We start from the raw sequence: 566587 nt of genomic DNA, 5'->3' as shown, positions 1-566587 counted from the left end.
GCGAAGGCAGACTTTAATCAACACAAACAGAAGGCGCTCTGACTCCTGCCATGCCAGGACAAAAAAAAAGGGATAAATGAAAAAGGGATTTGGGCTCTGGGTAATGGTGCTGTAAAATGTTTTCAGTCTACTCTATCCAATTTCCTCTGCTTGCCTTCTCGTACCAGGACATTTTATTTTTGGACTTGGACAAGATGTACTATTATTTAAAATGACCAATTTGACCGCTGGGTTAAATAAATCCTTGGATCACCATTGGAAAGACCAAAAGAATATACAGTGAGTGGGCAAACAGAACTGAAAACTGAGAAAGTAATATCCACCCCTCTAGTGGAAGAGTGTGATGATTTTCTGGACATAGCAATGTGAGACTGAATGGAAGGGAAAGCCTGCTGTGTTTGACAGAGAGAGAAAAACTTACCAGGAAAGCAAGTGAGACAGATCCTGGTCTAGTCCCTGAGTTATCTGTCACCAGCCAAGGGCCCCAGGTGTTTTTGGGATGGACCCCCTGCCGTGGTGCCTCTGCTACCACTCAGGGCTCCAAAGAATCGTGGCCACTGGCACCACCATCACTCTGCTCAATCCACTGCCAAGACACTGTGACTCTCCTACTCCCTCCGCACCCCTCACCCCCATGCAAATATGCTTTAGATAATCATTTCTCAAGGCAGTGCTACAGGTTGCCAGAGAAACTCTGCTATCAGCACCTGGAGTCAGAACAGCTCCCTGAGAGCCATCATCACCCCTGGGTGAAGGTGGGGACCCCACACTGGCACTTCGTGGCCCTTCCTTACTCTGATTATTGAATGAACTGCCCAGGCTCTGGAACTGCAGGATGCTGCAGCTGTGCCAGGGGCACTGTGAGGGCCAGAAACTGACCTTGCATGTTAGTGGTACCCAACGGCAGCAACAACAGGCAATAGGCTAGATAAATTCTGGGAATACTCTGCAGATATTAAGATGATGTGAGGCTGGACACCATGGCCCACATCTGTAATATCCGCACTTTGGGAGGCCGAGGTGGGTGGATCACCTGAGGTCAGGAGTTCAAGACCAGCCTGGCCAACATGGCGAAACCCGGTTTCTACTAAAAATACATAAATTAGCTGGGTGTGGTGGCATGTGCCTGTAATCCCAGCAGCGTGGGAGGCTGAAGCAGAATTGTTTGAATCTGGGAGGTGGACATTGCAGTGAGCCAAGATCATGCCACTGCACTCCAGCCTGGGTGACAAAGTGAGACTCTGTCTCAAAAAAAAAAAAAAAGAAAAACAAGAAAATAAATTAAGATGATGTGATAAAATAAGATGTATTGCCATAGAAAGATGTCTGCATTGTATTATTAAGTGAATAAAACCACTTATAAAAAACATGATGTAAATATGATCCACATACATGAAACAAGATTAGATCTGGAGAATAAAATTGAGGGTTTTTTTTATTTTCACCATGAGCTTTTCAATATTCCTTTGGGCTTTTCACTTTCAATTCATACCATCTATACAATTATTTAAAAAAAAATAAGTTAAAGTATTGGCTTTAGAATTCTTAAATAGACTTTGTTAAATCAGTAGCAAAGACTATAATATTGAAAACCATGGCTCATAATGATATGAATCAAGTCTTTGACAAAAGTATGATGGACAGAAAAATGGCTTCTCCAGAGATGTCCACATCCTGAACCTGGGAACCTGTGAATATGTTATGTTACATGGCAAGGGGGGATTAAGATTGCAGATGGAATTAATCTTGCTAATTGGCTGACTTCAAAACAAAAGAATCATCCTGGATGATCCAGTCTGGCCTAGAGTACTCGTAAGTATCCGTAAAAGTGGAAGGATGAACTTGGCTCAGTGGCTCACGCCTGTAATCCTAGCACTTTGAAAAGCCAAGGCAGGCAGATCGCCTGAGGTCAGAAGTTCAAGACCAGCCTGACAAACATGGTGAAACCCCATCTCTACTAAAAATACAAAAATTAGCCAGGCATGATGGCATGGACCTACAATCCCAGCTACTCGGGAGGCTGAGGCAGGAGAATCTCTTGAACCCAGGAAGCAGAGGTTGCAGTGAGCTGGGATCACACCATTGCACTACAGCCTAGGCAACAAGCGTGAAACTCCGTCTCAAAAAAAAAAAAAAAAAAAAAGTGGAAGGATCAGAGAACCAGATGCCTCAGCAGCCAATACAGTGAGCATGGTCCTGGACAAAGGAGAGACTGACAGGCAACATCTGTAGTGAATTCCAGCAGAGAGGCAACTGTGAGTTGTGGGCACCTTCCAAACACAACAACCCAGCAGGGAAAATCCTGAATTGAGTGAGTTGTTGCCCAGAGGAGACTGTGTTTTATATTAAGAGTGGAGGGAGGTAGAAGAGGAGGTCAGAAGCAGAGTGAGACTTGAAGATGCTCTTCTGCTGGCTTTGAAGACTCAGGAAGGGGCCACAAGCCAAGGGAATGCAGGTGGCCTCCAGAGGCTGAAAAAGCAAGGAAATGGATTCTCCCTTCCAGTCTCCAGAAAGAAGTGTAATCCTGCTGTCACCTTGATTTTAGCCCAGGAAGACCCATGTTGGGCTTCTGACCTCCAGAACTATAAGCTAATAACTTTGCCTTGTTTAAGCCACTAAACTTGTGTGGCTTATCCAGATAAATACATTTGGATTTGTTTTTATTTTGTTTGTTTCTTTGATGCCAAAAGCTTGGCTTTGACTACAAAGAGAAAAGCCTGGAGGACGCAAAGCACAAAATTCATGTCATAAACCACGAACCTGGGAAGAACATGAGATGTTATCTGAGCAGCTTTTTTCTTATCCAAAAGCAGATAAAAGTCTGCCCAGCTGAAGGGAGGGTGACGTTCAAAGGTCACAGGTTGGAGCCTGAGAGGGCCTCTGTCCACTCTGCTCCTTTCCAAGGTCGGCACCAAGAGACAGGGGCCGTCCACACTGGAGAAAAGAGCTCAGAGACCTGTATCCCACTCCCTGCCTGAGATTCTGGGAGAAAAGAGCCTCTTCGAGTGTGAGTCTACACAGGGTAGAAATATCCACCTGGGATACTTAGACAAAGATTCTGGGACACTCTCCTGAGTCTTCCGTTGGGGGTAGGAGTATAGCTGAAAGTTTCCTGTGCCTAGAAGTGGTACCCAGGATTGTCCTGATGTGCCAGCTGCCCCAGGGAGCTCTTGACAGTCAGACGCAGAGGAAGCAGGATGACCTTCATGGATCAGAGAACCAGATGTCTCTGCAGCCCATGTGGTGAGGATGGGACCTCCCTGGACAAAGGAGAGGCTGACAGGTGACATCCTCAGTGAATGCCAGCAGAGAAGCAACTGCGAGTTGTGTGCACCTTCCAAACACCACCATGCTACACAGCAGCCCAGCAGGGAAAATCCTGAATTGAGTGAATAGTTACCCAGAGGAGACTGTGTTTTAACTTAAGAGTGACTAAATTTACTTTGAATTGACAAAATTAACTTTCCATCACCCACAACAATGGAGATTTAAGAGTTAACATTCAATCACTTAGAAATAAATAAGGTTGCATGTTTATACATAATTTTTTTTTGTTAATAGCTTATTGACTATATGCCAATGTTTGAACAAAGATTATCTCAGGCTAGTGGGATTATTTACTTTTTCTGTATTTGCTAATTTATTTTCTGCCAAAAGAAACATGTTTGTTTCTTGGCAAAAAGGGAGGAAATAGGGCCAGGTATGGGGGCTCATGCCTGTAGTCCCAGCAATTTGGGAGGTGAAGGTGGGAGAATTGCTTGAACCCTGGGGTTCGAGACCAGTCTGGGCAATATAGCAAAACCCCATCTCTTAAAATATATACATATAAAATATATATATATAAAATATATATAACATGTAAATAAGCATATATTTATATACAAATATACATAATATATAAAATATATAATATAAATATATATAATATATAAAATATATAATGTGTATATATATTTAAAAAGAGTGGGGAGGGGATATATATTTGTATAAAAATATGGGAAGCCCTAGTCTTTGGGAGGCCAGAACTGTGCATACATGAAGAGACTGTACTCTCAGTGAGGAGATCTTTGTTTTGTTCACTGATTTATCCCAAGTGCCTAGAACGATGCCTGGCACATAGTAGATGCTCAAGAAATATTCATTGAATGACATCCTCAACTAATTCACATGCCTCTAAGACAACCTAGATGTCTAGTTTCCAGCGTTGATGACAAGCTTCTATCTTATTCTGTATGTTCCTAGGGACTTTGGTGGGAAGATCAGGCGACTACTTTGGGAATCACTAGCCAGACACCATGTCTTTTGAAGTTAACATTTCCAAGCTTGCAGCTGTGTTGAAATTAAGCTAGAGCTGTGGGCCCGTTGCTTTTGGCCTCTTGGCTAAGGAATCTCATGCACGTGTGTCTCCGATGAAAGGTCTTTGACACTGACTTCTGAGTTTCTACCCCCAGCCCCAGGAAGAGGCCCCAAAGCACCAGGCTTCTTTGCACAACTCCTTCCTCTCTAGACCATGTCCCTCAACCTGGAAGAATGGGTGGGGGTCAAACGGCACCATCCCAATTATAACCACAAATTAGAAAAGCTGGAAAGCTGGAATGAGCGTTGGGTGGTTGGGGAGAAACCACATTTGGGGTGGTCTTCTCTCTATTTCCTTCATTCTTTCTATGTGACCTCTTACCATACATAAACCCAAATCCTTGCCATCCTTCCCCTGCATAAAAGGAGCTGAGGGAGCAGCTTTGTGTTACACCAAGTGTCTACAAGAACGAATGAAAGGTCCTGCCTCTTACCAGTTAAACCACCTTGGGAAAGACATAACTTCAGCCACACATACACATTCCAGTTTCTGTTCCCCTCTTGGCCTTTGACTGTGCCTCCATTAGCAGCACCCCTTACTGGCCCCCTAGCACTGAGAGTTTGTTGGTGTTCCCCACACACTCCACAGTCCCTTGGACTGTTCTCCCTTCAAATGATCGGGTCCCCTTCCTCAGCTACTCCTTGTGGCCCCCAGCCCCTCAGGGCTATGGACACAGATGCTTCCAGTTGCTACTGGGTCCTCCCCAGCCCTGAGCTGATTGTGACTGGGCTGCCAAGATGCTGAGGAGCTCAGAGAGCTTGGCAGGCGAGGTCCACAGTGACGCGCAGGATCTACTGTGCCTGGAATGAGCCCTGAGTCTTCCCAGGTCTCATGTATTGACCTGGTCTGCCTAGCCTGCCTCCCACTGCTGTTGCCTGGCCTGTGCCTTCCCTGGTGGGCCTGAACCCACCCTATACCCTGCCCCTCGGCTGTATGTTCCCTCTTGTTTAGCGGCCTCTAACATAGAGACTGGCCTGTATAGTCAGCCCTTATTTCATTCTCCCAAAGCCACAAGCTACTGCCCCTACCAGATTCAGCACAAGTCACTTCTGTAAGGCAGACAGCCCAAATCCAGTCTAACTGCGCCACTCCCTGTTATATAATGGATTCATAGTGTTCCCGAGGGGTCAGACCTACAGCAGCCCTGGGACCAGTTCCCACAGCTGACTTCCTCCCATTTCCCATTGCCTGGACCTCTGAGTTCCCAGCTGATGCTGTCAAATCACATTTAACACTTAAGGAGCTGAGCTAGTGCCTGCCAGCATCATCCCAAGATCACAGACCTGTAAAACTTGGCTTTTTCATTCTCCATCGAGGCCTTGTGTAGCAAATGGCCTGCAACATCTTCCAGTCCCTGTCATCAGAAGAGCCAGCATTATCTCTCAAACCCTTGGCCACTTCCCACACATTCCCATGGAGAGCTGCCACACTGCATGGAATGACATGTGACAGCTTACATGACAGTGACCCCATGGGAGATGGAGCTGGCTCAGAAAATGCCAGTAAACTATTTTTCAGTCTAATGTGTAATCATTAACCCCAATGCCTTCAACTCCACAGATGGTAAGTTCACCTAAAAATCAATGTTCTTATTCAACCAGCTCAGTAGTTTTAAAATGTTCACTGCCTTCATCATTTATTTTTGCATTCAGAACATTATAGAGACAGGCCATTATACCAATTTATAGATTTTTAAATGGTTTATTATTTTTCAACATTCACATGAAGGACAAATTGAGCCTCATTCAACATTCAAAGAAGGGCAAAAGCACAGACTGGTTTTTCTAACCTGGGAGATCTGGAAATCCCAAATCTCAGAAAAAAGTACTGAAATTTCATCCAGTCATCTGTAATAGTGCTAGAAACCACAAAACCTGCTTAACTATTAACCGCCTAACGATGATGATCAATACTCGTACGCCTCACACATTACAAAGAACTACTCTATCGCCATGACATCGTTTAATCCTCAGAGTTTCCCCATTGCATGGATGTGGAAATATAGGCCCACAGAGGTTGGGAGACTTGCTTGGGGTCACAGATTTAAGAAATGGTGGAAGTAGGACTTATGCCCAATAGTCTTATGTTAGGACCAGAAAACTACCAATTACAGATTCTCAACCAAGAACTAAGTAGATGCATCAGTGAAAAGGACCTATCTCACCTGTGCCCAGAAGGAAAGGCAATAATCTTTGGTATCCACTCCAAGCCTTGAGTGATCATAGTCATGGAACCATGAAAGTCAGAGCTGGAAGAACTTAGGGATGAGTTGATCCATGCGATTTGCAAACTTTGAAGAGGACCAGATCTCTTTTTACAAATAACATCTCACATGAAACACCAATGGCTAAAACAGATAAATGTGAAGTTGTTCTGGTTGACAGCAAGGTGGCAAGTCTGCTGCCCTGCCCCCAGCCTCCTCTCCTCAGCAGCCCCCTGGAGCTCTGCTGAGCACATCAGGAAAACCCTTGTCCTAAACCAGCCCACTCATCATACACACTGGGACACTGAGGCCTAGAGGGAAGAATGATGTGCTCAAGGACAAAGAATCTCAGAAACACCGAGAGTCATACAGGCCATCAATGCCAATCGCTCTGCCACCAGCACCCATCTCAACCATCCACGGCGACGGCTGATGAATGAAGAACTCACTTCATCGTCCCGCTGTGACCAGTCTGCTGCATACTAAGACTAGAAACAGACCCTCTACTCAAAGTCTCCTTTGTCCACAGCGGCTCCCAAGCAGGCAGACATTTCAGCAAATTACAGATAGGTAGAGCTTGCTTTATCAATTTTTCATGCACTTTGTACTTTTTTTTTTTTTTCTTGAGACAGAGTCTTGCTCTGTCGCCCAGACTGGAGTGCAGTGGCGTGATCTCGGCTCACTGCAAGCTTCACCTCCCAGGTTCAACCAATTCTCTGCCTCAGCCCCCTAAGTAGCTGGGACTACAGGCACCCGCCACCACGCCCAGCTAACTTTTTGTATTTTTAGTAGAGGCGGGGTTTCACCGTGTTAGCCAGGATGGTCTCGATCTCCTGACCTCGTGATCCACCTGCCTCGGCCTCCCAAAGTGCTGGGATTACAGGTGTGAGCCACTGCACCGGGCCCACTTTGTACTTTTGAAAGCACATTCATAAATACCCAATCTCATCTTATATTTTTAATGTATCAGAAAATATTTTCTGTACACTCAAAGCATAAAGTCTCAGTTTATTCTTTTATTCTAGAAGCCTTTTATTGTTTTAATGAAAAAGTTTTATATGTGTGTGTACGTATTTTACATTGTACATATATACTCACATATATACATATTTATCATTAATTATTCATGGCCAATACACAAAATTCCACAAATACTATGTTGACTATAAATGTTTCCCCAAAAGCAACCTAGAAGCAAGTATAATTCACAGGAGAGAAACTCACCATAGTATCTGTCATCAGGAAGCTAGTTCAATGCACCAAGGACTTCCTTCGCACCTGCACTGAGCCAGGTACCCACTGAGCTGTGGGAGACCAGAATGGGTAAGCCATGTTCCTGCCCTCCAGCAACACCCTCGTCTATCCTCACAGGACTGACTCAAGCCCTTGCTCTTTTTCTCCAGCTTCTTCCCAATTCAAGACTGACCACTGGTAGACTAAACCCAGTGACTCCCAGACTTCAGGGCCTATGGCTCTCCTTTCTGGACTATATCTTATCTTTTCTCTCTAGGGATGAAGTGTGCTTATTCTGCTCTAGCAGTCCCCTTCAATTTAACATATCATCCACCAGCTCCCCTAAGTTCTATATGATAGTATGATACTCTAGACTGGGCCTGAATAGTGAGAGATAAAGAGATCATATGAATAATTGCAATGAACAGCAATGATAATGGTGATGGTGGGGATGATGGTGATAACAATGACAGTGGTGGCTATACTAGTAATGATGAGAATGAGAGTGGTGGTGGTGACAATGATAATGATGATTGTGATGATGATAATGATGGTGAAGATGATGTTGATAAGAATGGTAGTGGTAATCACGATGATGATGGTGGTGATGATGATGATGGTGTCATGATGATAGTGATCATAGTGATGGTAGTAGTAGTGATGATGGCAATGATGGTGGTGGTTATGACGATGGTGATCATGGTAGTGGTGAAAATAGTGATGATGGTGGTGGTGGTTATGATGATGAGGATGATAGTGATGATGGTGTGGTGGTGGTTGTTGGTGGTGTTTATGATGGTGATGGTGGTGGTGGTGGTGGTGGTGGTGGTGGTGGTGGTTATGATGGTGATGACGGTGATGGTAGTGATGGCAGCTACCATTTCCTGAGCATTTACTCTGTGCCAGGCATTGTGCTAATCACTTAACCTGTATTACCTCTCTGAATTAAGGCATATTGTGGTCAGCATCACATTGTAGAATGCCATCTAAGTTTGATTATCTCCTCCAAACTAGACAAGAGCAAGGAAGAAACTGACAAATATCAATTGATACTTATGGCCACTATCTGGCTGACTGACTGACTATGGAGACTCATCTGGATTGTCTGTTGTAGTAAAGGAAAAAAGTAAAGTGACTCCAATACCAGCCCATATAGGGACCCAAGAAGCAATAGGGGACCCAGAGAGTAACAAATGGCACCCAGGAATGACTTAGAACCAGAACTAACATGAAAGTCCTGGGTTAAGCCCTAGGGCATTATATCTTTGCTCCTCCTTGAGGTGGAGATAAGCAAGTAATAAGTACATCATTTGGAAGATGGTAAGTAAGTTCTGCTCTTCCTACCTTAAGTCAGTTTTGTCTTGTAGAAATTACGGAGTTGTACTAGCTAGGAAAACCTGGAGGAGGCAGAGGCTTGGCTGGAATGCTGAGTATTCCAGTTCATGCTGCCGCAGATTGCTAAGCCAGGGGGGACAAAGGACTATTGTCTGAATTCCACCTCTCCAAGGGAAACTGAATGTGTTTGGATGGATGTCAACCAGAAAGAGGCCAATGGTCCACCCAAGGCCGGGTCTACTCACTGAGGCAGTTTAAAGAACAGAGAGTTAGCACAAAAGGCCAGAGCTCTGTTCTCAAGGAAGGCCCCAGAGTCAGGTTGCAAAGATCGGATCTCAGCCCTATGTCCAAAAGTGGTGACTGCAGAACTAAGAACACAGTGTGGGGGTAGACTGGATAACTTAAAGTCCAGGCGTGAGCTCAAGGGAGAGAAGAACTCCAACAATGAGAACACAGACTAGACCTCATAGAGGGGATGACATTAGGCTTAGCCTCAGAGGTATTTCCAGTCCCCCCAGGATGCCTTCTCAACTCCTTCCAGGTCATCCCACCCTTTTCTCTTCCTTTACATTGACCACAGAGCCAAAAGAAATCAGTAGTGAGGCTGTCAAGTTCTGGAGGTTCCCCCAGATCAGCCCCACTGTAAGCTTGGAACTCACTTAGGTTACTGACTCTATGTTTCCACCATCTGCAGTGGACACAACACCACTGTTGGCTTAGAACTCACTCGGGTTGCTATCTCCATGCCTGCACCATCTGCTGTGGACACAGTGGACACAGCACCACTGTAGGCTTGGAGCTCACTTGTGTTGCTGTCTCCATGTCTGCACAATATGCAGTGGACACAGCCCCACTGCAGGCTAGGAGCTCCTACTCAGGTTGCTCTCTCTGTGCCTCCACCATTTCTGCTCCAACAGCTCCACTGTTTCTCTAGAGGCATTTTTTCACCTTTCCTCCTCCTTCCACTGTTCCTTCTTCCTCTGCCCCTGAAATTAGCCCGTTCCTGTCCTTGCCCTTTTCAAGAATCTCATTTGCAGCTGACACCCATCCTGCACGGCTAAGGAATCAAGGGAAAGGCTCACCTAGAGCCCTGTGACTGAGCTCTCCTCCTTGGAGCCTCCTGTTGTCATCTTGCTGTTTTGACCAGTGCTACTACTTTCCATAAGCCATCCTCCTCCCACCCTGGACCCTGAAAGGCCTGAGCCCAGATGCTTTGCCTCCAGCGTATTGGCCTTTCACTCACACAAGTGAAACTTCCCACTCACCTAATAGCTTGCGAAGTTGTTATAGCCCCCAATCACACTGTTAGATGGTCATAGAACATGCTGCCTGCATCTTTCCTCTTTCCCTGAGACCACACTGGTGACAACTGTCACAAAATCAAAGCTTAGAAGGCCAAAGTAGGCAGATTGTTTGAGTTCAGGAGTTCAAGATCAGCCTGGGCAACATAGTGAGATCCCCATCTCTGAAAAAAATATTAACTGGGCATGGTAGCACGCACCAGTAGTCCCAGCTACTCTGGAGACTGAGGTGGGAGGATTACTTGAGCCCAGGAGGTCGAAGCTGTAGTGAGCTGTGATTGTGCCACTGCAATCCAGCCTAGGTGACAGAGTGAGCCCCATCTCAAAAAATAATAAGAAGAAAGAAAGAAAAATCAAGGCTCAGATGCCATCTATGTTGTCCTCATTTCTGTGATGCATTAGATTTCAATTCTGTAACCAAAAAGAACAACCTTCATTTCTTCCCAAGATGCATGCAGTAGTCAGCAAAGAGCAACTGAATGGCTGCTGGGCTTCTGTCCTCAAAACCTCTCTATTGGAGACTGATGGAGGGGATGGAGGCAAGTACATTACAGTGAGGTGGTTTGGGGGATAAAGCTCAGCCCTGGGAGATGTGGGAGCACAGAAGAAGGCACAGACCCTGCTGAGTTAGGTCAGATAAACGCTGGATAGACTAATGAGTTTACTCTGAACTTTGGGTGAGTTGGCCAGCTGGAAAAGGGTGGTGGGCATGTTTGAGTTACAGGCATCAGTATGTACCATGGTACAGGGACAGGAAACAGGAGGATGAGTTCAAGGAACCACAGTCTAATATATCAAGAATATTTCTGAGTCCCTTGTGCTTTCTCTGCTAGCACCATTACTATATTCCCCATCACCCAACCCAGATAGCTACAATCTGTTCCTGACTCCTTTTTTTCTCCTTATGTCAACTTTCAGGTCAAGTCTTGACAGTTACATTTTCTTTATTTCTTTTATTATTATTATTTGAGACAGTCTTGTGCTTTCACTCAGGCTGGAGTGTGGGGGCTCGAGCTCGGCTCACTGCAACTTTTGCCTCCCAGGTTCAAGGGATTCTGGTGCCTCAGCCTCACTAGTAGCTGGGATTACAGGTGCACACCACCATGACCGGTTAATTTTTCTTGCATTTTTAGTAGAGATGTGGTTGCGCCATGTTGGCCAGGCTGGTCTTGAACTCCTGACCTCAAGCAATCTGCCCACCTCAACTTCCCAAAGTGCTGAGATTACAGGCATGAGCCACTGTTCCTGGCCCCTGACCGTTATATGTTCTAAATATCTCTCAGACTCACTGACTTCTCTGCCACTTCCTGGCTTAGGAATTCATACTATTCAGCCAGAATAACCCAAGAGTCTCCTAATTTCTCTTACCTTTATCCAGCCTTACTCTTCTCAAATTCATCCTCTCTCATAACCATAGAAATCTGACCTTTTGGCCAGGCACAGTGGCTCACACCTGTATCCCAACACTTTAAGAGAAGAGACTGGGGTAGGAAGATTGCTTGAGACCAGGAATTCAAGACCAGTCTGGGCAATATAGGGAGACCCTCTCTCAAGAAAGAAGAAGAAGGAAGAGGAAGAGGAGGAGGGGGAGAAATCTCACCTTTATATTTGCCACCGAACACTCCTCTGAGAGACTATATAAACTATCTGAAAAAACCCCAAACCTTCTGAACAAGGCATGCAAGCCTTTATATAACTAAGCCCTGCCTACTTGCTTCAAATGCCAGGCTCCAGCAAAGTCGTTTCACTGCTGTCTGTCACCTCCATGCTTTTGTGCATCTGTCCCCTCTCTTCCTTTACCTTTCTCACCCTTGTATTGCCAGCTCAGGGATCACCCTTCTAAAATTCTCCTTTGAATGCTCCCCACCACCGATATAATTCATGCCCCTTTCCCACGCTACTAAGATTCTCTGCATATTTCTAATGCTGGGCTTTCTCTGTAATTATTTGTTGATATGTCCATCTTCTCCACTGGGTTGTGAACACATTGAGGCCAAAAACTAGCTCTTATTCATCTTTGTGTTCCCTGATCTAACTCAGTGTCTGGCATCCAGCGAAGACTCAAAATTGCCTAAACTAATTAAATAATGGCATTGGTGACTGATACTTCTAGTTACTAAAATAATGAATGCAGGGAAAACAACTGGAATGATGAGGAAGATGATGAGCTCAGTTTGGACATATGGTTTGGAGCATCTGTGGGCTACAGAGAGTAGAGATGCCCGATGGGCATATGGATGCAGGAACTGGAGAGGTCAGGAGAGAGATCTGGGATGGGGATAGAAATATGAACATCATCAGCGTATAGAAAGTAGTTGAAGTCAAAGGTTCTGATTTAAAATAATATAGAAAGCACAGTAAGAAAAATGGCCTAAGTTCTGATTCAAGCAGCAGAGACAGAATAAAACAAAAATAACAACAATACCAAAAAAAAAAAAATGGACTGAGCATGAAGCCTTATAAAATTTCAACATTGAAGAAACAAGCAATGGAAAAGACATCTCACAGAGATGCAACACCAAGACAGAGAAGAGACTGAAGAAAGATAAAATTAAGAAAGTTTCAACACAGAAGCCAAGGGGAAGGGAGGATATATTTTGCATGTTGTTCAGTCTTTGCTGGCTTTGGAACAAAATAAATAAACCCTAAGAACCTTTGGCAAATTCATTCTGCCTTCCCTCTCTCTTGCAGGAAAGACTAGTATTCAGTATTCCCTTGAATTAAATAGCTGTAATTTCTAGGGTGCTAAGGAAAAATGTTTTGGGGCAGAGTAGATGCACATAACTGAGAATCTGTTCAGCATTTCCATTGATTTCCCAAACCTAGTGCTAATTTGTACAGCCCAGAGTCCATTTCCCATAATTTGAAATCCCTGTGTATTTGAATAGAAATATAATCCACATGTTCATGATTCATTTGCACTTTATGTAACCAAATGTTGGCCTGTAGCTGTTTGATGTCCAAGAGACCATCTGAAAAGTCTTTGCAGCCAGAAGTCATGAGTTGCCAAGAAAATTAAGAGGAGAAAAACCTCAGCCAGCCCTATCTATAATCCAAGGCAGTCGGCAGGAAATGAATAGGTACAGTGTGAAAGATAGAGCATTCAAGCTGCCAATTGTTAGATCAGATCCATGTCCTCTGTCTCAAGTTCCAGCCACTTGATGCTAAAGAAGCCACATCAACACACAGGCAATGCCTGGAGATGCATTGTCATTAATTTAACAGATTGGTTACTGTTGGATATTTAGGTCATTTCCAATTTTGATATTATAAATTAAGCTAAAACAAAAATCTTGGTTGATAAATTTTTGCCCACATCTCTTTATTTATTTACTTTTTGAAATAGGGTCTCACTCTGTTACTCAGGTGGGAGTGCAGTTGTGCTGTCTCCATTCACTGCAACCTCTGCCTCCTGGGCTTAAGCAATCCTCCTGCTTCAGCCTCATGAGTAGCTGGGACTACAGGTGTGTTCCACCACACCCAGCTAATTGCCGTCTCTTATTATGCACTGAGTCAGATGTGGCTCCTCGTGGTCGAGGGGACTATCATCATAGAACAGGAGTCACCAAATATTTCCTTAACGGGCCAAAGTGTAAGAATGTAAGGCTTGCAGACTATAGCATCTCAGTTGCAACTCCTCAACTCTGCCACTATAGCACAAAAAGCAGACACAGACAGTATGCAAATGATGAGCTTGGCTTTTGTAAATAAATCCAACTTTATTTACAAAAACAGGCAGAAGGGTCCAGGTGCAGTGGTTCATGCCTGTAATCCCAGCACTTTGGGGGGCCAAGGCTGACGGATTGCTGGAGGTCAGGAGTTCAAGACCAGCCTGGCCAAGATAGTGAAACCCTATCTCTATTAAAAATACACACACAAAAAAAATTAGCTAGGTGTGGTGATGCATGCCTGTAGTCCTAGCTACTCAGGAGACTGAGGCATGAGAATCGCTTGAACCTGGGAGGAAAGGTTGCAGTGAGCTGAAATCGTGCCATTGCACTCCAGCCTGGGTGACAGAGTGAGACCCTGTCTCAAATAAATAAATAAATAGGCAGAAGGCTGTAGGCTGTATTTGGCCAGTGGCCAACACTTTGTCAACTGCTGATCTGAAAAGTCAAGTTATCTGCCTTCTATGTACCAGTATTCAGTGGTGGAACAGAGACAAGACAATAGCCATAAGGACTCTCATTCAAAGAGGAGAAAAATGGGAGACTCCTGTAGTCGTAGAACCATAGAAATTCTGAAATCCTACTGGACAGCCACTGTGAGGACCTCTGATCTGGAGGATGGGAGATGTTCCCTAGTTAGTCCTTTAGGCTGCTCTCTGGAGGGCACTCCCTTTTTTATTGTCCTCCAAGGACATATTTCAGAAGTTTCTTCCTTTTCCCTTGCCTCCTTGACCTCATCTGAAGTAGGTTTCAGAAAGTGTGTTCTCCTGGGGGGCTGCATAGCTCTCCCAGCCTGTTTGCCTCTTGGAGTCTCAAGAGTGGTTATAGGTCCCAAATAATCACAGGCCTTTTAAGGACAGAATCATGAGAAGGGAGGTTGCTTTGTTTTGTTGGTGTACTGGTGTACAAGTCTCAAAGTTTAGCAGTCAGTTCCTTTTCCAAGAACCACACCCATTGTTCTTTGAAAGCTTGGTTTCCAGATCTGCTTTATTTCTTCATTCTAGGCACCCCAGTTTCTTTCACTTAATGTGGTAGTGGCTACCTTGAGGCAACTTGGGGCAATAGGTGTCAAGGCCATAGCCTTAATCTAATATTTTCTCTGATACATTTTAGCCAGAGGGAAATTTTAACAATAGTTATGGAACACACCCTTCATTTGACTTTTGCCTTAATTCCAATTGGACAGCACACCCTTAATTTGATATTTGCCTTTGGCCATTTAAAATCTTTCTAAATTCCATTACTTAGCATTTATCATCTAAAGGCAGTTAGCTTTTCAACTTTAATTTCTGACTTTCTCTATTTTCTTTTATTATTCCTAGAAACTAGTCAATTATTTTCTGTGCTTATCTCTTCCTTGTAAATTTTGTTAAGCACAGTAATAACCAGTACATGCTACCAACATTCTATTTTCAACGCCTTCCCCTAGAGCTACAAGTTCATTAGGAAGTGAATAAGCCTTCCAAGTTATTGCAGGCTAGTCTTATAAATATTTCACCACCGTATAGCAGGGGCTGCAGGGTTTTCAGTCTGATTCAGTTTCCTCACTGCTGTTACCTAACCAATCTGTCAATGCACATATTTTAGTTTTGCTGTTGCCTAGCCAATCTGTCAATGTAGCATTCCATTTCTACTACCAATTTCTAAATGAATTAGAACAAGTTAGGAAATATTATCATCACAAATTAATCCCAATATTCAGGGGTTTATACAAGTAATGTGCTTTCTCATAGAAAGTCTGATATGAGTCTGATGGCTCTTTATGGCATATAAAATGTATGCTAAGGAGGCACATGAAAAATTAACACTACAGGTACTTATATCCAGTATAAGTATATAGTGAGCATTTATTTAATCCAGTGAGCATTCGTTACTTTTTAATCAGAAGAATTCACAAATATTAAAGTCAATAGGCAATCCAGTTGCTTGGAGGGTATGGTTCCTAACAATTAACTGTCTTCTGAAGTCTAGTCCTCTGAATGGGTCTTTCAAGATTACACATTAGGCCAGGCACAATAGCTCACACCTGTAATCTCAGCACTTTGGGAGCCTGAGGTGTGAGGATTGCTTGAGCCCAGGAGTCAGAGACCAGCCTGGGCAATGTGGTGAAACCCGTGTCTACAAAAAAAATACAAAAATTAGCTGGATGTGGTGGTGCATACCTGTAATCCCAGTTACTCGGGACACTGAGGTGGGAGGATTGCTTGAGCCCAGGAGGAGGAGGTTGCAGTGAGCTTAGATCATGCCACTGCACTCCAGCCTGGGCAACAGAGCAAGACCCTGTCTCAAAAAGCTAAATAAGTAAAAAAGTTACACACTAGTATATAGGCCCCTCTCTCTACTGGAATGGCCCTTGCTCTGTGAAGTTTTCCCAATTACAAAGCATCCCTGAGTCTCTCCCTCTTCTGTTCTCTCACGTTCCTATCTGTATAATTACAGCATTTGGATATTGTATATTATTTTATAATATAGGAATATGCTTTTCTTTTTGCATTTCTGTTTCCATTCTTTTCCTAGGCAATAGAGGCATACACCCGCCTGGAGATGGGAGAAGAGGCAAGCAAGTACAGACTAGTAGAGTAGGAAGGCAACACGAGTCATTCAGCTTCTGGCATCTGTATAGGATTTTCTGGATCTCCAACCATGCAGTAGTTCTATAAGCTAGATTTATTGAAAGAAAGAAAACCAATTGGTTTTCTTACCCCCATTCCTCTTTGGCTTATTAAGAGGCAGGTCTGGTTGCTAAACTTCACAATTAATTCCATAATAGAAAGCAAATACCTTTGGCCTTGGAGGAGGGAGACAACAGCCTAAGATGCTACCCTAGGGGAGAGGGTATGACATAGAGGAAGTAGAGATTGGAGCTCATACCTCTGGTCTCAAAGAATAATGGACAGAAGGGGAGATTGGTAAGAGAAGGAAAAGGGGGCATAATGTTGATACAGGCTCTTTTGTTGACCCCTACATGGGACCTGTGACAGGGGTGTCTTGTTTACTCAGCCTGCCATGCTCAACCCTTCATGGGAGGGAGCGTGTAGGAAAGCAAGTGCAGGCTGCTTCAGCGCCAGCAGAATCAAACTCCATTTACTCGGGCCCACTGGACCCCACCCTTCATGTGAGAGAGTGCATAGGTGAGCGAGTGCAAGAACCAGCCAGCCACTTTTGTGCAGGCAGGAGAAAACTCCATGCAGGCCCCACAGCCTGGGGGGTGCCTGTGATCCCAAAATCCCAGATGGCATGTTACAGTGCTGTCTTTGCTCTGCTGTCTGCAGACAGCAGTATGCTCTCAGCTCAGTGGCCCCTCTGCCTCATCACATGTGGCAACTGCCCTCTGCCAGTGAGGGCAAAGGGCCAGTGTGACAGCCTTTTTGGGAACCTACACTTGGTGGGTCCCAAATTCTTGTCCAGTGCCCAAGAAGAATGAAGTCACACAGACAAACTGAAGGATGGTGAATGCAGAGAATTTTATTGAGCAATGAAAGCAGCTCTCAGTGGAGAGGGGAGCTGAAGAGGGGATGGGAAGGGCAGATTGCTTTCCTCCGAAGTCAAGTCACCTTTCTGCCTCTCTCCTCCAAAGTCAGGTTGCCTCTCCTCGACATCCAGCTGCTTCTCCCATCTACTGGCTGAGTCTGGGGTCTTTATAGGCACAGGATAGAGGGTGGGATGGGCTGTAGGTAGTTTTGGAAAAGGCAGCATTCAGTTGGTAAAAAGACATTATTCAGAAAGAACCAATTGGGAGAGAGTAGGCAAACAGGGATAGAAGTTATCATTTTGGGCCATGGGTTTCAGGCTTTTCAGCTGGAAGATCGGGCTTTGCCAGGGACCCTCCCCTGCCTGCCTAGAGATTCTCTACTTCCTGTTTCTATCTATATATTAATCTGATATTTTAGGGAAGTTTAGGAAAATGCTTTTGCCCAATTCAAGCTGCAGTCGCCTCTCATGTACAACCATAGGGAAATCATGACTTGCAGAACTTAAAGGGAAACCACATCAAAGTAAACTCATGATTTAGCAGGATCAGGGAGATGGGGCTTGAGTTGAGCGCAAATGAGCTGCTTTTCATTCCAGTGTGCTGTGCTCATGACTGAAAAGTTCCAATTCGTGGAAGAAGATAAGCAGAAGTTAGCTGAGGGTTCAGCAGGAGAGTTTACCGGATGATGTCCCTGCTATAGGGACAAAGTGGCCTGTACCTGAAGGCAGTAGGGCAGCCACAGCACCACCGAGAACTGAGGGGGGGTTTGGTCAACCAAGAAGGACCATAAAGTACTGACCAGGCCAGATCACTAATCACTCTAGCCACAGACAACTATGGCCAGTATCAGCAGAGGGAGCTGGTCAGCCTTCAGCAATCAGCAGCCCAGAGCAGTCCAGGTGCCTCATGGCAGAGCTCAGCAAGGACCCTCCAGGATAACCAATGGACTCAAGAACCCGCCTTTTCTCCTGATGCCATGCACAGTTTATAAGCCCTCCACATGCACTACATAACATCTTGGGGTAGGGAAGGATGGTGGGGACAAACCTAAGAGATCAAAAATTTTACCTAAAGGGACTGTTTGAATTATTGTATCAGAATAAGATTTTATGGTTTATTTAAGTCTAATTCGTCTCCTCCCCATCACACCTTTGCCAGGTGGTAGAGATTTGTTAAGAAAATCACATAGCTGTAGAGAATAGGAGTCCTTTGTTTTGCACATTTAAATTGTAGTATGAAGTCTGGCATGGAGCATGCCTGTAGTCCTAGGTGCCTGGGAAGCTGAGGCAGCAGGACTTCAAGGTTACAGTGAGCTACAATCACACTGCTGCACTCTAGGCTGGGTGACAGAGTAAGATCCTATCAAACAAAAAAAAAATCTGTAATCTCCAGCACTTTGGGAGGCCGAGTTAGGCAGATCACGAGGTCAGGAGTTCAAGACCAGCCTGGCCAACACAGTGAAACCCCGGCTCTACTAAAAAAAAAAAAAAAAAAAAAAAAATTAAAAAATATTAGCCGGGCATGGTGGTGGGTGCCTGTAGTCCCAGCTACTTGGGAGGCTGAGGCAGGAGAATCGCTTGAACCCAGGAGGCAGTGGTTGCAGTGAGCCAAGATCACACCACTGCACTCCAGCCTGGGTGACAAAGTGAGACTCCATCTCAAAAAAAAAAAAAAAATACAGTGCGAGTAAATGTTCCAACTACAACTAAAATGGTGTCGTGTTTGCATATAACCCATGCACATCCTCCTATATATTTTAAATCATATCTAGATTACTTATAATACCCAACACATCAAGAGATACTTCCTGGAGGAGGAATGCTATATATACAGCATGCTATATATATATATATATATATATATATGCTATATATACAGTTGTCATACTGTGTTGGTTTTTATTTGTATTGTTATTTTTTTCTTTTTTAGAGATGGGGTCGCTCTCTGTTGCCCAGGCAGTGGTGTGATCAAAGCTCACTGCAATACCTCCAACTCCTGGGCTCAAGCAATCCTCCTGTTTCAGCCTCCCAAAGAGTTGAGATTACAGACATGAGCCACCATGCCCCGCCTCGTATTATTTTTTATGGTCATATTATTATTTTTTATTGTGAGTTTTCTTTCCCCTACATTTTCTATTCATAGTTGGTTGAGCCTGTGGTTGGTATTTGAGCCTTCATTCTCTGAATCAACTCTTCAGTTTCTTTCAATGACTCATTTAAAATAAAACAGAGGCTGAGCTGCCATTCGCAAGTCCCACTGCCACAAACTCAGGTTGACAGGTCCCATTCTTCTTTTTTAAATGGTTTTTATTTTATTTTATAGAGAGGTTTGCACCCTGTCCTCCAGGCTGGAGTGCAGTGGCACAATCATACCTCACTGCAGCCTGAAACTCCTGGGCTCACACAATCCTCCCGCCTCAGCCTCCCAAGTCACTGGGATTACAGGCACGAGCCACTGCATTTGACAAGGCCCAATTATTACCCTCCTCTGTCCCCTGAGTACAATTTGTCTAACACTGGCGGGGAGAGTTGGGGAACTGTATCCAAACTTAGTCACCATCCTCAATAAAGGGTTCCTCTGAAATCTTTGTGCAAAAGACCTGCTCAATCAACACATCCCAGAGGTCCGTCTTGGGCCAGGCTGGCCCAAATTTTAAGAACTCATTCAGTCACTTAACAAACACACACTGAGCACGAGCTAAATATCAGGCACTCAGGTTGCTTGTTAGGAACCTCAAAGTGACCAACATGTGGTCCCTCTTCACTAGATCCCTGCAACGGACGGATAATAGGAAAAGAGAAAGTTACCCTAGAGTTCATGTATTGTGATGGGTGGGAGTGGGGTATAAAAGGCACTGTGGGGTATTGGGAGGAAAGTACCTCTCTCTACTTGGGAAGCATCAAGAGATACTTCCTGGAGGAGGGGGGAATTGGGCTGAGCTTTGATGGATGAGTCTTCTGGTTGGGCAAGAAATGGAAGGTCAGAGGAGCAGCAGCAGTCCTATGAGACATGCTTGCCTCTAAGGTTCCAGGTACCATAATAATGCAAAAAGAATTCCATGATCAAATGAGACTGGGTAACTCTGCACATTATAGCCCTCTCTTGGAAACATTTACAAAGGAAGTGACCAAAAACTTCGGCTCCTATTAGAGAGGTTTATAAGAGCCAGCAGTTAGAGATGAGAAAAGGGTTTTTTGGAGAAAACTGGTGGTGTTCTGTGTCCTTGCATCATCCCCAAAGACGGATGAGAATATGCCCCCTCCACCTGAAGTTAACAGAAGAGAGCTTCAAGGAGGTCACTCGGGGATATTGATTAGCACCCCCTGCCATTTGAAGGAAACCCAGCACTGGTGCTGACTCCCACCTGGAAAGGATAAAAACAGAGAGAAATTGGGAAATACTGAGTTGCTGCTTTGGTGGCAAGAAGAAAGAGTGGCTTCATGGGGCTGTATCTATGCACCCAGAATTTGTTGGAGCTCAAAGAGTCCATGGCTGTTTCCTGTGGGCCAGATGTGGGCTACAAGAGAGAGGGAAAGACAGAGAGAGAATGTGGGATCATCCTAGGCTCCGTCTAGGTGGTATCCTTGAAAGAGAAGACAGACCTCAACAAGAAGAACCCAAAAGTATGGGGAATGCCCAGAGGCTGAGAGCAAGCAATGAGTTGTATGACAGACCAATCTGCCTTCCACAGAAACCCTAGGAAAGACCCCGCAGAGTGGGAGATCCCCAAGGAAGTCTCAAAACACTCAAGATAGACAGTGACCTTGGCCATCTGCCAAGACCAGAGAACACAGAAGCTAGATCTCTCAGAACTGGTGTCAAGAAAGAACTTTCCTGATGATCTCATTTATTTTCCTGCCCTCAAACTTCAGCCCCAAAAGGGTCAGAAACTGCAGTTGGCGAGGTGGAGAAGTAAATCTACCAGGGACCTCCTGCCAGCAGTGAGCTGAGCTGGAGGAGGAGGAAAGATTCAACTTTACAATTAAGTCCAGAACTTCATTGTGACACGGAAAAACAACATTGTAATTGCCAAACTGAGCCTGTGTTTGCCAATGTAAAGTGGTCCAAGATCACTTTACCAGCTAAGGTACTAATGGAGCAGTGTTCATCCTGGGAACAGGAGGAAGTACCTCCCTGGGGCGGGACTAAAGGGCCCCTGCTTGGGCAGTAGGAATGAAGGCACTTTATCAATCCATTACTTGCTTGTTCCATGTCTGGGATACATAAAGAAAACAGAGAGGAGAAGCAGGTACATAGGGAAAGAAAGGGCAAGAGAGATAACAGAAAGAGGGAGACAGGAGAAGTGGCAGGAGAGAGACAGGCGGGGGAGGAGAGAGAAGAGATGAGCAAGTAACCATGAAGAGTAATAGAAAAAGAAAACACAGGAAAAGAGGAGGAGAGAAATAAGTAATGGGTCCATGCCCCCATCTACCCTTTATCTTTGACCTTTGCTTGCCACTTGTAACAGGAACTGTCCTGTCCTGCCCAAATTTCCTCTGTGGCTTCCTACGGCAAGCACTCGGGGCTCCCATGAGGGCTTTCTCTCAGCCTACTCCCTGCAGCAGGACAAAAAAGCCAAGGAGTTCCCGTCCCCAGAGCATTCCTCAATCAAAGACAGATGTGAGATGAGTAGTAAATCTCCCCACGTGCTCACCCCTCAGGTGGAGTTTTTGCTGAGGCACATCCTGCCTCTCAGGTTCTGTAGTGGGATGGAGTTCCAGCTGCCCCCAGTACTACCTGCTTGGTAAAATGCACCTTTTATTGACTTGCCTCTCTTTCCTGTCTCATATCACCTCACAAATGAGCTGTTTGCACTCACATCCTTGTCTGCTTCCCATCTCTAAGTAGAGGCCACTGCCTCCCCTCTGCCTCCCAGGGGGAACCTAACCTCCTCCTCTTTCCATCTCCAGCCACCTGTGGCAGGCCTCTGTTGAATGTCCCTAACCCCCAGCACTATCCCTACCCAGAGGGAAGGAAGCCAAGAGGCTTCTCTCACCATTCTTCCACCTTCCCAAAGGAAGAGACCAGATCTCAGCTCAGGGGATCCCACCAGCCCCAAGCAAGCCAAGCAGTGTCCTGGTGTGGCAGCTCACAGGCCCTGGCAGTGCAGTTCAAGGGTGGTGCTGCTTCCTGCCCGACTGTTTGGGAGCACATTCAGGAGACATGAGCAGATGTTTGGCAAATGTTCAACCTTGTCCATGTCAGCCAACAATAACACAGCGCAGAGACGATGCAGGGATGGAGGAAGGGAGGAGACTTGCTTAGCAGCTAGGGACAACCACAGGAGACACCATCTCCAGCTCCTTCTGGGTGGGAGGGAGGCAGGGTGTTCATGTATGACTTGCGTGCAGTGAGTTAGAGCATGGGATGCACAGTGCCAGTATTCTAGGGTGGAACCCTGGGGGGATCAGCCTGTTTTTCTCAGTTCCCCAGACAAAGCCCACAACCCCAGTGCCAGCCTGGCTGCCCAGGGAGGCCTGCAGAAGCTGCAAGAATTTGGGTTTATCAGAAAGGGAGGGCCTGGAGCAGGACTGGCTAAAATGTGGCCCACGATCCCCCCCCTGGACACATGATGGCATCTCGAATGCTCTTCCCACAGAGACTGGACATTTCTCTAATCTTTTCCAGCACAGGGCTCCAGAGAGCTACTACCCATTGACAGAGCTGGGAAGATGAGTCCCATGCACTGTCCATCTAGGCTGGAGGGATGTGGCGGGCAACTGAGTATCCAGGGATGCTGAGGCATCTGTGGGTGCTCAGGGAACTAAGCACCATCTTCTTCTTAAGACATTTTTTATTTTTAAATATTTAATTGACAAATAGTGTATACATTCAAAGTATACAACGTGATGACTTGATATACATACACACTGTGTAAGTTTCCCTGAGGGCAGGAAAACTTATCCCAAGTTGTATTCCCAGGGTTAAAATACTACCATTAGCATAGCTAACATTTATTGAGCATGTACTATATGCCAGACAACCTTCTAAGCACTCTTTTTCATGCATTAGCCAATATAATTCTCATATAACCTATAAGTCAGGTACCATCATTATCTGAGTTGTACAGAAGCAGAAGCTGAGTCATGGAGAGGTTAACTTACTCAATGTTACACAGTTGGTAAGTAGGAGAGCCAGACGGTCTGAATCTGGGGCCAGAACACTTCACCTGTAACTTAACCTCTCAGGCAGAAATCCTTCATGAATTTTGTTGGCTAGAATTGAATCAGTGAGATTGGAGATAGAGCAATACTGTAGTGTACATTGGGGAGTGACCCTAGGTGTGCTCAATCAAACCAAATAGCACATCTCTCATCACCCATGTGGCTCTGTACATGAGATCCCTAGAAGTTGTTCATCGTATAAAGTTTGTATCCTCTGACCATTTCCCTCAGCTCCCGGTCCCTGAGAACCACCATTCTGCACTCTGTTTCTGAGAGTTTGACTCTTTCAGATTCCATATGTGAGTGAGATCATACAGTGTTTATGTTTCTGTGTCTGGCTTATTTCACTTAATGTCCTCCAGATTCATCCATGCCGTCGCAAACAACTGTGGTCCCACCATAGACTCATGGCAGGGATGGGGGGATGCCCAGCTCCCAGGCTTCCTCCATAGTCCTCACCACTGCTACCTGCTCCCCCCAACTGGATGGTGCCTGAGCTGAGCGGTTCCCCTGGCACCTTGCCTCCTGTTCACTCCTCCCCTCCCACTCACTCAGACATGGTTCTTCCTGTCACCCTTGGATGGTACATTTGAAGCAGATCGCAACATAGAACTTGAAGGCACACCTAGGGTCACTCCCTAATGTACACTACAGTATTGCTCTATCTCCAATCTCACTGATTCAATTCTAGCCAACAAAAATTCATGAAGGATTTCTGCCTGAGAGGTTAAGTTACAGGTGAAGTGTTCTGGCCCCAGATTCAGACTGTCTGGCTCTCCTACTTACCAACTGTGTAACATTGGGTAAGTTAACCTCTCCATGTGTCAGTTTCTGCTCCAATAAAACTCAGATAATGATGGTACCTGGCTTACAGGTTATATGTGAGAATTACATTGGTTAATGCATGAAAAAGAGTGCTTAGAAGGGTGTCTGGCACATAGTACATTCTCAATAAATGTTAGCTATGCTAAAGACAGTATTTTAACCCAGGGGACCCAACTTGGGGTAAGTTTTCCTGCCCTCAAGGAGCTTATGGTCAAGCATGGTAGACAGAGGTAAACACACCATATAATTCGGAGTGACAAGTGCTGTAATAGAAGAAGTACTAACTCATGTGTAACACTGGACAAATCAGTCCACCTCTTCAAGCTTTCATTTACCTATAAAATGAGGGAGAAGGAAGAACTGCCATTTAGCAGTATGAGCCAAGCCCTGAGCTGAACATGGGGGATGTGGATATTAAAATCAGCTGTGTATACCCACAGCATCTGTATTTGAGGGGCTCATAGTTAAGTGGAGAAGAGACAAATATTTAAAAATTAGAATGCAGCAATGCAAGGCAGAGATACATACAAGGGACCCAAGTAGTCATGAGAATTATTCTTATTGACATAGTTCTAGACAGGATGCTCAATGCTTAACCACATTAACTCCACTTAATCTGCACAGGAAACCTAAGAGATGGGTAATATTTTAGCCCTGTTTTTAACCTGTGAATGAATGGAGGCCCAAAGAGGTGCAATGACCTTCCAAAGACATGCAGCTAGGAAGCGGACAGTGTCCGCACTGAGTTGTCTGATCCCAGAGCCAGCACTCAGAACCATGATCTCCTCCTGCTTCTCTCAAATACATTGTCTCATTCTATTTAATCTTCTAAACAACTCTAAGAGGGAGCTAGTAATCCTATAGAGAAAACTGAAGCTCGATGAGGGCAAAGTGACTTAGCTGAGGATGGTAAGTAGCAGCGAGGGCTTTGAAATCACTATTCGGCACATCACACAGGAACCCTGGACCTAGGGATTAGGATACAATTTCTTGGAGGGAACTCCAGGCTCCAGATGTAATGTTTATAAAAAGTCCCCAAGGGGCTATATGCTAACCTGAACTTCCTTTGTTTTGTCACAAACCCTCAGAATGCTGTTTTAGGCAGGTTTTACATGTGCCTAATACAGTTTTCTTTATAAAGTTTTTTTAATTAAAAAAAAAATGGAACTGATACTCTGACCACACTGTTTTTATGGTTTTTCCTCTCTTAAAATGTACATTTTGAAAACTGAAAACTCCCTCGTATTTTGCAATAAGCTCAATATTTGAGCAATTCCAAGTGTTGACTTGTTAGCATTATTAACATTGACATCTCGTGGCCACTTTGGAAAACTGCAAGATCAAGTTGGCAGGACAGAAACCAGGCCTCCTTCCAGGTTGCAAAACCTCTTCAAGGTTCATCAGTCCTGACTTCTCAGCAGCCACTGTCATCAGAGGGGGATCTGTTCAGAATTTGCCTCTGTCTAACCCGTGGGTTTAGGTGTGTCCCTTCCCCTATCTGGGCCTATCTTCCTCACCTGTAAAATGACCAGGGGAAGCCAAATCACTTGGTCCTTGTAGGTTCTGACACTCTATGGTTCTGCCATTGCCATCCAATCAGATGACAGGAACATGGCATCTCATTGCTGTCTTCATCTGAACATGTTTTGAAATGTTTATTGAATCCTCAAATTACTTCTTTTAGAGTTGCCAGTTTAAGCCTTTGCCTTATTTTTCTAACGGGGTGTTTACAGTTTTCTCTTGCATTTGTAGGAGTTCCTTATATATTAACCAATTGACTTCCCTACGACATCATCTCCCCATAGGAATTGAACCCAGTAATTTAGTCAGGCTCTCCTTATGCCAAGTCTTCAAGATAACTGAATTTATATTGAATTATTATCAAATATAGAAATGCTTCTAAATAGTTGCTGTTTTTTATTTTTCTTTTGAGACAGGATCTTGCTCTGTTGTCCAGGGTGGAGTTTGGTGTCATTACCATAGCTCGCTGTAACCTCTAACTCCTGGGCACAAGTGATCCTCCCGCCTCAGCCTCCCAAGTAGCTAGAACTACAGGCATGTGCCGCCACACCTGGCTCATTTTTTAGTTTTTATTTTTCGTAAAGACGGGTTCTCTCTGTTGCACAGACTGACTTCAAACTCCCAAGCACTAGGAGCACAGGCATGAGCTACACCGGGGCCTACACAGTAGCTCTTAAAAACAAAGTTAATTTCTTTTGAAACAGCTACAGACAAATAAGGAGATGTTGAGTGCATTTACTAATGGAAAAAACAATGTCTCTGTTATTTTTTGCCTTTGAAGGGATATTGGGGGAAAAAAAATATCTGCCAAAACTCATTAATCAGACTTCAGCTTTGTTCTCCTCAGGTTTAAGCCTTTGGGGGCTTTCACCAACTCTAATTTGAGACTCATAAATGACCTCCTTCAACTACCTTGTACCCCTCACTCCCAGACTACCCGTCCTTTCTTGTCCTCTCTCCCCTGCTCAAAAATATATGGTGTCTCCCAAATGCTCCATACATTAATATAGACTGCCACGCTCTGAGCCCTCTACTTCCTTCAAGGTCTCATCTCCTTTCTGACCCTCTCTGCAGTTGAAGCCTTGAAGGTAGCAACACATTTATTCCCCACTGGACCCCCAGTGTCTAGCTCAAGACCTGGTATAAAACAGCCAATGATATCTGCTGGATCTGGTTGAATGCAAAAAGGTCTACTGTATATGGGAAAGGAGTCGAGTCCTCCTCCAGGTATGGAACCAAGTGTGATAAAGATGAACTCACTTACTGACTGGGATGTACACATACTAAAGTCATAGGAAGGCGGAGGGGGAGCAACAGAGGCCCTTTCACACATGGGCACCTGCTTTTGCATAGCCAGCATATCCAGTCCCCTCAGAAGCCCTCAAAGGTGAAGTTCTTGGAGCTAGGACATGGCGAACCCTAGCCACTGGGCTCGTTGGTTTCTTCCTTGCTCCTGCTGGCAGGATGCTAAAGGCGCTCCTCAATCCTAAAGTTGTATTTGCCATCAGTTATCCAGGACTTACATGAGTGTGATAGAGACAAACAGCCTAGCAGGTGACAGCACTGTAGGTGGGCTGCAGCTATATCCACACAAAAACAACCTCCACTCAGGAGCCAGACATTCCCAGGTAACCGCTTCACCTTTCCTGTGCACCTGCTTTTCTTCCTGGGTTTGAATCTCAGGGAGGGGCATGTGCCCCAAATCTGAGTGCCCACCTTCTCCTTCTCTCCTGGCCTTATACCCACCAAGCTATAGAGTCCTGTCTCTCTCTTCCTGGCCTCTCTCTAACCCATACCCTTTTCCCAGTGCTTCCAGACACTGCCTTAGTTCATAGCCACATCAGCTCATCCTCCTGTGCCTCCATAATCTCTTTCTAAAGTAAAATCATGACACTTTCCTCCTCAAAGCCTTTCACAGGCTGACCATCCCCTTCAAGATCAAATTCAAGTTCGATAATGGATACATGAAGCCAAGAGTGATATTCAAAATAGTCAACCACCTCTATAGTTTTCCTGAGTATCTCTGGACATTAGCCAAATAAAACAAACCCCAGGCACCATGCTGGGGTAGGGTCTTGGAGGCCCCACCACTGGGCTGAACATTAACCCTTTAGTTGCTGGTTGTAGGGAAGTCCAAGGGTCCCCAGGGAGGTGCCAGAGTTACAGGGGGCACTTCAGGGGCTTGAGTCAGTAGCTATTTTCCAACCAGGATGGAGGCATTATCATATTTTAACAGCCAGTATAGCCATGCTGACTGTACCAGCACACAGCCCATTTCGAATGTCTCTTGCCAGTCCCCACTTCTCCCCAGGAGAGGTGTTGGCCCTTTGCAAATGCAGTCTCCTTTGCCTAGAATGCTCTTCCCATGCGTGTCCTTTCCAGCTCAAGTGTCATCTGAAGGCAGGCTTCCCTGACCTCTGAGTATAAGTAATGTGGTCCTTCCACTGGGATTGCAGCGTGCCCTGTAAGTAATCACACAGATGGTTTCCTCTTCCCTCTCTCTTGCATTTGCGGGGTCCTTACCTTGTTCCTCACTGTCAAATAATTCATAAACATTTGTTCAATTGAAAGAAAGTGGACCTTAGAGCTGGGAGGAGCCCATTGTCCATGACTCAGGACAAAGCTGTGCAGGCATCATTGCACCAATGGTGACTTAGTGGCATTTTCTGTATAATGAATGACTGCACACTGTACACAGCACACAGGATGCTCTCCACAATTTGTGATTGTGCACCCTTCCCAATAAGCAATCCTTTTGGGTATTTGCTACCCACATACACTTATATGTAATTCTATTAAGAAATTTTACTCATGTCCATTAAGCTAAAATGTCATGTACATTTAAAAACTAGCATTTTGTCTCAAGAAAAGAAAAAAAACCTAATATTTTGTCAAGTTGAAGTGTAAAAACAAAAAGATAAACTTTTTTTAAAGGTAAAAAATAAAAACTATTCTGGATCGTATAAAGCACACACACATTAATGCACTTTAAATGATAAAATAATAATATATGCAGAGTTGTAAACTCTTCGCATCTCAACGAGCATCTTTGTGCCCCACACTGGAGGTTGCTGCAGAGGCGCTGTGTGCCAAAGTCACCGTACGCAGGTCCATACAGTGGCTGCGTCCTAGACAGCCAGTCTCCACCTGCCAGTATTCTAAGTTTCCATCAAAGTCCAGCTCAATGCTAAAAGCAGATTATTAATACATCTGGAAGTCATGTTAGAGACCACATATTCTCATCTCCATAGGACGCAAAAAAAAAAAAAAGGAAAGAAAGAAAAGGAAGGAGAGAGAGAGAGAGATAAATACCCATTTTACAGCATCCTTTATAAATGGTGAACAAAAAACAGCTAGAAGTAGGTCTAGATCATTGGTCCTCAAATAGCAGACCCCTGCCAGGGACATTGAGCAATATTACAGGCACTTTTTGTTGCCATGAGTGGAGGGGGCCTACTTCATCTAGAGAACAGAGGCCAGGGATGCTGCCAAACATCTTATAAATGCACAGGACGGCAACCACAACAAAGAATTATCTGGACAAAAAAAATTAGATTAGAAAGCCCTTGTCCAGAAGAAGGGATAAAATCTGACTTGGTCCTGCCCCAGCTATGCTATACATATATTTATGTACGCACAAGTATACATATGTAACAAACCTGCACGTTATGCACATGTACCCTAGAACTTAAAGTATAATAATAATAATAAAAAAAAGAAACACTTAACTATTCAAGAAGTAGGGACTGGCAAGAGACATTCGAAATGGGCTGTGTGCTGGTACAATCAGCATGGCTATACTGGCTGTTAAAATACGATAGCTGTTTAGGAGCTGTGTCCCTGAACAAATCTCTAAGGCTGGCTCCTCTGTAAAAGTTATGGATCCATTCATCTGCTGATTCATTCATTCATTCATTCATTCACTTAACAGATATTTTCCAGGAAATGGAGAGAAATAGCAAAGAACAAGACCTGATCTAATCCCAGAGAGTAGTGAAAATTAAATAAGAAAATTGGTATAAAAACCCTTTATAATTTTGAGGTGCACAACAGACCCAAGGTAGAAATACTGATTTGTAAATAACACGAGGTGATGCATATAAGTGCGCACTTTCTAGCTATTTATTGTCTTTCATCTATTCTGAGAAGTACAGACTTTTCTTTTTCATATTTTAATATCTCTAAACTCAGTATGCATACATTAAAATGAAGTGCTTCACAATCACCGTCAGCCAGGCGGCAGTTACGCCCCCAGCAGTCACTGTAGTCAGTCACTGATTACCTGAGTGCAAACTTGGTCAGTGGCACTAATTCCTGGTGGCACTAAAACTGAGACAGAATAGGGAATTAGGGTAACCAAGGGTTAGGGCATGGGCTCAGCAACGTGGACTTCCACTCACCAAGGCTGACCTGGCTACAACCACTGCCGAGTGCCCAATTTACCAGCAGCAGAGACCAACACTGAGCCCTTGATATGGCACCATTCCTTGGTTCTTGGCAAGATTAGGCAGCATAGAGGCCACATCCTCACTCCCGTGATAACAAGACAGAAGTTTCTATTTCAGCCTCTAATTGGCTGCTGGCAGTCTCCACTTCAGCCTGATTGGTCATGGGCCAAGTCTCCACTTCAGCCTCTGATTGGTCACGGACCAAGTCTCCACTTCAGCCTCTGATTGGTCGTGGGCCAATTATTCGTAAGGTGTAACCCTCCCAAGGGCACCTACGGGTGCTACCAAAATTCTTCTAGCTTAACTTAAACCCTAAAAGACACATGCACATGTATGTTTATTACGGCACTATTCACAATAGCAAAGACTTGGAATCAACCCAAATGTCCATCAGTGACAGACTGGATTAAGAAAATGTGGCACATATACACCATGGAATACTATGCAGCCATAAAAAAGGATGAGTTTGTGTCCTTTGTAGGCACATGGATGCAGCTGGAAACCATCATTCTCAGCAAACTATCGCAAGAACAGAAAACCAAACACCACATGTTCTCACTTATAAGTGGGAACTGAACAATGAGATCACTTGGACTCGGGAAGGGGAACATCACACACAGGGGCCTATCACGGGGAAGGGGGAGTGGGGAGGGGGGAGGGATTGCATTGGGAGTTATACCTGATGTAAATGAAGAGTTGATGGGTGCTGACGAGTTGATGGGTGCAGCACACCAACATGGCACAAGTATACATATGTAACAAACCTGCACGTTATGCACATGTACCCTAGAACTTAAAGTATAATAAAAAAAAAAAAAGAAACACTTAACTATTCAATGACTACAGAAAGGTTATATGAACTTGATCTATATTATATTTGTAATGAAATAATTTTTCACCTTTAGAGAATCAGGTTGTTGTCACAACAAATATGTTGTATAATACACTGTATTAATAATAGCACACTAAATGAAAAAAAAAAAACATTGTAATTGCGGCTCTTGAGCCTCTTGCTCAGCCTGTTTGTGCTCTGTAGGGTGTACTTTCACTTAAATAAATCTGTGCTTGTATTGCTTACAGCGTTGCTTCATTCTTTTGTTGCTTTCTGCGTTTTCTGTTGCTCTGTTCGTACACTTTGTTCAATTCTTTGTTCAATGTGCCAAAAACCTGGAAAACTCACAGTCAAGACTTTCCATCTGGCCATCTGGTGGAAACCTCTCAGTGTTCAGTCAAGGAGCCATCAGAAGATCACTTAGGAAAGGATCAAGAGCCCTGATGTTGTTTGAAGCTTTCCATGGATATCTTATGGTAGGAGCAAGAATGCACTGAAATTGGTTTAGATACTTTCAGGTGGCTCACACTGTTAAAGAATGTCTTTCCCCAGCTGGAGCCCAAACCCACCTGGTCTCACCCCTTGGAGACACACAGGCAGACCTACCTCTCAGCTAAGCCAGAGGTTCTCAACCCAGACCGCACATTAAAATCAATTAGCAAGTTTTTACATCACATGTTCTCACTTATTTGTGGGATCTAAAAATCAAAACAACTGAACTCACGGACATAGAGAGCAGAAGGATGGTTACCACTGGCTGGAAAGGGCACTAGGGACCTGAGAGGGAGGTGGGGTTGGTTAATGGGCACCAAAAAAAAAAAAATAGTTACAAAGAATGATTAAGATCTACTATTTGTTAGCACAACAGGTGACTATAGTCAATAATAACTTAATTGTACATTTTAAAATAACTGAAAGAATGTAATTGGATTGTTTGTAACACACAGGATAAATGCTTGAGGGAACAGATTCCCCATTCTCCATAATGTGATTATTTCACATTGCATGCCTGTACCAAAACATCTCACGGCCAGGCGCGGTGGTTCACGCCTGTAATCCCGGCACTTTGGGAGGTGGGCGGATTACCTGAGGTCGGGAGTTGAAGACCAGCCTGACCAACATGGAGAAATCCCGTCTCTACTAAAAATACCAAATTAGTCTGACATGGTTGTGCATGCTTGTAATTCCAGCTACTCGGGAGGCTGAGGCAGAAGAATCGCTTGAACCCAGGAGGGGGATGTTGCAGTGAGCAGAGATCGTGCCATTGCACTCCACCCTGGGCAACAAGAGTGAAATTCCATCTCAAAAAAAAAACAAAAAACAAATGTCATGTACCATATAATATATACAACTACTACATACCCACAAAAATTAAAAATTTAGTGAGTTTTTAAAAATACTAATACTTGGGTTCCACTCCAAATCAAGTAAGAAGCTCTGGGGTGGGCCCAAGCATCTGTATTTTTTAATGTCCCACCCTAGAAATTCTGATTGAATGGTCCAGAGTGCAGCCTGGGCCGTGGGCTTTTTCAGTATTCTTCAGGAGATTCTAACATGCAGCCAGAGTGAGACTTGCTGAGGAAAGCCTTCTCTGACCGCCTGTAAGGAACCACTGCTTCCTTCTCCACCTCCTACCACAGTGGGTCTCTGCCGTGGCTGCACATGGGAACCATCTAAAGAACACTGACAAAGGCCAATGCCTAGGCTGTACCCCAGACCATTCAATCAGAATTTCTGGGCTCAGACCAGGAATCAGTAATTGTTACAGTTCCCAGAGTGAATGCAATGCGTAGCCAAGGCTGGAAGCACTGCCCTAAATCCCGCAGTACTTGATGGAAAATGCCTGCCTTCTTGAAGAGGGTCAACCTGCATTGACTGAAACTGCATCTATTTAAAACACATTTACATCCCACCTTCTACCTCTCAGTATACATATTCGTGAACCAGCCTAATAGTTTACCTGTATCCACAAGACTTGGAAACTCTATATCCCTTTATAATACCCTACACATCACAGGTACTCAATGAAGAATGAACAGATGAACAAATAAATGGAAGGACATACATTTACTTTGTCAGGAATTATCTAATCACATGGGTGTCACAACTAATGTGCCAGTTTCAAAGATAAGGCAGAGATTTTGCAGTTTAAAAATCATTACAAAATAATAGGTTACTGATCAGGTAGAGGTCCTGACCTCGAAAGCCAAAGGTAGAAACAAAAATAGGATGTTTTACAAAGATATAAATGTTTAATTCCAAGGTAAGGCCACAGCTCACAGCTGTCAGTTTTTTGTGTTTTAGTACATTTAAGAGGGAAAATGTGGTACTAAAAATTCAGTATAGTTCCAACAGCTTAATTACATAGACATAACTTTGAAAAGTAATGCATCGTCCTTGTAGACAATGAAGGATATAAGTAGAGGAAGCTGAGTTCTTCAGAATTTGTTTGTCAACAAAGGGCCATTGTTTGTCACTTTCAAATACTATTTATTCTCCAGAGCTGTTTTTTTCAGCCCTAGACTGTCACCACAAATTCAATAATCTTAATGTAATCTTTGTTTTAATATAGTGCTCAGAGAGTTCCACATCTGATTCAAAAATAGCTTGAGGCATGACCAAGTTTGTTAATTTCTTTCAAAGCTACATTGATGAGAGCGGGACCAGGGAAAACATGCACGTGCTTGGTGCATTACTGCGTGTCAAGGCCCATGGCCTGCTCCATGGCTCGAGTGTCCTCTGCGGGCGGTTTGGGCAGATCCAACATGGTGGAAGAGGCATCCCTGGGATTCCCAGTAACCAACATCCAGTGGTTCCTTGGTTTTTCAACTCTGTGTGAATCCAGGTATGTGTGAGCTACAACCTCAGCCTCCTTTCCAAAATAGGTGCTGTAGCAAGAGAGAATCAATTGTGGTTTGAAACTGAATGACAACTCTCAATAAGCTGTCATTAATAATTTAATCTCAAAAGTACCTTAAGAAGTGGATTGCTGGATAAAGCCCTAGGGAATCTCTAAAATGGGATATGTTTGCAGGGAGGTTGCACCCTATTTGGGCAAGGATTAGGCCAGTGGGACCCCATTAGAACTAAAATCCTCTTGTAGGGGAAGAACTTGTATAAAAGAAGGGGCTCTAATATAATTTTTCACACCATCGAAGTTCTATATGGCGGTATTTCATCAGCAAAGGACATTTTTTGTATGTGTAGCCATATACTGTCAGTTGAGCTTCTTTGCTTATATTCATGGCCCCCAGCCCCAATCACAGCATTTTGTTGTGCCCTGAAATACAATACCTTAAGAAAAGATGCCGGTGAGCTGCTAGTCCCCGATTTGTGTGACAGTGATTGATGAGAATTTTAGCATTTGCCTTAACAAATAAAGAAAATGTGTTATTAGCATTCTAAATTTTTTTTTTTTTTTGCTTTTGCTTTTAGGGAAGCAAAAAATTTGAAATTGCACTATACATTATTCAATTATATAAATTATATATATTCACAGGAAAAAATTACATATATTCACAGTCATGTGCCACTTCGTGACATTTCAGTTAGCAAAGGACCACCTATGCGACCACATGTACGACCATAAGACCTTATTTTTACTGTACCTTTTCTGTGTTTAGATGCACAAATACTTACCATTGTGTTACAGTTACCTACAGTATTCAGTATAGTAACATGGGGTACAGGTTTGTAGCTCAGGAACACGAAGCTATCCTATGTAGCTTTGATGTATAGTAGGCTATGCCATCTAGGTTTCTGTAAGTATATTTACGATGTGTAAATCAAAGAAAATTATTGAGGTGAGTCTCAATTATTTTAAGAGGTTTATTTGCCAAGGTCAAGGACACGCCCACCAAAAAGAACACAGAACAACAGGAAAAATTGGTGGTCCATGCTTTTTCCCGAAGAGGGTCTGGGGACCTCAATATTTAAAGTGAAAAGAGCGGGTACTGGGGGGAAGAGGAAGAAAGGAAAAAACAACAACAACGACAAAAAGAAGGGTAAATAAAAGAGGCAAGCAGTTGCGTTCTTTTGAGTTTTCGGTCAGTGTCCTCCAAATACACATTTTACATGTGAGAGGGGGGTAGAGGAATAGTTACTTATGCATTCCTCTTGGGCTCAGTGAATCTGCATTTTTACATAAGATGAAATAAACATGGGGCAGAGGGAGCATTCATACATGCCTTTGTCTCAGGTGAGCAGAAGGATGCCTTTTAATTCTGTCCTTTGTCCCATACTGTGAAGAGAAGCTATTGCTTTACATTGAAAATGGCTAACATTCCACATAACTGTTTTAAGGTAAAGATCTGGGGACCCACAAGGAATTTCCTAGTGGGCAAATTGTGAAGGATGTATGTAGCTTTAAGGTATATATATATATGTATATATATTGTGTGTGTGTGTGTGTGTGTGTGTGTATATATTTAGCTATCCTATTTAAGAGCAAAATGGGAGGCAGGTTTGTGTGACCCCATTCCCAGCCTGACTTTTGCTTTGACGTAGTGAGTTGAGGTCCCAAGATTGATTTTCCCTTCACAATGTCCACACAATGACAAAATCATTGTCAGGTGACCACGATTGCCTAATGATGCATTTTTGAGAACTTATTCCCATCGTTGAGTGACACATGACTGCACATATATTTATACAGACACAGAAAAATATAGATGCCAAACCATAATGGATGGATGAAATACATTATTGTGGATATCTGTATGATGAAATCATCACTCAAAGTTATACTGGAGAAGATCTTTGCCACACAAGATATGGTCAATGGTGTTATTCAATGGAAAAAAAGAAGTATCTTCATGATGTCCTACCTTGTAAAAAGAAATGATAAGCAATGGCTTTCTCTGGAAGTGGAACTACTGGTAATTTTCATATTATTTTTGTGCTTTCCTGACTTTTCATAAGTGAACATATGTTTATAATCAGGAAAAATATATACTATTTCAAAATCCTGACTCATGTAAGCTAAAAGCTGTGTAAGAAAGAAAAAGCAGCCCTGCCATCCAGGGGTTGGCCTGGCACTCACAAGTAGGCCTTAGTGTTCTCCTGGAAACAGAATCAACTTCACAGAATGTCCACATCAGACAAGGCCACTCTGTGATCATGAGGGATCAAAACAAAAACAAGAGCACTCTATAATCATATCTGAACACACATAAAACACAAACATTGGCTAAGCCACTAAATACCAAATACCGGCCTCTCCCAGCTAATATGAGCGACTGACTGCTGCTTCTTTACTAATGACAGCTTTGTCCTCACTCTAGTCTGGCCCTCCCTAGAGATAAGATTTATTGAGAAAAATAATCACAGAATTACCCTGACTTCCGTACAGCATCCAGTCCAGAGCAAAGCCTTACTTCTTGGGATTCTCTCTAACACGATCCAACCAAAGCCCAAATTCTATAAGCATCCTAACACCCTCTTACATGCTTCCCCAGGGTGTGTGTTCTCCCTCACTGCAATACGTAATCTACCTAACCTGTTAAAACATAGTTGTTGCTGGTGGTCTTTCTAGCCAGAGGTCCTTGACATGTGCAAAGTAGCTCAGACAGGTTTGGGTTTCCCATTTGCAGATGTGTAACCATGTCTCAGTGAGGCTTGGGGAGACTTTCCTCAAGTCATAAGGTGAATCAGTAATGGAGAAAAGAACTCCTGATGCCTGGAACACTGACTGCTCCCTTAACCTCTAAAAAAACTGGCAGCAATAACAATATAACAACAGTCATGACAACAAGAAACACTTGTGGGTGCCTTCTATGAGCCAGGCACTTTTCGAATTCACACTCTAAATGTACTAACCATTTAGTCTTCACAAAACCTCACAAGGTAGGTACTATTAACACCACAAATTTAGACAGGGAAACTGAAGCACTGACAGTTTAAATTGTGGAACTAGAAGGTAATTCTCAGAAGAGCAAAGCTTAGCAAAGGACAGCTAAAGAGAAAAATTTGTAAAGCCCGTTTCATTGTAGATAATATATATGTCCTCCATGCTTGGAGAAAGAACCTTGTGAAGTCAGAGTCCACCTGGCAGAGGTGAGGGACAGGCATGCTGCGTCAGGTGGACTCAGTGGCCTGCAACCGCGGCCACTTCCTGGTCAATAGCAAGCAAACCCTGGCCATGCTTGCTACTAATTCCATACTCAACGCAGTGGCTGCCAACACATCTTCATTCTGTTTGCTGGATGCCTCATGAGCAGGAAAGCCTCTGGCCCTTGAAATAGGGAGGCCTATTCTGTGCCCACAAGACCCCCTGACCTTCTCATCAGGACCATGCTTCAGGTTCCAGTCCCTTGGGTCCCAGCATCCGGAGAAAATGTCGCACAGTGACAATGAGAATGATGCTGTCCTGCAGGACCACTGCATTGACTGTGTGGCTACCCTGCTGTCTCCTTGGCTTCTCCAAACTCCTTTTTTTTTTTTTTTTTTTGAGACAAGTCTCACTGTTGATCAGAGTGGAGTCCAGTGGCACAATCAGGGCTCACAGCAGCATCAACCTCCCAGGTTCAGGTAATCCTCCCACCTCAGCCTCTCAAGTAGCTGGGACTACAGGCGCTCACCACTATACCTGGCTAATATTTATTTATTTATTCATTTATTCATTTATTTTAAGACAGAGTCTCACTCTGTCACCCAGGCTAGAGTGCAATGGTGCAATCGTGGCTCACTGCAACCTCCGCCTCCTGGGTTCAAGAGATTCTCATGCCTCAGCCACCTGAGTAGCTTTGATTACAGGTGTGTGCCACCACACCTGACTAATTTTTGTATTTTTTGTAGAGATAGGGGTTTCGCCATGTTGCCCAGGCTGGCCTCAAGAGATCCGCCTGCCTTAGCCTCCCAAAGTGCTGGGACTGCAGGCATGATCCACCACACCTGGCCTCAAACTCCTTAAAAATTAGGAATTACCAGAGGCCTTAGTGAAAACAGTGCAAAGGAAGCAGTGTCACAACCCTTATGGTCGCACATCAGTGGTTCTTAACCTGATATCAGGGGCAGGGCCTGAGCTTTTTAGCTCCTGAAGTGATTCTCATGTGCAGCCAGAGCTGAGAAACTCTAACGCAGGATGCTGCCATGGGGTAAATTGGTGCCTTCCAAACTTGTGTAATAAATGGAAAAGAGAGAGGAAGTCATAAGGCATTTGAGGTATTTGAGCTATAAGTCTGTGTTTTATAGACAGGACTAAATTGCATTCATTTCATAGCATAGGCACCCATGTCTTCCCGATGCTGCACTCACCGGGACGGGGAAGCCTTCATATTCCAGGCGTAACTGGGGGTCAGGGAAGGCAGCCTGCCAGCAGTTCATATGGGAGACCTCATCTGTTAGGTACACTTCCTGGAGCCAAGACCTCTTAGACGATTTCAGGAGGGTCCTGTGGTCACTTGATAAATACAACTGAAAATGACAGCAAGCAGATGCTCTACATCAGAGCTCTGTGAAAAGCTGGGGAATAAAGAAGCAATTGACTGGCTGGATGGCAAGCACATTCAAAGCAATTCTCAAAAACTGTGTTGTTACTGATTGTATGAGAAAGCACAATTTTCCTCTACCTTAGGTATGCCATCTGGCATGCTGAGACCAAGACACACACATACACACACTCACATCTCCAACTACTTTTCCTTCCTCTGAATACCAAACTCAATCTTCCTCTCTCCTTCCTACTCCCTGTCCCTTGTTCCCCTTCAGGATATAGGAACTGGATCAACGGGGTTTTTTGTTTTGTTTTGTTTTGTTTCTGCTTTGAGACAGGGTCTCATTCTGTTTCCCAGGTGGGAGCGCAGTGGCAATCACGGTTCACTGCAACCTCCAACTCCTGGGCTCAAGCAATCCTCCCACCTCAGCCTCCCGAGTAACTGGGACTGCAGGTGCACATCGCCATGCCAAGCTAATTTTTTTTATTTTTTGTAGAGATAGGATCCCACTGTTTCCCGAGCTGGTCTTGAACTCTTGGTCTCAAGCAATCCTCCTACCTTGGCCTCCCAAAATGCTCGGTTTATAGGTGTGAACAACCATGCCCAGCCATGGACTAATATTTTATTTAATATAAATGATGTTGCATTAAACTCATCACATGAAATGAATTATTCTTCAAATCAATATCCTCACAGCTGATATTCATTTGTGAGCCTCCAAGGTGACCCACACCCCTCTGGAATTGATGTCCATGCTGGAAATTTATGTTGGCTATCTGGCTGCCTGTAACCTTGCCAAGAAACTACCCCCATCCTGCTGAAAAGTCCAAAATGTTAGTTCTTTGCTAGTTCTTCACTGGTTAAGCCCCACCCTGAATGTGGCAGTAGTTTCTGCATATTTTGATGGGTTTCCAATAAGCACCTTTCCCATGCAAGGCTGTGCTGTGAGGCACTGTGGGCAAGGCAGAGTTGAGTTACTATCCTCATGAGGTTCTCCACCTAGCAGAAGAGGTGATTGAGCACAGAAATGGGAAGCACCTGCATGTACCTTTCTGGTTAGGGAGGTCCAGCAGATTTGCAATGAGCTGGGGGAGGCAGAGGTAGGAGTATAGTACTTTCCTGGGGGATCAAAAGAGGCTCTGAGGAGGAAGCTGGAAAGCCAGAGGGGGTGAGCACAGAGAGGGTGAGGATGTATTATAGAGGGCCTCAGATGCCACAGCAAACAGCCAGAATTTCATTCAAAGGGCAATGGGGACCCACTGCTGACTCCAGTGAGGATGGGCGGTGACCAGACCTGTGCTTGTAAAAGATCAACCTGAAAAATGAAAAATAATAATAATAAATTTTAAAAATTAAAATTTAAACTTAAAAAAAAAAGGTCAACCTGGCAGCACCCTGTCTAGTATGGTCTGAAGTCAGGATAGACTAAAAGGGCAAAACAGTGGGACCTGGGCTGCTGAGGGGCTGCACTGGGCATAAGAAACAGGCCAAAGTGCAGTATGAAGGGGGAACAGTGCCTAGGAATGGAGGAAGAGACCTGGTAATCAGCTGGACGTGGGTGGGGAAGGGAGATGAGCCTAAAGTAGATTCGCCATTGGCCCTGGATGATGGTGCTTTTCAGAGCAACAAGAAAACCAGAACTTAAAAAGGCAAATAAGGTCAGGCACAGTGGCTCATGCCTGTAATCCCAGCATTTTGGTAGGCTGAGGCAGAAGGATCACTTGAGGTCAGGAGTTCAAGACAGTCTGGCCAACATGGTGAAACCCTGTCTCTACTAAAAATAGAAAACTTAGCCAGGTGTGGTAGCAGGCACCTATAATCCCAGCTACGCAGGAAGCTGAGGCATGAGAATTGCTTGAACCCTGCAGGCAGATGCAGCAGTGAGCCGAGATTGTACCACTGCACTCCAGCCTAGGCGACAGAGTGAGACTCCAACTTAAAAAAAAAAAAAAAAAAAAAAAGGCAAATAATATCTGTCTCAAATCACAAACTCCTTTGACCTAAAGTAACACAATAATAAAATCAGGAACTAACCCAGAAGGGCCACTCTTTCACCAATGCTTCTATGAATGCCCAGAAGGGCTTGCTAATTCAAAGACAAGAAACCAAAATTTGAGGTATAAGAATTGGAGAAGAGAGAAAATTGTCATCATTTGAAGATTAAATGACTGTCTACCTAGAAAACATAAAAGAATCAACTGAAAAAACTATAGAATTAATAAGAGTAAATGACTGTCTGCCTAGAAAACATAAAAGAATCAACTGAAAAAACTATAGAATTAATAAGAGTAAGTTATTTCATCAAAGGTGAATATAAAAATCAATAGTCTTCTTATATTTTTATAAGATAAATTATCCTTTATTCTATCAAATATTCTATCCTTACTCTATCAAAAGGACCTCTCCACAATAGCATCTGAAAACACAAGTTACCAAGGAAAACCCCTTAACAAAATCATTGTCAAATCCATGTAAAGGAAAACACAAAATCTTACTTGGGTGATAGAAAATTTTGCTGAGAGAATAAATGGAGAGACATCCCAGAAGAATAAATATGGCAAAGTTACTAAATATGTGAATTTACTTCATTTTACAATGCCAATCAAAATATAATACCAAGTAATCTTTTTCCCACAGGGGCAGAGGGACTTGGAAAAAATAACCATTATATTTAACTGAGAAACTAATTCCTAACATAATTCAGACAAAGAGGTGTAATGAGAGGCAACTAGCCCTATGAGCTGTCAAAGTCACAGGGCTATGAGCCCTATCTTAAAGCTCTAATAATTAAGACACTATAGTCCTAGAATAAAAATAGACAAGTGGGCTGGGTGCAGTGGCTCACGCCTGTAATCCCAGCACTTTGGGAGGTGGAGGCAGGAGGATCACTGGAACTCAAGAGTTCAAGACCATGGCCAATAATATCTGTTATTGCAGAGATGGCGAAACTCCGTCTCTAAAATAAATAAATAAATAAATAAATCATGTATTTTAAAAACTTAGCCAGGTATAATGGTGTGCACCTGTGGTCCCAGCTACTCGGGAGGCTGAGGCAGGAGAATTGCTTGAGCCTGGGAGGTGGAAGCTGCAGTGAACCATGTTTGTGACACTGCGCTCCAGCCTAAGTGAGAGAGTGAGACCCTGTCTCAAAAAAAAAAGAAAAAGAAAAAGAAATAGATAACTAGAGTTTAATGGATCTAAATAGAAAGCTCAGAAGGAGAGGGTAGTATATACAGTAATTTAATATATGCTAAGGGAAATGTCATGCATCTGTAGAGAAAGGAATAATCATTCAAGAGATAATAGATATAACTGATCAGTCATCTGGGACAAAATGAGATATTCACATAAAACCCTTTATCAAAATAAATTCCAAGTTGATTAAATAATAAATGTAAGCAAAAGTCAAATTGCAAACATCTAGAAGCTAATTCAAGTTTTTCTTTTTATCAGATCTCTAAAGCAGTCTTTAAAACTTAAAAGCAATGGAAGGAATTACAGAGAAAAACATTAATACATTTTACTCAAAAATATAATATTAGAACAACTATAACTTAAAAGCCAAGCAGCAAATGGAAATCTTAGCAACACATATGACAAAATTTAGTAAACAATGGTATATAAACCCAAATCAACACAAAGGCAAAAAACGAATGATTTGCAGGAGAGAGGAGAGGGAGGGAGAAAGAAAAAAGAAGCAAGAGAGAAAGGAAGAGATAAGGGAAAGAGAACAAACTTAAAATACAGGAGAAATTACAAGTAGTACAACATTTACATATCATTTTTTCTTTTCATTTTGTTTGCTTGTCAAATTAGCAAAGTTTTAAATTATGATATTTAATATAATCAGTGAAGCAGTAGATTATCATTCTTATTGTTGCTGAGAGTGCAAATTTGTATAGCCCATTACAAAAAGAGCTCTTTATATGTATCAATACTTTTAAATGTGTTCATATTCTTTGACTCAGTAATTCTTTGCCCAAAAATCTATCCTAAACGTAGAATTCCTAACTTGGAAGTTTGAGAGGGGAAGCTTTAAGCGTTTATACACAAATGCACACTGGAATTTTACATATAAGAGAGAAATATTGGACCAAACCCAACTGCCCAAAAGTAGAAGAAAGGCTAGGTAAATAATGATACTGCCACACAATTATGTATTATGCTCTCATTAAATGCTTTTGTCATTTTAAAAAGCTTTAAAAATGCTATTTTAGAAAGAATAACCTATCTGTATATTTATCTAAGTTTTAAAAAATATATATAGGAAAGTAAAAATAAGCCAAAATGTTAATGGTGCTAATCTCTGGTTAAGAAATGGTAATTTACTCCCTTTTTTCAATAAGTCAATACTTATCAGGCTGCAACTTACCATCTGTGGGGTGTCAAAGTTTAATTGGTAGCATTGTTTCTTCTTCTTCTTCTTCTTCTTCTTCTTCTTCTTCTTCTTCTTCTTCTTCTTCTTCTTCTTCTTCTTCTTCTTCTTCTTCTTCTTCTTTCTTCTTCTTCTTCTTCTTCTTCTTCTTCTTCTTCTTCTTCTTCTTCTTCTCCTTCTTCTTCTTCTTCCTCCTCCTCCTCCTCTTCTTCCTCTTCCTCCCATTCCCCTTCCTCCTCTTCCTCTTCCTCTTTCTTCCTCTTCCTCTTTCTTCCTCTTCCTCCTCCTCTTCTTCCTCCTCTTCCTCCTCCTCTTCCTCCTCCTCTTCCTCCTCCTCTTCCTCCTCCTCTTCCTCCTCATCTTCCTCCTCCTCCTCCTCCTTCTTCTTCTTGTTTTGACACAGGGTCTCTTTTTGTCACCCAGGCTGGAGTACAGTGGTGCAAACTCTACAGTTTCTACCTTCTGGCTTAAGCAATCCCCCCACCTCAGCCTCATGAGTGTCTGGGACTACAGGAGCTCACCACCATACCTGGCCAATGTTTTTAAAATTTTTGTTGTGATGAGGTCTCACTATGTTGCCAAGGCTGGTCTACAATTCCTGGCCTCGAGTGATCCTCTTGCCTTGGTCTCCCAAAGTGCCGAGATTACAGGCATGAGCCACTGCACCCAGCAGGCAGCATTGTGTTTTCTTAGTGGTATCAAAAATAATAATATTAATAACGCTATATCATATAGTAAATGAATTTTTAATTCAATAAAAAATGTGATATAGTACTAGTTCTGCTACTTACTAACTGAGTGACTTGAGTCAGAAATCACTTAACCTCTTAGTGCCTCAGTTTTTCCACCAGTAAATTAAAGGTAAAATAGTCCCTACCTCAAAGGCATGTTTGGAGGATTAGGAGAGTTAAAATATGTGAAGCATTTACAACACTGCCTGGCATGTAGTAAGGTAGACTAATACCATCTTATAGATGAGAAACAGGCTCAAAAGGCATTAAATAACTTACCCCAATTCCCATCCCATAGGTACGCATCTGAAGTTCAAACCCAAATCTATCTGGTTCTATTATAGGCTCCCTGATTTATGCAAATTTAAGCAACTCAAATTGTCCTTACTCCCACACTAGGCAAAAGTCTGATCATCAAAAGTTTAAATAAAAAAGTTGGCAGATAATATGCCTTGCTAGCATTGGCAACATTTGACAGGTATCAGATGACTATTAATGAATTCAATCATTTAATTTACAGGTGGAAGTGATATAAACTTTTGCTTTTTGACAGCTGCATTGTGAAATGGTTTTCCCCCCTTACACGTTAGCTTTTAAGGGTGTAGTTTTTGTAATTTGGGAAGTTAAAAGGAAAGACTGGCTTGGCCAGAAACTGCCTGTGAAAAGCTGCAAGCTGAAACCATAGTGAAGTCAGGGATGGAGCCCATGTCTCTAGAGTTCTCTGTCCACTTCAGTAGATAGTTATGATCCCATTTTGGTGCAACAGAAAGGACTGATCCAAAGTAGATATGCAAAGTGATAACTCACCATTTTGTTGTCGAATCCTCCTGTTATCCCCAGGCAAAAGTCCTGTCCATATCTAAGGACTTGACCAGTGGCATCTCTGTGTACACTGTCCATGGACAATAAGTATAATGTAAATGTAAACTCTCTGTATTAGAATCATTCTATGACTCTATGTTTATGCATGCAATTTTGTTTATAATCAGTTTTTTTGATAATTTATATTCACATACTGTAACTGAATTAAATAATTAAATAAAAGGTGTTTTCTTTTGGTCTTCAAATCCAGCTAGCACCCTACTCCCTACCCTGCACCATAGCTAGAACACAAAGCATCCCCACTTTGTGAGCCTCGGGTTAGAGTAAACTAAGCACGTCTTGCTAATGTATACTGAGGAATTCTGGTCAAGTGCTTTGATATCTTCAGAGAGAACCAAGGTAACACACTTGTAGATATTTAATAGAGTTTCCTCTTAATCCTTCAGGAAACAGAGGTTGTGATCCATTTTTAGCTGTCTTAACATATGTATTCAAAAGAAATCTAAATTAGAACTTGAAGAACTGTCTATATATTCTTTTTTTCCCCCAGGCTGGTGTTTGGTGGTGCAATCTTGGCTCACTGCAACCTCCACCTCCCAGGTTCAAGTGATTCTCATACCTCACTGGCACGAGTAGCTGGAATTACAGGAGCCTGCCACCATGCCCAGCTCATTTTTGTATTTTTCGTAGAGATGGGGTTTCCACATGTTGGCCAGGCTGGTCTCGAACTCTTGACCTCAGGTGATCTGCCCACCTTGACTTCCCAAAGTGTTGGGATTATAGGCAGGAGCCACTGCACCTGGTCCGGGTCTATATATTCTTGCAATGCTTACATCGCTGTTATATGAATTAGTAATAGTTTTTCATCGTGATCATATATCTATTTCTTCCCTAAGGATTTAATTGTTCATTTTCAAAATCTCTTCAAGTACATTTTTAATGGACTTTAAAAGAACAAATCCCATCTAGTGCTGCCTTGTATTAAACTATACATTTTTATTGTAAAAAATAACATAGCCATATTAAGAACAATGAAAACACTCAAATGAGCTCAAAGAGTTTCAAAACATTATAGGGAAAAGCCACTTTGCTTCCAGGCAGAATATGAATTTAATTCCCTGGATCCAATACTCATGATTTAAGCATTTTGAATTGAACACAATTATCCTGCTGTCTAAGAGAAAAAGGGATTGTAAAGTTCCCTTGACAATAACTCTCAAGGTAAGCAAAGCAAGGTGAAAATCACGGAAAATGTTCACAAAACCTTTCCCTCCACTCAGCAGCTCCAATACCCAGGAATCTTTAAGCTGCAAGTGAAACATATTTATGATGAAAATGAACTGCAAATTAAAGTCTCTTTACCTCAAAATGATAAAAGTGTTTCTGCCAATTGGGGTCTTGGCTTGAACTGCGCTCAGGCCACAGGGTACCTCTAATTCATCTCTCAGATGGGACTGAATTTCATCTGGAGTCATACACAGGCTCAGGTCCCCACCCAGAAACACGTCAGCTTCTGTGTCAGGATCATCAGGATTCACAAGCATCACCTTGTCACCGTAATGAATATAACCATCTTCAGTCATGGAAAGTTGCATCTACAATTTTAATAGTAGTTTATTACATAAACCATGCAATTCCTCAACAGTCACAGCCAAGGCAATTTTCTTCCTTCTCAGACTAGTACCCATTTCATTCAGGATTTCACTTGAACCTTAGTTCCTTCTTCCTTTGCCTTTGCCTTTGCCAAGGCAAAGCTCCCAGTAATCCCAAATGAAGCCAAATGAAGCCGGTGAAAATCACATGTATTTCCTCATTATTCTAGAAATTCGACATTCATTGAAAAAGTTGTCGATTACCAACTAAAGGGCATTTTACTTATTTATATATTAACTCATTTATTTCTTTATTTGTAAAATGCAGGTAAACATGATTTAGGGCAGACTTCCTTTATGTTTCTAAGATCTTAGAAGAATTTAAACATTGCAAAATTTGTTTTTAAAAACTGTTATTTTCCAAATGGTAACTCGGTTATGAAATTTTTTTCTTTACATATACTCACACAGAATTTGAAAGCAATGTTTGAATTTAAAGTTACCGGTCTCAAAAGATTCTGTTTTAGTCTTCTACGTCTCTGTATGAGAAGTTTCCCCTTGTCTCTCTTCTCTAAGAAGTCTTTCATAAGCTCCTAGTTAAAGAGAAAATCAACAACAGTAGCCCTGAATAATACAGATGTTAGTATTAACAACTTTTAGGTCAGAAGCTCTTCCAAGTTGAAAACTCAAAATTTGAGTACAAAAAAAAGAAATGTGAGCATAATGGGAATGATGGAACATTTTTAGCATTACTTTAATATTTTTACTACATTATAGAACGTTTAGAAAAATGAGAAAGGCAAAACAAAGAAAAAGAAACATCACCAGTAATTACTCCAGCCAGATACCATCTTGAGTGACATTTGGAGGCCATGTCTCCCCTGCTGAGGTTTCCCTTGACTGTATGATGACTGACACTAGAAAGTCCACCCCTCCCCAACCTGACCCATACACTAATGGCTCAGAGCCTTGTTAAGACCACCTTGGGGGAATATAAGGCAGTGAGTACAATGTCAGTAAAAGGAACACTCAGGGTCATTTAAGACGGCAAGTGAGGCAGGGTTGGAGTGGGGAGGGATATTATTTCTACCTAGAGCCTGTGTTCTCACCTGGCCCACAGCCTGAGGCTGTCAGACTGTAAGGAATACGGGGGACTTAGTGGGACTCTAGGCTAAGCGGGAGACACAGGCCAGGGGCGTAAGAGTCAAGGTGCCCGACTTTGGGAGGCCAAGGGACCCGCAGAAAGAAAAGTCAGGGTGCTCGGAGTAGAGGTCAGTGAGACCTGGATTTGTTGGGCAGGTGAGATTCCTAGGGAGTTTAGAGATTGGGTGAGGGGGAGGGGCGGAGGGGCGGGGATTTTAGAGGTATTCACTGTATGCTGGGTGAGAGAGGAGGCTTGAGGCGCTCAAAGCAGGGGACTGAACTTAGAGGAGGGTCTGGGAGTTCCTGAGCTGCGGGTCCGCGCCCGGCCACACCCTGCGTACCTCCTCCAGGTAGACGTCCTCGTTCCAGTTGCCTATCCGGACTCCCGGACCATACAAGTTCTGCGCCATCGCGCCTTGCTGTTCAGCAAGTGGGCCTCCCTCCGCCACCAGGTGTTAGCGTGGCCCGTCGCCATGACGACCCGACCCGAGACGATCGGTCAAGGTCCGGGACCCTACTGGCCAATAAGTGACAGCGCGCAGCCTCGCACCGGGGCGGGAGAGGGGGCGTCTGGGTCAGCGGCTGTCTGTGGCCCTCCAGCCCGCCCCACCTTCCACCTTTTAGATTTCCTTAACTGCAGGGCAGGCGAGAGGGAAAACCCTGGCTGACAAAGTGCTTGGAGAGAGAAATTTAAAACTTTCTTTCTTTTTATTAGAATCTAACCGAAAAGTGCTATCGAGTACCCCTTGCTTGTCGAGGCAGCAAACAAGAGCTTTTAAATGGAAACACAGCTTGCTTGCAGCCTATTGTTTGTAAGCAACAGCAGCAGCAGCAGCAGCAGCAGCAGCAATTTCGCCCTAATAAAACAATACCTGTTCAGTGTAGATTTTGGAAACCAAAAACGCATAGAAAGAAGAAGGGAGAATTAAAAATTTCAGGGCCTTAAAAGTAAGGCCCTGTTAGTATATTTCTGTTAATAGGTTTCTGAGGTTGTCCATATTTTTGCGAACTTGACAGCATTCTCCCTCCCTCCCTCCCTGGGTCTCAAAGTGAAAGGACGAGTCTGTGATTTGCATGAACTCTTAAGAAAACCAGACTCTGCTGTAGCCAGCATTATTAAAACAAAATATTATTTTATGGGGAGGGGAGGGATACTAGTTACCGTAAGACTACCGGAGGCTTGATGCTGATTGAATGCATTCAGTAATTTGCCTGTATTTAGTGTCTAGTAAGACATGACTGAAATGGAAGACTTCGCTCCCTTCAGCAAACCCAGTCTAAAAAAAAAAAGATAATTCATGAAAACTAATTACTTCAGGAAGACTGTGAAAAGTGCAATTAAAGATGTGCTGATGGGCTGGCGTGGTGGTTCAAGCCTATAATCCAGCACTTTGGGAAGCCGAGGCAGGAGAATCACTGGAGCTCAGGAGTTCTAGACCAGCCGGGGCAACATAGTGAGACCCCATCTCCAATAAATATATATATACTGATGAAGGGCCATGGAGTTGAAGGATCCTTTCTGCCTTGAGGAACTGTGAGAATGGGAATTGGATGGCCTTTGAGTGGTGGGAGAGGGGTTGCTTTGGAGCTGAACTGGGAAGGATTTGAACTGGCAGGCTGAAGTGTAGAATAAAAATAGGTGCATTCCCCATACTGGTGAATCCACTAGCTTTGTCAATACATCACCACATTCGAGGATACTTCTGAAGGACACATAGGACAAAGCAGTTAGATCAGGTAGTATACCACTAACTGCATTTGATAAATTCAGAAATAGACTCAAAGAAGCTAGCAGTCTAAATTCAAACTGCTAAAAGTTGCTCGAAGAAAGGACTCAATCCAAACTTTCTGACTCCACAGTCATATTTGTTTGTTTTTCCTTTTAAGTATTTTCATATTCCCCATAAAATCAAGAATAAAACAAGGCAGCTCTAGTCTCTACATTTTTTAACAAGGTTCTAATGATTGGGTCATTCAGTATACAGCTTTGCTCCCACCTACTTCCTTAATGCTATTTTTGACAAGTATATTACATTTCTATACATAATAGACCCAACAATACAATTATACATAGTGTTTTATACAATTGCTTTAAATCACTTAGGAGAAGAAATATCTTTATTGGTGCTCTTTGGTATTTTTCTGTGAATACAAATTACTGCTTGGTGTTGTTTTCAACCTGAATAACTTCCTTTGATATTTCTTATAAATCAAGTCTGCTAGCAATACATTCTCTTGGTTTTTGCTTACCTTAATTTTTGTAAGATGCTTTTTCTAGGTATATGATTCTTGGTTGATAGTGTTTCTTTCTTTCTTTCAATATTTTAAATATGCCATCCTACTACCTCTGGAATCCATTATTTCTTTTTCTTCCAAGACAGAGTCTCACTCTATCAACCAGGCTGGAGTGCAGTGGCACGATCTCAGCTCACTGCAGCATCTGCCTCCCGGGTTCAAGTGATTCTCATGCCTCAGCCTCCCGAGTAGCTGGAACTATAGGCATGTGACACCATGCTCAGGTAATTTTTGTATTTTTAGTAGAGATGGAGTTTTACCAGGTTGGTCAGGCTGGTCTTGAACTCCTGACCTCAAGCGATCAGCCCTCCTCAGCCTTCCAAAGTGCTGGGATTACAGGCATGAGGCACCGTGCCCAACCATGGCCTCCATTATTTCTGATGAGAAATCAGCTATTAATCTTATTTTGCTTCCCTTACACATACTCTTGCTGCTTTCAATATTTTTTTTGTCTTTGTCTTTTAACATTTTAACTAGATATATTTGGATATTGATCTCTTTTCTTTTATCCTGCTTGAGCTGCCTGAATATGTAAATTAATGCTCTTTTCATCAAATTTGGGGAATTTTCAGGCCTTATTGTTTGGAATATTTTTTCTAATCTTTTGTCTCTCTGATGTCTTTATGAAACTCCCATCACGTGTATACTAATGCACTTACTGATACTCTACATTCCTCCGAGATGCTATTTGTTTTTCTTCATTTTTTTCTCTCTGTTCTTCAGATGGCATAATTTCTATTGATTTATCTTCAAGTTTGCAAATTTTTGTTTTGCCAGCTCAAACTTACTGCTGTATTCCCCTAGTGAATTTTTTATTTTGGTTATGGTACTTTTCAACTACAGAATTTACACTTGTTTATATTTTGTAATTTCTCTCTATTGATATTTTATGCTTCATAATGAAACACTATCATCATATCTTCCTTTAATTATTTAATCATGGTATTCCTCAGCTTTTTTTTAACATATTTATAATGGCTGCTTTGAAGTCTTTGTCTGCTAAGTCCAACATCTGGGCTCTGTCAAAGGCAGTTTATGTGGGTCACATTTTTCTGTTTCTTTGCAGGTCTCATGATTTTTTTTGTTGAAAACTAGACATTTTAGATACAGGCATACATCATTTGATTGCAATTCACTTTACTGCACTTTGCAGATACTGATTTTTTTTTTTTTTTTTTTTTACAAATTGAAGGGTTTTGGCAAGCCGTATCAAGCAAGTCTCTTGGAGCCATTTTTCCAACAGCATGTGCTCGCTTCATGTCTCTGTGTCACATTCTGGTAATGCTCAAGATCTTTCAAACATTTTATTATATCTATAATGGTGATCTGGGATCAGTGATCTTTGATGTTGCCATTGTAGTTGTTTGGGGTACCATGAACCATGGCCATATAAGATAGCAAATCTAATTAATAAATGTTATGTGTGCTGACTGCTCCACCTACCAGCCATGTCCCCATCTCTCTCCCTCTCCTCAGGCCTTCCCAGTCCCTGAGACACAACAATACATAAATTAGGACAATGAATAACCCTACAATGGCCACTAAGGGTTCAAGTGAAAGGAAGAGCCAAATGTCTGTCTCCTTTTTTTTTTTTTTTTTTTTTGAGATGGAGTCTCACTCTGTCGTCCAGGCTGGAGTGCAGTGGCATGATCTTGGCTCACTGCAACCTCTGCCTCCCAGGGTCAAGCGATTCTCCTGCCTCAGCCTCCCAAGTAGCTGGGACTACAGGCATAGGCCACCACACTCAGCTAATTTTTTGTATTTTTAGTAGAGACGGGGTTTCACCTTGTTAGCCAGGATGGTCTCGCTCTCCTGACCTCATGATCCACCTGCCTCAGTCTCCCAAAGTGCTAGGATTACAGGCGTGAACCATGTCTGTCTCTTAAATTAAAGGCTTGATATGATTAAACTGAGTAAGGAAAACATGTCGAAAGCCAAGATAGGCTGAAAGCTGGGCTTCTTGCATAAAGCAGTTAGCTAAGTTGTGAATGCAAAGGAGAAGTTCTTGAAGGAAATTAAAAGTGCTACTCTGGTGAACACACAAATGATAAGAAAGTAAAACAGCCTGTTGCTGATATTAAAAAGTTTTAGTGGTCTAGATAAAAGGTCAGACCAGCCACCACATTCCCTTGAGCCAAAGCCTAATCCAGAACAAGGCTCTAATGCTTTTCAAGTCTATAAAGACTGAGAGAAGTGAAGAAGCTACAGAAGAAAAGTTTGAAGCTAGCCAATGTTGGTTCAAGGAAAGAAGGTTTAAGGAAAAAGCCATCTTCATAACATAAAACTGCAAAGTGAAGCATCAAGTGCTGATGTAAAAGCTGAAGCAAGCTATCCAGAGGATCTGGCTAAGATCATTGATGAAGGTGGCTGCAGTAAAAAACAGATTTTCAATGCAGGCAAAAAAAGCCTTACATTAGAAGATGTCATCTAGGACTCTCATAGAGACAAAAGTTAATGCCTGCCTTCAAAGCTTCAGAGAACAGAATTGATTATCTTGTTAGTGGCTAATGCAGCCCATGCTCATTTACTGTTCTGAAAATCCTAGGTGATATGATTTGGATGTATCCCCACCCAAATCTCATCTCAAACTGTAGCTCCCATAATTCCCACATGTTGTGGGAGGGACCCAGTGGCAGATATTTGAATCATGGGGGTGGTTTTCCCCATACTGTTCTCGTGGTAGTGAATAAGTCTCACAAGAGCTGATGGTTTTTTTAAGAGGTTTCCCCTTTAATTTAGCTCTTTTCTCTCTTGTCTGCCACCATGTGAGATGTGCCTTTCACCTTCCACCATGATTGTGAGGACCCCCCCAGCTATGTGGAACTTTGAGTCCATTAACCTCTTTTTCTTTATAAATCACCCAGTCTCAGGTATGTCTTATCAGCAGCATGAAAACAGAATAATACACTAGGTCCCTTAAGAATTATGCTAAATCTGCTTTTCCTGTGCTCCATAACTGGAACAGGAAAGCCTGGATGACAGCACATCTGTTTGCAGCTTTGTTCACTGACTATTTTAAGCCCCCTGTTGAGACCTACTGCTTAGGAAAAAAAAGATTTATTTCAAATATTACTGTTTATTGACAATGCACCTAGTCACCCAAGAGCTCTGATGGAGAGGTACAAGGAGATTAATACTGTTCTCATGATTGCTAACATAATATCCATTCTTCAGCCCATGGATCAAGAAGTAATTTCAACTTTCAAGTCTTATTATTTAAGAAGTACTTATTTATTTATTTATTTTTGAGACAGAGTCCCACTCTGTTGTCCAGGCTGGAGTGCAGTGGTGTGATCTTGGCTCACTGCAACCTCTGCCTCCCAGGTTCAAGCCATTCTCCTGCCAAAGTGCTGGGATTATAGGCGTAAGCCATCACACCCAGCCAAGAAATACATTTTTAAGGCCATAGCTGCCAAAGATAGTGATTTCTCTGACAAATCTGGGTGAAGTAAATTGAAAACTTTCTGAAAAGGATTTGCCATTCTAGATGCCATTAAGAACATTTGTGATTCATGGGAGGAGGTCGAAATATCAACATTAATGAGAGTCTGGAAGAAATTGATTTCAATCCTTATGGATGACTTTGAGGGGCTCAATATTTTAATGGAGGAGATAATTGCAGATGTCACGTACATAACAAGAAAACTAGAATTAAAAATGGAGCCTGAAGATGTGACAGAGTTGCTGCAGTCTTGAGGAGGAGTTGCTGCTTATGGATGAACAAGTAAAGTAGTTTCTGGAGGTGGAATCTACTCCTGGGTGAAGATACTACGAACATTGCTGAAATGACAACAAAGGATTTAGACTATTACCTAAACTTATTTGACAAGGCAGCAGCAGGATTTGAGAGGATTGACTCCAATTTCGGAAGAAGTTCTACTGCGGGTGAAATGCTATCAAACATCATCACATGCTACAGAGAAATTTTTCATGTATGAAAATTGTCAGAATTAAAACAGAGTCACTAATGGTAAGAGAATTCTGATAAACAGAGCTGGGAAAGGCCATAAAGAGAAGGTTCTCACACTCCTATGCTTGATAACGAAAAGATTCTACAAAAACCACAGCCTTACACAAAGGTCATTACCACCTTATACAAAAAACACTTCTACAAGGTCATCTACCCAACAATTGTCTATACAACCTTAGCTTGTATCACCTTGTTATTGATCTTTGTAACCAAGGAAAATTATTTAAAAACAACTATGTAGTCCTATTCTTTTCCTTTAAAAACCTTTATCTTTCTTTACCTCCCTGAATACACACATAGTTTACTATGGCATGCATAGTCCCATTGCAATGCTCTATCCCCAAGTAAGTGTCTTTTCTTTTAGAGAACCTCTTTCTATTTGTTATTTAGGGTGACGTATATGGTGTCAAAAGTGGGATCTGAAAAAGATCACGCTTGGGAAGAATCAGTGATTCTTGGAACCAGTGTGTGGTACTCACTTCAGCCCTTTGAGTTCTCTGCTTCCATTGCTTACCTTTTCTGCCCTGGTGAGTTTTCCCTCAGGTTGAGTCTCTCTTCTTTTGGTAGAGGCTTTTTAAATATTATTTGGGATCTGGTTTAGATAAGGCCACCTTAATAAAAAAAAAACAAAACCATACATCATTATTGGGATGAAAAAAAGCCTTTTTGTCTTTTCTGATATGTCCTTTCTGGTATAAAGACAAATGTTTTTTTCCAGATTGAGTACTCTTGGTTTCCACAGAATTTACATTCTGTCTCTGAGGCATATCTTCTGGTGAATTTGCTTTTGGTCTAGCTTGCATACCCAGTTTAATATTTTGTGTGATCTGCACACCTAGGTTAAAATGTTTGTGAACATTCTTATCTGTGTGTTTTTTTGTTGTTGTTGTTTTGTTTTGTTTTGTTTTTTGCTTTTGTTCAACTTTTCCCCTTACTTGTTTCTGAAAATCTTCTGAGAGTAAAAATAAACACTCTGGATGGTGGGTGCAGGACAACTAATTAAAAGCCACAGGGCAATCACCATCATCTGAAACACTGGTCTAAATTCCTGATGTTCTCTGACACGATTTTTGGATTTTCCTCGCTCTTGAGAGATTAATAAGAAACAGAATAGGATTCACAAACATTAAGGCATGCCAGGTTTTCTGGGACTCCAGCCAGCTACATATTATGGCCTGTTCTTGTGTACATTTTCAAACTGATAGGCAAATTCCATCAAGGAAAATTCAGAGTTCAAACAGTCTTTATTCAAAAAACTTGCAACTATAGAGTTAAAATGGAGAGTCTTACATGTTCTCTCTCTATTTTTTTCTACCTACTTTGAATTTGTTGACTTTTCCACTGGTGTTAAGATAAAACCACTTATGGCACTCAAGCAAAGATTTTTAAAAGTCTTTAAGAACTTTCAAATCAATGGTTTTGCAAATTTCACTAAGTTCCATGGTAACCAACAACCCTGATATATTTTAGAAATATAAAATAGGTTTGCCTAACAATTGTGTGCAACGATAAAATACTTAACTGACAAATTAATAATCTAAAGTAAAAAAAAAAAAAGATAAATATTTCTAAAAATTAGGCTCTCAGATCAAACAGGTCAAAATCTTGAGTTCAGAGCAATAACATAAGGTATATCTGTCCAGCATAAAAATTTTACTTTTTGGCTACACTGAGGCCAAAAGGAAAAAGCTGAGAAAAAGAGAAAAATAAACTGCTTAAATTCTTCCCTGTCCACATTTGTTAATGAAGTAAACCAGATCAGCAAATAGATTTGTTACTCGTTCGAGGCTACCTGGAGATTTTATTTGTCTTATACAATTCAGCCAATCCTAGATAAAATGTAAATATTGAAATTTTAACCTTGAACTCACTTGAAGCTAAAAAAAATAAGATGAAAGAAGTTTTTCACAATCAAACTGACATGGAAACTGTTTTACCCAAAATTTCGATCTTCAGCCTTCATTCGATTACCTATCAGGGCAAATAAAGTTTAGTAATGTGAACAAATCTCAATTTTGTTAGAAATATAATTTGGATCTAACTTTCTTTTATACACCAGTGAGTGGCCAGGCACAGTGGCTCATACCTGTAATCCCAGCACTTTGGGAGGCCGACCTGGTTGGATCACCTGAGGTCAGGAGTTTGAGACCAGCTTGCCAATATGGTGAAACCCCAGCTCTACTAAAAATACAAAACTTAGCTGGGCGTGGTGGTGCGCGTCTGTAATCCCAGCTACTCCAGAGGCTGAGGCAGGAGAATCTCTTGAACCCGGGAGACAGAGGTTGCAGTGAGCTGAGATTGTGCACTGCACTCCAGCCTGGGCAACAGAGCGAGACTCCATTTCAAAAAAAAATTAATTAATTAATTTAAAAAACAAAACAAAAAAACAAACAACAAAACAGTGAGTGGTAATACTATCTCATGACTAAAATACTAAAATGAAAGTTATAAGATTTTTATTTGAGTGTGTATATGTTTAGATGTGTTATGGATATGTACATGTATAATGTTGTATTCTGTACTTACATAGTAAAATCTGATGTCGTTGGCCAGAAATCCTCTAAGAATAAATGAGTACTCATATAAAATATAATATGTATATAGCCATTAACCCAGATACCTTTTAGTTCACATGACTAAAGTAAATCTTTAGTAAATAAACTGGTTTTTAAGTTACTGATAAAATAAAAATAAAAATGTCTTCAAAATTGTCAGTATGCATTTTTGCTTAAGTTTACTGGTCAGTTTTATATTGTCTCTGCTAGATATTTTAAGGAATCTGGGTTTGACACAATGGTTACAAAACTATAAATCTAGCCTAAAACAGAATTATCTGTTTGTGTAATTTTTTGACAAATAAGACTTTAATATTGTCAGTTTAATGAAAACAGATGAATCTTCTGATACATTTTGCTGAATATTTACCAGCAAAATATCCACATATTTAACTTTAAGGTTTTTACTGAAATACCTAACACAGGCTATTAAAACGATTAATAGGGAAATAACTTGAAATGGTGATGGGTTTTGTCTACTTTTCAGTTCTCACAAGTAGTCTAGGTAAACTTTTTAAAAAATCAAGTAAATGTAAATCAAATAAATGCTTATAAATGAACCTTTTATGGTTTTCTTCTTTTTTACTTTTCTTTTAAATAAACTTTTTCTGTAATTGGAAATCTTAAAGTTATGTTATATTAAATTAAATAATAGATACTCTGGTATCTATGCCTGGGCCATTTCCAAATAAAAAAAAATTTTAACAGAAACACATTGCCGAACATAAATATAAGCTTGTTCTTGGCTTCTTAAGTTTTATAGAAAGACTAAAGTATATGAGTCTATTAATATACAATAAAAATTATGTTATGCACAATCAGAAATGATAAGGGGAATATTACCACTGACCCCACAGAAATACAAACAACCATCAGAGAATATTATAAATACCTCTATGCACATAAACTAGAAAATCTGGAAGAAATGGATAAATTCCTAGACATATACACCCTCCCAAGACTCAACCAGGAAGAAATTGAATCTCTGAATACACCAATAATGAGTTCTGAAATTGAGGCAGTAATTAGCCTTTGAACCAAAAAAAGCCCAGGAGCAGATGGATTCACAGCTAACTTCTACCAGAGGTACAAAGAAGAGCTGGTACTATACTGAAACTATTCCAAAAAATTAAAAAGGAGGGACTCATCTCTAACTCATTCTATGAGACCAGCATCATCCTGATACCAAAACCTGGCAGAAATAAAACAAAAAAAAGGAAACTTCATGCCAGTATCCTTGGTAAACATCAATGCAAAAATCCTCAACAAAATACTGACAAACTGAATCCAGCAGCACATCAAAAGTCTTATCTACCATGATAAAGTAGGCTTCATCCCCAGGATGTAAGGTTGGTTCAACATATGCAAATCAATAAGTGTGATTCATCACACAAACGGAACTAACGACAAAAACCACATGATTATCTCAATAGATGCAGAAAAAGCTTTCAATAAAATTCAATATCCCTGGTATTGAAGGAACATACCCCAAAATAGTAAGAGCCATATACGACAAACCCACAGCCATTATCATACTGAATGGGGAATACTGGAAGCATTCCCTTTTAAAACTGGCACAAGACAAGGATGTCCTCTCTCACCACTGCTGTTCAACATAGTATTGGAAGTTCTGGCCAGGGCAATCAGGCAAGAGAAAGAAATAAAAGGCATTCAAATAGGAATAAAGAAAGTCAAACTATCCCACTATCCCTGTTTGTAGATGACATGATCCTACATCTAGAAAACCCCATCGTCTCAGCCCAAAGCCCTCTTAAGCTTATAATCAACTTCAACAAAGTCTCAGGATACAGAATCATTGTGCAAAAATTGCTAGCAATCCTATATACCAACAACAGTCAATCTGAGAGCCGAATCAGGAAGACAATTCCATTCACAATTGCCACAAAAAGAATAAAATACTTAGGAATACAGCTAACAAGGGAAGTGAAGGATCTCTACAAGGAGAACTACAAACCACTGCTCAAAAAATCAGAGATGACACAACAAATGGAAAAACATTCTATGCTCATGGGTAGGAAGAATCAATGTCATCAAAATGGCCATACTGCCTCAAGTAGCTCGTAGATTCAATGTTATTCCCATTAAACTACCATTGACATTCTTCATAGAACTAGAAAAAAACTATTTTAAAATTCATATGAAACCAAAAAAGAGCCCAAATAACCAAGGCAATCCTAGGCAAAAAGAACAAAGTTGGAGGCATCACACTACCGAACTTCAAACTATACTACAAGGCTACAGTGACTAAAACAGCATGATACTGGTACAAAAACAGACACATGGACCAATGGAACAGAATAGAGAACCCAGAAATAAGACCACACACCTACAACTATCTGATCTTCAACAAACCTGACAAAAACAAGCAATGGGGGGTGCCCATTTAATAAATGATGCTGGGATAACTAACTGGCTAGCCATATGTGGAAGACTGAAACTGGACCCCTTCCTCACATCACATACAAAAATTAAGATGGATTAAAGACTTAAATGTAAAACCCAAAACTATAAAAATCCTAGAAGAAAAATGAGGTAATATCATTCAGGACATTGGCATGGGCAAAGATTTCATGACGAAGATGCCAAAAGCAATTGCAACAAAAGTAAAAAATTGACAAATGGGATCTAATTAAACTAAAAAGCTCTGCACAGCAAAAGAAACTATCAATAGAGTAAACAGACAACCTATGGAATGGGAAAAAAACTGCAAACTATGTATCCAAGAAAGGTCTAATATCCAGCATCTATAAGGAACTTAATCGAGAACTTACAAGAAAAAACAAACAGCCCCATTAAAAAGTGGGCAAAAGACATGAGCAGACACTTATCAAAAGAAGATATACATCAGGCCAACAATCATATAAAAAAAAAATCATCATCGTCCATGCTTGGTGGCTCATACCTGTAATCCCAGCACTTTGGGAGGGTGAGGCAGGCAGATCCCTTGAGATAAGGAGTTTGAGACCAGCCTGGTCAACGTAGTGAAACTCTGTCTCTATTAAAAATACAAAAAATAGCTGGGTATGGTGGTGTGTGCCTGTAATCCCAGCTACAAGGGAGGCTAAGGCAGGTGAATCGCTTGAACCTGGTAGGCAGAGGTTGCAGTGAGCTGAGATCACACCACTGCACTCCAGCCTGGGCAACAAGAGTAAAATTCCATCTTAAAAAAAAAAAAAAGAAAGAAAGAAAGAAGAGAAAAAAATCAACATCACTGACCATTAGAGAAATGCAAATCAACACCACAATGAGATACCATCTCATACCAGTCAGAATGGTTATTACTAAAAAGTCAAAAAATAGCAGATGCTGGTGAGGTAGTAGAGAAAAAAGAATGCTTTTATACTGTTGGTGGGAGTGTAAATTAGTTCAACCATTGTAGAAGGCAGTGTGGCCATTCCTCAAAGACCTAAAGACAGAAATACCATTTGACCCAGAAATCCCATTACTGGGTACACTCAAAGGAATACAAATCATTCTATTATAAAGACACATGCACACGTATGTTCATTACAGCACTATTCACAATAGCAAAGACATGGAATCAACCTAAGTGCCCATCAGTGATAGACTGGATAAAGAAAAGTTGGTAAATACACACAATGGAATACTATGCAGCCATAAAAAGAATGAGATCATGTCCTCTGCAGGGACATGGGTGGAGCTGGAGGCCATTATCCTTAGCAAACTAATGCAGGAACAGAAAACCAAATACCACATGTTCTCACTTATAAGTGGGAGCTAAATTATGAGAACACATGGACACATAGAGGGGAATAACACACACTGGGGCTTCTCAGAGGGTGGAAGGTGGGAGGAGGGAGAGGATCAGGAAGAACAACTAATGGATACTAGGCTTAATACCTGGGTGATGAAACAGTCTGTACAATAAACCCCCATAACACATGTTTACCTATGTAACAAACCTGCACATCCTGCACATGTACCCCTGAACTTAAAATAACAGTTAAAAAAATATATTATGGAGAAACATATTTCTAAAACTTATAAAATAGTTCTGATCTCTAAAATACTGATATGTAACAGACAAATCAAGATTTCTTGCTTCCCAGGCTCTTGCTAAAAATTTAAGGTTGCTAAGAGTTAAAAATTCACATTAATATATTTAACTTTGTATTTAAAATATACCAAAAAAGTCAGATGTGATTTTGATGAAAAAAATTATAAGAACAGTATGCAAATATGCTCTTTGTTCAGAAAGAAAGAATAATTTTGTCTAATTCAGAGGTTATTTGAAGATTGTTTTAAAATATGGATTTATGAAGGAAATAGAAATAAAATAAAATGGAACCAGCAAGTAGGAGAAAGAAATGTAAAGAAAAGTTATGAACATGGAAATGTGTTTTTGGTAAAAAACATGAAAAAGAAAAGAGAATAATTTTAAATAAGAAAGAATCTTGTATGGTAAATTTTGTCCTACAGTAAAGTAATTCATTATTTAAGATAGAGGAAGTATAGGAAAATGCAGAAAGCCCAAGTATGTCATCAGTGGTCTGAATAGGTTGCAGTAAGTTTCATCAAAAATAATTTATAAAAGGAATTGTTTGTATCATCAAATTGGCTATAATTAGAAGGAAATTATTTAAAAGTATTTCTAAAGATTGAATTTGGACCTTAAAAATGCATTAATCCAAAATGTTAAAATGTGGTTCTCTGTGTAAAAACAAGATTTTCTTAAAGTATTGATTTGCTCTTAGTAGAATTGCAAGAGGTTTTGATTTTTAATTCTGAAATCCATTTATTTAATAGCCATCTTCTAAACTACAGACAGTTTCTATTTCATCCAGATATCTAATTAGTTTATCTAGTTTCAGGTTGGAAAATGCTGTGTTTTTTATTGAGAATGGTAACTTCATTTCTTGAGGTAAAATTTTCCTTTTTGAAACTTCTCAGACTTGTATGATAGAAGTTCAACTTTTGCTGTACCTCACCACATATGATTTGTAGGACATACATCATTGCCTTCTGCTCTTTCTTCCCTTGAAAAGGTGTATCATTTTGCTTGGCTCTGGTGATAACTCTCTCCTTCAACCTTTTTGTCAACTGCTGTAACTTGTGTGTGTGTGTGTGTGTGTGTGTGTGTGTGGAGACAAGGTCTTACTATGTTGCCAGAGCTGGTCTTGAACTCCTGGCCTCAAGTGATCCTCTGACCTCAGTGTTCCAGAATTCCAAGATTACAGGTGGGAAACATTGGGCCTGGCTAACCACTGTAACATTTTTTTCAGTTTTAACTCTGTTGTTATGACCTGATGCTGACATTTTATTTTGGAGGTCTAGAAAAGCAATGTTTTCCTCCAATATAATTTGATTCCATACTCTTGGCTTTTCTTGATGTGTCTGAATTGTTCCATGAAACCAGGAAACTTGTCATGCTATTACTAAGAGCCAAGAATTCTCCTGGTCAAGGTACTAGTTTTCTTGTTTACATTCCTCTATAATTAGCATACAGTCATAATCTGGGATATACCCTTCATGTGTCTGATTAATTTGAGTTCCAGGTTATCTAAACGGGCTTCACCTAAGGAGGAGCAATCACACTACAGGAGATTTTTCTTTACCTTTTTGGTAATTGGTCTTAAAATATATATATATATTTTTTACATTATATGAAGATAATACCTCCATTGTCTTCATTAAGTTTTGATTATTTAAGAAAACTGGTTTTCCTAAAGAGGTTAAGATTTTAATATCCATGCAACTTTCTGTGCTGCTTTTGAGCCTTTTATCACTCTGAATAATGAAGAACTTATTTTATAGTGACTGGTGATTCTGTCTTTTAAAATTATTTTTATTTGTTAAAATTTTTTGTAAAGACAGGATTTTGCTATGCTGCCCAGGCTGGTGTTGAACTTCTGGCCTCCTGCATTGACCTCCCAAAATATTGGGATTACAAGCATGAACCACCATGGGGGCTGGGGCCTGTGATTCTCTTTTGATCAACTGTTTTGAACCTTTTAACATCTTTGGCAGTTTTCCCCAGAATCAATATTCTAAATTATCTCTTTTTGACCTAAAATTAACTGGGATTTTCTGGGTGGGCCTCCAGAGAGCCTCAAAAAATGTCTTTCTATCTTGCAGAGATACTAAATGATTAGACTTAGGTAAATTGTATGGGAGGCATTGCCAAATGGTAAGTGATGCTGGATCTTCTTTCAGTTACAATTAGGGGTATGCTATTAACAAAGTTTCAAAAATTATTTAATGTTATTAAAATCTGTTAATTTATCAAAAGCCATAATTTTATTGCTATGTTGAATGTTTTCTAAAGCTGTATTTGTGTGGCTATCTTATTAAAGCGAGTATTCTAAGGATTATATACAATTTATAAAAGATTATAAAAAATTTGTAGAAGTCCTGATGTGACACTGTCAGTCATGATTCTGGTTGTTATCGTAAAATACTGCAGTAGTATAAATAAATAAATTTCTTTGTCAACTGAGAGCTTTCATCAGATTTTAATCATGGCTATTCTAAGTTTTTGTCATCTGTAATTACTGTTGTGAATTCTTCTTTAAAAGTATTGCAATCAGCTTTAGTCTAAAATTGCTTTTCATGGAAAACGCTCTAACAAGGGCTCTTGAACACAGATATCTGATAACTTTAAGATCAACGGACTCAATCAAAATTTCCAGAGCCCTAATTAAAAAACCAGTGGGTTCATAAAACTGCTAATTAACATCAAGCAAAACAAAACAAAATCATGAAACTAAGCAATTGATAAAAATAATGTTCTTACGACTCTTACTTAAAACCTTATTGGTTCTTTACTTAAATGTTTTCCAGATTTCAGGAAATTTTATCTCATAAGCTCTCTATAGTTTATAACAATTTGGTAACGCATACAAAAATAGAAGCAATGGCTTCTTCTCCCTACCTGATTCTTCCAAAATTTAGAAACTATTCATGAGTATTTTTATTCACATAAGTTCAATAAAAATACATTCTCTCTTGGGGATTTGGGGCGGACCTCAGCTTAGGCTCCGCTCGCGGGTCCTGCAGCCTCTGGCCTCAGTAGTGCAGCCCGGTGCGGCCCTCGTGAGGCGCTGCTGTCTGTGCGCTGGTCCGGCCTGGAGGAAGCGCCCCTTTGGTCTCCCGGGGTTTAGCGCGACTGCCCGCAGCCGGGAATCCCTCACGGACGGGCGCCCTGCCAGATGGCGCTGCGGGCGGACGCCCCCGCAGGTGAGTGGCTTTCCCGCTGAGGGCGGGCCCGCGTGGCCCCCCAACCCCGCTTCCAGTCCAGTGAGCAGCCGGGTTTCGTGCCCTCAGGTGGCTGTGGTTAACAAGTCGCGAACTTGTGGGAATTCGTCCATCAGGGTTTACCTGGTGTGCTCGACGTTTTTCAAGTGAGAGGTAAGAGTGTTTAAAGAGGGTTCTTGAACATGTCTTGGACAACTGCAAATCAAATGACTGGAAAATTGAGAGCTTAACAGCTGAATTTGTGAACTTAGAGTTCCTCCGTTTAATAAATGTAGGCTTGATTTCAATTTCAAATCTCCCCAAGCTGCCTAAATTGAAAAAGTTTGTACTCAGTGAAAATAGAATCTTTGGAGGTCTGAATATGTTTGCAGAAAAACTTACAAATCTCACACATCTAAACTTTAGTGGAAATAAACTGAAACATATCAGCACCTTGGAACCTTTGAAAAAGTTACAATGTCTAAAAAGGAGAAGATGAGAAAGACGAGAAGAATGAGGATGGTGAAGAAGAGGAGTTGGATGAAGAGGAAGATGAAGAAGATGTAGAAGGAGATGATGACAAAGATGAAGTCAGTGAGGAGGAAGAATTTGGACTTGATGAAGATGAAGATGGATGAGGATGAAGAGGAGGAAGAAAGTGGAAAATGTGAAAAGAGGAAGAGAGAAACAGATGATGAAGAAGATGGTTAAGACCCCAGACCACCTGCAGAAACAGAACTGTTCAGTGTTGTTTGGACTACTCATGGATTTGGTAGCTGTTTAAAAAAAAAAAAAAAAAAAAAAAAAAAAAGTAGCTGTGATACAAACCCCAGGACATCCACCCACCCAAAGAGCCAAAGAATAGGTTCGGTGACATTCTGCCTTCCTCCATTTAGTCCCTCTTGGTAATCTACCACCGAGTTTAGGGACTTCACCCCAGCAAAATTGTAAGCGTTGTTAGCTTTTTGTGTAAGACTCTTGCTGTAGCATGGATAGCTGTGATTGGTGAGTCAACCATCTGTGGCTACCAATTACACCGAGATTGTGACAGCATTTTTACTTTTTGTACAACAAAAAAGCTTTGAAAATAAAATCTTAATATTGAATACTTATGTGTGTGTATATATATATGTATAATCTCTTTATAAGTAGGATACAATTGGAAACCTTGGTTATATTACCAAGATTTTGACTAAAATATCACATTTAAGAATGTGCAGAAAATACCTGGCTTCCAGAGTTCCCAGCCTCACAGTGAGTAATATTTGTCACTTCCTAGCAGGTCCAAGAACCTTAAAACTGTATGTAAAATCTAAAGTTTGCCTTCTTATGGGTTCCTAGCCCCAAAAGGTTTTTAAATATGAGATTCCTAAGTGATCAGTACAGAGAGAAAAAGTAATTTTTCCAAAACCAACACTATAATCCATCTGTATTGGACTGTAGCCTTGTGTATTATTTTCAAGTTCTAATTATCTACCTATAGACTAGACTAGACCCTGAATTCTCCTAATTTTCTCTAATATTTGGTTACAACTCTTCAACCAAAAACAAAAGTTGCCCCATTCCTAAAGCCCTACAAGCTGAAACTAGACAAATTTTAAGAAAGAAGTCTCATGCTCAGTGTATTAACCACACAAAAAACTCACCATGCCACCCAATGTCATGACCAGAGATGCTCATCAACTACAAACCAGGATAAAAAGTTGGTGTTTTCACACCATAAACAGCTTTTCCCAAGATGTTGAAATAAGACTCCCGGCCAGGCACGGTAGCTCACACCTGTTAATCCCAGCACTTTGAGAGGCTGAGGCGGGCGAATCACTTGAAGTCGGGAGTTTGAGACCAGCCTGGCCAACATGGTGAAACCCCATCTCTACCAAAAACACAAAAAAATTAGCTGGGCATGGCAGTGTGCGCCTGTAGTACCAGTTACTTGGGAGATTGAGGCAGGAGAATCGCTTGAACCCAGGAGGCAGAGGCTGCAGTGAGCCGAGAGTGTGGCACTGCACTCCAGCCTGGGCAATGGAGAAAGAATCCACCTCAAAAAAAATTTTTTTTAATAAAATAAAAATTTTAAAAAAGAAATAAGACTCCATAACATAATGAGACCTCCCTTAATGTTACCTTTTTCACTTGGCAAGTGAAATGGTGTAACTGAAATTTCACAGTTAATAGCTGCTAACCTAACAGAATCTACCCTAAGAAATCCTTTAGTAACCACTGGTTAAATAAGAAAATGTCTGTACTATTGCTAATACTACATGCTGTACCTAGACACATCTTCTCTGGAAAAGTTCAGACCCATGTTTACAATATAAGAAAACAGGCCACATGATTACAACAGGTCTCACTGAATTCCCTATAGTCATTTGATTTATTCAATGAGTTGTCTTTAAGCCTAGATTCTGCTTGAGGTGGGAGTATTGCTTGAGCCCAGGAGCTCGCAATCTGCCTGGGCAACACAGTGAAACTCTGTCAAAAAAAAAAAAAAAAAAAAAGTTTGAATTAGCTAGGCACAGTGGTACCTGCTGTAGTCCCAGCTACTTGGGAGGCTGACCGCAAGAGGATCACTTGAGCTTGAGAGATTGAGGTTGCAGTGAGAGGCAATGACTCCACTGCATTCCAGCTGCAGTGACAGAGTGAGCCCCATCTCAAAACAAATGAAAAACAAAAGCCTAGGTTCTAGCTGAAAACCATTATGCAAACTAGAATTTGGTCATATAATTATTAATTTTACTTTGTATTTTCCCTTTTTAAACTTTGGATCTGTTATTTATTAAATGTTTGCAGAAGTATGAAACAATGCTGGCTCAGCACTTTGACGTAATTGCAAAATTGAGCTTAATAATGGATTCTGGTAGACTTGACTTAAAGCCACTTCCTCCAACCTTCTTTGTTGCGCAAATGTAGCTAAAAGGGTTTTGACGCTGACTGCTAGTCACCAATTACCCCCCTCCACTGCTCCCAGTGTGACACAAGACCAGCCACTGGAACAGGTTCATCCCAGTGTTGAGAGACATCAAAACCTAACTACAGGTTGATTGATCAGTGATGCTTTTGGAAAAAGATCTTCATCAAAAATGGGAAATGTGAAAGTTATCAGAATCAAAATGGAGTCACTAATGCTAAAAAAAAAAAAAAAAAAAAAAAAAAAAACCCTGACAAGTAGAGCCAGAGAAGGCCATGAAGAAAGAATTCTCAAGCTTGTATGCCTAATAACAAAAAGACGGCACAAACCACAACCTTGCACAAAAGTCATCACAAACTTATACACAAAATCCTTCTGCAAAAACATCTTCCCAAGAACTGCCTGTCCCACCTTGATCTGGGCATCATCACCCTTGTTATTGATCTTTGTAACCAAGGATAATTGTTTCAAAACAATTATGCAATCTTCCTCATTTTTTTTTTTTTTAATTTTAAAAGCCCTTGTCAGCTGGGCGCGGTGGCTCACACCTGTAATCCCAGCACTTTGGGAGGCTGAGGCAGGCGGATCATGAGGTCAGGAGATCGAGACCATCCTGGCTAACACGGTAAAACCCCATCTCTACTAAAAATACAAAAAAATTAGCTGGACGTGGTGGCGGGTGCCTGTAGTCCCAGCTACTCGGGAGGCTGAGGCAGCAGACTGACATGAACCTAGGAGACGGAGCTTGCAGTGAGCCGAGATCGCACCACTGCACTCCAGCCTGGGCAACAGAGCGAGACTCTGTCTCAAAAAAAAAAACCAAAAACTCCTGTCTTCCTCTACCTCCCTGAATATGCACTTAGTTTACTATGACATGCATATTCCCATTGCAATGGTCTATCCCCAAACATACATCTTTTCTTTTAGAGAACCTCTCTCTGTTTAGATTGACATGTGAAAGAAGAGTCAATTGATGTGGCAAACTTCATTGTTGTATTATTTTAAGAAATGCCGTAGCCACCCTAATCAACCCCCACCCTCATCAGTCAGCAACCATCAACAGCAAGGCAAGATCCTCCACCATCATCAAGATTACAACTCACTGAAAGCCCAGAAGGCTCTAAGCACTTTTTAGCAGTAAACTATTTTTAAATTAAGATATGTACACTTTTTAGACATAAAGCCATTGAACACTTAATAGACCACAGTATAGTGTAAGCATAAATGTTTATATGCACTGGGAAAACAAAAATTTGTGTGACTCACTTTAATGCAATATATGCTTTAGTGCAGTAGTCTGGAAACAAACCCGCATTAGCTCTGAGGTATGCCTGTGTGTTGTAGCAACTCTGTCTATTGTTTCTCCATGCCCAGGGCTCATTGTTTTTGTTTTCTTGTTTGCTAGTATATTTGTTTGGCAACTGTGGTATTATAAGAAACATATTTGGGTTTTGTTCTTTGTTCATGGCACAGAGCTCCTAAAACCCTTGGAATTTCCTGAATGATGAGAATGTCTTTTGTTATTCATAATAAGCTCCTTTTGATCACACTGAATTTATACTAATAAGGTGACTTAGGGTGGAGCCCTTAGATAGTCTGGTGATGGGGCTGACCACCAGAAGGACCAAGTGATTCTAGAGTGGAGACATTTAGCTCCACTCACCCAGCTCCAAGAAGAAAGGTGAGGGGCTGGAGATTAAACTCTGAGAGAACTCTTGAACAACAAATGTTGATATACTTCTGGACTGGTGAACACATGGAGGTGATGGGAAGGTGGCACCCAGAAAAGTCATGGAAGCTCTGTACCCCTTTCCTTACTCCTTACCCTATGCATCTCTTCCATTTGGCTGTTCCTGAGTTGTATCCTTTATAACATCCTTCGTAATAAATCAGTAAACACAGAGTGCTTTCCCAGCTCTATGAGTCATTCTATCAGATTACTGAACTTGAGGAGGGGGTCATGGGAACTACCGATTTCACAGCCAGAAGTATGGGTGGCCCAGGACTTGCATTTGGCATCTGAAGTGAGGGCAGTCTTGTAAAACCAAACCCTGTTAGCCTGTGAAATCTGACACTAACTCCAGGTAGTTAATGTCAGAATGGAATTTAATTGTTGGACACCCAGTTGGTGTCTGGGGAATCAATAGTTGGTTGTTAGTGTTGGAAAACACTCCAGTGACCTTGGCTACACTAGTTTGTTGAAGTCTATTTCCTGGACACTGTGCAGTCTCTGGTGTTACTTATTAGAGGGCACAGCCTTGGGCATGAGCAGAGTCCCTTGACTCCCCAGATGAATCTTAACAAGATAAACAAAGTAACATAAAGAATCATCTCACAACTTACAACAAAGATGGATTTAAAAACCAAGTGATAATAAAATAATAAACAAATATGCAAGGGATTTTTTAAATTATCTTTTTATTACTTCTTACTCTTTTTATCATAAAATATTCATTTTATATGTGATTATATAAAGTTCTAAATTTACATTCCTCAAAAACTCTCAAAGTCAAAATTAAAACAGAAATGCACTCATATATTATGGGGTGCTGTGCGATTTACTCAGTATTACTTAGCAATAAATATCCCCTTAAAATCAGGCCACCACTCCCCTCACTTTATAAGTATTATTATTTTGACATAAACTAGCTATATACTAGAAAACTTAATTTGCTACTGTTTTCTTTGTTTATGACTTAGGTATTTATTTTAGGGTCTCAGGTACATTAAGTTAGATTAATTGTGACGCACTCTCAGCAGTGGTCCTCTAGTTATTTAGCCAGTTATTTTACATAATGTAATAAGCACCTGTAAACCTATAACCCCAAAGTAAAAGCTAAGATTTTGATAATAGTTTACATCTAAATATAAGAGTCTTTCATTCCCCATGCCTCCCTCCCCCCAGCCAAGGTAACCGTCTCCTAAATCCTATGTTCATTATCTGCTTGCTTTTCTTTTTATGTAGTTTTATTATACCTATATGTAAACTCAAAATTATACGTTTTAATTTTATTTTTAAGTTCATAAACATATAACACGCTCTATGTATTATTTTCATTATTTCATGAAGCTCTTGGGAAAATTTAATTGGAGCCTCTCATTACTTGCAAAATATCTGGCAGGAAAGAAAAGTGAAAGAAAAACTTGGAAATCATCATTTTTAGAAAAGAGAAGTGGGACAAAATTCAGATATTAGGAAACAGAAATACAGGCTATTATCTTACTTTCCATAGCTTGGAAAGTTTAAAAGTTCTTGTTGGATGACAAATGTAAGTCATCACAGTGTAGTAAAGAAAAAAAAAAAAAAAAAAAAAAAACTAGATTGAAGCTCCCTTAACTTGGCTTGTGCAAGTATTTTTGTCTCTGAGCCTCAGCATCTTAATCATGAAAAACAGATTAAAGATATTACCGGTAACTCTTGGAAAAGTACTTCCAAAATAATCTGCAATATGTTAATAGGTATGAAAGGGGAAAGGGTTCTATGGTCAAATAAATTTGAGAAATGCTGAGTTAAATAGGCTTCTTGATTGCAGGCCTTCTCAGATCTGTGAATTAATGGCCTGCACTATAAATCTACAAAAGGGCAATAACCCATACAACACTTCCTAGGCTAATTTCAACATCAAATCCTTTTCTTAAGAATCACCTTTTAAAACTGCTATTTAAGGAACGCTGACTCAGAGACTTTTTGAAACTTAAATGACATAATAATAGAAATGATGAGTAGGATTTGGACATGCAGATGCAAGAACAGAGGTAAGCACTTTCCAGGCAGAGGAAGGAGGATGAGGGATGAGACCAAGCACAGAAGCAAGAAAGCAAGGGCCAGGACGGAACACAGGGTGATGAGAGGCAGAGAGGAGATGATGGGAAAGCACCTTCAGCATTGAGGCAAGAGTTGGTGGTTTTCTTGTGCAAGTAATGGAGAGCCCCTGAAACTTTCAGAAGAGGAAATTGACAAGGGACAGAGAATAGAGCTTTTAGAAGGATGCTGGGGCTACAGGCCATTGCCTGGATTTGAAGCAGACAGGCCAGGGTAGGGGGGCAGGAAGCCTAGTTAAAGATAGCCCCAGGAGAGGTGATGCCGTGTGCTGATTTAAGCAGTGGCAGTAGGGATAAGGAAGTGGAACTAAGTAAGAAAAGAATCAAAAGTGATATTTTCAGGTCTTGGAAAAATGACACTGCAATGGGCAAATCCTTTCGATTGTTCCTTCGACCAAAATTCACTGTGTGTCAAGCACTGTGCTCAGCCTTCTGGATGCAGCTGGAAATAATAGTTACGATCCCTGCCTTTGTGGAGAGTCAGAAGGAGAAGATTGTTCTGAACAAGTAATTACATGTGTAAGGTGTGTTGCCAAAGGGTCAGTACAGGGAGGATTTCTCTGAAAGGAACTCAGCAATGTTTTCCCACTAAATAACAGTCCTTTGAAAAAGTAGACAGGATATTGAAAATAATCCATTGTGACAGAACTACATAATCATTTTTTAATACCTCATCTGATCAAAGGCATGTATTCCTATTCTCTACAAAGAATATAGAGTGATGTCTCTACATAGAAAGGGTCTTTTTTGTCTCCATCTACTTTTGCCTTCTGCTTCTATCAGATCCCTGGGGAAAAGAATATCACACCAACAATGCACCTTTGCTTCTCTGCAGCCCAGCATGGCCACCAGAGCCCAACATTCGTCCCCAGAAACAGAACCGTGAGGCTAAGGCCTTGCAGCCCCTTTTTAGTGCCCTTGACCATCTGGTGGTCAGTCTCCAGTCCCCTTCCACTGAAGCTGACCACTTGGGTAATATGCCTGCTTATACTATGAAATCCTGAAAGCAGAAGAGATTTCCTACTATTTACATTCTCCACTGGCTTCTGAGAAGGGTGGGCCCTGTTAAAAGGAAACCCTTTTCTAGTCAACACTCTGGTGGGTTTGGGAATGCTGGCATGGACCCAGAGTAGTGTTTAGTCACTCTTAGTCTCTGCCTAAGAGAGTGAAAAGAAACTAAGTTTCCCATCTGTGGTAATGCATTCTACAGAAGCACCCAGAGGCAAGGGTGACCAGGAGAACAGCAACCTCCTGGAAATGCACAGATATCCTGGGGAGGGTTTCAGACTTCCAATTGGCATAAAGGGGGTGGAGGGAGCGGGAAACTTCAAGTCATTTATTCTAGATCTCAAAAAGCATAGAGACCTTAAACTGATATTTACGTTATAGGAGGATGCTGTCCTTCAAAATCGCCAGAAATTTTTTTAAACTTTTCCCCCTTTTTAAGCAGGGGAGGCTTCTTTTAAACAAAAGCAAGACAGAATTCGATCACATAAAACAAATATGAGAGGTCATCAAAAAGTTCATGGAAGACACATCTTACGAAAAAACTATACATAGATTTAAAAAATCTTTGCACCAACACAAACTCACACTAACTTGTATTGCATGTATGAACAGGATCTAGTTTGAGGCATTAAGAAGGATAAGACATCAGTTTGCAAATATCCTGTATCAGAGCTACATGGATTCTGCTAAAATTGAACCAAGAGCAAACATCAAATTTATGGAGAAATTTGGGTGGAAAAATGGTGAAATCATTGATGCTTTATGAAAAGTTTATGGTAATAAAGCCCCAAAGAAATCAGCAGTTTAAAAATGGATAATGCATTTTACTAAGGGATGAGGCAATGTTGAAGATGGAGCCTACAGTGGTAGACCATCCACATCAATTTGGAAGGAAAAATATTATCTTCTTTGTGCCCTGGTTAAAGAGAATTGACATTAACAGTAGAAACAATAACCAACATCATAGACATCTCAATTGGTAACTTACACAATTTTTTTTTTTTGGAGATAAAGTCTCACCCTGTCACCTAGGTTGGGGTGCCATGGTGCAAATCATAGGTCATCACAGCCTCAAACTCCTGGACTCCAGTGATCCTCCTGCCTCAGCCTCCTGAATAGCTGGAACTACAGGCATACACCACTACACTCAGCTAATTTTTAAATTTTTTGTAGAGACAGGGTCTTACTATGTTGCCCAGGCTGGAATGCATACAATTCTGACTGAAAAAATCAAAGTTGAACAAACTTTCTACTTGATGGGTGCCAAAACCATTGTGCCCAGCTCAGCTGCAGACTAGAGCACAGCTTTCAGTGGACATTTTAAACAAGGGGGATTAAGATCCTGAAGCATTTCTTTGAAGAATTGCAACAGAAGATGAAATATGGCTTTGCCAGTATGATCCTGAAGACAACGCACAATCAAAGCAATGGCTACCAAGAGGTGGAAGTGGCCCAGTCAATGCAAAAGTGGACCAGTCAAGAGCAAAGGTCATGGCAAGAGATTTTTGGGATGCTCAAGGCATTTTGCTTGTTGACTTTCTGGAGGACCAAAGAATGATAACATCTGTTCATTATAAGAGTGTTTTGAGAAAGTTAGCCAGAGCATGAGCAGACAAACACCCAGGAGAGCTTCACTGGAGAGCCCTTCTCCACCATGACAATGCTCCTGCTCACTCTTCTTATCAGACATGGGAATTTTGTGAGAGTTTCAACGGGAAATCATTAGGCATCCACCTTACAATCCTGATTTGGCTCCTTCTGACTTCTTTTTGTTTCCGAATCTTGAAAAACTTTTAAAAGACACCCTTGTTTCTTCAGTTAATAATGTGAAAAAGACATTGACATGGTTAAATTCCCAGGAATCTCAATTCTTTACAGATGGACTAAATGGCTGGTATCATTGCTTACAAAATTGGCTTGAATTTGATGGAGGTTATGCTGAGAAATAAAGCTTATATTTTTTATTTTTACCTTTTAATTACATTTTCCCAAGAACTTCTGAAGTTGCCTCACAGTTTTGAAAAAGGTGGTCTTATGATAGACTGAAATGGTGAGTTGGGGACAAAACTTCCACCTTGCCCCACCAAAGGGCCCTAAGAATCTGTAGAGCATGGATTGAAAACCACCGATCTAGTTTGGCCCTTCTAATTTTACAGCTGAGAAAATAAAAGCCCACAGAGTGGGTTCAAACTCTTGAGGACCACAAGCCCCTCAGGAGGAAGAGCAGGGGCTAGAATCAATGTCACTTGACTTTTCATCCAGGGCCTTTTCTACTTCCCAGCCCTTATCTGGCCACAACTGTGGGAACACTCATCTGATTCCCATTGACCCATTCATCTCCTCATGCTGATTGGGGGAAAAAAAATGCTGGCCCTTATGGCTTCAGAAAAATATAAATAAAAGCATTTCACATATTGAATATAAGATTCAGAATGCAACAAGGATGAATCCGTTTGGGTCCATTTCTCCCATTTTTCTGCAATTTAAAAGTCAGTAATTATAAAAGTTTTGAAAGCAATGCAATTATTCACTTACAGTACAATAGGGCAAAGTTAAGAAAGAGACCATTTCCAGGAACTTAAATATACTGGATGAATGTGCACAGAAGGGTATCAAGCCAGACTCATTTCCCCAAACCGTCAGCTTCTCCAGTTCCCTTAAGCTGATGGGAAAAGATAGGGTGTGTCTCAGTTTCACAGCAGAGGAAACGGAAATGTAGAGATCGTATGGGAAATACTCGAGTTAACATGAAAGTTAGAACTAAAACCCACCACACACACACACACAAAAAAAAAGTGATAAGAGAGGAGGAAGGGAGAAAGAAGAAAACAATGAAAAATATAGCCTTCCTCATGTGTTGATAGTATTCACAGGTCTCAGACCATATTTATACACATCAGTTTTATTTGGGTACTTCCATTACAAGAGGTTAGAAAATAATTCCATATTATATGACTAGCTCTGTAATTTATATTTTATTTTACTTTATTTTATTTTTGAGATGGAGTTTCGCTCTTGTTGCCCAGGCTGGAGTGCAATGGCACGATCTTGGTTCACCACAACCTCTGCCTCCCAAGTTCAAGCAATTCTCCTGCCTCAGCCTCCTGAATAGCTGGGATTACAGGCACATGCCACCACCCCCGGCTAATTTTGTATTTTTAGGGCAGATGGGGTTTCACCATGTTGACCAGGCTGGTCTCAAACTCCTGACCTTAGGTGATCCGCCCACCTCGGCCTCCCAAAGTGCTGGGATTACAGGCGTGAGCCACTGCACCCAGCCTCCGTAATTTACATCACAGGCTTTGGAGTCAGATATTCTCAATCCAAATGGCAGAACTAAGCACTTACCTGCTGCGTAAACCTTTGGTGGAATCACAATCTATGACTTAGTTGCCTCATCTGTAAAATGGAGAAATAACATCACTCATGTCATATGATGAGTGTGGATATGTATGTAAGATAACGTGTGTGACACGTTGGCACAGTACCTAGGACACAGTGAGTACTCAGTAAATACTACTGCTTATTATTATGAAAAGACTGACAGTCGACCAAGAATGGGAACCAGTTTTCTGCTCAAATTCCTCCAGGCACCTCATTCAGCAGATGTTTGCCGCTTTTAGATAGTCACATTGGGCTCATTTTTTGTTTTGTTTTGTTTGAAACAGGGTCTTGCTTTATTTAGGCTGGAGTGTCATAGTGTGATCATAGCTCACTGTAGCCTTGCACTCCTTGGCTCAAGCAATCCTCCCACCTCAGCCTCCTGAGAAGCTAGTACTATAGATGCACACCATCACACCCGGCTAATTTTAAAATATTTTGTAGAAACGGGGTCTTGCTATGTAGTTCAAGCTGGTCTTGAACTCCTGGGCTCAAGCAATCCAACCACCTCAGCCTCCCAAAGTCCTGGGATTACAGGCTTGAGCCACCGCACAGCCACACTGGGCTGTTTCTCACGCTCAAAAGTAATGTCTCATCCAGAAGAAATGTTTAGGACAAGGGCTTTCCTGACCTTTGAAAGAGCGTGTTTAATTCCATAATTGGGCAATTGTGCCCTCGTGTGGCAACTCATGGGTACAGCTTCTGATTTGTGACTAGAAAAATGATGCAGATCATGATAGCAAGGTGTTCTCCAGGCTCAGTTCAGAAGACTCCAGTTTACAAGTGGGTCTCTGATTCCAAAAGGAGTTCTAAACTTTTGCTCCTGGAACTAACAATACATCTTCTCTCACTACAATAAACACTGAGGTTAAAAGTCAGCCAGGCACGGTGGCTCAGGCCTGTAATCCTAGTACTTTGGGAGGCCGAGGCAGGCGGACCACGAGGTCAGGAGATCGAGATCATCCTGGTTAACATGGTGAAACCCCGTCAGTCTGATGTCGAAAGCCTATTAAATCATTGTCTACTTGCAATAGGTTCAGGTTTCTCTCCTGCAAATAATCCTGTTTCACATTGTGTTCTAAAAATATCAAAATCCTTGAGACTCCCCCACACTATGTCTTTCTTGCCGTTGCTGTTAATCCTATTTGAATTTACTTTCTCCAGACCCTTCTTCTCCATGTGATTTCTACTCATCCATCAAGACTATCTTAGAAGTCATGTCCCTCAGCAACATCGCCAGCCTAGATTAAGCTGTCTGCTACTCCCTGGCTCTCATGACACTTTGCCTTTTCTCTGCAAATCCCTATTATGAGCAATTTTTCTAAGCAATGAGCAACTTGGACTAGTGTAAACCCCATAAAGACAGGGGTCTTTTTGTTTCATCAATATACCCTTAGCCCCAACGACAATGCCTGATAGACAAGGGGATATTTGAAAGCACCTGCCACATCAGTGAATTGTTCAGTTTCTTTTCCGCTCTCCTGGGACCATCCGTAGTACAGTACAAACACTCTTATTATCATAAATTTTATTCACTGGAAATACATAGCTACCCACCCACCAAAACCTGTGTTTGCACATCACATGGACTTAATAATCTTCTGCCTACTTCAGCCTTCAAATGCCTGTCCACCTGGATCTCATAGCAGCCCTGAAGTGTTAATACATTAGCATGAGCTGCTGCAATAGGCAGGTCTCAGTTTCCCCAGAAGTACGGCTTGATTGATAGGATTCCTTCTCCTTCTCATACTTAGACTATGGTCGGAATCTTGGAGGCAGGCAGGAAATCCTCCTATATTTGTCTCAGGTAAGTTGCTATCCCTCCACTTCTCCCAACCAACTTCTCCAGTGGCCACTGATTGCTTGGCTCAGAAGCTGAGGTGGGAGAATTGCTTGAGCCTGGGAGGTCGAGGCTGCAGTGAGCTGTGATTGGGCCACTGCACTCCAGCCTGAGTGACACAGTGAGACCTTGTCTCAGAAAAAGAAAGAGAAGGGAAGGGAAGGAAGGGAAGGGAAGAAAAGAGAAGAGAAGAGAAGAGAAGAGAAGAGAGAAGAGAAGAGAAAAGGAGTAAGAGAGGAAGGGAGGAAGGAGAGAAGGAAGGAAGGAGGGAAGGAGGGAAGAAAAGAAGGAGGGAAGGAAAGAAAGGAAGAAAGAAAGAAAGAAAGAAAGAAAGAAAGAAAGAAAGAAAGAAAGAAAGAAAGAAAGAAAGAAAGAAAGAAAGAAAGAAAGAGAGAAAGAAAAAGAGGAAAGAGAGAAAGAAAAAGAAAGAGCTGGAGGGAGAGAGAGAGGGAGGGCAGGGGGAGAAATGAAGGTGGAGGGGAGGGAGGGAGGAAAAAAGGAAGGAAGGGAGGAAGGAAGGGACAGAGGGAGGGAGGGAGAGGGAGAGGGAGGGAGGAAGGAAGGAAGGAAGGAAGGAAGGAAGGAAGGGACAGAGGGACGGGGGAGGGGAAGGAAGGGAGGGGGAGGGAGGGAGGAAAAAAGAAAGGAAGGAAGGAAAGGAGGGAGGAAGGAAGGAAGGAAGGAAGGAAGGAAGGAAGGAAGGAAGGAAGGAAGGAAGGGACAGTGGGACAGGGGAGGGGAAGGAAGGGAGGGGGAGGGAGGGAGGAAAAAAGGAAGGAAGGAAGGAAGGGAGGGAGGGAGGGAGGGAGGGAGGAGAAAAGGAAGACAAAAAATTGAGGTGACACAGCCACAAGACAGGGAGCATCAAGGGTCGCCAGAAGCTGCCAGAAGAGACATGGGACGGCTTCTCCCTCAGAGTCACCAGAAGGAACCAACCCTCCCAAAATCTTGATAACAGGTTTCTGGCCTCCAGAACCATAGGAGAATAAATTTCAGTTGTTTTAACCCACCGAGTTTGTGGCAATTTCTTACAGCAGTCCTAGAATACAAACATGCCATATAAACAGCAAACTAGAGAATATCATATACAGTAGGTGCCAGTTATGTAAAATTTTATACCCATGTATAGGAGCCTACAGGGATGCCTGGAAGAATGTTTTCCAGATTAGGATTGGAAATAACCTCTGAGGGGGATGATTTTTCCAAACTTCCAGATTGGAATAACTTAAGACTTAGATATAAGGTATTTGGAAAGAATTCTTTCATATATTTCCTCAGCATGTGAGATCCAAATGCAATCCTTCTAGAACATTCCAAATAAGATCAGAAGGATGCCTCATAACTCCCTTGGATACCACATCCCTTTGGCACAGCCTAAGTCCCACTCATGGCAGAGGATACCTTCCTTGCAGCTCCTTGTGGAATACTCACCATCTTTATAGTAGCTTCCAGAACTTCGACCCCTCCCCGTTCAGTTCAGATGACCCGAGTAAGGCCTAGGAAGCATTCCCCACTGTCCCATGCTCACTGTCACAGCTTTCTGGTCTCTACCTAGCTTCATTGCACTAGAGGGAAAATTGAAGGTGAAAATTGAAGCTGGCTAAAAGCTCCTGTCTGTGGATGCCTCCTGGTAGCATTTGACTGAGCCAGTCCCTGTCTTCCGTGCTGAATTCTACTGCTACTTTCTCTGCCTTGCAGAAAAAAAATTTGATTTTCATTACTTAATTAGAAGGCTGCCCATTCTTTTTCTTTAGTGGAAAAGCACTTGACAACTAGCTCCATTACTTATTAGTTCTGTCACCTTTGAGCAGTTTTTGTTCTCCTCTCTGCGCCTGTATTTTCCCATCTGGAAAATGGGAATAGTAATTATTTAGGGAAAAACTCTCTGAAATCATGTTTTTCCTCCGCTCTCACACCACCACAATAATCATTAACATAGAAGAGGAAGTCTGTGACCAAATGTGTGGGGGTTTTCCCCCATTCACCAAGCAGCGGACACCAGCTAGGTGCCCTCCCATTCATTCCAACACTATCTATCCAGAGATAGTGTCAGAACCCATGGACTGAGGACTCAATTCCCAAGACTACCCCCTCACGCCAGACACCAGTTGCAAGTTCAGGCCTCCAGAGCATCCGACCTTCTGGCTTCAAGTTGAGATTCCCATAACTCCCTCTTTACATTTGAGATTTGCCGGAGCAGCTCATAGAACTCAGGTAAACACAGGTAGTGGCTTATTATACTGAGTACTGCGAGGGATACCGGTGAAGAAATGCATAGGGCGAGCTATGGGGGACGGGGTGCGGTGCTTCCATGCCCTTCCTGGGCGCACCACCCTGCAGGAACCTCCACGTGGTCAGCTATTCTATTCATGAGCTCCCCAAATTCACAGTCCTCTTGGGTTTTTTGTTTTCCTCTTGAGTTTTTATGGAAGGTTTATGAGGTCAGCAATCCTTTCTCCAGGATATAGGGTGGGATCCTCCCTGGGGAGGGTCTTGAGTCTCCAATCAGAAAGGTATGGGAAGACTAGAGTCCTGCCTTGGGGCAAGTGAAAGGAGGGCAAGAGATTCTGTTTCCTGAGGTCAAACACATCCAGCATTATAACAAAAGCCTGTAACTTGTGTTACAGGAGTTATGAGCCAGGCATCATAGATGAAAACCAGTCTTCATCATAACACTACAGTAATACTACCTATTTTGTTCACTTACTGCAACAAGTAAATGAGTTAATGAGTTAATACATATAAATTTGATGTGAGCAGTGCCAGGCTCATACTAAGTGCTTAATAAAAGTTGCCCATCATCACCATCATCATCATGATGTGCTTCCTCGGTCTTCTCTTCCTCCACCAACTGTCTTCAATGAGGCTAAGATACTTGGTCTTTCAACCCAGGTACATTTTAAAGGCTTGTCTGGCAGATTCTCCATAACCCTCCTTTATTCTCAATCTTTTGGATGTTCTATGTCTATAAATTTCCTCATTGATTCAACCCCATAGATCAAACTCTTCCCTTCCAAATTAATACCCAATGTAATAATCCAACAACAACTATATTTCTTGCCCCATCATCTGTCCTGGCATATGAGTCCTGGGGCTCGAGGTATCTGCAAGCTAATCCTGTGTCTCTTTGGGTTTGCCTGCCATGGATACCAACTTGCCCCCTGCAGAAGAAATACAAATATCTATAAAATATCTGTGGCTCACTTTTTATTTATTTATTTGTTTTTGAGACAGGATCTCACTCTGTTGCCCAGGCTGGAGGGCAGCAATGCAATCACAGCTCACTGTAGCCTCCACCTCCTGGACTCAGGTAACCCTTACCTCAGCCTCTGAAGTAGCTGAAATGATGTGCACCACCATGTGAACTAATTTTTTTTTTTTTTTTTTTTTTTTTTTTTGAGACAGAAGTCTTGCTATGTTGCTCAGTCTGGTCTTGAACTCCTGGGCTCAAGCAATCTTCCTGCCTTGGCCTCCCAAAGTGCTGGGATTATAGGTATGAGCCACAGCACCAGGCCCTGTGACCCACTTCTATGACTGGATTTACATAACACTCTGCATACATCACCTCCCCTTGAATTTTCTGCAAAAGGTCTTGTGCTGGAACTGGCCTAGAAAACGTGAACATAGCCTGGTCCTGATACTTTCTTGGACCCAGCCCTCACCTAGCAGCTCAGGGACCTAGATCAGAGCCACTCTTTTCCTAATCCTCTCCTTGTGTAAGAATATTCTGAGCACAATTGCTATTTGTGCTGAACAAATTTGCACTACTTGGCACTATTCTCCTAACAGTTTGGCTGCCACATGATAGAGCCACTCTTTGGCTCAATTCCAGACAATGATGAAATTCAATAACAACTAAATGCCAATCTCAGTTCAATATTACAGATGGTACTTGCCGTCTCCAAGTGTACCCTCGGAGCTACACCTTTTGTCCTGGAAGAGGGTGGTGGTGTTGTCTGCAGTGAGGTAGTAAGGTCAGTTGGCGAGGTACATGATTAGGTTCCTGGAGAATGTCAGACAACCATCCTGATTCTGAGTTTGGAGGGATGTCATTGCTAATCAAACAGCATTGCAAAGCATCCCTGACAGAAGACAACAGCAAATAGAGACACTGACAGAGCACCTAGGGGCCAGCTCCACTGGAATTGTCCCTGACTGTGGGCTGGACCTCAGTCTGACATCACCAGATGCACTGGCTGGCTCTTTGAGTGTTGATGCATTGATATACTTCCATGCTGGTTGGCAAAGAGCTATTGCCCAGAGCCTCCTGCATGCTCCCTGCTATAATAACATTCCCAGCCCCTCCCTCTCAGATCACTCACTAATCACCCCACCACCACTATCTTGTTTTTTGAGACAGAGTCTCACTCTGTCACCCAGGCTGGAGTGCAGTGGTGCGATCTCAGCTCACTGTAACCTCCGCCTCCCGGGTTCAAGTGATTATCCTGCCTCAGCCTCCCAAGTAGCAGGGATTACAGGCGCCCACCACCACACCCAGCTAATTTTTGTACTTTTAGTAGAGACAGGGTTTTACCATGTTGGCCAGGCTGGTCTCGAACTCCTGACCTCAGGTGATCCAACCAAGTCAGCGTCCCAAAGTGCTGAGATGACAGGCCACACACCTAGCCACCACCACCACCTTTATTTAACAAAGGGTAAATATTTGGCACAAGAGGGGCTTCTAGGCCTCTGCCTCAACACTACCTCTGCCCATTCCTGATTAGTCAGGGCGGGTTGTTAAATATTTCCATTGCCAACCTTGCCAGGACCCATTCACAGAAGGAAGGCTGGATTGATCAGAAATGAGATGTGGAATGTGTGCCCCAGTAAAGCAGCATTATCAAAAAACAAAACCAAGCATACACATCTAGGGATTTTCTAGACTCCTTCATCAAGCCAGCCAAGTTGGTGGCCAAGTTATTGAACTAGTAACACAGACTTAACCAGCCAGCCCTCTACCTGGAGGAAAATGAGAGGAGCTACTAGTATTCAGGAGGACAAATCCAGTGAGGACCCAAGGATGACACAAAGATATCTTTTGGGGCCAGGCATGTTGGCTCACTCCTGTAATCCTAGCACTTTGGGAGGCCAAGGCAGGAGGATTGCCTGAACCCAGGAGTTCAAGAAAAGCCTGGCCCATATGGCAAGACCCCATCTCTAAAAAAAGAGAGAGAGAGAGAGAGAGAGAGAGAGAGAGAGAGGAAATACCTGGCCAACTTAAATCTCTTTTTGTTAAGAATGAGAATTCTTAAGAGATAAAAAGTAGATAATTTTTTTTTAATTTCAAGGATAAAGGAAGATGCCTATAATTATCTAGGCATGTAGAACATTGTAGGCAACAGAAGAAAAATGGAGCTAGCCTCAGAGTACTCCAGCAGCCTCATAAAATTCTGAGGGGGAAAGTTTGGAAAGCAAGACTTCAAAACCCAAGAAGTCATCTATTTTTCATTATTTAAAGCAACAGAAAGACACTTTAAGGTACCTGTAAGGTCTCAATATGCCTCTGCTGTACTTTTTCTTAAAAATATTATGCAATTGGCCGGGCGCAGTGGCTCATGCCTGTAATCCCAGCACTTTGGGAGGCCAAGGCGGGTGAATCACGAGGTCAGGAGATCAAGACCATCCTGGCTAACACGGTGAAACTCCGTCTCTACTAAAAATACAAAAAATCAGCTGGGCATGGTGGCAGGTGCCTATAGTCCCAGCTACTCCTCAGGAGGCTGAAGCAGGAGAATGGCGTGAACCTGGGAGGTGGAGCTTGCAGTCAGCCGAGATCGCAGCACTGCACTCCAGCCTGGGCGACAGAGCGAGACTCCATCTAAAAAAAAAAAAACTATGCAGTTGATCTATATGTCAAAATAAATAACTCTGTAATAGAAGACTGTATTACAATAGGACAGATGATCAGCACTGAAATAATTTAAACTTAGAACTAAGAAGAAATAAATATTATGAATACAGTGTCAAAATAATGCAGAGGTTAAATAATTCTTGGAGAAAAAAAAATACATCAGTATGGTAATGAGCATTAAACTTTGTCAAAAGTCCCAGACTATACCAAAAGCCTGGGATGCAGACAGGCAGAGAAAGTGGAAGAGGTTTTAAGTGGAAATTTTCTTCTCTTGTGATAACACTTATTGAGTGTTTGCAAACTGCTTTAAATGCCTTACATGTATTATCTTATGTACTTTAATATTCATGCATCTGTGAGGCAAAGATCATTCCCATTTTATATATGATGAAACAAATGAATGGAAGCTAATTACTTGTATAAATATAGGTTAAAAAAAACTTTGGAAACATACATGAGGAGGAAGACAGTAGGAGAGGAAGATTTACCTACCTTTAGGTCTAATAAATCAGATTTAAAATAAAATAAGGACTTAGAAAATTTAAATACTATAATTAATATGCTTGATTTAATATATATTTAGTCTCTCTAACCTGCAGTTTCCTCATGTATAAAAAAGGGATGGGACTTCCTTCCTGCTGTAATGTACTAAGGGTAGTAAAAGGATGCTTCATCTCAACAAACAACCCTGCATGTTGGGGCTATTTGTTGAGCTTTTGGAAATTCCAGAGCATAATTTCTAGGAGCTGAGCTGTTCATCCCTGAATTTTGGACTCAGTCCAAGGAAAGGACCAAAATTCCCCTTTGCTTTCGATTACAGAACTGAGCTGCGCTCCTGAGTTCCAGTGGCATGGAGCGTTCTGGGAGGGGCAGCTGGGATTCTGCCCAGGGTCGGGGACAGTACTGGAAGTCTGGCAGGAATTCTTCATTGACACACGCATGAGAGCAGGCGCCCTTGGTGCTGACTCTTAGCTGGCAACCCTCTTCTCCCTCCTCGAGCTAAGCACACCCACTTTGGGGTAAAGGATTGGGCAGGGCTTCTCTCTGGTGTCTGCTCCTAGAGATAAGTCCTTGATGACTCTCTGCAGCCTCCCATTCGGGAGATAAATTTCCGATTTGGGAGGAAATCACACACCCCGCCCCATGCCCCGACAGGAGTTGCTACATCTCCCATCCCTCTGCAACGGTGGGAAGTGACTACACCCGCCCTTCCCCAACCCTGGGGGATTCCAGAATTTGAAAGTTCAGAGCTGGAAAGATAAACATCACTGTGTATCCCTCACTCCCTCATTGTTTCTCTTCAGGAACAGAAAAGGAACAGAGAACCAGACTGTGCGGAAATTCATCCATCTGCAGGCGTTGTTAAGGGAACTGTTGCTGAAATTACGTTCGTGGGTTCCTCCCTTTCCTCCTTGTCAACACCCCCACCCACCTCTTAAGAAAAAAAAAGAAAGAAAGAAAGAAAAAAAAAAAACTTTGATTCTTTGTCCAAGGTAAGCTTCAACTAGCTTAGCCCTGCAAACTTCTTCTTTATTTCCAGCGATGAAACTTAATGTAGTAAAATTAGTATGAAATTTGGTGCTGGTTTTCCCACTTACAGCCTGTGTCACTTAGAATGAATTAACTGCCCTGTAACCAGGTTACCTGATCCATTACAGGAAATAATCCTATTTCCTCTGCCTACTTCACAGGGTTGTTGAACAAAAGAACATATTGAACCCAAGATCTTTTTCTTTAAGAAATGGGGTCTGGCTCTCTTGCCCAGGTTGGTCTCGAACTTCTAGGCTCAAGCAATCCTCTTCCCTCAGCCTCTGGGTAGCTGGGACTACAGGTTTGAACCCAAATTCTATTTATAAATGGCAAAGTACATATCATGTGAAATAATCTTATCCTCAGCTCCCACTGACTCCTTCACGTATCCTACCTGCCAACCAACTCAATTGCTAGTGTTTTTGCCAAGTGTGGAAGACGATTTATTTTTTTTCCTGTACAAGTCTGTTCAAACTGTTTTCTCAGTTAGAGATGTTCCTCCTCTATCTCTGCCTCCAAAATCCTTTCCATCGTTCCCAGTCCAGTTGAAATTCCCTTCCATCCAGGAAGGCTTCCACATTCTGATGTCTCTTTCCAGAATCAGTTGCTCTCCTTCTGAACCCCTCTGGCCTTTTCTTTGTTCCTTGATGTCAGCACTGACCCTATTCCGCTTACATTCACGTTCTTTGTGCGCCAGCTTATCCCTGCAATAGACAAACCATGAGTCACTCACAGACAGCGCCTTTCATCACTGCACTCCCAATGCCTGGCATTTAGCCTAGGCTGGGGACATAGCAGTGGTGATGGTAAGAAAGGGACAGGAAGAGGCCATCTATCTCATGCATATGTGCTTGTATGCATGGATTTATTTGGAGAAAATTTACATCTTACTATTTCCCAAAGGAGTCTAAGGAAACATTGAAAACAGAACACAACTCAAGGACCAACGAACTACAGTAAAAACAGAACAGTATGTTTCAAGGCACCTGGGATGTTGTTTACTACAGTTAAACCCTGGATTTATCACTGAGTTTCCTGGATAAAAGGGAAACACACTGGCTCATATACTTATCATTGTACAATAACTTTGGAATCAAACTGGAAAAAAAAATTTTCCTGGCACCGTGTTCAAGGAGAAATTTATCAAGTGGATCTTTATATAACAGACATGAGGTCACACAATGAGCAGCATCTCCAACGGCAGCGTTGAAAAAGGACACAAAGGTTTTCAGATGGGCAATTCTTACATTCCACTGCATTTCAGAGAGAAGGGGTTTCTGCAAGGAAATGAGACGTGGCCCATAGCCAGGGCTTTCTCTACATTTGTAAGAGATGCCTTGAGAACCTAAAAGAAAGAAAAGTTGGTGTAAGTCTGCTTAATATCCAATCTCAAAGACCACCTCTAGGCCAGGTGCGATGGCTCACTCCTATAATCCCAGCACTTTGGGAGGCCAAGGCAGGAGGATTTCTTGAGCCTAGGAATTCAAGGCCAGCCTGGGCAACATAGCAAGACCCCATCTCTAGAAAAGAAAAGGAAATTAGCCACACATGGTAGCACGTGCCTTCGGTCCCAGCTACTCAGGAGGCTGAGGTAGGAGGATTGCATGAGGCCAGGAGTTTGAGATCAACCTGAGCAACAAAGGGAAACCCCACCTCAAAAAAAAAAAAATTAAAAAATAAAAGCCATGTCTAGATTTCCCGTAAGGATCCTGGTGGCTAGCTTGCAACACTTTAAGGCAGGAAGACACAGGGAGCAAGCAGGCAGCTGGGACAAGTGTGGACTGAGGCAGGCAGAGCTCTGTGTCCACAATAGCCAGTGTCTGTCCCTCCACAAGGATGACATCAGTGGGCCCCCCGTTCATCAGGACGGATGTCCAGGCCTGGTTAGCCTCAAAGGAGAGGCTAACAGGTGTCTTGGCAGGCAATGAAAGAGTCCTAGGGAATGATCGTTCATAATGGTAACACCAGACCCCCAGGACAACTGAATTCTAAGACTACCAAGATGACAGAAAAGAACCTGCCTCAGGTGGGGCTGAATCAGAATGTGGGCACCTTGGGGTATCCATCTGTGAGTTTCAGAGGCAGAAAGGAGAGGTGGGAGCTGACCATCTCAACTGACCTCCTTACTGTATGATGGGAAAAACCGAGACTGACAGAGAGAAACTTACGCCCAAGGGTTCGCATCTGTGGCTACTACAGATATAATTCCTGTGATCATCAGTTTTTTTGTTTTTGTTTTTGTTTTTGTTTTTGTTTTTGTTTTTGTTTGGCGTCCCACTCTGTTATGGAGCCTCTGTCCAGGCTGGAAGGCTGGAGTTCAGTGGCGTGATCTCAGCTCACTGCAACCTCTGCCTCCTGGGTTCAAGCAATTCTCCTGCCTCAGCCTCCCGAGTAGCTGGGATTACAGGCTTGCACCACCCCGCCCAGCTAATTTTCATATTTTTAATAGAGATGGGGTTTTACCATGTTGGCCAGGCTGGTCTCAAACTCCTGACTTCAAGTGATCCACCTGCCTCCCAAAGTGCTGGAATTACAGGTGTGAGCCACGCACGCAGACTGATCGTCAGTTCTAAGACGGCTGCTTGTCTCTGCATAAAAAGGGGAGCACTTGCCTTCTGGACCCCTACACACCTGAGAAACAGCAGCGCCTCACCAAGAGTCGATGCTGAGATAGCCCCAGGGTTTTCAGCTTGAGAGTTTTATGTCTAGAAAGAACACACTCTCTCTCTTTTCAGTCTTCCGTTTTTGTGCCTGTTGCTATGAAGACCTCCTGAAATAGCTGGCTCAGTCTCTCTTAGTCCTGTGACTCCGGAAGCCTGGCCCCGTTTCTCTGAAGTTATTTCTGGTTGGGAAGTTGGTCTCGCAGTATATCTGACTCTTGTAAGACCTGAGGGTCAAGACCCCACAGTCACTTTAGGCTACCACAGACCTCACGAGGTTGGCAAAAACAGACTTCTGTTGTCCTTATCAGTCAGTGCCAGGGGAAGGGAGAGGTTAGAGAGAGAGTGCATCACAAGGTCAGAGGAGGGGGTGGCCAGGATGCCCAGAAGGAAGACTAATTCTGTATTCCCTTCCCCGCTTAGAAGCTGTGGCTTCATTCTGGGTAGCCCCATGTGGCCATTTCGTAGCCCTGCCAGGGCAGTTCTGTAAAGCACTGTCTCTGAATTTGGCTCAACACATCCAATCAATAAGATTGAAAACCCACTGCAAATGGAGCCCACCAGAAGTGAGGGCATCAGAACCACTGTACAGGGAGGGTCACTTAAAGATGCAGCTCAGTCCTGCCCCACCAGGAGTGCGAAATCTCAATCTATTGTTCTTATCATTATCATTATGATTATTCCTACTATTAACAACAGCAGTGATAAGAATGGTGTTATGAGTGTGAAGAGTTTGGCAGTCAAGTACAAAATTGAGGCATAGGCCGGGCACAGTGGCTCATGTCTTAGTCCCTGCACTTTGGGAGGCCGAGGCAGGAGGATCACTTGAGCCCAGGAGTTTGAGACCAGCTTTAGCAACATAGTGGTACCCTGTCTCTACAAAAATAAAAACAAAAATAGCCAGGTGTAGTAGAACGTGCCTGTCATCCCAGCTATTCAGGGTCTGAGGTAGGAGGATCGCTTGAGCCCTGGAGGTCGAGGCTGCAGAAGTAGGGTATGATTACCCCACTGCACTTCAGCCTGGGTGACAGAGCAAGAACCTGTCTCAAAAAAAAAAAAAAAAAAAAAAAAAAAATCTGTCTCGTGTGTGTATGTGTGTGTGTGTGTGAAAAAAATAAACCTGAGGCATGTATTTTCCCAAAAGAAATTAGGTGTGTTTTAATTTCTCCATATGCCAGGATTGGCATGAAGTTCAAAATCAACTATTCTTCCCTATGACCAAACATAGAGGAGTCTAGGCAACTGACAGGTGGTGTCCAAAAACAATGTTTCTTTGTGTGGGGGCATCTTTCTGTTGTTTTTTTCTTGTGTTTCCCCCAAAGCCACTATTGCATACTAGCCCTTCCCCAACTGTCTAACAGTGAGGTTCCGGATGAAGCCCTCTTGCTTATTCAAATACTCATCCAGTCGAGTGAGGCCTCTGAAGTGGTGAGATGCTTCCATCAATTGCTGCCTTTCCTCCCAACCTGGCCACCTGGCACCTTGCTCTAGGCCTCAAGTCCCCCAGTAACATCCACACATACATCCCCTGGGAGGTTCTGACCCTTGGAGGCATGTGATCTTGTGCTCTGGTCTCCTTCCCAGTCAATCTGAAGCTGCTTCCTTACCTGGGATCCAAGTCCACATTAACCTCCAACCCCTAGCCCTTGGCTAATCTATCCTGCAGGGCAGATCTATCCCCTCCTACAGCAGAAGAAGCTTGCCCTTCAGAGACTTTAACTTTCAAAAGCAAAGCCTTCCCTGGAGTCTTCTTAGTTGAATTCTCCAAGGAGCCGACTCTGAGAAAAGGAATGAGTGTAAGTAGGTGAATGGGAAGTGAACCCAGGACCCTGGTAGGGGCAGAGGGAAGTGAGACGGAGAAGAAGCCTACAAAGGGTACCTGATCAAGTAAATTTCCACTGTGGGCAACTGGGTCTTCATCTCTCTGGGGAACTCTAGGAGGTAACACAGAACACAAACCTCAACTGTATCCCACCTGAGGAGGGAGGGATTTGGGGTATTTATCCACCAGCTCCCATCAGTCCTTGGTTGAAGATTGCTGGGGAAGAGTACAAATTCCCCAACACTTCCAACCATGTGGGGACAGAGTGGGCTCAGGTGGCTAGGAAAGTCCCCAGTTCCCAAGAAAAAAAGAAAAAAGAAAAAAAGACACAGGTGCTGGAAGATGGACATCAGGTCAAAGTGCCAGGAAAAGGTAAGAGCTAAGGGGATGGGGTGTGCCAAGGGGAGCATCACTCCCCCTGGGGAAAGGAAGTTCAGTCTTCATGAACACAAGGCATGATCATCAGAGGACTTTGCAGGGGAGAGAAAAATAGTTTTTTATTCTGCTTAAAAGTCCAAGGCAGCAAATTTACTAAGTAAATAACTAATGTTTGCTGCTGTTGTTGTTGTTGTTGTTGTTGTTGTTGTTGTTGTTGTTTGTGATGGAGTCTCACTCTGTTGCCCAGGCTGGAGTGCAATGGTGCTATCTCGGCTCACTGCAACCTCTGTCACCCAGGTTCAAGCAATTCTCTTGCCTCAGCCTCCTGAGTAGCTGGGATTACAGGCACCCACCACCACACCTGGCTAATTTTTGTATTTTTAGTAAAGACGGGGTTTCACCATGTTGGTCAGGCTGGTCTTGAACTCCTGACCTCAGGTGATCTGCCCACTTCAGCCTCCCAAAGTGCTGGGATTGCAGGCGTAAATAACTAATGTTTAAAAATTCCTAATAATTCATCCTATTAAACATCTCTCATCTTAAGCATCTATTGTGTGTCTACCACTATATTAGGCACTTCTCATTTGATATTGCTTTTAATCTCCACAGCAGCCTTGCAGGATAGATCTATCCCCTCATATAGTAGAAGAAATGGCACAGAGAGCTTGGATAGCACAGGCTCAAGATAGGGTAGCTCCTAAAAAGCTACCTGCCACTCCACTGTCAACCAGAAGGCAAAGGCACATTTAGTCTTGCCATTGGCATGCAAACCTAGTGGATGATTGGAGAAATATAGGATAAAGAAACTACTACAGAACAACCTCAGAAATGGATACGTATGACAAGTTAAGATCCCTAGAGGCAGAAACAAAGACCAGCTAGATTAGAAAATCTTTTTTATGTATGTTTTCAGCTAAACCTAGGTTGAGCCAACCTGTGTGTACTTTCCAGGCACTCTCATATATTTGACCTCATTTTAGCTGCACGACGTGCTTTGAGGTAAATCTCTCTGTTTTATGATAAAGAAAATGAGGTGCAAACAATTAGGTAAATTGCTCGAGATCATGGTTAATCTGTATCAAAGCTGGGATCAAGCCTAACTCCAGCTCCATTCCTACTGGCACACAGGTATAAGCAAGCTACTGAAATGCATTACCAGGAAAGATCATGATTTCATTTTTTGAAGTTATTTTTTAAAAAGAATGGACCACTGTCCTTGGGGAAGTCATTTGGTATGCTGCCAGCAGAGCCGCAAAGGGTAAGTAGGAACTAACTAGGTCTTCCGCTCATGTTCCTGTCCAGGCTAAGAAGTTAATTCTCTTCAATTGTTTCTGCCTTTTTCTTTCCTTCTTCCTTCCCTCCTGTATCATTTGTTTTCTCCTTTTGCCTACTCTCATCTCCTTATCTAAAAGGGTCAGGATCTCTGCAAAGCTCCAACTTGGTTTCTGCTTTTTTTTCTCCAGACTCCCGGATGAATCATCTGGTGCTCATGTTGCTATAATTACCGGCACATTTGTACGGTGCAGGGTGGAGGGAGAAGAGTTAGCTCACCGTGGGGCTGGGAAAGGAATGGCCTTGATCTAAGCTGCAGCCTGGTTCTAATTTTAGCAACAACAGAGCATTAGACTTCCTGGAGGTATCAGATTGCCCATGTTCTTTGCTCCCTGAGCCAGGCTGACACTAGACATATGGAAGAGATTCAGATCACAAGAATCACCAAATCGAGTCTCACCTTTAGGTCATTGTGCCCAACCTCCATCTCAGAAAGTAGGGACAAGGTGTCTCACAATGTCATAGCTTAGCAATCTCTTTGTAAAACTCCTTGAGTGATAGACAAAGCAGAGGTAGAGAGGAAAACAGAATTCCCCATCATAAAAGGCCAGCAGAGCCAAGTGTAGCACCGAGGTCTTTGGGTGTCCAGTCTCTTGTGTTCCTTGTGACATCACCTAAAGGTTAGGGCTGTAGCAGGAGGATTTATTGTTTCCCTTTTGAAGTATGGGCCATTCAGAAATATTTCTAAATAATTTCCCCTACTAATTCTATATCGTTAATGAGGTAAAATGTACACATAGTGGAATGCATATAATTTAATGAATATTGAAAAATGTACCACCCCTATCAAGACAAAGAATACTTCCATCACCCCCAGAAAATCCCCCCATGCTTCCCTTTCTAGTCAATTTCCCAGTCCACCCCTTAGGCAACTGCAGTTCTAATTTTTATCAACATGGATTAGTTTTGCTGGTTCTTAACTTCAAATAAATGGAATTATGGTATCTGGGAGATGGGCAGGATCCTAACCCTTAGCTTCTTGCAGGTCCTATGCTTGATGGTTCCAGTTACATTTCTCCTATCCAAGCCACTTCTTGCTGGACTGAGTGGGAAGAACCCTTAACTCTGGGGCTCCAACTCCTAAGCTCGTGATGTGGAAAATTTCGATGATCTCTGTTGCATTTTCAAGTTAGAAGACATTCAATTTAGTTTTCTGCCATGAGCCAGACTTATACTCCTGAGAGTTCTTTATTCCATCCTTCCAGATCTCCTGGAGCAAAGTCTGTGAACATTTTAGTTACTTATAATGACTCTTCCTCCTTCAATTAACCTGAAAGTTTTTCTATTTCATTACAATGCAAGCCCATTTCTACATGTTTTCTCCCCAGTGAAGATGTTGAACAATTGGTGAATAGTACAGTAATGCAATAAGAAACTTACTTATATTTCACCCTATAATCTCACTGGGCATAGATTTTCTGTATCCATTCTGAAAAATTTGGCATTGAACATAGGTTTGTGTTACAATTGCTACATACAAACTTGAATTTGAATTATAACTCTACCAGCGACTGGTCCTATTTTCGAGTCCTGTTATTGTGTGTCCTTGGCAACGCAGTTGTCCCCAGTGGAAAGCATGTGTGCATTAGTGAGCCATACCTCCTTGAGGGTGTCTCTCACCTGGGGTCAGCTGTGCACATAGCTCCCCTAAGTAGCCTTTGCCTAATCTTGCCTTTACCTCTCTTGCCTATACCTCATGTCATAGAACTCTCATCGAAGTGCTCAAGAACTTCTTGAAGAACACATTGTTTCTTTTCTTTTTTTTTTGAAGTGGAGTCTTGCTGTCGCCCAGGCTGGAGTGCAGTGGTGCAATCTTGGCTCACTGCAAACTCCACCTCCTGAGTTCATGCCATTCTCCTGCCTCAGCCTCCCAAGTAGCTGGGACTACAGGCGCCCACCACCACGCCTGGCTAAATTTTTGTATTTTTAGTAGAGATGGGGTTTCACTGTGTTAGCCAGGATGGTCTCAATCTCCTGACCTTGTGATCCGCCTGCCTCGGCCTCCCAAAGTACTGGGATTACAGGCGTGAGCCACCGCGCCCGGCCAGAACATATTGTTTCTATATCCTTGCAGTAGCTGTCACCATAAAGCTTGACTCAATAAAGATTAATAAATAAATTAATCAATAAACTATCTGGCTCAGTCTGGGGAAGAGTGAGAGATGGGTTCCTCAAAAGCATTGATTCCTTCCCTTCCCATAACCAGGGTGCTCCCTTCTTGGTCCTGAGTCAGTACAGATTCAGTACAAATCCATGACCAAGATCTTTCCTATCCTTAATAAATCTTGGTCCCAGGGTAAGGGATGAAGAACCAGAGGGGAAAATGTCTACTAAATGTTTCCAGTGTCATTAAATGGCTGGCTATCCCAGACTTCCCCTCAATCCTCTCATCTCATCTGGGTGCCCACTTTTAGGGTAATTACAGCTATGCTCTCCCCAAGTTCCCTTCTTTCAACTTGCCTTTTTTCTACATCAGAGGCTTACTTTGGGTAAACAGTTTGTCAGACTGCACCTATTACAAAATAAAGGAATACTCATTCCCTAAAAACGGTCTTCCATTTCCTTCATTCTGTATTCGGGAACAACAATCCTATCCACAAAGCACACTATTTCATTAAACACAAGTTTCACTGAGCTCTTAGTCTCCCAGAATATATGCTTACAGCCTACTTCATTGCCTTCAGTAAAAGAGAGACGTTCTAGGGTATACAGGTTTTTGGGGGGCAGTGAGGCAGTTAGGCAGCAGTTAGGGAAAGAGTGATGATGGAAATTGGAGCAACTCCTGCAAGGACAGCCTGTAGACTGGCCCATCAGTCTGGAGACACCTGGACAATGCCTGGTAGGACACTACTGAGCTCAGAAAACAGCCCTTGCAGAGTGGCGTGTAAGGGGTTAAGGCCGTCCAGACTTGTTTATGGAGCAAACACTGTAGATCCCAGAGTGCAGGGAGAATAAAGTTGCTAGAAAGTACATGTAAGTCTCTTTTCCTTGTCTTGTCTTGGCTGCCTCCATCCTGGAAGTCTGGCCCTACATCACAAGAGCTCTTAAGTTATTCCATTAAGCACGTGATTTTTATCCACAACAAATTTTTAGCCTCTTAGATTTTCTCTGCACTCAAAAGCCAAAATGAATAACATCCTTTGCGTAAAAAGCAGCTGACCTGGAGCCCCAGACCATATGAGGCAGAAACTCACACTCCCCATGCTCTGCCCTAGCAGCTGTGCCCCCACGGCCTCTGAAAACTTCCCCAGGCGGTATCAGCCATCACATGGCACAGTGCTGCAGCAGACTACAAAACAGAACTAATAAGAAATATGCATGGGTTATAAATCACAGAATCAGAGCTAGAAGGGATGTTAACAAACCTTCCGGTCCAACTCTTACATTTTTAAAAAGAAGAACCTAAAGGAAAGTGATTTTCCTGGGTCATGTAGTAAACAAGCAGTGAGGTAGGCTCTGGGTTGATTTGACTCCAGCTATGAAGCCATCACTTTAAGCAACATGCTGTGATGACACCAGACATGTTTTTTGAACCTTTCTAGTTAACCTACAGAGATGAGTGAAACTTACACTCTGGAAACTTACAGAAACAAAAAGCAGTTCTAGGGTATACAGGTTTTGTGGGGGCAGTGAGGCAGTTAGGCAGAGGTTCGGGGAAGAGTGATGATGGAAGTCGGAGCAACTCCTGCAAGGGCAGCCTATAGACTCACCAGTCTGGAGAGACCTGGACAATGCCTGGTAGGACACTACTGAGCTCAGAAAACAGCCCTTGCAGACTGGCGTGTAAGGGGTTAAGGCCATCCAGACTTGTTTATGGAGCAAACACTGTAGATCCCAGAGTGCAGGGAGAATAAAGTTGCTGGAAAGTGCATGTGAGTGTGTCTGAATGTGTGAGCATGTGTGAAAGCATATGCCTGTATGTGAAAGTATGTGAGAATGCACCTGTATGTGTGCATGTGTGTGTGCATGGGTGCATGTGTATGTATGTGTTCCTGCATGCATTGGTGAGGGAGATCAGAAAGTGCAGGGGAAAGGAAAGAGTAAAGTATAGACAGTCCAGACAGCAGACACCCAAAGCATTTGGATTCTTTTTTCCCTTTACAAAAAAACATAAACTCAACATGACACTAAAGAAAAAAAAAGCAAAAAGAGGTAGGGCACAGTGGCTCAAGCCTGTAATACCAGCACTTTGGGAGGCTGAGGCAGCTGGATCACTTGAGGTTAAAAGTTTGAGACCACCCTGGCCAGCGTGGTGAAACCCTGACTCTACTACAAATACAAAAAATATTAGCTGGGCATGGTGGCGTGCCTGTAGTCTCAGCTACTTGAGAGGCTGAGGCAGGAGAATCACTGGAACCCTGGAGGTGGATGCTGCAGTGAGCTGAGATCATGCCACTGTATTCCAGCCTGGGCTACAGAGTGAGGCTTGATCTCAGAAAGAAAACAAAAGCAAAAAGAAAACAAAATCTTAGTCCTATCACTTTGACATAACAACTATCATATTCCCTTCTAGTCATTGTCCAAATGCAGACTCTTTTTTGCATGTTGTTGTCATCGTGTCGGAAACATTTTGTAATGTGCTACCCAACATATTATAAGCATTTTTTTCATGTTGATGAACTAACTGAAGGCTGAGACATCATCATTTTCTGAATGACTCCCTCATGGCTGGATATTCAAGCTGCCTCACAAATTTTACACGGTAAAGTTGTAGTGAGGTTTGGAGCTGTTTTTCTTATGAACTATTTGCTTAGCATAAATTATCAGGAGTGTAGGTTAAGGGTCATGCACTACTTTTGGCTTTTTTTTTTTTTACGAATCATTAGAAGAATCAAACCCAAAAGAGTCCAGCCAATTATACTCCCACCCGCAGTGTGGAAAAGTGCTCACTTCATTAGAACTCTCTTCCATGATTTAAAAAAAAAAAAAAAAAAAAAAAAAAAACTATTTTAATGAGATCCTAAAACTCTTAGGTGCATGGAACTAGTTTGGTACTTTGATGACGTCTTGTAGCACCAAAATACACAATAGATGGCCAATGGCCAATCCAGCCTTCTGATTCCTAAAGTTTAACAAATTAAGGAATCATCTTTAAGAGAAAGAATATAAAACCACCAACATATAATTACATAATTAGATATGAAAGGGACATTTTCAAATGAGAGAAAAAACTGAAACAAATCATAAATGTTTAGAAAGCCAGAAATGCCACAAATTTATAAATTGGAAAAAATCATAATTTTTACTAATTGCCCTCTATAACACTCTTTTCCTACATTTTTGGCTGCCTATTCATTGATCTCCTCACACACAATGACAGTTTTCAGTATCATTTTCCGTAGCAAGAATAGAAAGCTAATTTAATCTTTCATCTGGCCTGGTTGATCAAAATTTGTTCGTTACCATTTAATAAATTATAAAGGTTTCTTTTCATTCCACAACTTATCATTAGTTCTGTTGCATAGAGTTTTAGAGGTATACAATCTGGAAAACCTTCAGTCAAATTTATTTTGTATATGAGAGGAATTCATCTTTGTAAGAGGAGGGTGTTTTATCAAACTTTTAAATCAGAATTTCTTCTCCCAATTTGGACAGATCATTTGGAGTTGATGTTACAGCTGCATGAGAAGATGATCTAAACTGAGTCTGAATGTATTTCAAACCTTGTTTTTCCACCAGTACCCACATACTTCCTGCACTGGCTGCTGTGGGATGTGTACCTAGGGGCTACAACCCCCGCCCTGCGCCTTAGTGACAAGGTGGCACTGAGTCAGACAATGAATGGTAGGCGTGTTCCCAAAAACCATTCCTGTAAAGGAATAGGGAACAATAACTTAACTCTACATGGAAGTGGCTGTGAATGACATAAATATATCCCATCAAACTCAAACTATTAGGTTGGTGCAAAAGTAATCACGGTTTTTGCAATTACTTTAAATGGCAAAAACTGCAATTACTTTTGTGCCAACCTAACAGATTTATTTCTAAGTCAATTTTACATCCTAAATATACCTGCAGCTGCTCTGATGTCAACAGACACAAGGGGAAATTAACAGAGGGGAAGCCAGAGTGGATAGAAACGGTGGTCTTAATCAAATGTGATTCAAAATATTTATTGGTTCAAACTGTATAAAAATGTAAGAACATGTGAACACATCCCCAGGGCCCTGGAAGGGGTCTGTGTGGGGGGAGGCACCTGAGACCTAATCTTCATTCTCTTCATCTGTGCATCACCCTGAATTCATTCCTATATCAGTTTGATAGGGTGAGAATTGTTCATTACCTTAATTGTATTAGGGTGTTGTGTGGGATTTTTTATTGCATCTAGAATTATGCTGAGGAAAAAATAGACTCTTGCATTCTGAATAATTATCATCCCCCTCCAGAGATGACTAAGAGGAAGCAGAGCCCATTACCCCATCTTCCCCTCTAGTCTCTGTATTAAGGAGATAACCACTGGGGTGGGGTGGCGGGGGAGGAAATCTGGAGAGTCACTGGAATCATAAGTCATAGAACTATTTGGGAAGTTCTGGAGGTTTTCTAACCCCTATACCAAGCGATGGGTGGTCCAAGGGAACCCCTCATGGTGACTGGGTGGTTTGAAAGAAGGAGAACTAATGTCTCACTCTAAGTTGAGTAGTTGATTGTGCAGAGTAAGAGATGTCATGCTTCCATGCCTAAAGCAGCAGGGGGAGAGAGAATTGAAGAAACAATGGCAGATGAAAAGCAGGGTAACAGGTGGCCGTTTGAATTCCCACTATTTGGAGAATCAAAGTTACGTAGATTTGCCATAGAGTGGTAGGCACAGTACAAGTAGCCAGGACCAAGCCTTCTTGCCATTATGCCACTCAAAAGCAATGGCCAGCAGGTGAGGGAACTGCAGCAAGGGGAAGCTCTAGACACCATCAAGGTGGAGCTGATAGGAGATCAGGCTAGAATGCATCTCACATGCATCTCACACATAAGGGAACTGTGCAGATCAGAGGCTTCTTCTTCTTCTTCTTTTTTGAGACAGAGCGCAGTGGCGCCAATCTCAGCTCACTGCAGTCTCCACCTCCCTGGATCAAGTGATTCTCCTGCCTCAGCCTCCTGAGTAGCTGGGACTACAGGCGCCCACCATCAAACCCAGCTAATTTTTGTACTTTTAGTAGAGACAGGGTTTCACCACGTTGGCCAGGCTGGGCTTGAACTCCTGACCTCAGGTGATCCACCTGCCTCAGCCTCCCAAAGTGTTGGGATTACAGGTGTGAGCCACTGTGTCCGGCCAGAGGCTTCTTTCTAAAGGGCCTACTACAAGATACCCATGTGAGTCCCTCAGAGGGGCTGCCATTGAGCACCTGCTACCCAATGGCCATGGTGGAAAAGCAGTAACCGTCAACAGAAAGAGGACCTCAGTAGCACCAGCCCCCAACACAATGCAAAAGAGTGACCCGGGGGAAGGAGAGGAGGGAAAAGAGAAACCTAATCTCATCTGTCCCAGGTCCTGCAGGCCTAAGCCAGGTGGAGTGAGAATGAAGTAAGTATTAAATTCAATGTGATAATGAGTTTTAAACCAAGGCTTCATTCAGATCTGCCCCAGATGCCACAAGGAAGAGGAATTGGGGATTTGTCATAGAACAGTTGAAGGCAAAGAGTAGAGATGTTTTAAAAATATCTCCACAGCAAGTTCAGACTGTTCAACAAATTATTCATAAGTTTTAAGAATCAGGGAAAACAGATCAGGAGCTGCTGTACAGCTAGAATCATCCTTCAAACAGGTTTCTCTGTTTTCTTCCACATCCCACAAATGTGCTGAGATGAAGTTGAAACTGGTATCCTCGGTCTAATGAATTTCCCAGTTCGTGGAAAAATGTTTCTCTCCAAATCTCTGTTTTATTAATCAGAATGATAGTCATGAAAAATAATGCTTAAGAAAATGTGTGCTTTTAACTTGTACAATGTATAAGCCTTCTGGGCATAAGGGCAAGCTCATGTTTACAATTGTTTTTGTACTTTTGGATTTCTCTTCTACCATCTAGCCAGTGAGAGGCCATATGGTCCAGTGAAAGGGACGTGGAACCAGGCACTGGTATGCCTGGGTTACAGGCCCTGCCCTGTTGGGACTCAAGGGTAAACGTTCAGCTTTCTGGACCGCGTCTTCCTCAAAGAAAGTATATGACTTCTCCAGGGTGTTGAGATTAGCAAGAAGTAGATCTAGGTCTCAAACCCAGGTATTCCGACTCCAAAATGAGCAATTGTGCATCTCTCTGAATTGTGTGTCTCTCTTTTTCTGTTCGGTAGGATCTGAAGGAGAGTGACACCATCTTTTCATATCTGCATCCCCAGTACATATCAATGTCCCTGGCATTGAGCAGAAGCCCAGAAGAGGTTAAGTGAATGAATACAAAAGCCATGTCTTTTGCCATCAGTCAAAAACTGTGTGTATCAGCATTTTCTTAAGTGTCTCCCATGACACTCATGGATGAGTCCCACTGAATCTTCAAAATAAACATGAAATAAATGGAAGTAGAAAAAAGCAGAAAGTGAAGCATGCTGTCTGTCTCTCATGGTGTGGTTGACCAGGGATAGCAAGAGTATCATTGATAAAATGTACTCATCCACATGCCACGTTTGTAGCCACTTGTCATAGGGAAGGAAAAATTTGCTTTAAAAGTTGGCTGCCATTTGACCCACTTTTGTTTGTTTGGTTGGTTGGTTAGTTGGTTTATCTATTTATTTTTCATTGTATTTTTAAATTTATTTTTAGAGATGGAGGTCTCACCATGGTGCCCAGGTTGGTCTCGAACTCTTGGGCTCAAGTGGTCCTCCTGTCTCGGAATCCCAAAGTGCTGAGATTACAGACATGAGCCACCATGCCTAGCCTGTTTATTTTTTAAGGAGAAAATGATTCCTTTTCTGTTCATGAAAACATGTTGGTGGGGCTTCTTAAACTAAAAAGGTGAGCCTAAATAGAAAATGAGCTGCATAACATAGGAACAGGAATATGGGAATTGTTCCCTTACAGAATAAGATGTAAGGGGCCAGGTGTGGTGCCTGTAAAATCCTAGCACTTTGGTAGGCTGAGGTGGGCAGATTGCTTGAGCCCAGGCATTTGAGAACGGCCTCGGCAACATAGTGAGACCTCGTCAACCTTGTCTCTACTAAAAATAAACAATTAGCCAAGTGTGGTGGCGTGTGCCTGTGGTCCCAACTACTAGGGAAGCTGACACAGGAGGATCACTTGAGCTGGGAGGTCGAAGCTGCAGTGAGCCGAGATTGTGCCACTGCCCTCTAGCCTGGGCAACAGAGTGAGACCCTATTAAAATAAAACAATAATAAAAAAAAAAAGATGTAAGGACTGTGGGGTTTCCAAGTCTTGGAGAAGAGGAAAGATGGAGACATGTCTCCCAAGGAGAATGGAACCCAGCTGCAAGGCTGTGATGTGGAATCTGGAAAGTATCTGGTGAAGAAGTGGTCCAGAATGAAGGTGGGACAGCAATTGCCTCGTCTGAGTTGCTTTCTAATTCCCCTCTATGATTCCTAATTCCTTAGTAAATGTCCCTTATCTGCACAAGTGTTATTGGTGCTTTGAGGTTTTTGGGAAAAAGAACTGCACATACTGTTGATAAAGCAAATCAAAGACAGCAGCCATCACAATTCCCATTGCAGGAGGGTTGGTAAATGGAGAGATGAAAATACACCAAGAACAGGAATACAGAGTAAGAAGCAAACAAGAGAATACGAGTCCTCCCGCCCCCTGCACTAGTATCCTCTGAGACTTCTGAAGAGGCTGCTGGACTTCCCAGCATGTGAAGTAGATGAGTCCCAGCTATTTTATTTGACTATCCTAGCAGAGGTTGGTAGTACCCTTGCCCTACCCACTTCGGTGAATAACACCTGCTGACTTACAAATGCCAGGCCAAGCATCTTCTCACTGCAGCCTTTCTGAAGACCATTGCAGTGGATGGAAGAACAGGGGAATCAATGCACACCCTCTGCCTGCACCTCAGAGCAACCCTGAACCAATGACTGACGGGAGCCAGTGTATAAATACCCCAGCTCCCTTGCCCCTAATGAGGGGCCAACTCTGAGCTGTACTTTTACATTTACTTCAGACATTTCCCTCTGGGTGAAGCTCTAGTCACTCTTGGTTACAGCTGGCTTGATAAAGCACCTTTAATTGGTTACCTTCCCTTCCCTGTCTCACTACCCCCTACCTCTTCTGTTCCCTTGCCAAATAAAACATCTGCTCCAAATTCCCTGTTTCAAGATCTACTTCTGGTGGAACCCAAACTAAGACATATTACATGAAAGAGCAATCCTATGAAGCTGAAGAACTTGGGAACATTCCTTGGGAGGAAACCCTTCTCAGACTCCATTTAAGCCTCAAAAAGGATTCTGCATAACTTACGTGTGTGAATGTTTCCATACTAGTGGCCCTTTCCACGCCCAAATGCAAATCTCTTTCCACTTGCAAGTGACCTTAAGTGTTCTTTCTTGCTGGGTGAACCATCTGCTCTACTCCTAAAAAATCCATTAGAAGAAGCCAGATGGAGTCCATGACATTTTTATTTGTGACAGTTTGACTACTGGCCAAAGGGATGGAAAAACAAGAATCACACAGCATGGCCATTTTTTATTCCTTGGGCACTTGAGAGCTTCCTCCATGCTCATCTCTGTCAACACAGAAGTTTGTCCCCACAAGGAGACCAGAAATGGTGGTGGGTAGAAGAAGAATGGCTTGACTGCACCACGGATGAAAAGCTTCCTGCAGAGGGACCTTGTTGCCTTCTCATCTCAGCTTCTCTAATTTTTTTAACCATCTTTTTTCTCTTTATCTTTCCAGGGCTACCCAAGGTGACTCCTTTGTTTCTCTTCTCTCAGACTAAATCCAAACAACAGCCTCCCATCTCTTTAGTGCTCTCACTCCCTCCACATCAGCTCTTGCCTCAAGACCTCAGGCCTTTACAGCTTCCACCTGGCTGCACCTCCTTCCTTATGCTGCTACAGCCCCCTTCTCAGTCACACAACCCATTCTCTCATCAGCAACTTCTCATGCCCATATCGGCACCAATTAAAGCATTTGCCGTCTCTGCTCCTTCACCCTGGGATAATCTCAGAGAAAAATCAGACTACTGTTTGGATCGGCATCCCTACATTTTCTTCCTTACAACTTCTAGACCATATCTCTAAATAGCCAAATTAACCTCCCAATCCCAGTTGACTTTCACTCATCATTTCTTATCTACTACTCCAGTGAATGTGTCTGTGTGTGTGTATGTATGTATGTGAATGTGTGTGTGTGTGTGTGTGTGTGTAGAGTAGAGATGGGGTCTTGCTACATTGTCCAGACTGATCTTGAACTCCTGGTCTCAAGTGATCCTTCCACTTTGGCTTCCCAAAGTGCTGGGACTGCAGGTATGAGCCACTACGCCCAGGCTGAATGTACTTTTTGAGGAATCTGGTGGTTCCTTTTTCCTTGTAATGCATGTTCCTGAGATCTAGTTTAACCACTCACTAGGCATGAAGGGTGACCTGTTATTCACTCATAGTCACTGCAGAGACCAAGAGACTTTTAGGGAGCCAATGAACCATAAGCAGGGGCTGGTGTGGATCTGTATTCCACATTTTATGCCAATGGTCTCCCCTGAAATAAATCAGAATATGCCTGATGTGGTACTGATGACAAGTGATTGAGGCATGGTCTGGTCATATCTTACCTTATATCTCTGATGGGGATAATTGGCTATTCAGCCTGATTCTGTATAAAAGAGGTAAAAAGAAAACAGTCCCACTGAGAATTCATAACCACAAGCTTCCCCACAACATGCAGATCTGAGATCAGAATTATACTATCTGCATGTCCAGAAAAACCTTAAGCCAAACTATTTTTTTTTTATTTGAGATGGAGTCTCACTCTGTTGCCCAGGCTGGAGTGCACTGGCATGATCTCGACACACTGCACCCTCTGCCTCCTGGGTTCAAGTGATTCTCACACCTCAACCTCCCAAGTAGCTGGAATTACAGGTGCCCACCACTACGCCCAGCTAATTTTTTGTATTTTTAGTAGAGACAGAGTTTTGCCATGTTGGCCAGGCTGGTCTCGAACACCTGTCTTCAGGTGATCCACTCATCTTGCCCTCCCAAAGTGCTGGAATACAGGCATGAGCCACTGTGCCCGGCCCCTAAACCAAACATTTAAAGTGATTTTTTTTTTTTTTAATTTCAGCTTTTATTTTAGATACAGGGGCACATGTGTAGGATTGTTAAATGGGTATGTCAGACCCAGGTAGTGAGCATAGTACCCAATAGGTAGTTTTTCTTTTCTTTTTTCTTTTTAAACTATACTTTAAGTTCCAGGGTACATGTGCACAATGTGCAGGTTTGTTACGTATGTATGCATGTGCCATGTTGGTGCACTGCACCCATTAACTTGTCATTTACATTAGGTATATCTCCTAATGCTATCCCTATCCCATCCCCCTACCCCACGACAGGTCCCAGTGTGTGATGTTCCCCACCCTGTGTCCAAGTGTTCTCACTGTTCAATTCCCACCTGTGAGTGAGAACATGCGGTGTTTGGTTTTCTGTCCTTGCGATAGTTTGCTCAGAATGATGGTTTCCAGCTGCATCATGTCCCTAACAAAGGACATGAACTCATCCTTTTTTAAGGCTGCATAGTATTCCGTGGTATATATGTGCCACATTTTCTTAATCCAGTCTATCACTGATGGACATTTGGGCTGGTTCCCAGTCTTTGCTATTGTGAATAGTGCCACAATAAACATACGTGTGCATGTGTCTTTATAGCAGCATGATTTATAATCCTTCGGGTGTATACCCAGTAATGGGATGGCTGGGTCAAATAGTATTTCTAGTTCTAGATCCTTGAGGAATCACCACACTGTCTTCCACAATGGTTGAACTAGTTTACAGTCCCACCAACAGTGTAAGAGTGTTCCTATTTCTCCACATCCTCTCCAGCACCTGTTGTTTCCTAACTTTTTAATGATCGCCATTCTAACTGGTGTGAGATGGAATCTCATTGTGGTTTTGATTTGCATTTCTCTGATGGCCAGTGATGATGAGCATTTTTTCATGTGTCTGTTGGCTGCATAAATGTCTTCTTTTGAGAAGTGTCTGTTCATATCCTTCGCCTACTTTTTGATGGAGTTGTTTGATTTTTTCTTGTAAATTTGTTTAAGTTCTTTGTAGATTCTGGATATTAGCCCTTTGTCAGATGGGTAGATTGTAAAAATTTTCTCCCATTCTGTAGGTTGCCTGTTCACTCTGATGGTAGTTTCTTTTGCTGTGCAGAAGCTCTTTAGTTTAATTAGATCCCATGTGTCAATTTTGGCTTTTGTTGCCATTGCTTTTGGTGTTCTAGTCATGAAGTCCTATATTTAGAAAACCCCATCGTCTCAGCCCAAAATTTCCTTAAGCTGATAAGCAACTTCAGCAAAGTCTCAGGATACAAAATCAATGTGCAAAAATCACAAGCATTCCTATACACCAAGAACAGACAAACAGAGAGCCAAATCATGAGTGAACTTCCATTCACAATTGCTTCAAAGAGAATAAAATACCTAGGAATCCCACTTACAAGGGATGTGAAGGACCTCTTCAAGGAGAACTACAAACCACTGCTCAACAAAATAAAAGAGGACACAAACAAATGGAAGAACATTCCATGCTCATGGATAGAAATAATCAATATCATGAAAATGGCCATGCTACCCAAGGTAATTTATAGATTCAATGCCATCCCCATCAAGCTACCAATGACTTTCTTCATAGAATTGGAAAAAACTACTTTAAAGTTCATATGGAACCAAAAAAGAGACTGCATTGCCAAGACAATCCTAAGCTAAAAGAACAAAGCTGGAGGCATCATGCTACCTGACTTCAAACTGTACTACAAGGCTACAGTAACCAAAACAGCATGGTACTGGTACAAAAACAGAGATATAGACCAATGGAACAGAACAGAGCCCTCAGAAATAATAGCACATATCTACAACCATCTAATCTTTGACAAACCTGACAAAAACAAGAAATGGCAAAAGGATTCCCTATTTAATAAATGGTGCTGGGAAAACTGGCTAGCCATATGTGGAAAGCTGAAACTGGATCCTTTCCTTACACCTTATACAAAAATTAATTCAAGATGGACTAAAGACTTAAATGTTAGACCTAAAACCATAAAAACCCTAGAAGAAAACCTAGGCAATACCATTCAGGACACAGGCATACGTAAAGTGATTTTTTTTTTTTTAATGCTTAAACATTTAAAGTGACCCTTTAAAAATTAGTAGTGCTTTTTTTTTCTTCTTTTTTTGAGACAGAGTCTCACTCTGTCACCCAGAATGGAGTGCTGTGGAGCCACCTCAGCCTCCTGGGTTCAAGTATTTCTCCTGCCTCAGCCTCCCAAGAAGCTGGGACTATAGGTGTGTGCCATCACGCCCAACTAATTTCTGTATTTTTAGTAGAAACGGGGTTTCACCATGTTGGCCAGGCTGCACACCAGCTCCTGGCCTCAAGTGATATCTGCCCTCCTCGGCCTCCCAAAGTGCTGGGATTACAGGCATGAGCCACCACACCGGGCCAAAAGTTAGTAGTGCTCTTATACATCTGGTAAAAGGAAATTCATATGGTCTCTTGATGAATATGTGTTAGAACCAAGCTTCGAAACTGTTCTGTGGATAAGGCCCCAAGATTTTCCCAATCATAAACTGTAAAACATGCTAGAAATGTGCCATCATGAGTAAAAGACAGCAGAAATCCCAAAAGCAGAATAAGACCCACCAAGACTACAAATATTGAATTATCATTTACATAACATAAAGCAAATGTAAGTGGATGCCAAAATATGATAAATGAACAAGAGTTTATAAACAAGGAGTAAGTAGTTATGAAGAAAAGATAAAACTGAAGTAAAAAATAGGGCAAATTAAGGTTTTAAATTCATCTACAGTTTGAACAGGAGAATAGACACAGCTGAAGAAAAATAAATGGGTCAATTAGAAAACAGAAGGGAGAAATTATGCAGAAAAGTACATACAAATATACAGAAATAGAACATATGAAAATATGAAAGATAGGTTGGCAGCCATGGAAGAGAGAGTGAAAATGTCTAACATATATGTAATCGGGGTTCCAGAAAGAGCAGCTACTCTACAGAAAGAGAGAATGGGGATAGGAAATGTACAAAAATATAATATCTAAGAATTTTTCAGAACTGATAAAAGATAGTAATTCTCAGATTCAGGTAGATATCGGGATTACCCATCTGAAGATGGGCTTATATCGGCAGCACTAAGATTTCTATCTCATAATCTACCGGGCACCAAAATAGTAGGGACAGAGAAAAATGGGCCTCTCGATCTGCCCTTAGAATACAGATCTGAGACTTGACCCCCATATGCTTCTCATATGGAAGCAGTAATAATAATATCAATAACAACAATAACAGCAAACACATGATGGACACTGTTTCTTCAATTGCAAAATTAGGAAGGAGAAGGACATAACCTCTAAAACCAATCCTAGTTCAGACATTTTATAAAGCTTGAAAAAGATGGTAATCTCTATAAAATCCCTTGAATCAGAAGTTCTCTATCTACTTGACGGAATTCTCAACTAGTGTGGAAATACCCGAGTCTGATTGGACTCTTGGTCCTACTCTGAAGATGGGCTGCAAGCTGCCTGCCAGATCTGTGGGTTGAGGATACCTAGAGCTACAGTAAACTTATATAGTTCCCTTACACAAATTGGAAAAAGACAGTCTTCTGCATGGACGAATTTTTTAAAGTTATCCTTCAAGTTGACTCATGAGGGAAACAAAAGTTATCCCTTTGTGAGAAGAAACAGGTTTCCTTTCCTCTGGGTTGATGTGACCCTGTACCAGGGAAAACAACGTGACAAGTGAAACAAGGTCTAGATTTTGGCTCTAGCCACCCACTTCTGCTGGGTGTAAACTGCACAACCTTGGTGGATTCTCACCAAGCCCATTCCTTCTTTATGGGCATGTGGCTAAGCTGCATCTCCCAACTCACATCTAAATGAACCCATATGAGGAGTTCTCACCATTGCAAAGTGAACCGCCATGATGCATCACTTTCAGTCCAGAGCAGTTAGAAATAAAGGTGCCTCCTCTATACTCATGTTTCTCCCTCCGTAGTAACTTGGAGGCCAAGTGTTGAAGGTGGCTGAACTACTGAGTCAGTGCTTATATGGAAGCTGGCCCAGAAGAGCTGTCCCACCAGAAACATCTGCAGGGGGATTTTATAAGCAAGACATAAACTTTTCTCATATTAGAACACTGGCCTGTAGAAACTCATTGGCCTATAGAAACTCATATACCTTCTGTAGGTTGCTTTGCTGTTGCTCCAGAGCCAATGCCAGAAAAAAAGTTTTTAAAAACCTGCTGGAGATGCTGTGGCTCTGCTCTGAGACCTCCACTGAAAACTGAAAACATGCTCATGTGCAGGCTCTCTGGGGCCTGGTCATTTCCTCGGTCAAGGATGGCAGCCAGAACACAAAAAGGAGCTACTCATTCATTTTGAATGAACTTTGCCTGCCTCATAGCTTTTTTTCATCCTGATCTATTCAATCTTTCCAGGAATTTCAAGCTCCTAGAAACCAGAGTTCTCAGAAGCTAATTCATCGGCCAGAATGGCTTTATAAAAAGAGCAAGTGCTCTACTGTCAGAAAGGCCTGGAGCCAATTCCAACTCTGACACTTGTTAGCTACATGACCCTGGGATAGTTACTTCACTGCTCTGAACTTCAGTTTCCTCACCTATGAAATGGAAACAGTCACTGACTCAGACAGATATCCTTAAGGACAGAAAATCAAACTCAACTTGTTAAAACAACAGGGAGTAGATGGGATATATAGCTGCACTGGCCAAGGGTCTACTTCAGGTACAGTCTCACCTGGGACTCACACATGACTAGAATCCATGCTTACTTTGCTTTCACAAGATCACCTCCACTGTCCTCCTCTACCCCCTTACCTCCATACCTCACGCCATCCTGGACAGTTCCAGGCTCTGTTCTTATGGCTCACAAGTTAGCACCAAAAGCCAAACAGAAAAGAGAATTTGTGTGCCAGTATCTCCAAGTTCATTCTGACTGGACTAGTCCTAGATCACATGCTTATCCCAAACCATTGACTATAGCCAGGGAAATAAGTCCCTGTCCTGTCCATATAAGAGTGTTGGAATTCTGTTTGTTTTTTTCTGAGAATTTTCTCATAACAACTTATCTGCTCATTATCTATTTTATCTAATACACTACCCTAAAACTTAGCAGCTTAAAATAGCAACCATTTATTATCTCACAGTTTCTGAGGTCTAGGAATCTGGAAGTTGTTTAGCTGGAGGTTCAGGCTTAGGATGCTCATGAGATTGAAGTCAATATTTGAATTGATGGCAAAATCATCTCAGGACTCTCCTGGGGCTGACGGATCTGCTTCCAAGCTCATCTGCATGATTACTGGCAAGCCTCAGTTCCTTTCTGGTTATTGGCCAGAGACTTCAGTTGCTCACCACATGGGCCTCTACGCAGAGCTGCTCACAGCATGGCAACTAGCTTTTCACAGAGTGAGTAATCAGACAGACAGAGAGAGATTGACTAAGACAGCAGAGAATCAGAGAGACAGAGAGAGATTGACTAAGACAGCAGAGCTCATGACAGATGGAAGACACTATAACCTAAATTCAGAAGTGACATACCATTGCTTCTGCCATATGCTATTGGTTATCCCAACCAACCTTGGTACAGTGTGGGACTACACAAGATTGTTAAAAGCAGGTGGTGAGGATCATAGGGCACCCTCTGGGAGACTGGCTCCACACCCATCCAAATGGCTCTGGGAGGATTAGGCTTACCAAGGTGTCCAACTCATCCCAGTTTGCCCGGAACTGTCCCAGTTTTAAAACAGAAAGTCTGTATCCTGAGAACTCCTCTGAGTCTCAAGCAAACTGAGATGGGTGATCCGCAGATACTAGGAGGAATGATGAGAGATATTTCACAGGACATTAGACATTAACTCATTTGACCTCTTCACTGAGGGAGATCTACAGAGGAGAAGTGACTTGCCCAGGATCAAACAATGCGATGGGGCAGAGACCAAGCAAGATCCCAAGTCCCCTGCTTCCCAAACCAGTGCTTCCCTTGCTCCCCTCACCCCAATTCCACACTTTCATGATGAGCTCTAGCTCTTCCCTTGAGAATAAGGGTGTTCACAGTAGTTTAGTAAATTGTCACTTAGGAACCCACCATATCATTCTGTTTATTTTGCACTTCAATAAAGTGAGGCCATAGCCCAAACAGAAGTGTTCAGTGCCTAGGAAGGAAGAGACAAAAGGTGACCACCTATATAACAAGTAAGCAGGACAGAAACCAGGCATGGTGGTGCATGCCTGTAGTTCCAGCTACTTCAGGAGTAGCTGGGGCAGGAGGATCACTTGAGCCCAGGAGTTTGAATCCAGCCTGGACAACATAATGAGACTCCATCTCGAAAGAAAGAAATAAGAAAAGAAAGAAAAGAAAAGAAAGAAAAGAAAAAGAAAGGAAAGAAAGGAAGAAAAAGAAAGAAAGAAAAAAGGAAGGAAGGAAGGAAGGAAGGAAAGAAGGAAGGGGCAGAGAACAACCCAAAGCAGAAAGAAGATTTGGGCCAAGGTCTAAGGCTCTTACTCAAATTTCTAAAATATTTTAGGCAGATTATTTAACTTCTCTGAGCTCAGCTACCCCATCTATAAAATGGGTGTATGCCAAGAAATCCAGGCTTCTAGATTTCTCCAAGATAATAGAAAAAAATTCGTGTTTCTCAACTCACCCCTGCTACTTAGGCTATGCTTAGGGGGCTTTGTCTTTCTCAACCTCACCTCAGTAAGGTGTCCAAACAAAAAGTCACAAAACCACAATGAGACACCATCTCACACCAGTCAAAATGGCTATTACTAAAAAGTCAAAAAATAACAGATGCTGGCAAGGTTATGGAGAAAAGGGACACATACACTGTTGGTGAGAATTTAAATTAGTTCAGCCACTGTGGAAAGCAGTGTGGTGATTCCTCAAAGAGCTAAAGGCAGAACTACCATTCGACCCAGGTTTCTGTATCCTATTCCTAGGATTCCAGGAATAGATAACCCAGGTTATCTATTTGGTATCCCAAGAATAGGATATCACTCTTATCCCCAGGTATAAGAATATACCTATTCCGCTGGGTATTCCATGGTATATATGTACCACATTGTCTTTATTCAATCTGTCAATCATTGATGGGCATTTAGGTTGATGCCATGTCTTTGCTAGTGTGAATAGTGCTGTAATGAACATTGACGTGCATGTGTCTTTATGGTAGAATGATATCTATTCCTCTGTGTACATAACAATCACGTAGATGAGCTTCGAAGCAGATCTGTAAGCCCCAGTAGGGTCCTGAGATGATTTTAGCGTCAACTGACAGATTGAATGGTGTATACCATTACTGGGTATGTTCCCAGAGGAACAGAAATAATTCTATCATAAAGACACATACATGTGAATGTTCATTGCAGCACTATTCACACTAGCAAAGACATGGAATCAACCTAAATGCCCATCAATGATAGACTGGATAAAGAAAATGCCATACATATACTGCATGGAATACTACACAGCCATAAAAAAAAGAATAAGATCATGTCATTTGGGAAGATGGATAGAGCCAAAGGCTATTATCCTTAGCAAACTGATGCAGGAAAAGAAACCCAAATATCACATGTTCTCACTTACAAGTGGGAGCTAAATGATAAAAACTCATGAGCATAAAGAAAGGAATAACAGACACTGGGGTCTACTTAAGGATGGAGGGTGGGAGGAGAGAGAGGAGCAGAAAAGATAACTATTGGGTATTGGGCTTAATGTCTGGGTGATGAAATAATCTGTATGACAAACTTCCATCACACAAGTTTACCTATATAACAAACCTGCAGATGTACTCTCGAACCTAAAATTAAAGTAAAAAAAAGCCATCACTTCGTATGAAATGTACCAATATCCTAGCAGGCAAAAGTGAATGCAGATAGTTTTTGTCTTAAATGGAAATGGATATTGCCTAATCTACTTGGGATCTTGGCAGCTCAAGTGAACTAATGTGAGGGTATGAAAACAGTGGTAAACTTTACAAAAATATGAACTAACTTATGTGTCTGTGGAGGCTTTCGGTCACTTTCCCAGAGTCTGATGTCATAATTTTCCCATGTCCTGATGCTCTGTTCTCTCCCTTTCTTAACATGCTGGGGCACTGTGCAGTGTGAGCCAGCCAGAATAAACTGAACCTCAGGGCACACTTCTTTGCAAGGAAGCAGGCTTGTAGGGGTGTGTGATATGGGGAAGCCTGACTCTTGGCCCCAGACTGATGATTAGTTAGGCTAGCTATGTCTCCCAAACAAAAAGAAGCAAACTCTTTCAAATACTGCAGGGGACTAACTTAACATCTGATTGGAAACAGGGGTGCTCCTTCCTTCTGCATGAGAGAGGCTGGTAGATGTCCTCAAGAGGCAAGAAGCACAAGGTTTCCCTTCTTCAAAGGGAACCCTGGGTTCTGTTTCTCTTTACCCAGAATAATAGTTTCAACTGCAATTTGAAAAGGCAGAGACCAAAGGGAACTCCAGGGACTTCCTTGTCTTTGAACCTCACTAAATAGCTCTGATTTCTTTTCTGTTTGCTTACGTAGATAATAATATTGCCAATAAATACAGCCCAGTGTATCCTCTGCCAAAAACTGGATTGATGCCTTAATAAAGGAAAAAAATTATATTTAGAAAAAGTAAATTTTACATTCCATATATAATGAGAGTGCACTGAGTGTGGAAAACTGGGCTACAAGCCATGAGGGATGTAAAGACGAGTAGAACAAAGTTATTCAGCAGAAGTAGTTTATAGTGGAGAAAAACCGCTATGCCGTGGACAAGTGCAGCCAGGATGAACAAAAGGCTGAGTACGTAAATCTCCCGTTGCAGGGTTCTAGGAAGAAAGGCAGGCACCACTGTGTGAGAGAACTGCCTTGAAACTGACATCCAGAAAAGAGTCCTTGACAGGTTTGAAAAAAAAGAGGAAAGCCCCATACAGTGGCCTCTTTCTTCAAAATACATCATTGAATTCCCTTTGATCACTTTCAACAATGGCAATCAGGATCTAGATTTGAGCTTGCGTTTAATTCCCCTACCTCCCAAATGCTAATTGAAATGACTGAAAACTTGTAATCTGGAAAACGCCACATCAGCAGTAGCAAATTGGGAAGGGTGAGGTCTTTGCAGTGTCTAACCCCCCCTGGTCCTTCCCTGCCTTTCAGAATGCCATCTTCACGTGGTTTCCACCAACAATTCAATCTCAGGTTTTCCTCCCGCCTGGCTGGCCTCTCTTCCTGTATCCTCACCCTCTTCCTGACCTCTACATGCTGGGGAGCCACAAAACTCAGTCCTAGGACTTCCCCATCATCTATGCACACCCCCTAGTGGAACGTGTCCAGTCCTCCTAGATGCAGTCCAGCCACGTCTTTTCAGACGACTGCAATCCCTGCTCCCATTCTTATCCTCCTGCTTCTATTCTTCACATGGCTGCTAGGATGCTCCTTTTAAAACCTAAGTCAGATCATGTCACTTGTATTCTCACACTCAACCACGGCTCCTATTCATTGCAAGTAAAAGACAAAAGTCCTGACAGTGGTCTACAGGGCCCTACCTGATCTCACTCTGGCTGCTGATATTAGTGTGTTCTCATGCTGCTATGAAGAACTGCCCAAGACTTGGTAATTTATAAAGAAAAGAGGTTTACTTGACTCACAGTTCAGCATGGTTGGGGAGGCCTCAGGAAACTTACTATCATGACGGAAGGCAAAGGGGAAGCAAGGCACCTCCTTCACAAGGTGGCAGGAAGGAGAAGTGTCAAGCAAAGTGGGGAAGAGCTCCTTATAAAAACCATCAGCTCTTGTGAGAACTCACTATCGTGAGAACAGCATGGGGGAAACCTCCGCTATGATCCAATTACCGCCACCTGGTCTCTCCCTTGACACGTGGGGATTATGGGGATTACAATACAACAGGAGATTTGGGTGGGGACACAAAGCCTAACCATATCTCTGCCTTTATGAACAATCTCCTCCTACACCTCCCTCCCTTGCTCCACTCCAGCCACCTTGGCCTTTCTAATGTTCCTTGAACATTCCAGATTCTCTCCTGCCTTGGGACATTTGCACATTCTGGGCCTTCTGCCTAGAACACTCTTCTCAGATACTCATACTTTTCACTCCTTCATTTCCTTCCAGTCTCTGCGCAAATGTCACCTTGCCAGAAATGCCTATCAAGGTCACTATTTAAAATAATGTCCTTTCCCTCCCCCATTCTCTATCTCCGTAACCTGATTTTGTTTTCATTTAACATATCCGTATGTATCATTATGCTATATATTAATCTGTTAGCTTGCTGCCTGCCTTTCCCTTTAGAATATAAGTTCTGACTACTGTGACTCTAGCCCTTAGAACCATGCCTGGGCACAGAAGGTACTAGGTAAATACTTGTGAATGAATAGATGAATTCATTAATAAATTAATCCATATGCCAATTACTCAATACCTTTTTTTTTTAATATAGAGCACAGATAAGACCAAATAAGGGTGAGCATGTAAGGAAAAAACACTCCTAAATTGTGAGTGGACAGAATCTGCAGCAGATCTACAAAACACTCCAAGGCTTGGATCAGTAGGACTGGAGGAGAGGGCTATGCATGGTGCAGTTTCCCTTGGAAATCTCAGCCCTCCAAACAATTGCAGGAAGCACCTGATTCTCTAGGCAGTGAAGTAACAAGACAACCGCAGGGGATGCTGAGATGTGCTTCTCAGGTTGACTGAAGAACTGAGCCCTCCCTCCACTGCTGCTGGACATGCAGCCACTGGTCAGCTTTCTCTGGAAAGCACCTCAGCTAAAGAGAACCACTTTGCCCAAAGTCCACACCTGCTTCTAGGGCAGTTCACATCCAATGACTGTTAGATGTTCACCCCATCTCAAGGCAACTTCAAAGGGTCATTCCAGCTTCAGATGCTGCTGTGGGGTTGGCTGGGACCTCCTGAGGCTGCACCATGGCCCAGTTTTTCCCTCTACCCATCCTGCTTCCTTCCCATCTCTTCCACCAGTGTCGGCTGCAGGAATATTCTCCAATAAATTTCCTTCCTCCTAGTCTCCAGCTCAGAGACTACACTCAGGAAATGCAACCTACAACTACATTTCAGAGAGATTACAGTACTCTGTGTATGGTGGGCTGGAGGAGAACAGAATGAAAGTCTCTGAGACTAAAGATCAGGCAATGGCCAGGAGTGGTGGCTCACACCTGTAACCCCAGCACTTTGGGAGACCAAGGCAGGGGGATCACTTGAAGCCAGGAGTTCGAGACCAGCTTGACCAACATGGCGAAACTCTGTCTCTACTAAAAACACAAAAATTAGCTGGGCATGGTGGCATGTGCCTGTAATCCCAGCTACTCAGGAGACTGAAGCAGAATCATTTGAACCTAGGAGGCAGATGTTGCAGTGAGTCGAGATTGTGCCACTACACTCCAGCCTGGGCAACAGAGTAAGACTCTGTCATAAAATAAAAATAAAAACAAAAATAAAAATAAAAATAAAATGAAATAAAATATCAGGCAGTACCGGGTGTTACAATAGAGGAATGGTAAAATGATGGAATATATTCACTCGTTGGACTATTACACGGCAATTAAAAAAACTAAATCTAAGTATCCAAATGGAAAAATCTCAAAAGTATGATCTTCAGTTTATAAAAAGAGAAACTGCAGAATATATACAATGGTATGTTTTTTTATTTAAAAAAAATACGCAAAAAAAAATAATACTATCTATTGTTTTCAGGGATGTCAAATGTAATACAAGCATAAAAAGCACAGACCTGAAGGACATCCACAATTTCATGATGGGGTTTGTTCTAAGGAGAGAAAGGAAGAATTAGGACTAAAAAAAACACATGGCCAGGCGCGGTGGCTCACACCTGTAATCCCAGCACTTTGGGAGGCCAAGGTGGGTGGATCACCTAAGGTTAGGAGTTCGAGACCAGTCTGACCAATATGGTGAAACCCTGTCTCTACTAACAATACAAAAATTAGCTGGTCGTGGTGGCGTGCGCCTGTAGTCCCAGCTACCTGGGAGGCTGAGACAGAAGAATCGCTTGAACCTGGGAGGCGGAGTTTGCTGTGAACCGAGACTGAGCCACTGCACTCCCACCTGGGTGACAGAGCGAGACTCCATCTCAAAAGAAAAGAAAAAAAAAATGCTGTGGTGTTACATTTAACATAAAAAAACTGAAAAGAGTTAAAGTACCCAATAGAGAGATGCTTAAGCAGATCATTTTACACTACATGAAGGAATATTGTGTATATTTCCATAAAAGGTATATTTCCAAGAGACATAATAATGACATGCAAAATTGGCACATTACAAACATGGAAAGCAGGATCCTTAACTAGGTATACAATGTGCTTCTAATTTCATATGTGTGTCTATGTGTATATTTTATGCTTAGAAACCATATACACGAAGAAACAGGTTATAACATAAAATAATATCACCCCAGGTTTTAAAAATATCTATGCATATGAAAAACTGGAAGACTCATTTATTAAATATCAACATCATCTCTGGACTTGTGGAAATTAAAAGACAGTCATTTTTTCCCCCTTCTTTATCAACCCTACATTTTAGAAGGTGTATAACTGAGTCGAAGACGTAGGAACACCTCTTTAATAATTTCCTGAAACCCAAGGCTTCACTGTGAGTCACAGGAAAGAGCCTGAGACTTTAAATTATGAAACAGGTCCAGTGGTCAGGGAACCTAACTATGACAACCTAAGCCCATCCTGTTTAAATATCTAATGGGGCCACCGTTGCCATTTCTGAATGGGTTTAAGATGGCATAAGACAGGCCTCTGCTGAGCTGCCCTGTTCAGAGCTGAAAGTAAAGCAGCCTCTACACCCAGCATGGAGGTCGGTCTTCAGATGGAGGCTTCCTTCCTGTGTAGCTTTCCAGCCCACCACCAGGAGAAGAGTGGCTTCTCTCCTTCCTTGGCCTCCTGGAGCCTTGTCTGTCTCCTGCTTTCCTGTCACCATGTGCTGTACATCTCCCTTAACTTGAGCCTACCTGTAGGCCTTTGCATTTCAAAACTGCCTGATATCCTTCTGCTTACCCATTTACATTTTAGGTTTTTCAGTTGTGGTTATTTGTTTGTTTGAGGCAGGGTCTCACCCTGTTGCCCAGGTTGGAATGCAGTGGTATGATCATGGCTCACCGCAGCCTTCACCTCCCAAGCTCAAGCAATCCTTTCACCTCAGCCTCCTGAGTAGCTGGGACCACAGGCACACATCATATGCCCAGGTAATTTTTTTTATTTTTTTGTAGAGACGGGGGTCTCACTATGTTGCCCAGGCTGGTCTTGAACTCCTAAGCTCCCGTGAGCCTCCTGCCTTGTATTCCTAAAGTGTTGGCTTTACAGGCATTAGCCATTGTGCCCAGGCTTCTCACTTATTTTTGAACACTTGATCTTGGGCTCCAGAATGTTATCTTGCATTTCAAATTCTGCCCTATCTATCTAAGTGTGGGTCAGAAAAAGAAAATAAGAGCTCAGCATACCTACCATTACATGCCTCCATTTGCAAAGACTCAAAGTAATCCATTCTTTAACTTCATGAATGTTTCACAAGAGAACCAAGGCAACAAATCAGAGACAAATAGTACAGTGACCAACTTATTCCAGTGTGCCTGAGCTTTCCTGGTTTTAGCATGGAAAGGTTCACATCCCAGTAACCCCCCTTGTCCCAGGAAAACCAGGATGTTTGGTCACCCTGGAGAGGATCCAAATTCCTTTGGCAGTAGTATAGGGCATCCTCTCTGATGCTCAGAAGGGTTTGTTGATGAATTGGACAAAAACCTGGATATTGGGGGAATTTAGGAAAAAAAAGTTTTATCTGGCAGCTAGATATAGGTTTAATGTAAATATTTAAATACTGTTAAAGGCAAATAGAGCACTTCCCTCAAACAACAATCTTGACTTCACAGTCTCCAAGGATCAAAGAACTTTGAGAAATTCACTGTATTTATTTCAAGGATATTATTCACTTTCTCACACTGTATCCTCTAATGAGGAATAAATTGATCATGTGTCTTCTATCTTAGTATTAGGAATAGCTCTGTTTCACTTGTGTAGCACCCTTATTTTTTTTTATGGTCACTAAATTCTACAATTAATGCTGTCTTCCTTTTTACCTTTGTTGCTAAAAGCCAAAAGCCAAATTTGCATTCAAGCCTTTTAGTGAAACATATGAGATATGTGGAACACATTCTAGGCATTAACTTTGCTCATAGATTTATTTTCTTTTTCTTAGCCATATTTTCCCTTTTAATTTCTTATATTAGAAAACAACAAGATCCAGCCACTGCACTCCAGCCCGGGCGACAGAGCAAGACTCCGTCTCAAAAAAAAAAAAAAAAAAAAAAAAAAGAAAACAACATTGCAGCCGGGCACAGTGGCTCACACCTGTAATTCCAGCACTTTGGGAGGCTGAGGCAGGCGGATCGCTTGAGGTGAGGACTTCGAGAGCAGCCAGGCCAACTCCTGTCTCTACCAAAAATACTAAAATTGGCCGGGCATGGTGGTGTGTGCCTGTAGTCCCAGCTACTTGGGAGGCTGAGACAGGAGAACTGCTTGAACCTGCGAGGCGGAGGTTGCAGTAAGGCAAGATCGCACCACTGCACTCCAGCCTGGGTGACACAGCCAGACTCCATCAAAAGAAAGAAAAGAGAAAGGAAGGAAGGAAGGAAGGAAGGAAGGAAGGAAGGAAGGAAGGAAGGAAGGAAGGAAAGAAAAGAAAAGAAAAGAAAAGAAAAGAAAAGAAAAGAAAAGAAAAGAAAAGAAAAGAAAAGAGAGAGGAAGGAAGGAAGGAAGGAAGGAAGGAAGGAAGGAAGGAAGGAAGGAAGGAAGGAAGGAAGGAAAGAGAGAGAGGGAGGGAGGGAGGAGGGAAGGAGGGAGGGAGAAAGGGAGAGAGAGAGAGAAAGGAAGGAAGGAAGGAAGGAAGGAAGGAAGGAAGGAAGGAAGGAGGGAAGGAAGGAAACAACATTGCATAATATTCATTCATTCTACAAATGATCATTGAAGAGACACTATTTCAGGTTCTAGGGAGAGAACAGTGAACAAAACCAAGTCCTTGCTCTCATGGAACTGATATTCTAGTGAAGAAAGACAGACAAAATAAATAAATAAATACATTAGGTGGTATTAGGTGCCAAGAAGAAAGGTGAAGGGATGGAGAGTAAAGGCTTCTCCAGGGAGAGAGACCAATATATAGCACAGTGAGGGGCTGCTATTGTAGATGGGTAGTCTGGGACAGCCTCTTAGATAAGGGGTATGTGAGCAGACACAAAGAAACTGAACAAGTGAGCTGTGAGGCAGAGAATAGCACGTGCAAAGGCCCTGGGTCAGAAGACTGTTTACATGCTGCATAATAGCTAAGCATCTAGCGTGGCTGCAGAGAAAGTATGGAGGAGAATTGGTAGGACCTGAAGCCAGAGAGGAAGGGAAGCCATATCAGAGAGGATATTGTGGACCCTGGATAGGACTTTGAGTTTTACTCTGATGAGATGGGAGCCAGGCATGGCATGATCTGACATATACTGCAAAATCATCAGGCTGTTATATTGATAGAGGACAGTGGGGCAGGGTGAGGATAGTTGCAGGAAGATCAGAAACAAGGCAACTGAATAGTCCAGCTAGGAGATGCATGCAGGATAGTAGTAGTGGAGGCCATGAGCAGTGGTGGGGTTCTGGACACATTTTTGAAGGTAAGTCCAACAGGATATGCTAGGGGTTGAATGTAAAGTAAGAGTAAAGGAGGGGACGTGAGAATGACTCTGAGAAACTAGAAATGGCACTGAGGCAGGTAGCATGGCATAATGCAATGGCTCTCAACCCTGGTTGCCCATTGGAATCATCTGAGGAGCTGGGAAACCCTATGAGTGCTTCGCCCTACCTCCTAGAGAATCTATTTTACTGGTCGAGGGTAGGGCCATCCACATGTCCCTTCTTTCACTCATACCTTACATCCAACCCCTAGTAGAGATGCACATGCCTAGGAGGGAAAGGCAGTGGGATCAAGCCTGAGTGAACTTGAGGGATCCCTTGGCCAACACTGAGGACCAGGAATGGCTCGGCCCCATGAAGGGTTTACAATGGCTTTGAGATGAGGATTAGTTCCTCAGGGCCCTTCCTATTCCACACCACACCACAGCCACATTATACACCTTGAGGATTAGCATCTCCATAAGAAAACTGTGAATAGACTCATCTTTCTTCTGATACCTTAATCTCTCAATCATCTACTTTAATAACCATTTTTGTAAAATCAAATATGAAAAGTTAAGAATAGAGACCATGCTCACTAAAGCAATTAACAGTCACACTGAAATGCTAATTCAAAGAATCTGCACTCCAATCTCCCATGACAAAGCAATGCCTCAGATTCTTTAGGAATCAGAGTGCAGGGCCAAGGTGATGAATGTGGTTGCACAGTTATCCAGCCTCATACATCTGCATCCCTGAGGAGTTGTTCTGCCTTCCGTTAGTCAGCACACTCTCCAAGCCCAATATAAATGAGCTTAGTCAAGAGCAGAATTAATCAACTCAATAACCAATCATGGGAAAGGCAGCGATGGCGCCAGCTTCAGAAATTACTGGAACCCTGAGCTCTCTCTTCCTCTTGTGGTTCCTTATGCTGGTTTCGTTTGCTTCAGATTCACTTTCACTGTGGACCATGGCTTATGCCTTCACAACACTCTCACATTAAGAAAAGCAGGCTTCTCTCTCCCAGCCCCAATTTGAAAATATCCTAGATGAGGATTTGTATTTCCCTAGCTTGGGTTGTGTGCCCACCCTTTTGGCCAGGAGGTCAAGTTTTGTTACCATGTAACAAGGAGAAGGGCTGAGCAGAGAAAAGTAGTAGAGGTCTACAATTCCCCTCCACCACAGCTCATGTTTATTCAGTCACTGTTCTCTGAGAAAGTGGTCATCAAAGTGCACTTTCTGGCTACAATGGCCACAGAGGCAGAAGGTCTGGGTTAAGAAATATCTAAGACTGCTTCATCTGTGTTCCCCCCTCATAGACTCATGAGTCCTTTCTCAAGCAGGCATAAATCAATGCAATTGAATCATTTTTGTTTTGTTTTGTTTTTACAAAATACTTTGTCTAGAAGGCTGAATTTTAATCTAAGCAAACTGTTTCTGGCGGTTATAGGATAACTAAGGGTCATTGCTCTAGATCACTCTACAAGCCAACTTTCCTTCTCTGATTCTAGATCTATTCAGGGAGCATCTCCACTGTGAAAAACATTTATGATAATTTGCTGCCACTACATGGACTTCCACAAACTCAACCTTCCTTAACCCCAGAAACCATAAACTTCCAAAAATGATGACAAGGGGAAGAGATGAAAGATGTGGGAGCAATGTGGCATAAATCCCAACCCACTCCTCTGCTCTCCCCACTGTATGGATGGAGGTGCTGAGGAAGCTGGTGGGGTGAGGAGAGGCCTGAGAACTCTCACTGATAGCCTGCAATTTGGAGTGACATTGATCTAAGTAGGTGATTGTGTGGCCTGGGGAAAATGTACAATAAAAACCAATGTCGATAGGGCCCTGACTTACCACACCAGTAGTGGGGCACCCAGTGGAATGGGTAAGGAGCCTGAGGGGTGTAAGAACAGACTCCAGGCCTCAAAGCTGAGTTAGAAGAATGACATGAAGTCAAAGAGGGGTCCCCCACTGCAATCACCCAGGAAAAAGATACAACCCCTCCTGCTTGTGGAGGGAGCCCTGGAATGGCCCGATAAACAATCTTTCAGATCAGAGTCAAGTCCAGGTCTTCAGTCAAGGCTGAGAAAAACTCTCTGACATTTCCTCCTTCCCACACTGTATCCTTGGGTCCAGGAACGCAGAGGAGCCTATAAGCTATTCTCAGACTATAGCCATGCAGGGAGGGCCAAGCTGGGAGAGGGAAAATTATTTTTTAAAAGGTGAAAGAGATACTACTACTAATAAGTACCACATCAACATTTTCACAAGTGACTCTTCCAATCCTTCAAAGAGCGCTTCATCCTGATGTCACTTTCACTGTTCCACAGCCTCAAATACCGAAAACAAAAGAATAAAAAAGAAAACTGAGAAGAAGTCACAAATTTAAATGGGCTCACAATCTAGGAAGGTGACTAAGACAGGTGACACTGACCACCTAAAAGCACAGGACTGAACATTTGTGAGTGGCAATACTGGAGATTGGAAAGCATCATCAGTGCAAAGGAAACTACCACCTCTCCACCCCAGTCAGCCTTTTCAGTGAAGCAACATGGTTAATCAAGAGAAGCTGTAGATCCAGGTGTTTCTGTTTAATGCCCCTATTTTGAAATACCAATAGGACAAAAAGTTTGTCAGCCAACTGAATGTGGCCCATAGTCAATCAGTTTTTGGATCTCTCCCCATTGTTGAAGTATACTTATAAATATTGACCCAAAATCTTTATTAATTTTATTTTATTATTATTCCTTTTCAGAGATAAAGTCTTGCTCTGTCAGCCAGGCTGGGGTGCAGTGGCACAATCATAGCTCACTTCAGCCTAAAACTTCTGGGCTCAAGTGATCCTCCCACCTCAGGCTCCCAACTAGCCAGGACTACCTGTGTGCACCACTACATCCAGCTAATTGTTTTATTTTTTTAGAGAGACAGAGTTTTGCTATGTCACCTAGGCTGGTCTCAAACTCCTGGCCTTAAGTGATCCTCCTGCCTCAGCCTCTCAAAGTGCTGGGAGTATAGGCATGAATCACTGCATCCAGTCTCCAATTTTTTTTTAGTCAGCAAATGAATGTTGGCAATTCATTAAAAGAATAACTTGAAATGACCAAATGAGATGGGAGACTCATACGTCCAGATTTCAAAACTTACAAAACAATAGTAAGCAAGACTGTGTGGTACTGGGTCAAGGAGAGACACATAGATCAATAAACCAGAATCAGGAGTCTAGAAGTAAGCCCTCACATTTGAGGTCAATGATTTTCTACAAAACTGCCAAAACAATTCAATGGGAAAAGAATAACTTTTTCTACAAATGCTGCTGGGACAATTGAATATCTACATGCAAAACAATGAACTTGGATCCTTATCTTACACCATACTGAAAAATTAATTCAACATGGATCAAAGACCTAAATAAGGCCAGGTGCGGTGGCTTATGCCTGTAATCTCAGCACTTTGGAAGGCTGAGGCAGGTGGATCACCTGAGGTCAAGCGTTCAAGACCAGCCTGACCAACAGGGTGAAATCCTGTCTCTACTAAAAATACAAAATTAGCTGGGCATGATGGTGCATGCCTGTAATCCCAACTATGTGGGAGGCTGAGGCAGGAGAAGTGCTTGAACCCGGGAGGCAGAGTTTGCAGTGAGCCAAGATCACATCATTGCACTCCAGCCTGGAGAACAAGAGCAAAACCCTGCCTAAAAAAAGAAAAAAAAAAAAAACCAACTTAAATATGAGAGCTAAAACTGTAAAACTCTTAGGAGAAAACATAGGTGTAAATCTTTATGACCTTGTACTGCGTAACAGTTTCTTAAATATGGCATTAAAAACACAAGCAACTAAAAAAATAGATAAATTTGACTTTATCAAAATTTAAAAATTCTGTGCTGCAAAAAATACTATCAAGAAAGTAAAAAGCCAAGCCACAGAATGGGAGAAAATACTTGTAAATTGTGTATTTGATAAAGTACTTGTATTTAGAATATGTAAATAACCCTTAAACTCAATAATAAAATGACAAATAACCCAACTAAAAACTGGGCAAACGGCCAGATGTGGCAGCTCATGCCTGTAATCCTAACACTTTGGGAGCCCAAGGCAGGAGGATTGCTTGAGCCCAGGAATTTGAGGCCAGCCTGGGCAACATGGCAAATCCCAGTCTTACAAAAAATACAAACATTAGTTGGGTGTGGTGGCACATGCCTATAGTCCCAGTTACTCGGGAGGCTGAGATGGGAGGATTTCTTGAGCCGAGGAGGTGGAGGTTGCAGTGAGCAGAGATGGTGCCACTGCACTCCAGCCTAGGCAACAGAGCAAGACTCTATCTCAAAAAACCCAAAAACCAAAAAACAAAAAACAAAAAATTTAAAAATTAAAAAAAAACTGGGCAAAGGCTCTGAATAGATTTTTCTCCAAAGAAAATATACAAGTGGCCAATATACACATGAAAAGATGTTCAACATCATTAGTCATTAGGGAAATGCAAATCAAAACCACAATAAAATATCATTTCACTTCCACTATAATCAAAAAGATAGACAATAAAAACTATTAGCAAGAATGTGGAGAAATTTGAAGCCTCATATATTGCTGGTGGAAATGTAAAATGTTACAGCTATTTTGCAAAACATTTTGGTAGTTCCTCAAAAAGTTAAACACAAAGTTACCATAACCCAGCAATTTTACTCCTAGATATCTACCCAAGATAAATAAAAACCAATGTCCACACAAAGACATAAATGTTCATAGTAGCAGTACTCAAGATAGCCAAAAAGTGAGGACAACGAAAGTTTCCTTCAATTGGTAAATAAAGTGTTATATCTATACAACGAAATATTATTCAGCCATAAAAAGGAATGAAATACTGATACATGCTACCACATGGATGAACCTTGAAAATATACTAAGTAAAAGAAGCCAGATGAAAAGACCACATATTGAATGATTTCCATTATATGAAATGTCCAGAATAGGCAAATCCATAGAGACAGAAAGCAGATTAATGGTTGCTAGGGGCTGAGGATTGGGGAAGGGGTTGGGGGTGGCTGCTAATGGGTATAGGGTTTCATTGTGGAGTGGTGAAATGTTCTTGAATTAGATAGTGGTGATGGTTACACATTTTGTGAATATTAAAGTGTACTAAATTGTACACTTTGAGAGAGTGAATTTTATGGAATGTGAACTATATCTTAATAGAAATATCAATTTAAAAAATAAGAGAACTTGATAAGGCGACTAGTTACACAAGTGATATACAAAAATTATTTTTCTATTGAAATAATGAAGTATAATGGAAAAAATCTCCCGTGGTACAACAATAGGTACAAAGACAAAATACCTAGTAATAAACTAGGCAGGAATTTGTTTAGAACCTATAGAAAGAAATCTTTTAAAATACGAGTAAATGGAAACATATCTTCATCTTTGATCGGAAATGTTTATTTTTTTCTTTGAATCATTTCTATAGTCATGAGTTTCCACAGACAATATTAAAAACGTTGTTTTGAAACTTAAGAATCAAAATTTATCTAGAAAAAGTTATCTGGAAAATCCATCTGGAAAATATGATATCAAGAGATTTTGTCTGGAAACTGAACAAGAACTATAATTTATCTGTAAAAATAAAATTTATCATGCAGAATACTCAGGTATAAAAAAGAGTAATGGACTTGTAGAGAATGGAAAGAACTATTCCTAAAATATATTATCTAGGTATAATAATAATAATAATAAAACCTATTTTTACAAAAGAAGAAATAGACCAGTAGAACAGAATACAGGGCCCATAAACAGGCTTAAATACATACAGGAATTTAACTTACAATATAGCTAGTATTTAAAATAGGAAAATTAAAAATTAGTCAATAAATGATGTAGAGATAACTGAGTCTTTGGGAAAAAATAATCTGGATCCCTACTTTACTCTTCATATCAAAATAACTAATGGATCAAAACTTTGTTTTTCTTTTAGCACTTTAATTTTTTTAATTTTTCTATATTTAGGGAGTACAAGTACAGGTTTCTTACATGCATATATTGCACAGTGGTGAAGTCTGGGCCTTTAGTGTACTCATCACCCAAATAGTGAACATTGTACCTAATAGGTAATTTCTCAATCTTCACCCCACTCCCACCCTCCCACCTTTTGTAGTCTCATATGTCTATTATTCCACTCTGTGTGTCCATGTGTAGCCACTGTTTAGCTCCCACTTATAATTGAATATGTGGTATTTGACTTTCTGCTTCTGAGTTATTTCACTTAGGATAATGGCTTCCAGTTTCATCCATGTTGCTGCAAAAGACATGAGTTCATTCTTTTTATAGCTAAGTAGTATTCCATGGTGTAAGTGCATGTGTATATATATTATGTATGTGTATATATACATACATAATATATAATGCATTATATACAGTTATGTGTATGCATATATATACACATATATATATCACATTTTCTTTATTCCTCCATTGATAAATATTTAGGTTGATTCCACATCTTTGCTACTGTGAATAGTGCTGCAATAAACATACAAGTGCATGTATCTTTTTAATATATTATTTCTTTCCCTTTGGGTATATGCCCAATAGTGGGACTACTGGATCAAATGGTAGTTCTATTTTTAGTTCTCTGAGAAATCTCCATACTGTTTTCCACAAAAGTTGTACTAATTTACATTCCTACCAACAGTGTACAAGTATCCTTGCCAACATCTTTCTCTGTATCATCTTTCTCTGCATCTTTGCCAACATCTGTTGTTTTTAGACTTTTTAATAGCCATTCTGACTAGTATAAGATGGTATCTCATTGTGGTTTTAATTTGCATTTCTCTGGTGATTAGTGATGTTGAGCATTTTTTCATATGTTCATTTGCCACTTGTATGCCTTTTTTTGGAAAATGTTTATGTCCTTTGCCTACTTTTTAATTATGTTTTTTGTTTTTTTCTTTTGTTTTTTCGTATTGAATTGTTTGAGTTCTTGTAGAATCTGGATAGTAACCCTTTGTTGGATAGATGCATAGTTTACAAATATTTTCTTCCATTCTGTAGGTTACGTTTACTCTAATGATTTTTTATTTTGTTGTGCAGAAGATTTTTAGTTTAAGTTCCATTTGTCTATTTTAGTTTTTGTTGTGTTTGCTTTTGAGGACTTGGTCATAAATTCTTTGCCTAAGCCAGTGTCCAGGGGAGTGTTGCCTAGGTTTTGTTCTTGGATTTTTATAGTTTCAGGTCTTATGTTTAAGTCTTTAATCCAATTTAGTGAATTTTTTTATTGTAAAAGGTATGGGTCCAGTTTCATTCTTCTGCAGATGACTATTCAATTTTTCCAGCAACATTTATTGAAGAGGGTGTCATTTCCCCAGTGTATATTTTTGTTGACTTTGTTGAAGACTAGCTGATTGTAGATAAGTGGCCTTATTTCTGGGTTCTCTGTTCTGTTCCATTGATCTATGTGTCTATTTTCATACCAGTATAATGCTATTTTGGTTACTACAGTTTTGCAGTATAATAGAAAAGAAAAAACAAACCAAACCCAAAGTTAGCAGGAGAAAAGAAATAACAAAGATCCGAGTAGAACTAAATGAAATAGAGACAAAAAAAAAATACAAAGGATCAATGAAACAAAAATTGGTTCTTCAAAAAGATAAAATTGATAAACCATGGCCAGGCACAGTGGCTCACACCTGTAATCCCAGCACTTTGGGAGGCTGAGCTGGGCGGATCACAAGGTCAAGACTTTGAGACCAGCCTGGCCAGCATATGGTGAAACCCTGTCTCTACTAAAAATACAAAAAATTGGCTAGGCATGATGGTGCATGCCTGTAATCCCAGCTACTTGGAAGCTGAGGCAGGAGAATTACTTGAACCCAGGAGGCAGAGGTTGCAGTGAGCCGAGATCGCACCACTGCACTGCAGCCTGGGCAACAGAGTGAGACTCTGTCTCAAAAAAAAAAATTGATAACCATTAGCTAGACTAACCAAGAGAAGAGAGAAGATCCTAATAAATACAATCAGAAATGAAAAAGGAGATATTACTAATAATATCACAGAAATACAAAAGATTATGAACAACTATATGCTCACAAACTAGAAAACCTAGAGGAAATGGACAAATTCCTGGAAACATGCAACCCCTCAAGATTGAGGCAGGAAGAAATAGAACCCCTGAACAGACCAATATTGGTAGCAAAACTGAATCAGTAATAAAAAAATCTTCCTCCAATAAAAGCCTAGGACCAGATGAATTCACAGTCAAATTCTACCAAACATACCAAGAAGAATTAACACCAATCCTCCCAAAACTATTCCAAAAACCTGAGGTGAAAGGAAGTCTCCCTAACTCACTCTACAAGGCCAATATCACCCTGATACCAAACAGACCAGGACACAACAAAAAAAGAAAACTGTAGACCAACATTTTTATTAATACAGATGCAAAAATCCTCAACAAAATAGTAGCAAATTGAATATAATAACACATCAAAAAGATAATATACCATGATCAGGTGAGATATATCCCAGTAATGCAAGGATGGTTCAACGTATGCAAATCAATAAACATGATACATCACATTAACAGAATTAAGGACAAAAACCATATGATCATCTCAATAGATGCAGAAAAAAATCTGATAAAATTCAGTATCCTTTCATAATAAAAATTCTCAGCAAACTAGACATAAAAGAACATGCTTCAACATAATAAAGGCCATCTATGACAAACCCACAGCCAATATCATACTTAATGGGGAAAAGTTGAAAGCATTCTCTCTAAGAACTGGAACAAGACAACAATATCCACTTTTACCACTCTTACTCAACTTGTATTCTAGAAGTCCTCACCTGCTCAATCAGGCAAAAGAAAAAAATAAAAGGCATCCAAATTAGTAAAAAGGAAGTCAAATTATTCTTGTCGCTGATGACATGATCTTATATCTAGAAAACCCTAAAGACTCCACCAAAAAACTCTAAGATTTGATCAACAAATTTAGCAAAGTTTTAGGATACAAAATTATTGTGCAGAAATCAGTAGCATTTCTATACACCAAAAATAATCCAGCTGAGCACCAAATCAAAAAGGCAATCCTGCTAACAATAGCTATTTAAAAACATATAAAATATGTGAATACATTTAACCTAGGAGGTGAAAGATCTCTACACGAAGAACTACAAAACACTGGTGAACAAAATCATAAATGACAAACAAGTGGAAAAATCCCATGCTCATGGATTGGAGGACTCAATATTGTTAAAATGACCATACTGCCCAAAGCAATATATAGATTCAACACAATGCTTATCAAATTACCAAGGTTATTTTTCACAGAATTAGAAAAAAAACTAAAATTCATAGAAAACCAAAAGAGAACCTGAATAGCCAAAGCAATCCTGAACACAAAGAACAAAGCTGAAAGCATCACATTCCTTGACTTCAATTATACTCTATGGATCAAAATTCTAAACAAAAAACAAATGATAAGACTTTTTAAATAAATAATTTATTATAATCTTCTAGGATGAACACCTACTAAGCCCAGAGACATAAGGGAAAAAATTAATTTCATTACAGAAAAATGTTTAGCTTTTATACAGCAAAAAAAATTACAAATGAAATCAAAATATATATGACAAACTGATTAAAATATTTGAAGCACATATGAAAACAAGATAACTTTTTAATTTATGAAGAATGTATACAAATCAGTAAGAAAAAACTCATCAATCTGACTAAAAAGAGGGCAAAGTGTGTTAACAGACTCGTAACAGAAAAATAGATACAAACGACTAAATTAGCATTTGAAAGTATTTAACCACATTTATCATTTTAAAAAAATGAAATAGAAAATAAAATAAGATACCATTTTTCATCCTTCAGATTGGCAAAAATACAAACACTAGCAAGGGCATGAAATCACTGGCATTCTTATCACAGCCAGTGTATACATCGAGGCAGCATTTTGGAATGGCACTTGAGCAATAGCTGCCAACATCTCATTCATTTGTGAAATACATGCATCTTCCACAACTAGAAGTTCACCCTACAGTTACACTGACCAAAGACTACCAAGATCACACGTGAGCAAGAATGCTCTTGGTCAACTTCTGGTTCTTGTAACAGCTAGACAAAATAAATAAAAACAACCAAACAAGCCAATAGCAAGGGACAGATTAAATAACTCACCACCTCCCTCATCACCCTGATACGAGTGCCTCCAGCATGACCTCTGGCTGGAATTTTTTGGTAGCCTGTAAACCGTTCCTCGTATGTCCTCTCTTGTTCTCCCCACCTTGCCCAAGTCCATTCCTCATTTTGTAGTCAGAGGTGTCTTTTCAAAATGTAAATCTAATCATTTTACAAATGCACACATGCACACACATACACACACTGCATAATATACTTTCAAAGTCTTTCCACTGCTCCAAGAAAAAACCCACCCCAACTTCTTACCATGACCTACAAGGTACTGCCATGTCCAGCCTACCTGCCTCTCCAGCCTTATTTTGGGCTACACTCCACCCTCAATTTCACTCCCTCACACTCACAGTGCTACCTCCACTCCAGGACCTTTGCATATGCTATTCTATCTGCTTAGAGGTTCTTATTTTTTATTCTTTTGTGTGTTCATTTATGTATATATGTATGTGAGTACATCCAGAGTCATATTTTTTACTTTATTCTTTCCTGTAATTAAACTACAACTAAGAGATGCTATAAGCAACCTTGAAGTAACAATAAGTCCATTATTCCTACTGTTTGCTTGGCCTTTCCCCAAAGCAATCACATTCTGACATGATCTTGAATTGCTTATTGTACAGACAGCTAACCCTCCTCCTGCCCTTATTTACTGACCATCAATAATGCGGGTGTCTGCCTAACAAGGATACTCCTTTCTCTTTTCATTTCCACAGAAAAGAAACCCAGCTGCCAGATGCCTCCTTTGCAGGCCTTCTGGCCAACCCCACATATCTTAGGAGCTGGGGGGGCAGAGACAAACCCTGCATTGTAATCGCAGTTCCTCTGACTGTGCCTGTCCAGAGAATCTCCAACCAAACTCCAAACCATACATCTTATCAACTACTTTGTCTGAAAAACAATTTTTTTTAAGTTGTATTATGCTTTCTTCTTGATGATCCACCACCAGAAAAAGATATCGGAGTGGGTACCAGATGTAATAAAAATCCTGTTGAATAATTTGGGCAGCACTTTAAGATGACATATTTAAAGAAAATTGTAATCAGTGACCGAATTCGAGCGCCGTGTTGAAATGGAAAATAGTGTATCTGGAATACCATTCTCTAGGGACAGGATTTGCAGGGAAAGTCCGTGGGGTGGGTTTCTTGGTGCTATGAGAATTACATTAAACTCTCCTCTCCTCAAAGTCAATAATTTGACTTTAAAGCTGTCTTAGTCTGTTTAGGCTGTATAACAAAATATCATCAACTGGGTAGCATATAAAACAACAATAATTTATTTCTCACAGATCTGGGGGCTGGGAAGTCCAAGATCAAGGTACTGACAGATTCAGTGTCTGGTGAGGGTGTGTTCCTCATGGACTGTGCTTCTTGCTGTGTCTTCACATGGTGAAAGAGGCAGAAGAGGCAGACAAGCTCTCTTGGGCCTCTTTTACAAGGGCACTTATCTTATTCTTGAAGGCTCTATTGTCATGACCTAATCACCCCCTGGAGTCCCCACCTCCTAATACTATCATCTTAGGGGTTAAGTTTTCAATGTATAAGTGGGGAGGGCAGGGGGAGTGAGGGACATAAACATTCACAACCACAACACGGACCACAACAAAGCCAAGCTTTATTTTATTTTATTTTTTATTAAGAGATATTCTTTATTTTTTTATTTTTTTATTTTTTTTTATTATTATACTTTAAGTTCTAGGGTAAATGTGGATAACGTGAAGGTTTGTTACATATGTATACTTGTGCCATGTTGGTGTGCTACACCCATCAACTCATCAGCACCCATCAACTCATCATTTACATCAGGTGTAACTCCCAATGCAATCCCTCCCCCCTCCCCACTCCCCATAATAGGCCCCGGTGTGTGATGTTCCCCTTCCCGAGTCCAAGTGATCTCATTGTTCAGTTCCCATCTATGAGTGAGAAAATGCGGTGTTTGGTTTTCTGTTCTTGCGATAGTTTGCTGAGAATGATGGTTTCCAGCTGCATCCATGTCCCTACAAAGGACACAAACTCATCCTTTTTTATGGCTGCATAGTATTCCATGGTGTATAAGTGCCACATTTTCTTAATCCAGTCTGTCATTGATGGACATTTGGGTTGATTCCAAGTCTTTGCTATTGTGAATAGTGCCTCAATGAACATACATGTGCATGTGTCTTTATAGCAGCATGATTTATAATCCTTCAGGTATATTCCCAGTAATGGGATGGCTGGGTCATATGGTACTTCTAGTTCTAGATCCTTGAGGAATCACCATACTGTTTTCCATAATAGTTGAACTAGTTTACAATCCCACCAACAGTGTAAAAGTGTGCCTATTTCTCCACATGCTCTCCAGCACCTGTTGTTTCCTGACTTTTTAATGATTGCCATTCTAACTGGTGTGAGATGGTATCTCATTATGGTTTTTGATTTGCATTTCTCTGATGGCCAGTGATGATGAGCATTTTTTCATGTGTCTGTTGGCTGTAAGCATGTCTTCTTTTGAGAAATGTCTGTTCATATCCTTTGTCCACTTTTTGATGGGATTGTTTGTTTTTTTCTTGTAAATTTGTTTGAGTTCTTTGCAGGTTCTGGATACTAGTCCTTTGTCAGATGAGTAGATTGCAAAAATTTTCTCCCATTCTGTAGGTTGCCTGTTCACTCTGATGGTAGTTTCTTTTGCTGTGCAGAAGCTCTTTAGTTTAATGAGATCCTATTTGTCAATTTTGGCTTTTGTTGCCATTGCTTTTGGTGTTTTAGACATGAAGTCCTTGCCCATGCCTATGTCCTGAATGGTATTAACTAGGTTTTCTTCTAGGGTTTTTACGGTATTAGGTCTAACATTTAAGTCTCTAATCCATCTTGAATTAATTTTCGTATAAGGAGTAAGGAAAGGATCCAGTTTCAGCTTTCTACTTATGGCTAGCCAATTTTCCCAGCACCATTTATTAAATAGGGAATCCTTTCCCTATTTCTTGTTTTTCTCAGGTTTGTCAAAGATCAGACAGCGGTAGATGTGTGGTATTATTTCTGAGGACTCTGTTCTGTTCCATTGGTCTATATCTCTGTTTTGGTACCAGTACCATGCTGTTTTGGTTACTGTAGCCTTGTAGTATAGTTTGAAGTCAGGTAGCATGATGCCTCCAGCTTTGCTCTTTTGACTTAGGATTGTCTTGGCAATGCAGGCTCTTTTTTGGTTCCATATGAACTTTAAAGTAGTTTTTTCCAATTCTGTGAAGACACTCATTGGTAGTTTGATGGGGATGGCACTGAATCTATAAATTACCTTGGGCAGTATGGCCATTTTCATGATATTGATACCTCCTGTCCATGAGCATGGTATGTTCTTCCATTTGTTTGTGTCCTCTTTTATTTCACTGAGCAGTGGTTTGTAGTTCTCCTTGAAGAGGTCCTTTACATTCCTTGTAAGTTGGATTTCTAGGTATTTTATTCTCTTTGAAGCAATTGTGAATGGAAGTTCATTCCTGATTTGGCTCTCTGTTTGTCCGTTACTGGTGTATAAGAATGCTTGTGATTTCTGTACATTAATTTTGGATCCTGAGACTTTGCTGAAGTTGTTTATCAGCTTAAGGAGATTTTGGGCTGAGATTATGGGACTTTCTAAATATACAATCATGTCATCTGCAAACAGGGACAATTTGACTTCTTCTTTTCCTAACTGAATATCCTTAATTTCTTTCTCTTGCCTGATTGCCCTAGCCAGAACTTCCAACACTATGTTGACTAGGAATGGTGAGAGAGGGCATCCCTGTCTTGTGCCAGTTTTCAAACGGAATGCTTCCAGTTTTTGCCCATTCAATATGATATTGGCTGTGGGTTGTCATAAATAGCTCTTATTATTTTGAGATACGTTCCATCAACACCGAATTTATTGAGAGTTTTTAGCATGAAGCGCTGTTGAATTTCATCAAAGGCCTTTTCTGCATCTATTGAGATAATCATGTGGTTTTTGTCTTTGGTTCTGTTTATATGTTGGATTACGTTTATTGATTTGCATATGTTGAACCAGCCTTGCATCCCAGGGATGAAGCCCACTTGATCATGGTGGATAAGCTTTTTGATGTGCTGCTGGATTCGGTTTGCCAGTATTTTATTGAGGATCTTTGCATCGATGTTCATCCGGGATATTGGTCTAAAATTCTCTTTTTTCGTTGTGTCTCTGCCAGGCTTTCGTATCAGGATGATGTTGGCCTCATAAAATGAGTTAGGGAGGATTTCCTCTTTTTCTATTGATTGGAATAGTTTCAGAAGCAAGTCCTTAGAGACTTACAAAGAGACTTAGATTCCCATACAATAATAATGGGAGACTTCAACGCCCCACTGTCAACATTAGACAGATCAACGAGACAGAAAGTTAACAACGATATCCAGGAATTGAACTCATCTCTGCACCAAGCGGACCTAATAGACATCTACAGAACTCTCCACCCCAAATCAACAGAATATACATTCTTCTCAGCACCACATCACACTTATTCCAAAATTGACCACCTAATTGGAAGCAAAGCACTCCTCAGCAAATGTACAAGAACAGAAATTACAACAAACTGTCTCTCAGACCACAGTGCAATCAAACTAGAACTCAGGACTAAGAAACTCAATCAAAACCGCTCAACTACATGGAAACTGAACAACCTGCTCCTGAATGACTACTGGGGACATAACGAAATGAAGGCAGAAATAAAGATGTTCTTTGAAACCAATGAGAACAAAGATACAACATACCAGCATCTCTGGGACACATTTAAAGCAGTGTATAGAGGGAAATTTATGGCACTAAATGCCCACAAGAGAAAGCTGGAAAAATCTAAAATTGACACTCTAACATCACAATTAAAAGAACTAGAGAAGCAAGAGCAAACACATTCAAAAGCTAGCAGAAGGCAAGAAATAACTAAGATCAGAGCAGAACTGAAGGAGATAGAGACACAAAAAACCCTCCAAAAAATCAATGAATCCAGGAGTTGGTTTTTTGAAAAGATCAACAAAATTGATAGACTGCTAGCAAGACTAATAAAGAAGAAAAGAGAGAAGAATCAAATAGATGCAATAAAAAATGATAAAGGGGATATCACCACCGACCCCACAGAAATACAAACTACCATCAGAGAATACTATAAACACCTCTATGCAAATAAACTAGAAAACCCAGAAGAAATGGATAATTTTCTGGACACTTACACTCTCCCAAGCCTAAATCAGGAAGAAGTTGAATCCCTGAATAGACTAATAGCAGGCTCTGAAATTGAGGCAAAAATTAATAGCCTACCAACCAAAAAAGTCCAGGACCAGATGGATTCACAGCTGAATTCTACCAGAAGTACAAAGCCAAGCTTTAAATAAGTGATTTGTTCCTAAAAGGTTTCTCTTGTTCTCCACTAGGTGTGTTGGCATATTCCTTGATAGTACCCCTCAGGAAAGAGCTATGTGGATGGGCTACCCCATCATCTGCCCACAACCTGCAACAGTGACCCCTGTCATCTCAGAATAGAGAAGTGCATACTGCAGAAGAAGTGGAGCTGTAGGGGCATTTAGGGGGTTGGTGTCCTTTGTAAATTCTTCACGGAGAAATGCCCAGGAAAATAGACACCAGGCTATTAGTGAAGAGCTTCATTTGTACAGCTTATTCCCAATGACGGATTTTCACCGGATGGTTTATTAGGAGGTGCTTGTATGTAAGGAGTTGCTTGTATGTAAAATGCCTGTATATCACCAGCTGAAGAACCTGGCAACAGCAATAGCTGCTGACTTCAGACAGACAATAAGCCTCATGGTGAAGAGAGCTGATTTCAGCTTCCCACAGACAAAGCAGCTGTCTGAGATCAGCAAAAGGGCCCTAGTGTCCCACGGAATTTACTGACACAAAATACCAAGACCCCACGGAATTTACTGACACAAAATACCAAGACCCCACGACACGGGCAGCCCCTCTTCCCTAAAGAGTACTTTTGGGGAAGATGCCATCTCAGCTACTGGAGACACATTGGAAGCCAGGCTTTGACCATTATCCCTAAATATGCAAATATATTCTGAGTCTGAACAAAGGGCATGCCACTGGAAACAAAGAAGATGCTAACAGAAAGAACAGCCAAGGGTAGATTTTTCAAGGGTCTCACTAAGGAGTTTAGAGATTTATTCAGCAGGCTTTGAGAGCCAAGGTTTTTAAACAGGTAGCTTCTTCACAAAGATTAATCTGGTTGTGGAAGTGTAGGTGCATTAGACTGGGGAGAAATAAGAGCTTGAGATATTACTTAGAAAAGGCCTCTTTTGTTGGGAAAGGCCACAAAAGAGGTAGTGAACCAGAGAGTGGGAATAGGAAGAGGGACAGACATAAGACTCCTGGGAGAAAGTTCATTGTAAAATTGGCTTTGGGAATCATGGAAGAGAGATAAATCAAAAATGGTTTCAAGAGCTTCAGAATCTTTTGTGGCAGCCCGAACACAAAAACACAGAACCCACCATCCTCCACGGAGTCCCAGGTCTGACCCTGAGAGCATCATGCCTAGTCACTTTGCTGATTGTTTTTATCCTCTTCTTGTCCCCAGAAAACACTCCACCACCACCCCATCCCTGAGCCACAAAAAAGCTTGACACCCGGTGACGCTGGACCAAAGTGAGAGTAATTTAACCCAGTGGATCCTGGCTGGTTCAGCTGGGAGGTCCGTGGACTGAATGTATTATAGCTTATTTCTAAAGACTAACCACAGTTGGAGGGCTACGTCTTCTAAATGTAGTGGTCATTTGAAGGTGAAGGTTGATGTCCACTCCACAGCAACCAGATAATTGAGATTTCAGTTAGCCAGAAAATTTCTCCTTCCTTTTACACTTGCAGACCCTATTGGACCCTAAACCCATAAAAAGAATGTCACGGGAAACTTACAGAAGGCTACACATCTGGATGTCTGGCAAGGGGCAACTTCAGTGATGCACTCTGGGAGCTATTTTGTGGCTTCTACGTGGCAAATAAAAAAAAATAAAATAAGTAAAACCAACCACAGACACCCTTCAGGGCAGTCCTCTGGGTGACCTTGAACCAAACCAGTTGTCTCCCTCTTTTCTCAATTGTAGTTCTGAAGAACAACTTGAGAATGTGCTGGGGATGTAACATGTTTCTTTTCTTCTCTTTTCTCTTCTCCTCTCTTTTCTTTTTTCTTTTCTTTTCTGAGACATGGGCCTCACTCTGTCACCCAGCAGGCTGGAGTGCAGTGGTGCAATCAGAGCTCATTGTAACCTTGAACTCCTAGGCTCAACCAATCCTCCTGCCTCAACCACTCGAGTAGCTCAGACTACAGGTGCACACCACCACGCGTGCCTAATTTTTAATTTTTTTGTAAAGATGGAGTTTCGCTATGCTGCCCAGGTTGATCTTGAACTCCTGGCCTTAAGTGATCCTCCCGCCTTGGCCTCCCAAAGTGCTTATATTACAGTTGTAAGCCACTGCACCTGGCCACAATATCTTGAGATAAGGGGAAGCTGGCCAGAAAAACCCAGGCTCTCTGTTTCAGTTGCCCTTAGAAACAAAATGCCTTTCAGTTTTTTAACCCCAGTGACTCACATGTCCCCAGAGTATAAAACCCAAGATGATCTCTTTTCTGGGGTTCTTCAGCTAGAGTGCAAATAAGGCACATGCAGAGAAGACTGTATCTACCCTGGGCAGATTTCCTGAGTCTTGGGGGACCAGGATGTAATGAATCCTAGGCTTATGTTGTCCCTTCTGCCTGCATCTAGGAACAAATCCACTTCATGTAACTTGTTGCATTTGCATATGCTCTGTCTCATCAGATTCAGAGAAGTTGGTAACCAGTGCACAGTGAACCTGTTTCACATACCCCAAATTGAAAAAGTGTCATGAAAGCTGTATGAGGAGAAAGTTTTGCAAAACCTAGGATGTTCAGCAGTCTCCAGTGATCTAAAGAGGTTGCCTACATGGACAGCCCATGAGCTGCCAAAGGGTCCTTGCTCAGGGGAGGGAAGGGGTAAAGCCAGACTGCAGGAGAGGAGGAGAAAATAAACAATGAGCAAGGAAGACTGAGGAAGCCAACCCTGCTCCCAGAAACCTGGTAGTTAAAGAGGAGACCTGTGGATTCAGTCATAAAGAAGCACAATGGGGTGGCATATTGTATTAGTCCATTTTCACACTGCTATAAAGAACCGCCTGAGACTGGGTCATTTATAAAGGAAAGAAGTTTAATTGACTCATAGCTCAGCACAGCTAGGGAGGCCTCAGGAAACTTACAATCATGGCACAAGGTTAAGAGGAAGCAAGGTGCCTTCTTCACAAGGCAGCAGGAAGAAGTGCCAAGTGAAGCGGGGAGAGCCCATTATAAAACCATCAGATCTCATGAAAACTCACTCACTATCATGAGAACAGCATGGGAGAACTGCCCCCATGATTCAGTTACCTCCACCTGGTCTCTCCATTGACATGTGGGGCTTACGGGGATTATAATTCAAGATGAAATTTGGGTGGGGGCACAAAGCCTGACCATATAACATATGGCTTCCCAGTAAAGGTTGGGCCTGCGTACCTTTGAAAGTATAACTGCAGTACCAGTCCAATCTGGTCCAACTTTGTGTAATAAAATTGTGCATTGTTTATCAGTTGCTATGGACCCCAGGTTGCAAGTTATGTAACCTGAGCATACCCAGATGAACCAAGTGTGCAACACAGGTGGAACCTAAGTGCTCAGACCAAAGAATAAGGAACTGAGTTAAGAAGCAGACACGTGGCAGGATCCATGATTCCATCAGATGGAGCCCTGGCATCATTCCCACAGCATGACCCACTCAGATCACACCTAGTATCACCTCATTGCAAGATCCAATTAGATCGCATCTCATTACCCCTGCCTATAACATCTGTCCCAGTCCCCAGCTCGAGGAGACAAATTTAAGCACTGCCTCCTAATTCCTTGCCAGTCAACTTGCAATAAAGCCTTTCTTCTCTCAAAAGCCAGTGACATAGTATTGGCTTCTAGGTGTGTCAAACAGTGAGCCTGTGCTTTCCCAGTAACAAACCCATAAGGGAAAGAGGGAGAAGGAAGGCAAAGAGAGAGGGGAGATGGCGATGGGAACTGATAAATATGGGGTCTGAGTCAGAGGAGGGAGGGAAACTTTACAACTGAAGGAACACATTTTCCTCTAAAAAGGAAGAAGAAATTGAGGACTTGGAAGATGAGGCTTAGAGAGGATGGCTGGAAATCAAACAGGAGTGGGCTTGAGCCATGACTTGTTCACTTCCTGGATATGATTCTGGATAAATCATGGCAGGAGGTAAGCATCATCTTCAGTTATCATATTCAATGGTGCTATAGTAAGTATATAAACTATAATTCACTACTGCAAATGAAATAGAAGGTACAGCCATTTGTTGGATGGGCAGTGTGTCGATTTGAGAATCTAAGGTAGAAAGAGAAGGCTGGAAGTAATCACTGTGAGGCCTGCATATGGAATTAACAAGAACACAGCAGTGACTTGAATCAATTACACTGCTATCTTTGCATTCCGCTTTGATCGTCACATCATCTTATCTAAAAGTCACAATGGTACCTTCAGGTAAGTGCTACTATGCTCAATTAAAAGACAAGAAGGCAGAGAAATTACCTCACTTGCTCGAGGTGACATCATTAGTGAGGAGTAGAGTTAAGCATGGAAACCATATTTCCTGATTCCGCGCCCAACCCTGCCTCTGATATATCCCATAGAGGAGGCCCACTGCCAGGCATTGAGATTGCAGATGGCTCACTCATGAAAACTATTTGAACAAACAAATGATAGTGTCAGAATGAACTTGGCATGCTGGGATACAGGCCCAAACCAATTTGATGACAGGCAGGAAATATGAACTACTGTATTTAGAGTAAAATACAAAGCAGGAGACCTAACCAGGCATTTTATTCAATTCTGTGTGCTTCTTGCACTTAACACACTGCATGCACACTCAAGATATAGGTGCTGGACTGTGGCTTACAGATAAGGTGACAGGAACTTGTGGCTGGAGAAAGGGAAACCCCTGCTCTTGGTCTCAGAAGCTAAGCCATGCTATGTGCCTGACATCAAGATGAAGCTTCTACTCCAGCCCAGATCAGATCCTCCCTGCTCACCAACACTGAAATGTTCGTTCCCAGCTCCTAGAATTTGTTGAAGCACTTGCCCCAACCTAGAAAAGTCTTCTATGTCCTTTGATTTGTTGACTAGGATTAAGATCAGTCTCATTCCTTCATGAGGCCCAGGCTCCATGTTTTGGGGTTTGACATGCCAGGATGTGAATCCTAGCTCTGTGAATCCATGCTGTGTGATTCAGAGAAAATACTTACCTCTCTGACTCGGTTTCCTCACCTCTAAAATGGGGATAATAATAATGCATACCTTTTCAAGACTGCTTAAGTTTAAATAAGATAATACACATAAGGTGCACAGATCAGCCACAGAACATAATAAATCCTCAGTGCATACATATTCCCACTGTGTATTTATCACCTGCTGTCATGTTTACCAGTTGTTATACTCATGATTTCAACACCTAGCAATCTCCCCCTTAGATCTTTCTTCTGAGCTCTGGGACCACATATCCAATTCTGCTAGAAATCCCCTTTCCAGACACCTCACTAGTATGCCAAATTCGACATGTGCAAAACTGACTTCATCCTCCCCACTAAGCTGCTCCTCTCCAGCATTCTCTAGATCTGTGAACATCTCCCCTACCCCCAGCTGCCCAGTACAGAAAACTGCAGGTTGTCCTCAACACCTTTACTTTTGCCCATTAAATGGCTTGCCAAGTTTTGTCAATTGTATTTCCAAATATTTCTTTATTGCTTCCCTTCAACTCCCTTCCTACCACCATCTCCCTGATTTAGGACCTTGTTATCTTTCTCCTAAGTTACTGCCACAAATTGCTCTTCCACTGGATTTAAACCACGGAAATTCATCTTCTGTGCCTTGACCACTATGTGTTTGGAATTCCATATTTTGTTTGTAGTGAGGATAGTGTCTTTCCCCCTTGTCCCCATTTGCTCTTCCTTGTTTTTTTGTTTTTTTGTCGCCCAGGCTGGAGTGCAGTGGCAGGATCTCGGCTCACTGCAACCTCCGCCTCCTGGGTTCAAGAGATTCTCCTGTCTCAGTCTCCCAAGTAGCTGGGATTATAGGTGCTCACCACCACACCCAGCTAATTTTTGTACTTTTAGTAAAAACAGGGTTTCACATTTTGGACAGTTTGGTCTCGAACTCCTGACCTCAAGTAATCCACCTGCCCTGGCCTCCCAAAGTGCTGGGATTATAGGCATGAGCCAACGTACCCAGCCTCTTCCATGCTTTCTTCTCCTTCTTGTAGTTGGGAGGGAAGGGGCTATATGACCAGCTCCAATATGAAAATGTGAGTAGAAGGAATGTGAGTCATCTTCAGTTACAGGCACTGAAAAGCACAGTTGTTCTTCCCTGTTAATATGATCACCATGTTCCAGATGGTGCTGCTACAAGATAGCAGAGCCTTTTTTGCCTGGATCCCTGAATGACTATATGGAACAGGGCCCTCAACTGTTCTATTTTGTGCAAGAAGTGTAAGCAAAAAGTAAACCTTTGCTGTGGTAGTCACTGGCACTTAAGTCAAGGGTAATTTGTTACTATAGCAGAACCTAGCCTAACTTGACTAACATAATTACAATGATGCTTCTTGTAGAAAACCCTTAAGTAGCTCTCCCATTGCATACTAGGTAGGATACAAACTCTTTACCATGGCCTACAACATCTGCTCTTGTCTGGCCTCTGCCTACCTCTTTAACTCCTCTTTGCTATTTTCTATCTCATGCATTATGTTCCAACAGAATAAGAGTAAGTTTGCATCTTGCTTCCAGACCTGTGCTCCTGCTGTCCCTTCACCAGGGCTTCTCCTTCCACTACCTCCCTCTTGCAGCCAATTCTTATTAACTTTTTAAAGATTAAATTTAGAGAATCACCTCCACGAGCAAGTCTTCCTTGATTTCCTCCCCATCTCAGACTGGGTGAGGTGCGTGACATCAGGATTTCCATATTACCCTCTTCACATATGTATCAACGTGCTTGCCATGCTGAATAATAGTCACTTGCTGTATCAGTCCATTCTCACACTGCTATAAAGAACTGCCTGAGACTGGGTAATTTATATACAAAAGAGGTTCAATTGACTCACAGTTCTGCATGGCTGGGGAGGCCTCAGGAAACTTACAATCACGGTGGAAGATGAAGGGGAAGCTGGCACCTTCTTCACAAGGCGGCAGGAGAGAGAGAGTGAAGGAGGAAGTGCCACTTTTAAAACCATTAGATCTCATGAGAACTCTCTCACTATCACGAGAACAGCATGGAGGAAACCATTCCCCATGAGCCAATCACCTCCCACCAGGTCCCTCCCTCCACACAATTTGAGATTTGGGTGGGGACATAGCCAAACAATATCACCTGCATATATCTGTTTCCCTCCTCAGATGGAACTCCATGTTATTCAACTCTCCAGTCCTCTTGCCTAGCACAGTGAACCATAGCAAATATTCAATAAATGCTTGTAGACTGAGCAGTTAAGCAAATGGACAGTATCTGATGATGGCAGATTCATAAAAATGTGTGCTGGTTGGACTTTTTTGTAACCCTGACCAGGTTGGACCACATCGAGGTTGGATCATCTTCAGTTGCAACTATGTTAGCAGTCAGCCCATATGTTGGTCAAGTACCTAAAACAAAACAAGATGCAGAATACTATGTACAATATGACCCCACCTATGTTTAAAAATGTGTTTAGCTGCATATAAAATTATAGAAGGAAATAAAAGAACCCAGGGCAGTTTTTTAGCCTGTTCATATTTTCATTCACTCTAAGATGTACATCCTTTCCAATTTTAAGATCTCTGATCAGTGGCTTGTTGCCCAGGCTGGAGTGCAATGGCGCAATCTCAGTTCACTACAACCTCCACCTCCTGGGTTCAAGCAATTATCCTGCCTCAGACTCCTCAGTAGCTGGGATTACAGATGCTCACCACCACGCCGGGCTAATTTTTGTATTTTTAGTAGAGATGGGGTTTTACCATGTTGACCAGGCTGGTCTTGAACTCCTGACCTCATGATCCACCCACCTCAGCCTCCCAAAGTGGTGGGATTACTGGTGTGAGCCACCGCGTCTAGCCCCAAGGCAGTTTTTTAACTCTAGGAAACGAGAGTGGTGAGTGGGCAAAAGTCTTTTTATTGTTTGTTTTACACCATTCTGTATTTTTAATTTTGAGATTTTTACTGAGCATGTACTACTTTTATAATTTATAAAAATAGTTCAATCTTTTTTCTTAACGCTCTGTAATGGCATGGTCTTTCTCTTGGGATTTTCACACTGGCAAACTGGACTCCTGTGCATGTGGAGAGGGGCCCCATGCCAGGAAACGCATGGCAATGGGTGGCTTAGCTGCTCCAAACTTTAGAGATAAATGAGACACTCTCTTCACCTTAATGAGACTGTCCTCCTCATCCTCCTTGCCTCCTCTCTTCATGGGCTGGCAAGGACCAGGGTTAGGGTGTGGGCCTTAGGGCAAGCAATGAACTGAGGAGGCCACTTGGCCTTTATTTAGTTTTGGCTTAGGCCAGAGGTGCTGGGAGAGTTCTGTAGTTCAAGTGGGTTCCTGGGCAGCTCACCAGGGCCAGGGTGTCCACAGAGGGAGTTGAGTCCAAAGCCCTCATTGCAAATAAATAAAACATGCCTGGCCCTGTTCTCTTTGCACAAATCTCCCTAAAAGACATGTGGGCACAATAAGTGGCATAGCCAATAGCAGCATCAGCTAAGGACTGTGCAGTCCAAGTAACCATGCCAGAAGACTCCCATTGACCCTTCCAGATATCCCCTTTCCCCAATTCCCACCCCTGATGTCGTGCCCAGGAGGCTGGTTTGTGTGCAATGTGTCAATCGGCTCCCTGCTTCTCTGGCTTCCTGTTGGCTTTGGCCAATGGGAAGGCACAGCAAGAGGGAGAGAGGAAAGTGAGGTCAGGGCCTTTGTTTTCCGGGTTTCTCCCTGCGAGTTTTCCTGCAAGTGACTGTGTCCCTTGACCAAAAGTCATTGCTCTCCTCAAAGCATTTCCTTTATAAGACTGTCTCCTTCCAGATTTCCCCACTGCTCACTTCCCTTCTCCCTTTGAGCCATACAAGCCCCACATGATGGTACTAATTCCCTAATCTCCGCACCTTTGCAATTTCTCCCTTTATTAAATTCTCCTCAAATTATCCAAATTTGGCTATGCCATTTTTTCAGGACCCTGCTTGATAAAGCATTCGTCTATAAAAATACATGGAGGCCAATTATGGTAGTTCACGCTTGCAATCCCAGCACTTTGGGATGGGAGGATTGTTTGAGTCCCGGAGTTTGAGACCAGCCTGGGCAATATAGAGAGACTCCCATCTCCAAAAAAAAAAAAAGAAAGAAAATTTACCCAGGCCTAGTGGCGCATCTGTAGTCCCAGCTACTTGGGAGGCTGAGGCAACAAGATTGCTTGAGCACAACAGTTCGAGGCTGTAGTGCCTTTTGATAGATCCTGTGAAGAGCCACTGAACTCCAACGTGGGTAACAGAGAGACCCCACCTTCCTCATCCCCAAACAAAGGAAAGAAAAGAAAACAGAAAATGGTGAATCCCACTCCCTGAACTGAAAACGGGAAAATGTATGTAATGGGAAAAACTGCAATTACTTTTGCACCAACCGAATACATACTTAGATCCAAGCATTCAGACACGTTCTCCTTCCTAAGGCACTGGCAAGGCACTGAAACCAGTGTGGCGAGAGAAACAATTCTGGTCTAGTCCACATGGTTACCTGTATGTCCTACACTATTCCTGTCCCACAAGATCTGGGACCTCCCCTTCTTGCTTTAGAGAACTTACTACTCTTAGTCTTGGCTTTTAGTGCCTCTTTCAGTCAATTGATTTCTCTTTTTTTTTTTTTTTTTAGATGTAGTCTCCTCTGTCGTCCAGTCTGGAGTACAATGGTATGACTTCAGCTCACTGCAAATTCCGCCTCCTGAGTTCAAGCAATTCTCTCCCTCCTCAGCCTCCTGAGTAGCTGGGATTACAGGCACCTGCCATCATGCCCAAATAATTTTTGTATTTTTAGAGACGGAATTTCACCATGTTGGCCACACTGGTCTTGAACTCCTGACATCAGGTGATCTGCCTGCCTCGGCCTCCCAACGTGCTGGGATGGGATTACAGGCGTGAGCTGCCACACCCAGCCAATTGATTTCTACAGATTCTGCATCCTTGTTCTCAAAACTGAATGATTCCAGTACCAGTTTTACCACCAATAAATGCATGCTTGATGCTTCTGCTTGGTCTCTCCAGCTTAGCCCCCATGGATGAGGCGTGACCACTGCTGTAGAAACTGGAGGCGTACTTTGCTTTGACTGCTGCGGACAGGCTCACCTTCTACCATGGCGGTGAGCTGGCTGATCACTGTCTCCCTCATGAACTCTTTCTACTTCATATGATTAAATATCTTTGCCTGGAGCTGCTCAAAATAAGCCTGTTCCTTCCCTTCCTGCCTAACGTGGTGTGGGAAGAAAAAGGTTGGTCTAAATTCTCCCTAAAACCCAGGAGTTCCTGCCGAGTTTTCTTGTAGAAACACAAGGAATTCTGCTACCCATATAAGAAGCTTCTAAGACAATACTAAAAGATTGGAATTCAAAATGTTCATCTTTGGAGGAGGGAAGGCAATGTTCCTAAAAATGAAGAAACCTGAATTCTAACCTGGTTCTGACGCTGCTCTTCTGCAGCCTCTGAGAAGTCATTTGCCTTTGGAGGTTTCAGTGTTCCCTTTTGTAAAATAGGAGCAATTGAATAAGAGTGTCCCTTAACTTTCCCAGACTTAACATTAAAAGATCAAATGTGATCACTAAGAAGGACTAGATTACTTTCAGAATCCTGAGAGTGTATAGTGTCATCTGTCCCGGGTGCTCTAACCACTGTCCCAAGACAGTGGAATGGACCATATGGTCAGGAAAAACAATTTTATGGTCATTTTTCCATACAGACAAAAATCAGTTACAAAGGAGCTACTGAAAATCAGCCCCACAGACTTTTCATGGCCCCAACCTCTGTTAATTACTGGTAGCCAAATTGACTCGACTTTCAGAAAAAGCTGTGACTTTCTTTACCCAGGAGTTTTGTACTCTCAAAGCTGCCTATGAAATATACTCAGAACAGGGCACAAATTAGTCACAGTGACTGTGTTCTGGATAAATGTTAAGAAGCCATCCCAAGTGTGTCTGCTACACAGGATGCTGGATCTGGTATGTGAAAGGGAGAAGACAGACTCATCTTCCCAGCGCAGAAGGCTTTGCACCACTGCAGGCCTGGGAAGCCAGGGCTCTCCAGGACAAGGATAGGCAAATTTGCCTCCTTTCACAGGAAATGGGTGAAGCCTGGTTTGAAATTATTACTCAGACGTTTTGTACTGTGAAGGAAATGTCTTCTGATAGCACAAAGGTATTGGTTTCCTGTTGTGAACTGAGAGTTTCTGCCTTGCCCAAGAACAGACAGGAAGGGAAAGGGTGGTTGTCCCTTGGAAGTCCTTGTTGAATGAAAACGTCTGCTCAAGGTTTTCCAGGACACTTCAAACAGCCAGAGGAGAGGTTAGAGGTTGGGGAGAGGTCACATTGGTAAGGGAGGTAGTGCGTGTGGAATAAGAGTGTGGAGAGGTTGGCTGTGTGACACTTCAGCTCCACAAACATTAGTTGAGCAATACTACATGCTGTGGCATGTGCCCTGTGTCAGGTGTGTCAGCTGGCTTAGGCAGCCCTTGCCCTTCAAACAACAGTCCAGTGGTGGAAACTGGTACAAAAACAATTTTTGAGCAATATGATAAGGGCTGACATGAAGCTATGCCTAGAGTACTATGGCAACATAGCACTGTACGTTGGAACAATCTTTACACCCTTTTGGCTCAGCTTCCCCTTGTTTATAATGAGGGATAAGAAGTAGAACTTAAGATTTCCAAGACAGTGGTAATAACTATTGAGCATTAACTATGTTCTAAGTGCGTCCTATGCATTTTCTCCTCTTCTCCTCACAATAACCCTGTGGTGTTGGTCCTATAAGATTTAGAAAGGATGGTAACTTGCTGAAGGTCACAATTCATAGGATGCAACACTGGATCCTGGCAACCCTCTCTTCATCCCTCCTCTCCATTCCAGAGACTCCTTTCTCCAATATATTTGGAGACGATAGGGTTTGCTATGAGCCCCGAGTCTGATCCTGAGTCGCTCTCTTGGCAGGTGTGTCCCCTCCTGCTTCTGTCAGTGCTGCTGTTGACAGTTCCATAATATTCCATCTTCACTTGCTGAGCCAGCCCCAGCAAGTTCACAGTTATCTGTGTCCATGCAGGGTTGCTTCTGCCACATTGGCCTCCGGGAGGGTGACCTGGGAAAGCCCAATCTTCACTATCCTATGGGCCTCCACAACACCACCTCAAACAGCTGTATGTGTGAGGCTCATTTTACTGAAGAGCTTGGGTAGCTAAAGGGAATTACAACATAGAAGAATAAATTTACAGTGGTTTGCAAAATAGAAACAGTCTCACCATCCAAAAGAATATAATCTCTCCCAAGTAGTTAAAGACCATTAGTGAAGTGATGGTTCCTGGGCCCACCCCAGTTTTGCACCCCTCTCTCTGAGTTGACCCTCCTCTTTCCTCCTCTTTTCTCCTCCATGTGTCTAGTCAGCATTTGCTACTCAAGAGGGTTATGGCTGGGCATGGTGGCTCACACCTGTAATCCAGCACTTTGGGAGACTGAGGTGGGTGAATCACCTGAGGTCAGGAGTTCAAGACCAACCTGCCCAACATGGAGAAACTCCGTCTCTACTAAAAATACAAAAAATTAGCTGGGCGTGGTGGCAGGCACCTGTGGAGGCTGAGGCAGGAGAACCACTTGAATCCGGGAGGCAGAGGTTGTGGTGAGCTGAGATCACACCGCTGCACTCCAGCCTGGGCAACAAAACCTAAATTCTGTTTTAAAAAAAAAAAAAAAAAAAAAAAGGGTTATTGGTTGCCCTATAATCTAGTCTCCCCTGTTCCCACACCAGTAAGACAGTAACCTACAGAGAATGGCAGAGAATAGACCTGAGGCTTTAGGCCCTAACTGCTACTGTTATTCTACCTAATAGCACACAAATCGATGCCTCTTTGTGTTTGTATACCTGTGCACAGCTTCAGATTGTGAATGAAAAACAACCTTTCTCTAACAAAATAAAAATTAAAACCCTTCCTATTTTTCTTAATGTTTGGTATACTGCATGCATGTGTTCATTCAAATATTTATAATTTCAGCCAGATGCGGTGGCTCACACCTGTAATCCCACACTTTGGGAGGCCGAGGTGGGTGGATCACCTGAGTTCAGGAGTTCAATACCAGCCTGGCCAACATGATGAAACCCTGCCTCTACTAAAAATACAAAAAGTAGCCAGGCATGGTGGAGCACACCTGTAGTCCCAGCTACTCAGGAGGCTGAGGCACGAGAATCACTTGAACCCAGGACACGGAGGCTGTGGTGAGCCGAGATCCTGCCACTGCACTCCAGCCTGGGTGATAGAGCAAGACTCTATCTCAAAAAAAAAATAAAACATGAAATAAAATTTAAAAACAAAATAAAGCAAATATTTATGAATTTCAAAGAAGTACTTACCAAAGGCCAAATACTGTAACAGACACAAAGGAATTCAGAACAGAAATTAGTATTAATAGAATACTCCCATCTTCTAGCAGGTAGTTCTCAGTCCAACAGAGACACTGTATGTAGTAGAGACACTGTAGGTTGACTCACTCTACACATAATTCCAATTCTCCTCTCCCTTGCCCTTCTCTGTTATAGAGATTGTGGAGTGAAATACTTGTTTATCTACTCTCCCTTCTAGCTAAAAATGGCTATGAAATACAATTCAGGTCAAGGAAATATAAACAGAAGTCTGCTGAGGGGTGTTCTGGAACAGCTTTTGCTATAACACGAAAAGAGGGACAGCTACGCACACAGCTTTTTTGCTTCCTGTCTGGAATGTAGACATGATACAGCAGCCATCTAGTGATGAAGGGGTGACAAGCCAGAGACCATGGACGGAGGAGTAATATGTAAAGTCCCTGTGTTCCTGATGACATTGGTGAGTGTATTTCCTTCCTATGAACTGCTTATGTCTGCATATCTTATTATGAGAAAAATAACCTCCACTTGTTTAAGCCGCCATTTGTACTCAGGACTCTATTGCTTGAATACATTTCTAATGTATGCCTACACGAATAGAAACAGCTATTCAAGAAGTGCTATATTAACAGGCAAGAAAAATAAATTATGGGAGCATAAAAAATAAGATCATGTCCTCTACAGGAACATGGATGAAGCTAGAGGCCACTATCCTTAGCAAACTAATACAGAAACAGAAAACCAAACACCACATGTTCTCACTTAAAAGTGAGAGCTAAATGATGAGAACACATGGACACATAGAGGGGAACAGCACACACTGGGGCCTACTGGAGGGTGGAGGGTGGAAGCGGGGAGAGGATCAGGAAAACAACTAATGGGTGACAAAATAATCTGTACAACAAACCCCCATGACACTAGTTTACCTATATAACGAATCTGTACATGTACCCCTGAACTTAAAAATTAAAATTAAAAAAAAAAAAGAAATTATGGGAGCAAAGAAGAGAAATCTTCCCAGAAAAAGGCAGCATTTGAGCAAATTCTTGACAGAACAGAAGGAATTTTTCAGATGCACAAAGGCAAGAAGGTACTCTAGACAGGAGGAAAAGTATGTGTGAATGCATAAGCCCAGTAAAAGTACAGCAAGGCAGCTACCAGCAATTGGAGTGCAGATTATAAGTGAGAAAGATGTAGGGTCAGAGAGAGAAATACAAGCGCAAAATCCAAAATCAGTTTAGACTTTATCTTGTAGCAATAGAGGATTACTCGAAAGCCTTAAAGCTGGAAGATAAATAGGGGTTTATAGTTTGGAAAGATAACTCTGCCAGGAGGGTACATGACGGATGAGAGAGAATAGAGGAACGAATGGAGGATGCTGGGAGATTACTGGAATCTTACAGGTGAAAAACAGTGAGACCTGAACTAAGGCAATGGCTTCAGGGCTCAAAGGAAGGAAAAGATTTGTAAGATAAATGTTGGAATCTAATCTAAAATTGCATAGAACTATACATACACAAACATACACAAATGAATGCATGTTATTACAAACAAAAAACAGTTGGGTGCTGTGGCTCATGGTAATTACAATAAAGGGATTGTAATCCAATAAAAGGATTGGGATTACAATAAAGCCTGTAATCCTAACACTTTGGGAGGCTGAGGTGGGTGGATCACTTGAGGCCAGGAGTTCGAGACCAGTCTGGCCAACATGGCAAAACCCCATCTCTACTAATAATACAAAAAATTTGCCAGGCTTGGTGGTGCTGTAATCCCAACTACTCGGGAGGCTGAGGCAGGCGAATCGCTTGAGCCCGGGAGGTGGAGGTTGCAGTCAGCCAAGATCTCAGCACTGCTCTCCAGCCTGGGCAACAGAGCAAGGCTCTTTGTCAAAAAAAAAAAAAGAAAAAAAAAAAAAAAAAAAAAGGCCTGTAGGCTAATTAACAATATTGTACCAATGTCAATGCCCTGGTTTTTATACTGTATTATAGGCTAGGTACCAAGGCTCATGCTTGTAATCCCAACACTTTGGGAGGCCGAGGCAGGTGGCTCATTTGAGCCCAGGAGTTGGAGACAGCTTGGGCAATAGGGCGAGACGCCAACTCTATTTAAAAATAAATAAACAAATAAATAGATATTATTAAGTAAGATGTCACCATTGGGGGAAGCTAGGTGAAGTATACACAGTACTTTGTGTAGTATTTTAACAACCTCCTGTGAGTCTATTATTTCAAACTAAAAAGTTTAAAATGTTTTCAAAGTTAAAATAAATTTCCATAAGAATCTAGGTCTTTAAAAGAAAATAAATTATATATAGAGGAACACAGGTCAAGCTGGTCTCTACAAAGCTAAATGCCAAGAAAACAACAGCGTAGTCTTCACAAAAGAGTGGCACAATTTTGAGAATGAATCAAAATTAAGATCTCAACAATGGCAAAGGCATAGTTTGAAAGTGCTAAAAGTGGGCGATGAAATCATTTAAATATCATGCTGTCTTTTGAGATTGCTTTTTAATTTACTTCTAAAACATCTTGAAAATGTAAAAATTCCTTACTGACACATGCTATAAAAATACATACATATGTACATAATTGTTGGGTTATTTTTCCTTTGCTCTTCTAACTCCTCCCTTAGGCTGGTGGTCTTTGCACTGCTGTTTCAAGAATGAATGTTCTTTTTGGCCATAGGCCTCTAGGAGCAAGTCTGAGTTTACCCTAGCCTCAGCAGCCCATGCCCTGAGCCACCAGAGCAACAGCCTCCCTTGACCCCATCTCAGGTCTCTGTAGGATCCCACACCAATTTCAAGGCTGCCAGTGGGCACCTGAGTACCCCTCTTTTCTGCTTTGTCTGGTGGCTTTGCCTGCTTTAACCAGTAATCACACTGGCCCTCTGGAATCACCATGTATACTCCACGTTGGATCTAATGACCCTATATCCCCTTAGTCAGCTCTGACTCTCTGGTTTCTGACCTTCCATCACATCTAAATATCCAAATGGAATGAGTTGTCCCTTACCAAGCTGGGAGAGGTGATTTATCCCACCCTGTTGTTTCAGATCAGAAAGACTAATTTCAAGACAGCATTCCCCAAACTGTGCTTTACAAAAAAACTAATATACAATGAGATATTAATAGGTAGTCAGAAAAAAGTTCCACTATTAAACTAAGATAAAGTTAAAGAGGGTTATTTTTATTGCATATCATTTAAGTTTTTAACAGGCTAATATTTCTTGTAAATATTGTGCCCCAAACTAATTTGGGGAGCTTTATTAGTGGAAATCCTAGTTTCATTAATCAGAATTCTAGACATTCATAGAACTGTAGTTTGAGGAAATGCTGTTCCAGGGTGAGGTGTCCCCAAGGAATGACAGATCCCTTCCACTATATAGAGTTTTCCTTTCCTTGCCCTATTCCCAAGCCTTGCTAGCAAAGGAAAAATGGCTATGTTCCAGGATTAAGAGTTAAGTTCCTTCTGCACAAGAAAAGGAAAAGGAAGCCACCTAGCTCCTTAAAGGCCTGACAGTGAGACTGCAGACTCCAAGGGAAGAGAAGCCTAAAAGGACGCAGAAAAGAGTGCGGGCTTCCTTTTCCTTCATTCTAATACAAAACCTTCGTCTGTATCTGCTTGCCAAGGTTGTTGATATTTCAAAGCAAAGAACTAAGTAGGTGGGAAGTAGAGAAAACTGTGGAAAGGGACCAGGAAGGAATGTGGGGATAAATATAGGAATCTCATTGTGGATGTTCTTCTATTTCAGTATCTTCTCTCCCTCCCACCCTCCCTCTTTTGTTCTTTCTTTCTCTCTCTCTGACAATTACCCTAATACTATTTGGTTCCATTTCCAATACTGAAGCTGTCTTTTTAAGCTCAACAAAACTTTACACATTTATGATTTGCTCTGAAATACTTCAGCAAAATAATAAATAAAACATTCATAGTGATTGCGGTTGGGTCATGGGGATTTATACTACTTTTTGTATTTCTGAAAGCTTCCATGATGAAATTTTTTTAAAATACACACACAGCACCTCTTTTGCTTCACTATGGGAATAGGCTTACCTGGATCTCAGAGCTCTTATAAATTACAAAACAAACCAAAATTCATAAAACAAGCCAACAAACAGAAACAGAAGCCAAAGAAACAGAAACTCCAAATACGCCTGAGGACTTGGCAATGATTACAGAATTTTAAAGTTCAAAGTCCTGATTGGTCATTGATAAGCAACCCACAGCTCCTAGTATTGAATGCTGTTTGCACAGCTTGCAGATTCAGCTGGCAAAGTAATTTGACAGTGGAGGATGAGAAACTGTCTTCTTACACAGTGTTTCCAAAATCTTAGAGAAGCTTTAAGCTCTTCTTTCTTTCTTTCTTTGGAGACAGGTACCCAGGATGGAGTGCAGCAGGTACAATCATAGCTCACTGTAACCTCAAACTCCTGCACTCAAGCCATCCTTCTGCCTCACCCTCCTAAGTAGCTGGGACTATGGGTAGATGCCACCATGTCCAGCTACTTCGTAAATCTTTTTTAGAGATGGGGCCTCACTGTGTTGCCCAGGCTATTCTTAAACTCCCGGCCTCAGGTAATTTTCCTGCCTCGACCTCTGAAAGTGCTGGGATTACAGGTATGAGCCACCATGCCCTGCCAGTTTTAAGCTTTAATCATTGCAGAAGTGTAAACAAATGTTGCAAACTTACCAAAAAAATCATCTGAAGTTTTAGTTATTCAAATTTCTTTTAGACCTTTTTAGTTTTGTGAATTTAGAAAAATCCCATTTTTAATTGTTTGTTTCAGTCAATGCTTACCATCTGCAAGAGGAGTCTATCATTTTTAAAAATGTCAAATTAAAAAATATATTGCTTCAAATTCACAAATTCAGTAAGTGTAAATGGAATTTAAATAATTACATTTTTATATAACCTCTTTTGTAAGTTTGTTTCATTTATACTTCTGAAGTTATTAAAGCTGGGAAATGCACTAAGGGTTTTGGAACAATATGACATGCATCTTAAATATGACCAGATATTAATACAGAACTGGCTTTGGAAAACTGAGGGTGGATTTTAAAGAGCTTGGAATTTTACCAGGACATGCCTTGGGAAGCTGCAAACATGCCATGCTCTGGGATTCTCTCATACTTGTGTGTGTCTTTACTTGCCACCACTCCCACTCAAGAATTAGACTCTAGTGGTGTTTGGGGGCAGCGTGGGAGCATGAGGAACTGGCAGACAATTAATTGCACCTCTTGCCCATCTTTCTCTCCTTTGAGCACCTTTCTACACTTCATTTCTGCTTGACAATAATTTCCCATTGCTCCATGAGCTCTGTCATGCATCTGTCCTCTCCCTCCTGTGAGCAAATCAGCCTAAGGTTTTCCCCTAATGATGCTAAGGCTGCACAGAAGGAAAAAATCAACAGATGACAATCAACAAGAGGGAAATTGGCTATTTCAAGCTAACATATTGCACTAGTTCATTTTGCATTGCTACAAAGGAATGCCTGAGGCTGGATAATTTATAAAGAAAAGAGGTTTATTTTGGCTCAGAGTTCTATAGACTGTACAAGGAGCATAGAGCTAGCATCTGCTTCTGGTAAGGCCTCAGGGAGCCTACAATCATAAAAGAAGTCAAAGGAGGAGCAGGGGTGTCACACGGTGAGAATGGGAGCAATAGAGACAGGAGGGAGGACCTAGACCCTTTTTAACAATCAGATCTCACGTGAACTAATAGAGTGAGAACTTACTACCGGGAGGAGGGTACTAAGCCATTTATGAGAGATCCATCCCCATGACCTCCCACTAGGTCCACCTCCAACACTGGGGATCAATTTTAGCATGTGATTTGGAGGACACAAATATCCAAACAATAACACTAATTATCTTTCCTGTTTCTTCTTTCACGTCAGTGTCCTTCAAATTGGTGAAGACCACCATTTCCATCCTCCTATGCAGTGGTTCTGAAGCTCCACTGTGCATCCTGGTCAAGAGGGAGGCTTCAGCCACATGCCGACTTCCAGGCCATTCTGATTTTGTAAACATAGGACAGCATGTAGGGTGGTCTCTGTGGCCACAGGTGAAGGGGCTTTAACTTATCCCACCCTCCAGCCAGTCTTCTCCTCTCCCCCAACAGCTCTCCACCAGTTGTGGGGGCTCTTGCAGCTTCATGGTGGAGAGCACTGTTTTTGGAGTCAGGGAGAGCAGGATGTGGATCCTGATGGTATGATCCCTGTCCTCAACTGTAAGAATGTGGTGCCTCATTAGATGATGATGAGCGTTGACTAAGATAATCTGTGCAATTGTTGATTGCACATTGATTGGTACTAGGTAAGTCCTCAATAAAAATAAGCAATTCTAAGTATAAACAGACTCCCAATAACTATTTTATTTCCCAGTTGTTCCTAAGTCATCAACTTAATAGACTCATTTCTAGAAGAGAAATGGGAATAGATGCTTCTAGAATTATGCCAGACGTTAAAATTAATTCACTATTGGAGAGGCTCTGGCTTCCCCCTTTCTTCCTCCCTTTATTAAAAGAACTCAGATTTCTAATCTGACCTTCCCTTTCCCATTGCCCTTGATTTCTGGAAGATTACTAACACTGCTTCTGCTTTCACAGCTGCACTTCCTCTCAGGACCTTGGAATTTAATTCATCTGGGCCCAAAGACTTGAATCCAATAAAATAAGTTAGACCCTCTTCATACCCCTTCACATATTTGTATTCATTCATTCAGCAAATGTTCTTGAGCAACACCACTGTGCCAGTGCAATGTTAGATGCTGAAGAGACAAAGCTCATTGTCTAATGTCTTAAACGCCACTTCCCCCTTCATGCCTTTTGCTTCATCCTTTTTAGATTAAAAATTATTTCCCTTGCTATGGAAAATGGAAGCAAAGTAGGAGGTGAGCAGTTTTGCTTCCTCTTTGTCCCCTGGTATATTTACATCATTTCCTCCAAACAATGTGTCTTTCCTTTTCTTGTTCTTCTTGATCTATACAGAGCCATAAAACCCCCTTCTGACGAGATCAGCATTTTCCCCAAGCCTCTGCTCTTTTTTAGCTCTAGTTTAAGCCTCCGTTCTTCCTGAGCTCTGTTGGGAGGCAGCCCTGCTTCCTCCATCTTTTATATATGGTCTAAGTCTGTACCTGGGGGAGCTTCCATGAAGCTTCATAATTCCCTCTGTGCTTCCTCCTTCCCTCTCTCACTGTGCAGTATAAGTCAGGATAAGCTAGTTTTTGCTGCAGTAACAAACACTGCTCCTAGTTAAAGCAATGACAAACAATGGTGTAAGTCTTGATCACTCAACCAATGATGACCCACGAAAAAGGCTGACAGAGCAACGATGACTCAGCAAAACAGGTTGACAAAGGCTCAACATCCTATATTGCACCACTGAAACAGGTGGCCTTCTTCATCAATGCAGCAGGGCAAGAGTGCTCAAGTGTCTTATACCAGCAGGTAAATGCTTCAGCATAGGGGTGATACACATTACTTCCACTCACAAACTGCCAGCCAGAATTCATCACATGGCCCCACCTAACTACAAGGGGGTAGGCAAGTGAGTACCAGGAAGGAAAAGATCGTGTATGAGTGAGCACACAAAGTTCATTCCACAGGCTGAGTCACAATTACATGACTGGAATTTCATTTCGGACCCTCCCAGTCCTGAAGCAATATAGACCCTTTGAGATCCTCTGACCCTAGCATGACACCTACTTCTTGCTGACTCTCCTTTTCTAAAATCTGTGTTCCTTGTCCAATTACTCCCAGCTTTTCGCTCCTTCACTCCTTATCCTCACTGGGGAGGTTCCCTGGTGAGAAACTCTAGCCATTCCGATTTTATTCCTGAGAAACCTGGGGAAATTTTATTTAAGCAAAGCACCCCTGTTGGGGATAATTAGAAGATGAGAATGTGGGGGCTAGAAAAAGAAGCCAAGCAGATGGCAAAGACGTGAAGCCTCCTGCTGAAGGACTGGGGGGCATAAAGCCAACTGCAGTGAAGGAAAAGGTCACAGAGAGCCTTGCTGAGCTGCTCAAAGTTGGGGTCTCTGTGCCAGCTGCCTCTGCATCACCTGAGAGCTCATTAGAAATGCAAACCTTCAGCCCCACTGCAGGCCTGTGGAGTAGGAGTCTGCATTTTAACCAGATCCCCGGGGGGATTCACATGCACAGTACAGTTTGAGAAGTCCTGCAGTAGAGCACTTCAGAACACCCCTGTTGGGAGGGAAGACCTGGAAAAGATCTTTGGAACCCAGTGAGAACTGGCAGCAGAACCTGACAATCCTATATCTTAAAAATAGAGAGGTTTTAAACAGGATACAGAGACTGTGCAGATGCTGGTGTATTATGCATATCTTTAGTAGCAATACAAAATGAATTTACAACCATCTAGTTAAAATGGAGGAGGAAGAAGTTTCTAAAAAGCTCGTATCTAATAAGGAATGATAAATGGGAATTCCTTACATAATATTTATTGTTACTAATATGAAGTATGCTACATGTTATTATCTTAATTTAGTATATGATTTTTGTAAAGGTACAAATATTGGAATGCTTTCCCAAGGCCCACTTGCATCCTTAGTTTCTGACATACTTCTTTTCCCTAAGTATTAATTCCCACTGGAGGTGTCAGGATCAAACTATCCTTCTAGCTCCTACTGATTGGCAATGCAGAGATTGTAGCATTTGGTTCTGCCACTTCCAAATTCCCAAGATTCTTATTGCCCACTCCCCCAGTCTCCTTTCTCTAGACTGCACTGGCAATTCTTCTTTCTGCACTACTGCCCCTCTTCATTTTACGATATTGTAACCACCAAATTTATAGACTATTCTTTACCTTTTCACTGGGGGTTGGTTACCTTCTGATGGCATGTAGAGAGGATCTGAGCTGTGGGTAACTTGGAAACAAATCCCAAATGAGAGAGTGAAACGCAGATTGCTTTTATTTACAGGAAGGGCACTTCTGATATGTTGGACTTATTTCACTCTTTAGTGTGAAGAACTACTTTATATTGTCATAGATATAAATACAGACCTAGACCTAGATATAGATAACGATCATTTATTCATACATGGATATAGAATATCCGTTTCACATCATATGGACCATAAATGGTGGTCACATTTCTTACTATTTGGGCAAAGTCTGGTGGTCAGTGAGAATGAAGTTAACACACAAAAAGAAACAGGGAAGAAAAATAGAGAGCAAGTCCCTAAGTATTCAAGGTTCCACGATTTAATTTTTTCCTGAGGCCCTTCTATGCCTTTGTTTTTTGGCTCATTTCCTTCTAGGAGACCATGAACCAACCCACTTTTGTACGAGCTAATTTAAGCCAGGTTTCTGTTCCCTTGAACCAAGAGACTAAAGTCATTCTCCAAGGCCTCACCTCCTTCCTTAGGTACCATTACCGTAGGAGGACTCAAACCCTAACTATGCTATGCTATAATATTGTGACATTTTAAACACAGTGGAAATAGAGGCATGGTTACCTGCATCCATATTATATGATGCTAGCAATGGAATTCATCCATCCATAGATTAAGGAATGAAGAGCCCTGTCCCTCTCTCAGTCTTATATACCCAGGCCTGTACCACAACAGTGAGTGTTGAGATTAATGGGCGAAGCCGGAGAGTACGAACAGTTATGCGTGCCCACTGTCATTATCTCCAGAAAAATGTAATGCATGCCGCCCTGCTGAAGTCAGGCAAGAAGGCATCCCTGGGATCCCTAGAAGCCTTGTAATGTGAGAGGATGCATGAGGCTGGGTGAGTCCAGGAAGGACAGAGGATATTTGTAGAGAATCTCCAAATGCTGGCTTTGTGTATTACCTCACCTGGCAATCTATCGGCTTCCATACGCTGTGGCATCGAGAGTGCAATAATCATTTTACAGAGGAGGAAACCAAGCCTCAGTGAGGGCAAGTGATGTGCTCTAGATCACCAGCTACTAAATGCCAGAGCTAGGATTTGAACCCAGATCTATTAGATGCTAGAGCCTCTTCTCTTCCCCTATAGCTGTGTTTCTGAAATTATGCCATGCACACAAATCACCTGGGGGCCTTGGGAAAATGCAGTTCTGATTCAGTAAGTGTCTTTGTTTTGTGCTGAAATAGAAAATCACAGATTGGGTAATTTATAATAAACAGAAATTTATTGGCTCATGATTATGAAGGCTGAGAAGTCCTAGATCAAGGAGCTGGCATTTGGTGAGGGCCTCTTACTTTGTCATAACATGGCAGAAGGTATTACATGGGGAAAGAGAGGTGGAGGATGAGGGGCCAAACTCATTGTTTATAATGTATTCTTTACAACTTTTGCTATAACAGCATCAATCTATTCACGAGGACAGAACCCTAACGACCTAACTGTCTCCTAAAGGTCTACCTCTCCACATTGTTGCTTTAGGGATAAGTTTCCAACACGTGAACTTTAAGGGACACATTCAAACCATAACAGTATATCCAGACTCGGGTTGAAACTGAGAGTCTACATTTTTAACAAGCTGCCAAGTGACAGCAGCACTGCTGGTCTCTGGACCTACATTGGGTAACAAAACTTTAAAGGACCACATGGCCCTGAGCATAAGTTCCCTGAAAATTAGGAGAAATCTTGGGGAAGAATTTCAACTTTTGTGGACCATAGAATTGGTAGAGGTTTGAGCTAATTTTGCAAAGTTCTTGTGGGGTAGGGAGGCCTCCAGCTAACATCTGGGCTACATAAGTATTTAGTTGTACAGAAGACAGAATTTTTTTTTTAAGATGCAAAGGAGTCTGAAAACTCCTTTTTTGGTCTGCAGGCAAAAGCTTCCCTGGAGAAAGAAGACCTCTCCTGCTGGACCCTGTTCTTTCCAGGGCTTGTTTTGCACTGTCTAGCTCTTTGTTTTGCCACAGAGATCTATGGGGCACCCCCATTAGCCATTAGCTAGCTGTAGCAGAAACTGCCAGATCGTCTTGTGCCCCTCCCCCACTACATACTTTCCAGAATGTTAAAATTGCAGCAATTATGTGAACTGCCATGAAAGATGGAACTGTGAGAAATGGATTAGTACAATGGAGCACATGTCATAAACCCAGGGGAAAGTCCAACACTTCAAAAAAAACATAACTAAAAAATATATATACTTTCCACACATTCCATTAAGGGGAAGAGACAAAGAAACTTGGCCTAGGGATCCTCCTAGCTGAGAATCTAGGAAACCTAACATGACTGTTGGCAGTTCTTTGCTGGGATGGAGTGTGGTCCCCTCTCTCACAGCTCCAGTACACTGCTCAAGGACTAAAGTGACTTTGAGCTGTGCCTCAAAAGCAAGTAAGATGCTCCTTCAACTTTCTTTCATGATACAAAATTTGAACTCGTCTTTCACCTATCAAGAGCTGCAGCCCTAACCCCATCCACCAACTTGTTCCATACCTGCTACTTAAAATTCAATTATCAAATCCCACATGTAGGCCAGGCGTGGTGGTTCACACCTGTAATCCCAGCACTTTGGGAGGCTGAGGCAGACAGATCACCTGAGGCCAGAATTGAGACCAGCCTGGCCAATATGGCAAAACCCCCATCTCTACTAAAAATACAAAAAAATAGCCGGATGTGGCGGCACACACCTGTAATCCCAGCTTTTTGGGAGGCATGAGAATTACTTGAACCCAGGAGGCAGAGGTTGCAGTGAGCCAAGATGGGGCCACTGCACTCCAGCCTGGGCAACAGAGTGAGACTGTCTCAAAAACAAAACAAAACAAAACAAAATCCCATGTGTGTGTTTGATAATGTCTATGCAAACCGTACGTGTGCATGCCCTACAACCCAGCAAGCCTACTCCTTGGTACACAACCAAGAGACATACGTTCATGTAGGCTAGGAGCACACGTTCACAACCGTACTCACAGAAGCCCTGTTCCTAACACTGCTGACCTGGGAACAACTCAAATGTCTCCCAACAACAGACAAGATAAAAGAGTTGCATTACATTTACGTAGTGAAATATTGTGCAATGTTGGGAATGGACAAACTGCAAGTATATGCAACAACATGGATAAATTTCACAACATATTGAATGAAAAACAAGAGTAATCCTAAGGTATTTAGAAGTCAGGGTGGCGGTACCCTTGGCAGGAGGTGTGAGGAAAAGGAAGGGGACACAGGGGAGGGGTCTGCAGTGATGGTTGTGATGTTTCCTGATCTAGGTGCTGGTTTCACAAGTGTGTCCACTATGTGAAGATTCATCAACGTTTATACCCATGATTTGTGTACTTCTCATGTATATATGTTACGCTTGAATTAAGAGTTTACTTAGAAAAAGGAAAAGTTTACCATTCACCTTTAAATCAAAGCCCCTTTTCTGTTAGTGATTCTGCAGCAGCACCTCGGAGGTGTCCAACCCCTCCTTCCCCCTGCCTCCACCACAGTCTGGCTTCATAGGATCTTTCTTCTGTGTGGCTGGCGTTTGTCTCCTTCTACCCTGCTTAACTTCCCCAGTCAGGGCCTCAACCCCTGGGACCTGTTATGAATGAAACTGTCACCTCTCTGGCCTCCCTGCTTCCTGTCTGTCCCATCCAGCTCCTTTAAAGTGTTTGCTCTGGATGTCTGCTTTCATCATAATCTTCCTTTTAAACTTTCAGTCCACCATCATCAAGTCTGTCATAAAATGCAGCTTCTTTGAATAAAAATCAGGCCACACGTCCCTTCCAACTTTGTCCAGTCTGTGCGCTCCCTAATGAGCCAATTCTCCAGGCAGATGGTCCCCTCCTCCCTCATTGTCAGGACACTCTTGTGGCTTCTGCCTGCAACCCCGAGTAAGACAGAAAGCCCAAGCCCACTCCATCTTGCTCATTCTTCCCAGGACCAACTCAGATTTCTTTAGCCTTCCCGATAAGACATTAGCCTCATCCAATTCCTCTCTCCTCTGATCTTTGGCTGTCCATACTTACTTGCCCAAATCATTCAGGGTTGGCCTTATGGGCACGTGCCCCTTGAAAGGAGTTGGAGAAGAAAACAATGTTCTGAACTGTTTTCATTCATGCTTAGGCTGGGAACACATGCCAGTCACCATTGAATACAAAACCTCCTCTGGCTCCCAGATGTAGATCACTCAAACACCCAACCTGATCTTGAACTTCAAAATACAGAAAAAGTAAACTTGGCAGGGAGAAAACTGCCCACTGACTACCAAAGATGACACAGCATGAATATTTCTTCCAGCTACACAATGGAGAAGCTGAGTAATACACAGAATTCACTAAATGACGAGGACTAAGATCACAGGGGTTTTAAGGTCAGCTGAAACTCGATTGCCGTAGTTTTCCTTCCTCTTGGGTAAAAGCTTCTCTGAGCAAACCACGTTTTTTCAGATAATCAAGGCTGGAGTCCCTGCTGAGGCAGTTCGTTCCTGGCCTTCTGGCCTGGGCCACACGCTTCTCAGCCCTTCCCTGCTGGGCTGCGGGAGGGTTCAAGATGGAATGAGGTAATGCTGGCACGACAGCTGCCCAGGGAGCCAACGAAACTCTGCCCCGGCTGCAGCCTAAGCAGGACAGGAAGCAAATTAGCAGAAGCAAGCAGTAATTTGCCTGCCAACAACAGGAGTCAAAACTGCATTTCTGACCCTGCACCGTCGATCATCCTCACAACAACGGTCATCCACAAGCCATAAAAAGGACAATGAAACAGGATTTGAGATTGCAAATGCTAGAGTCAAGAGTCCTGGGTCCAAATTCTGGTTCTGCTACTCATCTGCTATATGACCTTGGGCAACTTGCCTAAAGTCTGTTAGACTCTGATTCTTAAATGTGCATATTTCATAAAGGTGTTGTATGAAATGAGAATGTATGTAAAGTGTGTAGTACATAACAAGAGCGCAATAAAAAAGACAATATGTTCTACGGGCTTTTGTGAACTCCTGCCATCTTGAGTTTATTAACCCTCCATGTGCAAAACCTCCCTCACATTTATTGCTTCCCTACAGTCTTGTTTTTTTGTTTTTTTTTTTTTGATATGGAGTTTTGTTCTTGTTGCCCAGGCTGGAGTGTAGTAGCGCAATCTTGGCTCACTGCAACCTCTGCCTCTGGGGTTCAAGTGATTCTCCTGCCTCAGTCTCCCAAGTACCTGAGATTACAGGTGCCTGCCACCACACCTGGATAATTTTTTGTATTTTTTAGTAGAGACAGGGTTTCACCATGTCGGCCAGGCTGGTCTCAAACTCCTGACCTCAAGTGATCCACCTGCCTCGGCCTCCCACAGTGCTGGGATTGATTACAGGTGTGAGACACTGCACCTGGTCCATTCTTGCAAACAAAAAAGGCCCTGTGAAAAAACTGGGAGGTAAAAGTAAAGATATCATCAAAAGCAAGACCAGTTTAGCAGAAGTGGCTTACGAGGCGAGGCGGACTCAACAATGGGGTTAATCTACTCCTAAAGGTCTCTCACTTCATATTGTCTCATTATCTAAAATTCTACCAATCTACTGCATTCCTACTATCCTCTTAAAATTAGAAGCCCATGTGTGAAGATGAAGACATTCACATGTTGGTAGTAAATTAGCAATCTGCTACTACAAGGGACTCAGGGTTTTTGATTGGAAGTTGAAGGATATAGTTAACTCAAGAGCACAGATCACTCAAGGGTTAGGCCAGATAGGGATTCCGCTGAAAGACTCTGAGTAGCAACATCCATAAGAGCATGGACTCTGGAATCATAAGGCCCAGTTCAAATCCCATTTCTATCATTTACCAGCTGTGATCTTAGAAAAGCTACTTGACCTCTTTGGACCTCAGTTTCCTTATTATGAAATGGAGATGATAATCCTAGGGTTATCATGAGGATTAAATGAGTTAATGTATACAGTCAGCCCTCTGTATCTGTGGGCTCCACATCTGTAGGTTCAACCAACTGTAGATAGAAAATATTTGAAAGAAAAAATGATGTCTGGGTGTGGTGGCTCATACCTGTAATCCCAGCACTACTGGAGGCCAAGGCAGGTGGATCGCTTGAGGTCAGGAGTTCCAGACCAGCCTGGGCAATATGGTGAAACCCCGTCTCCATTAAAAATACAAAAATTAGCTGGGCATGATGGCGTACGCCTGTAGTCCTAGCTACTCAGGAGGCTGAAGCAGGAGAATCCCTTGAACCCAGGAGGTAAAGGTTGCAGTGAGCCAAGATCCACCACTGCACTCCAGCCTGGGCAACAGAGCGAGACTCTGTCTCAAGAAAACAAAAAAAGAAAAACAAAAGAAAAGAAAAAATGATGTCTGATGTCTGAACTGACCAAGTAGAGACTTTTTTATATTGTCATTATTCCCTAAACAACATTGTATAACAATCATTTACATAACATTTATATTGTAGTAGGTAATATAAGTAATCTAAATATAATTTAAAGTATACAGGGCTTGGTGCAGTGGCTTACACCTATAATCCCAGCACTTCTGGAGTGCAAGGCAGGCAGATGGCTTGAGCCCACAAACTCAAGACCAGCCTGGGCAACATGGTGAAACCCATCTCTACAAAAAAATAGAAGTTAATCTGTGAAGATGAAGACATATGTATGATTCATTCACACGCTGGTGGTAAATTATCAATCTGCAAAATTAATCTGCAATATATAAAACTTAGCCCCATGTGGTAGCCCGCACCTGTAGTTCCAGCTACTCAGGAGGCTGAAGTGGGAGGATCACCTGAGTCCCTAAAGGTCAAGACTACATTAAGCCATGATCGTGCCACTACACTCCAGCTTGGGTGATGGAATAAGACCCCATCTCAAAATGATAACAATAAAGTATACAGGAGGATGTGCACAGATTATATGCAAATACAACACCATTTTACATCAGGGAGTTGAGCATCCGGGGACGTTAGTATTCAAGGGGGTCCTGGAATCAATTCCCCACAGATACCAAAGAACAATTCTAAGTGCTTGGAAACGCGCCTGAAACAAAGAAAGTATCATGTAGGTGTCAGTTATTATTAGGAAAGCCTGGGGAAAAGGATATGAAATTAACAAGGAAGATGATGCTGAAGACAAATTCTCCCATATCCCAACTCAGGGGCCTGGCTAGAGTCACTGTTCCTCTCTGCAAACTGGCCATTTCCATTTCCACTCTTTTGCTGTCAACACAGAGAAGAGCTTCTGTGCTTCAACCGAGCCACATTTTGCTGAATGAAGATGTGGGGGTTGCCTGAGGATTTTAAGCAGCAGTTCTAGTATGTTTTCCACAGGCAAAATGCACTTGCACTTGAGGCTCCAAACTACCAGCTTTTATCAACTGTTATGTGAGGTAAGGCCTTCTCTGGTTCATCCTAAAGCATCCCTATGAAAACAGAAAACTGTAAGTGGAAAAAGATGCAAGTTTGTGGCAGAGGGAAAAATGCACTCTTGGGAAAGATAGGGAGGGAGGGCTATTCCTTTATAAACATAGCATCTAAGATTAAAGTGCTTATTATTACAATTATCCTTCTAAAGAAATCCCATAAAATACCCTCATTAGACTTTGACCTCAGCCTTTAGACTAAAAATAACAATTTTTTTTTCAGTAGGGATAGTACCAGGTAAAATATAGTATAAAAATAAAGCAATAAAAAGAAAAAGAGTAAAAAAATAAAAGTAAAGGAAAATATTTTAAATCAATTTAAAAAGGAAAAAAGAGAAAGAAAGTAACTAAAATTTTTTTTAAAAAAGAGTTCACTTTTTTTGCTTTTCTTTGCAGTTTTGGCGATAAGCTGACTTTTCCTGTGGCAATACCCACAAAGCAGTTCATGTCTCTTCTTTGAACTTCAAGGTCGCCATTTTTAAGATGGGGTTAAAAACACTTACCAAATGAAATAATGTATGTAATGGGTTTGGAGGTACCTCAAGCATAGCTGTTGATTATTGTTAGCATTAATATTTACTTCCAATGCCAAAAAACTGCCCCTCATTTTAAACTCCTTCTGTTAAGAGCTCTTTCTCAGCTCCTCCTTGCCTATAAGCCCAGACCCTGCTCTTTCATTACTAATTTGGTTTGCACAAAGATGTCATCCTAGAGTCCCATAGCAGAAATGGACCCTGGGCCATCCCAATGCCTTCCAGCAAGTCCCTAAAGAGCCTGTCCCAGATTGCTAGACATAATTAGACACCTAAAAAAAAGGAAAGTACACAGTCATGCTGACTCATACCCTTCAACTATTCAGGGGGCACAGAATGGCCCCACTACAGATGACCTAGTCTAATGCCCTCATTTAAAGATGAGGAAACTGAGGCCTAGAGAGGGAAGCTTGTTCAAGGTCATGCAGGGAGGCAGAGGTGAGCCCCAGCTAAAGCTCTTAACCATTGACTGCCAGAGAGCACTGACTCATTGTTCTAGGAGTTTGTGTACCATAGACAGGATGGTTTTGGGAAAATCACTTGAAGAAATAACATTAGGTCTCTTTCTCCTTGGGATTAGGGCTAGTTGTGTTTCTATCTTATTCCCCAGCTAGACTCTGAGGTACTAGAGAAGGCAAGGACCAAGCTCAATCATTTCTCTATCAATGCCTTGCATAGTATTAATACTTACTAAATATGCATTACTAAGTACAGAAATGGTTGCTGTACAATAACAGATAACTCAAAATAAGTCTGTTCATGTATCCAAGTAAATGATCAGAAATATGGGGGGAATTTGTTCATAAAGATGTTCATGCAAATACTACTTATAATAGTAAGCTATTGTCAAAACAACAACCAAAATTTCTAACGGGGAGGAAATGATCAATTATACTGTAGTATACCCATGCAGTAGAATTAAAATAGTATTTTATAACACTTTAATTCGCTTGATTTTAACAAAATGGTAAAATACTAAGCAAAAAAAAAAAAAAAGCAGGTTACAGCCGGGCGCGGTGACTCACACCTGTAATCCCAGCACTTTGGGAGGCCCAGGCGGGCAGATTACTTGAGGTCAGGAGTTCGAGACCAGCCTGCCCAACATGGCAAAACCCCATCTCTATTAAAACTACAAAAATTAGCCAGGCATGGTGGTGGGCTAATTTCAGCTAATTTCAGTAATTCCAGCTACTCAGGAGGCTGAGGCAGGAGAATCACTTGAACTCAGGAGGCAGAGGTTGTAGTGAGCTGAGACTGTGCCACTACACTCCAGCCTGGGTGACAAGAGGGAAATTCCATCTCAAAAAAAAAAAAAAAAAAAAAAAAAAAAGGTTACAAAAAAATTTCTAAGCAATTAACCATGTTAAAGAATATGTATAGAAAAAAATTACTGGAAGGACATATGCCTGAAATTAAGCATGGTGATCTCCCAGTATAGCATGTTATAGAGATTTCCTTTTTTTTAAGGTTTTTTTTTAATTTTTAAAAATTGTCTACAATGGGTAGGCAATTTTATGACAGAAAAAGGTCACTGTAAAAGCATCAGTTGAGAAGCTATCTTTTAGAAGGGCATCTGCATCAGGCCTGCTATAGTCTGGATGTCTATCCCTGCAAATCTTATGTTCAATCTTGATTCCCAATGTTGAAGGTGGGGCCTAATGGGAGATGTTTGGGTTGGGGGGTGAATTCCCCCATGAATAGATTAATGCCCTCCCTGGAAGAGGGGAGTGAGTTCTCACTCCATTAGTTCCCCCAAGAGCTGGTTGTTAAAAAGAACCTGGCATCTTCCCCTGTTCTCTTACTTCCCCTCTCACCATGTGATCTCTGCACACACTGGCTCTCCTGCATCTTCTTCCATGAGTCGAAGCAGCCTGAGGCTCTCACCAGAAGCAGATGCTGGTGCCAGGCTTCTTGTACATCCTGCAGAGCCATAAGCCAAATAAACCTCTTTTCTTTATAAATTACCCAGCCTCAGGTATTCCTTTATAGCAACATAAAGTAGTCTAAGACAAGACCCATAGAAGATTACACTGTATCAGGGAAGTGTCACTGAGGCAGAGAAATTTACTGATCCCAAATACCATGTGCTTCTTTAAATTCCCAGTTACCTTGCAGCTAGGGCACATGACTGTTTCTGACCAATTAACTGTGACACAGAACACTTCTGAGTCCTTTTGAGTAGAATCATTGAAGAACCAGCAGGCTATCTTTTTCCTTGCTGCAGGCACAAAGATCATGAATTCCAGATGGCATCAACTCCACCAGCCTGGGTACTTGGGTGATTGTGTGGACCAAGTCTCTCTCCCTTTTCTCCCCCATACTACACTAGCATGAGAAACTTTTGTGCTGAAGTCACTATGGTCCAGTAGTTCTCAAACTTTGCTACCGACTATAATCACTTGGGGCCCTTTTAAGAATCCTGGTGTTCAAATATCTGGGGATAGGATCCAGGCATCAGTATTTTTTTTTAATTCCTCAAGTGAATCCACTGTGCAGCCAAGACTAATAATCAGTGACCTACTCCACTGGTTCTTAAAGTGTGGTCCCATCCAGCAGCCTCAGCGTCACTTGGAACTTGTCTGAAGTGCAAATTTTCAGGCCCTGTCCCATCCCAGATCTACTGATTCAGAAACTGGGGGTGGGGTCCTACAACTTGTGTTTAATAAGCTCTCCAGGTGATGTTGATGGACAGTCAAGTTTGGGAACCAGTGACCTGGAATATCTAGAGTATAGTCATATTTCCTTAAGCTGGTTAAATTGAAGATGAATTTACTAACAAAATTCAGTAGTGGTTTTGTTGTAACAAGGGATGTCCCCACTCTTAAGAAATGCTTATTTACTTGGATTCACCTTTGGAAATATTTTCACATATGCTTTTAAAAAAATGATTGTACTAACTCAAACGAATATTGGGCGGGGAAAAAAACCCTAGGACTCAAAATATTTCATGGGGCCAGGCACAGTGGTTCACACCTGTAATCCCAGCACTTTGGGAGGTGGAGGAAGGAGGATCGCTTGAAGCCAGGAGTTTAAGACCAGCCTGGTTCTGGGCAACAAAGCAAGACCCTGTCTCTACAAAAATAAAATAAAATAAAAATTGGTCAGGCATGGTGGTACATGCGTGTAGTCCCAGCTACTTGGGAGACTGAGGTGGCAGGATTGCTTAAGCCCAGGAGTTTGAGGTCACCATGAGCTGTCATTATACCTCTGCATTCAGCCTGGGGGACAGAACAAAATCATGTCTCTTAAAAAAAAACCCAAAAAATTCATTCATAGGTAGTCATGGTCAGTAGTTCTCAGACTTTAAGATTTCTGAACACAGTGATTTTTTTCTAAATGTTGGAAGCACCAAAATAAGGTTGATAAATAATTTTGCAATGCAAGAATAGTTTTTAAAATTAAAACTAACACCATTACGTTCATGAAATGAGCTTTTAACAACAAAGACTAAGAAATGATATAATCTCTGAATAGAGAAAAGTTCATGATAGTACTATTAGTAAATTTACATTTCACAGTCCTCTGTTTTCCATTTTGCTCAGATTGATGAAATCTTTGACACACATAGGCTCTGGTCCTCAGCCAGTATCTTGGAACCACTGAACTAGGTGACAATTAAGGCCAACTCCCTATTCCCCAGGACATTATGTAATACCCAAAGGCTTCCAAATTGTACCAGAAGTAGAAACCTCTAAGCACTAAGCACTGCTCTAACTTTCAGCACCAAATTGTTGCAACTCACAAATTCTACTTCTTCCCACATCTCAGTTCCATACAGGCCTCAAGGCTTAACGTCTACAAAAGAATTCACATACTTCCCCAATCTTTAGTACCAAAAATAATAACTAAGCCAGAGCATGTTGTTACCAATGTTCAAAAGTAAGGCCCACTTATACAGACAGAAGTCACACCCTGTGTAAACCACGACCCTCTTCCCAGAATGACCCCATCACAATGCTAAAGGGACAAAGAACTTCCCTCCCAGGGAACATGCCACCAAGTACAAGCTCAATAATTTTTTGTCAGTTTCAGTTATGAGTTGGATGGATTGTCTGGGAGCCAAGTATGACATCTTCCCTCTTGGGCAAGGCTTGAATTTGGTGCTCACAGACGAGAATAAAGGGCATAGAGAGGCCAGTTGAGTGATTCAAAGGGTGCCAAGTCCAGATTTCTGTCCCAGTATGTTTTGCCCCAATAAGCACTACCTCAGATTTAGTCCTCTGAGCCTTGCAGGATTTGAAGGTTTCAGTGATTGCTACTGAGGAACAAGTTATGTTCTATGAGCAGTAATTCCATTAATTCCTCTTTGAGCATGGAGAGTAGGTCTTACGTTTATATCACTGATGCCTGGCCCAGAGCAGGTTGCCAGGAACTGCAAGCTGAATGGCTCAAGTATATCCAGGCTGGCAGTGAACCAGCAAGATGGGAAGCAAGGCATTGAGCTGAGAATGGGATTCCCTTGGGGAAATTAAAGGCAGGACTATTCTGAGAAGGTTGGTGAGCCTGCCTTCAGCTGCTAAGAACTAATCTCAGGGATTAGGATGCAGGCATCCTAGGGTAAGAAATATTTGGGGATTGTTTGGGGAGAGGGCAGAGAGGTCCAAAGACAGAAAGCACAGATTATTCACCTCTCACAATTGCCCTTTCAATACTGAGCTGTGATTCCTCCTTGTGCTGGGAGAACAGGAGCCTAGATTGTATCTCCCAGCCCCATGGCAAGCTTTTGCAGGTGCTTAAAGCTGGATCGCTAAAGTCATTATTCCTTTCACTGAGTCCTCACAAAATTCCTTTCAAAGCTGGAAATCACAGTCTGAGAGAGGCTGGATCATTTGGTGACCATCATACCAGGACCCCATACCACAGCCACTCAGCTTGTGGCAAGTGCAAGGCTTCCAGCTGTGTCCCAGTGCCCCCACCCCCATCCAATGTGCTTATGATCCTCATCAATTTGCACCACCAGAAAGGGGACATGAGCAACTCATTTCAGTTTTTATGGAAATCATCAGAGGCCATTGACTGTGGTAACTCTATCTGCTTATTACTTCACTGAAATCAGAATTTCAGCGCTAGTGGTTGGAAACGCTGGGCCAGGAGCAAGTAGGATGTGGAAGGAAGAAGTTAAATAATTAAATAGATATAATATATTTGTTTTAAACAATCCCTTTAATTTAGCTAAGATAACCATAATCTTTTATTTCTAGATAATATCAATGATAAAATGTAAAAAAAAAAAAATTAAGAAAATGATTCAAATGGGCAGTTGCACATTGGAAATTTTAATTTGCCCCAAAGCCCAAATGCCAGTTTGCTGCTGACCTGAGGGTCCCCCTGCATTCCCTGGTGGCTTTGGCATAGGATCTCTTTTTCTTCCCTAAGGCTTTAGCTTCTTTCCTCCATTCACAGGAGCCCGATCCTGGAAAGCAAAGAAGTAGGCAGAGATTGCTAGTAGGCACAGCTCACCCCAGAGCCCAGCTTAAGTACGCTATTATAACTAAAACTTGATTATGGAAAGTCATGAGTAATTTCTGTATTATAACAATTATGGGACTCAAAGCCAGGACTCACTCCCTCAGTCGGTTCTCACGCTGATTTCAAGGGCTCCCCAGGGAATATGGTTCTAAGTTCATTTGTGGGAAAAGACGCCCTTCTAGAGGTGGCATTTTGTTTTCTGACCCCTGCTAGACCTAAAACCGCCCTAAGGAGAGGGGCAAGAATCATCACCGGGTTGGCATCCAGTCCACCAGCTCAGCGCTCAAACTTAGGCGAGGCCCTGGGGCACCTAGACCAGTTGAGGGAAGAGAATTTGGGCCATCCAGGGCCTTGGAAGCCACCCAGATCCCTGGAAAGTCCACAAAAGACCAGACATGCCAAGGCCGCCCTGTTCTGCAGCACAGATGGAGAGTCCTAGTCTTTGGAGTCATCTAGGCTCAAAGGGTCACCACGTGTTTAGGACAGGAAAAACATTTCATATAAAGAGACCAACAAAAGCAAATGCACAGACATAGGAATAAGAACAGCACGGGAAAAGGCCTGAGTTCTGCCCATCATGCTGGAACAGAGGCTTAGGCTGGGGGTGGTGGGAGATGAGTGCCACGGCCCAATAAGGGCCTGGTCCTGTTCCCTGTGGGACCAGTCCAGTGGCATGCTGTCGGAACTCAGTAAGTAGGCTATGTGAAGTTGCAGTTTAGGGCCTAGATTTACTACACAAGAGACATGGCTGATGGGAGGAGGTGACGAAAGCATGCCTAATTTGGGCAGGTAATCCAAACTGCAGCTAAGGACTCATTAAGCAGCATTGTTCAGGTGAAGGTCTACAAGAGGCCTAGGCTAGGATGCTGGCTGTGCAGCTGGGGAGAAGAAACAGATGCCAAAGTATAAGAAAGGATACTTTGAAAGAATTTGGTAACTGACTAAAGGGAATCTAGCCAAAGGAAAAGGTTAATGAACTATTTTACTCTTGGGGCCTTTCATCTCTAAAAGTTTGATATAACTTATAAACCCTACATTTGTTCATGCAGAAATGTTTATTGAGAGCCTCATATATCTTAGGCAACTGCGTTAATCACCGGAGATAAAAAGATGTTGCCACCACTTGATGATGATCCATACTGAGAACATGCATAGGTAAACAGAGAATTACAGTAACTTGATAAATACTAACATAGGGAAAGAGCAGGGTACTACAGGGACCTGCAGGAGAGGGTGTTACCCAGGCTGAGGACTGCGGAAGCGGGTTAAGGAGAAGCAGGATGTAGGGTGAGTGTTCCAAGGGACAGCTTGTGCAACAGCTCAGAGGCAAGAAGAGAGCATGACACTGGAAGGACCTCTAAAAAGTACAATTACGGGTAGACTATGAGAGACCAGACCTGCTAGAAATGCCTCAGTGAGGAGTTAGAAATGCCTCAGTGAGGAGTTTGCCTTTTATCCTAAAGTCCATGGGAGAACCACAGAAGTGTTGCAAGTAGGTGAAGAGCAAAGACAGTTGCATTTTAGAAATCCAAGTGGAAGCTACTTGACAAACCAGAGGTTGATCTTCTTCAAGTATCCCTTAGGATACCAGGATCATGAAGCAGGTGGAAAGCCATCTGTCCATGGAATCAACTCTGCTCGAGTCTGCATGGTTCCTGTGGGCATCCAGGGCCCTCTACAAATGGTCCAAGAGGAGCTTGGACCAAAGGCTTAAGTGAGGCTTAGGAAGAAACCCACAGGAATCGTCATAGGAAAGGTTAAAAAATTAACAGAGTTGAGGAGCATTTCATCTCAATGGGCAGAGGGACTCTATCCTGAAAATCATTCATTTACTGTAGCCAAGTGGCTAAGAATGCTGTCTCTGTCACAAGACCTTGATTCTTACCTTTATCTCCCTACTTACTAGTTTTTTTGACCCTGGGCAAGTGGTTTCAATTCAGCATCCTCACCTATAACATGAGAACAACTCTTCATACCTCAAAGGGGTTGCTTTAAGGCCTGAGAGACACAATGTAAAGTTTCTAGCATATATATTAGGAGCTCAAAAAAAAATGCCAGCTATTGTTTTTCTTTCATTAAACAAACAACTTAGCATCCTGGTCACCTTCTAGGGATGACAGATGAAAAAGACAAGCAGATTGCCTTGAAAAATTCCCAGTCTAACAGCCAGACAGGTGCACTCTTCCAGCCAGGTGCATCTTCAGGAGCCCAGTTCAGTTCTTGGTGATCCACAACAATGGCAGGCAGCCAGGCTCAGGACTCTTCTGCAAGTGAGCTGGGCCCACTGGCCCCACCCAGGGCTGCTGATCCAAGGTCAGGAGAGCCACTTCAGTGAAGTGGGGGAAAGCTGTTCTGCTTCCTACAGTACAGATCCCATTCAGGAATAGCGTCACACTCTGCATCTACACCACCTCAAAATTCAAGAGCAGCCAGGCATGGTGGCTCATGCCTGAAATCCCAGCACTTTGGGAGGCCAAGGAGGGCAGATCACAAGGTCAGGAGTTTGAGACCAGTCAGTTCGAGATCAGCCTCTGGCCAACATGGTGAAACCCCATCTCTACTAAAAATGCAAAAATTAGACGGGCGTGGTGGCACTCTCCTGTAATCCCAGCTACTATTCGGGAGGCTGAGGCAGGAGAATTGCTTGAACCCAGGAGGTGGAGGTTGCAGTGAGCTGAGATTGCACGACTGCACTCCAGTCTGGGCAACAGAGCAAGACTCCGTCTTGGGGGAAAAAAAAAAATCAAAGAGCAGAACAGAAAATGATCCCTGAGCCTTGGAATAAAGCCAACTTTTTAAGGCACCTGCAATCTCTAACTAAAAACTGCCCTCTGGTTGCACAGAAAACAGATTCGATGGAATTCCCACCTACATTATATGTGGTCGCCTGGCACTGAGAGTAGGAAGGCGGGGTTCTGATGTCAACATCCTTCTCCCTGGTCACCAGGATAATATATCCAGATGATCAAACCTAGGGACTAAGAGGCCCCAAACAGTTAAAGATCTAGATTAGAGGATCCTTAGGAACATAAATTATGGCACCTATCCTGGTCCCTTGTAATGTGTTTTATCTTGCTATCACTTCCACTGCATTCTAAGCTCTTCATATTCCCAACACTTACTGTTAAGTTCAGCATCTTCTCTGTACAGTCAGGCTTAAGAAAGGTCTACTGAACACTGTTGAAAAATCCATGGTAAAGAGCCCAGTATCTTGATATCCCCAGGAGACTCCAACTAATGTCCTGTACTTTGTATGGAGTTTGTGAGTCATTCTCCTCTCAGTCACACACACACACACACACACACACACACACACACACACACACGGCAAAACAATGCAAAAGGAACAATTTAGGTTAGGCAATTGGGACGTTCTTCCAAAAGCTCTAAGTGAACTCCCAATAGATAATGCAGAATTCACTTCTTAAGCTATTTGTAAGATGGCAGAAGCATCTAGCCTCTCAGCTCTGAAATTTGACAAGCCATAGAAGCTCAGACCATACAGGATTTCATGGACATGTTTACAACGAAAAAAAAAAAATTCAAATAGGCTTAGTTTTTTTCTAAAACTTTTTCCTTGTAGCATTTAAAGTGAATAATTCTCGTATAACCAGGAAAAAATCAACACCCATGATACTGTCAAACCTAAACCATTTATCACACCTAAAGAGAAGATGCTCTGGTGCATCATGGCAATGCCTACATACTACTTCCCAGTCACTCAAACAATGAGTACTCAATGCTACGCTTTCCTAGGCCTCTGCTTTCTCCAGTTACGTAAATATAACACAAAAGGATGATGCACTTGGAAAATGTCTTAAGCCTGACAAACGGCATATCAAATTGATTTTATTGGGGAAGACAAAGGACTGGGTTTCTAGGGTTGCTTCTAGTTCTGGGATTGTTTCTAACGGTAGTTATGTGACTTTGAGTAACTCCTTAAGTAAGGTAATATTTTAATACAGAGAACATGCCTAATACTGTCCCAGACACCTAGTAAATGTTTGCTAAATCAGAAACTTTTACCATTGGCCTTGCTAAATCTGACACTATTCTAGACCCAACTAATGAATGGCATAGTGTCATTACCAGCAACTTGCCCCTATGTGACAATGGGCTAATGCATTCATTTATTATTAATGTGAATCTAGAAGGTGTTTTGTGGCTGGCCAGGATGAAGCAAAACATCCCAGCGAAGTCAAGAATTGCCAGTGTTTCTAGAAACCTTCATAGGCAAGAAGCTTTGCTTGCCCTCCAGAAAAAGAGGGATGAGGGGAACTGGAACACTTGAGCCACCTGTAAGGATGCATCTTTAGTGGGCACTATGGTTCATGCTTATAATCCTAGCACTTTAGGAGGCCAAGGCAGGCGGATCACGTGAGGTCAGGAGTTCGAGACCAGCTTGCCCAACATGGTGAAACCCCGTCTCTACTGAAAATACAAAAATTAGTTCCAGCTACTTGGCAGGCTGAGGCATGAGAATTGCTTGAACCCAGGAGGCGGAAGCTGCAGTAAGCTGAGATCATGCCATTGCACTCCAGCCTGGGAGCCTGGGTGACAGAGCAAGACTGTCTCAAAAAAAAAGAAAAAGAAAAAGGATGAATCTTTAAAATTATTTCTTATCTATTTAGTTGAGTTTACCTATCTACTTTAGTTATGTGGATAATCAAGGTGGAAAAACTCCCATTTCAATCTGGTTTATTAGAGTCATTGTTGCTGAGCCAAACAGAATATAAAGCCATCTTCATGGGGCTCTCCTTCGTCACAGCCACACTTACATAATAATCACAGCAGAACCAGTTTAAAGAAACAGTATAATAAATATTGCTCCAGAATAGTATGATTCCATCATGAAGACAGCTAAAATATCAGGTGATCTATTTGTGTCAGTTTTACGGAGAGCTCTGCATTGCGTTTGAAACACAAAATGCCCACATACCTTAAAAATCAAATTCGAAGTGATAACTAAAGTAGAAGCATGCTTATGTTTTTAGAAGTATCTTTATCATGGAACCTGCATGAGGAGGAATGTTTAAGTAAAACCTAGCTAAGTAAACATTTAGAAAAATCATTAACCCAAAATACTATCTGAAGGGAGATGCTAGAATGACTTGCCAGTTAATTTTAGAACAGGAAGCTGATGGTCATCAAAATGAGAAAAGTTAAACTGAAAGGGCATCAATGAACACTAAGTGGACCTGGGTTTCCTATAATAATCTCCAATTTCTGGAGGTTTATCATCAATGTAGGTCTCTTAAAAAGTTGGTAAGAGAGCCAAGGTAACTAAATGATTTTTCACTTAAATAGTATCTGGAGTACCATCTAATATTTGGAAAAATTAGAACAAAATCAGAAGCTATTAAAGCTTAGGTGATGCACTATAATTTCAGCAGTTTTTCAGGTCAGTATGTTCATTAAACTTGAATGCACAGCATATATATTTCCCTTCCTGAAACACTGGATTTAAAAATGTTCCTCTCTATGTCTACTTCAGCAAAATCTGGATACATGTTATCTTTGACATTTAAACAGACTTGTCAATCAAACTATGAATTATAAAGTTTAAGATCAGTAAATGGATTCACTTTTAAATTATGCTAACAAATCTTAATTCGTATTCAAATCTTACCTGAAGTCTAAAATGTTTGACTGACATGCTTTTAAAATTATAAGATACCCAATGTTTCAGAGAATCTGGATAGGAGGTTGGAAACCACACAGAATCCTTCCCAGAGGGAGACTGAGAAAACAGAGCTCTGCTCATCATCTGGGCCATCCTTGAGGATGTTATAGCACACTTGCTGTGTCAAATTACTGGAAGGGTAAAGGCAAGGTTATTAAGGAAAACTGACTTTAACTCAGTTTTTTAGATCATACTTTTGCCGACTTTATGAAGAAGACAGAACTAGTCTTTTTTTTTAATTTTGTGGGGGGACAGGGTCTTGCTCTATCCCCCAGGCTAGAGTGTTGTGGTGAGATGATGGTTCACTGCAGCCTCGACTCCCCAGGCTCAAGTGATCCTCCCACCTCTGCCTCCCAAGTAGCTGGGACTACAGGCACATGCCATCATGCCTGGCTATCATTTTGTTTTTTTAGTAGAGACAGAGTCTTTCCATGTTGCCCAGGTGGGTCTTGATCTCCTGGGCTTAAGCAATCCACCCATCTCACCTTCTCAAAGTGCTGGGATTACAGGCCTGAGCAACCATGCCTGGCAGGTACCAGTCTTATAAAGCTCATCACAAGGACTTACATTTCATGTGAATTCATTTAATTTTTACAATAGGAAAAGCAAGGCACAAATGTTTAGATGACATCCACGGTAATACCTGCCCACCTCACAAGATTGCACTAAGGACCCAATTACATAAAACACATGAAAGCACTTTATAAACCAAAAAGATCTAAGTAAACATAATAAATGCCTAGGTTCCCACAGTAAACAATGAAACTATGATTCAGTCATGGCCACTGCTTTTATCTGCTTCTCAAATATTTATGGGACAGAAATCACTGGGAGGACCTGTCAAAAAGAGGGCTCTAATTGGGTAAGTCTGGGCCAGGGCGAGCCAATAGTCTGTGTATCTACCAAGTTCCTGGGTGATACCAATGCCAGCTTCTGGGGCCACCCTTTTGAGGAATTAGACTCTAAAAGATCATCCTAATTCCTGGCGCATGGTCAGCCTTAGAGAGTATATTTCCTGAGTACATTGCTGACTTTGGTTATACTTAAAGGGACCTTTGGAATAAGTCTGTATACTACATCTGATTCTGAATATAGTACTTTACAAACTCAGTATCAAAGTGTTCCTTCTTGGGCAACCAAAGACCTAAAGGGCTGAATTTTAATTAGACCGTCTGCTATTCCCTTTTCCAGGACAAGAGTCAACAACATGTAAAAACATAGAAAGCTGTTTTGCCAGTTCACTATTACATGATTTCAGTTCATCTCAAAAGGGTGGTGGGAGGTAGGGAAGAACCCTGTACTTGTAATCACATCCCCCTCTCCAAAAGAAAAACCTGGATTCTCAAAGATTTCAAATTAACAAGAGAAAAACTTGTCTTCTCTATCTGGAGAAATAACATCTTCTCCATCTGGAGAAATTAGTCTCAGAATATCCAGGAGAACAAAACCACCTGAGCAAACAAGTAATTTGCAGAAATGCTGATGCCTCCTGATAGAGAACTACTCTAGACTCAGACCTGACAGAGAATAAAAAAGAAACCCACAGCCCCTGTAGGGCAGTGGTTCTCCAAAGTGGGCATGCATCCAAATCAACTGGGAGGGCTTGATAAAACACAAATTGTCAAACCTCAAGAGTTTCTGATGGAATAGGTTGAAGGTAGGGCCCAGGATGAGACTGACACTGAGGGTCCACAGACCAAGCTGAGGTTGGTCTGAGTCTAGCACTGAGTCTAGAAAGCAGCCTTCCCCCACATCTCACTCACAGCTGCACACCAGCACCAGCAGTGTCTAGTAGCACACACAGTTGGTCCCCAGTAAATATTTGCCCAATGAATGACCATTATAACTTTCATTTCCAGGAACAATTTTACTACTTGCTTATGTATACTTGCTGCAAGTATCTTATATGCAGATTCATTAAAAAAAAAGAAAAAATAATTACACATATGCTCGGCACTATAGCCCTTAACCTTAAAGGGTCCACAGTTAAATTAAACTGACCCCAATCATAGACACTAGTATCACACTTTTTCCTTATAATACCCGGACAGTTAAATCTTAAGAGCCCTCTGCCACTGAAGTCGAAGCAGACAACTCACCTATCTAAAGAACCCTAAAGTAAAACCCTGTTTAGTCAAAATGGAGCAATTAATTGCACACATAGTCCTACCAAAAAAAAAAAAATTAAGTAAAGACAAGAATTTGCCAGGGAGGAACACAAATACCTGTGCCCACACTGGAAACTCAGAGATGGTCTCCTTAAAGCCTCTTCCAGTTGCTGCAAACCAAAAGGCAGCCCAGAGAACAGCCCCAGGTGAAAATGCAACTAAATCTTTAAGGATTTCTTCTCTAAATCCTTCCATGTTCACTAAGCAAAGCTCAGAAAGAATTTTGGCAGTCATTTCTCAAATCCTCTGCCTGATCTGCATGTTACCATAGTCACATTCATTCGAAAAAACAGGTGTTTCTGTTAAAATTAGCTGTTCCAAACTGCCAAATATTTTAGATCCCTATGCCAGCTTTAAAAAAAAAAAAAAAAAAGGCCGGGAGGGGTGGCTCACGCCTGTAATCCCAGCACTTTGGGAGGCCGAGGCGGGTGGATCACGAGGTCAGGAGATAGAGCCCATCCTGGGTAACATAATGAAACCCCGTCTCTACTAAAAATACACACACACACACACACAGAAAAAAATTAGCCGGGCGTGGTGGCGGTCGCCTGTAATCCCAGCTACTCCAGAGGCTGAGGCAAGAGAATGGTGTGAACCCGTGAGGCGGAGCTTGCAGTGAGCCAAGATCGCGCCACTGCACTCCAGCCTGGGCAACAGCGCGAGACTCCATCTCACAAAAAAAAAAAAAAAAAAAAAAAAAAGTGTGTGTAAAATAACCAACCAGATGTAACTGATGCTTCCAGAATTATAAAAATGAGGATGGGGTGGGGGTGCGGAAGAAGGCAAATATACACATAACACATAATTTTTGTATTTCCTATCATCACCCGGAATGGATAATAAAGGCTATGCTTAAAACAGGCAAAGAAAGACGGAGTTGTGCTTTTTTCTGGGTAAGTCTTATGTTTGAAAGACTGTTTTTGTTCCATTTACTGAGTTGACTATCATAAATAATGTCTTTTCTTTAAAGAACTTAGCCATCATGATTTCCTTTTCTTATGACCATTCAATGGGAGAAGATTCTCAACATTCCCTGGTCAAGATGATGTGCATTAAGCCTGTGTAAGAAAACTTGCCTTCAGGAGTCAGAAGAACCCAAGGATTAATGTCTTAAGTTAACCCTAGTGTAGTTTAAAAATTAAGAAGCAAACAAAAAAAACCAAAAAACAAACAAACAAAAACAAACAGGCCACTCTGATTTTATTCCTGGAACCAGTATCTCTGCTGACCTTATTAAACCCTGTTATGAAACAGGTCTGAGATGCTGCTTTTTTTAAACATCAGGGGCTATTTTAAAAACAAGTTTAGCAACCTGGGACATTAGAGAAAAGTTAAAATATCAAAGACCTGTGCCCAATTCCCTTGCCTGGCATTCCTCACTCTGGCTTCTAGAAATCTGCTGGAAAAACGTACAAGCAGAATTCATTTCAACACACCTGCTGGAAGAAAAGCCCTGAACTTTATTTTATAAATGGGAGGTGGGGGGTGCAGGGGCGGTGAAAACACTTAAGTTTAGAACTTTTATCAGCTTCAGAGGATAGAGATTATGCATGTTACATGACCAAATGTAGAACATACAGAAACACCAAGAGCAACTATCATTTAGGTAAGAGGTTTCAAAATTCATTTAGTGACTAGCTAACTTCATCCAAACAGATAGGGAAAGTTATTTTTTTATTTTTTATTTTTTTCCTGGCTTGAGTTGTCCTGAAAATTGCTTCTGCAAGGAAAGAGTCCAGGAAAAAAATTGGCAATTCTTTTTTTCTTAATCTAATATCAAATTTACAGATTCCTGGCCCTTATTTTACTTAACGTTTGTTCCTTTCAGTTTACTCTTTGTGATCGGCACAGGATAAATGAAAATCAACCATATAATCAAACTCTATCATTACTTGTGTACATTCAACAAATAAAAATTTCTATATGCATGCAGGATTGTCACTGGCACATGAATTAGAATCCCACCTCCCTTTCATCCTGAACCCCATCCCAACATTAAAGGGCAGACGAGAGGAATAAAGATGCTCAAGGTCATTTTCATCTTTTAAAACCTTCAAAAACCCGAAATTTACCAGGATTTAAGAGAGAAAAACTGCTCCCATAGTCATTTTTTCAAAAATGTAAGTACCCTACCACTTTAAGACTTTTTCAAATTTCAAATTCAGGGCAGTGAAACAGTCCTAGCCTTACCCAACACAGGTTGAAGACTTTTACACGTTGCATTTCATGTCCTTGTAATAAAAACAGCGATTCAAACAAATAAAAGTCAATATGACTTTGTTCTCTCTCTTAATGTATTACAGTAAAAAATGCTTTCTTTTCAGATCTGTGAGAACTGCAAAGTTTTAAGCACAACAAATCCCAAGAAAAATGTAAATGGAACAAATCTAAAGCATGTACGAGTTTTTACTCATGTGGCCCTCCCAGGCTTCAGGCACTGTAAATAGATTTGTTGTGCTTTTAGTGGGAAGATATTCAGAATTTAACTAGGTTCAACAAAACTACACACTCCACCACCACTCACACACAAAGACTCCTAAAAATGTCTACAAAAAAAAAAACTACCTTAATATGACTCCAAATTTCAATGAAAGATTCTTCCAACACACAATCAACCATGGCATTATCTTAGATCAAGGTCACAAAAATAAGCTCTTGGCCTACAATTATGTTGTGGCTCTAGAACGTTCTTAACAAGCTTTCCGTGATACTTCTTTCCTCTATTAAGCAGTCTAGGACCCTCTCTATATCTTTTCTGAAACCATGAGGATCTTGTCTGAATAGTACAAGTGTACATAAAAGATGCTAACTATTCTCACTTGATATACAGTACTTTTACAGTTCCATCCATAGAGACTCTGAGTTGAGAAGGCTGGCATACCACACAGGATTAGGAAGTGCTTTAATCTAAAAATGATAGGCAGAATACAAATCAGAATTCAAGCAGCCTGAGCCACTATTCATGATGGAAAGATAAGTGGAGACAAAGGGAGCTAAATCACTTTCCAGGAAAAATGAGACAAAACCGTCCCAAGCACTCTACATAACCCAACCCCATTTGTGTCACCTGCCTTTGAAAATAGAATGTTATGCATAGTCATCTCTTCAGTTCTAGGCTGCTCAAGCGAGTACTTCTTGAGCAGTACTTTTTCTTGAGGAAAAAGTAGAAACGCTTGGGAACTGGGGGCCTGCCTCACTACTATTGAAATAGCCTTCCCACAGAACCTTCCCATACATGATACACAGCATGCAAAATTACAATTATTGAAAAATCAACAATAATTGCAAAAAGCCATCTGAGAAACATAACATTTTAATAGATGAAATAAATACTCCAGTACATGCAAGGTAAAAACTTGACGTTGGGGGGAAAAATCACTCTATAGTGTAAATTAAAAAAACACACACTCACAGTAGCTTCCCCCATTTGCAAATCACATGGCAAATTCATACCCTTTCCACACTAAGTATATTCCTAATTCAACACGATTGCTTAAAAAAAAAAAAAAAGACATACAAAAAAGGTAGCTACATCCATGTCTAAGGAGTGAAAACTGAGGTAACCTTTCTTTTAATTAAAAACACAAAAAAATGAAATGAACCCATGACCTCCTTCCTGCCCAATAATCAAATTTAGTTGAGAAATTCCGGAAGACAGGCTGGGGTAGGGGGCGGGAGTGATAACGCAACCAGCAAATGACACATCTTCCATCTTCCAGTCCCTACTGCGTGGGGCCTGGTGGACAGACACCTGGGCCCTCCAAGTGCGTGTGCAGGTTGTGTGCATGGCCCTGCCTTAAGATTCCTCTCGAGCATTTAATGTTGGGGAGGGTAGGGGGTTTCACCTATGATTTCTTTGGTATAAATGGTGAGGGGCAGAGTAAGTATCTTCCTTTAGTCTGGGGGTGGAAGAAGGGGTATGGGGGTGGGGTGCTAATTCACAGAATTGGAATTCACTGGCGGTAAAGTCCTGGGCGAAGACCTCTCCCTTAAAGCCTGAGATAGCAGGGTGCAGCCTTCAGACACGGCGCAGGCCGAGTTCCTCAGCCTCTCCCTGTGGTCCGACATCTTGGCGCCCCCGTCGGGGTGCTGCGCCAGATCCCTGAGGCACTGGGTCAGGAGCACGCAGGCCGACACCACGCTCATGGCGCCGCCCAGGATGGCGGTCTGCACCGCCTTGCCCTCGGCGCTCACAGCTGCCGCGCGACCCAGGAACTGCGGCTCGGTGGCGAAGCCTACTAGGGCGCTGACTGCCTGCACCAGGGGCCCGCTGAAGAGCGCGCAGCGGCTCCGCGCCAGCTCACTGGGCGCCACCTTCACCTCGCGCACGCAGGCCAGGAGCGCCGACGCGCTGGTGCTCATGCACTTGACGCCCAGCTTGAACTGCTCCCGCGAAAAGCGGTCCCGTGACTTGTCACTGGCCAGGGCGCACGCGTCCGTCAGGAACTTGAGATTGCGCGACAGGCCCTGCGACACCTCCAGCAGCAGCTGCGGCGTCATGTCGGCCAGCGGCGTGGCGCGCAGCACGGCGCAACCCTGCTCCACCTCATGGCGGCAGCGCGTCACGCGGTAGCGGTCCACCAGGCCCGGCTGCGCCGGCTGGGCGCCCGGCGTGGCCACAGCCGCCAGATAGGCCGCGTGGGCCGAGCACTCGGTCAGCGACACCACCAAGTCGCCCAGCTCCACCAGGCTGTCCCCCGCCTCCCCGAAGCGGCCCATGTTGAGCTGGCTCTGCACGTCGTGGGTGAGGATGGAGAGCCCCTTGGTGCGCGCGATGATGGTGTCCCGGCACTGCTCGAAGGACTCGGCGCCGGCACCAGAGGAGGCAGGGCCCTCGAAGAGCACTGGCCGCGCCTCGCTCGACAGCAGCAGCAGGTCGGCTACCAGCTGCATCTTGCCCTTGCAGTGATCGCAGACGGATACCAGCCTCTTCCGCGGCTGCGAGCTGGTCCCGCCGATGGCGGTCGCAGGAGCCGGAGAAGCCGCCTCGCCAGTGGGCTTCCCGGCGCTGCCGCTAGCCATCGCGCCCAGGGGGCACTGGCATGCCGCTGGGGACCCCGCTACCACCGCCGCTGCCGCGGCCACTGCCGCCGCCCCGGCGGCCGTCGCGACTCAGCTGGCCAAGGCCGCGGTGCCTTCCTCGCACCATCATGCCATCCACCGCCGCGGGCAGAAGGCACTGGGCTGCGGCGGCGGGAGCCCGGGCGGCGCAGGGTGGGCCCGAGGGCCAGAGAACGCGGAAGGCTCTTCGGGGCAAGGGGAGGGGCTGCAGCTTTCGGCCTCCTAGAGGGCTTGCAGGAACCATGAACCGCAGCAGAGCAAACTCACTGTCCGCGCTCCTTGTCTCCGGGAGGCCAGGAAAGTCCCTTCTGCTGGTTCGCCGCCGCCGCCTTCCTGGGCATGGCCTGGCCCGGCCCTCGGAGAGGTGAGGGCGGGACGGGGAAGCTGGGAGTTGTCCTTCCTTCCTTTCTTTGAAATCAAAATCCTTTCCTCGGGGAGGAGCGCGGGAGGCAGCACAGGCAGACTCTGCTGTCAGCCGCCGCGCTCGAGGCCACCTCGGGCTTGGCGGCGCACGTGGGCTTCAGGCGCCGTGACCCCGCCAGGCGGCACTTCCCCGCGACGGCGGCCGGGGCTGGCTCTCCGAGACGCGCGGCCGCCCCGGGCGCATCTCCTGCCTCCCGCTCTCGGGAAGCGGCGCCGGCGGCAGCAGGGCAGAGGGTGTGGCCCGCGCTGTCGCTGCCGCGCCGAGTCAGAGCCGGGCGGGAGCCTGCACTGATTGCGCACAGCGGCCGCCCGGATCGCGCTCAAGCTCTCGCCCGCCCGCCACGCCCGGGCGTGCCGAGCGCCGCTGCGGCCCCTTCCCGCCTCGCCGGTTCACAGCGCGCGGCCCGGCGCCGCGGCGGCACGCCCTCCCAAACCGCGCGCCCGGCGGCCCGCCGCTGGCTGTCGACGCGAGTCCATCCCTGTCGCCTCCTCGTCTGGGGCCCGCAGCGGCTGAGCTCTCCCAAGACCCCGGGCCCCGCGCATCGGACGCCCCTGCACGAGTCTCCCTGTGACCGGGCCAACTCAGAAGGTCCCCGCGGCGCTGCGGCAACCGGCCCGGGCCCCGGCTCCTGCCATTTTTGTCAACCGCCAACTTCCGAGCGAGCGGGGAGAAACTGAAAGGAAGGGCGGGGGCCGAAAGGCAGAGGGAAAAACACCCGCTTCCTCTCCGCGCGCGGCTTCACCTCGGAGCGCGGCCGTGGCTGTGCCGCCGCCCGCAGGGTCTGCCGGAGGCTTTTCCTCTTCCCGTCCGCGCCTCGCCCCCGGGCTCGCCGCCGCCGCCTCGGCCGTAACCTCCCTGGAGCCTATAGAAATCTTTTGTGTGGCGTCACCGCCTTTCGTTTAAATCCCGCTTCCTCCTCTCGTCCTTCCTCCCGCCCCCTCCGCCGCTCCCGGATGCTTGCGCGATGCGCTGCTCCTCCCCCGGGAAGCTGGGTGGCTGCGGGGGACGCCGCCGCCCAACGCGGACGCCACCGGCGTGGGGCCGGTGGTCACGGACCCCCCCCCATGGTCGTGGGCCGAGAGACTGGGGAAGCGGACAGGGGAAGGCCTGCCCCGGGCCGGGGGCTCTGCGCACACCCATGGGAGACCGGGGCGCAGCCGCCCGCGGGCATTACGTAAGCTCTTAGCCGGACCAGGGGGCTTCCTCCCCGCCAAGAGAGGAATTCTAAAAGGTGACCTGGCCTCCGGGCTGAAGGCAGGAGGACACTCGATACTGGCCACTGGTGATTTGTTGGGGCCGGCGGGTCATCTCGGTCTGCGCGACTTCGCCAGTTTTTCCAACGCCCCCTGCCCTTTGTTGTGTTTGATCTGCTTCCGCGATGGGTTTCTGACCAGCAGTGCAGTGTAACGAAAAGAGGAAAAGAGCACTGGATGTGGAGTCCCAAGAGTAGGGCTAGATGCTTGCCCGTTCCTCCCTTGAAATATGCCTTATGCAGTGAGAGCGCGGGCTCTGAACCAGACTTCCGAGGATCAGCCTTTCTCAAGCCATTTATGAGTTCCATGACCTTGTTCAAGTTATCTCTCCAAGTATCGGCCTTCTCTTCTAGAAATTAGAGACTGTGCACAGGCTGCTTGAGTACTTGGCTCCTAAACAGTAGCTATTAGAATTATGAGCCTTGATCATCGCAGTTTGCCCCCTCATAACGTCTATTTATTCGTCTGTATAATGGAATAATAGTGGCTGCTGTTAAATGAATTAAATAAGACAGCGTTTGGAGGGAAACGTTATTACTCCAGTTTCACAGATAAGGAAACTGATGATTAGGTGCTTGAAATGACTTCCCAAGATCAGGAAGACAGCATATGGCAGGGACAGGAGCCCACGCCTACTCCCAGCCTCTTTTTACCGGACCTTGTTTTTCAGGAAGTGGTTAAAACACCTGGGCTACTCCCAGCAAAACGCCAGTATCGCAGTCCTGAAACAGGTACGCTAAGGTGCCCAGCCCAATACAGGCTGGGCGTGCTGAGCCAACGTAAATGTTTGTTCTCTGTCCCTTCCTAGAACTCCAAGTCACTTTTCTCCAGTCAGTTACAAATGTTACTTTTAACTAGAATGATGTTTCAATTTATCGGCCATATCCAAGCATTTCTGTGAATGAACTGTGAGACATACTATTAATAAATTAACCATGAACAGCAGGTTCAAACCTGGATGGATAGGCATCCTACTTATAACGTAAAGTATCCTTAAATATCTTTAGAATCCAGATGAACCCACTTATTTTGCAAAGCGAGGTCAATAAAACTGACTTGAAATAGGAAGCAATTCTGTAGGATTAATTCCTTTCTTCTACAAGAGAAAAAAAAACCAAAAACAGTTGGATAAGTCAAGGTTTTTCCATGATGACCCAGGAGTTGCACGTTAGTCCCTCTTAGCTCCAAAAATTTATGAGAGGGAAGTCAGATTCTTCTGTGCCTAGTTTCTTCATGAGGCTGCTCTAATATCAGGGGATTTTTTTTTTTTTTCCAAAGCCACTTAGTGCCCCTGGGGGTCCTATTTTCCCTTTCTTCTACATATGCAGTCTGTTTTGTTGTTGATGGAAACCCACCCCAACAATGAGTTGTGTTACACACAGACTGTCCACTCTATTCAGTGAGGTTTGGTTTCATTTTTAAAACTGATAGCATTGTGTTCTTGACCTTCCCTGCTTCATTTTTCAGATAGGGAAACTCCTTCTAAACTGATCCTCCCAGGCACTGCCTTCACCTTTCTTTAGGTTCACCTTTACTTTGTCCCATTGTTCATTCACTCCACAATCACTGGGCACCAGTCTTGTGCTAGGCACCGAAGTTAACATAATATGTAATATGAGGCCTCCTCTCTTAAAGATTAGAGTCCAGGGAGGGGAGTAGATTCACAAGAAACAGTCACAATTTCACTATTGGTTCAGTGAGAGCACAGAGTGAAAAACCTATAGCAAAGATAATTGGGCTTCACAGATACAGTATTTGCAGGTAGGCAGGGCCATGTGATTCTTTCTGACCAATGAAATGTAAGGGGAAGCTATGTAGGTTACTTCCAGGCTGAGACAATGAAAAGCCAATCTGTAATTCTCCACTCTCTTACCCTCCTGTAAGTACCATGGAGACTGCATTCTAGTTGGTGGAGCCTCTGTAAGCCTAGGTGACCACGTGGAGCAGACCCTCTTGATCTGTAGTGGACATGTAATGTGAGCACACAGTGAACTATTGGTGTGTTAAGTCACAGAGATTTGAGGGTTGTTTGTTGCTGTTGCTGTTGTTTGTCACTCAAGCAATGGCTTTTTCTGTAGAAAACTCCACCTATTACCCCTTCTAACCCTCTCTTAAAATTAAAATAAATATAAATCAAAAGTATTTGCTATGATCTGACCCCCAAATTCATATGTTGAAACTTAACCACCAGTGTGACAGTATTACAAGGTGAGCCTTTGGGAGGTGGTTAAGTCATGAGGTGGAGCCCTCTTGAATGGGGTTAGTGGCCTTATAAAAGAGGTGTGAGAGAGCTGTTCGCCTCTTTTGCCCTTCCATCATGGGAGGATACAGCAGCATAAGGGATGCATCATCTATGAGGAATGGGCCCTTGCTGGGGCCTTGATCTTGTACTTCCCAACTCTAGAACTGTAAGCAATAAATTTCTGTTAGTTATAAATTACCAAGTCTAAGGTATTTTGTTATAGCAGCTCAAATGGACTAAGATAGTATTTTTTTTTTTTTTAATGGATGTTGAGTGAGAGAAGAAAGTGGAAAATGTGTGGACTGGGGATTGGCTGGAGGAAGGTAAATGGAGTGGATGAGAGAGAGCTGGTAAATGGCCTGGCCCCTAGAGAATGCATTCTCAGTACTGGCTCAAGGCCTACACTGAATAGGCATTTGATGAAAAGTAAGTGAACACAGTACAAAGAGAACTGAGGATTTGGGCAGGACAAGTGGAACTGACAGGCTGAGACAGGCAGGATTGGGGAAACATCTTTTACCTCCTCTCTTACCTGTTTTAGAAGGTGCATCCACCACTTGGTACAAGAGAACATTATGGGCACTCTGTTTTGTTTTTATGTTTAAAATCGTGGTAAAATAACAAAATCATCTTACCCATTGTTAAGTACATTATTGTGCAACCATCACCATCCTCTATCTCCAGAAGTGTTTCATCTTCCCCAACTGAAACTCCATACCCATTAAGTGACTGCTCCCCACTCCCCCTTCCTCCAGTCCCTGGCAACCACCATTCTACTTTCTCTATGAATTTGACTATTGTAAGTACCTCATGTTAGTTGAATCATACAATATTTGTTATTTTGTGCCTGGCTTATTTCACTGAAGTTGTCTTTTTTTTTTTTTTTTTTTTTTTGAGACAGAGTCTCGCTCTGTCACCCAGGCTGGACTGCAGTGGCGCAATCTCAGCTCACTGCAAGTTCCACCTCCTGGGTTCATGCCATTCTCCTGCCTCAGCCTCCCAAGTAGCTGGGACTACAGGCGCTTGCCACCACGCCTGGCTAATTTTTTTTTCTGTATTTTTAGTAGAGACGGGGTTTCACCATGTTAGCCAGGATGGTCTTGATCTCCTGACCTCGTGATCCACCCTCCTCGGCCTACCAAAGTGCTGGGATTACAGGCATGAGCCATCATGCCCGGTCTTAACATAATGTCTTTAAGATTCTTTGATATTGTAGCATACATGGGAATTTCTCTTCTTTTTTATGGGTGAACAGTATTCCATTGTAAGCACTCTGGATCTTTTCATTCTATCAAAAATTTATTTATTTTGTAGCGAGAAAGTCTTGGAGACACAGTCTCACTATGATGCCCAGACTGGTCTCACACCCTTGGCCTCAAGCGATCCTCCCACCTTAGCCTCCCAAAGTGCTGAGATGGCCTGTCTGGCCACTCTGCATTTTGATACCCAACTTACACTACCCCAGACTTGACCAACAACCAAGCTGTGTTTGGTCTGTAGTGCCACCTGGTGGTCAGTATGAGGCATTCTGTGCCCTAATTATTTTTCCCTTTGGAGCAGTGTCCCTCTGTTTTGCTTTTGTGCACACAAATGGGCCAATTACATCTCAGGCTATCTTTCTTATACATATACAGACATCACCCTTCGATATTTCCCTTTCACTATCTATTGTAAAAGAGCGGAATTTATATCTCTCCCTCTTTTCCCCAGATTCCCTCATTGTCATAGGTGATGCATGACAACAGCCCCTGGTTCACCAAGGAACAAGATCACTGTCTTAACAGCTCACTCTCCTTACCTGGCATGTCCTCTTGCTCTCTGGTATATTTTGTTCCCATCCAGTAAGAACACCGGGGCAGTACCTCACACATCACTCCCATTTCCTCCCCAGCCCCAGTTTCCACCCACCCTCCCTCCATGCTTTCTCTTTGTTCACTTGCAGCTGGGTGTGTAAGGGACCCTGTGTGCTGGACCAGTTATACCTTGGCAGGCATACCTGAGCCTGCAGGTCCTGAAGTCTAGGAGATCTGGAATTTTCTGCAGTAGTTTGCCAGAGCACCCTCCATGGAGGCAAAGTTTGCTTGCACAGATTAATAAATTCTGTGCCCCATTCATCTAGTGACCAGTCATCTTTGGATGTATTTTCCATTTTCCAGCATCCTGGAGAAGAGAAAAAACAAGTGCTAAGTTTCAGGCACCCTGGACTCCTAACACTAATCATGCCTGACCAAGTTTTGACATCTCTCCTGGTGCCTGGTATTCAGTAACTACAGAGTGATTAGATTTATTGGTGCCTCACAAGGAGGCTCCCTGATCCTTCAGACAGACCCAGGTATTTCTTCCCCCCTTGTAGCTACTGTGATGCCTGCTCATCTTCAGAGTGACGTCAAGTACTTGTAACTGTTGGTGTATCTCTCTCCACAACCCTGTCATCTCTGTAAGGGCAGGGACTTGATCTGTGCATCTCTCCCCCACACTTAATGTATTGAGTGTTTATGGCAATAGGTAATGAATTATTTCATTTGTTAAATCTCTGCACAAGAAAGGCACCCTTTTATTGAACCAAACTCTGACTGCTCACAACTTTCATTCAGTAATGGACAGAAAGTCATGGACATTCATGAAACAACAGCAGGGGTACAGTCTAGGTCTGGTCATGACCTAAAAGCTCACAACCCTAAGATTGAAGGGGAGGCCGGAGGCCTGTTTGCTTAGCAAGTATGTTCACCTCATTTTTCTTACAGCTTGTTTGGGACAGTCCAGGGAGGTGATTCTTTGGAAACAGACTGAATTTTCTAAACATAACTGCATGTATCTATGCTGCAAAGTACATGTAATTTTTTCAGATGACACAGAGAAAAGTCCTGCCTGCTTTGGAGATTCAGATCTCATCCCCAAATTTTCAAGGCCATTGCAGTATTGTAGATGATTTGAATTACATGTATTATTCTGATAATTTCTGTTGAAATTAGATGTTTCCTCCTTACATCTTGGTGGAAAGAAAGGTACCAATTCACATTTTGTAAGCAGCAGCGTTTGCGTGTGTGTCTCCTTTTAAAGCACAAGTGGGCCAGGCGCGGCAGTTCATGCCTATAATTCCAGCACTCTGGGAGGGCGAGGTGGGTGGATCGCTTGCACCCAAAAGTTCTAGACCAGCCTGAGCAACGTGGTGAAAATCTATCTCTTTAAAAGAACGAAAAAATGCACTTTGGGAGGCCAAGGCAGGTGGATCACGAGGTTAGGAGTTCAGGACAGCCTGGCCAATGTGGTGAAACCCCATCTCTACTAAAAATACAAAAATTAGCTGGACATGGTGGCATGTGCCTGTAATCCCAGCTACTCAGGAGGCTGAGGCAGGAGAACTGCTTGAACTGGGGCCTGGGAAGCGGAGGTTGCAGTGAGCTGAGACTGCGCCACTGCACTCCAGCCTGGGCTACACAGCGAAATTCTGTCTCAAAAAAGAAAAAAAAAAAAAAAAAGCAAAAATTAGCCAGGTGTGGTTGAGGTGGGAGGCTGAGGTGGGAGGATCCCTTGAGCCTGGTAGGTGGAGGTTGCAGAGAACCAATATCATGCCACTGCACTCCAGCCTGGGTAACAGAGCAAGACCCTATCTCAATAAAACAAACAAACAAACAAAAACAACACACCAGAACCGATGTATGTTAGATGTGAAGAAAAATAGAAAATACAGAGAAAAGGTTAAAATATTTTGGAATCTCACTGCTTAGAGACAGCCATCATATACATATTTGCAGCTCTTTTCCTATACATAGATATATACCTGTATAATTTTAATAGCATTTAAAATCATTTAATAGTATAAAATGAACATCTTTAGTAGCAACAAATATATATGATATATTTAATGATTGCATATTATCCATCGTATGTGTGGAATACAGCCTGCAACTGTAAATGTAGATTTTATAGTCTATAATTTTTGCAACACTTAGAGTTGTTCTTGTTTTCCCCACTCATGGAGAGTGTTATAGGCTTGTTACATTGGGTAAATGAAGAAATACACAGAAAGCACTCAGCAGAGTGCCTGTCGCATAGTAAGTGCTCAATATTATTAGCATTACTATTATTTTCATTGTCTGTTTCCTCAGAGTCAAGTTCTTGGAAGTGGAATTGCTAATCAGATTATGCACTTTTTTAGGGGGAAGGGGAGTTGATACATTTCACCTAATTTTCAAGCAGAAAACTCCATCCCCCAAGAAGTGAATGAGAAGGCTTCTTTCCTCAGCCTTGCCAACAGTGTATACTGTCTATATTTTTATCCAGGATCAACTGATAATTAAAAAATTATAACATGTTTGAATTTGCATTTTTTTTTATATTAGAGAGATTTTGTGTTATGTTTTGTTTCTGCTATATTGGTTTTTCATCTTTTTCTTACTGATTTATAAGGTTTTTGGTTTTTTTTTTTTTTTTTTTTTTTTTTTTTGAGACAGAGTGTTGCTCTGTCGCCCAGGCTGGAATGCAGTGGCACAACCTTGGCTCACTGCAACCTGTGCCTCCCGGGTTCAAGCAATTATCCTGCCTCAGCCTCCCGAGTAGCTGGGATTACAGGTTCCACCACACCCAGCTAATTTTTGTATTTTTAGTAGAGATGGGGTTTCAACATCTTGGCCAGGCTGGTCTCAAACTCCTGACCTCAGGTGATCTGCCCGCCTCAGCCTCCCAAAGTGCTGGGATTACAGGCATGAGCCACCATGCCCAGCTAGGAAAACACAAATATTATTATGTTTAACTCTGTGAGTATGCTTTTCTGCTCACAAATAATGGTGGTGACCAGGAATGGACACCGGCTTCAGACTGGGCCAGTCACATTGTCTACTGAAAATCTGAAATTCCAACAAAAGGCAACCAGTTAGTTGCTACCAATATTTAACAATTACAATGAATGATTCATGTCTTTCTATGTAATTAAATTTTTTAAGTGAGTAAATTTAGGGGAAGTATGCAGTATGTCTGTTCTTACATTGGATTAAAAAGCAGCAAAAGTGCAAAATGGTAAATATTCATTACCTCTCTCAGCCCATCCCCAGGCCCCTCCTCCTATGCCTTCCCATGAGTCAGTCATTAGAGGGTTAATGTTTGGCACAGTGGTGACTGTACCCATCAGCTCATCTGCCTCCGTTCTGATTACCTGGTCATTTTTACTCCAGTTTTTCAACATTTTCAATATTACCCCAGCCTGCTTCCAAATAGTACTAGAAAGTCTTGTTTCACCCTCCTCTGTTGTGGAATGATGTGTGCCAGGATGAGCTCAGGTTAAGACACTAATTATATCTGAGATTCAGCTTTACCATCCACAGTCACTGAATCACTTAGAGGTGGGGTTAGTATTAACCTCAGAGCACTGAAGAGACTTGTGGCTTTACTTAGGCCATGAGGACACAACCTTTCACATCTGTCCTCTCCAGCCTACACTGCACCACCTGGGACCTGGCAGAGACTCTTGTCCCATCTGAGTGCTCCTGGCTCCAGACTTTTCAATCCATTTTCCATTTGGCTCCCAATTTAACTATCCTGAGTGCCTCACTGATTAACCTAGATGGTGCTGTGGTGGAAGAAGGACTCCAAGAAAGACTGGACCTTGTTGTCCAGTACACCTCGGCTTAGATTCTTGCCTTGCCACTGCACTAGCTGTGCAGCCTCAGACAAATTGTATACTTCTAAAACCAGGATTTCCTCTTATTTAAAATGGAGATATTATCATCTTCATCACATCATCCCTTTGGGCCTGGATCTCCTGTAATCTGCATGAAATTTACTGTGTATTGTTTATCTGCTCTGCCAGTCCAAAATTGCAAGAGTAAGGATCTCATTATATTCATTTTTGCATCAGAGCCTCACTTGATTCTTGGTTAACAGTAGGTCTTTGGTAAATAAAATTCCCCCTGAGTTGAATGGAATCAAGTTCCAAACACTAAGGTAAGTTTCAAATATCCAAATGTTGAAAATGCAATTGATCCAGATGTTTTCACATCAGTAGATTATATACTGAATTGATTTCCTCCTTAGAGGAAAGTCAGCAGCCCTGAAACTTTCTATACATTCCCAACAATTTCTGTAAAACTTCCAATGATCTTATTCTCTATAACTAGATATGTGGGCCAAGAACCCCAGCACCTTTGCCCCTTAACTTTGAAACTGGCAATATGAATTACCAGGGTGACCCCTCCCAACAGAGCACATGATCGGCCACAGCTGTGCATGTTTTTCAGTATGACTGCACCAGGATAGGGCTCCAAGCCACTGGGTGGAGCAATGTGCTCTGGGGAGAAAGCTCATGACATTTCCCCTATGATTTCACAAAAGAAAAAATCTTTTTCTTACGAGTTGTTTCTGCTCAATGTCAATAGGAAAGGTCATAGCTTAGCGCATTTACGTACAGATGCATGCATGAATATGTAGACTATCAGCCACCCCTACAGTGTGAGAGAATTTAAATTGCATTGGTACTAAGAGTGAAGGAAAGCAGGTGTAGTTGCCTACTCAACCTCCACTTTATTCTTTTCCCTTTATTACAATCCTAATTGTATTTGAGATGACAATGTATACAACTAGAAGACAATTTCTCAGCCTCCCTTGGAGAGCTAGGTTCCAGCCAATGAGATGTAAACAGAAATGTATGCAATGTTCAAGTAGGCTGCTTAAAAGAAGTTGACTCCACTTGAAAGGTGTGCTTGGTTTGGCCTGCCCTCCATCTCCCTTCCTCTGGTTGAATATCATCTTGATGACTGGAGCTCCAGTAGCCATCCGGGAATTTGTGACTTTGATGGTGGAAGCCACAGGCCAATATGATAGAAGGATGAGGAAGAGGCCGAGTACCAGATGGCTGAGGAGCCACCATACCAGTCCTAGATTCGAGTTTCCACTGCTTCGGTGAAATAAAAATCAATCACAAACTTTTTATCTTGTTTAAGCCACTTTTAAAAGTCAGTTTTCTTTTATATGTAGCCTACTAATCCTATCCAAACAAGGCTTGAAAAAGGTTTACTACAGCTCTTTTTTGTTGTAATAGCAGAATAATTGGTAAAAAATGCCCATCAATAAGAAAATAAACTATTAATATAACAATACCAAATAAAACTGTGCAGCAGTATAAAGAATGAAAGGGTTTTTTTGTTTGTTTGTTTTAGAGATGGGGGTCTTGCTTTACTGACCGGTCTGGTCTCAAACTCCTGAGCTCAAATTATCGTCCTACCTCAGCCTCCCAAAGTACTGGGATTATAAAGGCGTGAGCCACCGTGCGGCCTTTTTTTTTTTTTTTTTTAAGGTCTTCTTATGTAATTAAACATTTTAAAGACATCTGCTGATGAGCTGTTTAAAACAAGAAGAATCTCAAAAGCATCTCTGGCCAAAATCTTTTTAAGAAACAAAAAGTAGCGTGATTCAGCCTTGACAAGGATTAGTCAGAGCCTACAGTATTAAGTTGAAATCAAAGAAAGGCAAGCTTTTTGGGCGATGAATAGTTCTCTTTTTGAAAAAATTTTTTTTTTTTCCTTCAAGTTTAGGAGATGACAAATATTGAAAGCTGGTTGAACTGAATCCTCTTTATTGATGAGGAAAGCAGTGGGCTCGACCTATTTCTGACTTTCTGAAAAACGTTGCCCTACCTGCCACTCACTTCTTTTTAACTGGCTATTCTCAAAGGAAATTGCAAGAGACTGAGGATAAACGTCTGACATCCAGAAATGGGCTTTTTAGAGCTGAGGCAGCCTCCAGAACTTCCATTTCCAATTTATTTCACAGGCGAGAAACTGAGGTCAACAGGGACGTTGGTTAGTGGTTCCTGGAGGCCATGAAGGAACTTCTGGACCTGGCCTGTGCGTTCCAGAGAAAAAGGTCGGCCTCTGACGGAAAACGAAAAATGAGCACTCGGCAACCCACCCAGCCGGCGCAGAGCGCCTCAGCCGGACCAAGGGGAGGAGCCAGTGGGGCGGGCGGGGCCAAAATGGCGGGGGGGTGGGACTTCCAGAGGCGGGGGCCGAGGAAATGGGACGGGGCGGGGCCCGGTAGGCTAGCGAGCGCCGGGAGGCGGGGCCTCAGGAAGGCGGAGAGGAAGGCGTGTGCAAGGCGGGGTCCGGCGCTGGCTGCGGCCGGGGGCGGGGCCCGGGCGGCCCGCGCAGGTCGGATCAGCGTGTCTGCGGCGCTGCGCGGCGAGGCCAAAATGGCGGCTTCCAGCTGGGCGCGCAAGGCCGTGGTCTTGCTTTGGGTCTCTGACCTGCTGCTGCTGCTGCTGCTGCTACCACCGCCTGGGTCCTGCGCGGCCGAAGGCTCGCCCAGGACGCCCGACGAGTCTACCCCACCTCCCCGGAAGAAGAAGAAGGATATTCGCGATTACAATGATGCAGACATGGCGCGTCTTCTGGAGCAGTGGGAGGTCCGCGGCGCGCTCACACCCTCCTGGCTCTTCTCTGTCCGGAACCCTGTTGCCACTGACCCCTTACCCATTCTGTCTTGGGACCTTTCTGACCCCCTAACCTCCTCTACTCATGCCTTGAACCCTTACCCACTGAAGCCACTGCTGACCCTCCATTCCTCTTCTCACTCGCGCGCCCTGCTGACCCTCGCTCGCTCCAGCCCTCTCTCATTCCAGTGCCCTGTTCCCCCTGCCACTTCTCAAGCCACTCCAATCACGGGTCAGCCCCTCAGTGTTCAGCCTTGCTCTCCCTTCACTTTTCAGTGCCCTGGTTGTCTTTGCGTTGATCCTTGTGGTCAGTGAGCCCTGCAAACGGGGAGAGAGACCGTTCCCATTCTACTAAAGAGCATTTCCTTCATTTTCCTTTTGTTTTGGGGTGAATGGGTGAGAGAGTGGGTTGCAGTGAAGATGGTCTTCCTTAATGTCTTCTAAATCAGCTGAGATAGAATGTCTTCTAAATCAGCTGAGATAGAATGAATGTTCTATCTCAGCTGAATGTTAGACTTCCTGTTTTGGTATATGTCCCTGCTGGGAATTTTGTGTTTTTTGTGGGTGGATTTATTTTACTGAGGGGAGAAGTAGCAATGGCTAGTGGCTCTGTATCGTGGAACTCACGCTTTTTGTTCAAAGGAGAGTACGTTTTCTCGTTTGTCACTTGGATGGACCAGAGTGTGCAGTTACAGGGAGTATGTAATAAGCTTTTAAGGTAAAGATTACTGGCCAAAATCACATTGCTGCCTTTCCCCCTTCCTGAGGTGATTGTACTGTCCTGGCTGACTTGCATAGCTGTGGAACCTTGGGCATGTCTAATTTCTAGGTCTCAGTTTCCTTATCTGCAACGTGAGGAGGTTTACTGGATGGTTCCTAAGATTCCTTCCAACACTGATGTTTGTTATTTTGTGATTATCTCTGTGTGTGTTGGGGGAGGAGGTAAAGACTTTCAGACACAGGTTTAAAATACCACCTGATTCATCTGACTAGAAGAATGCAGTCCTGTGTTTTCATGTGGTTATCAGCAGCTGATGGAAAGATTGGGGTAGATTTGAGTGTAGAGAGAACGTCCCCATTCACCATCTCCCTTGCAATATCCTTCTCTTTTTGGACTACAGCAAATAAAGCCTTTTGATCTGCCAGATTGAGAACATCACCTCATGAGGAATCCTCCCCTTGACCTACTCAGACCCTGAGCTAGACGAAGAGGTGCTGCAGAGATGAACAAAGATTGCACTGGGAACAGTAGATAACAGGATGGATGAGCAGGGAGAGAATTTGCAGGCCAAGAAAAACACATTATCTCATTTAATCTTTTACCCATCCATGAGGGAGCTACTTATCCCTATTTTCTAGATGATGACATTGAGGCACAAAGAGGCTATTTAACTTGCTCCACATCGCACAGCAAGCTAGTTGAGTTTCAAAATCTGTCACGACTTTAGAGCCTGTTCTTTGAACTGTTTTACCTGCACTGCCATACATATTGGTGAACAGAAGTGCAAATGAAGGATGGTGAGGAAGACGTGGATTAAGCTAGAAACTGCAGGAGCAGAGTAGAAAGGAGAATTGTGAGATTTTTATACTTTTAACATGGCTTGATGGTTGATTTTGTTTTTTTAATTATTTTTTATAGAGACAGGGTCTCCTATGTTGGCCAGGCTGGTTTTGAACTCTTGGCCTTTGCAATCCTCCCACCTTGACTTCCCAAAGTGTTGGGATTATGGGCGTGAGCCACCATGCCTGGGCAACTGATTGATTTTGTGAACAGCAGGGCCACATAATGTAGTAAAAAGACAGATTGGCCAGGCGCAGTGGTTCACACCTGTAATCCCAACACTTTGGGAGGCAAAGGCAGGTGCATCACCTGAGGTCAGGAGTTCAAGACCAACTTGGCCAACATGTTGAAACCCCATCTCTATTCAAAATACAAAAATTAGTCAGGCATGGTGGCGGGCACCTGTAATACCAGCTACTTGGGAGGCTGAGCCACGAGAATTGCTTGAACAAGGGAGGCAGAGGTTGCAGTGAGCCGAGATCATGCCACTGCACTCCAGCCTGGGCGACAGAGTGAGACTCTGTCTCAAAGAAAAAAAAAAAAAGAAAAAAAGACAGATTTTGAACTCAACTTTACCCCTCACTAGCTACTTGATCCTAGTTTTAGGTATCTGTAAAGCCAGAGAATGCCCTGCTTTGCAGGATGCCATGAGGATTAAATGAGCTAATGTTTGTAGACACTCTACAGACATGAGGACCCTTCCCCAGTAGCAGTGTTTTTTATGTGGGAGAGTGTATCCATCTCTGTGGGTGCTTTTTTTGTAGGAAGCAGTTCTTCTCTTGTGACCGTCTCTAAATCCATACCCTCACTCCTTCCCCAGCAGTGTGAGAAACAGTGCTTCAATGAGAGGCTGTGCCTCAGATGTGTGGAGAGAAGGTGAGAATTCCTTCCATTGTGTTAGAACTAATTCTGAGTCCCAGTTGGTGTAGAAAAACCAAAGGTGGTTATTTCATTTTACGTTATGATAGCCAGGTATAATGAGAAGGGGCAGTTGGAGGGATTTGGAGCCAGAAATGTGGTTTGTACTTCTAGCATGTGAGTAAATTAACTAAATCATTTATCCTTTCTGAACATCATCTTCCTCATATATTAAATGGAAGCCTAGTAGGATTGTTCTGAAGGTTGGAGATAATATATGTAGAGTGCCTGGAACTTAGTAGCTACTCAGTGGATGTCACTTATTATTTATATCAAAAACCATAGGAGGAAGAAGAGGATTTGCAGAAAGGGGAGTTCAGCTTTGTAGCTTTTGACTTTGGCAAACAGTAATGAAGGAGCTACAAAGCCAATTGAAAATGCAAGACTGGCCTGGAGGCAGGGCTAGGACTGGAGTCAGGGGACTGCCAGACTTGTCCCTGGCCCCACCTCTGCCACAGGATAAAGATTGGATTGTTTTCAACATAGAGACACTGATCATAACACGTTAGGTTACCCAGAGTAAGGGTAGAACCAGTTAATTATGTACATCTAGGGTATTATTTTTACACTTCAATTTTAACTAACATATAATAATTATATATATTTATGGGGTACAGAGTTGTATTTCTACACATGTATACAATGTAATGATCGGTTCGGGATAATTAGCATATCTGTCACCTCAAACATTAATCATTTATTTTTGTTGGGAACATTTAAAATTCTCTCCTAGCTGTTTGAAAATATGCAATAAATTATTGTTAACTATAGTCATCCTACAATACTATAGAGCACTAGAATTTATTCTTCCTATCTAGTATAATTTTGTATCCATTCACCATCCTCCCATCCTCCTTCCCTATCTCCCCTCCCCTTCCCATCCTCTAGTAACCACAATTCTAATCTCCACTTACGTGAACACAACTATTTTAGGTCCCACATAAGAATGAGAATGCTCGGTATTTGCCGTTCTGTGTCTGGCTTATTGCACTTAACCTAATGTCCTCCAGGCTCATTAGGGTACTATTTTGCAATTTTTTTTTTTTTTATGTAACTGAAACACAGACATATAAAATGGAAATTAAAGCCGCTTTTTTTTTTAAGTCTCTCGAAACAATTTTTACCCATACTATATACACTAGACTTAACGACTATTTAATTATATTTGCATTAACAAAGAAATGCTGGGCTGGGCTTAGTGGCTCACGCCTGTAATCCCAGCACTTTGGAGACTGGGGTGGGTGAATCGTTTGAGCTCAGGAGTTCAAGACCAGCCTGGGCAACATGGTGAAACCTATCTTTACCAAAATTACAAAAAAAAAAATTACCCAGGTGTGGTGGCACGCACTTGTGGTCCCAGCTACTCAGGAGGCTGGGATAGGAGGATCACTTGAGCCTGGCAGGCAGAAGTTGCAGTGAGCCAAGATTGCACCAGCACCGCTGCACTCCAAACTGGGCAATAGAGTGAGACCCCATCTCAAAAAAAAAAAAAAATGCTGCTTGGGACCTACTGAGTTAATTTCATGATTATTAGTGAAATCAGTCTGAAAAATGCAAATATTCTAGGGTATTGAACCAACTAAAAGTCTTGCAGTGTTTTGAGGAGACTATAACAGATGTTATGGAGAATTAAGATAAAGACAGAAACAACCTGAGAATTTGGCAACTAGGAGGTCCTATGCGACTTTGAGAGTGTAATTTCCATGCGGTGATTGTGGTTGGAGGCCAGATCACAGAGGCCTAAGGAGTCAGCAGTGTCATAGCCAACAGATACAGTACTGAATACTGTTTGCCTTTAAGTCATTACATCCCCAAACAAACCTTAGGAGGCAGATGCTGTTATTGCCCTCACCTTTCCATTATAGGTAAGGAAAGTTATTTTCAGATGGGCTAAGTAACTTGCACAAGGCTGCATAGTGATGGAGCACATCCATCCGACAGCACAGCCCATGCTCCTGTCTGCAAGTCGCCACCAGTGACTCTTTGAGAAAGTAAAATGAGAAAGAAACATGTCAGTTGAGAGGGTGGCAGAGTTGAAAAGAAGGTTGGTGCGTTACATGTGGTCACATTACTGGGGCCTTGGAGATCACTTTGTTCTGCTTTTCATTTTGTAGATGAGGAAACAGGCCTCGAGGAATAAGGATTCTTAGGCAGGGTCACAAAGCTAGTTGTGTAGAACTGAAACCAGATCCCAGGTTTGATGTCAGTATGGATCACCTTCAAGCACTGTGTAGAATTCTTTCATTTTTATTTTTTACTAAAATTATTTTTAATATAGTACATTATTAATGGTATCTTAAATCTTGGCCCTTCAGAGATTGGTCAAAAGCACCAAGTAAGAATGACTTAGTGGCTTTTTCTTTTAGGTAACAGCTTTATTGAGATTTAATTCACGTGCCATAGGGAGTTTACCCATGTAAAATGTGCATTTTAGTTTTAGTATCTTCGGAGAGTTTTATAGCCATCACCAAAATCAATTTTAGAACATTTTTATCATCCCCAAAAGAAACCTTCAACCACTCCTCCCGTTTTCTCCCAACTCCCTAGCCAGCCCCAGGCAATCACTCATCTACCTTCTGTCTCGACAGATTTATCCATTTTGGACATTTCCTGTAAATGGAATCATAGAATGTGTAGTCTTTCATATCTGGCTTCTTTCACTTAGCATAATATTTTCAAGGTTTATCTGTGTTGTAGCATGTATCAGTCAGTACTTCATTTCTTTTTTTCTTTTTTCTTTTTATTTTTGGTAGAGATGGGGTTTTGATATGTTGCCCAGGCCGGTCTTTAACTCCTGTGCTCAGGTGATCCTCCAGCCTCAGCCTCCTAAAGTGCTGAGGTTACAGGTGTGAGCCACCGTACCTAGCCAATACTTCATTTCTTTCAGTTGCTGGCATTAGCCTTTTCTCCAAGGAACCTGGTTCTTTTAAAGATTTTTTATCTGTCATTCTATATTCTATGTATTAGGCATGGTGGCTAATGCCTGTAATCCCAGCACTTTGGGAGGCCAAGGTGGGCAGATCACGAGGTCAGGAGATCGAGACCATCCTGGGCAACATGGTGAAACCCCGTCTCTACTAAAAATACAAAAATTAGCTGGATGTGGTGGCGCGCACCTGTAATCCCAGCTACTCAGGAGGCTGACCCAGGAGAATCACTCAAACCCAGGAGGCGGAGGTTGCAGTGAGCCGAGATTTTGCCACCGCACTCCAGCCTGGTGACAGAGCAAGACTCCGTCTCAAAAAAAAAAAAAAAAAAAAGTTACCATTTTGTATTAGTAATTTATTCATTTGTTTTTATCCCTGTGGGTTCAACATTTGTTTGAGGGGTTGTAAGTCATACTATTATTTATTTTAATGTTGAGATTATTTCAAATTTGGCCCCTGAGAGCTGCTTCAAGTTGGCTTCCGTGTCATTTTGACATGTTCCACGATTCTTCAAGCACTTTACTACTTTGTGATGCAGGATTATTCTAGGCTCATCTTCTGTCTCCCTTGCTATAAGCCTGTTCTCCAATGAACCCAGGCTCTTTTACATATTTTTATCCATCTATCTGTTTACTCATCTGTTAATCTATGAAAAACCTTGAGTTTCTCCTGATACCTTCAATTCCAACCTAATACCACAGGGCTCATTCTTCCCCCTTTCATATTTGTAGTTTCATTTCCAGAAGTTAAGAACCTGGCTCTCATTATCCTCAATATGTTTACTCTTTTTCTCAATCCTAGAGGTCACATAAGATAGTTTCAGAATGGCTAACCCATGCCACTACAGAAAGCAAACCTGCTAACTGGAATTGAATATTTTTGTACAATACCTATTATTTAAGTGAAATGGGTATACATGGACTGCAGATTTTAAGTATACAGTGCAATCTTTAAGACATGGTCTCATTCTGTCTCCCAGGCTGGAATGCAGTGGCATGATCGTAACTCACTGCAGCCTCGATCTCCTGGGCTCAAGTGATCCTCATGTTGCAGCCTCCTGAGTAGCTAGGACTACAGGCACCTGCCACCACACCTGACTAATTTTTAAATTTTTTTTAAGAGATGGGATCTCACTATGGTGCCCAGGTTGATCTCTAACTCCTGGGCTTAAGCAATTCTCCCGTCTCAGCCTACTGAGTAGCTGGGACTACTGTGTGCATCACAGTAGCTGGGACTACAGGTGTGCATTGCCATGCCTGGCTACTTTTTAATTTTTTTTTTTTAGAAACAGAGTCTCACTGTGTTGCCTAGGCTGATGTCGAACTCTTGGCCTCAGGTGATCCTTTTACCTCAGCCTCCCAAAGTGCTGGGATTACAAGCTGAGCTACAGTGCCTGGCCTGCAATAAATTTTGATAAATGGATATTTCTGTATAATTCACACCCCTGTCAAAATATAGAACATTTCCGTCACCCCAGAGAAGTTATCTTGTGTCATTCTCAGTTAATCCTACCTTGTCCCCCTTCTACAGGCAACACTGTTCTAATTTCTGTCACCCTAAATTAGTTTTGCTCATTCTTGAATTTTAAATAAATGGAATTGCATAGTAAATCTTATTTTGTACCTGGCTTCTGTCACTTAACGTTTTTGGGATTTGTTACATGTAACAATATTTGTTCTTTGTTGCTGTGAAGTATTTCATCTGCTGTGAAGTATTTCATCATATGACCATACCAGAATGTGGCCATTTTTACAGCCTACCATGTTGGGTAGATTGTATGAGAGTTTAAAAGCTCTAGAAACCCATCACATGGGGGCGCTGTGTGATTGGTAACCTGGGTTTGGGTAGTATTTGCTACCTGAAACTTAGACTGTGTTGAAAGTTAAGAAGAGGAAGAAAATCCCTAGTTTTCCTTTTTATGTTGTAATTTAAGTCATATACATGCACCTGACATCATGCAGATGTTTTTGCCTGTGCCAGTTAAAAAGCAAGATTCTGATGATAGGTTTGATGCTTTTCCCCCAACCTGATAGAAAGATGATGAAATTGAAGAAGGAGATCTTCCAGAACACAAGAGACCCTCAGCACCGGTCGACTTCTCAAAGATAGACCCAAGCAAGCCTGAAAGCATATTGAAAATGACGAAAAAAGGGAAGACTCTCATGATGTTTGTCACTGTATCAGGAAGCCCCACTGAGAAGGAGACAGAGGAAATTACGAGCCTCTGGCAGGGCAGCCTTTTCAATGCCAACTATGACGTCCAGAGGTAAAGCACCAACAACCAGCTGAGAAAATCATAGGCTGTGCTGGGTCTTTTCTTTATTATTATTAATTATTATAACGATGATGATTTTTTGAGACAGAGTTTCGCTCTTGTTGCCTAGGCTGGAGTGCAATGGCTGGAGTGCCATCAGCTCACTGCAACCTCCACCTCCCTGGTTCAAGCGATTCTCCTACCTCAGCCTCCCGAGTAGCTGGGACTACAGGCACCCGCCATCACGCCTGGCTAATTTTGTATTTTTAGTAGAGACAGGGTTTCACCATATTGGCCAGGCTGGTCTTGAACTTCTGACCTCGGGTGAATCACTTGAACCCAGGAGGCAGAGGTTGCAGTGAGCTGAGATCATGCCACTGCACTCCAGCCTGGCAGCAGAGCAAGACTCCATCTTGTGGGGGGTCGAGGGTGGAAGCATTTGTTGGTAAAAGCTGTTACGTTTTTGTTTTTATTTTTTGTAGAGGCGAGGTCTCACTGTGTTGCCCAGGCTGGTCTTGAACTCCTGGCCTCAAGCGATCCTTGCACCTCAGCCTCCCAAAGTGCTAGGATTACTGACATTGACCACTGTGCCTGGTGTGTGTGTTTTTTTTTAATGTCTCAGTTGATCCTAAAGTTTTATTTATCTTTGAATCTTTAGCTTTTATTTCATCTGAACAGAAGGGTGTATAGCTTAGTTTAGCCTCTTCTGCTAGAAGTTTCTGCTCAGTGGAGAGTGCTTTTGTGTGTAGCTATGTTGACACATAAAGCTCGGACCATGCTGTTAACAGATAACTAATTTAATATGAAGAGGCTCAGTTTTCACACCTGAGTATGGTTCTGAGGTACAATTTAAGAAATCTGCTTCTTTTTCCTCAAGAACAGTTCTGAAATTTGGGGTCTGCAAATATTCTAGTTTAGGAAATATGAAAGTAATGACAAGAAATGGGAGGGTACTTAGAGAGCATCCGGCCAGCAAAATATTTTCAGTTAGCTTAAATAGACACCTAGACAGAGCAAATAAATGTCTTGGTGATGTGTGCTCCGGAAGGCCCACTGGTCTCTGTGGAGCGGTGGGAGCATTATAAACTGAAGGGGGAGCACGTGGTGTAGTCCCTAAGGAACAGAAGAATCATGCCTGCTGGCCACACTAGGACTCCACCCAGGCCTCATTCTTTCTGCTTTGTTCCTTGGGACCTTTTGAATGTGGGCGAGCTGGGCTGCTTGCTGCTGAGCTCCGGGGCTAGGATTTCTGTCCACTAACCAAGTGTCCTCTTGAGTCCGTCATAGCCTCTTACCATGACCCACTCTAAGCCATTGGTTTTCCACCTTTATCAGCACAAGCCTTGTGTCCCATAAAATTGTAACTAGACACTCTAGAATATAAAACGGATACAGATCAGATCGAAGCTGCCTCTTTACCTCCCCAGCAGCAGCCCCTGGGCCACCTCTGCAGTGTCCTAGAGAGGTTTTCCAAATGTTTGCTTTTAACATGGGCATCCATTTATACTACAAAGGAACATCCAATGTTTGTTCCTATTTTGTTCTGAGCTGGGTATTTAATAGTTCTGCAAGCTAATATTTTCATGCATGAGATATTAGTAGCTGCTAGGCCTTGGAAAATCCAATTTTTTGTTCCATATTCATGTGGAATTTGAAATAAACATGATAAGTGCCAGAGAATTGCTCCGACCCATTAGCACCTTACTAGTACATGCTGACTGTCTGATTGCATCTCTCTGCTCAAGGTTCATTGTGGGATCAGACCGTGCTATCTTCATGCTTCGCGATGGGAGCTACGCCTGGGAGATCAAGGACTTTTTGGTCGGTCAGGACAGGTGTGCTGATGTAACTCTGGAGGGCCAGGTGTACCCTGGCAAAGGAGGAGGAAGCAAAGAGAAAAATAAAACAAAGCAAGACAAGGGCAAAAACAAGAAGGAAGGAGATCTGAAATCTCGGGCTTCTAAGGAAGACAATCGAGCTGGGAATAAAAGAGAAGACCTGTGATGGGGCAGCAGTGGCGCACTGTGGAGAGACAGGTGGACGTGGAGAGCTGTTTGCCCAGCTCGTGGGGTGGGAGTGGTCTCAGGAAACTGCACACCGGTTGACATTCTAGTTTCTTCTAGAAAGGGTCTGCCACATGACCAGTTTGTGGTCAAAGAATTACTGTCTAATAGGCTTCAAGTAAGAAGACAGGTGTTTTCTAATTAATACTGGACACTGACAAATTCGTGTTTACTGTAAAATTACCTAACACGGAAATATGACTGTGTTGCTTTTTCCCATTTACATGTGGTGAGTGAACACCTCTGCTGAGATTCCACTCCCCTCCAAGCACCTGCTCTGATTGGGTTGCCTTCTGTGTCCATGTTTTTTATTTTCTGTCAACTAAAAGGATAGCAAATTCTGATCGGAGAAGTCTTTAAAACTCTTGACTTAATTGAGTCAAACTCTTCATGCCATGGACATCATTTTCATTATGTTAAAAGTAAAATGTGCTTTGTGAACTCAGATCTATCTAAATATATAGCCAGGAAGCCAGGGTGTGTAAATACAAAATCTATGCAGGAAATGCAGAGAACAGAAAATATGTCACTTGAAATCCTAAGTAGTATTGAATTTCTTTGACTTGAATCTCACTCATCAGTAAAAGAGAACTCTTGATGTCCGTCAGGTTTTATGTGGTCTGTAAAGTTAGGGGTTCTGTTTTGTTTCCTTATTTAGGAAAGGGTACTGCTGGTGTCGAGGGGTTATATGCTCCATTTAATGTGACAGTTTTAAAGGATGTAAGTAGGGAATCAGAGTCCTTTGCAGAGTTTGACAGAAGACTCAATAACCTCATTTATTTCTAAACATTTTTCTTTGATAAAGTGCCTAAATCTGTGCTTTTGTATGGAGTTAATATCTGATTTTGCCATTCATATGTTAGAGCCTACTCTGAATAAGAGTTAGAACATTTATATACAGATGTCATTTGTAAGAACTAAAATTCTTTGGAAAAAACCCTCAATTGTTATTTGAAGAAATTAAAAATAGCACATTACATGCTTAGAAAATGTCAGTGTTAAAGAATGGTACAAAGTGAAAGGTATAGCCCTCTCTTGCTGCCAGTAGCTTGTCCTGGTGGAAGCTGCTGTTAACAATTTGTCCCCCCACATCCCCCTCCCTGCCCACCCACCAAAAAAAGTATATTTACTTATGTAAATGTACTTATGGTGATGTATGTTTGTTTTGGCCTCACAGCTTCTGTTTCCCCTTAATTTGGTAGCTGCTCACATTTCCCTCTAAAGAACCACACCTTCTGCATTCTCAGTTCTCTACTTTGGATGGGACATTTGCCCTGCAGTCCCTGCACCCTCCAGACCATGCCCACTGCAGGATGAAGCTTGTGTGATCTATGGTACTAGGGTACTAGGCCCCGAAAGAGGCTTTTCTTGTTTCTTCTGCATTTTGAACCTGGAGCAGAGCTGTTGTAGGCCCCGCCCTTGGAGAGGAGAGCTGTTTGACAGTGGGGCCAACACAAGACAGTGGGGAGAGAGTGCCACACCCTGGTGGCATAAACGAGTCCCTGAATCATGCCATGGCTGAAACAAACCCTGTCCATGGGCTTTTTCTGTTTTACTTAGGGCAATTTGAATGGGTTACTGTCCTGCATAGCCAAAATGTTTTGATGAGATAATTGCTTTAATTAAGCAAAAGGTAACAGAGCTTTTACTTTGCCCTGTACCTGGTGTTTCCACTTAGGAGCCTTCTGCTGTCAGAATGTGCACATCTGTCTCGTTGCTTCCTATGCAGTGTGCCCCCACTTCAGCCAGTAGTTCCTGTGTGTCTGTTATGTACTAGGTACTACAGGGTGCTAGGACAGTGTAGATACAGCCTCTGCTGTTGTAAAACTCAGTGATTTGGTGGGGGAAGACAAATGTCAGTAATGTACAAAGTAAAGTGGCAGCTGTTAGAAGTATGAAAGGGGCAGGGGAGTGGGAGGTGGAATCTTCCCTGACCAGGTTGGGAGAGCCAGAGGCCTTCTCTGAGGGCAAGAGGAAGAGAGGAGAAATAGAGTAAGGCAGGCAGAGGGAACAGTCTGAGCTAAGACCCTGTGGCTGGAAGAGGCAGACCCTGTGGCTGGAAGTGGCAGAGGGAGAGGCTGCAGGAAGGCCAACGGGGAGGCTGGGGCCCAGTGCAGGCCCAGGCTGGAGTAGCATATGGAGTTTGGTAGGAATTTGGGACACCCTGGTGGATCTTAATTGTGATGGGATGGGTGTGAAAGGCAGTCCAAGTTACACTGGTTGCACAGGAGAAGTGATTAGAAGAGGACCCCAGCAGGTGTGAGCTGTGAACTGGGAGGTGCTTCAGTAGTGCAGGCCATAGCTGAAGGTGTCCTCTATCAGCAGGGTGGTGGTGAGGTTTGAACCACCATAGTCCCTGCTGATGGACACTTGAGTGTTCAAATTTTTTGCTGATATATTAAGTGCTGCAGTGGACATTTTCATACAAAATATTTTGGTACACTTTTGTTTATATCTGAAAGGTAAATTCCTAGCAGTAGAATTATTAGATTATTAGAACAAACAGAATTTAACATTTTGGTGTATATTGCCAAATTCCCCTCCCAAGTGGTTTAGTCAGCTTACCCTTGCCAACAATAGATCTATCCTTGCCAGCTCTGGGCATCACATTTACCAGTTTAATAGATTGTAAAACCATATCTTAATTGGCTACCCTGAAGCCACCATACTGGAGAGGCTGCATACAGAGTTTCACGTGGAGAGAGGGATGCCCAGGAGGCCCACCTGCTCCAACCCCAGCTGCATGAGTCTTCCAGCCCAGGCACAGACCTGTGGAGAAGATTTAAACATTTCCAGCCCCAGCCTTCAAGCCATCCCAGTTGACACTGAGGGGAGCTAGCGTAAGCTGACCTGAGAAAACAGTCTGCAGATTCACGAGCAAAAGAAATGTTGGGCTGGGCACGGTGGCTCATGCCTGTAATCCCAGTACTTTGGGAGACCGAGGTGGGTGGATCAGTTGAGGTCAGGAGTTTGAGACCAGCCTGGCCAACATGATGAAACCCTGTCTCTACTAAAAATTAGGTGGGTGTGGTGGTGTGCGCCTATAATCCCAGCTACTCAGGTGGCTCAGGCAGGAGAATGGCTTGAACCTGGGAGGCGGACGTTTGCAGTGAGCCAAGATCGCACCACTGAACTCCAGCCTGGGTGACGAGGTGAGACTCTGTCTCAAAAAAACAAAACAAAAATTTTTTTGAGAGAAATGTCATTTTTTGTTTGTTTGTTTTTGAGACAGGTCTCACTCTGTTGCCCATGCTGGAGTGCGGTAGGATCACAGCTCACTGAAGTCTCGACCTTCTGGCTCAATCGATCCTCCCACCACAACCTCCCAAATAGCTGGGAGAAATGTCCTGTTTTTAACGAATTTGTCTTCCTTTTTCTCTTGTTTTAATATCTAGTGATCTAATAAATTTGGATGATATCTTTTGACTATCAACTATGAAACTTGTATTAGATATATACATCTTTCCTTCTTCCTTCATCCTAAGGCTTTCTGGTTTTGATGGTGATACTGTGGCTTTTGTACTTCTTGGTGGTTTCCTTTATACCGTTAAACCTCTTTTTTTTTTTTTTTTTTAATTAAACCAACTTAGTATGCATTAACCAGTGAACAAGGGAAAGGAACTCACAAACTCTTTTCTGTGTCCCTGATTATTGTTTAATAGTGTTTGTACACTGACAAGATACATAGTATCCACCTTCTGTACCTATGATGTCCACCTTTGTGCTTGGACAAAAGCATGCAGGGTAGGACATTTCTGAGCCTTGCTTTTTCCCCTGGGAGTTTTTTGTTTTTTAAGAGATAGGATCTCTTGCTGTCTCACCCAGGCTAGAGTGCAGTGGTGTGTTCATAGCTCACTGCAGCCTCAAACTCCTGGGCTCAAGCTATCCTCTTGCCTCAGCCTCCCGAGTAGCTAGGACTACGAGCATGCACCACCATGCCTGACTAGGATTTTGTGTGTGTGTGTGTGTGTGTGTGTTTTTGTAGAAATGGAGGTGTCTCACCATGTTGCCTGGGCTGGTCCTCAAGCAATCCTCCTGCCTCAGCCTCCGATTCACTGGTATTAAGTTGTGAGTCACCACACCCAGCTCTACCTTTCAGCCCTTCTTACACATGGCTCCATTGGAGAGGTGTGAGGCCACCCCGTCTTTCCCTTAGACGTGACTGCTTTTTCTCTTTCTTTTTTTAAATTTGTTTTTATGTTTCTTTGTTTTGGGGGATTTTGTAACTTATTTTCTTTTTAAATTTCCTTTAAGACTGCTTTGTATCAGACTCCTTAGGAATTCTTCTTCATTCTTTTTTTTAATTGAAAAATTTAAATTTTAAAATAATTGTTTTAAATTAATAAATAGCATTCAGCTCCTTTTTGCTTATATAATTTATACTTAACATTTAGTAATTTTTCTAGGAAAAGTCTTAGTGTTGATTTTTTTTTCCTGAATCTTTTTTCTTAATCCTTCTAGAGCATGGTGTGTAATTTCTAATTGATTGCAGATTCAGCTCCCCCCTCCCCCATTATTTTGGAAAAAATTATCTTCTGTTAGCTTTAGTTTTGTGTTGCTATCTTGGGTATCTTTTTTTTTTTTTGCTCTGATATGCATTTTATATTTTTTAATATTCCATTTTTATCTCATGTTTGAGCTCTTTTTATTAAAATTCAAGTTTTTATTAACTTCTATCACTCAAAAATCCAAATGGGGAATCTTCACCTTGGGTTATATTTTCCCCCAGAATTGAATAATTATCTGTATTTGTGTGCTACATTCTTTTATTGCTGCTGTTTTCTAATTTCAAAATGTTTAGATAGATACCACATCTTTGTTTTTTGTTTTTTTTTTCTTCTCTTATTCATGCTTAGGCAGACACAGCTTTTCCCAGACCTTGGCCTGCACAAGTGTTATAGGTAAATTCTCGCTGGCGCCTTTCCCTCCATATCTGAGCGTTGTCTGCTTCCCCAGGAGCTGCAGCTCCAGGGTGGAGTACAGCCTTCTCTCAGCTTTCCTATAGCTGAACCGGAAAGGAGAGGGGCTCAGACAAGGCTGTGGCTCTGCTTCACAGGTAGCCTCTGCTGTCCTGTGACTTTCCTGAGTGTCCTAGACTAGGGTTCTCCTCCCCAGTGGGGGAGGAGAAGGAAAGGTCATGCAATATGTGGCTTTGGGCAAGAGCAGGAGGCACTTGCCCCACTTCACGCAATTTGAAGGGCAGCACAAAACTTGGTAATTAAATAATACTTTAATGCAGTATTTTATAAAAACAAAAAATATTTTTAAAAACCATGATGAATAAAAGATGAGCATTCTAAATACAGGATCTGTCGAGGGGTGACTAGGGTGAGGCGGAGCTGGCAGAGCTAAGGGGCAGATTCACCACCTTCTCCTGCAGTCTGTGGTTGGTATTTATGTCCTCATGCTTAAAAGTTCATATTCCCTGAATCCCAGGGTTTTGCATTCATAGTAAGAACTGAAATATTTATTTATTTGTTTTTTTTTTTTTTGAGACAGGGCCTCTGTTGCTGAGGCTGGAGTGCAGTGGTGCAGTCATGGCTCACTGCAACCTCAACCTCCCAGGCTCAAGCCATCCTCCCATCTCAGCCTCCCAAGAAGCTGGGACTACAGGTGCATGCCACCATGCCTGGCTAATTTTTGTGGGGTTTTTTTGTGTTGTTGTTGTTTTCTCGTAGAGACAAATTTTCATCATGTTGCCTAGGCTGTTCTCAAACTGCTGGGCTCAAGTGACTCACCCACCTTGAAATCTTTATTTTTATTAAAATAATAGCACAGCAATGTTAAAAGTTCTCTATAAAAGGAAGAAATTCATCTACCATCACACCATCCCAGCTATCCAAGCTGTTTTCATTTGGCCAAGCTCCCTTTGAGACCATTACCTCTGAGTGTTATATTCACGTATTTGTCATCATAGCAGAAACAGAATTTACGATTTTCCCACTCAACATTATATAGTAACGAAGTTTTTTGTTTTTTGGGTTTTTTTTTGAGACGGAGTCTTGCTCTGTTACCCAGACTGGAGTGAAGTGGTGTGGTCTTGGCTCACTGCAACTTCCACCTCCTGGATTCAAGTGATACTCCTGCCTCAGTCTCCCAAGTAGCTGGAATTACAGGTGCCTGCCACCTCGCCTGGCTAATTTTTTATATTTTTAGTAGAGACAGGGTTCCACCATGTTGGCCAGGCTGGTCTCGAACTCCTGAGCTCGTGATCCATCTGCCTTGGCCTCCCAAAGTGCTGGGATTACAGGCGTGAGCCACTGTGCCCAGCCTGTAATGAGTTTTTATATTGCTGCCTGGTCTCTGCGTTCAACGTTTTAGTGACTGTGTAATATTCCCATCCTTTTGCTGTGCCATAATTTTAATTAACAGATTGATGTAGTGAAGACAGTAAGTAGGGCTGGACCAGGCATGGCTTTGTTACTCACACATGCCTGAGTCCAATCTCTGCCTCACTGTCTTTATCTCCTAGGAGCATCTGCTTCTACCCATGGCTCTGGCTGCCCTGTTTATATGCATAGCCCTGCCCTGCTCTCCCACCCGCCCTGGATGGTCATGGTCTTTTGGACCAGAGGTGGGCGTCTGACCCAGGTCACCATTGACCAGGTTGGCAAATCAGATCCTCTCAGCAGAGACTGGATGATTTGGTAGCTGAGACATTAATAGTGCAGCAGCCACAGTGAATTACAAGAATGTGTGCTAGTGAAGTTTCTACACTTGCCCTGGGTGTTTGACCTCCTGAGTTTTGATATTCAGGTTGTCCTTGAATTCTGAGAGCTCTGGATTCGTATGATAAACTTTTCCCTAGGGCTACTTTGAAGAGGTTTCTGCAGGCGGTCTGATCCTCTCACTCTAACTTTTCCGGATCTCTGCTTATCCATCTGTGTGAGGGAGTGAGATGAAGCCCTTGTGTCAGGTCCCCAGCACCGGGCCTGTATCTGTGCTCTCTCTATATGTGAGGTATTTTAAGTTATCCACAATTATCAATGATGTTGAAATGAGCAGTTTTGCTTCCTTAAGATTAGTCCTTCGGTGTTGATTTCTTTTTTTTTTTTGGAGACAGAATCTCACTCTGTTGCCCAGGCTGGAGTGCAATGGTGCAATCTTGTCTCACTGCAACCTCTACCTCCCGGACTTAATCAATCCTCCCACCTCAGCCTCCCTCCCAAGTAGCTGGGACTACAGGCATTGTCCTACTTGTCTCAGGTCTTACTTTTTCCTGTGTCCCTGATTATTGTTTCATCCCAGCTACTCAGGAGGCTGAGGTGGGAGGATCTCTTGAACCTGAGAGATAGAGGCTGCAGTGAGCTGTGATAATGTCACTGCACTCCAGCCTGGGGGACAGAGTGAGACTCTGGTTGCAAAAAAAAAAAAAAAAAAAAAAAAAAAAAAAAATGTTTTCAGACTTTATTTCTCCTATTGGAATAAGGGAAAGAAGTTGAACTCAACTCTGAATACAGTGAAGACAATTGGGGATGTATAGCAGAAGAGCAGAGTGAGGGGTCAGTGGGTGGAGAACTACTAACAGGAACTTGATTAGATAGCAGGGGCAAGGGGATTCTTATTAACTGGCTTAGGATTGTTACTAATGCTGGGCTCAGCCATCCAAGGTCAAGGCCTAGCTGAGAAGATGGCTCAGAGGAGCCCAGCTAAAGTTTCTAAGGAGGGGTCTTTGTCGTTTCTAGGGCTTTGCATGTGAATGCTCTTTACTGAAAATAGAAATTAACCCTTGACTGTGCAATCTGATGGCCAATGTTTTCCTATCCTAGGCTGTGAGGTACCTTGTTGACCAGATAGGGTGAGGCCAGGGCTTGGAGCTGAAAGGCATTTTCAGCAGGCAAAGATCAAGCTCTTCACATAGACTTGCAGTAGGAATCCTTTGGGATAGAAGTTGACAAATATTCTCTTCTTCACCAGGCTCCAGTGAGGCTCCTTGAAGCCCTTGAAGCATTGACTTTCAGTGTCCGTTCTTATGGGGCTTGAGTTGCCCGTTTTAGCAAGAATCCTGTTAACCAATTTATTGAGAAATTCTTACCCTTGATATCTAATCACTTTTAATATCTGATCAAATTCTCCATCTTCTACCCCACCCCCCGGTGATATCTGATCACCCAGGCCTGCCTTCAGCATAATCCTGTTAGGTCTGTTTAACCGGAGTCCATCCTACCCGACATTTCCTTTTAGTCATTTTCCATCTACTGCCCCCCATCCTGCTCCTTGGCTGGGGTAGAAACCTGTTTGTGCATGCTGTATTCAGAATTGATCCCACTTCTGTACTGAGGTCTCTTTCCCCTTATTGCAATACTTCCTGATTTAAATCTGTTCTTACTGCTGTAACTACCATCAGACTCTGATTTTCTTTGACTAAGTCTGAGAGGGAAAGTTCCGAAGAATAGGAGTGGCTAAGTTAGCTACGGAGAAGTTCCTCTGGGGCCGGGGAGCAGAGAGGAAGACAATGATAATTACGATGAAGAACATGTTTTTGATGTCAAAAAGTACAACACTTCCCATTACGCACTGCATGTGAGCCTCACACCTGCCCTGCAGTGGAGGAGTAGATAGTTTACAGGTGAGTGAGCCCAGAGAGGAGGGGACTTGCCAGTGATCGCAAGGCCAGCGAGTGCCTTTACTACTTCATAAGACCCCTGTCAAGCAAAGTAGAATTGTTCATTCTCTCCACCATACAACCAAAGCACAGCTTGGAAAAGTGATTTGGCTAGAACCCTTCTCCAAAGCTATCTGTAGTGGTATATCATCTCCTAAAGGAAAGTCAATTTAAAAAGTAAAGGATGTACCCGCTAGGGGGCAGCAGAGACCGGCTGTGCCTCATGGCCTTCCCCACCATGTCTGGCTCTCATTTGTGGCTGATCCTTCGGTGATAATTCTTCAGCTATTACTTTAATTAACAGTCTGCTCAGTCTGTGCTTGCAAAATATCTGTGAAAATCTGCATACACCTCTCTCTCTGAATTTCTCTTGGAAATCTAAGGGATTATCTCATCCATGTGTACTGTTCTAATATTAATTTACTTCATCCTCCTAGCAAGCAGCCCTATGCGGTAGATACTGTCATCCCCATTTTGCACACAAGGAAACTGAGGCACATAGACATTCAGTATTTTCTCCACGGTCATGCTGCAAGGCAGTGACAAAGCCAGGAATTTTTTTTTTTTTTTTTTTTTTTTTTAAAGACAGAGCCTTGCTTTGTCGCCCAGACTGGAGTGCAATGGCACCATCTCGGCTCTCTGCAACTTCTGCCTCCCGGATTCAAGCGATTCTCCTGCCTCAGCCTCCTGAGTAGCTGGGATTACAGGCACCCACCACTACACCTTGCTAACTTTTGTGTTTTTAGTGGAGACGGGTTTTCACCATGTTGGCCAGGCTGGTCTCGACCTCCTGACCTCAACTGATCCACCCGCCTCTGCCTCCCAAAGCGCTGGGATTACAGGCGTGAGCCACTGTGCCCGGCCTCAAACCCAGGATTTAAATTCAGGCAGGCAGACTTCAAAATTGACACCAGCCAACGTAAGCTGCCTGGGAAAGGGGCTGCTCCCATTCTCTGGACCTCTTCTCAGACCCGTGTGCCAAGTGTCGGTACAAGCACTCCCCATGTAAGTACTGAACACGAATAAGTTTCGGGAAGTGTGCAGGCAGTGGAGATAAAGATAGCAAGGCAGGAAAGGTCCCTGCCCTCTTGGTATTGACAGGTTGAATATTAAAAGATACGTGATGTCTTTTAGCATCGAGTGTGCCTACTGTGTGCAGGCTCTGGACATCCTTACCTAACTGTGACATGCTACCCACTGTATGCAGGTCTTTACATACTTTATTTCATTTACTCTCATTTTGTTTTCAGTTAGGGTCTCACTCTGTTGCTCACACTGGAGTATACTGGCACAATCTCAGCTCACTGCAGCCTCGACCTCTGGGCTCAAGTGATCCTCCCACCTCAATCTTCTGGGTAGCTGGGACCACAGGTGTGTACCCTCACACCCAGCTAATTTTTAAATATTTTTTGTAGAGACAGGGTCTCCCTATGTTGCCCTGGCTGGTCTTGAACTCCTGGGTTCAAGCAATCCTCCCACCTGGGCCTCCCGAAGTGTTGGGATTACAGGTGTGAGCCACTGTGCCCGACCTCACTTACCCTTCGTAACCCCACAAGGTTGGTATTAGTTAACATTTAATATGAGGCCCTTTGAAGCACAGTTCTGGAGTTGGACTTCCCAGTTCTGCATTTTATTAGCTGTATCATCTTGGACAAGTTATTTAAGGACTTCACTCATCTAGGCCTGTAGGTGCTAATAAAAGCTCCCTTTTCAGAGAAGTATTACAAGGATTAAATGAGCAAGTCCCTGTGAAGCACTTAACAGCTTTCTTTTTTATTTATTTTATTTTTAAAGTAAAGAGGTGGGGTCTCACTATGTTGCCTTGGCTGGTCTTAAACTCCTGAGCTCAAGCAATCCTCCCACCTTGGCCCTCCAAAGGAGTACAGGCATGAGCCACTGTGCCCGGCCAACACAGCTTTCAGTACATGCTAACTATTATCGTGTGTGTGTGTTTTGTGCTTGAGGTGAAGTTGGAAGCTTCTAGGGGTTAAGCCCCTTTCCCAGAGTCACAGCTAGGAAGAGGCAGGACAAGATCCCACCTGGGCTGTTTTCTTTTGGAGGCACTGCTGTTTTCACTGTGGCTTAACACTCCAGGGGAGGGACTGGGATGGAATTCTGCATGGGCCACAGAGGATTGCTCCAGGAGGAGAATGGTCACCTGCCCAGTGCAGGGTATGCCAGAGCAGAGCAGGTCAGCTTCCTTCCAGGCAGAAACATCTGCTGTTCCCACCACCTTGGTGCTCTCCTCGCAGATACCTGCATGGCTGAGGACCTGCTCTCAGGTGAGATGGCTTGCCCTGAAAGGGGCAGAGCTGCCAGAGTCCCCGGGGGTCTGCAGGAGACTACAGTTTGGCCATGCTGCTTGCTGGTACAAGGAAATTTTTGGTAGGCAGATTTCAGGAGGTCCCACCCAAGTATCACAAGCCAGAGACTTGAGATGCTGGACCCCTTTCCATTGGATCCAGCGTCTGGGAAAACCTGAGCCTGCAGTTGGGGCCACTTGGTCAACTCTCCATAGATCTTGTTGAATCAACTTGTTGAATCAACTGTTCCCTGGCAGATCTAGGGCAATTTTCGTTTTCTCCGGAGAAGTCTGCCGAAGTTTCTGAGGTGAAGTCTCCAAGCTGATGAATTGGAAGCCCGGACTTGGCAGCTCTCAGCCAAGGAGGGTTGCAGTCGGTGGAATGTAAGGAATGCCCAGGGACATTGGTCTGCCTTGCATCTGTTCTTCAGGCCAGCCCGCATTCTTCCTGTGGGAGAGAGCTTCAGCCATAGGCCTGGAAACACTGGGGCCCCTTTGATCACGCCTCCTACCTCAGCCCCAAGTTGGATGACATTGAATGCCATACTTGCTTTACCTGGGCCTCAACTCTTCTATAAACAGGGTGACAAGTCCTGCCAGCCCTGGGATTTACATGCCAGGGTCTGGAAGAAACAAGACAATAGGGATCGTTATTCTAATGCAGAGGAGGTCCCTGACTCCCTTAGGATAGAACCTTCCTTACAAATTATCTGAGATCCTTGCTCTAAATTAAAACTCCCTGAGGGCTCCAATTTTTTTTTTTTTTTTGGTGGAGGGGGCAGGATGGAAATTCACTCTTGTTGCCCAGGCTGGAGTACAATGGTACGATCTTGGCTCACCGCAACCTCCGCCTCCTGGGTTCAAGTGATTCTCCAGCCTCAGCCTCCCGAGTACCTGGGATTACAGGCGTGCACCACCATGCCCAGCTCATTTTGTATTTTTAGTAGAGATGGGGGTTTCTTCATGTTGGTCAGGCTGGTCTCGAACCCCTGACCTCAGGTGATTCGCCCACTTCAGCCTCCCAAAGTGCTAGGATTACAGGAGTGAGCCACTGCACCCAGCCAAGGGCTCTGACTTCTAGTTTTAAAATCAATGTATGCCTTGAGCCTCAATGGGCCTCAGTTGGAGTGGGCCAGCATTTCCCAGAGGAATTTAACCAGGGGAACTGCCCAATGAGGAGGAGTTTGTCACTTCAAGCCAGTTCTTTGGGCCTTTGAGATGCAGAATCAGGAGGAAGGGAAAAGGTGCAAAGGCTCTGGAGCAGAGAGGCAGCAGGGTATGGAAGAAGAGGGCCTGAATCAAATACACCCACCCACAGTGTACAGTGGCAACTGTGCAAGGTGCTGGTAGCCTGCAACAGGGATTTTCCAAGGGAGGCCAGAGAAAAGCTTCCTGGAGCAGGTGGCCACTAAGCTGAGATTTGAGCAGGCGTGAGTGGACACAGAGGCAGTCTGGAAGCTGGGGCAGTGGCACAACAGGAGGGGGTGGGAGCTTGGTTGGTGCGTGTGTGCGCGTGTGTGTGTGTCAATACACCTCTAATATGGGGAGCGCCGGGCCCATTGCGCTCACAGGTCTTTCTGTTTGTAATACTCTGTGACTTTCGGAAACCAAAGGGCCTCTGCCACTGACTCTGCAAATGAGTAGTTTGTTATTACAAACCCTTTGTAAATATTATTTTGATGAAGTTTAATAGTTCATCAAATGAGACTGTAATTTATTTGGTCATTTCTGTGTAGATGAACATTTAGGTTATTTGAACCTATCAAGTCATTATAAATAATGCCACAATGAGCATCTTTATACCCATGCTCTATTTCCTTAGGCTAAATTCCCAGATATGTATGTAATTAATAGGTCCAAAAAAATGATGATTCTTTTAAAGTTCTTGATTGGTAATGCTAAGTATTTTCTAAAATGGTTATTACTAATTTTCAAAAACTTTATCATGGAAATATCTTAAATGTACCCACAAAAAATAGAGTGGGTCATCATTTCTTGTAACCCAGCTCTATCTAATTATCAACATTTTAATCATTTTTAATCTTTATTTTGGGGAGGAGGATATACCTCCATTTATTTAGCCAATTTGTTTTTTTCTTTTCTTTTTTTTTTATTATACTTTAAGTTCTAGAGTACATGTGCACAACGTGCAGATTTGTTACATATGTATACATGTGCCATGTTGGTTTGCTGCACCCATCAACTTGTCATTTACATTAAGTATTTCTCCTAATGCTATCCCTCCTCCAGCCCGCCACCCCACAACAGGCTCCGGTGTGTGATGTTCCCCTCCCTGTGTCCATGTGTTCTCATTGTTCAGCTCCCACTTATGAGTGAGAACATGTGGTGTTTGGTTTTCTGTCCTTGTGATATTTTGCTAAGAGTGATGGTTTCCAGCTTCATCCATGTCCCTGCAAAGGACATGAACTCATCCTTTTTTATGGCTGCATAGTATTCCATGGTGTATATGTACCACATTTTCTTTATCCAGTCTCTTATTGATGGACACTTGGGTTGGTTGCAAGTCTTTGTTATTGTAAATAGTGCCCCAGTAAACATACATGTGCATGTGTCTTTATAGTAACATGATTTATAATCCTTTGGGTATATACCCAGTAATGGGATTGCTGGGTCAAATGGTTTTTCTAGTTCTAGATCCTTGAGGAATTGCCACACTGTCTACAATGATTGAACTAATTTACACTCCCACCAACAGTGTAAAAGCATTCCTATTTCTCCACATTTTCTCCAGTGTCTATTGTTTCCTGACTTTTTAATCGCCATTCTAACTGGCATGAGATGGTATCTCATTGTGGTTTTGATTTGCATTTCTCTGATGACCAGTGATGATGAGCATTTTTTCATATGCCTGTTGGCTGCATAAATGTCTTCTTTTGAGAAGTGTCTGTTCATATCCTTTGCCTACTTTTTGATGGGGTCATTTTTTTCTTGTAAATTTGTTTAAGTTCTTTGTAGATTCTGGATATTAGCCCTTTGTCAGATGGATAGATTGCAAAAATTTTCTCCCATTCTGTAGGTTGCCTGTTCACTCTGATGGTAGTTTCTTTTGCTGTGCAGAAGCTTTTTAGTTTAATTAGATCCCATTTGTCAATTTTGGCTTTTGTTGCCATTGCTTTTGGTGTTTTAGTCATGAAGTCTTTGCCCATGCCTATGTCCTGATTGGTATTGCCTAGGTTTTCTTCTAGGGTTTTTATGGTTTTAGGTCTTACATTTAAGTCTTTAATCCATCTTGAGTTAATTTTTGCATAAAGTGTAAGGAAGGGATCCAGTTTCAGCTTTCTATATATGGCTAGCCAGTTTTCCCAGCACCATTTACTAAATAGGGAATACTTTCCCCATTGCTCATTTTTGTCAGGTGTGTCAAAGATCAGATGGTTGTAGATGTGTGGTATTATTTCTGAGGTCTCTGTTCTGTTTCATTGGTCTATGTATCTGTTTTGGTAACAGTGCCATGCTGTTTTGGTTGCTGCAGCTTGTAGTATAGTTTGAAGTCAGGTAGCATGATGCCTCCAGCTTTGTGCTTTTGGCTTAGGATTGTCTTGGCAATGCAGTCTCTTTTTTTGGTTCCATATGAACTTTAAAGTAGTTTTTTCCAATTCTATGAAGAAAGTCATTGGTAGCTTGATGGGGATGGCATTGAATCTATAAATTACCTTGGGCAGTATGGCCATTTTCATGATGTTGATTCTTCCTATCCATGAGCATGGAATGTTCTTTCATTTGTGTCCTCTTTTATTTTTTTGAGCAGTGGTTTGTAGTTCTCCTTGAGGAGGTCCTTCACATCCCTTGTAAGTTGGATTCCTAGGTATTTTATTTTCTTTGTAGTAAGTGTGAATGGGAGTTCACTCATGATTTGGCTCTCCGTTTGTCTGTTCTTGGTGTATGGGAATGCTTGTGATTTTTGCACATTAATTTTGTATCCTGAGACTTTGCTGAAGTTGCTTATCAGCTTAAGGAGATTCTGGACTGAGACGATGGGGTTTTCTAAATATACAATCATGTCATCTGCAAACAGGGACAATTTGACTTCCTCTTTTCCTAATTGACTAACCTTTATTTCTTTCTTTTGCCTGATTGCCCTGGCCAGAATTTCCAATGCTATGTTGAGTAAGAGTGGCGAGAGAGGGCATCCTTGTCTTGTGTCAGTTTTCAGAGGGAATGCTTCCAGTTTTTGTCCATTCAGTATGATATTGGCTGTGGGTTTGTCATAAATAGCTCTTATAATTTTGAGATACGTTCCATCAATATAGTTTATTGAGAGTTTTTAGCATGAAAGGCTGGTGAATTTTGTCAAAGGCCTTTTCCGCATCTATTGAGATAATCATGTGATTTTTGTCGTTGGTTCTGTTTATGTGATGGATTACATTTATTGATTTGCATATGTTGAACCAGCCTTGCATCCCAGGGTTGAAACCGACTTGTTCGTGGTGGATAAGCTTTCTGATGTGCTGCTGGATTCGTTTTGGCAGTATTTTATTAAGGATTTTCGTATCAATCTTCATCAGGGATATTGGCCTAAAATTCTCTGTTTTTGTTGTGTCTCTGCCAGCCTTTGGTATCAGGATGATGCTGGCCTCATAAAATGAGTTAGGGAGGATTCCCTCTTTTTGTATTGATTGGAATAGTTTCAGAAGGAATGGTACCAGCTCCTCTTTGTACCTCTGGTAGAATTCAGCTGCGAATCTGTCTGGTCCTGGACTTGTTTTGGTTGGTAAGCTGTTAATTATTGCCTCAATTTCAGAACCTGTTTGAATATTCAGAGAGTCAGAGATTCAACTTCTTCCTGGTTTAGTCTTGGGAGGGTGTATGAGTACAGGAATTTATCCATTTCTTCTAGATTTTCTAGTTTATTTTCATAGAGGTGTTTATCGTATTCTCTGATGGTAGTTTGTATTTCTGTGGGATTGGTGGTGATATCCACTTTATCATTTGTTATTGCGTCTATTTGATTCTCCTCTCTTTTCTTCTTTATTAGTCTTGCTAACGGTCTGTCTGTTTTGTTGATCTTTTCAAAAACCCAGCTCCTGAATTCATTGATTTTTTGAAGGGTTTTTTGTGTCTCTATCTCCTTCAGTTCTGCTCTGATCTTAGTTATTTCTTGCCTTCTGCTAGCTTTTGAATTTGTTTGCTCTTGCTTCTCTAGTTCTTTTAATTGTGATGTTAGGTGTCAATTTTAGATCTTTCCTGCTTTCTCTTATGAGCATTTAGTGCTATAAATTTCCCTCTACACACTGCTTTAAATGTGTCCCAGAGATTCTGGTACGTTGTGTCTTTGTTCTCATTGGTTTCAAAGAACATCCTTATTTCTGCCTTCTACCCAGTAGTCATTCAGGAGCAGGTTGTTCAGTTTCCTTGTAGTTGTGCAGTTTTGAGTGAGTTTCTTAATCCTGAGTTCTAATTTGATTGCACTGTGGTCTGGGAGACAGTTTCTTGTGGTTTCTATTCTTTTACATTTGCTGAGGGGTGCTCTACTTCAAATTATGTGGTCAATTTTAGAATAAATAAGTGTGATGCGGTGCTGAGAAAAATGTATATTCTGTTGATTTGGGGTGGGAAGTTCTGTAGATGTCTATTAGGTCCGCTTGGTCCAGAGCTGAGTTCAAGTCCTGGATATCCTGTTAATTTTCTGCCTCAATCTGTCTAATATTGACAGTGAGGTGTTAAAGTCTCCCATTATTATTGTGTGGGAGTCTAAGTCTTTTTGTAGGTCTCTAAGAACTTGCTTTATGAATCTGAGTACTCCTGTATTGGGTGCATATATATTTAGGATACTTAGCTCTTCTTGTTGAATTGATCCCTTTACCATTATGTAATGGCCTTTGTCTCTTTTGATCTTTGTTGGTTTAAAGTTGATTTTATCAGAGACCAGGATTGCAACCCCTGTTCTTTTTTGCTTTCCGTTTGCTTGGTAGATCTTCCTCCATCCCTTTATTTTGAGTCTGTGTGCATCTTTGCACGTGAGATGGGTCTCCTGAATATAGCACGCTGATGGGTCTTGACTCTTTATCCAATTGCCAGTCTGTGTCTTTTAATTGGGGCATTTAGCCCATTTACATTTAAGGTTAATATTGTTATGTGTGAATTTGATCCTGTCATTATGATGCTAGCTGGTCATTTTGCCCGTTAATGAATGCAGTTTCTTCCTAGCATGGATGGTCTTTACAATTTGGCATGTTTTTGCAGTGGCTGGTACTGGTTGTTCCTTTCCAAGTTTATTGCTTCCTTCAGAAGGTCTTGTAAGGCAGGCCTGGTGGTGGCAAAATCTCTCAACATTTGCTTGTCTGTAAGTTTTTTCTTTCATCTTCTTTGTGATGGTATATTTAGCCAATATCTGATTGTTGACTACTTAGGTTGTTTTACAGTTTTCATCATCATATAACATGCTGCAGTGAATATCTTTGTCACAAATTCTTGTGCATTTCTGTAGCTCTTTCTTTAGGATAAATTCTTTGACAGAATTTTGGAGCCAAAGTCTGAATACATTTTGCAGTCATTTTTACATAGTACTAAATTGCTTTATAGAAAATTTGTACCAAATTATTCTTCTATCCTCATTGTCTAAGAGCATTCATTTCTTCTGTCTTTTATGGTTCTTTTTTACTATTTTCTAGTTTACTAGGTGGATAATATCATCTCACTGTTGTTTCAATTTGCATTTTATAATTACCAACAAGGTTTAGTTTTTAAATATATCTTTTGCCATTTTGCCATTTATATTTTTTCTTATGTAAATTGGCCCCCTTTTGTTGTTTTTCTTTTCTTTCTTTCTTTTTTTTTTTTTTTTTTTTTTTGGTTCCTTACTGCTTTGTAAGAGCCTCTCATATATAAAAACAGAATCTCAGCAGGAAGCAGATGGCATGGATAAAGGAGCATTTAATGGCAGGATTGTTTGCAAATTGTGTGCATACAGTTTAGGGACCCCAACAAAGAGTAGTGCAGTAGCCCTGGGCTTGCAAAAGTGGGGGCCGGTTACCACCACTAAGCCTGGATGCTGAGAGAGAGGGCAATTACTGGGACCGGGAAAGGACTCCTGACCAAAGCTCTCATCTTTCTTAGAGGGATACAGTCAACTCACAGAGACACAGTAAAAAGGGAGACAGTGGCATGAATTCCCTAAGCCAGCACTTTCCTTCCTCCCTTCCATCTGTTGACGGTGCTGCCAATTGGCCAAACCCAACAGGGAGCCAGAAGGCCAGGCAACGGCTGCTGGACACGAGTTGGCCTCTTGGGGCCTATACAGGGCAGGGAAGGATGTAGAATTGATCTGGAGGCAAACAGAAGATGACTAGACATCCAAAGATAATAATTTCTTTTCTGGGATATGTATTTTAAACTCATTTCCTCAGTTTATTTACTGTCAATATTGTTTAGAGTTTCAATAATTTTATGTAGGCATATCAACCAATTTTGATGATTTTTCCTTTGATGTTTTGTTTAAGAAAGCATTCCTGATCCCCAACATTGTGTCATTATTCAACCATATATCGAGTGTTTTCCCTCTAGAATATGAAGGAAAAATAATTATTTAAAAGATGCAAATAAGTAGAATTTCATTTTAACAGCTTAATTCTTTCTTTCCAAGGGAGTGTAAGTCCTTGCACTCTTTCTTCCCACTTTGTGTAATTGGTTGGTTGAATGTGCTGATCTTGAAAGGTACAAACTGGGAAGGAGTTTTATTTTTTTTCTCCATGCTGTTTTTTTTTTTTTTTTTTTTTGACACAGGATGTTCTCTGTCACCCAGGCTGAAGTACAGTGGTACAATCGCAGTTCACTGCAGCCTTGACTTCCCTGAGCTCAGGTGATCTTCCCACCTCAGCCTTCTGAGTAGCTGGAACTACGGGCGGGTGCCACCACACCCAACTAATTTTTGTGTTTTTTGTAGAGTTGGGGTTTTTCCAGTTGCCCTGGCTGGCCTTGAACTCCTGGGCTCAAGCGATCTGCCCACCTTGGCCTCCCAAAGTGCTGGGATTACAGGTGTGAGCCACCATGCCTGGACTCAGTGCTATCTTAAACCTTCTTTGTTGACTCAGTCTTCTGCCAGTGATGAGCTGGCTGGGACCAGCTGGTAAAAACCAATTGTTAAATAGGAATTTTACAAGCTGGTTGTGAAACAATTGCAGCTGAAAATCAGCCATGATGGGAGAATTTATACTATGGGCATCAACAAATACTACAAACAGGGCTTCTCCCACCCACCACCCCCCTACCCCTGCTTCCAGTCGAGTTTACCTGCACACCACTGCTCTTACCCACTTCTTTTTGAGCACCTCCAGGAGAGAATGGGGACATTAGCTATTCTTTTGTCTTCCACTTTGCTTTTTCTCTTTTCTACTTCTCCCATCTCTTCCTATTCCTGCTGGCTCCAGCAGGGGCACATAAGTGGGGGGATTGGAAGAAGAGGGGTTAAAAATCTTTAATAGGCCAGGCATGGTGGCTTCCGCCTGTAATCCCAGCACTTTGGGAGGCCGAGGCAGGCGGATCACGAGGTCAGGAGATCGAGACCATCCTGGCTAACACAGTGAAACCCTGTCTCTACTAAAAATACAAAAAATTAGATGGGCGTGGTGGCGGGCGCCTGTAGTCCCAGCTACTCGGGAGGCTGAGGCAGGAGAATGGCGTGAGCCCAGGAGGCGGAGCTTGCAGTGAGCTGAGATGGTGCCACTGCACTGTAGCCTGGGTGACAGAGCGAGACTCTGTCTCAAAAAAAAAAAAAAAAAAAATCTTTAATAATTTGTGTTATGGTAGAAAGAGGGTTTGTAAGTGTCCTTTGTTATGGCAGGTGTCATTTATTGGCTGTTTGGCATGTTTGGAGAATATTCCAAGATCCCCTTTACCAACTTTGATCTGAGCAAGACATTTTCCAGCTGAATACTGGTGAAACCCCTTGGAGTTACCCTATATCCTCTTTCTATCAGGAACCCCTTCACCTAAGCAGGCAGCCACTTCCAACAGGGCCCTTTCAAACTAGCTCACAGTAGGGCTGCACTAATTTCCACAGTGTACACTTGACTCATGGGAAGCCTCACACATCCTTGCCCAGCCAAAAGGAGTGAGTACACTGACCCAGAGGCTGCCCTTCATCCTTCCAGGCACTGCAGCAGCTCCAGCCTACATCTACCTTTGGTCATCTCTGGGCAAGAGGCACCTTCAACCTCTACCCTTCCACATGACAGGGATGCAAGGCAAGCTCTCCAGAAAACTGTCTCCCCCAGCTCCAACAGCAACTGGATGACCTGTGAGTTTTAGGCACTCAGAAAGTGTCCAGCTGAGAAGTAAAATGTCAGTCTCTTCCTTCTGTAAATCTCTGCCATCTCCCCAAGAGGGGTTCTCTTGGAACCTCTCACTGGGCTTACGGGATGCACCCTTTGAGAGAGGGGAAACCCAATAGCACATGGACTCGTTTGTAAATTTCCTTCAGGGCATCTCCCCTTCAGTGACCCTCCAGCCTTCTCTTCCTTAGCCTGGAGGTGGGTCACCACTTCTTACCAAGTCCTTCACAGCTACTCTAGGAGCTTTTCCACAGAACATGGGGGTAACTGTCATCTATTGCCTCAGCAATTCCCATTCCATAAACTGACACATCAAGGACCTTGAAAAGACCATCCTGCTCCCAACCTGATCACATTGAAGACAGGCTGCAATTGCGAGGCCTCTGCAGATCGTTTCTACTGCTGAAGGGTAGTGACCCCTGAGAGAGAGTTCTTTGCTCAGCAGAGCATCTTGATGACTGTTTGGATATGAAAAGAAATGCCTAAGGCCAGGCACGGTGGCTCATGCCTGTAATCCCAGCACTTCGGGAGGCCAAGGCAGATCACCTGAGGTCGGGAGTTTGAGACCAGCCAGGGCAACATGGCAAAACCCCATCTCTACCAAAAAATAGAAGAAATTAGCTGAGTGTGGTGGCACATACCTGTGGTCTCAGCTACTCAGGAGGCTGAGGTGGGAGAATTGCTTGAACCTGGGAGGTGAAGGTTGCAGTGAGCCAAGGTCGCACCACTGCTCTTCAGCATGGGTGACAGAGTGAGACCTCATCTCTAAATTAATTAATTAATTGAAATAAAAGAAATGTCTGGGACCAATCTTTTTATTGATGAGAGAGCAACAATTCTATACCTGATAAGGCAAGGAGAATTCTGATGTTCTAGTAGCAGCCTGACTCAGGAATTTACTTGAGGTGTGTGGAGGCGAATGGGAGGGTAGAGGAACTTCTGGGAAATGATGACTAATATTCTGTTTGAAGCTGTTGCTATGCCGTATTCCTAAATCTTCAGCAAAATTCCGCTATAAATAACTTCTTTGTGTTTGTGTACTTTGAGGAAATCAAGAAGGAAAGAGGCAATCTGGGATGGTGAATTTTATGTGTCCACTGAACTGGGCCAGGTGCTACCCAGAGATTTAGTCAAATATGATACTGGGAGTTTCAGTGAGAACGTTTTTGAATGAGATTGACATTGGAATTGGTAGACTGAGTAAAGCAGATGGCCTTCCCTAATGTGGGGGAGTGGTGCTTCATCCAACCAGTGGAAGGCCTGAATAGAACGAAAAGGCTGAGTAAGAGAGTTCCTTCTGCCTGACAACCTTTGAGCTGAGACACTGCTTTTTGGGCTGAGCTGAAACATTGGTTCCTTCTGGGTCTCAAGCCTGCCAGTCTTCAGACTAGAGTTACACCATCAGCTCTCCTGGGTCTCAAGCTTGTGTACTGCCGGTCTTAGGACTTGTTGGTATCTGTAATTGCATGAGCCAATTTCGTGTGTGTGTGTGTGTGTGTGTGTTGCATTGGATGGGGATTGCCGAGTTTTTTCCAATCATGGGAAGCTAAGCAAGTTCAGCTAAATACGAAGAGAGGAAAGGTGGTCTCTAAAAACTGACCATACTCGAGCAGCCAATGTTTATAGTGGTAAGCCTGTAGGCAACAAATAATTTAATTGTTTTCTTAATAGAACCTGAAGGTCTTTCATTTTTCGCTGGGAAACCTAGGTTGGTTACGTACTGTTACTGCTGTAGTGGCTGGACTCCTTTTTACCCAGGTGCTGTGTTGTCATTTTCATGTCATCTTTCTGACACCTCTCCTTATGGAGGCTGTATTTTGTTTGTTTTTTTCTTCTGCAGTGGTGGGGAGATGTCACATTTTTAAATGCTATTCATTATCATCATTAGTTTTTTTTCCTTCTTAAACCTGTAATTATAAATCTGTTAATGTCTAAAACAACATGAAACAATTTCCTCCCACAAGAGAAGATGAAGAAACCGAGCATGGTGGTTCATATCTATAATCCCAGCACTTTGGGAGGCTGAGGTAGGAGAATTGCTTGAGCTCAGGAATTTGAGACCAGCCTGGGCTACCCAATGAGACCCCATCTCTACAAAACATACATACATACATACATACATACATACATACATACATAAATAGCTGGACATGGTAGCTTGAGCCTGTAGTCCTAGCTCTCAGGAGGTGAGGTACGAGGATCACTTGAGCCTGGGAGGTTGAGGTCACAGTGAGCTAGGATCATGCCACTGCACTCCAGCCTGGGTGACAAAACAAAACCCTCTGTCTCAAACAAATAAACAAAAAAAACAGAGAGAGAGAGAAGATGAAGAGCTTAACACAGCCACCCCCTCTGCACACTCCCTCCTTGTATCCGTTGTGCTTGTTATTACCGTATATCCCGGGTTTGTAAAACCCAATTTTCCTTTGTTAATATTAACAATTGTCTATCTCAAAATTGCTTTTGGCTTTGCACCGAATTCTGTGTTTATATTTATGAAACTTATTGCAATATCTTTGTGGTTTTAGGGTTGGTTGCTGACTTTTTTTTTTCCTGTTCCCCATACCCCAATTTTAAATTCTTGATTTTGTTTCTCTGATTTAGAAAATACCTTAGAGTAACATCTTCTGGAAAAGCAGCCAAGTGCTACTCTTTCTAAGCCTTTGTGTGTCAGAGAACTGTTTTCTTTTGCTCTCACCATGAATAACACCTAAGCCTAACTTTTCTGTAGACATGTTCCTTGTCTTCAATAATTAGTGTGTGGGGACCAGGGGAAGAACAAAGGAATCTTGCAGTCAAAGGGAGCAGTTGGATGCCTTCAGATTTTTAGCACAGAGCTCTCTGTTCACCACACTTCATGTCATCAGAGCTGGGCAGCCTTATATAAAATCCATTCTAAACCTGCTGCCTAGGGTCTTAGGGTCTTTTTAATTTTATTTTTTTATTATTTTTTAGACAGGATCTCACTCCGTCACCCAGGCTGGCGTGTAGTGGCGCAATCTCAGCTCACTGCAGTCTCCATCTTCCAGGCTCAAGTGATCCTGTAGTAGCTGGGACCACAGGCACACCTGGACCACACAGGACTACCACGCCTGGCTAATTTTTGTATTTTTTGTAGAGATGAAGTTTCGCCATGTTGCCAAGCTGGTCTCAAACTCCTGGGCTTAAGTAATCCTCTTGCTGTGGCCTCCCAAAGTGCTGGGATTACAGGCATGAGCCACTGTGCCTGGTCTCTTAGAGACTCCTAAAACCACACTTCTCAGCCAGGCGCAGTGGCTCACGCCTGTAATCCTAGCACGTTGGGTGGTCGAGGCAGGTGGATCACCTGAGGTCAGGAGTTTAAGGCTAGCCATGGCCAACATGGCGAAACCCCGTCTCCACTAAAAATACAAAAAATTAACCGGGCATGGTGGCAGGCGCCTGTAATCCCAGCTACTCAGGAGGCTGAGGCAGGAGAATCGCTTGAACCTGGGGGGCGGAGGTTGCAGGGAGCCGAGATCGCACCCCTTCACTCCAGCCTGGGCTAAAGAGCAAGACTCTGTCTCACAAAAAAATAAACAAACAAAAAACCACACTTCTCAAACTTTACTCTGCAAACAACTACCCTGGGTCCCTTCTTAAAATGCAGATTCTGATTCAGCTGATCTGGGAGAGCCTGAGATTGAGCATTTCTAACCAGCTCCTGGTTATACTCCAGGGTGGTGCTGAATTTTTTTTTTTTTTTTTTTTCTAGTAGAGACAAGGTCTTGCTATGTTGCCCAGGCTGGTTTTGAACTCCTGGGCTCAAGCAATCCACCTGCCTCAGCCTCCCAAAGTGCTGGGGCTACAGGTGTGAACCACCTCCCCCGGCTGCTGTTGATGATGCTGATGCCATTGACCCATGGACCACACTGAGTAGCAGGCTTTCGAGCATAGGCGTCTGATCTTTTGGGCTTCCCTGGGCCACATTGGAAGAAGGAGAATTGTCTTGGGCCATACATAAAACACACTAGCACTAACGATAGCTGATGAGCTTTAAAAAAAATGCAAAAAAATCTCATAATATTTTAAGAAAGTTTACGAATTAGTGTTGGGCTACATGCAAAGCCATCCTGGGCTGCATGTAGCCCACTGGCTGTGGGTTAGACAAGCTGCTTTATAGCTTTCAAAGCTGAGTCATGCATGTTGTTGATTCTGTTTGATGCTCCTGATTGTTTTCTGTGAGGGAGGGCAGGTCCTGGGACAATGAGCTCCTCCCTTCCTCCATCCCCTCCCCCAGCCCTCACCATTCCCTCTGTCTGCTCCCCTTCTCACCCCAACCCAACCCTGAGGAAATGAGGGCACTGCTGGGTGTGTGTGGACTTGATCCTCCCAGGATTAAGCCCTTCCCACCACCTACATTCTACTCCTTTCTCTGTGGTTGAGAAAACGCCTGCCCCGTACCTGGCCCCCTGGCTAAAACAGCTAGGATGGGGTCAAAGGGCATCGGGATTTTGACTTCAGTACTGGAGGCCGGAGGGTTGCGCCAGGGTCAGCTTTTATGCCTTTGTTCAACACAGCAAGCATACATTACCCAGCAGAACTCTGCTAGATATGGGAAAACCTGTGGCCTGTGCTCTGTAGGAGGCTACAGTCTGGGGGAAGGAGTGAATGACAGCCTGGGACAGGGGGCGCAATATCAAGGCACTGGGCCCTGCACCCAGGGGAGGAAGGAGAAAGCTGCCAGGCATGGGTCAGAGAAGGCTTTGTGTGGAGCTACGCCCTGGAACATGAGTAGGCATGAGCCAAGAGGAGAGAGGGCAGGGTGGGTCAGGTCATCCACCATGTTATAAGGACTCTAAAATCCTTGACTCAGTGGGAGGGGATGAGGATTAGGGCTCATCTGGGGATTGGGGATGAGGAAGGAATGGGTGACCAGACTGGAGATGCAGGCATATGCCACCTCAGAGACTGCCTGTGTGCTCAACTCAGCATACCCTGTGTGCCTGTGGGTATGGGGACAAAATTCCCCCAACGCCTGCTTCTGGCTTTGTGCCATTGCATTTTCTTTAGGCAGATGTTCTTAGCTGTCACTGCACTGACTTCTAAAGCCACCCCAGCCTCCATGAGTGAACGTCCACGCCTTCTCCCCTCCAGTCTGTGGGGAGGAGCCCCACCCCCTTTCCTCCAGCAATTCCTACACATCGCCTCCAGGCCTTTTCAGCACCATTGCCTCACCAGGAATGTTCTTCGCCCTTCTTCACTTGGTTCATTCCTATGCATTCTGCAAAACTTCATCTGCCACGCTTTTCTGACCTGCCCCCTCCCAGGCTGGTGAGGCAGAGCAGAGCATCCTGTCTGTCTCCCTGTGGAAGGAACGGGAGGTGCCCACTGGTCACCTAATGCATTGCACAGTGACTACCTGTGGGATTTGGTGACTATTGCAGGGACAAATATTGAAGGACCCTGAAGTGCCTGCCTGTCCCTCCACCCTGACCTCTCTGTGGCTTCTTTTGCTGCATGTCTAGCTGGGTGCAGTGTCCCGTTACCTCATGGTTCCTCGTTGGCGTCTGCTTTCCTAGTCCTCCCTGGATGCCTTTTCTATTGCACCTACTGAACCAGTGGGCTGTGCTCTCTTTCACGCAGTGACACTTCTGGCTGAGAAGTCATTAGTAACCCGCCACCCCCTATCATCACAGTCAGTAGGGCCTAAAGCTGGCCCTGTGTTTGGTCCAACCCACCTTCCACTTTGCCTCTCATGACTGATCCTTGATTTATGTCCAGGTGTCCTCAAGCCCACACCCTGATAGCTGACCGTCTGTCAGACTGTGCCTCTTACAAAAGGCCCTTCTCTTATCCTCTCTCAGGCCAACACCTGTCCTACTTCCACTCACTGACCTTCCCTGACCACTCAAGGTAATGACTACTCCCTGTCTTCAGAACCCCTCCACACCACTCATTGGGCAGATAATTTCATGTTCTCCATGGGGTCATTCTGTGTTCCTCTGTGTGCATGGCGCCTGTCACAGAGCAGGGGTGCAAAACTATTTGTTGACTGAGTGTGCAAATGTAATGTCTTTCTCCTGGCAAAGTTTCCTGAAGGTAGAGGCCATGTACTGTCTACTGCACAGCTGACTTTATGCCCAAAGCTAGTCTGCCAGATATATTTGTGTATTGGCAGCTTAAAACCACCAGTCTGGTACCAGCCCCTTTAAGTGAATTGACTATACACAGATGCACACACACACACACACACACACACACACACACACGAGACATAGTTGTTTTGTTTTTAACCTCAATGTATAAGACCCAGAAGCTCTTTGGAAATCATCAAGAGAAGAACTCTCTGTGATGACGGAAATGTTTTATATCGGCTCTATCCTATATGGCAGCCACTAGACACACATAGCCATTGAGCACTTGAAATGTGGCCAGTGTGATTGAGGAACTGGATTTTTAATTACCATTTCATTTAAATTAATTTAAATGTATGTAGCCCCATGAAGCTAGTGGCTGCCATTGTGGACAGGCAGTTCCGGACCACTCCCAGTTCACCTGCTGTAACTTCTGCCCCTCACTGTCTCCCTTCCAGACCTCTTCCAGCACTGCTTGAGGTGCCCTCTACCTGTGCCTACCTCTCTTGTCTGCCAGTTTGATTTGGACCTGTTTTTGCCACCTCAGCCCCATGCTCTTGTCAAACATGTGTTTGGCCTCTGGCCAAACAGGGCCTGGGAGGAAAACAGAGTGCTGCTTCTGCTTGGCCTCCCCATCGGGGAGGGGAGTTGAAGTGACAGCCTCCTGACCGCTTAGAAATGTGGAGGATGCATCATGTTCTGGATATGGCTGGCCATATGAATGACATCTTTTCTTTCTTTGAACCATCTCCACCTGCTTTTATGGACATCCCCCCGCCCCCCCACTGCCATGGGCAGGGCAAAGTAGGATGTTGACATATGACTAGCTCTTGGGAATAAGGCCATGGAAGTAAGGCAGACACATGGGGTGATTTCATCAGCCTTATTATCCTTAGATAACTGGTTATCTTAGGCTATCCTTAGATAAGTTATTATCCCTAGATAAAATGAAGCCCATTTTAATGGAAAATGAAACAGACAAGATGATGACATCCTTTGTATGTTTACTATAATACAGCAAAATTTTCCAGACCAGAGCCAATGTCCACGGCTCTAGGTACACCCCTTCCAAGCAATGCAAAGGACATCTCCAATCATGACATTTAAGACAGTTCTTTATTTCTCTGACAGTGACTTCTTGAAGTGCACATATAATAAATAAATAGAAAATATATCTTTGTTCATGGTGATGCCTACAAGAAATGTTTACATACAAACACTCTATACATCTAACTCCCGAAAAAGGACCAGCTATTTCGGCAACAGAAAAAAGACAAGCATTTCAGAGGAGCGTTGCTTTCCTTAAAGACTGAACTCACTTAAGTCTTACACACAGAAATAATAAGGAGGACAATTTCCTAAGCAATAAGAAAATTTGTGCTACCAAGAAAATGCCTAGGTATTGGCTCTTGGTGAATGGTTTAGGAAAGAAAGTTTTAGGTACAGATCCTGTATGGCAAAACATATGTACAACTCTGAGAACTTTCAAATAGATATCTTTTTTAAATGAACTGAGCCAAAGACATTCAACATTCCTGGCCACCTGAAAGTGATCACATCCTAAGTGGTTCACAGTGTGAGACCCTTGCATTAAAAGAGTGAAAACTCAACAAAACCGTGGACAAGAAGGACATGAGGTCATTTTAACTCTCCTTTCCATCACTGCTAATCTCCCTGGAAGAGGTCCTTCCTGTGAGTCTGGCCTTTGAAGCAGCCATATCTTTAAAAGCAGAACCCTATGGTCACCTCCCAGCAGCTGAAAGATGTTTGGTGGGAAAGACCTCCCTGGCAGTTGACTCCCACCTGGGGAATGGACTCTTGGACCGAGTCTCATGGGTGCAGTTGGGTGGAGGGAGCCAGGCAGGCCCTCTTTGAAGGAAAGTTTGTGGTTGGGGCAGGAAAGGGGATAAACGTAGTTCATCACAAGACCCAGGGAGACCCCAGTGCCTCGTGTGAGATTATAAACCACAGATAGAGTTCTCCCTTTTACAGGAGCTCTTTGGGCTCTCTCTAAGGTAGGCCAGGGAGAGAGCAGGGCATTAAGCAGCAGCTGAAAGGGACTGGGGTGGACCCAATAGCTGTTCAGACACCCAAGATCAGTCAAAATGGCTCACCAGAAACATGGCAGGCCCTACTCCCTCTGCTGGGCCTCACCTGTAGAGCTGCAGAGACAGGAGAGCTAGGTAGCACCAATGGGGAGTTGGCATCTACTGTGCACCCAGGCTGGGCTGACAGGTAGTGAACAAAGTGAAGGCCACAGGGACCGCCAACACAAAGGGAAGGGCGGGTTTGTGTGCGCTGGGAGCAGGAGGGAAGAGAGTGGCTAGCTGTCATTCTACTCTAGTCATTTCCTTTCCTTCGAGGGGACTTGTCCCCATTTCCAGAAGCTACTTCAGGAGTGCCTGGGCACTCAGGGGCCAGTTGTTGAGGCAATGTGGTGTGGCAGCAAGGGCTAGGGTGGGGCTCCCCGGGCCCTCCCCTGGCTATGTGGTTCTTTCCCATCTTGGGGGCTCATTTTCCCCATCTGTTAAAGTGAAGGCTTTGGACTAGATATGTTCTATATTTCCAGCTCTGAAATCCCAGACCAAGGGAGTGTGAGCGCATCTAGAGTCTCCGGGAGGCCCCTGTGCTCAGTTCCCTGGATGAAGAGCAAATGAGGCCCCAAGGCAGGAACTCACTTCTGTGGACTTCACTCCACCCTCAGAGTCAGAGGCGGGGCTGCCTGGACACCAAATTCCTCTGTGCTCATAAGCAGCAAAGCCCATTGCTCCCTTCTGACCACACTTCTCCATCATGAGTGGGCCAGAGAGGCATGGGCAAAGGGCGACCCTGCAGTCACCAGCTTCAGCAGGCAGTGGCAGGGAGGGCTGAATCCCTGAGCCATTCCAGAGACTGCCTCATCTGCCCCCAGCAAAATGCCCCCAGCCTTCATTCCTGCAAGCAAGAAGCCTTCCTGAGCCTCCCCTCTGAAATGGCACTGGTCTCCATTTTACCTCTCTGTGATTTCTCTGCCTGGCATTGCAGTGCACATGGACCTGACTGCCTGTCCCATTGGACTGCAGGCCCCTCGAGCTAGGCGTTAGTTCTCACCTCTCCATCCCGTGGCCCTGGGCACCAAGCATCATGGATATCAGTGGAAAGGAATGTTTTCCTCCACTGTTGGGTTCCAGGTACCATGTGAAATGCAGCAGACTTCTGGAATCTCAGAACAAAAAGGGCCTTTGAGAGTCATCTAGTCCAAGTCCCCGCCTGCTGCCCGAAGTCTCCTGAAAGGTGGACATGGCCAGAGGCAGGGCTTGCCTCTTCCCCAAGGGTAGCCAGTTCCACCCCAGCTCCTAATCCTGCCAGGCTGGCTGTTGCTTACCAGAGTAAAGATTTCCTTAAGGCCAAGGCTCTTTTTCCTACATTTACCACCCTCACTTGTCTGCTGAAGACCATGGGGATCTGTGAATGACCAGCCCTCCAGGCTACCTCCTAACTGGGTCAGGGTCCTGCCAAAGTGGATCTTTGCTGTCAGCACAACCCAGGTCTCCTGATATGGTCCCCAAATCCCCACTGAAGAGGCACAGATAGGAGAGAAGCACCCAAGAGGCTGCAGGAAAGTGAATGTTTCCAGCATTGGCCAGCACCGCCCCAGGGGCTCCAGGTAGACACGAGTAGGGGCAGGCGGCAGCACCAGGGTCTCTGATATCTTTCCCTTGGCCCATCAGGGCTGAAACACGGCCTTCCCAGGCAGCTGCTGGCAGGGATGGGGGGACCCAGCCATCCCCCACTGGTCTGCTGCCAAGAGTCACCGTCATAGTCTACCACGAGGTGGCACCAGGCGGCAGCTGTCCTCACAACTTCTTCTTCTTCACCACAGGGATAGGCACAACTTGGAAGATTTTGGCTTTGTGATCCTCAGTGTCCAGAGTCACCCAGATGGGCCGGAAGCTGCCTTTGAAGCCAACAAATGCCATTTGCTCTGAAAAGCAATGATGAGTCTCCTGAGCAAAAGCCCTATGAGAGAACGGCTTCCCCACCCCGTTCCAGGGCTCCCCATCGCCAATCCCCCACCCCTACCAGGCACCCCCCAGCCACACTGCACTGTGGCCCATTGGGAAGAGCTCTGTGCTCAGCTACTGATGGTGCCTGACATGCATTGGTATGGGGCAGGCAGGGTCTCACCTGAGCCTCACTGCCACCTAGGCAGGGTGATGGCTTTGCTTTTGACAGGGGAGCCATGCACAGCAGGAAATGGGGCAAATTGTAAGGGAGGAGACCTCCTAGGAACCTGCCTACCTTCGAACTGCCCCTAGGAGCACCAGCAAGTCCCTGCCCCTCTCTGAAGCCTAGTGTTCCCATCCATCAGACAATGGCATTGATCTACAAGATCTCCTCCCCCACCCTATCACTCTGTGGCTTTAGAAGGAGTTCTGAGAGGTGAAGGAATTTGACCAAGAGTGTGTAGTAAATGGTGCAGCCCAGATTAGAACTCTAACCCCCTGAACCCCACACAGCACTCCCCATCTTGCAGTTCAGAGCTTGAGCATCCAAGGGGCATGGGAATCCACATCTATACTCAGTCCATCCTGGCAGGCAACATGCATTTATCACCACCGGGAAAGTGCCATTCAACTTAGGTCACCTTACATACATCAACTTTTGGCAACCGGGATCTTAATTTAAAAGACAGAGGCTCCAAAATGATTCCAGGACTGGGCTGGAAATGATACTTCTCTTTTCCTTATGTTCTCCTTTGGCTGGTTTGAAGGGTTTGCATTGCTTCTGATTTTTCTTATCGCCCCATATGATGGGCTTCTGATTTTGATATTTTCCACAGTGAGGATGGTGTATAACTAAGAAGCCCAGCTTTGAGTTAGGAAGATTAGGATCCAAGTCCTAACTTAAACAAGTGGTTTAGCTGTTAAATTCTTGGTGTCCTCATCTTAAATGGAAATAATAGTACCTGGTGTACAGGTTATTAATGAGTAAGTGAGATAATTATAACATGTTCTGCAAAGTGCAAGGCTGAACATTAAACAGAACCACAATGATCATTATCATTATTGCCCATGGAGCTGCTCTACCACCCACACAACCTCTCTGAGGACTCTCCCTGCACCTAGTTTTTGTGATATAATGGTTGTCATGCTGATAGGTCCCTCCTAGATGGCTTGTTCCAGCACAGCCTGCAAACCTGTGCTAGGCTTCACCCACCAAAGAACTGCCTGGCCTTGGACAAACCATGTAGGTTCTCTGGGCTTCCAGTTTTCTTTTCATCTACCTATCTCAGAGGAACAAATAAGAGTTTTGCAAGCTGCAAAGGACTATACAAATGCTAGGCATCAGCTGGAATGTTGAAGAAGATGCAGGACCCCTGGCCAGTCTGAATAGCAGGAATTGGGTAGGAGGGTGAGGCTAAGCTACTTTTCTTATGATGCTTTTGTTGAATAAAGGGCCACTTTCCAAGCAAATGAGTGAACAACTCTAGCAATTTTCTTTCAGTGGCTGGTAGCAAGTTATAATAAATTTGCTGCAGTACGGGGGTGGTAAACAGGTGGCATCTTGCCCATCCATTCCAGTAGACCACTAGTTGTGTGGGGGATTCTGAGGTTGTACCCAAGCTTAGTACAAAGCATGTTCTCAACTCGGCAAAAGACGACAGCAACCTCCATGCCAGGCATTTGCCTTCTCTGGTTTTGGGGTCAATTTAAACCCCAGTTCAAACCCTTACCTTTCAACTTGAGACCCCTGTCTGCCCCAAGCTTTTCCAGCACTCTGGTCCATGGGCCTCTGGAGACATATCTTCCCTTTGATGCCATGAGCACTATGGAACTGTGAGAGAAGAAACCAATTAGACCAGAGAGAGGGCAAACTGGGGCAAGTGGGCATGGGGAGGGATGTTGGGTTGTGCGTGGTGGGACTGGAGTTAGCAGTGCCCAGAGGCCTGGCCAGGGATTCAGGAAAGGGCAGCCTCTCCTGTGTTCTGAGCTGACGGGCTCTTTCCATGTGGTGACGAACATCCTGAGCTCCCTCCCACACATCTGGCCACAGTTGATGCCCACGGCCTTCTCCAAGCCTGGACTCAGCTCACCACATTTATATGTCTCTCTCCAAACAGAGGAGAGGGTGTAAACAGAGCACGCCATGCCAGGGCTCGGCACACAGTAGGACTTCAATACGCATCTCTTCCCTTGAACGTTCTCAGCCCTGGTTAGGTAAGACCACATAGAAATGTGGTGACAGAGGAAGGAAGGAGGAAGGGATGAGAAAGAGAGGAGGTGAGGGAAGAAGGAGGGGGGCATCTGTCAAATCATAAAACCATCCAGGGGCTCCTGTAGATCCTGAAGGTTCTAGAAACCAGCTCCATTTGGCATCCCTTGGGATTTCATTAGAACCACAGAATTCCTCCACTGCAGACTCTCTGAATCAGAATCTGCGTTTTTACAAGATCTGCAGGAGATCGTATATACATTAAAGCTCTAGAAGCCCCATGCTAGAAGATTTCTCTTGGAGCCCATCTTTCTTTTGCTGTCTTCTTTCGATGAACACAGGCTTAGTACAGTCCAGAGCCAGCTTCCTCTGAGCTGCAGGAAGAGCATGGCCAGATTTGAAGTCTTTCTGGGGAGAACACCATGTCATTACCATGATGCTCCGGTTGTATCAAGAGCTCAGATTGACCTCTTATGTTCATGTCACCTCTCTCTCTGGTCAAGCAAGACAGGGCTATTGCTTCTATTTTGCAAATGGGGAGATTGAAGCAAATAGTTACCAAGTATCTCAGAGGACCTGCCAAAGGGAAATGTGCTTGAAAGAGGCAGAGGTTTGGAGCAATGTGTGTGCCCAGCCTGAAGGTCCCAACTTGCAAAAGTTCGACTTGGGAATAAGGAGTGTCTATCCCCTGCCTCGGGGTGTATTCAGTCCAAAGTGCTGGGAAAATAGCCTTCACAGTGGCAGACTCAGCATGCTGGGCCAGACAGGAGGAAGTGAGCACCTCCCTTGGGAATAGAAATGGGGCAGAAGCTCAATGGGGCATCCAGTTCGTATCTCAAAGGAACTCTGTAACCACAGACCACAGTCCAGACATGGAAAAACTATATAGGATTCTGGAATCTGTTGTTACCCCTATTTGTGTCCCACTGGGAGCAGCAGGAAAGATCTTAAGATGCAAAGGGCTTGTGTGAAATAAGGATAGATGGGAAGGGAGCTGGGGCTGCCTCAGGCCCTTGAGGAAGGCTGGAGAGTGAGGCCCAAAGGGTTGGTAGGGTGAGGCCTCTTAAGGAGAGAGGGCTCATCGCTAACACATCCTCCACTCTAGATTCAGGATCTGTTCTCTGGAGGATATTTCTGCATTGTTTCATTTCAGAACAAAAGCTAATGGTCCCTTGTTGGAGCTCAACCTTCCTACTTATGGGACTCAAATGTAGGTCCTGCCCTCCTGATGGGGACCTAGGTTAGCTCACATGAGCGGGACAGGGAGACGGGCTTCTTTTGTCCCCACCGCCTCCCACTGATGCCCAGAAGCCTGCCTGTGTTGGGCACACTTCTTTGCCTGGTATGCCATCCTCATGGCCTTGAAGCCCGTGCACCAGCCAGCACGGAGGGCCAGTAGTGGCCTGCTGGATGGGGTAGGAAGGGTGGGCCAGGCTAGACAAGGCCCGTAGCCACAGTAGGACAGGACCTGCCTTGCCTCATTCCCTGCTGCTTTCCAGGAGGTTAGAGAGGGGTCTAGTGGTGCCAATGCCTGCCTGGGTACCCATCATCAGCCCAGGGCGTGGCCCATTCCAGTAAGGGCTTCCCCCAGAGAGTTGCTGCTGCTCGGGCTGGAAGGAGCCTTGCACACGGTTCCAAACAGAGTAGCACTGCAGTCTAGTTTCTTGTTCCAAGCTTCTGCATCCTCTTCCATTTCAAAAGAAAATCCTCTGCCCAAAACGGCATGATCTCTAGATAATAACTATTTTTCCGAATTTGGTCAACCTTGTCCTTCTGTCTGAATCTGCATATGAAAAATAGAATGCCGAAGGAGCATCTGATGGGGGAATAAGGGAGGGAGTAAATGTGGTTAAGCAAAATCCCATTATCCAAAATCTCACCAGGTACCCAGTTCACATCGTGCCCCTCATGGAGTCAGCATCTGGGAAGTACATTTGCTCTCATTCAATAACTATTAATGTTTACTAAGCACCTACTATGTAGCAGGTACCACATGAAGTACTTAGACTTTCCACCAGGTTGTGGCTCCTGAGTGAACTGTACACTCACTTAACTAGCCATGTTCTGTGCTAGAAATGCAAAGGGAAGTTAGACACGGCCCCAACATTGAGAAGGCCACACTCTTCATGGGGCAACAGATGTGTCCACCAGACCTATTGTGACTAGTGCTTTAGCAGAGGTAGAACTTTTTTTTTTTTTTTGAGATGGAGTCTTGCTCTGTCACCCAGGCTGGAGTGCAGTGGCACAATCTTGGCTCACTGTAACCTCCGCCTCCTGGGTTCAAGTGATTCTCCTGCCTCAGCCTCCCGAGTAGCTGGGACTACAGGTGCACACCACCACACCCAGCTAAGTTTTTTGTATTTTTAGTAGAGACGGGGTTTCACCATAGTGGCCAAGCTGATCTCAAACTCCCGACCTCGTGATCTGCCCACCTCGGCCTCCCAAAGTGCTGGGATTACAGGTGTAAGCCACTGTGCCCAGCTGAGATAGAACTTTTGGGTTGGATGGGAAAAGACCTCACCAAGGAGGCAATGTGGGGAGACTTGTAAGGTACTGGGGAATTACCAAAGATTGCTAAGGAGAGGGGACACAGGTTTTCCCTACATTTAAGAAGTTTAAACCAGCAGCCAATATGGAAGATAGGTTGGAGTTGGGAGAACTGGAAGAGGGAGGCCCGTTAAGAGACTATGCCAACAGTGCTGGTGATGACCAGCAAAGGCCTGGGCAGAGCAGCAGAAGAGAGGATGCTGTGGAGGGAACCAGCAGGCGAGTAGTAAAGCAGGTGTGATGATAGTGTGTGGAGGAAAGAAAGAGGAGTCAAACAGAATGCCCAGATTCTGGCCTAGCTCTCAGGATGGACTGTGATGATTTCATCAAAACTGAAGAAGTAGGATAGTGGCTGGTTTGGGAGGTTAAACATTTTAAAAGGCTGAAAATTCAGTTCCATACAAGACGTCCAGGTGACATTGTCCAAGTAGCAGTTGGATTGGAATGTCGGGTGCTTAGGAAGGAGATCCAGGCTGGAGATAGTAGCCACCAGCACTTGGATAGTATTGAAGGTGTGGGAGGGGATGAGATCATGCTGGGAGTGTAGTGAAGAGGGCCAGGGCAACCTTCCCATGTGTAGCGGGGCTGTCCCGCCTGCCTCCGCCTGACCTACATTCACAGCAGCCCGGCTCCAACACCAGAGTCCACAGGCAAGGACACTCTCATCCAACACCCACGATTTGTGGGCAGGCTGTAGAGACTGCCTGAGCTTTTCCAGACTGATCTGTGATGAGGGCCTTTGTGCGAGGGAGGGGGCCCTTGCCCAGGGGTCTGCTGTGCCAGCAGCCAATTCCAGAAGCAGAGGCACAGACTCACTTGTCAGGGATGGTCGCCACATAGTTGAAAAGCTGCCATGGTATGCCCTGCAGAATGGAGTTCCTGAAGCTCACGTGGCTCACCACGCGCCCTTGGCTCCCATCAATCACCACCACCTGGATGCCATCCTCCGAGCTGGGGTACTTCTTCCCGTCCACCTGCAGAGTCAGAGCAACCCAAGTGTGAGGTGGGGTGCCAAAGCCCCAAGATTCTCCTGCCCTGGTGGTTCCCAAGCAGTCCCTGAAGGCAGAAGTTGCCTATGCAGCTGTTCAAAGCATAAACTCCATTATCCACTTAACTCCTTGTAGCCCTCAGTAGTGGGTCAAATAGTGGCCCTGCAAAAGATAACGTCCACCCGGAACCTGTGAAAGTGGACTTATCTGGAAATACAATCTTTGCAGATGGAATTAAGTTAAAGATTTTTTGATGAAACCATCTGGATTTTTAGGGTGGGCCCTAAATTCAAAGATAGGTGCCTTTGCAAAAAAAAAAAAAAAGGCAGGAGGAGAGGTGAGACGCAGACACTCAGGAGAAAAGTCCACATAAAGACAGAGATTAAAGTGTCTGCAAGCCGAGGAGTGTGCAGGAGTGCCGGCAGCCACCAGAAGCGAGAAGAGGCATGGAACAGGTTCCCCGCCCCTAGCCCCCGAAGGAAACCACTGCTGCCAACACCTTGCTCTTGAACTTCTGGCCTCCTGAACTGTGAGAATAACTTTCTCTTGTTTAATGCAAACCACCCAGTTTGTAGGAATTTGTGACAGCAGCTCCAGGACACAGTATCACCTCTCATTGAGCAAACCCTAATCCTCCAGGGGCCGGAGGCACTTACTTCAATGTAAGCAAAGTCGTTCCAAAGGTGGAAGAAGTGCTGCTTGGAACTCTCCAGCTTCACCTCCAAGAAATGGTCCTTTGTTTTCTGGAAAACACATAGAACCCAATGCAATTGTTAGGTTTGGGTGGTCATTCCCCAACTCTTGCTGTATCCCCAGTCACAGGAAATGGTTTGTGGAGCTGAGTGAGGGACCTAATTGGGTCTGGGCCTAACTGGACGGCAAAGGTGGGTCCAGGCTTGCTGTCAGCCACTCACCAGCTGAGAACCAAGGAGCTTCTTGGGCATTGGCACGTCCACGACAGCCCTCTCGGTGAACTTGGGGTAGGCTGTGGCTGTGCAGTCACTGACGCCTGCGTTCTTTGGGATCAGAGCTTTAATCTTTATCCTCTCACAGCCTTTCATGGAGCAGAAAGCAAACTTCTCTCTCTCGTTCTGAGCTTTCAGCTTCAGGAACAACAGCCTGCACACAAGGAGCATTGCTGGGCATTTGCTTGGGCACTCAAACCTCCCCCTTCTCCTCTCACCCACCGAGATATTTACTCTGAGCTGGTCACAGCAGGTTGACCCAGCGGCCTTATAGAATGGAACCATGTCTATCACAGAGTTGTATGTAGTTGGAGAAATAAGAAACAAATGCATTGAAGAAAAAGCTAATGAGAATGGCAATTCTATTCTGAGCACGTTTTATGTGCCATGCCGTGCACACATAGTAAATCAACATATCTCATTTAATCCTCAAACAATCCTGTCCAGTAGGTACTATTATCATCCTGAATTCCTGGATGGGAAAATGGTGGCTCAGAGAAGTGAAGTGACTCACCCAGGACCACACAGCTGGGAAGTGACAGAGCCAGCATTTTCCATCCCAGCATGGTGACTGGTGAGGAAATGCTCTGTCTTCCTAACTCAACTTTTCTCCAAACCATAATCTGTTCCAAAAATTATTTTATAAATTATTTAAAATAATAATTATTATTGTAAAGGAAGCTGACGCAGTGTTACAGGAAGTCAGATTGTAAGGAAAACACAGTACTCACTTGGGATTCATTATTGTTCTTTTAGTGCAACAAAGCACTCGCAGGCTAAGTCCTGCATCTGAAACATGGGAAGACAGGATATGGGGTATCTACCACCCATCTTGCTCTAGGGACCAAGCCTTCACTGAGCCCATTCAGACTAGGGAGCTGGGTTTGCACCACAATGCCATCACCCCCAAACCCCTACCACAGAGCTGCTCAGACCAGGGGCACACATTGGACTCACAGAGGGGCCATGGATTGGCTACCCAGTAACCAAGATTGTCACTCTCCTGGGACCCAGCAGGTCTTGTCCACCACTGGTTGGTGCTTGAACTAAAAGACCACATGGAGTCGGGGCTGACAACCTTGTTGTGCCCCGTGCCTGCTAAGGAATCGCCAGAGGAAGGCAGTTTGTAGCAAGTAGCTGAAACAAGAGGCCAAGCATGTGTGCATATGTGTGTGAACATGGGGAGATGGAGACACACAAGGGGTAGGCAGGCTGTCTCCTCCCTGCTGGCTTTGTTGTTTTCAGCACCTGAGCCCGTGAGGCCCAACTGGGTTTTTAGTTCTTAAAGACCCCTTGGTCTTCTCTCTGTAGCACCTCCACTTAATCTGAGCTTCCTTGAGTGGTTTTATGTTTCAAGCCATCCACATCAAGTGATCTCAGATTAAAGTAGAAACTGACTGTTACAGAGGCCTCGTGCTTAGGGCTGACAGCAGAGCAGCCATATCTGTGTTCCATGCCCGCATGGTGGGGAAGTTGGGGAGGCAGGTGAGCACCCACTTTGAGCAGCTTAGGAGGAAGGCAGTTCAGTGCTGCCCATGGTCACGTCTCCCTGCAGGCTCCCAACATGGTCCAAACTACTCCTAGAACCAAGGCACAGAAATGGGATTGGTCCTGAGGCTTCTGCACAAAACTTAACAGTATTCAGGTTTCTCTGTTGCCATTATATATCAGATTATCTAAATCGGGAGTGACCTAAAAGACCATCCAGCCCGTGGTAGGTAGCAGCTGCCTTCCCTGATCCTGACCTACAACTTGGATTGTGTGCAAGCTGGCTGAACTGCAAGGCCCTGGGAGGCACAAAAGCAGCATGGGCCTGGGCACCTGCCAGCCCAGTGCTCAAATCCTCGCTATGACCAGGTAATGTTGCAGAGCAGCGCTATTGATGGCTGTGCACCTTAAATAATATACTTGTTTATTATTTAGTAAGAATCATTATAATAATTCACTGAGGTGGTGTTAAGCAAACTTAGCTATCCAGAACACAGCTACAATCACTTAACAGTTTTTTTAACCTGGAAAAAATGGCAGCTTATATATTTCACACTTTGAAACCCCCTCCCTTTCAGCTGACTTATTTTAATTTTACCCCTAATTATAGCAAGCTAGTTGTTAAGTATCCTAGCCCATAGTAGATTATTAGAAGGTAGCTGCTAAAGGCAGGTGCTCTGAATATAAAAAATAACAAATGTATAAGGCAGAAAGATTTTTAAAAGCCCAACAGTTTGCAGCTGTTCTCCATAGGAAACAGACCCCCTATAACCCAACTCCTGGTCCCTAAGGCATCGCCGAATTGAAACACAACGTAATGATCAACAGGCATAGGGCTAAGCTAAACTACCAACCAAAAAAATGTGCTTAAGGTGACAAGCGGACAAGCCTTAGATTTTTAAGACTTTGATCAAAGAGGTTCAACTTACTTAGTGGAAGTTTCCATTTGAAAATTTCACATCTTTTGAACATTTCAGCTCACGAGCCGAAAAGAAGAAAATCTGCATGGATGGTATCCCAGGGACTTTACCTTATCAACATCTGTTACTTTAATCATAATGTTTCCTAGTGGTATGTGGAGCATATCTCATTCCTCCTCCTCTGGTTTTCATATGGGAGGATTTTCCTAAATACTCCTGGCCCCTGGTCCCTCCCCTCATCCACTTCTTCCCATGGGAAGAGAGTGTCTCATAATTGGTTGGTTTTGGGTATTTGGCTCAGCCCGTAGAGCAGGGGCACTCTGGTCTGTCTTACATGCTCTGAGGTTTTGGGGCTGGGCCCTATGTGGGGAGCCTGTGCTCAGTGCTACCTGCGGCGGAGAAGATAAAATTGGGGACGATATTGGGAAGCTCTATTCTCCAACAGCTTTATCATCAATAAAATGGATTGCTTCCTCTTCACCTGCCAGCTTGTCTGCCCCCAACTGGCTTAGCGCTTGTGTGGGGAGAAAGGTATTTTCTATTGCCCTCCCATCCCAACATTGTACTTATACTTTTGATTCTAAATTTTAATTTTCCCTTAATCAAATTGATGGAGCCATAAATAAGACAGATCACCTGTTATCAGTTTCCTTATCATTGGCTTCCTTATAAGAATAGAAAACGGGCCATCAAATGATCTTTCACCCTTACTCCTCACAGTTTGCTATTGACATCGCTGTGGAGCTGGCTTGGCATTCTTAAGACATTAGACTAAATTTCTTTTTAAGAGAGGGGATCAAAGAACTCCCAGGAACAGGTACTCTGTTTTCATTATATCTCTATTGAATAGAACCTAGTGCAGGTTAGTAAAAGGGTGAGGGGCTTTGAAGACAAACAGATGTAGGTTCAAATCCAGCTGGGTCAAATTTATGCTATGATCTCAGGAAGTCTCTCCTATTTTCCCTGTGCCTTCTTTGCCCGTCTCTCTCACTCTCTCTCTCTCTCTTTTTTTTTTTTTTTTTTTGTGGTAGAGTCTCACTCTGTCACCCAGGCTGGAGTGCAATGATGCAATCTTGGCTCACTGCAACCTCTGCCTCCCAGGTTCAAGCAATTCTCCTGCCTCAGCCTCCTGAGTAGCTGGGATTACAGGCACGCACCACCATGCCCAGCTGATTTTTGTATTTTTAGTAAAGATGGGGTTTCACCATGTTGGCCAGGCTGGTCTTGAACTCTTGACCTTGTGATCTGCACACCTCGGCCTCCCAAAGTGCTGGGAGGTGTGAGTCACCACGCCTGGCTGCCCATCTCTTAATCCTCTGCTCCAAGTGGGTTGTTGTGAGGATTTGAGATAATGTACCATGTTTTCTGGATTCTAAGATTTACCACCTTCACTTTTTTTTTTTTTTGAAATATGTAAATTCCCTACATGTATATGTATATTTAATAGAGTGTTTATTTTACTTTTAAAGCTTAACAGCTTTAAAAATGTCATTAATGTATGGGACAGCCAGCCTTAGAATCAAAATGCCTAGAAACGTGTCTTACATTAATTGGCATTAACTACATGGCTGTTCTCAGACTTATTGGAAAGGCCAAGGGGACAAGATGAGGTCGAGCCACTTTCCTGCAGCCAGGTGGGCACCTGCTCACCCTGAGTCTTCGTCCCAGTAGTAGTGGCTCCTGCCAGGATAGCTCTGCTCCACTTTGTCCATCTGCAAGGTCCTCACGAAGACGCCTGTCTTGGACGTTTGCTTCAGCAGGCGATTGTGAACATCCGAGAGGATGGAGAAGGTGGTGCCTCTCGGGTAGCAGAGCCCCACTCGGATCCAGTCGCCCCTAGGATTGGAAGTAGAGTCAGGTTACAAGCAAGGGTGTCCAGGCCACAGGGCCTTTGGAGCATGCCTTGGAGAAACAGACCAAAAAATCTCCACCAAATTACACCTCCACTTTTGTATGGGAAATTTTGAAAGAACATTTGCTGCCATGGCGACTGAGTTGCAATGTTCAAGGAGTGAGGGAGAGACAATGGCCGCCTGTGAGCAGAGAGTCTGAATGCTTCACTGGTGTGTCTCCAGGGCCAACCCTGGGGATGCTCCGTATGGAACTTTGGGAAAAAGACATTCTTTTTGTAGTTAAAGAGCACAGGATCCAAAGGACCCAGGCTCAGCCCCTTCTGGGTCCAGCTTGATCATAGGGTCCATTTCATCTCTTCGGTCTCATTTCCCACATCTGATCAATGTCCGTCTCACAGAAATACTGTGACAAGTAAATAATGTGCATAGAAAATACTTGAATCTAAATATAGGAAGCCCTATCTAGAGGCCCTCACCCTCATCACTTTATCTCGCAGAACCTCATTTCCCTCTCTGTAGGATGGTAACAACAATACCCAGATATTTTTGCCATCTATCGAGCACTCGCTAATGCCAGGTCCTGGGTGACCACCATACCTCATCTCCCTAGATCCTCATTGCACTCCTGCACAATAATACTATCCTCAACTCAAAGATCAAGGAGCTCAGGCTCAAGAGGTTACATGCCCTACCCAAGGTCACCCATGCCGGAGCGGGGGCTTGGCCTGTGTCCTTTAATGCTTAACTCCTGGATGATGTCAGCCCCTCTAGGTACTCCTTCAGGGATCAATCACATGGGCTAGCTTGTGGTTCCATAAGAGGCAAGGCCAGGACTTTGCAACAAGTCATCGTTATCAGCTTTGAGCTCAGTCAGAGCAGCTGCCCACAGATCTCACTGCTCCTGGCCGGGCACCCACTCACTTGTTGAAGTTGATGAGCCAGATGGCGAGTTCGGCGGGGGCCGTCTGGTCCCAGTGGATGGTGTAGCCCTTCTGCAGGGTGACAACCGGCTGGTACTGCTGGTAATGGGTGCTCCTGGTGAGCGCCCCCTCCAGGTAGAGAGGGTGGCTGGGGAAGTCATTCTTGATGATCTTCATTCGCAGGTTACTGGTCTTGTAGGCTTGAATGTACATCTTTTAAAACCCAAAAAGGAAACACACAATGAGGCTATTACAAAGGGTTATTCCAAGAGTGTCTGGTTAACATCTGACTACAGACTGCACTTTCAAAGGCACTTTCTCTTTACAGAACCCTTTTTAGAAGGCTTGAATGAAAGAAAGGCCAAATAAGGGGACATCTCTTTCTGCTGGTAGACACAGCCCAGGCCTTACTGTGTAATCCAGCTAATGCTTTCTGTGCATCTTCGTAAAAGTGTTCTGTTGAGCTTCCAGTGGAAATTTGAGAAGAGCCTGCATAATAGTCAGATGGCAAATTTTGGACAAAGGACAGAGATGTGGACGGAGGAGGAAGGGAGTGAGAGAAAGAGAGAACTTTTATAATTCTACCATAAAATGCATCTCGCCTATAACTGGCAGTTACTCTGCCTGCATTTGAGAGAGTGCCTGGGTGTGTTGGTCTATTTCTCCCTCCTACTCCCTCTCAGTGTCTGGCCCTTGAGGCCAGTCCTTGTGGTGCCACAACACACTGCATGAATAAATGGTGCCTCATTTCAGAGGAAAAACTGAAAGCAAGACTGTCAGCCATTGAGATCCAGGGACCTTAGAGCCTGGATGCTTTAGCCTAGCATTGGTTTAAAACACTGTGTCGGCCAGGCACAGTGGCTCACGCCTGTAATCCCAGCACTTTGGGAGACCGAGGTGGGCAGATCACCTGAGGTTGGGAGTTCGAGACCACCCTGACAGACATGGAGAAACCCTGTCTCTACTAAAAATACAAAATTAGCCAGGCGTGGTAGCACATGCCTGTAATCCCAGCTACTAGGGAGGCTGAGGCAGGAGAGTCTCTTGAACCTGGGAGGCGGAGGTTGTGGTGAGCCAAGATCACGCCATTGCACTCCAGCCTGGACAACAAGAGTGAAACTCTGTCTCAAAAAACAAAACAAAACAAAAAAACAAAAAACAAAACAAAACAAAACCACTGTGTCCTGTTTTATGGCACATCCCAAATTCATAAAACAATATCCCCGTAACTGTGGCCAAGAGAGACAATCACACCAATGTGCAATGATGTTGTGCTTTTGGAAGGAAGTGGTTATCTTCCCCTCTAGTTTTATCGCATATAAGATGGAAAGAGAAACCAACCCTGCCCATCTTAGGGAGTTGCCCTGAGTATCAGAAGGTAAAGGATACATTAAAGCATTTCGTAAGATGTAAAGTGAAGGGAAAATACTATGGATAACAGTTAACCAGTTGCCAGTTATGATAATCTGGTAAGCTCTAACAATGAGCTTTTCTTCACAGAAGATAAGCAACGTATCAGAAAGAAAGTGTGGGAAGGAAAATCAAGGCTCTGTATGGGATACCTAGACCTTGAGCTGAGGCTGTGTAATGCTAACAGCATGGATGCCAGGCTTGAGGGTTTGGTCATCCTTCAATTACTCAGGGCATGACTGTCCTCTATCAGCTCCCTTCTGACTCCACTTCCCTTCTTATCTTTCTCAGACCATCACATCAACCACTCACTCCCATTAGGATCTTGGCCCTTCCTCTGCCCACACCTGCAGCAGAAGCCTCCCCCTGACTCATTGCACAGCTCCGCCTCTCCCAGGGCTCTTGAGCAGAGCTGAGAAAATCCCACAGCCTGGGAGAGAGATGCCTCTGCAAATGCACCGCCTCCAGTCTCCGCTAGGTTTTCAACACTGCCAGGTGCTCCTTCCACAAGCTTCTTGTCAACATTTTCCACTCTCTACAGCAGCTCTTCCAAATCTTTATCACTTTCTGGAGGTTACTTTCCTCAAGCCCAATCCCCAAATTCTCAGCACATGACATCACCTTCTACTGCAGAGAGAAACACCCTCAGCTTCCTGCCCTCTGCCCCAGTCTTCCTCTGGTCCTTCTTCCTGCTAAATGCTAGCCCTGCCACCTCCTCTGGCACCTGACCCCCACCAGCTGCACCCTGTGCCCCCTTTGCCCCTTATGGTGCTTTTCCTTCAGCCCAACACTATCTCCCTCTCCTATCACTCCTCCACACCCAAACCACCATTTAGCTCTTTTCTAACACCCCAATTCCTGACACCCACAGTGGTGATAATAACGCCTGCCTTGTAGGATAGTTGTGAAGACAGCGTCTTCATTCATACATGTTTCCTTCACTCTCTGAGATGGTCTGGCTCACCGTGAACCTGACAATTCATTTTCTCAGGCCTCTCTGCCCTTAGTCATGTATTCATTAGTCATTCATCAAAATACTAGAAGTAACAATAATATAATAATAGCTAACTAATATTTTCAGTTCTGCCCCATTCTAGGCACCATCTAGACCTGCCCTGTCCCTCATGTGGCCACTGAGCACTGGACATGTGGCCACTGTGACTCAGGATCTGAATTTTAAACTTTAATTCATTTAAATTTCAAAACAAAAGCAATGTACATATTTTTTCCTATCCCATTACCCTGATTTGATCATTACATATTATATACATGTATCAAAATATCATGCATGCTCCAAGAGAATATACTATATAGCAATAAAAATGCAAAACTAAATTAAAAATAAAATTTAAAATTCACATTAAACACAACGTTATTGTTTCAGTAGGACTACACGTCCCTTGATTGAAAATTGAGTGGGCAACAGTAGATTTTGAAGACAGAAAAAAAACGAGAACTGTTTAATGATTTTCTACACTGATTCATGTTGAATGATAGTATTTTAAATATAATTAAAGTATTATTAAAATTAAATTATGTTTCTTTTTACTTTTTAACATGGCTACCAGAAAATTTAAGATTACATGTATGGCTTGCATTATATTTCTATTGGATAGGGCTGGTGAAACATTTTACATGTATTTTCTGAAGCCACCCCCAAAATCTCGCTAGGAAAGTTCAACTATTTTACAAGTGAGGAAACTGAGGCTCCAAGAGTCCAAGTAATTTGCCCAAGGTCCAATGGTAAGTGTTGGAACCTGACTTGAATCGAAGCATTTGACCCAGAGGGTTCTTTTTTTTCTAAGCATTTTGTTTACCAAGTGTTTTGATTTTAACTTTGTAAAAATCCTACTGGGTGAGGGGAAAAAATTAAAAGAAAGAAAGAAAAAGAAAAAAAATTTCTGTATCTCTTTGTGCCCTGAAACAGAGCTAGGCATACAGTAGACACTCACTGAATGCTTGTTGCATGAGTGAATAAATGAGTGACCGGCCCCCAGAAAGGTGTCCCCACCTGTGCATAGCGCCCACTGCAAATGGCCCCTCTCCAGTCGGGAACGTTGATGCAGTCTGGGTGCCGGACCAGCCAGTTGTCATCCTTCGTGAGGTAGGAGCCAGGGTACTCGGACACGGAACCATCGACGTCATGGAACACAGATGTCTTATCCCCATCCATGTCCAGCTGGTTGAACCAGGGCCCAGGCTCTCCGAAGAACACTCTGGAAGTAATCTAAACAGAGCCCAGGAAAGTTAGGCAGGGCTAGAAGGTGAAGGGAAACTGCAGCCGTCATCAGGCCAGGGCGAGGTTTCCGATTTCCACTGACATTACAAGCCAGCCAAAACAAAGATGCTCTCGGGCACTGAGAGAAACCGCAAGGCTGACCCCTCCGATGCAACCGGAGTCACAGTCAAAGGTTCACCGTGCCTCAACTCCCAGACCTAGCACACACTTTTGGCCTCTGCTCACTGGAGGGTTGGCTGCTGTGGGTGAGCTTGGAGACTGCTCTGACACACAGGCTTCACCAACTGCAGAGATGGAGGAGGGGGACTGAGGACTGTGAGTGTGAATGTGTGTGAGAGGGAGGTGGTGGTGATGTGTGTATGAGAAAGGGCATACACACGTTTACACATACACACACACATGGGGGCATCCATGTGCGAGAGAAAATGTGTGTGTGGCATGTTTCAGGAAGACAGTTTTGCAGCATGGGCCCTCTCAGATTTCCATGACTGACCTTTTTCAGGCCCTCAGTCGCCTGAGTGAAGACATTAAGTCATTTCAGTTTCACATCATTTCCCTCAGCCTGCCAGAAACTGGGCAAACAGGCAAAAGGCAGGAGCAGGGAGGAGAAGGAGGGAAAAATCTGGGAATCCATAACCTGAAGGAAATGCACAGGAGGCCTGGCCCCAGCTGGTCTCACGGGGCAGCCCTTGCTCCTGATCTCCTAATCCTCAGCTCCTCTTCTGCCTTCTCTGTCTAGGGCAAGGAAGGCTCTGTTTATAGTCTGCTCTCGGGGAGAGATTAAACAGAACATCATCAGTTAAGACTTCTCTTGGAAACTGTGGGGCTTGTTAGATTCTTTGTGCCAACTCAGGTGGCCTGGTCATAAGACAGTTTGTCAAAGTCAAGACCCTTGGAGGAACAGCCTAGGAACCTCGATCCACACGTCGGGGTCCTCTGGAGGCTGGCCTGAGTTTTGAGCAGGGAGAGAGCAAGCGGGCATTTACCCAGACCTGACCTGTGGGGCAACCTACGCTTGTACTTTTCCAGTTTGGATGAAGAGCAAACTGGGACATGGCCCAGCCTAGTTGGAGGAGGCTTTTCAACCCCTGCGGTAGTGGCAACAGCTCAAACTCTGGGCCCCAGGGGACTTGTGAATCACCATCCAAAGTCTGGGTTTGCCGGGAGTCTGCCATGGCGCCTCACTCACCGGAACGTCCTCAAAGGCAATGCTGGTCACGTTGTTATGGGGGCAGCTCTGCCAGGCATTATTCAGGCGGAAGGCCAGGGCGCTGGTGTGCCGGCCCTCCAGGGCCACAAACTTTCGGAAAGTGCAGTTTTGGATGTTGATGGGGCCATCATAGAACTGAATTCCTCTAATCGGAAAATTCCTATGGAGTTAAGGAAGATGTCAGTCTAAATGTTGTCCATTCCTATGGAGTTAAGGAAGTAAGATGTCAGTCTAAACACCATATTGTTTGCCCCTTCTGAGGTGGATGGTAGCAGAGACTTCCTGGGTAAAACCATTCCTAATCCCCACCTCTAGCAACTCCCCCTGCCCCAGATCATTACTGATTCATTAATTAATGAATTATTAATTCATTAATTAATTTAAAGCATGTATAGACACACTAATTGTCAATGAATGACTGCCAGATGAATGGATGGATGGATGAATGGATGGATGAGTGAATGAATATCCATCTAGTTGCTGGTTTGGAGTTTGGAGAATGGTCCTGTATTTCAACATTTCCCCCAGTGTTTCCATTATATAAAGAGTCATTGGGTAAATACTGTAAATACCACTGGAGCGTGCCAATAATATGTTTCTTGGGAAGGTAGAGCTGTTAGTCATTATCGCCTTAGCTTTAGTTGCTATAACAATTTAATCAGATTAAGACCCACATGAGTTTCTCCTCTGTGAGTAAGCCTTTCACATTGGCAGTGTGCTGGGTTTGGGAAACAGAGGGGGAAAGGAACACAGAATGGAAGGTGATAAACATGTGATAAAAGTAATTGTAAGGCAACATTTTCAGCACCCCTAGAAGAAAGGGAGGTCCCACTGAAAAGCAAGACTGTGGACTGACAGAGAACCCCAAGAAGGCCCTGAGACCCAGAAGGAGGTAGGAAGCGGCCACAGGCTTGGACGTGGAGGTAGGAGAGACTGGACAAGAACTGGTGACTTAAAGATTTTGCCTTGGTCTAGCATGGAGTAGGTTGCTCAGACACACTTCTCCCATTGCCTCAGACTCCTGAACAGAGCACAGGAAACAAGGGTCTGCGAGGTTGGCTGGGCTTCCTGGTGGCCCTTCTTGGGCCTGGCCCCAGTCTAGGCTTGCTCCTTCTCCAAACCAAACATGTATGCTTATGCTGGTGTCTCTATATCTGGGTCAAGCCCATTCTCTTCCACAGCAAATATAAAGAAGAAAAGATAGAAAGATGGGAAAAGAAGCAGAAAAAATATCTGCCCACAGGAAGAGACCATACTCCAGTTGTCCCTGATCTTCAACCCTGGGCTCCCTTCCTTTCCAGTATGGTTCCTTGAGGAAGACCCTAGTCACAGCAGTCATGGTAACATGCCTTCAGCGAGCACCAAAGACTCCTTGCATTTCTATATTTTTATGTTTATAATTGATTAACATCATGACCTAGAATCCTGATTCTCATGGGGTGGCTCCATGCATTTTTTCATTTCACATATTTTAGAGACAGTCCATTTTTACTAGCTCTATACTTAGGTTTTACACTTCAGCCTGACCCAGCTCTATACAAGATGGATCAACCATGATGAGGTCTTAGGTTCCTACTTGCAGATGCAATTTGAGGAACATGCCTCAGTCTGATAGGTTTCCATAAACAGGATCACCTTTGGAAGTCATCAGAGCATTCTGGCCCTGGGAGGCTGCTAACTCTTGGCAAAAAAACCCTGAACGTGCAGATTCAGGGTCACTCATACAAATGCTGAAAGGGACTGATCCGTCACTCAGGTTAGACAGAAGGAAGGGCTTCTCCCACCTCGTGCTGAAGGAGATCATGATTTTGCCTTTGCAAAGTCTTTTCCATGTCCACTTGGGTTGGAAGTTTTAGGTCAATGTGTATTTTGTGCCCTGGCTCTAGTAGTAGAAATTACATCTTCCTAGAGAAAGAGTAGAAAGCTCAGAAAGACAAGAAGGGCTGATCTTATCATCAAGAGCACAGGGACCACCATGCTGCTCACAGGCTCTGAACCTTGCTCTCTGGCTTAAATTCACACCTGAGCAGAAACACCAGCAGAAGAAGGGAGATTTCCTCACCACCGACCCAGCCTGTGGCTTTCCAAGGAATTGACTGAGTTCATTATCCCTGTTTGCTCATCAACCTTCCAAGTCACTCACTCACTCTCCACCCACCTGCTTATTGTCTGACCTTCATTTGAACTTCCCCAGCTGCAGAGCCCAGGACTCCTCAGGACAGTCCTGCTATTCTGTTGTTGAGCATATCTGATGTAAAAAGATCCATCCTTCTTGCACTAAACTAACCCTAAGGACCATTGTAGAATGAGTCTCATCCCCTATGTGCACAGCAGCTCTGAGAACATGCAACAATATCCCCCATGTTGTCCCCAAAGTGATGATCCTGTCTCCTGTTTGAAGACCCCAACCTGCATGTGACATGGCTTCAGCTTTTGTCACCCTCCTGGTTATTCTTCTGTAAGTGTGCTTTGGCCAGACTCTATCGCTCTCCCATCCTCAGGAGTGGATGCAACACTCCAAGTGAGTGTGCTGTTAGAGAAAAGGACTCATGATCCCTGATCCCAGACACTAAATTCCCATTAACGTAGCCCAGGAACACATTACGCATTTTGATGGCCACATTACCCTGTTGACTCATATTCCACACCATTTTTTGACTTCTCTCTCCCCATTCCAGATTTCATCCCTTAATTGTTAGTCTCAGTCAGTTCAATGATTCCTCTGGCTGGTAGAGGACAGAAGAATTCAGAGTCAACAGGTAGAAACTACCCATTAAGTTTTTCCCTTCCAACACAGCCACTTAGGTTAAGCCACTCAGAACAAGGAGCTACATGGTTGCAAACCTACTGGCCTATAGGGAGGGTCCTTCCACTATGGTCCAAGCCACCGGGGCCCCAGATCCTATTGTCCATCATTTCTGTCCCCACGTTGCCGCTCTCGCCAACAAACAAGCTGTTCTTTATCTCTTGCTTGGAGCCGTCATCATACGGGAAAGTTCCACCACTGTAGAGAGAAGATGTTTAAGGTGAGATGTCCAGAGACAAGATCCCACAGAGGTCCAAATACAATGACAGTTGCCCTTACCTGGCCAGGGTTAGGCCGATGCCATTGTCAGCAAACCTGTAGACAAGAGCAGATAGATAGTCAGAGCATGTCCTGGCTTCACATTCAGTGGAGTTGTGGAGAGAAGGACACTTCCCTGCCCTTGGAGTCAAACTGAATACCGTGCAGAGGAAGGAGTCTCTATGTAATCAGAGGTGTGCTCTGGGAGTTGTGGCTCTCCTGTTCTACACAGGAAGGGGATGTTCTGGGTCCCCTCCCACTCTAACTCTGACTCTAGAGAGAAAACAGTGACCTCTGTGGCTCTCCATGTTCAACGGCATTGACAGCATGCAGACGGGGTCCATGAGCCTCCCTCTCCAGCCCTATCCTCTGTGATTCTAGGACTTAGTTTGAGGTTGGATCAGGAGAACTTGAAGGGCCTTCTGCTCTCAGGACCAGCACCAGGGAAAGGTGGAGTATGTGAATGCACTTCTATTTTTTTTCTTTTACCATCTTCACTACTGTTTCAGCCATAGAGAGCGGCAACAATAGCTACTTTTCAAGTTTCCGGGAAGTCAGGCAGATGCTGGCCCTGAGAAGGGCAGGAAGTCATTTTGCAATTGCGCTGGAACCATCTCGTTAGCTCCTTTTCACCTCTGCCCTTTTTAGGGGTCAGATGAGCATGCTCCTGGGGGGTGTCTGATTGCGAGGGCCAAGGGACTACACAGAATCCAGAGCTGAGCCTTGGGTCCATGCTACCACAGACTCTAGGGCCAAATACGGTGGCTGCCTTCACTTCACTTCCCTGTCCCAGGGGTAGATTTAACTGGTCTTCATGCCTCTGCTCCTTCCACCTGTCCTGTCCACCCTACCAGGCTCATCTCAAAGTGCCATTCTCACCAAACCCATGGCTTTATATCCTTCATAGATCCAAGCTCAAGGGCCTGGTGAATCCACAACAGCTGCACCAGGCTGGTCCCGGTGGCCGGCATGCTCTCTAATTCCCAATGTACTTTTTCATACTCTGCTCACCCTCTTTCAGACACATGGACCTTTTTCTTTTTCTGAAGCACATTTAGTTCAAATGAATCATTCCAGTCCCATCATTAGGGCACTGTCTACTCCATTTATTTTCCAAAACTTCCTGAGTCTTGTCTCCCAGACCCCTCCATGGCTTTTCGTCATTGCTCCTGTCCCCCAGTGCTCGGCTCCTGGTCCCCTCATTCTTCCAATACTTGAAGGGATCCCTATCTTCTGTCAGCCTCTATTGCACCAACCTTGTCCACGCATAGGACCACAGCCTTGGTGCCAGCCAGATCCTAGGCTACCTTGGAATGAGTCTGGTGGGAGATTAAAAGACTCACCCACTTTGGCAGGAGGGGTCTTCGCAATTTTTCTTACTGCCCTAAATCTGGCATTCACCATCTCTTTAGGGACCTAAACTCTGAAATGCCCACAACCAGAACCAAGAGATTTACCGAACTTAGGATATTGTGAAGAATTTTGGCATTGACACCATCTAGTTTCTCTTCAACCCAAGGCTTCCACCCACCTTCTGCATAGTGCTCCTCCCAAGGATGCTCTAGGGTCTGCTCTAGGGATAAGGAGCCTGGCAGCTTATCGCATAGACTGGTGTCTTATATGGTAGGAACGCTTTTCCTTCTCCAGAGCTGAAACCTGCTCCATGCCTATCACTTTTGCCTTCTAGAGTCAATCAGAACAACCCTGTCCCCTTCCCCTAAATGCCCTTCAGAAACCCAGAATCAGCTCTCTTCTTTCCCCTCCCTTCTGAAAACGAATGACTTCTTTTCTTGCAAAATGAAGGCCCCTCGGCCTGGCAAAGTGACTCACGCCTGTAATCCCAGCACTTTGGGAGGCCAAGGTGGGCAAATCACAAGGTCAGGAGTTTGAGACCAGCCTGACCAATGTGGTGAAACCCCATCTATACTAAAAATACAAAAATTAGCTGGGCATGGTGTTGCATGACTGTAATCCCAGTAACTCTGGAGGCTGAAGCAGGAGAAACCAGGAAGTGGAGGTTGCAGTGAGCTGAGATTACACCATTGCACTCCAGCCTGGGTGACTCTGAGAGTGAGACTCCATCTCAAAAAAAAAAAAAAAAAAAAAAAAAAAAAAAAAAAAAAAAAAGAAGGCCCCCTCAGTCTCTCTGCCTCTGTTTTTAGGTTTTGGTTTTTTTTTTTTTGACTTTTTTTAAAAAAAATTTTATTGTTTATTTTTGGCCACTGCCTGCTGCCATTCTATGCCCCTGCCTGGCTGGGAGACCTGAAAGCCTTTGCACCTCCCCTTCTTTGTCTCTCATGCATCTTCCTGGGGCTCCATTGCTAAGTCAGTTTCTCCCCAGATCTCTGCATATCTGAGCAGCCTTTCTCTCCCTCCCTCTCTCTCTTCTCTCTCTGTCAATGCTGTGTCTCTGCTTTTCTCCTCACATACTTTTCAATTTATCTTGTTCCCTTTCACCTTTATTTCTCCTTTACTTGGTCACAATAAAATAGAGAAATATGTTTATTTCCTAATAGGGTTTCTGATTTCCCATTTTCAACACAAAAGGCAGACAAGGAGACATTTCACAATACTCCCTGGAAACAAATCCCAGCTCTGCTGACTGTGCCTTCTGGATCTTGTCCAGCATATGCCAGTCACTTATATAGGGACTTCATATGAGAGCTCAGCGTTCCCTGCCTTTTTCATTTGGGTCTTGGAGTCCAGTGAACTGTAGCTCCAAGTTCCAGTTCAAACACTAGCTAACTGCATGACCTTGGGAAATTCACTAAACTGAAACTCAGTTTATCATCTCTAAAATGGAGATTGTAATTTATATGTTTGAGAAACATGGTAAGAAAGAAATGCAACTAAGGCTTCCACACAGTAAGTGCCCAGAATATTCTGGCTTCTTTCTTCTTCCCTCCCTTAGCTGATGGGCTGTGTGACCTTGAGAGAGCCAAGACCAATGACTATTTGGAAGCAAATCATAACCCGCAGCACCTGGCGCTGTGGGCTGAAGCCAATATGCTGCTTTTAGGTTTTGCTTTTTCTGATTTTTTCTTTGTTGTTGCTGTTTTTTGGCCACTGCCTGCTACCATTCTATGCCCCTGCCTGGCTGGGGGACCAGAAGGCCAAACGTCAGTATGTCTGGCTTCCCCTCTCTGTTTTGCTCTCCTCTCTCTGTGGGGGGCTGAGGGAAGACGCGCCATGCCCCCTTTGTGCCAAAGCCACACGCCACTCTGACTCACCGGCAGCTGTCCAGCCACACATCCCCACCGCGCAGCCAGGCCCCATGGTCCTGGTTCTTGTAGGCAATGAAGTGCCTGATGATGGCTGGCTCCCGAGGCTTCAGCGGGTCAGCATCCTGGTGAGGGCTGTATCTGCAGCACACCATGGGGAGGGCACAGGTGGTGGTTTTGGGGGCACACCTCTGCTTCTGGGCTCTGTAAGCCTCTCTCTACTCACAGTGCCCAGGAAGGCACTGACTAAACAGAAACCCATTTGCATTGCCTGGGCTCTGGAATGAACTTTCTGAGTTCATCACAGAAGCAAGAGGTCACTCCTCCATCAGCCCATGCAGGCTCCTCACATACTGAAGAACCTGCCCCCAAGTGGGTCAAAGCACAGAGGAAAGTTCAGACAGCCATTCCCACAAGGGCATGCGACATAGTCCTCGTGGCCCAGGAGAAGAGTCTGGAGATACCCAGCTCTTGCACTAACTGGCAGGTCACCTTGAACTAGTGCCTTTTCTGAGCACTTCTTAGCTACAAAACGGAGTGCACTATCATGTTACCATATTACCCACTTTTGATGGAGAGCAAGCAACTTGTCTCTTTAAAGGAGATTGGTTTTGCTAATTACCTTGAGGTTTTTAAAGCACCTTTTAAAAGTTGCCCCTGGCTTTCAACTGAACAGTAGGTTTATTTATAGGCATGACCTGCATGTTCTTTCCCATTAAATTGATGGTAAAATTCTTCCCTTCTATTCTCTTCATCTTTTCATCCTGGCCCAACCTACTGTGGCCCTGCTCATTTCTGCTGACTTACCAGCTATTCACTTTGCTGAGGGATCTAGAAACCTCTGGGAATTTCTATCTTCCTTTGGCTACTGGAGCTGGAATCCTAATTCAGACTTTACTCTGCTCAGGTTTTCACCATTGTACCCCCAGCAAATAGCTCCATGCCCAGCACAAAGCAAGGGCTCAACAGATGCTCAGGGAATGAATGAGTGATTGAAGGAGGGGGAGGCAGGAACTGGAGTGCAAGGTCACCATGGACTGTGTCTTCCCAATGGCTGATTACCTGGCAGAGATGATCGAGAGGAAGGGCCGCTTGTCCTTGGCAGAGGCCTCAGTGGTTTTGACTCCGTTGTCTATGATCATGCCAGCCTGCAGGGAAGAGATATTCAGGGACACATTAACTTCTACTGTGGGCTAAAGGCATCTTCTCACACTCAGCCTCACTGCATACTTCTGAATGCTCCGGGAAAACCGGCTCTGTTCTCAGGCTGCATCAACAGAAGTAGAGGATCTACAGTAAGGTAGGTGAAGACGCTGCCTTATTCTGCATTGCTCAGACCAAATCTGGAATATTTGACCTCTTTGAGGACCATATGTGGAAAGTGAGGTCTAGAGAGATTATATATCTTGTCCAAGGCCAAATGGCAAAGTCCACGTGCAGAAGCCATACTGTTTTGGATAGCCCAGGCCCCAAGTCAAGAACAACAGGTGTACACTCGGAGGAAATTCATCTGCTGTGATTTAAAGCAAATGCTGAACCTAAGTCCCATCTTTACCTTGGACAGGGGACAGTGACCTTCCCACAGTCTCATTTTAGCTCCTGTCTGTCTTGAAGAGAGAATCTGGCTTTCTTGTTTGCCTCTAAATATGTCCACTTTGTCAGCCATGGGGTAGGGAGAAATCAAGGCAGCTGAGTGATGCTGCCCAGGGAGGCCACCATTCAGTCTTCATTCCTTTCTGGATTCTCTTGGCCTCTTGTGAATGCTCAGACTCAGATTTCTCTTCTTTAGATAACTGGAGGGCACTGTGGTCATGTCATTCTCCCTCTGGCTTATAATTCAGCAGCAGTGATGTGAGTCAGATGATGTGGGGTTGACTCACAGCTCTACTCCCACTAACTGACTGGGCAAGTCCCTTCACTTCCTTAGCCTCAGTGATGTCATCTGCAAAATGCGCTAGTAACACCTATGTCACAGGATGGTTATGAGGACCCAATAAGAGACCCCAGGTGAAGCCTCCTGGAACAGGTCCCTCTCACTATGGATGTGGAGTCAAGGCTTACTGGGCATGAACACCAAGGGCGGGACCTCCTCCTTAGCTTAGGCAATTGAATCATCCAGCTGAAGGCTCCTCTTCACTCCTTCCCTCCCTGCCTCAGAGAATGAGACCTGTCACCTTCCTCGAGACCCACCCCCGCCCCACCTATAAGCCCTTGCATGCCTGCTTGTTAGAAACCATTCACCTGCATGCACTCCTCCCCTTTCCAGCCTCTCCACACCTGCTAGGTTCTATGTGGCCCGCCTCTCTTCTCATGAAGCCTTCCCAAGGGGTGGGAGTGAGGGGTTTCTTGATAAGCAGCCAACACATTCTCTCCACTGTTCCCCCTGCCACCAACAGCAGCAGGCCCCCTGCACCTGCCTTTGTATGGAGACAGCTCTCTGAGGGCCATGTCAGCCTCTAAAATGCCCTCTCTGATACCCTGCACTAATTCTTCTCTGTCAAGGTGAGACTGTTGTCCTCCACACCTCTGCTCACTGCCCGATGACACTACCCTCTTTCCTAGTTCCTGGGATATGACACTGCCTGGGGACTCTTCTTCTCTTTCTGCCGTTCCACTCTGCAACTGCTCACCCCTTGCGCCACCCTGCAATTGCTCGCCCTTTGCCCCACCCCATCTCCTAGGTGTAAGCACAGATCTATTCTGAGACTGTATCTCTTCATTTTGGTCTTCTCTTTGGTTGGGCTTTTGCAAATCTTTTTACTTTTTGACTCTGAATGTATCTGTTTCCTTTGAGGAACATCAATTTTTCTTCATTGGTATCATTAGGGATTGGACCAGAACACCAGCCTAGGCATTTGGGAGTCTGCCTGTGCACTGCCCTGGCATCCTTGAGACCACCTCTGCCCCCACAAACAGCGTCTCTGGTCTCAGCCATGCTCCAAGTTCCATTCCTATGCCCCACGACTCTGGTCTTGACTGCTGTCCTTACTGGGAGGTCCTTGACAGACTTGAGATCCCAGTCATCTTGGTATGCCCTCTGTCCCCCAGTGCCTAGCTTGGTGCTAGACACAAAAGCAGGTGCTTAGGACATATTGATGAGCAAATGAAGATGACTGAGGACTTTGTGTCCCACCTGCCCACTTAGCTCTGTACAGATGCAGCAACCCATTCATTTCCCAAGAAACAAGACAAGAGCAAACAGCAAAAAGGATGCCAATGCTGCCTCCACCTTCCTTCAGAGCCACGTCTTGATTTCCTTCAGCTTATGGATCAGGCCTAACTTTTCATGGTTGAGACTACACCCAGACCCGCCAAGTGAACTGCAAACCAAATTCAGGTGCCCAGCTCAGGGGCCACCAAGAGAAGCTCTCCCCCCGTCAGCATGAGTGAAGGCACAACTTGTTGCTTTTGGCTCTGGCCATATGCTAAGTCCATGCCCGTGCAGGAACCACCACAGGAGATTTGTGTGAAGAATGTGGCCAATGGCCTGGGAGGCCTCACAAGGCTGCTCCATTTTCTTCGAGACCAGCGTTAAGAATGCAGTTGTTCCCAGCTGTCGCCAACTGGTTGTCCCGGCTCTAATCATCTGCAGGCCTGGGAAGGGGACCGAGAGGCTGGCCAGAGAGGCACAGTCTGGAAAGACTTACCCGGTAGTTGGAATGTGCTCGGTTGTTATAGAATTTTCCCAGTGGAATGTGCTCTGAATAACCTGGGGAGTACATTCCCACGGAGGGGCCCGTTGGTACGTGGTGAAAAATAAACCAAAATCCAGTTTCCTGTTGGGGAAGGACAGAAGGGAAAAGCCACAGCGTTCAGCCTCAGAGAGCTCCTGGGCAAGGTGGCCACGCAGCCCACGCTAGAGGTGGGTCTAGTATCTAGTGCCGTCACCCACACCAGCCCTCAATGCCCACCCCCAACACGCTTCCGTGTGGTCCAGTCTGGAGGGAAAACAGTGACAAGTAGAGCCCACCATGAGAGTTGAAGCCCGTCATGGGTTCCTACTCTATCAGACATGGCTCGGAACTGTTGCATTTCAATCACTGTGGGCTTAAACTCCTCTTCCTTACACACAGGGGGATTTCATTGTCTGCTTTCCCCTTCATTCTACAGATAAGGAAGCTAAGTTCCAGGTCAAGGTCAGGGTCCCAAGGAAGGCCAGAAGCATGAATGGGTGGGTGAGAGCAGGGCTGTGTGGATGGAATGCTATGGCCGCCACCTCCCAGCTGTGTGTGTGCCCCTGGGCATGTCAGCTCTCCTAGCCTTAGCTTCCTCCCCTATCAGATGGGGATAATAATAGTACCTGCGTCACTGGGTTCTTATAAAAATCAAATTATGTGAACCTACAACACTGATACATCAGGTACCTTTCTAAGCTAAAATCATGGCATTCTAATATGATTTATTATACATAAAGCATTCAGTGTTCACTAACTATGGTCACCAGTGTATTATGAAGAGACAGGGCTGTCCTTTAAAACCAAGTCCAAAGGACACCCCCTGCCCTACCACCCCCAGTCTGTTGTTTTCCTCTTCACTGCAGCTAAGCCTATCTGCATGGATATCTGGGCTTGGGGCTTAGAGCACAGATACTTCAAGGTAAGCCTCAGGGGCTGTCTCCCAGACTGCAGTCCCTACCCTCACTTTCTGCCAAGGAAGGGATACTTCTGCTCACCTCAGATCCTGCAGCAGCACAGTTTATGAGGTTGTTGTTGGGATTGGCCATCCAGAAGGTGGACACAGCACTGCAGGGAGGGCAGAGATACCTGAAGTCAGATAAAGGCCACCAGGGGTCATCCTGCCACATGGCAGGTGCAGGTCAGGCACTCTGATATTGGCCTGAGAGTCTCTTTTTTTTTTATTTTTTATTTTTGAGACAGAGTCTCGCTCTATCACCCAGGCTGGAGTGCAGTGGTGCAATCTCAGCTCACTGCAACCTCCATCTCCCGGGTTCACGCAATTCTGCTTCAGCCTCCCAAGTAGCTGCCACCACGCCCGGCTAATTTTTTTTTTTTTTTTTTTTTTGTATTTTTGTATTTTTAGAGACGGGGTTTCACTGTGTCAGCCAGGATGGTCTCAATCTCCTGACTTCGTGACCGCCCACCTCGGCCTCCCAAAGTGCTGGGAGGCCTGAGAGTCTCTTATCAGAGATCTGAGAAATAATTGACTTATTCTGAAACCCAGTTTTCTAATTAAAGTGTGGTGCTCGTTTAAGCACTTAAAATGTTCAGAAATTTAAAAAAGCATGGGTCTTGAAAATAGAAGCAGTGTGCAAGTGATGTCTGAGATTGGCTCTAAAATACTTGTAGGTCAGAAGAACCCAGGAAAGCAGTCCTTTCTAAGGGAGGGGCGCTGCACTTGGAAGGCTTACTGCAGAGAGATATCACCCCGTCTCTGTGTCTCTCTCTCTCTCCATATCTAGAAAAGGGTCCGTGTGGTTGGGGCCTCCGTGGCAGCTGAGGTGACAGCCACTTCCTCTCATCAAAGGGCACTGTGTGGATAAAGAGAAGCCCCACAGATGAGAACAGGGGTCCTCTTTGGACAAGAAAAATGCACATGAGGCAAACTGAGAAGGGAGAAGAGAGAAGACACCCTCCCACCTGCTCTGCAGGAAGCTGGAGCAGTAGGTGGTTAAGGGCTGTGAGGCCCAAGCTGCTCAGAGCCCTGAAGTGCAGAAGTCTGGTGCTGGGCTGAGCTGAGTGAACACATGCTCACACATGCACACCCCTTCCCCCCAGCACACAGAGAGGGGTCCAGGCACTTACTTGCAGTCTTGCCTGGGCTTGGGGATGTACCCAGGATAGGAGTCCTCTGTGATCATCTTGCACATCTTGCTGTCACGGTCTGAGGGGAGGAGGGTTCCGGACTTGACAAGGAGGCCAAGACAGTGGTCAAAAGTGTTGCGTTCCTCTGGCCCATCTTCCGTGAAGAAGCAGTGGCCCAAAGAGTTATAGCCCACGACGTCCTTGGTCTGCAGGGGTCAAGACAGGGATGTTTCACCAAGCATCCAGTTATTCATGTGCCCATTCATTCATTCAGTAAACACTAGTCTCATGTGCTCATTCATTCATTCATTCAACAAACACTAAATAGTCTCAGCCATACACTGGGCCCTGGGAGGAGCATTGGGGGTTTGGAGATGAATAGGACACAAGCGATAGGCCTGGGGAAAGTGGGACATGGGGTGGGATGGTGACTTTTTTTTTTTTTTTTTTTTTGAGATGCAGTCTCGCTCTGTTGCCCAGACTGGAGTGCAGTGGTGCAATCTTGGCTCACTGCAAGCTCTGCCTGCAGGGTTCAAGTGATTCTCCTGCCTCAGCCTCCTGAGTAGCTGGGAATATAGGCGTGCGCCACCACACCCAGCTAATTTTTTATGTGTTTTTAGTAGAGACCCGGTTTCACCATGTTGGCCAAGCTGGTCTCAATCTCCTGATTCGTGGTCCACCTGCCTTGGGTACCCAAAGTGCTGGGATTACAGGCAAGAGCCACTGCGCTGTGCCAGGGATGGTGACTTTTAAAAGCCCTTTCCAGCTGGAGGAATTGGGGGTGGTGAGGCTCTATAGGATAGGAAAGGGGGCAAGATATCATACGTGAGAAGGTGAATCCAAGAGGAGGCCATGGGCTGGGCCATGCGCACCCACTTCGATGGAGCACACAGCTGAGTGCCCTGCGTACAAGGACTTACCATGGAGGGACTCCACGGAGGAGATCCCACTGAGGAAGGGTGGACGAGGGAACTTCATCTAGGAGCAGCACCTGAGCTTGGGCAGGTGTGCTTTTTATTAAGACCAGTATAGATTCTCCTTATTGTACCCTCACCCAGAAATCCAAGCCAGCTTGTTAGCCCAAGACGCATATCAAGCCACATGTGCAACACCTGGGTTGAGAACTAGAAAGGGCTGCAAACTCCAGCTCTTTGGTTTCCTTTTTGAAATACACAGTTAGTGGGGAAAGCAGAAAGAATATTTGCATGGATATTGAGATACCAGGGACGTAGTTTCAGCAGCACATCCAAGCAGCGTGGGGATCTCAGACAAGACTCCTATCTTCTCTTCAGTCACTTTTTTTCCACCGCAAAAATGAAGGACTTGAATTCCATGATCTCTGAAGCCCCTTCTGGGTCTGAATCTCTAAACTCATCAATCTCAGAACTCAGGTCTTCAGAGGGCCTCTAGCCTGGGCCCCACCTCCCTGTCCAATCCCAGACTCTGTTCCCAAGCATAACTGGCAAACAGGTACCCTACTTCTGCTCAGGCACTCCAGAGAGATACTCACTTCCTTGCAAGGTGGCCTGTTACACAGTGGGGCAATGGCGAGAAATGCCTCCCTTATCTTACACCCTTCATCCCCACCCCTGGGTACAGACTGCCCAATGATGTCATCCACCAAGGGAGTTCCTGCTTCCTGATGATATCAATTCAACACATACCTATTCAGTACCTGCCACCATGCCATCACCGGAAAATCCACATACCAACCAGCAACAACCCTCCACCTCCCACCCCGGCACTGTGAACATTTCGAGAGGCTGTCCTATGCATTGCAGGATGTTTAGCAGCCTCCCTGGTCTCTACCTACTAGATGCCAGGAAAACCTCTTCAGTTGTGACAACCAAAAATGTCTCCAGACATTCATTGCCAAATATTCCATTGGGTAGAAGGGAGGAAGAGTGACAGAATCATTCCTGATTGAGAGGCCCTGATGTAGACACCACAGTTCCTTCCAGGCTTTTTTTTTTTTTTTTTTTTTTTTTTTTGAGACAAGGTCTGGCTCTGTTGCCCAGGCTGGAGAGCAGTGGTGTGATCTCGGCTCACTACAACCTCTGCCACCTGGGCTCAAACCATTCTCCCACCTCAGTCCCCCGGGGAGCTGGGACTACAAGTGTACGCCACCACGAATGACTAATTTTTGTATTTTTGGTGGAGATGGGCTTTCACCATGTTGCCCAGGGTGGTCTCAAACTCCTGGGCTCAAGCAATCCTTCTGCCTTGGCCTCCCAAAGTGCTAGGATTACGGGCGTGAGCCACTGCACCTGGCCCAGGGTCTTTCATATAATAGCCGCCTACTCCCCAACTCCCAGGCAGCCATCCTTTAAAAGCATCCTCAAACCACACTCCATATCCCAGCACTGGACTGGCCTCTTACACCTTTTAATCTTGCTGAAATCTCACACCATCCTCTATTCAATTTTTATTTTTTTTAGAGATGAGGAAAACGAGACTCAGAGAAGGTAAGTGATTTGCCAAAGGTCACAAAAGCCATATGTAGAAGGTCAAGGCTGGAAGCATGGTTTTCTGTGTCCTCACTCCATAAGGGAGAACCCAACATACATGTAGCTCTGTTCCAGGCAGGCTCTCTGTTCTTCTGAATAAACATCCTTCCCTTCATCTTTAGTAATAGGCAAGGGTGTGATCTTGAATCCTACTCACCTGTTTAATAAGTCAGTCAGTATCAAGGTCAGCCAATGGGACTGCTTTCCTTTCTCCTATTAAGCTCGAAAAGTTTGTTATAAATAGCCTGGACAGACAAGCATGGGAGAAAAAGGCAAAAACATCTGAAGTCAAGTGTAATGCCTTCAACTTTACAGAGGAGGATCCCAAGGCCCAGAGAAGGGACATGGAGTGTCCCAGGATGCTCAGCAACTTCATTCTGCAGCTGTGATCAAACTCAAGCCTCTTGCCTCCTGCCTCCTGCCTCCTGCCTCCTGCCCATAGCTCTTTCTAAATCTTAGGAACCCATTTACCCTGCTGTGTGGATCATACTTTGGGTAGTCTTTCTCTGAATAGGAGTAAATAATGAGTTAGGTACATTCTTATTCTAAAAAATGCCAGAGAAAGAAACTAACTCCTGAGAGAAAAACCCTCATTGAAAGGAAGAAAAATGATCACTGTTTATTGGATACTAAATGTTTTTACATGTTATCTTATTTAAACCTCATGGCAACTACGATTCTATAAGTGACCCAGACTTAGAAAGTTGCCCCACATCACTTCTCTTGCAAGGACTGAATTGGGACTTGATTCCCCATCTGTCTGAGTCCATAATCTGTGTGTTAATCAATACTCAACAATGCCAGAAAGAAAAAGGTGCTCTCACTTTGGGCTGCATTTCTTTCTTCTCATTAGGAGTGGGGTGAGGACGGCGCACAGAATCAAGAGGGAAGCATGATAAGGCCGAGGACAGCCCTGGAGTGGGGGTAGAAGACACAAGTTCAGGTCTTTACTCAGCCACAAACTTGCTGTGTGTGACTTGCGTAAGTGTCCCTGTGTGATAGGATAACGTCTAAAGTTTCTTCCAGCTCTAACATTCTGAGATTGTTCTTCCTTAGAACATTACCCAGAGTTAAATATTTAAACTGTGACGTAGCTTGGGATGATAGACGTAGATAGATGGATGGATGGATGGATGGATGGATAGATAGATAGATAGATAGATAGATAGATAGATAGATAGATAGATATAGATAGATAGCAGATACATAAACAGTAGCTGCATAAACAAACATGCATATAGATTCACAGGTGGCCATTCAGTCCCTATGTGTGCCAACCAGAAGTAATGCGTAAGTTCTCCCCCCATTCTCTTGCACAAATTGTATTTTTCCCTTTGTTCTTCTGGATATCTTCCTCCCTGCTGTTGGTTGGCAGTTGTGAAAGCAATTCCTGAACACCGTTTTAAGTCTTCAATTGTTTTTAGGTGTGGTCCAGGCAGAAGATTGTGAAGGAGAAAATTCCTGGGCTCTGCCTGACACAGAGCTAGAAAGAGCCAGCAGGGACTGCTTCAGTGGCGGGGGAGGGTGTGACCATTTTATTTGGTTTATGGTCTAAATCAGGACACTTTTGAAGTGAAGGAGGTGTGATTAGTAGTTAAGCTGGGACAACAGGTCAAAAATGGACCATTCTGTGCAAATCAGGACATATCTGTATGTAATAATTTCCACCATCAACCTGTATACAGCAAGTAAAAGAAACTGCTGTTTAAAACAAACAAATACAGATAGAAGTGAACTTTACTTGTTTCTGCCTGCTAGGGTGGGTGTGATATGATTTATGTGATTGAGAAACTCGACAACAAATACAACCATGTTATAAAGAAGACCGGCATTTCCAATCTTTTGCCATTTTTTTTTAAATTTCTTTTTGAACTGCTGAAAAGAAGATTGCCATCTTCTTTTGGCGGGTGGGTCATTTGTTTGTGAGTGTCTTAATGAGTTTTTGAATATGCAAATTAAAACCGGGTGGAAGAAAAAACCTGGACAACCAAATGACTGCCTAACAAGGAAAGGAATGAGTTTCTAAGGCAGCCCAGAAGAGGTGGGGAGGAGGATGCGAGAATGAAGAGGAGGGGAAAAGAACTCAATAACCTGGTTGGGGGTGGGGAGGCAGTAGCCTAGGGGGAAGCGTTTGGTCTATAGAGGGACCTGTTACTCCATCTCTTACTGTTGGTTTCCGTGCTGATCTCTAGTGTACCCCCTCTCCCTCTGCATCTCTTACCCCAATCCACCAGTAAAAGCCCTGGGCCAATGAAACTTTTGGGGAAATCAAGGACAAGGGTCTGGGTTTCATATTTGGGTTCATATGGAAAGGAGAGATTGAAACTGCCTTTGCAGCAATTACAAGAGTTAGAAAATTATGACAGTGAAAGCGATCTGACCTAACCAACTCCATCTTGCTTCTAACCTCCAAGCTGTCCTTGGTCATTCCTGGGCGTAGGCCAAACTGACTTTGGGAGGAACTTAGTTTATAGTTTAACTTTGAAACAAAAACGATAACAGCCCCTTCCCAAAACAAATCCCAGTCTTACGGGGGGACTAAACTGCTTTTGTAGGACTAACAAATTAGCCACGAGATTAGAAATTATGGTTTAGGAGTCATGCAGCTAGAGGCCACAAGATTCCAAGCCTCCCCAACTGCTCCTGGGGACAACATCGCTATTGTAAACCCTAAGGTTAGTGCTTGAGATATTTTTCAGATTCCGCACTAAATGGATCAGCTAGTGCCTCCCAGATGGATAAACTGGCTCATCTGACCTTGTGGCCCCCACCGGGAACTGACTCAGCACAAGAGGACAGCTTGGACTCCCTGTGATTCCATATCCGACCTGACCAATCAGCACTCCCCCTTTCCCACCCCCTAAACATCAAATTATCCCTAAAACCCTGATCCCCCAATTTTGGGGGAGACTGATTTGAGTAATAATAAATCTCCAGTCTCCCATACAGCCAGCTCTGTGTGAATTAAACTCTTTATTGCAATTCCCCTGTCTTGATAAATCAGTTCTGTCTAGGTAGCAGGAGAGGTGAGCCTGTTGAGCAGTTCCAAGTTGAGAGCAGCTACATGAATCAAGAAGTGAGTGAGAATGTGAATTCAAGAAACTGAAAGAGGGAGGTAACCAGGAAAAGCCGAAGCCTCTCCCACAAATTCCAGAGCTGTGAGTCGGGGAGACAGGGCACTGGATTTCCTGCCAAATACACAGAGGGCTCAGCCATCTTTCAGAGGATGCCAGAGGGAGGATGTGTCCCTGGGGCTGGGGCACTTGGGGACTGGCTGCAGTCCATATAGATGGCACCCCTGGAGCAGTGCAGGGCACAACCTGCAGGGCCACATGTAGCAGCCTGTTGGGGACATCCTGGTTTCAAGCATCTTGTGGCTATTGGGAGCATTTATGTCAAAGATAGAACATTTTGAGCAATGCACAAGGAGGAAAAGAAGGAAAGGAAAGGGCATGGTTTCTTCTCCCATTCTCTGCCTTAAAGAGGAAAGGGAGGAAGAAACAAGCAGAACCCATATTGAAGTCATTTTGTGCTTCCACAAAAGTACTGGAATGGATTCATTTCCTCCAGGAAAAACAGGAAGGTGATTCCCCCTATGTCCTGCCTCAGCGTTGAGAAATACATGTTAAGATGAAATGGGGGCCCATTTTGCATCCCCCACCCCCGCTATCCAGCCTACAGATACTGTGCCATAGAGCCTTCCTTTGAAGGCAGACTGCACCCCACATCTGCCTGCATCCTGCAGCTTTGGTGCTAGCCATTGCATTTCAAGAAAGACACCATTGACAATATCAATACAGTGAGAAGCATTTTTCAAACTGTGTTACAGAACACCAGCTTTGTGAGACGCGAATGAGTTTAGGCATTGCTAGGATAACCAAAGCTAAGCATGTGTTTTTATTGCAAGCCTTTGCTCTGCTAGCACTCATCATGAATTTCCAAAACAGGGAAAGAAGACATGTATGCAGTGTTTGCCAAGGTCTTTTAACTACAGAGGCCAGTCTCTTTTTGTTTGTTTGGATACTTGCTACTATCTTACAGAACCAGAGATGTTTACACAGAACACAGTTAGATACAGAGGCACACAGTGATACTATTTAATAAGTAATACTATTTAATATCATTGCTGACTATGTCATATACATTGTCTGGTTTAATCTTCCTAAAGACCCTTTGAAGTTAGTTCTATCATCATCCTCACTTCACACAGGAAGGAATTGAGTCCCAGAAAATTTCCATCAGTCCCACAAGGCCACACTGGCAGATGAAAACACAGGTCTCTGGGACGCTATGCTCTTTTGCCTCAATGTTCTACTGAAGCCCACAATAACTGCCATATCAAGAAAGAGTTAGGAGTTGAATGAAGAAGGAGAGACAGCGGTGGGTTTGCTGAGCTTGGTGGTGACATTTTGAATGACATTGTTGAGAACCATCACCAAGGCTCAGAGAGAGCAAAAGTTGAGAAGCCCACATTTGTGTCAGGACAGGAGTAAGAAGCAGGAGTTGATGGAATTTCAGGCCACCCTTCCCAAGAGTTGGTGGTGAAGAAAGGGAAAGAGCAAAAGTGGCTGCCCAAGGGGCAATTAGGGATGAAGGAAGCTGTCCTCTGAGGATAAAGGATATCAGAGCCTATCTACAGGCAGCAGGGAGAGAGGAGCTCATGAGCAAGGGGCTTCCAGGACACTGTAGGATCAGCCCAGGGCCAGGCTTTAAGGCACTCTCAGCTCTGCACACCTAGAAACCCTTCTTTCTCCCAAGCCAGTATCTGCTTGTCTGGAATCTTCCTCCTTCAGATCAGGGATGGTGTTAGGAAAAAGGCTTCTCTGATGCTGAGTGGCCTCTGCATTCCAAATCAGGATCTCATCTTTGTCTGTATTTGGCCTCCTTTTGTCCCATCAGCTAAAAACGTCTTTCCAAACATAATCAGGCGTGAGTAAATCCTTCAAGCCAAAATGAGGGAAGCAAATGTAAAATACCTATGGAGATCATCCAGTTCCCAAGGCAGCATCTCCGAATGTGGAAATCTCTGCCCCAGTGGTGGAGCATTTACAGGGTGAGGTGCCAATCCATAAAACCCAATTCCCATGTGGGGGATGGCTCTTGGAGATCTTAGGGAAGGACACTGGAATATGCTCCATTACCCTGCTGTCTGTCTGACTTAGAGAGTTAGAGGCCTGCACTTCATCTAGATTCTAAGCCAGGACAATTTGGTTTTACCTTGGGAAGGTCTCAAGGGCAACTTCAACTTCTAACCCACCAGCTTGGCCAACAAGCTCAGTCCTGAGCTGAGTGAGGCTGGAGTCCTACATGGCCACCAGGACCAGGCTGTAACTGGTACCTCGGCCACCTAATGTCTGGACAATGGCCCTGCCAGTTTGGCAGCTGACATCCCTAAGAGCCAGGCTGGAGGAAGACTTTGGCATACAGGGCAGCAAGGGTCTTCTGGTTCTAAGAAGTTGTCCAAGGCTCTAGCTCCAAGAGTCTACCTCCACTGTGGGTACAAGTAACCCACGTGGCTGCTCCAGATACAGCCCTGTGGGTTACCCCCGATCTGCTGCCTTCCCTCTTACCCCACACATTTCTCACTCCCCCAGACTATCTTCATGAACTTACACTCCTGGCTCAAGGCCTATGCCATCTTTCCCAGCCTCTCCCAGCTCTCCCAGCCTCTCCCAGCTCTCCTAGCCTCTCCCAGCCTCTCCCAGGCTGCAGCCCTGCTGGGATGCTCACTCTCAACACTGCCCTGCTGGGTGTCCTAGAGTGCCCAAGGCCTCTGCCCCTGCCACCGGTAATTCTTGTGCCGCTTCCCCCTTTTTGAGTCCATTGCTACAGCTGAGACCTGGGCTCAGCACTCTGAGAAAGGTTTGCTATTCCAAAGACAGCCAAAAACATTTCACAGGTATTTTCTAACTGAACCACCCTGAGAGGAAGCCATCACATTCTCCACAGCATGTGTGAGGAAACTGAAGACCTGCCTGGTTAAGTAGCTTGGCAGCAGTCACACAGCAAGTGTGTGAGAAAGCACAGCCACACATCCACACTCCAGGGGGTGTGTGTGTGGGGGGGGGGGTGTATTTTCCTGAGATTCACAAGAGCTTCCATTCAAACTGTTCCAGATCTGTAATCACAGGCTTCTGGTAATCTTAATATCTTTCTTTTTAATAAAGTTGAATGTAGGTGAATTTAAGCTAAATTTACGAATAGAACTTCAACGAAAATGCTTAGAACAAGTAAAGCTCCAAAGACTCAGTGAGGCCTGTTATCTTTCCTAACCAATTCTACATTGTTCTCTTCACCATGTATCCTGACCGCCATCACCACCCTGTGTGAGAAAGGTGTGACTGCATCCATTGCACTGGTTCTGCAAATCACACGAGGGAGCAGGACAGACCTGAGGCCTGCACCCAAGGCAAAATGTGGGCCACACACTGGGCTCCATGCTTTCCGTGTTCTCTGCTTGCTTAATCCTGGAAGCAACAATGTAGAGTAAGCAGTGCCATCCTCTCCATTTTACAGAAGCATAGAGTGGTAAAATGACTGGCCCAAGATCACACGGCTTGTAAGTGGCAGAACTCCAATTGCAACCCAGGAAGTCTGGCTCCAGAGCCCATGCTCATCCCTGACATTCTGAATTTATTGTAAATCTTGATGTCTTTCAGCTTTAGCCAGAAAACATTCTCCTTTCCTTTTTCCTTGAGCCAGAAAAAATTCCTATAGCTTCCAGCAACGGCTCCAGCACAGTCCTCTACCACCTGCTAGGAAGAATCAGCCTTCATGTGTGGACAGTACCTCCACATGAAACCTACCTGCATCTCATTCATCCTCACAACAGCCCTATGTGTTTGGTGTTGTTTTTTTACTTGTCTGAGCAGGAAGCTGAGGTTCAGAGAAGTTAAGCTACTTGCCCAAGGTCCTACAGCTCACCATCTGTGGATCAAGCCCTTGAACCCAGGCCCTCCTAGACTGGGCTCCAAAGCCAAGGATCTCTTCTCTTTACTCAGTGGGAGGTTTAAATCAGAGCATTTAAAACACAGAAACAACAGACACTCTTTATAATAGAAGAGTACATGGAATAGAACCACACCAGTGTCACACGGACTGCCTCTTTATTTTCCCATAACCATATGCCTGTTGGTGAGGCTTGCTCTGTTTGGTTTAAAGCAGGGGTTACAAACGCAAATGCCCACAGGGGCCAGCAGGCAATGAAAGGAGTGGCACTGGCCTGGGGGATTTATAGTAATTGTAACAGCCATGGTAGGCCTGCTGCACACTGGAGAACGCACACCTGTCTTAGTGGAGGCAGCCTCGACTCTGCTCCAAGCCATTGTTGCCTTGCAGGGAGGCAGGACAGGCATTGCCAACTCATCCTACTTTTCAAAAGAAGACAGGAATCCATATTTTTATGTAGAATCTCTTAATCTTTAAATGATGGAAACTAATTCAAATGTTTCTTGGCACTATTTAAGCCAAACAAAACACATCGTATAGCTGGATTCAGCTTGAAGGGTGTCATTTTGTGACATCCAGTTTTAAAGTTTATAGAGGACATAAAGTGTAGTTCATTTAAAGAAAGTCCAATTTAGTGTAAAATTATCAATTTAGTGTAAAAATGTTCAAATGTTTCTCTAAACACAGTATAAGCCAAACAAAACACATCTGGTTGCTAGATTCAGCTAGCAGGGTGCCATTTTGTGATGTCCAGTGTTAAAGTTTATAGAGGATAGAAATGTAGTTCACTTAGAGAAAGGTCAGTTTAGTATAAAAAAATTATCTGTGGAAATCAAGACAAGCCTCTGATACACATGCCAATTTGCTAATGAGAGTATTTCTGCCAGCAGAACTTGCTCTGAAGGTACACTTGGTTCAACAGAAGAAAAAAAGCCCATTGTTGTCACCATCTCAAATCTGTTGGGTAGATACCACAGCCAAGTCTTGGCGTGACCCCCCTGTCTGCAGTTAGCAGAGCTGTCATGCTGTGTGGTGGCGGAATGATCTCCAGATTTCATGTTATGCCAGTGAAGCACAGGAAAAATTGGACTCCTAGAAACCACCACAAAGTAATCAGTCTCCCATCTCTGCTTGGTACCTTTGGTAAGGACAAACCTCTATTTTCTCCTTCTTGTTTGGTTGGTGATCTGCTCCCAGTTGATACCGTTTAAAACCTGAGCTAAGGATGGTTCAACCCCCAAAGGCCCTGGATTAAATGTCTACATCCAAACACCCCTCCAGGGCTAACCATTCATGGCCCATCCCCAGAGTTCCCTGAGGGAAGGAGGTGCTTACCAACAAGCCATTGGAGCCATGGACTGTGACGCAGCGAGAGAATGTATGATGGATGGAGAGGTCCCTGATGTATGTGGGTGGGTTATAGCCTCCCCTTTCATCTACATCACCGGCCAGGTGGAAGTGAATCGGGTACTGACCCATCAGCTGCTGTCCCATATGCTTCAGCTCCATGCCCTCCAGGTGTGCTGCCTTAAATCCCAGAGCAAACTAGGAGAGGAGAACCAAGAGTCAGAGGAGCCCATGAGATGCTTTGGGATTTCCCTGGCTAGTGCCCATATTCCGAAGATGCAGAGGCATTGTTCTTTGTCAGTCCCCACCCAATACTCAATAAATCAAAGATATTCTCTGCAAATGGGTTAGAATGCCTGGCCCTTCTTATACTGTGGAAGACAGGCAAGGAGCTGCTAATGACAGAGGACATTGTGAGGAAATGGAGTGCTTGGAAATGAGATGTTCTGAAGGGCTATTCTATAGTTGGGGCTCACTTTGACCCTCCTTTCCTGTCCCCAAACCATCAAGTGTTAGGAGCAAAGGATAACTCTGAGATAATCTGGAGGAGTGGGCTAGCAAAAAGCATGACCTATGAACCTGGGGAATCCAGGTTACAGTGAACTATGGAGCAGCAAGAGCCTTTGCCATTGTCTCCCACCTAAGACCTTCTCCTAGCAGAGGGAAAGGGAACGCCGACTCTGGAATCTTCATGAGCCCATGTTCTGGTGGCATGTGTGTGAGTAGAGGGGATGCCACACACTTGCTTCATGATATGCCTAGAGTCATTCCTTTCGGGCTCAAGAAAACCACTTGACCACACGGAATTCCTGTCCTCCAGGTGCTCACCATGAAAGCACAGTCTGAAAATGATTCCTGTCAAAGGTCAGGCTCAGCTAACCTCTACTAGAAAAGGATAATCTTGGCATGCTAACCATTTCTTCCAAAAATAGGTGTCAACTGGAGTGTCAACTCCAGCAGTGGCTGCCCTGGAGAGCTGTGTTGAGAATGACTCTGAAGGCTAGTTTGAGCTCAGTGGGAAAGAGTCCCCTGATCACTCAGGGACTGCTCTCAGGATTGGAAAGGGGGCTACAGCAGCTTGTGTAACATAAACCTGTTATTTCTGCTTTAGTTTCACTAATGAGTTTCTCAACTGAGGACAGTATTGTCACCTCTGCCCCACCCCATACCCAGGAGACGACTGGATATATGAAGTGTTTTTCGTGGTGATAATGACTGGGGAGCACTGCTAGCATTGAATTAGTAGGGACCAGGGATGATAGAAATCCTATAATACAGGCCTATGTGACAAAGCACTATCTCACATAAAATGCCAGTAGGGCCCCCATTGTGAATGCTGTAAGTTTCACTCCATTTGTCTCTTCAGTTCCACTACCAAAAAGTCTTATCCTTAAAGTGCATGATATTAGCTTTAAGAGAACTATCTTTGCAAAACTCCGAGGTAATATTATGCTATCGGCATTGAAACCAATTACCACATGAAGAAATTTTGGGTATCTTAAGCAATACAATAGAAAGGCACTTTGCATTGTGATATAAAAGAAATTCCTCTTTGAGCTTAATACTAGGAAAACGTAAGCACCAATAAACCAGTACCATTTTTCTATATTGTGCAGTAAGAACCCTGCAGCTCACTATGTCTCTTCTTTGTCTTGACTCTAACCAGGAAATTCACAGGTAAATTTAATGCTACAACCTCTTTTTGTTATTGTTGTTGTTTTTGTTTTGAGACAGAGTCTCACTCTGTCACCAGGCTAGAGTGCAGTGGCGTGATCTCGGCTAACTGAACCTCTGCCTCCTGGGTTCAAGCAATTCTCCTGTCTCAGCCTCCGAGTAGCTGGGATTACAGGTGCCCACCACCAGCCCAGATAATTTTTGTATTTTTAGTAGAGATGGGGTTTCACCATGCTGGCCAGGTTGGTCTTGAACTCCTGACCTCAGGTGATCCACCCACCTCGGCTCCCCAAAGTGCTGGGGTTACAGGTATGAGCCACCTCGCCCAGCCAATGCTGCAACTTCTAGTTCCTCTCACCTGCTTATTGTTTTATCTATATGGTAATGGATCTATCGTAAATGTGACCTTTTGCAAGTTAAATGCTAGTTCTTTTAGGAAGTGATCAGGGCAATAATGAAGTAATAATGAAGTAGTCATGAAATAATGAAGACAAGGAATGAAGGCAGTGTTGAAACAGTGTGATGTGTACCACGTGGCAGAGAGCTGTTTGTTGTCGAGTTAGCTCTGTCATCTCTCTTATTCCCAAATATTTGTAGGGGGAGCTGCACACCAATGGACAATACATAAGACTTCTCAAACTTCCAGAAGGCGCCCTCCCCTTGATCCCACCTCCTGTTCCCCGACCCTCATCCCTACCAAGAAGCCCCGCCTAGAGGCTGACATCATGGGAACTCTCCTGGTTGGGTTGAAAGATTCTGCCAGACTGATACATACCTTGATGTGGCCCCCAAAGGTATCGAAGTCAAAGAAATTGCAGATGTGGTTTCTGTAGGGGTAGCATTTGTCCTCCATCTCCCCCATCACTATTATGTTCCGGCTCAGAAGCCCAACCTCTGCCCGCATGTCCACGCCATCTATCTCCTCCCCGATGTGCAGGTACATTGGTTTCCCTAGGGCAGAAAGGGAGGAAGGTAAACAACAGCAGGTACTGCATGCCCACTGAGTTCCGGGCCCATGCCAGGTGCTTCCATGGCTATTGCTTACTCATCACCATGACCGGTGTGCACAGTGGTCTCATGTTACAGAGGGATGAAGGTCAGGGAGGTGAAGTCACACGCCTGCATGCAGAGCCAGATCTCACAGCTACACAGGCTTAGGTCTGAAGCCCTTAGCAGAAATGGCTAATTGTCCCCTAATATTTGTCTCCTCTTCTGCTTTTCAGTCCTAGACTCCCGCATTTTAGCTGGACACAGGGCCACCCAAGGAAATGACATTTCTCAGCCTCCTTGCAGTTAGGTGTGGCCGTAAGGTGTGAGAAGTGGTAAGTGCCACCTCCAGACTGCCCTCCTCTTACTCTTTCCTGGGGGCTGTCAGGCTAGCCTCACCCATGCAGGTAAGAACCATGCCCCAAAGACGGCAGAGCAATGGGAGAGAAGAAACCTGGTGTCTGGATGATACCATAGATTGCCAATGTTAGGGAGATAAAACAGATCCCCTCTGTCTTTAAAGCCCCTGCTTTAGAACAGTGCAAATTCATAATCTGTTAAAGCAGGCAAATCCCTATTCTGCTTACCTCAGCCTCATGTAGAGTATGTATCTACAGCCTGGGGCTCCAGAAAGAGCCAGATTGGAGCTTCTGCATCCACCACTGTGGCCTGGCTCTGGATGCCTCCATGGTACCACGTGGAGCAGGGAAGAAGGGCCTCCATCTGACTCTATACTGAGCTCCTCACCATCCCCTGCCCTCCCTCTGGTATTGGTGGAGAGGATGCTCTCCCCACTTGTGCACTGACCCCCCAGTCCCACCCCTTTCCATATCCTTAAGGCCCTGGACTCCCTGCACTAGTAATTTCATTTCTTCCTTCTTTTGGGCTCCTTATATTCTATCTTCAAACTTCTCTAGACCTTCCCATTCTTAAAAAACTAACAAACAAAAGACCTTTTCCAGTTCTGCTACCTCTCCTAGCAATTGCCAGTCTCTTTCCCGCTGTAATCAGAGCCCCTGAACTTGTGGTCTGCACCTAACCCCTCCGTTTTCTCTCCATTCTCTCCCTCCCATCACTCCACTCAATCTCTTGCCAAATGCAGTCTCTTCCTCTCCACTCTGTGCAGAAAATGCATCTCAAGAATGGTGCAGGGTGACAGGAGTTCAAACTTTAGAACTTCCTTTGATTTATAGCCCCAAATTCTGCCTCCACAACAATCCCACAATCTTTTATGGAATAAAGAGATCTTAGGCGAGCTCTAAATTTGTTGGGCTCGTCACTGAGGTTGCTGACCTGGCTTATGGATACTTTCTCTTTCATTTGAGGATGCAGTTACAGACAGCAATAACCTCCCATGTGGATTCCCAGCCTGAACCACACCACCTACACGGCTTGGCTTTCACTGTGATCTTGACTGGAGCAATGGAGCACCGGCCTCAGCCCCCAGACACTGCCAGTGTTCACATATGAAGACCATGGTTATAATTAGCCCTGAGCAACACCCTCTACGGTGACATTGTCCTGCTGTCTCCTCCACAGGAAGAGCTGAGACCCTTGCCTGCCCCTTCAACCTGCACATATCCTGTGTGCCTGCAGTGTTTCTAGGGATGTTTACCGTTTTGGGATTCTGCAGATTCAGTGAGATTGTAGGTTTTTTTTTTTTTTTTGAAGTATCTTATTCAAGATGTGAAATTGATGAATGGCAAATCTGAGAAAATATCTCCCATGGAGTTGGTATTAGTTTCCTATCCTGCAGTAACAAATTACCATAAACTTAGTGGCTTAAAACAACATGAATTTATTCTCTTATAGCCTTGGGAGTCACAAGTATGAAATGAGTCTAATGGGGATAAATCAAGGTGTCAACAGGACTGGTTCCTCATGAAGGCTCTAGAGGAGAATCTGCTCCTTGCCCTTTTCAGATTTGAGTGGCTGCCTGTGTTCCTTGGCTCATGACCCTTTCCACCCTCTTTAATGTGCATCACTCTAGTCTCTGACCCTGTCATCACGTCACTCTCTTCTGACTCTGACCTTCCCATGTCCCTTTTTTAAGGACCCTTGTGATCACATTTGGCCCACCCAGATAATCCAAGATAATCTCCCATCTCCAGAGCCTTAATTTATCACATCTGCGAAGTCCCTTTTGTCACATAAGCTAACATTCATGGGCACTGAAGATCAGGACATGAATATATTTAGGGGTTATTATTCCATCTATCACAGAGTCCTCCTTTTTTTTTTAGATACTGGGTTGGGTCTTGCCCTGTCACCTAGGCTGGAGAGCAGTGGTGTGATCACAGCTCACTGTAGTTTCAAATTCCTGGGCTCAAAAAATCCTCCTGTCTGGGGATCCCAAAATGCTGGGACTACAGGCAGATGCCACCACACCCAGCACAGGATCCTTCTTTAAATAAGTATCAGACATTAAAAAATAATAATCTTAGAAAGATTCCATTTACTGCCATGGACTCTTATTCCCTGATATGCAGATGCCAAAAAGTTCTGTGCCCTGCTGAAGGGGTCAGGAGTGGACACCACACATGGAAGTTGTCAGGCCTTCGGTTTCATCCAGGGTTCTGACACCGACCAGGGGAAATGATATGAAATGAGTTAACTCTGCAGAATGCTGGAGTTCCCTCCTCCAGGACAGCCCATTGAACATGGCTTCTCATTTGGGCTACAGGGCCATGTGTCTTTACAGTTCTGAGATCCAGAAGCAGGGCTCCCTCTGGCCACCCTCAGAAAAACCTCTCCTTCCATCCCTGACTCATCTCCCATCCATCAGCTCTGTGGCCTTCAGTTACGGGGCCTTCCCAGGTGTGGGGGTGCAGAATCTTTCTGAAAAAGAGCTTTGCACTGGCTTCTGAGTGGATCCTGAGAGCACAGAGCAAACTTCGCCAAGGAAAGGAACGAGACTTTCCAAACTCCCCAATGGGTTGAGCATGTTGAGGGAACAGGCACAGAGAGCAGCAGGATCAGTCTTGCCAGGCAGGGGATGGCAAAGAGGTCTCCATGCAAAACTCAGCTCCCTGTTTACCAGTCTAAGGGGCTGACACAGTGAAACTCCAACTCCTGTGGGTTCATCTCTTTTCACTCCCACACACCCTCTTCTGTTCCAGCCAGACCAGACCATCATCCTTCCTTGAACATGCCTTTGCTTTCATCAGTGTATCTCCCTCTACCTGCAGAAAGCTTTCTCCACTTTGTCCCACTTAGTTCCAGTTTCTCCTTCTCAGTGACGTGCTCCTTGACCACACTCAGTGTTAGTCTTTCCTTATGGGAGTTCCTGCAGTGCTCAGCAGAGCCAGGAAACCAGGCCAAGCCTCCCCACCTCCAGGACACTCATCCTTCATCTTCCAACCATCCCTCACAGCACGTGCATCCTGGTGCTCTGGGTGTTTCTCTCAACTTGCCAGCATCCACCTTAAAATATGGTGTCCAGGAAGGACGTTGACTAGAGGTTTCTGCTCTCATAGGTGGCCAGAGGAACTTCCTCAGGGATCCGGTCTTGAACGTGGCTGCAGAGGTAAGATAGTGTGATGGGGAGGATTGTAATTCTGGAGCCAGGCTGTGAGGGTCAGATTCCAACTCAGCTCACAGCTGTGAGTCCCTGAGTGTATTTAAGCTCTTGGAACCTCAGGCTCTTCATCTATAAAATGGAGATAATAATAGCACATACCTCAAAAGGTGGCTGTGAATGTTAAATGAGTTAATCCATGGGATGTGCTTATAAATTAAGCCCCTGGCATATGGTAGGAGGCTAGTGTAACAGAAATGACACCTGCAGCTGTCACTAGCACCATCTCCAAGGCTCCCACCGCTGGCTTCACACCTATAATAACAGGAGTTGCTAGATAGCAAATTTGGCATCTTTCTTTGTTCCATGGAGGAAGGTGGGCAGGGTGTAGGAGTGACTGTCAGGTAGGTGGAGGCACTGTGTTTATCAGACTCCTGTCAGCCAAGGAAATATAACTCAGATTGAGAGCTGCAAGAATATTTCAGTCCAACAGCCGTCTTCCCAGCTGCGGCGCTTCCTATCAGAATCTTTTACAAGACCTGGCCATGACTGTTAGCTGCAGCAGCCACCTTATCTGTCCTGCTGCCGTCTTCACTGGCCACTCCCAGGCTGCTATCCGAGAGACAAGGGACACTGTGTGCCTGACTCCCCCGCTCCACCTCCTGCCTCAGAATTCTCCCACCAGCCACCACTCCTCCCTTCCTCCTCAAAGTACTGATACCTGAAGCCCAACCAGGGAAAAGCAGATGTGGCCGAACTAGCCTTGTCTCAAATAATCCAGAAGAGCCGTGAGCACCTGGGTGAGGGGGGAGGAGGCCTGTGAAGCAGAGGGGCTCTGTACAGTTGCCCTATGCAGGACTGCAGATGCCGACCTACCCTAGTCTTTACTCTGCAGGTGTCCTGGTTCCACAACCTGCAGACCCCTCTCTACAGGGTACACAGGGTGCTAGGCACCCTGGGGTCAAGAGAAGAAAAAACATCAAGGACCTTCCAATGGAAGGAGCCAGAGTGTGCACATGTAGCTCAGACCTAGCAGAACTCAATGAGTCTGGGGAGATGGGGCCTAACCTTCTCAGATCGGGTATGAGGACAAGTCCAGAGGGACCCAAGCTGGAAGGCCCCAGAAAGCAAACATAAACCCAGGTTCCCCACAGTCATCTTCATGTGGAGAACTTGGATACAAGGGCTTTCACGGAGGGAGGATGAAGCAGCGCGTGTAGTCTTGGAGCCAGATAGCTCTGAGTTGGAATCCTGGCTCAGCTGTTGACTTGCTTGGCCCTACATCAATGCCGCCCACTAGAACTTCATGTGATGAAGGAAATGCTTTATTCTGGGTTGTCCAGTATGGTAGCCACTAGTTACTGGTGGCTACTGGACACATGAAACCTGGCTGCTGTGATCGAGGAGTATAATATTTTTTTCTTTTTTTTTGGAGACAAAATCTCGCTCTGTCCCCCAGGCTGGAGTGCAATGACACGATCTCAGCTCACTGCAACCTCCGCCTCCCAGGTTCAAGCAATTCTTCTGCTTCAGCCTCCTAAGTAGCTGGGATTATAGGTGCCAGCCACCGCACCTGGTTAATTTTTGTATTTTTAGTAGAGACGGGGTTTCACCATGTTGGCCAGGCTGGTCTCGACCTCCTGACCTCAGGTGATCCATCCGCCTCGGCCTCCCAAAGTGTTGGGATTACAAGCATGAGCCACTGCGCCCGGCCAGGAATAGAATTTTTAACTTAATTTAATCCAATTTAGATTTAAGTAGCCACATGTGGCTGGTGGCCACCATATGGCTCAGTTTCCTCATTTGAGTCATGAAGAAAACAGTAGCCCCTACTGTATTAGGTTGTTGTGAAGAGTGAACAAGATGGTTTATGTGAAGCACTTGGAATATCACAGAAAATGAAATTCATGTTAATTCTAGCTAACAGCGGCATTCTTTAAAGATGTGGGGGGTGTTCACGGGCAAAGTGGGGAGGTGGTAAAGACAACAGGGCAGAAAATCAAGGGAGGGGAGTTCTAACTGCCACACTGTGAGGTGTTGGCAATCATACTGTGGTTGACAAAATTTTGAAATTTTTTTTTAGGTGATTCATGCATTTTCATTACTATGTTACCCCCATCTGTTTCCCATCAGAAAGTCCTTAAGGGAAATGCAAACAGTCCTGTAGAATGAAATCTGAGAGCAATGAGGAAGGAGGACCCAGATAGATTGTGTCCCTGTCTGCAGCCAGCCTGGGGGAGAGAAGCCTAAGAGACAGCTGGGTGGGTGGGGGTGCTCACAGAAAAGGGAAAAGCGGGTGGAGTCCTTGATCCTGTCAACGGGGAGATGGAGAGCCAGAGAATGGGCTTGGGGATGAATAGGAGGAATGTGAGCCTCTCCAGAACAGACAGACACAACACACACATATACACACACACACTCTCTCACACACTCACACACATGCACCCCTACCTGGGGCTTTTCTGGTGCTGTTCACCAGGAGCTGCTATTTTCATGGGGGCCCCACAGCTCCCAGGCAGAGCAAAGGAGGTGGCTGCTCCGAGCTGAATGTGTTTAAGGGAGGGGAGGTAGGGTGGGGTGGGGCTAATGGGGAAACAAGCATAGGCAGTGCTAACCCCAAGGAAAATACAGGGTGTTGAGGTGGGCGCAGCATCTTCTCCACTTATCCTCTCCTGCTTGGTACTTGGGGCCTGGAGCTGCCCCCTTGCATTCTGTCCAGACTTCAGGGACCTCCAGAAGCAGCTGACCCTGGTGGTCAAACGTGATCAAGAAGAGCAGCTCTCCTCCATGGACACCTCAACCCCACCATAGGCTGAGGCAGACATGCTTTGACGCACACAGGTTCTCCATTCTCAGGGCCACCCTTGGCACCACAGTTGCTTTGTTAGGACCTGCTCAAAGTGAGACCACCCATGCAGGCCTCAGGGTGACCCACCCTGGGGTGCAGATGAGGACTGGTCTGAAGAAACCCTGAGCAGCTCTCCCTAGAGCGCCCTCTCACCTCCATGCAGGCAAAGGCTCACAGTCAGGCTTTCACCCTCCTAAATAGCCCAAACGCTACCCCAGGCCCATGGATCATCTTACAGTGAACAGTGACATTAGCTCAGATGGTCTGAATGCCACTCCTGCCAAGAGTCCAGGAGGACATCTGACCTCCCAGAGGCTTCTTCACGATTGTCCCTGGGTGACACATAGTCATTCAGTGAAGACCCAAGGGTTTAACAATCATTAGGAACTTGCTTCTCTTGACACCCTCCTATAAACATAGATCTGGACAGTCTTTCCTTGCCAAGGGAAATCCAGTAAGCTTCTGCCCTTCAGTGACTTCCCTGTGCACTCAGAATAAAGCCCCAAATTGCACCACGGCTCCGCCCTGTCTCTTGAGCCCCATGCAGCTCTCCCATTCTCCACTTCAGCTACTCTGGCCTTTTGGTAGCTGGAACACACCATGCACCCCTCAACTTTATGTTCCCCTCTGACAGTACTTCTCCCTAGGTAGCTTCTATTCTGTCTCAGCTCAGTCACTCATTCCTCTGGGAAGACTCCCATGCCTGTTTGTCTTTGCCAAATCTCCCTTTTCTATACTCCCAGCACCTCCCATATCCCACTTTGATAGCAGTTGTCATCGTTCTATTTTGGAATTCTATTTTGATTGGAATAATACTTTGGTGGATATCTATCTTCACTGCTGGACTGCAGGTTCCCTGAGGACAGGGAACATGTCTATCTTGCTCACCATGCCGTATACAAGCTTGGCACATTGTATGTGTTTCCTTCCTTTCTTCCTTCCTTCCTTCCTTCCTTTCCCTTTTTTTTTTTTTTTTTTTTTTTTGAGACAGAGTCTCACTCTGTGCAGTGGCATGATCCTGGCTCACTGCAACCTCTGCCTCCCAGGTTCAAGCGATTCTCCTCCCTCAGCCTCCTGAGTAGCTGGGATTATAGGCACAAGCCACCATGCTTGGCTAATTTTTGTATTTTTAGTAGAGACGGGGTTTTACCATGTTGGCCAGGCTGCTCTCGAACTCTTGACCTTGTGATCCATTTGCCTCAGCATCCCAAAGTCCTGGGATTACAGGTGTGAGCCACCACGCCCGGCCTGTATGTGCTTTCTAATGGCTTGTTGAATACATGATGAAATGCTCCTGCCCACCTCCTCGTGGAGGAAGGGCGGGACAAGGCCACCTGCCCAGGCTAAGGGTGGGGGAAGTGTGCAACATGCACACTCACACCTTGAAGCACTGGAGACATGCACAGAAATAGCTGCAGGCCTATGACAGACCTCGGGTGTTCATTAATAATGATGATAGCCAGGTGTGGTGACTCATGCTTGTAATCCCGGCACTTTGGGAGGGTTGAACAGGGAGGATCACTTGAGCCCAGGATTTTGAGAACAGCCTGGGCAACATACTGAGGCTCTGTCTCTATAAAGTAATAACAATAATAATAATGATAGAAATAGTTTGTTTCCCTCTCACTACAACACCCTCTACCTGCTTGTCCCAAAGGAGCAGAATTGGTATAAATTGCTGTTAGCCACGCCCCTTCCTCCTTTCCCATCTTTAAGCATAGTTGCTAAATTATTGCACCTAATGGTAATAATAAGAGCTAACACTCATTAAGCACTTACTGTGTGCTAGGCAATATTATAAGTGCCTCACATATACGAACTCCTTTAATCCTCACAATAATCCCATAAAGTAGTCACAATCATTATCTCCATTTTACAGATGAGGAAGCTGACATAAAGAAAGATTATGTAATTGTCTAAGGTCATACAGCAAATAAGTGGCATTCCTGGAACCCAAATCCCAGATGTCTGGTTCCAAAGCCCACATTTTTATTCTATTCTGCCTCTGCCAAACAAAACCCAAGCCAAAAATGTCTTCTTCAAAACATCTTTAGAGAATGTGACCAACAACATGTCCCCATCTACTATGAGGAGTCAAACTGCAAATAGCCGCACAGAGGGCATCTTTGCATAAAACTGCTCCCAGCATTGCTGCTCACATTGTTGTGAATATCTTTCTTATGAAAACCCTTGTGGCAAATTCCTCAGTGGCTCAGAACTAAGAGAAAGTTGTCCCTCTTGGTCTTCTGGGCTCCTTGTTGCCTTCCTTTCAGTGGATGATAGTTAAGTAATTGGTGCAGTTTCTTTCTTTGCTCTGGCTGCCAAGGAGCTCAGAGATAAAGTTTATTGTCTATTTTAGTATCTTCTGCTCTTCCGCTAATCTTAGTCACCTCCCCCTCTGGTTTTGCTGAATTTATTCTCCTTCCATCTTTTTTACCTTCGTTGCCAGATTTACTTGGACTGTGTTTATGGTAAGATACCCCAAAACCTTTTGCAAATAATGTAGGGGTTCAAACACTGTCATTTTAAAAAGCAGACTCTGCTACTTTGTCAAGGAACAAATGTCTAGTCATCTCGGCCTCTACCCACAAGCTGCTGTTTCTTTTCCTCTCTTTAGTTACACTCACCAAATTACCCCTGCCTCAAAAACACGTAAGCCTTCTTTTTCAGGTTCTGAAGTGTAAGGTGGGCACGCTGACATCACAGACACATTGCTTGTGGACTGTCTCCACCACATGACCTCTAGGGTCCAATTCCCCTATGAGTGAGATAAGAGGACTGAATTCCATCAATGTTCTCAGATTTTTAAAACTTTGCCACCACAGATTCTTCCACAAGCACATCTCAGGCAGCCAAAAAGATTGTGTTGAATTTTATGTTCTGTGGGTTTGTTTCCAAAATAGTAGATATGGTGAGTATATTGGATACGGTTTCTCAATCCATGGGCTTTCTCCCAACCCCATATTATAATACTCCTCCAGGTGCTATGGTCCTGTAGCATGTGATATTTTTAATGCCCCTTACGTGTTGATTCCCCTTTCTTCTGGTAATACATACCAATTTTCCTTTGGGGAACGGCCATTTATCCCTTTGATGCAGTCTTAGAAGAACTTTCAATGATGGTTTTTGTCTTTCCTAGCCAAAGGGTGAGCACACAAGCCACCAGCCCAAGCAGATGCTCTCTCTCTGGAAGGTGACTTTTGAGTACTGTGTCCCAGGGCCTAAGCTTAGGCATGGTTCTTAAAGATGATGCCTTAAGGATGCAGTCCATTAGTTCCTGCTACCCAGATCCCAGAAGCTACCCTGTTCCCTGTCCTTTTGGAGGTTAGTTATTCAGCTTTTCCTTTAGTTCTCCAATTAGTTGAATAGCCTCTCAGTAAATTCCTGTTTTGCTTAAGATAGTCAAGTTGGATTCTGTTGCTTACAACCAAAGAACTCTAATTGATACATAACTCCCCCTACTAAGAATAATTGACCTGGATTATATTTGAAGTCTCTTTTTACCTTTAACAATCTGTGATTCCAGTAACCTCACATAACATAAGTTACAGGATATCTAAATCAAGATTTAGGAGAAGAAAAAGAAAAACCCCAAATCCACATATAGAAGAGATTAAAAATTTTGTAGTAGATTGAATAACTGTCTAACAAATATTCACTTCCTCCCCCTCAAACTTGATGAGAGACATATGCCTCCCTAGCCTCTTTGTGTTGTGCTTTACCATGTGATTTACTTTAGCCAGTGGAATGTGAGTGTGAGAATGTGCCATCTTTGAGCCTAGGCCTTAAGAGTTCTGTGTTTCTGCTCACCACTAGGAGTTTGCAACCTCCCCCATGAGAAGAACATGTTTTGGGAAGAATGGGAGTCATATGGAAGTGACGTGAACCCAACTCTCAGCCTGGAGTCAGGCTCAGTCTAGAGAAGCTGAACCCTAGACAACCTGGAGATGCATGAGTAAGAAATAAAGACTTGTCACGAGGTTTTAAGATTTTTTTTGTTATGCAGCATTATTACAGCCGTAGCTGACTGATACAGATTTGTTGTAACTTCACTTTACTTTAAGCCTAACAATTTTCAGATTGATCCAGTCTACGAAGGGGTTAGTAAAAGTCCTACCTGCCACTTTGACCTGGTTGGGAGCGCAGGATCTGCAGGGAAGAACCTGGAACTCTTCTGCCTGGTACATGGAGTAATCAGTACTGGCAATGACCAAGGTATCTCCAGGCTTCCATGACTGTACATTATCCTCCAGGTTCAGAATGGTGCTGTTCACATTGGTGTCAATGGTGACTGTGAGTTTGGGCCTCACTGTAACCCAAAACAGGAAAGACTGAGATAGAGGCCTTTGCCCTTGGCAAACTTTTGGCTATCTCTTTTTTCCCTTCCCCTCCATAAATAACTAAATGCCAGGTTTGCCTATCCAAAACCCAAATCACTAGCTTGCTCCATCCCACTCTTGGTAAAGGTTTTTGAAGTCAACAAAAACCCTACCAGAAAAGAGCCATTCATTAGCCCTGGGCAGGGGAATTTTCCACTAACTTCTTAGCTGGAGTTAAATGTGGCTGCCTCACCCCACCCACTTTGCTCAAGATGTAAAACAAATATAGTTCCTCTCAACTATTATTTTCAGTTGCCATAAACCTCTCCCCCTAAACTTTCATTCCTAATGACTGCCTTCTGGAGATGGCCAAGTGCCTCTGAGAACAACCCGACCATTTCCAATCTCTTCTAACAAGCACCTTAGGAACTGGGTTTAAAATAATAGCACCCAAAGAGGCAAAGAGCTGCACATCTCTGCAGGGGAGGACAGCTCTGTCCATCTGTACGTTGACTGTCTTGGACCAGGCCCTTCCCTTTCCTGAAAGGCTTATGGGCGGGGTGGGGTTCTGCTGTCTCCTGCCAACTCCAAGGATCCTCCCACTGCTCCTGTGTCACAAAAGTGCTGTCCTTTGGGAGTATTGTCTCACTGAGATGTCTGGAGGTTGCCTGCATAGCTGCCAGTTCAAGGAACCGTGCCATAGTTGCATCTGCATCCCGACAAGGGGCTGCTTACCAGGCTTCCCACAGAGGAACCGTACATGGTAGCTCCGGCAGGCTCTGCCCCGGTCATAGCAAGCAAACCTGTAATCCTGGCCTTTTTTGTAGACAACCTCAGTGCTGAGGTTAACTCCATCCATTGTAGTGGCCTGGGAATGACACAGAAATTACAGAGCAAAGTCTTTTTTTTTATAAAGAAGGGAGGTGATGATTAATGTTCTAAACGTATACTCAGAGGTCTAAAATTGTCCCTGCTGCAACACTATTTACAACTGCCTGAGATGATTATCCCAGTGATTGCCCCCATCACTTTTGTTATAAGAAAGACAGCCTAAAGTCTTGGAATAGATAAATGCCTGGCTTGAGGTCCTACAGTACTCAATATTGAAACCAGTGATCTACTGCTTATGGCTGGGTGAACATTTTATGGAGCATCTACAATAAGTAACCACTCTTCTAGGCCCTGGGCTGGCCACTTTTTACAGTTTGCACCACCACTACCAGCACCATGAACAGCGGCCAACAGGCCAAACATGGTTCCACATCCCCTGGGGAGGAGTCCTTAAAAAATACTCATGCCCAGTCCCCATCCTTGGAGTCTCAGATTTGATTGTGTCTGGGGTGCAGCATGGAATCTGGACTTTTAAAAGTTGCCCAGGTGATTCTAATGGGCAAGAAAGTTTGAGAACCACTTGGGTAGTTATAAAGCTAGATGTTTACCTATATTATTTCATTTCATCTTCATAGCAAAACTATGAGACTGCTGTTACTTTTATAGATAAGGAAACTCATCCTAAGAGAGGTTCAGTCACTTACCCTGGATCACAAAGTCAGTAGGTGGCAGAGCTAAAACTTGAACCCAGACTTATGTAACTACAACGCAACACTTCTAAGCCCCATCCACTCTTGCCCTAAGGCGGAAGCCACCTAATGTCTTTTGTTCAAATGTCTGCCTCCTCCCACCACATGGCGGGCTCTGGGAGGGCAAGGAGCTGGTTTCTGCCCCCTTGTCCCCAGCGTTCAGCCCAGGGCCTGGCACAGAGTGAGGTCTCAGTGGATGAGGGCTGGCTGGTGAGCCGCCACAAGGCCAGGTGGAGAATTTAGGGAGCAGGCTCCCAGGAGGGCACGATCCCTGCCAGCTGGGGCCCATCCCAGAGCCAGGGTGTGTCTGCATCCTGACCGTGACTATCATTCAGAGACATGCAATTTAGAGCAAGGGCTGTAGTGGCTGTCATCTTTGGCATAGAGACCAAAGGGACCAGACTGGGGTAATAAGGAAGGAAAGTATAGCCGATCAAAAAAAAAAAAAAAAAAAAAGAGGAGACTTTTTAGGAAACATTGTTTTAAACCCAGCAGATCCGTTATCTTTGGCTTGGAAGAAGAGCCATGTGGATGTGAGTTCAGCCACAATTAAAACTCAGTCATTTCCTGCAAAAACACACTCACACCCACTATCTCAGGTGGTCTCCACAGCAGCCAGAGAGACAGGGGTTGCAAACTTGCTTTTTAGACGGAGGTCAACGCTGATGGGGTTCAGATGTAAGCTCAAGGTCAGTTAAGGTAAGCCCAGCTCCTCCGGCCTCCTGACATTTTCCCCTGAGGCTAGCATGTTCTTCAATGGGAGACCCCGTAAGATTGAGAACTGAGCCTGGAAACATCATCGAAGGGAGCTGGAGATTTTTTCCAGGTGCAACATCCAACAATAATTCCAGGAGAACATTTACTTAATTCTGCTGCTTTTTCTTTTTTTCCTTTTTCTAACCTGAAGAATGACCTCAGTTTTGGATAAGAAGAGTAAAAGGGAATCCATCGTCATTCAGAGAAACAGATCTTTAAGTAGACTTGAGTTTATTATTATTCCTGGTAATAATAATTAGTAACAAAATAATTATCAATATTATAACTAATAATAATTTTGTTTTATTTTATTTCATTTCATTTCATTTCATTTATTTATTTTGAGACGGAGCCTCACTCTGTTGCTCAGGCTGGAGTACAATGGCGCCATCTCAACTCACTGCAACCTCCACCTCTCGGGTTCAAGCGATTCTCCCACCTCAGCCTGCCGAGTGGCTGGCATTACAGGCACCCGCCACCACACCCAGCTAATTTTTGTGTTTTTAGTAGAGATAGAGTTTCACCAGGTTGGCCAGGCTGGTCTCAAACTCTTTTTTTTTTTTTTTTTTTTTTTTTTTTTTTTTTTTTTTTTTGAGACGGAGTCTCACTTTGTCGCCCAGGCTGGATTGCAGTGGCACCATCTCGGCTCACTGCAAGCTCCGCCTCCTGGGTTCACGCCATTCTCCTGCCTCAGCCTCCGAGTAGCTGGGACTACAGGCACCCACCACCACGCCCGGCTAATTTTCTGTATTTTTAGTAGAAACGGGGTTTCACCGCGTTAGCCAGGATGGTCTCGATCTCCTGACCTCGTGATCTGCCCGCCTCGGCCTCTCAAAGTGCTGGGATTACAGGCGTGAGCCACCGCGCCCGGCTGGTCTCAAACTCTTAACCTCAATTGATCCACCCACCTTGGCTGCCCAAAGTGCTTGGATTACAGGCGTGGGCCACTGTGTCCGGCCGATAAATTAATTTTAAATAATAAAAAATGTGTGGGCCACTTTTCGGTTTGCACACTTCACTGCACTGAATCCACAAAACATGCCCATGAGGAAACAATTATTAGCCCTATTTTTACTGTGAGGAAACTGAGGCACTAAGTAACAAGACTGTGAGTGAGGTACCCAGGGCACAAAATTTAAAGCAGCACCCACTCTTGGGGTCATGCAAGTATTGAGTTGGCACTGGAGGGAGCGGGCTGCCTTAAATTTTGCACTGTGGGCACCTCACTTGCTGATATGCCAAACCTCACAAGTGGTAGAGCTGTGATCTCTCTGGCAGGCTTAGATTTCTCTGACTTCAAAATATGTTTTCATTACCATCAGGCCGACCTCTAGCCACTGTACCAGCTGCTGTGGGGAACACACAGACTGCCTGATGTCTCCAAGGAAATCTGAGTCCAGTAGATCCCACTGGCCTCGAAGGGTGGCTGGGTTTTAAGAGAGAAGGTGGGAGGCAAGAGAATTTTCAGCCAAGGAGAACTGAACGAAGGGCAAGACATAGAAACAGTGTGTTTTTGTTATTATTATTTTTTTCAGAATCACAAAATATCAGATCTTGGAAAAGCTTTTCTTAAGGTCAACTGTGCAGTCTTGCTGCTTCCCCTTTCTTCCTAACCTGCCTCCTCCAATCTTGCCTAGGTTGCAAATGTCCTTGACACTCCCTGGCCCAGAGGATCTGGCTATGTCAGTGCATGGCAGGTATCCCGGGGCCCACTGTGTATGACACGGAGTTGGGCACTGGGGGCAGACACAAGCAGGAAGAGGAGCACGTAAGAGCTCAGGGCCTGGGGAGGTGAGAGGCACCAGGTGACCAGAGAAAAACTGCCTTTTTGCAATAGTGGCAAAAATGAGCATGTGGAAAGTCCTGTTTCATCTTAGTCTCTCCCTGGGTTAATTAACTAGGTCATTTAGCTTTTGGCTGATGCGTTTGTCACCTGCTAAAAGGAGGAGATCCTGCTTCTCTCACCTCTTGTGACCATAAACAAGACTGGCTTTGTTTTTCTGGCCTTGGAAACATCCAGGAGCATATTCTGTATCACCATTTTTACCTTTGATGAGTATGAAGAGATGCTCTAGCTAAGTCTGGGGATGACCATTGATTAAAGATTGGTGGCGAGAATTAGGACTAAGACTGATCTCTCCAGCATGACAACATCTTCTCGTCGATTGAGATGGAGGTTTGAATTCACCCTTGGAGACACATGACTCTTACCTTTTAGATGACCATCTCAATAGACCTTGGTTTTGCCAAGAAAAAGCCAAAGGTCTTATTATGGAATTGGGAGTTCTGAATGCTTTCATTGTGGGAAGACTTTCCTAAGCTTCTGAGTAAGGGGACCACACTGCTGTTGGATCTTCTATTCTCTGAACCTCAAATAATGGAGAACTCGAACATGGGGAATGTATTGTCAAGGGAACTCTTTTTGTTGGAAGAAAACTAGGCCTTGCAATATGGCAACAGACTAATAGCTATAGAGTGTAGGGTTGGGTCCCTATGAAGGGTCTTGGCTTTCGGAGCTCTCAGCCTGGGTTTAATTGTGTTTTGGGACATTCAAGGAAGGGCCTGTGTCTGTGCTGGGAGCAAAGTAAATGCAAGAGTGGAGAATGTCTAAGGAATGCTGTTTTCCTGGCACCGAGAGGTGGTCTTCCAATCAACAATGTCTGGAGCCAGACAACTGGCAGAGCAAACACCGGGAAAGATTTGTAGACCATGTAAGCATTCCTTGAGCATTTCCAGAAGTATTTGGAGAGGGGAGGTTGGTAAAGAGCTAGACTTCCTGTGGTCAAGTGAACTGGAGGGATAAGATTATGGCTATTTCAGAATTAAAGCTGGAACATTCAAGGTTACGAGAGAAAATTAAAATTAAATCTGGAAAGAATGTGCTGTGGGGGATCAGTGCTTTTTGATTCTGTTGGACCCAAGGAGAATCTGCAACTTGAAACTTAATCTGGGTAAATCCTTCTCAATAACATTGAAGCCATGTGAAGGGAAGAGCCTTAGCCAAATAATGAGAAAGTTTTCCTCAGCCTTTGCTAAGTGCAGAACAGAGGCTCCTCCCTTGGATAAGGGTTCCTTCCTACAATGCAAGACAGAGGGCAGAAGTTCTGACCAGGATGGTGTGGCGGAGTGAAAGCACAGACAGATGGCCTGGGACTCAAGGTGACCTGGGACGTGAGCTTTGATATTCTAGGAAAAAGTGTTGTACAAATGTGGTAGCTCATTTTATTGGCTGAAGGAGGATAAAATGGGTGGAAATGGCCTTTTTCAAATGCCTTTTTTTTTTTTGAGTCGGAGTCTTGCTCTGTCACCCAGGCTGGAGTGCAGTGGTGTGATCTCAGCTCACTGCAACCTCCACCTCCTAGCTTTAAGCAATTCTCCTGCCTCAGACCCCTGAGTAGCTGGGACTACAGGCACCCACCACCACACCAAGCTAATTTTTTTTTTTTCATATTTTTAGTCGAGAGGGGTTTCACCGTACTGACCAGGCTGGTCTCTAACTCCTGACCTCAAGTGATCTCCCCACAGCCTCCCAAAGTGCTGGGATTACAGGCATGATCCACTGAGCCCAGCTCAAATGACTTCTAATTCTCTATCAAGCATTTAAGCAGCCTCAAATCTTGTCTTGGAATGAGACTGGGCATAAGGAAATAAATCTCACTTACCTTGCCTATTTCTCCTGTCTCTCCTGTTGTTCCCAAAGCCCAGTATCCCACTGGCTCAGCTGGTGAATGGTGAGGCCTGTGTATTTACTCAACACTTTCTTGATGGATGGGGCCAACTGAGAACATCAAGGTCCCCTTCAGATGGAATTAACTCCAATGAAGATTTTGAGCAAACACTGTCCATTCTATGAATGCTGGCTTTGATTTAGCTCAGTCGAGAACAAGGCTGTGCGTGTGTTCTACATCTGGGCTGGCCTGGCCTGCACCCCAAATCCTAGCTGCATCCTGTGCACTCAAGGTCCCTAAGGAAATTGACTGGGAAGTGAGGCTGGGGAGGCCAAACCCATCCCTGTGGTGGGGGCACACTCAGCCATGGCTGAAGAAGCAAGTTAAAGAGAAGGAACTCAGAAGCTGGACCCAGGAGAGAATCTGAGCCCTGGTTTTTGGGCAGATAGTAAGCCTCTGCTTCAGTCTCTAAAGTGGGAACAGTACTCTTTGACTGACCTACCTCACAGGAGGGCCATGAGAATCACAGCATGCAAGTGGCAAGAATGTCTGTGATCTATAGAGTCCTCTTCAAAACAACACGTTTCTATTTTCTATTTTTGCTGTGAGTTTGGTACCTGTATATCAATGGGACGATTGCAGATTTTTCCTGGGTGAGCTTTCCAGAGGTCTGAAATTTTATCCCCACCTTTAGTCTGAGATGCTTTATCATGATCGAACCACTCTGTCCACTCCACATCTAGGCAGAAAGCAAATAGCACAGTCAGACAGGAGGTTGCCTGTGAGGGCAAGTCACACTCAGTGTGTCTCCAAGCGTCCTCAGTACCATGGGAACTGAACATTATCTGTCTGTGGTTGCACCAGGCTGGGGCATGGATGGTTCTAATCAATCTGCCTGCACTCCCACGTTTTAATTAAAAAATGAGTTTCTCTTAATGAGTTTCTTACTTTTATAAAAGCAATTTATATTCTTTGTTATTGCAAAAGCAAATAAACCAAGAGAAAAGAAAGAAAGTCCGTCTGTAAACCCATTATCCAAGGACTGCAACTAGGATTGCTGCTTTCTGTAGTCCTTGAGTGTGGGCTATTTGAAGGGCAGGTTCTATTCCTATCTGCATTTCCTGTTCAGTGCCATTGCCTGCCACATCAAAGATATTCTGTGAACTAAGCTGAATGCCACAGACCCTGACAGAGGTGAAACTGAAATCTTAGCCAGAGGACAACATCCTTCTGGGTTATGGGCTAAAGTGGCTTGACTAATTAAAAACAACGTTTGGTTGCACATTTTTAGTTGATTCTGCAAAAATTAAAGTGGTCCTACTGGTACAAGAGATAAATCCTAGTTCTGCAAAAGACAGTAATTTCTGGTCTTCTATCCCACTCTTAGGGGTCACCAAATTGTCTGAAACTCCTCACCTTGAACCCACTCGCTGGACAAAGAAACATTGAAATATTCTCCATGCTCGGTCTGGAACAATTTGAATACCCGAGCAGCAGCAGAGCCTCGATGTCCTGTCAGAGAAACCAGACCCTTTAGGAGCTGGACAGAACCCCAAATTTAAAAAGCTATGATTCCAAGGCAAGGAAATCCGCCTACACACATGGACATTGACTCAGTTCTTTAAATTTTTTTTTTTAAGTAGATAAAAGAAAATCAGGACATTCATTCACTTGGGAAGCAGATTATCATCCATTCTTTTGCTTCAGTTTTGACAGTTTAGTTCCAGCCTCCCAACGAATTCAGATTGTAGAACTCCAGCATGTCTCACGGTCTGAATTCTTCCTTGGTATTAGAACTGCAGCGCTTCCCGCAGCCTTTGCTGGGCAAAGGAGGCTACCACTGTGTCCTGAAAGCCCATCTAAAGTGTTGTTTTAGCTCTTTTAATTTTAATTTTTTATTTTTTATTTTTTTGAGATGGGGTCTCTCTCTGTCACCCAGGCTGGAGTGCAGTGGTGTGACCTCCTACCAAGTAGCTGGGACTGCAGGTGCCTGCCACCATGCCTGGCTCATTTTTTTTTTTTTTTTTTTTTCGTATTTTTAGTAGAGACAGGGTTTTACCATATTGGCTAGGGTGGTCTCAAACTCCTGATCTCAAGTGATCCACCTGCCTCAGCCTTCCCAAATGCTGGGATTACAAGTGTGAACCACCACACCCGGCCTCGTTTTAGCTCTTAAAGTAGCAACCCTGCTGGCTTTATCTCCGTTCTTATCTTTTCTATGCCAATTCTAGGTTTTAGATTAAGTCAATGAAGATTTCCATGAAAAGGTAAATATTATCGCAAGTGATGGGTCTTTGGCCAGCATTGGCCTTTGCCACTTCCATGTAAGGTGGCCAGTTAAGTGGCTACTCACTCATCTAGGCATTGGGAGCTGGACAATCATGCTCAGAGAAAAGTGAGCTGTTCAGAAAAGCCCTGCACCTCTTGGTCAGAGAGACACTGGAGGGAATCAGGCCTCCAGCCAGCTATGTATTACCATGATATTCAATATGGTCTTCCACTGAAGAAGATGGATTTCCTTTCACAGTTAGAAAACTCCAAGGGTGTCTGAAAAAAAGAAACAAATAACAAAAGTAAAGTTCTGCACGAGTCTGAACCTGCACAGGGTGTGGGGGGATGGAACAGAGTTGAAGCAGCATCAGGTGGAAGAGGGTCCCTCCCTGCTGTTTGGGGGAAATTCATTCACTTGCTGGGCTTCTCTTCCCCAGAAGAAGCACCTTTCTTTGCAAGCACTCCTCTGGGCTTCCTCGCTCGCTGGCCTGCCTGATGTTTGCTCCCTGTGAGTCTCTTCAGCTCCATTCTGGCAGAAGATGGGAGTATGAATCACAAATAAACAAACAAGCCAACAGACCTACCATACCTCCCGCCAAGCTCAATTATGTCCTGAAGCAAGTGCTTGGATACCTTCAGGAAAACATGTTCCAAGAGAGAAAGGTTACTTCTCTCATGCTCAGCTCCCCTAGAGTTGAGCTCGAGGAAAATACCAGAGGCTAACGTGACTGACTACCGTAGCCATCTGCCTTGGGCCGTGGAAAGGAGAGAAATCTCTCTTCTTCTTAATGGGGAGGGAAGCAAAAAAACGGTTTAAGGTTTTCAAAAATTGTACATCCATCTTTCCTCCATGAAAGCACGTGCTGCTTTAGGGCAGGAAGATTTTCTTCCCCCATTTTGTTTTAGGCATTTTGCATAATGCCTAATCTAATGCAGTAATGGAGTTCAGGACATGCTACCCCCCAAAATGGCAACTTGGCATATTGAATATTTCAAGCTCAAGGAATTTGTGAAATGGCAGGAAGGAGTTTCTGACTTTCCCCTGAAGCAGGTCTAAGACCTTTATGTGAGAGGGCCTTCCTTATTCTGAGAAACAGATCATCCTTATCCCCAAACACAGAAGGAAGCCAAGAGGAAACTGAAGGAACAGAGACCTTGCTAACTTTCCCCTGTTTACTGTGCTTAACTCAAGCCCCTTGTCCTACCACATTTTCCCACAGCTCTCTACTTCATCAAACCTCGTGTACAGATACTCAGGTTTAATTGTTTCTTTGGGTCCTTGTTTCCTTATGAAGGCTCCTGTGTTGTGTAAAACTTACTACATTTGTGGGCTTTTCTCCTGTTAATCAGTGATTTGTTGCAGGTGCTCCAGCCGAGAACTTAGAACAGTAGAAGGAAAGAGGTTTTCCTCCCCTACGGTAGCCCTCTCTTACAATAAGCCATCAATCGATTTTGGTGCTGAATAGCTCTCATTATTCTTGTTTTGATCTCTTGTCTTGGAAAATGAGTCACTATTGAACGGTGTTTAACTGAGGTTGGAGATTTGACTGTCCACTTTCCTGCTTAAATCCTTCAGTAGTTCCCCATTGCCCTTTGGATAAAATCCAAGCTCCTTGGCACAGAATCGAAGGTCCTCTGCTCCCGCCCTCCTCCAGCCTCACCTCTCATCCCTTGCCCTCTCTCATATACTGCCACTGCCTGACCATCCCCACCTTCTTTGGGAGAGGCATACTTTTGCCCCTGGACCTCCGAAGCTGCTGATCTCTCTATGGGAACTTTCTTGGTCTCATCCTCATGTGTTCATCTGCACTAAATTCCACTTGCCCGCTCTGTTGCTCTCTCATGCCCCGTCACCAATTTCCATTCATACCTGCCTACCCCCGAGAGTTCAGGACACCTGGTCTAACCGAGTACCTCCCACCAGTATGTGTTCAATAATCATTTCCTGAATGTGTGAACAAATGAAGGGTCCAAGTTTCAGTTCTCCTACTGATTTTCGATGCTTTAAGTTTATCACTCAAAGAATGTCTCTATACAAATGAGGTGTGGACATGTAATTCCTGCCTACATATCTCCTTTGCCCATGTGAACCGCCCTAGCAAAAGGTGGCGAGTGCCCATCTTTCCAGTGGCTCTTGTTTATAAGGAGAAAATAGTTGTTAACATTTATGGAGTGCTTATTCTGTGCCAGACATGATGAAAAATATTTTGTTCATATTATCACATTTAATTGTCCCATAGTCCTTTGAGATAGCTGCTGGTATATCCTATTTTACAGAGTCAGGACCAGGCAAAGAGAATGAGTCACTTGCCTGCAGTCACACCTACTAGGAGGTGCAACCCAGACTCAAACTCAGGCCACCAGATGCCAGATCTTGGGCCCTTAGCCACTTTCTTCTTCTGCTGAGGCCCTAAGTAGTCAGCTTCCTGGTGTTTCTAACTCTCACTGTAAATTAATAAACTGACCTTTTGGTTTATAAAACAACAGAATGGAAGTGCACTTAGTGTTTGCTAACAAAGGAGACTTGCAATGCCAAGGTATCATTGTCATCTTTGGCTGCTTAAGTTTCCTGCTTGAGTTTCCCATCCAGAAGAAGTAGTCTCTGGGCTGTCGGAGAATGCACTCTGGAACCTGGAGCACCCCTCCCTTGCCCAGGGAATTTCTGCACAGCCAGCAAAATTGCTTTGCTCCAAGCCCAGAAAAGTGTCTGGCTTCCCTCTGATCTTGCTCCCAGATGCGGGAAGCTGAAGTGGGGAGCATCATAATCTCTAAACAGCCGTGGGACAGATAACCTCAACTTTCCACTGAGCTGAGATTTGATTCAACATGATGAAAAGGCATGCTTACCATGGACACAGGGAGGGGAACAACACACACTGGGGCCTGGCAGGGGTGGGGGCAGAGGGAGGGAGAGGATCAGGACAAATAGCTAATGGATGCTGGGCTTAATACCCCGGTGATGGGTTGATAGGTGCAGAAAACCATCACGGCACACGTTTACCTATGTAACAAACCTGCACATCCTGCACATGCATCCCGGAACTTTAAATTAAATGAAATTTTTTAAAAGGTGTGTTTACTATAGGGCAAGCAGCGTCCTCTTGGTGCCAATGTGTGTGCATGCCAATGTCAGGCATGATGCTGCACTCCAAGGCGAACAAAACACACACTAGAACATGTCAAAGGGCTGCTTCTCCTTGGGCATTTGCCTCAGCAGAAACATTTCACATAATCTTTGAAAAACTATCTGCCAATCCCCAAGCCATGACATGATCCCTTTGCCAAAGAAAGGGAAAATGAATATTAGTTGTGCATTGGAGGCATGGCTCTTACACACAATGGATACTCACTTAACATTTTGTAAGCGGCTGGCTGAATGAATGAGTTCATATAAACACAGAGCTTTTGTGTTTTTTGAGTGAACTATGCTTGTAAGAAAAAAACAAGCTTTCTTTAAGAACGATCCCCAAATATGCCAAATGCAGATGTCAAATGCAAATGCCTGTATCCACCAGGTCATTTAGGATGGTACGGCTATGGGGAGAGGAGATGGGAAAGGTAAATTCTCAGTGGGATAGGGTGGCTTCAATGTTCCAGAGCCCAGTGGAAGCCGAAGTGAGGGGCAGTACCTAAATCCAAGGTGCAGGAAGTGTTTGCTTCCCAATTTGGTCATTGCCTTCCTGGCCATGTCATCCAGATTTCGAGAACCTTCATCATTCACTGCAACAGAAAGGATCCTGCCATCGGGCACCGCGTTCAAATACTGGACCAGACGTTCACTCTCTTTCTTGGATCTATAGGTGTCAAACCTAAAAAGGGCAGAGAGAAGAGATCTGAATAGTCTTGACAGACGCCAAAACAGAGAACTCTAAGCACATGTCTGTGCTGCAACGACTAACATGCTATCCGATGATCCCAGGGCTACAATTCTTAAAGAAGGAAGCCTTTTCTTTAAAGAGCAAGCATGTTTCATTATTTTGCATACCATACAGGGATAGCCAAGAAGAAGGGTTATGACTTGACCATAATGTTCATTCGCTAAGTAAAATGCCAAAGAAATGATTGCAGCAGTGAAGACTTCAAGCTCCAGGATATTGAGTGGGTCACATACTTGAGGTCTAGGCCTTTTGATGTTCCCTTTTCATCCTGGAGGCAGAGGATCATGCCTCTTGCAAGAGCCTGACTTTAGGAGATAGTTCAGATAGCTAGGGCATTAGGAATTTATATCTCTGATCTAGACTAAAACACCAGTACTAGAATTCTTGGAAATGACATGGAGACTATCCCAAATCCCTTCTCCCACCCCTAGAGCAGCTTGCAGAGAGTTACTTGCAGAGATCCAACTTAAAGTTTATTTATTGACCTGTTAATTATTCTTATGATAATGCATCTTAGAATCATTAAAATGTAATCTTGATTCACACAGTAGCAGTCATATAACATTTGAGTATTGTAAATGTTGTTGCATTGCTATTTTCTCCTGTTTACTTTTAAAAAATTATTTTACTTTATTAATTTAATAAATTTTTAATAAAGTAAATTAATTAATTTAATAATTTAATAAAGTAAAAATTGTTTTACTTTATTGTGGTAAGAACACTTACGTTGAGATCCACCCTCTTAAAATTTTAAGTGTACTATACAGTATCGTGCAATGTTAGACAGCAGATCTCTTATAAGAGCAAGAACTAATAATCTCCAAATTGACTGATAACCTACCCTCATGCACATAAAATATCCATGAAATACAAATCACACACAAAAAATCTATACTTCTGGTGAGAATAATTTACAAAGCAAAGACACAATTTTGTAATGATTCAAACTCTTCCCCATGTAAGGATAAAGATTTTATGCAATTACAGTGGAAATTCCTAAAGAACATGTCTTGGAACTTAAGGAAAACAGTTCTAAAATGAATCTGGAAAAGTAATCTAAGGAAGTTTTTGGAAAAGAAAAACAATGTTGGTACCAGGGGTAGCTGGATAGCTGCTCCTGGGTCCTCACACTTGTTTCTAACTGTGGCACAATCTGGTCCAGTCCCACCTAAGCTCGCACCCTCCGCTGACCTTCCCCAGGAAGCTCCTGCTACAAGCCTAGTGCTTCTCAGTGACCACCTCACCCACCCACTCCTGTCTTCATCATTCCTTCCCACCTTTTCTCTACCTGATCAAACACCTACTACCTTTCAAGAGCTGACCTAAGTTCCTGCTTCTCTGAGTGACCGTCTCAGATGACTTTTGCTTGCATTTACGTGTGTGTGTGTGTGCGTGCGTGTGTGCTTATTAATATCTTTACTCATACACATTCATCTATCAGATTATTGAGATCTCCAACACATACTTTAGGTAAAAGATATTCGGAACAAACAGACATTCTGTCCTTGCCATCTCCACAGCATCTGTCCAGGTCACTTCTCATTAACAGGTCAGTAAATAAACTTTAAGTTAGATCTCTGCAAGTAACAGTGTTGTACTTAAGAAACAGCACCAAAAAGATCAGCACACAATTGAAGAGGCCATCCTCTCTAGTACGAAGGCAGGGGCTCCCTGACATACTTTGTGTCAATCAAGGCGTCAGCTGTTTCCTATGGGCTCAACCTTGCTCAGTCTCAGGGCAAGGCAAATGGCTGTCACTAGGCAGCCCATGGAGGCAATACAGGCACACCTGGGTTTGAATCCCATTTCCAACGCGTTCCAACCTTGTGACTGAGTAAATTTAGCCCTGTGAGCCTCAGTGCTTTCATCTGTATAAGGTGGATAATAACAGAACCTGCCTCACAGAATTTTGATGAAGATTGAAGTATATTTGACAGGTAAAGTGATGAACAGTGTTTTGCGGGGAGAAAGTCCAGTGACTATTAAAGGCACTAATGTTTACCAGCAATGTTGGGTGTCTGTGAGCACCAGCAGGCACTTCAGCTCCTGCCTACCCTGTCCCTGACCACAGCTGGCTCCTGCTGCCTTCATGGTGACACCCACAGCTTGGGCACTGTTCTTGAGGAATGCCTGTCTCCCTCCCCCAGCAGCCCCAGGATTGCTCTGTCTCTGCTTGTCTACCACACCTCTGTCCTTCCCTCTGAAGGGCCAGGATGAGAGCCCCTGGGATTGCAGGGAAGGTCCAGCCTTGGCAGAATCTGCCAGCTTACACCTGCCCATGCTGCCTTCCAAACATCTCACAGGTACATCCGCTAACCGTCATTCTTTTTGGGTCTCACCACTGCCATGTCTTGCCTAGACCACAGCAGAAGCTTCCTAACCCCCTGCACCGTCTTTGCTTTTGCCTCCACAATTAAAACCATTCTCTACATAGCAGCCAGAAAGTTCTTTTAAATCAGCTCACACTCTTCTTAATGCCTTTCAGTGACTTTGCATCCCACTTAGAAGAAAACCCACCTCCTTATCATGGCCTCCGAGGTCTTGTCCTATCCCCATTTGTAACTTCCAAGTGGCTGCGTGCTGCTCTTGCGCCACTCGCAGTGCTCCCACCACTCTAATGGCCTTTCCTTCATTTGAGAATGTCATGCCCTTTCATACCTCTGGTCTTCTGCACTTGTTCTCTCTCTTGAACACTCTTTCCCTGACATAGCCTCACCCTTCATTTCTCAGCTCACATGTTGCGTCCTTACACTGCCTTTCCCTGACCACCCTATCCAAAGTGGTCTTCCCCAGTTACACTCTAGCATCTCACTCTGTCTTTTTTCCCACTTACTACCAATTATCACAATCTGAAACTACGTTATGTGTACGTATGTGTGTATGCTTGCTCCTCTTCAGTTCAGCATCATTGGGCCAATGCCTGGGGAAGGACAGAACTCCTTGAAGGCAGGGATTTCCGTCTGTTTCATTCATGCTGTTCTCCCAGCACCTAGAGCAGCACCTGGCCAGGAAGCACACTCAATAAGCGTACTTTGAATGAATGAGTATACGTTTAAGTGAAGGCAAACCTTACCGGTCAGAATGGATGACTGTGCCTGATTTGGGGTCGATGACGTGAACAATAACTCCACGGTGGCCCCAGCTCCTTTCAAAAAAATAGCCTCCTTCTGCCATGCCACCTGGGTGAAGGGTCTTGTTCAGAAATGTCCAGGAGAGCTTTTTCTGTCCATGCAACTCAAGAGTGCCTCCTCTACCGACCCCAATGTACTTCAGACCATAGTAAGGATCTGGCTGAATACCTTCATCAGCCCTGCAAGAGAAAACAGCTCCCCAAAGTTGGCTGACACATCTCTTTTACTGGATACTGAACCCAGAGGGAACCTAGGAGTCACAGCTCAGCTCCCTGACTCCCCACCATAGCCACCATAGAGCCAATTACACTTTTATCACCTAAGGTCAGTAAAAATAACACTAGCGGCAGGGCACGGTGGGTCATGCCTGTAATCCCAGCATGTTGAGAGGCCGAGGCGGGCAGATCACTTGAGGTCAGGAGTTCAAGACCAGCCTGGCCAACATGGTGAAACTCCATCTCTTCTAAAAATATAAGAATCAGCCAGGTGTGGTGGAACACGCCTGTAGTTCCAGGTATTTGGGAGGTTGAGGCACCAGAATTGCTTGAACCAGGAAGCAGAGGTTGTGGTAAGTTGAGATGATGCCACTGCCCTCCAGCCTGGGCCACAGAGCAAGACTCCATCTCAAAGCAACAACAACAATAACAACAAAAACATTAGCAACCCAATCTTCCTAAGCCAGACCAAAATAAAGCCCTCAGGGCCAAGCAGAAGTGCCAATTATTAGTTCACAGGTTGGCACGTCTTCCATTCAGTTCTAAGTGTTTTGTATTTTGGTCCATATCAGATGCAGAATCACCTGGACATGAACTGCATACCCTTGTGCATTCCTGGCTCTCACTTCTTAGCACTCTCAATTGTTTAAAGAGGAACACAGCCAGGGGGCAAGTACCACTTGGAATTTTCCTATATCTTGTCCATCGTAGCCTATTATATAAACACTTGCAGAGCCTCCCTGAACATGATATGATTGGAAGGTAGCTGAAAGGCTGGCAGACCCATCTCTAAAACAAGTATAGCATCCAGGCCACTATAAATAACATGCCTCATGGACTTCAGCTCCCCCAAATCACCATGTCTGTCTTGTTCATGATCCCCATCTGGCAAGACAGAATGATTCCTATCTTACAGGCAAGTCTTGCCCTCTTGCCTCTCTTTCTGTCCTGGAAAGCCTCCCTCTTGTCAGATCCATGGGTGGCATTTGATCTGTAGGAGTGGTCTACGCACCTTCCATACAAAATGATGGTGAAATTGCCCTGGAAAGGGCAGAGGGCACTCCCAGCATGCAGCTCTCCTCCGTTGTCAATCAGGATGTGCCGGGTTCGCAAAACAATTGGCTCATTGTGGTCTTTAATGACTAGCTTGCCTGAAGAGGTAGCATTGGGGGGAGGTTTAATAACACAGTGTTAAGGGTAAGTTTATATCAGAGCCAAGGGCAGACTCCCTAAGCAACCCCCATCTCACCGGGACAGGCAAAAAGGCTCATCTTCCAAACATTTCTAGGCTTGGTGTACTTACAAGTACAGTCATCCCTCAGTATCTGAAGGGAATTGGTTCCAGCACCTCCCACAGATACCAAACTCCATGAATGCTCCAGTTCCTGGTTCAAATGGCATAGTATTTGCATATTTGCATCTAACCTATGCATATCCTCCCATATACATGAAATCATCTCTAGATTGCTTATAATACCTCATTCAGTGTAAATACTGTATAAATCATTGTTAAACTGTATTTTTAGGAAATAATGACAAGAAAAAAGTCTGTACATGTTCAGTACAGGTGCAAATTTTCTGGAATATTTTCAATTTGGGATTGGTTGAATTCATGAGCAGAACCCACAGATACAGAGGGCCGGCTGTAATTCCTTTTCTATGCTGTCTGCTTTACAATGTGTAAATAATGTCTGTCTGCTCAAATGCCATCACTGCATGTACTGCATTCAATGACCAGGCCTCTAAAGGTAAGATAAGCAGAATTACTCAAAACACCAATAAGGAGTTTCCTCTATAAATGCTCCTTTCACTAAGATTGGACCTCTGACAAGCCATTCCTAACAGCTCAGAACTGACGGTTATCTCAAACAACCAAATGTCAACATGAACCCAAATCATGTGATGTTTATTCTGTCCATCTGAGCTCAGGGCAACCTGCATCCTATCTGCTAAGTTGTGGGGCAGTGGTGGGAAGAGGGAGCAGCAGAGAGAGATTGGCTTACCTCCCTCTGAGATGTGGATGGAATAGACTGTGGCAGAAGAGGTGAGCAGCAGTGTCTTGCCCTGGCTGATATGCACATGGTAGTCTTGGTCATGGCCAGGGTTCCAGGGTTGCAACTCAGGGCTCTGGTCAGGGCACCCAGCAGCCACTGCCAAGGACAGAGAGATGTCACTGCTCCCATCTACCAGCCTCACCAAGCAAGAATGCTACAGGCCAAAAGGGGGACTCCCATGCATCTTTAAGGCCCCTGCCTCTTCTCTGTTAGAGCTAAAAGAAAGACCTTAGAGAGCTGAGAAACCTCCTGACATAGGAGGCTGGAACCTTGGTGACTAGTCATATATTTTGCATGAATTCATCACATATCTGTGAATAAGTCACTTCCCTTTTCTGGGTTCAGTTTTCCCATTTGCAAAATAAAGGGTAGATAGATAGCTTCTCAGGACATTCCAAACTCTGAAGTTATGCGATGATTTACCTAGACTACTCAGATTCCAAGATATTCTGTCTTCTGGAAAGTAACATTTGAATAGCTAATAAAGCTCTTTCCCTTTCTGCATGAGAATTAGACCTTTGGTTAATCTTCTAGCTCTGTTCCCCTGGAAACCTGAGAAAGACAATATTATATAAATTGTTACCTAGCAACATTGTTTATAACAAAGTGACCCCTGATTGGTGAATGTCATCTAAACTGAGAGGAACTATAGTTTATATTTATACGTGGTGGAGATGTCACACTGTAGGCTTCCCTGAGTGCGGTGACTCTTATAATGGGACATTTTGCAAGAACCCTGAAAGTTACATCTATGGAGTTGCTACTAGCTCCAGTGGGGCATGAGGCTTCTAAGACACAGTGGTCTCCACACTTGTCCAGTTACAGTCTTATTTCCTTTCACCTGAGCTGTCACCTGGAGAACCAAAGACAACAGCTTCTGGATGGCTGTCTGGAAGGCTGCCAGGACCACTCCCATGGAAGAGAGGAGCCTGATGCTGCTCTGATGACATCTGTGTTTCCCATTCTATATTTTCCAAAGGAGCCTGATGACCAGTGTGACATGTGGTCACCTAATGAGTCTGATATGTTTAGTTGAGTCTAAAAAGACCTGGGGTGGGTATTGCAGAGGCACTTCTCCCTGACCTCTGTAGAAGCACAGGAAGAAGTCTCTATGTTCACATGGCTAACAAGGCTTGAGTGAAGAGGACTGGTGCTGTCACAGGGACTGGAACAATCTCCATCAATAGCATGGAAAATTCAGAGGCAAACAGGTGGGAAGAGACAATGGACAAAACAAGATGAGAATAAACTGGCTCTGAGAACAAGCCCCGGTGCCCTTCTTTTTTCTGTGACCAGAAGGGTGTGAAGTATGAAACAGTAGCTTTCAAAATAACCTAGGGTGGTGGTGAGGAGGCGGGAAGCTGACGTGCAGGTAAGCTCATGGCAGGGCAAGGTTTCAGATGAGAAACTCTGGGGCAGGTACTGGAAGGAATGGAAGCAAGCTCACAGGTCAGGCCCTGAAGAAGGGAGTCTAGGAGAGGCTGTGTCTCTCAAGCAAAGAGGGTGCCACCAACCCTGGGAGGAACTCTGGCTTCAGCGCATGATATGGTGGCTGTGTCCCCACCCAAATCTCAACCTGAATTGTAGCTCTCACAATTCTCATGTGTTTTGAGAGGGACCCAGTGGGATATAATTGAATCATGGGGGCGGTTTTCTCCATACTGTTCTCATGGTAGTGAATACATCTCAGGAAATCTGATGGTTTTATCAGGGGAATCACCTTTTACTTCATTCTCATTTCCTCTTGTCTGCTGCCATGTAAGATGTACCTTTCACCTTCTACCATGATTGTGAGGCCTCCCCACTCATGTGGAACTGTGAGTCCATTAAACCTCTTTCTCTTTATAAATTACCCAGCCTCGGGTATGTCTTTATCAGTAGCATGAAAACAGAGTAATACAATGCAATTACTGGCATGTCAGTTCTAAATGCTCCTTGATTTTTATTCAGCTATCTCCAGATTAAGAGTGTCTGTCCCATATTTATATATGTCAAGGAAAACTCGAAGAAAGTTCCCCCTTCATCTGCACTCAAAAGCACCAGATACAGACCCCACACCCACACTGAATTGTCCTTTTTGCCCATCCAAAGGCAGCTACTGGCCCTTCTATTCTCTGCAAAGCGGAGTGTAGGCACTCAGTGTCCGCTGGCTGGATCTCATCCTCATCCCCACTTCCAGCCCCGTAACAACCCTCCCCTAGGCTCCCTCTGCCTTGCTGTCAGCCCTAGCACAGGCTTTGGATCTCTTTCATTAAGAAAAGAATTTCACATTTTTTAGAGTTTCACCAAAGTAGCTCTTCCAGCTATTGTAAATATCAAGGGGCTCAAGCAGTGGCAGCAAAAGGAAAAAATTTGGGAAGACGTGGGTTTGCTCATCAGTGGACTTTCCATTTTAATGTAAGAGCAGAGTTGCCAGCGGTGGGGTGGGCTCTCTGCGGTGATACTGAGCAGCCAAGGATGGTCTTGAGGGCTGGGCTGCGAAACCCACTGCTGGTTTTATCTCCAGACAGGGTCAGGTGCTTGGCTGGCTTCCAGTAGAGGCCAGTCAGAGGCCCCGGGCTGCCTTCCATCAAGTCCTGGACAAGAGTGTCAGGCTCCAAGGTGGTGAATTCCCAGCCATGTGGTGAACATATGTGGCCAGCTGAGGATCCCAGTGGTCCAGGCAAGGAGCCATGAGTATGCTGGAAGGAGCCATTGCAACTCCACTGGACAAAGCCTTGCAGCCTTGTAGTCCACATCTGCCAGGACAATCCTGACTGTCCTTTTCACTCTCCAAGTGCAGGAGTTTGCATAGACTTTGCATCTGGATTTGAAATTGGTCAGTCTGACCTGTGTGACCACACATCCCAGCTCTCCAGAAGCTCTGACACCACCGCTAAAGCACAGCAGGTGCAACATTGGCCTTGAATGGACACTCCTTTTTTGGAGCTGGACATTTTCCTCTCAGTGAAGGCCAGTGTCAGTGGCTTTTCATTTGTATGAATCAGAAAGTGTCTAAAGAGGGTCAGGGCTTTTGTTGAACTATCACCATGGCAACCACCCTCACTTTCCCAGGAGAGGCCACTAGAAGTGGGATTGAAAGAGAATGCAAGCCCGACCTACTTGGAGCATGAATAGCAAGGGTTGGCTTCTACATCCCTCTGACATCAGAGAAAAGCACAGGCCAGAGGGAACCAGAAGCTCAGCCCCTTTCCACATGGCTGATATGCAAACAGCAAGAGAGGTGCCAGGATGCGGGAAGAAATAATCAAGGGAAGTACCTGAGGGCTCCTCTCCAAGGTGGATCACCTTTAGGGTAAGTCACCCTAAAAGATGAACCCAAACCCAGTTCCTGGCACAGAGTCAATGCTCACTCTGTGTTTGTTAATTCAATAAATGAAAGAAGGATAAATGAATGAATTCAGGTAATATAGCCAGTTATTGCCTCGAAAGTTAAAATATGGACTACTGGCTAGGCATGGTGGCTCACACCTGTAATCCCAGCACATTGGGAAACTGAGGCTGGAGGATCCCTTGAGCCTGGGAGTTCGAGACTAGCCTGGACAACATAGTGGGACACTGTCTCTTCTAAAAACAGCCAGGCATAGTGGTGTGCATCTGTGGTCCCAGCTACTAGGGAGGCTGAGATGAGAGAATCTTTTGAGCCCAGGAGGTAGAGGTTGCAGTGAACCATGATCATATCACTGCATTCCAGCTTAGGCAACAGAGTGAGACCCTGTCTCAAGGAAAAAAAAAAAAAAAAAAAAAACTACTTGCTGTGTGCCCTAAGGATCAGAAATATTCTTCAAGAAATCACAGTGAAGGACTTTCACTAGTTATCAATTATTTTCTTCTATCAATGGGTAGAGAAAAACAAAATATAAATTTGATGTAAGGTTCTTTATTCTTACAGAAAAGCATCCAACTCAATGGACATAAAAATAGCATTAATAAAAGAGTAATCAAAGGTGATTATAATATTGCAGCACTAAACCCCCATCTGAAATTTAAAAATTGTCCCTGTCTCTCACTGTCTTCTGTCCCAAGTTTGGATGATCTGATCAGTGTTTCCTGTAGCCCAGGAAAACTTACCTTACACTTCTAGATGTTAACTGAAAATCACTTGAAGAAAAAGTTGACAATGTTGAGATAGAAAAATAGATCTAAACCTGGCTTAGAGCATCACAGCTGAAAAGTACTTTAATGTACCCAGATCCTAAGATACCAAAGCAGGAAGGGAGCATTGAGACCAGGTGGTCCAGACAGAGTTGGAAAGATATCTCTCAGATACGTGGGGTTTTATTTTTTTTCAGCCTCTTAGAGTGGTTTTTACATTTTGAATTCATTGGTAACATTTAAAAACTAGGGAGATTTTACATAAAGCTCTAGATTTCTGGTTTCTCTGAAAAATTCAGATCCTGCAAAAGGGGATCCACCTTCCCACAGTAGTAATTGGCTAGAACTGAGAAAAGTGTTTCCCTACCTGGTCAGCTTCACTCATTTGTATCAGGTACCTGGCTACTGTAGGCACTGAGTTTGCAACCCCTGATTCTAGTCCAATCCCTTCATTTTGTGGATGATGAAACTGAAGCCCAGGATGAAACGTGCTGGGGACCAAGGAGTTTAGTAAGGTGGGGCCAAGGCCCAGGCACCCTGACCCACTCCTATGGCTCCTTCTCCTGGCTCCCCCAACAGCAGTCTTGCTCCAGAGAGGGGCCGTGCCTTCCATGCTGAGATACAGAGGTCCATCTGTTTGCAGTGCTCACCTGTGGATGTGGCCCCAGGGAAGCAGGTCAGTGTAAGCCAGCTGATTGTCAGCATAGCCTTGAAGGAGAAGTGCTGCCTCCCAGCAGCTCCCATCCTGGCAGCGTGCTCCCTGAAAGAGAAGCACACAGAGTCAGACATGCAGCCTTGGCAGGCTGGAATCAGTACACAGGGCTGACATGGAGACAGGCAGTGCCAGAATGTGCACACTCCAGCCAGCCCACACTCCAGTGCAGCGTCCTCACCAGTGACTTCCTCAGCTGCCACAGCTCAAGGCTGGGCAGACTGGGGCATGAAAACCCTACCGTTGTCCTGCCTGTGTCCTGCAGCTCAGAGACCGAATGATAGATGGAATTTCATCCTTGGCACTCAAAACTCCCTCCCCTCCAGAATGAAGCTTTTTTCTTAAGTTAAGAAACAGAGCAGAACAAAAATACTCTCACTAAACATGAGCTGGGTATTAGATTCCACCAACTTGCTGTGTGATCTCAGATGATCTGTTTAATCTCTCTGGATCTCAGTTTTCTAACCTTCAAAATGAGGGTGTGGACTGGATGATTTCTAACCTTTACATTATCAGTCTATGCTTCTAATCCAGCCTTGGATATTAATATTGAAAACATAAATATAGATGCCTGCATGTTATAAACCCTCTTCTTATCTATCTAGGAGGAAGATGTGGCAAAGATAGCTAATTGTCCCCAGTATTCATTTTCTTCTCCTTCCTCAGTAGCAGAATCCCTGGTTTTTATCTGAGCACATGGCTACCTAGAATAAAGATTACATTCCTTAGTCTCCCTTGCATTAGTTGTGGCCTTGGAATTCAGCTCTGGCCAATATAGCAGAAGTATAGTGTCTGAATTCCAGGAAAGTCCCTTGAAGGAAGGACAGAGAGACTTTCTTCTCTCCCTTCTCCTTCCTGCTAGCTGGAAGGAAGATGTGATGGCTGGGTTTTCAGCAGCTATCTTGGGCCATATAGTAGCAGCCATGCATGCACTGAGGATGCCAATGCAAGCAGAGAGAAAACTTAGGTCCCGACCCTGTGTAGAATGAAAACAGCCCTAGATGATGGACTCATTTTATTGAGAGAGAATTAAACTATTTTATTTTATTAAGACAGAGTTTTGCTCTGTCACCCAGGCTAGAGTGTAGTGGCAGGATCTCGGCTCACTGCAACCCCCACCTCCTGGATTCAAGCAATTCTCTTGCCTCGGCCTCGCCAGTAGTTGGGATTGCAGGCGTGCACCACCACACCTGGCTAATTTCTGTATTTTTAGTAGAGACAGCGTTTCACCATGTTGGCCAGGTTGGTCTCAAACTCCTGACCTCAAGTGATCCAAAAGTGTTGGGATTACAGGTGTAAGCCACCATCTCTGGCCTGAATTAAACTTCTAGTTTATTAAACTTCGATTTTATTTAAGCCACTGTTATGTTTTTCCCTTTTACTCATATAGAAGTTTACTATGGGAATCTGTCTAGGTAAACCTCAAGACAGGAACTTAATAAAGGAAAAGATGTGAGATTTCCTTTTCAGGCTATAATATCACTCGGAGAGATGTCTTTGTTCAAGTCCTCTGTAGCACACACAGAGAACTTAGATGAGCTTTGGGGGTGGCCAGCTGCAGCTTCTATGCCATCTCCCCAGTTCCTCCTATGAATATGACTGTAGTTGTGCCCAGGAACAAACAGATACTCTCCCACACTGAGAAAAGGACCCAAATCTATCTCACCCAGCCCAGGCTCCTCCCTTTGAACAAGCTCAGTGAAAAATCTGATCACTCCTGACCTTTCGGTTCAAAGTGAAGCTCTTTGTGCGAGTTCAGTGAGTTGGGACAGCCAAGGGGTCTGAAAGGAGAACACTGGGCCTTCTGCCTGGTACCTCCCACACAGGTGTGCTTGGGAGGCTGGGGGAGGGAGGAAACGATACTCCCAGAATCAATGCTGGCCGTGTCCTCTTAACAGCCACCCTGCCTGACCCAAGCCTGCTTTGTGGAGAACAACAGGGCCCATTCTAGTCGCTTCAGCCAGATTGCTGAAGTCATGCATCACAGCATCTGGGAATGGCTCCTTTCCCATGGCCCCCAGAAGAGGAGTGCTCCATTTTATGCTCCTTGCAATAGAAAGAAGGGGACCCCAGGAATAGGAGCATTTTATGGTCCTCAGAGAAAAGCCAGAACCCTGGTTTCAGATCTCCACCAGTTTAGAAAAACCAAAGGTATTAATAGTTTGCTGTCTGCTGCCAAAGGGCCCCAAATCATCATGGCTTCAGAAGAGCCCTTCCTTGGTAAAGGAAGATGACAGACAGCAAGGTTGGAGGCGGCAGGGTATGGGAGGTAGGTTGGGTGGGGATATCCCTCCTGCCCTAACTTGTTGGGTGACCCTCATTAAGACATTTCTTTCTGTGGACCTCAGACTTCCCAGGTACCAAGTGGGGAGGTTGGTGACATGGACATTGAATCTCTGATGTCTTCTAATTATATCACAGATGATTTCAAAGACCAAAAAATAGTCACTTTCTGGATAAATGCAAAAATAATTCTACATGGAAGAATAATGCTCAACCCCCTTTTCCTAACATTTGTGAGACCTTCTGCTATGTCTCAGAGCCAGCTGTCTAAGCCACTGGGGGCAGAGAGATTGCCCTGCCCAAAGAGGCTAATCCCACATTGCTGAGCAAGGGGTCATCCGTGCTTTCTTGCCCCTGAGTAGCTTCCAGTGCCTGAAGACACATGTCCAGAGAAACATTCTGTTGAAGTGAATCCTAAAAGATGCCCAAATTTCTCTTGGGAATTCTTTCACCAAGGGAGGACAGCATTCTCCATTGGCCATTAAAAGCTTTCTGGCAACAAGAACTGGGATTCCGCTTCTTAGCTGGCAAGATAGTCTTGAAACAGTTCCCAGCTGTTGAAGGCCTCAGAAGAGCGCACGTTATCTAACAATGCTGGAAGTCTCTGCAGGAAGCTGTTAGCTGGAGACTGGTTGACCGCTGTCCTCACTGGGTTAGAGGGCTGCTCAGAGATGGAGCCATGAGGGCCTGAGCTTGCCTGTCCCTTCAAGGGTGCAGCAAACTCCTTCAGCAGAGCCTGTGCAGAAGAAAATGCAGGCACCCGTTTCGAAAAGCCAGCACTTTGGGATACTCCACAAGTCTTCACAATAACAAGCTAAAATTTTCCAGAAGCTCGGTTGCCCTCAGATCCAACTGCTATTCAGTCCCCGTGGTTGCTGGGCCTCACTGGGTCAAGAGATACAAGAGCAAAAACAGGGCCAGGAGGCGTTGCTTGCTGGCGTCACTCTCTGCTTCTCCTCACTGCCATTGCTCACTGGGCACCTGAGTCTCTGCTCTCCCTTCAGGTAGCTCTAGCCCCAGCTGCACCGGAGTCCAGGGCTTGTCACCTGCAGAGCAAGGGGAGACAGGGGAAGAGGAACCAAGTGTTACAGGAGCCTCCAGAGCAATGGCACTCCCATGGCATCCTCAACCTTATGGGGACGAGGATTCCTGCTGTCCGGAGAGGCTACGGAAGCTAGGATCTTTTCTAGGGATTATTGGAAGAAGAGGGAGCAGGAGGTAAGAGGAAGGGCCAGTTTAAGCTCTGAGGCAGGAGGCGAGATGAGACCTGCAGGGTGACCTGGAAGTTCCTGAGATAAGATAGCAGAGGGACAGCCATCCCTATCCCTACCCACACTGCATAAGGTGATTCTTACTTTAGGCCAACCTAGGCAAGGTTCAGCTCAGTGACTAGCAGGACAGTGGGGTAGCCAGGAGCAGGGGCTCCAGAGTCTTCAATCCCAGCCATGCAGCTCACATGGAGGGTGCCATCTGGCCACTTGTACCCCATTTAAAAGTCTGTAACGCTGAGATGATGCACTGTAAATTCCGGGGTCAACATGAGAATCAAAAGAGGCACTGTGCCCCGTGGTCAGTGCTCAAGCCATGAGGGCTCTTGGCATCAAGGACAGTCTGTGGCATGAGAGAAGAGATGGGAGATGGGACCTGAAAATCTGGGTTTGAATTCCAACCCTGGCTCTCATCAGCTGTGTGACCTCCGGCAGCCCATTCAATCTCTCTGTGCCTTATCATTGTGAACATGGGAATAACACTACTGATAACCAGGAGTTATTGTTGTGAGGGTCAACTGAGATTTGCTAACTTGAAAAATGTCAACTCATATATATCACTGGTCTCAGGAGTAGGAGTTTTGAGAGGTACAGAGAGGAATCGGATGTGAATCCTACCTCTCGAGTATCTTACTGGCAAGAGGAGAGAGAGGCAAGTACACAAGGAACTACACTCCCAAATGGCAAGCTGCTATCTTCTTAGGCAAAGGAAGATAAAGAGATGGTACCATTGACAGGATAGCACAATCTAGACAGTCACTCTTTGCTTCACTTAGCAAAGTTCAAGGGAAATATTTTACTTGAGCCTAATGACTCTGAACACTTCCCTTAAAATGACATATGAGAATATAGGTCACTTTTTCTCCTGTTGAGAGGTGGCAGGCTTTGGAACCAACCACACCCTTGTGAATTCTCTTGGGCACAGTTTTGTTTATGCTTATATGTCACTTAATGGTTATATATCTGTTACAGGCTGAACTGTGCACTCCACAAATTCATATGTGGAAATGCTAACCCCCAATACCTCAGAATGTGACTGTATTTGGAGACAGGACCTTTAAAGACGTAACTAAGGTAAAATGAGGTCATATGGGTGGGGCCCTAATCCAATATGACCAGTGTCCTTATAGGAAGAGGAGACTAGGACGCAGACATAGAGGAGAGACCATGTAAAGAGACAGGGAGAAGACAGCCACCTACGTGCCAAGGAGAGAGGTGGTTTCAGAAGAAACCAACCCTCCTGACACCTCAATCTCAGACTTCTAGCCTCCAGAACTGTGAGCAAATACATTTCTGCTGCTGAATTCACCCAGTCCATGCTACTTTGTTATAGCAGCCCTAGCAAACTCATGCGGCATCCTTGAGTAAATTACCTAGCTTTTCTGAAGCTCACAGGTTTCTCATCTGTCATAATAACAGTAATAATTGAAGCAAACACTACCAGGGCCCTGTTAGGTGCAAGGCACTGCTTTATGCACTTTTCATATATTGACTAATTTACTACCTCAAAGCAACACTCTGAGCTGGGTATCATTATTATCTCTAGTTTATGGATGGGGAGACTGAGGCACAAAGTATATAACTTGCCCAAGGTCACACAGGAAGTAGATGACAAATTTCAAAGCCTGCCTTTCTTCTCCAGAAGTTGTGCTTCTAAGGATTCAATCATTTGCAGCATAATCTCAGGATCTCAGAATATAGGCGCTGGTAGGAATATGAGAGATTATATAGCCAGCACTTTTCAAACTTCAGTGTGCACCTATGTTTCCCCAGGAAACTTGCTAAGAAATGCAGATTCTGATTCTGTAAGTCTTGCTGAGAAATGCAGATTCTGATTCTGTAGGTCTGGAGTGGGGGCTGAGGTTCTGCCGAGGGTCACAGAACTAGTAGGTGGCTTAGTCAGGATTTGAACCCAGGTGGTCTGGCTCCAGAACCCACATTCTATAAAATGTTCGGAACAATAACACCACTCCCTGCTTATCTCTCACCCAGGTTTACTGGGAAGAGTAAATGCTTGATTTGAGCCATTTCTCTGCCCTGGTAGACAAAATAATGATCTTGAAATCAAGCCTGGGTGAGCTTGGGGGAAGGTGGGCAAGAATCTCCCTCCAGCTCTCTTGTGGTCAGGGAAGCTTTTACGTTTCCCCCTTCCTTTGTGACCTAGTCACACGTTCATAGATTCTTAAATTCATGCCATGACTCCTGGAGGACTGGATCACCTGCACAGGGTCCACTAAGATTCTTTTCTGGCTAAGGACACAAAAGTCTATCTTTGTGGACACCAGAAATCATGGAAACAGGAAAGCAGAGCTCAGAGATCTTGTTCCCACAGGACAGAAATCTTCCCTGACAAATTGTGATGCAGAAACCCTTCTCTGACATTGCCCAATAAGAGCCCTGTCTTCCTCTCCTGGGTCAGGTAAGGGGCAGCCAAACACCACCTCCCACCCCACTGTCTCCATCTGCCACTTGATCCTCCCCAGGCCCAGCTCTCTCCTGACAGAGAAGTGCATCTCTCTGGTCACCTGGTCCTGACACAGTATCCCGAGAGAGAAGAAAGAGGTGGGAGACAGAACAATCCAAGCACCCCTCTGGATCACAGATAAACACAGGAAGAGTCCCAAGCCTGAGGAACTCCCAGCAGCCCTGAGCTCCTTCCTGCCAGCCCTTTCTCAGAGGGGTTGCCGTCAGCACAGTCTCCCGAGACAGGATGTGTGGGGCTGCTGTGCAGGGGCCCCAGGGACAAGGCACCCCAGTCTGCATCCTTGGAGAGAAGCACTTAGAAAACCCTTTGCTTCTGCAGGTTGGGGCATCCCAGGATGCTGCAAGAAGCATGTTTCTCTGGCATGAGTTACTTTTACCTTTTGAAAACACACGTGCCCAGACCTCTCCCATTGCTGCAAAGACCAAAAACCCCAGAGGCCCTCCAAAGCCTGGTCTCTCTTCCAGAAACTGTGCTTCTAATTCCTTAAAATAAAACAACTTGCAGTTTAGCTTCAGGCTCACAGAAGGTAGAAGCTGAAATAAGACACCTATTCCAGCACGCACTTTCTTATGCCTATGAATGTTAGGGAGGGGACTTGTTAAAATGCAGATTCTGATAGGGCAGGTCTGGGGTAGGGTCTGATGCTGCGTTTCTAACAAGCTCCCAGGGGAGGCTGTTGCTGCTGGTTGGTGGACCATGCTTTAAGCAGCAAGGATCTAGTTCACCCCCACCCTCCCTATTTTACAGATTTGCAAACTGAGGCCCACAGAGTAGAAGAGAATTGCTCCTGTTGATTGGGAGCAGCTAAATGGAAACCTGATCCAGTATCTGATAGGGGAATTACTGTCTGAACTCAAGTTATGGGACACATGTCATCTCGGTCACTCTGCTTGCTTGGGAGGAAGGGCGAGAGAAGGGAAGACTAGGCCCATTTATTCCTACTGTTTCTATTGAGACAACACTTCAAAGCAATATTTGGATAGTAAACACATGCCTTGGGTACCTTTTATTTATGTACCCATAGAGTCCTTTTTTTTTAGACAGAGTTTTGTTCTTGTTGCCCAGGCTGGAGTGCAATGGTACGATCTCAGCTCACTGCAACCTCTGCCTCCCAGGTTCATGCCATTCTCCTGCCTCAGCCTCCCATGTAGCTGAGATTACAGGCATGTGCCACCACACCTGGCTTATTTTATTTATTTATTTTTGAGATGGAGTCTCGCTCTGTCATCCAGGCTGGAGTGCAGTGGTGCCATCTCAGCTTACTGCAACCTCTGCCTCCCGGGTTCAAGCAATTCTCTGCCTCAGCCTCCCCAGTAGCTGGGATTACAGATGCCCACCACCACGCCTGGCTAACTTTTTTTGTATTTTTAGTAGAGACTGGGTTTCACCATGTTGGTCAGGCTTATCTTGAACTCCTGACCTCAAGGGATCCACCCGCCTTGGATTCCCAAACTGCTGGCATTATAGATGTAAGCCAACCTGCCCAGCCAAGAGTCTTGAATTATCTTTTCCCCAAAAAACATTGATATGGGAAATTTCCAATGGGGAACCACCTACAAAGCCAAAGAGGAGAGATGCTACAGTTCCCTGTGATAACAGAAATTCACCTTCACAGACTCACCCTATCCCCAAGCATGGCAGAGTGAATCCCGTTTGATCCTGCTGTGCCATCAAGACCAAATCCCTCCTCACCCCACCAATCAGCTGTGGGGGAGGGATGGGAAAGGTAGCTCTGAAACTATTTCACATCCTCCTATTCATTCAGCTCACATCGCTACCCCATGGGCGGCCACTGCGCTGGTGCTGGGGGCAAAGGAGAGTAAGATCCCCACCCTTAAGGATCCCCCAGTCCCATCCCCCTGTGCAACAGGCACTGAAGTCTAAATAATGCACGTGACCCTCCCAGCAAACCAGATATGTCCTAATGAAAAGTCAATCTGTAGTTACTCACTTGAGATTAAACATAAGAGTAAATAATTTAGCCACAATGATAAATCTGGCAGGGTGTCCAAACTTTTGGTTTTCCTGGGCCATACTGGAAGAAGAATTGTCTTGGGCCACACATAAAATACACTAACAGTAGCTGATGAGCTTAAAAAAAAAAAAAAAAAAAAAAGGGCTGTGCATAATTTTCATGATATCCACCATCACACATAAGCAAAAAAGTCCTCACGTTCAAAGGGTTGGACACAGCTGCATGCTGTCCAGTGCAGTAGCCATGAATCACATGTGACTATATAAATGTAAATTTAATTATAATTAGATAAAATTAAAAATGTAGTTCCTTGGCCGGGGGTGGTGGCTCACGCCTCTAATCCCAGCCCTTTGGGAGGCCGAGGCTGGTGGGTCACGAGGTCAAGTGATAGAGACCATGCTGGCCAGCATGGTGAAACCCCATCTCTCCTAAAAATACAAACAGCTGAGCATGGTGGCGCAAGCCTGTAGACCCAGCTACTCAGGAGGCTGAGGCAAGAGAATCGCTTGAACGTGGCAGGCGGAGTTTGCAGTGAATCAAGATTGCACCACTGCATTCCAGTCTGGGTGACAGAGCAAGACTCTGTCTCAAAAAAATAAAAAATAAAAATAAAAAATGTAGTTCCTCAGTTGCACGAGGTACATTTCAAGTGCTCCATAGCTTGTATATGGTTAGGGGCTACTGTATTGGACTTCACAGGTTGAGGACACATTTATCACTGTAGAGACTTCTATGGAACAGCTCTGAGCCTCACTACTCAGAGTGGTGTAGTTAGGTCCACACTAGAGCTACAATTCAGTTCAGAGCGACAGTTCTCATGGTGGTATTCCCTGAGCAGCAGCATCACACTACCTGTTAGAAACAGATTCTCAGTGCCACTCCAGATCTACTGACCAAGTGACTCAGAAAAATCTGAGGGTGGAGCCCAGAAAGATGTTGTAACAAATCCTCCGGGTGATTCTGATATGCGCTTAAGTTTGAGAACCGTTAGTTACAGAGTATTAATTAAATCCCAAAAAGACACTTGTCAGCCTCTTAAATATTTGAAAATGTATCAGGCTTTATCACAAGATAGATCCAAATTTAAGTCTCAGACCTGCCACTTAAGGGCTGTACGTGTAGTTGGCCAGTTACTCAACAATCTAAGCCTCTGTCTGCTCAGTTGTAAAATGGGGGAATAATAGTAGCTGTCTTAGAGGTCTGTTAGACGGGATTAGATGATGCATGCAATGTGTGTGGTGCATGGGTTAGCCCGGATGAAGACTCCATAAAGGTCAGTGTGTCGCCATTACCCACGTCTGCCTCCCGGGCAGTGATGGACACAGCTGACCATCAACCTGGCTTACTACGTGGGCTTTTAGGGTAGCCTTTTTCACTAATAAATTGGTAAAACTGAGTATTCAGAGGAGCGTTACATCTAAACAAGAGGTGCTTTCTCGAAAGCTTGTCACAGAGGGCTTTATGCAGGAAACTCACCTCTGTCGGGCAATATGTTTATGACCTGGGGGAAAAAACCCAAATATGACCTAATGAGAGTCCCTCACTGGGCTCTGGGCAAAAGTTCTGCCTGGATTATGTGACGTGTGGCAGATGCACCAAGCCAGCGTCCTGAGGTCCTAAAACAGCAGAGAATTCAGGAGCAGATAAAGGGAGGTTCCTGCTACCTCAGAGGGCCAGGGTATGAGAAGAGGTCATTTCTGCGCTGCAGCCTGGCTCATTGTTTTATTCCAGGGGGCTTTGCTTGTCTCTCACATTCAAGCAAAGCACAGTTCCCAAAAGAGAGGAGGGGAAGTGAGAAGAGAGGAGAGAATAGGGGAGGGGAGGGCAAAGGAGGGGACAGGAGAGGAGAGGGATTAAAAGATAAAATATGGCCTTGTTTACCCATCCCAGTATTACATTCCCACCCTTCTGGAGGATTCCATGAATGAAAACACAACACCTGCTGGGCGAGGGGCTGTGAAAGAGGAGAAAGGGTGATGGAAATGCAGCACCCGGGGAGCAGATCTATTCTTAGTCCCATGAATTTCCTCCTGGCTCCCAAAGGCCTTCCCCCATTCTGATGTTTGCTTCCTTGACTTCAGTGTTTTCTCTTCCCGACCATCCTCCCAGCTGCCATGCTCAAGCTTTTGAAATGCATAATTTGTTTTAATTACAAAATAAAATAATTTCTCCCCTAGAGGGTTCTTCCTGGCCCTAAATTTCCTATCAATTCCTTCTCCCTCTGCATCCACATCATATTCATCAAACCCTTCTTTACTTATCTCATTCTGTCTTTGGAGTTCCTGAACATTTTCCACACTGGGCTGTGGGCTCCTTGAGGGCAGGTACTCCGTGAACACATTTTTCCTTCCCAACAGACCTTAGTTCAGTAGCTTGGCACACCGAGGCTGCCCAGTCAGTATTGGACTAAGTGAATGTGTTTGCCAAATGAATTTGGCTATTTGCCAGCTCTGCAACTTTCAACTCTTTGTCCAACACCCTCTATCAAAACAGGTGGGTGTATTTTGAAGTAGAAATTGGAGACATTAAGCAGATTTTAAAAAATATATATTACTCTTTTTTGTCATTTAAGCATTACCCTCAATTGAGTAAAAAAAAAAAAAAAAAAAAAAAAAGAGAGTATCTTCCCTGTTAAAGTTGGTTTTGTCTTCCAGCATCATAAAGCAAGAGGGGAAGTCTTGTTGCTGATACAGGTGCTCCCAGGCCCACAAAGTCCGAGGCCAGCCTTCCGCTCCTACAGTTTGGAGTGACTGGAGGCTGCAGCGAGGAAGGGTCCTGGCCTCTTTTGCCAATCCCAGGACTCTCTGGAGAGCATGCTGCCCACTATAAAAGGTAAGCCAAGTGTCCCAGTTTTCCCTGCCCTCAGTCCCAGGGCCATAGACACCCATCACCTCTGAGATTCACTCATTCCTATAGGGCAGGCCTCTTGCATGATTCCTCCAGGTATTTCTGGGACTCCCTACGGGTGCCTACACAAATCCTGTCCCAGCTCATGCTGCAAATATCCTGGGATTTCACAGCCACAGCCTCTTGCTGGGGGTTTAGCTAAGCTCCATCTCCACCCCTGCTCCTCATCCACCTGCTGCTATCTTTGTGCATGGGACATGAGGGATTCTCCCCCAGCCCAGCCTGCCCTGGAAGCTGCCTTTTACCTCACAATGAAAGTGGCCCATCTCATCTGCATGGAGAGGGAGAGTCCCTGCTCAGTTACATGTTCCGTAGCCAGGTGACCCAGCTCCCACAGTATTATGGAGGCTAACAGAGAGGTTCATTCAACACACCTAGGTAATGAATGCTTCTCGGGTAGCTGGGTCACTCTCCACCTTAAACCTCTCCCGACTGTCCCTCCGGCCCCAACTTTGAGTCTGCATGGCACAGGATGGCTTCTTCCATGATGGGATTCCTCTCTCCAAAGCCTCATTGTCCTTTCCTGAATTTGAGCATCTGTCTGGCCTTCCCAGTCCATCAGATGGTCTGTAAACAAGTAAGCCTCATCTGGAAAGACAGTTTAAATTCCACCAGCTCAACCCAGGCTCCTCAGCTTCCTTATAAATCAGTGGATGCAAGTAGGTATTTTAGGAGAGGAGCTGCCACCTGACGTCAAAGACAAGTTGACCTGAGTCCCAACTCTGGCTTCCCCGGGCATCATCCATAGAAGGCTCTGCCAGCTGGCTCTTGTCCAGGCAGGGAAAGTCTGCCAGGGTCAGGGGAGCCCAGGAGGCTGCCCCGCCATGAGCCTTTTTATTCTCAGTTCCCTGGGCAAATGTGGTGTGGGCTGGCTCCTCAAAGCCAGCAGCTAAAAGGTCAGGTGATGCCAAGAGCAGCTAGATCACAGAGTTCAAAGACCTCAAAGGTAAGGTGAGCCTCTCCTGAGACCCTGAGTCAGAACTTGGAGCTACCCAAGTCTACTCACTGGGCTATGCATCTTCCCAGCTGGTTGTGTGCACTGTACTGGCTTGGTAAGTGATTGTAGCAATAAACACTTCATCAGTTGTATTTGTTAACTGAAAATACTAGCATCAGCAGTTGACTTGGCATTTCTTCTGGCCTGAAGTTATTCTATGTGTGCCTACTTGTTTCTGAGGCTCAAGAAAAATTTGTACCAGATGCCCCCTGCCTTCTCCCCATCACCTCGTACCAGGGTCAAGACCCACATCACTCTTCATCGGGGTTATTTAGTGGCCCCTTTTTCCCCATTCTCCCCGCTGGGGGGTTCCTGGCCCAGTGGGGGAAGGGAGGCTCATAGTCCCAGGAAGAGCTTTGTTTCAAAGAGGATAAAATCAGTGCTTAAGGAGATTGAGGATGCCTGGAGAATACAGCAGGTGCCAAGGATCAACAAAGATGAGCATAGTGCAGGGTTCATTCATGAAGTACCTTCAGTGCAAAGGTAAGGAGTCTGGACTTTATCCTGAAAGCGTGGGTGTGGGGGCACTGGCAGACAGGAGGAGCCAGAGGAATGAGTCGATGTGTACTTTTAAAAGATACCGCTGCCAGGGACAGAGAGGAGGAATGGGAGGGGAATAGAAGTGCAGCCTGGAGGTCTCCACTGGAATTTAATCAATCAATTCATGTTTATTATTAGTGCCTACTGCATGATGGTTCTAGGCATTGAGACACAGCAGGAAACAACTCAGGAAAAGACCCTGCCCTGGATTAGGTTGGAGCTCACAGTAAGGTTGTTGGAGAGAGGGGTTGCAGGAGGAAGAATAGAAACCAATAAGCAAGCAAATGCATCCCATATATGTCTGATCATACAAAGAGCTGCAGAGAGAAATCAAGCAGAGGAAAGGAAAGCTCTCTCTGGTAAGGTGACATTGGAGCAGGCACCAGAAGAAAGAGACAATGGGGTTAGGAGATGCCATGGGAATACATAGGCAGAGGGAACACAGCAAGAGAAGGGTGTGAGGGAGTGCAGTAGGCAGGGGCTGGAGCTGCGTGGTGAGGTCAGAGGGCAGAGGGGTCAGCACAGCTAAGGGGTAGGGTAAGTTGAGGGTGATAAGACATGAACAGTTTCAGGTGGCTGAAACTGGGGTGGAGGCAAGGTAGGGGTGGGAAGGGATAGGGGGGACATGTGTAGTGTTTGAGGCAGGGCATGCTGTAGAAACAGTCTTTCTCTGCAGCAGATGCCCACTCAGCTCAGCGCTTCATTGATTACCTGTTAGGTGAGATGGGCATTGAAAATCCCCAGCGCTGGATGTGGTGTTTGCAGTGCTGCAATGCTGACTTAAATAAACTCTGCAGCAAGCATTGTACCATTCTCATCCCATCCATGGCTTTCACACCAACAACTAATCCTTTTGGAGTGATGCCTCCAGGCACTGCAAGTACATCATCTCAGACAGTGTGGGCCCAACTTACAACTGTCTTTAAGATTCTAGTGCCCAGAGAGAAGACAGGTAATGTGACAGGGTCCAGGAAGGCTGGACTCTAGCTAAGTGGGCCACACCATACATACTTGGACGTGAAAGAAGTTCTCAAAACCAGAAGATCCTGGAAAATGTTAGCTGCCATTGGAGTGGCTATATGTGTGGCTCTGTTTTGTGTGTTCAAACTATTTTTGTATGATAGAAGTGTAATTCTAAAGCACCCACTTTCCAAATTAAACAAAGGAACGGGGGAACGAAGCACCGGAGAGACTCACCCAGAGGCCTTGAAAGCAGGTGGAGCCAACAACCTGAGCTGGAAAGGTCTAGAAAATGTGTGTGCATGTGCCTGTATGTGTATGTGTATGTGTGCATGCGTGCATGTGTATGAGTGAGAAACAGGGAGATTACTCTGCAGAGCTTGACAAGCAGGCAGATCCACCCTACCCTTAGGGTTCTGACTCTGTGGAGCTGGGGCAGGACTCAGTAATCTGCATTTGCACCCCTGCCAGACACCCTGAAAGATTCTGATGCAGGTAAAGCCCTTCTAGAGGTACAGTGGAAAGGGGAAAACGTGTTTTCTTCTCTCCACCAACTAAAGGAAAAACTGCTTTTTCCCTCCACTACTCCAACACTTCCGACCACTACATGTGCAGGGGATTTTCAAACCAAGCAATTCTCCAGTTCTTGGTGCACAATAACTAGGTCCTCTATAATCCATTCGATTCTGACACAGTCTACCTGGAGTCAGCACGAATGCCATGGATTGAAATCTGTGTTTAGACCCAGGGTAGGCCCACCATTGCCTTTCGGCGTGTGGACTGTGAACTAGGGGTGTCCTTCAAACTGGAAACAAGGGCCTTGTGGGGCAAAGGCCTTCTGACCTGGGCAAAGGCATATTCTGCTGGGAGCAGCAGGAGAGATGGAACAGGTAGGGCATCATTGCCAGCAAGATGCCTCCTGCTCCCAGAGCTAGATGTCTTCAGGAGGGACAAGATCCAGACACAGGTTTAGAACAAAATGTGATGAATTGGAATCAGCCTTAATGATGGATGGGAGAAGGTGCTACATTCAAAATGAATAAGGAGCCCATGGAGGATGTTTGCGAGTTTCATTCCCTGCTCCCGAATTCAGCCCCTTGATCTTCCTTTGCAGCCATCTCTCCCTTTACTCTCAGACCATGTGGCTCAACTGGGGCTGACCTGCCCACCTTGCTCCTAAGGTAGATGTGTGACCTGGCCTGGCCAATGGATAGATCCATTCCCCTGGCTGCTGTGATTGGTGCAGGGATGTTCATATGACCCAAGCCAAAAAAAAGGGACATTGGCTGGAACTATTGGGAAAGCTGGATCTCATTCCACTGTGGTTGGCAAACCTGGAGTTGCTGGGGCCACACTTGCCTCTATATTGAGAGAGGATCCCTGAGAATGAAGCTTGCACAGAGGAATGTGGAGCCTAGAGATGGAGAAAGCTAATACTTGAGCACCCAGACCCAAATATGCCTGAAGCTACTACTATCCCTGGACTTTTCAATTGCATGAGCCAACAAAGTTCCTTTTTCATTTAAGCCAATTTGAGCTGTGTTTTTGACATTCACTATGGAAACAATCCTAACTAATAAGGAGCCAACAGGAGAAAAAAAGATGAAGGTTAGCTCTTTTTTTTTTTTTTATTTTGAGACAGTTTTACTTCCGTAGCTCAGGTTGGAGTGCAATGGCACAATCTCTGCTTACTGTAACCTCTGCCTCCTGGGTTCAAGCGATTCTCCTGCCTCAGCCTCCCGAGTAGCTGGAATTACAGGCATGCACCACCATGCCCAGCTAATTTTATATGTATATGTATATGTATGTGTGTGTGTGTATATATATATATATATTTTAGTAGAGACGGGGTTTCTCCATGTTGGTCAGGCTGGTCTTTAACTCCCAACCTCAGGTGATCTGCCCGCCTCGGCCTCCCAAAGTGCTAGGATTACAGGCTTAAGCCACCGAGCCCAGCTGAAAGTTAGTTCTTTACAAGTCTTTTTGCTCTCATAAAGTATAATTTAATTAATGAGGCCTTACATTACTTTATTGGAAAAGAAGATTTCTTCTCCTCAATTGTTTTGTGTCCCCAAAACATGGAGTTCCCTAGGAAATGTGACCGACATCAGAAAGAATGAAAACCTTCACTGCCGCTAAGGTTGACGACTATTTCATGAAGGATTGTGCACCACAATCATGAAGAACCACCCACCAGCATACTCCCCACCTTATTCCAATCCATCTTCCACAGACACACTAGCATGAATCGTGGCACATTTTTGCTTAAAACCCTCCAAGCGCTTCCCATCACACCTAGAATGAAGTCAGAGCCCTTTATCCAGCCCTATGTGGCCTGATCACTTTCCAGCCTCATCTCACGCCCATCTCCACCCACCCAACATGGGCCTCTCTGTCACTTCCTTGATGATGGCAAGCTTGATTCTGCCCCAGGGACTTTTCACATGCTGCTCCTTCTGCCTGGAATGCTTTCCCTACTCCACTCACCCTCAGGTCCCAGTCTAAAGTCCTGTTCTTATAGATGCTTTTCCTGCCATCTTCTTCCTATCTGAAGGTCCCTCCCTCAATACCCTTTGTAGCATCCTGGTTATTTTCTTCACACAATTTATAATCATATATTCACTAATGAGTTTGCTTATTGTCAACAAACTTCATGAGGGGAGGGATTTGGTCACTGGTGATGCTACTCAGAGTGTGGTCCAGGGACCAGCAACATCAGCATCACCCAAGAGCCTGTTAGAAACCAGAGGTTTTAACAAACCTGCACGTTATGCACATGTACCCTACAACTTAAAGTATAATAATAATAAATAAATTAAAAAAAAAAAAAAAAAAGAAACCAGAGGTCTTGCCCCAGGCCACTGACTGGCAATCCTCAGTGACTAATGTGCCCAATGAAGTTTGCAAACTTCAGCTTCTAAGGGTCCTTCCTCTGCTCTAAGACACCTTCTGTCCTCATCCTTCCCCACCATAAGAGGAGTCAGAGCTGCTGGCTTCTGTGCATCTCTTTCCATTCTCCTTCCCTTCCCCCAGGAAGACTTAATATTAACCACTAGGGCCACCAAACACAGAGGATGCCGTGAAAATTTCCTCAAAGAGCTGGGAGCCCTAGCGGGCTTATGTGAGAGCCCCGAGACAGGCGTGCAGCTCACGAACGAGCCCCTTAGGCTCGAACACACAAGAGGCCAATTTGTTGGCACCTGCTGTGCCTGGAAGCCAGGCTGGAATGTCATGAGGCAGGGCCTGGCAGCAGTTCAGAGAGTGCAGCCTTCCTCCCGGGCTCCTGTTCTCAGGCTCACACAAACCCAGGAAGGGCAGAGACAGGGAATGTTTGCACGGCAGATAGACTTTCTCCACTCCTCCCTCTGCCCAGCCAGAGTGGAGTCGAAAGAGCACACTTGATTTTAGTTCAGGTTTGGGCCAGAGTCCTCCTTTGATCTGACAGGCTTGTCTTTTCTTGGGTTATTTATTTGTAGAAACCACTCTGGTTTCCTACTACTTCAAATATACCTACAGGAAGCCACTGGCAGGTGGGGTTCTAACGCATAGGCCTGTTTTACTGCCCTGGGTGCCACCGGCTTGTTGTGATGGGATCAGTTACCTGGATCTCTGCATGCAGGTGAAATTTACAGCCCTGGGCTATAGAACAAAAGGCCCTGTTCTATGGAAGAAAATGGGTTCTGATAAAGCTAGCTGGGAGGAGTGGCCAGAAACAGGGAGTCCTGGGTTCTAGTCCTGAGAGACCTTGGCAGGTCTTCCCTGGGCCTCAGTATTCTCTCTCTAAAGTGAGACCCAGGGAAATGCATATTTTATCGCTTACTTGGGCCAGGGAGCTGTGACAGAGATAGGTAAGGATAACAGTTCCTGACTGCGTAATCTCAGCTCGCAATTCTGAGCTCCGGGACCCCTAACTCACCACTAGGGGACCCCAGGGTTCCACATAATCGCTTTTCCCTCTAACCCAACATTTTGCTATGAAAATTTTCAAACTCACAGCCAAGTTGAAATAATCTCACAGTGAACACTAATACATCCACAACCTAGATGCTACCAGTAACATTTTGCCTCTTTATTGCATATCTATCTGTCCATCCAGAAATCAATCTTAGTCTTTGGATGCATTTCACAGTAAATTAAAGACACCATGGCAATATTTCCCCTTAAACACTTCAGCCTACATATTATTAACTAGAGTTCCATCTTCTTTTTTTTTTTTTCATCTTTTGAGGGAAATTTTACATGTAAATAAAACACACAAACCTAAAGCACACACTTGTTGAGTTTTGACAAATGCGTATGTCTCTGAAACCCAGATCCCCAGGAAGGTGTGGAACATTATCATCACCCCAGAAAGTTCCCTCATCCCCTTCCCAGTCAATTCCAACAAGAAGCAACCACTCTTCTAGGTGAGAAATACCAGAAACATTCCATAGATTCACTTTGCCTCTGCTAGGACTTCATGTAAACGGAATGATCCAGCATGCAGACTTTTGTACAAGGCTTCTTTCACTCAACATGCTTTTGGGATTCACCTACGTTGCTGTGTGTATCAGTAGTTCATTTCCTAGAATGGCAAAGGAATATCCAATTGCATTAATATATTCTACCACACAATTGCCTTACTATTACTGCTTCAGGGAACTCTAACAAAATGGGATTTGGGAGCAAAAAGAAGGCACAGGTCAGGTGTGGTGGCTCACACCTGTAATCCCAGCACTTTGGGAGGCCGAGGCAGGCAGATCACTTGAGGACAGGAGTTCGAGACCAGCCTGGCCAACATGATGAAACCCCAACTCTACTAAAAATACAAAAATTAGCCGAGTGCGGTGGCGCATGCCTATAGTCCCAGCTACTTGGGAGGCCAAGACAGGAGCCGAACCCGGGAGGCAGGAGCTTAAACTCAGGAGGCAGAGGTTGCAGTAAGCTGAGATTGTGCCACTGCACTTCAGCCTGAGCAACAGAGTGAGACTCCATCTCAAAAGAAAAAAAAAGAAAAATAAATAAATAAATAAAAAGAAGGCACAACTTTGCTACCAAAATGCAGCAAGAATGAGCTGTGTTTGCCGCCATCCTTCTCCAACTCAACAAGACAATTTGGAGGCAGGTGTCCTCGGCCCAGTTCCCAGTTCCACCACTCATTTGCTGTGTGAACCTGGGCAAGTTCTGGTACCTCCCTGTTCTGCAGCTTCCTCATCTGAAAGATGCTAGTGACAATAGGACCTTCCTCAAACAACAGTTGTGAGGAAGAGTGAGGTAAGCACATGTTCCACAAACGTTACTAAATGTTATTGAGGAGAAGCTTTGACTTTTATTTTTATTTATTTATTTTTTGAGATGGCATCTCACTCTGTCTCAAAGAGCTTCAGTGCAGTGGCATGATCACATCTCACTGCAGCCTCAAATCCCTGTACTCAAGCGATCCTTCCATCTCAGCCTCCCAAGTGGCTGGGATTACAGGCACACACCACCATGCCGAGCTAATTTTTTAATTTGTTTATTCTCACTATGTCATGTTGCCCAGGCTGGTCTTGAACTCCTTGAACTGAAGTGATCCTCCTGCCTTGGCCTCCCAAAGGGCTGGGATTACAGGCATGAGCCACCATAGACATAGTTTGACCCCTGCATGTTCCAATTAGTGGCTCTGCAGGTCTGGGAAATTTCTGTAGGTTTCTTTTTTTAAAGTAGGTATGGCTTCACTATATTTTATAACATTATCTCATGGATTTATTTTTCCTCTTCCTGGTTTTCTCCTTTCCCTCCCCATGACTTCCCTTTGCATTTTTAGACTAAGATTCCTGTCCAGCTTATAAGGCTATTAAGTATCTTCTGCCTAATTGAGGTTTCGAGAGGATTCAAAGAGATAATATATATGAAATGCTTAGGAAAGCACCCGGTTTGCAGTTAGCTCTCTTATATAAAAGTTGTTTTCCATTGTTAGCTGTGTTCTCCAAAAGGGCAGAGCAGAGACTGATTTGCTGAAAACAAATGTGTATGCTCAAGGCATACTTTTGAAAGAGTCTTGCCCTGAGAAGTCAGGATACCAGGCTCACAGGTCAGCCTTGTGCTCCCTGCCCTACAGATGCTATTAAAAATGGAATTCAAGGGAGCAACTGCAAATTGCCTGAAGTATCTCCTGGGCCTTCAGCCTGGTCTCCCAGGGGCTGCAGCCCACGCTTGGTTTATAGCCAGGAGAAGTTGCCAGGCAGAGAGAAGAGCCCCCGCCTCAGGCTCTGGCTGCATTTGCAGAGCTGAGCTGTGGCCCAGGATGCTGGCCTAGTTTCAGCTGTAGTCGGCCGTGTTGCCTAAGATCTTCCAGAGGCTTCAGTTGGAAAAAGTTATTCCTTGCTTTTCTCCATTAAATGAGAGAAAGTGGTCCTGGCAGAGAGAGGAGGTGGCACTGCCATCTCAGGGCAGGCCTTGCTGGCTCGCTGAGGGCCTGCAGAGGCCCAGGGGACAGTGCCTGGTTAGAATCTGAACACAGATCTCTCTGACTCCAGCTTGTTCCTGACTCTGTCAGTTTGCTTCTGGGTATTAAATTTGGAAGTTGTGTTTCCAGCACCTGGGTCCAAGGAATAACCTTAAAAACCCTCAAGCCCATGACTTGCCCCAAGGTTCCATAACAAAGATTCAAAGCAAGGTCTCAATTCAACCCAGTGCTCGTGCATCACGTATTAGGTTGAACAATACAAAATCATCCATATTCAACTGTCTTGATCTATAATAATGTCTATTCTATGCAATTCAACCTATATGTTTATTCAGTCCTTCTTATGTATACACCATTGTCCTTAAGTCTGGGAGGTGGGGTTGGGAGAGCAGAGAGATGAGAAAACAATGCTTGCCCTTAGAGCTTATGTTCTAGAGCCCTTAGAATCTAATCTCTCTGTTTTGATCTTCTCTATCAAGTAGTCCTACCTCTTACTATGAGATCCATGCCATTTGAATTGGGTCAATTCCCTTCTTAGGGTTTCAAAGATCACCATATTGTAAGGCTTCCCAAATCTCTGCCTTGGGCCAGGGTCTCCACTCTGTTCCAGAACCCTCTCTGTGATCCACCCTTTCACAGGATGGACCTCCTAGAGTCACGCTTGTTCAGCGAGATTTCTCACTCCCAGGCCAAACAGACTGGACCAGGGGCACAAGGGACCAAAGCTGGGCTGATTATTTTTCTCCTGGTTTCAGTCCCTTCTTGTGGCCTGGCTGTATTCCTGCCTTTGATGCTTGCAGACATTCCCTATGTCCTTATTGTAAATCCAAACCCCCTGCTTTTTTCCCCCTTTCCATTTGACTAAATGTAGCTAGACTTGGTTTCTCTTACTTGCAACCAAAAGTCTTAGTTCTTCAGCCCATACATGAGTGATCTGATTTTTTCCTCCCAGGGTCTTAAATGGGCATCGGAACTTTCAGCCACAACAAACACTTTTTTCTGCATAGATTTCTACCCTATTTCCCATATCTTTCCTGTGCTAACAGTACCATCTCTGGTGGTCAGGACTTTGTAAGAACAGAGGAAGTCATTCTCCTGACTCACCCGGTATCCCAGGGCTGGACAGGAGTGAGCTGTGCAGGCTTGAAGGGCTCATGATGATGGTACATGTGGGTGTGGGCCACTGGGACGTTTTGCCCCTCAGCTATTCAGGCACCTATTGGGAGCTACTCTCGTGTGTTTACCATTCAATCCATGTTGGAACAAAGACAAGCTGAAAATCAAATAAACGCCTTCCAGACACTTAACACTGCACACACTTTATCTTCCTCCTCCTTCAGGACTGAAAATGAGATAGGCACCACCTTACTTGGCTGTTCTCCAAGGTCCTAGCATAAAAGGGGAAAAGGGAGGGGGTGAGACTATCCCTCAAAGTATGTTGGGACATGAAAGCAGAGGCATAAACCCTTCTTTGAATGGGGAGAAATGAGACATACACACACATATATATATATATATATATATATATATATATATATATATTTTTTTTTTTTTTTAAACCACACTTCAGTATGAAAGAAGACGATGGCAGAGGAAATGTCAGTAAGCTGAGTCAGAATGTTTCCAATGCCATAAAAGCAAATGCTGTCTTCTATATGCAACCATTAAAAGTAACAGCAAAAACGCAATTACTTTTGCACCAACCTAGAATAATATTTTTGCTTCTACTAGTTACTAATTGTACCTCTCCAATTACCACACACACACACACACACACACACACACACACACACACACAGGAAGTAGCCATGGAGTCCAAAAAGGTTCTGATTCTGGTGTAAATGTCACATTTCAAGGGCCTTCTGTGTGCCAAGTATCAGGCTATTTACTACTACATGGTTTAACTCCCACCACATCTCAGAGGTTAAGTGATTTGTCCAAATTCACATAATCAGCAAATGGTACTTCTGTTCCAGGGTCCCAGTTAACAGAATTTCAAGCCATTGCATTTTCTCACCACTCTGCTGTGCCAAGGAACGAACAATTCCAACAGAAGACAGCAATGAACTCTCAATCAAGCACTTCTTCCTGCCCTGCAAACTTTGCCTCCTCTCACCCTTGTTCTTGAACTTACCCTGTCCCCCTTGAAGTTCTACCCATAGCCTTCTACTTCCTCATCATCTATTCAGTGCCGGAGGACCTCTCTATCCTGACCTTCACGGTGGCCTCCTCATGGTCAGCCCATCTCCAGTTTCCTCCTCCTTCCAGTCCATCGCCTACACTGCTGCCAGGATAGCCTTTCTCATAGGAAAATCTTGTATTTTACACCCTTCCAAAACCCGTGTTGCTGTATGAGGTCCCTCAAGAAGTGGCCCTTAGATGTCTACTCAATCTCACCTGTTCTCTCGCTTCATGACCCACGCCACCTTCTAACTTACACTCTGGCCACACTAGTACCACCAGAAGACCCCCTGTCCACCCAATGTCCGACATGAGCTCATGGTCTGTGCCTTTTATCACATTGCTGTTTCTGCTGGAAGGCTCTTCTCCAGCACTAATGCCTGGAGGAACCCTACTACCCATCAAGCCTTTAATAAATTTCCAAGAAGAATGAATCCCTCTTTCTTCCTTATTTTCCACCTCTATTCAGCATAGGTCTCTTATTATTACAGAATTTTATTACGTGGATTTCCCATGCTAGAACATGAACGACTGGAGGGCAGGGAACCTTATTTTCTTCCCTTTTCTATCTCTGATTGAGGGCCTGGCCCAGACTAGGAATTCAGTAAAGGCTTGTTGGATGAATCACAGAATCAATGCTCAACAGATCAATGAACAAATGACTCATGTTAACTCTAAAAAGAACCTCACCTAGAGAGGGATTAGATTTGTTAGCCAATCACTGGCCGCATCCCTGTCTCATGTTCACCCTTTGTTTGCTCCCTGGCCCTGCTGTGGAGCTGCGGCGACCCCAGGATTGTCTGCCCGCCTCCCCTCCTCTATGCCCTGCCCCTCCCCCTCCCACAGAGTCACTCCAGGGACTCCCATGGGGGCTAGCACCACCCTGGCACTGGCCCCTGCCAACTGGTCCACAGGCGAATGCCTGACTCAAGCCAGACCAATAAGTTGCTTCCCTGGATCCTGGGTTTGGAGCTAGAAAGAGTCTGAAATCTGTCTCACTGCTGTGGTGAAAGTGACTCAGTACAAGGCAGCAGCCCCATCAGCTGCCCCATTCCCTGCTGGCACTGGAGCCTTGCAGCCCTGTTTTCAGCCGTCCTCGAGCCTGCCTCCCCCAAAGGTGTTTCCAGAATTTCATTTCTCAATCCTATCTCAGATTATCTGCACCTTCACCTTCTCTGTTGCCTTGGAGCTGGGTTTCTGTCACTGACAATCCCAGAGCCCTGACGAGTAAGGGGATGAGCAGACAGACCTGGGAGAAAACTGAGCCAGACTGTAGGTGAGTCCATGGGGATCACCGCAGTGAAAAGGAACCCCCTTCCCTCCACATCAGCAACTTTAGGGAGCAGCAAAGTCCCTGACAACATGGCTTCTCCTCACCCACCCTACAGGACACGTCTCCTTGGGAAAATAACAAGAAGATGACGGCTGGGCGTAATGCCTCACACCTGTAATCCCAGCACTTTGGGTGGCCGAGGCAGGTGGATCACTTGAAGCCATGAGTTTGAGACCAGCCTGGCCAACATGGTGAAACCCTGTCTCTACTAAAAATATTAAAAAATTAACTAGGCGTGGTGGCACATGTTTGTAACCCCAGCTACTTGGGAGGCTGAGGCATGAGAATCACTCGAACCTGGAAGGTGAAGTTTGCATTGAACTGAGATTGTGCTACTGCACTCCTGTCTAGGCGACAGAACGAGACTCTATCTCAAAAAAAAAAAAAAAAAAGAAGATGACAATAAAGAAGCTGCCACCACTCTGTCCTTGTACACATGCCCAAAATCCCTGACTAAGAATCACTCCCCTGGCCAGCTCCTGCCAAAGCCTGGAGGAACCCTACTACCCATCAAGCCTTTAATAAATTTCCAAGAAGAATGAATCCCTCTTTCTTCCTTATTTTCCGACCCCTCCTACATGCACCTCCCACCTCTCCCACCCACAACCCTGACATTTCCCTGCTCTGCCCGTCCCTTGCCTGGACAGCCATAACAGCCTCCTCTCCCTGAACACTACTTTGCCAATGGAACCTTCCCAAACACGTATTCACTATGCTCCAGTCTTGTTCTAAAGCTTTCAGTGCCGCCCTCTCCCCACCACCACTGCTTACAAACTCTTGACGGCTTAGCAGAGAGTGGCCCTTACCTAACTCATCACACCTTGGGCCAGCTCATCTCCAGCGTGTGTCAGGCACAGTGGGCCATGCATTGTCTCTTGGGTCATCCTTGACCATCTCTGCCTCTCTGCCTTCACTTGCTCAGCTCCCCTGCCTGGAATCCCTTCCCATCCATTCAGGTATTTCACTTCCTTTCATATATTTCAATCTGGCCTCATTTTTGAGAACCTCCCTGATAACAGCAATTTGACAGGGCACTTCCTAGTTAACCTACTTGCTTACTCTCTCTCTCTCTCTCTGTCTCTCTCTCTCTGGTGCTCATTCTGCTCAACTACACAGGACATTTAGATTAAGAGTAGCCTCATCCACTTCATTTGTCCAGCACACGAGTAACTAGAACTGGGCCTAAGGAGTGAACTGGCCCGAGAACTCTCAGGTCACTGGCAGAGTCAGTAACCGATCCCACGGCGTGAAGTGGGTGAGCAAGAGGGAGGAGGCCAGGGTGACTCAGGGGTTCGTATGTGGAGTAGAGAGTAGGCTCCTTGCCAAGGCAATGGTGAGCAGATTTCCCAGCTGGCTGGGAGTTCCTGCTGAATTAGAAGTGCTTTCAGATGGCCGATGTAGAGGTGCAGTGGGCAGTTGCATAGGTGGGTCCGGAGATCAAGAGAGAGACATGGACTCTAGATATATTTTAAAGAGATTGGCCAGGCGCAGTGGCTCATTCTCCTGCAATCCCAGCACTTTGGGAGGCCAAGGCAGCACTTGAGGTCAGGAGTTCGAGACCAGCCTGGCCAACATAGTGAAAAAATACAACATAGTGAAAAATCTCTACAAAAAATAGCCAGGTGTGGTGATGCATGCCTGTAATCCCAGCTACTTGGGTGACTGAGGTGGGAGGGTCACTTTAACCTGGGAAGCAGAGGTTGTAGTGAGCCAAGATAGCACCACTGCACTCCAGCCTGGGCAACAGAGCAAGGCTCTGTCTCGCTCTCAAAAAAAAAAAAAAAAAAAAGTCTAAAGAGATCCCTGCAGCCAGGGTGTATGTGTGTGTGTGTGTGTGTGTGTGTGTGTGTGTGTGTGTGTGTGTATGCACGTGCTCATCAGAGAACACACTGACCGTGAGGAGGTTGAGGTCTGAGTTCTGGGAGCGCAGAAAAGATTCATCTGGAGTGACCCTGCATGGTCTACTTAGTCCCTCTTAGGCAGCTGCACCCCATATTGCAGGGCTGTCCCTACTTTCAGAAGCTGGGGAAACTGGTATCTTGGGTGCAGCTTCCTGCACCCCTTCTTTCCACCTGGGAACCCCTTCTCATCTATGGGCAGGCGGTGCTCCAGGACATCAAGAGATGGCTTCCTTCCTTTCTTGTTGATGCTCCTTGGAAGAATAACCCCAAGAGAGATCCTCCATAAATGAGATGATGTGAACTGAACTTCAGCCCTCTCCCTGGAAATGCCAGCCACTACCTGAGTCCAAGGCAAGAAGAAAAGGCCCCACAGGCTTGGGGCTTGGCCTGCTGAAGCTCTGCCCTTCCCCACAGCTGTTCCTGAGCCACAGGTCTATAAATGTATTACAAGGTGTTGAATGGACTGTCTGAGGCCAACCCAAGGTGTCAGAGCATGGAGCAGGAATAGCTGAGGGGCGGCTGTCCAGGAACTAAATCTCTCATCAGTCCATTTCCCAGAACTGTGGAGCGTGAGTGGCTTCTCTATAGGAAAAAGGCTGGCAGAGGCCTGGTGACAAGGCCAGATAGGAGGAGTCCATGTAGCTTGTGGAGGCCAGAATAAGAATATGCTACCTCAGCCCTTCCAGACCTCAGTCTCCTGCAGGGGTACCTCTCAGACATTTTTCCAGGCTTTCTGATAAATTACCCAATTTCTGTTTTATCTGGGTCATCTCCTTCTTAAAGTTCTGAAGATCATTATCCCCATTCAATCTGCCACATTTGGGTACAGAACTGTGTCCCACTCTTGAGGATAAAGCCTCTTTGTCCCTGCAGAAGGCATTTGAGGAGGAGATGCACTTGCTGGAGAGCTGTGCATCATGACTTCACGGTCTCTGGAAGTCATGGAAAGAATCTCAGGAAGAGCTGAGCATCTCCACGGCTCACTGTTTCACCTTCTGCTCCTGGCTCCTGCCAGGTGGACAAGGACACTGATTTGCATCTGCTACCTGGCCAGCAAGCATCCTGCCACCCACAGCACCCTTCTGCATTCTGACATTCTAGAGAAACCCACGGTTTTGCCAGAACGAAAGAAGATGGTCCCAGCATCAGCCTTCTGAGCCCATGGAGTGAGGATCTATTTTCTCAGTGGCCTTGCCGGCCACTGCCCTTGGTGACTAGAATCATCACACAGGCACCAATTGCAGCTCTTTGTCAAAGGCATCTTGCTAGAGTGGATGAAATACCTGAACTATTGGATTCTGGGGGTCCTACTCCCAGGTGGTACAGCAGCAAAGGGACTTGATCTTCACTTTCTTCACAACATGGTCCTGAGTCACTGCTGGAGCTGTGGTGAGCCCAGACTGCACCCCAACCCGGAAGCTTTCTGTTGGTTCACATTTGCTTTATTGATATAATTTATTGATGCTTCCCAAAAAGCCCTAAGTTCACTCCTCACTAGTTTCCAAAAGCTACACAAGGGCTGGGTGCAGCAGCTCACGCCTGCAGTTTCAACATTTTGGGAGGCCAAGGTGAGCTGATCACTTGAGGCCAGGACTTCAAAACCAGCCTGGCCAACATGGCGAAACCCCGTCTCTACTAAAAATACAAAAATGATCCTGGCATGATGGCACATGCCTGTAATCCTAGCTACTTGGGAGGCTAAGGTAGGAGGATGGCTTGAGCTGGGGAGGTCAGGGCTGCAGTAAACCAAGATTGTGCCACTGCACTCCAGCCTGCATGACAGAGTGAGACCCTGTCCTGCCCACCCCACCCCCAAAATAATCAAAAGCTACATAAGAACCCTCTGGAGAACTTTTAAAATACACAATTTCCTAAGTCCTTTCCTGGAGATCTTCATTCTGAACGTTCTGGTATGGGACCTAGGACTCTATCTTTTAAAAATGTGCTCAGGGCTTCCAGTGCACAGCCAGGAAATGGAAACCACTGACTAAAGCCCCCAAGTCTTGTCACCAGAGTGAGTGATTATTAGGCTCTAGTATCAACAGCTGAGTTGCTAAGCCAGGAATTAGAACTTCACACTTATGCTTAGAAAGTGTCCCTTTCATTTCAGCCACCTTTGATCTTTCAGATCTTGAACTTATCACTCAAATCCTGCCCCACTGAGTGGCTTCAGGACCACTGGCAGGCAGGCCTTTCTCCCTTCCACATGGGTTTGAGAAAAGAGATGACACTGTCTCTAAGCTGCTGTTAGTCACCAAGTTCACTCCTCACTAGTTTCCTGAGCAGTATCAGTACCACCTCAGTGAGAAGACGAGCTTACACACATCCTGTTTGAACATCAGTTCCCTTGACCCAGACGGCCAAGCACATGAATAGCTGCTCCAGAGGCCTGTGACTACAAGGATGATGACTGCAGGCTAAGCACTACTGACAGGTGATCCACCCAGCAGGTGAAGCACAGGAAAGGTTTTCCTGGGGGAGGAAAAGCCTGCTTTGTGGCATCTGGAGACCTGCAGGACAAGCATGACTGACCCAGAGAGAGGGAGGGGAAGAGCGTTCTGGTTGGTTGAGTGACTATAAGTGAACGAGTCAATGCATGTCCCACACGGGCCTATGTGCATGAGTTTATGGGGATGGGGGAAATGTCCAGCTCCATAATAGAAACCCTCTGGGCCTGACACTGCCAAAGGGTTAGATGGAAAGTATTCCATGACTGTCCTTCCCAAGTGTCTCCCCTTCCCTCTGCCACCTGGCCCGGCCCAAAGCAAAGTGGTCTGTATGGAGATTTACACTGAGGTGGGTGGGTAAAGGAAGCACCCGTCTCTCAGGCTGGAAGTGAGGTTTCGGGGTGGCAGTGTATGTGGCAGAGGGCATGCTTGCCCAGAACAGGGTCAGGCTGAATTTGATGAGGTGGGTGTGTCAGGAGGAGTCGCCCAGATCTAGAGGATGGAAGGAGGAGGGCAGGTGCTGGAATGTCTGCTGGCTTCACTAGTTGCCTTGTGTGTCTTTTCACAACACTCCAGGGTCTAAGCCATTTTTTCTGGTCCCATCCAGCCCCGTCTAGTGACTCGATCTAGCTCACTGACAGGATTTTCCACCTCAGTTATGGCCTGCCCACCTCATCCCATGTCACAGTGAAAGTCACTGTGGGAGGGTTAAAGGCTGGAATGCCTGCTGTCCCAGATCCCACTATATCAAAATCAGTTCATGGAACTGTCTGTCTTCCCTGGATGAAGACCAAGGAGAAGGAGACCAGAGAAGAAGACCAGAAAACCAGAACGAAGAGAAAGGTGATGATCAGCATGTCCCATATTGTCTCAAGTAGGGTCCACTGACAGGTTTTTTAGTGCCATGTTCATATACTCCCTGTATCATCCACACTGTGTGTAGCACAATATTTGCTCAATATATTTCTGGTTACTTTTTTTGAAACAGGGTCTCACTTTGTTGCCCAGGCTAGAGTGCAGTGGTGTGATCACTGCTCACTGCAGCCTTGACCTCCCAGGCTCAAGAGATCCTCCCGCCTCAGCCTCCCAAGTAGCTAGAACCACAGGCATCCACCACCAGGCCTGGCTAAATTTTAAATTTTTTGTAAAGACAGGGTCTAGCTACATTGGCCAGGATGATCTCAAACTCTTGGGCTCAAGCGATCCTCCTGCCTTGGCTCCCAAAGTGCCATCACACCCAGCCTCAATATATTTTTGAAAGGTATTCCTCCTCAGATATTAGCTTCATCACCCAATAAATAATTGTCAAATCACTGGTTACGCAGAAAAATTTAACTTTATCCATATATGTATATGGATAATATTTATGGATATATATTATCCCTATATATCCATAACATCATTTTACAAATCATTCGTACTTAGGAACATATGGATGAGCTGATTTGAAGGTCTTTCTAACACTTAGAGAATAAATGAGAAGTGGATATGGTGTGTGCTGGGTTCTGGGGCTGAGTTCTGCCCAGGGGCACCCTGGGGCTGGGGCCATGCCCTGCTCTCCCAACACAAGGCTGGGCCACCTGGCTTCTCTCCTGCTCCCGCTCCATGCCCCAATCTTTGCTGTGTTTCCACAGCAGCCTCGGGATGTTTTCAGCACCTCTGATATCTGAGCATGGCTGCCTCATTCCATGCTATCTTCTGTCACTCTGGGGATGGTAGGCCCTGAAATAGGATGGGGACACAGGAAGTGGGAGGCAGCCCAATTCTGCCACGGTGGAGCTGCTGGTCAGGTCCAACTGGCTTAAAAGAGCCCCAGCTGAAATGAATAGACATTCCTCTCTGAGCTGCCACAGCTCTGTGAGTCATCTGGGGGGTGGTTTTGAGGAACACAGTCCTACGGTGGAGGCAATGGCCACCCAAAAACCCCAGAGAAGGAGGAGCAGGGCAAAGCAGTCACCTGGCTAAATTTGGAAGAGGAGACTGCAGCTGTTTCCACCCCCTCCTGCCCCCTCATCCTGGCATTAGGCTTTTTTTTTTTTTTTTAATGGCCTTTGCTCGTCGCTTGAGCATTGCCAACTATTTTCCCCAGGAGACATTAAAGCAGGGCACAGGCTGGCTGGGGGGCACAGGCAGAGAGGCCCCGAGGCAGCTGCAGCTCATCCCAGGCAGGGGGAGGACACAACAGGGTTGAGGGCACACAAGCAGGAACTCCACGCCCACTGACCAGCTGCTCCGGACACTGGGTGTGAGTGCCAGAGAGGCTGGCCCAGGACTGTGTGGGCCCGCCTGAGTGGTTGCTGGGTGGCAGCCTTAGTGCTCTGCCTTCCAGGGAAGTGGGAGTGCAAAGCTGGCTCCCCCAAGAACAGCCCCCATGGAGAGTGAAGGATCTGGGGCTGAGTTGAAGCAACACAAACACGGGCTGCATTATCACCTGGCTCTGTCACTAATTCACCAGGAAGCCTTGGGCAATGACTGGCTGTTCCCTGCCTCAGTTTCTTCTTCTGTAAACCAAGGAGGGGTCTCATACTTTCCAAAGTGCCATGCCACCAAGATCCTAGCTATTCTCTGGAGTGAGGGGCAGGCCTCTCTCTTGACACCTGGGTGGGCTGCTAGGGGCTGGGTGACAGAGCGCCCAGAGGAAGAGCCACTTCATGATCTCCTCAACACATGGTCTCCACCATGAGCTGATAGAGATGGAGGGATATGTCCAGCTCCATATAGAAATCCTTTGAGACTGATGCCGCAAAAGGGTTAGAAGGGTTATGACTGCCCTTCTCAAGTGTCTGTTCTTCCTTCTGCCACCTGGCCTAGCCCAAAGCAAAATGGTTAGTATGGGGATATAGACTGATGTGGGTGGGTGAAGGAAGCACCTGTCCCTCACCCTGGAAGTGAGATTTCAGAGTGGGAGTGGGTGTAGCAGCCCCCCTGCTCCTCCAGCCAGCACTGTCATCCCATATCCTCAGCTGTCTCTAAGCAGAGGCAATGTGCGCAGGAGAATAGGAGCTGCATGAAGGCAGGTCTTCTTGACTGATACATTCAAAGCATTTAAATGGTGCCAGCCTCATAGTAGATCTTCGATAAATGTTAATTGAATAAATACATGAAATGGGCAAGAAGATGGGCTCTGGAGTCAGACTAGCTCTACTCACTTGGACCAGTGACCATTGGACTGGTGAGTTACTTAATATTTCTGACCCTTAAAATAGTCACCTGAAAAGTGGGGATCATGATGGTGCCTTCCCTCATAAGGTCATCATGGAGATTAAATAAGATACAACACCTAAGACATTCTGCATGTGTCTGGCATGTAGTGGGTTCACTGTTATCATTTACAGGGTGGTTCTACCTGGATGTGCCACCAGCATTTTAAAGGTCACCTTGTATGGTCCAGCTCATCACCTCTCACTAGCAAGATGTTCTCTGCTGCTCCTGCTTTCAGTTGGTGACAATGTCATCCACTCAATCATCTAAACAGAAATGGGGAGTTCCTCTTGGCTCTTCCCATCCCCTGACCGCTGGGACGTCCTGGAAGGTCCCTCTACAGGTCTCATGCATCTGTCTTTTCCTCATTCCTGCTGCCATGACCCTTATTCTCTCTCACGCCTTGCTGTAAGCTCTCCAGATGTCTTCTGCATTCCAGGCCCCTCCACACCCTGGATTTCTCTCTCTCTCTCTCTTTTTTTTTTTTTAGGTGGAGTCTTGCTCTTGTTGCCCAGGCTGGAGTACAATGGCACAATCACGACTCACTGCAACCTCTGCCTCCCAGGTTCAAGTGATTCAGCCTCCCCCGTAGCTGGAATTACAGGTGTCTGCCACCACGCCCAGCTAATTTTTGTATTTTTAGTAGAGATGGGGTTTCACCATGCTGGCCAGGCTGGTCTCGAACTCCTGACCTCAGGTGATCCACCCACCTCGGCCTCTCAAAGTTCTGGGATTATAGGTGTGAGCCACCGCACCCAACCCTGGATTTCTCTTTATCTTCAACCTTGCTGCAATCTTCTGTCTTCCTCCCTCCCTAGCTGTCAGCCCCTTGAGAACAAAGAACAAGTCTTTGTGCTTAGTAAACATTTGTTGACTAATGAATTAGCAAACACAGGAGACCAGAGTAAAGGTCCTGGTGGGGGAGAAAGGCCAAGTAGGAGGTGAAGAAAAATGAAAGGCAGTGAGAAGTGAGAAGCTACTTTGTGTATAATTTATTACCTTTTAATCCACCATGATTTTGTTTAAAAGAGAATAGGTAAAAGATGAAATGGAAATACATCTATAAGATATATACAAATGGTACCCAACGTGTTTCTATTCTGAGTGTGTTTCTAAGTTGACTGTTGAGAACTTGGCATAACATCTTCTGATAGACATGCAACTCAAGAATATATTGAGAGCTCATCCATAGTTGTCACTGTCTCAGATCATGACAATTATGGATGAGCTCTTAATATATCCCAGGCACTGTGCTAGACATTTTCCATGCATCTTTGTATGTAATCCCCGCCAGGAATTAGTATCTCCATTTTACAGATGAGGAACAGAGTTGTGGGAAATTTGTGCAACTGTTTCAAGGTCTTTTGGCCAATTAGGGAAGGAATTGAATCTAGGTCTGTTTGATCCCAAAGCTCATGCTTTCCCCATATACCATGTTGCTGTTAATTCCCAGCAATATGGCCAACTGCTCTGATTGGTCGGCCTTGGCCTCCTAGCCTTGTCATTGGCCAACACCACCTGGAGGGAGGGCTCTGGCAGCTACCAAGGACCTGTAAGAGGGAAAGCCATGGACAGAGTAGAGAAGGAAGGAAAAAGAAAGAGCCTCCTGATAAACATACCAGGTGGACTGAACCAGCAGGAGATCATGCCAAGGGCAAGTGAAAGTGCCTGAGAGAGAAACAAGATCCAAATTCTAGAAGTCATACCCCTCGTCCCCTTCCCCTATGTCTGTACCAACAGAGTGGACGGGAACCAAGAAGTGGAGCAGTGCCTGCCCTTTTGGAGGAGTAGGGGAAGGATGATCCATGCCTTTCTTGCCTGTGGACTCGGGGGTCCCTCCTCGAGCGTTTGCTACACCCCCACCCCATCACTGTTGTGGAGGTGCTTTGCTTAGGTGCCTGGGTGTCTGAAGGCGGAGAGTAGAGGTCACTGACTGGCTGCCTCGGAACCAAGTCTGGCCTGCAGATGTGTATAGATGGTCCTGCATAGTGTTTTTAAACATTGTTTAAATCGGGAAAGTTTCATACGAACATCTGGATTTCCAGCTTTGCTGGAAAAGCTGAAGATCTGGCAGCCCAGGTCCAAATTCCCACATGGCAGCCATCAGCTGGCAAAGCCATGGCTGCCTCCTTCAGCTGGGGCACAGCCTGCCTCTCAGAGGACGAGATGAGAGGGGAGGGAACACTCAAGCTGTCCCTGGCTATGGCCCCAGGTTCCGGGATAGCATCCTGGAGGTTTCCAAAAGCTGTGTCCTCCTCCCCTTGTGGCCAGTGAGGACAGAGAACTGCTTTGTCAGCTAATGAAACTGAGGCATGGCGGCTGCACGGCGGGAAGCCTGACAGCCTCCAAGCCTGCCTATTTCTCGACCACAAGGCTCAGTCCACTCCAGGAAGCCTGCTTGTGTTCCTAATGTAACATAAAACACCACTGACTTCCTGTTCTGGACCCCCTAGGACTCCCTCTCAGGCGGCAGTGCCTGTGCCCTAGGTCCCTGCACCCTAGGCTAGTGTGTCCAGGGCACCTGGGCAAACACTCGGGCACTGCAGGGCCCAGGGCTGGCCTCCCACGCCTCGGCCAGGGACACCCAGCAATCCAGCAGTGTGGCCCCTGCAGCTCCCCGTGCACAGGCCTGTTTACTTCTTCAGGGAATGCTGTAAGAGCCAGGCCCACTGAGCCGAAGAGGCCATTTCAGAACCACCAGGCAGATTTTTCATTCCAACTTCAAGGAGCTTCCAGAAAACCCAAACAAACATTTGAAAACGGCTGCCTCGCTACAGTTCTGGAGGCAGCGTCAAGGAGAAAGGCATCACCTGTGGGCCAGCAAGGGTCCCTGCCAGGAAGGAGGGTCCTGACATGCTGGGCTGACCTGCAAGACCCTCTGCTTGAGCCAACTGGGGGTGGAGTCCCTATGAATGACTCGTCCCCCTCCACGCCCCTGAGTGGAACGCGAGTGGATGGGTGATCTCTGTTCCTACTCTGCCTGGAATTCCCTCTCCTCTATCACACTTGCATATCACACTTGCCCTTCAAGACTCCTGGAGAACACTGATCCCCTGGGATTTTCTGGGACCAGCCTCTGAGCCCCTAGGAAGCCCCTTTTGACTTAGACACCCCCCTTTCCTCTTTCTGCCTTCTACCAGAATTGGGTGCTTATGACTTTCTCTTCCCTGCTGGCCGGGGAGACCCCTTAGAGGAGGACATTCAAAAAGACCCCGCAGCTTCAAGTCCCACCCAACCTTTCCCAGTTAGGGGTCCTTGGACTTGCCACTTCTTCATTTTTATAGTTCTGTGTCCTCAGCTGTAAAATGGGGTGGATAGTGCCTGGTAGGGTTGTTGTGAGGGCAAGGGAAGAAAATGTGTGTAATGTGTCTAGAACTTTGCCTGGGACATAATCAAGACTGAAGGAATATTGGACAAATAAAAAGCCAGAAGGAACGACCACCTGGGACGGTGAATTGCCCCTCACATCCAGGCCTGTGCCCGTGCCCCATGCAGCTGGCAGCCCACAGCCCAAGGGAGGTGGGCAGATGAAGGGGATGGAACTTTCTAATGTCCCTCTCAGCCTGCGGGGGCTCTCCTGAAGCATTTGCAGTACAGCCCCAGTTAACCACGAAGGCAAGCGCAGTGTTGCCTTTTCCCACTACACAGGGCCCCATTGCTGAAGGCCCACCCTTCTGCTGTGAGGGAGGCCAGGAGGTCTGGCCAGTTCCGCTGCTGCTGAGGGTGCTGGCCCTTCTGCAGGGCCCAGTTTGCAGGGAGCCCAGGACTTTGCACTTGACTCCCTCAGAAGCTGGTGTCCTCTGGCTCCACACTTATCCCTCCCCCACTTGGGACAAGCTTCCCTTGTTTGCCTCTTTCATTCATTCTTAAGTCTGCCCGCTGTTGAAGCCGCAAATTAAACACACACGCACACGCACACACTCACAGCCTTGACTCCACAACCTTTGCTCCTGACTGGGCCTCCTCTGAACAGAGGCTTCCTGTGCTATGGAATACGATTCCTGTTGGCTGAGGAGAAGTGGCTTTCAGGCCTCTGGGCCAGGGCCCCTCTCACTTCACTGAGTGTGGCTGCCACCACATCAGCGGCTTCTTGTCCTCTCCTGCTACCCCAAACACCTCAACCCCAGCCTGAGTTCTGCTGCCTCCATTTCCTGTCTCCTCAGAGGGCTCAGCTACAAACCAAGATGCCTGAGGGTGGCCTCAGCTCCTGAGTGCTGGACACCCTGTGACTTAAACCCCCTAATACCTCAGCACCAAACATGCACGGAGCTCTTTGGCTATCCAGAAAAAGCAGGGCAGAAGGCAGGGAACACAGATTTTGGAGCCACTTAGGGTCAAATACTCAGTCTGCCCCATCCTAGCTGAGTCACTGAAAGCAAGTTGCCCAACCTGTCTGAACCTCAGTGTGCTCCTCTGCAAAATGGGAATGCCTTCCTTATACATCTGAAGAGAGAACATGGAAGTACTCAATGAATTTTAAAGAGCTGTGTCAGTATTGGTTGCCACTGAGTATAGGGCATTGGGATAGGTCTTGGGAATACAAAGACAAATCACGCAGGCGTGTTTATCCTCAAGGACCTCCTGACTAGTGAGGTGGGTGAAGCACATAGAACAACATAGAGGAAAGGACTTCTTAAAGGGGCCTGATGAAGTGCCTGGGAATTTCAATCCAACCATGCGTATTTGGGCAGTGATGGGAGGTGGCATTGCACTCAGCCTTGAACCAAGGGAATGCTGCAGGACCCAGGCCCGCTGAGCCGGAGAGGCCATGTCTGAACCACTAGGCAGATTTTTCATTCCAACTTCAAAGAGCTTCCAGAAAACCCAAACAAACATTTGAAAACGGCTGCCTCACCACAGTTCTGGAGGCAGCGCCAAGGAGAAGGGCATTGCCCACGGGCCAGCAGGGTCCCTGCCAGGAAGGAGGGTCCTAACAGGCTGGGCTGACCTGCAAGACCTGCTGCTCCAGCCAACTGGGCGTGGAGTCCCTATGAATGACTCGTCCCCACCCTCCGCTCCCCGCGAGTGGGTTATCTCCGCTCCTACTCTGCCTGGAATTCCCTCTCCTCTGTCAGGGTCTGGACAAGCAGAGAGTCTGGGGCAGGGAACAGCAGCAGCGTAGAAACCTGGAGGGGCTGTAGCATACAGCACACCTGGGACAGCCAGAGGGGCAGAGTGGGAAATGCATTGGTAGAAGTCCATGGGAGAAAGGGTGGTCTCGCCTAAGATGGGTAAATAAGGAAGTTGGTGTGGCCAGTGGAGGGCACAGAGGAAAGCAACGCTAGACCCCGGTCTGTGCAGGGGTGGTATTTGGGATGCAAGGTGAAACCTCCAGTTGGGGAGGGATTACTTTAGCAACTGCCCATGTCTATACCATGAGCTCAGCAGGACAACTTTGCCCCCAACGGCTGGCATCTTGAATGAAAAGAAATGAGCACTAATAATGCCCCCAAATAAATGCAAGGATGCTTGGTCAGATGCTCTGGAATATCTGTGTACTTCCTCTTGATGGAAGGCATATGGGGAAGAAGGAAAATATCATCAGATAATATTTGGAACAAGAGTTCCAGCCAACCAGTGGCAACTTCTTGGAGGCAGTCTGGTGAAGTGGCTGGAACTCTAGCATTAGAATCTGAGTTTTGACTGTATTTCTGGGCAACACCTGGTTTCCTAAGCTCCAGTGACCTCTCAAGGGTGTTGTGAGGACAGACATGAGCTGGTGCCTGTGTTCTGTACCAGGTTGCCGTAAAGAATGGTGCTCTTTGGGTCTTGTCATTTTGAACTCCTCTTCCAGAGTAGCCTGAGAAACCCTCTGCTTACCTGATTCTAGACTCCACCACCCATCAATTACACCCCTCCCATCTCTCTTGTTCATTCCATTTGCATATCCATCTGTTTGTCTGCCAAGCATGGAATCTGGTATGACATCACTCTCCCCCATCTGTACATCTCGGAGTGCTTATGAAGCAAATCATTCTGAGCAACCACATATTACTGAGGAGGGCCTGCTAGTGCTCTGGAGTTTTAGCAACCTCATCTTCTCCTTGGCCTCAGAGACTGTGCTGAGGGCCAGACACATCCCTTAGACCAGAGTCAGCAGATGATCACAGATATAATAGGGATGTTGGGTGTGGGTCTGTTCCCAATGAAGGGGAGAGTGGTTCTGGGGCCGGCTCTGGTAGTTGGAGCTAGGGGCTGGGGAGAAATTAGAAATAACCTTTCTGAAATAGAACTCAAGGCAGCCAGGGGCTCAGAACATCTTCTAGGACTCCACTGCTTAGCTCTTACAATCCTATCACATTATTCTTCCTTGCTGCAAAATATCACTTATAACTTCCTACTGCTCTGGTCCTGATAACTGCAGGGTCTTCATTTGCTGAATGCCCTGTTGGATAAAAAATTAAAATCTGGGCGTGGAAGCTGACACCAGACCAAATTTTTCTGCATAATAAGCGGGGAAGCCTTTGGATGTGATGGAGGTAGAGGGTAAGACTGGCAGGAAACCCAGGAGGAAAAGGAAAAACAAAAGAACTCATAGGATTGGACACTATGGAAGAAGGAACTGTGGAAAACAAACACATTTGAGGAAGGTTTCCAAGCTGCTTTTTATGAAGCGTGTGTCTCCAAGCCGTCCTTCCCTAAGAGACCTTCAGCAAAATGTCTGCCATGTTCATGAATGTATTTGGTACAAAGTGGACAAAACCCAGAGACAAGGGGGATGCTAGACACTGGCGAACCAATTTGTTTGAAATCACTGCCTTAATTTATCACAGAGGAAAGTGTTTTTCTGCCCTTCGGAACACTGTCCTCCTCAACCCATTAATACCACCAGTCCTGAAAAAGATGTCTTTTCGCTCTTAGAGAAGCGGCACTGAAGGTCAAGCCAAGCTCAGCACACTTAACTCTTCTGTTTGGGCAACAGAAGCCTGTACCAGAATTTTAAGGCCAGGAAAATGCACTAGCAGTGGAGAGGGTGGAGAAATTTTCCAAGCACTTTTTGGTTTAAAAAGAAAAATAGAGAAAAACTGAATGCAAAAAAAAAAAAAAAAAAAAAATTCACTTCCGTCTCCTCTCTAAATATACCAAGTATGAGCCACTCTGTTTTATGAGCAAACCAAGTTACACATGACCTATTTTGATGTTTCCCAACCAACCGAAAAGCTTAACATTAAAAAAAAACACTTAAAAATAAACATGTAGATATTTCCATTTTCACCAAAATTTTATTATGTTTTATTTCAAAAAGAAAAATCCATGGTTCAAGTTGAGGCAAGGCTCTAATCTGTCCAGACTATCTGTGGCAACAGCCAGGCAGAGAGAAACAGACCGTGGGAGAAGGGAGACTGTGGATGATCCTAGCACCAGCCTACAAGGTCCCTAAGAAAGAGGGAACCCTTAAGAAATCCCAAGTGCCCACAAACCCTGGACACACAGGTGAACATACACAATGTCCTCAAGGACATCTCCAATCTGTAATGAACAAAATAATATCTGTTTCCAGACTTTATGGGCACCCTGTAGATGCAGACTACGGAAAGATGGGCCGGTAGATTCCACATGTTTGAGACAAACTGGTTCCTTCTGTGAGCCAGAAAGGCAGAGATTGGCTGCCCCTAGAGAGTGAAGGGTGGCCACGCAGGGCCCCTGCCTATTACCCAGGTCTGGGACCTGACAAATATCCCAGGTGGGCAAATACTGATTGAACTCCTACCCTGTCTTGGGCCTGGCTAGGAATTAGTGGCGAATGGGTATTCCCTTGTTTCTGCCTAGAAATTCCTACTTTGGAACTCAGCGATGGTACTACATTCTCCACGAAGCCCTTCCTGACATTCCAGGCGGAGAGGACAGTAGGAGCAAAAGCATGGTGAATTGGGGGAACTTGGAGTAGCTTCACAGCGCCCAAAGAAAAGATATATAAGATAGGAAGGAGGGCAGGAGGCAGGCTGGAACTAGCTTGCTAAACCCACTGAATGCCAAGCTAAGAAATTTGGCTGCATGCTCTCTTCCTCTCTCTTTCTCTCTCTCTTTCTCTCTCTGCAATGAGGACTCAGAATAGTTTTTAGTCCAAGAAAAATAATCTTCTAAAAATGCAAACAATCCCTATTTTGAAAAATAACAACACTTGAGTAATATAAGAAGCTGCTACATGCTCTTTTTTTAAAAAGCTTTTTTTTTTTTTTTTTTGAGCAAGAGACAAATTTTCAAAGGCCTACATAATGGAGAGATCCTATCTTCATGAATTGGAAGACTGAATATTGTAAATATTTGGTTTTTTCCCAAGTTGATAGGGAGAATCCCAAACAAAACCCCACTATGTTTCCCTTAATGGAAACTGACAAGGTGATTCTAGAAGTTGTATGAAACTGCTAAGGGCCAAGAACAGTAAAGACAATCTCGAAGAACAAAGTGGGAGGCCTTAATCTCCTGGATATCAAGACATATTCTAAAGCTAAGGCTTTAAGACAGTGTAATATTGTTACAAGGATAGATAAATGGATCAGTGAAACAGAATAAAAGACAGCCCCACAGATTACAGACATTTGATGTATGACAACTGTGGCTTGCCAGGGCAATAAGGAAAGAACAACGTCTTCGACAAAAGTTGCTCAGTCAATTGAATAGCCATATTTTAAAAATGAAGTCTGACTCTAATTTGGGCCATGCAAAAAGTCAATCCCGATGTAGACGGTAGCTCTAAGTGTGAAAGACAAAAATAAAGTTTCCAGAAGAAAAGGTAGGACAGACAAAGATGTGTGAAACAGAAATAAAAAAGGACTAACCATTTAAAAAAAGATTGGTAACTGGACTACATTAAGAACTTCTGTTCATCAAAAACACCTTTAAGAGCCTGAATGCTGCAGAGTGGGAGGAGATATTTGCAAAATATTTAACTGACACAGGGTTCCTATCCAGAATACATAGAGAAATCAGTGGCTCTCAACTGCGGGTGATTTGACTCTTTTTCCTTCCCCTTTGGGACATGTTGCCATGTCTGGAGACATTTTTGGAGACAACTGGAAGGTGGGGGTGCTACTGGCACCTAGTGGATGAAGGCCAAGGGTGCCACTAAACACCCTACAATGCACAGAATAGCCCCCCAAAATAAAAAATCATCCAGTCCCAAATATCAATAGTGCTGAAGAAGGCTGAGCACTGTGACTCACGTCTGTAATCTCAGCACTTTGGGAGGCTGAGGCAGGCGGATCACTTGAGGACACGAGTTCAAGACCAGCCTGGCCAACATGGCAAAGCTCCGTCTCTACTAAAAATACAAAAAATAAGGTGGGTGTGGTGATGCAAGCTTGTAATCCCAGCTACTAAGGAGGCTGAGGCGTGAGAATCACTTGAACCCGGGAGGCTGAGATTGCAGTGAGCAGAGATCATGCCATTGCACTCCAGTCTGGGTGACAGAGCAAGACCCTGTCTCAAAAGAAAAAAAAAAATAGTGCAGAAGCTTGGAAACTCTGTTCTTAATCAGAAAAGAAAGAAAGAAAGAAAAACAAACAAACAAACAAAAAACAGAAAAATGAACAAAAGACTTGAATAGGAATTTCACAAAAGAGGAAATCCTAATGGCCTATAAAGAACCCCATTAATTAACAGGAAAATATAAATAAAATATAAATGAAAACCACAATGAGCTACTACAACACACTCTGAATGGCTAAAATTCAAAAGACTAACAGCCAAGTGTTGGCAAAGATGCAGAACAACTAGAATTCTCATGCACTACTGGTGAGAATATAAACCAATATACACACTTTGACAATGGTATTCATGCTAGCCAAAAAGTGCAAACCATCTAAATGCCCATTAAGAGTAGGCTGGATAAATAAGTGGTGGTATACCCCTACAAGGGAATACTATGGACGATGAATATGAACAAACTAAGATACAAGCAAGAAGAACACGATAGACTTTCTTATATACAGTTTCTCGAGGAAACAGGCAAAACTCAAGTATGGTATTAGAGGTCAGTATGATGTTGACTTTTGAGGAGCAAGAAGGGGATCATGATAGAGAGGGGCCACGAGAGGGGTTCTGGGAACTGGTAATGTTCATTTTGTGGGAGTTTTTTGAGCTGTGCATTATGATCTGTGCACTTGGATGTATGTTATGTCTGCCTAACAATAATTTTTTTTTTTTTTTTGAGACAGAGTCTCCCTCTTGTCACCCAGGCTGGAGATTTTTTAAATACAATTTTAAAAGCCCTCTTGTGAATAATCTCAATTACTGAACACAAAGCACTGCATAGATATTTGTTTTTTTCTTGTATACATATACTGAGTGGATTCAGTCAGTCCTTCCAGCCTCGGAGGTGTAGAAAGGCTCTGCCATCTACCACTAACCTAGGGGTCATCCTGGCTGCCTCTGCCCATGCCCCCGACACAGCCCTCCAAACTGCATCTCTGATACCCAAAGGAAGGATGGGTAATGAGTTGCTTGGTTCTCGAAAAATCACCTGTTTGGGTATAACCTGATTCCTTTGGGGGAAAAAATTTACTTCTGAGTAAATTCTGAGTTCTTACTTTCCAAAAATGAGAATTCCTTGTAAATTGAAGGAGCTGAAAAGTGAGTCTGAACCCTCACATATGGAAAGCCTAGAGTGGCAGACCCAAGCTCAAATAACTACAGGGGTTGAGTGCAATATCATGGTGGGTGGAGGGGACTCAGCAATTTGGAGGGCCCATGCTCTGTCTACAGGGGCAGCCACTGCTCAGGCCACATCTTGCTGGGTCCCCAAATTTCCCAAGAGAAGTGAGAGGTCGGCATGTTGGTTTTAAAACATGTCTGCATTATTTGATAGTCCTCCCATAAAAAAGTGGGGTCTAATTCCCCTCTCTGTGCATATGAACCAACTTTAAGGACTGACTTCTAATCACCAGAATGGAGCAGAAGTGTAACTTCTAAGAGTCGTTTAGAAAAATGATGTGCCTTCCACTGGGGGGGTCTCTCTCTCTCTCTCTCTCTCTCTGTGGACTTTCACCATTGGAACGCAGCCACCATGCTGTGAGAAAGCCACATGGAAAGGCCACTGTAGCCCCTGGGGAGGTTTCAGTTGAGAGCCAGCATCAGCTGCCAAGCATGTGGGTGAGCCAGCCTCAGATGCTTCCAGCCCCAGCCTCTCAGCTGATGCAGAACAGAGACAAGTTGGTCTGCCCACATTACACATTTCAGAAACAGATAAATATCACTGTTCTTTAAATTACTGAGTTTTGAGAAAGTTAAGCCTTACGAGATACCTGGAATATCTGGATTTTAACGTGAATTTTCCAGATGTTTAAAAGACTGCATCGGCTGAACAAAACAACTGCAGGCCAGATCTGACTCATGAGCTGCCACTTTGAGACCCTAGGTTAATGGACATATTAACTGTCTCCAGCTTCCAAAGTGGCAAATCCTGACATGTATGAGTGCCTCAATGAGACCCCCAGTACTCATTCCGATCTAATTCAAATGCACAACGTGCACTTATTTGAAATGTCAAAATGAGAGCTGGGAGTGAATCCTGCCAATTTGCAAATCTACAGTTTTGACCAACTTTTGAACCAAACAGATCACAAGCAAGTCCCACCAGTTGGAACTAGCAATGCCTTAGTGTCTGTTTCTCTTACACACACACACACACAGAGTTTATATTAAACCAAAGCTCCAGAAACCTGAAGTCCTGTCTAATATAGTAACATATAGGCAACATAGATCAAAGAGTGAATTACTTTTAGCCATGACTGTAACAATATAAATTCACACCCACTGAAATGTTGCTAAATATGGAAAGTGCAAAATTTTCAAACCAGATTTTGCAAAACAGAAGCAGGCTGCCAACTTGGAAGGGTGTTTCTGCATGATGTATGCCAGGCATCCCAGAAGCTTCTACAAACACATTCTTGTCTTTTACGACCAGAACAGGTGATACTTAAAACAGTATCCACTGGAATGACAATAGATGGGAAATGTTTGCAACAGGTTCTTTCTATCTCTGTCTCTTCCTCACTGTCACTCCTTTTGTAAATCCACCTTTCCCCTGGAGCTCCATTTGTACATAGATCAGCGTGAGGAAGGCCAGGGAGAAGGCATTTGGCACTAATGCCCTTGAATGAGCCCAGTGGCCAGCAGCTGCACCTAGAGTCCCTCTGACAAGAAAGACAAGTTGTGACTTGTGGTCAGCTTGAGGACACCTGACCTTCACCACCACATTGCCCAGCATGAACCCCTCTGGACATACAGAGCTGCAGGTCTTTGTAAGGAGATACAGTCGGAACCCGGGTACTCCAGCCGGGGCTTTGGAGTCATCTGGAATGCTCACCACTGCCCTGTATTCATTATCTCCATGTGGGACCCAATTCAGAGGGGCTGGTCTTTCCCTACCCATTGGCTGCTGCTTGACTCTGAAAGTAGCATGATTAGCCCAGGTCACAGGTGCCACCTCCCAGAGATCCCGAGCCAACACGCCGCGTATCCTGTCCCCCAACTTAGCCCTAATCTGCACTCTTGTGCCCACCGCGAGACTGGAATCAGTCACTTGGGAAGTGCCGTGGCCCACTGAGCCCATTGAGTGCTGCTTGGCAGGTGACCTTAGACACTATCAGAAAGACATCCTCACAGGCTCTCTCTATCCTCCTCCAAGCCCCCAGCCGCCCCATGCTTTCTCTGAGCCTCTCCCACGAAACCTTCCAGAGCTCCTGTTCTATAATTCACAGCCTTGCCTAAACCTCAGCACCTTCACGGAAAGTGCCCCCTATCTCCTCCCTAGACCCAAAGCCAGTTCTTTCTCAAACATGCAGAGTCCTATCAGCCTCCCAAGGCCACTCGTTTCCCACACCTCCCAAATTTCCAGGCTGGAAGGCTAGACCAAGGTTCTCAAAACTAACAGTACGTAATCTCCCAGCACAGTAACTACCTCTTGATTTACTTCTGCTTACATGTGAACTCCATGGGGTCAGTGCTGGACCCAGCACATGATTAGTGTAGGCAAAATACACATAAAACGTTTAGTACATGTTGAATGACTTAATAGATACAAGCAGATATTATTGTACCCATTTTACAGATATGGAAACTGAGCCTCAGAGAAGTTAACAGATGTGCCTTGTCATACAACAAGCAGGTAGCAGAAACACAGCTTGAACCAGATCATCTGTGTTCCTCCACACGTTGCTATCTAGTAACATTACTCAGCCCATGGGGTCATGATTCGATAAGCTAAAAGCATAGCTTAAAAATAAAGATAATTTTATTTCCTGTTAACACAAAGACTTCCAAAGAGCTTACAAGATGAAAGAAATAAAATGCATAGAGTCACCTTAAAAAAAAACACAAAGACATTCATCCCCCAGCAACTCCAAGGGGCCCCTTTCCTGTTCAAACTACCCTTGAGGCAGGAGGGAGGGGATAGGAAGGTTGGTCCCATTGAGCTCCAGGGTCCTGGGGCCTTCCTTAGTCATGGGCAGAACAGACAGCTCAGAGAAATCACAGTCCTAGAACCAGAAGGGCACCTCCAGGGCATGCCAGTCCTGGCTCTTACTCCATCCTGGACTCAGTCTGACACTGTAAGAGATAAAGAACTGTGGATACAGGCTACTACAGGAATCATGCTCACTATCAAGGGCTGCTGCTTTATGCTAATTACAGTAATGACTGCAGGAAGTTGAATTGTGTCTTGTTGCTAACAGATAAATATGAAAAAAAGTAAATTACAAAATGCTGAGCCAATGACTAATAGGAGGGTTGAACAAAGGAAGTTTATGGGCGGATGTAAAAGTGACCAGCCATCAGCCTGGACCAGGAAACTTGGCCCATGAGACATTGTGAGACAAGGAGTCATTTGTGTAGAATGGTCCCAGATCCCCTTACAACACAAAAACTGGTTTAGGAGTGGCCAGAACCTCTGGAGCAGTGGCCTGGTTGCTTATTGGAAGGATGTGCCCATGCACACACACACACGTACACACACACACACACACACACCTGCCTTCTATGGTACTAGGTCAAGAAGCATCAATCCCAAGAGGCTTTTAATAGAAGATAACTGCCTGGAGATTTGTGGGAAGAGATTTGCACAGTAAGATTTGGGAAAATTACATAAAGGAAGCATTGGTTTACCAGCCTTCCCATACTCCCCATAAAAACCCAATACTTCTTAGAGGTATTTGGTCAACCTGCAGAAATTCCTGCCTCTGCTCTGCACAACCCCAGAGCAGGCCTTCTAGGTGTATCTACCGTAGGCTCAGAGCCTGTGCAGCAAATCCCTGTTCTAAGAAACTCCTCATAACATCCCAGTAGTTAATTGATAAGAGCAGTTGCACTGGTTGAAGCAGGGTGAAGACCAGCTTATTACCTCCTTTCCTCAAAACTCCGGAGAAACCTTTGTGTAAATCCTAGGGTTCCGTGGAACACGGTCTGAGAACTGATCTAAGGTGTGCCCAACATGGCAGGGCAGTCCAGAAAGATGAAAAATGTGGGTAGCTTTTAAAAGGAGAGGCTCTGTGGAACCACGAAGGTAGAAGTAAGATAGCAGGAGCTAATGAGGAACTGTGTGACAGGGAGCTAAGGGTGGTAGATGCAGGTATCTCATTCCCAAAGGCATCGACTGAGCAACAGCAGCAGCTGAATGAGGATCAGGAATCATATGAGGGGGCTCAGATATCAGGAACCCAGGAGACGGAAGGAGTGGGAGGGAAGGGCCCAAGCGGGAAAGACAAGGCCCTCAACCTCTAAGTCCTGAAGAAGGCCAGAGATGTGGGCGATGACAGGTATTTCAAAATAGTTGAAGGCACTCTGGCCAGATGGGTCAGGCCTCCATCAGGGTAGGGATCAGGAGAACAGAGAAGGCCTGGAGCAGCTGTGGGGTGGGCTTGGGAATCCCTCTGGGATCACAAAATGTGGCCTCCACTGTGGGTCCCCAGCATGAGTTCCTAGCAGCTGTTCTCCACTTTAATTTCACAAACCACTTTCTGTGTAGGGAAAAGAGGAAGAGGCCATTGTTCCCAGTTGCAGATGAGCAATCCAGAACTCAGACTGAAATTCCAGTCCCCAGATTTCTACCCCATTCCTGGCTCACACAGATCAACTGCCATTGGAAGCATTGCAGCCATTTGTAAGTCTACTCAAGACCACTCCAGTGGAGACCTGCTCCAAAGCCTGATTTTTAATTACAGCACCTGCAACACAGACTGAGAAAAACAAGAGGAAGAAAACCAGTTCCTGTCATCTCAAAGTGCCTGCTATTTTTCTTAGAAGATTCAATTCCACTATGCCTTGCTTTTAGAAAACTCCATGTGTGAAATTCATAAATAGGCTAGGAAGTATGTATTTACATCACCAGAAAAAAATTCATTATATAAGAATATTCACTTTACAAATGATTAGCCATAGGTTTATTCTAAGGAGTGAACAACCCTTCTAGCGTTCAAAAGATGTCTTTCAAATCAAGCTCTATGATCAAATGATTCAAATTGTGTACAGCCTTATTACTTTGGACAATGTGATGTTTGGACCAGACTTTTTACCTCTGGATTCTGGGACTGCTGTGTGGCATTCGGCATTCTTTTTCTTTTTCTTTTGAGACAGAGTCTTACTCTTTCACCCAGGCTGGAGGGCAGTGGCATAATCTCGGCTCACTGCAACCTCCACCTCCTGGGTTCAAGCGATACTCCTGGCTGAGCCTCCTGAGTAACTGGGATTATAGGCATCCGCCACCACACCCGGCTAATTTTCTGTATTTTTAGTAGAGACAGGGTTTCACCATGTTGGCCAGGTTGGTCTCGAACCCCTGACTTCAGGTGATCTGCCTGCTTCGGCTTCCCAAAGTGCTGGGATTATAGGCATCAGCCACCATACCCGGCCTGCATTCTTAAGAAGTCTTAGGGAAAACCAAAGCACTCTTCTTAACATGAAGAGACTACAGCTTAAGTTCAGGTCTTAGCTCTCTGCCAGACTCACTCTGATCATGAGTTGCTGCATAAACCTGTAACTCAGTTTGTACACTGAAAATCCAGGAAAACCCTTACTATGACCACAAAAGACAGCACCATAAAGTTTTAAGTGATATTCGTGGTACTGACCAGGTTATTCTAAACTAGCCCTTTGCTTATCCTAAGGCAAGATGTAGAAGCCTCATAGAAGCCAAGGCCACTAACGGTTACTATGCACCAGGAAGGTGGCAGGGGAAATGAGAGAAAAGAGCTGTATGCAGAATAAATCCAAAGAGACAACAAAATTGCCCAGACTGGTAACTTGACAGCAAATGAATTTTGTAAATAATGCAGTATTTGTAGCATCTGGAGAAAATGCAATAGTATCTAAAATATAAGATCTTTGAGAGTAGGATCACATATATTTTTAATTCCCTACCGTGCATAAAGCAGCCTAAGCACACAGAAGGTGCTTGGTTAACACTAAATGAATGAAAATGATTGGATGGAGCTGCACAGAAGAAGGAAAGATGTGCAGACAGTGAAGTTCCTAAGTAACAACTTGTACAATTGTAGGTGTGAGAGTCTAAAAGGTGAGTCTGTATGTCATACAAACAGAGAAGGCCAGGTGCCCACAATCTTTTCTTTATCTCAAATGTTTCTGTTGTCTGGGCAATAACAGACAAACATGCCCTCGGGCAGTCTGTGATGGTCAGAGGACGGCACAGGAGGGCTATCTGCAGATCTTAGTTGGGGAATGGGGAGCATTCTTAAAGCCTGAGGGGTCATCCTGCACTTGCCACCCCTTCTGTGCCCTGAACGACATCTGAGAGATCTGGCCAGATGCAAATCCAGGGCTTTGGCTTCAAAGTGAAATCGCTGATGGACACTTTGCCTCTCTCACTTTTGTTCTCCTCCCAGATGCTAATGAGAAGGCGCAATGGCTTTGCTTACTTGTTTGAACCATGGCCATGCATGCTGTGGCTTGGCCAATGCTCAGCATTTGGAGTGGTTTAAATAGCAGGTCAGACAGAGGCCTTTCTAGCCCAGCCCTGCCTGGAAATTCTTATTAACATTTACAAGAATAAGAGGAGAAAATAATGCCTGCTTCACCGAGGATGGGGGAAAGGGCTTGGGCCTTGAAGTTACGAATTGTACATTTTTATCCTGGTTCAGCTATTTCCTACTGTGTGTTTTTTGACACATCATTTAACCTTTCTGAGCCTCAATTTCCTCATTTATAAATAGAAGGTAATACTACCATAGGTTTGTTGTGAGAGTTATTAAATGAAGTTTTACACACACACACACACACACACACACTTCATAGTGATACAATGCCCACCCAGTACACAGTTAATTCTTAGTTATTATCTTCATCTATAAATGGTGATACCAAGACCCCTCAAATGTACATCACAGGTTTGTTATGACAGCCCATAGATAAGACGTGAGCAGCCTGGGGTGCTGATGACACTCCCTCCTTCCCTTTTTAGCTGGTGGGGAATACATGCAGACCCAAATGGGGTCAAAGGATCTATTTTACTCAATCTCACAGTTCACAGCTAAAGAATATTCCCGAACTTCATATGTCCCAATCTGATGATAAAAGCTGAGTCCAAACATAGGAAAACACTGCTTCTGCCACAGGCCCTGTGAGGTCATGTTCTGAGCTGGAGAAAGGTGGGCCTATTGAGTCTGTTCCCAATAGTCTGCTTACTATGTGGGAACCAGAAAAGTAAGCACCCACCCTACCTAGCTCAAAGAGATGGGAAGAATCAAAGACAAGAGATAATGAGTCTTTCCTATTTAGTAACCATCTTTCAAACTACTTATAAAATGTAATTGGTGAATCAAGACAATATTAAAGAACCTGCCACCCTGTTGAACCAGGCTGCTGATGTCAGAATAAGGTGCAGACCTCCTGCCCCCTCCCCTCCAAACAAAGAGGCCAGAATATCCAGATGTGTTGAATTGAGGTGTAGTGGTTGGGGACATGGATGACTCCAAGTGCTCATGGGGCAAGAGGCTGCAGGTCTGGAGCAGAGGATGCTGGAGACTGTCCTCTTGGGTCTTAAGAGGCGAGGACAGGAGCAACAAGCAGAACTCCTCAGGGATGCCAGTTGAGACTGTGACAGAGGGGACTGCCCTGGTGACAGTTTCACCCAGAAGCCCAAAAGATGAGAATCTGAGGCCCAAACAAGAAAAGACCATGTGCCTCCAGAGGCCAAGAGCAGGTGGCACTGTGGGTAAGCACCAGCAGGAGAGGGTGGGGGAGCTGCAGCTGTGGGCTAGACTGCCTCGCATGTTATAGCACAGCCACGAAACATAAAACAAACATCCCTCACTTCCCCTTCTCAAACTCCAGGCAGATGTCACTCATCAAACACAACACCTGTCCCCAGGGCCCTTCAGCGTGCCTTCATGGTCCTTCTCACTCGAGTTGATAAGCAAGACAAAGCCTAATTGCTGTCGCAGGCTAAAGAAAAGACTTATAGCCCCAATAGCAAGGAGACTTCAGACATACCAAGTTCAGGAAGGCATTGACCAGGCCCTTTCTTGATGCTGTGCTGGGGTCTTAGAGTCTGCACAGTGGGGGTTAAATCTCAGCTTTATCACTTACCAGCGGTACTCAGTTTTCCCATCTGTGAGGCAGGGATAGTTTACAGGTGGATGAGAGAGTTCACACACCTGGCCTGTTGCGCATGGTAAATGTGAAAGAAAGAGCCATAGTCTTTTTTTCTTGTATTCATCATTTCACCTCTGGAAGTGCCTTCATTTTGACCTCAGTCCAAATATACAACTCATAGAACATTCTTATCGCCTCTCCCTATCTTAAAAATTAGTAAACCTGTTAAGATTTACCCATACCTGGTGTAGCTGGAACCCACCATCAGGGTTGAGTTGGGAAAATGGGGCCTCCTCATATCTAGTCTCAGGACAGGAGACCCCAAGTGATGGCGTGGGTGGTGTGAGGATTATAGAAGGGGAAAGGGACTGGGTCCCCAGGGTCTGGAGGAGAAAGCGGACCTGTTGGAAAGCTAAGCTAAGACTGAGAATTCCCTGCAGAGCCATATCAGGAAACCCCTGTGGTTGCCAACAGGATCCCAAGTCTCCATCCATGCCCCAACTAATTCTGGCCCTGGAATACCAGGACAGATTCCTCTCACTAATGGCATCATCTCCAAAGGCCTCATACGGGTACACACATTGCTCCTGGCCAACCCTCTGGGGACTCCAACTGTGTCTGAAGCTAGTTGCCATCAATGGAATGACTTGTACTTAGCTCAAGGGGAATTAACACATACAAATATCTGTAAAAACCACACAGGCCGAGACTCCCCAGGGGTGTAAACAGAGGCATACTCTCATTTCAACAAGAAATTCAAACAAACCGTTTCCCCAGTTCCCTTCCTGAAACCCTGTTCTCTCCCATTTAAATCTTAGAGTAAGAAAGGATTGTGGGTTGTTGTTGTTGTTGTTGTTATTGTTGTTATTTTTTTAATGTGCAAATTAGCAGATGCCCAGAAACGTTAAGCAATTTTTCAGGACCACACAATCAGTCAGTAGCTCATCCAAGCCTGGATTCTGGCCCCTGGACTCCCGGCCCCATGTTCTCACTTAGTTTGACTGTTTCTCAAACTTGGCTCTCATTTCTGACCATCTGTTTGAAAAGCTCAAGAGTGAGGAGGTGTCCTATGTGGCAGCAGATGGAAGTCAATCAAGGCATATAAACCAAATGGCACCATGCTGGGGGGAGGGATACTCTCAAAGTGGAAATATCCTCATTTGATGCCACAAACAACATGAGAGGAGGAAATAAAACCAAATCATTAGCCAAGCAGCTGTGCTGGGTCCTACAAAAACCGAGCCACCTTATAGTGTTCACCATCACTGGGCAAACCACTGTTTTCAATGTGGTATTGACACTGCTAATGTCAGATCAGAGCTTTCTGCTCTGAGCTTATTCACAATCTTTTCTGTCCTTCATGTGGAAAATCGAGGAGAAAGACTGGGTCTTGTGAAAACAGAGCCTGCACAAGAACTGGACAGTGACAGCTTAAAAGGAGGCTCATGAATCCACACCAAGGGGAACCTGGCCCTCGTTTCAGAGACCTGATGCCTGGCACAGGCTGGATTTGGGTTGGAAAGGGACAGAGCTGTGACTGCACATATGAGAAGATCATCAAAACACCGTGAGGTCATTACAAATATCAATCACTCTCACTTCCTGCAAGGTCTCTGAGGTGGTGGCCCCAGGGGCAGACAACAGGGAGGCTCATGCATTCAGCCAATAGCCATGCTCTGAGAGCCTGCAGAAAACCAGGCTCTGGGCTCGGCACTGGGACTGATGGGAAATACATCTGGGGGAGCCAGGAAGCTGTGCACAAGAAGCATAAAAGTTTCAGTCTTGACTGGGAGCTTCTGTCAAACCCAATTGGATGTACAATGGCTTCAGGGGCTATCAGATCCCAGGTAAGACTGGGACACACTGACACACTTCCAGTTATTCTCCACTTGAGGATGAACTGATCCAATCCTTGTACCATAGTCTTAGGGTGCAGCAACCAGGAGGAAAAGGAAACCAGCTGTGTCACTCTTCAGGTGCCCAATGGCAAACAACAGCCTTCCAACATGGCGGCCTCTAGAAAGTTCAAGTGCTTCCAAGAGCTCCTGACATGCATACCTTTCTAATCCCAAGGGGAGACTGTCCTGAGAGTCCCTTTCAGCGATTTGACACACAGAGCTGTGCCTTCAGGCAGTCCTCCATCTCCTCTCAGCCCCAACCTGTTCAATGGCCCATGGGCACATCTAAGTAGAGGAAGTTCCAATGGAGGGAAAGAGATGTAAGGGATTCACAAAGGTCTTTTCTCCACCAAAGACCTCATTCCCTCTCCCTCACACTGTCGCCTCTCATACTCTGATTGAGTGGCAACCCTTCAGCCTGTCTTCTTGGATGAACCTGTCTACTCATCTCTCATAGGCTTCTTGAATATGCCTTTCTATTTTTGGACCCTATTATTTTCACCTGGTTGATGGAAAAAGCCTCCCTGCCAATCTCCCTGCTTTTATCTACCTAGTTCTACCCAGTCCACGTAGTTGCCAGAACTATCTTCCCAGAATGCACCTGTACTCATCCTTTCTCCTGCCTAAACGCTTTATGGGTCATAACTTCCTAACATGACCTTTTATAACTTGACCTCTGCTTCTCGTTCTGGCCACTGACAGCACTGGTAGATCAAACCACTGGGAATAAACCAGAAATTAATGTTCCTGAATGCAATAAGCCAGGAAAGAATGAGTCTCCCATGCTCCGTACTCCCTCATTCCTCTGAGTCGTCTGCATCCTCACACTGCCATCCTGCCAGTAGCTATTTCTCTGTGAGATTATGTGCTCCAAGGGGCTAGTGGAATGAGTGAAGCTCATCTCTAAATTCTGAGCAACCAGCACAGAGCCTGTTGTTTGAATAGTTCCTTTCCAACTACTGCCTTCTCGAAGGTTTCACATCTTTATGATGAAGTGCAAATATTTTGAAGCATCTTTTGGGTTCCAAACTCTGTATCAGACACTTTCACATTTTTAGTTTATTTGATCCTCACTGCAACCTTGTAAATTAGTTAATAATAACATAAAATAGTAATATTCAAAACATATTTAACATTTAATAAATACCAGAAATTGTCCTAAGTGTTCCCGTGTTTATGTTCATTTGCTGTGTACAGCATCCCAATGGGTTAAGTATTATTATAATTTCCTTTCTATAATAGGTGAGAAAACTGAGGTTTGAAAAGGTTGAGGGACTTAACTACAGTTACCTAGTTCTCACCATCCTTGGGAATTCAATCCAGATCTATCAGCTTCTATAGCCTGTGTCCTTAATAACTATTATTACCCCCTTTTATGGACTCAGAAACTGAGGATCAGAAAGTTGAGGGGATTCAGGGTCACTTGGCTAGTCAGCAGCTAAGCCAGCCCTCCTGAATCCACATCCTATGCTGGGATCCACTGCTACTCCTTGTAACTGATGATGCTGACTGTGGTTCAGGTTGGATGAATGAAGGAAAAAACCTTGACCCATCAAAAACCAGGTTCCTAAGTTAAGAAGACCCCAGGAAAGCACATGCATCTATGAATATAAAGGATACACTGTGCTACCAGTCCTCAGAAAATTTATGCAGGCCAAAGGAATACTGGGCTCTGCTTGAATATTTTTGGCAGTTGGGAAGACATGTGACTCATGGTATTTATAAGGAACAGGCTGCCCACTTTCCTCTGACCAGTCTGGGTAGCAGCACTACCATGGAATACCACTGCCCTGGAGAATTCCAGATTAAATAGAGGAAAATCAGTCAGGGAAAAGAAACATCCAACTCAGAGAGAGAGGGAGACAGAAGAGTTGGCATGTTTTTGCACAGCCCCACAGAATTCTGGAACAGTCCAGAGCAGGAGTTGTGACCTTAGCCAAGGATCAAAGATTAACATGGGCAAAAGAAAGGCTGGCTGAGCTTCACTGTCCCACCTTTGTCATGCTGGCCACTTTGAGATGTCTACAATTCAATTCTCTGGTTGGGCAGAAGTCGAAGGGTTTCAGACAGACTTGCCTTTGAATCCTGACTCTGTCCTACTGTGACCAAGTGACCAAGTCAACCAACTTAACTGAGCCTCAGTTTCCTCCATCCACAAAATAGGGCTATTGAGACCTATAGCTCAAGGATATTCATGAGGATCAATGTCATAATGTATAAGAAATACCTGGCATGAGCCTAAAGTAAGTGCTTAATAAATGTTCCCCCATTCCCTTCCTCTTTCTCTAAGAGAAGATCCTTTCTTTCCTCCTTTAAACAAAATAGGCTGAAAGCAATCTAGCCTGTCATTTAAAATGATTAAAGTCCCCAATTTCGTTTATGAATGCTGTAGAGGGTAAAGGGGGAATATACAGGGCGTGCTGTGTCACTGGTCTTGGTGAATATAAATTTGAGGAATTGTACCAGTATTCCCATTCCAGGTCACATCTTGTCATGATCAAGACATTAACGGATATGACAAAGATCCCAGATGAAAAGCAACTCCTGAACCACACTACTGGCATCATGATTAAAGCAAACATAAGCAAGCCGAACCCAGCAAGACATCTGGAACCATCCCTAAGAGTGACCATCCACTAGACAGGACCCAACCCTGCCATGAGTGGAATCAACTTCCTGTCTCATGAGGCTGCAGATTTCAAATCCTGTGCCTCTACATGGCTGCCTGAGATCCTAACCACACTCTGACAGCCATGGCATCTAAGCAAAAAGGGAAATGAGTGAGGCCAGTTGAAAAATTATATAATCCTCCATTTTAAAAATAGGACTGGGTATTTTTGGAAAGAACTGGCTGGGTGAGTTATTTAACAGCCTTTCTGGCTAGCCTGTGGAAACTCAGAAAATGGCATTCTCTTAGGGTCTCTAGAAAGATGTGTTACCTGGTACAGCCAAAGAAGACTGAAGATGCCCAGGCTGGGCTGAACCTGAGACAATGCAGACATAGCCTTGTCCTTTGTAAGTTGTGGACTGGCCCTGGAATGCACACTGGGAGGAGAAGAGTTTGGAAGCCACTCCCCAGGATGGATCTCTGTAGGCAAATCCTTTCATCAGCTACTGTGACGCCCTCTGAGTGATGCAATTGATTAAGGACGACAAAAGCCTGGCAATGGCTTCCGCTTCCCACTTCTTGTTCCCATGTTAGACATTATTAGTCAATTGCAACTCTTTCTCTTCAAGCCCCAGATCCAATCCTTTACACAAATCTCCCGGAAGCCACCAACAATCAATGGGAGTTGGCAAGAGGTGAGACTTCTCCAGTCTCTCTGCAGTAGCTAGTAAGTGGCGCACTGGCTTCAGTTTGGACCACTGCTACATCGTGGAGTTGACCTGTTGAAATGGATGAGCTATTCTGACATCAGTAATGCTGCCTGCAGCTTAGAGTTCAGGACTTCTGTTGTGTTACAAATACAGCTGCTTGGAGAATGAAAATATTCATATATTTTTGGAGCAAATTCTAAGTACTTTCAAGTTTGTGCCAAAATTAAAACTGTCCACAAATACTCTGATTCTCTTCTCCTTTGGGCCCATGGTAACTTTGTATTTCTCCTGCCCCTTTTCAAGTGAGACTATGGCCATGTGACTTGGTTTGGCTGATGATACATGAGCAGAAGTGACATATGTCACACATGTGAAGTCTTAAGAGCCAGTGTATGATGCACCATGCTCCCTCTCCTCTGCCCTCGTGATAGTGGAAGCACATATGGAGGTGCAGCTTCTCCAGCAAGGAGCCTTGCATGACTGTGAGAGACAGTATCTCCTTGCTGACCCACACTGGACATGAACATGAGTGAGAAATACATATTTTTTATAGTAAGCTGCTGAAATTTGGGGGTCGTTTGTTCCTGCAGCATTGCTTTACTTATCCTGACTTTTACAAACACTTTCAACTAGTCATTCCATCAGATCCTCTCAACAACCATGTGAAATAGGAAAAATGCTATTATCCACATCATATAAATAAGATGACGAACGCCCAGAGAGGTTAAATAATTAAGAAACACTGAAACTTTTTACATTAACTGGCCAACAACCTATCGCCAAAATGGAAATATATACGCTCTGATCATATAATTTTTACAAGAAGTGGTGCATGTAAGCAAGTCATAGATCTCACTGAAAAATTAAATATTGTCTGAAAATTGACCCAGAAGCACCAAACACAATCATCCAAGAATAAAGCCACAATTTGCCACCACAGCCTCCTAAATTAAGGTTCTTGCTCATCTTTGCAGCAGTTGTCAGGATCCTCACAGTCAGCTACATACCCCCAAATGTTCCCATAATCCTCTCTGCTTCTACTTTCTTCTTCTTCTTCTTCTTCTTCTTCTTCTTATTATTATTATTATTATTATTATTATTTTGAGACAGGATCCCACTCTGTCACTCAGGCTGGAGTGCAGTGATGAAATCACCACTTACCGCAACCTCTGCCTCCCAGACTCAAGTGATCCTCCCACCTCAGCTTCTTGAGTAGCTGGGACTACAGGCACACACCGCCATGACTGGCTAATCTTTTGTTGTCGTTGCTTTTGTAGAGACGGGGTTTTGCCATGTTGCTCAGACTGATCTTGAACTCCTGAGCTCAAGCTATCTGCCCATCTCGTCCTCTCAGTAGTGTAGTGCTGGGACTGCAGGCATGAGCCACCATGCCCAGCCTACTCTCACATTATTTATGCAAGTCCTATTCTCTTATAAGCAATATCCAATTATTTGAGCCACTTTCTCCCCACTTCTCCTTCAAATGACGGACACTACATGTTCCAGGGCAGCCTTCTGCATCCCCAGCTCCACGTTGTGTATAATCATAACAATTACATCAGTTAATGTATCGTCATTTTAGCTCCTTCCTCCTTCACCATGGCTTTCCATTTCTATTTCTATATAAATAGCCTTGTTATAAACTCTTTACTGTCAGCCAACTCCATTCTTTTCTGGAAGTAGGCAAAGTATATATTACAAACATAAAAATATAATAATAGACTTATCTTTACTCTGTTCAGGCATATAAATAAGATCTCTGTGCTGAAGCCTGAGGAGAGAGAACCCCATCTCCTGCTTTGTTTGCAGTTACTCTCCTAGAGTAAGGGTGCACTGGAGGCTCCTAATGACGAGTATTCATTGCTCACCTGGTTTGTGCTCATTGCTGGGCTTGGAGCTGTGCAGGTACAAGGACACAATGTCCTCTCACACACGTTTGACCTGTCTCCTCTCCCAGTGCCCATCCTGAGACCCATCCCCACCCTTCCTCATGCAAACATATACGAGAAAAATTTCAATCCAGCTGATAGGGTCAGGTTAGAGTGTTGAAGGAGATCATTCAGCAGAGATGATTCAATCTTTTGAAGATTCCAGGAAAGAAAATTCTGATATCTGGAGTAATCAGGGAAGGCTTCCCAGAGAAGAAGCAACTTGACCTGGACCAGGAATTGTGGCTTATTCGTGGGAGGACTGGCCTAGGTGGTGCAGAAATTAAGTAAGGAGAAGAGAGGTGATAAGATCCTAGTGATAGTATAGACTCCTGCCTGCAGGAGGCCCTGGAGTAGGAAGCAGACAGGGATCAGAGGAAAGGTCCAGACAGACAACTTTCCTGCCTCCCTCAAGGAACCATTTCTTTGATTTCGGAGCTTTCCGCTCCCTGGAAAACTGTGAGTGGGCGCTAGCCTAGCCTGCCTCAACCACCACTGAGTGGTGATGCAGAGGAGGGAAGCATTTAGGGCTTAATGGGCCCTGCAGATATGGGAAAGTTTCTCCTGTGGTCTTGATCTGATATAATTCTTCAGGGTTACCATATACCCACTTTTCCCTGAAATCCACACGCAGCCATCACCACTCAAAAAAAAAAAAAATAGCGCTGACTTTTCACAGCAAAATAGCATTGCAAAAGAGTTTGCTTTAGAAAGTCACAGTCTCTCTTAACTCACTTGGATTTTTAAGCATAAATTTCAATCTGGAGGAATATTGGAAAGAGGGCACCGGTAATGGATTCATCCCAGGAAAAGTATTTATTCTTGCCTTTCCTCGGCCAAGGAAAGTTTCTATGCTGGAAAAAGCACCTCACCATCCACCAAGCTGTATGACAAAGATTATAAATAGAAATAAAGAAGTCATTCTGACATGTTTATCATTTTGCCTTAAACTTCTGGAGCTCCCAGGGCAGAAAAAAGCTGGATCTTTTCCCTCCTACTTGGAAAATATCATATTTCTTTGGGTTTCCAAATAATATCTCACTATGATCTTTACTTTTTTAAAAAGGCACAGACTTAGACTCTTTAATGAGAGGATATTTATTCTAACTCCTCATTGTTATAACTAAGAAACAAAGGAGAAGGAATGAGAGAGGCAAGGAAGGAGGAAAGGAGGGAAGAGGGAGGAAAGAAAGAAGGGAAGTAGGAAGGGAGAGAGGAAGGAAGGAAGGAAAAAATAAAAGAATATCCACTGAATATCTACTATATACCAGGCACTGTACTGTGCATTTTCCATATGTTACTTCATCTAATCCTAATAGCCAAATGATCTGGAAAGCATTCTTGGCCTCATTTTCATGACCAAAGAATTCAAGGTACAGTAATTAAATGCCTTTCCCAATGTCTCATAGCTAGATAGAGACAGTGTGTTGCTCATCTGGTCTTCACCACAGCACTGGGAATTGGGCCAGGCAGGCCACATGATACCCATTTTTCAGATGAAGAAACCTAATTGCAGAGAGGCTGAGGCATTTGCCTTTAGTCTGAAAGTTAGTGAGTGACAGAGTTTGGATAAGAATGCAGTTCCCCCGGCATCCTGGTCAGTGGTTTCTCTACTGTCTTACCCATAAGGTATATATGGCATGTTTTCCTTACTTGGACCAGTTTTTCCAAAGAAGTGAATTGCTACTGTGATCTCCTTGGAAAGACCTTCTCAGGGATCAGGAAAAGCAGTGGGGACACTCTCCACCTGTATTGAAAGTGCAACCATAGGGCCAGCCCAGTGGCTCATGTCTGTAATCCCAGCACTGTGGGAGGCCAAGATGGGAGGATCACTCAGGCCAGGAGTTTGAGACCAGCCTGGCCAACAAAGTGAGACTCCCATCTCTTAAAAAAAGAGAGAAAAAGAAAGCACAACCCTAGAATTTAAGTCTGCATGGGGAGGAGGAAATAATACAACTCACACAGGAGAAAATAATGATTTGGAGGAATTAGTGAAATCTGACTGAGAGCCATTCATTCTCCAGGTCTGTGTGTTGCCCATGCTGTCACTCTGGCTAAGGTACCTTTCCCTTCTTCACAGGCCCAAAGCCTACCTATCCTTTGAGGTACAACTGAAGACCCACAGTGAGCAATCTTCCAAGGCACCCGTACGTTCTGCCCTGAGGTTTGGGGAATAGGGAAGATGCAGGAGAAGAATTCTAAGAGGGGGTGACATCGAGCTGGATCATGAAGGAAGAGTAGGAGATTGTCAGGAACATATGAACCTTGAAGAGGATCTTTCAAGCCAAGGAATCAATGACCAATGTGCTGCCCTAGCTGGAGCAGAGAGAGAACTGCTGGGGATGAGGCTGAGCTGGAGATGGTGGCCAAGCCGTGGGTTGCTCTGGTGTCAAGCCAAAGAGTTTGGACTTTATCCTTTTAGGGATGGGAGAGGGTGTCTCAGCTTTGATCAATAAACCTTTGCTGCTAACAGATGTGGAGCCAGGTACTAGAGATACTTCAGTGAATGAAACATCTCTTCCACCCTTGAGAAGCCCAGGGGCTAGTGGATTTTAAGTGAGAGAAAAATGATCAAAGTTGTCTTTTAGAAAGATATTGGTAACTGACATAAATTTTAATTCTTATTTGTACAACATCAAAATCATTTTGAAAAACATAATTCAAACTGCTGGCTCTGAAATCATCTGCCCGAGTTCAAATTTGGACTGTTCCACTTGCCATTGGACCTTGAGGAAATGATTTCACCTTTAGAGTGCTTCAGGTTCCTACTCTTACGACAGTACTGCTGCTGCAGCTGGGTGTGGTGGCTCACACTTGTAATCCCAGCACTTTGGGAAGCCAGCGTGGGTGGATCACCTGAGGTCAGGAGTTCGAGACCAGCCTGGCCAACATAGTGAAACCTTGTCTCTACTAAAAGTACAAAAATCAGCAGGGTGTGGCGGCATGTGCCTGCAATCCCAGCTACTTGGGAGACTGAGGCAGGAGAATCGCTTGAACCCAGGATACAGGGGTTGCAGTGAGCTGAGATCATGCCACTGCGTTCCAGCCTGGGTGACAGAGTGAGATTCTGTCAAAAAAAAAAAAAAAAAGACAGTACTGCTGCTTCTATTACAAATGATGATGAGGAGGAGGATGGCAGCTAACACCTGCTGAACACTGACTACGTGCCAACCACTGTTCTAAGCACATCTGCATGAACTCATTTAACCCTCACTACAACCTTTTGAAGGAGATGCTATTATTGCTTCCATTTTATTAACCCAGAAGTGACCAGCTTCTGGTCACAGAAGCACTGGATATCTTGCTCAAAGTCAAGTGGGATAGTTACTATTAGCTCCTATTTTCATTCCTCATGTTCTGCCTCTATTGGCAAAAACAAATGCATTAGTAAAATTAAAATCAATCATGCATTGTAAAGGGAAAACATGGCAGTGATGTAAAACACAAAATTTCTTTTGAAGTCTATCCCCCTTGATTTCAGCATGATGCTAGTGTAAGGATGGCTATTTCCAACTCTGCATTTTCAATGAAGCCATCACAGGCCTCTGACCCAACCCCTTCCAACAGGGCACATAAAGCTTTCAAGCTAAAACACATGTGATTATTGCCCAGCCTATGCTAAGTGTTTGTTAACAGCACTTTCATTCCAGTGTTTTCTCAGCCTAACAAATTAGACCTAATGATTTGCTTTCCTGCTGCATTTAAAAAAACATGACTTCATGTTTTTTATAAACATGTTTAACCATAAATCTGGTTAGTCTGATCCATGAGCCAATTCTGCCTGTGAAAAAAATATGAGAATTCTTCCAATGTAATTTAAAATATCAAATGTCCCTGGGAATCACTGCAGTAACAGCAACCACAAAAGCAGCTCCCATTTTCTGAGTGTGTTACTACGCTTTACAAAGGTGCTTTGCATTTCACATGCACTAGCTCCAGAAATCCTCACAGCAGGCCCACAAGCAGGTACTATTGGGCCCATTATACAGGTGAGAGATCTGAGGCTTAGCAAGGGTATACAAGGCTGTGCAACTGACTAATGGCAGAGCTAGGATTTGAATCCAAGTCTCTGTCTCCAAAATCCTCTTCTTTTACACAAGTTTGTAATACAAACAAGAGGGGAAGAGGAGTCTATGGAAATGACCTAGAAGCTTCTCATTGAAATTATCCTGAGATAGACTTGAAGATGAAAGCATTTAAGTGATCCCCAGATGCAGGCCACCACCCAGGTAATTATAACACTGCAGAATATGCTCCTGAGAGGTTTGCCAAAGCTGGCTACAAACAACTCGGGTTAAAACAGGACATCAAGCCAGCCCGGTGTCATGCGCCTGTAATCCCAGCTACTGGAGAGGCTGAGACAGGAGGTTTGCTCGAGCCCAGGAGTTCAACCCTGTAGTGTGCTATGTTGGTGCCTATGAATAGCCACTGCACTCCAGCCTGGGCAACACAGAGAGAAAGCCCCTCCCTAAAAACAACAAACCAGGACGTGGAGTCAAAGCAAAAACCATGCTGAGTGTGAGCTCCCAGGCACAATGACGTAAATTCTCTGGCACTCAAAGCAACTGGTCAAATTATACCAGAGAAAGCCAGGTGTTTGTGGACCAGGTTTAAATCAGGCTCATGGACTGGGTGTGGTGGCTCATGCCTGTAATCCCAACACTTTGGGAGGCTGAGGTGGGCAGATTTCTTGAGCTTAGGAGTTCAAGACCAGCCTGGGCAACATGGTGAAACCCCATCTCTTCAAAGAAATAGAAAACATTAGGCAGGCATAGTGGCAAGCACCTGTGGCCCCAGCTGCTCAGGAGGCTGAGATAAGAGGATCGTTTGACTCCGGGAGGCAGAAGTTGCAGTGAGTTGAGATTGTGCCACTGCACTCCAGCCTGGGTAAGAGAAAGTGAGACTCTGTCTCAAAATAAATAAATAAATAAATAAATAAATAAATAAATAAATAAATAATAAAATAAACCAGGCTCACAGGAAGTGTGATTTAAAACGAGACACTCATCACTGTCTGTTTGGAAAGGTTGCTTCTGGCATGTCTCAATCTTCCCTGTCATTATCACTTGCCCATATCCAGAGGAGAGCAAAATCAATGCCATCAATCCAGCCCTCCAGGACTGTGCTCTGTAATTTCTACAGTACATCAGTCACACTGGGAAAATGTCACCTTCATAGAGACTGAGAACACTTGCAATCTCCAGGCTCCATGATGGATGCAGTAAAAACTTGCAGGATTTCATTCAGGAATGAACAACTGCTTATCCTCCAAGGGCCAGTTTATGTATCTTTTTTCACAACTTCCAGAGAAACTTCCTACCCCAGTTTGGGCTCCTAAACCACCTGACATTCTTGTATTATACGAATTTTCATATGAATTCTATCTATTTAGTTTTTTTGTCTCATTTCTCCACTAAACAATAAGTAGGTTGGGGGAAGAGACTTTATCCTAGTATCCTGGTGTCTACTACAAGACCCAGCATGTAGTTAGAGTTCAAAGCAGTTTATTAAATCAATGAGAAGCATGATGTCTGGGTGATGGGTAGGTTGGTAAATAGATAGGCAAATGAATGAACAGAAGGTTGAGTAGGCAAATGGATGGGGAAATCGTAATTTTGTTGCTGGATGGACAGCCGGATGGTTGGAAGAGTAGATGGATAGCCGAATGTGAGGGTGGCTGGTTGGATGGATGGATGGATGGATGGGTGGATGGATGAATGGATGGATGGATGAATGAGTAGATTGTTGAATGGATGACATGGATGGATATACTGTGGGTGATTTGGTAGATGGAGAGACTAGTGGGTGGATAGATGAATAGACAAGGAGTAGACAAGTTCTCAAGGAGCCAAGTCAGTGAGCCATTTTAAATACAAGTTTAAGAACACAGGTGACTCAAAAAAGGAAATGGAAAGTTGTCCTTCAGGGGAGTTCAAAGCCAATCTTACCCAAATCAAAAGGGAAACGTAGTTGTAGGCTATATTTGTAAGACTTTTTCTGCTTCATAAGACTTTATGAAATCTTAGGAAGCCTGGTCTCCATAATGTCACAATATTGCACATCCATAGTATTAGTTAAGAAAAAAAATCAATTTATCAATTGTGTGGCAGGCAGAATTCTAAGATCCCCCCACCAAGATTTCCAGAATGTGGTATACACACATACCTTGCTCCCAGTTTACACACATACCTTGCTCCCAGTTACCCAATCAAACACTAATGTAGGTACTGCAGTAGAGAGATTTTGAAGATGTAATTAAAGTCCCAAATCAGTTGACTTTAAGATACAGATATTATTCAGGTGAATCTGACTTAACCACATGGGCCCTTTAAAAGAAGAAAGTATTCTCTGGCTGGTTGCAGAAAGAGAACCTGGATACTCAAAGCACAAACAATATTTGCTGTACAATTGTTGACTTGAAGACAGAGGGGAACACATGGCAAGAAGTACAGGTGGTCTCTGTGTGCTTACAGCAGCCCCCAGCTAACAACAAACACGGAAATGAACTTCAGTCCTACCAGCTTAAGGAAATGAATTCAGCAAACCACAAGAAAGGGCCCAGAAGTGGATTTTTCCCCATGGCCTCTAGACAAGAACTGGGCCTGGCCAACACTTTGATTTCAGCCTGGTGACACCATGGGTAGAGAACTCTGTCACTCTGCACCATGCTTCCTATCCACAGGACTGTGAACTAACAACCTGGTGTTGTTTTAAGTCGCTGAATGTATGGCAATTTGTTAAGCAGTACCATGAAATTAACCTATCAGTTTCATCCAGAACAATTCCGCAAAAGGAAATTCACACTTGATAGAAACAGAATTGTTATATTTTCTTCTAGTTGATTGAAGAAATATTTAATAGCAGCACTCTATCTCAGATAGATTCAAATGCTGACTTCACAATATGAACATTTTCCCCTATAAATAAACATTATTTTGCAAGATTTTAAATAGCTACATATGATTACATTATATGGAAACACAATAATTGACTCAACCTTTCCCCTACAGCTGGGCATTTGGGAGGTTTCCAATTATTCACTATTATAAACATCACTATAATAAAAATTATTGTAGAGGCATTCCTGTGCTCTTCCCTGATAAAGTCTTTAACATCAGGTGTCAGAAGTGAAATTGCTAGCTTTAATATAGTAACCATTTTTAAATCTTTCAATACAATTGATATTTTCACAAGCATTATATGAAACTGTGCAAATCCCCACATCTGACTACAAGTAAGTAATGTAAGAAAAATCAATAACTTACTCATGTTTCTTCATCCTCGAGCATTCATATTTATCATAGTGTCCCCAGTTACTGGCATTTCTTTCTATTTCTCTGCAATTCTGGGACAGCAGCATATGGTGTTGATCAATTAAATCACTGACAATTTTTAGCAGAGTCAGTTCTACTTTCTATTTTTTTCTGTTTCTGCTTTAAACCATCCTAGCCCATTGTTGGCTTCTTTATGGGTATTTTTTTTTTAGCTTCCCCATATGTTATTTCGCTTGAACCTGTTATCTCTTATTTCATAGAATTGATTTTTTTTTACTGCAGATAGTTCAAAGCAGATGCTATCCAAACTACTTCTATTTCCTGTAACAATTTTTTGTGTTTTTTTTTTCTCTACCTTTCCATGCTATGGTTATTTCCTTCTTTTCTGTTCCATAACATTTTCGTGGGCCTAAGTTTTGTCTTTTGTTTTTTATATAATTTATTCATCTGTGATGATACCACTGTATCCTGGCTTGTTAGTTTTCACAGGTGTGTTATAGGTAGATGCTGTGAATCTCATGGGTCAGCTCTATGGGTGCTGCTAGAATCCTGCCTGCCGACCTGAAGTTAGGATGGAGGCTGGTTGATGCCAGTTTATATTCCCAGCTCAAGGACGCAGCTGCCTAAGTGGGGGCAATGGGAGGCAGATTCCCAGATCAAGGACGCAACTGTCTAAGTGGGGCAATGGGAGGCAGATTCCCAGCTCAAGGATGCAGCCGCCTAAATGGGGGCAATGGGAGGCAGCTGGGGTGTATGTAATACCTTCCATTTACCGCTGTGAGGGTCTCAGCAGTAGAAGTCTGCAGGTGGGCCATCCCCAGCATCAGGTCTGCCGCCTTGTCGGTCAGCATCTATGCACCACTCACCATTCCTAATATGCCGGATACTAATAGGCCATGGTGATCTTGGATGACTTAGTTCTCCCTTTTGAGCTTTAGCTTCATCTATAAAGAGAAAAATACCTAGCCTAGTCTCCTGACTTCAAAGGGTTACTAAGAGTGACACAAGTGTCCAGGAGTTTTATAAACTGCCCACAAATCCTGGGTTAAGTATTATATTTAGAATGAAGCTTGGCAAGGGGCTGCAATGGGTAGAGAGAGGAGACAGGAGAGGGAAGATCAAGTGGACACTGCCAGCAGGAGCCTGCGGACAAGTGCTCCCTGTTCAGGAGCACACAGGTGCTCCCAGACACATGCTCTCTCCAGAGGACACAGGTGCCTGCAAACATCAGGACACAATCTCAGCAACCTATCAACTGTTCCTACTACAAACAGGACTTCATAAACGTCAGTGCAATGGCAGAGCACTGACAGAAACATTGAAATGGAAAGAAAATGTTTTAAATGAAGGCCACTGTGCTGGCTGATAACCTTTTGATGACTCAATGTTTTTAAGACAGCCTTTAGCTATGATGTCTTACTGTCCCTCAACAGTTGATCCAGTGGCTCCCACTGACTACAGTACCATGCACACTCTTGTTCTGGCCTCCAAGGCCTCCAAAATTTGGATCCAATCTATCTTTCCAGACTTATCCTCCCTCCAGTTCTTACAAATATCCTCTCCTCAGGCCAGGTGTGGTGGCTCATGTCTATAATCCCAACACTTTGGGAAGCCAAGGCAGGAGGATCATTTGAGGCCAGTGGTTTGAGACCAGCCTGGGCAACATAGTGAAACCCTGTTTCTATACAAATTAATTAGCAGGGTGTAGTGGCATGCACCTGTAGTCCCAACTACTCAGGAGGCTGAAGTAGGAGGATCACTTGAGCCCAGGAGTTTGAGGCTGCAGTGAGCTATGATTGTGCCACTGCACCGTAGCCTAGGTGACAGAGCGAGACCCTGTCTCAAAAAAAAAGAAGAAAAAAAAAAAAAAATCCTCTCTAGATACTTTGTCTCCATTCTTCCTTCAACCCGAAATGCCCCCTTCCCTCCTCTCTATAATTTATTTCTCACCTATCCTACATCTAGTCCCACCTTTTCTTTAAACCTCTTTTGAGAAAGCCCATCCCACAATTGTAGTCTCTCACCCAAACTCGTAATACTTTTTGTTTCTGACACTGATTTGACATTGATCACCAATTGACTTCCACGCACTATTTCTTGTGTTGCTTTGTGTTGTAAACTGAGGCTCTTCTATCCTAAACACAGTGGAAATTAGACATGCAGATGATTATCTCATCTAACACACACTCTGGAGGAACTAGGGACCTTAAAGGCTTCTGCACATCCTCAAGACTATTCTCAAAAGTGACAAACTTTTATCCGTCTTAGGACTTAATTCCCAGAAATAGACGGTCACTTGAAAAGAAAACTGGAAAGTGAGCAGATGATTAAACAGTAAAACACTATGCATAAAGTGTCATGTAACTCCAAATGTTAGAGATTAATTTTCTTCTGGAGCTTATAATCTAGTTCAGAAAGCAACTGCAAAGAGCTTTTCAAACTCTCCCAAGCAGCTGTTCAGGGGAGCAATTATATTAATTTTACCACGACCCTTTCCCCATCCCCTCTGCTAGGTACGTAAAAAAGGTGGGATTCCATGCATATTTAGTGAATAAATGATCAAATGGACAAATTCATCCCCATCTCCTCTTTCCTGGTTCCTGGAAGAAAATTGTTCTCTTGGGCTGTCCCACATTGCAAGGAGACCTTTTTCTTCTATGAGCGCTCACCATGAACTTCTCTCTAGAATATTTTTCAGAATTGGACACATTCTCAAGGGCTCTGTCATACAAGCCTTTCTTCTAGATCAACTGGATAAGCCCTTGTAATGAAGTGCTGCACAGAATTTCAGTGCCGTCTGTGTTAGTGAATACCTTGGACCAAGTTAAGGTCACACAATGCCTGGGCACCTCAAAAGTTTCCACAGTAATTAGAATTAAGTGGTAGAAGAACTGAGTCATCACATGACATATGTTGGTATGGGCATGCCAGCCTCCCCAGTAAAATGTGTTATAGGATATTCTGGTTGCTCACAGACGCATTTTACATACCTTGCCTTTGCCCTCACCAGTGTTCAATTATTCAGTACCCGTATGTAAATAGACAGTGTAGAATATTCCATTAACCAGCATCTGAAATTTCTTTTAGTGTTAGGTATTGGGAGATTTCCTTTTATAGCAACCAACTTAATAAAATAATAATTTAGTGGCCTAATATGAATTCAGTGTTAAAAACTGGGAAAAAGTGACACAGGATGACTCAAACAATGGTCCTTTGTACACAAAATTAAATAAGCCCAGACCAAAACAAGTGAAACGCAAAATGGAGAGATAAAACTTTTTCCTATGAAGCCAGATTGGTAGATCTGGCATATCAAGTTTATGTTAACAATTTAAATTTGATTCATGTTAGAGTTTTGTTTGCACATCATTTGTAAATTTGTTTTAGATTTATAGACGTGTAAGAATTATAAGCTGAGGAACTTATACCTAGTTTTTACGTTTGTATATATTTAAATAACATAATAATCAAGGTAATTTAAGTCAACAGTGTACATCCTTGGGAATGTTTTCCCTTAAAAAGAATCTGTATCTTACTCAGGCAAGAGCAACACTACTCCTGAGCTTCCTAACCACACAGTAATCACCAAAGGGAAGGCAGGCAGCTGGCTGGCAAATGCGTTTTTTAAACACCTAACTTAGTGCTGGGCAAGCACCCCAGCACGGGAACCGCCTGGCTCAGTAGGGAATTTAAACCCAAAAAGAAGGTCTGCTTGTTTGCATGTCTGCTTTGTAAATATTGTCCCAGGCGGGCAGGAAGGGGCAGGTTTTCAAAACACCCATAATCATCTTCTTCTGTGTATTCCTTTTGCTTCGGACCTGACTCACAGAATGCAAACAGCCTTTAGCAGCCTTGTCAAATCATGAAGCAGTTTCCCCAGGGCTGATGTGATCTCTAAGCCAGCCACTGATTTTATCAGTGCACAAAGCTTGTTCTTGGGGCTGTTAAGGCATAAATCCGCCTCTCCTGCTTTCATGTGGTTGTGAGACCTGGTGGGAGGATAGGTGTTGATACAGGAATTGGGGCTCTCTAGTGCTAGCTAAATGCACAAAGGGGAAAACATGCAGTTCCAGGGTGGTCATGGTAGCTCTCCATGCAGCCATGTGACTTGCTCCCAGCTTTGGATCTTCTAGAAGTTCAGGCCTGGCTACCTCCTACATCAACAATGAATTAAAGCCTTTCCAAAACCTTATTGTTGCTTTTATTAAGCAACAACCAAAAACCTTTCCTGTGTGGCCCTTTTGCTTGTCCCCTAGTCCAAGTACTATGACAAGACCTCTGTCTCTGCATATTATCAACCAGAGGAAAGATCTTGGTTTTATCATACAAGGAAGATGAGTTTGTTCTGACATTAGAGACTTTCCCAGAGTTTTTGAGATTTTCACCTGTGAAGGAATCCCAGTCATTCATTAGGAAAGACACATGTGCTTTCAGCAAGTTGAAATCCTGCATGGAAACCTCTCCTGGGACATCTGGAACAGTAGGTGAGGTGCCTGGCATCCTTGCCCAAATGTCAGAGCTGACAGAAGCCTAGAGCCAGTCCTGTCCAAGCTTCTCGTTTCTCGGGTAGAGAAACTGAAGTTCGAAAGAGTCAGCCTTCCTCCAGTCACATGGCCACATGGTATTAAAGCTAAAAGTAAAACCTAGGCCTCCTGTCTCTTAGTCCAGAACTCTTTCCACCAAACCACAGTTATGTCTTCAAAATAAAGGAGACACTCTCTCCCATATTCTCTAACTATGCAGTCATATTATTTACAAAAAAGGCACTGAAAAGGCATCATTTTCTTCTGCAAGATGCAAGACACAGGGATCAGAGTACTTAGAGCTGAAAAGAGATCTTGGGGTCTGATATGATTTGCCTGTGTCCCCACCCAAACCTCATCTTTAATTGTAGCTCCCATAATTCCCATACATTGTGAGAGGGACCTGGTGGGAGGTAACTGAATCACGGGGGCAGGTCTTTCCAGTGCTGTTCTCTTGATAGTGAATAAGTATCACAAGATCTGATGGTTTTATTAAGGGGAGTTCCCCTGCACATGCTCTCTTGCCTCTGGCATGCAAGATGTGCCTTTGCTTCTCCATTCTTCCACCATGATTGTGAGGTCTCCCCAGCTGTGGAACTGTGAGTCTATTAAATTTCTTTTCTTTAGAAATTATCCAGTCTTGGGTATATCTTTGTTAGCAGCATGAGAACAGACTAATAGAGGGTCCAACTGATTTATATTCCAGATGGGATCATCGCAGTCCAAAGACAGCCATTTACCCATAACAGAAAATGAGTCAGAGGCAAAGCAGAGACCTGTGGGTCTGGAGCCCAAGACAAACTTGAACTCAGGCAGCAGATCTCTTCCACACCACAGATTAGCTGTGTGTCTGCGGGACAGTTGCTTAACCTCTCTCAGACCTTTTTATTCTCAGCTAGATAATCTGGATAGTCTAGAACCAACTGCATGGAGCTGTTGGGAAGTCTAAAGGAGATAATGAATACAAATACTCATCACAGTGTCTGGCCATCAGCATCATCATTGTCGTCTTCACCACCTTGTCTCCCCATCCAGGGAAATTTCCATTATAGTATTTTGCTGCTTCTAAGATTATTTTTCATTTTGGTTTTTTAAAAACATAAATTCTAAAGTTAAATGTTTTGGGTTTGGCATTTCCTAATCCAATGCCTGGAGCTTTGGGTCAAAATTGAATTGAATACTTTCCACACATCCATCAGGAGAATAGCATTCCTGCCTAGTGATCTGATGACCATGGGAAGTCGTCTTTAGCTTTCTGAATATACACACTTGTTTCAGGGAGAAATCCTATCCCAATAACCTCCTTGTATATGGGGGGACAGAACCCAGCCATCCTGTGGCCCCAAGGGAGGTTCTGTACAACTCTGCGGGACTGGTCACCCATGATGTAAAGTCTGGTTTCTTTACATGAGGAAGTACAGAGTGGCAAGAGCAGTTCACAATTGAACTAAGGAATCACTCTTCCTTAGGGCTCTGAGAAGCATGAATGAAGAATAATGGTGTTTAGGAGCCCTCCAGAGCCCCACCATGCTGGCATCCTGAGCTTGGACTTCTAGCCTCCAGAACTGTGAGAAATATATTTCTGCTGTTAACAAGGCACTTAATCTATGGAACTTTGTTATAGCAGCCCAAACTGACTAAGACAGTGGCTCTGATAAAAGATCCCAGTTTGTCCTCACCATTTCTTTACAAAACCAAGGGTGTTCCTCCCATCATTGTACAAATGAGAAAACACAGGCCTGGAGAATTTAAGTTGCTAGTCCAAGTCATACAGCAAGCTAGTAGCAGAATCTTGAACCCAGGACCTCTAAGTCCAAAGCCATTGCTCTCCTGACCACATTCCAAGATAGATATGTGAACATGTCAGAAATCTTCCAGGAAATGTACCCAACCAGTAGATTTATTTCAGTCATTCAAAGATACAGAGAAAAGCAGCAGGAACTGACCCAGAATTGCAGGAAAGTGATGTCACTGCTCTCGCCAGCCCACGCCCCATGGTCATTACTTTAAAAGCGATGAGACTATCCATTAGAGCTGGTGCTGGAGCCATGCCCCTGTCAACATCCGGGTGTGTGGGCAGGGCCTGAGCAGATCCTCTGGAGGCTGCATTGCTGACACTGTGGGTAAGGGCTGGAGCCTCAGTGGGTAGGGCCTGCCCACGCCCAGCTGAAGGCAGAGGCAGAGCCATCAGGAAGGGTGAAAGAGGTAACAGGGCTTCCTTTGGGCTTTGACCCTGCCCGGCAGCCATTGACGGCTTAAGCCGGCCTTCAGGACATGCAGCCATGATTCTGTACATATGTCCCTTTCCCACCTTAGGGTGCCTGCCTCCTGGGTACCTCCACTCTCAGGTGCCTTGTTACTGCACTCAGTGCCCTGTGCCTTGTTACTGCACTCAGAGGATAGAAGGCTGTGATTAATGCAAGTACCAGGCCATGTTGGCAGAATTAGGACTCAAAGAAACAATACAATATGACTCCACATGAGTACTTCCAAGTACAATACTACAGTTGTCCCTTGGTAACTGCAGATTAGTTCCAGGAACTCCCTCAGATACCACACTCTCCAGATACTCAAGTCCCTAATATAAAAGAGTGCAGTATTTGCATATAATCTGCACACATCCTCCTGTATACTTTAAATCATCTCTAGATTACTTATAATACCTAATACAACGTAAATGCTTTGTCAATAGTTGTTATCCTGTATTATTATCCTGTAAGGACAAGAAAAATAGTCTGTACATGTTCAGTGCAGATGCAAACATTTTTCAAATATTTTCAGTTTGCAATTGGTTGAATCTATAGGTATGGAACCCACAGTATGGAAGGCCAGTTGTACTACAAAGTACTTCTACCAAAGCTGGGTATAGTGGATTGATCACAAAAATCAATCAATCATTCCGCTCCTCCTTCCCTCCTCCCCTCAGATCCTTGTCTTTTGCAATGTAACTATGCAACTTCTCCCATTAAAAGGTAGAGTCTAAATCTCCTCCCCTTGAATGTGAACTGACCTGGCTTCAGCCAAAAGAAAGCAGCAGAAGTGCTGGTGTGCCATTGGGTTTTGAGATCCAGGCCTTCAGAAGCCATGCATGCTTTCCTTCTCTCTCACAGAACAGCATCAGTCATCTCGAGAACAAACTCAGGCTAGTTTACTGGGTGATGAGAGACACATGGTCCAGTCACCCTCATCCACTGAATTGAGAGCTAGCCAATGCCACACACATAAATGAGGTCATCCTAGACCAGCCAGCCTCCTGTTGTCCTGCCGATAGACACAAAAGGGAGTTGAGATTAGCCAAGCCTGTCCAGATCAGCAGAACCAGCAGGTTGACCCCCAGGACAATAATACACAGTTGTTTCAAGCCACTGCCTTGGGGGTAGTTTGTTACACAGCAGTAGCTTACTGATACATTGGAGAAAGGGAGAGGGAACTCTTCACAAAGAAGGGGATGCCTCAGCAGGGTCAGGAAGAATGAACGGTAGTTTGCTAGATGATTGAGCAGAGAAAGCAGCATTTACAGCAGCAAGATGGCAACAAGCAGCATTGCATCAATAGGACCAGACAATTCTGGGATGTTGCTAGAGTCTAAAATGAAAGGGAGAAGCAGCCGGACAAGAAGCTGGAGAGGAAGGTGTAGCCCAGCTATGGTAGGCCCTGGGTTCCAAGGCTGAGCTATATCCCCAGAGATCCACAAACCTCCGAATCAACAGTTTTACTTTATAACAGGTTTTCGGAAAGTTATTAGAAGGTGTAAACTCAATGTTTTTGTCCCCACATCGAGTACTGAAATATTTCAAATATGAACAGAGATGGTGAGAATGTCAATTACTCTGCAAATCTACTAGGATGTGAGTTTCTTCTCTAACTCTGATCTAAAGAAAGGTTTTCAAAAGACTCCCTCAAGGGCATGATGATGGTTTGTAAGGACCCCTTAAGAGCATGATCATAACATGTGTTTGATGAAAACTAAAGCCTGGATTGTGGAAAAAGTCCCAAAGTAAAACGACATGAAAGTCAAGGTTTTCCCAAGACTTTATTGAAGAGAAATACCAACAGTTTAAAAGGAGTTGTCTCAACCAGTATTAAGTACTCCAGCTGTGGGAAGACATGGAAAAACCAGCCACATTCAGCCATTAATGATTTTATTCATTCGTTCCGCAAAGGTCGCAGTCATTGACTCTGTCAGATCCTGCAGTAGGCCCTGAGACTCTACAAATAAATGACATGAGCCCTGCTCTCTTGGTAGTCACAGGCAGAGGGAAAGAAAGGACATGGAACCATGCCCCACCATACAACTCACATGGGCTATAAGAATGGAGGTGCTCCGGAAACCCAGAGGATGGTGAGGTGATTTCAGCTACCCCTTCAACATAGACTATTAACTAATTTCCAGCCAGGTGCAGTGATGCATGCCTGTAACCCAGCACTTTTGGAGGTTGAGTTGGGAGGATCACTTGAGTCCAGGAGTTCAAGACTAGCCTGGGCAAGATGATGAGATCCCGTCTCCACAAAAAAATGAAAATAAAAATAAATAAAAAATTAGCTGGCATGGTGGTGTGTGCCTGTAGTCCCAGCTACTCAGGAGGCTGAGGCAGGAGGATTGCTTGAGCCTAGGAGTTCCAGGCTCCAGTGAGCTATGATCATGCTACTGCACTCCAGCCTGGGTGGCAGAGAGAGAGGTTGTCTCTCTAAAAAATAATGAATTATTTTACAAAATTTGTGATCAAGTCAGGGCTTATTTCACTTAAGATGAAGACCTCTGGTTATACTACCATGTTGCTGCAAAAGACGGGATTTCATTATTTTTTGTGGCTGAATAGTATTCCATTGCATATATATACATTTTCTTTATCCATTCATCCTTTGATGGACACTTAGATTCCATATCTTTGCTATTGTCAATAATATTGTGATAAAAATATAAGTGCAAGTATCTCTTTGATACTAATATAGGGTTTTCTTTTCCTTCAGGCAGATGCTCGGTAACAGGATTGTGCAGGGTAGTTCTGTTCCATACGCTATTTGTGAATAAACCTTTCATAAGCTCCCATTTTGCAGAAGAAGCTATATATGACACTCAAAATTGTGACTTCTCTCCAGACCAGGCCTTCCCTAGACTGGGCCACAAGTGGGAGTTCCAAGGTGGCCCGTTTCAGGCCTCAACTCATTGAGAGAAACACAGATGAGGCCTTAGGGAAGAGCCATCTAGTTCCTCTCCCAACCAGTGCTACGCAGGGACTGCCTGGATCTAGTGCCCTCAAGGTGGCTGGCAGCCCAGTGTGCCACTCCAGGCTAATCCTCACTTGGCTAAATCCTTAGTTCAGAACATCCCTAAGCTGGCCACATCTCTGCAAAACCTGGGACACACCCAGGCTTGGTCTGCTAAGATTGAATCTCTGAAGTTTGCCCAGATGGTCAGATCAAATGTCTGGCTGAATTCCCACTGTGCTAGCTTTATCTTATTCTTGTCATCTTCCACACTGATAACTGGATCAAATAAGCTTTTACTGGCAGGACAAATCAACAGATAAAGGAAAGATTGTTCCTTGAAGCTGTCCTGGGATAACAAGTTAGTAAATTGAAGGGAAAATTGTGTTAGAGTTTCTCCTTGCACTATGAACTGAAATAAATTTGAGACAGGTCAAAGAACTTAAAAATCAATCCACAGGACCTTTAAAAAAGAAATCAATATGTAAATGATCAACGCATTGAACTGCATGAAAATATTTTACATATTTTACAAAATAACTGAAAGGGAAGAACAGGAGAGAAAACTTCAAATATGTAATGAGATCAAACATACTGATAAGAAAAGTATGAATACCACATAAATAGGCATATGATATGAATACATAATTCCAAAAACTAAAAATAACTAGTAAACAAAAATGTAGGATGGCTTTCAACCTCTACAGTTATCAAAGAAATACAAACCTATTAGCTATGATTTTTCACCTATTAAAATTATTAAGTTATAGTAATATAAAATATTAGTGTAAATAACACTGTTGTACACAATTAGTGAGAGTGTTAATTTGAATAAATCTTTGGAGGCCATTTTCTTGTTTATTTACACTTCTAAAAATCATTCTATGGAAATCAGCAAAACTTGGGAAAAAACGTATATAAAATGGTCATTTTAAATGTTTAATAGTAAAAATTTAGAAATAAATTTGATGTTATTTTATAGCAATTAAAAAGATGACTTTGAAAGTTGAAAATGCTATGAATCAACTTTAAGATGTGTTACGTACAAGGTAAAATTCTATCAAGATTATGTAAAAAATATACAATAATAACACTAAAAAAATTTCATCAAAATTCTTGCAGTGTCTATCTTCAGTAGTAGGATTATGAGTTTTTCTTTTTCATTTCTGTATTTCCCAAGTTATAAGGAAATAACATGGTTATGTGGCTTACATAATGGAAAAAATATGTAATATGTATATACACATGCACTATGTACGTTCTTTTTAAAAATTTAATAAAATGCCTCTGTTGACCACTCCAACTCCTAGTTATTGCTCCTTCCTCCAAAAGTCTTAGAACCAGGCTGGTTTCACACAGTGCTTAGAGCACAGACCCAAATGTTTGTGGAATGAATTAATTAATGAAGGAGCATTTCCTTTCTACACAGTGGCCTAAAACACAGTGGAGACTGCCTGGCATTGCTTACTAGTGAGGATGGGTCATGCTCTGCTACAGTAATAAAGAACCTAAAGCTGCAAGACTTCTTTCTCACCTAGTCCCCAGGTCCACCGTGGGTGTGTGGAGGACCCTGTGCTGTTATGTGCACCTAAGCACCCAAGCTGGCCCCTCCATCCACACCATTGACAGTCACTGCAGCAGAGGAAAGAGGAGGTAAAGAATTGTGTGTTAGTTTTTGTACGTTTCTTCTAGAAATGACACACACAGCTTCAGTTCCTATTTCACTAAGACAAGACACTTGACCACAACTAACAATGAAAGTGTGGAATGCATTATCCTCCCTTGTGCCCAGAAAAGAACAGTGAACAGTGTGACTGTTGCTTTTCATGCGTAAACATCTCTCTACCCGCTTAGACCATGAGCACCCCAGGAGCAGCTGGACCCTGCATGCCCCTGTCCTCCCTGCACTCTCTCTACCCTCCACACACCAGCACTGCTCATGCCTGGCAAAGCACCGGAACACTCTAGGTGCTCCCTGTGGCATCGAATAGTGATGGAGGTTGTATCTACACCAAAGACATCATTATCCCAGATTATATTCAAATACACATTGTACCCTATATCATTGTAGATGTACATTATAATCATCTATAATGATCTGCAATCACCTCCACTTCTCAATTTCTGACAATCACAGGTTGCTATGCACAATTCCCGTAGGCAATTCTGGCCAGGTCCATCAAACTGGTGCCATGAAGTGTTACAGGAACCTTTCCAAGTTTTACCTAATAAGACTTCTCTGGACATCTTTCATGTCAGAGCCCCATCTCTCTCCACATCCGGCTTCATCCTTACACCCTGGCCACACTGAGACACTCATGGCTCCTTTGATGTACTGGGTTATCTGATTGCCCTTTGGCTAAAGTGCCCTCTCTAATCAACAGACGAATTCTTACTATGCTTTGCAAGGTTCAAGTCAAAGATTAATTCCCCCAAGAATAATAAGGTACCACTTTTCTGCCCACTCTTTGCCTTATATGGACATAAAATGTATTAATCTCATGTGTTCGCATGACTCCACTCACCCACCCCATGCTCCCAGATTGAAAAGTAGGACCATAAGTTACTGGGTTTTGCATTCTCCATGTCTGGTGTAGAGCGGTTGATTAATAAACGTTTGCTGAATAAATGGTCTAAGCACCTGCAATATCTCATGGTTTTATTGATCTACCTGGCAGTGACTCAGAGCTCTCAAGTCTTGGTATCTTTTTCGGTAAACAGGTCAGACTGATAAATGTATTGGTGGCTTATCAAACACATAAGTGGGACATGGAACATGCACCAAGAGTCTTTGTAATAAGAGCATTTCATCCAGAATACCCTGAGTCTGCTCATTCATTTCCTGGCAGTCTCTTTTTGACTACATCTTGGGTTTCAAGTTCTCCATCAGAGCTCTCCAGGATGAAAAATGGACCCACTGAGAACACACATTAGTGACAGTGGATTTCACTGCAGCCCTATCCATTTACGAAGCACTCTACAGTTCTGAGTGTAATCCACAAAGAGAAGCTAATTCAAAGCCCTCTTTAAAATACTTGCTAAGGCTGGGCATGGTGGCATGTACATATAGTCCTAACTGCTCAGGAGGCAGACACAGGAGGATCGCTTGCGCTCAGGAATTTGAAACCAGCCTAGGCAACACAGTGAGGGCCCCCATCTCAAAAACAATGAAATAAATAAACAAACAAAGAAATTAAAATCCTAGTAAGCTCTGATTAAATGCTATTTTTAAAGTTTAAAGTTGTGAGAAAAGCCATCCCTTTATGAGAATATTTTCCGGTACAAGCTGTGTGTTACTGCAATAATACATTGCAAAATGAATCAGAGGTAATTTTGTATCATTTCCTCAGAGATAATAACAAAAAACTCCATATCATTTAAAATTTTGTTTTCTTCTGTCACCCAGGCTGGAGTGTAGTGGTACAATCATGGCTCACTGCAGCCTCAAACTCCTGGGCTCAAGTGATCCTCCTGCCTTAGCCTCCCAAGTAGCTAGGACTATACATGTGAGCCACGGCACCTGGCAATTTATTTTTCTTATAGATGGGGGTCTTGCTGTGTTGCCCAGGCTGGGTTTGAACTCCTGGGCTCAGGAAATCCTCCCACCTTGGCCTCCCCAAGCACTGGGATTATAGGTGTGAGCCACTGCACCTAACCTGGCTTTTCAAGAGCAATGAATAACTCCTGTTGAAAAGATGCAAGGTTTCTTGCTTGGCTGTGCCCAGAGTGTCCTGGAGTATAATCTCCAGCCCAAACCCACTCTAGTCTTCCTAACATCCCCCAAGATGCTCATCCCACATCCTGGGAGTTCTCCTGGACACCTCCCTCTCCCTCATCCTATGTCTACTCCACCATTCTGTCTGTCCATTTCATCTCTTTTTTTTTTTTTTTTTTTTTTTTTTGAGACGGAGTCTCGCTCTGTCGCCCAGGCTGGAGTGCAGTGGCCGGATCTCAGCTCACTGCAAGCTCCGCCTCCCGGGTTTACGCCATTCTCCTGCCTCAGCCTCCCGAGTAGCTGGGACTACAGGCGCCCGCCACCTCGCCCGGCTAGTTTTTTATGTATTTTTAGTAGAGACGGGGTTTCACCGTGTTCGCCAGGATGGTCTCAATCTCCTGACCTTGTGATCCGCCCGTCTCGGCCTCCCAAAGTGCTGGGATTACAGGCTTGAGCCACCGCGCCCGGCCTCCATTTCATCTCTTAAACACCAGTTGGATCCACCCACACTTCTCCTTTCCTGCTGCCTCCACTCCAACCCACCATCACCAGGTCCCCAGCCCAGCACCGTAGCATCCCCTGCCATCTTCCTGCATTTATTTTTGCCAACTATTGCCTATCACCCTCACCTACCCAGACAGAGAGCAGCCAGAGGGATCCCTTTAAAAAAACAAAAACAAAAACAAAAACAGAAAAATCAGACAATATAACTCCCTTGCTTCATGTTTTCCATTGCTTTCAGGATGACGTTCACAATCTTGAGCGTGGTTTAAAAGATGCTGCATGATCCCCCTGCTGCCCCCTCACCCTGCCTCCCCTTCAGTCCTGCCTTGCTCCTCACCTCACTTTCCCTGCCCCAGCCAATCTGGACTTCTCTCACTCTCTATCTTGAGGCCTCTCCATATCCTTGTTACCTAGGACGTCCTTGCCCCCACTGTTGGTCTTTCTATCTTCTGCTCACCATCCTCCTAGGCTCTGCCTACATGTTGCTTGCCAAAAGAGGCTTTCTCTCCCTGCTCCCACTTCTATTTCCACCAGCCACTTGCAGCAGATCCCCTATTTTTTTTCCTCGAAACTATCAACTTTGCTTCATATCACTGACCACAGTTTGGAATCACATATGCCCGTGATTTTTTCTTACCTATTTTTTATATTTGTCTCTCTTTCTAGTCCTACACTGTTCCACTAGCCATCTGTGGCTATTAAGCACTGGAAATATGGTGGGTCCGAATTGAGATGTGCTGTAAGCAGAAAATATATACCAATTTTGAAGATTTGGTATAAAAAGCATAAACAATCTCATTATTTTTTATAGTGACTACCTGTTGAAGTGACAATATTTTGGATGTATGAGGTGAAAAAAAGTATATTATTAAAATCAATTTTACCTGTTTCTTTTTAAACTTTGTTTTAGTGGGGTTACTAGAAAACTCAGAATTCCAAATGTGGCACCCATTGTACGTCTCCGGGCAGCACTGCTCTAGACTGTAATCTCCATGCAGGCAGGTCTCAGCTCATTTTGGTCACTGCTGCATCCCCAGAGCTTAGCAGCCTTTGCAATATTATAAGCTCTTCAGTAAACTGCTAAATGAGAGAATAAATGAGTGAATGAGTCAGACAAGCAAAGGAAAAACTTCCGGTTAAAAGAAAATAGTCATATGAATATGAATACTACAATTTTGTAAGCTCACTGTTGTTTTGTGTGAGGGAGAAATTTCTGATTGGTGACCATTTGGAACAAGCTACCACCCTCTCTAGAGGCCAAGCAGGACTACTAGGTTATCTGTGGTTAAACCAGATAAAAATCAGAGACAACAGAAAGGCAAAGATAAACTGTTGGAGGGTCTTTGACCTCAAGTTGTCCCACTTTTCAAATCCCCAAAACTAGGAACACACTCGGCACACTTTGACTTAAAAATAAAATCATAAATAACAAAAACAAGTTGACAAAAGCATTCTACTTAAGTTCAAAGAGGACCCTAGTGTTAATAAAACTGTAATGAGCACCTATTAAGAATTTCTGGCGGGGATGCCCAATTGCACGTGGTGTTTGTTTTTCATCCTATCCCACTACTGAATATTTAGCTCAGTGTTTCCCCAACATAGGTCCTACAGCACCCAAGTCTCGGAAAGTCCTCTGTGAAAATAGAAAGGGAATTCCCTAGACCAACACATCTGAGAGATACTATACACTACGTACCTCTCCCTGAGAGACATGGCGCATGCTGGTTTACAAAGGCATTGAAAAGATATTGGAAAATGAAAACAGGTCAACTTTGTTTAGCCCAGTTTGTCTCAAATTTGTTTGACCTTAGAATATCTAGTCACAGCTCAAGGAAGTGATGCTACTGAGAAATGCATTTTAGGAAGGGCTCATCTAAGCTTCATTTCCAAAACCATAATTAGGGATAAATTGTTCTGATATTGTGGGTAGTCCTACCTGTGGGAAACCCGGCTGTGATAACCAGAGTTCCACCATTCAATGGTAATCACTTCCCTTTACTTTGGGTAAGAGACAAACACCCACCGCAGGAGACTCAACCTCATGTTGATAATGTGTGTAGTTATACATAACGATAAGTAAATAAGGAACTTTGAGGGCATTGGTCTTACACACTCAAATTAATTATGTGCCTCTCAACATCTTCCTTTTTCAGAGAGCAGAAGTGGGAAAGACATCCTGAATGAAAGCAAATAATTGGACAGGTTACACAGCCAAGCTAGGCAAGGAGTTTGTGCCCTTCAAATTTCACTGTTGCACCAACCTGCTGCCACCCACGCAGATCTCAAAACCTGCAGCTCCAACATTTACCTTCTTAATGTGATATTCTGAGCCAGGGCACAGAGATACTAGCAAATCTGCTTTTTACACTTCTTAAACTGTATTTTCACCAGAAGTCAGAAGATTTGGACTATCTTTCTCTATTCTGTATCCTACCAATATATGTAAAGCACTTATAAAGTTAGTGTAAGTAGTAGATTTCAGGAAATGCTAGTAAGTAGCTCTCCTCTATGGATAACGTTCATGCCTGAATGTCTCAGTTCCGGAGATAAAATGGTGACTGAGATGGACTAGTTCCTGATCTCATGGAGTGCTGAGCTTGACAGATGCCACACCAAGGAGACACAATCTCTTACTCTGCAAGGGACCACTAGAGCATATGCCTTGGCCATTCAGATGCTTTTTCTAGGACCAGCTACTGCCCATAGCTTGTCAAAGGTTTAAAGTTTGTAAATTCCCCCAAAGTCACAGCATGGTTGTCTCTACATACGGTGTCTGCTAATTCAATCAGCTACATTGACAAGTGGAAGAGACATGCTATTTTGTATACCTAGTATGTACAAGATCATAACTCTAAGAAGTTTCCATGTATTAGTTCACATGGTACTCAGAATAATATATAATCATCCTATTTTAGGGGATGGATAAGCAACTGAGGCACCGAAAGGTGAGGTAACCTGTCCAAAGTCACCCAGCTAATCAGTGCAGGAGGTAGATTTATAACTGGGACTGTTGGGCTCCAAAACTTATGCCCCTTCCCAGTTCATTATACTAGCTCTAATATTCTACAACCCAAGGAAGATATAAAGTAGAGAGCATGCAAACTGATGGAGAAAGAATATGGAGAACAGTTTATTTTGCAGTCAAGAAAACCTAAGGGGGCTCTTCCTGGAATACTACACATTTCTCTCTTTTTGTCTGATTAGAACCATCTTGGAGATATTGGTGATCTGAATTTAACGTGTTTTTGTTGGATGGCAGAACCCAGTCTTTGTGACTTTTCTCTCCTCTGGCTACTTGGTGGGCATACTCAGATTTGCTTTAAGTCCATGTACAGGGATGGCACTAAAAAATATTTGTGGGTGGGTTTAGTTTGCTAAAATCACCCAAATGTCTGATGACAACTACAGTGCAGAGAAGAGATGAGGACTACGGAAGATCACCCAGGGGGCATCTGCAGACCAGACTGCATTCAGAGTATCCATCCCATCCAGTTAAGCTTTGACGAAATTTGAGCTGAATCTGCACCCTTTGTAGTGACTACTCCCTCCTCCCCAAAGGTGAGTCTCACTTGAAATGCTGTCCCTTTATCCCACTTTCCCTCTGCCACCTCTACTACAGGTCAGTCAACAAGGCAGTTAGAAATTTGCCCAAGAATTCATGAAGAATTATGAAAAAATCACAATATCTACACAACTTACGAAAAGCCAGCACAGAGGCCACAGGATAAACCCTCCTCACCCCAGCCCTGAGACTGGATACAGGAAACGGGCGCATCAGTCCAAAGGGATATTGTGAGACAAGGACCTGGGATTAGGAGCCTCGGAACATTTTCTTCAAGGGCTTGGAGCCTCTACTTGCAGCGAGAAGAAACCTCATGTTGGCAGCGACTCGAGCCACAAGACCCCTGAAATGTCCCTGACTTAATCTTCTCTCTATCGCCTTCTGGGCCCTGTTATCCTGGTAGCAACAATTCACTTTGGGCAGTGCAGTTATCCTTCTTGCTGAAGGGTATTTACTGAGCCCTAGCAGTGACATTATCCACTAATCTAGAGTGAGAAGTGGGATTCTGGAATGTATTTCTTACCAAGAACACCACCCTTGGGAGGGAGGAAGACAAGCCCAACCTTAGATACCTGCCACCAGGTACAAGGGCCTAATGCCCACCAACTGATCACACACTTCAGTCAGGTGAAAAGTCGAACTCCCTGACTCAGCTTTCAAGGAGCTACAGTCCTGCCCCACCTTTATGATCTCACTTCCAGCCACAGGAAACTTCTAGTTCTTCTCTAAATATCTTTTTTTTTTTTTTTTTTTTTTTTGATCCTCTGCATTCAGTTCAGGATATTCCTTCCTTCTTAACCCTCCATCCTCTGGCCTAGGAGAAATTGTACTTTTCTTTAAGGCCCAATTAAATATCACTTCCTCCATGCTACCTTGTCTCTTTCCCCAGCAAAGTCGTTTACTATCACTTTGTAGTGCTTCCATATTGCTTTCTTTATGCCTCTGTTACAGCATGGATTGTAGGTAGTTGAATGTCTGTCTGTCTCCCCAACTAAACTGTGAGCTTCTCCATTGCAGGGAGATGCAATGGAGTCATCTCTGAATCCCAAGTATCTAGAAAGAATTGGTGGGTCAACGATGAGTGCATTCGGGTTGCAATTACTCTCAATGAATTCAACTCTATGAACACTGTTTTATGAATCCAATCTACTGTGAATTCTAATATTCCCCTCAACATGCTTTTTCAAAATTCAAGATTCGAGTAACATTAGTTACTATGAAGAGCTTTTGGACTCACGGTGACATAGGTCCGAGTTCCCACTCCACCATCTTGAGCTGAGTGGCCTCCACCTGGAGCTGCGTAAGTGATGCAGCTTCACTGAGTCTCCATCTGCAAAACAGGACAATGTCTTTTTTTTTTTTTTTTTTTTTTTTGAGATGGAGTCTCGCTCTGTCGCCCGGGCGGGAGTGCAGTGGCCGGATCTCGGCTCACTGCAAGCTCTGCCTCCCGGGTTCACGCCATTCTCCTGCCTCAGCCTCCCGTGTAGCTGGGACTACAGGCGCCCGCCACTTCGCCCAGCTATTTTTTTGTATTTTTTAGTAGAGACAGGGTTTCACCGTGTTAGCCAGGATGGTCTCGATCTCCTGACCTCGTGATCCGCCCGTCTCGGCCTCCCAAAGTGCTGGGATTACAGGCTTGAGCCACCGCGCCCGGCCGACAATGTCTTGTTCACAGTTGTCAGGAAGCTTGAATAAGATGATGCATGTAATGCTCTCTGCATAAGTCTGAATGTTTTAGGTGCCCAGTAAACACTAAGTATTAATGATGTTGATGGAAATAACCGTAAAGCCACAGGAGTACAGACCTCTGAGAAGTTGACTAGCAGGCTTTAGTTTCATTCAAATACCAGAGAAGAATACACAAGGGTCAATATCAAACGTACTGAGAAATGTACATGCTTGGGGGGCTGGTGCTCAGATGCAGGACTCATTCATTTGAATTTTTAAAAAAATATTTGAGTACCTACTATGTGCCAGCCCTTGGGAGTAAAACAGAACATGAAAAGTCTCTGCCTTTGAGCCAAGTAGAGGTCCTGTCTCTGAATGAAGAAAGGACTCTTTATTGTACTGGGACGTGGCTGAGATGAGAAGCCATCTCCACTGAGGGAAACCACAGATTTCTGCACCACGTATCCCACAATGGCCACCAAGGGCCCATCGTGAGCAGGGCTCTATTCAAATAGTGACTTGGCCTCTCTGCTCCTTGATCCCCCTGAGCTCAGAGGGGTGATGTCCTCAAACAACCTCAACAGAGCAGAAGCTCGAGTTCATGCTTATTACGCAAGATTCAACAGAAGCATCATCTTTTTTGTATGTCAAAAATAGCTTTTTATTTAAAGAAATTTTATATGGAGATGTTTACAGTAAAAATGAACTTCACTACATGGTCATTCTCAGAAAATTCCAGGATATATTAATGTGTTACCATTTGTAACATTACACCATGATTTTAAAATGTAGAACAGATTTCAGCTGTTTCTCAGTCACCTGGAAAGTTCAGGCATACACATAACCCACAATTATGTGGTCAGAGGAACCTCCGAGCCTCTTCAAAGCTACCAACCAAACAGACACCACTGAGATGGCCATGCCTTTTTATTTTTAAAAAATCATTTAAGCAAGAAGAAATCCCTGCATATGGAAGTCCCAAAGCCCAAATCCTCCAACTGCTTTCTCTCTCACTACCAGGAACTGAATTGAGAAATCTGATGAACTCAGTGTCTTCTTAAGCAGTCACAGACGAGTGACACATCAGCCCAGCAGAATTTGCAAAACACTCTACTATGGAGCACCACAATTCCTGCCCTCTCCGAAAAGGAAGGGAAACAAGGGAGAAGGGAAGAGAGCAACTTCAGATGCCAAGTCTGAAAAGGACACACGTTCCTCTCTTCTCCACTTTCTCTGGGAGTCCCACACCCCAAATTCAAATCAACAGGGCTCAGAGGAGCCTTTAGGAACACCAAAGGGCATGTCTGCCTTGTCTCTGGTACTGATCTCTGCCTGGGAGACCACAGCAGAACCCACACTGACTGGGATGTTAACCTTCCAACCAGAATGGGCCCTGGAGGTGGGTGTTTACCAGGGACAGGATGAGAGTGAGATAAGTGAGGCACTTGCCTTGGGCACAAAATTGAAGAGGCCACCAGAAAACTCAATCATCAATATAAAGAATCGTGCAATGCAACACTTTAAAAAACAAAATTAGCACCAAAAATGTCACGATGAATGAAATATCAAAATTCTAAATAAAGATAGGGTCAATATTATTGATTTTTCTTTTGCCTCTAGTGCTTACATTTCCTTGTGTCTAATATGAGGCTTTAGAGTCGTCTGGCCGTGAGCATGGGGCTCAGCTGCAAGCACCAGTTGGAGTGGAAGAGAGACGAGCAGACTCACTCATGGCTCAGCAATGTTGGTGCAAAACAATCTTTTGCTGAGTAACATGGAAATGGATCTAAAACATATGGATTAAACGCCTCTGAAAATAAACAGGGTTTTAAAAAGAAAGGAAAGGAAAAGTACTTAGCCACTATGTTTGAGGTTTTCCTGAACCCAAACCTTTGGAAAACTAGCATAAGAGTGAATTACTCAGCGCCTGTAACACAATCAGTTTTGAAATAGACTTGTCATAAACCACCAGTTTCTTCTAAAAGAAATTTTTTTTTTTTTTTTTTTTTTTTAGATGGAGTTTCACTCTTGCTGGCCAGGCTGGAGTGCAGTGGCGCAATCTCGGCGCACTGCAACTTCCACCTCTCGGGGTCAAGCAATTCTCCTGCCTCAGCCTCCGAAGTAGCTGGGATTACGGGCACATGCCACCATGCCTGGCTAATTTTTGTATTTTCAGTAAAGACGGGATTTCACCATGTTGACCAGGCTAGTCTCAAACTCCTGACCTCAAATGATCTGGCTGCCTCAGCCTCCCAAAGTGCTGGGATTACAGGTGTGAGCCACTGCACCCGGCCTTAAAAAATTTTTTTTTAATAGTTCACCCAAACTAGCTCCCTTATGCACTCCTTTTGGGGCTCAATCCTACTGTTCTTTACAAGAAGGAGCATGACTTTACACACCGACAGGGGCTTGGGAGGCACTGGAGACCCAGGATTCACTAGGACTCCTGAGGGGAGCCTTTAGGAGGCTTGAGGAGACCAAGCTGGGAATAAGTCCATCACAGCATGATAAGAGTCCTCCAGAGAAGGTGAACAAGTAATGATTTGGACTAGGAGCCAGACAGACACCCAAGGGCATCAGCCTGTACCACCTCTGTAACTCTGAGCATCAGTGTTTTTGTCTCCCACCTGTAGTTACCACTGCCTCCTCAAGAAGCTGGAGAGAAGAAGGGTCCACACATGGTGAGAGCTCAGGCAGCAGCCACTGTGTACAAGTGGATGGCTCAGGTTCACCACTGGCCAGCCCCCAAGACAGTTCCATGGGATTTTAGAAACCAAGATCTGTGGCTACCAGTGCTAAGAGATCAAGCACAACCAAGGAGCCAACCTAAGTCCAGCTTTGAGGAAAAATCTAGGAAGTAGGAGAGAGAGGGAGGCTGAATCCCAAGGTCTGGGAGTCAGTCTTTGTTTTAGTATGTTCCAGTTGCTATGGTGATGTGGGCTGATGCAAAGGCCTCCGGACAGGAGGCTGGCTTCCCTTTGAAAGAGATGCTGCTGATCACCCACCAACACTCAGCGTTCCTTGACACTGTCCAGGGCAAGTGTTTTGTTATGGCCGGCAGAAGGAGCGCCAGGCAACTGCAAATGCCCATCCTAGAGGGAAACCCCTCTGCCAGGGTGCCCCTTCCCTCTGCTAGAGTTCCTCACATACCTAGAAGGGTTCTTCCAGTGGTGAAGGTGTTGTCTAAACTCTCTAGACTGAAGAAGCCTTACTCTCACCATCTTCAATAATTCATATGATCATGTTTTTAGAGCTGGCTCCAGGCCCAGAAAGGGTTCTTCAGATCCCTTTCTAAGGCCTGGGACCACCCATCAGCGAGGGGCAGCCTCTCTTCGGGTGCTATCCCATTCAGGGTATCATTTTCTCCCTTGAGGAGAGCTTTGTAGGAGGCAGACAAAAGCCACAGTTAAAAATTGGAGCCCCCACTCCCCACTGCGCCTCTGCAGCAGAGCTCTTCCATTCCTATCCATCTGACTTGCCTCCTCTTTTCAAACTCCACCTTCAAAACATCTTGCAATCAATCAAATTTGGCTTTTTGACATCAGTGAAAAAGGATGCAAGATCCTGGATAGAACTTGCCAAATTTTAAACCCTGAAAATAAGGTATTTTTTCCTTACCAGCTTTTATATAAAAAATATTGGGAGATTTAAAAAGATTAACAGACCAGGTTGTAAATAAGAAGCCTATTTTTGCAAAAAGCTCACAGCTTTGTTTGTCTCTCCCATGCTCAGCTACAGGCTGGAGTTTCCTGGACCAGCACCTATCCTATACAGCCCTTCCCACCGGTCCTCCACGTACCCCATCTTTGTTGGATTATCACGCATGCGATAATTCCAGATTTCTGTTTTTAATTTTAATTCCAGTTTTCAATTTTCACTGAAAATTGTTTGATGGACAAACACACACACACACAGCAAGACATCCAGAATGTTAAAAAGACATAGCAGGCCAGGTTCAATGGCTCACACCTGTAATCCCAGCCCTTTGGGAGGCAGTGGTGGGCAGATTGCTTGGGCTCAGGAGTTTTAGACCAGCCTAAGCAACACAATGAAACCTCATCTCTACAAAAATGCTAAAATTAGTCCAAAAATATTAGCTAAAATTAGTTCCAACTACTTGGCAGGCTTGAGAATCACCTGAGCCTAGGAGGCTAGGCTGCAGTGAACTGTGTTCATGCCACTACTCTCCAGCCCAGGTGACAAAAGTGGGACTTTGTCACAAAAAAAAAAAAAAAAAAGACACAGCAACACAAACCGCAATAAAACTAAGCTAACACTATTGATATGACTGCCAAAAGCAAAATGAAATGACCCAGGACCGAAGTTTTTCAGACTGTGCCTCTTGGAGCCCACAAAGCTCTTTGGAACTTTTTGAGAGATCTCAAGACAAAAATCAGCTCCCACCCCCAAACACAGCCACTTCTTATCTAGTTTTTAAATTGGATTTACTAAGATTTTATTGGAAAAATCATTTTGTGGTTCAAGTAATTTTTAAATTACTAGTGTAGAAGACTAAAGGAAAGAGGCCTAACGGCTGCTCTGAAGTACTCTCTCTTATGCCCGGTGTAGCCCAGAGTCTGGACAGGTCAGGGAGCTTATGCACATGATGCAAGTAAGGGAGCTTATATACCTGGACAGGTAAGGGAGCTTATGCACCTGAGGCAGGTAAGAAACTTCATGCACCTGAGAGGTTGCAGGAAGAAAGGGGTTTAGGCCTTTCTGAGCTTCTGACTCTCCTCATCTGCCCTCAGTGAAGCTTCCTCGGATCTCCTCTGGCTGAATTTATGGTCTTCTTCATTTCTCCAGCAGGTCTTCTGCCCTCCACTCCTCCTGACTAATCTGTCCTAGCCCCCATCACCCTGTATGACAACTTCTGACTGGGATGTCTGTCCCCTCACCAGGCTGTTCGTTCTTTGAGAACAGGAACCATGTGTTCAATTGCCTTCTCAGCGACTCATTCAGGGCCTGCCTCATAGAAGATTATCAAAAACTTTTACTCAACTTATTTTCTGCTTCCGACTGTGGTGGTGGGTGACAGAACACAATTGCACACCAGTATCTTGGGCTACCCAGAATGTACTGGTGATGACCAATTCATCCTCCCAGGAGTACCACAGGGAGGGAGTTGAGGAAGGTAATTGGATCTTAAATTTCATTTTCAGGTTCAGAAAAGAAGAAACTGTGATCTTTGGAGTCTAAAATAGTTGTTTAAATGTAAACATGCATTCTCAGTGTCTGGAGCCAGAGTTAGATGAAATTCCGCAAGTGATCTCTTAATACCACCAAAATTACATTCAAATGCCTCTGCCAGGCAAAGATAAATTGCCATTTGCACAATGATTTTGCACTTAAAAGTAGCTCGATCCAGAGAGCTTTGGAAAAATTATTATGACAGGGAAAAGTGGAAACTTAAAGGGGGCCAAGATATTTAGTCTGCTGATAAGATGGCTTAGGGGCGACAATAATTATCTCCAAGAATTTTAAGGGTCATTATAAGGTCATTAGGAGGGCACAGACCAGCTGGGCTTCCTCAACTTGGACAACAGGAACTGACTTAAATTACACCAAAAAGAATTGGAATCAGAATCACAGAAAGTCATCAAAGTCATAATGACATAGGCCCCCACGGCTTGAAGGCAGCTCTGTGAATCAGCAGCATCACCTGGGGGCATGTTGGAAATGTGGACTCTCAGGTCCTATCTCAGATCTGCCAAATCATAACTCTCACTTTAACATGTGCCGCTATGATTTGCTGGCATATTTTAAGTCTAAGAAGCACTGGTCTAACCTAACCCCACTAGAGAAGTCGAGGAACCTGCCCAGGTCCTGGTTGATAGTCCAGGCAAGGAGTACAGTCACAGTGACTGGCACCCATAAAGCAGTCCCCAAGGAACACTCCAATGGTTCCCATCTTTCCTGACTGGCAGAGCCACAGAAAAGGGTGCCTGTCCTCCAGGCCACTGTACTTTCCTTGTCCCAAGTGCTGGGTGCATACCTTACAGCCACAAAGACTCTGGAGAACAGCATGAACTCCTCACCTCAGAGAGGGCCAAAGGGTGCAGCAGGCTCCTGGGGAAGCCTGTGGCCCTCTCCCCTCTGTGCGATGTCTAAAAACAGGTGAGACAGCAATCTGGCATGGACACCTTCCATGCCAGAACAACTATCTAGATGTGCTTTCTCCATAACAGAAAATGTCTAATGGTGCGGCTCTCCTACTGACAGGAGAGAAAGAAATTCACAGGGCTTTCAAAGACCTGGTCTTCAAAGGTTTTCAAAGTCTGGGCAAAGCACTTTAAACTGAAGTTGCATCTAAACCCCTGATACGACTGCCCTTTCGGAAGACTCAAAGACATCCTAGTGCAAGGAGCTAGGCTCTCCAGCTCCTTGCTCTGAGCGGGTGCCTGTGCAAGGAAGGCCTGCCTGCTTGTGCTCCCCAGGGCTCACTCACCTGCAGGGGTGGGGAGGGAAGGGTGGACTCAGATTCCTGGAGTCAAGCTGAGCCTAGGCACAGGCCCTAAAAAATAACAGGGGCAGAGAGGAGTAGCAGCTCCTCTCCCTCTGGGTGGGCATGTGTGTTTCCTGACACCAAAGGAACTAAGCAGACAGCAAATGTATATTTGATGACATTTCTCTGCAAGCAGCCTCCCTTCTGAAGAGCCAAGGTTGAACAAAGCCTAGTGCCAGGGCACACAGAAGAAAAAGAAGGACTAGGGGACCTGTCAGAGATGATAAGATGGCCCCTGAAGAGAGTGGCTAAAGCAAAGAGGTGCAGCTTTAATAAAAGTCACCATGATAGTCACCATCCTACTCAAATTAGCAACGTTTCCACCTGCCAGATTTTAAGGAAAGGGGGGTCAGTCCCAGTTGAATAGCTTACAAAATGGTATAAAGGAATCCACCACTAAGAAGTCTCCCCTGGTACCCACTGCCACTTCCAGCCTCCTGCCAACCCAACCAGATACAAGAGAGTAGCAATGTGATCCTTTCCTATTCACTGTCCAAAGGAAACTGAAACTGCCTCCAGATAATGGCCAAAAACCAAGCAGTGAGAGATAGCTGATGCTTTACCCTGATAAGATCAAACATCTGGGTATGTGCCATCATGTAGAAAGAGATGTGTAGCCCAGACTTTGAAAAGTCTATGCATACTTCGAAAAGATATGCAGTCTTGTGGATGTAGCTCACAAACTTAACTTTGTTCCCATTTAGGAACCCAACCTACATGTTTGCATTTCTCTTTTGAACTATAACTGCAAATGCAAATTGCATTTAATCCATCAAATTGTGATGTTCTGCCAATACCACAGAAGGTGATAAAAAGAGGTCACTTAAGCAGCAGGCTTCAAAGGAGGCTGATGAGAATAATTGAATTCACCCCTTTCATCCTGCTGACCTTCCCCATTGAATGCCACTCTTGCCATTTGATCTGTCTGTCCTGAGGATTCAGGTACTGCTGCAACAGGCAGAATGCCACAGGACTGATGAAGAGCTCGTTTCTACCACTTCTCATGACAGTTCCTCCCCTCATTGGCCCTTCACTCCAAGAGTGTCCTGAAGTTCAATAGTTTTCTTACCAGAAAGCCAAATGTATGTTGGAAACTGGAATCTGCATAGGAGTCCACAGAAGACAGTCAGGAATTCAAGGTCATCCAAGGCCCCATATCCTCCTGCTCCATTCATATCATCAGTAATCTCATAGAAAGATTCTGAGCATCTGTAGCATGTATTCTTCAACTCCAATCCTTTTAGATGGAAGAAGCTAAGATTCCTTCTGAGCTATTAAGAGCAGAAGGAGGAGAAGAATAAAAATCTAAGAGCACCAGAATGTAAAACTGACAGGGATAAAAACACTCACATGCGCGCACACACACACTTTTGTGAAAAAAAACTCTAACTGGAAGATTGGGTACTATACAATTGCATTCTCCAAACTTCTGTGATGTGTCATGTATTAGTGATGTCTACCAGACAGAACCCTGAAATGCAGAGCTGGAGGAGACCCTCCAGTCCAGCCGGGATCAAGTAAGTGCCCACTGCTCTGGGCAGAGCAAGTGTCTTGGTCAGAATCTCACACCTAAGCAAGGCTCAAGCATGAAGTAAGGTGCTTCCTGCTTGGCAATGACCACTCAGTGAACCCCTGGACAAAGTTCCACTCCATAAAGCTTTCATCCTGGAGTGATCTACAAACCAGGCCTTGGAGGCCACTCCCCATCAATACCCAAGAGTACTTCACTCCCAGAAAGACAACAAAGCCTCTTAGAAGACTTTGCATTCTCGTGAAAGAACAATCAGGAAGAACTGATCATCTGAACCAGAGGGCTGTGATAATATTTTGAAAATGACTTACTTTTATCTTTCCTCCAAGTAGTATAGGTAGGGGAAAACAGTTGACTGATTTTTATCACATAAAAATTCTTCCATTTGTCTTTAAATAAGAAGTTTTTTGCATTGTGATCAATTCCAGAATTTTCATCAATTCCATCAACAAGTTCTTGGATGCAAAATAAAGTGAAGATGGAGCCCCTATCAAACAGTTACTAGGTTAAGAGAGAGGACAAAGGGTTGGTGAACATAATTCAAAAGAAATGCACAACTGTCTTTAAAATATACCTGTAATTGCTATCATTTTAAAAGATTTCTCTGTGCTCAGCACTGGATTAAATGCTTTATGTTGTACCAATTACTGTAATTCTCATAGCAACCCTACAAGATGGGATTGCATTATTCCCAGTTTACAGATCAGCAAACAGGCACAAAACATTTGAGCAATTTTCCCAAAGTCACAGATGCTGTCTCAAAATTTTTTTATAAGAAGTGTTTAATTGTTTTTACTCTCCATGGGCCTTTGTCAGTCACCAAAAAAGCAGACCTGGGTTTCTTGTAATTTTAAAATAAAGGAAATACACACTTCTGTATGGGTGGAAATGACAAAAAGAGCCCCATCCAGCGTCATTTCTTACCAGAGGAGGGAGATCTTTAATTTGATGCACAGATTAAACCCTACAGGTTTTTCCACCCTGTTTCAAGTAACCAACTTGAAAAGTCATCTAATGGGCTAAAGAGGAGCCTTTGGAAATTGCTTTAAGAATGTCATGGGCTTTGAACAAAACTGTTAGGATCAGAAAAGCATAGTTGCTTTTGCAAACATCCGGTTGCATTCTCTATAAACTTGTTCTATTTGATTTCTTCTCCATTCTGTCATTAATCATGATACTAATATATCCTCCCAATACCATATTTACTAAATAAATAATTTAATTTGAAGGAACACATGAACCTGTGCCCTACACAGAAAACAGTTTGAGCTGGATCCCTAATTATGTCTGGCATAATTGTATCTGGCATTATCTCACTGCCTGGGTCGGATTCTCAGGGGTCGCACTTCCCTAACAGCTCTGAGGGGTCTCCGTGGTGTCATAGAAAAGCCAGAGAACCACAGAGTGCCCCCGGGAGGTCCTGTAGAAAGTCACCTGCCGACTCAGCTAGGACGTGGTCAGAAACCAGAGACTCCTGAGGACGGGGCTGCCTCCTGAGTGGTAATACCGAGGGCCCCCTCGGACTATCAATCCCTTTCCTCTGTCCCAGCGCCCCAACGCCTTGTGTCTGGGAAGAAAGTGCACGACTTCCCCAGAGACCCAGGGCCACAGACCCCGACTGGAGGAAGTGGCTGGGAGCTGTCCATGGTGGCGTCGCGCCTGGGCACGCAGAGCCGCCGGCTCACCGCCCTCAGGCGCGCCCTGGATCATTTTCCAGACCTCAGGGATGGAGAGACGCGCTCCCCGGCTCACCGTCCCCGGGATGGGGCTGCAGCCAGGCACTGGCTCACACATCAAAAGGTGAGTTTTTAAAGGGAGCTCTCACCTGTGGGTAGCGTTGGCTGCTTGGAGAAGGACTCAGGACCTCAAACCCGGCAGCTGGCGGAGATCCTTGGGACTGCCGTAGCGTCCGACACTTGAGGAACAGCGGCTGTCGCGGAGAGTGTCTGCGGCTGAGGACCCAGGGCGCATCGCGCTCCTCTCTCATGAGCACACGCATCCCGCGGGGTCTGTTCCAGAATGTCACTGGCCCTCGTTCCCGGCGAGCGGGAGACCTGGCTAGCGCTCAGCCAGGACTCTGCCTTTCCTCCCAACCTAACGCGACCTTTCTTGCAGCCGACGTCCTTTGCCAGGGACCACCAAACCTTCTTCCAGTGATGCCACGTATGGAATCTCAGTCTAAACATCAGCAGAGGACCCCGGGTTCATCTAACATTGCAATTGCCTCAGCTTGGCCCCGCGCCAGCGCGTCGCTGGGTGCCTAGCGCTGTCCCGGAGGCATTGGGAGCCGAGGAAAACCGGGAGGAAGAGCGTGCTGAGGCAAGAGCAGCAGGGCGCAGACCTGTTGCTAGGCGCACGCCCGCTAGCGCTGGGCCTGAGCTGGCTCCGAGTCGGCAGGACACCGAGACCCGACCCTTGTGGTACTCCCTCCTCGGCGAGACACTCTCCCGGGCTCAAGCCCCAGGTGCCATTCAGAGGAGGAAAAATCTACGGAAAGCAGGAGTCTGCCCCCTCTGGATGCCTTCTGGGGACTCCAGCGCCCCACCGGCACCTGCAGCTTGTAAAGCATCACAAGATCTCAGAGAAATCCCACAGAGGTCAGTGCCAGAGGCGTGTGCCCATCAACAGACGCATGGACAAACAGACAGACAGAGGTAGACTGCACAGCACAGGGTGGACAGACAAACAGAAACTGAGGCGGGCAACGTTTACCCTATGCCGGGTGGAGGCCCGAGCCCCCGCTTTTTACCTTCCTACCGTGGCATGGGCCGTCAGCTCATCCCTGACGCCCCCAGCCAGGCCCTCTTACCTCTGGGTCGGTGGCCGAGACAGTGTCAAGCCTCGCGGGCCAGGAGCGCAGCGGCCCCGGGCGTCTGGTCGCTGATCGCCAGGCGCCGCGAGCACCCGGGGCGTGGGCAAGCGAAGTGGTAGCTCGTCTGGGAAATCGGGGTTCAGACCCTGGCCGCACTCAGCTCCGCTGGCTCCTCGCGCCGCTTGCGCTCGCCAGGCTCGGTCCGTTTGCACCGCGCTGGGCTCTGCTTGCGCGCTAGCTCTCCGGTCGTCAGCCGGAGCTGCCGCTTTTATAGCCACTTTTACTGACTCCTCCCCCGCGGAGCCCCTGACGCCCGCGCGGCACCGAAGCTCCCTCCCTCGCCCCCCAGTGAAGCTTCCCTCCACGCGTCCCCGCCTTGCCCAAGTGGGGCGGGGGCCCTGCGCCCGGGTCGGACCGGGGCGGGCTCTGGCGGCGGCTCTGGGAGACGCAGACCCGAGCCCGCGGAGCCCGGGTGCGCGGAGTCCCGCCCGCAGCAGCCAGGTGAGGGCGCTGGAGGCCAGGACTCCGTGGAGCGGCCGCGGCGGACCGCGGAGAGCACGTCCCCGGGCCTCCAAGGAGCCAGGGTCTCCCGTACCCCGCTCGCGCCCCGGGGCGTCCTACGAGGCGAAGAGGCAGTGGAAGACAGGAGAAAAGGTCTTCGCCTGCCACAGAATCTCCGCGAGTCGGGGTCCCAGGCTGAGTCTCAGGATCTCTTTTAACTCAGCAGCAAAAGAGTGGCCTGAGAGATTTTGGTATTGGCCTAGCAGTTCATCTGAGAGGAAAATGCGTGGGTGTTCAATGAAAGCCACCTTGGTTTGAAATTGGATTCAGACCCCTCCCAACCTCAGTTTCCTCATCGGGAAAACGGGTTCTGTGATGCTTCCTCACTAGAATGGTGAGACTTAAATAGGATCAGTAAAGTCCAAGTTTTAGGCACATAATAGGTGCTCGGTAAGTTAGAAACATTTCCTGTGGGTAGGAGGGCTCTGTGCCTCTTTAATTGGACAGGCCAAAGTTCTGAAGGGTCAAAGCAAGAAGGTGCGACTGGTCTAGACATTCCCCTGCCAGAGGAAACAGTATCAGTAGGAAAAGTCCATCACAACACCTCCCGAGGGCATATGGAGACTCCTCTCAACTCTACCGCTAACCTACTGTGTGACCAGGGTCAGCTACTTCCCCTGTCTGAGTCTCAGGGCGGTTTTTTTGCAGGGAGGTGAGGAAATCTGTAAAATGAGGGCGTTGATACCTGCTCTCTGCCCCTTCCACTTTTTAGAGTGTGCTTCAGCCCCCTTTCCTGGTTAGCAGAGGCCTCCTAGAATATACATTTCTTTCTTCCTTCCTGGCAGTGTTTTCTGAGAACCACCTCCTCAGGCAAGGTCTCCATTCTGTGCGGTACACACTAGCTTCGGGAATCTAGGTCTGGACTTTAAGGCCAGGCTGTGGTCGGCAAAAGCTGTGGAAGTCTGTAATCATGTACCCTGGGCTAAAGCAGAAGTGTTTGTCACCTAGTTAAACCGGGAAGTCCTGCAATCCACCTCTAGGCCTCTTCCAGAAAGCTGAACTTGATCCTTACTGGGGATGGCAGTCAGGATTCTCAGCCCTTCTTTGGTTTATTGGGAAGTAATGAACTGGATCCAAAGGCAAGCCCTCCTCCCCAGCCTTTTCTTTCCAGCCGAATAAACTGGAGCCCCCTCCCTGCCCTCAGGGCCCCTCCCCAGTCCTCACCATGATTCCTGTTTATTTTTTTCTTCCTTAAGGAGCCCCCAGAAACCAGACACACAAACAGTTGTGTGTTAGGGGTTTAGGGGGGCTGGGCATTTGGCCCAAATGGAGAAAGGTCGGCCTTGAATCAGCCTTATTTGGCATGACATGCAGGATTTTCCATCAACAGACAGTAGATTTGAGGCCTGAGTGGAGCCAGACAGCTCTCTGGTGAGGGGCTGGCTCCACAGGCATCTGGGAGATGAAGTGGTAAAGGCAGGGTCCCGTCTAGGGATGGGCCCTGAGAAGTGCTTTGTCATGTTTTCTCAAAGCACTGAAATGCCCAGCACATTCCTCTTGTATCCAGTTTTCTTTATCACTGACCGATACCCAGGAGAAAAGAGCAATGCTGATGAATTACAAACAGGCTCCGCATGTCTAAAACCAGATTCTCCAGCCAGTTCTCTATTCAGCACTACCATTCAGCATTCAGTGATGAACGGGGCGTGCCGGGTAATTCTTTATGGATAAATATAGCAACATGACACTGGCGGATTTACTACCCACACTTCCCCAATCCAAGGTCTTGCTCTTATAAATGCAGAGACACGAAAGAGCTGGTCAGGAAAGGTTGTGCTGGTTTTCTGGTTCTTGCCGAAATCTCCCAGCAGAGAGTCTCCAGAGAGAAGGGAAATGCCCATCAATGGTGTGACCTCCCACCCAGAAAGCCTGCCCTTCCTCCATTCTTTGCATTTGCCTCCAGCCCTCCTTCCTCAGGTGGGATACAGTCCCCTCAGCTACATCCTTGTGCAGTAGAATGGCCTGCCTGTTCACTGTTGCCTCAAGCTGCCCAAGTCTGGCATCCTCAGTCTGCTGACAGGATGCCACATCTGTTCCCTAAAACAAGGACCTTCACACTCCACCTGCTGATCAGCAAAGCCAGCACCTGCCCCTACAGTAGCCTGCCTTATTACAGTTTAAAAGGTTGGCCACACCTGTGGCTCCATAGGCCAAGTCTCCAGACCCAGTTGTCCAGGAAAATCTGGAGTAAATGCGTGGGGGACAAGGAGAAAAGGGAAGCAGGATGTAGTTAGGGTAGTGTGTGAGTGGGCTGTGGGCCTCAAGGTTTCCAGCAGACCCACAAAAAATTAAAACTGAATTGGGCATCTTGGAGAAGCAACTCACGAATAAGGAGCATATTTAAGTTCCACCAACAGGGGTCGCCCTTAGACACTGGGCCTGAAAAGGGAAATTCCCAGGCCTGGGTCCGGAGGCCAGATTTCTAGCCCTCAGAGCTGTTGGATTCCTGTCTTGGACACAGAAGAGACTGCCGAGCTGAGGAGAGACAGGTCCTCAGTTTTTCTGGTGAGTGAAGGCCTGTGCTGGAATTTATGACAGCAAATTCCAGCTCTGAAAGTGGATTTCTACATCTTCCTCTTCAAACTCACCATCATTCTAGAGAAAGAACTCTTCTTTCCTGTGTTTTATTTATGTCTAAAACATAGGTAAACGGTGTATGTATGATGTCTTATTATTATTTATTTCCTTTTTTCTAATTGCAAAAAGTCATACATGTTCCCTGTAAAAAAAAATCAACCAACCAACCAACCTTGAAAAACTTAAACAACGAACGAAGAGAAAAGAAATTACCTAACATCAAACATAATGTATGTACATTACAAAAGCTTGAAAAACACAGAAAAACACAAAGGAAAGAAAAAACAATTACTTCTACTCAAAAATTATTTCTGTTAATTTCAGTATATAGTCAAGCATTTTTCCAGGTATAAGTTATATATACACAAATAGATAACTTATGTAAGTGTTCCATAAATGTTCAATAGCTAGCTCAAAATTATTCTCTTCCATCAGATTGCATGTTCTGAGAGGGCAAGGGTTATGTCTCTCAAGTTCCATCTACCCTATAGTAGCTCCTATAGTGTCTAACATAAAGTCCACGTGTAGTCCACTGTCAAGGAATGAATACACGAATGAGCGTTTCTTACAAAAATAACATACATGCAGTGGAAAAGGAGACCCAAAAAGATACTCGACTTTGCACATAAATGAAGAAATACAAATTAATACTATGATGACATACCTGTCAGGCTGGCAAAAATCCAAAAGTTTGATACTACCTCTGCTGCAGGGGAGGCCAGTAGGGGTGCGGAATAAACCTTTGCATATATCACTGATGAAAGCTTACATTGGTACAACCTGTGAGGGCAGTTTGACAAGATTTATGAAAACATACATAATGTTTGACTCAGCAATTCCAGGAATTTATCTTACAGCTGTAATGTGTGAAAAGAATAGTACCAGGTTATACATTGTAGCCCTATTTTTAATAGTAAAACAACAACAAACTAGCCTAAGTGCCTAGTAGTAGGGCTAATTAAATAATGTTGCATCTATATGATGGAGTACTATGCAGCTGTTAAAAAACGATTAAAATAAATTCTTTTTTTTTTTGAGACAGAGTCTCACTCTGTCGCCCAGGCTGGAGTGTGGTAGCACAAACTCAGCTCACTGCAACCTCCACCTCCTGGGTTGAAGTGATTCTCCTGCCTCAGCCTCCAGAGTAGCTGGAAGTGTAGTTGTGTGCCACCTCACCCAGCTAATTTTTGTATTTTTAGTAGAAATGGGATTTCACCATGTTGGCCAGGCTGTTCTCGAACTCCTGACCTCAAGTGATCTGTCCAACTCAGCCTCCCAAAGTGCTAGGATTACAGGCATGAACCACTGTGCCTGGCCAAGAATAGGGTAAATTTTATATAATAAAATAAAAAATTAAAGTGTGGAGCAATGTATATAGGATATGTCTGCACACTGCCACTTGTGCAAAAAGAAAGGGAAGGAAAAATACTCTGTATTTGCAGTTATTTATGGATGCATAGGAAATTATCTAGAATGACACACAAGAAACTAATAATATGGTTTCCTATTTGGCAATTGATTTTTTTTGAGAGGTGGGAAGATGGAAGAGGGGTGGGAGGTCAACTTTTCCTTATGTGCTTTTTTGTGATTTTTTTCTTTTTGAACTAAGTGAATTATTACCTAGTCAAAAATTTAAAACTGAGTGTGGTGGCCTGAGCCTATAGCCCCAGCTACTCAGGAAGCTGAGGCAGAAAAATCATTCAAGGTTGTGGTGTACTGTGATCAGGGCTGTAAATAGCCACTGCACTCCAGCCTGACCAACATAGAGAGACCCTGTCTCTTAAAAAAAAAAAAGGAAAAATGTAAATAATTTTTAAATGCCAAATTGTATATAATAATAAGCCTGTTTTTTCACTTAATAATATATCAAACACATTTCCCTGCATTTTAAATCTCTTTTTAAAAAATTTTTAAAACATTTATTCATTTTTTAGCATTTTTAATAAATTTTTCCTTTTTTAAATTTTAATCTATTTATTTATTTATATATTTTGAAACCGGACTATGAGACTGGCTAATTTTTGTATTCTTGGGAGAGACAGGATTTCCCATGTTGCCCAGTCTGGTCTCGAAGTCCTGGGCTCAAGCTATCCACCTGCCTCCACCTCCCAATGTGCTGGGATTACAGGCTGAGCCTCCATGCCCAGTCTTAAATTTCTTTCCACATTATTTTACAGTGTCATGCCATTTCCTAAAATGGACATAATTTATATAATCACTCCCCTGTTACTGGTTTCAGCATTCTGAACACTCCCATGTGTGCGTTTCAGGAAAATTTGGGCACTTCTCAGGAGTTCTTATTTCTTTTTGCATGGCACATGTGAAGGTATGCTTCAAGACCCAACTCAAATGTCACTGTCTCTGGGAAACCTTTTCTGATCTCCCCAACCCTGCGTGTCTTCCATTACCTTCCCACCTCCAGCTGTGAGCACTAGAGAATAGGGATGCATCTTACCTATCTTTCTATTCCCAGACCAGCACAATGACAACCTGAGTAGATGCTCAGTAGACCTACAAATAAATAAACATTTCTTCATTACAATTCATACAATAATCCCAAGGAGATTTTTTAAGACAGGAGTCTGTCTTAAAAAATAAAATACAGTTGAGCCGTGAACAATGCGGAGTTAGGGGCACCAACTCCCAGCACAGTAGAAAATCCAAGTATAACTTTGGACACCTCATACACTGAACTACCGATAACCTACTGTTGACCAGAATCCTCACCAATAACATAAATGTATTTTGTATGCTATGTGTATTATATACTTCATTCTTACAATAAAAAAAACTACAGAAAAGAAAATGTTATTAAGAAAACCACAAGGATGACAAAATACATTTATAGTACTATACTGTATCAATACCATAAGTTTACATGTCTGTTTTCAAGATGAATCCTCTGTCTGAAATGTCAGGAAACTGCAGCTGCAGACTGCAGTCTATGACACGTATCAAGCAATTCAACTTTTTCTTGTAATGTCATGACTTTTCTTTGCTTCTTGGGAGCCTTTCCAGCTTCAGTAGAGGCATGGTGTTATTCAAGGTTTACGGTATTGCACTAAAGAGGATGAAAAATACACAAGAACCACAAGAGATCACTTTCCATTGAGATCCGCAATTTACTGGAGAAACAGTTGCTCATGTGGAGATGATTAGCGTCACAGGGCGTTTTAAGCGGATACTCACAACACTTGAGCTCACCACAATAGCCACAGGAGGTGGCTATGAAATCATTACGGTAGCACAGCGTGTACTACAGATAATTTTATGCAGTTATGGTTTAATATTACATCTTTATATTTGCATTTCTTTGGACTTACAATAGTGCCATGTACAGTCTATAAGTGTGTGCATAAGTTTTGATAAATTTTAACTTTCTATACTAGATATGTGTATATTTTATAGTAGTAAATAATAAAATAGATTAGTATCTACACATATTTTATGCGTTTGTGACATGCCTAACTTTTTCTTAATTTTTTATTATTTCTAGTCTACAAGGTTCATCTGAAAGTATTTTCAAATTGACAACAAACCTCCAAAAAATGTTCTAATATATTTATTGAAAAAAATCCATGTATAAATGAACCCATGTAGTTCAAACTCAGGTTGTTCAGGGGCCATCTGGATAGGTAAAATGCTGTTTAGGTACTCTAGCTCATCCACAGATAATCAAGGAGTAGACTTGCCAATACCCTTAGCTAGAACGTGCGCGCCTCATGGTTTCAATGACAACAACATAAGCATAATTTTTTTTACAGTTCCATGAAATCCTTTACCTTCTTTTCTTTTTTCTTTTCTTTTTTTTTTTTTTTTTTTTTTTTGAGACAGAGTCTCGCCCTGTTGCCCAGGCTGGAGTGCAGTGGCGCAATCTTGGCTCACTGCAAGCTCCGCCTCCTGGGTTCACGCCATTCTCCTGCCTCAGCTTCCTGAGTAGCTGGGACTACAGGCGCCTGCCACCACGCCTGGCTAATTTTTTTTATTTTTAGTAGAGATGGGGTTTCACTGTGTTAGCCAGGATGGTCTTGATCTCCTGACCTCATGATCCACCCATCTCGGCCTCCCAAAGTGCTGGGATTACAGGTGTAAGCCACCGCGCCCAGCCTACCTTCTTTTCAAAGCATACAAAGTGCACCAGCATGGGAATGGGCTGTATTTAAGCTGTCACTAGATCAGTTTCTGCTCTCAGGCAATTCCCTTCCCCTGTGTGATGCTTATTTTTACATGTCAACTTGCCTGGATTAAAAAATACCTAGGGAGGGCTGGGTGCGGTGGCTTACGCCTGTAATCCCAGCACTTTGGGAGGCTGAGGCAGGTGAATCACAAGGTCAGGACTTCAAGACCAGCCTGGCCAATATGGTGAAACCCCATCTCTACTAAAAATACAAAAATTAAATGGGTGTGGTGGCGGGCACCTGTAATCCTAGCTACTCAGGAGGCTGAGGCAGAAGAATTGCTTGAACCCGGGAGAAGGAGGTTGCAGTGAGTCGAGGTTGCGCCACTGCACTCCAGCCTGGGCAACAGAGCAAGACTCCATGTCTAAAACAAACAAACAAAAAACCTAGGGAGCTGGTAAAGCATCCCTTCTGAATGTCTGTGAGGCTGTTTCCAGAGGAGATTGGCATGTGAGTTGGTGGACTGAGTGGAGAAGATCCACCCTCAGTGTGGGTGGGTACCATCCAAACAGCTGAGGGCATGGATAAATCAGAAAAGGAGACAAAAGCATTTTTCCCCCCCTCTCTTTCTCTCTCTCTCTCCAGGACCTAGAACATTCACCTCCTCTTGTCCTTGCAGATGCGAACTTCAGCCTCTCCAGTCTTGGGACTCCAGGACTTGCACCACTGGTCCCTTGGTTCTCAGGCCTTCGGTCCCCAACTGAGAGTTACACCATCAGTTTCCCCAGTTCTGAGGCTTTTCAACTTGGGCACCCTACTGGCCCCCCAGGGTCACCAGCTTACAAACAGCCTGTGGTGGAACCGCTCAGCCTCCATAATTGTGTGAGCCAATCCCCCTCATAAATCCCCTCTCATATATCTATACCCAATATATCTCATATATCTATACCCTCACTTCATGAGGGGAATACGTTCTGGGAAATGCGTTGTTAGGCGATTTCATCATTGTGTGGATATCATAGCATGTGCTTTCACAAGCCTAGATGGTCCAGCCTACTACACACCTATGCTATATGGTATAGTCTATTTGTCCTAAGCTACAAACCTGTATAGCACATTACTGTACTGAATACTGTAGGCAATGTATCTAAACATAGAAGAGGTCCAGTAAAATTATAATATTATAATCTGGCTGGGTGTGGTGGCTCATGCCTGTAATCCCAGCACTTTGGGAGGCTGAGGTGGGTGGATCACTTGAGGTCTGGAGTTCAAGACCAGCCTGGCCAACATGGCAAAACCCCGTCTCTACTAAAAATACAAAAAAATTAGCTGGGCCTAGTGGCATGTGCCTGTAATTTTAGCTACTCTGGAGGCTGAGGCAGAAGAATCACTTGAACCCAGAAGGTGGAGGTTGCAATGAGCCGAGATTGCACCACCGCACTCCAGCCTGGGTGACAGAGTGAGACTCCATCTCAAAAAGAAAATAATAATAATAATAATAATAATCATCATCATCATCATCTTTTGGGACCACTATTGTGGTTCATCATTGATTAAAACATCATTATGAGGCACATGACTATATATATAAGTATTTTATATACATATTTAATTTTCTGTCTCTCCGGAGAATCCTAATACTTCCTGGACTGCCTAAAATGAATTAAATGTATGAAATGAAGGATTGCACTAATTTGGATGTTGCAGACTGATGGCCTATAGCCCACCGGGCTGCTGATGTGGTTGGTTTGGCCCATGTGGTGTATGTATGTGTCACAGCAATGTGACAGCCTCTCCAAGTCAACACATTTACTCAGCGTTACCTCCCACATGGCTCACCTCATGTGTTTACAATGTATACCCCTGTAAGTGTCAGAGGGGTGACCTCTGGACTGAATCCAACTTTTGCCTGGAGTTGTGAAAGGAAGAGGCCGCTGCTCTATAGCAGCTTGGCAATGGGAGAAGTGAACACAGCATGCTGCTGATCTCTGCAGAGTTTTGTGGAGTGCAGGACTTGGAGGCTGGCCGACTCAGCGGTGGGAATTTTTAGGGATTAAAAAACCTTTAGAAGCATGGTCCCTGGAGGGAGGCTGTTGCTGATTGGCTGGCCTTCGGAAGCATGTGTACTGACAGAAGGAACTTGTCACTGAAGGGCTGGGGCAGCTTTAAAAGCAGTTCTCACTTATTACTATGAACAAAGAACAGTAAGTCTTTTCCTTTCTAGGAAACACTTCTAAAAACTCTTTCTAGAGCAATTAATTCTCAGTAGGATGCCTTATTTATTTAAATATAGCATGAATCAGATCAAATCACTTGAAAGGCTTGTTATTACAGCTCATTGCAGCCTTGATCTCCCAAGGCCAAGCAATCCTCCTACCTCAGTCTCCCCAGTAGCTGGGACCACAGGCACGCACCACCATGCCCAACTAATTTTTTTATTTTTTGTAGAGACAGGGTCTGACTATGTTTCCCAGGCTGGTCTTAAAATCCTAGGCTCAAGAGATCCTCCCACCTCAGGAGTGTCAGAGCATTTGAACCAGAGCCACTCCATCTTGAACAGGGGCTCAGTAAAATAAGTCTGAGACCTGCTGGGCTACATTCCCAGAAGGTTAAGCATTCTTAGTCACAGGATGAGATAGGAGGTCATCAGGACTGGTATCACAAGATAAAGGTCACAAACACCCTGCTAATAAAACAGGATGTGGTAAAGAAGTTGGCCAAAACCCTCCAAAACCAAGATGGCGGTGAAAGTGACCTCTGGTCGTCCTCACTGCTCACTCCTCATTATGTGCTAATTATAACGCATTAGCATGCTAAAAGCCACTCCCACCAGCATCAATACAGTTTACAGATGCCATGGCAACATCAGAAAGTCATCCTATATAGTCTAAAAGGGGGAGAAACCCTCAGTTGCAGGAATTGCCTACCCTTTCCCGGAAAACTCGTGAATAATCCACCCACTGTTTAGTATGTAATGATGAAATAACCATAAGTATATTCAGTTGAGCAGCCCATGTCGCTGCTCCTCCTATGGAGTAGTCATTCTTTTGTTATCTTACTTCTCTAATAAACTTGCTTTCACTTTACTCTATGGATTCACTCTGAATTCTTAATTGCGCAAGATCCAGTAACTGCCTCTTGGGTTCTGGATCAGGAACCCTTTCCAGTAACAAAAGTGCTGGGATTACAAGCATGAGCTACTGCACCCAGCCTTAGAATCTGCATTTTTAACCAGTTTCCAGGTGATGCTGCTGGTCTAAGGACCACACTCTGAGAACCACTAGAATCCAGCATGATAGGATTTGTACTTAATTATTGGTTAAGAAAATATTTACAAAATAGGACACCAGTGAGTCCAAAAATGCTGTAAAATGAATTTGTAGAATGGCTTATTAATCACAAACGTTAGAAAAGAACCATCAATGTGTAGGTGAAATATATTTATTTCATTTACAGATAATGGTTAGAAAGTATAAATTCCAGGATATATTGCAGTAATTCTTCCTCTCTTCTCCTCTCCTTTTCCCTACCACCTGCCTACTCCCCAGAAATTTGTGGCCTACTCCATGTTGGGTAATTTCATACCAGATATTTGTCAAGGACTCTCCTAGTTTTGTGATTCTGTATTTGTTGCAAATCCTGACTGGGCACATGAACTCTTCTAGTCAAAGTATAAGCCATGTCAACAAGCTGATGTAATTTGCAAACACAGGAGGCAAGCAAGTTTACGAAACAATTGGTGAGTGGTGTTTGTGTTTCTGTATGTCTCTGTGTGTGTGAGAAAGAGAAAGACTGACTTGTGAAATTACCCTAAAACTGTTCCCTTTTATATCAGTTGAAGTGCTGGATACTGTCAGGCCATTCTGGTTCTTTTAAAATCAACCATTCTGCTGGAGAAATATACGCTGTCTTCAGAAGAAAAGCTGTGCATGCTTGTGTTTGCATTGAGACATTCTAAGGGGAGGGCACTGGTTCTAAATATGTGGAAGAGAAATGAAAACACTTCCTGTGTTTCTAAAGATAACAATTTTTACAAAGAAAATTCTTACTAAAAAAATTAAAAACCAAGGTGTACTGTTATACACAAAAGGCATTCTTATGCATGATTCAGGGCCTGGAATGAATCAAGTTTCAGTACACATTGAATGAATGATGCCATTTCCCATACATTTCCAAGAGGCTTTTTATTAATGTGCTCATGGGGAAAATCCTTTCAGTAGAGAATAAAACATTCTGTTTCTCCAGATGATTAATAGCTAGTATTTATTGAGAGCTCAGTATGTTCTAGGCTCATATAATCCTCACATTAATGTTATGAGATAAGTAATAAATCATCCTTACTTCACAGGTGAGGAAGCACAGAGAGGTTAAATAATGTCCCTGTGTCACAGCTAGTAGCAGGTGGAGCTAAAATTCAAGCTCAGGTAAACAAACGTCACAGATACATGTGGAACCACTACACTCTCATCCTCCCAAACGCCTAGACTTGACACCCTTAATCACTTTCTCAGCATTTTTATTGTTGTTGTTGTTGAGAAAAACAAAATGTGTGTAATACACTGTGTGCTACAATTTATTTTTTTATTTGCTCACTTGTTTATTGTCTGTTTCCTCTACTAGAATATAAGCTCCAAGAGGACAGGAGCTTTGTCTATTCACTGCTGCATCCCCCAGAACCAAATTGAATGCTTAGAACCAGAAATATTTGTTGAATTAATGAATGCGTGAGTAAATTCTATCCATCAGTCAGCTTGGCAAATAAGGTCTGTTTAAGAGAATGTGGGCCAGGCGCGGTGACCCACGCCTGTAACCCCAGCATTTTGGGAGGCCGAGCCAGGTGGATCACCTGAGGTCAGGAGTTCGAGACCAGCCTGGCAAACATGATGAAACCCCCATCTCTACTAAGAATACAAAAATTTCCTGGGCATGGTGGTAGGTGCCTGTAATCCCAGCTACTCAGGGAGCTGAGCCAGGAGAATCAGTTGAACCCAGGAGGTGGAGGTTGCAGTAAGCCAAGATCATGCCACTGCACTCCAGCCTGGGTGACAGAGCGAGACTCTGTCTCAAAAAAAAAAAAAAAAAGAATGTGTATTATATATTTTTTATTGTTCATTAATTATGCACCAAATGGTTTTTTTTTCTTTCCCTGAGAGACAGGGTCTCACTATGTTGTACCGGCTGGTCTTGAACTCCTGGCCTTAGGCGATTGCCCAGTGACCTCAGTCTGCTCTTTTTAAATTTTTATTTATTTATTTATTCTTGAGACAGAGTCTCACTCTGTTGCCCAGGCTGGAGTGCAGTGGCGTGATCTCAGCTCACTGCAACTTCCGCCTCCTAGGCTCAAGTGATTTTCCTACCTCAGCCTCTAGAGTAGCTGGGACTACAGGTGCCCACCACCATGCCTGGCTAATTTTTATAGTTTTTCAGTAGAGATGTGGTTTCGCCATGTTGTCCAGGCTGGTCTTAAACTCCTGACCTCAGGTATCCACCCACCTCGGACTTCCAAAGTGCTGGGATTACAGGCATAAGGCACCATGCCTAGCCTCAGTCTGCTCTTTACATATATCTTTTCTTAAATGATTCTGAGAAGTTGATAGTGCTGAAATGGCTCATACAGGAGTGGCAAGAAATTAGAAACTAATTAGAAGCTTCCTAATTAGAAACTAATATGTCAACTGGGATATCACTGAGAGGAAGAATCAGCAAATAAAATTCTCTTCAAAGGACAAATGGAGAGAATATATTGATCATATACAAAGGATTTGTATCTAGAATATATAAATAATTTCTTCGAAAAAGAAAAATATAGAACTCTATCAAATAAGTAGTCAAGAGTCATATACAGACATTTCACAATATAGAACTTACAGATGACCACACGTTTCTGAAAAGTTGCTTATTCTCATGTATAATCAGGAGCATAACATTTCACATCCACTAGGCAAAAATTTACAAAGTTAGAGGATGTCACATGTGGATGACTAGACCTCCCATCCTCTCTTGGTGGGAGGGTAAATTGGTGCCCTTCCTTTGGAAAATGACTTGGCATTACCTGATGAAGCTGAACAGGCAGATCCCCAATGACTCAGCAATACTCAGATGGGGCTGTGGACCAGCAGTCCCTGGGAGACTCTCACAAATGCAGAATCTCAGGTTCTACCATGAACCTACGGAGTCAAAACCTACATCCCCGGGTGATCTGTGTACACACTGGAGATTGAGAAGCCCTTTCTGGAGCAGTGGCTTTCAATTTCTAAGTGCCCATTGGAACCCCCTCCAGACTGATTAAATTGGCATCTCTAAGGGTTGCATCCCAGGCATCAGCACTTATAAATGCCTCTCAGGTAATTTCAGTATGTTGCCAAAATTAAGAACCTTCAACCAGAAGTCCCTCACGTTGTAAGATGTACAAAACTAATAGCAAAAGCCTGGAAAACAACCTAAATGTCCACCAACAAAAGATTTCATAGACTGGGTGGGGTGGCTCACACCTGTAATCCCAGCACTTTGGGAGGCCAAAGTGGGTGGATCATGAGGTCAGGGGTTCAAGAGCAGCCTGGCCAAGATGGTGAAACCCCATCTCACTAAAAATACAAAAATTAGCTGGGCATGGTGGCGCATGCTTGTAGTCCCAGCTACTTGGGACGCTGAGGCAAGAGGATTGCTTGAACCCAGGAGGCAGAGGTTGCAGTGAGCGGAGACCATGCCACTGCATTCCAGCTTGGTGGACTGAGTGAGACTCTGTCTCAAAAAAAAAAAAAAGAAGAAAACAAATAAAAAGTACAGCAGTAGGATTATACTTGTACAAAATCTTAAAGAGCAGATTATATAACATACATACACATACATATGTGATATATGCATATGCACATATATAGATATACATATATCACATACATTTTTACTAGATAGGAAAGAAAATGAGTGAGAGGAAATTCAAGATAGAGGTTATTCTGGAATACAGAAGGAAAGAGAATGTGATTGCGGGAGAACAAGAGAAAGTGAGTTTCTAAGGTCCTGGTAATATTCTATTTCAGGTTCAATAGTGGGAATATGGGTTTTTTATTCCCCCTTAAACTGTAAAAATATCTTTTATCCACTTCTTTAGATAAAATGTTAAAATTTTAAATTTAAAAAAAAGTTGTTTAAAGGGCATCTTTCCTGTAAGTTCTTCTGAGCCCCCCTCTTAAATATAACTCAGGCTTCATCAAACATCTTTCTCTGCTCTCTTCTGAGCTGGCTCCCCTGGCCCTTGCTTTGATACCAACATAGAGAGGGTCCACTTCTTTCCCAAACTGACTTTTTATTTTAGGGACCCTGACCTCCTCCAGGTCCCATCCTGGAATGTGCTAGAGGGGCTCAGAAGCCACTTGTGTCTCACAGATCTATCTGCAGGGCACGTGGGAGCCTGAAGACTGGAGGTCTGGCAGGGTGGGATTCAGACAGAAGACAATATCTGTGTAGGTCTGGAGGCCCGGGCCCATCTCCACCCACACCCAGACAGAACCAGACAGGGCCAGGTGTGAACAAGCTGGGGCCAGCCAAATGGTAAATCATTTAGCAGCAGAGTAATGATTTAAAGTAACAACCTAGTGAGGGCACAGACAGGGTAAACTGTCTTACCCAAGAGTTTTCAAAGTGTTTTCTGTTTTGTTTTAAACCCAGACCTTGCCCATCCATTTAATGAGAGGGTCCAAGCCTCCATTACCTCTTGCAAGGCATTTATTTCTACCTACAGAATTTCACCTGATCCTTACTTGACTGTGTAGTCAAGGAATTACTACCATTCCAGAGATAAGGCACAGGCCCAGAGCTGTTAAGGGATTTGCCCAAGGTCACATGGTTCCCATGGCACAAAAACTCCCAGCTAGACCTGCTGTCTCTGCATCCAGGACTCCTTCGCTGTCTTGTCTTCTTCTGGGCTTGTAAACGCTTCTACACTCCACTGTGGTACAACCAGAGACTCCCTCCTTACTCAAAGAGTTCTAACAAGCTCATGCCTCTCCCTGGGATTGACTGTGGGATAAATCCAAGCTCCTTAACCTCTCCATAATCTTCTCTCACAGTTCTCAGAGGCCAAAAACATTGATTTTTAAAGAACCTGTAAAAACCATCTAGTTCTATGTCCTTAATCTTTCAGAATCATTGATTCCTTCTGCTGGAACTGTGGATTTCCTCCCCAGAAAAATGCCCATACATACAGGCATCCAAAGTATGGCATGCAAAGGGGGTCAATAGATCCCAAGACTCCTGTTAAGGAGTCAAGACTGTTAAGATCCCAAGACTCCTGTTAAGGAGTTAAAGGGGGTCATAGATCCCAAGACTCCTGTTAAGAATTGCAGATTAGCCCATCAATGACAGACTGGATAAGGAAAACTTGATACATGTACACCATGGAATACTATGCAGCCATAAAAAGGAACAAGATCATATCCTTTGCAGGGACATGGATGAAGCTAGAAGCCATTATCCTCAGCAAACTAATGCAAGAACAGAAAACCAGACACTGCACGTTCTTGCTTATAAGTGGTAGCTGAACAATGAGAACACATGGACACAGAGAGGGGAACAACACACACTGGGGCCTGTCAGGGGAGGGTGGTGGGGAAGTGGGAGCATTAGAAAAAAAGAGCTAATGCATGCTGGGCTTAATACCTAGGTGATGGGTTGATAGGTGCAGCAAACCACCATGGCACACATTTACCAATGTAACAAATCTGCATATTCTGCACGTGTACCCCAGAACTTAAAAAGTGAAAAAAAAAATTTTTTTAAGAATTACAGATTAAGTATGGTGGTTCCTCAAAAATTGAACATAGAGTTACCATATGATCCAGCAATTCTATTTCTGGGTATATACCCCAAAGAATTGAAAGCAGAGTCTCAGACATATTTGCACACCCATGTTCATAGCAGCACTATTCATAATAGCCAAAAGGTGTAAATAATCCGAATGTTCATCAATGGATGAATGGATAAAGAAAATATGGTTGATATGGTTTGGCTCTGTGTCCCCACCCACATCTCATCTTGTAGCTACCATAATTCCTACATGTTGTGGGAGAGACCCAGTGGGAGATGATTGAATCACGGGAGCTGGTCTTTCCCTTGCTGTTCTTGTGATAGTGAATGGGTCTCACAAGATCCCATGGTTTTAAAAACAGGAGTTACTCTGCACAAGCTCTCTGCCTGCTGCCAACCATGTATGATGTGACTTGCTCTTCTCACCTCTTGCCATGATTGTGAGGCCTCCCCAGCCCTGTGGAACTCTAAGTCCAATTAACCTCTTTCTTTTGTAAATTGCCCAGTCTCTGTTATGTATTTGTCAGCAGCATGAAAAGGGACTAATACAATGGTATATACATACAATGGAAACTTATTCAGTCTTAAAAAGGAACAAAATCTATCACATGAATGAACCTTGAGGACGTTATGCTAAGTGAACAGGCTAGACGCAAAAGGACAAGTACACGTAATGATTCCACATATATGAGATACCTAGAGTGGTGAAATTTATAGAGACAGAAGGTAGAATGGTGGATGCCAGGGGCTTGGGTGATGGGGGAATGGGGAGTTGGTGCTGCTTAGTGGGTACACAGTTTCAGTTTGGGATGATGAAAAAGTTCTAGAGATGGATAGTGGTGATGGTTGCACAACAATGTGAATGCACTTAATGCCCCTGAACTGGCACACCTAAAAAAGGTTTAAAAGGTAGATTGTATGTTATATATGTCTTACCATACACACATAGGAGAACTGCAGATGAAATGGACCCCTTACTTCACACATGAGGATTCTGAGGCCCAGGTAGTTGTCAAGGCCTCTGGCTGAAAAGGAACAGGGTCAGGAGCAGGTGGGCCTCCTGCACCAGGGCTGGCCCTCTGCCTGGAACCTATCCAGCAGGGCAAGCTCCAGGCAAGTTCCAATGGGAAATGCCTGTGTCTCCTGCTGAAACCCTAGTGGGCAAAGCCTCACGTGGAAGCATTAGAGCTGGACAGAGTGAAATGCGGTATTTATTTGCACTTCATTTATTGGCTGCATAACCCTCACACACAGGGGGAGGCGATTTACCCCAATACTTGTTCTAATTAGTAAAAGCAGCATTTTCTGGGGGAGTTAGATAGTGTCATCCAGTGGTGTTCCAGAACAAATTATGATAACAAAAGCTCTTACTGATACCATTGTATATAACAGCTACTTCACATGAATCCTGAAGAATGGGTTGGGACATTCCTCTTTGTAAATGTATATTAAGGAGACACTTAGAGGGCCAGGTGTGGTGGCTCATGCCTGTAATCACAGCACTTTGGGAGGCCGAGGTGGGAGGATCACTTGGGGCCAGGAGTTTGAGACCAGCCTGGGCAACATAGTGAGATTATGAAAAATAAAAAAATTAGCTGGGTGTGATGGCACGTACCTGTGGTCCCAGCTACATGTGAGGCTGGGGCAGGAGGATTGCTTGAGCCCAAGAGTTTGAGCTGCAGTGAACTATGATCGTGCCACTGTGCTTCAGCCTGGGTGACAGAGCAAGACCCTATCTCTTAAAAAAAAAAAAAAAAAAAAAAAAAAAATTTAAGATTTTCAAGATACATTGTTATGTGATAAAAGTGAATACCAAATAGTTCATGTATATGACTGCCCCCCACTGCTTCCTGCACCTCCTCCACACCCCCAAACTTGGACAAACAGCTGGCTATGGACCAAAACGTTAACAGAGGCACATTTCTGTTGATGAGATTCAATTGCCTCTCTCTCTCTTTTTTTTTTTTTCTTTTAAGAGGCAGAGTCTCACTCTGTCACCCAGGCTGGAGTTCAGTGGTGTGATCATAGCTCACTGCAGTTTCGAACTTTGGGGCTCAAGTGATCCTCTGGCCTCAGCCTCCTGAGCAGCTGGGATTACAGGTGTGAGCCACAATGCCTAGCTCTATGAAAATATTTTCATGTCACTCAATACTATTCTATGGCATTATCTTTTATGGTTGCAGAGTAATCCGTTGTTTAAACACAATAATTAAAATCCTATGGCTGAAAACAGATTGTTTGCGAACTTTCACTGTTACTAAGAGTAGAGCAGTAATTATCCCATATAATTCTAGCTCATCTTGATTATTTCCTAAGGCTAACTTCCTAGAAACAATGAGTTACATTAAGTGACTGAACATTGTTAGGATTTTGAGTCAAGGGGTACTTTAGAAAGTTTGTACCTATGTGATATATAAAGTTAGCAGTGTAATTTTAGAGAACCCATTTATCTACACCCTCGCCACCAATGGGTATTATATTTTAAATATTTGTACCAAGTTCATTGTTTAAAATGGAATTTTACTATTTAAATCTATAGTTATTTGCTGTATTTGATTATTTAATTAAATCTATATGATTATTACAGACAACAATCTCTTATGAACAGTCTCTTCGTGTCCTATGCTCTTTCACACAGGGAGTGTCTCAATCATTGGATAACTAAGTATATTTTTACATTATCTATCATATGCTTTGTAATGTTTTACCTCAAATTTGTCATTAGAGTATACTATTTTTAATATGAAAGTTTTATATTTTAAATAAATCAAATCTAAAAATTTATTTCTTTGAGGTTTCAAGATTCATTTTGTCACCAATTATTTTATTAATCCGTTATTCATTCTAAATCATCTTTCAGTTGTTTCTCTTGGGTGTTACTGCATGAGATATACATATCTCATTTTTTTCCTTTTTGAAAACCATTTTATTTTACTTTATTTATTTTTTGAGACAGGGTCAGCCTCTGTCATCCAAGCTGGAGTGCAGTGGTGCAATTTTGGCTCACTGCAACCTCCCAGGTTCAAGACATCCTCCCAAGCAGCTGGAATTACAGGCATGCGTCACCATGCCCAGATAAATTTTTCTTGTCTTAATACATGGCTATAACTTCTGGAATTATATGAACCACAAATAAACTATTTATATTAATGATAATATAAAAATTATTAAGTCTATTAATGATAACTGCGACGTGCAGGGGAGTACAAAATATGGAGCGAGCACTTGGGAGGGGCATTAACCTAGAATCGGGTGTCAGGCAAGGCTTTCTACACTACAGAATTGGAGGGATGGAGGCTTTTGAATCTTGACATTTCTCAGGTGGAATTCTTTATTCTGGTAAGGTATTTATCTCCACCTTTTTCATCTTCAATTACTCTGGCTATTTTTGGCCCTTTGTTCTTCCATACAAATTTCAGAATCACACATTTCTAGAATCAGGGTCCAGAAATAAGCCTAGTGGGATGTTGACTGGAATCATATTAACCCCACAGATGTATTTTGGAAGCACTGATATATTTAAATAGTGAGACCTCTTTTCCATAAACATGGTATATCTCTAACTTAGGTGTTCTTTAATGTCTTTCAAAAATAACTTTTTCTCCTGAACGTGTCTTGTACATGGTGTGTTAGTTTTAGGTATTTAATGTTTTTTAATACTATTGTAAGTGGCATTTTTCTTTTCTATGACTTATTAAATATTTTTCCTGATTTATGGAAATAAGGTAGATTTTTGTATATTGATTTTGTGTCTAGCAACCTAAACTCTTATTAAATCTAATAATTTATAGATACTGTCAGGTTTTCTACATAGACAATCATAACCCGAAAATAAGTTTTTTTATTTATTTTTATAATTTTTATTAAGGTATATAAAATCTATTGATTTTATATGTACATTTTAATGATTTTTTGACAAGTGTGAGTTGTGCAACCATCACAATAGTTTGGATTTAGAGCATATTTACTGCCTCTTCTTTTCCACGTCTTACATCTTTTTACCTTTTTTGACCCTACTGAACTTGCTAGAATTTTTTGTGTAACTTCGAAGACAGTGAGGGTAGTGGATATTATCTTTAATTTCCAATCTAAAGTAGCATAATGCTTCTGATGTTTTGCCTCTTGGTATAATGCTTATTATGTTTGGAGATAATCTCTCTACATAAAAGTTTCCTCCTATTCCTTAATAAGAGCTTTTTTTTTTTTTTAAACTTAAATGGGACATTGAATTCCATAAAATGTTTTCTCTGTGTCTATTGAAATGATCCTAAGAATTTGCCCTAAAAGAGGATCGTTTCCAAGTAGATCTTCTGCCTTGGAGGGTGCTCTAGGTTTTGTTCAATGCTCTGAGATTCACCAGACTGGAAAACCAGTGTTCAGAATAAACCAGTCCAGCAAATTCCTTCAAAGAGAAAACCAGTTTCAGTGCTCCTCCTCCCTGTCAGTTCTTATCTTTACTTTGCATTTAGTCTGCACGCAGGTCTTATTTTCTTGAGAGTTTATGCATCTGTTTAGATTTTTACCATTTAATTCAGTAGTGTTAGTTGTTTTCAATGGAAGGGGTGGTTCACATCTCAGGACCATCACAAAGCAGAAAACAGAAGTCACGAGATCTTCTAGGTTCATTATTGCACTGAGTATGTTTTCTGTGTTACTATTGTGAGGTCTGTTGGCCATGAAACTTCCTAACTAGTTACTACTGGTAAACAGAAAGTAACGTAATCTCCTAATGTGTTTGTATAACTCTAATTTGATCATGCTATATTGTTCTTTTGATAGAGGACTGATTGTGCAGTATTTTATTTAGCACTTTTGCCTCTGTATGTGAGCTCCACTTTAGTCTTTGAGTATGAATGGATGTGTGCGTGCACGCACCTTTGAAACTGTTAATATACTATGGAATTGTTTCTTAATAGTTTGAAGGAATTTATTCTTATAACTGCCTGGGCATAGTATACTTTTTTGAAGATAATTTGTGCTTGCTTTCCCCTAGTTCTTCAAATGTTACTGTTCTATTTTCTTTTGAGAGCTTCATCTTGATCAAGTAGCTCTGCTGTGAGTAGTGCAACTTAGAGTGTTTTATAAAGTACAAAATGCCGGTGTGGAGACTTAACCTGTAATCCCAGCACTTTGTGAGGCCAAGGCAGGAGGATCGCTTGAGGCCAGGAGTTTGAGACCAGCCTGGGCAACATGGCAAAACCCTGTCTCTACAAAAAACATAAAAATTAGCCAGGCATGGTGGCTAATTTGGGAGGCTGAGATGGGAGGATTGGGAATGTTACTTCTAGGCCTTTAATAGTTATAAACAGATTTCCACAAGTATAAGACATGAATTCATATATTAGAAATAATACATATACCTTCTCTATACTTTGCAAGGACGTCAGGTAGCCACTTGATTTTTCCTTCTTGACTAGGGAGAAAGAAATAGTAAGGCACTGAGAGAGGAGACGCTACCCCACTTAGTGGAAACCGAACACCTGGAATCCGGCCCCAGGTCTGAATGGAGAACAGCTCTAGAAAAAGCCTGCAGCTCAGGAGGCGTGTCTCTCAGAAGCCAACAGAGTTTTTCTTCCTAGGATTCTCACTGTTACCACACATGCAATTCTCAGAGGAATGCTGTTCCCAAGCCAAACCCTGGCAAAAAGTGGAGAAACACCCCTCCTCAGTTTTGGGAAAGTACGAGCTGCTTCCAGTGGATACAAACCATCCACATCAAGTGACAAAACCAATGAAGCAAAAGGCTTTGCCACCTTAGTTCTGTTATTGTCAATTTATCATTTCCCGATATTTGGCTGATGAAAGGAAATTTACTAAATAGTTTAGAAGAAAACAGGGGGGTAATGATTACAGAAGATGCAAGCAGCAGACAAATAGCATCAGAAATCAGGTCTTTGGCAACCCTGGCCTGCTGCTCTCTGGCCCCAAAGGCAGGTCATTGCTTGTGCTTTTTTCCCCACCTAGGTCTCCCAGACTTCTGGGACAGGCATCACCACTGGAGATACGCTGATGCCCCCTTGGGTGAGCCAGCCCCACCCACCTGATTCAAGATCAGGAAGTAGCCTGCATATGCATGTGTGCACACATTCACATGTGCACACTCCAATGTCCTCACACCTTCCTGACCACCACTTCCTCCTAATGCACCCTCAAGAGAGTGTGTTCCAAGAGTTGGAAACTAGCATCCCTCAGTTGCTCTTTTCCACTCAGGTGGTCAAACGGCTGAAAACTATGGAATACACCCGTTTCAGGCTTCCCAACAAAAGAGGCACTGTCCTTCCTCTGAGCCAGGTCACAATGAGGTGACCTTCATCAGTTTTGTTTCATAGCCAGAATCCACTGCATCCTCTAGTTAGATATCATCTGCACTTTACTGCTATATGCTTTACATCTTGGCTTCTTCCAAAAGTAATCTAAGGCCTTTTATAGAACAAAACCATATACCTCGAGAAAGGTGGTGCAGTTTGAAAGCCCCAAGGGTTTCTTCTTATATTAGGACAAAAAGTTATTTTCTTATTCACTATTTTCTTTGATGGAGAGATGAAGAAAAAACTGCACAAGCCCACACATTCTGATCCATGCATCCTTTATTCCATTACCAACCACTGTGCTGCATCCAAGCAACAGTACACAAACTGGCAATCAACCGCAGTCCAGTTGTACAACAATCTGAGGCTTACAGTACATTTAAGGCTTTTAAATTTGGAAAAAAAAAATTAAAACCAAAGAACCCCCAAATCCAAACCCCTAACCAATACAAGTAGTATAGCAATGTTAAGCATCTTCTATTTCTGATGCTTATTTGGCGCAACTCCAGTGTCAAAACCCAAATAATTCCTAAACTAAAAAGATTAGTTTAGTGAAATTTTAATTACATAAATTCTTCAAAGCATAAACTTGGAATTTTTGTCTTGGAAATGTTATAAAATTTTTAATAGCAAAACATAGGAATAAAAACATATTAACAAAATGTATTCAATCATTTACATTACAAACAAGGAATTTGCAGTTCATTGTTGTAGCCTGACAAAAGAAATCATATCTACCATTAAGAATCTATGCACAATGTGATTGCAAATATGTACAGTACTTTAAAAAAGCCTACAAGGAGGACTTTACAGAAGGAAAGTCGGCTAGGCTCTTTGTTAAACCAACCGGACAATCAAAATATTAAAACTCTGTTGGCTAGTAATAAATTTACACTTAAAAAAACCCCTAGTTTCTTTTTGTTTAAGAATAATCCAGTTATATTTATATGGTTACAGTTGATGAAGCTGTACATGATAGTTCCAGTGAATTACCCCTCAGTTCATTTGTCCAGGGAAAGATCAGCATGTTAACAAAAAATAATAAAGGAATTTTCACCACACTAGCTTTCCAGTTACACTATCACAGCTTCACAAATGGATTGAACCCATGGATCCAGTGGCAGAAAGAGAGCTGCATGTCAAATACTGAGAACATTGGTGGAGACAGGGGCGAGTTCTGCATGAATGTCAGAAATGATGGGGAAGGTTGAGAAACAGATGCGAGGCTACTTTATACAGCACTAGAAAATTGTCCTTACATTCAGCTCTCATTCCCATTCCTGCAAGGTAATGAAGCTGGGAATCACGACTGTTCAGTTTAACGTGTTGTGTGAATTAGCAGAACCACCTCTAGATACAAAAGACTGAGATTTCATCAGCTCTTTGATTAGAACACCCTAAAGGTTGGGCACTTCTTCATGGTTATCAAGCCTTTACAGCTACCCAGTTAAAGCATGTGCAAAACAGAGGACTCTTCTGTTCACAGTAAATGAGGTAAGATCAAGTTGTTGTCTTCAGGAATTAGGAAGTTCGTGAGATATGAACTGTTTTAGTCTTTCTAGGTATTGTGCATAAAGCTCTATGTCATTATGCCCAGCCCCTTCAACCCAGAGGGGCTCCACGGCTCGGGGACAGCGCTCGTACATCGCTAGGCCATGGGAGAAATCGATAACTTCATCCTCTGTACCGTGAATGACCAACACAGGAGAGGTGACTTTAGATATCTTGTCAATGCTGCAAAACGGAAATGGGGGAGGCAGAAAAAGGACTCTGTTAGTTATGCTCACAGATAATACACATCACATTTAATGATAAGTCAATAAATCTCCACAGGCAAGGAAATAACACCGTGGTTTTTTTTTGTTTTTTTTTTTTTTAAATTAAGAACTTTATCTTTTAAAGCAGTTTTAGGTTCACAGCAAAACTGAGGAAGGTACAGAGATTTCCCAGATACCTCCTTGTCCCCACACATGCACAGCCTCCCCTATTATCAATATCCCCTACCACAGCAGTACATTCGATGACCCTACATTAACATATCATAACAGTTTGGCTTTTTCTTGCTTTATTTTTTTTCTGGTAATTTATTTTTTTTTCCTAAATCAACTTTGCATTTTAGAGTAATTTTGAACTTGCAGGAAAGCTGTAAAGATAATACAGTGTATATAAAAATCAGCCGGGCCATGGTGGTGCATGCCTGCAATCTCAGCAACTCAGAGGACTGAGGTAGGAGGATTGCTTGAACTGGGAGCAGGAGGTTGCAGTGAGCTGAGATGGCGCCACTTCACTCCAGCCTGGGCAACAGAGTGAGACTCTGTCTCAAAAAAGAAAGAAAAGAAAAAGATAATACAGTCCCCCTACATACTCATAGCCCATTTCCTATAAGGTTAACATTGTACATTACTGTGATACATCTGTCAAAGCTAAAACACCCACGTTGGTGCATTACTATGAACTAAACTCCAGACTTTATTTGGATTTCACTAGTTTTTCCACTAATGTCCTTTTTCTGTTCCAGGATCCAAACGAGAATACCACACTGCATTTGGCTGTTGCATTTGTTAAAGTATTTTATTAAAGACAGAACTCTTCAGAGCATCAGACTAGCAAACCAGTAACTACTATTTTTTACATATTAATGTTTATATTATTTTTAGATATTTTTTATATTTATATATTTTATATATTATTTTTCAAGAGAATTTTAAAAAGGGCCAGAACTTAACATATCAAATGAATGTCTCTTTGGAAAGCTGGACACTTAATCTGCTGCCACTCAAGTCGTCAGAATTCTTTTTTGAGAGCTACCATCAGATTTGACTCAAAGATACACACCCCATTTCATAAAAGCAAGCGCCTCATTTTAAAAAATAAAAACTGTACTATTTAGCTTGAAAACTTAATGTAATGCCTAGATTTTATTCCAAATGACTTCTCTATAAAAATCAAATCTACTCTCAAAGGATGAATATTTGAGGATCTTTAAAATAATATGCTTCAGGCTCCGAAAGCATATCCCAAAGAGGAATCCAAAAAACTTCAAGCATTGGTTGAGCTGGGTGTGTAGGAGACTTCTCTGATGGGGATAACAGTCATTTCATCCACAAAGAAACCAAGAGAAATGGCTCTCTCTCCATTCTGTCCTGCCAAAGAGTCTCTTGTAGTTTACTTCTCTTTCCATATTTGATCCTAGTCGAAGTTACAAAAGGATACCAATTTGTACTATTTGTGGGAATCTTTTTGTTAAACAGTAACAGCTAACATTTTTTAAACATTTACCATAGCCAGGTGCTTTGCACTTAACACACAAAATCTCATTTAATATTCAATGAAACAGAGTGAGAAAGGAATGACCACCTCTGTTTTAATCAAGGAGGAAACTGAAGCTCAGAGAGACTATTAAATAACAGGAATGAGGTCGTGGAGATAATAAAGAGCTCTAACATCAATTACATATTCCAAAGATCTACAAACAACTGTCATCTAGCCTTTATTAAAAACTCAGGGAGCCGTGGACCACTTCAAGACATCCCAGAAAGATTGCAAAACCTCATCAGCCATGTAATTTGCAGATCAGAGCCACTGTGGCAGTATTCAATTATGCACATTAGAAATCTTATTTGGAAACCTGTTTTCCCCCTATATTTAATTTTAAAGTGACTTCCTTTAACAGAGTTCATTTATACTCAATTAAAAAGATATTTACTCAACAGTTACAATGGGCCTGGGACTATGCTCCACACTGCACAGTTTAAGAGACTCTCCACTGCCTGGAGGGTATATTTAAAGTTGAATGCCATCATCTCATCCCAAGTGTAAAGGAGGTTAAAAAAAAATAAACAATAAATGAAATAATAATCTGGATTCCTTTTCCTTTTTTAAAATTTGTTTTAATATGAAAAGGAAATATGAAAGTATCCTCCTTTAAGGAGAGGGACACATGATTCTGCCATTTGGCAGCAACGGACATATTAAGAAAATGCTTACCAAATTCAAATTCAATTCATGATGAAAGTCAATGCAACCATTAATGGTTTGAAATCTATCATATTAATAATTTACGGCATTACCTATGAGGATTTGTCTCCTTTGTTGTCTCCAATCACTAGCCTTTTAAAAAAAATTTTTAAGAGACAGGGTCTTGCTCTGTTGCCCAAGCTGGAGTACAGTAATGTAATCCTAGCTCAATGCCACCTCAAAGTCCTGGGCTCAAGGAATCTTCCCACCCCAGCCTCCCGAGGAGCCGGGACTACAGATGTGCACCACTATGGCTGGCTAACTTTTTAATTTTTTCTGTAGTGACAGGGTCTTGTGGTGTTTCCCAGGTTGGTCTTGTACTTCGGGCCTCAAGTGACACTCTGGCCTTGGCCTCAAAAAGTGCTGGCTGTACAGGTGTAAGCCACTGTGCCTGTCCTCCAATTACTGACCTTAATTCAATAAATTACTTAACCTCTCATTTCCTCATCTGTAAAATGAGCACAGTAATTGGACAAACATCTTCATTTATTTATTTATTTTTTGGAGACAGAGTCTTGCTCTGTCACCTAGGTTGGAGTGAAGTGGCATGATCTGGGCTCACTGCAACTTCTGCCTCCTGGGTTCAAGCGATTCTCATGCCTCAGCCTCCTCAGTAGCTGGGATTACAGGCATACACCACCAAGCTCGTCTAATTTTTTTTTTTTTTTTTTTTTTTTAGTAGAGACGGGGTTTTGCCATGCTACCCAGGCTGGTTTCGAACTCCTGAATTCAGGCAATCCGCCCTCCTTGGCCTCCCAAAGTGCTGGGATTACAAGCGTGAATAACCGTGCCCGGCTGACAAACTTCTTAAGACTCTTATAAAGATGAAGGGGGACCATGAACATGAAATGCATAGCCCAATACCTGCCATACCAAATAAACTCAGATAAGATTAGCTGCTAATTTGTTATTAATCATTTGCAATTTGTTGGCATGGCTGTATTTTAAGGTACATGCCAATTTAAGAGCCAGGGGGGAAACAAAAAACAAAAAACACCTATTAGTTTTGTTGCCAGGGTAACTCCCGGCACTGCTTCCCACAAACATGCTAAGTATCTGTCTTTCAGCAAACTGGCCTCTCATTACCAATTCAGCACAACTAAGGCCACATTTGAGAGGCACATTAGCCCTACTTAGCATTCCCAGCCACGCTACTAGAAATTTGCAGTGCAACTTTCTCATGAAGCTGAATCTCATTGAATCCTGGTACAAACTGCACAAAACTAAAGTTCACCCAAGGTGTTAACAGAAGGTTCCTTTCTATGAACGGAGCCAGTCTGTATAATAGATGTTTATGTAACCAAATGATGATCTTTTATTTTTTTTTCCCAGTAATAGCAGGATGAAAGCAATTAATAGGTCAATCAAAAACCTAAAACTGTGTTTTCTTTCTGCTGGGGTTTTTCTATAAAATGGCAACATGAGCTGGGCCAGTCCTGGGGTAACTATCCTAGGCCGCTTTAGCAAGGACTGTGGGAAAAGCTTAAGGGGCAAAATATTTTGTATTAAAAATACTTTCCTCATGCAGGCAACTCTGCAGGGGTGAGATCATCTGGTCAAAGTGGTAGAGCAGAATAGGGGGTGGCAGGTGAGCTTGTTCATTTATACCATTCCTGTGGCTATTTACTGAAGATCAAAGCCTGGCTTGTCAACTAACTCACTTTGCCTTTATTCTTCTATTTACAAAGATTAACTGAGCATGGTACTTTTCCCCTTACCTGTACTGTCCAACTGAAAAAGTAAGAAAAATTTCAAAACTGTGCTTGCTTGAGGTTTTTGAGCATCTACACCACTGTTACCCCATCACACATCGCATACAGCTCACCATCCAACAGGATGTCTCTGAATGAATGAGTGCTGAACTGTAAGTTCCTTTAGGATGTATGGATGCTGCTAAAAATCCTGCATATCAGAGCTGAATCAATTAACCCTAGGTGTCAGTATACTCAAGGTCCTTATACATCATCTGGGAGATTTTCACTAGTGAGTCAGGCCTGAGAGGATAAAATCTCTGGATAGTGTGTGTCATATTTGCTTCCACATGCCCTGTGGCACCCAGCACAGGGTCTGACGTATGGCTCCATTCAATAAATATTTACACAGCTAATGGGAGCATCAGATGTGAACACGGCCACTGACTGACTTACCACTTGTTGGACAAGCATGAACTTACCTGGGAAAAGCATCAAAGCAGTATGTTTTTCTGGTATCCGGAAAAGCCACACGCAAACCAGACATCAGAGGGGAATGGAGAATTACCGCTGCGCATTCATACCTCGAGGCCAAGTCTACCGTGGGGACAGTCCCAATGCTCTGACCATACAGGATAATGTTCTCGGGACTCACGCCATACCTGGAGAAATCAGAGGTTGTATGCCATTAACTAAGGTATGAAGAAAGACAGAAAGAGACAGAGAAATCGTATCTTAAACCCATAAAATTCCCACATTCACCAGCTTAAAACCGTATCATCTAACTTGTACACTTTAATTTAAGATGGATGTGAGCTTGACAAAAACAAATGTTAGGGGCCTGTTTTGGTACTAAGTGACTATGATTCTGTCTTCCACAACATTTGCAAAAAACAATAAACATGATATTATATTTCTGGCTAATTAAATATATGCTTTATAAACTTCATTTCAGTAGCTACAGAGATGGTCATCTGATTTCCTATTATTCTCCCTTTATATTTTCTTTGCTAATCATAAACATACTTCTGAAGTAAAAACAAAAGCAGTTTTGGCAAATTGCAATATTAAAAACTCGAAGCAAAGTTTTCATGATACAAAATATATTAACGCTTATCAGAAAAAGATTTACTGGGAGACAATTAATTTGAAGATAATTGTATTTTCTTTAGTCTCTCTCAGGGTTAAACCCTTCCAAGTCTTTCAATCCATCAGTGGGTTCTGATCCATTCTCTTCAAATTGTTAGCTAAGTAAAGGGTTGTGTGGAATACAGGCTTCATTTCCCAGCCTCCCTTGCAGCCTGGTGTGTACAGAGACCTAAGTTCCAGCCAACTGTATGTCAGCAGAAGTGACATGAGCAACCCCCAGGTCATGCTTTAAAGCAAAGGGTGTGCTTTTGCCATCCCTTCCGCCTTCCTGGTGATGGCAAGTAGATCACAATGAGCCACCTCAGCCCATGCAGAAAGATGCGGCACCCTAGATATGGTGGCGGAATAAAATAGAAGGAACCCGGGAAAATACATGCTCTCTTATTATCCTACAAAGGATATCCAGAATATCTAAAGAATGCTTAGAAATGAAAAAGAAAAAGACAAATAGGCAAAAGAAATGAAGATGAATGCCTAATACACACATAGAAAGATGTGAAATAATTTCACTAGAACATGAAGATGCAAATTAAATCCATGAGTTATTATTTTATACCCAAACGATAGGCAAAAATGAAGAAGCCAGACAACGTTGAAAGACAGCAAGGACATAGAAAAGTGGAACGCTGTTACTTTGTAAATTAGTACAAGCACTTGGGAAAACAATTCAACATTATCTGGAAAAGTTGAAGCCAGTGAGCCAACAATTCTCCTTTTCAGAATAAATATGTATTGTAGCTTACAGGACAATATGAAATGCTTTCTGATAACAACCTTCAGTGAAAAGAACTATCAATCCACAGCTGATGGAAATGGCAGGATTTCAGCCCAACTTCCTCCCCTCCAAGCTCCACGAAACTCCATGGAAAAATGGAGGCCCTAAAGAAAGAATTCAGGGCATTGGAATGTGCTTTATGCACAGCACCACACCTGGGCCATGCCATGAAGACAGGAATTAAACACATGGAGGTGAGAAGGACTTTCTATGGGAGATGTGCAACACATACCCAATGCAGCAGCAGGAAAGCAACGGGCTGGCCGGCAGGGGATGTGCTAGGATAGCGTGAATCGGAAACTAAAGGGTTATGGGTTGTCCTGGAGATGAGGGCCACTGGAGTGTCCAAGGGCGAGGTGACAATGGCAGGCAGGAGATGACAGCATGAAAAGGAAGCTGGGAGATCCGGCAGGGGACTATTAAGAATCATGCAGAAGACAGGAAATAAAAGAGTGTAACAAAAACAGCATCCATCCTTCATTTCTAAAGTGAAATGTCTGTGTGGTCCTGCAACTTGACACCATCCAATAAAACGGTGTCTATGGAAGAGGCTTCCAGATGCAAGTTTTGCCTGGCATTCTTGCCTGGGGTTTCCTTCCCGTTGGCGTAACAGGTTATTAAAAAATGGTCAGCATGGGCAGTTTTGGTGGGGAGGTTTGGGGAAACAACTGACAGAGCAGCATCCTGTGCCCAAATCTACATCAGCGACCACGGATTTACAAACACAGAGCACCCTCCCTGAGGACTAAATGGGGGGTCAGAAAGGAACACTGTTCTCACGTCTCAATGCTGAAGGTAAGCCGTCCCAGGGATCTCCCCAGCAGCAACTGCCACCAAGATCCTTCTTTCATGAACTGGGAGAGCTGTTTCAGCAGGAGTTTTTCATCTAAAGTCCAGGGAGTCTTTGGGGAGAGCATAAATAATATCAGGGGTTTCCTCCTCCCTCCACAATTTTCACCAGATTTTCAAAGTGGTCTATGACCCCAAAAAGCGTATAGACCATGAGATACTGCATTACAGGGAGTCTGCAGGCACATGGAGAGGAGAGCCTCCAATTTCCACATTTGGGGATGAGTTCTTTCCACAATGACCACTCTTGTGGACAGGCCATTCATTTTGCTATCAATTGCTTTTAAAAATCATAAATCAAAGAAAATATAAGAGGAGGAGAGAAGTGAAAACTGAAGGTAGTTAATGAATGATGCACAGAAGACTAAGAGATTATCAATACTGAATATCAAAAATAAAATAAAAGACTTCCAGGTAAAAATGGCAACCAGACTAGCCCTTACCTTCTTTGATAAAATCTGGTCTGAGAGGATTATATAGGATAACATTATCACAGTTATGAGGAAGTGTTAATTTTACTTCTTATGACGAGTCCAACATATGTTTTCAAAATCCTGTCTTCTATATAACACGCCATGGGACTTTACAAGCTCAGAGGTTGCACTGAATAAAGGAAGGAACAAGCACAGACCCAACAGACATAGCCCAGGAGACGAGGCAGAGGGAAGCACCCTGGCCATCATGCAGGCAGCTCTTTCTCCTGTCAATGTCCTGGACCAGCCATCCTCAGAGATCACAGCCTTCTGTAAATGCCTTCTGGAGAAGCCAGAGCTATTGTGCTTGAGGACTCTCAGTTCCTAGCCTTTGGGTCTCAGCACTAGGACACACCCAGTACCAGTCTCTACAAAGTCCACCTTTGATTCCAATAGACTCACATCCTTCGTGACAACCAACTCAAAGTTTCACTGAAAAATGTCACCAGGTAAAACACAAAAAGCACTAGTCATAAAGAAAAAAAAAAGACAGAAAGTATTACATTAAAATCAAGAACTTCTGGTCATCAGAAGACACCATAAGGAAGTAAAAGGGCAAGCCACCAAGTGGGAAAAGATACTTGCCACAGAGTCTAGATCTAGCATATATAAATAACTACTACAAATCAATAAGACAACTGACTAAACAAGAAAAACAGAATTTTACAAAATGAGAAAAAAAAGAGGGGAGGGAAAGACAGAGAAAGAGAAAAAAAGAGAAGAGTTATTCAACTTCATTAGTAAAAAGGAAAATGCAAATTAAAATAATCATGTGATACTCTACACATTTATCAGACTGACAAAAAATTCAAAAGCCTAACAATATTAAGTGTTGGCAAGGATGTGTGCAAGAATGCTCATTCACTGTTGGGCTTTATGTTGATAGAATCAGTTTAGAAAAAGTTTGGCAATATGAAGTGACATGATTTTATTAGCACATACCCAGGGACCTAGCAATTCTACTCCAAGATAAATTCAACACACAAATAAATGCTTACATATACCAGAAATATATACTAGACTTGAGTGCATGCCTACACAGTTAGAGACAGCCCTAAGGTATATCAACAGCAGAGTGGATGAAGAAACTGTGGTACAGTTGTGCTGCAGAATATGTACATGGACACTAAAAGATTCATATTTTTATTTCAATAGTTTTGGGGGTACAACCGGTTTTTGGTTACGTGGATAAGTTCTTTAGTGGTGATTTCTGAGATTTTGGTGCACCTGTCACCACCAGTGAATCTTAAAGTCATGCTGTTAAGGCTGGGTGCGATGGCTCACACCTGTAATCTCAGCACTTTGGAAGGCCAAGGTGGGAAGACCACTTGAGACCAGAAGTTGGAGACTAGCCTGAGCAAAAAAGCAAGACCCCATCTTCACAAAATGAAAAAAAAATTAGCTGGGCAAAGTGGCATCACCTGTAGTCCAAACTACTTGGGAGGCTGAGGTGGGAGGATCACTTGAGCCCAGGAGGTCGAGGCTGCAGTGAGCAGTGTTCGTGCCACTGCACTCCAGCCTGGGTGACCCTCTTAAAAAAAAAAATGCTGTTAGGGAAAAGAGGCAGATACAGCAAAACACACACTATGTGACACCATTTACAAAAACTTAAACCTACCAAAATTAAACATTATTGTTTAGGGATATTAATTGAGTGGTAAGCCTATAAAGAAAAGCAAGGAAGTGAATCACTAAAGTCAGGATAGTGATTATAGGCAAAAAGGGAAATGGTCATCACTAGAGAGAAGCATGTCCTTCCTGGGGGTTGTAAATGCTGGGGATAGTCTATGTCACACCACAAGTGTTCCTTTTATAAGTCATTAAGCTGGACATCTGTGTTTTATAAACTTCTATGTATGGCAGTTATATTTCATGACAAAAAAATTCTTTAAAAGTTCACCAGATACTTCAGATATGGAGACAGCCCTCACAAAACTGTGACAACTCATGGTAGATTTTGTGCTAAAAATAAACCTCATAAGGCAACATCAGACCATTAAAAATGATGTCTCATAAAGAATTAACATGGGGAAACACTCATGTTAATTTTAACAGAAAGCAATAAAAAGGAGCTTACAAAAACAGGGTCACAATTACATTTCTAAAAAGAAATCTATACATGGAAAAGGGACTTCAAAGCAATATATGAAAATGGTAATAATTGTTTTCTTCAGGTGGTGAGACTGCGTTTTTCTTCTTTCAAATTTTCATTCCTAATTTCCTTTAGTTACTAGGCAGTGACTTGTTGGGAAAAAAGGGAAGCAGCATCGCTGGTCCTTTCTGTGTGGAGTCAGTAGGCATGCTGCTAACTGCCAGTGTTTTTCAAAGGGCTCAGAAAACAAGAGCGTGTTAGGTCAAACGCTCAGATTTGTTAGTTCTGTGTTAAGGACTTTTGTCACTGCTTTTTCCTGTCTTTACTATACTGTTTGACAACACATGAGGAACCAAGGAGGTGGATAATTCTGTGAAAGTATCAGGACTTTTAGTCGAATGGTAAGAGACCTCTGTTCTAACACCCAGTTTTGGCAGATGAGGACAACTCTTTTTACTGTAGTAGTAGGATTTTTTTTTTCTATCAAAGCATTAGACTAGTGACCTCTATGCCAATCGTTCCAAAATGAGAAGTATCTGAATTACTTGGGAAATTCTTCTTATTATTATTTATTTACTTTTCATGTAAACACCCCGGCTCCACACTTATAAATTCTGATCCAGTGGGTACGCGAATTCTTCAAACTTCAACACGGACTGACATTGGGCAAAAAGAGTTGGACTAGAGCCTAAGGCCCCTTTAGTTCTCAGGTTAAATTACATAAAAGACACAGGGGGGAAAAAGAGACAATGAATTAAGTTTGTGTGAAACATAGGTCAGTTTAACATCACAGCGTTAGAAAAAAGATAACAGGATCAAGTGAAAAGTATTTTCTCAAAAACATTAACAGTTCCAAAGTCTAAAGCCTTTATTTTAGAATAAAACAGAAGTTAAACCCTACCAGTTTGGAACAAGGCAGTATTTTTGGAGCAGCCAGTAACAATATAGGCGACACAGAAGATGTATTCATGGCCGGGCACGGTGGCTCACGCCTGTAATCCTAGCACTTTGGGAGGCCGAGGAGCGTGAACTGCTTGAGCCCAGGAGTTTGAGGCCAGCCTGGGCAACAAAGTTAAACCTTATATCCGCTAAAAATACAAAAAATTAGTTGGGCATGGTGCTGTGCGCCTAGTAGCATCCCTGCTACTACGGAGGCTGAGGTGGGAGGATCACCTGAGCTCATGAAGTTGAGGCTGTAGTGGGCTGAGGTCGCACCACTGTACTCCAGCCTGGGCGATGGCAGTGAGACCTTGTCTCCAAAAAAAACACAACAAAATAAAACAAAAAGATGTATTCATGCAGGAATTTTAGCATTTTAACTTACGATTTGCTATTTTGGGGAGTATCACAATGGGAAAAGGTTAAAAATGATTCCTGTTAGTAAGCATGACCTTTGTGGGAAAAACGCAGGGATGGCAGGAATAGTAGCAGGGCCTATACACAGCGCTTTCTACCCCTAAGGCTTTTTTTTAGAAGTAAACATTCCTGCTCCCCAAATACAAATACACAGCTGGTAGCAGGTGAGTGTGGATCTCGAGGCCCTGGGGGTACTCCTCCACAGACTACACCAGGCCAGACCATTCTCCTTCCCCTGCCCATTTGCCCCTGCTTCCTGGCATTGTTGAAGACATGTTGGTTCTTCTTAACAAGGGTTAACCTTCCACTTGAGCGCCAGATTCTTACCCCTCCCAAAACTTGAAGAATCTCCTCCCTGACCCTGTAAAATTTCAATCTTTATTCTCTCAATGCCACAGATATATCCAAGTTTCTGAACCTAAGAAAGGACCTGTTTTCATCAGCACTCTGTGCTTGAGGCCACAGCTCCATCTCTTACCTCCATTTCCCCACCACCCCACCCTCCCATCCACTCAACCCTAAGCCCTCTGAAACCTGCCTTCTGCTCCTATGAAGTCTTGCAAATGGCTATCAGAAGTACCAAACCCAAACGCTTTTTCTCACCTCTCATCCAGTTCAACTTCTCCTTGGCAGTTCACATTAACGATGCCTTCCTTCTTAAAACTCATTCCTAAGCTTCTGAGACACTAAGTCACTCTTGGTTCCTCCTCCTGCCCCTGCCACAAATGGGCCTGGCCTACTACTGGCTCATCTTCCCCAAGCTCTAGTCTTACTATCACAATCTTACATTTTCTCTCCTACAATCTCATTTAACCCCAGGACTTCAACTAGCAGTTCTATGCTGGCCTGATGGCTAATTTTATGTATCAACTAGATTGGGATAAGGGATGCCCAGACATCTGGTAAAATATTATTTCTGGGTGTGCCTGTGAGGGTGCTTCTGGAAGAGACTAGTGTTAAATCAGTAGACTGGGTAAAGAAAGCATCATCTGATCCCAGATAGAACAAAAAGGTGGACAATAGGAAAATTATCTCTCTCTTCTTGAGCTGGGACATCGATCTCCTGCCCTTGGACACTGGAGCTTCTGGTTCTAAGATCTTCAGACTTCAGGACATACACTTGTATCCTTCCCCTGCCCACCCTCACTCCCCTGGCAAGATTCTCAGGCCTTCGGCCTCCAAGTGGGAATGCTGCATCATCAGCTCCTCCTGGTCCTCAGGCCTTTGGACTGGGCCTGAATTACATCGCTGGCTTTCCTGGGTCTCCAGCTTGCAGATGGGAGATCATGAACTTGGCCTCCATAATCATGGGAGGCAACTCCCATTAAAAATCTCCTCTTATATGTCTATATACAGTCGAGTCCCCCCACCAGATTCATGGTTTTGCTTTTCACAGTTTCTATTACCTACAGTTCAACTGCAGTCTGAAAATATTACATAGAAAATTCCAGAAATAAACAATTCCTAATTCTGAGCAGCATGATGGAATCTCACATTGTCCCACTCCATCCCAGCTGGGATGTGAACCTTCCCTTTGTCCAGCACACAGAGTCTACACTACCTGCCCATTAGTCACTTAGTAGCTGGCTGGGTTATCAGATCAATTGCTACAGTATTGCAGACTTGTGTTCAAGTAACCCTCATTTTACTTAAAGAGGGCTCCAAAGCACAAGAGAAGTGATGCTGGCAATTCATATATACCAAAGAGAAGTTGCAACATGCTTCCTTTAAATGAATAGGAAGTTCTCAACTTAATAAGAAAAAAGACAACTGTTGCCGAAGTTGGTAAGATCTACAGTAAGAACAAATCTTCTACTTGTGAAATTATGAAGAAAAAAAATTGTGCTAGTTTTGCTGCATGTACAGGGCTAGTTTTGCTCATGTACTTGGACCAGACATGGAAACTTTAGAGGACAGAAAGATGAATGGAGTATGTTTGGTGGTCTTCAGGAGCTGAGTCTAACCGGGGAGCCAAGACATACATGTAAAAGGGGAGCACGAGCAGAAGCAAGGTTATATGTAAGGTGAGTAATTCGGACATGGATGTCATGGCAGATGAAGGGCTCATGTACTATCCTCAGTTTCAGGTATCCACTGGGGGTCTTCATCTTTTTTTTCTTTTTTTTTTTTTAAGACACTGTCTTGCTCTGTCGCCCAGCCTGGAGTGCAGTGGCACGATCTTGGCTCACTGCAAGCTCCGCTTCCTGGGTTCATGCCATTCTCCTGCCTCAGCCTCCCGAGTAGCTGGGACTACAGGCACCCACCACCATGCCTAGCTATTTTTTCTTTTTTTTTTTGTATTTTTATTAGAGGTAGGGTTTCACCATGTTAGCCAGGATGGTCTCGATCTCCTGACCTTGTGATTCGCCCGCCTTGTCCTCCCAAAGTGCTGGGATTACAGGCGTGAGCCACCGCGCCCAGCTCATCTTTTTTTAATGCATTAAAACAACAGCTACTAGGCATCTCTCTTGGACCAGACATGGAACCTTTAGAGGACAGAAAGATGAATGGAATATGTTTGGTGGTCTTCAGGAGCTGAATGTAACTGGGGAGCCAAGACATACATATAAAAGGGGAGCACGAGCAGAAGCAAGGTTATATGTAAAGTGAGTAATTCGGACATGGATGTCATGGCAGATGAAGGAAGAGGATCAAGACCAGGAAGGGTACAAGCTATGTGGGCAACGGCAATGTCTGCTCTTGGTCAACTACTGATCTGTTTCCACGTCCACTAAACGCGTGTTTTCGTCAGATTCTCCCTAGACTTCATGAAATCTGTGGTCCTGACTTAAATGTGTAAGTAGATATTTTCTACACACTCTTCTCCAGGGAAAGGTCATTCTCACCAGTAAGACTAAACATATTCACTTTACAACAGAGTCTCAAGGTAGAGTGTCATCATATTTTGACAAGATGAGTCTAGGACTGTACAGCTGGCCCTTGGGTCCCACAGCAGGTTCTGACACTGAAATCTGACTGAAGAGCTCAGACTTATGTAGAAGGACTGGAATTGGGACAAAATGTCTTGATATTAATGATGAGAATGCTGAGGCAGTGGAAGAACCATCATGACCTGTATCCCCTCACATTTCTTCCAGGCCAGAATTCTGATCCGTATGTCTCCGTACCTGAGCACAGTCCATCATCTTCAGCCCTTGGTGTTATAAACCCCAGAATCCTTTGACCTCTTGACCATCCTACTTTGGCCAACTCCCAGTCCTGGGAGTTGGCTTAGGTAAGGGGATTTGCCAGAGGGAAAAGGCAGGAAGGCAGACAGTTGATGTGTTCTCCTACTAATGAAACCACAGGCCCATCCAAATGACCAAGGCAGCGAGTACAGCTTCTTTACTCTAAGGAACTCAAGATACAGCTCAGAAGGATACCAACATGGCAGCAGCAGGCAGTGTCCTGACGAAAAGTGGAAGACCAGCAGGGAGAAGTCACAAAAAAGTAAGTAATGAGGTCAAGTCTACTACAGGTCTGAGCAGGTGGCAAGATTAAAGCCGTTGGACATAGTATCAAGGGCTTAGTTAAGCAATAGAATCAGGAAGTCGGCATGTGTGGAAAGGGTAGGGCAAGAAAACAAAACAAATGAAAACAAACCTAGGCATTCACTGGGCAGCAGGGATTAGGAAGTCAGATGGGGAGCTAGTGCAGCCCCAAGCTCAGAACACACAAAGCATCTGCAGAATAGATGTGTGACACTATTAATAGATGAGTTAGGGAGGAGAACTCAGACAGCAGCCCACCTGTAAATTCAAAGAAATACCCAAATGACACAGAGCAACGGGGGCTGTATTGGCCCACTTTGTGTTGCTATAAAGGAATGCCTGAGACTGACAATTTATAAAGAACAGAGGTTTATTTGGCTCATGGTTCTGCAGGTTGTACAAGCATGGGATCAGTACTTCCTCCACTTCTGGTGAGGCTTCAGGGAGCTTTTTTCATAGATGGTGAAGCGGGAAGTAGGGTGTCACATGGTGGGGGAGAGAGTAAGAGAGATGTCAGGTTCTTTCTAAGCTCTCATATGAACTAATATAATAGAGAGAGAACTCATTACCATGAGGAGGGCACCAAGCCATTCATGAGGGATCCACACCCATGACCCAAACAGCTCCCAACAGACCCCGCCTCCAACACTGGGGGTCACATTTCAACATGAGATTTGGAGGGGACAAATATCTAAACCATGTCAGGGGCAAAATCAGGAAGGATTCTGATTTAAAATACATATAAAACAGAAAATTCAACATGTAGGGCAGTAGCTAAGGCATGCTTAATGGAGTTGTTGCCTGTGAACCTGGCAGTCAGGATGAAAGAGAGCTCACAGGTAGGCTGTGAGTTCAGGGGCCAAGGGAGGCTTCTCTACCTTTGAAGGGATGAGGTGAAGAACAAAATATTTTCTGCATCACAGAAAGGTGCTTAATAAACGTCTGCTACTGACTACGCCATGTCATTCTGAAAATGTTCTTCTCTGGTACCCTCAGTACCACATTAGCTAGATGTCCCCTGCTCTTTCTAGGCACGCTTCTGTTTCCTTTAGTCACTACTCTTTCTTCTCCCATACAACAAGTGGGCATCCCTCAAAGCTCAATCCTCATCCCTTTCTGGCATCTTTTATCTTCAAATTGATTTCCTTGTATTAATAGAACTTGTTCAATGCCAGCACCTACCACAGTGGCTGACATATGGTAGTTATATGATAAATACTTGTTAAATGAATAAATGGGTGGCCAGAGTCTTTAAAGTTTGTTCATTTGCCCCCAGTATTTCATCTGAACCCTAGCCTCCCCACCCTTCCTTTCTTTTGATGCTTCTTCCTGAGCACCCCATCACTTCACATGTAACATCTCCCAAACTTGACTTTTCATATTAGTTCCCCAATCCTTCTGTTTCTATCAGTCACCACACCCTATACCTGATAGGCTTGGGAACTAGGATGAATTTATCACCTTTCCCTCCCCTTCGTCTCCCACACACTTATAGTCACTAAGTCCCACTATTCCTATCTTTGAGATGTTTTACAGACCCATCGTTTCTCTGACACCACTTCTGTTGCTTTGTGGTGAGCTACAAATGGCAGCATCTTCTGAACAATTAATCAGGGTCTGCCTTCTGTTTGGTGTGTGAACGTGTACAGTTTGCCCAGTGATGAACATCTCCATCCAGGTACCCAGAGTCTGTTACCCAGAGTCTTTCTGGAAACCTTACTTTTGCTGCCTGTACATCCCTCTCCATGGTGCTCAGACTGCCCCAGAGGGACCTTGGCTGCTCAAACTACCCACCTGTTTTGTCCCATCCTGTTGGTTTCTGTATGTCAGCTTACGGTTGAGAAGGAAGCAGGTGTCATGGTTCTTGATTACTGACCTGCTGTCAATCCATCGCTCTACCCTGACTCCTGCTAACAGCATACACTCTGACAGCCTACCAGCTTCCATCCCAGCTTCTCCCTTTTTCCCAGGCAGAACCTGGGAATCTCCCAGGCATAATCAATGCCCACACCTGACTTCTCTTCTCTCCCAGACCAGTTTTCCTTCAAATTCTATCTATATAAACTGCCCCACTCATGTCACTCCCCACTCCAATCCATCCTTCCCAACAGATATATCTTCCTTGAAAAAAGAAAAAGACCAAAAAAAAAACCAAAAACTTTTGTTATGTTACTTTGTTCATCAAACTCTTTAGGTAATCACTATGCTTAGGATAAAAGTCCATGTCCACAATCTAGTCCCGTCCAACTATTCCAACCCTTTCTTTTCTGTCCAGGCGGCCCTTCTGCTCCTGTGGCTCAGGCTCTTCCCTCACTGGCTCATAAACACCCCGTGCCCAGAATGTTCTCCCTCTTTGTCATCACCTGGACAACTTTGGAGTCCTTCAGGTCCATTCCGGTCCTACCTCGTCCCTTCACATTTCCTGACTCCTCCAGTCTACAGACAGAATTTTCTTTCCTGAGCTATCCACTCAGACGCTTAATGACAGGAAGGTGGATGTGATTAACTGTACCATGGCATGCCCTACACTGCCAATGATGATGTAAGCTCCACAAGGGTAGATAAAACTGTATCTCTCTTTGGGCAAGTTAACAATTTCCAGGCTCAGGGATCAGCGAGTTTGGAGGCACCGCCGCTTTGAACCAAAAGCCATTTTTGAACAAATTAAAATTAAATTTCAGACACAGTCATCATTCCATTGGATATATAATCCATTCAAAGTTTAACATCATCTTGGGGATCTAGACAGGAACAGAATCTCTTGTAGCAAAAACAAAGACCGTAATAATATTTAGTAAGCAAGTAAGCATTAACGTTTTTAAGCATGATATAAGATTTTCTTAAAACAGAGCACAAGAAATTAAAGTCTCCCAGTTTTTACCAGGGGGAAGCCACAACCCTGAATCATTACTGTTTGTCACGGGCAGTGTGATGTGTACAGTAATCCCCTTTGCAAGTTTTTGCTCTCAGCCTCTCCCAATGTCTACTGTCCTTTTGCAGTCACAGGCTATGCTGAATACAGGCGGATCAGCACAAATTTAGGTTTCCATTCCCGTTCAGCATATGGTAATGGGACACGCCCCCATGAGCATCCTGAAACTGAGGGCTCGGCAGCCATCTCGGGAGCAAGAGGAAGTACTGAGGCAGGAAGTTCCTGCAATGGAGGCTGACAGCGCCAAGGAGATGGTGTCTCATGGGAACGATCACTTATAAGGTTAAAATCTGTTTGTTTTTGTTTTAATGTAAAGCTTGCTTTTCCTTCTAAAACCATGAACAAGCCTGGCCTCCCTGAGACACACTGCATCCTGTTTAAGTTAATGGGCCTTGACTTTGTCCTTTGTCAGGAGCTCTCCCATTTATCTTCAGAGAAGCACACTTGGCACAGTTCCACTGACTTTGAAGTCAACATTTTAAATATTTCAGAGCTAGAATTCCTAGTGGAAACGTCTTAAGACATAGGACGAAGATAAATACACAAGGTAATGTGAATGTTAACTGAAGGATGAGGTCTGAGGATATTGAGAAATCCTAATAACTTTATAAACTTTAGATAAACATTAAAAAATAAAAAGTAAACTTTAGAGAAAAGCCTCAGAATAAAAAGACTGACTATGCAAGGGACGCAGGTGCATAAACAGGACCTGCCAGAAAACACAGTTGGCCGTGGGGAATACTTTTGTCCTCAGGCAAACCTTTTAGCCAAAACTTAACAAACATGCTTTATATATTAATTATGAGGAAGAGGAAGAAAAAAGCATCAATCACCTAAAATATACTTATTTTTCCTTAAAATACACCTTTTTTTGAGGAACTGCCAAAAAAAAATTTGTAGATTTAGAAAATTGTTTAGCATTATACTAAGTAAAATTTCACAAACAGATTTCTATTGGTTGTTCATTCCAATGGTGAAAACAAAGAAAATACATTTTAAAGTATCTGCTGTTTTGGTGCTATTTGAATAAAAATTTAAAGGTTAGTAATGTCTGCTGTATATTTTTTCCTTTCTCCAATTTTTAACTAATTTGATTAAAAGGGACACTTACAAACAGCTCATTATAACCCCTGGAAGTTTCTAAAACCTGGGCACAGTCTAGGTATTCTCAACAGTGGTTATAAAAGAAAACATACCAAATACAGCATTAAAAGCAGGCTCAGTCCCTTCAAATAACACTGGATGTAAGGAGGGTAAACCATGTGCTCTTGGGTTACAGGTCTTTGGGGAAATAATGAAGGAAATAAGATTCAAACCAAGAAATAACACCAAAATCAAGTATAAATGTAGGCAAAATTAATATTGTGGTCAAGTTCATTGAAGTACAGCAAAGAGAATGATCAAAATGGGGACCTGAAAGTCAGAAAAAGCTTCAGGTAGAAGGTGGAGCTTGCAGCCAATGTCAAAGGAGAGGAGATTTAAAAACATAAAGAAAGGCAATAGCAGCAGGGGAGGGAAGAGTCTCCCGAGGAACCAGAGTGTGGAAGGGCTTGGGAATGTACACAAGAGCCGACAAAGTGGAGATGGGCGGCGAGTGTGGCAATGGGAAGGAGGGCGATCGTTGGGAAAACGTGCTTTGCAGAAGAGAGCTGCTCTCATCCCACATGTAGCAGGTAGAGGGGTGGAGGGAAAGATTCAAAGACAATTCTATAGGTAAATGACGAGAAAACTGGCACAAATTGGGAGGCTGGGAAGGAGATAATAGGTAGAGTTGGATTTTTGTTTGTTTCAGTAGGAAATAAGTTTAGTTTGGGAATATACTGAGTTTCAGGGAACTTTGGAACATGCTAATAAGCATGGCATAAAAAGTCAACCTCTCAGGGTTAATTACAAAGAAAAATCTTCCTGAAACTGTTTGGATATCTATGTTAAGAAAGACCAGTTCCTGAGCTCTCCTCATTCTTTCTCCTGCCACAGTGCAGAGGAAGACAAGTGGCTGGAAGTAGCAGCCTGGGGGATATCTGTCCAGGCAAGGAGACAGGAGCAGAGCTAACAGCAGAGGCTCTGGAAGGCCCAGGTCCCATGCGAGATGATGATAACACAATGCACAGAATAACAAGGGTATTTTAGGAAAACATAACTTACAAAAGGGCTTGGTGTGGTGAAATACCTGCTAATCAATGTAGCCTTTCCTAAACCTAGTCACTCATTTCAATACCTATCAAGATAAGCTTTATCTAATTTTTGTAAAGCAGCATCCACCATTAATGTACGATGCTTCATTCTATCCTAGATGCTTGAAATTCTTTTCAAATAGTGGTTCAGGGAAGGGCCCTTTGTGTCATGTTGAAATCTACCTTCAAAAGAACATAATACTTTATGACATTCAAGACTATTCTCTCCTACCATATACCCTTTCTCTGTGCCAAAGCAAAAATAAACAAGACCTGACATAATGACTTCATTTTATTTTTTAAAAATCATCTTTCAGAGGAAAAGTTATAGTCCTAAAAAAATATAAAATTAAATCTCTTTGGATCTGTTACAAGTAAAATAGAACAATTTGCTTGAACTTATCTGAGTATAATTGTGCATGAAACTGTTCTAATAATAATGGAGATTCTTTTGGCATTCTGTAATTATTTAACATGTTGGAAAAGCCAGAAAATGTTGCCTTCTCTCTACAACTGCACAAATATCTGTTGAATGGTTAGAATACTACCTCCTCCACAGGGTATTTGAGCTGATTGCACGGGCTGGCTTATATAAAACATCTAGGCCAGGCGTGGTGGCTCACACCTGTAATCCCAGCACTCTGGGAGGCTGAGGCGGGAGGATCGCTTGAGCCCAGGAGTTCAAGACCAGCCTGGGAAACATGGTGAATCCCTATCTCTACCAAAAATACAAAAATTAGTCCGGCATGGTGGTGCACTTCTGTAGCCCTAGCTACTCGAGGGTGAGGTAGGAGGATGGTTTGAGTCCGGGAGGTAGAAGTTGCAATGAGCCAAGATCGCACCACTGCACTCCAGCCTGGGTGACAGAGCCAGACCCTGTCTTGAATAAATAAATAAATAAATAAATAAATAAATAAATAAATAACTATTCCACTTCCAAGAAACTCAGCCAAAAGTTAAGGTACAGATTTCATGAATTCTCTATGTTGGGGAAAAAAACTTTAAATATGGAATTTAATTATCAATTTGACTGCCAAGGCGGAACAGTATTTTTTAGAACTAGAAACTCAAGTATCTCATTTCTAATTGTTTTATTTCTTTGTAGGATGAGTTCATACAAGTGCTATAGTGGAGGAGACACAGATGGTTGGTTGAGTTTGCCTGCTTGACACTGACTTGCAAATGACTGTGAATCTGAGACAGCAATGCTACATTTAGTTCCTGCACTAAAACTGCTGAGATGTTTGCCAGGAAGTTCTTGGAGAGTGACTTACCGGGGACAGAGAACGTGTATGACCTGCTCTGTCTTTTTGGAGCATCCCACTGCCTCCCAGTCCTTGAACTCTAGGTATGAACACATGTCCAGGTCTGGGCAATGAGAGTACTGAATCCTCCCGGCCAGAGTGACTGCTTAGGGGATAAGCCTAGGACCCAAGCCTGGTCAATCCCAGTCCTCCCTAGGATGTCTGCACCCTCTTCTGCTGAGCCTGGGCCTCCTTGAGAATTATACAAGGAAGAAAGCAAAGCTGAGAGCAAGTGAGCCTGCTTGATGCCATCGTCTGAGGCCCTGCACCCAGACATGAGAGCTTGGAGTCCTCTCTCTTAATGCTGGGCTAAAACAGGGATTCTGTAAGTAACCTGGAGTATGTGGTCATGACCATGAGGAGGTGGGGGACAGGGGAGGGAAGGTAGAGATTCGTAGAGGATGTAGAAAGAAGAGTACGCTTCGCAATCAGATAGCACAAGGTCTGAACCCAGCTCTGCCTTGCACCTGTAGCAGCCCTCTCCACGGCCACAGAATGGTGGAGTAAGGCTTGCCTCTGGGACTGCTGCAAGAATTAAATAAGCAGTGAGTGAAACTGCAAGAATTAAATAAGCAGGCCAGCCTTAATCCTCTCTCCTGTACTTGTAGTCCTTCCCCCACCCAGGCCACTTTCCTGTTTCCATAAACAGTGAGGCCTAGGAAGAGTTAAATGCAGCTCCAGGACACAAGGCCACATGTGAACTGAAACCTAAATGCTGGCCCACTTATTCCATCAGCTCCAGCTCAGCACTGCCCACTCTTGCTGTTTATTCCCTTAAATGTGTTTTGCAAACATTCAAAATGGAAGTGTGTTAAACAGACACTCTCCACTGGGCAGACCCCATGAAGCAGCTGAAGCAGCCCTTTGGCCCCTCCTTGATGGCATCTTTAGTTCTGTTCTCCTGGACCTAATCCTCTCTTTGTGCCTGTCCTACCTTCTTTTTTCCTTGTATTTCCTACTTGCCATTTTACAACCAGAAACCTTCCATCCCCCTACTCTGTCCTTTTTAAAAGCTTAAAAAGTTCACAGCATCAATTGGGGAAATATACCAAACACAGGATAGAAATGAAAAGGCCCTTAGAGAATCACACAGATGGTCCACTTTATTTCACAGAGAAGGAAACTAAAGCTTTCAGAGAGATTACTGACTTAACTCAGAATGGAAATTGCCAAGAGAGCTGCTTGCGATAAGCCTATCAGAGTCTGGGATATGGACTAAACATGGAGAAGCACAGTGAACCCTGTGAATTAAAGAAGCTGGCAGAAGGATCGCTGAATTGAAGTAGTTAGCACAGCTTCTGCATTAGGCACAACTGTCTGAATTCCACCACTGCAGCCAACAAGTCTGGGGCAAGTGGTCCAACCCTGCTCTGGGTGTCCATTCTCTCGTGTGTAAAATGGGGCTCCGAACTAACAAAGCTGGTGAGCAGCTGCCCAGTCACATTCGTTATCAACACCCTCTCCTTTAGCTCACAGGGAAAAGCAGTTTGGAAGGAGTCTGTTCAGAGCACCAGCCTGAGCATCTCAGATGTAAAGGGCACTTTAAACATGAACATTCCATACAATGGGTGCAGAATCTCAGTTTGAGAGGATGAAGTTCTAGACATGAATGGTAGTGATGGCTGCACAAGGCGAATGTCCTCAATGCCACAGCACCGTACAGTAAAAACATAGTTAAAATGTTAACCTTTATGTTATGTCTATTTTACCACAATTAAAAAAAAAAAAAAGAGTCAGCATTCCTCTTAAATCCAGCTCATGCTCATCATTTTCTTATTAAGTACCAAGGAAAATTCCAGCTCTCCTGAATTCTAAATGAGATTTTATTATAAAAGTAAAAACAATAAACAGTAAAATTTGTCTTCTATTGTAAAATCTCTAAAATCTGAGGGCATTAACAATTTGCACACAAAAAAAAAGCTTATAAAAATACGTGTGTCACTAATACTGTGTTTGTTCTTTTACAAATCTGGTAGAACATTTTACTCGTGATCTATCTCGCAGGTGAGGTAGAAGGTTCAGGGAAGCTTGGTGGCAATGACAAACCTGGGATCTTATAAGAACTCTTTTATTTAAACATGATGATGACCTCACTGTCACGAAGACCTTCCATTACCTCTCCTCCTTGCCTGGATTTTTAAAAAGTACAACAAAGGAAAACGACTCCTTGGAAAAGCACAAGTCTGCCATCCTTTTTGGAGATGAAAGGATTCCCTGAGGAACATCACTTCTAACAGGAAGCCAGTGCAGTAAGCGGAAACACAGACAGAAGTATTTCTTTCAGCAGTACCTTTCATTTGAACAAAATGGTAACAGAACTCCAATTTCTATATTTGAACACTCAAGGGCAGTTGTTAAAGAGGCTGGCTGCATTCTAAAATATCACCCCCACCCGTCTGTCAAGGACACGGGATTTGGGGTTCTGCGTGCCAGATCTGGTCCCCATGGTCTCCACACAGACGACGGGGACTGTATGACTCACAAGCTCTTGGACTCTTCCATTTCTTTTTAAAGTCAGTCTAAATAAGGCCTTGAAGTAACTTCAACATTATATTTTAATTAAAATACAATGTAGTGTACAAACATAATGAAACAAATCCCACACCCTGATTTATCATAAACAGGAAGTCTTTATTGGCCACTAAAAACATCGAGTACCATGACATTAATAATTCAAAATACCCAGCTAGCCACATGCCATCCTATTCATTTTACCATAAACAACTGCAATATCCCTATAACCCAGTTTTTGGAGTAAAATGCAATAACCAGAGACAAAGCAGCATAAATAGCAGATCCATTTCTTCTGCAAGCAACACAAGCCTGTAATATCGTGTGCTCAGAAGTAAGCACTTCATACGCTTTTTGTCCTGCAAGTCCACGTTTCAATCCACATTCTCAACCTTGGTGTCTTACATTTATCCTGTCATGCTAATGACCTTTCTTTGGCAAAACATGCAATACTCTGTCTCCTAGTTTAAATCATTTCAGAAATGCAGAGGCCTCATACAAGCTGCATGCCAACAATGTCTCAAACAGCTACAGAAGTAGAGCTGCGTTTTCATCCTGAAATAAAACTGTTTTGTCATTGCAAAAAATTCAGACTATGACAACATCTAGATGTATTTATCATACACACTAAGGAGCCTGGTGGAGAGGATCTCCATCCCCATCCATCCAGCAGGAACTCAGGGAGGGCAGAGGAGGCCTGGCCACCAGAATTGGATTCCATGGGCTATGCAGGATGGGGAACTTCAGGGCCCCAACTGGTGGTCCCAGGTACTGGGGTTAAGATGTTCAAACAAAGGAAAGGGTTCAAGGTGGAGTTGTTCTGAGCATATGAAATTTATTCCATTTTTCTGGGTTAGGCTTATCTATAACCACCATCTATCTATGCCTAGGTGCTCACTTGGAGCCCTTCTTGTCCTAGCTTTTTTTATGTGATGGAGTCTTGCTCTGTTGCCCAGGCTGGAGGGCAGTGATGCGATCTCGGCTCACTGCAACCGGGTTCACGCGGTTCTCCTGCCTCAGCCTCCTGGGTGGCTGGGATTATAGGCACGCACCACCACGCCTGGCTAATTTTTTTGTATTTTTTTAGAAGCGACAGGGTTTCACCATGTTGGCCCCCAGGCTCATCTTGAACTCCTGACCTCAAATGATCCTTCCGCCTCGGCCTTCCAAAGTGCTGGGATTACAGGCATAAGCCACTGCGCCTGGCCTGAATTGTCTCCTCTTTCAAAAGCCACTGGACCTCAAACAGCCCTGTCTCTCTAAAATTCCACCCAACATGCCATTAGGTTATTGAACATATCAAACGTGCAAATTCCTTTCCTCGGCCCTAGTATGCTCCTGCATTATTATTTCTAATACATCCGACTCCCTGTTGACAATTTACCAGGCTTTTTTAGTTCCCATCAAAGAAAAGCAATGTGGAAAATGAGAGTTTTAACTATATAATTTTAAAGGTAGTCAAGAACTGCTTTTTTCACCCAAAACTTGAAAGCAATCAGAATAATATATAATCTTCCATACAGTATTAACAAATGCTTTCCATAATTCCATTTATATGCATTTTTATCATAAAAAGTATGTTTTTCACCCTTTTCTACAACATATTAGAATTCTTCAGATTGAAAAATATGAAACAGCATGAACAAAATATTTATGAAAATATCAAGATTTTATTAAGATTTCATATTCACTAGTTCTTTGGCACAAAGCAACATTTATGTAAATAAAATGAATATTTGAATTGAGTATTACATAATAAATGCCTCAGTTGAGCCTTTTTTCTGCCCTGCTGGTTACACGCATACATGCTGGCTAGGTTCTCTGTGAGGCCTCCCAGGAACCAGAAACAGAGAAAGGAAGAATTTATTCCTCCAATGGTTACCAGGTACCCACAATGCACCTTTGGTGCCCACAAGCTGAAGATTCGATAATAAAGAAGGAAGACCTGAGATTTGCCCTCATGGGGTTTATAATCTAACAATCTGATGATAAATGCCATTTCTACTCATTTTAAAATAAGAATGACTGCTTTTAAAGTCTTGCCAATTCGTTTCATATGACCGCCACATACATGTCTCATCAACTTTTGAGAAAGATACAGACTTTAGAAAATCTGTGCTTTAGGCTGGGTGTGGTGGCGCATTCCTGTAATCCCAGCACTTTGGGAGGTTGAGGCAGGAGGATCACTTGAGCAAAGGAGTTTGAGGCCAGCCTAGACAACATAGTAAAACCACATCTCTACAATCAATCAATCAATCAATCAATCAATCCAATCTGTGCTTTTTGATAACTAATTTGACTACATGGGAGGAGATCCCCTTTTATCTTTTAAGAAGTCTCAAACTGATTCAGATGTCGGAAGGCCCTACAGTTTAGTGGTTTACCTGGTTTCATCGACTTGGATGTACTAAAGAAAGTGAGGTCTAGGACTCTGAGCCCACGAATCACTAGTCCTGACTCTAATGCCCAATAAAAATGCCCATAGGCATTGAGGTGATTTGCCTGCCTTTAGATTTCCTATTTATCAAGTGAGAGGAATGGATGAGGCCTGGATCTGCCTCCTCTGGTCCTTCTCAGCTAGTCACTATCACTTCCCCAAAAAATTCAGCCCCACCAGGTGATAAAGCATGCTTGATCAGGTCAGACCAAAGGTGTTTTTCCCAGGGAGGACTGAGGTCTCATCTGTATGTGAATAGCAGTCCTGGCTCCTAGAAGGCCCCTATATGCCAGGAAGACACCAGGGACCATTTTGGTGAGTTTGTAGGTGGGTGAGTGTGCATGCACGTGTTCATACAGTCATTCTCCTTATCAGCAGGGGCTCGCTCTTCCTCATTATTAGGAGGCACGTGGCACAACAGAATAAACTATAATAAAGTGATGATGGCACTTTACGTACCCTATCTCTAATCCTGACAACAATTTGCAAGGTGGTATCATCAGCTCCATTACACAGACCAGGAAACTAAGGTTCCTGCCAGGAAGGTGAATCGCCCAAGACCACAACGCTCTTAGGCAGCAGAGCCTGGCCGTGAACCCAGGTCAGATGCCTGCCTCCAAAGCTAAGCCCCTCGGCAAAGAGCCATAAGTCTTCACGGAGCCGCCAATGACGGCTGCACCCAGGGAGGAGTGGCAGCAGCAATGCTGTGTCTTGAGTGGCAAAGTGAAGTCTGGAGTGCAAGTGCAGAGGCCTGACAATCCCTATAGATGTCACCCCGGCCCTTCCCCTAATGCCACACTCACATTTTTAAATGATGAAGAACCAGAACCTTACTAGAAAACCTCAGAATTCATGGTGCAGCAGCAATCAGGCCAAAGAACAGCATACATGTCACCGGACTGGTCATTGGCCCCCTCAACCTTGGGAACGCTCACAGACCCCACTGCATGCAGCTCCCCGAATAACGAGCGTTGGTCCATAGTCCTCACACGTACTGTTACCTTTCTTCCCCGCCTTTTGCTCACCCAATACTTGCCGAGTTACCTCTAGGAAATTGTCTTTATTTCTGGAGACTGATTATATTTTAATTTGAAAAGAATGCTATGCTATGACACTGATTGTTAGCCAGAGGATCAAGTGTGGCTCAAAGGAATCTGGACTATTCAGACCTTCTAGGATAGCAAGGCTAGTGAGGGCACACACAACATTCCTTATCAGAAGCACAATGGGGCTATGCGGTTCCACCTGCCAAACCACCATATAGTTTGAATTGCTCGTCTTAAATTTCTCAAGCAACCAGATACTCTAACATGCCCTCTCCACTGGCTGAATTGCCCTCAATCTCTGCTCGAATGCACTAAACTACTGAGTGACCCTAGATGATTCAGATCTCTCACTATGTGGGAGAAGGCAAGACTGAAAGTTCGGCTGTTCAAGGGCATGGAAAAGACATCAAGGTCAGGTGTCCTTAAGAATTCATCACACCCCCTACAACTCAGATGAGTTAACTGTATTTTCTTTTTGTACTTTAAGTTAAACCTTTCTTTCTTCCTGTCTTAAACTACAAGATTTGAATACAGCTATATATGACCTCTGACAGAACTTATTTCAACTCTCAGCACTAGGCAGCTACAGACACACAGAAGGAACAGACAATCAGAAGAAAAGTACAGACAAGTAAAAAGATTTTATAAAGTTTAAAAAGGGATCAACTTAAGAACCAAAGTAAATGAAAGCTATGGCCCATTCCTTAACTACAATGCAAAGGTTAAGAAAAGAAAAAGGGTTGGGGACAGTGGCTCATGCCTGTAATCCCAGCACTTAGGGAGGTCAAGGTGGGTGGATCACAAGGTCAAGAGATTGAGACCATCCTCCTGGCCAACATGGTGAAACCCCATCTCTACCAAAAATACAAAAATTAGCTGGGCGTGGTGGTGCATGCCTGTAGTCCCAGCTACTCGGGAGACTGAGGCAGGAGAATTGCTTGAACCCAGGAGGCGGAGGTTGCAGTGAGCCGAGATTGCGCCACTGCACTCCAGCCTGGGGGACAAGAGCGAAACTCCATCTCAAAAGAAAAAAAAAAACAAAACATAAAAAGAAGCAATTAACCAAGGAAGAAGGGAAAATCCTTGAAACTGATGGTGGGGCGGGGGTGGGGAACAGATGCAGAAAAGTCTTTTCTAAAGTACTCCTGAGTCAAGGAGAAATCAAAACAGCAACAACAGCCTAAATGGACAAACAAACAAACAAACAAACAAACAAAAAACGGCCGGGTGCAGCAGTTCACACCTGTAATCCCAGAGCTTTGGGAGGCCAATGCGGGAGGATCACTTGGGGCTAGGAATTCAAACTCAGCCTGGGCAACACAGCAAGACCACATCTCTATAAAAATAAATAAATAAAAATCAGCTAGTCATGGTGGTGCACACCTGTAGTCCTAGCTACTCAGGAAGCAGAAGCAGGATGATCACTTGAGCCCAGAAGTTCAAGGCTACAATGAGTCAGGATCATGCCACTAAACTGCACCATGGGCAACAGAGTGAGACCTTGTCTCTAAATAAATAAATAAATAAAATACATAAAAATTATAAAAACAATGACACCAGGTATTGAGAGGTGATATAATGAGTCATCTTGACCATCAAAATAAGCAAAGCTATAAAATACTAAACTAGAATGTAGAATTCGAGCTTAAAGAACCTGCAGATAATTGCACAGTGGGAATTCTCCACAATCCCATGTCTGCAATAGCCCATCACTCTGAGAATGTCTGAGGAAGAAGAGACTTTAGATCATTTCCATTCCAAGGGTCTGCTAACTCAGAAATGGTGGAGAAAATTTTCTGTATTTATGGGTTAAGTGTTTGGAGTAACTTTTGGTTAGTGAGGTTGTATTCATTTTTGTATTCTCCATTAGACTAGACCCTGATACCCAATAGGCAGTCACATCCATAGATGAAACTATCCCACAGACGAAATTGTGTTGGTTAGGCACACTTGGTTAGGCACACTGCCCTGCTGTCTTCATGCCTCTTCCCTGCAATTCTTTGTTTGACTCTGGTTACTCTGTAAGACACTAGGGTATAAAAACATAACAACAGTGGTTATTTAATGAAGATAACATGGAAGTACTACTTGGTGCAGGATTTAAAAGACCTTTGATGGGATTTGTAATAAAAACTGTCAAAGTAAAAGCATGTCCCTCTGTTCTCTTCCACTGAAACCCGCCACAAATAAAAAGATTCCAAGAAAGGGCCAGGAGCAGAAAACTCCATCCTTGATAAAACTAGAAATAGAAGGAACAAGAGGAAGAGGGAATTGAAGAAGGAGAAAGGAGAGGAGGGGGAGAAAACAGCACTGCAGGTTACTTTTGTGCAGGAGCATCCATCACCCTCACAGACTCTCAGAGCTTGGGGGGCAACTCTACCCGGTACAGACACCTGAGACCAGGCAGCAGCTGACTAGAGCAGGCATTTCTAAACCTTATTTGTAGATCCATTTTATATTTTTTCAGTCTTATTTATGTTTTTCCCTTATGAGAATTTATCCCTTTTAATATTTTGTACATCATTCTAGACAAGACATAAATCAATCAAAAATCACTGCACTGTATAATACCCAAGTTCCATAGTGATGACCCTGAGTCATTAATAAATTATTACATTGCCGATTTTCTGCTTAGGCTGGAAAAGAAGTACACAAGATATTTTAGGCCTATTTCAAATTATAAGGGGTTTTTTTGGAGGGGATAGGGCAGGAGGAGACAGGGTTTTTGCTCTGTTGCCCAGGCTGGAGTGCAGTATCATAATCACAGCTCACTGCAGCCTCAACCTCCCAGGCTCAAGTAATCCTCCCCCCTTTGGGGATTAAAGACATGCCCCACCACACCTGACTAACTTTTAAAAAAATTTTTTTGTAGAGGTGGAGTTTTGCCATGTTGCCCAGGCTAGTCTTGAATTTTTGGACTCAAGCAACTCTCCTGCCTCAGCCTCCCAAATAGCAGGGATTACAGGTGTCCACCACCATGCCCAGCTAATTTTTGTATTTTCAGTAGAGACAGGGTTTCACCATGTTGGCCAGGCTGGTCTTGAACTCCTGACCTCAAGTGATCCACCCTCCTCAGCCTCCCAAAGTGCTGGAATTACAGGTGCGAGTCACTGCGCCTGACGTGAAAATGATTTTAAATTCATTCTGCTCAAAGGCCATCAGGAGGACAGACCATACTGACAAGCAAATGCAAGCACCCTGTTCACCTCAGCTGCAGCAAGATGATGCCACAGGGGGTGGTCGGATTAGAAAGGACTCATGCCATCGGCCACACAAAGCAGTAGCCTCTCTTCCTGCACTGATTCCGTGTGCCCCAGGAAACCTGTGGCAATGCGGTTTTCTTTAAGTTGTGCCCATACAGAGACAATGTGTTTATAACAAAGCAAACATCTACTTGACCTAATATTTCTCATTGTAAATTAATAAACTATCTATTAAGAGTCATTTAGTGTGTACTAGCTGAGTCTGATAAACTGTGGAACACTGATAAGATGGAGTTTTGGAATCCCTAATATTATCCATGGTAAATTCCCCCTTAGACTATGGCAATTCAATAAGAGATAATGAGCAAAGGCCCACAAATGATCTAGTCGGTTTCTTCACTATGGGACACCAAATGAAACTAATATGGCTGTCATATTACAGGACAGTCTCACCCATGGAGAAATTCACCTGCAATGGTGCAGGCCTCATTCACAGCAACTGCCATTCACACAGGCTGAGAAGTCAGTGGTGACCCCTGGGTCATGGGATGGGATCCCCTGATCACCAGCACATGAAACAGCCTTGGCAGCTCACAATAAAAAGCACAGGTTTATAACATTGTAATTTAAAAGATTCCTTTGTGACATTCAGACAAATGTGATATACATATATAAACAATGGAATACAGCCATCCCTCAGTATCCTCAGGGGACTGGTTCCAGGACGACAGTCCTCAGACGCTCAAGTCCCACAGTCAGTCCCACAGAACCTAAGGATGGGAACAGTTTGTCCTCCGTATCCATGAGTTGTGCATCAGTTAAATACTGTTATTTTCCATCCAAGGTTGGTTGAATCTGTAGATGCAAAAGCTAACTGTACTACTCAGCCCTTAGAAAGATGGAAATCCTGCCATTTATAGCAACATGGATGGTCCTGCAGAACTTTATGCTACATGAAATAAGCCAGGCACAGAAAGACACATGCTATGTGATCTTACTTACATGTGGAATCTAAATAGGCAAACACATTGAAGCGGAGAGCAGAATGGTTGCCAGGGGTTAGGGGAGATGGTAATGGGGAGGTGTTGGTCAAAGGGTACCAAGTTTCAGCTACATGAAGTGAATATCTGGAGGTCTACTGTACAGCATAGAGCCTATGATTAACAATACTGCACTGTGCCAGGCGCGGTGGCTCAAGCCTGTAATCCCAGCACTTTGGGAGGCCGAGACGGGCGGATCACGAGGTCAGGAGATCCAGACCATCCTGGCTAACACGGTGAAACCCCGTCTCTACTAAAAAATATAAAAAACTAGCCGGGCGAGGTGGTGGGCGCCTGTAGTCCCAGCTACTTGGGAGGCTGAGGCAGGAGAATGGCGTGAACCCGGGAGGCAGAGCTTGCAGTGAGCTGAGATCTGGCCACTGCACTCCAGCCTGGCGACAGAGTGAAACTCCATCGCCAAAAAAAAAAAAAAAAAAAACACTGCACTGCATACTTAAAAATTTACCAACAGGGAAGATCTTATGTAAAGTGCTCTTACCACAAAAGGAAAAAAAAGGGTGGGCAAGAGAAAACTTCTGGAGTGACAGATAAGTTTATTTCAATAACAGTGATGACAGTTTGATGGTTTCATAGGTGTAAACTTCAAACACATCAAGTTGTATATATTAAATATCCACAGCTTTGTGTATGTCAGTCATAGCACAATAATGTAGTTCTTTTAAAAAAGATTCCTTTCTCATAGTGAAGATAAAGGCGAAACATTAAAAAAAAAAAAAAAAAAAAAAAAAAAGATTCCTTTGGCTTCTAGCTCAAAATGATGACCTTAGCCAATCTGTTCACTTCTCAACCAATCCAAACATCACTGAAAAAGCAGCATAAAAATTAGAAACAGGCCAGGCGCGGTGGCTCAGCCTGTAATCCCAGCACTTTGGGAGGCCGAGAGGGGCGGATCACGAGGTCAGGAGATCGAGACCATCCTGGTTCACACGGTGAAACCCCGTCTCTACTAAAAAATACAAAAAACTAGCTGGGCGAGGTGGCGGGCGCCTGTAGTCCCAGCTACTCGGGAGGTTGAGGCAGGAGAATGGTGTAAACCCGGGAGGCGGAGCTTGCAGTGAGTTGAGATCCGGCCACTGCACTCCAGCCTGGGCGACAGAGCCAGACTCCGTCTCAAAAAAAAAAAAAAAAAAAAATTAGAAAGAAGTAAACTTACAACAGCAGAGAATAGGAAGCCAGGGAAAAATCAGAAGGAATTTCAGTGCACTTCTCGGTAACAGAAGGTGTGTGGAAACAAACTGACAGATAAAACCAAGTGGAGAACTCTGTCCAGGACATGCTACAACAGGGCTGCAGGCAAGATGGAAACCACCTGAATCCCAGAGAGGATTCTTACTCAAAATTAGCATGCAACTAAAAATAGATAAATTATAAGAAATCTGAACGGAAAGTTATAGAAATCCGATTCCCTTCCCAGCACAAAGTATAAAGTCCTCCAGTGTGAGCTAAGACTTTTAGTTGGTGTTCTCAAGGAAAGTCATCCTTATTCTGGCACTGGGGGGCCTCTTCCCTCCAGAAACAAAGTCTACCACAACAAGGAAGGAGGGCCCTAGTGCCCTACTGGCTGCCTGTGTCTGAAAGCCCCCAGGCAACTTTCCTCTTGCGGGAGAGGCCTGGCAAGGAATACCTGCTTACACCGCACAAAGGAAACCCAACCTGGTTACCCAATCTTTCCTTCCTCAGTGTAAACTGATGAACAGAAATGACGACAATGACAACAGCATTTATGGCACATCTGCTATTTTGCCTGTGATGACAATGACAATGACGATAGCATTTATGGCACATCTGCTATTTTGCCTGTGATGACGATGACAATGACAATAGCATTTATGGCACATTTGCTATTTCCATGGCACAATTCTAAAAGTACATGTACTAAATCATTTAATGCTCAATACCTCCAGCAGTTGGATATCATTATTATTAAAGTACTTTACAATTAGGAAATTAAAAAGCCAAGATTCAGCCCAAATCTGAGCCAGTGACCAAGCTCTTTATCACCAAACTAACCTGCCAACATATAAGGAAAGCTAGCAGCATGAAAGACCCAAGTATCTTTCATAGGGGACACAGACAAGTATTGGACCAGCATATAGGGCTTTAAAAAAAGTAAGTATACTCTTGGATTTATGAAAATATATCCTTAAAACAAGAGCAGGATGCTATGAAAAAGGGAAGTCAAAGAGTTAAAAAAAAAAAAAAAAGATAAAAAATGATGGGTAAACACAAAATCTAACTCAGAGTCCCAGAAATAAAGTAGAAGAGGCTTCTCAGAATATCAAACAAAGTAGACAAAAAGATGGAGAATATGGGAGACAAGGAAAATCCAGAGGTCAGTGTAATAGAAGTCGTAATAAAAGAGGCCTATGAAAATGGAAGAAAATAAATTTTGAAAGAAATATTAAAGAAAATCTCTGAGATCAAAGGATACAAGTCTTCGGTTGGTAAGGGCCCCCACTAAGTGTTCAACATAAATTAATAATCTTTTTTTTTTTTTTTTTTTTTGAGACAGAGTCTCACTCTGTCACCAGGCTGGAGTGCAGTGGCGTGATCTCGGCTCACTGCAACTTCCGCCTCCCGGGTTCAAGTGATTCTCCTGCCTCAGCCTCCCAAGTAGCTGGGATTACAGGCACCCGTCACCATGCCTGGCTAATTTTTGTATTTTTAGTAAAGACGGAGTTTCACCATGTTGGCCAGGTTGGTCACGAACTCCTGACCTCAGGTGATCCGCCTGCCTCGGCCTCCCAAAGTGCTGGGATTACAGGCATGAGCTACGGCGCCCGGCCATTAATAATCATTTTTAAAAGACCCTCCCTTGGAATATTTTTGTAAAACTTCACAAAACAAAACAAAACAAACAAACAAACAAACAAAAATATATATATATATATATATATATATATCCTAAAAGCTTCCTTAGAAGAAAAAACAGGCCAGCTTCAAGAAACCAGAACCAGTCCAGCGCCGGGCTCTGCATTCAAGATGCCTACGGGACAATGCTTTCTACATTCTTAGGTCAACTGACCTTCAGACATGGATCCATCAAGTGGTTTCTAGAAAGTTTACCTCCTACATTCCCATCCTTTGAAGATATTATGAACTTCCTCTAGCAAAACTAGAATGAGAAGCAAGAAAGAACAAGTAGAATCTGGAAAACAGGGGGCCCACCAAGAAAGCGGAAAGTCCTCAGGTGATCCCTGAGTCCTGGGCAGGGAAGCAGAAAATTAAATTAAAATGGGAGAAAATGAAAGGTTCCAGAAGACAAGGGAGAGCGTGATGCAAAAGATGGTGTAACAAAGAAGATGGAAACCTCTGAGCAAACGATGAAAGCCCATGATCCTTTTCTAAACAAGAAAAAGAAAAGGAGGCTGGTTGCGGTAGCTCACGCCTGTAATCCCAGCACTTTGGGAGGCTAAGGTGGGAGGATTTCTTGAGCCCAGGAGTTCAAGACTAGCTAGGCCAACATAGCAAAACCTCACCTCTACAAAAAATACAAAAAAATTAGTTGGGCGTGGTGGTGTGCACTTGTAGTCCCAGCTACTTAGAAGGCTGAGGTGGGAGGATTGCTGGAGCCTGGGAGGCGGAGGCTGCAGGGAGCTGAGATCACACTACTGCAGTCCATCTTGAGTGACAGAACAAGACTCTGTTTCCAAAAAGAAAAGAAAAGGAAAAGGTGATCACAAAATTCAGGAAATATAAAACGCGATATAAAGAAATCATGATTCAAAGATGAAATTAAATATATAGCAGTTTTTAAGCCATGATTGGAGTACACATTTGCCCTAAATCAGAAAGATCTACAAAACATGATCTTTGAGTGGGCTGGAAGCCCTGAAACCATGTGTAGAGATGAAAATGTTACTCTAGCATAACACATGTCCTAATAGTAATGATATTTGCTGATTTTTTAAACTTATAAATTCAAATGATAGAAATCAATGGAAAGTCACTTGTGACTACCAGGAAGAATGGAGATGTTTGCAACCTTAATTCTGTAGTAGTAAAAGTTAGGCTGATAGCAAGCAGGAACTGGGGGTAAGGAAAGGGAGGAGAATTCAGGTGCTCATGCAAGGGAACAGAAGAAGAAATAGAGCTTATGTACATGACCTAAAAATCACAAACACTCTCAATGAAAAACCAAAAATAACTATAAAACACTGTAAATAGTAAAAGGAAGTCAGCAAGATTGGTTAACTAGGAAAAATTCTCATTTCTTAGCAGAAAGTCAACAAATAACTGTCTAAAGTTGTTCCTGGGTATTAGGAGTCAAGAGGAAGAGGGGTGGCTCTTGCTTTTCATCATAATCTTTTCAGTTTGACTTGTTACATTGTCTGCATATATTATTTAAGTAGAAACATTGACTGTTATCATTAAAATGCTACTCATGTCATTTATTACTAAGTCTTCTCACCAGAAGGCTGGTATATCTTAGTACCTAATAACACATCTTACTGTACTTATGATGGCATATTGTCCATTAATACCCTAAAGGCATTCCTCCTTTAAAAAAATAGAAGAGGCAGTTACAACCCTGTATGTTGCTGTCATCACTATACGAGGACATGAAATGCAGGCATTATTCTGACTGACTGACAAAGTTACACAAAGTTATTATATCTCTCCTCTACCTTACTCTGTCCTTCACAAATCAACCTGTCTCTTCAGCTGTAGCAAAATGACGCCACTCTGTTGGAATGATGCTGCAGTCCTCCAAGTCACCAGATGCTAATTTGCAGTAATTACATTTAAGAATCTGATCTAAAAACCAAGACTGAATATTAATAAGGTCAGTGGCAAGGAGATATTGATGGGCAAAGTGTGGGGTTTAAAATTACAAGTAGTGGCTGGGCACAGTGGCTCACACCTGTAATCTCAGCTCTTTGGGAGGCTGAGGTGGGAGGATCACTTGAGGTCAGGAATTCAAGACTAACCCTGGCCAGTATGGTGAAACCTCGTCTCTACTAAAAAATATAAAAATTAGCCAGGCATGGTGGCGCATGCTTGTAATCCCAGCTACTCTGGAGGCTGAGGCAGGAGAATCACTTGAACTCGGGAAGCGAAGGTTGCATTGAGCTGAGATTGTGCTACTGTGCTCCAGCCTGGGCAACAGAGTGAGACTCTATCTCAAAATAAATAAATAAATAAATAAATAAATAAATAAATAAATAAATAAAATTTAAAAATAAAATAAAATTAAAAGAAGACATTTAATATAGACAAATATTTTAAAATCTTCAAAGCCAGCTTAAAAAAAAAAAAACTACAAGTTAGAGGCCTGATTTGGCAATAGTTTACAGGGGGAAAAATTTCTGAGGGAGGAGCTTATAATTGACCAAAAGCATGGGACTGTTTGAAAAGCTTACACAGGCAATGTTCAAATCTCAAACAACCCTATGGTCCTAATCTAAACTACCTTCCCGACAACTCAAGTAGGCTTCTGTTTTGTTTTTATTTATTTATTTATTTATTTTTCAATAATCAGGCAGTCTGCCTGAACTGGAACGGGTCCAGAGAGACTCCCCAGACAGACCTCTGTATTCCACAATGATGGGCCTACCAGCTAGTAGTTCAGTTAGGCGAGCAGCAGCATCCTTGCTCAGCAGTACTTGTGAAATCATGTGACTATTTTATTGCAACCATTTTCAAATTTTGTTTCAGAGCATCTCAAGCTCCTCAGGAACCTAGTCTGGGGAGAAGGTTGGGCTTCCTACTCTGGTTTAATCCTAACTCAACTTTTGAAGAAAAATGGTTCCAATTTTTAAAAATAAAGATTGCCAAATAAAGATTTTAAAACTACTGTTAAAATGCATTTTGCAGCTGGGCACAATGGCTCACGCCTATAATCCCAGCACTTTGGGAGGCCGAGGCAGGTGGATCACTTGAGGTCAGGAGTTCAAGACTAGCCTGGCTAACATGATGAAATTACTAAAAATACAAAAATTAGCCAGGCGTGGTGGTGTGCACCTGTAAACCCAGCTACTCAGGTGGCTGAGGCATGAGAATTGCTCAAACCTGGGAAGCAGAGGTTGCAGTGAGCTGAGAATCACGCCACTGCACTCCAGCCTGCACAACAAATTGTAAGTCTCTCTCAAAAAAAAAAAAAAAAAATTTGCTATAATTTTATGAGTGGAAAATAGAAAAAATTAAAGTGCTCAAATTAATAATAAGCACAAGACTCAAACTTAATATGGATGAGGCAAAGATGAAAAGTATCAGCTATGCCAGAACGCTGATTTTTTATTTTTTTGGCCCCCATCAAATGCTCACTAGCCTCTGGCTGATAGAGTGCATGTTCAATTGTAAAGGAAAACAAGAACATGTAAAGCACATGTGTGAAAAACTAGAAATAAATGTCATTAAAAAAACTATTAATAAAAATAAAAATATAACTAGGGAAATATTTTTAAGTAAGCTTTCAATGAATGGAATCTTCCCTATAACAAGTCTATCACCCTGCTCAAAGCGACATTTTCAGAAATGCTTTTCAGATAACAGCAGGCTGTTTGTTCATTTTTAAGTCTTATTAACTGGCAAGATGAGGTCATGGGGGAACAGATCCACTGCACTGCCCCTCGTCAGACCATACCTGAACTATAAGCCTGTCTCAGAAATTCTGCTCAACAGGGATGTGTTCAGAGAGAAGGACAGGGATGGTGAAGAATTTGGAAACAGCTTATACAAAGAATGGTCAAGAGAACTGGGAATATTCAGGCTGCAAAAGAAATGATTAGGTAAGAGAATAATTTAATCTGCTTCACCCAGGATGTATTGAGGCTCCACTTCATGTTAGGTTCTGTAGGGAATTCAAATATGAACAAGACGCCACCTCCTCTGCCCTCATGGAGCTTACTAACCAGCAGTTTTCAAATATCTGATGGGATATAAAGTGGAATGACAACAGAGAATCAGGACTGCAGAGAAAATTAAAAGACAGACCGGGACTTAGGAGAAAACACTGTTCTTCCTAGAAGGATTCAACGGTTGATACTCAAATGTTAATTCAGTTGATTCATTCAGTTAATGCATTTAAACAACATTTATTGAGACTAAATGACGATGAATAATATTAAAAAATTACTGGCAAAGATAAATTCAGGGTTCCGGCGGCTAGCCCCCTGGGAACTGGAGGGATTTGCAGGAGAAAGGAGGAAGCAAGACAGGCACCATATGGTTAGAGGTAAATTATTATTTCCCTAGAAATGAGGTTTATTTATTACATTATTCAAATAAACACAAAAGCTAAACCAACGTAAATTGCTAACAGGCTATGAAACTATATCAAGAACCTAAGATTACAACCAAATTTTGCACTTGACATTAGCATTTTTTTAAAAAAGAACTTAAAAAGTCTTGTATCAAGTATGAGTTAGACTAAATGAGTAGATCCTATACTCCTAGATTTCATATACTTACAAACTGCCCCTCTCGTCTCCCCCTCCAGTAAAAACAGACAAATGGTTTGGGTTGCCAAATAAAATACTTTAAAGACTATTTGAAGAACAAAAAGCAGGAGAGGCAAAAATCTCACAATACTGGACCTGCTAAATAGATTTGGCTTCAAGGATCTACCATTGTTTTCATTTTTCCTATTTTGCTGTGGATAAGTAAAAATGTCTTCCTGCACCATGCACTGGCATGAGGGATCCACTGGATTACCTCAACTCTACTGTTCCTTCTGAGGATCATCTGACTGTATACTATAATGGTTTCCCCAGCAATAGAGGGGCTAAAACCTTATAATCCACTCACAAATATAATTGTCTTTACAGGACACAACATAAGTAAGCAGAGACCATGCCCCTTCATCTATCTGGCTATAATTCAAGAAGACTAAACTTCAATGGAGTGAAAAGAGAGGGGAGGGATTTAAGAGGATTTCCTTTATTAATGGCATCTTACACTAGAGATTCAATCTACCAAGAAACCTACAGAGGCTCTGGACACAACTGTAGTTCTTCTATTGCCAGGGCCCTCTCATTTTAGGGTTAAAGGGACCTTTTTACTTTGTAGAAATTGTGGGGGACCTACAGACTAGCAAGAACCCATGAAGCAGAGACGTTTCCAACAAGATCACAGGGCTTGTCTTCAGTGGCTGTCCCTGTGGTCTAGAGACAGAAGCATGTCAGAGCTTAGTCTGGGATTAGGTCAAAAAGCCTTTACTGAGAACTGCCAAGGACCAGGCTCCTGAGCAGCTAGTTATAATCAACATCCTTTATCCCTGGAGTATGCACATCTCCAGGAAACCACCTGCAATGATAAGCCAAGCTCTTGGAAGATAAGAACCCCCTTCTCTAGTTCTTAGAGTTAGGCACGTTGCAGAGACTCCATAAACACATCAGACTGACTTTTAAAGATTCTGACTCCCTGTCTAACGAGATGCAACTCAGTTGGAAAAACTGGTCCTTGTTTAAATAATCAGGAATAAAATGTTGCTCCAGATAATTTAATACAGTTTATCACGGCTCAAGAAAACAATTACAGTAATGTCCATAAGCAGACTATAAGAAATAAAATTGAATTGCTCTGAATTTTTTTAAGGACAAATAGGGAAAGACTATGTTGCTAGACCGTTTGGACACATGGCTTTATTTAGACTGACATAAGCATTACAAAGCAAATGACAAAAATGACTACTAACGGCAACAAGTTAATCCAGGCAACTGCACACTGAAAACATGTAGAAGTCAAAAGAAATACATGGAAACCTTGCACTCACTAGTTAACAGCCATGTGGGCAGCACAGAACCGATCTTAGGAACCAAGAGAGTGTATGTGAAAGCGCTTTGAAGATCACAAACCCATTTAGAAATAGGTGGGATGCTATTCTTCAAATCTTTGAAAGCTGTCTACTACTATAAATTCATTCATATCTTTCCCTCATTCCTTTCAGTTTTTTAAAAATGTATTCTATCCAACTTACATGTAAGCCCTTTGCAAACACTCACTCATTTACTGTAAATAACAATCCTACTATATTCACCATTATCATTTCCCCGCTTTACAGAAGAGGAAACTAAGGCACAGAGATTAAACAGTGCAGGCAGGATTCAAACCCAGGTGGTCTGGCTCTACTGTCCTTGTTCTTAACCCAGGCCCACCTACAGTTATGCAAGTTTCTGTTTACTAATCCTCAGCCATCTTCCTCTGAACAGAATCAACAATATAAAATGGTAAAGCAGTCAGAACCACCCAATCCAAATGGTGAGAGGAATCTGAATGGCCATTGCAATTCTTTCCTTCCTTTCAACTGATTTCCAAAGACACAGGAGAAATTTTATGTCATCAGCAAACAGACAATATAGAATTCCATGAGGGGAAAACCTCTCTAGGGGTATATAAAGTAATCTTTTAAAATGCAAACTGTGTATTTTTATTTTTTACTGCAGAATATTATACCTAGCACTTAGCCCAACACCTGACCTGTATCAAGCACTCGATTTGTTGAAAGACTGCAATTTCTAAGCATTTTAATTTGTCGTCATGCTCAGATACTGTATTTTTGAGAAAAGAAATCCAAAAATATATGAACACTATGAATTGAGAACGCTGGTGTCTAAACTTTTAGTCATGCATCCTTATTCATAAAAATGAGAGCATGTGCTCCCGATTTGTGTGTGTCTGCGTGTGTGTTTTAAAACACTACAAAATCTACAGAAATTGAAAACACATTAAAAAATGAAAAATAATAAATATTAAGCCAAAATATAAGTTACGATGTCATCTTTCTGTACCCCTAATGCAGGTCTTGAGCATTTTCTAGATGTCCACCCCTGCCACCTTGGAAGACTATGCATGTAGTGAATATTTTCTAATTTTAGAGCATGGGCTCCAGGGTCAGGCTGCCTGGGTTCAAATCCTGGCTCACCTTTTAACGTGGTGTGACCTGGCACAAATCATCTATCCAGGTCCTAAGTTTCTGCATCTGTGAAATGGAGACAACAGCTCGTACCTCACAGATAGGTGATGATTAAAATTATGTAATATGTGAAATGTGCTTAGCATAAAACAGACATTCAAGGAGTGCTGGTTACACCAGAACTACAATCCAATGCAAACTGCCTACTTTATAAATGGAGACAGGCTGGACATGATAGCTCACGCCTGTAATCCTACCACTTTGAGAGGCCGAGGTGAGCAGACTGCTTGAGCCCAGAAGTTAAACACCAGCCTGGACAAAATGGCAAAAATTTCTTCTCTACAAAAAATACAAAAATTAGCCGGGTGTGGTGCCCACACCCGTAGTCCCAGCTACTCAGGAGGCTGAGGTGGGAGGATCACCCGAGCCAAGGAGGTCAGCGGTGTGATGAGCCATGACTGCGTCACTGCACTCCAGCCTGGGTGACAGAGCAAGACCATGTCTCAAAAAAGAAAAATAATATATAAATAAATATATGTGTGTGTGTATGGAGACAATGAGAGACTATAAAACTATCCAGGCCACACAGCTGTGTACCTCAATGTTTTTTTGTTTGGTTTGGTTTGGTTTTTTGAGAGGGAGTCTTACTCTGTCACTCAGGCTGGAGTACAATGGTGCGATCTCTGCTCACTGCAACCTCCACTCCCGGGTTCAAGCCAGTCCCCTGCCTCAGCCTCCTGAGTAGTTGGGATTACAGGCACCTGCCACCATGCTCGGCTAATTTTTTGTATTTTTAGCAGAGATGGAGTTTCACTATGTTGGCCAGGCTGGTCTCAAACTCCTGACTTCGTGATCCACCCACCTCAGCCTCCCAAAGTGCTAGGATTACAGGCATGAGCCAGTGCACCCAGCCTGTACCTCAATGTTAATGAAAGCCATTGTTCTCCCAGCTCCAGACCAGTGCTCTGTTTACAGCATACCATTAATTCTGGATAAATGGGACACACTCCTGGAGTTCCCTATCTTTCTTTCCATTTTCCTTTCTAAGACCGATTTTGGGAAAAAAAAAAACCAAGACCTCGGTGGCTTTCCTTTGGTAACTATTTGGTATTAAATTTATCCACAACCTCCCTTAACTCTACTCTCATAGTGCAATCCATATCCCAAAAATGGCAGGACACTGTTACCATGGCACACCAAGGAGAGCTTGGCTCTGCAGCTGGCTCATCACTGTGCCTGAGAGCTGCTGTAGGTGGCAAGAAGACACTGCTGGGAAGTTAGAGAGCTATGATTTGTGCATTTCAATGCATGCACATTTTTCCTTAAAAAAAAAAAAAAAAGACTTACAAAGTAGTAATAATAGACTGCGGGTGGTGAGTGGAACTGTAGATGCTGTAAGAATGGTGGAATGTTAATAGTTGCTGCAGGTGATGAGAACGCCATGGAATTTATGTTAATATTTTCCATACATTGTATACGATTTGAGATTTTTCCATTATGAAGTTTTGTTTTGTTTTCAATAAACAACATGGCAAAGTAACAAAAAGACAGCAAATGCACAGGTCTCATGGATCCGAGGAGATGAAGCCGATAGATAGGCAGTCAGTAAAACTACAGATTTAGAAAAAAATTATTTGAATTCTGCATTATTTTCATTATCAAGTGACACTTCAAGTATAGGCATATCCTTCAATCATAACAACCACAGTCACTTTTCCCAAGTATTATGAAAACATATTAGAATGAGATGGCTGTCAATCCACATATGGAGGGCTGTACTACACTGACAGATGGACACATTCCTCCCCAACACACGACAAGAAGAGCAAACATTCCCTTTCTCCTCTGAGCACTTCTATTACTCTTCCTGGACCTCACCCACAGACAGGTGAGGCTGCTCTTATGAAAATAAGCTTTGTCTTCTATACAGAAGTCCAGGCAATTGAAGGATCCATGGCAGGCTATTTCCTGGGCCCAGATGGCTCCTTCTACCCCTCCTTGGCTGGGCTACACATTCACACCCATGCCTAGAGAGGAACCTCAGCAGGAAGCTGGGGCTGCACCAGCCACCTGACTGATGCCTCCATTCCAAGAATCAAAGGAGATGAAGGCCCCACATCCTCAACCTGAAAAGAAAGAGCTCTCAATACAAATCCTCCCACTTACAGTGATTCTACCCAGTCCTTCGACACAAGAACTATTGTACTGGGCTCCGGGTAAGTCTGAAGAGTTAGACACTACCTCTGTCCTCAAGGAGATCACATTCCAACAGAGGAGTCAGATACAGTCATCAGTAACCAAAGGACCAGGGGATAAGGGCTAGAACAAAGGCATAATCTTAGAACTACGGGGGCAGAGAACGGGAAGTCTGTCTTGCTGGCAAGGGAGAGATATGAATGGTGCAGGAGGGCTAATGGATACCAGCATCTGACGACTGCAGAAAAGCAGGTAAAGAGCAAGGAAAGGCTATGGCATTTTTCTTCCTTCATAAATATACAGGCAGCAGTCTTTCATTCTACCTAGAACTTTTCAGAAAAGAGTTGCAAATGAAGGGACAAGTCCTGAGAAATACAGGCTCCAATTGTTTGGTGTGTTAGTTAGCTTTGCAGTTCTTTAGCAAATGTAAATAAGAGGATAACTCAGAAATAATACAAGAACAGGTTTCAGAAGATCCAATGCCTGCAAAAGTCCCCAAGAAACGGGTCCCATTTTCAGTTCAGAGAGAAAATACAGGGAAACAGACAGGCAGCAGGCATCATGCAAATTAAAACTGTAATCTTCACCACACTTAATCCTGCCAAAGTAATTATGGTTCTCTCACATTTTACAAATCAAGAAACACTAGTCCACACCGAGTCAGTAGGAGGGTTTTTTTGGGAAATAATCTAGTGGAAGCCAGGAAGCATGCAGTAATGACAAGACCTCTGGCAAAACTGCAGTGCATAGAGCCTCCTATGGGAAATCACCTGCCTGTAGCTGCCTGGGGCTGCTACAGCAAGCATGGAGCTGTCCTGCTGCTCTTCTGGGTGCTGAAAAGAAATCTTGGGGGAAATCAGCAATCACCCTCCAGCCACAGAAAGTGACCAAAGAGCCACAACCCACAACCTGATGTCACAATCTGATGTCAGGATGCTCTCTCCTACAGAGAGAGACCTGTCATTCAGTGATTCATGCGAGCATCTGATCCTCAACACTGGGTTCTTTTAAAGGCCACCACTGATCAAAGATGCTAAGAAGCCAGATGAGCAGAGCGCCTACAGGGTGATTTTGGCACAGAAGCAGAGGTAGGTCGACCCCAGGAAAAACTGCCAATTCTTTCAGGTTTGTTTTTGGCTTAATTGCCTTTCCTTCTCTGAAGGAAGAATTCCCAAATTTATTTCTAGCCCAGACCTCACTCCTGAACTCCAGACTTATATTCTATTGTTTACTCTACATCTCCATTTAAAGGTCTGATGAGCACCTCCAGCTCAACAATACTCCTGATCTATGCGCTGCACCACAATCCTGAGCCACTCACAGCCCTCCCCATCTCAATCAACAGCAATTCTGCCAGGCACAGTGGCTCATGCCTGTAATCTCAGCACTTAGGGAGGTGGAGGCAGAGGCAGGAAGATTGCTTGAGCCCAGGAGTTCCAGCCTTGACAACACAGTGAGACTGCATCTCCACAAAAAGAAAAAAGTGAATAAAACTGAGAGAAAAAAAAGAAAAAAAAAAATCAATCTCAGTTTCTAGTTTTCCTGTTTCTCAAGCTAAAATCCTTGGCGTTATCCTTGACACTCCCCTTCCCCACTCTGCATCAGCAAATACTGTTGTTGGTTCTGCCTTTAAAATACATCCAAAATCTCACCACCACTGTTGCTAACACTCTGGTCCAAGCCACCAGCATCTCTCATCTAAAATACTGCATTTGAATCCTAATTGGTCTCTTACCTTCCTCCCTCGACATATCAGCTCCTCCAATTTGTCATTAACACAGAATGATCCTTGTGAAATCTAAGTCAAATCATGTCACATCTCCACCCAAAGCCCTCCAATGGGCATTTCCTGCTATCAAAGCCAAAGTCCCTGCAATGGTCTGCAAGGCCCTATTTGACCAATGCCCTCACCCCTCCCCAGTTACTCTCAGCCCTCATCTCCTACTACTCCTCTTAGTCCTGCACCCGTTACTTGCGCTGCTCTAGCCCCCCGCTGGCTTCCTCGATGATCTCTACATCTGCCAACCATGCCCCATCTTAGGACCCTGGTCCCTCAGCCCATTTCTGCACACAGCTAATCCCTCACTGCTTTGGGCTACGTGTCATTTTCTAAATGAAGCATATCCTAATCACCCTTTAAAAGTTGCAACCAACCCATCCAGTCTCTTGCCCCAATCCAATCCCCTTGCCCTGTTCTGTGTTTTCCTCTAGCACTTATCATATTTGAATAATAAACTATCATTCACATAATCATTATGATTACTGTTTTTCATGGGCACTTGTGAAACAAAGCTTCACAAGAGCAGGGGTTTTGTTTGTTTTGTTCTGGAAGAAAGCCTGGCCCACAGCGGACACTTAATATGTTTGTTAAACACGCAAATCCAACAGGATATGAGGTACGTCAGAAAGGAGTATTTCAGAATTCAAAATCCTGGAAGCAGAGCATTCCAGATGATCACAAGGTACAAGATGTGGCCACAGGTGTGGGTTGCTGCAGAGTTGTGCAGGGTGGAGGAGGAGAACAACGAGGCAGAGGCTGGGAAGTGTGAGGCGGGGCTGCTAAACAGGCTCTCAACAGCCCAGGATATTCACACTACACCGGATGAAAGCAGGAGATCCAGGGGTAAAGAAAACGGTGATCCAGATGCGCGAGTCTTCGAGGAGTATGCAACTATATCCTGGAGGCCAACAGCTACCAATAGCTTTTTTATTTTATCTTTTTTTTTTTTTTGAGACAGAGTCTCGCTTTGTCGCCCAGGCTGAAGTGCTGTGGCGTAATCCCAGCTCACTGCAACATTCGCCTCCTGGCTTCAAGCGATTTTTGTGCCTCAGCCTCCCAAGTAGCTGGGACTACAGGCGTGCGCTACCACACCTGGCTAATCTTCGTATTTTGGGTAGAGATGGGGTTTCACCATGTTGGCCAGGCTGGTCTCAAACTGCTGACCTCAAGTGGTCTGTCTGCCTCGGCCTCCCAAAGTGCTGGGATTACAGGCGTGAGCCACCACGCTGGGTTCCAATAGCGTTTTTTAAAAACCTATATATTTATATTTATAATAGATACATATATTTATAAAAGTATACACTTACTGCTAAAAAATTTTTGAAACCCCTGGTATAATATAAACTGCAAGTTGCCCAATGACTACTCCTGCTCCGGCAAAGGAGATTCGCAGAAACTTCCAAGGAGCAGGTAGTATTATTTTACAAGCATGGTCACTATGTGGGGTCTCCAAGTGCCTCCCTCAGGAACTTCATGTTCCCAGGTTCCTAAAATACAGACAACTCACCCTCCCTAGCAGGCCTGCAGTTTTAAAATGATTGTATCTGGGCCTGCTCCACAACTGTTCTCTCAGAGTCTTTGAGGATGGGGTCCGGCATCTATTTTAACAAGGCCTCCCAGTAATTCGTACACTAAAGTTTGTGAACTGTTATTACCAACTTACTTATTTATTTACTCAACAAATATCCAATGAGCACCCATTACCCACCAGGCTGCACTGGTCCAGGTGCCTGAGAGGAAGAAGTGAGTGAAGCTGACCATGCAGAGTTAAGCCTGCCCCCTATACTGGAGAATTCAGGCTTAACTCACAAAACATATGGACAATTCACACCTGTAATCCCAGCACTTTGGGAGGTTGAGGCGGGAGGATTGCTTGAGCTTAGGATTTCGAGACCAGTCTGGCCAACATGGCGAAATGCTGTCTCCACTAAAAATACAAAAATTAGCTGGGCGTGGTGGCACATGCCTGTGATCCCAGCTACTTGGGAGTCTGAGGCATGAGTCACTAGAACTCAGGAGGCAGAGGCTGCAGTGAACTGAGATCATGCCACTGCTCTCCAGCCTGAGCGACAGAGCAAGATTCTGTTTGGAAAAACCAACAAAACAAAACAAAAAAATAGAGAAGAATGTGAGGTGGGGAGAATAGGCTAGTGTAGTAATTCCGGGACAAGCTATCAAGAGCCTAGAATAAAGAAAGGAGAAGGAAAACAGAGGAAATAATAACAGAAACGTGTGGCTGACCAGATATTCAGATGAAGAAGAGAAAGGGACCACAGAGGACTTTATGACTTGGAGCCTGGATAAAAGGAAGAGAGTGAGAGAAGCACGAAGAGCTGTGCTGACAGTGCCCAGGGCCCAGGCGTGGAAGGACTGTCCCATGGGCGCAGCCAGAGGCAGCTGGAACCCTTGCACTGCAAGCTCCCACTGAGCTTCAGGGATGGAAACAGGAATTGGAAACCATGTATATTTTTAGTTTAATACCTTCTTAGGCTTTTTACGGTTTTCTTGGAATTTTTAGTAGGCAAAACTAATTTATTCCAATTAAATATATGATGATGTTGGGGCTCAAAAATGGATATCCCCAAATACAGTACTTTGACAGGCTGCGCTGCAGAAGCCTCAGGAAGCCTCTCTGCCCCTCCCCACCAAAACTCTGACCCTCCCAAACCACAGCATGAAGTTGTTCTCCAAAGTTCCCTTATCTGCCTTAAGTCTAGATTACGCTTGTCCAACCCTTGGCCCAGGATGGCTCTGGATGATGTGGCCCAACACAAATTCGTAAACTTTCTCAAAACATTGTGAGATTTTTTGCCCTTCGATCGCTAGTATTAGTATATTTCATGTGTGGCCCAAGACAACTCTTCTTCCAATGTGGCCCAGGGAAGCCAAAAGATTGGACGCCCCTGATCTAGATCCACCAAAGAAAAAAACAATGGCTTCTGGTGCCTTCTGTAAGTTTTTATTAACTGAACTCCTACCGCACTACTGCAGGAAGAAAGACTGCAGTTTGTCAACACACCTAGACAGGACTTTTGTCACAAGCCACTGTCTGCCCTGTGGATCCAACAGACTTTATCTCAGGCCACTATATGTTCTTCAAGTCCATTAAATTCCCCTCAAAATTATTTACCATCCCTCTAAAATCATCCACGCTTTCCCACTTCCCTTTCCCCTAAGAAGTAGGGCATATAAGAATATGCATCCCCTCAGGATATTGGGTATTCTGTAATTTTTCCCCTGTGCACACAGATTTATATGCCATTTCTCCTATTAATCTGCTTGTTATCAAGTGGTTTTTCAGCAAACCTTCAGCACACAAAGAAGTTCTCCCTTGGCCTCTACAATGGCATGTTCATTTTTTAACGTACTTATTTTATCCAGTCTAGTTGTACACTATAAAACATGCTTCAAAGTGATTAGCATGCAAATCGTCCTTTCCTAATAGTTATATTAAAATTAAAATAGTATAAAGTTTACACATTATAAGGACAACAGTGATAGTTAAACATCACTACAACAATCAAAACTAGAGAAACTGAAATACCCTTGAGTTATTTCTGACAATAGGGATAAATCAAATTATTTAAGTGAGATCAGCACACAAAAATCATGTTCTGGTATCATAGACCTTTGCAGGCCATATAATCATCACTGCACAGGGTTTAGTTATGTCCATGACAATCTCTAAAAACAGTCTGAGATTAGGTAAGAATTCTCATCTGATTATCAATCATAATCACGGAGATTTTAGCTAGTAGATTTATATTTAACATCTGAAAACTCACTTTTTGTGGATATATTCTGAACACAGGCTCCTTTACATTTTTCCCCCAAAGTAACTGCCCAGATTTCACTGTAACCATTAAAAAATGTAAAGTGAAGGAGCAAACTAATCATCAGTACTGGTGGTTCTCTTTGCTCATTTTTCCTTTGGAAATTTAAACAGTGCTCTGTTAACAAGTAAGCTTGACGTTAGGCTCCTCTCCGCGATTCAGCAAGTAATTGACGTACAATGGTTAACTCTTCGTCTGAGCACTGAATCTGAATGACCTAGACTTCCTGGAAAACAGAGGTTTCCAATTTCACCATGGAGCCATGGTCCTTTAACACTCTTAAGTGAATCAATAATGTGGGAGTTATCAATAAGCTCCATTACACAGAGCTGTGAAAATGCCACATGAATCTGAGGCGCAAGGCATTATGGGAGCATTCATATTTTAAAAGGAAGCTTGCTGTTCAGGTCCCCTGGCCAACTAGGAAAAGGGAAGGTTAACTCTATCTATTAAGGATCGTCCCATAAGTAAAGAGCAACCAGAACATCTTGAATGGTGCACACAATACAAGCTTTTGCCTTCTGGTCCTTGCCATCCCTAACTCTGCTTAGAGAAGTCTCTGATTCCTGCCCAGCTGCAAAAAGCTAAGCCTGGGAACTGCAAAGTGGAGGGAGCAAACCAGAAATGGTTTGCAAAGTAATTGTAGGTGTTGGATTACAGGTAGGGTTTCCTCGCCTTTAAAGATCTCCCTTGGGGATATAAACACCTAGGTAGGTGAAATGCTATCAGATTTAAAATACTAATGCATACCACTCTCCAAAGCTCTTGAGGCCACAAGCAACAATTCCAAAGAGACTTTCCCCTTACCTACAAATAAAACTAAAACACCTTTACTGTTCCTCCACTTCCACACCCACCAAGCTAGGCTTGACCTGGGTATTTGTATCTACACAAAGTGGGACAAGAAGCAATTTCTTTAACACTCCTTCTGATCTAAGCACCTAGTTTTCAGCATGATCTGAGCATTTGGTTATTATAGCTCTAACAATTTTATCGATAATCCTAAACGACACCAAACTCTTACTATGTGGAAAGCACTGTGTTAAGCACCTGACAAGGTGGTTGCAGCTATTGTAACCATCATCATCATTTTAACTGAGGCTCCAAATGGTAGAAAACTTGCCTGAGGTCAAGCCGCTAATCACAGGCAGGACCTAAAATCAGGTCTGTTGAACTCTAAAATCTATGCTCATAACCACACACACACACACACACACACACACAAATCATAGGGAGCTCAGAACTGCAGGGAACATTTCTCCCCAGGTTACCCTCGAGACAACCTTGCCCATGTGACTCTGACATAAGACCCAGAATCAGTTCCGGTTGTAAACCCTCTAAATGAAGAATTAAATCATTAAACCATTTCACGCCAGGAACCTCCAACCCAAGTCACATAGAAGTCCGCTGGCACCATCAAGTTTTGGCCGTCTTCCCTCTCTTGCCTCTTTTCTCCTGCCTTCTTCAGCTGATGTCTGGCCTGACCTCTGCTGCCCCACAGGCTGTTCAGAATTATGTCTGCACCACAGATCACTTCTCATTAGCAGTCCCATAGCCCCACAGTGGATGGTGTGTCAGCTGCAGGGCAGGAGACAGCAGAGGCAACAAAAGGGAACAGACCTATTTTTCTATAGCCTTTCACTTCCAGGCTTGCGATGGGCATCCACACACACGTGGTCTCAAAAAGGCAATGACGTCACCACTCTACTGACCTGGTTTAAGGAATTAATTGTAGTCTATTCTTCAAGGTCGATGATCTCTTGTCAGACTGAGCTCTGTGTCACACAGAGAGCTCAGTGGAGAGCAGTGACAATTCCATGCAACCCTCCATCCACAACTAGAGGAGGGGCAGGAGCCTGACTCAGGAGGCACAGAAGTGACAGCATCCTGGAGTATCCACATGCTCACCCGGAAACAGCCCCCTTCTCTCAGGACTGCACCCTCCTGCAGGCTCCAAGGAGGTGGCTGCATTTCTTACATTGCTTTAGCACCAGCCCTCACTAACCTGGGGGTACAATCAGATAAAGCAAGGATGGGAACTGAGCCCACGAAGGAGGCCAGCTGCAGGCAGCCAGGTCAGAGCAAAGCTAGGTGGGGTGGGCCTCCATGACGTGCAGCCAGTGCGAATGAGGGAAAAGGTTTGAGTGTAGAAAGAGCAATGGGACAGGCATGTGGACAGGAGATGAGAGGAGCCAACCCCAGAGAGAGGAAGCCGGAGAGAGAGAGAGGAACGGGGCAGGAGCTTCAGGCTCCCTGGAATCTCGCAAATATGAATGTGATGATTTCTTTTCAACGACTGCCCCTTCATATGGTTTACTCTAGTGGGTTCCTGGCCACCAAAGATCTGTATCTGAAGCCATCTACAGCACTCTCCCCCCATCCACTGCTTTGCTTTCTGCAGTTTCAGTTATCCACGGTACAGAACCAGATATTCTGTGAGACAGAGATCACATTCACTCAACTTTAATTATAGTGTACTGGTATAATTGTTCTATTTTATTATTACCTATTACTGATCATCTCTTACTGTGCCTACTTTGTAAATTAAACTTTATTGTAGATATGTACATATAGGAAAAAACACACTGTATACCCAGATTTGGTACTCTCCAAGGCTCAGGCATCCACTGGGGGTCTTGGAATGTATCCCCCACAGGTAAGGGAGGATAGCTGTATATAAATGTGTAAAACATCTTTTCTAACATTCCATTTTTTCAACTCTTAACAAATTATAATCGGGGCTGATCTTAATATACTCGCTGGCTCTTGGACATTTCTAGGCTAGTGTGTCTCAACTCTGGCTGTGTGTGTGTACACACACACACTCATATACATAGCCTGCACACTTAAAAAAAAAAGTCTACCTAGGAGATTCTAAAGTACAGCTAAGGTGGAGATCCCCTGCACCAGAGTGAATCCACTGTATTTCCCAATGTAGTCAAGAAAAAGCAAATTCAAAAACATTAGGTGCTTTCCCTAAAAGTCACGAAACACAGACTTACCAGAAGACACCTCAGAAGTCATGCAGCTGGATGACATTTCATTGTTTCAGGTTTCAGACAGTGGAAGGTGAAGCCCAAAAGTGTGAAGTATCTTGTTTAAGAGGGCTGCTATGGTTTGAATGCTTGTGCCCTCCCACACTGGTGTTGAAATTTAGTTGCCATGGTAACTGGATTAAGAGGTGGGACCCTTAATGGGTGATCAGGCCATGTGGACTCCACTCTTATGAACAGATAATGCCTTATCTCAGAGAAGCTTCTTTATCAAAGAGGGAGTCTGCACCTCTCTCCCCTCCCTTGCTTGCCCTTTGGCTTTTCTGGAGCAAGGCTTTGAGCAAGAACCTTCCTCCCGCCTTTGGTTCAAGAAGCCAGCCAGGAAGCAGAGTAGTCATCATCAGACACCAAACATGTAAGTGCCTCGATCTTGCATTTCCCAGCCTCCAGAAATTGGGAAAGAAACCTCTTTCTTCATAAACTACCCAGTCGCAGGTCTTCTGTTACAGCTGCACAAAACTGGCATAGTGAATTGTGGAGTGCTGGAGTCAGAACTAATTTTCCTAGTCCAAAAGGTTTTGTTTGTCTTTTTTGAATCACATCTTTTAGATGAAATTAGGAAGCCTATTATTTAAAGCAGCCCTAACAAAAAAATCACTCTGTTATCCAAATAATAATCTCCTAACTGTATGTGTTGAGACTCTGGATTCCTGTACATAGGCTTCTTAAAGTAGAACAGATTTATAGTTTCAACACAAGCCTAAGCAAAATCCAGTACAGTGGGTAAAGCTGCTATCAAAACGAACAGTGCAATTCCTAAAGCCAGATTTTGGAGTCTTATGTGGGATTATCAACACTGAAGAGAGTTGTTACTAAATTTGGAGACAGAGTGAGGAATAGAAGCAGTAATATAAGGTAGGGAATTAATAAGAAGCAGTAAAATAAGGTAGAGCTTAAAGGGAAGCTCTAAGTAATCTCAGGACCGTATGATTAAGTGACTTCCGCAAGGGAAAAAAATGCTTTTTACACCAATATGCCATGGCATCATTAGAGTTTTAAGACTTGATTTTGGTTTTTGGAGACAGGTTCTTGCTATGTTGCCCAGGCTGGTCTCAAATCCTAGGGTCAGAGATTACAGGCATGAGCCACCATGCCCAGCTAATTTATTTTTTGTAGAGACAAGGTCTCACTATGTTGCCCAGGCTGGTCTGAGACTCCTGGGCTCAAGCAATCCTTCCACCTCAGCCTCCCAGTAGCTGAGACTACAGGGAGGTCTCAGTGAGGCTGTGTTACCGTGCCTGACCTAAGACTGAATTTTAGAGAAGACTCAGCCTCTAAGAGTGCCCTAAATGAAAACAACTGTGCTCGGAAGAGAACACATTAAGGAGTTATTGCCCATTAACACAAAAAATGAAGTCATCTGCCACATCTTTGCAACTGGATTACTGGAGAAAAGCAAGGCCCCTCAAAACAGAACCACGGGTAAGTAAATTGTGGTGAGAGGAGCGTGAGAGCTCAGATTCTGGTACTGATAAAGAGAGAAAACCTGCAGAACCACACAGCGAAGCAAGCCGAAAGAGCCAGGTATGGCAAAAGAGCACTTGGAAACAGGCGGAAGGTGGACCAAAGAGAAGGGCTCTGAGTGGATTCCCAAAATGGACTGTGCCTACTTCAATTTCAACAGGTCTGTTCTTAAGAGTTACATTCTTCCTGTTCACATACTGGCTGCCTTGAATTGCAAGCCAACATTCTATTTCCTTTCTAGAAAGATCACTGTGCTTTCCCCTTATGTCAAACAGTATTCATAACATTTCTGTTTTTCTTTTTTCTCTTTTTTTTTTTTTTTTTTTGAGATGGAGTTTTGCTCTGTCGCCCAGGCTGGAGTGCAGTGGCGTAATCTCGGCTCACTGCAACCTCTGCCTCCCGGGTTCAAGCCATTCTCATGCCTCAGTCTCTTGAGTAGCTGGGATTATAGGCGCCTGCCACCACACCCAGCTAATTTTTGTATTTTTTAGTAGAGATGGGGTTTCACCATGTTGGCCAGGCTGGTCTCAAACTCCTGACCTCAAGTGATCCGCCCGCCTCAGCCTCCCAAAGTGCTGGGATTATAGGTGTGAGCCACCACGCCTGACACATTTCTGTTTTTCTGTTCACTAATCAGTCAAACTCAAGCAGAAATTCTAAGCTTTCTTCCCTTAATGGCATCATAGTATTCCCTCTGAAAACACTGACAACAAAGAAGTTAGGTTATTAACTTCAACATGTCCAGGAAAGTAACATGCTACTCAGGGAGAATTCCACCCTGAGACTGCTGGCCATGAACACCATTCACAATTAACAGAAGGTGTTTTTCAAGGGTTCCATGACCTCAGAGGATGCCACTACAGTTTTGCTGTGACATGGATTTTCCAATTATGGATCCTGTGAATCACCGACACAAAAGTTATAAAACAGCAAATCATAGTTACGTATTCAAAATGCCTCTGAAATCTATTCCATCCTTTTACAACAAAAAGAAACAGCTTGCGATTAACGATACTTCAAGAGTATGTAGTACAGGGTCTGGCACAAGCAGAGCATAAATAAATGTGTGTTTAACAGTTTGGGGTTTTTTGTTTGTTTTGTTTTTTGAGACCAGGTCTCGCTCTGTTGTCCAGGCTAGAGAGCGGTGGCGCAATCATGGCCCACTGCAGCCTCAAACTCTGGGGCTCAGGCAATCCTCCCACCTCAGCCTCCTGAGTAGCTGGAACTACAGGCACACACCACCACACCTGGCTACTTTTACAAATTTTTTGTAGAGATGGGGGTCCTAACTATGTTGCCCAGGCTGGTCTTGAACTCCTGGGCTCAAGTGATCCTCCTGCCTGGGCCTCCCAAACTGCTGGGTTTTCAGGCACGAGCCACCACACCCAGCCTATGTTTAATGGTTTACTGGTCAAATTAAGGAATAAATGAAATATTAAGTCTTTTGTAATTTGCCTTTCGTACTAAAGGCACTGAAAAGTCTTATTGTCTTCTCTCTGCATCTGCTTTCTCTGACTGTCTCGACGTCTCTCTGCCTACATTACCAAATGCCTTTCTCCTCCACAGCTTTTGTCACCAGCATCAAAAAGAAGGATCAAAAACGACTTCTGTGGATGGCATCAGCAAACACTGATAACAAACTGAGTTACAAAGGTCTCACTCTCCTGTTTCTCCATAAAAATATTTCAGCTAAAATACTCTGCCTCCTTTACACCTCATTCTTTGGGCTATTTGCTTGTTTGGGTTTATAGTTTCAGATCAGTCTGATTCACTGTCTCTTGAGTCATGCTGCCACTTGTGCACACACAGTCTAAAACTGCTCAGCCCTCAGAGAATCCCCTGGAAAGATGTGTGTGGAGGAGGCTGAATCTGCCTACTCCCACCTTAACCAACAGGCAGCCTTTCCTGCAGATTAATCACTTCACTTCCCCAACTCAAGTGACAACAATATGCTCCAATAAGGTGACCCTGATTTTCAGTGTCCTTTCCACAGATATGTCTAAGTAATTTCAATTCATTCCCTCAATTGCTTGTATTCACAACATACTTATATTACTTACCAGTAATGCAAACATAAAACAAGTCTTGATCTTGGGGCTCTCCATCATGCTCAATGAGCTCTCCTCATTGTTCACGCCACTCTTTCTGGCTCCTTCAAACCCTGCCTCTCCGCTACACTCTTTTCAGTAACTTTTCAAATGTTTAAAATAATCATCTATTGGCCAAACGGCAACAACCACCTTTCTTACCAAATCTACTTCCTCCTGAAACCCTTACTCTGGATTACATGCCCACCTTAATACTCATCATCTGGGAGGATTCACTGTCTTTATCCACGCATAAGGGGTCTGCATATTGGTAGTATTTATATCTGTTTCGAGGGCCGGACAGCTCACTCTAGCATGCGTAGGAGCTGGCACAGATAGGTAGTGGGATAAAAGATGTAGAGACATACAAAGGATGGGTTAGTATTGTTTTTCTCTTCAATACAGACCTTTCAGTGTCACAAGAACACCAATGCAACGAACACAAAGTGGATCAGGCCTCAAGCCAATACATCTGGCCCTTTTTTTTTGTCTATGGTTGTACCAGTGGATATTAAACCCTGAAGATAAAATAAGATCCAAGTACCTGTAAGAGTCCAATGTAGGAAAAATTAAATTTACCCCACTTATTTATGGGGCACCCATTATGTGCAATTTACTCAACAAATACCAATGAGTGCCTATTATTTTAAGACACTGTGCCAACTGTCAGGAATAGAGAAGACATAGTGTCCCTGCCCTCAGAGATCTTTCAGTTTAGTGGAGATACAGTTAAATAACAGATATAGCAACACTGTGATAACTCAAGCAAAGGGGCCAAGTACCAGGTGCACAGGGAACACAAAGAGTGTCCTAATCCAATTAAAATCCAGTCAGGATCCATTGTTCCTAGCACAGGAGAAGAGCAGATACAAAAGGCTAGGTGTGAGCAGAAGAGTGGAGATAAGTCCTTAGTGTGGGGCTTTGGGGCCTGCAAGGCACTGCACCTTACAGTCCTCCTGGCGGAATAATCTAACTACAGAGACGGAGATGACTCAGAACAAGGCAAGTTCTCCAATCAGTGTCCTGGGGAGTGTGGTTAACTAGGAGGGCAGGAAAGATAAAGATTCCCAAAGAAGACATGGGGGATGGCCGGTGGAAAACAGAGTCTCACCCAGTAACAAAAGAATGGGTACATGGGATGGAAGGCATTCCTGCCACGCACTGACCTGAATTAACCTGTAAAAGAACAGAGAATAGGGTATGTTCCAGGCAAGTAAGAGCAGAAGAATCATACTGAACAGCAACAGGAAAGTGGTTGAGGGGCTGACTGGCTTCAGAATTAGGTAACTCCTAAGTCAGCAGAATAACCAAGACACACAAATGCACCTCAGTTCTCAAAAGAAGACATTCATACAGCCAACAGACCTCTTGAAGAATCTGATAAATATGACAACCGTAGCAATGGTGCCGTGGCAAGAGTACTAAACTGGTAGTCAAGAGACCTACTGCTGATTTGCTGCCAGACTATCCTCCTGTCAGATGAGCTGGGTGAACGTGAGCAGTGTCCATACATGAGTTGGGAAATAAATTTAGCAATTCACAACCATCATTCTTTTTTCTTTTTTTATAAAAGTGAAATAGGCCGGGCATGGTGGCTCACACCTGTAATCCCAGCACTTTGGGAGGCCGAGGCAGGAGGATCACGAAGTCGGGAGATCGAGACCATCCTGGCTAACACGGTGAAACCCCATCTCTGCTAAAAACACAAAAAATTAGCCAGGCGTGGTGGTGGGCGTCTGTAGTCCCAGCTACTCGGGAGGCTGAGGCAGGAGAATGGCGTGAACCCAGGAGGGGGAGCTTGCAGTGAGCCAAGATGAAGCCACTGACCTCCAGCCTGGGCGACTGAGCGAGACTCCGTCTCAAAAAAAAAAAAAAAAAACAGTGAAATAAAACAACATATTCTGCTACGTGTGTTGCCCAAAGAAAAATTACCGTTTTGTGAAGCATTAGCTTCAGGTACATAGATACAGACGTGTATGTGTGCTTGATGAAAATGTAAAATGTGTTTCTTACTGTGAGGTTACAGTCAAAACAGTTTGAAAAGCACAAGACATGAGGATTTGTAAGGTTCCTTCAAATTCTAAGCTTCACATGCAGCCTTTAAATTCTAACCTATTTTACAGGTGAATAAATTAACTTAGACATGAGTTGTGGTATAACATTAAATAAATCATGGGTACTCTTTAGACATCCCATTAGATAATTCAAAATTATCCAAAACAATTCCCCTTAATTCAACTGATACACCATCAGATAATTCAACATTATTCAAAACGACGCCCCTTAATTCAACGAAATATGACTAAAAAAAAAAAGTCTCCAGGAAATAACTACGCTCCACGTCTGCTGTAACACAGACACACCTGTATATTTGGGGCAAAGGGCCAGTCATGTGAAAGGCTTTCACTGTAATGCAAACATGCACACACAGGGGCAATGTTCTATGGAAATTCTTTAAAAATCTACTCAAGGTAGCATTTTCATGTTTCAAATTTTAAAGATCTAATGCCAACCTTATTTTTAATACCTTTGCCAACAGCAAATTCTAGCAAGCTATCGACTGTGTGTGACACATACTTTTGAAACCCTTTACTGGAACAGGTGGCTTTTAACTACTTACAGAGTCTGACCCAATGCATCTGCATATGATACATTCTCATCTACCTAAGCCACTTTCGAAAAGCTATAATCCCAATGAGGGCATCCCCTTCAGGACTTCAGGAGGGCATAAACATGCAACATACAGCAAATACTAAGTACTTCCCTGTTGGACAAGCCATTTTCCAGACAGGCAAGGAGTCACTTAGGAACATATGCTTGAGTACGAATGAAAAAAGAAAAGATCATTAACGTTGGTGATGTGCATAAGCCAAGCAAACGGGTTTTAGATAAAAACTACAGAAGGGTCCATGGCGACAATAATGCCTGGTGTACTTCTTCAGGGGACTCTTTCATCTGAAGAAATCAAATCTCATCATAGACATGGCCTCAGGCTATTTTCACCATCACTGCTATGAGGCAGGTCGGAAAGGTCACAGATACCCAAACTGGAGCACAAACAAGTAACCTGACCTGCCCACGTATCAGACTTTTGTCTAATTGTGAATAAAAGTCAGGTTTTTGGTTTGCTTCTTATAAAACAACCAGGTCTAACCCCTAAACCATGCCCCCAGTCTGTGCCTGGCTCACAGATGGCCCACCCTAAACACTTTTCAGTTCTTCTGTGAACGCTAATTCAAGGTCAGAGATTTCCCAGCCCCTGTAAGATTCGAACTTATTCTGGGCTGTTATGGAGGCCGTGTTGAAAGTGCCAGGCCCATAGCTACCAGCTAACTTCCTGCCCCACAGTGCCACTACTCTGCCCCACCAGGAGGCAAACTCCCCGCTCCACCTGACCCTCCAGCTGCCTCCAAGGCTGCCCAGACATTGTCCTGCCGGCACTTTACAACCAGAATGTCTTTCAGAGGCCATCCTGTCTCACCTACTGACTTTACAGGGAAGGAAAGTGAGGTCTAAAACCCATGTGCCTTGCCCAAGGTCACTTCAGCTCGTGCAAACGAAACACAAACCAAGTTGTTTCTTTCTGCCTGGTACTTAAGCACCCACACGCTGCCACTAGCGGTGGCCGGAGCCACAAAAGACCCAGCCGGTAGGCCGGCGGCACCCAGGCGAGCCAAAGCCAGCAAAAATCCTCTGAGTGCGAGCTCTCCAGGAGCCTGAACGCTGGCGCGGCTTTTGGAGAAGGTGGGAGCAGGCCAGGGAGAGACAAGAAAAGCGAATTTACGGCGGCCAGGGGGCTCTCTGCTGGCCCACAGTCCCGGAGGAGGGGACCCTGTCCCGGCAGGCCGCCCCAGGGACCCCAAGAGACCTCCACCCCGCCTCCCCAGGGCTGGAAGCCAGGACTGGAGAACCCGGCGGACTCACCGGGTGCGCAGCGCCTGCCACGCGGCGTCGATGTCGGCGTAGAGGTTCTTCTCCGAGGGCTTGCCCGAGCTGACGCCGTAGCCCGAGTAGTCGTAGGAGAAGATGTTGCAGTTGATACGTGAGCCGAGGCCGATGTAGAAACTGCACATCTGGCCCAGGTCCACGGCGTTGCCATGCGAGAAGAGCAGCGTGTAGCGGCTGGAGGGCGCGCAGCGCACGAACATGCAGCCGAGCCGGTTGTCCCGGGCCGTGCGCGAGAAGAAGACCTCGACTGCGTCCAGCTCGCGCTGCGAGTACTGCCAGTCGGCGCGCTCGCTGAGGTGCAGGCTGCACGCGCTGGGCCCCGCGCCCGCGCCCTCCTCGGGCTGCTGCGGTGCCGGCTGGGCCGCGGCGGCGGCGGCGGTAGCCTGGGCCGGGGCCGGGGCTGGCGCGCCGGGGCCGCGCTGCTCCGGCGCCAGCACAGTGTAGGTGGGCTCGGGCGGCAGGAAGGCCAGCTTGGCGGCGATGCGGCTCGGGCAGGGCGGGCAGCAGAAGAGCCAGCACAGCTCGCCCAGCGAGAAGCCGTTCATCCTGGGGCCTGGCTCGGGCATCGGGACGGCCTGGTGCCCGCCGCCGGCCCGGCTGGCTGGCTGGCCCGGGAGGACGGAGGGAAGGCGCGCGGCGAGGGAGCGGGCAGGCAAGCGCGGAGGGCGGCTGCAGCCCGCCCGCCCGGCGGCAGGAGGAGGCGGAGGCGAAGGAGGGCAGGAGGCGGGGCCGGCCCGGCGGGCGCGGCGCTCGGAGCCCGGGCAGGTCAGCAGCGGCCCCGGAGCCCAGGCGAGGCGCGGGCGGCCTGGGCCCGCGCGCGGCACACAAAGCCGGCGGCGGCGGCCATGGCCGGCTCGTGCGCGCCGCCCCCCCCCACCCCACGCTCCCGTTCCCGCTCCCGCTCCCGCACGCCCGCCGCCGCCACTTCCGGGTTACCGCGCGGCGGCGCCCCCGCCGGGACACGGCGCAGGGCTGGGCATCGGGGCGGGGCTCCGCGGGCAAGGGCACGGGCACCTTCCCCGGCCTGGGAAGCATGTTCTCGACCTGCAGCAGACAGGGTCTCCCAGGCGGCTCCGGGGCCCAGAGGAGCCGGGCGCCGGGGCTGGGGGCTCTGTCCCCGGATAGCTGGGCGGATCCGCAGAGGGGACCCTGGAGGGGGTGCATGTGTCCCGGGGTGGACCGCTTCCCTCCCCTCCCCCTGGGATTCCCTCCCCCAAATCCAGGTTTCTTCCTTGGGTGAAGGTTCTTGGGAATCTACTGAAAACGAAACTAAGGGGTGGACAAGAGTTGGAATGTACCCGAAATATTTGGCTTTCTCGTGTGTGCCGCTTTCTGAACGGCTCAGTACCAAAAGTTCTCGGCACCGTAAGGGGTACCGGGGTTGTGGGATAGGGCGGTCATCAGTGTGTTTCCTATTAGGAGAGGCTGTTTCTGTGTAGGTAGCAACAGCGTTTCCTTTCTAAGAGCATGGTTTTACCCTTAGTACATTTCTGTACCTATACAAGTCAGCTGTTAGAACAGGAGGGTACTGTATTTAGCAACAAACCACGTTGAGGTTGTCATTTCTAGTCCCACGTGTGGCAGATTTTCCGGTAGTAAGTATATACTAGGTATCCTTTACAGTGTTTGTGTCTCTAGAGTTGTTTTGGGTCCAGGATTTTAAGTGGTCTTAGTCGTGAACGATTCTTATACTGCTTTAAATCCACTGTAATCTTGGCAGCCACCTTTACATGATTTTTCGAATATAACTCTCAGTGCCTTGAAACTGTGCTCTGGTGCCAGTTTCCACAGAGCCTTCTATACTTCCTTTTTCCTGCCTGATTTGGCAGCTGAAGAATTCCCTTTCAGGAACTGACAGGAGATACCCTTCCTGGACTGCCAGCAGGGCAGCTGGAGACTGGGAGGTTGGCACAATCCCTATGCTGGATCTGTTGTTTTAACTCACAGATATCCTGAGAATTTTACCTTTTGTTGTGGCTTTCTACAGGACGAGTATTTTGAGCACCCTCATCTAAATGAATTGTCCATACTGATTTCATTAACCTTCAGGACCTCGCTTTTAATTTTTTCTTTTTTAAGAGACAGGGTCTTACTCTACTGTCTAGGCTGGCCTCCCAACTCCTGGGCTCAAATGACCCTCCGGCCTGCCTCCCAAGTAGCTAGGACTACCAGCACAGCACCTTGCCCAGCCAGGACCTGGGTTTTAAAAGACCGTTTCTTCACTAAAACAATTTTAGTTGTTTTTGAACTATTCAAACTTGATTTTTAAAAACCTGGTAACAAAGCCTGTTCAGATTGCATATTTGAAGTCTGTTTTGAAGGTTTTCACAGTTGGTGAAACTATTCACATAAAGCCAAATTTTAGCTTTGCAGGTTTGAAAAAAAAAAAAAAAAAACTTTATACAGCTGGGCACAGTGGCTTACACCTGTAATCCCACCACTTTGGGATACTGAGGTGGGTGGATCACTTGAGGTCAGAAGTTCAAGACCAACCTGGCCAACATGGTGAAACCCCATTTCTACTAAAAATACAAAAATTAGCCGGACATGGTGGCGCACACCTATAATCCCAGCTACTCAGGAGGCTGAGGCACGAGAATCGCTTGCAGCCAGGAGGCAGAGGTTGCAGTGAGCTGAGATCGTACCACTGCACTCCAGCCTGGGTGACAGAGTAAGACTGTGTCTCAAAAATAAATAAAAATTAAAAAGACTTTCTAACTTGCTACGCATTGGTATACTTTGGTCACTTTATTGTATTCAGCATTTATGTATGTAATGTTTTCTGTGCTCACAGCATCCACTGTGTTAGGTGCTACAGCTACCAAGGTGAGCAAAATAGTCCCTGCTCTCAAATACCTTACAATCTAATTAGGACATCAGCAGAAGATTCAAAACAGTTTTTATGTGCCTTTAAGAAATCAAGTCCTCATAAAAGCTAAGAAGACAGTCTTGCATCCTGGTTCAGTGGTGATATTTCTATGGGGAGCTAAGGTTATAGTCGAGTGCATTAGTCCCTAATCTAATTCAGAACAAGAATAGAACTTTGGGAACTGAGATGAAAGGCTATCTAACAGCTCCCCTCAATCAGTCTTTCTCAGATACCACTCCTCTCACCTGTCCTTTGATAAGAATTGAATAGCCCCTTAGTTCATGAAAGGGGGGATTGATGAGAGTCTCAAGTACTTGTCTTCTGTGCTGTTGATGGAAAAGACAGTCTTTATATTTCAGATGGCCTGGCAGCAGGTTAGCATTGTTAGAAAAATTTAAAAGCTAGATACTTGTTTATTTATACCTGATCTCATTCCACAAAGGATTTGTGGAGTGTGATTCAGTGTAATATGAATACATAAGCAAATAAATAAAAGCCTGGCTTTTGTTTTCATTCTATTACAAGGCTACAAGAGGTGGGCTGAAAGAGCACTTATTCCGCAGGAAAACTTGTTGGTTCAGGTTTGTGTGAACATTCAGTTGAGACCCTAAAATTATATGCCATTGAGTGGAGCTACCCAGCCTTTCTTATCTCGTGCCACATATAGCCAGTGGTAGAGTTTATGTAGCCCACTGACATGAGATGTGCTGCCCAGGGGATAAGAGGTTGAATATCTCAGCACGTCTCTAACATCTGACATCTCTAACAACAAATGCGTTAGTGTGCTTTGTCATATTGGTTGGGAAACTTTAACATACAGCACAGAAAGAATGCACTTGCCCTATAAAATGTGAAGATTGGGGATTACCAGCTGTCCACTTTGACCTTAAAGCAGTGGTCCCCAACCATTTTGGCACCAGGGACTGGTTTCATGGAAGACAATTTTTTTTCCGTGAAAATCCTAATTAGATTCTCATAAGGAGTGCACAATCTAGATCCCTCATATGCACTGTTCACAATAGGGTTTGCACTCCTATGAGAAGGGAATGCTGCCACCGATTTGACGGGACGGAACTCAGCAGTAATGTTCACCCACCAGCTACCTGCATCCTGCTGTGTGGCGCAGTTCCTAACAGGCCACCGACCAGTACAGGTCCATGGCCCGGGGTTTGGGGGCCTCTTCCTTAAATTTCTATGTCATTCTGATCATCTTAGTAGAGAAAGGTCTACCTTTGAGTTCAGGTCAGCAAACGTATTTACTCTGCTAGGTACTTACCGTGAGTCAGTCACGGAGTTGACTTGGGAATGTAAAGGTGGCTAATGCACAGCTCCTCCTGCCCTCAACAAGTACGTTGTATGACCTGCCTCTTAGAGTAACTCTGTATCCTGCCAAGCCAGCCAGTATTGATGAACTAAACAATATTCCACACAACTAAACACCTTGATCTCTATTACTTAATATTGGCCCTTTACACACTGAATTTTGGCTTCCACACTAGTCAGCTGGATATGGAGTTGCTCAAGACCACTTTCATTTGTAAAAGTAGAACAAACTTTTGACCATAAGAGAAGGATACTCATGTGTAAAAACAGAATCTGTGTCTTGATGGAATCTAAGGTAATGTTGCCCCATTTTACATTTTTTTTTAAAATTTGGGACTGGGTACTCAGTGAAATCAGGGATCATGTCTATTTTGTTCATCATTGTTTCCCCCATGACTGGCATAGAGAAGATGCTCAGTAAATGTTAATTAAATTGCTAAATTAAAGAATGAGAGGCCAGGTGCAGGGGCTCCCATCTGTAATCCCAGCACTTCAGGAGGCCGAGGCAAGCAGATTGCTCGAGTTCAGGAGTTTGAGACCAGTCTGGGCAACATGGCAAAACACCATCTCTATAAAAAGTACAAAAAGAAATTAGCCAGGCGTGGTAGTGCACTCCTGTAGTCTTAACTACTCCAGAGGCTGAGATGGGAGGATCACTTGAGCCCAGGAGGTCAAGGCTATAGAGAGGTGTCATCATGCCACTGTACTTCAGGCGTGGTGATAGATCAAGACTTTATGTCAAAAATAATAAAATAAATGTCAAAGAATGAATGAATTATTTAGTGAGTACATCCAAAAGACCAAGCCTGTTCCTTCTGGTTTGGACAGTATTATTGGAGTTATGGGCTTTGAAGAAGATACAAAGTGGTCCAGAGCCAATGCCAGCATCACACTGTGTCCTCTGGCTAAGGAATTGTGACATTTTCTCCATATTTGTTACCAGTAGAGCTCAAATTTTGTTCTGGTAACACTGTAACCAGTTAAGACACAGTCACTCAACCTCCCCTGCCTTCAGGATGGCCACATGAAAGGATTCTGTTCAACAGGCCCTAACTGGAGAATATTGGGGGATCTTCTGGAGAGACTTTTAACAGAGCCAGGTTCAGCTGTAATGTTTCCCTTCACATTTTTTTGTTGTTGATGTTGTTCCTGCCTGGGTTGCAGACACTGTTTTTTGAGCAACAGCAGCCATCTTGCAAGCATGAGGGTAAATTTCACAGCTGAAGATGGTGGTGCAGAAAGATAATCTATTTCCTTCATGGTTTAATAGCTGCCCAGATCTCACCTAAATTGTCGAGGCTTCTTATGTGAAAAAGCTAGGTCTTTTTATGTCATTGTAGTTGGTTTATTTGTTACCTGTAACCTAATGCAGCGTTAACTGATTCAGGAATCAGAAGCAAAGATCTTACATTGTTCTTAACTGCTTTTTCAATAAGGACAATGAGTACTTTCTTGATCAGTAGTGAAACAGTATGCCTAAATCCTGCTTGCTCCTCCGTATTTAAGTATGACTGACTAAAGATGGGAAAATTTTTTGAGGAGATAACCAGTAAAGTAACAAATCTGAAATGTGAAAACATGAAAAGCTTATAATTTTTAAAACAAGACAAATGATACTTTGAGGCTGGAAGTTCTGTGCTGGCATTAACTAGGGTAAGAGGCCTGCCATTCAACTAAACACTTTTGGAGGCAAAATATCTTTTCCCAGAATCTTTTTCAGTCTGAAGGCCCTTATCCAAAGTGTTGTAAATGAGGTGACTGGAACCCAGCCAGGGAGAGCTCTGAGATCCACAAAGCTCTGAGAAAGCACTGCAGAGATAAAGATTGAAAGAAAGAAAACACCAACCACCCACAGAAATGTGGTTTCATAGTTCCTATAACCATGGTCATTCCATGGATGATAATGCCCTCAAACCTGCATTTCTGACTAGTCTCATCCAATCTCCTATTCATAGATTCTTAACAGGGGTCCAGAGTCCCTGAACTTGATGACAGAATTTCGAGTTGGTAAAGTACTTCATAGGATCGGTGTCCACCTGTTTTTCCCTGTGTAATGGGCACCAAACGTCATATCCTAGTACATAATGGGAACATAAAACACATTTGCCACTTGATTGGAATTACATTTCCGGTGATATCCAAACACTTAAAAATATGCAAAGATGTAATAGACTGGATTTAAGTAATAAGTAAATTTGTACTTAATAAGTAATTTTCTAAATGGAAAGTGGGAAGGAACAGCCTCTTATATGCTGAGTTTGCGCATCTAATTTTAAGATGATGGTGAACAATATCATGGTATCAATTTTGAGAATTTTTAAGAATTTTGGATAGTTGCACATTAACACAACATACATGAATGATTATAGAGTTATTCCTGGAAATTTTTAGTAACAAATATTAAATGCATGTTCCAAAAAATAGTAATACCAGCATGACACCAGAGAGAGAAACTACCATGACCTAGCAGTGTATAAGTATTTCACATATGATGAAGTTGATATTTCAAACCAGTGAGGATACATTAACATATTCAATTAGCTACATATTTGGAAAAAAATCAGTTCTGATGGATTAAAAAGTCAAATATTTATTTTTAATGAAACCAAGAGACAACCAAAAAAGAAAATTAGATAAAAATCCATAGGCTGAGTGTGGTGGCTCATGCCTATAATCCTAGCACTTTGGGAGGCCAAGGTGGGAGGATGACTTGAGACCAGAAGTTCAAATATAGTGAGACTCCATCTTTACAAAAATAAATTTTAAGAAGTAACTGGCTGTGGTGGTGCACACCTATGGTCTAAGCTACTCAGGAGGCTCAGGCAGAAAAATCGCTTGAGCCCAGGAGGCTGCAGTGAGCCATGTTTGCACCACTGCACTACAGCCTGGGTGACAGAGTGAGACCTTACTTAAAAAAAAAAAAAAAAAAAAAAAAAAAAAAATTTGATAACAATCTTTCAGTCTTCTCTATACTAAAGTATTTACAGATAAGATGACATGGTGTTGGGGATTTGCTTAAAAAAAAAAAATCATCTGCCTGGCGCTGTGGCTCATGCCTGTAATCCCAGCACTTCGGGGAGCTGAGGCAGGCAGATCACTTGAACCCGGGAGTTTCAGACCAGCCTGGGCGACATGGGAAAACTTTGACTCTACCAAAATTACTAAAGTTAGCCAGGCATGGTGGCGCTTGCCTGTAGTCCTGGCTACTTGGGAGGCTGAGATGGGAGGATTGCTGGAGTCCAGGAAGCAGTGGTTGCAGGGAGCAGAGGTCACACCACTGCACTCCAGCCCTGGCGACAGAGCAAGACCCTGTCTTTAAAAGAATAATCAATCAAATCAAATAATGTGAGGAGAGGGTGAGGAAGGAAGATAGACAAGAAACAAGACTGATTGTCCGTGAGTTAATAATCGTTGAATCATGGGTAGATGGGTATATAGGGGGTTGATACACTGTTCTCCACTTGTGTATATGTTTGAACATTTTCATAATAAAATTTACATATTTTTTAATCTTCAGGATTTTGACAAACTGGGCAAAAATATTTGCTACAAATTCATTTTTTTTTTAAAGTGAAACACCCCACTGGAGAAAAATTGGCAGGATAAATGATCAAGCATTTTATAAAAAGGAGTACAGATGGCCAATGAGCATATGAAAAAATGCTTAAAGTCATTAGTTTTAAAAAAGCAAATGTGAAAGAGTATATTTTTTATCCACTTCGATTGACCCAAACTAAAAGATCTTTTTTTGAAAAGGAATAAAGACCACTAGCACTCTGTTGGACATGGTGCTGGAGTGCAGGCACTCTCATATACAACTTTCTGGCAAAAGTGTTAATTGATGTAACTTTCTGGAAGGAAATTTGACGATATATATCTAAAGGCTTAACAACATACCTTCTGGTAATCCAGTAATTCAGATTGGAAGTTAAGGAAATAACTCATTTCTCACATAGATTTCAAATACTAGGATGTTTATGACAGCAGTTTATATCATAGCCAAAAAAGAAAAATTGAGAACACCAAAAACTAAAGTAAATAATAGTACATTCAGACAACAGAGTAACATGTGCCATTAAAGTGGAAATTGAAGAACCGTATTTACTATGATAGGAAAATATCCACAATACGTTAAGTGAAAACAGAGCACAAAGTACATACAACAATATGTAAATATACTTTAAAAGTTCAAGCCCTGAAAAACACTATCACTGGCTTTATTAGGTCATTCTTGCATTGCTATAAAGAAATACCTGACACTGGGTGATTTATAAGGAGAGTGGTATAATTGGCTCATGGTTCTGCAGGCTGTACAGGAAGTGTAGTGCTATCGTCTGCATCTGAGGAGGCCTTGGGAAGCTCCCAATCATGGTGGAAGGTGAAGGGGAAAGCTGTCTCATGTGGCAGGAGCAGGAGCTAGAAAGATGGGGAAAGGTGCCACACTTTTAAAGAACCAGATCTTGCAGGCACTCACTTGCTGTGGCAAGGACAGCACCAAGCCGTGAGGGATCCGCCCCAATGACCCAAACACCTCCCACCAGGCCCCACCTCCAACACTGGGGATTACATTACTCTTCCAACAGGAGATTTGGCAGAGACACAAATCCAAACCATATCACTGGCTAGTGAGATTATGGGAGATTTGTTTTGGTTTGATGGTTGTGTCTTGTGAATGCATATATTCTGTAAGTTCTAAACATGTGCTATTGTTGTAATTAAAATAGTAAAGGCCATTTTTATGCAAAACACACAAAAAAGGAGGAAAGTACTCACGAATAATGAAAATGTTCTTCCAGCTATTCTAAGATACTTTATTTTTTCTGTTTTAAAAATATTTCTTTTAAAAATTTAATTGTTCTTCTTACATTTTGTTAACTGTTTGTTTTGTTTTGTTTTGTTTTGTGTTTGTTTGTTTTTGAGGCAGACTCACTCTGTCACCCAGGCTGGAGTGCAGTGGCATGAGCTCAGCTCACTGCAACCTCCACCTCCCAGGTTCAAGTGATTCTCATGCCTCAGCCTCCCAAGTAGCTGGAATTACAGACATATGCCACCACATCCAGCTAATTTTTGTATTTTTAGTAGAGACAGGGTTTCACCATGTTAGACAGGCTGGTCTCAAACTCCCGACCTTCAGTGATCCACCTGCCTCAGCCTCCCAAAGTGCTAGGATTACAGGCATGAGCCACCGTGCTGGACCTATTTAAGATACTTTAAAATTAATATCTCAGAGATAAAGTAATTTTATATTAATAAAAGAACAAAACAATGTTATTACAATTAAGTTCAGCAAAGCTCTACCAAGACTTACTAAGAGCCAGAAATATGGTAATTTCTGAAGAAAATACAAAGATGAAGAAGACAGCCCATGCTCACCCTCGAGAACGTTCTCTCCCTCTCACATCCCTCTCTCTTTTACAATCCAAATGATCTGGTTATATAAACTTTCTCAATCTTGGTACCTGCTGTGACAGTTAATATCATATGTCAACTTGACTGAGCTAGAGGATGCCCATGTAGTTGGTAAAACATTATTTTTGGCTGTATCGGATAGGGTGTTTCTGGAGGAGACTAGCATTGGAATCAGTAGACTGAGTGCAGAAGATTCACCCTCATTAATGTGGGAGGGCATCATCCAATCCCTTGAGGGCACAGATAGAACAAAAAGGTAGAGAAAGAGTGATTCTCTCCCACCAACAATCCCTCCACCCCATCTACTATTGTCCAGTTCCTAGGCCTTTGGCCTGAGACTGAGAGTGACACCATTGGCTCCCCTACTTCAGGCCCTTGGACTAAATTACACCATGGGCTTTCTTGGTTCTGTCATCTTGCAGACAGCAAATCATTGTACTTCACAGCCTCCATGATTGTGTGAACTGGTTCCCATGATAAACCTCCTCTCTCTCACCCTGTCTCTCCTATTGATTCAGTTTCCCCGAAGAACTCTGACTAATGCACTTGCTTAGCCCAAGGATGTGCTTTTGTCTTCTGTGATGGTTTTTGCAGCAGGCTTACTCTCTTCTTCTCTTCTCTACCTTCTTCTCTATAATGATGACAGCAGTACTTATAGTGAGGATGCCCAGATAAAGAACCTGATCTCACAGTTCTGTATTGCCTCATCTCTCCTGACCCTTTTACTTATTCTCCACTGAACTACCCCTAACATTGCCACTCCCTTGTCCTTGTTGTCACATGGCACTGTGTCATTCCTAGGATGATGCAGTCCCCTAACCACGGCATCCTACTTCACCACTCTTCTTTCCTTCCACTGACCCCCTTCTAGATTCTTATTAATTAGTCCCTTCTTGACCTGACAGTCCAGAATGTTCTTCCTGACCTTGGCTTTGTAGTAAATCGTATCTGGAATGCTCTGTTGTCACTTTAAACTGCAACCTGCCTCCATCCCCATACTTCTGCTTCTGCTGTGCCCACTTTGCTAATCCCCTTCTCTGGACAGAACAAATATATAACAAAATATTATTGAGCATCTACTCTGTGCCATGCAGATCTGTAAAGAGCTGGAATATCCAGATCACATCCTTTTTAAAAACTACTTTTTTATTACTAAGTTTAATAGAATAAGAGGCAGTTTGGTTCAGTGGAGGAGCTCAGGATTTAGACTAGAGTAGGTCTGGATTTGAATCCTGGTTCTGCCGCCTTGGGCAAACCAGTTCTGTGAACTTCAGCTTCCCTATCTGTAAAAAGGATGACAACACCTTTTAAGAGGAAATACCTTGTAAACTGATAAGAAGTCCAGGGTTATGAATACAAGCCCTTCAGCAGCATGTGACTAAATTCTGGCCCCTCATAAAAGTTTTGTGAAGACTACCTTTTACCTTTATGACAGGCCAAGTAATGACTAAGAACCTGGGTTCAAATTCCAGCTCTTTCAGTTACCAGCTGGGTAAACTTGGGCCCATGACCTAATCTGTTTGTGCCTTTGTTTCTTAGGGCTTTGTGAAGATTGAAGGAAATATGTATGTGTAGTATTCAGCACTTGGCACATAGAAATTGCTCACCAAATGTATTGCTTTCTCCATTGGCAGTTCTGAGTATGCAGCAGAGAGAAACAGCCCACAGCATTTTTGCCTGTTTCCAGAAAATTCCTTCTGACTGAATTTGCTTTGTGCTCTAGAAAACATGGTACCTGTCATGCAATGGTGATAATGGTGCTGATGGTAATTATAGAAGCTAACACTTGTTGAGAACTTACTGTGCTCGTAGATTAATACATGTACTTTACAGTTGTTAGCTCAGTTTATCTTCAGAACAATCTTTCTGATGTATACACTACTGTTTCTTTCCATTTGTAGATGAGGAAACTGACTGTGTTAGTCCGTTTTTACACTACCAATAAAGACATACCTGAGACTGGGCAATTTACAAAACAAAGAGTTTTAATGGACTCACAGTTCCATGTAGCTGGGGAGGCCTCATAATCATGGTGGAAGACAAAAGGCACGTCTCACATGGCAGCAGACAAGAGAATGAGAGGCAAACAAAGGGGTTTCCCCTTATAAAACCATCAGATGCCGTGAGACTTATTCACTACCATGAGAACAGTGTGGGGCAAACTGCCCCCATGATTCAGTTATCTCCCACTGGGTCCCTCCCACAACACCAGGAAATTATGGGAGCTACAATTCAAGATGAAATTTGGGTGGGGACACAGTCAAATTATATCACTGACACAGTGAAATAAAGTAACTTCTAAAGTCACACCACTAATAAGTGGAAAAGTCTAGATTCACCCTTGCTTTTAACCACTACTGTGTACTACCTGTCACTGAAAATACTTCATAACTATTTGTTGAATGAAAGCATAGATTTGTGAATAAATCTGTGTCACAGACTATGCTGAAAAGATGGTATAAGAAATAGTCTATGAAGAATTACATATATTTTGAACATGTTTAGAATTATGGTAGCTTGTCTCCAAGATGGCCTCTGCTAATTCCTTCCCTCCCTTTAGAGCAATTTCCCCATTGAGAGATGTATTCTATTCCTATACTTGCTTGAGATTGGGTTTGCCTATGACTGCTTTCATTAACAGAATGTAGTTGAAGTGGTTCTGTGACACTTTCAAGCCTATATCCTACAAAGCTTCCCAGTTTCTGTCTGACTTTCTTGATATGCTTCCTCTGGGGAAAACCAGCTGGCATGCTGTGAAGAAGTTCAAGTTATCCAAATGAAGGGTCTGCATTGAGAGTGTCTGATCAACCTCCCAGATTCTCCAGTTGTTCCAGCCCAGGTGTCAGACATTCAAGTGATGATCAGCTTCAGCTGCCATCTGACCACAACGTTATGAAAGATCCCAAGTGAGAACCACCTAGTTAAGCCTATCAACCCTCAGAACCGTGAATAATCATAATAAATTGTCATCTTTGCCACCAAGCTTTGGAGCAGTTTCTTATGTAGCAATAGAAAACTGAAACAAAAATTTTTTTATCATGCCACGTGAAGCCCTCTTCATTAGGATTCCTCAGGAGAAATTTCTATTTTATCTTGATGCCAAAAAGCATTGAGTAATTAATTTTCCTGCTCTTACCTACCCACATCCAACCATGGACATTGTGACCTGTATGGCCCGAAAGTTGACCCTTTCACTTTAGCTGCTAGAAAACCCAGAGCCAAGTGCTGCCCCTCTTGTAAGACTGGTATGATTATAATCATTTGCAATCACAGCTTGCTTTTTTTTTTTTTTTTTTTTTAACTTTGTTGTCTTTTCTGTTTTTTACTTTTAAAAAAAAAGCCACATATAATTTATGTGAGCTTACATTTCAGGTATCCTTGTAAGCTTTCTTAACTTACTCCTATAACAAGGTAGAATGTAATAAATATAGATAAATAGACTATTTTCCAGGAACTGTGCAGGGTTTATAAAAGAGTCATGAAGTTGAATCAGCCATGGTGTTGTTCTCAGGGAGAGACACCCATACAGTAATAACTCTCATGCTTATTCTGTGACTTGTATGGTAGCAGTAATATAAGAAATACTGAAAGTGCTCTGAGAACACAGAATGATTTATTCCATTGTGAGGCCTCTGATGGATGCCTTCTCAGAGCTGGGCTTTGAAGGAAGAAGGGGCAATTCAAAGCAAAGGGAAGTGTGCAGAGGACACAGATGAGTATAAATGTTTGAATCTCTAGGGAACCAAAAGTTATATGGCTTGCACGGGTTTCGAGCCAGATATGGCAGGATGGCAGGAGATGAAAAGAAAATCAGAAGTTGAAACTAAATTAACAGAGACCTCATATTGCTTGTTCCCTTCCTCCATGTGATCCACTTCATTGGTCCTCCTCTTAAAAGGATACTCAGACTCAAACTTCACACTCCACAGAGCAGCACCTGACAAGAGCAGAGCAAAGGGGTACCATTCTGTTCTTTATTCCATACAGTTTCTATTAATGCTGCCTGAAATGGCACTGGTTTCTTGGATTTGCTTATAGTGTGATCCCAGCTATGTCCCATAACCAACAAAAGATGTGCAGTGAGGAGAAATATTGGAAGTATCTCCAAATATTGGGAGCAATCATTAACTGTAAGACTATGGGTAATGTCCATCTACTTATTTTTATTCCTTTGTGGTTTCCAGTTTTCCTATGATGAACATAATTACATTTGGCATGTTGGAGAATAAAAATACGTTTTATTTGTTAATGCCTTCTGTGTGACACTGAAGAGTTTTTATTTCATTTTGTAGGCAACAGAGAGACATTGGGGTATTTAGAAAAGTAATAATCCTATCCGGTTTGGGAGGGATGCCCCCAGTGCCTTGGAGAGGTGCCTTTTTAAAGCATCTGCTTGTTGCTGGGGGTAGTGGCTCACACCCGTAATCCCAGAACTTTGAAGGTGGGAGGATTGCTTGAGCCCAGGGGTCCAAGGCTGCATTGAGTCATGAGCGTGCCACTGAACTCCAGCCTAGGTGACTGAGAGAGACCCTGACTCAAAAATAAAAAATAAAATAAATCTCTTCATTAGTGCCACTGACCCATCGCCTCCAGGAATTATTCTAGAAGCTTCAGTCTCCACTGCTTTTTGGATTTTTCCCTTCCGCTGATAAGGATTCTCAAGTTATCCCATATTGTAAACAAATAAACCCTCGCCTTTCTGGTATCCTCTTACCTCCTACTTTCTGTGCACCTTTATCTCTTCACTGCCAAGCTCTTTTGAGAAGAGTGGTCTATACTCACTATCTCCATTTTGTCAATATCCAGTAATCCCACAACCCAGTGGTTCCCAAACTTGTTTGCAAATCAAAACTATCTTGAGTATTTTTTAAAACTTCCAAAACCCTGGTGATATGGTTTGGCTCTGTGCCTCCACCCAAATCTCATGTCAAATTGTATAATGATTCCCATTGTTGGGGGAGGGACCTGGTGAGAGGTGATTGGATCATGAGGGCGATTTCCCCCTTAGTTTTCTCATGATAGTGAGCGAATTTTCCCAATATCTAGTTGTTTAAAAGAGTGTAGCACTTCCCACTTCTCTCTCTCTCCTGCCACCATGTGAAGATGTACTTGCTTCCCCTTTGCCCTTCTGCCATGATTGTAAGTTTCCTGAGGCCACTCTAGCCATGGCTTCTATATAGCCTGCGGAACTGTGAGTCAATTAAGCCTCTTTTCTTTATAAATTTCCAAGTCTCTGGTAGTTCTTTACAGCAGTGTGAGAACAGACTAATACAGTTGGTCATTCTCTGGTGGAGGAACTGAGTAATTCCATTGCGTGGACCAGTTTGAAAATGACTGCCATAACCCTTGCAGGTTGCTCCCTTGAAGGTCACTAAAAGCAAAGTTTAATATTATCTTCTTATTCTTTTTTTTTTTTTTTTTTTTTTTTTTTGAGACAAGATCTTGCTCTGTTGCCCAGGCAGTAGAGTGGCACAGTCATGGCTCATTGCAGCCTCAACCTCTCCTGGGTGCAAGTCATCCTCCCATCTCAATCTCCCCACTAGCTGGAACTATAGTATGCACCACTAAACACAGCTAATTTTTAAAAATTGTTTTGTAGAGATGGAGGTCTCACCATGTTGCCCAGACTGGTCTCAAAATCTCAGGCTCAAGAGATCCTTCTGCCTTGGCCTCGCAAAATTTGGAGATTATAGGCATGAGCCACTGCACCCCAGTATGTTCTTATTTTTTTTACCATGTTCCGTTTTCCAATAGCATTGGAAATAATTGGCCACCAACCAAGTATGCACTGCTAGCATTCAAAGCCTTCTGTGGAATGGCTTCTAATAAAATTGGAACCTTGAACTGCTTACATAAGTAGGTGTTTTGGGACATTATAAACAAAGTGGGGCAGGGCCAGGAATCCAGAAATGACACGTATTGTTTGTCCTGGGATAAGCACCAGGCAGGTGGACCCAGCTTCTGACAACAGAAAATTGTCCTGCTAGACAGGCAGAACTTCCTGTTCACTCAACAATCGTGTCTGCACTGAGCCAGTACAGTGACATGTTAACTGAGGGAAATAGGGAATGCTACGGGGCATCAAGGAAGTAATTACTCTCCACCACTGGGAAAGTAGTCAGTCAGAAAAGGCTTCAAGAAGGTGACTTTTGAGCAGAGGAAAATGTCCAGAATGTGTACCAACAAGCAGTGTAAGTGGCAACCCAGGAAACTTGGTCAATCAGGAAGGAGAGAATTCACATTTATGGAGCCCTACCTCGGTGCCAGGCAGTAGTAAACATGTCAGAGGTGTTTGAACGGGAGCAGCTCCATCTTGAACAGGGACTGCGTAAAATGAGGCTGAGACTTGCTGGGCTGCATTCCTGGGAGGTTAAGTATCCTTTGTCACAGGATGGGAAGCTTCAGGTCACAAAGACCTGGCTGATAAAACAGGATGTAGTGAAGAAGCAGGCCAAAACCCTCCAAAACCAGGATAGCAGTGAAAGTGACCTCTGGTGTCCTCACTGCTCATTCAATGCTAATTATAGCGCATTAGCATGCTAAAAGACACTCCCACCAGTTCATGACAGTTTACAAATGCCATGGCAATGTCTGGAAGTTATCCATGTAGTCAAAAAGGGGGAGAAACCCTCAGTTCTGGGAACTCCCCACCTCTTTCCCGAATGAATAATCCACCCCTCCACAGCATATAATCAATAAATAACCATAAGTATGCTCTCTCAAGCAGCCCATGCTGCCATTCTGCCTTGGGATAGCCACTCTTTTATTCCTTTGCTTTCTTTCTTTCTTTCTTTCCTTTCTTTTTTTTTTTTTTTTTTTGAGATGGAGTTTTGCTCTTGTTGCTCAGGCTGGAGTGCAGCGGCGCAATCTGGCTCACCTGCGACCTCTGCCTCCTGGCTTCAAGTGATTCTCCTGCCTCAGCCTTCTGAGTAGCTGGGATTACAGGCATATGCCACCATGCCCAGCTAATTTTTTTTTTTTTTTTTTTTTTTGTAGAGACGGAGTTTCTCTATGTTGGTCAGGCTGGTCTCGAACTCCCGACCTCAGGCGATCTGCCCATCTTGACCTCCCAAAGTGCTGGGGTTACAGGTGCGAGCCACCGTGCCCAGCCTCCTTTGCTTTCTTAATAAACTTGCTTTCACTTTATCAGCTCACTCTTGAATTCTTTCCTATGCAAAGCCAAGAACCCACATGGGCTCCCAGGCTGAACTGCAGTTTTGGGGTTTGCCCTGTGATGAACAGGGCACTGTGAAAGGCTGTGCCCCAGAAAGCAGACTCTCTGAGCTGGAGATCAACATACAGGAAGTTTATCAGGGAGTGACCTTGGCATCAACATCTGTTGATGGGGAAGGAAAAGAAGGAAAGCAGGATTGGGCAGAAGGAAAGTTGGGTGGTAATGCCGTCTCACTGAATAGCTCAGATGCCAGCACAGGGAACGTTGAAGATCAGAGAGAACACTGAGCAACTTTTTCGTATCACATGTCACACAGCTTACACATCTCAGAGCAGAAATTTGAGTCTGGTTCTGATTCCAAAGTTCATATTCTGTCTAGGATGTGCATTCTCAATGGCAGGTGTGGGGACAGGGAGTAATATTGTCTTTAAGGGTATAAAACTGGTTCTTCTTTGTATCTGAGATGGGATCTCACTTTGTCACCCAGGCTGGAGTGCAGTGGTGCAATCTCAGCTCACTGCACCCTGGACTTTCCTGCATTCAGGCAATCTTCCCACCTCAGCCTCCCAAGTAGCTGGGACTATGGCATGTGCCACTACACCCCACTAAGTTTAAAAAATTTCTTGTAGAGGTAGAGGTCTCGCTATGTTGCTTGGGCTGGTCTGGAACTCCTGGCCTCAAGTGATCCTCTCCCCCTGGGCTCCCAAAATGTTGGGATTACAGGCATGAGCCGCCATGCCTGGCAGAAAACTGTTTTTTTGGTGGGACAAAATTATTTTAGCTATTACAGGGTTTGTGACCTTCAAAGGGTCACAGAGCATAAACACATAGACAGTATATCTGTGTTGTTACATTACAATTTCATGAAGAGGAACAATTAGGGAAAAAATATCAAAAAAGCGATAAAAGAAAACTTCAGCCTAATTAAATTTAAAGGAGTTTAATTGAGCAATGAACGATTCGTGAATCAGGCAGCCTCCCAAGCCAGAGTAGGCTCTGAGACTCCCGTGCAGCCACATGCAGGAACATTTATGGAGAGAAAAAGGAAGTGATATGCAGAAAAAGAAAGTGAGGTACAAAAACAGCTGGGCTGGGTACATGGTGACATTGCCTTATTTGAACACAGTTTGAACAGTCGGCTACATTTGACTGGCCAAAACCAGGTGACTGGCACAAGTGTAGACTGTGGTCTGTTTACACCTCCACTTGTTATAGTTCACAATGTACAGAAAAACATTTAGGCCAAACTTAAAGTATGTAAGGAGGCAGCTTTAGGCTAAACTTGTCTTAACAGGAGGTGGATGTGGTAGAATGTCAATAGCGACAAATAGGTTGACAAATTGCTCTAGGGAATACTGAAGGTGGGGCTAAGAGGTATAAGGTAAAACTAGGTGTCCATGAAAAGAGTCAAACTCTAAAATATTTGAAGAGATTTATTCTAGCCAAATATGAGCGCCCAATGGCCCATGACACAGCCCTCAGGATCCCGAGAACATGTGCCCAAGGTAGCTGGGGTACAGCTTAGTTTCATTTACATTTTAGGGAGACATGGGACATCAATCAAATACATATCAGATGTATATCAGTTCAGTCCAGAAAGGTGGGACAACTCAAAGCGGGGCAGTGGGATGAAGGAGGGGCTTCTAGGTTGAAGGTAGATTTAAAGTTTTTCTGATGGGCAATTGGTTGAAATAGTTGTTATTGTGTAAAACTTAGGAATGTCTGGGTTAAGATAAGGGGATATGGAATCCACAGTTTTATCATGCAGGTGAAACCTCCAGGCAGCAGGCTTCAGAGAGAATACATTGTAAAAGTTACTTGTCAGACGTAAAGAGTCTGTTTTATCAGTAATTCCAAAAGGGAGGAGGGTATAATGAGGCATGTCAGACTGCCCCTGCCCATCATGACCTGAACTAGTTTTTCAAGTTAGCTTTGAAATGCCCTTGCCAAGAGGAGGGGTCCATTCACATGGTTGTGGGGCTTAGAATTTTATCTTTGGTTTACATAGGTATTCCACATTGAGACAAAATTATGGACGGGTAAGGAAATGCAGGGGCAGCACCTGGACCTGCTCTCTAGACAATGAGGACCCATTTGGGATTTTCAACAAGGAAATAGCATGTGTTTTGGATATACGGCAGGAGCTGTAGTGTGAAGCATGGATTGGAGATGGGGACAATGAAGATAGGAGGCCATTGCAACAAATCAAATGAGAGAGGCTGATTCAACCATTGACAACAGGATGGAGAGAAGAGGAGAGTTTTGCAAGAGATTAAGAAAGATGAATCAACAATAAGATTCATACACTAAGTCCATGGGGGTGGAGTGTGGAAATAACAAACCCAATGTGTTTTTTCTATTTTCTCATCCCACAACATTCCATACAGAAGACTTCTGTGACCAAATGTCAAGGGCAGGGGAGGGGAGTCACAAATGTTACAGGGCCTCTCCCACCCACACACACCAAGCAAGCAAGCAGTGCTGCAGCAGACACCACCTGGGTGTCTTCTCTACTTCAATTCTGACGTGGTCTACCTGAAGATAGCATCAGATCCCACAGGCTGAGGGCTCAGTCCCACAAGACTGGCCCCATATCAAATGCTAGTCGCAAGCCCCAGATTATTTTACCCATGCTTCTGACTGACTGGCTATAAATTGGGATTTCCATGACCCCCTCCTTGGTTTTGAATAATTTGCTAGAGTGGCTTATGAACTCTATAACCAGTTTATTATTGTAAACCAAAAAGTATCTGAGATAAGTCTCAATCAGTTTAGGAAGTACTTTGTGTTGCCAAGGTTAAGAACACACCCATGACACAGCCTCAGGAGGTCCTGATGACATGTGCCCAAGCTTGGTTGGGGCAAGCATGGTTTTACACATTTTAGGGAGACATGAGATATCAATGAATATATGTAAGATGTAAATTGGTTCAATCCAGAAAGGCAGGACAACTCGAAGCGGGGTGGGGGCTTCCAGGTCATAGGTAGATAAGAGAAAAATGGTTGTATTCTTTTGAGTTTCTGATTAGCCTCTCCAAAGGAAGCAATCAGATATGCATTTATCTCAGTGAGCAGAGAGGTGACTTTGAGCTCTGTCTGTCCTTTGCCCACAAATTGTGATGGAGGTATGTAACTTTTTTTTTTATTATCTTAGTGTTACAGGAAAGGAGTCAGGATCCAGACCCCAAGGGAGGGTTCTTGGATCCTGCCTAAGAAAGAATTCAGGGAGAGTCCATATAGTAAAGTGAAAGCAAGTTTATTAAGAAAGTAAAGGAATAAAAGAATGGCTACTCCATAGGCAGAGCAGCTCTAAGGGCTGCTGGTTGCCCATTTTTATGGGCATTTCTTGATTATATGCTAAACAAGGGGTGGATTATTCATGCCTCCCCTTTTTATACCATATAGGGTAACTTCCTGACGTTGCCATGGCATTTGTAAACTGTCATGGCACCGGTGGGAATGTAGCAGTGAGGACAACCAAAGGTCACTCTTGTGGCCATCTTGGTTTTGGTGGGTTTTAGCTGGCTTCTTTACTGCAAACTGTTTTATCAGCAAGGTCTTTATGACCTGTATCTTGTGCTGACCTCCTATCTCATCCTGTGACTTTAGAATGCCTTAACCACCTGGGAATGCAGCCCAGTAGCTCTCAGTCTCATTTTACCTAGTTCCTATTTAAGATGGAGTTGCTCTGGTTCACATGCCTCTGACATTAGTAGCTATCTTTTTTTGGAATAGAATGGGAGGCAGGTTTACCCTAAACCATTCCAAGCTCGACTTTCCCCTTTAGCTTAGTGAGTTTTGGGTTTCAAGATTTATTTTCCTTTCATATTTTAAAGGATATTACAAAGAATGTGGATGAAGTGACATATAGGGTCAGGTGTGTGGAAGGGCACAGAGCTTCTAGGCCTTCCCTGGAGGCCCACCCTCCAGGAACCTCCACATGTTCAACCATCTGGAAATTCTCCAAATCCTGTCCTTTTGGGTTTCTCTGGAAGCTTCATTATGTAGGCATGATTGATGAAGCCACTGGCCCTGTCCCTTCCCTGGAGGTTGGTGGGTGAGGCTGAAAGTCCCAACCCTTTGGGCACAAGGCTGCTTCCTCTGGCAACCAACTCCCATCCAGTGGTTTCAGGAACTTTCCAAACATTGCCTCATTGACATAAGCTCAGATGTACTTGAAAGGACTTGTAAATAGTAAAAGATTGTCTTTCACTTTTATCCTTCAGTAGCTACTTTAGGAACCAAAACCAAAAGGCCAAATACTTTAGCAAAAAATATTCTTACTGTACTACTCACTTAGGAAATAACAAGGGCTACTGGGACTGAGAGCTGGGAATTGTTGATGAAAACCAAATATATATGTCATAATAGCATGGATGAGGGGGCAGGTATCAAGTGTGGCCATGAGCCTTACAGGGCAGAGATGGTTCTATAATCAGAGCTAATCTAGAGTGAGAGGTACCTTTGCAAGGGCGATCACATGAGTAAGGTTGCTGCGGGACCTCAGGGAGGAGGGCTGGAGGAAGAAGACGGCAATGCTGGTTTGAAGCTGGTTCCCCAAAGGAGGGCAGCATTTTTGAGGTAGAAGTGATGACTGAAGCTGTGGAGGTAGGCCACGTCTCTGGGGAAGAGAGTGCAGAGGTAGAAGAAAGCTAAGCAGATGCCATGGTGAAAAAGACATCCGTGAAGAATCAGGGTAAGAAAATGAATACTTTTCCATGTGGATGGAGGAGTTACAAGAAGGGATTAAGGGAAGAATAATTTTTATCTGAGGAATGTGAGTCCTTTTAAATCATCAGGCCCGAGAGGCATTAACATGAGACAGCAACTGTACCCTCTTGAGCTATGTATTCGTCTTTTAGAGCTGCTTGCCATTGCCACAGGTAGCTGTAAATTAATGTAACAATGCCTCACTGGACACTGTAGCCCACACTCTGTAGTCACTGTACCTCATTTTTGTCTTTAAAAATCTGCTTGTGTTTGGGAGGCCAAGGTGGGCCATTCGCTTGAGGCCAGGAGTTTGAGACTAGCCTGGCCAACACGGCGAAACTCCGTCTCTACTAAAAATATAAAAATTAGTCGGGCATGGTGGTGCACACCTGTAATCCCAGCTACTCGGGAGGCTGAGGCAGGAGGATTGCTTGAACCTGGAAGGCAGAAGTTGCAGTGAGCCGAGATCATGCCACTGGACTCCCGCCTGGGTGACAGAGAGAGACTCCATCTAAAAAAAAAATCTGCTTGTGGCCCAGTGCAGTGACTCACGCCATGCTTGCAACCCCAGTGCTTTGGGAGGCAGAGGCAGGAGGATCCCTTAAGGCCAGGAGTTCAAGACCAGCGTGGGAAACATAGCAAGACTCCCATCTCTACAAAATATTAAAAAATTATCCAGAAGTGGTGACGCACACCTGTAGTCCCAGCTACTTACAAGGCTGAGGTGGGAGGGTCACTTGAGCCAAGGAGTTTGAGGGTGAAGTGAGCCATGATCGCGCCACTGCACTCCACCCTGGGCAACAGCGTAAGACCCCATCCAAAAACAAAACGAAAACAAAACCTGCTTGTAACAAAGGCCAAGCAGAGCTCACACCCAAGATTAACTGAGTCTTGGTCTTCCCAGAAGCTACTCTTACTTTTGCGCAAGTAAATTCTTTAAATTATATTTTGTGCTGGAAGCACTGGCCCACACTTGTCTCAACTACTTGGGAGGCTAAGGTGGAAGGATCCCTTGAGCCCAGGCGTTCAAAGCTGCAGCGAGCCATTATCGCACCGCTGCACTCCAGCCTGGGTAACAGAGCAAGACCTTGTCTCTAAGTGTAAATAAATAAATTATATTTTGTGCCTCAGTCTCTTCTTTTTAGGTCAACAGAGCTAAATATGAAATGTTATACAGTGGACCAGAAAAACATTACAGTTAGTTATTAAGGAACCATTGTCATATTTTGAGTAGAATCCAAATTGCAAGAATTTGAGGATCATGTAGTGGCCAGTTGTGATTATGATTGACAGTTTGAACTACGGAGTCTGCTAGACTTGGGCCTGAACCCTAACTCTTCCCTTTAGCTGTGTGATCTTGTAAGCACTCTAAGCTTCAGTTACTTCATCTATATAAATTTGGATAATGGGCCGGGCGCGGTGGCTCAAGCCTGTAATCCCAGCACTTTGGGAGGCCGAGACGGGCGGATCATGAGGTCAGGAGATCGAGACCATCCTGGCTAACACGGTGAAACCCTGTCTCTACTAAAAAATACAAAAAAACTAGCCGAGCAAAGTGGCGGGCGCCTGTAGTCCCAGCTACTCAGGAGGCTGAGGCAGGAGAATGGTGTAAACCCGGGAGGCGGAGCTTGCAGTGAGCAGAGATCCGGCCACTGCACTCCAGCTTGGGCAACAGAGCCAGACTCTGTCTCAAAAAAAAAAAAAAAAAAAAAATTTTGGATAATGATGGCCCCTACTTCTAAGAGACTAAAGATCAAATGAGATATATGTATAAGGAAGTTGGAATAGGCTGGGCATGGTGGCTCATGCCTGCAGTCCCAGGACTTTGGGAGGCTGAGGCAGGAGGATTGCTTGAGCTCAGGAGTCCAAGACCAGCCTGGGCAACAAAGTGAGATCATGTCACTAGAAAAATTTAAAAAGTTAGCCAAGCGTGATGATGTGTGTCTGCAGTCGCAGCTACTGGAGAGGCTGAGGTGGGAAGATCACTTGAGTCCAGAAATTTGATTATAGTGAGCTATGATTGCACCATTGTACTCCAGCCTGGGTGACAGAGTAAGACTCTGTCTCTATTTAAAATAAAATAAAAAGAAAAGAAAACAGAAAATAAACTTGGAAATAGGAATACATTAGGTGCTCAGTAAAATTTCAGTGATGATTCTTGCTCAAACATCTGGTAAGCAGGAGGAAGGATGATTTTATTAATTTCCTAGGGCTGCCATAACAAATTGCTACAACCTGGGTGGCTTAAAGCATCAGAGATTCATTCTCTTGCACTTGTGGCAGCCTGAAATAATGGTATCAGGCCATACTTTCTCAGATGACTCTAAGGAAGGATCTTTCCTTGATTGTTCCAGCTTCTGGGAGCTCCAGACATTCCTTGGCTTGTGACTGCATTGCTCTAATCTCTGCCTCTGTCTTCACATGGCCTTCTCTGTGTCTCTCAGTATCAAAATATCCCTCTCCTTTCTTTATAAAGACACCAGTCATTGGATTTAGAGCCCACCATAGATCTGTGATTATTTAAATCTAATGATTCTTAAGTAATTAATTCTGCAAAGACTCTATTTCCAAATAAGCTCACATTCTGAGGCCCTAGTGAAATGGGAGAGTTCCCTGACTTGGGTGTGGGGTGACCAAACAGGGGTGTGGCTTGCCTGTTTGGTCACCCTGCAGCTCAAACCCCTAGGGGGAGCATGCAGACAGGTAGATACAGAGGCTGGGAGACTGCTTTGGGCTCTCGGCCCTGTAGTAGCATCTAGGGGTGGGTGTGTCTGTGACTTCCAAAGCCCAGGTGGGCATGTATTACAGTGTGCTCCTTTAGCTTTGCCATCTGCAAATGGCTTGTGTATTAATTAGCTCAGTGGACCCTATGCCTTATCGCAAGGGCAGGGAGGGGGCCAGTGTGACAGCCTTCTGTATCCCAAGCTCTTACCCAGAGAATATCCTGAAAGAATCAGATCACACACAGGCTTGAAGGATGCGTGCAAGGTTTTATTGAGTGGTGAAGGTGGCTCTCAGAGAGATGGATGGGGAGTCAGAAGGGGAATGGAGTAAGAAGGTGATCTTCCTCTGGAGTCAGTCAACCCAGTGGCTGGACTCTTCTCCAACCGCCCCCAGCTGAACTCCCCTTGGTGTCCAGACATCCTTCCTCTTCTCTCTTTCTCTGCCATGTCATTCCGCTGTTGCTGGTCTGCTGGTCTACTTGCCTCCTCGTCTCCTCACTTACCAGTCTCATCTGGAGCTTGGGATTTGGAGTTTATTTAGGGGATAGGGAGCATGGTGAGCCAAAAGGCAACTTTTTGGGCACGAAAACAGAAATGCCTGTCCTCATTTAGGGCCACGAGTCTTCAGGCTTGAGGGTGGGGCCTTTGCTGGGGAACTGCCCTCTTCTACCCAGTATTTCCCTGTCTCCTTCTGTATCGCTGGGTGGACATGAATTTTGTTGGGACACTATTAGACCCACTACATGGGTGTAGAATGTTTTAGAGGAGCTTGGTGGCAAAGGGTGGAAGAGAAACATGACTATATTTTGTTTTTAGGGAAGGGTATTTCTTTGGTAAGATAGAAGAGACTTTGTGGTTTTGCAGGCAGGGGGAAGGAGACATGAGAAGAAACGGAAAATTCAGGAGGGAATGCCTGATGTGCCCAGAAGAGATGGAGGGCAGTAGAGAAACAAAAGTACAAATAGAGGACCAGGCTTGACCAAAGACAACGTTTCACCTGTGAGGTCAGTTGTGAAGATATAAAGAATGTGAGCCTGTAAGTAGGGAAGTTGAAGAAGTTTTCGCCTGGTCACTGAACTGTGTGGGCAGCTATTTACTAAGAATAAGTGAAGATAGAAAAGATTGGATGGGTTAACAAGGAACACTGAGGTTTGAAGTATTGCCTTGGAATATGTGACAATGTGTGACCATGTGTGGAGCAGCACTGAGGACCCAGCTGAGTTACCAGAAAGCCACTCATTGAAAAATAACTTTGCTTAGTAATGACATTTACAAAACCAGCCAGCTATGCTTGGTCAAATATGGAACTTTAGAAGAGAATCGCAGGACAGGTCATTCTTCTTTAAAATGACTCATCTAATGAAAGAAAGCAAGACCTAAGCATAATAGTCACCATTAAATTAGAAGAAGAAAAAAACACGGCACAATTTAACATTCATCTCATTTCATATTTACTGCAAAAAAAAATTTCTAACAAATCCAGCCTGCAAATTCAAATGATTTCCAGCTCTACAAACTTGGGGACAGGATTTATGGTTTATAATGAAAGAAAAAAATCTTGGAGGGCTAAAAGTGGCAGATGTGTTCTTAGTGAATCAGATATAGAATGACAGAGGGTTATCATTTCCACAGGGATTCTGCTGTAGATTTCCAGGATAGCAAGATAACAAAAGTCATGTAACTACATATATAGCTATGCATCTATGGGATAGCATAGATGCATAGCTATCTTTTCAATCGTGTGGATGTAATTGAAAGTGCTGGCTATTGTGATTTGCATTAGTATTTCTTTGGGGTTGCTATCAATCAGAATGGTAAAATTAACCACTCATAAATAGATATAAAACTTTGTCAGAATCTTTGTGATCAGGGTCCATGCCCAACCTGTATGGGTGATGAGCAGGAATAAGGTGATGACATCCCATATTCACTATTTCAGATTCAGACAACTTTCCATTCTGGGTCCTGATCGCCACTGTCCAGTCACAAGAGATAGAACTTCCAGCAGAGCCCAGAAAACTGTTAGACTTAGGGGATAAAGAACAGGGAAGCCAAAGTTTGTTTACTTTAAAAGGTAGTAGCAGAAGCCCACTCACATCTCTTGCTGTTACTGAACCAAACTGGGGTCTGTTCACCTGGGGAAGCAAAACCAAACACTAGCATTGGGATTGCAGCCAGAGAAAATGGCGCATTTATTGCAGGGCACCCAGCAGGGAGAATGAGGCAGCTCATGCTTAAGACCTGAAGTCCTTGATGGATTACAGGTAAGAGTTTTTAAAGGTAGGGAGGCAGAGGTTACAGGCAAAGTCATAAATCAATATATGGCAACTATACATTGGTTTGACCTAGAAAGGCAGGACATCTGGGTTAGGGAGGGCACGGGTCATAGGTAGATTCAAATATTTTCTGATTTGCAGTTGGTTCAGGAGGCAGAAGTTTATCTAAAAATTTTGGATCCACAGAAAAGAATGTAAACTCTGGCTTGGGGCATGACCTCCTCCAGGCCCTTCAGAAAGAAATTTAGAACAAAGAACTCTTATCAGAGTTCATCCCTCAGTTCCCCTTTATCTGAGGTGTATGTGCCAGTGGTTCCATTTGTTGGAGGTTTAAGTTTCTGAAACAACTCAGAGAGATATGGTAAGATGTTATCTTTAGCTTATATGGGGAGCCAAACATCTCGTGACTCTAACTTCCTTGGTTATAGTTTTAAGCTACTATTACTTTCTTGCTTATTAAGTTGCTCACTTACTTCTCAGTGTGAGCTAGATGCCTGGAATTTCTCTAGAAATAACGCAAGACTTTTCTTGACTTCCGTGCTTGTGAGAGGCTGTCTGGCAGGCCCCTAAGAGGCATCCTCGCTTCGTCTCATTGCCTTGTTAGCCTAGTGGTTGCAAAGACTTTAGGCTCCTGAGTCCATTGAACTAGCCGGGCTCGTCCAGTCCTTGGACCTTTGAACTCAAGACAGTGTCTTTTTACCTTTAGCACAGTTTCTTGGTGTCCCATTGACCTAACCAAGCTTGCCAAGCAGGACTTTGCTTTAGTATGCGTGCTCAACCACTCCTGACCTGCCCAAGTGACTTGGGACTGTAACTCCCAGGTGCCATCATCGGACAACTGATTCATGCCTTGTTTCTCCATCTGGAAGGTCCAGAAAACAGGAACATCTGGTATCCCAAGTATGTGAGAGATTTAGATTAAGTCAGCCTACATACAGTCTGATTAAAGAGCACTGTGAAAATGTCAAATGCTATAAATATGGGTAATATAGTAGTAACTGAGAAGCAGCTTGGTTAATTGAAGCCAGTCCCAAGAGCTATCCTATAATTATGGAGTGATTGTGTCTGGTATGCCCTGAAGCATGGCAAAGATCTTTTATGCAAAGACGCAAGGCAAATAATTTTGCATCCCATTAATGTCTAAGATACAGCTTTAACCTAGGAAATGATGCTAAGCATTCTTAAGAGTTTGATAAGTAAAAAGAATGTCTTGACTTAGACACCAACTGTTTGTCTTTATGGCATATGACCCCAGTCACCAGCTGGCAGTTCTAAAAGATAATGGCTCCACCATTGTACCTCAGGCTCTTGGCAAATCCATCTGAGTGTGAAATAACTAGAAAAGTTTTTCTCAGACCTGAATAGATGAGAATAAAACATAAAAAATCAGGGATGAGGATTACACTCTAAAGGTCAACAATTCCTAAGTCAATAACCAGGACTCCAGCGTTTACAATACTGACATTACCTTTTTTTCTTTTCTTTTCTTTTCTTTTTTTTTCCAAGATGGAGTTTCTCTTTTGTTGCCCAGGCTGGAGTGCAATGGCGTGATCTCCACTCACTGCAACCTCTGCCTCCCAGGTTCAAGCGATTCTCCTGCCTCAGCCTCCCGAGTAGCTGGGATTACAGGCACCCGCCACCACACCCAACTAATTTTTTTTTTTTTTTTTTTTTTTTTTTTGGTATATTTAGCAGAGATGGGGTTTCACCATGTTGGTCAGGCTGGTCTTGAACGCCCAACCTCTGGCGATCCACCCGCCTCGGCCACCCGAAGTGCTAGGATTACAGGGACATTACCTTTTCTTGAAATGTTAACAGAGGCTGGGTGTGGTGGCTCATGCCTGTAATCTCAGCACTTTGTAAGGCATAGGTGAGAGGACTGCTTGAGCCCAGGATTTTGGGACCAGCCTGGGCGACATAGTGGTATCCTGCCTTTAAATAAATAATCAAAATTAAAAACAAAAAAACTGTAGATATCTCCATTCTTCATTCATATCTTGATGTTAGCCACATTCCTAAATAATCCCCCATAAGAAGACTATTATGTTTTTAATTTGACAGATTAAACCTCCAGACTACAGATTTATTTATTTAAAACTTCCAGATTATAAATTTATAATCCAGATTATAAATTTATTTTTAAAATGTTGCTGTGGAATGAGTACAGAAGGGATTGATGTAAAAATATGTGTGTACCCTGCAGTTTCCTTCTGTACCTTTTCACATATTTGGTGAGGTTTTTTATTTGTTTGTTTTGTCTGCTTTTTGAGACAGGGTCTCACTCCATCACCCAGGCTGAAGCACAGTGGCACAATCTTGGCTCGCTGTAGTCTCAACCTCTCGGACTCAAGTGATCCCCCCACCCAGAAGAATGAGAGGACTGTTCTGAAGATGATACTGTGAAGAAGATGATATAAATGAAGTAGTCCCCCCTCCTGAGTAGCTGGGACTACAGGCACACACATCACACCCGGCTAATTTTTTGTATTTTTTGTAGAGACAGGGTCTTGCTATGTTGCCCAGGCTGGTCTCAAACTCTTGGGTTCATGCAATTGGCCTGCCTCGCCCTCCCAAAGTGCTGGGATTACAGGTGTGAGCCACCACACCTGGCCTTTCACAGATTTATGTCTAGATGAATGATTTCATTCTTGGGCCTCAACTTCTAAATCTTGAACACCTACCCACCTCTTCTCCCATGTCTTCAGTCTGCAATTCCACCTGCCTCCTAGGCATCTCCACTCCAATGAACTGCAGGCCCCTTCTACTCATTATGGCTGAAATGGAGCTCAGCTCAAACCCCTCCCCATCTACCTGAGCCCTCCTCCCATGCTCCCAGCTCAGCAAATGGCACTCCCCAGAAAGCCAGAGCTAGGTATGTTGGTGTTATCTTTGATTCCTTCTTCTTTTTCACCCTGTATTTCCAGTTGGTCTGGGTCTTGCTAATTTTAATCCTGACTATAATTGAATCCATCCCTCCCTTAATCCAAGCTACAATTCTTTTTTATTTGTATTTTTATTTTTTGAGATAGGGTTTCATTCTGTTACCCAAGCTGTAGAGCAGTGGCGTGATCTTGGCTCACTGAAGCTTGAACATCCTGGGCTCAGGTGATCCTCCTACCCCAGTCTCCTGAGTAGCTGGGACTACAAGCAAGCACCACCATGGCTGGCTAATTTTTTGTATTTTTAGTAGAGATGGGGCTTCACCATGTTGTCCAGGCTGGTCTTGAACTCCTGGACTCAAGCAATCTGCCTGCCTCACCCTCTCAGAGTGCTGTGATTACAGGCGAGAGCCACCTGCCTGGCCTCAAGCCACAACTCTTTCTTGCATAGATTGCTGTCTTAGCTTCTAGGCTCTGCCTCAATTCTTGTCCCCCATAAAATTTGTTCATGTCCTGTTCCTGCTTCAAATCCTTTAATGACATCCCCTTGACATTAAGATAAGGTCTAAATTCCATTATATGGCCTCTGAGTCCTTTCTTGTCTCTCTAACTTTAGCCATTTCCCACCTCATCAGGACCTTCTCTCAATCCCTTAAAGAGACCATACTCTCTTCTCTTACCCCCATTAGACTCCACAAGGACAGGAAGAATAGTTGCCTCGATTATCATCACATTCCTAGGGCCCAATGCCTCATCTGGCCCTTGATATGTAGCCATGGTCTGTGGGTCTTTGGTGCATTGCAATTTCCCTTCTAACTGGTCATTATAAAAAAATATACTTTTATTTTATAAAAATAAAATAAAATAAAACAGCATCTTGCTTTGGTGCCCAGGCTAAAGTGCAGTGGTGTGATCATAGCTCACTGCAGCCTCAGACTCCTGGGCTCAAGCAACTGCCCTGCCTCAGCCTCTCAAGTAGCTGGGACTACAGGAGCTCGCCACTATGCCCTGCTATATTGTGTGTGTGTGTGTGTGTGTGTGTGTGTGTGTGTGTGTGTGTGGAGATGGGGTTTGGCTACGTTGCCCAGGCTAGTCTTGAACTCCTGGCCTCCTCATGATATCCTCCCACCATGGCGTCCCAAAGCACTGAGATTATAGGCATGAGCCACCTCTCCTGGCCTAAAGATGTATTTGTAAGCTTTTTTTTTTTTTTTTTTTTTTTTTGCCATAGGTTCTCACTCTGTCACCCAGACTGGAGTGCAGTGGTGCAATCTTGGCTTACTGCAGCCTCAACTTCCCGGGCTCAAGTGATCCTCCCACCTCAGCCTCCTGAGTAGGTGGGACTACAGGTGCCCACCACCATGCCTGCCTCAGCCTCCCAAAGTGCTGGGATTATAGGCATGAGCCACCTTGCCTGACCTAAAGATGTATTTTAATTCCCATATTCCACTCTTGAATTCCTATCAGACCAAGTAACCTTATCCTCCTAAGATTGTTTGTACTATACTATATTATATCTCACGTCCACGTTATTACCAGTGAAATAATACATTTCACTCATTTACAAAATAAGGCTCTTCCTGTAGAAGTCACACCTGTCTTCCATAAAAACTGGTTTCACAAGTCTATCTAGGTGTTTGTCTCCTCTTCTAATTTGAATCTAAAGCCTTTCTGATCTGGTCGCCCTATCTCCAGGACACGAATATTAATCTCAGCCCTCTTGAGGGACATTCCTTCCCGAGTCATGTGTCAGTTTGCTATTTCACAGGATGTTAATGTTTCACGTTGTTGAAGTGTTGCAATATTTGGAGACTCTGATAGTCAGAAATTTCTTCTTTGTGTCTAACAAATTGCTCCTGCTGTAATTTTGAAATGGGCACTCCAGGAAGGGAGAGTTCCACACATCTCCCTGATCCCCACCTCCCACCCCCCATAATCTTAGAGTGAAGAGTAGAGATCCATGAAGCCCATTCCTTCTTTCATGGCACCCGGCCCTGGAGTCTGATTCTCCCATGTTGACAGAACAACACCAATCATGGGTGAGTTGGACTCTCCATTTCATGTTTTCATTCTTATTTTTCACACATTTGTGTGTCATACTCATGCAGGGGTCATGCTAATATTCTCTGTATCATTCCAATTTTTGCATATGTGCTGCTGAAGCAGGCACTATTTTATGTTTTTAAATCTAATGAGATAAGGTTTATTTTATTTTGTCATGTAATTTCAAAGGAATTACTAGTTTATCAAATTTTAAGCAACATACTGTTAGAAAAATAATGTGAAAAGTGTCTTTCTCTTTACCACATCAAATAAGGAGAAGGGATAAATTTTTTAAAAATCAGTAACTTCTGAAAACATACAGAGGAAAGTCTGAACGAATTCACTTTAGATGCCAAAGTCTTTGAAGAATGTGGGGACTGTTCTGAAGATGATAGTGTGAAGAAGATGATATAAATGGTTGAAATGGAATTCCAGAGAGGTTCCTTTTCTGTGGTCCTTCACTGTTCTTACCTTGCCAATCCATAGCCCTGAATAAACACAAACAGGCCAGGTGCAGTGGCTCACGCCTGTAATCCCTCCCAGCACTTAGGAAGGAGAAAGTGGGAGGATCGCTTGAGCCCAGGAGTTCGAGACCAGTGTGAACAACATGCAAAACCCATGTCTCTACAAAAAATATTAATGAAAAAAATTAGCGGGGTGTGGTGGTGTACACCTGTGGTCCCAGCTACTTGGAAGGCTGAGATGGGAGGAAGATCACCTGAGCCTACGAGGTTGACGCTGCAGTGAGCCGTGATTACACCACTGTGCTTCAGTCTGGGTGACAGAGCAACACCCTCTCTCAAAATAAATAAAAACACAAACACCTGTCTCCTTTGTTCTTCATCATGGGCTGCTCTGCTTGGCTATGGAAATTGGTATCTCGTTGCACAACATCAGCCGTGCCTTCAATATTGCTCATGAGTCTTCTTACTCATGAGTCTTCCTTGTTGATGTCCTGTTCCAGTCAGACCACACCTGGTATCATACACAATTCTGGAGCCACATATCCAGAGAGACTGAGACAAGCTGAAGCATGTGCAGGAGCTTAGAAATTCAACCTGTGCCTTGTGAGCAGTCCTTGAAAGAATGTTTGATGTTTAGTTTGAAGAACAGGAGAGCTGATTTCTGAAGTCCAACAGTCATTCAGGAGGTTCCAAGAAATAGAAGTTGGACTAATTGGCAAGAACTGCAGAGAGAAGGATTCAAGGCTCAGAACAAGGAGGAACCTTATAAGAGTTCTCCAGAAATAGAATGGGCTTCCTCAGGAGAGAGTTCCCTTCACTGGAGCTGATTATGTCAAAGTCTAATCTGTCACAGATGGCTGAACTAGAATGCTGGGATCCCTTGTTGAAACCAAGAGGGCCTATTATTCTGTGTTGTAGCTTTCAAATTTATTTTTAAAATGTTTTCTCATTGCATTATGTACAAGAGATACATCATGATGATTAAAACTGGGCTTTTGCCAGGGAGGAGGATATGAAGGCAAAAAAAAAAAAAAAAAAAGATAATTACTGCATGGCATTAGACGTGCCATACTAAAAGGGCGTCTAAGAGCACAAAAGAGGAAGTGACTACTGAAGAAATCAGACTTTTCCTGAAGGAGGTGAGTTTTAAGCCCAATCTTGTAGAATTGAGCCAACGTGTTCATAATCAAAAAGGAGCAAGTACAGTCATTTTGGAAAATAATGTGGAGGTTCCTCAAAAAACCAAAAATAGAATTACCATACGACTCAGCAATTCTGTTTCTGGGTATATATCCAAAGGAATTGGAACTGGAACATCTAAGAGATCTGCACACCTCTGTTTATTTCCGCATTATTCATAACAGCCAAGATAGGAAGCAACCTAAGTGTTTAGCAGTGGATGAATGAATAAAGAAAATGTGATATATACACACGCGATGGAATACTATATACAACCTTTAAAAAACAAGGAATGTCTGTCATTTGAGACAACACAAATGGAATCAGAGGACATCATGTTAAGTGAAATGAGCCTGGCTCAGAAAAACAAATAATGTATCATCTCACTTACATGTGGATTCTAAAAAAGTTCAATCACATGCAAATGGAGAGTAGAAAGAAGGGTGGGTACCAGAGGCTTCGCAGAGATGGAGGGATAGAGAAAGGGGAGATGTTAATCAAAGGGTACAAACTTTCATTTAGACTGGAGATAAGAAACAACGTAGTGATCTACTGAACTGCATGGTGACTACAGTTAATAACAACATATATTTCAGGGCCAGGCGCGGTGGCACATGCCTGTAATCCCAGCACTTTGAGAGGCCAATGTGGGTGGATCTCTTGAGCTCAGGAGTTCAAGGCCAACCCAGACAACGTGGTGAAACTCTGTCTCTACCAAATATACTAAAAATTAGCCTGGCATGGTGGCACGTGCCTTTGGTCCCAGCTACTTGGGAGGCTGAGGTGAGAGGATCACTTGAGTGTGGAAGACCAAGGCTGCAGTGAGCTGAGATTGTACCACTGCACTCCAGTCTGGGTGTCAGAGTGAGACCTCATGTCAAGAAAGAAAAAAAAAAGTCAAATAAAATAAAAACCATATAAAAAAAGAAATAATAATGTATATTTCCAAACTGCTAAAAGTATAGATGTTTAATATTCTCACCACAAAAAAGTGGTAAGTTGGTAAAGTGATTGATATGTTAATGAGTTAGATTAATCTCTACAATGCATACATTAGAGTTCAAAACATTACATTGTACTTCACAAAAATACACAATTATTTGTTAATTATAACTAATAAATTAATAGAAGGAAGAACCATAAGCAAAAGTACAGGAGAATTAGATGTGCATGTTGTGTGTAGCCCATTGTGTATAAATGGCTTTAAATGGCACTGCACCTTTGCTTTCCAACAAAAGTTAAACTTTCATTTCCCCTGATTCAATCAGCAAACTTTTACTGAGCACTTATACTGTATACAATACTGTGAGATGAGAAGCTTTAAAGCTTTAAAAGTAATCTAAGACCCGATTTTTAACAACCTTATAAGAGCTTAAGGTCATGATGCCTTATGTTTGTTATGAGACCACAAGGAATTCTTGAAGACTTGAAGCCCAGGGATGAAAAGATTAAATAGGTGTTGTAGAAAGTTGTGATGTGTTGTATGAGGTGGTGTGGACTTCGGAGCACTTGAGGTTAGGAAACTTCTGACCTGGTGTAGTGAAGCTGGAAATAAAGAGGAAGGGATGGAGTCAATCATTATTTCAGAAGTAGATATGACAAAACTGAAATATGGGGATTGTGAGGAAGCAGGATCAGTTGAACATGACTCAGAAATTTCTGGTTAGAGTACTGAGTGGAAGATGAAAACACTGCAGGAACACCAGATGATGAAGAGTCTGATTTTAAATGTGTCAATTGAGAGGTGCCCAGGGACATCCAGTTGGGACAATCTGATGATTCTCAGAAATATGGGCCTAGAGCCCAGGAGAGAGAAATGGAGGCTGGTAATAACAAGTTGGAGTCACCATAAATCAATCATCTCTACCCTGGAGGCCTCCCCTCCTTTCCTCTGAAAATAGAGCCTCCTTTATTCCGGGAACAGCCCCCCACAGTCCCCACCATGAGGCTGTCTTTGGAGCTGCCGAGTTCCTCCATCACCACATCACCACATCCCCTGGCCACTGCTGCCTGATCCAGAGGCAGGTGTCTGACTCAAGAGAAGCTACGTATGATTCCTTCATGGTAATGTTTTTAAAATTTAAACATCCAACATGTACAAAAGTCTATAGAATAGCATAGCATAACAACAGTCAGTATGTTGTCCTGGGTCTTAGAAAAACAAACAAACAGAATAGCATAACAAACTCCCATCTGTGTAATACCCAGCTTCAACAATGATTCGTTGGCCAATCTTGGTTCACCCATACGTCCATCTTTTTCCTCCCTTGTCATACTATTTTGAAGCAGCTACCAAATATCTAGGATTTCACTCTCTGGTATTGGAAGGTGTAGGATGTAAATACATAGATAGGAATGGTTTGCAGCCATGCTTCTTTCATGTTGAGCAAGCCAGACTAAAGGAAGAAAAGATGAAACTGACATAAAGAAAAAAATAGGAAGAAAGAGTCCTGGAAGCTTTTGAGTCTGTAGTTCCCAGTGTTCCAGAGTCCTCTCCACAGTTTGATTTTTCCATCTGTAGATTCTCTGAGCCCAAAATCTTCCTTCCAGCTTTAACCAGGTTGAGTAGGATATCAGTCCCTTACTACCAGGCATTCTGACTAATACACATCAGTATTCACCTAATGATTGAAGCCATCTGGGAGGTTGTTCTCTCTTGTAAAGACAGCTTCCCTCCCCACTGAATGTCCAAATCCTTTAACACAAAGGCCACCTCCTTCATGGCAATTTTCCTAATCCTAGTAGCAGGAAGTGGCCTCTCCTATTCCTGAATCACAGGGCACCTTGTCTACACGCCCTCGTGATGTGCCTCATATTCTCTTATTTTAGAGCCATTTGGGTGCATGTGCTAGCTTTTTGCTACAAACTGTAAGCCTCTTGAAAACATACAAAAAGACTTGAAGCAGTTTTTTTATTTCTCATCTCACCTGTCAACATAATATACAGTATAAGTTCTTGGTAAAAGTCTGCTGATTGAATGAGGGGGAAAAAGTTGAACTTTTGTTGTTAAATAAAGGTGCATTTAAAGGTTGAGAGAAATGCATGGAAAGAGATTCAGGGCAGTTTCTCTAGTCTTCCTACATCAATTCTGTGTAATAGAAAGGGAATGTATAATAATCATTCAGAAATACAGTCATAATAAAACCAAGAAAGCAGCACCCTAATTATATAATATTAATTTAATGAAAACATAATGGCTACCAATATGAAGCCATGGGTACCGCCTTTCTCAATAAACCCCATAATGAAAATGTACTGGACTGTATTTTATTTCATCTAAAAGAAGTATGCTATGCTTTAGAGTTCTCAAACTTTATCATGCACTGGAATCAACTGGAAGACCCTGTTAAAGGCAGGTTCTGATTCAGGAGGTCTGGGGTGGGTTTGAGAAGATGGCTTTCTGACCAGGCGAGCTCCCCAGTGACACTGATGCTATGAGTCCACGGGCCACACTTTGAGGAACAAGAATGTATACCAGTGATTCCCAAAAGTGGCTGCCCAGTGAAACCATCAGGGAGCTTCAGAAACTAATGATGTCTGTGTCCCACCCCAGATCTTGAGATTTAATTCATCTAGGGTGTGGCTGGACTTAAGAAATTTTTAAAGATCTCCGAGTGATTTGAATATACAGACAAGTTTAGGAATTACTGCTCTGTTCATTGCAGAATTAGACTGAATGGCCAGATCTGGGCTCCACCTCTGCTACTTTCAGGCTCGCTGGGTTATCTTGGGAAAATCAGTTCATATCTCTGATCTTCAGTTTCTGATCTCCAACAGGTAGGTCATAAATCCATTGATCACATTTTCAAGAAACAAACTAGAGAAGGTGTAGGGAAATTTTTGTAGCCTCTAAAGTTCTGCTTGGATATGAAGAATTACTGGGAATGAGTCTGGATCAGAACTCTCCAATATGATAGCCGCTAGCCACATTCAACTATTAAGCTCTTGAAAGGTGGCTAGGATTAAATGTTGAAAATATTTAAGTCAGGTGTGGTGGCTCATGTCTGTAGTCCCAGCTACTCGGGAGGCTAAGATGGGAGGTTCTCTTGAGCCCAGGAGTTCAAGGCTACAGTGAGTGATGACTGCCCCAGAGCACACCAGCCTGGGAGGCAGAGCAAGACTTCTGTTTCTAAAAAAAAATTAAAAAATAAAGGGGAACAAAGAAAACATTTTAGATATATTGGATTACATATATTAAAATTGGCCAGGCACAGTGGCTCACGCCTGTAATCCCAGCACTTTGGGAAGGCTAAGGCGGGTAGATCACCTGAGGTCAGGAGTTCAAGACCAGCCTGGCCAACATGATAAAACCCCGTCATTACTAAAAATACAAAAATTAGTAAGAGGCCGTGGCACGCACCTGTAGTCCCGGCTACTACGGAGGCCGAGGCTGGGAAATCGCTTGAGCTTGGGAGGTGGAGTTTGCAGTGAGCTAAGATTGCACCACTGCACTCCAACCTGGGTAACAGAGTGAGACTCCTTCTCAAAAAAAAAAAAAAATTAAAATTGACTTCACCTGTCTCCCTCTCCCTATTTATTTACTTAGTTCTTTCAATCCTGCTCCTTCTGTAAGTTTTTGTTTGTTTGTTTGTGTGTTTAAGAGACAGGGCCTTGCTCTGTCACCCAGGCTGGAGGGCAGTAGTGTGATATTGGCTCACTGCAGCCTCAATTTCCTGGGCTTCAGCGATACTCCTACACTAGCCTTCTGAGTAGCTGGCACTATAGACACAGGCTCCAACACTTGGCTCCCTGGCTTCCACCTGTTTCTTTGTTTCCCTTTCTTTTTTTCTTTCTTTCTTTTTTCTTTCTTTTTTTTTTTGTTATTGTTGTGATGTGGCTATTAGCAAATGTAAACTTATATATGTGGCTCGCATTGTGTTTCTATCCAACAGCACTGGCCTAAACTTTTTAAAGAAATGGTAGATGACAAAAAAATTAACTTTACATTCCCAACTGCTAACACAGGAATTCTAAGTTCCTCCTAAATCCAATACAAATAATTGTTGAAAAGAATATCCTAGATGAATGAGCTATTTCAATGTGCTGTCAGTCATTAAACTGAAACATACTTAGTATCAAGGTGGGATACACAGAATAGTACATACCTGGAGGTACAGTTCAAAGGAAAGGTACACTCTATACACAAAGGAGAAAAGAGATAGGCCATTACTGAAACAGATATTGTATGAAAAAAAAAAAAAAACATACTAGTTTTTGGGGGGGAAATGGCAAAAAAAAGAGCAATCAGGAACTAACGTCTCCACCTCTCATTTTCTTGCCCATATGCCTCGTGGGTCTTATCACGGTCCCATAAGAGAGACGAGACTCAATTCCAATGGCTGGGACTTCCTGACCAGAGCCCAAAGCAGTGGAGAATTCTGATCTAGATTCGGGATGTGATACAACCAGCCTTGCCACTTGCAGCATGTGACTGCTTGTATTAGTGCATTTTCATGTTGCTGATAAAGACACACCCAAGACTAGGGCAATTTTACAAAAGAAGTTTAATGGACTCACAGTTCCACATGGCTGGGGAGGCCTCACAATCATGGTGGAAGGTGAAAGGCACATCTCACATGGTGGCAGACAAGAAAAGAGAGTGAGAGCCAAGTGAAAGGGGTTTCCCTATATAAAACCATCAGATCTCATGAGACTTATTCACTACCATGAGAGCAGTATGAGGGAAACTGCCTCCATGATTCAATGATCTCCCACTGGGTTCCTCCTGCAACACATGGGAATGTGGGAGCTGCAATTCAAGATGAGATTTGGGTGGGGACACAGCGAAACCATGTCACTGCTGTAATTAATCCATGGCACCAAAGGATTTCATAGTAGGTGAGGACATTGTGTGAGGTAGGGAGGTCCAGCACAGCGCACCAGGGTTCTGGAGCAAGGCCATGCCATTTGCAGCAGAGAATTTGTCACTATTTGAGAAGTGGATCCTGTGTGTTACAGGGTCCCATTTGAGACCACGCATCAGGTTTTGGACACTGGCACACCCAACAAGTCATTAGGTAGGTTGGGCGCAACAGCAGTGTGCAATGAAAATAGTACATTTGAGATCAGGCCTGGACAGGTCTGCAGTGCACAAGTAAGTTCTACAAATAAAACATCTACTAGGCCAAGCATGGTGGCTCACACTTGTAATCCTAGCACTTTAGGAGGCTGAGGCAGGAGGATTGCTTGAGGCCGGGAGTTCACAACCAGCCTGGGCAACATAGTGAGATTCCATCTCTCCAAAAAATAAAAATAAAAAAATTAGCCTGGTGTGGTGGTGTGCACCTGTAGTCCCAGCTACTTGGGAAACTGAGGTGAAAGGATCACTTGAGCCCAGGAATTCAAAGCTGCAGTGAGCTGTGATTGTGCCACTGTACTCCAGCCTGAGTGACAGAGTGAGAACCTGTATATAGGTGTGTGTGCGTGTGTGTGTATATATATATCTACATACATACATATATATACACACATACACCTGTATAAATGTGTGTCTATATGTGTGTGAAGCTGTATATATATGTGTGTGTGTGTGTGTGTATATCCATACAGTTCTTTAATTCATCATAATTTATTTCAGCAATCTACCCATTTGGGGACATTTGTCTTGTTTCAATTGCTGCTTATTTAAATTATTCCATGCTTAATTTCTATTCTATGCTTATAGGTTTAAAAAATGGTAACTAGTTGTTTTATTCTGCCTTTATTTAAACTTTTTTCTTATGATTTTGGCCATTTGTATTTTTAAGTTAAATATCCTGTTTATTCCTTCTGTTCATATTTCTATTGGAAATGATCAAAATTCATTTGCATAATCTTAAAAATCAAAAATTACTATAATGGCTTTAACTAGTTATTTACTTCTGTTGCACCAAGGCAATTGCTCGCACCATGACCTCCTGGGGAAGGTTCTCCACAACCACTGATAGAGGAGGGAAAAATCCAAACCTGGATCATGAATCAGTCAGCTCAGTATGTTGGTTCAAGCCAAAGATGGACTGCTGCCACTATTGTCCCACTCAGGAGTGGCCCTGAAAACAGCCTTAAGGGAACAGATAGCCTCTCAGTGGACAGAACTTCTGAAGGTGCACCTGGTCATCAACGTGATATAAAGGGAAAAAAAAGAAAATATACTAAGGAAATGGAATGAGCTTGCCACGTGGTGTTGGTTACCTGTTTTGTTTGTGGTAATGAAGTCTAAGCTGAACTGGTCACCCAGGTTCTGTGCCTTTTCTCTGGTGACAGATAATTGGATACTAGTACAAAGAAATCTAAGAGTTGCATTCACCCAGGGTTGGAGTTCTGCCAGGTAAATATGACAAAGGGGAAAAGGCACAGAGGAGATGAAGGCATTTTAAGGAACTGATTGTAATCATGAGAAATGAAGACTTGAGGGAGGTAATGGGATACTGAAAATTTAATGTGGAAAAGAAGGAGGGGAAATCAATGGATTTAGTCAAATAATTGATGAAGTGGGGTATTAGAGAAAGTAAGCTTGGAAGAGAGAAAGATGTTTGAAAGGAAAGTTTCAGAAAAGGTGAATTTACCAGGAGTACTTGGTCTAAAGTATGGCAATGGGAAGAAGGGGTTGTGCTGGGGTGAGGGAAGGAGGTTAAGGAATTGAAGGGCTAAGGGAATGAAGAGTTAAGACTGAAATCACCAAGAATTAAAGCCCACCTGAGGTTAGAGAGGAAGACAGTAAGCCAGGAGGCCAGTTCAATTCCTTTATAAATACAGGAGTGACCAGGAAATCAGCTGGTGACTGCAGGGAGTAGGTGCCAGGTCAGACAATTGGAAGGAATGAGTTGGAAGGAGCTGGGTGTTGTGAAGGAAGGAGGAGAGAAAACTGGAGTGGCTTGGAGGGGACAATGGGGTCAAAGAAGGTATCTTGATCTTCTCTCCTGGCCCTCATCAGCCAAAACAATCTAAATTCAACAGTGGAGTTTGATTTAAACAGCAAAGAGTTTATTGCTAGACATAGGCAGTAACCCTCTGAGATGTGTATTATCCCCATCTTACAGATGTTAAAACAGTGACATTTCTTTACCCCTGTCCACAAAGTGGAAACAAAGCCAAACAAGCAAAGCAGGTATAATTAGTGTAAAATAAATTGATAATTTTAAGTAAGAAAAAACTTTTCATGCATAAAAAATACCAGATTTTTTGGTGTTGATGGGAGAGGAATTCTTGTTACAAAAACATTATATATTCATTGTAATATGTAAATACAGACAAGCAAAAGAACAAAAAGAAAACTCATAATCCCACTCTGTAATGTTAACTGTCACTAACACATTAACATATATTATTTAGATCACACATGTATGTATATATGCATATATGTTCAAATAATTCTATTTCTGCCAAGATAAGATCATATCCATACAGCTCTTTAATTCATCATAACTTATTTAAGCAATCTACCGATTTGGGGACATTTGTTTTGTTTGAATTGCGGTTATTTAAATTATTCCATGCTTAATTTCTATGCTATGCTTATAGGTTTAAAAAATGGTAACTAGTTGTTTTATTTTGCTTTTATTTAAACTTTTCTTCTTATGATTTTTGCCATTTGTATTTTTTAAAATTAAATATCTTGTTTATTCCTTCTGTTCATATTCCTATTGGAAAAGATCAAAATTCATTTGCATAATCTTAAACATCAAAAATTACTGTAATGGCTTTAATAAACAACTGCAGTCTCTTCTTTCAGCTGTTTCCCATGACTTGATTTTTTGGTCATTTTGGTCCTTACATTCCTGAGCTGGTTGCCAAATCTTGGACTAAGCCAAAATGTCTTCCTATCTTTTCAAACTCTTTGTTATCTTCTATTTCAGAGGATGGAGGAGGTAGGTGGATACTTATACCTTCTCTGTCCTTTTTGGTTGCTAGAAACTTTACCCTTTGAGATTTAAACCTGAAACTAACATTCAAATGCACAATTCCTAAGTCAATTTGAGAAGTCTAACACAAATATAACTGGAATATCTTTCCAGGTTTTTCTTTGTTCTTTTATTACCTTGGTATTATGTTCTCTACACTAGAGCCAAAATCTTTCAGTATCTGGATATATCATAACACATGAAAACTGCTCTCATTATATTTAATTCCCAGTGCTCTTCCTCTTTCTATCTGGGTTACTGCCTTTCTGGGATAACTATGCAATTCCCCTCCCCAATTTCTGTCCTTTCTGCAGCCTTATATGGAGTTAGACAGAGGGAACATTCGATGATTGGACTGAAACTCTTGAAATTATCTCCAAGCCATGGTGCAGGGAAACAGAACCCAAGCAAAGAGCAGGAATCCTGCTGGGTGAAAGAAATAGAGATTAGAGTTCACGACTGTGTAGGCTGCTGGGGTCAGTGTATTTGTAAGAAGAAAGTCTCAGAAAAGGAGTGAAAAAAACCTGCACACACACACAAATTCCATCATATGTTTGACTGAATCACAAAAGATGCATGGGTAGGCTGAGATTCCAGGTGACCAGAAGGCTAGAGAGTAAAGATCTCAGTACTGGACAGTGCTGGGAAGATTTTGAAGTTCGGGAGTACCCAGAGTAGATGTACTTGGTTAACATGTGAGCTCTCAGTTGAGACTCTAGAAAGATTATACCATAGGAATAAGAACCATTTTTTAGAGGTAAGGGGTACACTTTAGAAACTAGGGCAAAATTATAAAAGACTTGCCCTAACTAAGCCTAAAACCAATCCTCAAGTCTCAACATGATCAAAGTGATCATTTGGTGATTTTACTTTGTGCAAGAACAAAATTTAACAGTCTCTTAAGGAATATTACATAATCCAGAGCCTCTGCAATGTACCATCTACAACATTTGGCATACAATAAAATTATCAGACACACAAAGAGGCAGGAAAAAAGAGACCAATTACTAAGAAATGAAACAGTCAATAGAAGCAGACTCAGAGATGACCCCGGTATTGGAGTTAGCACACAATAACTTCTTTTGATTAATATTTTTTAGAAAACAGAGGAAAAAAGTATCAAATGGGTAAAAGAATAAACATTTCAATAGAAAACTAAACTATATTCTTAATAAACCAGGTAGACACTTTAGAAATAGAAAACAATATCTGAAATTAGAAATTTATTAGAATAACTTATCAGTAGACTGCACATAGCAGGAAATAAGATTAGTATACTTGGAGACAAGTCAAGGAAATTACTAGAACGGAAGCACAGAGGAGGGAAAATAGTGAAAAAGTTTCTCTTGTCACTCTGTTTCCCAAATAGTACCAGGTTATTAATTAAAATCTCCAGTCTCATTAATAATTAGAATTTTGCACTTCATTCAAAGTTGAATGTTTTTACTTCCTCAGCTTTGATCTATATAGGCCTGTAGTCAAAAGAAAATTCTCTTTCTTCACCTAGTTCTTCTCATGCACTCTACTAACCAGTTTCTGACTCTCTGAAGTTAGATCAGGGCAGAATGTAGAGGAGAAAATGGACAGAAATTTCTTTCTTTCTTTTTTAGGCACCTTCTTGCTCTGTGCCCAGGCTGGAGTGCAGTGGTACAATTGTGGCTCACTACAGTCTCAGTCTCCTTACGTCAAGACATCCTCCCTCTTCAGCCTCCCAAGTAGCTGGGACTACAGGTGTGCACCACTGTATGAGGCCAGGAACTTTTAAAGTTGACTACTATAGTGAGTTGGCTTATGTCTTACCCGGACTTGGCAGGGTTCAAAGTTAACTCCTTCTCTTCCATGGGACTTTAAAAGATTCTTCAAAAACCCCTCCACTTCCTGTTTTTGGGCCGATACCTTTTCTTCTGGCTGGCTGCTTACAGCGCCTTCCTTAGCCCCTAAGAATGCTGTGGTCCAGTCCCACAGCTTCCAAGAAGGTCCTGAACTGGTTTGCTCTTCCTCTCTCCACTAGAAATATGCACCTATTCTTTGTCTCATCAAAATCTGGGAGGGCAGTCAAATCCCAAAGCCTGTTCCCAGAGCCAAGTTCCCACAAGCCAGTCTTTCCTAAACTAGCTATCTCAGGTGCAAATCAGTCACCAGTCTGTTGGTTTCTGAAAGTTCAGGAGACACATATTGTGATTTCTAGTGGTCTGATTGGAGCCCATTTTCTTAAGCTTGAAGTGAGGAGCTTAAGAAAACCGGAGGCTCTCCAACCACCGCCATCTCTCCAAATGTTCCATAGGTTTGAGGTAGGTAGTTGGCTGAGGGTCACAAAATCTTTTGCAAATCCAGGCAGAGGTCTTGCATCTCACTTTGGCTTGTCTGGGGACTGTATAATAAAGGATTAACTCACAGGCTTATGGTGTTTAACCCCTGCACATTCCAAAGAAAGGGTCGGCCTTTGTATACCTGAGGTCTTGGACGACGTCAGATGACTTAATGTTAGTAATGTGATTTATGATGCGGGCCTTAGGCCGCACTGTGTTTGACCTTGGGGGAGGCCAGAGACTGAATAACAAAACCCTGGACACGAAAACTCTCTGATGAGCTTCTGTGGTTGGCCATACTTTGTGTGTACCACCACACGTTGTTCCTGGGAGAATTAAGTACTCTCTGTACAACTCCTCTAGGAGAGGATAGTGGGAAGCTCATACCTGCGCTGTCCTGGACTCTGCCTAAGGCACCGTTTTCCTTTGCTCCTTCCTTCCTTCCTTCCTTTCTTCCTTTCTTCCTTTCTTCCTTTCTTCCTTTCTTCCTTTCTTCCTTTCTTCCTTTCTTCCTTTCTTTCTTTCTTTCTTTTCTTTCTTTTCTTTCTTTCTTTCTGACAGAGTCTCACCCTGTCGCCCAGGCTAGGGTGCAAAGGCATGATCTCAGCTCACTACAACCTCTGCCTCTTGGGTTTTCAAGCGATTCTCCTGCCTCAGCCTCCTGAGTAGCTGGGATCACAGGTGCCCGCCACCACGCCTGGCTAATTTTTTTGTCTTTTAGTAGAGATGGGGTTTCACCATGTTGGCCAGGCTGGTCTTGAACTCCTGACCTCATGCTCTGCCGCCTCGGCCTCCCAAAGTGCTGGCATTACAGGCGTGAGCCACCAAGCCTGGCTTCCTTTGCCATTTTCATCTGTATTTTTTCACTCTAATAAACTGAGGCTGTAAGTATCACAGCTTTTCTGAGTTCTACGAGTTTCTACCAAATCATTGAACTTGAGAGTAGTCTTGGGAATCCTCCATGCTGGAGCCAAAACGGAAACAAAAATAATGACTTTTGTAGCATGCTGCTGCAATATTATTTTTAAAAACCTCAAATCTTCAGAGAATTACAGAGGTTAATATAATACCAACGTATCCATTGCCTACAATTAATAAATACTTTTTATCATATTTGTTTCAGTTCCTCCTTTATTTTCTTTTTTTGGTTAAGAAATAAAACACTGGGAGGCAGAGGTGGGAGGATCACTTGAGCCTAGGAGTTTGAGACCAGCCTAGGCAACATAATGAGATCTCAACTCTACAAAAAAATTTAAAAAATTAGTGGGGAGTGGTTGCGCGTGCTAGTAATCCCAGCAGCTACACAGGAGGCTGAGGTGGGTGAATTGCTTGAGCCCAGGAAGTCAAGGCTGCAGTGAGCCATGATGGCCCCACTGCCCTCCAGCCTGCGTGAGAGAGTGACACCCTGTGTCAAAAAAAAAAAAAAAAAAAAAAGAGGAAAGAGAAGAAATAAAACATAGTACATAATAGACACACATCAAGTTTCCTTTGAACTCCACCCAGTGCTGGTCCCTGTGGCAATCACTCCTCTGAGATTGATGAACATTCTTCCTTTTGGGATTTTGATACTCTTTTCCTGCATATTTTTGTTGTTGTTGTTGTTGTTGTTTGTTTGTTTTTGAGTTAGAGTCTCATTCTGTTGCCTAGGCTGGAGTACAGTGGCGTTATCTCGGCTCACTGCCACCTCCGCCTCCTGGGTTCAAGTGATTCTCCTGCCTCAGCCTTCTGAGTAGCTGGAATTACAGGTGTGCACAAACATGCCCAGCTAATTTTTGTATTTTTAGTAGAGATGGGGGGGGTTTCACCATGTTGGCCAGGCTGGTTCTGAACTCCTGACCTCAAATGATCTGCCTGCCTTGGCTTCCCAAAGTGCTGGGATTACAGGCGTGAGCCACTGTGCCCAGCATTACTGTGTATGTTTGTATCCCTTTATGGATTTGCATGTCATCCTAGCACAGGGACCTTACCATCTTCTCTGCATCACTCCAGTTTTGACAAGCACATTGGTGAAGTGTGCATACTTGACTCAGTATCAACCCAACAAATGTGGATTGGGAAGTCTTTGCCAGGTGCCAGGCCTTGTACTGTGGGCAAGTAGTACCAGTTCACTACTCTCATGCACCCCTGACCTGGTGACTATGATAGTGACTTGCAGAACTCAGTACATATGTTCTGAATGGTCCTTCCTAAATACTCACTATCCCCTCAGCACTTGAGAATTCTTCCCTAAGTCAGACCTAGACATGATGAAGGAGAATATCAGGAAGAGACCAACGCCACAGTCAGGCCAAGCATTTTTCAGGGCTTCTGGTTCCTCTCTTCAGAGCACTGACCCAGTATCCTGGGCTGGTTTAGACTCTCTAAGGGTTGTGAGCTTTGCAGCTCATCAATAAGAGGGAGAATAGTGCTCGCCTTCTAGACTCAGCCAGGAGTGTTTATTAAGTTACTTGTTCTCTGCATATCAGGCTCAGCAATCAAGCCCTACTCTGTATCATAGCTTGATCAGCCCTCACTAAGTCTATACAGAGAGAGTTAGTATAGATGGGACCCACTCTGTTGGCCATTGACTTACCTTGATGAATGATCTGTCTTTCTAGACAACGGTTTCTAAACCCTTAAGATAAAGTGGCTTTAAAGGGCTAGGTGACTTTTCAAGTTCCTTAAAGGCCAACCATAGGCCTTTAAAATTCTGAGAACCTCAAGACAACAATGACAACAATAAATTCCATGTACGTCCACAATCAGGGAAAGATGGAGATTCTACTCACACAGAATATTCTGTTTCAGGATTGAAGTTTTTCTCTGGATTCCTAGGAATGTTATTTTCACAATGTGAGGGAAAAGCTGCCTGGATGCAAGTATATTCCAGAATGATTATTTTGGTATGACTGTGAACAAATTCAGTTCCGTTTTCAACTAACTTTCATTTGGTGACCACTAACGCTGTCTGAGTGCCAGGCAGTTTGCTGTTAGAATGGAAAATCAGAAGGGTGTCAGGTTCAAAGGGAGGCACAGGTGGAGTGAACAGAAGCCAATAGGTAGAAATGTCTTCTAAGTTGAAAGGATCAAAGAAGTCTTCATGGAGAAGGTGGCATAGTGAATTAAATTCTTTTCTATAGAGATATTTGTTTTGTTTTTACTTAATATGGATTTATTGAGCAATTATGTCATGCCACACACTATGCAATGCAATGGCCCTGGGATATAAGAATGAATAAGACACAAAGTCAGGTCTTTACCTTCAAGGAGATCCCACACAAGCACGATCATGATAGCATGTGACTGAGGGAAATGGAGGGTGCTATGAGAGGCTTGTGAAGGTCTCCAGGAGAAAGGGGCAGGGCTAAACTGGTGCCAAATAGATTTATATGCATGATCAAGGCAGATAATAAGTAGGAAGGTTTTCTTCTTCTCCTTCTCCTTCTCCTCCTTCTCCTCCTCCTCCTCCTCCTCCTCCTCCTCCTTCTTCTTCTTCTTCTTCTTCTTCTTCTCCTCCTCCTCCTCCTCCTCCTCCTCCTCCTCCTCCTCCTCCTCTTCTTCTTCTTCTTTTCTTCTTCTTCTTCCTCTTCTTCTTCTTCCTCTTCTTCTTCTTCTTTTTTGCAATGGTTATGGCATGGCAAAGACATAGTAGGGGAGAAAGCCCAGAGTACCTGGATAGTGGTAAGTGGTAAGTGATCCAGTACCTCTGAAGCAGAATGCCTGAGAATGGAAAGTGACTGCATGAACAGGGGCCTGTTTCTAAAGAGCTGAGTGATCAATGAATGCAGATGGACATAAATACATGTTCAGGTGTAGTGGACCAAATGGCACAGAGTATTAACATAAATAAAATAAGAAACGGGTAAAAATGGCAGCCAAACCTACCCCAGAAACTCACAAGGTGTAAACTTTGGGAGCCATGTATTTCTAGCATGACAACCATTCCTAACATGTGATTCTTAACAGCTCATCTTTTGAAAAAAGAGAGAGGAAATGCAATTTATTGCCTATTAAACAATTGGATTTTCCATGTTCTGCTAAAGGGGAGTTTACTTCTCTCCCGGAAAACCACAATCCACAGAGGAGGAGAATAAATGAGACATAAATATAAATATATCCCCCTGAAGGGCAGTCAGTAGACAAAAGGCTACTTTAGGAGATGTGCCAGTTGATGTCACAGTGAAGTCAGATAAAATTACTCATCACTATTCTGTTAACCGAAAAAAAAAATGAGGGGAAACCAGGAGAAGGGCGTGAAAACTGTGTCAATTACAAATTATTCCAGGCAAAGTCACCATACCAGACACCTTCTGCTTAAGCTATAGTGAGTAAACAAAGGAAATATTCTTCAGGAAGCTGCTCTTTCTTTGCTCATCCTCTGAGCTCCCTCTGGGTAAAGGAGCTTTCTGACCACATCCTCAGCCCAGCCCAGAATTATAGAGCAGAATAACATCTTCGGGGTGCCGCTCACCTCCCAACCAATGCCATCCCCTAGAGGCTGCCACCTTGCCAGCATGTGTTCTTTTGGGGTTTTTTTCCCACTCTGTCGCCCAGGCTGGAGTGCAGTGGTGCAATCTCGGCTCACTGCAACCTCCGCCTCCCAGGTTCAAGTGATTCTCCTGCCTCAGCCTCCTGAGTAGCTGGGATTACAGGCATGTGCCACCAGGCCCAGCTAATTTCAGTATTTTTCATAGATATGGGGTTTCATCATGTTGGTCAGGCTGGTCTCAAACTCCTGGCCTCAAATGAACCACCCACCTTGGCCTGTCAAAGTGCTGGGATTATAGGCACGAGCCACCATGCCTGGCCTCCCAGCCTCTGTTCTGAATCGAATTTGAGCACCTTGAGTTCTGCCCCTCCTCCCCCACAGCCCTTGCAAGAATAATTATTTTCTATAGGCCTCTGTTTATTGCACACTCTCCTCCGCAGGCCCCTGCAGTTCTTGCAACTTCTCCCTTTCAGAGCCTGCCTGAGTGGGCATCCTGCCCTCGGGAGGCCTCTCTTATCACCCAGTAAGCTCAGCCCAAAGGCCACTCACATCCCTTGTCACACTCCTCTGAACTCACTCCAGTTTTTCTATGGTTAAAAAAGGGAATGAACCTCCTCATAGGGTCATGGTGAGGACAGCTGATGGAAAGCATTGGCACAGAGTTTGGCACACAGAAAGTATTTAGGCAGGGAGTGGTTGCTCACGCTTGTAATCCCAGCACTTTGGGAGGCTGAGGCAGAAGGATCGCTTGTGCTCAGGAGTTCAAGACCAGTCTTGGCAACGTAGTGAGACCACCCTCTCTATAAAAAAATAAAAAATTAGCCAGACTTGGCAACACACTTGGGAGGCTGAGGTGGGAGGATTGCTTGAGCCCAGGACTTGAAGCCTGCAGTGAGCCGTGATTGTGTTACTGCACTCCAGCCCAAAGACCTGTCTTTTATGAGACCCTGTCTTAAAAAATAAAAAAAAGAAAAGAAAAGAGAGAAAGTGCTTAGTATTATTATTTTCATATTCTTAGTCCTTTGCCATAGTTAGCACAGGACCAAACCCCTAAGACACCTGCTCTTCTCTGAGGCAGTGCAGGAGATTGAGCACCTGCATGTCAAGCACAGGCAGCAATGAGATGGTGTCCCTGCCCTCTAGGAGTCCATGGTCTATAGAAGGCAAAAGATGAATGGGATAAAGATCTGAAGAGAGGTCAAAGAAAGGGTGGGTGGTAGAAACCCGGGGGAAGGAAGACAGCCCTCACTCCTGGCCCAATTCCACTGCTGGTGCAGCTCTCTTGGAGCCTTGCACCCTCATGGGAAGCCGGAGGCTGCCTGCCAGTCCCTGAGCAGCCTTAATATGCAGGGACTGATGGGCCGTGTTCTCAGGAGCATCTGAACTGGGCCAAACTCACATGTTTCAGGTTTGGCTTTAGTCACAGCGTGATGGAGGATTTCTCAGTGCTGGGTCTTATGGTCTCCTGGACAGAGAGGCCAGAGGCATCACCTCCCTGAACAAAAGCATCTGCCCAGATGCAGTGCAGACTCTTCTCTCTTTCAAATACTTTCCGTGAAACAATGCTGATCCCTTCATTCCTGATCTCAGCTTGCTGAGTCCTTTGTGGTGCCTCAGTGGACACACTGAGAGGAGGAAGAGGAGATGGGAGAGGTGAGACGTATGTGGCCATAGCCACAGACTCAATATTACTGGCACTTGTGTAACTGCAAGCAGATGATGTTCAGCTTACATCAGCGTAACTGGTGGCTCACAGAGCCTTCCTAGGAGGGAAAACCCTCTGTTTCCTGTGCACATAGTGAGGGTGGTATAAATGTCGAAAGAGTCAGCACATGACCAAAGTAAAAAATTTTAAAAAGATATTGTCAGGAAATGGTGATGGTTGCACAACATTGTGAATGTACTTCATGGCACTGAAATAGACACTTAAAAATAAAGTGGTCAATTTAACGTTATGTGTATTTTATCACAATTAAAAAGAAAAAGATGATCTCAGGTGACCATGAGACAGCCTCCAGGCAGTATCCAGCCCCTTCCCAGTGAAGATGCTGCTCATGAAGTGAGGCAACTTCTGCTTCTGGGGCCAGCTGGCTCTGGTCCTCACCACCTGTGTCATCCGGGCAAACTTCTTAACCACTTGGAGTCCCTGTTTCTGTATGTGTAAAAGCGAAGGGATGTTGGGCGACAAGATGAGAACATTTAAAATTCTTACAGTACCTGGCCATGCATTGTGGCTTATGCCTGGGAATTCCAGCAGTTTGGGAGACTGAGGCGGGCAGATCACCTGAGGCCAGGGGTTCAAGACCAGCCTGGCCAACATGGTGAAACCCCATCACGACTAAAAATACAAAAATTAGCCAGCCATGGTGGCACATGCCTGTAGTCCCAGCTACTTGGGAGGCTGAGGCAGGAGAATTACTTGAACCCGGGAGACAGAGGTTGCAGTGAGCCCAGATCGTGTCATTGCACTCCAGCAAGGCAACAAGAGTGAAACTCCATCACAAAAAATAAAAATTAAAAAAATAAAATAAAGTAAAATTCTCACAGTACCTGGATGCCCATCTATCCCAATTTGCCTGGAATGGAAATATTTCTGGGACATGAGGCCATCAGTGCTAAACCCATACAAATCCAGACAAACCGGGATAGCTGGTCACCCTAGCAGTGCCTAATGTAGTAGATGATCAATAATGGCAGTTATTGGTACATATGACTGCCATTTCTACTACCATAAAGAGAAGCTAACATCCGGGGGCTTACAATTTGCCTGACCCTATTCCACGTATTTTGCTCGAATTAGCTCATTTAATCTTCATAACAAGTATGACATAGGTAATTATTATCTCAGTTTTGCAGAGGAGGAAACCAAGCAGGCAGGATCTGAATGTAGACAGTGTGATTCTACATGACAAAGTCTTAATCAATATGCTATACCGTCTTCCCCTAAATTTACTAAGTACTGTGTTCCAAGCACTGTTCTAAGTGCCTGAACTATGTTATTTCATTCATTTCTTATAATGACTCTGTTATGACTATTACAGACGAGAAAGAAAGGAAGGCTTATGTGGGAGCATGGAATGGAATTCACCAAGACCTAACTGCACAATTGCTGTGCCTATTACATAAAAATAGGGTGACCAACTTATCCTGGGTTTTCAGGAGGGATCCCCGAAAGCCCTATGCCCAGAGAACCCACCTCAGTCCTGAGCAAACCAGGGATGTTGCTCACCCTATGTACACCATAGCAGGTCCAGGGAAACTAAAGAACCCAAACAGATCATTCCAACAAGAGGAGCTATAATTAGCAAACAAAACAACTGATACATGTTCAACCCTTCTACTTATCAAGGAAATATAGAAAATATAACAATTCCATGTTTAACAAATGAATAAACATTTAAAATAAATAACAATAGCAGCACTAATCAGTACACATGTTTCAGGAAGCCAGTACATCCATTCATTGTTGGTGGTATCAGTGGAAGCACCCAGTGAAATATTGTGCAGCTGTTAAACCGATGAAGTTTGTGTAGCAACACAGGGACATGCTCAGCTAAGTGAGAACAGCTGGATGTGGAACTAGGCCCGTGCTGTGTTTACCACAACATAACATTTTTGCATAAACGTCACCAGGGCCTGGAAAAGCACTTGGAAAAATAAAAACATCTGATGTGTTAGCAGGGAAGATGGTGATGATTTCTTTCCCCATGCTTTCCATTGTTGCTGCTGTTTGTTTGTGTAATAAATGCAAAAGAAAGACAACACCCTACACTGACTCACTTTTCTATCTTTAGTGGGGTTGCCCCTCTTACCTTGCTGGGCAACTCCAAGCTCAGCAAATCTCCCAACCCCCCTCAGCTCTGGCTTCATCCCTCTCCTATGGACCTCATCTGGCCCCACCTCTGATTGGACTACAGTTTGGGCCCTGAGAGCAAAAATCATGACCCATGATCCTTCTTATTTGCTCCATATACCAGACAGATAATTGTTACTAAAGAAGTATTTGTTGAATTCAACACTTTCTTGATTCCCTCTTTCTGGCTTCTCTGTCTGCAAGAAGCAAACAGGAAAATGGAAGCCAAGGTAAAGTTAAAAAAAACCAACCTGATATTCAAGCTATTGGAAGGGAGAAGATCAAGTAGGACTTTTCTAGGTAATTTGAAACTCCTCATAAGGAAGGTAGGAGAAATGAAGGCAAAATACCAGTATACTTTGAGGAAGATCCACAGACCCACGACTGTGTATGCTGGGGCTTTCGAGAAGATGGAACATAGGTTGGAGTTTATGTCAGCCAGCATCTGGTTCACCCCTTCATTGGAGGGTCAGAGGAACTGAGGTCAGTGAGGAGACTGATGTGCCCCAGGTGACTCAGCCACTGGGCTTACTCAGTTCTCCGTCTGCTTCTCCACAGACTAGCTTCACCAACGGCAGCAACTGTCCCTCTGGCCTGCCAAGGTACTGGAAATTTCAATCATCCATGAGTCATTGCCTTTGGGGGTGGCATTTTGACTTGAGGAAGGCATGCTAAATGTGAGTTTGGTTTCCTGAAAGTGGTAACTCATGAACCCATTTTGGACCATCATTGTCTCAGGCAGAATCACTTTGACTAAAGATCTAGCCTCAAACCAGGCCCTGGAAGAGGTGGAGAAGGAAAGGAGATAGATTTTGATGGAATATGAGTGGCTGGGGAGAGAAGCCCAGAGTGAATGGACATAGACGGTTGAAGAAAAGGATGAGGGTAGTGAGAGGCAGGCCATGGTGGCAGGTGCAAGAACGTGGATGGAGTCCAGATGAATGTAGCAAACAGAAGTTGTGGATCCAAGGACCTCTTCCATGCATTTACCCATAGCCTCGCCAAGTCTTTCTGAGACTTGGCTTTCTCATTCATAAAACGGGGCAAAACACCTGCTCTCACTACCAGGTATTATGAGGACCCAGTAAGAAAAGGCCATAGCATTTGATGACTGGCGGAAGCCATCTTGTGTCCACTGGGCGAAGGTGGAGGCAGGGACAGGGAAGGGAGAGATCTAGCCCAAGTCTATGCCAGACCTCAAAGGCCGAGCGGGGCTTCAACACAGTCTCCACCCTTCAGTGCAAGTGGCTGATGATATATATGAAATTTCTTAGCATTTTTAGCTGTGAAAATGCTAATGATTCTAATTGGAGCAGGGTAATTATACCAAGTGGCTTAGTCAGGAGGTGTTGATGAAGGGCTGAATGAACAATGCTTTGAACAAAAGTGCTTTGAACAAAAGTGCTCCGAAACCTCTGATCCTGAGAGCCCTTGGTCTGTTCCCAGGTCCCAAGCCTTCCTTCCTCCCGCTTCACCACAAGCTGAGCAGCCTTTGCCGCTGTTTGCTTGTGAGGGCCCCCTCCTATCTGTTATAGGACACAGACTTTCAGGGCTCAGCATGGGAAATGAACACCATGAGGGGCATATAAGGCCAAAGTGAAGCAAGAGTGAGGTTGGTGCCTGAAAACAGGATAAAGTGCCTCATGGAGTTAAAAATGGCTGTTACTATGGCCACCTGTTCTAAGTTCCTTTCATGAATTAACCCATTTAGGCCTTATAAGAATCCTGTTCATCCCCAGTTTATAGATGAAAAAACTGAGACACAGAAAGGTTAAGTAGCTTGACAAAATTATCACAGCTAATACTTAGTTGAGCCAGGATTTGAACCCGGGCATGTTGACACTAAGAGGCCATGCACTTTACTGCTGAACCAGGCAGCAATCTGGTGGCACTAGAGAAAGTTGCAATGAAATACTTATGGCCCACACCGTGTGATCTGGCAAAAATCATGCTAAGGGAGGTGGCAAGCAGTTGGTCCCATTCCCAGCTCAGCTATTCATGTTCTAGCTAACCCCAACCAAGGCGTTTAGTTCTCAGCTCCCAAGCTATAAAATGGCAGAGGGGGTTGCAGACGGTGAAGTCTAAGAGATCCCTCAACTCCAATGTGAAAATTTTCCCTACTAGATTAAGAGTTTGCCCAACAACATTAGTAATTGTCTGCTCAGGTCAATAGAGACAAAATCTAGAGGAAGTCTGAGGTTGCAAATTCGAGAAGTCATTTTGCAAAATATTTTCAAAGATGAAGAGAACTTGTCAAAAACAATTGAGGCATTTTCTTTTATTTCCAAAGGAAATGATTCAACTCAATGAAAGGTCACTAATGAAAGAGAGTTAATGTTATAAACATCAAATATTCGGCAACTCTTCCTGGCCAGCTGGGGAGTCAGCCCTGGCTTCTGCTGTGTATGTGCTTGTGTGTTTCCTTCTCAGGCTTCTGCTCAGAACTACTTTCAGAAGATTCTACCTGATACCTGTGATATCTGTGGACAATTCACTCATGCAGTCAGACTGGCTCCCAAGACATTCCAGGCACCCTGACCAGGAAAATGCTTGAGGTTTCTTTTTTCTGAGACAGGATCTCGCTGTGCTGCCCAGGCTAGAGTGCAGTGGTGTGATCACAGCTCACAGCAGCCTTGACCTCCTGGGCTCAAGGAATCCTTCCACTTCAGCCTCCTGAGTAGCTAGACCTATAGGCACATGCCACCACATCTAGCTAATTTTTGTAGAGACTGGGTTTCACCATGTTGCCCAGGCTGGTCTCGAACTCCAGGGCTCAAGTGATTCTTCTGCCTTGGCCTCCCAAAGTGCTGGGATCATAGGCATAAGCCACTGTGCCCAGCCTGCCCCAGGCTTCTTTGTAGCAAACCAACATTGGGATTCTCTATTTTCCTGAGGGCCAAATGTTACCAACAGAAATAGATTGGGAAACATATAAAAATAGAAGTTTAATTTTGGAGGTGAAAGGGAGAGTGTATAGAATAAGGTAGGGTGTGCTTAGATCAGTAATTTGCAGCCGTGGCTATACATTGTAATCACCTGAAGTGCTTTAAAAACTGAGGGCTGGGTCCCACTCGACAAATAATTATGATTTCATTGGCTTGGGTATGGCCTCGGCATCGGGACTTCAAAAACCTTTCCTTTTTTTTTTTTTTTTTTGAGATGGAGTCTGGCTCTGTCGCCCAGGCTGGAGTGCAGTGGCCGGATCTCAGCTCACTGCAAGCTCCGCCTCCCGGGTTTACGCCATTCTCCTGCCTCAGCCTCCCAAGTAGCTGGGACTACAGGCGCCCGCCACTTCACCCGGCTAGTTTTTTTGTATTTTTTAGTAGAGACGGGGTTTCACCATGTTCGCCAGGATGGTCTCGATCTCCTGACCTCGTGATCCGCCCGTCTCGGCCTCCCAAAGTGCTGGGATTACAGGCTTGAGCCACCGCGCCCGGCCAAATCTTTCCTTTTAAAAATACCTCTTTCATATGCGGTGTGAACCACCTAACAATGTTTCAGTCAACAACAGAAAGACTATAATACCGTATTTTTTACTGTACCTTTTCTATGTTTTGATATGCTTAGATACGCAAATACTTAGCATTGTATTAAAATTGCCTACAGTACTCAGTAGTGTAACATGCTGTACAGGTTTGTAGCCTAGGAGCAACAGGCTATACCATACAGCCTGGGTGTGTAGTAGGCTGTACCATCTAGGTTTGTGTAAGTGTGCTCTGATGTTGACACATTGATGAGATAATCTAACAACATCTTTCTCCAAACTTACCCTTATCATTAATAGATGCATGATTGTATATATGTATACGTGTACATGCACATATATACATATACATTCATACATTTAATATAAATGGGATCTTACTAGATATATATATTATCTATTTAAATTTTTTTACTTTATTAAGTAATATTCTACACACATTTCATATGGTAATATATATTTATTTACAGGATTATTTAAACTTCTAAATAATATTCTATATTAGGGATTTATATTTATTAATATCATTCTATTGTTTGGTATGTAATTTAAAATTCTCACCATCATAAACAACACCCTAACAAACAATCCATTATGTAATCTATTTTGTGCTCATCAATAATTATTTCCTGAGAATCAGTGTTTATCATCCTCACATAATTTTGTCAGTGTGAGTAGAAAATGGCATTTCAATATTGATTTTTATTTCTTTTTTTTAAAAAAATTACTAGTGAAGTTGAAGTTTTGTGTATGTGCATGGTTATACTATTTTTTTTTTTTTCTTTTTTTGAGACAGCATCTTGCTCTGTCACCCAGGCTAGTCCTGAACTCCTGGGCTCAAGTGATCTGCCACCTTGGCCTCTCAAAAGTACTGAGATGATAGGTGTGAGCCACCACCTCTGGTTGGTCTTATGTTTTGTTTAGATGAATTTTTTAATTTTTAGCAATTTGTAGTTTATTCTCTGAAGTGCCTCTTTGTGTCCTTTGTCCTCTGTATCCAGAGAGAGAGTATAGAGGAAGGCAGCTTTCTGGACATGCCTTACTCCTTCCTTATGATAACATTTGGCCACGTGGTGCCCTGATCTTCTTTCAGAACCCGATGAATAATTTTGGATGCCATTCTAGACCTTCTTAGACAGTATCTTGATATCCTTTTCAGACCTGGCATTCAGCAGGCAAGGCTGGTTCTGGGAGTGCCAAGAGAAGCTGGAAGCTGAAGCCAACTGCTCCTGCTGAAGCGATACAAGCAGGAACAGGAAAAACAAGAGGGGCATCCCTCCTCCCTCCGCTCTCCTTTCAGTTTCTCTCTAACGCCTCCTTTTGGCAAGCCTAAAAGAGGCCATTGTCTAGGGATCTAAGAAATGTAGTTTGCAGGTTCCTAGCCCTGGCTCCACTAAGCAGCATGTAAAGAAAGGTGAGATCCTTGGGGCATGATACTTTCGGGAATCGGTCTCACCTAGATTTGATCTCCCATCCATCTCATCTATCTCACTGTGCTCAGGACCCTCTGATAGTTCCTCTCACCAGAATGGTTAGTTCCTGGTGCTGATTAGCTCCTCCATCTATGGTCTACTTCATGATCACTGAGATACTCTTCCTTCCATGAACTGACCATCCACACCTGTGCTCTCAGACAGCTTGTTGGACTCCTGGATTTGGAAGAAGACTCTACCAAGGTCTACCCGGTTGGTGGTAACTCCAGATGGCAAAATGACATCTACCAACTGGGATGTGAAATATGTTCATTGCCATATCTATGCAACACCATGAGATTATCAACTTGATCTTCAAAGAATTCTCATATACTTTATTGAACTCCTCCCACCAGAAGGATCAATAAGCCATCACTCAATTATGGCCTCCCCTCCATCCTGCTGAGTGTGCATCATGATCACTCTGGCCACAGAGCACAGGCCACTCTGCAACCAAGAGCAGCAGCAGTGTGCTGCCCAGCCTTGGCTCATTTAAGTGGGAGAGATGTATGCTGTACTTGGCTCATGAGCCAGCTGTCGTAAGTCATGTGTGCACGAATCCCATCGCTCCCTGCTTCTTGTTTTGTCCCACTACTGTGTGCCAGCAGCTTGCACTGGAGATGCAGAAATGGGAGATGCAAGTCAGGCACTCCTCAGAGTACCATGGCTGGCTCAGCACCTAGCCTGCTGAGAGAGTCCACCTGCCCTGCTGAGTGCTGGTGGGAACCTGCCTCTGGGATGTGAAGCACCTCCACAGGATGTTTCCACCACTGCCACACCATATCCACGGGGTCACCAGGAAAAAAAAGGGTAGTGTAGAGTAGTGTAGAAATGAACTCCATGATCTCATATCTCCTTCTCTGCACTTGTACATCCTCTTTCCCCATTTGACTCTGGGATCTTTTCACAGCCTGCCTTCTGAACTCTCTTAATCTGTATTAACTACTCACCATTTTTGACCCTTCCGTTCAGATTCCACTTCTGTCTTTTGCTTTCTCCTTGAGACCCAACCTTGGATATTTCCTTGCTTCCATGCCTACCCAACCTGGGTCTAGCTCATCAGGACATGTTTGGCTACATCAGAACCTTTTCTCTGGAACTCCCTCCTCCAAGGCCTGCAGTGCCTCATTCACTGGAGTCACTCGGACCTGCAGAACAACTTCTTCTTCAAGGGCCTTCACTCTCTTCTTTCAGATTTTCTCTACCCACAGAGGTTTTCTCTGACTCTGTTTAAGGCCCTTGCCAGAAGAGCTAAAAAGGTGATTTTGGAGGAGGATCATTTGCTTAGGCAAGGAAAAGGGCCTTTTTCTTATGATCATCCGTCTTTCCTTCCCCAGCAGGAGCAATGCAATCTCAGGAAGCAACTGAGTAGAGCCACAACTCTCCCTGGTCCACCCATCCACCACCCATCTCAACAGCTAGCCCAAGGCTCTTCAAAGTGGCAAGGGCTGAGGTCTGAGGACACTGAGACTTGTTCCTCCAGGACACGCGTGCTTCCTCCAAACTCCCAAGTACTTGCAGGGGCATTGCAGCCAGCAGGCATGACTCTGGCTAGCTCCTTGGCTTTTCTCTGTTGGCTCCACTAGAAGCAGTCATGTAGATTCTTCTCTGGGCTCACTGGGAAAATGTGAGCAAGGACGCTGTGAGCAAGGACACTGTGCAGTGTCTCATAACATCATAGCATATCATAGAAAGCTCCATGTGACAAAATCCCTTTAGAATTCACTGGGGGTCTACTTGAGGGAGTAGGGTGGGAGGAGGGAGAGGATCAGAAAATAAAAGCCTAACAGGTACTATGCTTAGTACCTGGGTGATGAAATAATCTGTACACCAAACCCCCATGACACAAGTTTACGTATATAACACACCTGCACATGTACCCCGAACCTAAAATGAAACTTAAAAGAAAAAAAGAATTATGTTCCAGAGAAAGTCCTGTCCTCTCAAGGAAAAGGTGCAATTTTTAATAAAAATAAGGCTGTGAACCCCAGGCATGCCGAGCAAGGAGTAATGACAAAACTGGAGGGATTCCAGCGCCAGCCTCCTGCTGCCTTCACAGAGTCTCCAGGGAGTATCTTTTTGTATGCTTGCACCAGAACCTCCTCATTCCCATTATACCTTTTCTGCTGATGTTGGCTCTAATCTCTGAGAAGGAAAAATTACTGTAGGGAATTCTAGAAGCCCACAAAGACCTTCGAGATCTGTAGGGTGTGAAAAAGGGAAGGAGAGCAGATACTATTATTGGCACTCACTATTTGCTGCATTAGTGTTTAACCCAATGAACTCATGTGTGAATGCATGAGTGAATAAAATAATAGACCAATAAATTTGTCTGTATTTGGTAAGGCCAATTTTCTCCAAGCTGAAGCTCTGCCTGGGGTGGAAATTAGGTACTTTCTGCCCCCGTTTAGCTATCTCAGGCTGTGAAAGGCACTCCCACTCTTTTTATGCTGGCCATTTTGCCCCTCAGCTCCATTCCCACTCCTCTGTGCTCTGCTCTGTGTGGTAGGGGGCTGGGACCCTGCGCACTGCATCTAGATTCTGCATACTGGTTAGATTCTGTTCATGGCAGAGCAGTGGCAGGAGACTGGAAGATGGGGAGAAAGAGTGAAGCCCTTCCTAGCCTTTCTGTCTGCCGCAGCATTGCAGAGTGTGGACTCCTAGGCTCCTGCTCAGGTGCAGTGACAATGGCAGTGGGTACATCAACAACCTCAACAGCATGGTGGTTGGTGGGCCAAGACTCAGGTGAGATCAGGCTGGCAGGTGTGATCTGGCTACGTGGCTCCAACAGCAGCAGCAGGAGTGTAGGCTCTGACTTCCTGGAGCATCAAGATGTCGGCTGCAAGAGTCCACAGCCACAACCTCCCAATATCTAGGTTCTCAACTCTAGGCAACACTGTATCCCTGTTAGCTCTCTTGCCTAAGGGTGATCCAGTTTCCTGTAGTTCTAGTTTATAGCTAACCTGATCTCTCTCCTTGTGCTCCTCTGGCCTTCCCAGTGTGTTTGTAACCAACTCTCTGTCTTCAATTCTCTGTATTTGGAACACACGATGTGACTTTTGTTTCCCTGACTGGACATTGATCAACATGCCATCCTTCTGTAGATCCATAACAGCCCTGAGTCCTTACCTAGACATTGTTCCCACATATATTTTCATATGAAAATAATTCTGTGACTGAAGAAGATTCCTCTTGGTGGGGGATGTGTCCTCTCATATCCCTCCCTTTCTTGTGAGAATTATGGACCGGTTGACTGTGGCTGGGCTTAACCCTGTTGGGCTTTCATAGCACAATCAACTGCCCCTCTGCAGGGTCATCCCCGTAAACTAAGAATAAATGAATCCCTTCATGGTTTGCAAACATTAATCTTGTGAATTTCAGGTCATGTCACTACAGCCTCAATTAGAACTTAGCTGCATGAGATTAATGACTCATACAGCAAAGCAGGCAGAGTCCCTGAAGAGGGCCTCTGGGCAGTTGAGTTTCCCACCTTGGAGCATGGCTGGGCAGGATTCTAAACATGAGGGGCCTGTTCTGTGGGCTTTTCCTCAGCATTTTCACATTCTGCACTCGCAATGTGTTAGAATCACAAAGAAGGTGTCTTCAGGTCCATCTCCTCCTTGGCCATGGGGGGATAAATGTTGGTTACAGTCTGTGTTGTGGCCTCTGTAATATCAGTTGTTATCAGCGAGACTGTCACTGTGTTTCTCCCCGTCCTGATTCACTCCACAATGAGATGGATGGGATGTTTACATATTTTTTGCCGAAGTACAAGCTGTCTGCTTAGATATGTAGCCACAATTTTTAAAATTGCACACTTTGAAGTATACAATTCAGTAGTTTTTAGTATATTCACAAGGTTACACAACTATAACTATTATCCAATGCCGATTATTCTCATCACCCCAAAAAGAAACCCAGCCCCATTTGCAGCCACTCCTTATTTCTCCTGCTCTCAGCCCCTGGCAACCATTAAATTTATTTTCTGTTTTTATCTATTTGCCTATCTTGGATGGACATTTCTTATAAATCATACAATATGTGGCCTTTTGTGATGGACTTCTTTCACTCAGCATAATGGTTTCTTGGCTTTTTTTTTTCTTTCTTTTAGATGGAGTCTCATTCTGTTGCCCAGGCTGAAGTGCTGTGGTGCAAACTTGGCTCACTGCAACCTCCGCTTCCCAGGTTCAAGCGATTCTCCTGCCTCAGCCTCCTGAGTAGCTGGGATTATAGGCATGCGCCACCATGCCCGCCTAATTATTGTCGTTTTAGTAGAGACAGGGTTTTGCCATGTTGGCCAGGCTGCTCTCGAACTCCACAGGTGATCTGCCTGCCTCAGCCTCCCAAAGTGCTGGGATTACAGGTGTGAGCCACCATGCCCTGCTCAACTTAGCATAATGTTTTGAACTTACATCCATGTTGTGGCATGTACCTGTACTTCATTCCTTCTAATGGCTGAATAATATGTCATTATATGGCAAGACCACATTTTGTTTGTCCATTCATTAGTTAATAGATATTTGGGTTCTTTTCACTTTTTGACTAGTGTGCATAATGCTGCTATAAGCATTCATGAGCAAGTTTTTGTGTGAATATGCTTTCAATTCTTTTGAATATATATCTAGGATTAGAATTGCTGGGTCACACAGTAACTCTATCTTAAGCTTTTGAGGAATTGCCAGGCTGCTTTCCAAAGCTGTCATGCCATTTTATATTTCCACCAGCACTGTAGGAAGGTTCTAATTACTCCATGGCCACGATCTGACTGTGATTAGACTTACCAATACCTAAAGTGTCCAGGATCTGAGAAATTTTCATCCAAAACTTAAGACAGGGATTGGCAGTGAGGTGTCCAGGGTCTCACCTGAAGGCGATGTGCCTGCAGGTCTGTTTTGCTGACCTCCAGAAATAGCTGTGGGAATGTGGATGGCCATACTCATTTCCCCACATCATTTTCAATGATTAAATGTCAGGGGTAGGGGGTTTGTGATCCATATTTGCTATTCTTTTTACCCTCTTCCTATATCTGGAGACTACTATACTCTATATGAGGTGAAATCTGAAATGCCACCCTCCTGCTTTTCCAGGACCCGTGGAACCAACTTACCACCTGGGCTTTGAGGAGGAATCCCGTGGCCATGTGGGGTCCACCCTTCTGATGAGGGGTCCTAGCAGGGCTATCAAGAGTCACTTCCACTTGCTTGCAATGTGGCCATACTCTCATGTATCCCGTGTGAGGTTCACACTTGCTAGATAGGGGTTTCAAATCAGTAGCTTGCTAGCTGAAGCTGGTGAGCAGGTGTGTTTTGTGTGGCCTGTGTGATTTCCTAAAGATGGGAAGATGTCACTGAAATATCCAGAATTGTAGTTCATCTGAAAACAATCAGAAGCTCTGGTAGCCCCGAGCCAGCATTCCACATGTGGCAACTCCTGGCTGGGGCTGAGGGCTCATCGATGAGGTGCAAATGGGGTATGAACCCTCAGATTGGCCACTGTGTCACCTCCTTCACTCTCTTCACTTATCTACTTTACCCACCTGCCCCCTCAAACTGAGTTTGTGAGAAGTGAGAGGACTCCTTCCCATGTCTTCACACAACACAGCCCTGTCTGTTGAGCGCACAGACCTGTGGGTGAACTACCCCACTAAGCATTCCCACGGGGATCTGCAGTGAGCTGACTTTCTTTAGAACGGTGGTTCCCAGAGTTGACGCACGTTAGAATTACCTGGGGCTTTTTTTTCTTTTAATTCCAAAGCCCAACCACATCCCAGACCCATTAAATCACAATTTCTGGGGTGGAACATGAGTAGCAGTATGTGGCAAATGCTTAACAACAGGCTCTTTTGGAGGAAAAGCCCTGACCTGTAACATTTGCTGATTACTGAGGTGTAAATATTCCCATCATGGTTGATTTCCAGCTACAAATGTGCCTTCACTGAATGCAGAGCTGAAAAGAGATGCTCAGCAGCAAACCATGACATAGTGTTTCATCATGCAGAGAGAATACATACATAAGGTTGGGTACAGTGGCTCATGCTTGTAATCCCATTTCTTTGGCAGGCCAAGGTGGGAGGATTGCTTGAGGCCAGGAGTTCGAGACCAGCTTGGCAACATAGTGAGGCCTTGTCTCTATAAAAAGAAAAATTAGCTGGGTGTGGTGGTGTACGTCTGGGGTCCTAGTTACTGGGGAGACTGAGGTGGGAGGATCGCTTCAGCCCAGGAGGTCAAAGCTACAGTGAGTCATGCTCACTGCACTTCAGACCTTGTCTCAAACAAAAACAAACAAACAAAATATAAATAATGTCAAGAGCATAGATAATAGTTAAATGTATTAAAACAATTTAGAGGTGATGGGTTTTGAATATTTATTACTTTTATTTTTAATATAATTTATTTCATTGTAAGTTTATATGTATATAATTTAATTTTAAATAGTGACTGTGTTAAATACATGACTCACGAAATTTCTGAAATTTAAAACATCAGCTCTGGTGAGCTGGTACAAACCAACTCCAGTTCACTACTGGGACAGGCATCAGTAGTTTTTTGAAGCTCGCTGGTAATTCCAAAGTGCAGACAAATTTGGGATCCATTGCTGGAGAACAATGGTTTTTGGATTTAAACTTGCATCAGGATAGCCTGGAAGGCTTGGTAAAATACAGATCGCTGTCCCCAACCCACCCCCAATTCCTGATTTGGTAGATCTTAGGGTGGGGCCCAATAACTTGCCCTTCTAACAAGTTCCCAGGTGATGCTAAGGCTGCCAGTCCAGGGACTCCAACTTTGAGATGAAAAATATGCCAGCCTCACGTCCTTGTTAGCTTCCTTTTGCAGGCTGGGCCAGGCATGGTTGAAGTCAGTCTGCCCTCACCCTTGTCACTGGTAGTAATACCTTTCCAGAGGGTGGCAGGCATGATGAATGGCAGGTGCCTAGGGGCAGTGCTCTCATCTTGAGGATGCTGTGGGAGGCTCTGCACCCGCTCCAGCAGTTGGTGATTCCTCAGCCCCCCACCCGCACTTCCAGGGCTAAAGGTGAGGGGAGTGGGCAAGGGAGAAGGCAGCAAAGCTATCACTCTGAAAGCCATTACCAGTTCGCTCAAGGTAGTCACAATTTCCTGACCTCAGTCACCATGGAGACTGGCCAGTTTTTGGTAAGCTGGGATCTGGAGAAATGAAGACTGAGGCTAGACAAAGGGAGACAGCTTCGTTAACCCTCATATCCAAAAAGGCTAAGGAGTCAGAGGCTATGTTAGAGTTTTCCAGAGAAACAGAACCAAGAAGATTATATACATATAAAGATAGATAGATAGATCGATCTTTTACACACACACACACACACACACACACACATTTACTTTTTTTTGAAACAGGGTCTCACTCTATTGCTCAGGAGTGCAGTGGAGTGATCCTAGCTGATATGGTTTGGCTCTGTGTCCCTGCCCAAATCTCAGGTCGAATTGTAATTCCCAGTGTTGGAGGAGGGGCCTGGTGGGAGGTGATTGGATCATGGGGGTAGATTTTACCCTTGCTGTTCTCATGATAGTGAGTGAGTTCTCATGCGATCTGGTTGTTTAAAAGCATATGGCACCTCCCCCTTTATTCTCCTCCTCCTGCTCCAGCCATGTAGGACATGCCTGATTCCCCTTTGCCTTCCGCCATGGTTGTACGTTTCCTGAGGCCTCTCCAGCCTTGCTTCCTGCACAGCCTGCAGAATCGTGAACCAATTAAACCTCTCTTCTTTACAAATTATGCAGTCTCAGATAGTTCTTAATAGCAATAACAGAATGGACTAATACACTATCTCACCGAAGCCTCAACCTCCTGGGCTCAAGCAATCCTCCCACTTCAACCTCCCAAGTAGCTAGGACTACAGGCAAGCACCACCACACCCAGCTAATTTTTTCTTTTTTCTTTTTTCTTTTTTTTCTTTTTCTTACAATAGAGTCTCGCTCTGTTGCACACCCTGGAGTGCAGTGGCACGATCTCGGCTCACTGCAAGCTCCGCCTTCCGCGTTCACGCCATTCTCCTGCCTCAGCCTCCCGAGTAGCTGGGACTACAGGCACCCGCCACCACGCCTGGCTAAGTTTCTGTGTTTTTAGTAGAGACAGGGTTTCGCCGTGTTAGCCAGGATGGTCTCCATTGCCTGACCTTGTGATCCACCTGCCTCAGGCCCCCAAAGTGCTGGGATCACAGGAGTGAGCCACTGTGCCCGGCCCACACACAGCTAATTTAAACAACAACAACAAAAATCTGTAGAGATGTGGGTCCCACTATGTTGCCCTGGCTGGTCTTAAACTCCTGGGCTGGCTCAAGCAATCCTCCTGCCTCAGTCTCCCAAAGTGCTGCAATTGTAGGTGTGAGTCAGTGCCTGGTCCAATTTATTTGCTCAGGTATTTATTTATTATAAGACATTGGCTTATGTGATTATGGAGGCTGAGAAGTCCCACAATGTGCTCTCTGCAAGCTGGAGACCCAGGAGAACCAGTTGTATAGTTCAATGACCTGAGAGTCAGAGAACTGATGGCATAGATTCCAGTCTGGATCTGAAGTCCTGAGAACAAGGAATTCTGTGGGCAGAAGGGCGATGTCCCAGCTGATGCAGTCAAGCAGAGAGCAAATCCAACTTTCCTCTACCTTTTTGTTTCATTCAGGCCCTCAACAGACTAGATGAGGCCCATCCATATTGGAAAGGGTTGTCTCCTTTACTCAGTCCATCAGTCCAAATGTTAATTTCCTCTGGAAACATCCTCACAGACACACCCAGAAATCATGCTTAATCAGGTATCTGGGCATCCTGTGATCCAATCAAGTTGACACATAAAATTAACCATAACAAAAATATTTCGTCTCTGGTCTATTAAGAAATAAAATAGAGGATTGTCATAATTTCTACCACATTGGGTAAGAAGAGGAATAGGAGGGTTCATCAGGTTAGAAATAGGCAAAATCAGCTAGGCATGATTGCTCACACCTATAATCCTAGCACTTTGGGAGGCTGAGGCGGGAGAATTACTTGAGCCCAGGAGTTCAAGAGCAGCCTGGGCAACACAGTGAGACCCCGTTTGTATTAGTCTGTTTTCACACTGCTCTAAAGTTACTACCTGAGATTGGGTAATTTATACAAGAAAAGGTTTTAATTGCCTCACAGTTCCTCTTGGCTGGGGAGGCCTCAGGAAGCTTACAATCATGGTGGAAGGTGAAAGGGAAGCAAGACATGTCTTACATGGTGGCAGAAGAGAGAGAGCACATGCATGGGAAACTGCCACTTTTAAACCATCAGATCTCATGAGAACTCCCTCACTATCATAAGAACAGCATGGGGGAAACCACCCCCATGATCCAGTCACCTCCCACCAGGTCCCTCCCTCAACACATGGAGATTACAATTCAAGATGAGATTTGGGTGAGGACACAGAGCTAAACCACATTACGGTTGCTATAGAAAAAAGAAAAAATTAGCCGGGCATAGTGGTGCATACCTGTAGTCTTAGCTACTTGGGAGGCTGAGGTGGGAGGATTGCTTGAGTTCAGCAGGTCAAGGCTGCAGTGAGCAGTGATCATGCCACTTCACTCCTGCCTGGGCAATAGAGTGAGACGCTGTCTCAGAAAACAAAGGAAGAAAGGAAGGAAGGCAGGCAAGCAGTCAGGCAGGCAGGCAGGGGAAAGAGAAAGAGAGAGAGAGAAAGAGAGAAAGAAAGAAAGAGACAAAGAAAGGAAGGAAGGAAGAAAGAAAGGAAGGAAGAAAGAAAGAAAGAAAGAAAGAAAGAAAGAAAGAAAGAAGAAAGAAAAAAGAAAGAGAAAGAAAGAAAGAAAGAGAAAGAAAGAAAGAAAGAAAGAAAGAAAGAAAGGAAGAAAGAAAGAAAGAAAGAAAGAAAGAAAGAAAGAAAGAAAGAAAGAAAGAAAGAAAGAAAGAGAGGGAGGGAGGGAGGGAAAAAGAAAAAGGAAGAGAAGAAAAAGAAGAAATAAAGAGGAGAGAAAGAAAGAGAAAGAAAGAAAGGAAGGAAGGAAGGGAAAAAGAAAAAGAAAGAAGAAAAAGAAGAAATAAAGAGGAAAGAAAGAAAGAAAGAAAGAAAGAAAGAAAGAAAGAAAGAAAGAAAGAAAGAAAGAAAGAAAGAAAGAGAAAGAGAAAGAAAAGGAAGAAAGCAGGCAGGCAGGCAAAATGGTGTGAGGTGTATTCTCTAGGGAGCTACCCAGATGTCACATCTCTGAAGATAGGGGTCTTGGATTACTACTCCTCTCTGCCCACAGCACCCATACCCAGGGCCTGCACAGGGCAGGATTTCAGTATGAACTTGCCCACTGAGGGGATGATATATGCCACTGCATCTCAGAGTTGGGGAGAGCCTTCTCTCTAGGTTCCTGTTCTTTCCACATTCACAGCAATATCTGGAAGGGCAGGGGCTGGAGAGAGATTTCTGTGCATTGTTGGACAACTACTTAAATCTCCTAATCCTCAGTTTCCCCATGTGTAAAACAGACATGTAGGACTGACTGAGGTTTAAGTAGACTTGGTGCATCAAAAAGAACTTAGCCCAGGGATTGACAGGTAATAAATGTTCTCTATTGTAAGAGAGTGAGTTGGGAAGCAAAATGGACTGAGGCTGGCACCCCTACCCGATCCCTAGCATTTCTGAAGGCTTTTGAGAGCAGAGAAAGGACATGGAAGGAGGATGAAAAAGTATCTAAGACTGGGAATTAGCCAGGCATAGTGGTGTCAGGAAGTCAGCAGGAATGGTGTCCCGAGAATCTAGGGATCTGGGTTGGAGGGGCAGAGACCCCAGCCTTGCAGGGCCCCTTGTGATGGACGCTGCACTTCTCACATCCTTCAGCAAAAGCATTCCATACAAATTCAGAAGCTGCATGTAAACAGGAAAACCAAAAAAATCCTAAGAGAAAATTAGGTTGGAAAAATGTACTGATGTCTTTTCCAAGTATATGAACAGGCAGAATGCAGAAAAAGGGTTGTAAGGACAACATAAATATTCTTATCAACACTAAGTCAAAAGGCTCACTTAGTGACACTTAAGTATCCGTAAATACTGGTTGAAGGAATAAATGAAAAGGTAAATTAAGTGACTATATGGTAAAAGATTACAAATTAAAAACTTTAATATAAAAAGTCTTGTGAAGGCCGGGCGCAGTGGCTCAAGCCTGTAATCCCAGCACTTTGGGAGGCCGAGACGGGTGGATCACGAGGTCAGGAGATCGAGACCATCCTGGCTAACCCAGTGAAACCCTGTCTCTACTAAAAAATACAAAAAACTAGCCATCATCACCACAATCTAATTCCGGACATTTTCATTACCCCTGAAAAAACTCCGGTACTTCTTAGTAGTCACTCCCATTTCTTCCTTCCTCTAGTCCCTGATGCAGCTAGTAATATACTTTTAGTTTTTTAAAAAATAGACACACGGTCTAGCTTTGTCATGCAAGCTGGAGTACAGTGGCCTTATCATAACTCATTGCCACCTTGAATTCCTGAACTTAAGCCATCTTCCCACTTTAGCCTCCCAAGCAGCTGGGACTATAGGTGCACACCACCACCCTTGGCTAATTTTTAAATTTTTGTAGAGACAAGGTCTCTCCCTCTTGCCCAGGCTGGTCTCGAACTCCTGGGCTCAAGCGATCCTCCCGCCTTGGCCTCCCAAAGTGCTGGGATTACAGTCGTGAGTCACCGCACCCAGACTATACTTTCCATCTCTATAGATCTACATGTCCTGAACATTGTATGTAAGTGAAACCTGTAAGATGTGGCCTTTTGTGTCTGGATTCTTTCACTCAGCATAATGTTTTCAAGGTTCATCCATGCTGTAGCATGCATCAGCACTTCATTACTGCTTATGGCTGAACAATATTTCATTGTATGAATAGACCACATTTCGTTCATTAGTTGGTGGACATCTGAGTTGTTTCCACTTTTTGGCTATGATAAATAATGTTTATATGAACTTTCATCTATTATTTTTTGTGTATATGTTTTCAATTCCCTTGGGGATATACCTAGGAATGGAATTACTGGGTCATTTTGTAACTATGTTTAAACTTTAAAGAAACTGTCAAAACGTACATTAGTTCCAATTTTTCCTCATTTTTGCCAACATGTATTATTGTCTTTTTTTTTGAGATAGGGTCTCACTCTGTCACCCAGGCTGGAGTGCAGTGGTGTGATCTCAGTTCACTGCAACCTCCACCTTACATATTGTCTGTCTTTCTTACTATAGTCATCTTAGTGGGTGTGAAGTGGGATCTCATTATGATTTTGATTTGCATTTTTCTAATGACTAATAATACTGAGCATCTTTTCATATGCCAGGCACGTGATTTTTGGAGAGCAGTTTGGTAATACATTTCAAAAGCCATTAAATGTGCATGTAATTTGACCATAATATCTGATTCCAGAATTTATTCCAAGGAATAATTATGGATGGCTAAGAAATTCACCTGCAAGGATGTTAATCATGATGTTATTTAAAAGTGCAAGTAGTTGAAAACAAAAGTCCCAGTATAGGATATTGTTTAAATAATTGACAGTCCATCCATAAAATGAAATAAAATAAAATAAAATAATTCTGCACAATACTAATGGCATGGAACTATATAGCTAAATAAAAATATAGACTATAAAACATTACAATCTTAATTCTATTTAATAATCTATAAACATTTGAAGAAAAAAAAGGATATGAACACATATACCAAAATGCTAACAATGATACGGATAGTTCTTTTGTAATTGTCTTTTAAGATAATTCACATACCATACAATTCATCCAAAGTATGCAATTCAATGATTTTAGTATATTTACAGAGCTGTGCAACCATCGCCATAGTCAACTTTAGAGCATTTTTATCACCCCAAAAGAAACCCTGTACTCATTAGCAGTCACTCCCCATTTCTCACCCCCCATCCCCAGCCCAAGGCAAGCACTAATCTTTCTGTCTCTATAGGTTTGTCTATACTATATATTTTATGTAAATAGAATCATATAATATGTGGCTTTTTGTGACTGGCTTCTTTCTCTTATAATGTTTTCAAGTTTTATCCATGTTGTAGCTTGCATCAGTACATCATTCCTTTTATGATTGAATATTACATTGTATAAACATTCACATTTAATTTATCAGTTCTTTGGTTGGTGGACACTTGGGTTGTTTCCAGTTTTGGCTGTTATAAGTTCTTGTACAAGTATTTGTGAAGATACATGTTTGCATTTCTCTTGGATATATTCTTAAAAGTGGAATTGCACTTAATCTGTAGATCAATTTGTGGAGTATTGGCAGCTTAACAATGTGGAGAGTATTGCCATCTTAAGTTTTCTGATCCATGAACATGGGATGTGTTTCCATTTATTTAGGTTTTATATTTCTTTTAACAACATTTTGTAGTTTTTGGATTATAAGTTTTTGGATTATAGGTTTTGTGCTTCTTTTGTTAGTGAAGAATTTTTAATTGTGGTAAAATATGGATAACATAAAATTTGCCATTTTAACCATTTTAACTGCACAGTTCAGTGGTATTAAGTGCATTCACATGGCTATGCAACCGTCACCACCATACATGCCCAGAATATCTTCATTTTTCCAAAGTGAAATGACATACCCATTAAACAATAACTCACCATTCCCTTTTTCCCCAGTCCCTGGCAACTACCAATGTACTTTCTGTCTCTGTGAGTTTGATTACTCTAGGTACCACATATATGTAAAATTGTACAATATTTGTCCTTTCGTATCTGGCTTATTCACTTAGAATAATGTCTTCAAGGTTTACCCATGTTGCAGCATATGTCAAAATTTCATTCCTTTTTAAGCCCGAATAATATTACACACAACATGTTTATCCATTCATCTGTCAACACTTGGTTTGTTTCTACTTTTTGGTTATTGTGAATAATGCTGCTATGAACATAGGTCTATAAATATCTCTTTGAGTCCCTGCTTTTAATTCTAAGGGGTATATACCCCAAAGTAGAATTTCTGGATTTTATGGTAATTCTGTGTTTAATTTTTTGAGCAATGAATAATTTTATATTCATTATTGTCTTTTTGTGCTTCTGTATTTTAATATTTATTATATAATCATGAAAGTATTACTTTTAAAATTTAATTATTTGAATGCATTCTGCATTGTAAATGGATATATGTTCTGTGAGCTTTTCAACATTTCCCATAATCTGTGAATTAATATATGTTTATGATGGAGCTAACTTCTGGTTTATGTGGTCATTTTGCTGACAACTTGGGAGATTGTCTCATTCCTTCTGCAGACACATGGGTCAGAACATAACTGGCATAATACCTTGGACAATTTTTTGTTAACAGTAAGACTTGCCACTTGTATTTGCTTTATACCTCTCACCCCACCTTCATGCCACAGTGCCTCCAATACAATGGACATTGGGGAAATATATACCTGTTCTTGGGCATGTAACAGTGGCAAAGAGTCTATTGACATGCTGGTTAGTGACAGCTTCTATCTTCTGACTCAGATGTCCATTATTTACACTCCAACCATGTAGTCTTCCTTTTCCCAGGCAGCCCATAAAATGGAGAAAAACAGAGTTCAGCTGAGAAGATTTGGGGAGCAAGCCAACATACAAACGGGAACAAGAGCCCTGGGACTTTCCTAAGAAAAACAAAGGATTTAAAGAAAGAACAATATTTAGCAGAATGCAAAACTCCCATTTCCAGATTAAGAAAACAACTTGCTGCAAATAACTTAAAATATTTAAAAGTAGTTCTCATTTTTCCAATTAAAAAAAAAAAACCCTCTTCCTCTCATGTAGCACCAAAAAAATAATAATAATAATAGTAAGGTTCTTAGAAGCTGAGTTTAAGAAATGTTTTTTTTGTGGTTGGAAAATACTAGTTTTAGCTCATGGAAAAACTACTTTCCCCTCAACTGGTCCAACTCAATGGTTCATCGTAACTCTTGGTTCATGCCGGCCTCTCCAAGTGCCTCATTTCCCGTTAAGGTGCTATTGTTCCTAAACCTTCAGGTTTCCTCTTAGTCATGTTTCTTTCCCCAGGAAATCAATTTTCAAGCATTTTATCCTTCTGCAGTAGTGAGTCAAAACTCAAGGCAGTTTTCAAATATTCCTCACGTACAGGCCAAGCCTTCCAAGGAGTGACACCACAAAGTGAAGACACAAATGGATGTGATGAAGTGATTGCCGCTAAGCTTGGCACAGCCATAAGTAGTGGAGTGGAGCTGCTAGGGAAGAAATCACGCAGGGCCAGGATACACATTATTTCCAGAAAAGTCATCAAAGAAGTAAGTCTCATAAGGCCCAGATTTACAGTCCAGGGATCAATGCCTTTGGGAGATCCTATAGTCCAGGGTTGTCACTCAGATTTAGTAAACACTGTAGACCAAGGGTCTAAAAACTGTGGCTTTTTGTCTGTTATTGTATGGCTGTCAAGGTAAGCATGCTCTTAAAATTTTTACATGGTTTTAAAAAATCAAAAAGTAATCAATTTGTGACAAATTAAAATCATATAAAATTCAAACTTGTGTCCATAAAAAAAGTTTCACTGGAACACCTCCGCATCCATTCACCTACATCCACAGCTATGGCTGCTTTCCAGTTGAGTAGTTGCATCAGAGATTGTGTGGCCCACAAAGTCTAAAATATTTACTCTCTGATTCTTTGCATGAGGTTTGCTGTCCTCTGTCTTAAACTCTTTTCCACAAAATGCAGTAGCAAGAGAAGAGGAGAAAGGAGCAGGGGATAGAAAAGCCAAAACATAAGCATCACTTTCAATATGGGGAACCTAGCATTGCAGGTTAGGAGCAGGGTTTGGAATCCATGGTTAGGCCTGGCCACTGTGTTTCCAGGAGGCACACTCTGGATGCAGGGAGGAGATGGGCACACCCAGGGACTGTCTCCATTGAACCTCTGTTGTAGCTTCTCACCATGTTAGACCCCTGCCTGATCACTCAGTGTGTCTTTGGGCCACCATGATGAGAGTAGCCACTCCTATCCTAGTCCCAAGAGGAGAAAAAAGCTCAAGTTCTGCTTCACTTAAGAAAAACTTGACTGATGGAGAATTTAGATGTTGGTTCAAGCAAGATTTTATGTGGAGAAGCAGCAATGCTGGGTACCATCAATATACTCACAATTAGTCTTTCCTCAAAATTCAGCTTCTGCACTGGCTTTTTTTCTAACCCCTAGGCTCAGTCCTGAATCCTGGTACAGCCCAAGCCTAGGGATACTTTCTTTATACACATCAAGAGCCATCTTGTGGAAGAATGATTTTGTGCAGTTCCAGGGGTCAGAACTAGTACCAGTAAGTAGGTAGAGCAATAATGGATTTAAATTTAGCCTGGGAAAGACCTGGCTCAGAATTTTTGCTGAGCAGATCTGGAACAAGCTGCTTTGGGAGGCAATGAACTCTCTGCTTTAACAGAAATGCTGTGAGCAGTTAGAAATGTGGTTATATCAAGGACCTCTGGATGCTAGAATTATATGAATCAGAGAACTAATGGATCAAGGGGCAGAGTAAGGAGATGCAAACACTGAATACAGTAGCTAAGAGCATAAATGTTGAAGTCAAAGCTGAAGTGAGTTCATATCATGGCTCTGTCACTTACTAGCCATTTGGTAAAGTTGGTTAAGATGAACTTCAGCTCCTATATCTGTAAAATGTGGACCATAGTTCTTACCTCACTGAGACACTATGAAGGCCAAATTATAGCTAGTGTCAACAAGTGATAGCTGTTGTTGTTGTACATTTATTAGAATACATTATTGGTTGCTAATTGCTATGTACATCAGTTGAGTCCAAAATTTGGTAGGAAAATTTTTCTGCTCTTTGTTTTTCTTCCTGAGTTGCAAAACTATTTCAAGGCAGGGAATAGAGGAAATGAAAAAATAAATAAAACAGCTCTCTTGGATTATGTACCAGCCTTCAGGCAGATGGTAACTGTCCTGTGTGTGTACCCTCCCAAGACGAGTGACATCAATGTGTGCCTCATCAGCATGATTGCCTCAAACCGGGTTGTTGAATTTGCCCCCACAATTCAAGAGGGTTGGGGGAAGAGGAGGGACTCTCTTCAGATGCCAAGATGGCAATATGTTACAGATGATGGTTGGCAGGGATTTGGGAATCAGAGAACATCACATTAATTTGTTTTTTTTTTTCCCCTTGAATATTTTACAACACCATTAATTAAGAAACGCGTTTGGCTGGACAACAAATGTCGGTGGTGAGTGACGAATACCAGCTTCCATCACATTTCCCCTTTCTGGTAGTTTCTGAAGTTCTGAGCTTGCTGGCTTAACAGTTTAGCTGCTGGCCAGGGAGATTTTTATCAACCATAGGATCTATCAGCTGCTGTCCAGACAAGCTGATGTTAACATCAGCTTAACTTTGGCAGGAATGCAAATTGCTTGAATTCATTTAAATCCAGTTCTCCTACAGAGTGCTAAGCACTGAATGAGACTGTGGAGATACAGAGATGAATTGGACACCACACTGCCCTTAAGGGGATTCTCCAGTGACAAATATTCAACGGCTGTTTCAGTGCAAAGTGGCAATGACACCATGTATGGAGGAGAAATGTCTCACCCAGATTGGGTGTTGTTGAAGGCTTCCTGGAGGGGTCATGTCTCGACTGAGTTTTCTGGGCATCAGAAGCAGAGTTGCTGCATTTTCAGAGGCATGAAGGCCAGAGACACTGTAGTGCCTGCAGGAATAGCTGAGTGAAGTCTGGGGAGTGAAAAAGGGAGTAACTGGCAATGAAGCTGGAGAAATGGGTAGGGCCTTAAAGGAATGTCATTCAAAAGAGCATAGACTCTTGTACAAAGGAGTCACAAAGGGTTTTATGAGATATGGGTCAATCCGACTTGCATTTTTAAGTAGATACTTTGTGTGCCACAATGTGGAGGATGAGCTAGAAGGGACAGGATTGGCGCTTAGAGGCTGCCAAGAGAATGGTGAGGTACCAGGTTGGCGAGTGCCACTTCTCTTCTCCCTCAGCAGCCCTTGTGGTCTGTCTGGGATCTAGTCCTCACTGGGGGTCACTTAATGTTCGCTGATTAGTAGGAAGTTCTATAGGCAGGTTTCAAATGCCCTGGAATGGAGCTAGTAGTAAAGGCGTGTGTGTGCGTGTGTATGTATGTGTAACAGGAGTTTCTACCAATCATGACAATGAAAGGGAAGCCAGGCATGCTTGAGTTGTGCTGCATGCAAAGTTCAAATGTGAGCCATTTGCATTTTGAATTCAAGGGGCCCTCATTTAAGTCTGCCAGGGAAGGAAAAATTGCTCCCATCAGGAAGCCTACTTAATCTCGATCAAATTCAACACTTGTAGGTGTTGTAGGTAAAAGAGAGGAGGATATGTTTTAAACACCAAGGTTGAAGGAAAGGAGAGGGTTTCTAAATGACAGGAAGCAGATTCTCAGGTATATGCAGTGTCTTCCACAAGCATTGACTCCCTACGTCTTTAGAGCAGTAGTTTGTTGCCATATTTTATACTTGGAAATACTAGAGTTCAAAAATGTAGAGTAGACAACACACTGGGGGCTCAAGTTCAAGGTTCCTACCTCTGTCTGGGACTTTTATTCACTCCTACTCAGCCTATTGTATGGCAAACCTGAGGACAAACCCTACTATAATGTAACTGATTTTCTGATAATCACAGCACTTTCAACTGAAAAAGGCATGGTTTCCTGTTAGGTGTAGTAAACTCAACAATGCCCCCCAAAGATGTCCACATCCTAATCCCAGGAATCTGTGGATATGTTACCTTACACAGCAAAAGAGACTTGGTAGATGTGATTTAGTTAAAGATCTTGAGATGAGACATTATCCTGGATTATCTGGGTGAACCCAGAGGAACCACAAAAATCCTTATAAGGGGAAGGCAGGAGGATTGTAGTGAGTAGATGAGACCGTGGAAGTGAGAGGTTGCAATTATTCAAGGAGGGGTCACAAGCCAAGGAATGTAGCCCCATAGAAGCTGAGAGCAACAGATTCTCCCTTCAGAGTCTCCAGAAGGAACTAGCCTTGCCGATATCTTGATGTTAGCCCGGTGAGACTGGTTTTAAACTTCTGACCTCTAGAACTGTCAGATAATAAGTGTGTGCTGTTTTAAGCCATTATGTTTGTGGCAATTTCTTACAGTAGACACAGGAAACTAAGACAGTGGGTCAGAGACATATTCCAACACAGCATCTTGGAAAGACTTATTTAAGGAATGGCTAATGGAATGGATGATATAGTCATTCTTTTGAATAAATGTTCTCAGTGATAGCGTGGCTCCATATTTTTAAAATTAAAGCCAGCAACTATTTATTGAGCAACGAATGTCAGACACTGGGATGGCTAAAAATGTAGCAAAGCATGCATTTTTCCTCCAGGTAGCTCCCGGTCTCAGAAGGGAGAAAATGTAAATCCACCAGTCCCAGTACTCAAGGCAGAAAACACACATCCGTAGAGGTTCCAAGTGCGATGGAGGGTAAATAAAGGGAGACAGCCCCTCAGGCAGGAGTGTCAGGGAACTGATGCGAATCGGGTGGATTTCTGCTGCTAGAGGGTGGGGATCGGGGGAGAGGGAGTGGCCCAGATGGAGGCCTGGGGTGAGCAGAGGCACGGAAAGAAACATGTGTTGAAACAGTGCCATGGACTGAATTGTGAGTCTCATATTCACAGGCTGAAGCCCTAACACCCATGTGACTACACTGGAGAGAAAGTCTTTAGGGAGATAATGGAGGGAAATGAGGTGGTAAGGGCGGGGCTCTGATCTGGTAGGATAAGTGTCCTCATAAAAAAAGGAAGAGACAGCAGAGATGGATCTCTCCCTGTGCGTGCACAGAAGAAAGGCCGTGTGAGGACACAGTACAACACAGGCTGGCCCCAAGCCCAGACAAGAGGCTCCACACTAACCAGCCAGGCGGGCACCTTGATCCGGGACTTCCAGCCTCCAGAACTGTGAGGAAATAAGTGTCTGTTGTTTAAGCCACCCAGCCTGTGGCATTTTGTTGTGACAGCCTGAACAGACTAAGATAGCAATAAGCAGTCAGATTTGATTGGAAACATGACATGGAGAAGGAGTTATGAGGTTGGAAACACAAGCTGAGGCCAAACTGAACAATGAGTGAAAATATTTGAATGTTGGAACTCTGAAGACAATCCAAAGTCCCTGGAAGGCTTGGCTAGTGAAGAGGAAGGGCGAAGGCTTGGGTGAGAGCACTGGGGACCCATGGTGAGGTGCTGCTGTCCCTGTGGTACATCCAGGACCCACAGGGCCGAGCTGCAAGCACAATGTGTGTGGAATACAGCAAAAGGATGCTCCTGTTCTTTCCTTCCCACCAGGCAAGCAGGCTCGGGTAGATGCGGAGCCACTCAATTGCCGGGGCTGTGTTTGGAGGAGAGGGGGCCAGTGCAGAAGCCAGAGGAGAAGAACCTCTGCTTCCCAAACCCAGAGCCCGCTGCCATGCACATGCACACCCTCTCACACGCTATCTCTCCCTCACACACTCAAACACGCTCACACACTTACACTCACACACACACACACACTCCCTCACACATTCCCACATACTCACACACTGACACTCCCACACACTCTCACATACTCACACATGCTCACACACGCACTCACACACTGTTCCTCACACAGTCACACACACTCCCACATACACACTCACGCACACTCTCCCTCACACATTTACACACACTCCCACACACTCACACATACACACGCGCACTCTCCCTTCACATATTCACACACACTCACGCACACACTCCCCCCACACACTCACACATGCTCTCACACACAGACACACTGATACACATTCACACACTCATACTCTCACAACCATTCACACACTCTCTCCCCCCCACATACACACACAGTTCCTCGCACACACATTCACACACACACAGAGATACATTCACACACTCTCTGCCCCAACGAATGCACACACACATTCTCTCACCCTCTTTCTGTCTCTCAGACACACACACACTCTGTCTCTCACACACTCTCCCTCTCTGTTTCTCTCTCTCTCGTTGTCTCTCACCCCCACCCCTCACTCACCCCCACCCCTCACTCACCCCCACCCCTCACTCACCCCCCTCAGGAAGGATACCCTTTTCTGTCAGCCTCTGGCATGAGGTGTTGTGAAGTGTGCACTTGCACCATGGTTCCTGGCAGCCCTCCACCCACTGCCCACACTATGAATCCGAATGTGGTCCTGGCGACGCGGAGAGATAGGAGGAGAAGCACGCATGTAAGTCCTGGCTCACCTTCCTGGCATCCTGGAAAAGGCACCTCTAACTGGGCACAGCTCCCTGGGCTCCAAGGGGCTGCATCCTTTGCTTTGGCTTGGCGGTCAAATACGTGACCACCAGATTTTCCCAAAGGCTGGACAACAGATTCTGAGGGAGTATCCAGTAGTCAGTTCACTGTGGGCAGCTTGGCAAGAATGAATGACAACAGTCGGTTTAAAACGTCCTCACCCTTTTACCTAGAGACATTCCCTGAGCCTAGGATAACTCTTCTAAGAAAATCCCAGAAACCAGGTGTCACTCCTCGGCTCACCTCGCCTATCCTCACGCATTGAGGCACATTGCTCCATCTTTGTCATATTGATACCTTTTAACAGCTGCCAAACAGCTCCTGGTTTCTCATTGCAGCCCATTAAGAATTTACAGCCTCTCACGCCTGTAATTCCAGCACTTTGGGAGGCCAAGGTGGGCAGATCATGAGGTCAAGAGATCGAGACCATCCTGGCCAACATGGTGAAAACCCGTCTCTACTAAAAATACAAAAATTAGCTGGTCTTGGTGGCGTGCACCTGTAGTCCCAGCTACTCAGGAGGCTGAGGCAAAAGAATCGCTTGAACCCAGGAGGTGGAGGTTGCTGCGAGCTGAGATTGTTCCACTGCACTCCAGCCTAGCAATGGAGCGAGACTCCGTCTTAAAAAAAAAAAAAAAAAAAAAAAAAGAACAAAAACAATTTATAGTTGCACCTCTTTGGTGTGTGACTATTCTCAGACTGAACTCCACTTAGTTCCACGGAGGGTAGAAAACTCTTATTCTTTCACTCGATTCTCCTTTAAAAGTTATGATAGCATCTTCTGGGTCAAGAGCCACATGTGAGACTCTCCTCAATGAGCTTCCACTTTCCATCTTTCCCAAGGAGCTCTAATTTCCAGGGGCCCTAGGGGTTATCTCCTCTCACTTGTACTGTCTCCTGTCCTCACCAGCACCTGTGGTGCTGAGGCTTGACATGCATGGAATTGGACACCAGGAGCTGCTCTTGGCACTGATGTCTATGGTCCCCATCTTTGGTCACAAGGGCCCGTGTTCCCTGGGTCATCCTTGCTGTGACCTCACACCTCTTCCAGCCTCCAGCTGTGTCAGCATTTCTGCATCTCCTTGGGTGCTGGGGGACTCTTGCTGCCT

The 566587-nt window shown here is 43.9% G+C and overlaps 5 protein-coding genes, 2 non-coding genes and 1 pseudogene across 11 annotated transcripts; 2 read left to right on the top strand and 6 right to left on the bottom strand.

Moving 5' to 3' along the window:
* Positions 1-33407: 33407 nt before the first annotated feature.
* On the bottom strand, positions 33408-47925 carry CFAP161 (cilia and flagella associated protein 161). Its single transcript, XM_008015652.3, has 7 exons — positions 47797-47925; positions 46816-46905; positions 46083-46315; positions 44706-44790; positions 38614-38772; positions 34654-34727; positions 33408-34247 (listed from the first exon to the last, which is right to left on the bottom strand). Exons 1-7 carry the CDS (start codon positions 47863-47865, stop codon positions 34052-34054), a joined length of 906 nt encoding a protein of 301 aa, XP_008013843.1. The 5' UTR covers positions 47866-47925; the 3' UTR covers positions 33408-34051.
* A 15540-nt stretch (positions 47926-63465) lies between these two features.
* Positions 63466-64201, top strand: LOC103246056 (putative acidic leucine-rich nuclear phosphoprotein 32 family member C; annotated as a pseudogene).
* Positions 64202-180207: 116006 nt separating this feature from the next.
* On the bottom strand, positions 180208-183161 carry TLNRD1 (talin rod domain containing 1). The gene has a single exon (XM_008015655.3). The coding sequence runs from the start codon at positions 181932-181934 to the stop codon at positions 180846-180848; it is 1089 nt and encodes a 362-aa protein (XP_008013846.1). The 5' UTR covers positions 181935-183161; the 3' UTR covers positions 180208-180845.
* Positions 183162-194005: 10844 nt separating this feature from the next.
* MESD (mesoderm development LRP chaperone) lies at positions 194006-204854 on the top strand. The gene is made up of 3 exons (XM_008015658.3): positions 194006-194287; positions 201754-201986; positions 203720-204854. The coding sequence occupies exons 1-3, from the start codon at positions 194075-194077 to the stop codon at positions 203976-203978; spliced, it is 705 nt and encodes a 234-aa protein (XP_008013849.2). The 5' UTR covers positions 194006-194074; the 3' UTR covers positions 203979-204854.
* Positions 204855-231426: 26572 nt separating this feature from the next.
* Positions 231427-403770, bottom strand: CEMIP (cell migration inducing hyaluronidase 1). 5 transcript variants are annotated; one of them, XM_073012389.1, is made up of 34 exons: positions 403511-403770; positions 402527-402879; positions 401013-401202; positions 400240-400441; positions 392235-392327; positions 312143-312948; positions 309558-309667; positions 304762-304908; positions 303771-303909; positions 302486-302722; positions 299164-299343; positions 295740-295810; positions 294680-294775; positions 293881-294002; positions 287995-288127; positions 287058-287249; positions 276364-276539; positions 273903-274112; positions 263113-263318; positions 262023-262092; positions 260998-261126; positions 258413-258498; positions 257360-257491; positions 254151-254186; positions 253914-254069; positions 251045-251225; positions 249628-249843; positions 246208-246419; positions 245084-245269; positions 240975-241179; positions 240717-240803; positions 239888-240045; positions 236046-236146; positions 231427-234293 (listed from the first exon to the last, which is right to left on the bottom strand). In XM_073012389.1, exons 7-34 carry the CDS (start codon positions 309649-309651, stop codon positions 234166-234168), a joined length of 4086 nt encoding a protein of 1361 aa, XP_072868490.1. In that variant the 5' UTR covers positions 309652-309667; positions 312143-312948; positions 392235-392327; positions 400240-400441; positions 401013-401202; positions 402527-402879; positions 403511-403770; the 3' UTR covers positions 231427-234165. The 5 variants fall into 5 exon arrangements, with proteins under 5 accessions (XP_072868490.1, XP_072868488.1, XP_072868489.1 ...); XM_073012387.1 differs by lacking the exon at positions 312143-312948; XM_073012388.1 differs by lacking the exon at positions 312143-312948 and having other exon boundaries at positions 401013-401188.
* A 22370-nt stretch (positions 403771-426140) lies between these two features.
* ABHD17C (abhydrolase domain containing 17C, depalmitoylase) lies at positions 426141-487336 on the bottom strand. The gene is made up of 3 exons (XM_008015659.3): positions 486634-487336; positions 432070-432249; positions 426141-427613 (listed from the first exon to the last, which is right to left on the bottom strand). The coding sequence occupies exons 1-3, from the start codon at positions 487221-487223 to the stop codon at positions 427394-427396; spliced, it is 990 nt and encodes a 329-aa protein (XP_008013850.1). The 5' UTR covers positions 487224-487336; the 3' UTR covers positions 426141-427393.
* A 30747-nt stretch (positions 487337-518083) lies between these two features.
* On the bottom strand, positions 518084-518190 carry LOC119628163 (U6 spliceosomal RNA). The gene has a single exon (XR_005244473.2). It is a non-coding gene; the product is annotated as a U6 spliceosomal RNA (small nuclear RNA).
* A 14617-nt stretch (positions 518191-532807) lies between these two features.
* LOC119628175 (U6 spliceosomal RNA) lies at positions 532808-532911 on the bottom strand. Its single transcript, XR_005244481.1, has one exon. It is a non-coding gene; the product is annotated as a U6 spliceosomal RNA (small nuclear RNA).
* Positions 532912-566587: the final 33676 nt, after the last annotated feature.

This window comes from Chlorocebus sabaeus, chromosome 26, assembly GCF_047675955.1.
Source record: "Chlorocebus sabaeus isolate Y175 chromosome 26, mChlSab1.0.hap1, whole genome shotgun sequence".
Taxonomy (NCBI): Eukaryota; Metazoa; Chordata; class Mammalia; order Primates; family Cercopithecidae; genus Chlorocebus; species Chlorocebus sabaeus.
The sequence above is the reverse complement of the archived record's forward strand: the minus strand, read 5'-3'. Positions and strand labels throughout refer to the sequence as shown.

Excerpts from the sequence above, each read along its gene's own strand:
- ABHD17C (XM_008015659.3), bottom strand. The coding sequence starts at position 487,223 with ATGCCCGAGCCAGGCCCCAGGATGAACGGCTTCTCGCTGGGCGAGCTG. Across the intron at positions 432,250-486,633 it reads TGGCAGGCGCTGCGCACCCG|GTATGGCGTGAGTCCCGAGA; the intron begins GTGAGTCCGCCG and ends TGATTTCTCCAG. Across the intron at positions 427,614-432,069 it reads TGCTTTGATGCTTTTCCCAG|CATTGACAAGATATCTAAAG; the intron begins GTAAGTTCATGC and ends TCCGTTTTGCAG.
- CEMIP (XM_073012387.1), bottom strand. The coding sequence starts at position 392,266 with ATGGTGGAGTGGGAACTCGGACCTATGTCACC. Across the intron at positions 262,093-263,112 it reads AAGCCCAGGCAAGACTGCAA|TGCTGTGTCCACCTTCTGGA; the intron begins GTAAGTGCCTGG and ends CCCTCCCTGCAG. Across the intron at positions 261,127-262,022 it reads GTGCTGCTGCAGGATCTGAG|GAAACTGGATTTTGGTTTAT; the intron begins GTGAGCAGAAGT and ends CTTCCCCAACAG.
- MESD (XM_008015658.3), top strand. The coding sequence starts at position 194,075 with ATGGCGGCTTCCAGCTGGGCGCGCAAGGCCGTGGTCTTGCTTTGGGTC. Across the intron at positions 194,288-201,753 it reads GTCTTCTGGAGCAGTGGGAG|AAAGATGATGAAATTGAAGA; the intron begins GTCCGCGGCGCG and ends CCAACCTGATAG. Across the intron at positions 201,987-203,719 it reads GCCAACTATGACGTCCAGAG|GTTCATTGTGGGATCAGACC; the intron begins GTAAAGCACCAA and ends TCTCTGCTCAAG.
- CFAP161 (XM_008015652.3), bottom strand. The coding sequence starts at position 47,865 with ATGGCGCAGAACTTGTATGGTCCGGGAGTCCGGATAGGCAACTGGAAC. Across the intron at positions 46,316-46,815 it reads AACAGAATCTTTTGAGACCG|ATGCAACTTTCCATGACTGA; the intron begins GTAACTTTAAAT and ends TTAAAATTGTAG. Across the intron at positions 44,791-46,082 it reads AACACTTTTATCATTTTGAG|TGTACACAGAGATGCCACTG; the intron begins GTAAAGAGACTT and ends GTCCATGGACAG.
- TLNRD1 (XM_008015655.3), bottom strand. The coding sequence starts at position 181,934 with ATGGCTAGCGGCAGCGCCGGGAAGCCCACTGGCGAGGCGGCTTCTCCG.